The sequence below is a fragment of the Salmo trutta genome, chromosome 17 (assembly GCF_901001165.1).
Source record: "Salmo trutta chromosome 17, fSalTru1.1, whole genome shotgun sequence".
NCBI lineage: Eukaryota > Metazoa > Chordata > Actinopteri > Salmoniformes > Salmonidae > Salmo > Salmo trutta.
The window spans coordinates 15,511,254-16,087,969 of NC_042973.1; the positions used below are offsets into that span (position 1 = coordinate 15,511,254).

Genomic DNA, 576,716 nt, shown 5'->3' on the forward strand with positions numbered 1-576,716 from the left:
TTGGGACTACATTTCAACATAACCTATATTCAAGGAATGTTGGAATAATACAAGTTTTATATCATTGTGTCACGTCCTGACTATAGAGAGCCCTTGTTTCTCTATGGTGTAGTAGGTCAGGGCGTGACTAGGGGGTAGTCTAGTTTAATATTTCTATGTTGTGTTCTAGTTTATATTTTCTAGTTTGGTGTTTCGTATGATTCCCAATTACAGGCAGCTGGTAATCGTTGTCTCTAATTGGGGATCATATTTAAGTAGCTATTTTCCCCACCTGTGTTTGTGGGATATTGTTTTGTGTTTGTGCACCACCAAGTCACGTTTAGTTGTTCGTTTATTTGTTTTTGCTTGTAGTTTCACTTTGGAATAAAGATGTGGAACTCTACACACGCTGCGCATTGGTCCCGTTCTTACGACAATAACGTGGCCTCATTTCAACCCTTGACTAAATAAGAATTGAGGCAGAATTTGAAATGTGAATTTCCATCCAGACCAAACAATCTGCTTCACTGACATACGTGTTAAGCTATGTCCCAGTTGGTAAGCAGACAATAATTACGTTCTGGTTCATATGCACAGTGCAATACTCGACTCAATTTAACATTTTATAGTACAGCGACTTACAGTAATTAAAACTACATCTCTGGACTTTTCGTATTGATCTACCGTGGTAATCGAACCAATAATCCTGGCATTGCATGAGCCATGCTCTACCAACCGAGCCACACGAGAATCCAATCTTATTTTTCCGAATACAAAGAGCTATCCAACATCTGCCCTCAACTACACGCCCTACGGGGCAGAGGGACTCCAGCAGAAGCTGGTCTCTCCCACCTCCAACAACAAACCAGCCCAGGGATGAGCTAATGCTGCTATCTTCATGTCTGTGTGCTTGGCATTGGCTTTCCAATACTTAGTAGCATAATTACATGATAGGATAATGAGCGGTGAAATTATTCTGTCATCCTGGTTAATGTAGGATAAATTCTTCCACGATATACTGTACACGGACCATTATAGTGTGTTGGTATGAATCTGTTTACTAGTGTACGGTTTTACATTGCTTTTTGATCATGTTGTACATTTGTGAATTTCAGCTCAACGGCAATTCTATTTGTAGGTTGTTCAGTAGTCTGTACAACTTTTTGTGAATGAGCTTATTAGCTGAATAAGTAAGCTGTATGAAAATTACATTAAAATGATTTCGTTTTGGAGGGATCTCATAGCCGAACTTGTTTACAATTCTGAGAAATGTGAATTTTATATTTTGTCCATTTATGTAAACAAGGTAAAGTGGTTGTTTATGTTCCAGAAAGTGAAATCCATGCACGCTGTGGATCTCAGAATGACGGATGATGAGTGCTCATAAATCATGTTTGTCAGAATTTTTTTATCTAGTAATGAAGGTTTATGAGTATCTCATCTCCAATTTTGATGAAATGGTATTAGGCCTACAAAAAAAAGTGTTTCTAAAGGAACAGAAGCTTCGTAAATGGTAATCAAATCAAAAGACAGTCATTCAAATAAATGACTGTTGTGTATCACATGCATTTCATAATAAAAATCCATAGCCTATAATTAACCTTCAGATTCACATTTTTACCGTGATGAACTCTTTTGTCACCCGCCCCACCTATTTCCTGATTTAGCATTGGAGATATCCATTGTGTAACAGACGGAACAAGTGTCGCGCAGCATCCTTGAATGACACAGTTCAACATGGACCACTTCATTTACATCTAAATTTAAGTTAAACTCCAAACGGATAAAGATGGTAAAGTATCACTTAAATATTGATGAAACGACACAGGAAAAACATGCAAAGGATGAATATTAAACAGCATATATATAGGCTATAATCGTTTACTGTCTATGACATTTTTTGTAACCCGTATTCTCTCTAACAGGTCGCGTTTCTTATTTGAGGTCGCATTTTTTGCGCTTCTACAAATACATGCGTGAAATGAAATGTCAATGGCTCTAGCATCTATGAACCATATGTTCAACCCCAATCTCATTTTGGTTGAAGAGTGACTTTCACATCTACTCTTATGAGACACAATAGTCACTTATTAGACTGGACATGATTGATTTCACTGTTCTCCAATTCAAAAAATGTTAATACATTTTTGTTTAGATTCAACGAAAATGTACAAACTTAAATGCTGACGATGTGAAGAGAATTAGCCTAGATTTAAGTACCTAAAAAACGAAATAATGTCTTGAATAATGTTATTTCAAGGGACAAGTTTGAATTGGTCATCAGGATATAGTCTGCAAATAATATTTTCAGTTTGTAAATGTCTCAATTAAGTTGATCATTTAAACATTGCACTCAAGCTATTTGATTGGTTGTTATTTCTCTGTGTAAGAAGTGGTGGTTCAGTCAGTGATGAGAGGAATTATTGATCACTGTTATAACCAGTTAATTATTAACACTCAGCATACCACACACAATGGATCCACACACCTTCTCTCCTGTTAGATTAGATATTTGTTTAATCTGTGTTTTGTTATTTGGTATCACATTTTCCTTTAACCTATGCCATAAACAAACTATATGTTAATAACTCATGTGAACTCTTTCAGACATTTTTGGAAAGTTCTGGAGGCAATGATCATATTAAAGGGCATGCAGTTCTGTTTTGAGTAAGCAAGTGCTTGAGAACAATGCCAGATAGGCTCCATCTGTTGTGGTCCACAGACAGGTCTTTCTTATTTCCTCTGTGTGTCACAAGAAAAGTATCTCTAGCAAAGCATGCACCTCATTGGCCCATTTATGACTGCTACTGCATTTTCTATGGTAACCATTGCAGAGTGATACACGAGGTGAATAGGTGTGTGGTTGTAGTTACTTCCTGTTTCTCTTCATTGTATTATTCTTTTAACTCTTTATTCAGCAAAGATCTTTGCTCTTGAAGTAATGATTTTTGAGTGTGGGTTTTTCTAAACTTTTCAGAGAAGTAGCATTGATCATAAAAGTGCACTGTCTGTGACAATCTGACCTAATTGATTACTGTGCCATGACCTCTATCTCAGAACATCTTCCCTTACTGGCTCTTTGGTAGTTTCACTTGCATGTGACATTCGGTTTGGTTGCACCTAACATGTCAAATGTGCCTCAGAGAACACTATTCACACATCTAATGAAATATCTCTCTGTGTCTCAAAGAAAATAATAGCTTTCAGTTTTATCAGCTTTCTCTGATAGTAGCACATTCAGAAAGACTTGTACCTGTGTTTTCACTCTGGTGCTTGAGAGAGACTTTATATTGGTCAGAGCAAGTAATTTATTGAGCCTATAGTGTCCTTTAGTGGCAGTAATGACGCTAGGATCAGGAACCGCTAGTGATTTGACGTGTGCATTCCCTCATTCGAATGATGCCTCAGTGTTGGTGTGTGAAGAAAGAAATCCGTGTGGGGGTGGTTGCACTTGTTTTTGCTATTCTGCTAACTTCCTGCTTACAAACTGAGCCGCATTCTCACCTTGCTGTATCTGTGTCAGGGGGAGAGTGTGGATGTTCGTGCATTGAGGGCCAGGTTCCATGCCAAGGCTGACATGGCAAGTAGCCAAGATAGTACTTCTCCAAAATCTCCACTGCCAGGATTTGGTAGAGGAGGCCAGTTGTTGGCAGATGCCGGTGTTACAGCAAATGGAGGGGTCCGACATAAACTGATGCCTATGGTTCCCACACCACTACTTTCTGGATCAAGCTCCACACCCGACCTTCAGAGACTACCACCACGACCTGTAAGGGCTGAACTGGAGGGCATATCCACCATCCCCAAGCCTCATGGTGTCTTCCCCCGTCCTCCACCATCACACCGCCCCCATGGAGCCACCAAGGAGCTGCCCCGACCTCTAGCCCCACCCTCAGACACTGACAGGCTAGAGAAGGTGAGGGTCACAGGAGAGCGCCTGCAGAATATGATGCTAACGCACAAGGGAGTACCCACCGCCCCTTCCAAGCCAGCGCCACCCTCCCTACCCAGCCAGAGGAGTCTGACAGAGGTAACCCCCCTGAGAAGGACCCTGCCCTCTGAGGGCCCCAGACCCATAAAGCCCAGACGACCCCCCCACGTCAACCTGCAGGCCCATCAGAGAAACACCAGGGCACCACACCTTGCAGGGCACCCAGGGCACCCAGGGTTAAGGAAGACTGAAGGTAAGCAGCTTGGGCCTAGATCAGATCAAACTTAGTTTGGCTAACACCTACAGTGCCTTCAGAAAGTATTCACACCCCTTTACTTTTTACAGCCTGCTTTTTAAATTGATTGTGATCTACACGCAATACCCCATATTGTCAAAGTGGAATTTTGTTAGAAGAACATTTGAGATTATACTGAACAAAAATATATACGCAACATGTAAAGTGTTGGTCCCATGTTTCATAAGCTGAAATAAAAGATCCCAGAAATGTTCCATATGTACAAAAGGCTTATTTCTCTCAAATTTTGTGCACAAATGTGTTCACATCCCTGTTAGTGAGCATTTCTCCTTTGCCAAGATAATCCACCCACCTCACAGGTGTGGCATATCAAGAAGCTGATTAAACAACATGATCATTACAGTCTCACCAGGGTAAACCTGACTGCAGTTCAGCATTGTAACCAATTTCAGCGGGTAAATGCTCACCTTCGGTGACCACTGGCACGCTGGAGAAGTGTGCTCTTCACGGATGAATCCCGGTTTCAATTGTATGGCGTCTTGTGGGCGAGCAGTTTACAGAGGTTTCAACATTGTTAAAAAAATGGTGGCGGTGGGGTTATGGTATGGGCAGTAGCGTGCGCGGGTTGACTCATAACCCGCAGTCCCCACGGTTATATCCACGGGGCGGATGGGTTTAGGGGTCATTGAATATTGGCTGAAGGGTGGGTGGTGGGCTGGTTGAATAAAGAGAAACAATACCTTTAAAAAAAATCAACAAATATATAATTATTGTGCAAGTTATATAAGCTACATTGAGGTTTGTCGTTCATTATTTTAGGCTATAGGGTATTAGTGTATAACATTCTGACCACACCGGTTGCTTCGTGCCAACGAGCGACTGCATTGCCAGGCGCTAAAATCGAAGTTGATTCTATTTGTGGCACGGAATGCGCTAAAGTCCTGTCTCTCCAATCTCCTCATTGGCTTATAGAAGCATATACCCACGTGCAATCTCCTCATTGGTTATACCCACGTGGGTGATTGAAAAATGAACTGAGGTCAGTTATGGTAATATACCTTATTATGAAAGTTAGTTGCCAATCGCCTTATAAAATCCAAAGAAGAAAAAGCCTGGAAAGAGTAGAGATGACTAGAAACGATTCGGTTGACCGTTTTATGTGTGGATTAATTGTCGGAGTAGAGGACCTTGTGCATTTCAGGTAAAATAACAACTCAATGTGTATATCTCAGGACAAATTAGCTAGCAACTGTAAGCTAGCTAAAATGCCTTAAACTTTTAATTCTTTCGAGCTGTCCCCAAATTAATATAATTGGTTCAGAGTTTGTTTTGATATTTCAACCTGTGTGTCCTGATCTTTGGTGTGGGGGGACAAAATCAATTTGAGCACAATGGTGCACGCGTACGCAGGCACATGTCTGGTTTGGGCATGGTGTAAATCTAAGCTTTAGGGCTTAACGGTACACTCGCCAAATAGCCTACTCAGCCAATCGACAAATAATGGTTTTTGGGAACAGGCAGAAAAAGTTAACATCAACCAGGGAGGTAAAAAAAGGACATTGTCGAAGTTTAATGCAATAAGACAAAAGCTGCAAAAGGAGAGTTGAAAATAAAGAGTAGAGAGGGCCAGAGAAGTCATGTTTGGAAAATATGTTGTGAAGTGGTAAAAGAGGATGATAGCAGTGCCGGTGTTGTGCCGAAAATCTCCCCCCTGTCAGAATCCCCCCCCTATTTTCCTTAATTTTGTGGCTAGAGTTAAATACTTTCTGTGACACACATCAGAGTCAAATACTTTCTACAGAACAAACTTCAAGTCAGGATAGGCAACCAAAGTTAATAATTAATGTATGTGTGTTATATTAAACATAGAGGAGGGAGGAAAATGTTGGCAAGCAATAAACATTTCAGAACAACTATGGCTGAATTATTATCCTTACACTTTCAAAAATACTAGTCGAATAAGACATGAGAGAGATGACGAATTTTGGCAAAGAGATTTATTTATAGACGAATACAAAATTCAGTAGCGGATTTAGGTACGGGCGACATGGGCAGCCGACCAGGACAGCATCTTGCTGGGGGTGGCCCCGGGTGCCCCCGGGTGTGGGCGGGGGCGGGCACGGACGCTGAAGGGGGGTTCGCCCAGGGCGCCATACAAGTAGGAACCGCCACATACACTTGAAACAAATATCCAAACCGAACTGCAGACAAAAATGCTCTCTGCTACTAAGGTCAGTGAAATGTAGGCTAAACTGACAATGGAGTGAAGAGCAGAAATCTCAACTAGCAAGCAAGTCGCAGCAATGAAGAACGCAAAGGGGGGAGGAATTCTGTCAGGGAGGAGATTTTCGGCACAACACCTGTTATGTTATGTGTGATGATTGTGAGGCACTATACAAATTCGACAGTCACAAGACGAGACTTCAACATTTGTGGACTATTTAATAGGCCTATGGCATGTCAAGGGAACTGTAGCCTACTGTTTAGATTGGGTAAATGGAAACTGAAATCTGGACACTGACTGTAGGTCTATAACCTCTCACATAGCCTTAATAATAACTCCTGCATAATTAAGCATTTCTTGCAGTAAAACGATACACCAAAAGTAGACAAAATTTGGACTTGGGAACAGGAGTGGAGAAATATGATTTATTTATTTATGCATCTTGAGAGAATGCAATGCTCAATTAGATACCATCTGTAGAGGTGGTCTTCATCATAAAAGCTGATAGTATTTTAACCACATAAAATATGCATCGAAGATTAACTGAAATCTTATCAGATGGGTCGTTTTCACTTTTTTTCCACTTTTTTTCCCTTACAACCAGTCAAACTGATATCATTTAGACATTTTGCACAGGAAATCTTTCCCATTTTTTTGCTGTATTTTCTCCCCAGTCCCTAAACGTCTTTGCTCCGTGAAAGATGACTGAAAACTTTACCGATGACAACTATATTGAAGCATTCATTCTATTGATCTATGACATTATTCTGTTGAGCAAGGGTTTATTTAGTCTTCTAGGACGACATATCTTTCTTATTTAACTAGGCAAGCCAGTTAAGAACAAATTCTTATTTACAATGATGGCCTACCCCGGCCAAACCCTAACAACGCTGGGCCAATTGGGCGCCACCCTACGGTGGGGGGGCGGGCACATGGGTAGCTGGCAAGACTTCAAAAATACTTTCTAACAAGGATCAATAACTTACTTGACAGCTTGAAGAATTTTTAAAATAATAATGGGCAAACATTGTACAATCCAGGTGTGTAAAACTCCTAGAGACTTAGCCAGAAACACTCACAGCTGTAATCGCTGCCACAGGTGATTGTAACATGTATTGACTCAGGGGGTTGAATACTTATCTAATAAAGATACTGTATATTACTGTTTTATTTTCCATAAACATTTCCTTTAAATGTTAGAATTTTTCTTCCACTTTGACATTACATAGTATTCTGTGTGGATCGTTGACCAAAAAATTACAATTAAATCTATTTTAATCCCACTTTGTAACGCAACAAAATGTGGGAAAAAGTCAAGGGGTGTGAATACTTTCTGAACGCACTGTAACTCTCGAAGTCCTCCTGACCAGAGTCTGGTATGACTCCTTGATGTTGTTGGCACAATGTGTCGATAAGGAAAGGGGCTGTGTTGGGTTTCCTCTGTGTCTATCTCAATCAAACACCCACATGCACAGCCACACACACTTCAAACCCCCAGGGAAAAAAAACATATTTGAGAGAACCAATTAAAACCATTGCACAATTTCTGAGCAAATATTGCATTAGCAAACAGCCTCCTTTCCAGACCAATGTGGTCACAGCTCTCCCTGCGCTGTGAGTGACCTGGGTTGCGTCAGCCAGGCTAGGTGTAACTGCTATAGAGCTGTCGAATCACAGCGTTGTAACGCTTTCGTTTGGAGAAGTAGCGGAGTCAGGCGCAGGACACAGGGATAAGTGCAAACAAACGTGTTTACTCAAAAACCACAATCAAAAATTCTCCCACAGCAAAATAACAGGTTTGGGAGAAACACCTCCAACAACCACTAAACATGAACAATCACGGACAAGACAGAAAGGGAAGCAGAGGGTTAAATAAGGAACATAATCAGGGAATTGAAAACAGGTGTGTATAATTAAGACAAAACAAAACGAACAGGGAAACATAGATCGGTGGTGACTAGTAAGCCGGTGACGTCGACCACCGAACGCCGCCTGAACAAGGAGAGGGGCCGACTTCGGCGGAAGTCGTGACAAGCGTCTGCTCGTGTGGCCAGTGTCACAAAGCCACACCGTCCCAATCGCATTAGAACTAGAAAGTGTAGGCTATATATAAATAATGACACCCAAATTGAAAATCTTTAAACTAAATAATTAGGATTTCTATCAGCCTAATCGAGGAGTAATTACATCTCATATTCCACTGTTCGAACTTGTAAACAAGGCTGCATGGGATTTCTCTTAATGCGACTTCGTGCAGCTAATGGCAATTTCCTCTTTAGGTATAATCCCGGGAGCCGCTTGTGGATTTGACAGCTCTAATGCAGTTCCACCTCTGACACCGCCAAAACAACCATTATGTGGGTGTCGGCTAATCTAGGCCTTAATTTCCTTTGAAAAAGCCCCCCTTTCGTACAAGTGTAAAATGGAAAACTGACTGTTTTGAATACATTTATACAATGGGTGGGTTTAATCCTGGATGATGGTTGGTTAAAACCGCATTCCAGCCAGTGTCTATTCTATTTGAATACATGTATGGACTTACTGTAAGCACCATAATGACACAAGAAAGGTATCTGTTCACTTGCAACCTGTATAATATGCAATGTGCCTTATCTAGTTACCAGTTAAAACCTCAACACGTCTCTCTCTAAAAAGTATTTTGGAATGACCTACTGTATACATGCGGAACAGTATCTTCTGTAAGAAATGAATGATCAAAAGAAATTCTCAGACTGCTGCTGCTGGTGCAGAGCATTGCCCTTCAATATATATGTTAATATTGAATTAGTTGGTGAAGACCTACTGTAGACCTACAGTGCAGGTTGTTTCTTTTCCTCAGGTGGCAGCAGTAAGTCTCTTCCAGGAATAGTCAGTCTGTCTGGCCCCTCAAGACTCCCAACCAAGCCCAGCAGCCTACCACGGCAGTGTATCCCTGTGTAAGTGTGCTCACTTGAAATGTCAAGTGTTGAGTGTTAAATGTTGAGTGATAGTATGAACACAAATTGTGATTACTCTGTAGGCAACTGGATTTACAGGAACAAAAAAGCCACATTTTTCACGTAAGTATTTTTTCCCTCTGATTCCTGTTGTCTCGTTAGACATTCCGAGGATGACCAGGGGGAATATGATGACATAGGCCTAGGCCTAGATGTAAAACCCCTTCCCCCACCCCCAAACCCAAAACACCCAGGGAGCTGGGACAAAAGTGGTATGTCTGAAAATAAATACTATATTACCATGAACACATGCAAGAGATTCACTAGCTATTGTGAATTTAGGGCTGAATCATGATGACTCTTAAATCGTGAATGTATGATTTATGTGAAAGCTTGAATTATATACACATATAGTTTCTCAATCCATCATCCCATAATGTATGTATTTTACATGTTCATCACTTGTTCATGCATGTCATTAATTATATTTTCTGCTATTTCACCTACAGACTCCTGGAATGAAAATAGTTCTTCACAAATAGATAAGGTGAAAGAATTGGAAAACAGAATTCATGTTTACCATCAGTGACCATCAGTGCAGAACACTGCTTTTGAATTACTTCTGAAATACTGTTCTTGATACACATGCTTTTCATGACATCTATGTTCTTATTCCTGGCTGCAGGGGAGCGATGAAAGTGAGGTCTATGATATGATTGATAAGTAAGTATAGTATTGAAATACAACTTTGATCCCCTGCCTACATACAGTACGTGATATATTGGGTTTATGCTTGTCTTACAAGTAGACAACTCAATGTCTGGCATAGCATACTTTAAACAGCCAATATCACAAGGCTAATAATAAAAAAACTCTTGGATACTCACATATCTGTTAAAACATGTTTATATAAGCGTAATAGCTGTCCACTTCAAATAATCACTGACCCGTTAATGTCTCTGTCTTTTGCCATCTTAGAGGCAACCAAGAGGAGGTGAAAACCACAAGTTCTGATAAGAATAAACAGAAAGAGTTGAGGCGGCAGAAAGAGCAGGAGAGGAAAGAGCAAAAGGAAATACTGGAAAGGGAAAACAAATACAGAAAGAAATTCAAGGTGATATGCCACATTTCCATGCGCTAACAAATCCATAAATCCCCCCAAACAGTAATGTTTGTCATAACACACTTGCTACATTTGATACCAGTGTTTTGGATATGGTGCTGCAGCCTGGTCTCAGAGCATTTCTCATTATTCTGTATGTAAATCCAAGACACTCCATTTAGTATGATATGTTACGTTTCGTATGGTATGTATTTATATGTATTTATATATATGTTGCAAATTACAATTCATATTAAATTTGCAAAATGTACAATATATTACGAATTTGCAAAACATATGATATGTTACGAATTCTAGCTAGGTGGCAAACGTTAGCTAGCTGGCTAGGCTAGGGGTTAATTAAGGTGAAGGTTAGGGTTAAGTTTAGAAGTTAGGTTAAAGGGTTAAGGTTAGGGTTAGGGGAAGGGTTAGCTAAAAGGGTTAAGGTTAGTGTTAGGGTTAGCTAACATGCTAAGTAAATGCAAACCTAAAAAGTAGTAAGTAGTTAAAAAGTTAAGTTAAGCCTTAATTAGCCATCTGTCTTATGTAACCATACCAAACATAACATATCATACTAATTTAAGTGTCCCGGATTTACATTTACTATGTTACGTCTGAGACCAGGTTGGGAATTCTGGAACACACCTGTAATACATCTCTGTGAGCCTTTTACATATGGTGTTTTGCCAAATATAGAAATACTGTAATGTAATATCACATGCAGAACATAAATCTCATTCATCTCTGCAGTCTAAAAACACCACTTTACAACCTTCTGTGTTTATTTGTACCCTTCCACAGCTGGGGACTGGGGACATAGAGGTCATTCACATGGCCAGGGTTCGACATGACTGGCAGGGGGGCAAGCAGGATCTAACTGTTCGGCAGGGAGACAGCGTGGAGATCTTACGGGTTAAGAACAATCCTGGGGGCATGTGGCTAGCTCGCACACAGACTGGCACCTGTAAGTAAAACACTGTTAAGTTCTATAGAACTAAGGGACGGTTCTAAATTTAATGGGGTGAGGTGGCTGGTCCAAAATAGGGGGGGGGTTGTCAAATTATTTTTTTTGATTTGGGGAGGGTTGTGTGATTTTTTTAATGGGCACAGGGAACGGTAGTATATATTTTTGCTTGTTTACAATCCCATTTTGCAGGTTTTACTATACAAATACCTAGGTGTCTGGTTAGACTGTAAATTCTCCTTCCAGACTCACATTAAGAATCTCCAATCCAAAATTAAATCTAGAATTCCTATTCCTAGCTTCCTATTTCGCAACAAAGCATCCTTCACTCATGCTGCCAAACATACCCTCGTAAAACTGACTATCCTACCGATCCTTGACTTCGGCGATGTCATTTATAAAATAGCCTCCAACACTCTACTCAGCAAATTGGATGTAGTCTATCACAGTGCCATCCGTTTTGTCACCAAAGACCCATATACTACCTACCACTACGACCTGTATGCTCTCGTTGGCTGGCCCTCGCTACATATCCGTCGCCAAACCCTCTGGCTCCAGGTCATCTAAGTCTTTGCTAGGTAAAGCCCTGCCTTATCTCAACTCACTGGTCACCATAGCAACTCCCACCCGTAGCACGCGCTCCAGCAGGTATATTTCACTAGTCATCCCCAAAGCCAACACCTCTTTGGCCGCCTTTCCTTCCAGTTCTCTGCTGCCAATGACTGGAACAAATTGCAAAAGTCACTGAAGCTGGAGACATATCTCCCTCACTAACTTTAAGCATCAGCTGTCAGAGCAGCTTACCGATCACTGCACCTGTACACAGCCCACCTGTAAATAGCCCACCCAACTACCTCATCCCCATATTGTTATTTATTTGCTCTTTTGCACCCCAGTATCTCTACTTGCACATCATATAGCCACATTTCCTCATCTGCTTGCATGCACCTCCCTTATCAAGGTGTTTTGGTACTTCCCTTAAGCACTATGCTTTTCTGCGCCCCAAGTATACAGTCAACTCTATCTTGCCCATCTATACATAGTGACAATAGTGGTAGGTGGATAATTTGCCCAGATCTGTAATAGGTTAACTAGCAATCATACCACACATAAAATCATTCAAATCTGCACACATTTTCCATATAAATCCACAAGAACATAGAGGAATAGCTGATAGGAGACACGTAGCTCAAAAAGCTATCTTATTGATCTTGTTTAGACTACAAATTTAATTTACTGTATAACGGATTCCCTCTTCACGTTTCTCAAAATAGTGAAAACTAAAATAGTGATTCCTTTAATTCATATGAATCGCTTATTTTTAACAATAATTTTTCACTAACCGAATGATGTGCTTCGCCATTGTAGTAGTTGGGGGTTCGGTTAAATCACGGTTCATCAAATTATGGGAATAATCATTTGTGAATCACAAACAGTAAAAGGACACAATTCAGCTGTAGACTTCCTTTCGAACTGTGTCGCTGCAAAACTCATTTTGTAGATGCTTTAAGTTGATTTGAACGTTCAACTTTTATTTTATTATATATATACAGTTGAAGTCGGAAGTTTACCTACACTTAGGTTGGAGTCATTAAAACTCGTTTTTCAACCACTCCACAAATTTCTTGTTAACAAACTATAGTTTGGCAAGTCGGTTAGGACATCTACTTTGTGTATGACACAAGTAATTTTTCCAACAATTGTTTACAGACAGATTATTTTACTTATAATTCACTGTATCACAATTCCAGTGGGTCAGAAGTTACATACACTAAGTTGACTGTGCCTTTAAACAACTTGGAAAATTTCCAAACACCTGAAGGTATCACATTCATTTGTACAAACAATAGTACGCAAGTATAAACACCATGGGACCATGCAGCCGTCATACCGCTCAGGAAGGAGACACGTTCTGTCTCCTAGAGATGAACGTACTTTGTTGTGAAAGTGCAAATCAATCCCAGAACAACAGCAAAGGACCTTGTGAAGATGCTGGAGGAAACGGGTACAAAAGTATCTATATCCACAGTAAAACGAGTCCTATATCGACATAGCCTGAAAGGCAGCTCAGCAAGGAAGAAGCCACTGCTCCAAAACCGTCATAAAAAGCCAGACTGTGGTTTGCAATTGCACATGGGGACAAAGATTGTACTTTTTGGAGAAATGTCCTCTGGTGTGATGAAACAAAAATAGAACTGTTTGGCCATAATGACCATCATTATGTTCGGAGGAAAAAGGGGGAGGCTTGCAAGCCGAAGAACACCATCCCGACTGTGAAGCACGGGGGTGGCAGCATCGTGTTGTGGGGGTGCTTTGCTGCAGGAGGGATTGGTGCCCTTCACAAAATAGATGGCATCATGAGGAAGAAACATTATGTGGATACATTGAAGCAAAATCTCAAGACATCAGTCAGGAAGTTAAAGCTTGGTCGCAAATGGATCTTCCAAATGGACAATGACCCCAAGCATACTTCCAAAGTTGTGGCAAAATGGCTTAAGGACAACAAAATCAAGGTATTGGAGTGGCCATCACAAAGCCCTGACCTCAATCCCATTGAAAATTTGTGGACAGAACTGAAAAAGCGTGTGCGAGCAAGAAGGCCTACAAACCTGACTCAGTTACACCCGCCCTGTCAGGAGGAATGGGCCAAAATTCACCCAACTTATTGTGGGAAGCTTGTGGAAGGCTACCTGAAACATTTGACCCAAGTTAAACAATTTAAAGACAATGTTACCAAATACTAATTGGGTGTATGTTAACTTCTGACCCACTGGGAATGTGATGAAAGAAATAAAAGCTGAAATAAATAATCCTCTCTGCTATTATTCTGACATTTTACATTCTTAAAATAAAGTGGTGATCCTAACTGACCTAAGACAGGGAATTTTTACTCTGATTAAATGTCAGGAATTGTGAAAAACTGAGTTTAAATGTATTTGGCTAAGGTGTATGTAAACTTCCGACTTCAACTGTATATCTTTTGTTTTGCTGGCTCACCTCACTTGTTCGTTTTACAGTTAATGACATTTATATTGCATTGGGAACAATACAATTATCCTTCTAATAGCCTACAACACCGCAGTGCAAAGAATATTGCATTATAATTTTCAAGTTAGTACAATTCTCCTGAGTGGCGCAGCGGTATAAGGCACTGCATCTGAGTGTTAGAGGTGTCATTACAGACCCTGGTTGCGATTCCAGGCTGTTTCACAAGAGCGGTGATAAATTGGCCCAGCGTCGCCTGGGATTGGCTGGGGTAGGCCGTCATTGTAAATAAGAATTTGTTCTTAACTGACTTGCCTAGTTAAATAAAGACTAAATATATATATTTTTTAAATAATAAAAATAATTCTGTACAATTCTACTCCAGGCCGTAAACTGCAGTGAAAATGTAATTTCAATAATGGCGCAAAAGCCCTGTTATTTCAATGTTTCATTCCATTTGGATCAATTCTGGACAGTCTAATTGTATTTTTACTTCTGATACTGATGCGCTGTCTGTTGCGGGTCATCATTCTCCCAAGTCGTCCAAGTGGCCACATAGGCCTATGCTCCCAGCATGCCCAGTTATTCAGGAAAGCTAAACACACGTTCTGCCTCGGAGAGCTATTCCTCAACCTCTAGCTCTAACCTTCAATATAGCCAAAATATTTGTAATTTAACTTTTAAAATGTACCACCTTTTATGAGTGGCATGAACACAACTAATCACAATGTTTTCATCTGATTAGGCTACTTCAAGTCTCTTGTACTGTAGGCTGCCTGCGCATGTTCATCCCCTCCACTCTAATATCATTCCAGCATCCAAGCTGCGCCCCAGCCATTCGATGAATGGAAAGAGACATCTGTTACAAAACACCAAAAAGTTGATTGACATTCTGAGATTGTCAAGCCAAGCCTTCGATACTGATAAGGGAGGGATGAATTATCTGTTTGTTGATATTGACATACTCTTTGATTGTGGTGTTGAAGTGCAAACCATGATGAAGTGCTCGAAGTCGGTAATCGGTATGCAGTTATGTGTTGCTTATTGGTTGTGTGTGGTGCATTGGCACAGAAACCTAATTATAAATGGAGCATCAAAATGTTGAAAATGCGATTTCACCCTAGCTGATCATTGTCTGCAGCCAGCTCTCATCATAGTGTAATGAGACAGGCAGGGAGAGTGAGCTCGTCTGTGGTGGTCAGCGAACCCTCAACCTTCTGGCCCGCAGCCCTGCTTGGCATCAACTGTGCTACAAAACCATGCTGAAGTGGTCAAGTCAATATCCACATAAACACAGGGTTGCTACAGTTATTATTTGCGGTGGTAATCATTATTTTAGAGTTCATTTTATGAGGAGGGAGGGTGTGCATATTTGTTTACAGTAGAAGGGGAAAAAACATTTACATTGGGGAGGGATGGGATACATTTTTTTTATGACACCTGGAGTTGGACAAGCCCCACCCCCCACTCGAGTAAATTTTGATCTGTCCCTAAACAATTCCATATATGTTCCATATTTTATACTTGGTCCATATTTGCTGTGACAATGCTGAAAATCACACATTTCGTGTACCTGAAGCTACCAAAAACCAGTAATGAAGTGTTACTTTGCAGATGGCTACATCATTAACACATGTGTGGATGTGGACTATGAGGAAGTGAAACGTAAACTCAAACTGTCCAGAGCCCCTGACCCCTCACTGCCACCACCACCACCTCCACCTCCCGTCTCTTTTGAGGACAATGACATTTATTATGATGTTGACTCCTCAGATAACATGAACAGGTAGCTCTCGCAAGCACAAATACATCATGTTACTTTAACTCTGTCTGTAATTGAAACAGGGTAACCTGAATGCAAGTGATTGATATGATTGATATGTTTCTCTCTTACAGCAGCATGACTCAGGAGGAGGGTAAGTGGAGCTGTGAATTACCATTTTCCATTAAGTTGTTCATGTAGTATGCTTATGTTATACTCTCTCTCTCTCTCTCTCTCTCAAGATGACTACGATGATGTCCAAGGAATGAACAATGACTTCCCCCTTCCACCTCCTGAAATAAGGTATTCCTCATGTACAGTATCTTTGAAATATTATTATAATTTGTTTTACTTTTCCGATACACAGGAGAGTACGGTAAGTCAAATGCCTTCCTCTGTCTGGGGTTTTTCACAGTGTGGTGTTGCTTTAATAGCTTGCCAACTTTCCCTGTATGTTTACTTAAAATATTAAAATCAAAGCTTGTATACAGTTTAACTTGTCTGTTGCATAGAGCATGTATTGCACTGTATATAAATAAAGTAGTTGCTAATGGCTAACAATAAGAAAGCATAAATAAGAAAGTTGGCTACTAAAAGAGGACAAAAACTACTTTTGTGATCAGACAAAAAAGGACATGTTTGTCTTTATGTTCCAGTCTACATCCAAAAATGAGCAAGAAACTGGAGAAAGACGAACAAGAGTTCAGAAAAAAGTTTAAGGTAAATCTTAGTTTGCTCTTCTTGCATATCTGTTGAACTGTTAAAAATAGCTTTTACCGCAATTCATGTGCACACATTACTCTGAAAGCACAATCACTAGTCGCCTAATAATATGACATTACCAAGTCATATGAAAAAATAAACATAACTTTTATTTTGTTCTGTCAGTTTGAGGGACCGATTAAGGTGTTACACTGCATGATGGTTGACGCAAGCATCAAGAAGGCAGGAGGGAAGGATCTAGCTGTGGTTCAAGGAGAGATCCTGGAGATAATTCAACTCACCAGTGACAAGAAAGCCCTGTGTCGCAATGAGCAGGGGAAATGTATGTGAATACATCGCCCTCTTGTGAAAAGTTTCTGTAAAAGTCAGTTGTATATCTGATTAGGCTACAGCCTAATCAATTAGAGATTGCAGAAAATTCCCTGTTTTGATTACTTTTGTCAGCATGAGTGTCATTATTTTAATTGTTCATTCATTTTCTTTCTCTCACAGATGGATATGTGCCCAGGGGTGTTCTTCTTCAGGCGTAGGTTTCTTATATATTTATTCAACACAATTATTGGTAGAATATGGATTCAGAATAGCCATAGTCACTGTTAGTCAGTCACTGGTATCATCATTTGCTGCTGACAACTGTGTCATAATGTTTTGGTTAATATGGTTTTCAATATTCCTTTTCAGGGAAGGGGAGGATGTTTACGACGATGTTGATCATATTAACGGTAAGTTATTTTTCAATGAATTATGCTTACACAACATTTATATTTTGACTCTGAAGTGATATTATGAATCTTGCTTTGGGACACAACATCAGGAGTCACAGACCCCAGATGAGCTCATGTAATATATACTGAACAAAAATATAAATGCAACATGTAAAATGTTGGTCCCATGTTTCATGAGCTGAAATGAAAGATCCCAGAAATGTTCCATACGTACAAAAAGCTTATTTCTCTCCAATTTTGTGCACAAATTTGTTTACATCCCTGTTAGTGAGCCTTTCTACTTTGCCACAATAATGCATCCACATGACAGGTGTGGCATATCAAGAAGCTGACCAAACAGCATGATCATTACACAGGTGCACCTTGTGCTGGGGACAATAAAAGGTCACTCTAAAATGTGCAGTTGTGTCACACATCACAATGCCACAGATGTCTCAAGTTTTGAGGGATCGTGTATTTGGCATGCTGACTGCAGGAATATGCACCAGAGCTGTTGTCACAGAATTGAATGTTAATTTCTCTACCATAAGCCGCCTCCAACGTTGTTTTAGAGAATTTGGCAGTACGTACAACCGGCCTCACAACCGCAGACCACGTGTAACCACGCAAGCCCAGGACCTTCACATCCGGCTTCTTCACTTGCAGGATCATCTGAAATCAGCCACCCGGACAGCTGATGCCCTTATGATAAAAGATTGCAGTCAGAGTGCAGTATAACTGCAGCACACTGCAGTATAATTGTAGTTAGAGTGCAATATGACTGCAGTATGCAGGAAAATACTGCGTTCAAAATAACACTGTTTTTTTAACTGCAGTAATTTTGCAGTGTAACTGCAGTTACAGTGCAGTATAACTTCAGTTCAACTGCAATTCAGTTATTCTGCAGTTACTGCGTCCAAAATACCACAGTCGACTGCAGTTACTGCACCTTTACTGCAGTTTCAAAACTGTAATCTTTTTTGTAAGGGTGAAACTGAGGAGTAATTCTGTCTGTAATAACACCCTTTTGTGGGGAAACTCATTCTGATTGGCTGGACCTGGCTCCCAAGTGGGTGGGCCTATGCCATGGAAGCACCCCTGCTCAGTCATGTGAAATCCATAGATTATCGCCTAATGAATTTATTTCAATTGACTGATTTGCTTATATGAACTGTAACTCCGTAAAATCGTTGAAATTGTTTCATGTTGCGTTTATAGTTTTGTTTAGTATATATGCAAAGTAGTAAAAGTACAAGGAGTTAACCCCTTTCTTGACTCCTCTCTCCTCCTTACAGATATCTATGACAATGACAATGTCTATGATCACACAATCCACTGAAACCCTTTTCCTTTCCTGACCAACATGGATCACCAATACTGGACTGACAATTTAATGCTTGTCTTCCAGGGAGACACACACACACACACACACAAATGTCCTAAGAATTTAAACAATCATGGCATGATTGTTGTTTGCTCGAATTTGCTTGTAGAACTATTTAATACACTATGCTTTGTTCGTGGCTGGGCTTCTTGAGATGAGTTTGAATAATAAAAACTTTTTTGTCAATTGTATTTTGTGTATTATTAATATTTTATTAGTGTACTCAACAAAATTATCCTCCCAAGAATTAGAAGAAGGATTTAAAAAGATGATACATTTATTGACATTCCCATGGAATTTATTACCAAAAGCTACCCAATTTATTCAGTTTTTCCACAAAGGCATTGCATCTTTGAATATGTGATCTATTACTACTGCCTGAATATCGATAAATGTATCACTGAACACTTCCTGTTCAAAGTACAACACCATTTTTTCTGTGTCACAGATTGTAGAGGAAACCTGTTTTTGGTACTAGATCACACAATTTCGTATGGACCTTCATGCTGAAAAAGATGACATCTGTCACGTGCATTTACAGATCTTTGTTACTTTGACGCACGGTCATTGCTTCGACGTTGCAGTCAACACCGGCAGGATCAATTTGATTACCATTCGAGTGAACAGAGCTGTGTGCACCTGACTTGCAGACCGCTACTAGTGTGTTTACATAATGCAAAATTCCTTGTTGTCGCTTGTGAATGTGCTTGAGTCGTACAGAGGAAGAGATAAAGTGGTAAGTGTCGCACCAAAACATTTAATAAGAAATCAGATGTAGTATGAATACATACTACATTCAGTTATTTCATTTTAAATATGACAAATGTTGAGTCATTGCCCTATTTAAATGAAGACGCACACCAACACATTCTTTCTAATAGAATGGCCTTGTGTTATGTGGTATATTTGTGGGCAGATAAGGACACTGTGCTATGGGTCCCAGCTGGTTGGTGGGGTTCTGTCTGAGAAGCCAGGGCTGTCATCCGCACAGCTTGGAAAGAGCCTCCTACTGTTCTCTGCACAGCTAAGCCACTGTCGGACTGTACTTCGACTCTTCGATGACCTCTCCATGCTCACATATTCACAAAGCTATGGTCTTGGAGCCGGGGTGAGCAACGAGACTATAGCAGCGTTTCCCAAACTTGGTCTTCTGGACCCCTAGGGGTGCATGTTTTGGTTTTTGCCCTAGCACTACACAGCTGATTCAAATGATCAAAGCTCTATGATTAGTTGATTATTTGAATCAGCTGTGCAGTGCTAGGTCAAAAAACAAAATGTGCACCCCTTGGGGGACTGAGTTTGGGAAACCCTGGTCTATAGGATTGGACCTTTCTGTCATGAAATTATATATTTTCTTTACTTCTATGACCAGAAATGCCCTGTATGAAACGTTTCTGAAATGACATAGCCAGCCATCACCTGTGTCTCAAGACATGGCGATAGCCCCACTTCAATATCAAAACATGTCAGTGTCAACACACAATTTAAACTAATTAAAGCCAGATTCCTGTAGTGAGAGATTGAGGGCCAGAGACTTACAATAGAATTGACACTTTCTTTAGATTGACATGCATGTCCCTCTCTCCAGGAAGAAGATTCTGCACTGCGCTGGACGTCTGTGCTGAATAATGTGGCTGACCAATTGTATTACCCTTGTGAACATATAGCGTGGGCTGCCGATGCCAAGATCATCAGTGCTAAGTCTGACAAATGGTGGCTACTAAGCGGTATACTCTGGGGAGCATCTCTGCTTTTAGGCATTTTCAGGTAAGACTATTTCTCCGCTGATGGTTTCATACTACAAAACAAATCTGAGGCACTCATCAATCAGTGAAAGTTACAATGCTACTAGCCTATTTGGCATATGACCAAAGTACTAACAAAGTTGGTATTATCCTTGTTCCCAGGCTCAATTTCTACTGTAGAGAGAGGTTCAGTTTGGAGCTGGCTGGTGGACGAGATTACATTGGCATACTTACAGTACAGATTTTGGCATGGAGCTTTCCTTCGAATGTAGCCTATTGCTTTGGACAGGATTTGAAACACTCAGTGATAGTGGGGAGGCATGTAGAATGGCTATAAGCCAGTTTTACTCACCATACACACTTCCCATTCTAGGTCTATGAGGGTTGTCATGCTGCTGCGGAAGAAGTTAAGGAAGTCAACACGAGGCGACAGTAGGTGAGTCGGGTCAATACTGAATCAGTTTACTTGTGCTCTCTCAATGGCTGTGTGTGTGTGTCAATGACTGTGTTCCATTGCGTAAAATATATTGATGGAATCTTGGCGTTCCCAATGCATATTCATCACATCAATTGGGAGGACATTTCAGGTAAGGATACTAGATACGTGTGTCGCTAAACCAATGAGTGTATATAAATGTATCTTGGGTTTGATTTGTCTCTCTCCAGTGAGGGAACTGTTGCCAGCAGGTCTCAGCTTCGGAGGCAGGTGCAAGGGGAGGTCCTCAGTATTCTCAGCAGCATGGCAGATCTGAGTAATGCCATTCATTGGATGCCCCCTGGTTTCCTCTGGGCAGGACGCTTTCCCAATTGGCTAGTTGGACTTATGGGCACCATGTCATCCCTGATTGGCTTGATCCAGATGGGTGCCAGTCAAGCAGTCAATGCCTAGTCTTATTGCTTTGACAAATCTTTAAATCTTTTTTTTTTTTTTTTACTAACACATTTTGATAACCCAATCAGCATTATTGGACAATATCATTTGTTGAAAAATCTACTGAAAATTGGGGAACATTCAACATCAAACCCTGTTCTGGATGACATCATTGTGCCCAGTGTTGGTAATTAAGTGTTTCTCTTTTATTGACAAAGCTCCACAACCAGATGCAACAGTTGACTATTCTCTGTTTTTAAACTGCTACCAACTGTTCAGCGGTGTTGAACATAGCTCAGATGTGTTTTAAGTTGACTTGTTACTAGTAGGAATACAGTAAAACATGGGAAGCTCTGTCAGCCTGTGCTTGAGTTGAGTCATGTTCAGCCGGCCTACTGTTTCTCCTAGCTAGGCACTCCAATTATCTGTTATGATTCTCATAATTTCTCACATAAACCCATGGAATGTGAAGTGAAAAAATATAGACTATCTATTACAACATTTTAATTAAATAAATTAACCTATTACTCCACAGATCATTCAGGATGAATGAAGATTGTTTTTGTTAGATTTTTTTCATTTTTTCATTTTTTTCTCCAGAATTCTGAATGTTAGATATGAACAATATTGTTGTAACATTAATTGTTTGGCACCAATCAAATTTTTTGTAAAATATAATCATAACTTCAGAGTAGCAATTGCCCTTTCATTATGGTAATGTTCATAAAACCAATGTCAACACAACATTTGTGGCTATTTCAACCACAGAAACAGGCTCGACAATGAAAATATCAGCTGCTGTGAACAGTGATGAATTGTAATTTTTGTTCATAATTTTCCTAGAATAAAATAGTTAAATTACGTAATGTATTTCTGCTGGTTTTATTATATAAAAATCACACAGTGCATTCGGAAAGTATTCAGACCTCTTGACTTTTTCCACATTTTGTTATGTTACAGCCTTACTCTTACATTTATTACGTTGTCCCCCCCCTCCCAAATCTACACACGATACCCCATAATGACAAAGTAAATTTCTTTAAAAAAAACTGAAATTACATTTACGTAAGTATTCAGACCCTTTACTCAGTACTTTGTTGAAGTACCTTTGGCAGCGATTCCAGGCTTGAGTCTTCTTGGGTATGATGCTACAAGCTTGGTACACCTGTATTTGGGGAGTTTCTCCCATTCCTCTCTGCAGATCCTCAAGCTCTGTCAGGTTGGATGGGGAGCGTTGTTGCACAGCTATTTTCAGGTCTCTCTGGAGATGTTCGATTGGGTTCAAGTCCGGGCTCAGGCTGGGCCACTCAAGGACATTCAGAGACTTGTTCCGAAGCCACCCCCGCGTTGTCTTGGCTGTGTGCTTAGGGTTGTTATCCTGTTTGGAAGGTGAACCTTCGCCCCCAGTCTGAGGTCCTGAGCGCTCTGGAGCAGGTTTTCATCAAGGATCTCTCTGTACTTTGCTCTGTTCACCTTTCCCTTGATCCTCTGCCCACTGCCCTATCCCATCTGGACAAGAGAAATACCTATGTAAGAATGCTGTTTATTGACTATAGCTCAGCATTCAATACCATAGTACCCTCCAAGCTCATCATTAAGCTTAAGGCCCTGGGCCTGAAACCTGCCCTGTGCAACTGGGTCCTGGACTTCCTGAGGGGCCGCCCTCAGGTGGTGAAGGTAGGAAACATCACATCCACTCCGCTGATCCTCAACACTGGGGCCCTACAAGGGTGTGTGCTCAGCCCCCTCCTGTACTCCCTGTTCACCCATGACTGCGTAGCAAAGCACGCCTCCAACTCAATCATCAAGTTTGCAGACACAACAGTAATAGGTTTGATTACCAATGATGAGAGCCTACAAGGAGGAGGTGAGGGCTCTGGGAGTGTGGTGCCTGGAAAACAACCTCTCACTCAACTTTAACAAAACAAAGGAGATGATTGTGGACTTCAGGAAACAGCAGAGGTTGCACCCCCCATCTACATTGACGGACCGCAGTGGAGAAGGTGGAAAGCTTCAAGTTCCTTGGCGTACACATCACTGACAAACTGAAATGGACCACCCACCCATGCAGTGTGGTGAAGGCGCAACAGAGCCTCCTCAACCTCAGGAGGCTAAAGAAATGTGGCTTGTCAAATGTCACAGGAAGGCCAAAAAGTTCAAGGGCATCAACCACCCGAGCCACTGCCTGTTCACCCCACTATCATCCAGAAGGTGAGGTCAGTACAGGTGCATCAAAACTGGGACCGAGAGACTGAAAAACAGCTTCTCTCAAGGCCATCACTGTTAAACAGCCATCACTAGCACATTAGAGGAAGCTGCCTATAGGCATAGACTAGAAATCACTGGCCACTTAAAGGAATGGAACACTAGTCACTTTAATAATGTTTACATGTCTGGCATTACTCGTATACTGTTTTTCTATACTATTCTGCATCTTAGTCCGTTCCGCTCTGATATCGCTCGTCCATATGTATATAGTCTTAATTCATTCCTACTTAGATTCGTGTGTATATGTTGTGTAATTTGTTAGATATTACTGCACTGTCGGAGCTAGAAGCACAAGCATTTCGCTACACCCGCAATAACGTCTGCTAATCAAGCGCATGTGGCCTATAACATTTTATTTGAGAAACATCCCCACAGCATGATGCTGCCGCCACCACCATGCTTCACCGTAGGGATGGTGCCAGGTTTCCTCCAGATGTGACGCTTGGCATTCAGGCCAAAGAGGTCAATCTTGGTTTCATCAGACCAGAGAATCGTGTTTCTTATGGTCTGAGAAGCTTTAAGGTACCTTTTGGCAAACTCCAAGCGGGCAGTGGCTTCCATCTTGCCACTCTACCATAAAGGTCTGATTGGTGGAGTGCTGCAGAGATTTTTGTCCTTCTGGAAGGTTCTCCCATCTCCTCAGAGGAACTCTAGAGCTCTGTCAGTGACCATCGGGTTCTTGGTCACCTCCCTGACCAAGACCCTTCTCCCCCGATTTCTCAGTTTGGCCGGGTGGCCAGCTCTAGGAAGAGTCTTGGTGGTTCCAAACTTCTTCCACTTAAGAATGATGGAGGCCACTGTGTGCTAGGGGACCTTCAATGCTGCAGACATTCTTTGGTACTCTTCCCCAGATCTGTGTCTCAGAGCTCTACGGACAATTTCTTCGACCTCAAGGTGTGGTTTTTGCTCTGACATGCACTGTCAACTGTGTGACCTCATATAGACAGGTGTATGCCTTTCCAAATCATGTCCAATCAGTTGAATTTACCACAGGTGGACTCCAATCAAGTTGTAGAAACATCTCAAGGATAATCAGTGGAAACAAGATACACCGGAGCTCAATTTCGAGTCTCATAGCAAAGGGTCTGAATACTTATGTAATAAGTTATTGATGTTTATTATTTTGAATAACTTAGCAACATTTTCTAAAAGCCTGGTTATGCTTTGTCAATATGGTGTATTGTGTGTATAGATAATTTTTAAATGTTTATTCCATTTTAGAATAAGTAACGTAAGAAAATGTGGAAAAGTCAAGGGGTCTGAACTTTCCGAAGGCACTGTATGAAGTTAAGTTTGACAATAGATTGAGCATGACTTGAATCAGTCGTACGCATGCGCACTACATCAACATTGTTTATAGAAGCAGAGAGAAGACCACCGAAACAATTTATGTAACTCTGTAGCAGAGATGCATACAACAGCAGCATTTTATGTTTCATACACGAGACGAGCGTACTGCTAATTGACTCAGCACGGTGCTGTTACAATTGTAGCTATTACTACGAAGACACTGCTATATTGCCGACTTGTTTCGTTGCAAAAGAGTTCCCAGCCACGTCAACTTCATCCGTGGCAGTAAAGTTCATCCGATCTAGATTTTAACAGGGTGAGCATCTGGGTCATGTCAGTTAAGGTGGTACTGCCAATATCGCCCTAAATGTCCCTAACTTGTTCGCAAACCAGCAGGAAGATTAGTAAAGCTTATTTGCTGTAAATTAGCTGAAATTTAGCTGAGTAGCTAGCCATGCTTGCTAATGCGTTAGCTAAGCTAAACGAAGCTAGCTGGCTAACATTAGCAAATTAGCTCTGGTGGTCCAGCCAGGCTACAACAATGAACCACTGCATTTTCTCTAGCTAGCAGCAGTGCAGCATAATGAGATGTTTTCAGTGTCATTATTCGGAAGACTGGTGTCTTGTATTTGTAAGTGTTAAGTAGCTCACCATTATAATTACTTATGATGTTATCTATGATAATTGTTTTATATTGCTCACAGCTTTTTTGTTACATATGGAGAAAATGTTACAATGACGACAGTAGCTTAATACGAATACAAACATACCATATTGTCAGGCTAGTTACACAAAGGGGACTTGGTGTCACATGACCATAACATGTACTTTGAGCCTGAAGCAATAGCAGCACTGCTTTCTTGGACAGGCCAATGAAGACAGAAAAAGAGGGTACTTTCATTATCCCCTGCACAAGAAATGGGGGATGTGAAAAGCATTTGCAATTTTGATTACTGTAGGATAGTGTTAGACGATACACAATTTGATGGTGTAAATATAAATTATTATTCATTAAGTAATATATTTTAATGTATGTTTTAAAATGGTCTACTTCCACAGTGAAACGGTATAGTAGCCCCTTTAAATAGCTCAACCTTTGCTGAAACACCCCACAAGACATTGAAAGGTGCTTGTATGTGGAGTCTCTATCATGTCAACTTGTTGATGTGTTGCCAATGACCTGTGCTCCTATCCACAAAATGGAGGCCGATAATTGCCCTGCTGGAAACAAGGTGGAACAAACAGTTTCCTCACCTCAACAGGAGAACACTGCTTGTGGTGGACCTGCTGTAGGTGATCCAGACAGTCAAAGCCAGTCACCTAAAGCTGCCTCCAAGGCTTCCCACCCTGAATCAGAGGACCTGGACTCCTTTAACCTGATAGAGCCCCCTCCTCTGGACTGGAGGTCAGACGACTCTAGTGAAGCAGGGTCAGTGGAAGAGATGGATGACCCCAGCTTTCCTCCCTCCTTGGTCCCTGTGGACAGTCCAGAGGATGTACTAGGTGAGTCCCTATCTGCCGGGGATGGAGTAGGTGAGTCCCTACCTCTCTTGGACACCAGTGACACTGTAGCTTTTCCTGTGGTAGTTAGCCAGGAGGAGCTAATCAACCTTGCTCCTGAGGATAGAACCCCAACTGAACAGGTCCTGGATCCTTGCGAAAAGGAAAGAGTGGTGGAGGAAGAGAAGAAGGTTGAGGTCTGGAGACCAGGTGACGAAGACCACACTCGGATCCACCACCTGTTGAACCGACTCCAAGTCATCAGAGAAAGCCCTCTCCCCAGGGACTCAACCTCTGACCCTACACCATCAGCATTCTCTGAGTCCTCGGACTTTGACCCTCCATTCCCATCTCTGTTGACTGACGTCAGCCCTTTCCTACCAGAGCAGAACCTGAACCAGGCCTCGGGGCTGCTGTTCTCTGAGAGTCAACAGAGAGACCTATTAGGGCTGCTGGAGTGTACAGAGATAGGGGTTCCCCAGCCCAGTCCTTCTGATACCGAGGTTCCTCATTATGTGGTCCGGAGAGAGGAGATGGATGCAGTGGTGTCTGTCTCCTACAACCAGGAGGACGGGGAGAGGTTCTGGGACCACTTTGGGAACAGCGGGCGGCTGCGCCACAGAGATGACTCCGTGGACTCTATCCCCAAGGACGAGGTCCCAGAGCCTGTGTGGATGAAGTTAGGGGAGGAGGCTCCAGAGGAGGTCAACGATGCAGAGAACCGTGAGCGGGTAGGTTTGACATGCTGAAAGATGGTTATTAATGATTAATGGTGGTGTTATTATACTGAACAAAAATATAAACACAACATGCAACAATTTCAACGATTTTAAAATTCATTAGGCCCTAATCTATGGATTTCACATGACTAGGCAGAGGCACAGCCATGGGTGGGCCTGGGAGGGCATAGGCCCTCCCACTTGAAGAAGCCGAGGTCCTGGGCTGCCGTGGTTACACGTGTCTGCGGTTGTGAGGCCAGTTAGATGTACTGCCAAATTCTCTTAAGCAACGTTGGAGGCGGCTTATGGTAGATAAATTAACATTCAATTCTCTGGCAACAGCTCTGGTGGACATTCCTGCAGTCATCATGCCAATTGCATGCATCCTCAACTTGAGACATCTGTGATATTGTTCTGTGACACAACTGCACATTTCAGAGTGGCCTTTTATTGTCCCCAGTACAAGGTGCACCTGTGTAATGATCATGCTTTTTAATCAGTTTCTTGATATTCCACACCTGTCAGGTGGAGGGATTATCTTGACAAAGAAGAAATGCTCACTAACAGGTCATGAAAAACAAATTTGTGCAAAACATTTCAAAAATAGAATTTTTGTGTGTATGGAACATTTCTGTGATCTTATTTTTTTTGCTCATGAAACATGGGACCAACACTTCACATTTATTTTTGTATTTTTGTTCAGTAAAGTATCAGTTATTTTGCTGATGATTGATTGGTTCAAATGAGCCGTGTCTTTTACTTTGTTCAATTATCATTGACCTCTTCTCTTACAGGGCACAGAGGACCACCCAGCCTATAAAGATGGTAAGCTAAACATAGGCTATGTAAAACTTCTGTGCTTCTTTTATTGGAATCTCAATAATAATAGTAGTAATACATTTCTGATAAGTCACTTTGTTTTTGTGTCAGTGCCTGGCCCCTGTGACCCAGATGACCTCCTGGATGGGGTCATATTTGGGGCCAAGTACCTGGGCTCCACCCAGCTCAAGTCTGACAAGAACCCTTCCACCAACGCCCGAATGAAACAGGCCCAAGAGGCTGTGGACAGGATCAAAGTAAGTTTACTTTTGGCATTTTAGTCATTTAGCAGACGCTCTTATCCCGAGCAACTTACATTTAGTGCATTTTAAGGTAGCAAGGTAAGACAACCACATATCTCAGTCGATTGGGACCGTTGGGGTTTAGAGTGCGCTGCGGCAGAACCTTTTCCTTTTTTTTTTTTCCCCGCTGTGGGATGGTGCTACAGTCAGTCATAGATGCTTTATTGAGGAAAAGTTTTACTATCAACAAAGTCAGTGCTAGTAAGAAAAGACAAGCTCAAGTTCAATGGTAGGGTGTTTTCTTTCCTTCTACTTTTTGAAGAGGTAGGTTTTTAGACATGGTCGGAGGATTGGTAGGCACTGTGCTGTCCTGACATTAGGGGGAAGCTTGTTCCACCATTGGGGTGCCAGGATAGAGTACAGCTTTGACTGGGATAAGTGGGAACTGGGAGGGCCAAGAGGCCAGAGGTGCCAGAATGGGTCAGACAGACCATTCTGCTAAAAGTGTTGATCTGTCATCACAACATCTGCTCTTGTCTTTCTCCAGGCACCAGAGGGAGAGTCTCAGCCTATGACTGAGGTGGATCTCTTCATCTCCACTCAGCGCATCAAAGTCCTCAGCGCAGACACACAGGTTTGGTTTGACTGGATGACAAAGTAGTTAAGGTCATTCCTTGAATAGCAGTGTCTCTAATTTGAGTCGTACTCAGCCTGTACAGTTGAATAGTCAAGAGAATTTTGTGACAGTTTTTCAGCTTTCTCACTTCTGAATGGCTTGCTGGTCCTAGATATATAGCGGTTGCTGTTAAACTAGCCTGGCCGTCTTCGTTGTTAGACCCAGTGGGAATGGATCTATCATGGATTTTTTTCATTAGTGTTAAACTTACACCTAAAGGTTCAGCACCTGGTTTGACCGTGATCTTGCAGAGTTACTCCACCTCAAGAATTGCTTTTGGCAAAAGACTCGGCACATGCTGACTGTCTCTCGTTCAGGCAAATCAAATTTGTTTATATAGCCCTTCTTACATCAGCTGATATCTCAAAGTGTTGTACAGAAACCCAGCCTAAAACCCCAAATAGCAAGCAATGTAGGTGTAGAAGCACGGTGGCTAGGAAAAACTCCCTAGAAAGGCCAAAACCTAGGAAGAAACCTAGAGAGGAACCAGGCTATGAGGGGGGGGGGGCAGTCCTTTTCTGGCTGTGCTGGGTGGAGATTATAATCGAACATGGCCAAGCTGTTCAAATGTTCATAAATGACCAGCATGGTCAAATAATAATAATCACAGTAGTTGTCGAGGGTGCAAAAGGTCAGCACCTCAGGAGTAAATGTCAGTTGGCTTTTCATAGCCGATCATTGAGAGTATCTCTACCGCTCCTCCTGTCTCTAGAGAGTTGAAAACAGCAGGTCTGGAGCAGCAGCACGGCCAGGTGGACTGGGGACAGCAAGGAGTCATCATGCCAGGTAGTCCTGAGGCATGGTCCTAGGGCTCAGGTTCTCTGAGAAAGAATGACAGAGAGAGAGAATTAGAGAGAGCATACTTAAATTCACACAGGACACCGGATAAGACAGGAGAAATACACCAGATATAACAGACTGACCCTAGCCCCCCGACACACAAACTACTGCAGCATAGATACTGGAGGCTGAGACAGGAGGGGTCAGGAGACACTGTGGCCCCATCCGATGATACCCCCGGACAGGGCCAAACAGGCAGGATATAACCCCACCCACTTTGCCAAAGCATAGCCCCTACACCACTAGAGGGATATCTTCAACCACCAACTTACCATCCTGAGACAAGGCCGAATATAGCCCACAAAGATCTCCGCCACGGCACAACCCAAGGGGGGCGCCAACCCAGACAGGAAGACCACGTCAGTGACTCAACACACTCAAGTGATGCACCCCTCCTAGGGACGGTATGGAAGAGGACCAGTAAGCCAGTGACTCAGCCTCTGTAATAGGGTTAGAGGCAGAGAATCCCAGTGGACAGAGGGGAACCGGCCAGGCAGAGACAGCAAGGGTGGTTCGTTGCTCCAGTGCCTTTCCGTTCACCTTCACACTCCTCGGCCAGACTACACTCAATCATAGGAACTACTGAAGAGATGAGTCTTCAATAAAGACTTAAAGGTTGAGGCCTACATGGGTAGGCAGACCATTTCATAAAAATGGAGCTCTATAGGAGAAAGCCCTGCCTCCAGCTGTTTGCTTAGAAATTCTAGGGACAATTAGGAGGCCAGCGTCTTGTGACCGTAGCGTACGTGTAGGTATGTATGTACGACAGGACCAAATCGGAAAGATAGGTAGGAGCAAGCCCATGTAATGCTTTGTAGGTTAGCAGTAAAACCTTGAAATCAGCCCTTGCCTTAACAGGAAGCCAGTGTAGGGAGGCTAGCACTGGAGTAATATGATCACATTTTTTGGTTGTAGTCAGGATTCTAGCAGCTGTATTTAGCACAAACTGAAGTTTATTTAGTGCTTTATCCGGGTAGCTGGAAAGTAGAGCATTGCCGTAGTCTAACCTAGAAGTGACAAAAGCATGGATTCATTTTTCTGCATCATTTTTGGACAGAGAATTTCTGATTTTTGCAATGTTACGTAGATGGAAAAAAGCTGTCCTTGAAACAGTCTTGATATATTCGTCAAAAGAGAGATCAGGGTCCAGAGTAACGCCGAGGTCCTTCAGTTTTATTTGAGACGGCTGTACAACCATCAAGATTAATTGTCAGATTCAACAGAAGATCTCTTTGTTTCTTGGGACCTAGAACAAGCATCTCTGTTTTGTCCAAGTTTAAAAGTAGAAAGTTTGCAGCCATCCACTTCCTTATGTCTGAAACACAGGCTTCCAGCGAGGGCAATTTTGGGGCTTCAACATGTTTCATCGAAATGTACAGCTGTGTGTCATCCGCATAGCAGTGAAAGTTAGCATTATGTTTTTGAATGACATCCCCAAGAGGTAAAATATATAATGAAAACAATAGTGGTCCTAAAACGGAACCTTGAGGATCACCGAAATGTACAGTTGATTTGTCAGAGGACAAACCATCCACAGAGACAAACTGATATCTTTCCGACAGATAAGATCTAAACCAGGCCAGGACTTGTCCGTGTAGACCAATTTGGGTTTCCAATCTCTCCAAAAGAATGTGGTGATCGATGGTATCAAAAGCAGCACTAAGGTCTAGGAGCGCGAGGACAGATGCAGAGCTTCGGTCTGATGCCATTAAAATATAATTTACCACCTTCACAAGGTGCAGTCTCGGTGCTATGATGGAAGCATTTCATATACATTGTTTGTCTTCAGGAAGGCAGTGAGTTGCTGCGCAACAGCTTTTTCTAACATTTTTGAGAGGAATGGGAGATTCGATATAGGCCGATAGTTTTTTTTATATTTTCTGGGTCAAGGTTTGGCTTTTTCAAGAGAGGCTTTATTACTGCCACTTTTAGTGAGTTTGGTACACATCCGGTGGATAGAGAGACGTTTATTATGTTCAACATAGGAGGGCCAAGCACAGGAAGCAGCTCTTTTAGTAGTTTAGTTGGAATAGGGTCCAGTATGCAGCTTGAAGGTTTAGAGGCCTTGATTATTTTCATTTTGTCAAGAGATATAGTACTAAAACACTATAGTGTCTCCCTTGATCCTAGGTCCTGGCAGAGTTGTGCAGACTCAGGACAACAGAGCTTTTGAGGAATATGCAGATTTAAAGAGCAGTCTGTAATTAGCTTTCTAATGATCATGATCTTTTCCTCAAAGAAGTTCATTAATTTATTACTGTTGAACTGAAAGCCATCCTCTTTTGGGGAATGCTGCTTTTTAGTTAGCTCACATTTTGGATTGTTCTTATTTTCCTCAATTAAGTTGGAAAAATAGGATGATCAAGCAGCAGTGAGGGCTCTTCAATACTGCACGGTACTGTCTTTCCAAGCTAGTCGGAAGACTTCCAGTTTTGTTTGGCGCCATTTCCGTTCCAATTTTCTGGATGCTTGCTTCAGAGATTTTCTGTATACCAGGGAGCTAGTTTCTTATGACAAATATTTTTAGGGGTGCGACTGCATCTAGGGTATTGCGCAAGGTTAAATTGAGTTCCTCAGTTAGTTGGTTAACTGATTTTTGTCCTCTGACGTCCGTGGGTTGGCAGAGGGAGTCTGGAAGAGCATCAAGGAATCTTTGGGTTGTCTGAGAATTTATAGCACAACTTTTGATGATCCTTGGTTGGTGTCTGAGCAGATTATTTGTTGCGATTGCAAACGTAATAAAATGGTGGTCCGATAGTCCAGGATTATGAGGAAAAACATTAAGATCTTGCAAATGAGAAATTAGTGCGCTCAGGCTATCCGGCAGGCCCAAGTTAATTACTTTAAGGAGCAGTTCTCTCTCTGTGGGTCTAACACAGACGTTCTGGAAAATGGTTAAAAACCTGGAGAATAAACCCTCCTCACAGCTGCCCATGTCCCTTAATGTTGATGATGTGGTTGTTACTGACAAGGAGCACATGGCTGAGTTTTTTAAATCACCACTTAAGTCAGGATTCCTATTTGACTCAGCAATTCCTCCTTGCCCGTCCAACATTTCGTCATCTCCCACCCCTTCTAATGCGACTATCCCCGATGCTTCTCCCTCTTTTTCCCCTGCCCTGCTACAAAGTTTCTCCTTGCAGGCAGTCACTGAGTCTGAGATGCTAAAGGAGCTCCTTAAACTGGGTCAGAGGGTTTAGACCTTTCTTTTTTAAGGTTGCTGCCCCTATCTTCGCCAAGCCTATCTCTGACCTTTTTAACCTATCTCTTCTTTCTAGGGAGGTTCCCATTGCTTGGAAGGCAGCCACGGTTTGTCCTTTATTTAAAGGGGGAGATCAAGCTGATCCTAAATGTTATAGGCCTATTTCTATTTTGCCATGTTTATCAAAAGTGTTAGAAGAATTTGTCAATAATCAATTGACTGGCTTTCTTGATGTCTATAGTATTCTCTGGTATGCAATCTGGTTTCCGCTCAGGTTATGGATGTGTCACTGCAACCTTAAAAGTCCTCAATGATTTTTGCCCTTGATTCTAAGCAATGTTGTACTGCTATATGTATTGACTTGGCCAAAGCTTTTTATACGGTAGACCATTCCATTCTTGTGGGCCGGCTAAGGAGTATTGGTATTTGAGGGGTCTTTAGCCTGGTTTGCTAACTACCTCTCAAAAAGTGCAGTGTATAAAGTCCGAACATCTGTCTCAGCCACTGCCTGTCACCAAGGGTGTACCCCAAGGCTCGATCCTAGCCCCCACGCTCTTCTCAATTTACATCAACAACATAGCTCAGGCAGTAGGAAGCGCTCTCATCCATTTATATGCAGATGATAGTCTTATACTCAGCTGGCCCCTCTTTCTCTGCCCTTAACACCTCCAAAACTAAGGTCATGTGGTTTGGTAAGAAGAAGGCCTCTCTCCCCAGAGGTGTGATTACTACCTCTGAGGGTTTAGAGCTTGAGATAGTCATCTCATAAAAGTACTTGGGAGTATGGCCAGACAGTACACTGTCCTTCTCTCAGCACATATCAAAGCTGCAGGCTAAAGTTAAATCTAGACTTGGTTTCCTCTATCGTAATCGCTCCTCTTTCACCCCAGCTGCCAAACTAACCCTGAGTAAGATGACCATCCTACCCATGCTAGATTACGGAGACGTAATTTATAGATCGGCAGGTAAGGGTGCTCTCGAGCAGCTTGATGTTCTTCACCATTTGGCCATCAGATTTGTCACCAATGCTCCTTATAGGACACATCACTGCACTCTCTACTCCTCTGTAAACTGGTCATTTCTGTATACCCGTTGCAAGACCCACTGATTGATGCTTATTTCTAAAACCCTCTTAGGCCTCACTCCCTCCCTCCTCCCTATCTGAGATATCTACTGCAGCCCTCATCCTCCACATACAACACCCGTTCTGCCAGTCACGTTCTGTTAAAGGTCCCCAAAGCGCACACATCCCTGGGTTGCTCGTCTTTTCAGTTTGCTGCAGCTAGCGACTGGAACGAGCTGCAACAAACACTCAAACTGGACAGTTTTATCTCAATCTCTTCATTCAAAGACTCAATCATGGACACTCTTTCTGACAGTTGTGGCTCCTTTGCGTGATGTGTTGTTGTCTCTACCTTCTTGGCCTTTGTGCTATTGTCTGTGCCCAATAATGTTTGTACTATGTTTTGTGCTGCTACCATGCTATGTTGTTGTCTTAGGTCTCTCTTTATGTTGCGTTGTCTCTCTTGTCGTGATGTGTGTGTGTGTGTGTGTGTTGTCCTATATTTTAATTTAATACGTTTTTATTCCCAACCCCTTTCCCCGCAGGAGGCCTTTTGGCTTTTGATAGGCTGTCATTGTAAATAAGAATTTGTTCTTAACTGACTTGCCTAGTTAAATAAAGGTAAAAAAAAAAGACCAAATAAAGTGTTAGTAAACAGTTAAATGTTTCTATAGATTCATCCATCCTGTTTCTCCTATAGGAGGCCATGATGGACCACCCTCTCCAGATGATCTCCTACATCGCAGACATCGGCAGCATCGTGGTCCTGATGGCCCGTAGGAAGCCGGCCGTGGGCCGTAAAGGCCAGGAGGGGAACCCCACCGGGGCCAACTCCCCCGGGCCACAGAAAAAGTGCTGCATGATCTGCCATGTGTTTAACTCCGATGATGTGAGTCAGCCAAGTGGAAACCGTACAACATTATGTCCAATATGTTTTCTGTTTTTTTTTGTTGTTGAAAATAATTAGGTTGAACTGTTTTAAAAAAAAATATATATATATATTTTATTTATTATTTCCGGTGCCAGTCTTTTTCTACAGTACTTGAGCCAACTTGTCGTTGTCTTGCCTAAGCAACTAGGTAAACCAGCTTTGTTAAATAAAGAAAGGAACAGCCTGGCACACAGGTTCGTTTTCCATGCCAGGAGTCGATTAACAGGAGGAAACACTAATTAGCAGTTCATTACATTATTATACTTTATGGTTCGGTTTAATAATACGTTAGCCACAGCCTATTTTGGCTACTTGAAATGCTTGTGAGAAGGAACAGGTATGTAAAGGATTACCATACTGTTGGCTGCCAGTCTGGGACATGTCTGAACACGCCCACTGACTCACTGTCACTCTCCTGCATGTAGGCCCAGGTGATCGCTCAGGCGATTGGCCAGGCCTTCGGTGTGGCCTACCAGCAGTTCCTCCACGCCAACGGTATCAAGGCCAGCGAGCTAAAGCCCAGCGAATACAGTGACTACCTGGGAACACAGGAGCTCTACAACGGAGACCTGGTGCACTTCTCTGATTCAGATAACATCAGAGAGGTACAGTAACACTCAATTTCAGCACCTTGTTAGGACCAGCTGGGGTGTCCTTTTAAATGTTGGTCTACAAATGCGGTGTTCCTCCTACCCTGCAGGGATTCTCAACCCTCTCCTTGGGGACCACCAGACATTTCACATATTGGTTGTAGCCCTAAACTGGCACTCCTGATTCAATTAGTCAACTATCACCAAGCCCTTAACAAATCGAATCAGGTTTGCCAATTCAGGGCAACAACAAATGTGTGAAACATCTGGTGGTCCCCGATGAGAGCTTTGGAAAGTACTTGCCTAGATAACAATCTGTTGTAACATTTGGTTGTTCATGGAGATAATATTGTCCTTAAACCAAAAGCATTTGTGGTTTTACGCTATGCAACAACCACTTACTCTTTTGCTCAAGACACTAATGAAACCGATTCATACATTTCATGATTTTAGTGAAATGTACATCAATGTTGTTCAGTTAAGATAAAAACATTTTTAAACTGCGTTAGGTACTCCTTGAACTTGTCCACTGTTTTACATCTTGAAAGGTGTTTCCCTACTGAACACCACCCAGATGAAATTCCATCTTTCTCTTAAACCACCTCCCTGCTGTCTGTCCAGGTGTCCATCTCCAAGGCTCCCGGGGAGATAGTGGGGGTGGCGGTGGTGGAGTCAGGCTGGGGGTCCATCCTGCCCACGGTGGTGGTGGCCAACCTGCTCCACGGTGGCCCTGCAGAGCGCTGCGGGGCCCTCAGCATTGGAGACCGCATCATGTCCGTCAATAGCACCAGCCTAGTGGGCCTCCCCATAACCACCTGCCAGAGTATCATACGGGTAAGAGGGGGTTGTGTTGTGCCTCTGTGTTTCATTAGTTCCTGTGACTGTTGGCTGTCTCATGTAGTTCCTAGAATGCACACTAGATGGTACTGTATTGCTGAAGTCATACAGCAGGGTTCCCCAACTGGTGGCCCACGGGTTATTTTTATTTGGCCAATGTTGACTCCAATGCTTCTCACAGTTGTGTCAAGTTGGCTGGATGTCCTTTGGGTGGTTGACCATTCTTGATACACACGGCAAACTGTTGAGCTTGAAAAACCCAGCAGCGTTGCAGTTCTTGACACAAACCGATGCGCCTGGCACCTACTACCATGCCCCGTTCAAAGGCACTTAAATATTTTGTCTTGCCCATTCACCCTCTGAATGGCACACACACAACCCATGTCTCAATAGTCTCAAGACTTTAGATGTCCTTCTTTAGCCGGTCTCCTCCCCTTCATCTACACTGATTTGAAGTGGATTTAAACAGGTGACATCAATAAGGCATCAGCTTTCACCTGGATTCACCTTGTTAGTCTGCCATGGAAAGAGCAGGTGTTCCTAATGTTTTGTATACTCAGTGTATGATCGTATACAAATGTAATCAAGGTTTGAAATTACAGATTATATATTTTTGGGCTTCTGGTCAATTTGCAGTCTACAAGTTATTCATAATTATGTTCCAGCCCCTTGACCATCTGCTCTAGAAGATAATGTAGTTGATGATCCCTGTCATAGACTGATGCGGGTATCGAGTGGGAGATCAATTGGTGGAAATGTTTGCGTTCTAAAGTATAATTTCGGCATGAGGTTGGACTTGATGGTAGGATGTTGGATTTGTTCACCTAATGTTGTTGAATGTATTCTACGCACATGACACGTATGCACACACACAATACCCATTCTGTGAATGCCTTTCATCATGTACGGAGCACAGAATGCAATTAGATAGTGAATGGATACTTTAAGGTGACATAGAAATTTATGTTTGCAGGAATCTCTCCATTATTTGTATGATGTATTTTCCCCTTTTTTTGTTTTTTTTATAAAAGGATTTGAAAAACCAAGCCGAGGTGAAGCTCAGTATTGTCCACTGCCCTCCCGTCACCATGGCTATAATCAAGCGACCGGACCCAAAATTTCAGTTGGGCTTCAGTGTGGAGGACGGCATTGTAAGTGACAGTTACTTTGTATATCATTTTACTCTACATTTTTATTAAAATAAAAATGATGAATACATATTCAACTGCCAGACAGGATCTAACGTTCAGGTTATTCATGTTTTATTTATGTCAATATTTATTTGGCTCAGGCCCTGTCCGTCAGTAGTGAGTAGTATGCATTTGAAGTTATTTTTTGTTTCTCACTGCGAACATGGTCTTGAAAAAAGTTAATCTGAAATCAATGTGGTCTGAAACAGATTTTTCGATTGAATAGTACCTGTACGGCATCCATTTTCTGAAAGTCCATAGTAGTAAAGCAAAAAGGGTAAATTGCCCACTTTCATAGCCTCACTTCACAGCCTTCAATCACCTCAACTGTCTCGTGTATTTTTTCATTCTGTATCTTTCTCATACCCATGTTGCCTTGAGCAGATCTGCAGTCTGATGCGTGGAGGGATTGCGGAGAGAGGTGGCATCCGGGTTGGACACCGCATCATTGAAATCAACGGGCAGAGTGTGGTAGCCACTCCTCACGAGAAGATCATCCACATTTTGACTAACGCAGTCGGGGAGGTGAGAGGAATTCAACCCCAACTCAGAAGCACTAGATTTAACACGGACTTTCATTTCAAGAAGCCTACTTTCTCTTTGCTGACAGCATTACTCAGTTAGACAATGAATTGGTTAAAGAAATATTAGCTTTGTCATTCATAACTGCTCATCTTTCTGAACAGATTCACTTGAAGACAATGCCAGCCTCTACATATCGCCTTCTAACGGGACAAGATACGCCAGTATTTCTCTGAGATAACGGAGAAGAGAATGCTGCTGCGCTCTCAAGCAAACGAGCTATACGCAGGCCATTTTCCATCTATACACATGCTCACTTGCAGTCTCATTCGATTTTCTTTCTCCCCATATGCAATTGTACTGTATCAGCTGGCTACTGATACACATAAAGGGCTTCCCCACCTGTACAGAATGTTTGTATGTATGTTGGAATTACATGATGATGCAGCACATTTAGATTTTTTTTTTATAAAACTCAGTTTATATTTATGAGATGTTTTAAAGCAAATGATAACTAAGATTGGCAATAGGAAAAGTGAGGTTATTTTTCGACTATACTAAGTATCTTAACAGGAACAGCATGAGTGCAATTAATGTCTTCCACCACCGCTCTTTAGTTGCAGTTGTGCCTCCGTTGAACTTGAGTTAATGGAGAGAAACCTTACTTAAGGAAGATATCTCTCGTTGTTTCGTGCTTCCCGCCTCATTCTATTTTGGTATTTTATTAGGATCTCCATTAGCTGTTGCTGAAGCAGCAGCTACTCTTCCTGGGGTCCACAAAAAACCTGACATAATACCCAACATTAATGGACAAGAACAGCTCAAGGACAGAACTACATACATTTTTTAAAAGGCACACGTAGCCAACATATCAATGTATACACACAAACTATCTACATCAAATAGGGGAGAGGTGTTGCTTTATGTCTTTTGAAACCAGGTTTGCTGTTTATTTGAGCAATATGAGATGGAAGGATGTTCCATGCAATAAGGGCTCTATATAATACTGTACGTTTTCTTGAATTTATTCTGGATTTGGGGACTATGAGAAGACGTCTGGTGGGATAAGTGTGTGTGTCAGAGCTATGTGTAAGTTACTATGCAAACAATTTGGGATTTTTCAACACAATGTTTCTTATAAAAAGTGATGCAGTCAGTCTCTCCTCAACTCAAAGCCAAGGCATGCATAGTATTTATATCAGCCCTCTGATTACAATGAAGAGCAAAACGTGCCGCTCTGTTCTGGGCCAGCTGCAGCTTAACTAGGTCTTTCCTTGCCACACTGGACCACACTACTGGACAATCAAGATTAGACAAAACTAGAGCCTGCAAAACTTGTTTTTTGGAGTGTGGTGTCAAAAAAGCAGAGCGTCTGTATTTTACGCCTAGGCAATGTCATTGACCAACATGCACGTCAACCGGCTACTACATGACTTTTAAATTATTACACTGTATCTCTGAACGGTGTACTATTAAAATGCTGAAAGATGTATTTTGCATGCCATTCCCATTTCAGTGCCTGGAAGAATTCATAACGTTGAGTTCTGTATTTGCAGAAGATAACTTTTAGCTTTAGAAAGAGATATTTTTAATGACTGCAGTTTTGGATGTTTATTAAATTCGATCTATCCCTGGCAATTGCCATTGTTTTTATTGATTATGGACTGGGGATGTGTGACTAAACCATGTATTGTAGGCTGTTTTACTAATGGTATTGTGTGATATGTTTTGTCGTTGCTCTACCTCCACAGTTGTTTATATTTAATCCAAAATCTGACACAAACAAAGTGCAGACTAACCTGTGACATATCAACATCTTAGAATACTCATACCTGGGAGTATCAGTATGGTGGTGCATTCTCTTCAATGTATGGATCTTATTTTGTACAAGTTTCAGGCCTGACCCCACAGTGACAGAGCTGGACTGGACAGTAACGAGAGGCTGTCAATGCTGTCTTGCGCCCTGCATCATTCCTATGATAGGAATATGGCCTGGCCACATTGGTCATAACAGGTCAGTACCTGGCTCATAAACTCAGCAAAAAAAGAAACGTCCTCACTGTCAACTGCGTTTATTTTCAGCAAACTTAACATGTGTAGATATTTGTTTGAACATAAGATTCAACAACTGAAACAAACTGAACAAGTTGCACAGATATGTGACTAACAGAAATTGAAAAATGTGTCCATGAACAAAGGGGGGGTCAAAATCCAAAGTAACAGTCAGTATCTGGTGTGGCCACCAGTTGCATCAAGTACTGCAGTGCATCTCCTCATGGACTGCACCAGATTTGCCAGTTCTTGCTGTGAGGTGTTACCCCCCCCCCCTTCCACCAAGGCACCTGCAAGTTCCCGGACATTTCTGGGGGGAATGGCCCTCACCCTCCGATCCAACAGGTCCCAGAGGTGCTCAATGGGGTTGAGATCCGGGCTCTTCACTGGCCATGGCAGAACACTGACATTTCTGTCTTGCAGGAAATCACGTGCAGAACGAGCAGTATGGCTGGTGGCATTGTCATGCTGGAGGGTCATGCCAGGATGAGCCTGCAGGCAGGGTACCACATGTGGGAGGAGGATGTCTTCCCTGTAATGCACAGCATTGAGATTGCCTACAATGACAACAAGCTCAGTCCGATGATGCTGAAACACACCGCCCCAGACCATGACGGACCCTCCATTTCCAAATCGATCCCGCTCCAGAGTACAGGCATCGGTGTAACGCTCATTCCTTCGACGATAAACGCGAATCCGCACTTTTTGACAGTCCTGTCTGGTCCAGCGAGGCTGGGTTTGTGCCCATAGGCAACATTGTTGCCGGTGATGTCTGGTGAGGACCTGCCTTACAACAGGCCTACAAGCCCTCAGTCCAGCCTCTCTCAGCCTATTGCAGACAGTCTGAGCACTGATGGAGGGATTGTGCGTTCCTGTTGTAACTTGGGCAGTTGTTGTTTCCACCCTGTACCTGTCCCGCAGGTGTGATGTTCGGATGTACCGATCCTGTGCAGGTGTTATTACACGTGGTCTGCCACTGCGAGGACGATCCGCTGTCCGTCCTGTCTCCCTGTAACGCTGTCTTGGGCGTCTCATAGTACAGACATTGCAATTTATTGCCCTGGCCACATCTGCAGTCCTCATGCCTCCTTGCAGCATGCCTAAGGCACGTTCACACAGATGAGCAGGGACCCTGGGCATCTTTCTTTTGCTGTTTTTCAGAGTCAGTAGAAAGGCCTCTTTAGTGTCCTAATTTTCATAACTGTGACCTTAATTGCCTACCGTCTGTAAGCTGTTAGTGTCTTAACGACCGTTCCACAGGTGCATGTTCATTAATTGTTTATGGTTCATTGAACAAGCATGGGAAACAATGTTTAAACTTTTTACAATGAGGATCTGTGAAGTTATTTGGATTTTTATGAATTATCTTTGAGTTTATAAGGGCACACAATAGCAAAATGTTTCGAAATGTTGCGGAATGGTGAACTAAATATGTTGATGAATATTGAATCCATTTTTGAAATCAGGTATTGCAGTACCAACTATTTTTAGCGTACACAATTCCTGTTGAAGAATGTGTGCATGCAATATGTCATGCATAACTGTTTGTTTGATAGGAAGGTGTACAAGAAACAAAGTGTTGGGCTATTTGTTATATTGCCTTATTCTACACCTAAAATGACCTCTACTTTTTTCTGTTATTGAGTAGTAGTAGTAGTCGATCTTGTGTAACACTGCCTGTCATACTCCTGGCCGATCAGCTTCATTTGTGTGCCAAAATAGAGGTAGAATTGGCTATGTCATTAACCATCAAAGTTCCAGAATTGGGGGAAAATGGAAGCCATATTGGTCAGGGAGAAATCCAAACCAGTCTAATTGGAATGAATGGCAGTCATCATAATCCTGATTTTACTTTTGCAGGAAGATAAAAGTAAGGAATCTAATATCAGAAATTGTGTAATAGAATTATTGACAACATAAAATATTGTCTCATAATTATAAATACAATTTATAGAGGTTTTATACACACTTAGTGCATAAAACCCCAAAACAATTTTCAGACAATTGAGGAACAGATGTACTATCTCGATTTAAGAAAGCTAAATCAAGCTACTTTTTAATCTCTGACTGCTGGTGATCCTGCAAAATTTGGAAAACAGTAAATGCACTGAAGAGTACAAATTCCTCTTCCTGCTTAATCAAGTTAGGTCTGACTCTGTCAACATAACTGAGAAGAATGGGATAACTGATGCTTTTAATCATCATTTTATCTCGCCAGGCTTTTTATTGAGAGAAACTGGGGTTTAATTGACCTTGGTCAGTCAATTGACTGCTCTTCCCTCTTCCAGCCTCCAGCTGACTCAACGGTTAACCCGTTTCTGTGATGTGCTAGATGCCTTGCTTAAGATTTATGTAAAAAAATAAATAATAATAATCCATTGGGGCAGATATGATTGATCCATTTTTGCTGCAGCTCTGCCCCCCTGATTGCTGAATCATTAACCCATATTTTTAACCTGACGATTATATCTGCTACTATCCCCAAAGTTGGAAGGCGGCCCATGTACTCCCCCTTCACAAAGGTGGTGACCTAAATTATTATCACCCTATTTCTTCTTTCTTGCCTAGCTAAAATATTAGACTCCTTGATTCATTCTCAGCTAAGATATTTCTTATCTTTGAAATGTATTCTAAATGTATATCAGTTGGGTTTTAGACCAGGTCATAGCACTATCTCTGCTGTGTTCCTAGTTATAAATGATGTATGGATAAAAGGCAACATTTTTCTGCCCTCTTCATTTACCTGTCAAAGGCTTTCGATACTGTTGATCACTCACTGCTAATTCAGAGGCTTTTGACCTGTCAGATAGAACTCAATATCTACTGATGGTGTTAAATCAGGTTTCCTGGATATTAAGAAAGGTGTCCTGCAGAGGTTGATTCTGGGTCCTGTACTTTTTACTGTTTACATAAGTCTGTATTGTTAGTCTGTAAAAATTGTAACCTGCACTTGTATGACAATGACACTGTTGTGTATGCTTTTGCCCGCATGGTTAACCAGGCTCTATCTAAACTACAGTCTGCCTTCATTGTATTACAGAACAACTTTATTGACCTGAAATTAGCATTGAATGCAGGTAAAACTATGTATATGTTCTCTAGAGCGCATAACAATAACTTTATTTAAGCATATGTATGTTGGATTGTGTCCATATTCATCGTGTCCCTGCTTACAAATATCTGGATATATGAAAATGTGTCTTTTTAAAAGCATATTGATGAGTTCGTTAAGAAACTGAGAATAAAAATGGGCTTCTATAGGTCATGCCTCTCGATAAATAGTAGAAAGCAGATTATTCAGTCGACGTTCCTATCGTTCATCTATATGAACGCAGCTGCCTCTTCATTAAAGCAGTTAGATACAGTCTCATAGCGCGCTGCGCTTTATTACGGGCAACAATTTTAGTACTCCTCACTGCATTCTCTACCAGAAAGTTGGTTGACCCTCATTGATGTCACGTAGGTTGATACATTGCTATGTTTTCATTTATAAAGCCCTTTTACAAAAAGTTCCACTGTACCTAATATCTTTACTGAACTTTAGACATATGAGTTACCACACCCGGTCTCAGGGATGGTTAAGTCTGGGAATTCCTTTGGTCTCTACTGATTTAGGTAAATCAGCTTTTAGTTTTCTTGTTAAACAAATAAGGTGCAATCTTCAAAATGTTCTTAAATGTGAAGTTTTGGTGCCTCTAGGGTAATTCAGAAAGCTGACTGAGGACCTTATTACTGATGAATGTGTTTTTTTCTGCGTTTTGTATTTATATTGATGTGTATTTTCTGTAATTTATTTAATTCAGGCTGATCTGTAAAAGAGACCTTGGACTCAGTATTACTCCCTGATAAAATTAAGGTAAAAAATAATCTATATTGCCTCTAAAATATTTGTAAACCGTCTATACATGTTTTAGTTTTGAAATGTTGGGTTATATTGTTTTATTCTACACCTAAAAATGTATTCCCCTACCTTTTTCTGTTATTATTATGTAGTAGTTTTTAAAAATAATATATATATATATTTTTTTATAATGTAGAAAAGTCTGTATACATACAAGACGTACACAACTAGACAATGATCAAATATGCTAGGGGATACAACAAATTACAAATTATTGCTTTAACAGCTTTCTTATTAGATTATTGGTCTTAATGTACTGCTCGAATTCCTTATAGAAAACACAGAAGTGTTTTTTTATTAGTGAATTTACATTTATGAATATGAAAATTGTTTTTCTTTATCTTTATTATGGTTAAGGAAACCGAGCAGCACATTCTCCCATAAAAAACAAAAGTCTTCAAGAATATTAACAATTATAAAACTGTGAATATCTTTCCATAATTGTTTTACATGTAGACAATGCCAAAATAAATGCGAAACTGTTTCTGGATGTTCAACACAAAAAGCACAATCAATGTTAATGTATTTTTTGAGTTTCTTCAGGTAATGATTCGCAGGGTAATACTTATGGTTCATTCTGAAAGAGACCATTATTATGTAGTAGTAATCGACCTTGTGTAACACTGTACGTGTCATACTCCTGGCCAACCAGCTTCCTTTGTGTACCAAAATAGCGGTAGAATTGACGGTGTTGCAACCAATGAGACAGGAAACCGGTTTCTGTAACCCCTGTCATAATCCTCCTTTAGCCAATAAACATCCACCAGTGGGCGTGCAGTCTGTAGATTTCATCTCCAATTACAAACACATGAGATACACACACACACACACACAGTTTACGTCAATGCGGAACCGAAAATACTTATTTGGGACATTTACAGTGATAAATAGGAATATTGTCATTCATGCAAAAGGTGAGCCTATTACATTATTGTCCCGGGATGCCTCTCTTTCGGCTAAATTACCTAATTTAATCCTTAATACTGCGTAGGCTGCTTTATCCCAAACGCGTTAGCGTCACTTTGGGAGAAGAGCATGTACAATTGTTATATTCTGTCCATTTTTGTAGCTATGATAACGTGTATAACCAGTCATTTATTTTAATGTTACATAATTATTTGTCTGCTTTTATAGTTTGATTATATGAATTTTTGAACAGACATTTTTGCTGACTTGTTTGAATGAATAACACTGGTATATAGCCCTGTAAATGATTACATTTAATTTAGTTATAATTTGATTAATTAAGACCTTAATTTGAAGTGAATTCATTAGTAATGAACGTGTTAGCCTACATTTGAGTGATCGCTGTGTAGCATTGCCTGGTATGGCATGTTGTTGACATACGTTCTCAGGTGTGTACCCCAAATTGTGTGAAATGTTGAGAATACTTTCAAAATATGTGGTCATCCATTGTCAAACATTTAGTAATGTCTCTCTTATTCATTTTAGGGTGCGGTATTTAATTTGAGCCCAGGTCAGTTAATATTCTCTATGGGGGTAGACCAGGTTGGTTTAAGTAGGCCAATTTGTCTTCTGACCTCTAGTCAAATCAAATTTATTTATAAAGCCCTTTTTACATCAGCTGATATCTCAAAGTGCTGTACAGAAACCCTACCTAAAACCCCAAACAGCAAGCAATGCACGGTGGCTAGGAAAACTCCCCTAGAAAGGCCAGAACCTAGGAAGAAACCTAGAGAGGAACCAGGCTATGAGGGGTGGCCAGTCCTCTTCTGGCTGGGCTGGGTGGAGATTATAACAGAACATGGCCAAGATGTTCTAATGTTCATAGATGACCAGCAGGGTCAAATAATAATAATCATAGTGGTTGTCGAGGGTGCAACAGGTCAGCACCTCAGGAGTAAATGTCAGTTGGCTTTTCATAGCCGATCATTCAGAGTATCTCTACTGCTGTATCTCTACTAGTGTCATTCATCCAGGCCCCATCTGGGTTCTCAATTGAATTGTGTTTCATATAGTCAATTCCATGTCTGACATCAGCCTTACCATTTTGATCTGGTTGTTGTGGAGATGTTTAAAGAAAAGGAACTTATTGAGCATGTATTGTATTCATTTATTTGCACATTATGATAATGAGCATGTTATAAAGGTTTAATGCGGATAAAGTGCATCGTTGAACACAGATGAATGCACACATAACAGCTTGGCACTAGGGATAGGCCTATGAAAAATGAGTGAGGTGAATTTACAAGTGAAATCACACTTGTTTGCTGGTGAATTCATTTAGATGACACAATGCTGTTTATCAACAAATTATAAGACGTGGAAGCATTTGTTGAGCAAAAGTTAATTTAGAAATCTCAGAATCACGTAAACCAATTGGGATAATGAGGATTGCAGGATCAATTTAGGGGGAGTCCTGAGCAGATTAATGTTCTCTCCTTTGTGACGTAATAGCATAGTACCCTCATCTTCATGCTATTTCATTGCGTTTTTGTTAAATATTTATCCCGCACTAGATGACATTACTCAAAGTTTTCCAACTGAAGCTACACTGCATCTGTGAAGTACAGATGTTTGTTAAAGAGAATGTTTATTGTCTGGATTAAGCTGGCCTGTCGTGATCTATCAGTGTCTTCAGACTCCCTGTGAGGATGTGGGACTTACAGTGTGCTCCTGTCTGCACCTGAATTAGCCATGTACTCTGGCAATAAGGAATATGTTAAGATAACAAATATCCACATTTTTCTGCTAATTTTACATTTCCAAGTCGAGGTGCTCACACTGCTGTTGTTTAGTTCATTTTCTTTGGTCAGAAAATACTTTTTTAGTCAAGACACAGGTGTCCAACTGCTCTCCCTCATGTTTTGTTCCTATAGTGCTGCACTATGGCTTGGTAGCACCTTGCAGCACAACATGGGGATCGGGACTCAGCTCTTGCTCCTGCTCTGGAAGAACATCACTTACCGCAGGAGGAACAAGGTGGGAACTGAACTGGCACATGTTCAGTGGTGTAGCAGTAGTTGGCCCTACATCACATTAACAGATGAAATTAGGATATTAAGAGCCAACATGTCTCTATGTACCACCATTTATAAAGAGCCAGCATGTCTCAATGTACCACGTGTTATAAAGAGCAAACATGTATGTGTGTACCACTTGTTATGTAAAGCCAACATGTCTCTATGTACCACTTCTGATTCTAACGTTCCTATTGACCATGGCCCCTTTTTAATCATGAATGAAATTGATATCCATGATGTAACCTAACAAATGAATTCGGCCTTTTTGACCATTAAGCTACAGGTGCAATCTGTTGTCTTAAGACTCCTAACATAAGGCAGTGCTAGCTACTAGCCACTATTAGCCTAATGTGTGTGATGATGTAATCCCTCCCTCCCTCCAGGTCCAGTTGATTATCGAGCTGGTCTGGCCTCTGTTCCTCTTCCTCATCCTCATCTCAGTGCGTCACTCTCATCCTCCCTACAAACAGAGCCAATGTGAGTGCCCATCAGTCAGTCTACTCTTGTGTTGACAGTGTTGCTCTCGTGTCAACTGCCTACCAGCTCTGCTGTAACACACAGGTTAAGCTCTCCCTCCCTGCCTCAGAAATTTCCAGCCAACCACATAAGCTGATTAGCTAGGTGAGAGTAATTCTGGGTGCCGCCAGACTTTTTCCAGCCTGTTCTGCTCTTCATCGTCGTCTTGCTTATTTGTGGACTCTTGTCATGCAGTGGGTCAATTTCACAGATGTAACATTGTATGTATTTTAGCTCAATCTCAGTGTTTACATTTGTCCATAGTTCACATCATGACTGGTTGCCTCTCACATGAATCCTATCAGTCTCGAGACCCCAGCAAAAATGGCCTTTAAATGTATCTGACTATTTGACCTAGATAGTTTGTGTATGTATTGATATGTAGGCTGCGTATGCCTTTTTTTAAATTGTTTTTTAAAAATGTAGTTCTGTCTTTGAGCTGTTCTTGTCTATTATGTTTTGTGTGGACCCCAGGAAGAGTAGCTGCTGCTTTTGCAACAGCTAATGGGGATCCTAATAAAATAGCAAATAAATGTATCTGCATGTCCAGCCCTTATATTTAGCCTCACAATGAAGTGATTTACCCTTTTCTTTTCAGGACAACCAGGGCAACAAGTAGAACACAACACAATTTGACATAAACAGTTGCATTCATGAGCTTTATTGACAAATGTCAATAAGAATAAGGTTAGCCAAAGCAAAAACCTGATAAAAATGAATGTTTATGAATGCTGTAAGTACAGAAATTGTTTTCTCAGTGGAAAATGAAGATCCAACTAGTCAGTGACAACTGTGTGGTGTACGTGACAGCAGCTATGTGCGATTCTGATCGTCTGTAGTTCAAACACACAATGTTTAAACGGGGTTTGAAGGTGGGACTCATTGGATTAACAATGTTCTGACAGACATCTCAGAGACAAGGCCAATCTTACTGTGTTGAAAGGAGTGTGATTATTACACACATCAAAATCTATCACAGGAACTAGGCAACAGTTCAACAGTGTTTTGCATGTCTCAGGTCAATCCCACAGCTAACGTGTGTGTGCGTGTGTGTGTAATTCCAGGTCATTTCCCCAACAAGGCACTTCCCTCAGCAGGCACCCTGCCATGGGTTCAGGGAATCATCTGCAACATCAACAACCCCTGCTTCCACAACCCCACTCAGGGGGAGACCCCAGGGCGGGTGGGCAACTTTGACAACTCCATGTGGGTGTACTGCAGTGTATTTGTGTGTGGCCAAAGTACTTAATTGGTGGTTGTTGAACATCAGGGATTTGTTCTGTTCTGTTTCAATGTGTTCTGATAAAAGTGTTCTAAGCCAGATTATGTGATACAATTAAAGTATATGATTTAGGGCATGTGTTGGAATCAGAACATTTCAACATGTTTATTTTTTATTTAAACTGAATTGGAGTTGACTTCCAACCCTACTGCATGCCACTCAGTTGTTTGATATGAAGCTTTAATTGTATAACAACCAATCCATAAAACCGTTTTATCTCTCCATCTCACCCCAAGTGTTTTTTTTCTCCTGCAGACTCTCTCGACTGTTAGTGGACTCCCAGACAATCCTATCCTACAGTGGCAACCAGACAGCCTTCTCTGGCTTTCAGGACCTTCTAGATACTATACGGAGACTTGGAGAGAGGCCAGGCGCCTGGCCAAGTATGTGGCTGTCTTCAGACAGTGAATACGGATCAGAGCATTGCAGTCTGCAAATTCTCTTTGTGGATTGTCTCAAACAGGAGAAAACAATGAAGTGTCAAGTGTCTGTGCTGTTTTGTTGTCCTGTTATGTCCTGATTCATGTTTTTTGTTTGCGTTATAGATCTTCCTGTGGGAGAATACCTGCGAGCCAATCAGACCTTCTCCAACTTTCTTCTGACCAATGGCAGCCTGTCTCCCTCTGCCCTAGACCAGCTGTTCAGGGCTCGCCTGAACTTTCAGGTGGTAAGCACTGCAGTAAACCACACGTTGACTCCCAGTCAGGCTAAAAGTATCTCATGAGTTCAACCAAGGTAGTATGTGCACAGAAAAAAACCTAATTGAATCAGCGGTGAACATAAACCTGACTATATACACAGCTACTTACATTATATAGCAGACAGTCCAGAGCGACTTACAGTAGTGAGTGTATACAATTTCATAATGGTCCCTCGTGGAAATCAAACCTACAACCCTGAAGTTGCAAGCGCCATTCTCAACCAACTGAGCCACATGGGCCCACTCTTCTGTGTCTTTGGGTATCTTCTTGACCACATGTATCTCTCTGGACAAGAGGAATACCTACAGTATGTAAGAATGCTGTTCATTGACTATAGCACAGCCTTCAACACCATAGTACCCTCCAAGCTCATCATCAAGCTCGGCGACCTGGGTCTGAACCCCGCGCTGTGCGACTTGGTCCTGGACTTCCTGACGGGCCGCCCCCAGGTGGTAAAGGTAGGAAACAAAACCTCCACTTTGCTGATCCTCAACACAGGGGCCCCACAAGTGTGCATACTCAACCCCCTCCTGTACTCCCTGTTCACCCATGACTGCGTGGCCACACGCCTCCAACTCATCATAAAATTTGCAGACGACACAACCATAGTAGGCCTGATTACCAACAATGACGAGACAGCCTACAGGGAGGAGGTGAGGGCCCTGGTGGAATGGTGCCAGGAAAATAACCACTCTCTCAACATCAACAAAACGATGGAGCTGATCGTGGACTTCAGGAAACCGCAGAGGGAGCACGCCCCTATCCACATCGACGGGACCGCAGTGGAGAAGGTGGAAAGCTTCAAGTTCCTCGGGGTACACATCACTGACGATCTGAAATGGTCCACCCACACAGAGAGTGTGGTGAAGAAGGCGCAACAGCGCCTCTTCAACCTCAGGATACTGAAGAAATATGGCTTGGCCCCGAAGACCATCACAAACTTTTACATATGCACAATTGAGAGCATCCTGTCGGGCTGTATCACCGCCTGGTACGGCAACTGCACCGCCTGCAACCGCAGAGCTCTCCAGAGGGTGGTGTGGTCTGCCCAACGCATCACCAGGGGTACACTGCCTGCCCTCCAGGACACCTACAGCACCCGATGTCACAGGAAGGCCAAAAAGATCATCAAGGACATCAACCACCAGAGCCACTGCCTGTTCACCCCACTATCATCCAGAAGACGAGGTCAGTACAGGTGAATCAAAGCTGGGACCGAGAGACTGAAAAACAGCTTCTATCTCAAGGCCATCAGACTGTTAAATAGCCATCACTAGCCGGCTACCACCTGGTTACTCAACCTCCCACCTTAGAGGCTGCTACCCTATGTAGACATGGAATCACTGGCCACTTTAATAACGGAACACTAGTCACTTTAATAATGTTTACATATTTACTCATTTCATATGTATCAACTGTATTTTAGTCAATGCCTCTCCGACATTGCTCGTCCTAATATTCATATATTTTTTAATTCCATTATTTTTCTTTTAGATTTGTGTGTATTTTTGTGAACTGTTAGATATTATATTAGATATATATTACTGCACTCTTGGAGCTAGGAACACAGCATTTCGCTACACCCGCATTAACATCTGCTAAATATGTGTATGTGACCAATACAATTTGATTTGATTTGTAGGTGTCTCTGGCAGGCACTGGGGTGATGCTGAAGGACATTGTGTGCAATGGTACTGTGCTGAGCCAGTTCCTCACTGTAGATCAAGAGGATTCTATGGCGGAGCTGCAGAGCCAGCTCTGTGCCATCCCAGCCGACACCCTGCAGCAAGCAGAGCAGCTCTTCCTCTCCCAGCTGGACTTCAGCAAGTTCTTCACGGTCAGTTGAGGTCGCACACTCTCTGTCCGTGGCTGTTCATGTTGTTGTGAAAGGAAAAATATATTGCTGTTTTCCTATCGAAGTGCATGTAAATTAACTTGATGACAAAACTATTCAGACAATCTTGGAGGAAAATGTATTTTTCTATGCTATAACAATGGGTCACATAGTATGTCTGCTTGCTCTTTTATAGATAATTCTACCTGACAACAGGTGCTTATTATTGTCTTCCAAGAATCAAGTACTGTATGCATGAAGTTAATGAATCAACTGCTGTGTCATGTTCTTAGCCGTGAACAAGCTAAGAGCATCTGTCTATCATCCACCTTCCAAAAGACTTTAGTTACAGGGACTACATTAAAACGCTTACTAAATATGCACTCAATTCACAGTAGCAGTGGAAAATAATAGTCTGGCCTATATAATCCACTGAATTCTATAAGAAATGTGGAGTAAATTGCTTGTTCAGTTTGGCCATTTACTTTTGGATTAGATTATTATATGAGCGGACCCTCTGCAATTATGTGGCTTTAATTAGAAATGTTTAGGTGAGCTCAAAATTAATTTGTATTGGGGAATAAAACTGTTTGAAGGTTTTTACAAAGCTAATTTACTATAGCATTTGTGCTAATGTGGCATTATACTCTTAACACTAACATAGAATATCATTGCACAATAGAATCTCCAATCTTCAGAGTCTCTAGATGTGGATAACAGATCGAGCTAAATCCTAAGGTTAATCCTGGCTGTCCTTTCCTCCCTCAGAGAGACAGACTGAGGGCCAACGCCGGTGACCTCCGGGTCATCAGTCAAGCGGTCACCTCCGTGTCCAAGGAGTTGGCAGTACTCATGGATGACGTAAGAACACCATCTTCTATTCTTTCCTATATCTCTTAGGTAAATGAGAATGAGATATTTCTATAGTTAGCCGTTCAAGCTTGAATACCTGCCTTGATAGCTTTGTGACACTGCCTAAAACACATTCTCTCTCAGTAGTAGCAAAACAAGGCTTCACACCCGCCTGCAGGAAAATCCATTAATGTTGCATCTCCCCTCCTTCTTCTCTCTCCTTTCTTTTTCCTCTTTTCTCTCATACTCGCTCTTTTTTTCCCGCTAGCTGTCCTCTCTCGCTAGCTTTAGGGAGTTGAACTCGGAGCTGCGTCTGCTCTCGCCAGAGAACCGTTCAAGCCTGCCGCGGGAGAGCTTCAGGGCCTTCTCCAGGATTATGTGTGGCCACCCTGAGGTGGGCGGCGAGAGGATCCCTTCACTCAACTGGTACGAGGACAACGACATCAAGTCCTTCCTGGGCAAGAACGGCACCGAGGACAACGACATGGACAAGGACAACGTCACCAGTGAGAGAGAGATTTCAAAGTTCACTAGATATCTATAGGGTTTATGTGTGGTAGCATTAGCTAATACTAATGAAAGTCAAAACTAGCATAACTGTAGATCATCATGGATGAAAGGGGATTTAATAATTAGATTGACATGTGTTTTCTTCTTTTTGGATGGTGGATGAATTGATGTACGTTCAAAAGGTGTATTGTTTACAATAAGTGGTGAGCTGATGAGCCGACAACCTACCTAACATGGGTGTTGTGTTGGTTCTCCCAGCCCCGTACTGTAAAAGCTTGATCCAGAGCCTGGAGTCCAACCCACTGTCTCGCATTGTGTGGCGAGGGATCAAGCCCCTGTTCATTGGCAAACTGCTGTACACACCAGACACCCCTGCCGTACTCGACGTCATGAAAGAGGTACATCAAGCCTCTGTTGTCTTTTCACACTCATTCCATTCGCTCTGTATTTATTGGTGTTGTACAATTTTCTCTTTGCTCTATGTTTGTAACAATTTATTTTCATGAAATATTTTCTGTTTTCTTCTATGTTCCTCTGTCTTCATTCATAGGTGAACAAGACCTTCCAGGACCTGCAGATCCTACAGGAGCTGAATGGTGCCTGGATGGAGGTGGCACCTGGTATCAAGACCTACATGGAGAGTAGTGTGGAGATACAGCTGCTGCAGGTACTGCACACATTAAAAATGCCAACAAACCTGGAACCGTCTTGATTAAGAAAATGTCATCGTGAATTCTATGTGGCTGTAGCTATGACATCACAACCAAAGTGCATGGTCACTATTATTATTGTATGTTGTGTATATGAAGAGCCTACTGTATACATTGCTTAAGTGCCAAGTAGTCCATACCATAGGACCCAGCCAGCCAGAACTTCTAGAAATTAGAGCCTCTCTGGTGAGAGTGGTACTATTTCTAGTCTGGCCTTCGCCATTGAAATCCTCCTCATTTGGCAGTTTTGGCCAACCGTGTCACTTCCACTGTGTGACAGGATCTGCTGAGGCGGCCAGAGGTGGCCGTGTTGGTTAATTTGCAGCTGGAGAACACTTCCTGGACAGCCAAGCGCATTGCCCGCTTCCTGTCCACGCCCAATGAACCCAGGAAAGAAGGAGCGCCCCCTACCTGGCTGGACGTGTACTCCGACCTGAACAACACCATCACCACTCTGGCTCAAGTCACCCAGGTAGCTACCCCTCCTCCTACTCAACCATCTATGCTGCGTATTGTAGATCAGTGATCACCAACCCTGGTTCTGAAGAGCTTGTCAAGGCCATGATTAGTGTAACTTTTACTTAACCGTTAATTAGTCTAATTAGTTTAGTTGTTCTACCACTGAATTAGAAGTCCTCATTGGCATTGTGTCTGAGTTAGCTTCACTAGTCTACAGTTGTGGTTTCAGCCATTGTGTATGTACTTATTACAGCGTGTATAACTTCACCCATTCCCTCACATTGAGTTACATTATGTTTATCTTGTACATTGTTTTGTACTGTAATGTTACTCATGTCCTTGTTATCCTTCAGTGTTTCTCCCTGAACAAGCTGGAGGGTGCTGCCACAGAGGGACAGATGATTGACAGGGCCTTGGAGCTGTTGGAGGAGAGAGAGTTCTGGGCTGGCATAGTGTTCCTCCTTCCCAACACGTCCTTACCCGGTCTGCCCCCTCATGTCACCTACAAGATCCGCATGGACATCGACGATGTCGCACGCACCAACAAGATCAAGGACAGGTAAACTCACTCAGGGGAACGTTTGATATGAACAATGCTATTGGTTGTATTTTGGGTCATCAAATCAAACTAGATTTGTCACGTGCCGAATACTGTGAAATGCTTACTTACAAGCCCTTAACCAATAAGTGTTAAGTAAAAAATAAAAGTAAAAAATAATTAAAGAACAGCAGTAAAATAACAGTAGCGAGTCTATATACAGGGGCTACCGGTACAGAGTCAATGTGTGGGAGCACCGGTTAGTCAAGGTAATTATGGTAATATGTACATGTAGGTAGAGTTGAAGTGACTATGCATATATAATACACAGAGTTGCAGCAGTTTAAAAGAGGGGGGCAATGAAAATAGTCTGGGTAGCCATTTGATTAGCTGTTCAGGAGTCTTATGGACCTAGACTTGGCGCTTCTGTACCATTTGCTGTGCGGTAGCAGAGAGAACAGTCTATGACTAGGGTGGCTGGAGTCTTTGACAATTTGTAGGGCCTTCCTCTAACACCGCCTGGTATAGAGGTTCTTGATGGCAGGAAGCTTGGCCCCAGTGATGTACCGGGCGGTGATCCGTTCCTGGGTCTTCTCCATTCCCAGGTGCACCCCCAAAAAATGAGTGTGGGCCAGCTGAAGAACAGTTTTGACTGTTCTTCAGCAGCAACAACACCCCTCGAAGTTCAGCAGCAACAACACCCCTCGAAGTTCAGCAACAACAACACCCCTCGAAGTTCAGCAGCAACAACACCCCTCGAAGTTCCCCCTGTTCGTGCGTCTCCTGATACAACAGGTTCTTTTTTATTTGGAAATAGTGACATCGCTAGTCACTTTTCCCCAGAAGAACTGGCCATCCACCGTTATCACTTGGGACGCGACTTTGAAGTTCGGATCCTCCCACTGGGCGGTCCCGAACTGTCCCTTCGGGGCTCGGGGCAGGTGTGTCAGCAGGTCCCTCAAAATCGAGGAGGAGGAGCATGGGCTCCTCCGGTTGTTCACTAGGTGACGTTGGTTCCGGCGCCCCCACGGAATCTGACTCCGGGTCCGTAGACACAGGGTTGGCAACCGCTTGCGGTCCGTCGCCGGGTCGTACTCTTTCTTTTTTCCCAGCTCGTGCCTCCACAGTGCCGCAAATGGAGGACAATCTCCCCCACGAGGAGGGGTACCGGCAACTTGGGTATGGCACCCACCACCAACTGGCAGTTCCCTTGTGGTGTCACGATGGAGGCCTGCCCAGTTGAATGCCGCTTGGTGTCGCCGTGGACACAGGAGACAGACATCTCCTTACCACGGTCGGTCGGATGGTCCAGCAGTCGCGCTTGTACGAGCGTTGCCACACTCCCGGAATCCAACAGAACGTGGCTGTTATGACCGTTGACTTTCAACCGGACCATGGGTGCTGGCGGTTCTCTGTGGGCCCAACAGGAGGTGACGTAGTTTATTGCGTGGCCCGCTGATGGCATCGACTCCTCTCGAACCGGCAATTCCATGCGAGGTGTCCCCGGGCGCCACACTCAACACCTCCTTTAGTCTTCATCCACCTTGGGTCGTCGGCGAAGGGTCGACTCTCCAACCGGCTGTCTCTCCGCGGGTCTACAGTCCTTCAGCCTGGCTGACTGTCGGATTGGGGAGTACAGTGGTGGGGTCCCCTTCGAGGGTTCCCCGCCTCGGCCTGCATCCCCTTCAACAGGGCCTCAGTATTCTGGTGTGTCTCCACGGCTCCCAAGAGGTCCTCCAAGGTCTGGGGCGCTCGTAGGCTTGCCGCCCTTTTCAAGTCATAAGGTCGCACCCGAAAGAAGGAATCCATGACCACTTTGTCGATAACGGGGGGGTGGCTATGTCGGTTAGGAGTCATGCTCTGGTGATGTGCAGTAGGTCGCTCATCTGGGCTCGGGGGGGAAGCTTCGGTCATGAACCTCCAGTTATGAACCTCCAGTTGTGGACCAGTTGGGCCCGACGTGCCAGGCTGTACCCATAGCGGCTGAGTACCTCACTCTTGAAACAGTCATAGTTAGCCGCCTGTTCGGTGTTGAGGTCATAATACGCCTTTTGGGCATCTCCGGACAGCAACGGGGCCTTGGGCCATCCATCCCGGAGTGCTGTCTGTTCGAACGTGCAGAGGTAGGTCTCGACGTCATCATCCTCCGCTTGATTAAGAACTGATTAGTATGAGATTCGGTCTGTGTTTCTCCTCGCAGCTTCCTGACTTCCTCCAGCAGGCAGACACTCTGTAGACACTGTTCTTCCAGCGTTCGTTCCTGAATGTCCTGTTGTGCTTGTTGGGCCCGAACGAACTCATCCATGCTGATACTGTGTAAACGTCAACCCTGGTCTGACCACGTTGTCAGACTTGCCCGCATTCTCCACCACTTGTGGCAGACCAGGGGGTTTGATGAAGACGTTAACACAGATCGGACACAAGTGTGATACCTCAGTTTCAATGGTGTTTATTTAAAACAATAAAGAAAAAGGAACGAAAAGAAACCGGTCTTCTCCAGAAGACCTCTTCCAGGTTACAGCATTCTGCGCTCCGGAGAATTCTGTCTCCTCTGGGGTAGAACACCGAGCCCCTCGATTCTAGCAGACCGTGAGGACGTCTGTCCGGTTGCATCCTCTCACTATCTCCAACCCCCCCATGTGCTGCCCTCCTGGCAGCTTTAAGGGCCCCGTATGGCTGGTGAGCCTCACCAGCCCCAATTAGTCCTGGCCGGGGGACCCGTCAAGACCTGGCACGTCCAGCAAAGGGAGCCACTGCCGCGTGATGTAGACTCCGTCTGTCACCAGGCCTCGACGAGTCTCCACCTGGTGACTTGTCCGATGTACACCACAGATGATTTTAAAAGTTTTTACCCGAATTATAGCCCACTTCTTTTGAGCTGAGTTGCTGATACAAAGAATAAGGGCTGGTAACCCTGGCTAGCTCTGTTGCCCCCTGCCTAAAATAATTGTGGGTACATTATCCCCTGATAGACTTCCACTATTGCTTTAGATACAACCATGGTGCTGCTGCATTACAATACCAATATAATGTTCATGGGAATGTTTCCCCCCCAGGTTCTGGGACCCGGGCCCAGCAGCTGACCCCTTCAGTGACATGCGCTACATCTGGGGGGGCTTTGTGTATGTACAGGACCTGGTGGAGAGAGCTGTGGCCCGTGTGCTGAGCGGTGTGGAGCAGTCCACTGGCCTCTACATCCAGCAGATGCCTTACCCCTGCTACGTAGATGACGTGTGAGTAGAACTTTAAGTCACATTTGGGTAGGATCCCTGTCAAATTCAGTCAACTGAGATTTAAAAACCTCCTCAACCTCCTTATCAACTTTTTTCCCCACCCATCCTCCTCTCACTCTTAACTTTTTCTTTTTTTCATGCTCTATGAAACGTTTTCACATACTATCTATTACCCACCCATACTACCTCATACCTCTCTTCCCTCCTTACCTTCTATTTTCCTCTATCCCTCTTCCAGTTTTCTACGCGTGCTGAACCGCTCGCTGCCCCTGTTCATGACGCTGGCGTGGATCTACTCGGTGGCCATGATCATCAAGGGTGTGGTGTACGAGAAGGAGGCACGGCTCAAGGAGACCATGAGGATCATGGGGCTTGGTACAGGCCAGCTGTGGGTCAGCTGGTTCATCAGCAGCCTGGTGCCCTTCCTGGTCAGCGCCGGCCTCCTCATTGCTCTGCTCAAGGCATGTGGTCTAATATCAATCAATCAAATGTATTTATAAAACTCTTCTTACATCACACGATGTCACAAAGTGCTGTACAGAAACCCAGCCTGAAACCCCAAACGGCAAGCAATGCAGGTGTAGAAGCACTAGGCTAGGAAATACTCCCTAGAAAGGCCAGAACCTAGGAAGAAACCTAGAGGAATCAGGCTATGAGGGGTGGCCAGTCCTCTTCTGGATGTGCCGGGCGGAGATTATAACAAAACAAGATGTTCAAATGTTCATAGATGACCAGCAGGGTCAAATAATAATAATCACAGTGGTTGTTGAGGGTGAAACAGGTCAGCACCTCAGGAGTAAATGTCAGTTGGCTTTTCATAGCCGATCATTCAGAGTATCTCTACCGCTCCTGCTGTCTCTAGAGAGTTGAAAACAGCAGGTCTGAGACAGATAGCACGTCCGGTGAACAGGTCAGGGTTCCATAGCCGCAGGCAGAACAGTTGAAACTGGAGCAGCAGCACGGCCAGGTGGACTGGGGACAGCAAGGAGTCATCAGGCCAGGTAGTCCTGAGGCATGGTTCTAGGGCTCAGGTCCTCCGAGAGAGAGAAAGAAAGAAAGAGAGAGCATACTTGCATTCACATAGGACACTGCATAAGACAGGAGAAATACTCCAGATTGACTCCAGATAGGAACACTTACAGTTGATTTGTCAGAGGACAAACCATCCACAGAGGCAAACTGTCATCTTTCCGACAGATAAGATTTAAACCAGGCCAGAACTTGTCCGTGTAGACCAATTTGGGTTTCCAATCTCTCCAGAAGAATGTGGTGATCGATAGGATCAAAAGCAGCACTAAGGTCTAGGAGCACGAGGACAGATGCAGAGCCTCAGTCTGACGCCATTAAAAGGTAATTTGCCACCTTCACAAGTGCAGACTCAGTGCTATGATGGGGTCTAAAACCAGACTGAAGCGTTTCATATACATTGTTTGTTTTCAGGAAGGCAGTGAGTTGCTGCACAACAGCTTTTTCTAACATTTTTGAGAGGAATGCGAGATTCGATATAGGCCGATAGTCTTTTATATTTTCTGGGTCAAGGTTTGACTTTTTCAAGAGAGGCTTTATTACTGCCATTTCTAGTGAGTTCGGTACACATCCGGTGGATAGAGAGACGATTTATTATGTTCAACATAGGAGGGCCAAGCACAGGAAGCAGCTCTTTCAGTAGTTTAGTTGGAATAGGGTCCAGTATGCAGCTTGAAGGTTTAGAGGCCATGATTCAATGTGTCACGAGATATAGTATTAAAAAACTTGTGTGTCTCCCTTGATCCTAGGTCCTGGCAGAGTTGTGCAGACTCAGGACAACTAAGCTTTGCATGGAATACGCAGATTTTAAAGAGGAGTCTGTAATTTGCTTTCTAATGATCATGATCTTTTCGTCAAAGAAGTTCATGAATTTATCACTGCTGAAGTGAAAGCCATCCTCTCTTGGGGAATGCTGCTTTTTAGTTAGCTTTGCGACAGTATCATATTTTTGGGGGGGATTGCTTTTATTTTCCTCAATTAAGTTGGAAAAATAGGATGATCGAGCAGCAGTGAGGGCTCTTCGATACTGCACGGTACTGTCTTTCCAAGCTAGTCGGAAGATTTCCAATTTGGCGTAGTGCCGTTTCCGTTCCAATTTTCTGGAAGCTTGCTTCAGAGCTCGGGTATTTTCTGTTTACCAGGGAGCTAGTTTCTTATGATAAATGTTTTTTTGTTGTTAGGGGTGCGACTGCATCTAGGGTATTGCGCAAGGTTAAATTGAGTTCCTCAGTTAGGTGGTTAACTGATTGTTGCACTCTGACGTCCTTGTGTAGGCGGAGGGAGTCTGGAAGGGCATCTAAGAATCTTTGGGTTGTCCGAGAATTTATAGCACGGCTTTTGATGATCCTTGGTTGGGGTCTGAGCAGATTATTTGTTGCGATTGCAAACATAATAAAATGGTGGTCCGATAGTCCAGGATTATGAGGAAAAACATTAAGATCCACAACATTTATTCCACGGGACAAAACTAAGTCCAGAGTATGACTGTGGCAGTGAGTATGTCCGGAGACATGTTGGACAAACCCACTGAATCGATGATGGCTCCGAAAGCCTTTTGGAGTGGGTCTGTGGACTTTTCCATGTGAATATTAAAGTCACCAAAAATTTGAATATTATCTGCCATGACTACAAAGTCCGATAGGAATTCAGGGAACTCAGTGAGGAACGCTGTATATGGACCAGGAGGCCTGTAAACAGTAGCTATAAAAAGTGATTGAGTAGGCTGCATAGATTTCATGACTAGAAGCTCAAAAGACGAATACGTCAAGGGGTTTTTTGTAAATTGAAATTTGCTATCGTAAATGTTAGCAACACCTTTGCGGGATGCGCGGGAGATATGGTCACTAGTGTAACCAAGAGGTGAGGCCTCATTTAACACAGTAAATTCATCAGGCTTAAGGCATGTTTCAGTCAGGATCAAGATTATGATCAGTGATTAGTTCATTGACTATAACTGCCTTGGAAGTGAGGGATCTAACATTAAGTATCCCTATTTTGAGATGTGAGGTATCGCAATCTCTTTCAATAATGGCAGGAATGGAGGAGGTCTTTATTCCAGTGAGATTGCTAAGGTGAACACCGCCATGTTTAGTTTTGCCCAAACTAGGTCGAGGCACAGACACGGTCTCAATAGGGATAGCTGAGCTGACTGTGCTAGTGGCAGACTCCACTAAGCTGGCAGACTGGCTAACAGGGTGCAGGCCAGGCAGCAGGCTATCTCTTTGTGGAGCTAGAGGAGTTAGAGCCCTGTCTGTGTTCGAAGATAAGATGAGAGCACCCCTCCAGCTAGGATGGAGTCCCACACTCCTCAACAGGCCAGGCCAGGCTTGGTCCTGTTTGTGGGTGAGTCCCAGAAAGAGGGCCAATTATCTACACATTCTATATTTTGGGAGGGGCAGAAAACAGTTTTCAACCAGCGATAGCCTTGTGTTGATAATTTAGTCACTTGTTTATTTTGCCCGGGACCATGCACAGCTTGTTTTTTTTGCTTTAGATGCTATCAAGCCAATTATCCAGCCATTTTGTATCTGCAGTCTTTTGGCAGGACTGAAAAGTATTCACATCACAGTTATGCAGTTGTCCTAGAATAATGCCCTGGATTAATGACTGGGTTCATTACAGCACTCTGTATAGTTTTAAGGCATTGCATTAGGGACACACTAAGATATAGTACTAAAACAATGAAACATCACATCCCTGTCGTCTCACCCTCCTCATCTCTTCCTGTATTGTGTTCTCTTCCTCCAGTGGGGGGACATCCTGCCCTACAGCAACCCGGCTGTGGTGTTCTTCTTCCTGACGGCCTTCGCTACGGCCACCATCATGCAGTGTTTCCTCATCAGCACCTTCTTCTCCCGGGCCAACCTGGCAGCTGCCTGCGGAGGCCTCATCTACTTCGCCCTCTACCTGCCCTATGTGCTGTGTGTGGCCTGGAGAGACCACCTCACCACCACACACCGTGTCCTAGCAGTGAGTCATCATGTTACACATTCTCACCACCACACACCGTGTCCTAGCAGTGAGTCATCATGTTACACATTCTCACCACCACACACCGTGTCCTAGCAGTGAGTCATCATGTTACACATTCTCACCACCACACACCGTGTCCTAGCAGTGAGTCATCATGTTACACATTCTCACCACCACACACCGTGTCCTAGCAGTGAGTCATCATGTTACACATTCTCACCACCACACACCGTGTCCTAGCAGTGAGTCATCATGTTACACATTCTCACCACCACACACCGTGTCCTAGCAGTGAGTCATCATGTTACACATTCTCACCACCACACACCGTGTCCTAGCAGTGAGTCATCATGTTACACATTCTCACCGCCACACACCGTGTCCTAGCAGTGAGTCATCATGTTACACATTCTCACCACCACACACCGTGTCCTAGCAGTGAGTCATCCTGTTACACATTCTCACCACCACACACCGTGTCCTAGCAGTGAGTCATCATGTTACATATTCTCTTTGTTGTGTTTTGTTTAGGTTTGCATGAGCCGTTTTTTGTTTATAAGGAAGAATGATTATGGTACTGTATTAAACCCATTACTTGCTGCTGATATGTCGCTCTTTTGAATGAGGTTTGGAATCTCAATGGTATCACCTGTATAAATATTTTAAATGAACCCATCCAATCTGGTAGTACTACAGTATCCATTGAGATTCTCATCTCTCCCAACAGAGCCTGTTTTCTCCTGTGGCCTTTGGCTTTGGCTGTGAGTATTTCTCCCAGTACGAGGAACAAGGAGTGGGCATCCAGTGGTTCAACCTGCACTCCAGCCCCATGGAGGGAGACACCTACAATTTCACCACTTCCATAATCATGCTGCATATTGATGCATGTATCTACGCTCTGGCCACCTGGTACATTGAAGCTGTTTTCCCAGGTAAGGAAATAAAAAATGTTTCTAACTGCTCTATGGTTTCATGCCATTTTGTATAGACGTGCATATTAAAATACATATTATAATGAACATATAACTGCAATGCCAGTGCACCTTTGCAGATAGTAAAACTGCACTTATACTGGTATGACTAAACACACGTTGTTGGGATCTTTTGTCCAGGTGAATATGGGGTCCCCAGGCCATGGAACTTCGTGTTCAGTTTGAACTATTGGGGAGGAATTCCTCTAGAGGCCGGCATGCCCATCCCTCCGGCTCCCAGAGGACAGGGAGGAGGTAAGAAAAACACACACTACATATGATGTAAAAAAACGGACACCATTTTATGGTCCTGAGGTTCCCTCTCTGTACCTGTCTCAGATTGCATCGAAGCCGACCCCTCTCACCTCATACTTGGTGTGGCCATCCGCAACCTGGTAAAAATCTACAAGCAAGGTGCCAAGCTGGCAGTCAACCACCTCAATCTCAAGTTCTATGAAGGGCAGATCACCTCCTTCCTGGGGCACAACGGTGCTGGCAAAACAACCACCATGTAAGGGCTGTGCTTTAAGAACCATTGAATCAATATAGAATGTTTTAAAATGGAGTACAACAGCCAACACCACCATGTAAACCTACACCTACATTAGACACATAGAAATGAATGTGGTGCTTATGTACAGTAGGTGTTTTGTATTGCTTATAAATGTGGTACGTACTGGCGCGCTAATCGAGGGCCATTGTACTGCTTATGTATTGCTTATGAATGTTCTATGAACCTCTAATTTAGGGTTATCATGCTAAAATACACAGTTCATTTCCATTGACAGGTCTATCCTGACGGGTCTGTTTCCCCCCACGGCTGGGACTGTGTACATTAAGGGCATGGACATCCGCACTGACATGGACATCATCAGGAAGACCCTGGGAGTGTGTCCTCAGCACAATGTCCTTTTTGACATGTAAGCCCCTGCTGCAGGTGCCTAGTGGTTAGAGCGTTGGGTCAGTAACCGAAAGGTTTCTGGATCGAATCCCCGAGATGAAAAGGTAGAAATCTGTCGTTCTGCCCCTGAGCAAGGCAGTTAACCCACTGTTCCCCGGGCACCGAGGACGTGGATGTCGATTAAGACAGCCCCCCGAACTTCTCTGATTCAGAGGGGTTGGGTTAAATGTGGAAGACACATTTCAGTTGAAGGCATTCAGTTGTACAACTGACTAGTTATCCCCCTTTCCCTAATATTTCTACTCTATCTCTTGAATACATGTCATTAAGTAATTTATCCTATTTCATTATATTGTAGTGCATACCATGTTGACTCCATTTATCTGTGGTGCTTGTTTTCTATCTTCCGACATAAATGAATTCCTTGGTAATGTTAAAGCTGCAATATTTAACTTTTTGGACATGTTGAGTAATGTGAGTTATAGATCTGTCATTCTCATTGAAGAAAGTCTAAGAAGCAGTAGATCTGTTCTATGTGTGCTATTTCTATGCTTCCCGTTCTTAAGTTTCGTTTTTGCGTCTTTTGCTTTTAGTTTTGTACACCAGCTGAAAATACAATATTTTTGGTTATTGAAATATATTTCACAGCGGTTTACATGGTCCAGTGATTATTGTTTTGTCACATAAATTGAAATTAGGGCGGACTGTTCGAATTTTAGAAATCAGGAAATGACGGAGCAATTTCTGCATATTGCACCTTTATATAACTGATATAACAATGACAAAGATGAATAATCACTAGAGGGAATCAAGATAATGAAAGGCCCCATTCACTTAATCTCTTGCCCCTCAGGCTCCATCTTAAAACATTTACCCCCTGTACATGTAAAAGAGTTTGATGTTACTTAATCAGCTCTCTGACTAACCTTGTTATTCTTGTATAGTCTGACCGTAGAGGAGCATGTGTGGTTCTATGGTCGTCTGAAGGGCCTATCAGGCGATGAAGTGAGGAAGGAGTTGGACACTCTCCTGGAGGATGTGGGCCTGCTGCACAAACGCCACGAACAGACCAGGAACCTGTCTGGTATGGCTCCCTCCCTCTACTACTCAACATCCATTACATATATGGCCTTCAGCTGTATACTTTACAATATAATATATCCTTCAACCGCCACTACATATATAATACCATACTCTCTGTCTCTCTGTGTCTGTCTTTCTCGCTCGTCCCCTGTCTGCCTCTACTCTCAGGTGGTATGCAGAGGAAGCTGTCGGTGGCCATAGCATTTGTGGGGGGTTCGAAGGTGGTGGTCCTGGATGAGCCCACAGCTGGGGTGGACCCCTACTCCCGTCGAGGCATTTGGGACCTGCTGCTCAAGTACCGCAAAGGTTAGCCCTGAACTGTGTCAAGGGTTGCAACATTTTCCGTGAACTTTGCCAAAATTCCCAGGATTTCCAGAGATCCCTGGTCTAACTTGGTGGCGGAGTTTACCATTTCATGTCAATCCAGGTGAAATATAATTAAATTGAATACTATTTAATCTACTAGCTCTTTTCGCTCTCTCTTTCTCCTTTTCCTTCTCTCTCCATCAGATCGCACCATCATCCTCTCCACCCACTACATGGATGAGGCTGACCTTCTCGGAGACCGCATAGCCATCATCTCCCAGGGGAAGCTGTGCTGCTGCGGCTCCCCTCTCTTCCTCAAGGCCAAGCTGGGGACGGGCTACTACCTCACCGTCGTCAAGAAGGAGGGACTGGATACTCGAACCCCCAGTAGTGCCAGCGCTACCAAACTGCCCCCTGCCACAAAGGTGAGTGAGAGATTATATACCCCTGCAAATGAAATGTTCTCAGGAATACGTTGTGCTGAGCCCTTATTCACAAAGCGTCTCAGAATAGGATTTCTGATCTAGGAACAGGTCCCCCTGTCCTCATAATTAAGATCTAAAAGACCAAACTAATTCTACATCAGCACTCTAACGCTGAGACACTTTGTGAATATGGGCCCTGCAGACCATTTTACCAGTGCATCTTAATAGTCAAAAGTGTCTCTCCTTGTCTCATTTACTTCAGAGAGGAGATGAGGAGGTTATTGTAGACCATCGCAATAGGGCTATGTATACTGTGGGATGCTAAAGGTCATTATTTTTATCACTGAACTATGACCCATTTGCTGATTGGCTCTCCCTCTGTATTTCAGGACAGCGACTCCTCCATGAGTGATGACACAGGTCTGGGCAGTGATGTTAGCGGCTCAGGTAGTGTCTCCAACCCAAAGTCACTTAGTGACATCCTGCTAGCTGTGTGTTGACAGCTCGCCATTATTGCAGACACCTGAAAAAACAACCATTCGCTTGGCTGTTCTGTTCGTCTATAGCTAACCCAATGGCGAGCCTCTACCCCCCCTACAGACTGTTCTGAGGGGATCAGATAGGTCTACACAAGTATCTAGTGTGGGGTTAGGGCATGTTTCTGGACAGTGAAGTTTCAAACCTCTGATAGTTATTCTTTCTCCCTCCCGCTTCCTCCCCCCCGCAGACCTGGCTGCCCTGTTGACCCTGGCGCAGCGTCACATCCCCGGGGCGCAGCTGGTGGAGGACGTGGGGCGTGAGGCGGTCATCAACCTGCCCCAGAAGTCGGCAGAGGACAGCAGTCTGGCCATCTTCCTCACAGAGCTTGACAGGAGGCAGGCTGATCTGGGCATCACCAGCTACGGCCTGTCTGACACCACCCTGGAGGAGGTGAGGCAAAGGAGATACACATATACAGTGCATTCGGAAAGTATTCAGACCCCTTGACTTTTTCCACATTTTGTTACATTACAGCCTTACTCTAAAATGGATTAAATAGTTTTTTTCCTTATCAATCTACACACAATACCCCATAATGACAGAGCATAGAAAAAATAAAGAAAACTAATATCACATTTACATAAGTATTCAGACCCTTTACTCAGTACTTTGTTGAAGCACCTTTGGCAGTTATTACAGCCTTGAGTCTTCTTGGGTATGACGCTACAAGTTTGGCACACCTATATTTGGGGAGTTTCTCTCATTCTTCTCTGTAGATCCTCTCAAGCTCTGTCAGGTTGGATGGGGAACGTCGCTGCACTGCTATTTTCAGGTCTCTCCAGAGATGTTAGATCAGGTTCAAGTCCGGGCTCTGGCTGGGCCACTCAAGGACATTCAGCGACTTGTCCTGAAGCCTTTCCTGTGTTGTCTTGGCTGTGTGCTTAGGGTCCTTGTCCTGTTGGAAGGTGAACATTCGCCCCAGTCTGAGGTCCTGAGCGCTCTGGAACAGGTTTTCATCAAGGATTTCCCTGTACTTTCCCTCGATCCTGACTAGTCTCCCAGTCCCTGTCGCTGAAAAACATCACCACAGCATGATGCTGCCAACGCCATTCGTTCAAGCCAAAGAGTTCAATCTTGATTTCATCAGACCAGAGAATCTTGTTTCTCATGGTTTGAGAGTCCTTTAGGTGCCTTTTACTGAGGAGGGGCTTCCGTATGGTCATTCTACCATAAAGACCTGATTGGTGGCATACTGCAGAGATGGGAGAACCTTCCAGAAAGACAACCATCTCCACAGAGGAACTTTAGAGCTCTTGTCAGAGTGACCATCGTGTTCTTGGTCACCTCCCTGACCAAGGCCCTCCTCCCCCGTTTGCTCAAATTGGCTGGGCGGCCAGCTCTAGGAAGAGTCTTGGTGGTTCAAAACTTCTTCCATTTAAGAATGATGGAGGCCATTGTGTTCTTGGGGACCTTCAATGCGACAGACATTTATTGGTACCCTTCCCCAGATCTGTGCCTCGACACAATCCTGTCTTAGAGCTCTACGGACATTTCCTTCGACCTCATGGTTTGTTTTTGCTCTGACATGCACTGTCAACTGTGGGACCTTATATAGGCAGGTGTGTGGGCCTTTCCAAATCCAATCAATTGATTTTACTACAGGTGGACTCCAATCAAGTTGTAGAAACATCTCAAGGATGATTAATTGAAACAGGATGCACCTGAGCTCAATTTCGAGTCTCATAGTGAAGGGTCTATATACTTATGTAAATAAGGTATTTCTGTTTTTAATGTCATTATGGGCTATTTTGTGTAGAATGCTGGGGAAAAATATAATTTAATCAATTTTAGAATAACGCTGTAACGGAATTAAAAAGTCAATACTTTCCGAATGCACTGTATACACACACACAAATATACTCGCACACACACACACTACAAAGGCACAGCTTGGGTGGGGGGGGGGGGGGGGGGTGGACCGGAGCCCATGCTGGCCAAGAGGTCATAAGGTCAGCATGCTTGCTCGTAATGGGCTACTCTCTCTCTCACACACACACACAGGCATTAGCACACACATAACACACACACAGTCTCTCTCACACACATTTAGGGCTTAAAGAGGCTTTGCGTCAAAAGTTGCTCTAAGCACTATATTACGTAGACACTAGCGTGTAACAGGCCAAAGTTACATGAAGCTCGTCCTAAATATAGTCATGACTGCACTAAACTGACCTGTATTTACAAGCTGTCCATTGAACCTCTTGTGGACAGTTAAAACCCAGCTTTAACTAGATTAAGCAGGGTTTACCCGGAATAGTATATTTGCGGAGTTACTGTCACGGTAATGTGCTTAGGCTGCCAGCTTACCACGATTACCAGAAAAGATCCCATTTGATAAGTTAGTAGGTTGGCTCCAAGCAGATCCTTTCTCTCCCCAGAATTTAGCATTTTTGTGTTAGAGTTCTGAGTTCTCTATTAGTTATTAGAAACTGTGAGCCCTGAGTGATTGGCTGACAGCCATGGTGTATCAGACTGTATACCACGGGTATGACAAAACATTTATTTTTACTGCTCTAATTACATTGGTCACCAGTTTATAATAGCAATAAGGCACCTCTGGCTTTGTGGTATATGGCCAAAAAACATTGCGTCGTTCATAAGAACAGCCCTTAGCCGTAGTATACTGGCCATACACCACACTCCCTCGGGCCTTATTGCTTAATTGAAACATTACATTTATCTACTTGATTCCAACACACAAGGCAGAAGATGTAAAAAAAAGTAATCTGTTCCTGTAGATCTTTCTGAGAGTGGCTGAGGAGACAGGGGTGGACGTGGACCCAGAGGACAGCCCAGGACAAGCCGACACACCCCATGGGCAGGGTCAAGGACAGGGCTTGTCTGGAGAGCCATCTGAGGATCCAGGTAAACACAAGGGAAAGCATAATCACACACACACACACATAGAAACACGCCTAGAAACACAGTCTTCCTGTGTTGTTATTTAACATGGTCTGTCCTCCTTTCTGACTCTCTTTCTTTGCACTGCTGCCAGGAAGAAAACGGCTTCGCAAGCAAGGTACCTACAGTAGTGGGCCTTTAACTTCCTTTTTTCAGAAGCACAGCTCTCTACCCCTAACCCTAACCCTAACTGCAGCAGTTGGAATAAGAGTCGTTTGGCTCAATGAACAATGTGTTTCTTTCTCTCCACCATGCTTGGGCCTTTCCTGCACACAGAGCCCCAGGAGACAGACCTGCTGAGTGGGGATGGCCATGGCGGTGTCCCTCTGACCGGTTGGGGTTTGACGTGGCAGCAGCTGCGTGCGCTCTTCATCAAGAGGTGGCTGTATGCCCTCCGCAGTCGCAGGGGCTTCTTCGCTCAGGTGCAGACTCATAAACTTTATTCTCAATCAGTTGACCTTATCAAATAAAGGTCTGATATGAACTAAAATACAAGCATGTGATGCAATGAAGAGAGACCAATGACAGGCTATTGTGACACCATGTCCTTGTGTTTCAGATCGTGCTGCCTGCTGTGTTTGTGTTGATCGCTCTCCTTTTCAGCCTCATCGTCCCTCCGTTCGGAAAGTACCCCTCGCTCCAGCTACAGCCCTGGATGTACGGGGAACAGTACACCTTCTTCAGGTAAAGACCTACATCTATTGATTTCAAGTACAGATGTAGGATCTTAATATGAGCCAGTTTGCTACAGCAGGAAAATAATCCTGCAGCAACAGGAAATGTGAATTATGATGTGGATTATAATTAATGGACATTTTTGTAGGGGTTAATATATTTTTCGTAAGGGAAAATCAAGTCTGAAAATGACAAACTACAGAAGCCTTTTTAAACCTCAAATATACTACAAGTTTTAGTTCTCCTGCAACAGGGTGATCAAATTAAGATCCTACAGCTGTAGTCTTGAATGGCAATTATCAGATTAACATTCTAATAAATGTTTGGACTGGAGCTTCAAGGAGTCAGTTGTTCCCATGTTGCCAGATTCTGCTTTGTCTTCCTAATTTTCTTTGTTTGTATTGAACCTTATCTGTGTGGTGTCCTCTTTCCAGCAACGATGCCCCTGGGGATCCTGCCATTCAGAATCTGCTGGATGCCCTTCTGGACCGGCCTGGATTTGGAACCAAGTGCATGGAAAACAGCACGTAAGGCCTTCTCCTCGCTTCTCTCCTCTACTAAAGCAACACGTACTGTAGAACACAACACTGTGTTACCTGGCTAGTCCAGTTGCAACCACAAAGGAAAGCAGACACCAATGTGTTAACATTTTAAAGTGTAAACCACTATATCTTCATTATCGGCATTACCAACAATGTTTTTTCTGTTGTCTCAATGTATTCTCAGTTCGTTTGCGCGTAAAGGTGTGTTTTTATGAGAAAGAGGGTTCATTCTATTATGGACCTGTCATTCACCAGGTTCCCCACATGACTTGTGACTTAGTGCTATTGACTTTTCCCAAGGACACTTCTGGAGGGACAGTGCATATTAGCATGAACATAAGAGATTTAAGGTGGGCCTATGTTTCCTCGATTGGGTGTCGTGGTGTATTTTCACGCTAGGATGTGTCCCCTGCAGGGATCCTCAGTGTTTGCAGGAGGAGGAAGGCATGTTCATGAGGCCCCAGATTCTCTACTCCACCTGGCAGCTCTTCAACAGGGGCAACTGGACTGCAGACAAGCCATCTCCTGACTGTGAGTGCAGCTCTGAGGAGGTCCGCAGGATGCTACCAGACTGCCCCGAAGGAGCCGGAGGCATCCCCCCTCCACAGGTCAATACCTCATAATAAACACTTTTACTTTATTCTTCGCTATAGTTAAACATTGCATTATATATACTGTTACTTTGTTCTCAGTGGTTAAATATTGCATAAATAATGGTACTGTAACTAATCTCCTATGACAGACTTTCATTAAAATATGAGAATTTGTTCTCAATGACTTAGCTACCTGCCTAAATAAATATCCAATACCTAAATATCCACATACTGTTGTGTGTACTGGAACTTGTTTCTATGTTCCACAGGTCCAGAGATTGACAGGGGATATCCTGCAGAATATGACCGGCCGCAATATCTCGGACTACCTGGTCAAGACTTACCCTCAGATAATGAAGAAAAGGTATCTTACACCTCTCACTTGATTATTATCTTTGTTAGAAAGTATTACTGTGATTAAATCTGTTTTTCCACCTTACAAATTAATTTATTCTTACACTCTTACGGTTTCAGCCTAACTTCAGCCACTAAGAAGTGGATCAATGAATTCAGGTAAGTGGAGTGGGATACTTACTCACCATGTAAATCATAGACATCACTTGTCTACAGCCCCAGTCTCGGTTAACCCAGAACTAAAATCTTGCATAATTTAGTCAGATGCTGTCCAAGAGAGATTACTAATACATTACAGTCCATCTACTCTGAGGTAAACGTGATGTCTGTTTCTGTTATAGATATGGGGGCTTCTCTCTGGGGGGCAGAGGTACTCAGGCTGTCCCACAGGCCTACCAAATGGAGGACTCAGTCATGTCTATACGGTCACGTTACAAAGTGGCACAGGTAGGAGTTGAAATCTTTTACATCCTCAACGTCAGGTTTCCTCTTAGTTTCTTTGTTGTTTCTATTTAATGTCTGGTTCTCTCTTTCTCACAGAATAGCTCATTAAATCAGCTCCTCGGTCGCCTACCAGAGTTTCTGGGTGGACTGAATAGTCAGAACAATGTTAAGGTGAGAGGTCAAAGGATGAGTGTGTGTGAGCACCTGTGGGTGTGTGTATGCATGTGCATCTGTGTGTTTTGTTTCACTGTTACCTAAGCTCTACCTCACCCCTGCTAGGTGTGGTATAACAACAAGGGTTGGCACGCCATGGCATCGTTTGTCAATGTCATGAACAATGGCCTGCTCCGTGCCAGCCTGCCCCCAGGGCCAGAGCGAATGAAGTATGGCATAACCGCCTACAACCACCCTCTCAACCTCACCAAGGAACAGCTCACTGAAATTGCCATGTAAGCTCTCTCTCTCTTTCTCTCTAGTTTCCTATTCAATTCACACCAAGAAGTCCCATTGTTGATTAAGCCTAAGCTTAGTGTGTCGGAGCGAATCAAATCCCTCTTTTTGGAATTGCTTGTTGTAAGCACTGTTAGACAATAATTGTACTGTACGGAGCAGGTTGAGTACTGTTAGTATGAAAATGTGATAGGTAGGAAAACATGATACCACACTGGCCTTAAGTGACTAATCATTTCTGCTATCAAAATACAGAATAAATTGTGCTTACCATACTCATTACCTCTCTGTTTTCAGGATGACCACCTCAGTAGATGTTCTGGTGTCCATCTGTGTGATCTTCTCCATGTCCTTTGTGCCGGCCAGCTTTGTGCTGTTTCTCATCGAGGAGAGGGTCAGCAAAGCCAAGCACCTTCAGTTTGTCAGCGGAGTCCGGCCCATTCTCTACTGGCTGGCTAACTTCACCTGGGACATGGTCAGTCTCCCACCATCCTGATAGGCTTAACTGATACCCGTTTTGTTAGCACTAATATAAAAGGTACACTCCAGAGCCTTATTCACTAGTTACCTTGAGTTTTGGCTCAAATATCAACTTTATATCAAATCATATCAAATACAATTTTATTGGTTGTGTACACATTTTGCAGATGTTATCGCAGGTGTAGCGAAATGCTTGTGTTTCTAGCTCCAACAGTGCAGTAATACCTAACAATAGAAAACAACACATGCAAGATAAATAACTTATATTATTCATAACTGATGAAAAAGAGACACAAGGGGAATGAAAGTAGGCATGTATTGTCTACGTTTCAGAAGCCTGATAATGTTGAAAGTAAAATGTCTCCTTTCAATCCTTGTCTCTCTATCATTCAGTGGCATGTACTGTAACTCCAGGGCACAATTGTTTTTAAAGTTATCGATCTGGATTTCGCCTATCGGATAAGATTAAATGCATAGAAATAGAATGGCCGAATCATTGACTTGACTTGTTCTATTCATTATATTTCTATGCATTTAACCATATCCGATAGGTGAAATCCCTAATAGATAACTTTTGAAAAACTGGACCCAGGGGATAAGTCTCATCTCTATTGAATTGTACTTAACTGGCCTTTTACTTTCTCCCAGCTGAACTATACAGTCCCGGCCACTATGGTGGTCCTCATCTTCATTTGCTTCCAGCAACAGTCCTATGTGTCTGAAACAAACCTCCCTGCTCTGGTCCTGTTGCTCTTGCTTTATGGGTAAGGGCCATGGACACTGGTGGTTTTGTTATCATTGCACTCATTACTAATGATGTTGTATGTGCACTTCATTACATTCAGTAATAAACAATTATAAAAATGATGATTTATATTTTCAAACATCACTACGACAGTATGTTTGGTTGAGTGGTCATATCAATGTTTATTTTATTTCAATAGCTGAGGTCTCCTTTAAAGAATGTTACAGAGTTGTTCTTAGCAAAGTTCATGGTGCATTACGAAACAAATTCCTTCTTACTGATTAGAATTTCTCTATCTTCCATTTCAGCTGGTCTATCACTCCTCTCATGTATCCAGCCTCCTTCCTGTTCAGTGTCCCCAGCACTGCCTATGTTGTCCTCACCTCAATCAACCTCTTCATCGGCATCAACGGCAGCATAGCCACCTTTGTCTTGGAGCTGTTCGTAGATCAGGTGGGTCATGCACTTGACTATGATATTATATCAGGGCTACTGATTAGTCTCAGGGCTCTGCTGATATTTAGATTTGCAACCAACACTAGGTCAGCTGAGGCTGTCTGGTTACATGGTACAACAGTGTACTACTTTAAATGTTGTTTTTTTAACTTGCTTGTACCACTACAATTGCAAAATGTTTCCCAGTGTTACTGGAAGCAAACATGGCTGCAGATTAACAAATCAGATTTGAATGGTATTCAGACATGAACTCGTCTGTCTGCTTTTCAGCACTTGAACGATATCAACAAGATCCTAAAGAAAGTCTTCCTGATCTTCCCCCACTTCTGTCTGGGTCGAGGCCTCATCGATATGGCTAAAAACCAGGCTATGTCGGACGCTTTCCAGAGACTGGGTAAAATAATTAAAAAAAATATTTTGACCAACTTTTTATTTTGTTTAGTATTTTTTTCCCTGAGGGAGGGGTTGCAGGTACAAAATCAGCCCGCATTCTCCATTTCATCGTAAAATGTTTCCTTGGTGTTAAATAGTCTGTGAACAAACTTAAAATTGATAAATTGATGGTTCGGATTAAGGGATGCCAAGGTCATGTTTTTCCATGTTCTGTTCCAGTTACAGGGTTGTTCAGATTCAATTAGATCTGTGGACCATAGCCATTAAAAAAGTATCTCATAATATGAGCGTTCCAAAAGTTGTTTATATATTATAGAGATCAGTCCTTTCAGGATCATTTATTTATAAATCGCATCATTGGATGGTTCGGTAGTTGGGTTTTTCAAGGGACTCCATAGGCCATCATAGCTGGAAATACCATTTAAAGCTTGGTACGGATAGTCCTCCTACATCCTTCCCTTTTTCCAAGATTGTTTAACTTGCCATATACAGTGCCTTCGGAAAGTATTCAGACCCCTTGACTTTTTCCACATTTTGTTATGGTATCAATCAAATTCATCAGCTGATGTCACAAAGTGCTGTACAGAAACCCAGCCTAAAACCCCAAACAGCAAGCAATGCAGGTGTAGAAGCACGGTGGCTAGGAAAAACTCCCTAGAAAGGCCAGAACCTAGGAAGAAACCGAGAGAGGAACCAGGCTATGAGGGGTGGCCAGTCCTCTTCTGGCTGTGCCGGGTGGAGATTATAACAGAACATGGCCAAGATGTTCAAGTGTTCATAAATGACCAGTAGGGTCAAATAATAATAATCACAGTGGTTGTCGAGGGTGCAACAGGTCAGCACCTCAGGAGTAAATGTCAGTTGGCTTTTCATAGCCGATAATTCAGAGTATCTCTACCGCTGCTGCTATCTCTAGAGAGTTGAAAACAGCAGGTCTGGGACAGGTAGCACGTCCGGTGAACAGGTCAGGGTTCCATAGCCGCAGGCAGAACAGTTGAAACTGGAGCAGCAGCATGGCACATCCTTATTCTAAAATTGATAAAATAAAAAAATACCCCATAATGACAAAGCGAAAACAGCTTTTTAGAAATGTTTGCAAATTTATTAAAAATAAACAGATGCTTTATTTACATAAGTATTCAGACCCTTTGCTATGAGTCTCGAAATTAAGCTCAGGTGCATCCTTTTTCCATTGATCATCCTTGAGATGTTTCAACAACTTGATTGGCGTCCACCTGTGGTAAATTCAATTGATTGGACATGATTTGGAAAGGCACACACATGTCTATATAAGGTCCCATAGTTGACAGTACATGTCAGAGCAAAAACTAAGCCATGAGGTCGAAGGAATTGTCTGTAGAGCTCCGAGACAGCATTCTGTCGAGGCACAGATCTGGGGAAGTGTACCAAAAAATGTCTGCAGCATTGAATGTCCCCAAGAACACAGTGGCCTCCATCATTCTTAAATGGAAGAAGTTTTGAACCACCAAGACTCTTCATGGAGCTAGCCACCTGGCCAAACTGAGCAATCGGGGGAGAAGTGCCTTGGTCATGGAGGTGACCAAAAACCTGATGGTCACTCTGACAGAGCTCTAGAGTTCCTCTGTGGAGATGGTAGAACCTTCCAGAATGACAACCATCTCTGCAGCACTCCACCAATCAGGCCTTTTACTAAGGAGTGGCCAGACGGAAGCCACTCCTCAGTAAAAGGCACATGCACGCCCGCTTGGAGTTTGCCAAAAGGCACCTAAAGACTCGAGAAAGAAGATTCTCTGGTCTGATGAAACCAAGATTGAACTCTTTGGCCTGAATGCCAAGTGTCAAGTCTGGAGGAAACCTGGCACCATCATTACGGTGAAGCATGGTGGTGGAAGCATCATGCTGTGGGGATGTTTTTCAGCGACAGGGACTGGGAGACTAGTCAGGATCGAGGCAAAGATGAACAGAGCAAAGTACAGAGAAATCCTTGATGAAAACCTGCTCAGGACCTCAGACTGGGGCGAAGGTTTACCTTCCAACAGGACAATGACCCTAAGCACACAGCCAAGACAACTCAGGAGTGGCTTCAGGGACAAGTCTCTGAATGTCCTTGAGTGGCCCAGCCAGAGCCCGGACTTGAACCCGATCTAACATCTCTGGAGAGACCTGAAAATAGCTGTGCAGCAACGCTCCCCATCCAACCTGACAGAGCTTGAGGATCTGCAGAGAAGAATCGGAGAAACTCCCCCAAGTATAAAAACCTGTAGTAAAAACCTGTTTTTGCTTTGTCATTATGGGGTATTGTGTGTAGATTGATGAGAAAAAAAAAATATTTAATTAATTTTTAGAATAAGGCTGTAACCTAACAAAATGTGGAAAAAGTCAAGGGGTCTGAATACTTTCTGAAGGCACTATGAATTTTATCCAAATAGCCAGAAGGGAGGAGCCATGGGAAGCATTGAACAACAGAAATTCAGCCGTGGCAATATATTCATTTTGACGATAGAATTCTGCCGGTTAAAGCAACTGGGATATTATTCTATCTACTGAAGTTGAATTGAATTGAGCGTTCTATTAAAGTTTTTGGCAATGGTTTTATCTAAAGAAGGAAATGCATTACCAGTCAAAAGTTCGGACACAACTACCGTAAATTCCGGACTATAAGCCGCAACTTTTTTCCCACGCTTTGAACTCCGCGGCTTAAACAATGACGCGGCTAATATATGGATTTTTCCCCGCTTTCAATTTTTTTTTCTCCAAAAAAACATTCTGTGACGTGCTCAGTTTTTTGGCGGCATGAAGCTTTCATTAGACCAATGAAATTGCCGAACGGGTTAAGGTCAAATAACTTTTTTGTTTACTGTTTAGATTAAATCGAGCGCTCTCAAACTTCCCATCATTCTGATTATGGTAGTCATTTTGTCACCCTCATCATGGCAAAGACACGGAGAAATGCATATGATGCAGCTTTCAAGTTGAAGGCGATTGATCTGGCTGTTGGAAAAGGAAATAGAGCTGCTGCACGGGAGCTTGGTCTTAATGAGTCGATAAGACGTTGGAAACAGCAGCGTGAGGAATTGACTCAGTGCAAAAAGACAACTAAAGCTTACTGCTAATTTTTTATTTTTTGTTACAAGCCGTGTTTCGTTAAAGCCTATTTATTTTTGTTACAAGCCGTGTTTCATTAAAGCCTGTGTAAAGTTCATTTGTTTCAATGTATCGGTAGGCACCTGCGGCTTATAGACATGTGCGGCTTATTTATGTTCAAAATAATACTTTTTTTAAAATTCAGTGGGTGCGGCTTATATTCAGGTGCGCTTAATAGTCCGGAAATTACGGTACTCATTTAAGGGTTTTTCTATTTTTATTTATATATACTCCTAAATATTTTAAATGGCAAACAATTGGGATTTCATAATTAGAGATGGAGTCCTCCATCGGGGTCTTGAGATTCAGTAGGGCTGATTTAGTTAAATTCAGCTTTTTTCAAGTTATAAAATAATCTATGATCTTCAATGTGTTTGGGAGTGATTGAGATACATTGTCTAGATCAGTGGTTCCCAAACTTTGTATAGTCCTGTACCCCTTAAAACATTCAACCTCCAGCTGCGTACCCCCTCTAGCACCGGGGTCAGCGCACTCTCAAATGTTGTTTTTTGCCATCATTGTAAGCCTGCCACACACAGGTTGTTGGTCACAACCCGGCTCGTGGGAAGTGACAAAGAGCTCTTATAGGACCAGGGCACAAATAATAATAATAATAATCAATCATTTTGCTCTTTTATTTAACCATCTTACATATAAAACCTTATTTGTTCATCGAAAATTGTGAATAACTCCCCACAGGTTCATGAGAAGGGTGTGCTTGAAAGGATGCACATAACTCTGCAATGTTGGGTTGTATTGGAGAGAGTCTCAGTCTTAAATCATTCTCCACACAGTCTGTGCCTGTATTTAGTTGTCATGCTAGTGAGGGCCGAGAATCCACTCTCACATAGGTACGTGGTTGCAAAGGGCATCAGTGTCTTAACAGCCCAATTTGCCAAGCCAGGATACTCTGAGCGCAGCCCAATCCAGAAATCTGGCAGTGGCTTCTGATTAAATTACATTTTCACAGAACCGCTTGTTGCAATTTTGATGAGGCTCTCTTGTTCAGATATCGGTAAGTGAACTGGAGGCAGGGCATGAAAGGGATAACGAATCCAGTTGTTTGTCATCTGTTTTGGGAAAGTACCTGCGTAATCGCACACCCAACTCACTCAGGTGCTTCGCTATATCACATTTGATATTGTCCATAAGCTTGAGTTCATTTGCACACAAAAAAATCCTGCAATGATGGAAATACCTTTGTGTTGTCCTTGTTAATGCAGACAGAGAAAAGCTCCAACATCTTAATCATAGCCTCAATTTTGACCCGCACATTGAATATAGTTGCGGAGAGTCCCTGTAATCCTAGACTCAGGTGAGAAAAAACATCACCCAGATAGGCCAGTCATGTGAGAAACTAGTCATCATGCAAGCGGTCAGACAAGTGAAATGTATGGTCAGTAAAGAAAACTTTAAGCTCATCTCTCAATTCAAAAACACGAGTCAATACTTTGCCCCTTGATAACCAGCGTACTTCAGTATGTGTAAAAGCTTTACATGGTCGCTGCCCATATCATTGCATAGTGCAGAAAATACACGAGAGTTCAGGGGCCTTGCTTTAACAAAGTTAACCATTTTCACTATAGTGTCCAAAACATCTTTCAAGCTGTCAGGCATTCCCTTGGCAGCAAGAACCTCTCAGTGGATGCTGCAGTGTACCCAAGTGGTGTCGGGAGCAACTGCTTGCACGCACGTTACCACTCCACTATGTCTCCCTGTCATGGCTTTTGCGCCATCAGTACAGATACCAACGTGAGCAGCAGCTACGTTTGGCTACATACGGACCCTTAGTGGAATTCCTGCGAGAGAGTAACGGTTAATGTGATTGGATGTTAATTATTTGACTAGGCTATCTGAATTTGACTGTGTTATTTCGCTGAACACTAGATGGTTTAATTTTATTTTTAACAGTGAAACGAGGCTACTCGGGCAAGAAAAAAACCTCACCCAAATGTATAGCCCCGTTGGAAAATATAAATGGACTGTTTGAAAATGTGAAGGAAAAACAACGTTTAAAAAATGTAAATATGAAGAATAAAATAATTGTGAATCACATTTTTATTTGGCGTACCCCTGACGGCATTGCGTGTACCCCTGGGGGAATACCTGGTCCTGATATAGTAAAATATTTCCTGGCTGAGGGATTGGCATATGCAGTGCCTTCAGAAAGTATTCACACCCCTTGACTTTATACACATTTTGTTGTTACAGCCTGAATTTAAAATGGATTAAATTCAGATTTTGTGTCATTGGCTTACACACAATACTTCATAATATTAAAAAAATGTACAAGTTAATTAAAAAGGAAAAGCTGAAATGTCTTGAGTCAATAAGTATTCTACCCCTTTGTTATGGCAAGCCTAAATAAGTTCAGGAGTAAAAATGTGCTTAAAGTTTCAGATCTCACTCTGTTTGCAATAATAGTGTTTAACATGATGTTTTAATTACTACCTTATCTCTGTACCCCACACATTATCTGTAAGGTCCCTCAGGGCAGTGAATTTCAAAAACAGATTCAACCACAAAGACCAGGGAGGTTTTCCAATGCCTCGCAAAGGACACCAATTTTTTTATTTTATTTAACCAGGCAAGTCAGTTAAGAACAAATTCTTATTTACAATGACGGCCTACCAGGGAACAGTGGGTTAACTGCCTTGTTCAGAGGCAGAACAACATATTTTTACCTTGTCAGCTCGGGGATTCGATCCAGCAACCTTTCGGTTACTGGCCCAACACTCTAACCACCAGGCTACCTGCCGCCCCAAAATTGGTAGATGGGTAAACAAAAACAGACATTGAATATCCCTTTGAGCATGGTCAAGTTATTAATTACACTTTGGATGGTGTATCAATACACCCAGTCCCTAACTCAGTGTCACCCAGGTGTCATTCCTGACTCAGTTGAAGGAGAGGATGGAAACCTCTGACGGATTTTACCTTGAGACCAATGGTGACTTTAAAACCCCATAGAGTCGATTTTGCGGCCCCGCTGAAATCTAATTAGCATAATAATAATAAATCCCTATAAAAATATGTCAGTTTAAGCTAGAGAGATGGTTTTTTTGCATTGGATACATCTCAATCCACCGCATCCACTGATGTTGCACTTCCGTATCTGCAGTGAAAGGTGACAGGGCTTGAGCAGTGTTTGTCAGACCATGAGACATCCCGAAAATCGGTCTTCTCACAAAATCGCCTGTAGCGTCCGAACGGTTTGGCCTACAAACTACTATGACCCCTCTATGGAACGATGAAACTCTCACAAACTCGATGGTGTTCTCCATTTTGCTCTACAAGAAGCGTCTTGGGTCTCGTCTGAAGTCAGTATAGTCAGTCTGCCAACTTCTGTCTGTAGCGTCCGAACACTTTTGGCTATACACTAAAGCTGTCATCAAGGCAAAGGGTGGCTACCTTGAAGAATCTCAAATGTAAAATATATTTTGATTTGTTTAACACTTTTTTGGTTACTACATGATTCCATATGTGTTATTTCATAGTTTTGATGTCTTCACTATTATTCTACAATGTAGAAAATAGTAAAAAATAAAGAAAAACCCTGGTATGAGTAGGTACCTTTTGACAGGTACTGTATATGGAGATAGTTTAGTGCCAGAAATAAGGGGTTAAATACATGTAAAACTTCCTTTAGATATTTGGGGAGGAGTATCTATCATTCCTTGTAGTGAATCTGTAATTCAATGACTTTGTATGGGTTAATAGCAAATTGAAGGTCAAATTACAATTTTCATTAAAAAAATGTTTTATTGATCTTTTTTTAATACTTGAAGGGGTCTTAAAATTCTGAATCATATAGCTAAATGATCCTTGGTATGACCTTCTTAAAACAATTCCATATAGTGTAGTAAAATGTGTCTTTCTCTGTTGAGAGAAGATGAGTTCTTAATGATAATAATCATGTCTAAATTGTCAACATCAAATCAGTGTCAACGACATCATCTGGTTTGATGTGAATTCATTGTTTCCATGTGGGTACCTATGTCCACAGGCGCAAAGCAGACCCTGGACCCCCTGGAATGGGACTTTGTGGGGAAGAACTTGTTTGCCATGGCTGTGGAGGGTGTCGTGTTCTTTCTCTTCACAATACTGCTACAGTACAAGTTCTTTGTCAACTGCAGGTAGTTACTGTGACCTCTGCTGCTGGTATTTCAGTTGGTAAAATGTAATCTCATTCATAGATCCCTTTTCAAATACTGTGCTTGTCAAATGCATCTTTCCTAATTCTTTGCTCAAAATTATTACTGATCACAATGTGATTAGGTATATTGAGTGAGCAACTCCGACACAATGCAAAAGCACTTTAAGACCTAGTGAAAAAAGCGACATAAACACATTACTATAGTATTGCTATCATTATAGGTGAAATCTTTACAGTGAAACCCATGCCACCTCTTCTCCATAGTGTCAGATCAGTGAAATCATAAAAAGATTTGGGCTAAGTACTTCTCAGGTCTTCTTACTCATAAGTCTATTCTTCCAGGCCCTGCTCTGAGCCTGAGTTGCCCCCTCTTGGCCCGGAGGACGAGGACATCGCCAGGGAGAGAGAGAGAGTGAAGAGTGGGAAAGCCCAAGCCGATATACTCACCATGATGGACCTGAGTAAGGCAAGTAAAACAAACTTTGGACTTGTAGATGAAAAGGTTGGGTCATCTACTGTATTTTAGGTTTAAATGCATGGGATATAATCTCTAAGGGGTTAAAACGGATTACCCTGTGTTTATGCAGGTGTACAAAGCTGGCAAGAAGCCAGCAGTAGATCGTCTGTGTCTGGGTATTCCTCGTGGAGAGGTGAGAAATAGAGCTCTGTTTCTGTCAGCCACAAATCTACTGTTGACTCTATAGAGCACTTAGCGAGGTCATTGAGTAGCACACTATACATGTTTTAGATAGGTGTGACTGTGAGTGTTGCATTTTCTCTGCCTCTGCCTGTCAGTGCTTTGGGCTGCTGGGGGTAAATGGGGCTGGGAAGACCTCCACGTTTCGCATGCTGACTGGAGACACTGCGATCACCTATGGAGAAGCATTTCTCAGTCATCACAGGTAAGTAAGACCAGTTTGATTAAGCGGTCACCATTTACTCCGTAGATATACCAAACATGTTTGCGCTTTCCTTCCTGCTATTTTATGACGTTGTTGTGCTGTGAAATAATTTATCGTGGAAGAATTGAAATGACTTTCAATTACATAAGAGGGAGTGAAAGTGAGTCTAGAAATGCTGTTCTCACATTCATTGTATCTATAATGATAATATCTACCGCACTAACCCTACATTATACCTGTACTATGTGATATGTAGTGTGCTGACGGAGATGGAGCGGGTCCACCAGCTGATGGGCTACTGCCCCCAGTTTGATGCCATCTGCGACCTGCTGACTGGCAGGGAGCACCTGGAGTTCTACGCTAGGCTCCGAGGGGTGCCAGAGGAGTCTGTGGCCAAGGTACTTCACACACACGCGCACACACACACACACACACACACACACACACACACACACACGACCTAGCTACACACCAAGTGAATAGGGTAGCAGTTCACCATAGGATTTGTCTTAGAAAATGTCCTGACAAAAGTAACTTGTGTCCCTCTAAGGTGGCTCAATGGGGAGTGAAGAAGCTGGGGCTGACCCAGTACGCAGAGCGAGAGGCCGGAGGCTACAGCGGAGGCAACAAACGCAAACTCTCCACTGCTATCTCCCTGATCGGAGCTCCGCCTGTTATATTCCTGGTAGGTATGAGAGAAAGGAGTGAGTGGATTTCTAAAATAACAGGTGATGCTTTCCTTTCCTCATATCTCCTCTAACCTACAGTTACGTCTGCTCTCCTGTTGTTTATAGGATGAGCCCACCACTGGCATGGACCCCAAGGCCAAGAGATTCCTGTGGAACTGCATCCTGAGCGTCATCAAGGAGGGAAGGGCCGTTGTTCTCACCTCCCACAGGTAAGTGGTGCTATTCATGCCAACAGCGCACCCTCCTAGGCCTCAAACTTGGTCTATTTAATTGACGTCTTAACACTTGTATGGTATGAACATTGGCTAATAATGGGGTGTTTTGCTGTATGTGTGTGTGAGCAGTATGGAGGAATGCGAAGCTCTCTGCACACGAATGGCCATCATGGTGAACGGAAGGTTCCAGTGTCTGGGCTCCGTTCAGCACCTTAAGAACAGGTACAAGTTTACTGCTGATTTGACTAATGTCTTTATAAGGTATCTTAGTGTAACATACATGATCACTGTCAATGTATAGATATGATCACACTTCAAATTGGCCTAAACTCAGTGATACTGTCTTTTTATAGGCCTTCACTCGCCAACATCATTATGATACAGACCTAACCCGTTATACAATTCAACACACAATACAAATCTCCATACACATTTAACAGTATCTAAACCGGCACTCTTTTAAGACTTTCAAATCCCTCACCTCTCCCTATTTCCACTTTGTCATCTTTTCCACAGGTTCGGGGACGGCTACACAATCGTCCTGCGCCTGTCGGGGACCAAGCCTCCCGAGGATCCGTGCCCGGTGGACACCTACATTAAGGGCTCCTTCCCAGGCATCGAGCTAAAGGAGAGGCACCAGAACGTGCTGCAGTACCAGCTGCCCTCCCACTCCTGCTCCTTGGCGCGGGTCTTCGATGTGCTTTCCAACAACCACGAGGAGCTGGGCATCGCCGACTACTCAGTGTCACAGACCACCCTGGACCAGGTAGAGGTCATTCAGATGTCAGTCACGTGGGATGGTTAAAGGTTTAGACTGGGGGATTTCCTTCATAGAATCAGTAGCAAATACTCCAATGTGGGGAGAGAAGAAGTAGGTTATAAAATGTCAGATAACACTGAAGAGGCTAGCAGTTGTTTGCCAAAATAAGTGAAACACCGACATAAAGCATCTTAACAGCCCATTGGGCCACCACAAGCCGCCAGAACCGCTTCAATGCTCCTTGGCATAGATTCTACAAGTGTCTGGAACTCTATTGGAGGGATTCGACACCATCTTTCCACGAGAAATTACATAATTTAATGTTTTGTTGCTGTCTCAGGCACCACTCTAGAATCTCAAATCTGTTCAAATCTGGTGACTGAGACACACAACCTTTAAACCCCCTATGCTCCTATAAGATCCCTCTTTCAAAGTCACTGAGATTGCTTCTTCTAGCCATGGTCAGAGATGCTCATGTCTCCTCCCTAACAATGGGAGTCGTTGTCCCAAAGGCGGGATGGCAGGTGACAAACTTAGGTCCAAAATAAGCCCATAGAAACTTATTTTTGACAGATTTATGAGAGATTAAAACCTCTCACTTCCTCTCTGCCATGGTAGCCAAAATAATGGACAACTGGGCATTTTTATACGTGACCCTAAGCATGATGGGATGTTAATTGCTTAATTAACTCAGGAACCACACCTGTGTAGAAGCACCTGCCTTCAATGAACTTTGTATCCCTTATTTACTTAAGTGTTTCCTTTATTTTGGTAGGTACCTGTATAACACTTCAGAATTCATTTTCTACTTATTCAGTGAGGCATTTGAACAGGGCACTTCTTCCTCCCTCCAAGCACCGACTTCCATTTGCATCTCATCTTAAACCATGCCCGTGTTAACCCTTCGATGTATGTGCATTACCTCCTCTCCCCCACCCTGCAGGTGTTTGTCAACTTTGCCAAGGAGCAGAGCGATGACGACCTGCTGAGGGAAGTGACAGTCAACGGTGGGACACCAGCACCTCAACCCAGAAGAGCGGCCCAGCCCACCCAACCAGGGCAGACAGCCAAAGCAGCTCAAACAACCAAGCCTCCCCAGTCTGTCAAGTCCTCAGACTGCAGACCCAGAGAGACCAAGCCAAACGGGGTCACGGACAGTGGGATGGCGATGACAAGCAGGCTACAGGAGAAGCCCCAGTCGAGCAGGGGAGAGAGCAGGAGAGAGTTGAGTAGTCGGAGGTCAAGCAAGGAATCGTCCGCCAACGGATCCAAGGGCACAAGGGAGACTTCAGGCAATAAGGATCCAACCAGTCTGTTCCTAGTGGGTAGCAGCACACAAGACAGCAGTGTGTAAAGTTATTGGGGAACAGCCCCCTTAATGGACAGACCGGGAGCGCTGTGCCCTCTAGGAGAGGGGGGAAAGTACTACCGGATAGCTCCTATATTTTCTGGGTGTGGTGCCTTGTTCATTCTCCATCACAGCTATACTGTAGTGCTCCAATACATCCAAACTAATTATATTCACCTCCAATTATATACAGACACTTTCATGGGTCAGGTCTTTTGCTTATTATTTACTTTTTATTTGTCATTTCAATTTCCAAATGTTTTGAAAATTAATGATGGAATAGTGGTATTCCTCATGGGTCAATCATCGAGTCTTTCAATATCTTAGCATTTGCATTTTGCCTAAAGCACTTTAACTGAGAAATGCTGCACACAATGATTGTTACATTATCACTGAAGATGTTCAGGGCAACAAAATCATCAGTATCTTTTCACATTCGTCTCATGTTTTGCACAGAGAGAAAAATATATATTTTCTGATGTCCAGTCACGTTTATTATTTGATGCTAAAAACATGGTTTATTTGCACTGGCACAACATTGAGATGTACAGTTACCAGACTGCATACCAGACTCCAAACACTGCCTTCATTAGGTAAACTGTTGTTTTTATATCGTTTTTTTATCTGTTTTTAATTGGGCTCATGTTATACTGTATGGAACTTGAAAAAAATATATGTAGCTGTAAATCCAAAGCAGTTTACTACTGTGCTGTACTGCAGTCTGACGTATTGGAGAGATACAATAACTGATAGGCATGTGTAGAATATCTATACATACAACTGAATGTATGGTCTTATGATGTACTATATTATGCTTGAACATTCATACTTGATTGTGTGTATGATTATTTATGTGTACATACAACTAGATGTATTCAGAACATATAGTAATAAACCTTTAAATGGGGATACGTCGATCTTGGGTATTTATTTATTAACATGTACAATTTATCTATTGTTGATGGTGATTCATCCATGTTCAAAGGCTTCCTTTGGTCATACTAAGGATGACAGGCAGTTTGGTTTTATTGCAGAGGGAGGCAGGGTTCTGCATTCCATTCTCTGTTACTAGAGTGGTCTCTTTCTGCCCACCGATTGGCTTGACCTCTGGACATCAAATACATTAGTTAGCCATTAAAAGGGGCTTCATCTCAATCAATTGCCACAATAGAACAACAATGATCATGAATTATGACGGGTCTCTGTGCTCATTGTTGGGACGGCTAGTAGGCTAAGAGCGTTGGGCCAAGAACCAGAAAGGTGAAAAATCTGATGTGCCCTTGAGCAAGGCACTTAACCCTAATTGCTCCTGTAAGTCGCTCTGGATAAGTGTCTGCTAAATGACTAAAATGTAAAATTGTTAAAGGATAACCTTCCCATTGTAAGCACTATTGATGGCACAGTACTCTGAGCTATAGTCTCCCTGGTGCTGGAGCCTCTTCTCTCTCAGGTTTCGCAGCACACCAGCCAAGAGAAGATGATCAGGATCGGTCAGTCCCCATGTCTCATCCCTCTTTCTCTCTCTCCTTCCCACTCGCTCTGCAACTCTCTGAAGCAGGCCTTCTATACTGGACACAGATCTCAGGGAGGTGAACCTGGGCAGACCTCTGAATAGAGACAATATGAAGATTTAGATGTAACTGCTTCAATGGTGGATGTAATTGCTCATTCAGTATTTGATACACAATGGATTACTTTTTTATTTCCCTTAGATCATTTGTGGAATAAATTATAAGGTACATTTATAGTGTATTTTGACAAGGTTTGATGCTCTGTTTACCAATTAAATAATTGTGTAATACTTGAAAGGTGGTGAAAATGCAGCTGATCCTTACACATTGGGAGATAATGGTGCTGTCCATAAAAGTGCTGGTCTTCTGCAATAAGATCATGGGAAATCGTGCCTTATTCTCAAACGCTTTTGTCCCCTTGGAGGATTTGACCAAGGCATCTTGGTCTGATACGCATATCTGTGGCAGAGATGTGTGTGACACTGGCATTCCCAAGCACTCTGCATGTGCTAGTCGTGTTGTAGGGGATAGTTTACTTATGGGTGGTAGTAAAATAGGCTTCGCTAGATGGCTTGCTATAGCCCTGTCCAATTCTTGTCTAACGTGGGGTCTCCTTTCTTGGTCTCTCGGACGCTGCTCACCAGACTTTGATGTATTGAAGGTCCTTGTATCTGTGCTGGTCCCAGGTTCCTCTTCATCCAGCGAACCACTGCTTTCCTCTACAGGCTCTTTGGCTGAAGCCAAGTCAGGCCATAGATTGACACAGATTTTCACCACTCTATTGTCTAATCTCTCATACGTATTGGAGACAGGACTTCTGATGTTTGTGGTTACTTCACAAGCCTTAATTAACTTTAAGGCAGTCTTCCTGGGTAGTACACATTTCACTGCTCCCACAACCATTGGATCATCAAGGGTCAGGTGTTACCCGTTTATCACCTATTTCTGGTCTTGTTGCCCTTGGCTTGTTCCTCCGGCCCATTCCTATGTCTACTTGTCTACAATTTGGTCTTAAATAAAAGTTCACACTGTAAACATGATGCTCTAATATTATGTAAGCAAAAGCTGCTTTTCTAAAACATTTGATACTAGTGTTGGTATTCATCTACAAAGGAAAACACCAGGACATACCTGAGAAAGATATCCAAAAGATAAAAGTAGCCTTTTCCCAATTCTATCCCCAAACAAGGAACACCTAGAAAAAACAGTAGGCTACTGACTATGTCTAGCCGGATGGGACTGTCTGGGACTCTGGCTTGTAAATTGTCTCTCTTGCCTCTGGAAGGGCACAGTTAAACATTGCTGTTATGGAAACGTCTACAACCTGAACTTTACGAGACATGTTCAGATGTTATTGAAAATGAGCCTGCATGTATTTATGTAATAAAAAAGAAACGTTAAGGCGAGAAAAATAGTTATTTTGTAGCAAACGTCAAAACTTGGTTTGATGTGGACGATCAAGATTCTAATGACCTAGAGCTCGTGCCTCGTTTTCGGTTTTGGGGCGGGGATAAGCGTTCCTGTTGTCATACCTTCTCTGACAGCGCCGAGCTAGCAAGTGGCTAACTGAACGCCTACGCTAGTTCTGTGTGTATCGTAACTACTGTTTTTGTTCTCACCCCTCGTTTGTTGTTCTTTGCGTAAGATGGTTGTTTTGACAAATAATAATGAGGAACAGGATATTATGTGAGTGAAAAAGTCTAACTAAAGTGGGAACTTGAGAGCTTACGTTAGCTAGCAGCAATCGACAAGCACATTTTAGTAATTGTTTTCAAAACATTGAATATTTGATAGCTAACTTAGTCTGTATCGTAGATTTTGCCCGTTTAGATATCAGGCACATTTGTGTAACTGAATGCTATATTAATATGCTTAGGCTTAACGCTACACTATGGGTAGCTTATGTTAGCAAGCTAGGCTTGCCAGCTGGTGGTGGTACATATCGAAAATATGTGTGTGGGTTTGCCGGCTTCCGTTGATGAAGGTGAACTAAGTTTATCACAACTGGCTTGTGTAGATGTTACATTTACGCCATTTCAAGTGGCTGACCCTAGTTAGTAAGATGTAAAACTGGTTAGCAGGATTTATTTGTTGCTTGAGTCGTTTGTTACACCTCTGCTGCTCTCGTTCTACTCATGCAAAAAATATTTGTCGCCAATCGTTATATTCTCTGACGAGACCTCTTCTACACACACCTAGCTATAGCTGTTACTAATGTAACCAACAATGTACTTCATCAAGCAACCTCATTTGAATGAGCAATTTGTTGGTTTGTGCGCTTCTGTCAGTATGATGCAATGACTATGATAGGACGTTAATAACTACAACGTTGCCCTCTGGTCTAAAAGTGGTAACAGTGAAAATCGACCATTCAGAGCTCGAGAATCTTAATGGGGCGTGGCTTTGAAATCTCAACGCACTGACCCACTTTTTAAGGTGTGGTGTCATGTAACCTGCATCTAGCCTACTATTCTGTGGTCAGTATAGCGGTAGCGAGATTATTCTATTAGTAAGGCCATTCAATATTAGCTACTAGCCACACATGAACAAATACATATTTTGTGAAGAGGTCACCTTCCGAACACATAAGTCAACACACTAATTGAGACCTCATATTTCTTGCTCTCTATTTCTCCCAGCCTGATAGAGGAGCGCAAATGCACCTCTCTGCCCAACTCCCCAGCCAAACGTGTGTCTCCAACCAAGAAGAAACAGTTCTTCATCAACCAGGCCGTACGCAACTCTGACCTCACACCAAGAGCCAAAGGCAAAAAGAGCCAAAGGCGGCAGGAGAACAGTAAGTTCTCATGTCTGTCAGTGGGAATATTTCACTCTGCTGTAGATGGAAGACAGCACATATTCTTAATATCCACTAGCTTGATAGCAGCTGGTCTGAACGTGTTCAATAGTTATAGCCATTAGCCAAACAGTATTTTATCAACATGATTTAGCGATGCTGCCTATTCGTTTTTTATCTCCCCCCAAAAAAGGTCGCTACCTTGCCAATCTACTTGAAAAAGATGAGTGCTCCAAAGACGAGGCAGAGGTATGCAGTGACCCTGCCCTCCCTTCCATCTTTACTGAGGCCTGCACTAATGGCAACTACGTGGAGGTAGGATTCTACTGGTCCCAACTATCTTCAATCAGGCCTCGCTTGTTGCAAGTGAGACTCGCTGAACGTTTTACCACTACTACCCCTAACTAAATGTTTTCCCCTAAGCTGTAGTTCATTGTCCCCATGTCTGTCTCCCAGCAATGGAATGACTTCATGAATCGCTCTGGAGAGGAGCAGGAGAAGCTTCTGGCCCTTCTGGAAGAGGAGGCCAAGAGGAGCAACTCCAACAAGCTCCCCAAGGACCAAAGAGAGGGTGAGAGACCAGGATCAATGCCTGCCACACACCCAACATGCACTGCCCTATATACAAAGCTTGAAGCGTTATGCTGTTAAAAGTTAATTCCCAAGCGTATGTTTCGGTTGATGTGTTTTATCACTACAGGTCAGTGAACAACGATGTTTGCCAGGAAATAAAATGTGTAAATGATGAAAATGAGTGCATCATTGGTTTAAACATGCTCATTGTCAGGATTTGGGGATATTTGATATGAACTGATCACATTTTTCTACTCTGCCATGAATCCAGCCTTCACTGCTCAAGACTACTTCCAGAGGATTGATCGAAGGCTGCGTGCTACGCTGAAACGCAAACAAATTCCCATTGTAAGCATCAACATTCATCATTATGAGATTTTCAGAAATGCTTGTCAACCATATCATGGTTTAACCTAAAGTAAAGACACTGTTATCTGTGCTAGTGACACCTGTCCTCATCAATACTTAATTACACACTAACTTCTCTCTGTCTCATTGCCATTCTCCCCTCTGATTGGTTTAGGGGACACTTGAGGTACTTGAAGAGAACCTTCTCAGTTTCTTTGGTGCTCAGCCTCACTCTGTTTACACCACCAACCTTGGAAGCAGGTACTTTTTTCCCTCTGAAAATGTTCCCCAAACATAATTATCAGAAGTGTTCTTTAAACATTTGAGAAGCTCTTCTGGGCTAACATGTGGACTTGTATAGAAACCAATTATGAATTAATTGGATGTTACTGATTTTGTGTTCTGTTTATAAGCTTTGAGAGGCTACTGCTTCATGCCGTCTGCCAGTACATGGACCTTGTTTCAGCAAGTGAGTAGTAGAATGACCATGATATGTTTATTTTTTTAATACTTTTTTTCTCCCCAATTTCATGATATTCAATTGGTAGTTACAGTCTTGTCCCGTCGCTGCAACTTCCCAACGGACTCGGGAGAGGCGAAGGTCGAGACCCGTGTGTCCTCCGAAACACGTACCCTGTCAAGCCGCACTGCTTCTTGACACACTGCTCTCTTAACCCGGAAGCCATCTGCACCAATGTGTCGGCGGAAACACCGTACAGCTGGGGCCCAAAGTCAGCTTGCAGGCGCCCAAAGTCAGCTTGCAGGCGCCCAAAGTCAGCTTGCAGGCGCCCAAAGTCAGCTTGCAGGCGCCCAAAGTCAGCTTGCAGGCGCCCAAAGTCAGCTTGCAGGCGCCCAAAGTCAGCTTGCAGGCGCCCGGCCCGCCACAGGGAGTCGCTAGAGCGTGATGGGACAAGGAGATCCTGGCAGGCCAAACCCTCCCCTAACCCTGATGATGCTGGGCCAATTGTGCGCCGCCTCATGGTATTCCCGGTCACGGCTGGCTGCGACACAGCCTGGGGTCGAACCCGGTTTGTAGTGATGCCTCAAGCACTGCAATGCAGTGCCATAGACCGCTGTGCCACTCAGGAGGCCGCAATACAGTGAGGGGAAAAAAGTATTTGATCCCCTGCTGATTTTGTACGTTTGCCCACTGACAAAGAAATGATCAGTCTATAATTGTAATGGTAGGTTTATTTGAACAGTGAGAGACAGAATAACAACAACAAAAAATCCAGAAAAACGCATGTCAAAAATGTTATAAAATGATTTGCATTTTAATGAGGGAAATAAGTATTTGATCCCTCTGCAAAACATGACTTAGTACTTGGTGGCAAAACCCTTGTTGGCAATCAGAGGTCAGACGTTTCTTGTAGTTGGCCACCAGGTTTGCACACATCTCAGGAGGGATTTTGTCCCACTCCTCTTTGCAGATCTTCTCCAAGTCATTAAGGTTGAGGCTGACGTTTGGCAACTCGAACCTTCAGCTCCCTCCACAGATTTTCTATGGGATTAAGGTCTGGAGACTGGCTAGGTCACTCCAGGACCTTAATGTGCTTCTTCTTGAGCCACTCCTTTGTTGCCTTGGCCGTGTGTTTTGGGTCATTATCATGCTGGAATACCCATCTACGACCCATTTTCATTGCCCTGGCTGAGGGAAGGAGGTTCTCACCCAAGATTTGACGGTACATGGCCCCGTCCATCGTCCCTTTGATGCGGTGAAGTTGTCCTGTCCCCTTAGCAGAAAAACACCCCCAAAGCATAATGTTTCCACCTCCATGTTTGACGTTGGGGATGGTGTTCTTGGGGTCATAGGCAGCATTCCTCCTCCTCCAAACACGGCGAGTTGAGTTGATGCCAAAGAGCTCCATTTTGGTCTCATCTGACCACAACACTTTCACCCAGTTGTCCTCTGAATCATTCAGATGTTCATTGGCAAACTTCAGACGGGCATGTATATGTGCTTTCTTGAGCAGGGGGACCTTGCGGGCGCTGCAGGATTTCAGTCCTTCACGGCGTAGTGTGTTACCAATTGTTTTCTTGGTGACTATGGTCCCAGCTGCCTTGAGATCATTGACAAGATCCTCCTGTGTAGTTCTGGGCTGATTCCTCACTGTTCTCATGATCATTGTAACTCCACGAGGTGAGATCTTGCATGGAGCCCCAGGCCGAGGGAGATTGACAGTTCTTTTGTGTTTCTTCCATTTGCGAATAATCGCACCAACTGTTGTCACCTTCTCACCAAGCTGCTTGGTGATGGTCTTGTAGCCCATTCCAGCCTTGTGTAGGTCTACAATCTTGTCCATGATATCCTTGGAGAGCTCTTTGGTCTTGGCCATGGAGAGTTTGGAATCTGATTGATTGATTGCTTCTGTGGACAGGTGTCTTTTATACAGGTAACAAACTGAGATTATGAGCACTCCCTTTAAGAGTGTGCTCCTAATCTCAGCTCGTTACCTGTATAAAAGACACCTGGGAGCCAGAAATCTTTCTGATTGAGAGGGGGTCAAATACTTATTTCCCTCAATTAAATGCAAATCAATTTATAACGTTTTTGACATGCGTTTTTCTGGATTTTTTTGTTGTTATTCTGTCTCTCACTGTTCAAATAAACCTACCATTAAAATGATAGACTGATCATTTCTTTGTCAGTGGGCAAATGTACAAAATCAGCAGGGAATCAAATCCTTTTTTCCCCCACTGTATGTGATTTGTATAGTTATTTATGACTTTTAAAGTGACACTGGCACCTAACCTACGTTTGTGGAAAATAGCATATTTCTTCAATATTTTGAGTGCGGATATTTAAAAAAAGATGTACCTTTTACCACCAGAGGTTTGTTTCCATCAAACTGACTTGTTGTAGTTTAAAGGCTGTGTGTGTTGACGTAGTGCACATAAAAAAAAACTTTTGCACTAAAGTTCTCATGTACCGAATAAACAAACATAAGCTCAATTTCCATTGCATTTTCCATTCTATCGATGTTTTTTTACACACACTGTTGCGATAAATGGCAAACTTGCCCACTTTTGTTTTTTGCCCATGCTCTTTAGACAATAGTTCGCTGATATAATGGACATATTACGTTATATGATGAGATGGATAAGAGCAAGATCATTTTTATTTGTTAATTTGCAACTAAGCACCGATCATAATGTCACTAGCATACAAATAAAACCCCTCAATATTTATGGGAAAGAAGCAACAAGCTCATCATGTGCACTTTCACCACCTTGTGAAGTTAATTTCAATCTATTTCATCTGTAGCCTAATGTGCATGCTTTGTCAAGTTGTAGTTGGAAGACCACACAACATAGCATAGCGTGACTGCAAATTTACCTCGACATGGTGGTTATTCTATCAACAATTGCCCAAGAAATTGTTTCCACTGAAATTTGTAGCATAATTCATTTTACAGACACAAAAGATCCCACCATATTGAACAAACAAATTGTCGACATTTATGAAATTGTACCAACAGCTGTCGTAATTTTTTAAAATGTACTGTATGACTTTACTCGTATAAAAACTGTGGATGGAAATGTGGTTAGTAACATGAAAATAGAGCCCCACAGTGGAGGTGTCATAATACCCATAAAACCTTGTCCTAGAGAGATTTACACGGTTATCAAAACGTCACGCCAGGGTAAGCCTACACAGTACACAGCCCTTATTATAAGTGTTTCTAAAATTCCCTACAGGAAATATTAATGGTGTAAAAACAATTGGAACCATTTCCCTGTTTGACCTCTAGGTTTTATGGGTATTATGACTCATACTGTGGTACTCTATAATGAGGTATGTATTGAGAGACGTTTTATGTTGTCTTTGTGTTGCAGGCTCAGACTGTAACGGTGCTCGTCAGACTGATGTCATGAACAAACAGGAGGGCTTGTTCCAGCCTCCCAGCCCCATGCTCTCTGCCTACCTGGAGCACATGAGCTGAGAGACGGTCACACCGCTGGACAGATGGGCCTGGTTCCATTTCACTCCCTAGCCCCATAAGTGCAGACTTGAAAGGTACAGATAGGCATAAGTTAGTGTGTGTATATAGGAGTACTCAAATCCGATCCTGGAAGTCCAGAGTACTGCTGGTTTGATGTCACTGATTAGCCAGAGATTCCACTCAACTGGTGTCAAAAATCTGAATCCGTCCATGATTTGTTGGAATGAAAATCAGCAGTGTTGCTAATATGGATGTCCACATTTAAGTAAGTTGTGTTGACTACCTAGTCCACTCAAGTGCTTTGTGGATGTCATATTGCTCTTAACTATCCAATCCAATTTTCATCTATCTGTCAACTTAAAATTGATGGCCACCAGGGTAAGGGGGCAGAGATCAGAATAAAACTGGGCAAGAGAGGGAGTATGCAGTTCACCTACTGTATTTGTACTGATTATTTAATTAGCCACTTTGAATTGAAAAAAACCCCGCTTTAGTGGTTAGTGGACCAGGCTTAAAACCCTTGGACCTTTTCATGCAACTTGAGAGTGCAGAAATAGCGTGATCGGGAACTATTCTATAGCACAGAACTCATCACTATGATCATTTATCAATGTATACGGCTTTAGAGGTATATCTATGGTTTTTGTTACTTGTACTGGTAAAAAAAAAAAAAACTTGCAAACTCTCTTGGCACAATATTCACATTCTTGCAAAAATATAAGTCTATCCACAAAGATATCGGGCACTTTCCGATTTGACTTTGCATGATTGTGTTTTATTTGGGGGAGAAAACTTTTCAATTGTTTTGTCAAAGATGTACACCATTTGGCAGCTTTTTATACTTGCATGCATAGACCTTGTGTTCTACTGTACTGAATGAAGGTATATTGTTATTCTCCTATTCTTTACATTATTTAGCAAATTATGTAAGTTTACCATCTGACAATGAAACAGGTCAACTTCAAAAAAATGTATATACAGCTTCTTCATAGACTTTTTCAATAGCTATTTGGTTTGGAATGTTTAATCAAATGTACTGTACTGATAATGTGCAGTACTAATGAGTTAATATAACACAACCTTCTTACTGGAGGCTGCAGGCTCAGACTGCAACCTGCTCTGTGCTTTGCCTTTCAGGCACTCTTTTCTATCATAAACCACCCCTGGACTAGCACTTTTGCCTTACGAATGCATTCCTGGAACTTTCAATAAATTCCCTGCTTTTCCAGAAATCCTGGCTGAATGGATTCGGATTTCCTGCTTATTCCCTCCTGATTCTGGGAATCCTCCAACTGGGATTTTGGGAAAAACAGAGAATTTATTGAAAGTTCCAGGAATTTTGGCAACCCTATTTCTATGTATTTGTGTATGTATTTATACATTTATACTAATGACTTTTTGAAAGCATCCATCCAGGTTATTTAAAATATCCATAACATTATTTATACTATCAAAAATGGTATGAAGAAACTTGACCTGCCGGTGCATCTGTGTCGATAACCAAAGTTTGTTGTGCCCGTACATTTAGTTTCTCAGGCTTTCAACCACTCTCTATGAATGTGATTTCACAAGTAACGTATGCATACGAGAAGCTTAACTTCTTTTGAATATTACAACCAACAACCCTCTACTGTATGTAGTGGTGCAATTTTTTTGTCAACTTTGTTGCTTGTTTATTACTAGTAGTGCTGTAAATATTAAGCTCCAACATTAATTAATTGAACTCATGTTCAATGTGTGCCAACAACAGGATAGGAAAAGTTCTGTTTCTGCTTAGTATTCTCTTAACTTAAAGCTTTTTCCAGTGATATGAATGGATGTTTCCTTCAATGATTGTTTGATGCAAGAGTGTATATCTTAAGTAATGTCAGTACATAATTATATCAGTCAACAAATGATAATATAGTAGTTTAGTTTGTAAACGTTTCTCCTATTGTCTAGGTAGTTGGTTGTGTAATCCTTACTGAAAGTGCCGAAAACCATGTCTGAATAGACACATTTTAATAAATGTTAACTCAAGTGTTCAATGACTCTTAAATTACTTGATTATTTAATCATCGATTCAGACAGTATTTCATGAACATCTTAAAATGTATATCCCTTAATATATCCCTTAATTTTGCATTTGGAACGTTAAATGGACAAATGGTAGTCGCAATAATGGAGCAGTATGATGACGCAGTGTCACTCCCTGACAATTTTTACATTAATGTTACTGCTTGATGGACACTTAATATGTAATAAAAAAAAGTGATTGCACAGGATCTTTAAAGAATGTATTACATAACAGGATATGTGGAATGTAATTGGGCTTCAAATGTGAGGAAATGTCCACATAATATGCCACAAGAATGCAATACCTCTGACAAAACATTTCTCTGAGTTGGGTACCACAATGTGAAAGACTAAACTTTTTTTTACCAATTACAAACCTGAACTAAACTAAAACTTTGAGCAATTAGTCAATAGATCTTGGGTCAAAATAAAATGATCTGCTGCAACATCCAAACGTGAAAGTTGGCTTTTACAGTATATCTTTAAATTGTGTCAAGTTTATAAATAATGACAAAGAAAGCACAAACTCAGGGTGTATGTTTAACTAAATGTTCACTTAAACATAGTATGTTTTAGCCAGGAGCCTAGGTGCGCAGTCACACCTGTTACAGTTGGGCAATTACTTGCAGTAATTACTCCTGTTTTGAAGTGTGAAAATAAACATAATATTTTATGATGGTAATCATTGCAATAGCTAACTAAATTGTTTGCAAGATACAGTAGAGAGTATTCTATTTTGAGAGCCGGCATGATTCATGCATCTATCCACTAGATGGCAGCCTAATGTTAGTAATGCGTCAGTTAATGTGTTATAAGGAACTAGTAAACTACAATAAATGATTTGTGTTTTTTATTTATTAATGCAGCCAAATATGTAATAGGTAAAGTGTTGATACTGTTTAGAATGAAATTAGGCTTCAATTAGATTCTGTTTATTAATTGGTGTTTATAATAACATATAGCTGCATTGTTGCTGACCTTTGCTATGTGATTAAAATGCATAGGCTACCCCTTGATCCAAGTAACTGATGCAGAAACGCAAGGTTTCGGCTTATAACTGTTATGCATTAATGATGGTACTAATAATGATGAATTATGTCATAATAATTACATAATTTTATTTCCCAAGGAAATTCCACCATAACATTTATTACATGGGAATTTTGATGAGGGGAAAAAGCAAACGAGTTGGTGAAATTTATAAGCGATAATTAGGACGCGTGGTCTCATCATCTTCATTCAGTTTGCTTATTTTGTGTGCTATGAGCATACAGTAGTCAGTAGGGCAGAGTATGCAACTATATTCAGCCGCAGGCCAATTTTAGTCAGAGCTGATGGCCAAGGGCCAGAACATAATTATAATAATTTGAACATTGTGAATTGACCACAACTAAGCCCAGAAAGAAATTGTATTTGAAAATTGAGACACGATCACATCTCTTTTTTTATTCGTGGGAATACTTGGCAACACATTTCCTAAATTAAACATAACTTTTAGCTGAATTCCTGGTGATTTTAGTCTTTATATATATTACAACAAAAAATCTGCAAAACAAAATAAATTGCTTGTGGGGCCGGTTTTGGCCCATGGGCCGCCAGTTGCAGAGCCCAGCAGCAGAATATTCGCACCACCCACACCTGCTGTGGGGTGAAAAGGGATCACTCACTACCAAAGGGAACGTTGCCAAAAGCTCAAATGGGGTAGGTATAATGTCAAGGGACAATCTGCCAAGTTTCATACTTCGAGATGTGCTTAGGGAGAAAATAGTTTCCTCTTCCTCGAGGTATAGAACACACCCGTTTCAACATCTCATACATATTTCACCAACATGAAGCTTAGAAGCTATTATAATACAATGCCATTATTTTCCCCCACACTGACTGCACATATATTTACATTTGCCGACATTCCCTTTGTATGTATAGGTTTGCCCCCAATGATTCAGAGGTAATTTGCATCTGATTGCTGTTTGTCAACCAATGATTTGACTCTACGACCGTGAGCACGCCTTAAATTAGTCAAGATACAATGTAACCTGTGAATCAAGCCATACATTGAAATCGGATTAGATGTGTGCAACGGAATAGAAATACCACAATCAATTGATATCAGTTTACTACTATATATGAAAAATACAATCGTTAACCACCAGAACGCCTTAGATTCAGGAGGAAACCAGGAATATTTCTTCCGGTTCCCAAGAATGCAAAAATAAAACGGAAGCTGATTTGGTAAGTATTTTTTTTCTGTTATTGCGACTCGCACGCTCGGTCTGGAATTCATTTTACAAGCAGGAGTCTTATCCTGCCTAATGATGTTTTATATGGTCCTGGGATACGATATCATGTCTGATTCAACTTGATTAATCGGATACAGCCCAATGTGCACATGACCCTTTTGATATTTAAGAATATGTTTATTTATATATCACTTTTCATTACACATCGAATCTCAAAGTCGCTTTAAAAACAAAACAAGCAGAAAACAATATAACAAAACAAAAGTAGGAGGATCTGGCAGTTCTTGGTCGATGGTCTTCCACAGTTTTAGATGATGGGCAGTGCGGAAAGGTAGAATCTTGAGCGGATGGAGCTTTGATAGTACAGTACGCAGGGAGTTAGAGACATCTGACAGACAGGCCACGGAGCTCTTCATCCGGCACCTCGTTTTCGATGTTCACAGCTCCTCCTCTGTAGGTAGGCTGGATCGTCCACCTGGGTGATGCTTTGGCAGCTGTAAAAGCGCCAGTAAGAACACCACTCTCAGTAGTAGTCCTAAAAAGCCCACTACCAGGGGAGCCTCTGCAACGCCTCAACCGCATATGTGGCGATGTGCCAAGTAATGAAATGATCGTTTAGAATTTGGGTTGATTTTGCATTTGCAAATAGTAAAGTACATCACTCATTTAGTTTCTAATATATAAAAAGCTATTATATGTTGTATCGTAGCTTAGTGTGCTATGTTAGGCTACCTGTTGGTCACATTGGCTGTAGGAATTGGGAAGTCGCCAAAAGATTCTGGAAACGGTATTTACATTTCCTAAAGTCAAATTAAATAGAACTGTCAAGCGTTCAATTGACCTGCCTTTTGTGTTGATGTTGTCCACCACATTTAAGACAATGTAGCCTATTTGTTTAGTGAGTCATTTGAGTAGGCTACAGAGTAGCCACAACTCGACTGATAAATACATCATTTTAGTTGCTAATTTCTTGAAACGCATATGATGATCATTCAATATGTGGGCATATATTCGTTTCATGAAAGTTATAAACATAAAAAACGATATACCTATTATATTTATCAAGTGGATTACGTTAGATGGATTGCATAACTAATTGGGCCTTTTCAGCATAGCCTTTGAATTTACTTTTTGTAGATGTATAAAAGTTGCAAGGGGATAGGAGGAGCGTCACGTAAAAGGCTTTGCATGGTCAATTTGATATCTGCAGTTGCCATACAGCGTTTACTGCGATAGGGGCTCTGCAGAAGTCAGGGCATTTATACTTCTTGGGCTTTGCTGAGCAGAGGTGTTGTGTAGAAGTTTTCAAGAAAGGGAGTTTGTATTTGTACTGGACCTCCCGCCCCCACCTGTCGTCAACCAATCATGTCAATGCGGAGCTATATGGAGCCCATTTTACAACATTTGGGCGGCGCACGTCGAAGCGGTACGGAGCTGATTTGAATAACTGGTTATTAATATGTCTTAATTTCATATTAACCAGACAAATATCAATACAAAACAGGTTTTTCTCTCCCTATCATACCCAGCCTCCAAGGCAGTATCTCTACTTGAAATTTTTGGACAGCATGGCAAATTATTCTATATTTTAGTGCAATTTTATGACACATTTCATGCAACTCTACTTATTTTTCCATGGGGCAGAGAGAGAAAAAAACTTTTACAGCTTAATTCCTGCAATTCTACCCATTTTGCCATGTTAATGATATCTGCCTGGGGCCATAAGAGACTGGAGCCGGCCCTGATAGAACCATAGTGGATCACTTTGTACCTGTCCATATTGCAGTGGAGGCTCCTCAGAGGAACAAGGGCAGGTCCATCCTCCTCAGTGAATTTAATAAAAAATATATATTTTTAAACATTTAGAAAGTTCTCCTTTTTAGATAAAACTATACTAAATATAATCACATCACCAAATAATTGATTAAAACACTGTTTTGCAATGAAGGTCTACAGTAGCCTCAACCACACTCTGTAGGGTAGCACCATGGTGTAGCCGGAGGACAGCTAGCTTCCGTCCTCCTCTGGGTACATTGACTTCAGTCCAAAACCTAGGAGGCTCATGCCTTCCATAGACTTTCACAGTAATTATGACAACTTCCGGAGGAAGTTGCAGCATGAACTGACATGTTGTCCACCCAATCAAAGGATCAGAGAATTATCCTTTGTACTGGATGCATAAGCTACAGTTAGCTAGCACTGCAGTGCATAAAATGTGGTGAGTAGTTGACTCAAAGAGAGAGAAAGACAAGAGTTGAACAGTTTTGAACAAATTCATTTCTTCAAAAATGAAGGAGAAGCAATATAAACTGCTTACTGACTATACACTGTAAAGCTCCTGCATGATTGTAGTGGGTTTACTAACACGTTAGTTCTGTTGACTATGATGTTACTTTAGCTAATATAGTGACAACGATGTAGGCTGTGTGTAGGGGTTATGGTATTGTTCAGCTTGGAAAGGTTTTTTCGCCTGGTCACATTCAGATTCAGAGAATTTTAATGTGCTCAGAGAGGCAATTCATTTTGCAGCAGCTGATGTGTTGTGCATTGAAGTCCACAAACGAAGGGACAAGGTGAGAGGAGGAGAGCGCATAGAAGGAATACAACGTAGCTGCTATGAAAGTGAACTGTTTTTACGCCTGATTAGAGGTGTAAGTCATTCTGCCAATTCTGTTGAAAAACGTTTCTGTTGGACTAATGATCACACCCTTGATCAGCTAGATGCAGGCAAGAGTGTGCAAGGCTGTATTGAATGTGTCACTCTGTCCATGTGTCACTGTCACCTACATTTCTTCTCTCAACCTGTGTGCACCTATGTTGAAAATTGTATTTGTAGACTAGGTTGTAGAAACCTCATGATGGGAAAATTCTAGTATCATGTAGTAGCCTAAACCTATTTATGTTACGTTGAACTGGGTGAATAGAATATGAATGGGAGTCATTTATTATGCTGTAATAGAAATAAGTCCATGCTCATGAAAAAAACAAAATCGTTCTCCCTCATCTTAAACGGCACATTTTCCTTATTTGCCTACAATGAGGCCTTTTTAAGAAAATGGGGATTTGCTCAGTGATTGGACCTCTGTGGATTATAAACGTATGGTAGGTGATCAAGTTCAGGTCTTAAAACCCCAATGTCTTTGCATAATAAATGCAGTCTAATGAATAACATGCCTTGTTAAGGCAGAGTTTACGTTACTGCTGGCCACTGTTGTTGTATACAGGAAATGATGTTTGGAATGTGCTCAGAGTCCAAGCTGGGCTCACCAAGGGAGCGCTTTTGTAGTGTAACTGAAATTGTGAGTAGGAAACAAGCAGCTACTGATGGTTTTACATGTGCCATTTATTATAAACTCAGCAAAAAAATAAATGTCCTCACTGTCAACTACGTTTATTTTCAGCTGTCACGTTCGTTGGAATAGACGGACCAAGGCGCAGCGTGAGTAGCGTTCCACATCTTTTATTAGAAAGTGAAACTTATCAATATACAAAAACAATGAACAAAACGTGACGACAATGCAACTACACATAAACAAACAATACCCCATAACCCACAGGTGGAAAAAATGCTACTTAAGTATGATCCCCAATTAGAGACAACGATAACCAGCTGCCTCTAATTGGGAATCATACAAATCACCAACATAGAAAATAAAGCTAGAACCCTACATAGAAAATATAAACTAGAACAAACCCCTAGTCACGCCCTGACCGAATCTACCATAGAAAATAAAGTCTTTCTATGGTCAGGACGTGACAGTACCCCCCCCCCCCAAAGGTGTGGACTCCAACCGCGAAACCTGAAACAAAAAGGGAGGGTTAGGGGAGGTGTCAAGTGTCGGTGGCGGCTCTGGTGCAGGGCGAAGTACCCGCTCATCCACCAGCATCGGGGGTGGCTCTGGTGCGGGGCAAAGAACCCGCTCAGCTTTCGGATCCACCATCTTTGGTGGTGGCTCTGGTGCGGGCCGAAGAACCCGTTCATCCCGCGGATCCAGCCATGGACCCAGGCTGAACACTGTACCTGGACTGGAGCTCGGTGCAGAAGAAGACTCCTGCCATGGAGCGGGACTGGACGCCGTGTCTGGACTGGGCATCGGCGCAGAGGAGAGCTCCTGCCATGGAGCTGGACTGGACGCTGTGCCTGGACTGGGCACCAGCACAGGAGAAGGCTCCGGCCATGGAGCTGGAGGTTCCAGATCGTTGACCGTCTCAGGAGGCTCCGGACCGCTGGCCGTCTCTGGGGGCCCCGGACCGCTGGCCGTCTCTGGAGGTTCCGGACCGTGGGCCGTCGATGGAGGCTCTGGACCGTGGACCGTCTCAGGAGGTTCCAGATCGTTGACCGTCTCAGGAGGCTCCGGACCGTGGACCGTCGTTGGAGGCCCCGGACCGCGGGCCGTCTCTGGGGGCCCCGGACCGCTGGCCGTCTCTGGAGGTTCCGGACCGTGGGCCGTCGATGGAGGCTCTGGACCGTGGACCGTCTCAGGAGGTTCCGGACCGTGGACCGTCTCAGGAGGCTCCGGACCGTGGACCGTCGTTGGAGGCTCCGGACCGTGGACCGTCGTTGGAGGCTCTGGACCGTGGACCGTCGTTGGAGGTTCCGGGCTGTGAAACGTCGCCGGAAGCTCAGGACTGGGAACTGTCGCTGGAAGCTCTGGACTGGGTACTGTCGCCGGAAGGGACAGGGAACTGTCGCCGGAAGCTCTGGACTGGGAACTGTCGCCGGAAGCTCTGGACTGTGAAGGCGCATTGGAGGCCTGGTGCGTGGAGCCAGGACAGGTGCCACCAGACTGGTGACACGCACTTCAGGGCGAGTGCGGGGAGCAGGCACAGGACGTACCTGACTGATGTCAGATGTGCTCAATGGGATTGAGATCAGGGCTCTTCACTGGCCATGGCAGAACACTGACATTCCTGTCTTGCAGGAAATCACGCACAGAATGAGCAGTATGGCTGGTGGCATTGTCATGCTGGAGGGTCATGTCAGGATGAGCCTGCAGGAAGGGTACCACATGAGGGAGGAGGATGTCTTCCCTGTAACGCACAGCGTTGAGATTGCCTGCAATGACAACAAGCTCAGTCCGATGATACTGTGACACACCGCCCCAGACCATGACGGACCCTCCACCTCCAAATCGATCCCGCTCCAGAGTACAAGCCTCTGTACGGACATTGCAATTTATTGCCCTGGCCACATCTGCAGTCCTCATGCCTCCTTGCAGCATGCCTAAGGCACGTTCACGCAGATGAGCAGGGACCCTGGGCATCTTTCTTTGGACGTTTTTCAGAGTCCGTTGAAAGGCCTCCATTTTCATAACTGTGACCTTAATTGCCTACCGTCTGTAAGTCTTATCGACCGTTCCACAGGTGCATGTTCATTAATTGTTTATGGTTCATTGAACAAGCATGGGAAACAGTGTTTAAACCCTTTATAATGAGGATCTGTGAAGTTATTTGGATTTTTACCAATTATCTTTGAAAGACAGGGTCCTGGAAAAAGGGACATTTCTTTTTTTGCTGAGTTTATGATTTGAAAATAGTGTAGTTTAGAGATAATGGCGTTTTCTAGAAAGCCGAGGAGTCAGCTGATCTTTCCATTATGGAAAATATTCCTGGCTCCTCCCTTTATTTCTGCACATTGTGTCTTGAATGCTCAATATACAGTTGATGTCAGAAGTTTACATGCACCTTAGCCAAATACATTTAAACTCAGTATTTCACAATTGCTGACATGTAATCCTAGTAAAAATTCCCTGTCTTAGGTCAGTTAGGATCACCACTTTATTTTAAGAATGTGAAATGTCAGAATAATAGTAGAGAAAATGTATTTATTTCAGCTTGTATTTCACATTCCCAGTGGGTCAGAAGTTTACATACACTCAATTAGTATTTGGTAGCATTGCCTTTAAATTGTTTAGCTTGGGTCAAACATTTTGGGTAGCCTTCCACAAGCTTCCCACAATAAGTTGGGTGAAGCAAAGAGGCACTGAGTTTGAAGGTAAGCCTTGAAATACATCCACAGGTACACCTCCAATTGACTCAAATGATGTCAATTAGCCTATTAGAAGCTTCTAAAGCCATGACATAATTTTCTGGAATTTTCCAAGCTGTTTAAAGGCCCAGTCAACTTAGTGTATGTAAACTTCTGACCCACTGGAATTGTGATACAGTGAATTATAACTGAAATAATCTGTCTGTAAACAATTGTTGGAAAAATGACTTGTGTCATGCACAAAGTAGATGTCCTAACCGACTTGCCAAAACTATAGTTTGTTATTAACAAGAAATTTGTGGAGTGGTTGAAAAACTAGTTTTAATGACTCCAACCAAAGTGTATGTAATCTTCCGACTTCAACTGTAAATTTGGTGTTATAACAGAATTATTCAGTATTTCCACTTAACACATGACACAAATTCTGGAATTATATATATTATATATTTTTGCTGACAACATTCCCAGCATCAATCTGCAGACATTTTATGAAAAAGTATTAAAACAAGGGCAATTTGTAGAACAGCGAGAACGTCTTCATCCTTGTCATTACATTACAGTATCTTAAACCAGTTTAAACTGGCAACTAATCTATGGTTCATCCAATAGTTCTCTTCGACTGTCTCTTTCCAGGCACAGTGAAAGTACACTCAGCTAACAGCTTACTTGTTTATGAAAACACAGGCAAGATATGTGAAAAACCAGGGTCTTATGTTTGCTGTCGAAATGTTGTGTTTTTATAGACACGTAAATATCTCAATGTGGTTGAGTTTATATCAGTTGTAGCTATTGTGACAACTCTAGAAATGACATGCGTAAAAATATTGATACTGTCCAATCTCACATTTACATTTTAGTCATTTAGCAGACACTCTTATCCAGGGCAATTTACAGGAATTAGGGTTAAGTACCTTGCTCAAGGGCACATGGACAGATTTTCTTTTACCAAGTCGGCTTGGGGATTTGAATCCGCGACCTTTCGGTTACTGGCCCACTGCTCTTAAATGCTAGGCTATCTACCTATATCTCTACAGTGAAATTACCATTCTACTTGTGTGAAATAGGACAAATTATAAACACCCAACCAAAAATTATAATAATAACTAGATTAACTTTACAAGTGAAGCTGTGGGGCTTGCTAGAGCTCTTTAAAAGTATTTTTGTTGTAGTGGTAGAAGTTTAAAATATTTAACTTTGAAACTTTTTTGCTTTAAATATTGAAGTATCTAAGTAAAACGTTATAGTAGTGGTAATGTCTGCAGTAGTATTTCTGGTGACTGGTTATAGTTGAAAAAGAAGGTCGATCAAAAGTTAGGATCGCCTGAACATAAAGTTGGTTTGCTGTATCTAGCTTGAACGGTTCAAGAGTTACTGTTGGGGGGTTATTTTTTTGAAATGTATGCAAAATAACATAGTTATAGTTGATTTAAAAAAAATAAGAATTTCAAGTTAGGATAGCCTGAACATGTGAAAGTTGGTTTGGTGTCTGTAGCTTGGTCAGTAGTTGTGGTATTTAGTGATCAATAGTTGTGGTCAGTAGTTGTGTGGTTATGGTCATAAGTTGTTGTGGTCACTCGATGTAGTCAGAAGTTGTGTGGTTGTGGTCAGAAGTTGTGTGGTTTTGGTCATAAGTTGTTGTTGTGGCCACTCGATGTGGTCAGAAGTTGTGTGGTTGTGGTCAGAAGTTGTGTGGTTTTGGTCATAAGTTGTTGTTGTGGCCACTCGATGTGGTCAGAAGTTGTGTGGTCAGAAGTTGTGTGGTTGTGTTCACTCAATGTGGTCAGAAGTTCTGTGGTTGTGGTCAGATGTTGTGGTCAGTAGTTGTGTTGTGGTCAGTTGTTGTGTGGTTGTGGTCACTAGATGTGGTAAGCAGTTGTTTGGTTGTTGTCAGATGTTGTGTTGTCAGTAGTTGTGTTGTTGTGGTCACTATCTGGTCAGAGGTTGTGTGGTTGTGGTCAGCAGTTGAGTTGGTCAGTAGTCGTGTGGTCGAAAGTTATGTGGTTGTGGTTACTAGATGTGGTAAACAGCTGTGTGGTTGTGTACAGAAGCTTTTTGGTTGTGGTCAGAAGTTGTGTGGTTGTGGTCACTAGATGTGGTTGTGTTCAGAAGTTGTGTGGTTGTGGTCACTAGATGTGGTAAGCAGCTGTGTGGTTGTGTTCAGAAGTTGTGTGGTTGTGGTCAGCAGTTGTGTGGTTGTGGTCAGAAGTAGGGCTGTGGTGGTCACGAAATTTCGTCAGCCGGTGATTGTCAAGCAAATAACTGTCGGACTCACGGTAATTGACCGTTAATTAAGCATCTCCTGGCTTCCACACATAAATCCATGTCTAATAAATCCATGTAATATAGCCTACACCTTGACAATAAATCCATTATTTATTTTAGACTGGTCTAAAGAAGCATGATATGAAGAAAATGTAGTCTATTTCAGAAGAACAGAATAGCATACTCTGAGTTGTCCTGATGTGGCTATGCCAAATGGCTGTGGGATACACTAGTTCATTAAGCAAACAAGATTTGCTTATAATTCAGTGGCATTATTTTATATTATTTTATAGTATAAAGAATACAATTAAACAAAGCTATTTTGTGTTGAGCGATTAACAAAGAAATAGGTACTCGTATATGCTTAATTTCGAGTTCCTAATGTAAAATGCTGACCACAATGGGCGCCTCAGCGAGCGTCTGCGTGGCCAGGCGCTAAAATAGAAATATGTTCTATTTGTGACGCTCAACACTCTGCAAGTCCGGCCTCTCCCATCTCCTCGTTGGTCTTTAGGAGCATATACCCACATGGGTGATTGAAAGGTGAACTGACATCCACACTCCAGTCCTTTGTAGTAATGCACTGTAAAGTTGGTTGCCAACAGCCACATAAAGTCCAAAGAAGTAAAAAAGAAGCCTGAGGAAGGAGGAGAGATGACAAAATGGTAAACCGAATTCCTTTCTCATCTGTGGATTAATTCTCGGAGAAGAGGACCTTGTGCATTTCAAGTAAAATAACAACTCAATGTCTATATCCCAGCACAAATTAGCTAGCAACAGCAAGCTAGCTAGCTAAATTGCCATAATTGTTTAATGCTTTTCGACCTGTCTCCAAATTAATATAATTGGTTCAGAGTTTTTTTTATATTTCAACCTGCGTGTCCTAATCGTGTCTGGTTGTGGGGTACGAAATCAACATGTGCACGATGGCGCACGCAGGCGCACGCGTGTGTCCGGTTTAGTCGGCATGTAACTTTAGCTGTTCTACAAACGTTGGGCTATATGTTTCGATTTTTAATACATTGTAAGGCTGAATGATGAGACTCTAATGATGATTTGAAAAAAGTCGCTTGAAAGGCATGAGCTCTGCTTTGTTTTTTTGCATAGGCTGTACACACTTCAATAGTCTCTCATTCATATTTTGACAAGCACTTAATATGCCTTGAATTTCACGGCGGCATCCCCTTTGTGGCTGTAATGCACCCTAAAAAAATCTAGGCCTTTTGCGGCCCTGAGTGCTGCGCATTCCGAAGCGACTCTCACCCACATGGCTCTCTGTCACGTGATCGGGTCTTTCTCGCAGGCTACAAGTGAAGACAGACACATCGGGGATGCAACTACACGTGTCCTTATCCAATTTCGAGGTGCATATTGAAGATATTGGAAGAACTGTCCACATTTACTTTTCGTCAGCCAACAAGATGAGTAGGCCTAACGAACAGCAAAACCACTAGCCTATGTCAATCTACCATCCCCCATAGTACAAAAGTCGACCTATTCTGTGCTAGAAATAAATATTCCAAACATAGTCTGTGACAGTTGTGGGATGCGATAGATCCTAAGTGAATACAACCACTAGCATCAAATGTGGCTGACGCAACAAATCAGAACGTTTAGCTTAAAATGTTGATAAACTATTAGGCTATTTCTTCACATTATAAGTGCAGCAATGCGCACATGGTAGTAGGCTATAAGTGCAAATGTTCCATGCAATTATGCATGTAATGCTTTTATTATAAAGGTGCATTTTTATGGTGAAAATTATCTTCCCCAAACTTGAAAATCACACGCTGCTTATGTATGCCAGTTAGGCTCTACACCCCTTGTAAAGCGGATTAATGTGCTTAATTTTAACAAGTTATTTGGCCACTTTAGTTGTGATACAAACCTTATTAAAACATATAGGCATATGGGCAAGGCTACATGAGGTGTGCGATTATGATTAGAAAAAGTCGCAAAAAAAGGCATTGTTTCTTACACTGGACATAATTCACAAGTGATAATATATAATTCACAAGCACTTAAATAGTGAATGGAAGACGCTTTTCACTGTGGTTCATTTTCATACCAGCCAGGTAGGCTATACTCCAGTTGTAAATATAAGCAATGTGCTTAATATTAGGAAAGTTGAGAAATAAATATAGTAGGCCTAGCCTATAGAAGGCTGATGGGATCCTCGTCTTTTTGTCCGCGGCCATCACTCTGTTTTCTCCAGCAGTTGCATAGCCTATAGAAATGTTGCTCAACATGAGCTCATGGGCCCTCATGAAGTGTTTGATTAGATTTTCAAATACATTTGCATTGATGTCAGAGTGGTTAGACGGAGAATATAGTGCTGAGTACCAAGCACTTAGCAAGTTTGGTAGGCTACTAATCACCAGCAGCAGCATCAGAGCTTGGAGAAGCCTAATTAGCGTGACTAAACGGTCATGTGGAATTTTACTGCCTTCATGACTCGTGACCGCCGGTGTGGCTGTAATACGGTCACCGTAACAGACCTAGTCAGAAGTTGTGTGATTGTGGTCTGTAGTTGTGTGATTTAGTTGTTGTGTGGTTGTGGTCAGTAACTGTGGTCACTCTCTTCACCTTCGTCATTGTTATTTATTTGATTTATTTCACCTTTATTTAACCAGGTAGGCCAGTTGAGAACAAGTTCTCATTTACAACTGCAACCTGGCCAAGATAAAGCAAAGCAGTGCCACACAACACAGAGTTAGACATGGAATAAACAAACATACAGTCAGTAACACAATAGAGAAAAAAAGTATATATACAGTGTGTGCAAATGAGGTAAGATAAGGGAGGTAAGTCAATAAATAGGCCATAGTGGCTAAATAATTACAATTAAACACTGGAGTGATAGATGTGCAGAAGATGAATGTGCAGGTAGAGATACTGGGGTGCAAAGGAGCAAAAAAATAAATAACATTATGGGGATGAGGTAGTTGGATGGGCTATTTACAGATGGGCTAAGTACATGTGTGATCTCTGTGAGCTGCTCTGACAGCTGGAGCTTAAAGTTAGTGAAGGAGATATGGGTATCCAGCTTCAGTGATTTTTTACAATTCGTTCCAGTCATTGGCAGCAGAGAACTGGAAGGAATCATTTTTGCCCTCTGTGTCTGAGTATCCATAGCAACGGCTCCATTTAGGCTACCCAGTGATGATACAGAGACCAGTTAGTAGACGTCAGCTAGCAACTTTTTGTCACTCTAAACTCAAACAGCTGTAACTTTTTATTGGTTGAAGCTATTCCTAATCCGCTTTATCCAATCGGAGGGGTACAGCCCATTCTTCTCTTTACAGACAAGCAAACTGTTTTACAGGCGTTTTATTGAATCCGTATTGATGTTCTCGATGGTGGCGTGGTTTGGCAATCTTAATGTTTGCAACAAAATAGTTTGGACAAGGTGGTTAAGGTGGCCAGCAAGATCATTGGTGTGCAACAGGCACAGCACTCAGTGACATTCAGAACGCAGGTGGTGAGGAGAGCTAACAGTATCCTAGACTGTCCTGATCACCCCCTCCTTGACCATTTTGAGCTTCTCCCCTGAGGTCATCGTTTTAGACTTCCCAAACTCAATAGCAACAGATACAATAACTCTTATATCCCACAGACCATAAACTTTCTAAATCTGCACACGAAATGAAATGTCTATTTATTGCTGCACTTTTGCACAATGATTGCTCCTTTTTATCCATCTCTTTGTTTCATGTTATGTGTATATCAGTTGTATGGTGGTCACTGTTTTTAATGTTTTTTTGTTTTTTTTTAACCCTGACTGCAGAACAAATTTCCCAATTGGAACAGTAAAGATAACTTGAACTAGCCAGTTTAGTTATTTAGAGCACGGAGCATGATCCTGGAAAAGGAGGACGAAGCTAGTAAGCATTAGAAATGTTCTCTTTATCGTTCCAGGTCGTCCAGACCGGGAAAGTATTCTTAATCTTAACGCTAGCTTGTTTGGTCTGAAACAGATTGACAAATCATGGGAATTTGAAGAGCTATGAAAGACATTCATTCCAGCACTCAAGCATTGCTAGGCAACAGTAGCCTTGACAACACTGCTCTCTTTTGGCTCAAGCAAGTGTGAGGAAACATGCTAACATACAGTAAATTTGTGCTTTAATATGAACTCAATACTGCACTCTGACCCACAAAACTAACTTGCTAGATTCATGATAGTGTTGTTAGACAAAGCAAGGATAGTGAACTTCAAAATGTGATGTACACTACTGTTCAAAAGTTTGGGGTCACTTACACATTTCCTTGTTTTTGAAAGATTTTATTTTTTTTGTCCATTAAAATAACATCAAATTGATCAGAAATACAGTGTAGACATTGTTAATGTTGTAAATGACGATTGTAGCTGGAAACTGCAGATTTTCTATGGAATATCTACATAGGCGTACAGAGGCCCATTGTCAGCAACCATCACTCCTGTGCCGCGTTGTGTTAGCTAATCCAAGTTTATAATTTTAAAAGGCTAATTGATCATTAGAAAACCCTTTTTCAGGTATGTTAGCACAGCTGAAAACTGTTGTCCTGATTTAAGAAGCAATAAAATCGGCCTTCTTTAGACTAGTTGTGTATCTGGCGCATCAGCATTTGTGGGTTCGATTACAGGCTCATAATGGCCAGAAACAAAGAACTTTCTTCTGAAACTCGTCAGTCTATTCATGTTCTGAGAAATTAAGGCTATTCCATGTGAGAAATTGCCAAGAAACTGAAGATCTCATACAACTCTGTGTACTACTCCCTTCACAGAACAGCGCAAACTGGCTCTAACCAGAATAGAAAGAGTGGGAGGGCCCGGTGCACAACTGAGCAAGAGGACAAGTACATTAGAGTGTCTAGTGTGAGAAACAGATGCCTCACAAGTCCTCAACTGGCAGCTTCATTAAATAATACCCACAAACGTCAACAGTGACGAGGCTACTCCGGGGTTGCTGGCTTTTTAGGCAGAGTTGCAAAGAAAAAGCCATATCTCAGACTCGCCAATAAAAATAAAAGATTAAGATGGGCAAAAGAACACAGACACTGGACAGAGGAACTCTGCCTAGAAGGCCAGCATCCCAGAGTTGCCTCTTCATTGTTGATGTTGAGACTGGTGTCCGTGCTTCTGCATTGCTTGCTGTTTGGGGTTTTAGGCTGGGTTTCTGTTTAGCACTTTGTGACATCGGCTGATGTAAAAAGGGCTTTATAAATACATTTGATTGCTTGATTGATTTCTGGCCATTTTGAGCCTGTAATCGAACCCACAAATGCTCATGCTCCAGATACTCAACTAGTCTAAAGGCGGACAGTTTTATTGCTTCTTTAATCATGAAAACAGTTTTCAGCTGTGCTAACATAATTGCAAAAGGGTTTTCTAATGATCAATTAGCCTTTTAAAATGATAAACTTGGATTAGCTAACACAACGTGCCATTGAAACACAGAAGTGATGGTTGCTGATAATGGACCTCTGTACGCCTATGTAGATATTCCATAAAAAATCTGCCGTTTCAAGCTACAATAGTCATTTACAACATTAACAATGTCTACACTACACTGTATTTCTGATCATTTTGATGTTATTTTAATGGACAAAAAATGTGTTTTTCTTTCAAAAACAAGGAAATTTGTAAGTGACCCCAAACTTTTGAACGGTAGTGTAGTTTTATTGGAATTTGCAGCTGTTGTTGGTAAATAATTAATTTGCTAGCTTCTGACATGATTTACTGCAGCTAGAAAGAGAGTAGTTGATGGGTTACTAAAACAGCTCTATCTACAGATTGGTAGACACTACTCCTAATCTGTTTTTTCAGATTGACAAGCAGAGAAGTAGGGGAAGATTTCATACCTCAGAATGTTTATATCTGACTTGTTAGGTTAGTCGTCAAAATGGTGGGTGTTTGAAAAAAGTTGGGAGAAAATGTGGTAATGCAGTTACTTAAACAGCTGTACCGTAAGATCTGTAGTGAATGTTTTGGTTCAGCAAACAGATATGAATAGCAGAGAAGTAGAGGAAGATTTCATACCCTCTAACTTTTTGTCTAAGTTGTAGGGGTAGTGGTCAAAACGGCAGTTGTTTGCAAAAAAGAAAATGTTGATGCGGTTACTAAAACAGCTGTAACTTTTATCAGAATATTATTTTTGGTTCAAGTATTTTTGGTCTGAAATTCTCCATGTTATTCAGGACATCACAGGTATTATTATTCAACAAGACCGATGTCATCTCCTTCATGGTATTGTTCCTGTGGATATTCTCCAATCATCTCCATTTAAAATGATAGATTATCTTTCAGTAGCAGAAAGGAAATAAATGTGTAACAAAATGCTGGAAAAATAAACATGCACCCTCAAAAGATATGTGGTTAGGTCTATGTGGGGAACTTGCTGATGTGGAGAGAATTACATCAATCTTGCAACATAGACAGCAGAGGTATGAAGGTGTCTGGTCAGACTTCCTGACATATCGTACGGGTCTTATTCTGTCATTTATTTCTGTTATTTTTCTGTGGCTTTATCCAAATTGTATTCTTATTTAGACTCTTGAAATATTTTTTGTAAAAAACAGCAAGATATGTTGTGTATTTATGGTACATGTTCATTATGTGCTCATGAATAAACATTTATGAAAACAAATATATAAATATTTTTTGGTTCAAACGGCAGATTTGAGAAGTAGACGATAATGTAAACGCTCAAACTTTTTTCTAAGTTGTTGCAAAGTGGTCAAAGTAGCTGATTTGTGTCAAAAGTTGTATTATTGCATTTACAGAGAATATCAGTTGGAAGTGATGATGTCACAGTAGGGAGCTTTAGAATTTTGAGGAAATGCCATAACAAGCGGATGGAGGACAAAAAAAAACGAATAACGTAAAAAGTATAAAAGATATCAAAGGTTGTTTATAAGCAACTCGAGTGAGACCATTCCGCACATTATAATGTTTGAACGGCGTTTCTAGCTTAAACGGTGTAGGCCGAGTAGCGTGCTAAAGAAGAAGAAGAAGAAGTACCGTATGTCGAAGATTGAAGCTGGGGCTTTTCCTGTGCAAAAGTGTAATTGGTTTCTCATATCACAAAGGTTGACAGTCCTATCTAAATCCACTTAACTTTGCTGAATTACATCCCATGATATTTGCAAAACATTCATAGCAGACAAGTATTTTTTTAATTTAACTAGGCAAGTCAGTTAAGAACAAATTCTTATTTACAATGGCGGCCTACCAGGGAACAGTGGGTTAACTGCCTTGTTCACGGGCAGAACAACAGCTCGGGGGATTCGATCCAACAACCTTTCGGTTACTGGCCTAATGCTCTAACCACCCCGAAGTAACCAATTTGAATACGCCTGCTCAGAGTTATGTCAAGAGGTAACGTTAACCACAAGGCCAATGAAATAAGTATTTGTTTTAAAAGAAGATTCTGTCAAATACTCTAGGCTTGAACTGAGAGCGTTATTTGTAGTGATCATACTGTCATAATCTTGTTGCTCAGATTTGCTACTATAAACTTTTAAATGGACATGCGGGCTCCTGTTGTCTTCTATACGTTTAATATCGTATGTCATCTTCTATTACTATTGTGTGTGTCTGGTTCCCACCTGCCTGCCTCTAAACTTCACTCCTGTAGTTTCCTTAGACATTTTAATGGGGAAGTGTTGTGAGTTTCCTTGTTTTCAGCTGTTACTTTGCCAAAACCCACATTCCTAAGTGTCTTCCTGGCATGGAAGCATTTTCTTTTTCTCCTGCCCAAAAAATAAGAAAATCACTACATCACTCTTTTAGTCTGAGACATGGGGGAATCCTGGCCGGCTGATAGTGACATACTGTAGGTGGAATGGAGCCTTGGTCAGGATCTTACTGTGAGTTGTCACTAGTTACCACAGCCACAAAGTAAGAAACCCCGCCTATTATTACAATTCATCTTCTTAATCTGATTTTAAACCTAACCTTAACCACACTGCTAACCTTAAAGCTCATTTTTGTTTTTATGAGTTAGTACAATATAGCCAATTTTAACTGTGGCTGTGGTAACTAGTGGAAACCCTTGCTGTAGGAAGAGCCATGTCATTTGTCCACCAATGACATCAAATCAAGTTTATTTATATAGCCTTTCTTAGATCAGCTGATATCTCAAAGTGCTGTACAGAAACCCAGCCTAAAACCCCAAACAGCAAGCAATGCAGGTGTAGAAGCACGGTGGCTAGGAAAAACTCCCTAGAAAGGCCAAAACCTAGGAAGAAACCTAGAGAGGAACCAGGCTATGAGGGGTGGCCAGTCCTCTTCTGGCTGTGCTGGGTGGAGATTATAACAGAACATGGCCAAAATGTTCATAAATGACCAGCATGGTCAAATAATAATAATCACAGTAGTTGTCGAGGGTGCAACAGGTCAGCACCTCAGGAGTAAATGTCAGTTGGCTATTCATAGCCGATCATTGAGAGTATCTCTACCGCTCCTGCTGTCTCTAGAGAGTTGAAAACAGCAGGTCTGGGACAGGTAGCACGTCCGGTGAACAGATCAGGGTTCCATAGCCGCAGGCAGAACAGTTGAAACTGGAGCACCAGCACGGCCAGGTGGACTGGGGACCGCAAGGAGTCATCATGCCAGGTAGTCCTGAGGCATGGTCCTAGGGCTCAGGTCCTCCGAAAGAAAGAGAGAATTAGAGAGCATACTTAAATTCACACAGGACACCGGATAAGACAGGAGAAATACTCCAGATGTAACAGACTGACCCTAGCCCCTCGACACATAAACTACTTTCAGCATAAATACTGGAGGCTGAGACAGGAGGGGTCAGGAGACACTGTGGCCCCATCTGATGATAGCCCCGGACAGGGCCAAACAGGCAGGATATAACCCCACCCACTTTGCCAAAGCACAGCCCCCACACCACTAGAGGGATATCTTCAGCCACCAACTTACCATCCTGAGACAAGGCAGAGTATAGCCCACAAAGATCTCCGCCATGGCGGAGGCAGAGAATCCCAGTGGAGAGAGGGGAACCGGCCAGGCAGAGACAGCAAGGGCGGTTCGTTGCTCCAGTGCCTTTCCGTTCACCTTCACACTCCTGGGCCAGACTACAGTCAATCATAGGACCTACTGAAGAGATGAGTCTTCAATAAAGACTTAAAGGTTGAGACAGAGTCTGCGTCTCTCACATGGGTACTCAGACCATTCCATAAAAATGGAGCTCTATAGGAGAAAGCCCTGCCTCCAGCTGTTTGCTTAGAAATTCTAGGGACAATTAGGAGGCCTGCGTCTTGTGACCGTAGCGTACGTGTAGACCAAATCGGAAAGATGGGTAGGAGCAAGCCCATGTAATGCTTTGTAGGTTAGTAGTAAAACCTTGAAATCAGCCCTTGCCTTAACAGGAAGCCAGTGTAGGGAGGCTAGCACTGGAGTAATATGATACAAATTTGGGATTCTAGTCAGGATTCTAGTAGCCGTATTTAGCACTAACTGAAGTTTATTTAGTGCTTTATCCGGGTATCCGGAAAGTAGAGCATTGCAGTAGTCTAACCTAGAAGTAACAAAAGCATGGATTAATATTTCTGCATACTTTTTGGACAGAAAATTTCAGATTTTTGCAATGTTACGTAGATGGAAAAAAGCTGTCCTTGAAACAGTCCTGATATGTTTGTCAAAAGAGAGATCAGGGTCCAGAGTAACGCCGAGGTCCTTCAGAGTTTTATTTCAGACGACTATACAACCATCAAGATTAATTGTCAGATTCAACAGAAGATCTCTTTGTTTCTTGGGACCTAGAACAAGCATCTCTGTTTTGTCCAAGTTTAAAAGTAGAAAGTTTGCAGCCATCCACTTCCTTATATCTGTAACACAGGCTTACAGCGAGGGCAATTTTGGGGCTTCACCATGTTTCATTGAAATGTACAGCTGTGTGTCATCCGCATAGCAGTGAAAGTTAACATTATGTTTTCAAATGACATCCCCAAGAGGTAAAATATATAGTGAAAACAATAGTGGTCCTAAAATGGAACTTTGAGGTCCACCGAAATTTACAGTTGATTTGTCAGAGGACAAACCATCCACAGAGACAAACTGATATCTTTCCGACAGATAAGATCTAAACCAGGCTAGAACTTGTCCGTGTAGACCAATTTGGGTTTCCAATCTCTCCAAAAGAATGTGGTGATCGATGGTATCAAAAGCAGCACTAAGGTCTAGGAGCACGAGGACAGATGCAGAGACTCTGTCTGACGCCATTAAAATGTAATTTACCACCTTCACAAGTGCAGTCTCAGTGCTATGATGGGACCTAAAACCAGACTGAAGCATTTCGTATACATTGTTTGTCTTCAGGAAGGCAGTGAGTTGCTGCGCAACAGCTTTTTATAAAAATTTTGAGAACATTGACATGTATTTTGTGTGGACAACTGCCATTTCAGTTGAATTGCAAGTCAGAGTGCCAGTCATCCAGGGCTATCCTTGCATGTCTCTGCCTGGATAACAACACAGCTTCACATGTGTAGGTGTCCATCAAGGAGTTTATTTGCGCTTGTTATAGAGCCCCACAGTGGAGATGTCATAATACCCATAAAATTTAGTGGTCAATGCTAATTGATGTAGACATCATGCAAAACTCAAAACCGTGCCAGATATCTCTAGTTGCCACCATTGCTAACATGTATTGCATACATTTAAACTTGCACAAGACAGTTCACAGAATTGTCAATTTAAACAAATGTAGCAAATTTATTCATTACTACATTTATCTAACATTAGATAGTTAATCCAGAGATTCTTACTTTTGCCTCAATTCGGCAGTCTCGTCCAGATCATCATGTCATTTGTAGTTCTTTATGATAGCCACATTAGCACCTAATTTGCATTTCATTTTTGGGGGTGAATATATTTATAATAATCACCTTGTCCTAGAAAGATTTACATGGTTATCAGAACTTAACACCAGGGTAAGCCTCCACAAAACAGAGCCCTGTCATCACTTTCGCCGAAGTCGGTCCCTCTCCTTGTTCGTTCGGCGTCACCTGGTTTCAATTCCCCAACTACTTGTTCATTATTTAAACCTCTGTTCCCCCATGTTTGTTTGTGAGTAATTGTTTGTATGTAATACAGTCTGTTATTGTGGGCTTGCATTTTTGCGTTGTATTTGTTTGTATTTTGAGTAAATACATTTTTTTACTCATTTCTGCTCTCCTGCACCTGACTCCTCCACACCAGCTCACACAGACTTTATTACAAGCCCTTATTTTTTTAAATTTAAGTAGGCAAGTCAGTTAAGAACAAATTCTTATTTGCAATGACATCCTACCCCGGCCAAACGATGCTGGGCCAATTTTTTACAATGACGGCCTAGGAAGAGTGGGTTAACTGCCTTGGTTCAGGGCAGAACAGATTTTTACCTTGTCAGCTCGGGGACTCAATCTAGCAACCTTCTGGTTACTGGCCCAATGCTCTAACCACTAGGCTACCTGCCGCCCCTAAGTGTTTCTAAAATCCCCTATGGGGAAAATTAAATGTGGAGAATTTAATTTATTTGCCAAAGAAAACAAGTGAAAACAACAATACAGATAAAAACAAATACATTTTTTAAAAAACAGTGTTGTTGGAAGCCCAATATACAATACATAAATACAAAAGGTTTGTTAAAACAAATAATAAAACCTACTAATTATAAGTGTATTGATCAGTAATCACGATTTTGTTTAAATGTGTGTGTGCATGTGAGTGTGTACGAGTTAAGCTATTTGGAGGAAACAACACAATATATTTACAATATTTCTTACTAGTGAATACAGTAAAGTTAGATTTTTTTTTACATTTAAAGATCATTTGTTTATCTGGAACCATTCAGAAAATGTGGCCATGCCTGAGTTGGCTTCATTAATTAGGGAATCAAAATTCTTGTGTGATAAAATCAAATTGGTATCCTCAGCAAAGAGAATGGGAAGCATGGTAGAAGACACAGCAGCAAGGTCATTGAAATAGATTAGGAATAACAAAAGTCCAATTATCAAACCCTGTGGCACGCCGCAGGATATCTTGTCCCTGGTAGATGCACACTCGTTTGCATAAACAAATGGTTATCTATAATAAATTATATGTATAATCATGAAACGCGTAATAATGCAATTTAGAAAGTCATATTTCATGATCAACCGTTTCAAACGCTTTGGATACATGTAAAAAGATGCCAAGAGCGTATTCATTGTTAAGGGCTGTAAATATTTTATACAGAAGTTGCAAAAGAGCCATATCTGTGGAGTAGTTTTTACGAAAACCATATTGGTGCTCATATAGAATGCAGTGTTGATTTAAATGTTTCAACATTCTCTTATACATCAATTTTTCTAGGATTTTAGAAAAACACGGGAGTACAGATATTGGCCGATAATTTGTAAAAGATCTTGGATCCCCAGTTTTATAGATGGGGATAACTTTGGCAATTTTAAAATCTTTAGGAACAATACCATAGATTTGGTGAAGATATACATTAGAGGCTCAGTAATCAAGGAAGACATTGATTTCTCCAAAGAGGCACCACTCTCATCATGACCTGCTGCTGATATCTTTAAGTTACCAATTACCTCCATCACCTCCATTACATCAGGAGGGTCAAACTGAATATAATCCAAGGGACTTCCATGAGTATTTTATTTTTGTTTTTATTTTTGTATTTTTTTTCTCCCCAATTTGCGTGGTATCTAATTGGTAGTTACAGTCTTGTCTCATCACTGCAACTCCCGTACTGACTCGAGAGTGACGAAGGTCAAGAGCTGTGCGTCCTCCGAAACACAACCCAACCAAGCTGCACTGCTTCTTGACACAATGCCCACTTAACCCGGAAGCCAGCCGCAGCAATGTGTCGGAGGAAACACCGTACACCTGGCGACCGTGTCAGTGTGCACTGCGCCCGGCCCGCAACAGGAGTCGCTAATGCGCGATGGGACAAGGACATCCCTACCTGCCAAACCCTCCCCTAACCCGGACAACGCTGTGCCAATTGTGCGACAGAGCCTGGACTCTAACCCAGAATCTCTAGTGGCACAGCTAGCATTGCAATGCAGTGCCTTAGACCACTGCGCCACTCGGGAGGCCCCATTTCCATCAGTTTTGCTAATTTTCTTTGACAGAGATGAACTCACATTCACAAAAAAGTTATTAAATTCACATTAAATAACATCAGGATCACTATAGGTCTTATTTCCAAAAATAGAGATGGGATAGTAGTAGGTGCCTTTTGTCTTATTCAACTGTTGATTAAGGATTTTCCAACTACTTTATATTATTTAAGGTTTCTTGGAATTTGATAGTCAAATATATTTTTGGGGATATCCAAAGTAGGTGAGTAAATTTGTTCTTATACTTTGTTTTCAGATGTAAGTGTGAGGTCCTCTCTTACAAAGAATTGAAAACATTTATGAACAAAATGGACACTCATCCTCCCACTCCTGATGTTCTACACTGGTGAACAGCATTATAAGGAGACATGTCATAAAGCATGGTTGTCTCTTCAGTCAACCATGTTTCTGAAAGGGCAACAATGGAGATTTTTAGAAAGACTGCGAAAGTTCACATGAAAGGTAGGAAATAAGCATTTCTTGGAATCAGATAAACTGCTATAAAGGTTGTTAAATTTCTTAACATTATATTAATCACAAGTGATAGACTTATTTCTGGTCAATTTCAGGAAGTTTGAATCAATCATTATATCTATTGTTGGCTTCATTAATATCTAATGTGTTAAAGACCATGTTATCTGGGTTGATATCCTGCCCAACTAAGAGAGATACACAGTCGGAATCATCCAGAGAGTGAAACGGAAACATGTCCAATACAACCATACATTTGTGTTAGTTTTATCAATAGGGGTGCACTTCCTATGGAATGCACTTGACACAGTCCACATAACACCACTGAAGACTTCAGAGGGTTAGGACGTTTTGAGTAATGTGTGTTTTTGGTCATGTGGTTAGGTGAAACACATGAACAAATTATAGTAAATATACAGTGCATTCGGAAAGTATTCAGACTCTTGACTTTTTCAACATTTTGTTACGTTACAGCCTTATTCTAAAATGTATTGTTTTCCCCCCCCTCAATCTACACACAATACCCCATAATGACTAAGCAAATGTTTTTTTATATTTTTAATTTTAGCAAATGTATTAAATAAATAAATATCACATTTACATAAGTATTCCGACCCTTTACTCAGTACTTTGTTGAAGCAACTTTGGCAGCGATTACATCCTCGAGTCTTCTTGGGTAGGACGCTACAAGCTTGGCACACCTGTATTTGGGGAGTTTCTCTCATTCTTCTCTGCAGATCCTCTCAAGCTCTGTCAGGTTGGATGGGGAGCGTCACTGTACAGCTATTTTCAGGTCTCTCCAGAGATGTTCGATCGGATTCATGTCCTGGCTCTGGCTGGGCCACTCAAGGACATTCAGAGACTTGTCCCCAAGCCACCCCTGCGTTGTCTTGGCTGTGTGCTTAGGGTCATTGTCCTGTTGGAAGGTGAACCTTCGTCTGAGGTCATGAGCGCTCTGTAGCAGGTTTTCATCAAGGATCTCTCTGTACTTTGCTCCGTTCATCTTTCCCTCGATCTTGACTAATCTCCCAGTCCCTGCCGCTGAAAAACATCCCCACAGCATGATGCTGCCACCACCATGCTTCACTGTAGGGATGGTGCCAGGTTTCTTCCAGATGTGACGCTTGGCATTCAGGCCAAAGAGTTCAATCTTGGTTTCAGCAGATCAGAGAATCTGGTTTCTCATGGTCTGAGAGTCTTTAGGTGCATTTTGGCAAACTCCAAGAGGGCTGTCATGTGCCTTTTACTGAGGAGTGGCTTCTGTCTGGCCACTCTACCATAAAGGCCAGATTGGTGGAGTGCCGCAGAGATGGTTGTCCTTCTGGAAGGTTCTCCCATCTCCACAGAGGAACTCTTGAGCTCTGTCAGAGTGACCATCGGGTTCTTTGTCACCTCCCTGACCAAGGCCCTTCTCCCCCGATTGCTCAGTTTGGCCGGGCGGAAAACGCCCCAGATTCCTCTAAATTTATAGTAAGGAGATCATTGGATTACGATTTTTCTGAATTTTGACCAAAATAATTTATGGCTGCCTTTGCAGATCAGATTTAAGATTTGAGGTTGGTGGAAAGTACGTGTGGCACTTTCTGAAGGATTTTGTTGTTAGTGTAATGGGCTCAATAAAGGCAGTGTTATTCTCTCCAAGGCGACAGTTAGTCTAGCGGTTAAGAGTGTTGGGCCAGTAACCGAAAGGTTGCTGTTTCGTATCCCTGAGCTGACTAAGTGAAAATCTGTTGATGTGCTCTTGAGCAAGGCACTTAACCCTAATTGCTCCTGTAAGTCAACCTGGATAAGAGCATCTGCTCTGGATAAGAGCATCTGATTATTATTATTTGACCATGCTGGTCATTTATGAACATTTGAACATCTTGGTCACGTTCTGTTATAATCTCCACCCGGCACAGCCAGAAGAGGACTGGCCACCCCTCGTAGCCTGGTTCCTCTCTAGGTTTCTTCCTAGGCTTTGGCCTTTCTAGGGAGTTTTTCCTAGCCACTGCATTGCTTGCTGTTTGGGGTTTTAGGCTGGGTTTCTGTACAGCACTTTGTGATATCAGCTGTTGTAAGAAGGGCTATATAAATAAATGTGATTTTATTTGATCTGCTAAATTACTAAAATGTAAATGTAGGTAAGAAGTTGAGGAATGTGACAGAATACCATATAGTCAAGGCCAACGCCATTGACCAGCTTTCTATAAGAGGGCCATTACGGTGGTTATCTACACTGAACAAAAATATAAACGCAACATGTAAAGTGTTGGTCTCGTGTTTCATGAGCTGAAATAAAAAATCCCAGAAATGTTCCATATGCACAAAAAGCTTCTTTCTCTCAAATTTTGTGCACAAATTTGTTTACATCCTTGTTAGTGAGCATTTCTTATTTGCCACGCTAATCCATTCACCTGGAAGGTGTGGCATATCAAGAAGCTGATTAAACAGTATGATCATTACGCAGGTGCACCTTGTGCTGGGGACAATAAAAGGCCACTTTAAAAAATGCAGTTTTGTCACACAACACATTGCCACAGATGTCTCAAGTTTTGAGGGAGCGTGCAATTGGCATGCTGACTGCAGGAATGTCCACCAGACCTGTTGCCTGAGAATTTTATGTTAATTTCTCTACCATAAGCTGCCTTAAACGTTGTTTTAGAGAATTTGGTAGTATGTCTAACCGGCCTCACAACCGCAGACCACGTGTAACCACGCCAGCCCAGGATCTCCACATCAGGCTTCTTCACCTGCAGGGTGGTGCTGAGTATTTCTATCTGTAATAAAGCCCTTTTGTGGGGAAAACTCATTCTGATTGGCTGGGCCTGGCTCCCCAGTGGGTGGCTCCCCCACCCATGGCTGCACCCCTGCCCAGTCATATGAAATCCATAGATTAGGGCCTAATGAATTTATTTTAATTGACTGATTTCTTATATGAACTGTAACTCAGTAAAATCTTTGAAATTGTTATATATTGCGTTTATATTTTTGTTCAGTACAGTCTGAAAAAGGCCTCCCAAATGTCCAACTGTATTCTGAGCAAAAATGGAAATGATGTCAAGAAGTGGTCCATAGTCTCAGATATGTTGGAGAGATCCCTACACACTTCCGAACTCAACTAGCTCTTTTCTGTCCATTACCGGCATGCCGGTTAAATATACATTGCACATTTCAAACGTTACCAATGCACAATTTCAATGCTCTGTACTGGTCTTGTTTATTCTTTAGGAGACTACAGTTGAATATTGGAGCACCCCTTATGTGAGGTGGCAGAGACCCTTTATCACTTTGGAATTAGACCCTTAGCGCTTTCCTTATCTCTTTGTCCTGTTTGTTCAGACCTCGCAATCTTCCCCTCCCTCAGTCTCTGTGCCAGTCGGTAAGTAAAGGATTAACCCAATAACTCATCATTCGTCCCTTATCCTTCATTTAAACCGTCTGTCCACTAGATTGGCTTCGTGACAGCTCCCCCTTCATCCAGTTTCATCTAGCCTACACCAATAACCCTAAGGTCAGATCACTTATGGGTGTCCATTGCTTTGGTTTGAAGCCAAAAGACATTTGAGAGGAAAGTCATATGAAATGTAAACGGGTTGCAATGATAAAGTGGTTGACTTAAGGTTGTGGTTCACATTGTGTGTAGTGTAGTGAAGTTACTCAATTCTCCCTGGCCGTTCACCACCAGTGGGTTGTGTCTACCTGTGATGCAAAGTAGCTTGTTTGCTCTACAATGCTTACCACACTACACATCAGTATTGCATAACACAGAGAAAATATAATTCCTATGTGATCAGGCTTGTTTTTTCTGTCCATGGCTAGAAACCTATTTTTCAGCCCGTTAGTCTTGGCATTAGAAACTGAGTTAGTCACGACATCATCAGCAATTATACCATCACATGAATCATAGACATAAACAACATAGTCCCAAAGTTGTTGATATAATGGTGATTCATATGATGCAACGCTTCAATGTTCCCTATTAACATTCAGAATGATGAATGGATGACCAAACACATAGTCCTCATTCCTCGCTCTATCTTGCCATTTCTGTGGGAAATCACAGGTGTTGGACACCAAAAACGGCATTTGAAGCAGAGGAACCACAAACACCTCCCCCAACTAAATGTATTTTGTTCAGGAACAGGAAAGCAGTTTGCTGTTCTGCCATGGTCTGTCTGTCATGGAATATTTCCAAATATAGGGAAGCACATTTTGTGCACCATTGTTGAAAACAGCTGTCGTGAAGCTTAATCACTGGCTTATGAAATTTTATTGTGAAACATTGGGTGCAGCAAATTGGCATAAGATAAATAATTATGGTGCAATGCATCCGACTGTTGGATGATTCAACATGTCTGTTTAACTTGATATTATTTTAAATGTAATATCAACATAGCATTTTTGGTCCATAGCCTGTAATCTTACAGACCAGAATATGCTAACATGTAAATGTCTTGTTTTATGGTTGCAATGAACAGACAATAGTCTTGTTACCATAGTGCAGTAAAAGCTGATACAATATGATATGATGTCATATTGCTACTATTTTGGATCCAACAACTGGAGTGACATAGTTGCTCTCTGTGCCAGAAAATAATATTGAGTGAGTCGATATTGAATGACTCACCTCCACTAATAAAACTGCTCATCTTGTGGTTATTTCTTACACGTCTTCTGAAACACAAGCCCATGGAAGTGACACGTTTTGCCAGTGCCGTTTTTCTTTTGCCAGTGCCGTTTTTGCCAGTGAGTAAAGAAGCGTCATGAACACTATCATGGCTGGAGTCATAGGCCTAGGGTCAAAAGTAGTGCATTATAGTTATAGGCTAGCTAGGGTGTCATTTCAGAGGCAACCTAGTCTGTTCAACACCTGCTTGGAGAATGTGTCTTCATATCCCTGTCAGTGTGTGCTATCGATTCAAGAACACTGTGTTAAGCTTATCTTTTTTCTGACCTAGATGTGACCCAGGTCTTATTCAATCGAATTGTAGACCTTTCCCCTTATAGCATGTACTAGGTCTTTCTAGCTTACATTCATGCCAAGTTTGACATGCCTTCTTATGAATTGCTCTGGTGTGAGTCACTTGAGAATAGTACAAAAAGATCATGGTCATCCTAGAACATGCTCTGAGCAACATTTTCTACAAATTGCATAGTAGTCATGTTAACCAGGGCTGTTCAGTGATGAGTGCCCCTTATATTTGCATTTCTGACTGAAAAAAAAGATGTCTGACTTATGGGTCGTTCCACGAATACGGTGCATTTTACGTTCGTTAGACACAGGCGGCAGCGTAGCCTAGTGGTTAGAGCGTTGGACTAATAACCGAAAGGTTGCAAGATCGAATCCCCGAGCTGACAACGTACAAATCTGTAGTTCTGCCCCTGATCAAGGCAGTTAACCCACTGTTCCTAGGCCGTCATTGAAAATAAGAATTTGTTCTTAAGTCACTTGCCTAGTTAAAATAATTATGTTAAATAGTTCAAATACATCTATGCTCTAACTCAGTCATACTCATTTGGATCCGGGCCAAGACAGCCCCCCCCCCCAAAATTTTTTTTAGCAAAAACAGCAAACATTCAGTATTGGACAAACATAAGACGTGGAAAATTTGTAGAATTCAGGAAATGAGCTTAAAAACGTCAACATTTTCCCTTCGCTCAATGGCATAATGTATAGAATTGCAGGAAATAAGATTTGAGTAAACATTTTTTTTTAAAAGGTAAGGGGTCTGAATGCACTTGTATATATTTTTTTATGTGATTTAATGATTTATTCCCATTTGTCCCTCAGGTTTAAGGTCAACCCCGTAACATTTTAATATGGTAAAACTATTCCTTAAAAAATATATCTAAATCAGAACATCTAAATCAAATTGAACATCTAATTGTCAAATCATATTGTGAAAGCAGTTTGCTGGTTCTACTCTTTTTGGCTATTTTCTGGTGTTTTGTTGGGAAAACTGAGTGTGTTGAGCATAACACTTAGTGGGCACACAGTGTGTGTGTTGTGAAATCTGTACTGAATGTATTGTAATTTAAAAAAATTGTAGAACTGCCTTAATTTTACTGGACCCCAGGAAGAGTAGCTCATGCCTTGGCAGCAGCTAATGGGGATCCATAATAAATACAAATAACTCGTCAACCCTGTTACCCATAGATAGATTGGCTAGAAGTCTTTTAACAAGTAAAAAAGGGAAATATATAGAAAATAGTTTATCTATGTAACACACTTGTTACTATTTTTACTTTCTCTTTGAATACTTTTTTGAATTTGACACATCAACTGAAACCAGCATGTAGACTGTCTGCAACCAACCAACCATATTGGCTAACCAACATGAGAAACAATGTTGAAGCAGTGGCTAGAGCTTTTTCTCACGTTCGTCTCTTTCCCACAGGCCCTGGTAAAGCCATTACGGTGTGGTCCACATAGAGATCTTCAGCCGCTAGTGCCTAAGTACGGCGCTCACAGGGACTCTCCACTGGCCTTCCCTTCCCTGCACAGAGAAACAGTACTAGAGACTTCTGGCTCAGGAGCTGTAGACAGTGTCCAAGTGAATGTTTCATTGCTCTAAGAACCCCTCCCGCACTTCGAGGACCTAACTTACCTACCCGTCAAGAGAGTGCTCCTGCCGCTGAGTTAGCTGGTCAGGCATTTCATCCAGCCCCTCAGCATCAGGACTTAGCGAGGCGGCAGCCCCCACCAGCCCCTGTGACTGGAGCTATTCAGGGGGAGGAGGGGAAGGAGACCCCCGGCCGGTGCATCACTTTCCCTTGAGATGAAGCTTCAAGCCGTGATGGAGAACCTGCACAGGCAGCAGAGGGCCAAATTGCTGATGGAACTGGAGCAACAGCAGCTGCAGCAGGACGGCGCTCCGCAGGGTCACGGCCGGACCACCGCTGGCGTTGGGGACCAGCTGATGGGAAGCCCTGCCCCGGAGTCAGAGCACGCCCAGATGGCGGCCCTGGCAGCCATGAGGGCGGTGGCGGCCGGGCTGCAGAGGGCCTCAGACAGCCCCATGTCAGATCGCAGCAGCGGGGGAGAGGACGAGGAAGAAGAGGATGATGACGAGGAGGAGGAAGGGGAGCAGTACAAAGATATGATGGGCTCTGAGGAAGAGGAGATGATGTGAGTAGGACTGCCTCATGCGTATACATGCTTATACCGGGCCAGTATCCGATAGGTTGCTAGTTTGAATCCCCAAGCCTTAACCCTAATAAATCACTCTGGATAAGAGTGTCTGCTAAATGACTAGCCTTGAATGTCTGACTGGGTGCTTTGCTCTGGTCTAGGGTTTTGTTTGACCTTTGTAAGTTAATTAAAATGTTCCCAATTTTCACCATTTAGCCAAGCCTATATACTGTCACGCAACACCTTTTTAAAGTTTCAATAGTGTATTAGCTAGCTTTCCATCAAAATAATCATTGCCCTCGTAATTTCACAAGTTTTATATAAATGTTTTACCTTTTATTTATACAGGTAAGTCAATTAAGAACAAATTCCTATTTACAATGACGACCATGTCCAACACATCAATTAACAACAATTACACAACACATCTATATGCTCATCAATTACACAACACACATCTATATACTCATCAATTACACAACACACATCTATATACTCATCAATTACACAATACATATCTATATACTCATCAATTACACAACACACATCTATATACTCATCAATTACACAACACACATCTATATACTCATCAATTACACAACACACATCTATATACTCATCAATTACACAACACACATCTATATACTCATCAATTACACAACACACATCTATATACTCATCAATTACACAACACACATCTATATACTCATCAATTACACAACACACATCTATATACTCATCAATTACACAACACACATCTATATACTCATCAATTACACAACACACATCTATATACTCATCAATTACACAACACACATCTATATACTCATCAATTACACAACACACATCTATATACTCATCAATTACACAACACACATCTATATACTCATCAATTACACAACACACATCTATATACTCATCAATTACACAATACATGAAAGCAAACGCAAAACATGAAAAGCAAAACACGAAAATCAAAACACAATAATATGAAACAAACACATTCTTTAGTAAAAAGGCCCTCTAACATATGCCTGAATTGCCCTAGAGGCACCAAATCCAGCAGCTTTAAGGACTTTTGGAGATCATTCCAAGTCACCCAAACACCAGTATATTGGTATATACCAGTATGTGTACGGTGTTGTAACTTGGCTGGCATGGCTCTTTCTCTCGGCGGCAGAAAGCAGAAGTGGGATGAGGAGGACTTTGAGGGGGAGATGGAGGAGGACTATGAGGACGAGCTGGTGGACGAGGGGCTTCCCACGGGCCGGGAGGCGCTGGCCCTGCTGCTGCCCCACCGCCAGCTGCACGCCCATTCCCAGCTGCTGAATCAGGCCCGGCCCCGCACCGGGACCCACCCAGACCAGGAGCCCAGAGTGGCCATCCTCCCCCCACACGGATCCCACAGCCAGCTGGGCGGCCAGGACCACGGAGACTGGACTTACGAAGAGCAGTTTAGACAGGTAGGCCCCAGGGGGAGGGGGAGGGGGGGGGTTAGAGTTGGTAGGTACATGTAGGTAGGTATACTCAGTTGTATGGTGTCATCATACACAGCGGGGGTGACTTCCTGCTTCCAGACATCAACAGAAGACAATATTTGCCAAGTATGCCACTATTAGCTCTTCAGTTCGGCTCTCCAATTTGAAACCTCCCTCCCTTGAGGCATGCTCACATTGGAAAGGGTCTTAGGAAATGTGAATGCTGTTGATGTAAGCAGGAAGTCGCCTAGCTGTGTATGATGTCATATTGCTGAGTCTACCTTTAACCGTCCTTAGCAGGCTCATATTTACTGTAAACACTGCATTGGTTTTGATATAGTTTGGAGACCCTGTTGAAATTGTTGTATAGATACAGTGGGATTGTTTTTATGTGAAGGATTTCCGTTGTGAGAAGCTGTGGTCAAGCATAGCGATAGGGCTATGTTGAGGTGGACCAGAAAGAAGAGAACATAATACACTGAATACATGTATGTTTCCATTGTAGCTAATGCTAAAGGTTAGGTTAGCTAATGCTTAATGTTAGGTTAGCTAATGCTAAAGATTAGATTAGCTATTGATAAAGGGTAGAAGTGGAAAAAGTATAGGTTAAACATGTGAATTGCATTATTTAAACATAAATTATAATATCTCTTGTGTGAAAACAAAGTTCAACCAACCATAAAATATACCTAGCTGCTATATGCACATTTTACATAAGCCAGCCTCTGTAAAATGCTGCCTCAGGGCGTTTTTGAAAAATAGGGAAATGCAAGTTAAATGTTTGCTACACATATTGTCATTTTTACACAGACTTCGGAAGTTATGTAATAATGACAATATAATTTCGATACTTGCGTATTTGGTGAAATTATTTAATACATGGGTCTCTCTGTTAAGAGACCCAAGGCAAAATGTATGGAATTGGGCATGTTCTAGCATGTTCTACCACATGTTATCATGATATGTCAGCGTTGCCGTAACAATCTGAGTTATATCATGGTTACCCCAGAATCTATATTATATTGTTGACAGTTATATAATCAATAACTGGGCGGCAGGTAGCCTAGTGGTTAGAGCGTTGGACTAGTAACTGAAATGTTGCAAGATCAAATTCCTGAGCTGTCAAGGTAAAAATCTGTCATTCTGCCCCTGAACAAGGCAGTTAACCCACTGTTCCTAGGCTGTCATTGAAAATAATAATTTGTTCTTAACTGACTTGCCTAGTTAAATAAAGGTTAAAAAAAAGAGTTCCAGTACAGTACCTTGTCCATTCAGATAATGTTATGCAATCCAATGTTAATGACTCACTGCGGAATTCAGTTTATTTCTCTGCATAATTCCCACCTACACGGAACTCTGTAAGGAACATGAACTCAAACTTGATGTATTTTCCACCTTCATTTTTATGTTATACAAACACATGTTAAATGTGTTTTCTTGTTGATAGTAGCTGAGTAGAAGTGCTGTTAAGGTCTGGCATGTGCTTCTCCATGGGGAGGAAGGGGTTAAGACTGTACCATTTATTTTGGGCAGGTGGGTGGAGGCAGTTGGAATGTGCCTGAGGGAGAGTGCTAATCTGGCCATTCAGGACGCAGACCCTCTCAGAAATGTTGCATGTCTCTATCAGTCTGTCAGTTGGAACCATTCCAAACAGAAATGTTAGCCCTGCATTAAAAACTAGACATTCAGGTAAGTGCTAGATGACAGCCAGTGTATAACTGCTTTTAGCCAGACCTGGCCGTGCAGCCTAGGAGTGTATCATCTTGGCTGTGGAAAGGTCAGACTAAATTAGCCCACATGTGGTGGGGACGGAGTTCTGATTAAAAATGTGGTCATCAATTAATCAAAATTTTGAGGCGAGGCAGGTTGCCAGTAGCCTCTGATAGAAGATATCTGCCGGCGGCATAAGGAGGCAGCTGAATTACAAAAAGGATTCGTTGGGTGGATATCAAATTATACCAGCAGTGGATACTTTTTTGCCAACGAAACTGATTTGCCCCTGGTAGAGTGCCATTTGAGCTGTGTTATTTTAGTGACACCCATCCCTACCCCCTGGCGCCTGTACATACACCTGCCCCCTGATATTTTGTTATGGCAGCACTTCTTTTATTACTACCCGGACCTCTTTCCATTCACTGTTGTTTACTCCATCAAACACATGAGGGAGGATCTTTTTCTTTTTTCTCTCCCAACCTGTAGGCCTACATGTATCTGTTACAGTTCAACATCTGATAAGGCAGAGGTCATCATACCCGTTCGTTATCACAATAACATGACACGAGAATCTGGTGCTTTCTGGGCTAGCCTACTTCTACTGATCAGCACTGTTCAAAATGTCACCCTATTTCCTATTTGTGATGTTTTATTTGTGCTTACTGTGTGTGTGTGCGTGCGTGCGTGTGTGTGTGTGCGTGCGTGTGTGCGTGTGCGTGTGTGTGTGTGTGTGTACAGTGCATTTGGAAAGTAATTAGACCCCTTGACTTTTTCCACATTTTGTTACGTTAAAGCCTTATTCTAAAATTGATTAAATTGTTTTTTTTCCCTCAGTAATCTACACACAATAATAAACCCCATAATGACAAAGCAAAAACAGGTTTTATACCTTTTTGCAAATGTATGAAAAGGACATTCAGAGACTTGTACTGAAGCCACTTCTGCCTTGTCTTGTTGGAAGGTATATGTTCGCCCCAGTCTGAGGTCCTGAACGCTCTTCATCAAGGATCTCTCTGTACTTCGCTCCGTTCATCTTTCCCTCGATCCTGACTACTTATTGAGAGTCCTATATATGGGTATGTGTTTGGTTAAGTGTTTGTGGGAGATTGTTTCTTGTTTTGCATGTGTGAGCCTGACAAGACTGTTTTGTTGTTCGTGCATTCTTTGTTTGTTATTTTGGTGTTCTCTTGATTTAAAATAAATACAAGATGAGCATCCACATTCCTGCTGCGTTTTGGTCCTCCATTCCCGACGACAACCGTTACAGAATCTCCCACCAAATAAGGACCAAGCAGCGGAGGAAGGAGCAACGGAGGGACGATCGTGAGAAGTGGACGTGGGAAGAGATTATGGCCGGAGAAGGTCCATGGAGGAAGTGGAGCAAAGACAGGGAACGCTACAGGGGAACACGACTGGCGTTTAAGCCCGAGAGGCAGCCCCAATCATTTTTTGGGGGGGGGCACACGGGTAGGTTGGCTGGGCGAGGATTGAGCCCCAGGCCAAATCCCCGTACCTTTTCTGGGCAACCAGTGACTGGACAGGTCCCGTGCTTCGGGGTAATGGGTACTGTGGCGAGGCCAAGTATTTTTAGGCCGGTACGCGCAATACCAGCGCCCCGCATTTGCCAGGGCGAAGTGGGCATCCAGCCAGTAAGAGTGATGCCAGTTCTGCGCTCGAGACCGCCAGTACGCCTCTACGGTCCAGTGCGTCAGCCCAGTCCGACTCGTCCTGTTCCCGCTCCCCGCACTAGCCCTGAGGTGTGTGTTCCCAGGCTGATACCTCCAGTACCAGCACCACGCATCAGGCTTCCAGTGCGTCAGCCCAGTCCGACTCGTCCTGTTCCCGCTCCCCGCACTAGCCCTGAGGTGCGTGTTCCCAGGCTGATACCTCCAGTACCAGCACCACGCATCAGGCTTCCAGTGCGTCAACCCAGTCCGACTCGGCCTGTTCCCGCTCCCCGCACTAGCCCTGAGGTGCGTGTTCCCAGGCTGATACCTCCAGTACCAGCACCACGCATCAGGCTTCCAGTGCGTCAGCCCAGCCTCGAGAGTTCGGCAATAGTGTGCAGTCCAGAGTATCCGGCAACAGTGTGCAGTCCAGAGTATCCGGCAACAGTGTGCAGTCCAGAGTATCAGGCAACAGTGTGCAGTCCAGAGTATCCGGCAACAATGTGCAGTCCAGAGTATCCGGCACCAGTGTGCAGTCCAGAGTATCCGGCACCAGTGTGCAGTCCAGAGTATCCGGCACCAGTGTGCAGTCCAGAGTATCCGGCAACAGTGTCTAGTCCGGAACCGAGGGAGACTGCTTGTAATCCGGAACCGAGGGAGACTGCCTGTGATCCGGAACCGAGGGAGTCTGCCTGCGACCCGGAACCGAGGGAGTCTGCCTGCGACCCGGAACCGAGGGAGTCTGCCTGTGACCCGGAACCGAGGGAATCTGCCTGTGACCCGGAACCGAGGGAGTCTGCCTGCGACCCGGAACCGAGGGAGTCTGCCTGCGACCCGGAACCGAGGGAGTCTGCCTGCGACCCGGAACCGAGGGAGTCTGCCTGCGACCCGGAACCGAGGGAGTCTATCAGCAACCAGGAACTGAGTAAGTCTGTTGACGATCCGGAACTAAATATGAATAACTGTGTATCAAATGAGTCTGCCTACAGTGTGGAACGGAAGAGGTCTGCCTACGATCCGGAACGAGGGGAGTCTGCCTACGGCCCGAAACTGATCAAGTCTGTCTGCATTCTGGAGGACAGTAGGCCGGAGCCAGAAGCACCTCCTGTATAGGTGGGTTGGGGAGGGGGGGTGTAGCACAAGTGCCGTTGGTGACGGCAGCCACCCTCCCTTCCCTCCCTTTAGTTTAGGGGGATTTTTTTGTTGTTGTTGTTTTGAGGTTTTTTATTTATGAGGTGCATCCGGGGTCTGCACCTTTGGGGGGGGGGGGGGGTACTGTCACGTCCTGACCAGTATAAGGGTTATTTGTTATTGTTGTTTGGTCAGGACGTGGCAGAGGGTATTTTGTTTATGTGGTTCGGGGTGGTGTTTTATGTAGTAGGGTGTTTGATTTATTATTTCTGGGGTTTTGGGGTTATGTTCTAGGTTTGTATTTCTATGTGGTCTCTAGTCTTTTGTATTTCTTTGTCTAGTTTATTGAGAGTCCTATATATGGGTATGTGTTTGGTTAAGTGTTTGTGGGAGATTGTTTCTTGTTTTGCATGTGTGAGCCTGACAAGACTGTTTTGTTGTTTGTGTGTTCTTTGTTTGTTATTTTGGTGTTCTCTTGATTTAAAATAAATACAAGATGAGCATCCACATTCCTGCTGCGTTTTGGTCCTCCATTCCCGACGACAACTGTTACAGTAGGGATGGTGCCAGGTTTCCTCCAGACGTGACTCTTGGCATTCAGGCCAAAGAGTTCAATCTTGGTTTCATCAGACCAGAGAATCTTGTTTCTTATGGTCTGAGAGTCTTTAGGTGCCTTATGGCAAACTCCAAGCGGGCTGTCATGTGCCTTTTACTGAAGAGGGGCTTCCGTCTGGCCACTCTACTATTAAGGCCTGATTGGTGGAGTGTTGCAGAGATGGTTGTCCTTCTGGAAGGTTCTCCCATCTCCACAGAGGAAATCTGGAGGTCTGTCAGAGTGACCATTGGGTTCTTGCCTGCAACGTAACAAAATGTGGAAAAAGTCAAGGGGTCTGAATACTTTCTGAATGCACTGTGTGTGTATATATATATTTTGGGGGGGGGTGTTAGTTTAATGTGTATTTTATATTTTGTTATACACGGCGCATTTGGAAAAGAGACCTAGGTCTCAATATGTCTTCCCTGTCAAAATAAAGGTTAAATAAAAATATAGTGTACTACTTTTGGCCAGAAAGTAGTGCACTGTGTAGGGAATACGGTGCCATTTCAGAAGCAGCTTGGTGCTTTACCAGAGGGTAAACTCTATGTTTTACCTCCCATGTTTCATTTACAGTCTTGTTTGTTGTGTTCAGAACTGGCTTTACCCCCTGCAGCTCATTAACCCTGCATCTCATTAACCCTGCAGCTAGCGTGTAGACTTACATATTCACCTCTTGTATTTTGTTTTAACACCTTGAAACATGTACTAATTATTATCACAGCATGCCGTGCATTCAGACCTCTGTAACAAACATGTCCAACTCCAAAAATGTGAGAAAAGATATTGCAAGCTGTTTTTAAATACAGAGAAATACTCCAGTAAAAAAAATTGCATCTTTATTGACAATCCACCAGGCCCCTACTTTTATAGCACAATTCCAGATGAAACCTCCAATTTTGGGCCTTTTAGGATGACAATTACCATGTTCCTCTTTCCTGAAGTTGACTAACCACAACAGTAATTTTGTTGAAGGGGAATCTGTTGCTCATCCACAAACGAGGCAAAGAGTGTTGACCTCCCCACTGTCCATTGCCTACCCCTTCTCCTTTCATTACACATTCATCCTCCGGCTATAAAACTCTAAAAGCAGAAAAGACTTTGATGTACCCTGTCCTGTTTTTTAAATACAAACAGCAGGGCAGATGTAACACAGATGGACAGTAAAGAGAGTATCTGTTTAAAAATGTATCGCACTCATTATTATCAGGGAGTTGGCATTAAAGATTGATTTGCACGCACCAACACACGGAATGGGGGGGGGGGGGTGACCCCAGGAAATGAAGGATGAATTGGAGCCAATGCCACAAAGTGACACTAATTGGGATTGCTCGCCAGCGGGATTCTGCTGATACTACTCCTATATCGATGGCATTCCTTGATGTTCACTCCTGAAATTTGTAACCTATACAGTGGATTCTGTTTTCAGACCCCTTGACTTTTTCCACATTTGGTTACGTTACAGCCTAATTCTAAAATTGATTAAATAGTTTTTTCCCTCATCAAGGTCCTGTGTGGCTCAGTTGGTAGAGCATGGTGTTTGCAACGCCAGGGTTGTAGGTTTGATTCCCACGGGGGGCCAGTACGAAAAAAAAATGTATGCATTCACTACTGTAAGCGTCTGCTAAATGACTAAAATGTAAATGTAAATCAATCTACACATAATAACCCATAATGACAAAGCAAAAAGTTTTTTTTTAAATGTTTGCAATAAAAATAAAAAACAATCATGGCATACCCAAGAAGACTGTCAAAGGTTCTTCAACAAAGTCCTGAGTAAAAGTTCTGAATGCTTTTTTGTTTTTTGCAAATATGTCTAAACCTGTTTTTGCTTTGTCATTTTGGGGTGTGTAGATTGATGAGGGGGAAAAAAATATTTCATCAATTTAGAATAAGGCTGTGACGTAACAAAATGTGGAAAAAGTCAAGGGGTCTGAATACTTTCTGAATGCACTGTAAGTGGAACATCTTTGTATTACACAAAGTCTTGCTCAAAATGTGACTCAAGCCTTTTGCCATTGGTGTAACCACTGTAAAACAGTTTGTCTCTGAAACCATGTAGCCTAAAAGGATTCGCTCGTACAAATGAAGTCCATTGGCCTGATATATAGTGCCCTCCGTAATTATTGGGACAGTGAAGCATTTTTTTCTTATTTTGTCTCTCTACTCTAAAAGTTTGGATTTGAAATCTAAAAATTACTGAGGTTAAAGTGCAACTGCTTTAATTTTAGGGTATTTTCATCCATATCATGTTAACCGTTTAGAAATTACAGCACTTTTTGTACATATTCCATCCATTTTAGGGAAGCAAAAATATTGGGACAAATTCACTTGCATGCATTTGCTGTATAATTTGGTTGTTTCAGATAATTATGTGCCCAATAGAAATTTATGGTAAATAATGTATTGTGTCAATTTGGAGTCACTTTTATTGTAAATAACAATAGAATATGTTTCGAAATACTTCTACATTAATGTGGATGCTACCATGATTACAGATAATCCTGAATGAATCGTGAATAATGATGAGTGAGAAAGTTAGACGCACAAATATCATACTTCCAAGACATGCTAACCTCTCACCATTACAATAATAGGGGAGGTTCGAATTTTTGGGGGATATTTGTGCGTCTAAAAATGTTTAACTCCTTATTCACAATTCATTCAGGATTATCCATATTCACGGTAGCATCCACATTAATGTGGAAGTGTATTGAAACACATTCTGTTTGTATTTACAATAAAAGTGACTCCAAAATGACAGTTCATTATTTACCATTCATTTCTATTGGGCACAAAATAATCTGAAACAACCAAATTATACAGCAAATGTGTAGAGTCACAAGCTTGATGTAGTCATTGCGTGTTACGAATATGGGACCAAATACTTAACTTTTGACTACTTTAATACACATATAAGTGAATTTGTCAAAGCTTTTGCTCCCCTAATTTGGGGGGACTATATAGAAAAAGTGCTGTCCTTTAAAAACGGTTTACCCTCAAATTATAGCTGACAGTCTTCACTTTAACCTCATTGTTCGATTTAAAATCCCAACTTTTGAAGTATAGAGCCAAAATAATAAAAAATGCTTCACTGTCACAATAATTACGGAGGACACTGTAAATGAATAAAATCCAGACTTAAGTAAAGTCAGTGATGTATTGTATCCAGTTCTCACAGCATTTATTTGTGTGACCCAACCATTTGTGTGCAGTGCACGACAAACCATTGGAGGATATGCTGAAGGCCTGTTGAAAAATTCTGTCGTCAAACTATCTGCCATGAAGTGCCCTGGGGAACCTTTGGGTGTGTGACAGACTTTGTTTTAACAAAGAAAGAACAGGGTTAATGAAAATAGGAATCCCATAAAAACAACGGCTTAAACAAAACAAACAGTGGCATGGGAAGACCTATTAAAGTCTTCCTGTTGAGTCAAGGAGAAACAGAGGGATGTAACTAAAGGGTGTGGGAGGGAGCGAGGGAGAGAGCAGTTTGAACAGCAGCCAAGCAGTACAAGTGTAGTGAATACTGGCTTTTGGCTGTGAAGTGGAGTCTTTTAAAGTGTCCAGTATCTAGTTGCTGTGCAGCTGATGTCAGAACTCTGCAGCCAAGGGGATTCTGGAAATTGGCAGGCACTCAATATGGTGTTGAAGGGGGGTAGCTAGTAGCAGGAATGTAAACAATGATTGCAGAAAGGTCAGCATTTCTTTTTCTGTGTTCCCATTTCGGCATTTGGCCTTTTTTGTATAGTTTCAAGGCATCTACACAGTGTCTTTAGTTATCTGGGAAAACCTAGCTTTGTATTTATTCAGAAAGTGATTTGATTTAACCGTGACTTGTCAACTAATACATTGTCAGGGAGTGGATTGAGATTATACAACATGCATTTGCTTTATTGGCTAAAGCAACAAAAAAAAAACGAAATATGTTTGACATTGCTAGACTGAGTCCAACCTCGCAAACCATATCTTTCTTTGTGGATGACCTGCGTCGTTTGTCGTGTCTAATCTGTACATTTCTATACAAGGCTCAAGCTTCTTACGGTATGAAAGACTAGAATGTAACCTTGTGCCAAAATACATTTTACATTTTTACATTTTAGCAGACGCTCTTATCCAGAGCGACTTACAGTAGTGAATGCATACATTTCATACATTTTTTTTTTTTTTCTGTGCTGGCCGCCCGTGGGAATCGAACCCACAACCCTGGTGTTGCAAACACCATGCTCTACCAACTGAGCTACAGGGAAGGCTAAAATACTCTGGTACAAATGCGATTACTATTGAATGGTTACTATTGAAGTGTCAACAAACAAAGTTATGACGTCTATGAAAGAAGTAATCTATAGAAACATCCTTATCCTTACAAAGACCATGTTTGTGCTCTGTCGCCTTGAAATACCTTGAAACAGTTCTCCATCAGCCTTGGGCATTAAAGGTTGCATTCTTTAAGAAATCAATGGGAAATAGATCAGACACAGATATAATGTTTCACACTACCTGGTATTTCTGAATCCACCTTATTTGAAATAGATTGGGGAAAATGTCAGTTGAGGAAAATGTAAATGTGCAATTCAATAGCCATTATAAGCGTGACCGTCATACAAAGAATGATGTGTGAGATTAACCAGCCACACCTTGTTTTGATCCCATCCACTTCTGAAAGATGGTTAAGATTCAAGTCAAACAGTGGGCATTGTCATGACTCCCCCTGGGGTGTATTCATTATGCTGATTCTGTTGCAAAACATTTACTGCCATTTACTGCAAACTGAAAATGTTTTGCAATGAAAAAATATGTTTCTATTCGACAAATTCAGGTAGGTCCCACAACATGGCAGCTGACAAGGAGAGGACTATTTTAATTTAAAAAATTATATATTTAACCATTATTTAACTAGGCAAGTCAGTTAAGAACAAATTCTTATTTACAATGATGGCCTACACCGGCCAAACCCTTACGACGCTGGCTGGGCCAATTGTGTGCTGCCCTATGATCAAGAGTCAGCAGAGGTTAAATGTTTTACCCATCCAACCTATTGATCTGGATGGCCCGGCCAACACGACCAGGGCAGATGTCACTAGTTACCACAGCCACATAATTATGGCTAAGCCCCACCTATTTTGACAATTATCTTAATTAAAATCTGATGTTAAACTTAACCTTAACCACACTGCTAACCTTATGCCTAACCATAACATTAAATGAAGACCATTTCATGAATTTATACGATTTCGCCAATTTATACTTTGTGGCGGTGGTAACTAGTGACAACTGACCAGGACATCTACTTCCCTAAAGAGCCACATGGAAAGGGCTGCTGAGGGTGGCGTGACCTGGGCTGTCGTTATCCATCACCCTCATAGCCATGGTCATCAGTCATTCTGATTGACACTCTGCTAACAACCAGAGCCTTTCTCGCCAGTGTCGTGTCTTTGGCTATGCCGGATTAAGTGATATGACATGCTATCCTATAAAATTATTTCTCTGTAATTAATATCACCTGATTAGAAAGTCGGAACACCACGGAAGAGTGTTTATAGAGCCGTCATCTTCCGAATAAACTCTTAAAGACTTTAATATTTCACATCGATAGCCGTCAATATTAATCGTCATCTTATTTTCAGTCTCATAATGAAAGTTGTAAATTCTTGGTTATCTGCACGAACCCTGGCTAACAAGTTGAATCAGCAATACAAAATTGGGTTTAATTATTTATTTACCAAATACCTAAACTAATCACACAGAATTACATATACACAGAATACAAATTATGTCATACAGAAAACGGCCCTGGTGGATGGAGCCGACATGGCGGCTTGTTACACAAAGAAAGGGGGTTGGGCTTGAATGAAAGAGCGGGAAGACTGAGGAACAAAAGAAACAGCAGCTATCGTAAATACATTATCGTATGCATTCTAAATTACCGCCCATTTGGAAAATGCAATAAATATTTACTCTGAGCTGCGCTTCGGTAGGTTGGTCGTAGATGCTGGCCGGGTTGGCCAACAGAGATCTTCCTGTCCTCGGAAGAATGTCTCTGGTGGTAAATTGGATACGTTGTGGTATCTTCGTCGTGTGTTAGACTGGATCCGTCGTCCGTCCTTTCCCAGCCCACGTCTACAGCGGCCGCTGCTAACTCAACGGCTAGGAAGTATCACTTCTGTAGTGAATAAGTTCAAAGTTCATGCCATTCACAACCAAAGCTCACGCCGAGGTTGGCTTAGTTACTTGACATGTGTGTCCTTTTAACGCAGAGGCTGCAGACCTCACGTAGTGGAACCCTGGTTACATTGTGTCATTGTCTTATATAGTGGCGAGGGGAGAAGGGTGTGTTTCATCGTTTATAACCCCTGTCTCTTCACAGGGGCGGGCCACTGATTAAGCAGGGCACTTTCCTTATGAAAACCCAATTCTCTCATTTGGAAGCTAAAATTACATTTAATCTTTTAACAAACAGTTTCAATATCAAACATTTAACTTGCACAACAATTCCATGTGAATTTGATAACTAGAATATGTAGACTTTCCCAGGTACAGTTTATGTTGTCCTGTCATCAGTCATAATGTCTCAGATGACAACCGAACTGACATCCATACTCATTAAGTTCCAACGCATATTTCCAACTGGTTATATTACCGAAATATGGTCCCTTTTCCCCATTTGTTTGATGTTCCCAGACTATCTATATTTAACAAAGGCTATTCAACAGTCCTTCAGTAGGGTCAGAGAGAGAGAGGAAGGGAGAAAGGTATTTATGGGGTGGGGGTCATAAACTTTACCCACAGGCCAACGTCATGACAGTCCCCCCATGTTGGGTTCAATCTTGCGATTAACCTGCATGTTGCAAACCAACATAAAAATGAACGTGGGTTGTCCTGGTTGTGGATCATCGTTGTGGTCCCCATCTGGTGGTCGACCCGGGTAGGGTGTCTGCAAATGAAAAGGTCCGCTCCAAGGCTGGGCAGCAGATGTCCAGTTGGTGGTCGCTGTTGCAGTCCCCCCTCTGGTGGTCGACCCGGGTAGGGTCTCTGCAAATGAAGAAGTCCGTTCCATGGCTTGGCAGCGGATGTCCGGATTGGGATCGCCGTTCTGGACCCGTCGTCTGGTCGTCCAGACTGGAATATCTGGGCAGTAACTTAGGCAGATGTTAACAACGCACACACACTCATGAAATATATCATTACATTTCCCCCCAAATGAGCGGCGTTGTGGCACTAACTGATGGTTGAATGGGGGAGTTGTTTATGGCACTATCACTTTCTATGTGCCGAAGAAAATGAAACAAAATGAATGAAAGCATAAACAGAACAAAATATAGTTATGCCACCTTAATCATCTAATTGGACTGTATTCTGTCTACGTCCATGGTCTTGGCAAAATGACCCTATCATGGTATTGTCTAATGTCATATCTAGGGCTTTCCTAATTTGCGGGGTGGTGCTTAGGGTACTATCCTAAGTTGACAACTATATGATAAGTCTACAGCTGTAAGGCACTAGTTTTGGGCAGTCTACAGGGATGACCTATGGACTTCTGAGAAGAAAACTGGTGAGTGCTGTAGCTGTAGAGTTAAAGGCCTCAAAATAAATGTTCAACTTTACTAAGGCTGGTATTTTGCTCGGACCCTTAAGTAATCCTAGCATAAATCCTAATTGGATGTTCCGTTCTGCATGTGCGTTTATGCTTACACAAGCGCACATGTCAAGGGGAGAAAACCAAGTATCCTGGCCAATTACAACTTGTTCAGAATGAGTCTGACGTAGTCAGGTAATTTTCAGGTCAATGCCTGGAGGTCAGTCAGAATTGGTGTCAAGGGAGTCTGTAGTAGTTTTTCTACAAGTCACTGTGTCTTCCACTATTGTAGTGGCGATAGGTATGAAGTCTATTTCATAGCTATGTTATCCACGGAGGAGCTAACCTCACGACGGAAGTACTCTTTAAGTATTGGACCAGTCGTACGTGGTGTGATCATGGTTCATGACTTCTAATAATTTTCCTCCTGAATGGAGGGTCCTATTTATTAGTGACATGTGTGTTAACCATTGGAAGAGTGCACTGGAGATTCCCCTCCACGTGTTGCACTCTGAGTGACTCCTATGTCGCTGTTGTCAAGGGTAATTTGATTGGTTAGGTCTCTAACCTTCTTATTGATTGTAGCTTGACTGACTGTTGCTGGTGTTGGTACTGGTACTCAAGGGGACCAGTTATCCTACCGATTTATTCTGAAATATTATCTAACGGAACACATGATTGGAGCATTTTACTAGTTGTATTGTAGTTGAACCTACACATGGCAAGGAATGATTATTGTTGCCATTTGTTTTGGAGGTGGACAAGTCCACTGGACTTCCTTTACGACCAGTGTGGTACACCTCAGTACTATCTTAGGTGTGTTCTAAGATAGGCCCCTAGACGGGGATTGTCTGCTCCTCACTGTTCTCAAAGGGGAGTTTACAACTAGATTTGATTTATGCTTTGGCGGCCTCGTACAGTGTTGTCCGTAGTCTCGACCCCCCCACCGGCCTCTGAGGCTCATCATGGGTCTGGGCTACTATTCCTCCCCTTTGTGTCTCGGGACCCCCCCACCAGCGGGTGGTGTTGGTATCTGAGGCGCAAACGAAAAGTTCGGACCCTATGTACGAGTTGTCAGTGGCCGCCATATTATGAGAATGGCTGTAACCTTTCAACCAAATCTCCTGGTGTTTGTGCTTCAACACCCTCAGTGGCTGTTGAGATCTGTCAGTCACCACCGCGTCTGCGTGTGGCAACCTCTTCAGTACCTGCAAACTGAGATGAGGATATCGGTCTGTGATATCGCAAAGTGTTTCACCAGTGGGAGTCATCGGGTCAGTTGCTGGACTGACGCCATTAGTGTCATTGTAAGGGTTGACAGTCCCCCACAAAGCGGAAGGTGTATCATCGGAAGCAGAGTATACTCTGCGCATCCATGTTTTTCTTGCTGAGACGGCTGCAGTGCTTGCGGAAGTGTCCGAAGGGCAAGAGAAGTTCATCCCAACTACCGTATTGCACGACTGCAAGGAAGAGGGAAGTTGCTCATTCACAGAGACAGCTGGCTCGAAATCATGAAAAGAATGGTCAATCAGATTGGCTGATGGAATGTGTCGAGATATCGTAATATCTCCTTGGATCGGATTCTGCACCAAGAGGTTTCTAAACGTCTTTTTCCCAAGGGGTGCTTTCGACAGATGCCCCTCGTGAATGACTGCATTGCAGCTAGCGTTAGGGGAAGACAGTTTGGTCAGTGGAGAAGGCACTGTGGCCTGTGACCATACCTGGTTGGTTTTCCAATCCATCAATGGGAGTAACCGATCCATCAAGTCTGCTCCCAGTAGCAGGGGTACAGTTTCGAGGCTGGTAACATACACAGGGTGAACGAGCGAGACGTCCTGGAAGTGTAGTTTCAGCATGACTCTCAATGTGAGAGGCGAGGTAGTCTGAGTGACCCCTCGAAGTGTAGTGTCGCATCGTTCCACTTTTAACCAATGTTTAGTTGGCTTCAAAGTCCTTTTGAGATCATCGAACAATGTTTGAGAGATGAGTGATATTGTCGCACCCGAATCAATTAGCGCATGACAAGTTAAGTAGTCTTCCAGGACTGTTTCCAGGTATGGTCATTTCGATTCGTGTTTAGTGGACATATTCCCCACAAAGTGGAGTGGTCGTTCGCAACGACGTGATGCGTAATTTCTGTTCAAAGTGGAAGCAGATCGACTTTTCAGATTTTGAGTGGGCTTGGCTTTAACGAAGCGTTTGACCTTTTTCTTCGCAACCTTTGTATCAGAGTCTATAGACAAAGCCCGTGGGGCTTGTTTCTTGATCAAGAGGGCCCTGGATAGGGTCTTGAGTGAGAGCGGGTGAGATTTGAATTTTAACGTCCTTGCCATGGGGGTTAATTCCTGCGGACCTGGTGTCCGGTAATTCCCTGTCTAGTCCGTGTGACTTATCTTTTACCCTTTTCTCAAATGTTTCTCGCTTTAGTTCTTCACGTAGTGGAACTTCTGGAGAACATTGGTCTACATTTTGATGGTCTACATTGGTCTACATTTTGATGCTACATTTTGATGCTCTGACACTTTGTGTGGGTTGGGTGCAGGAACGTAGCGAACAGGTCGATTGTAGCGGTAGTCGTTTTGAAAGCGACGTACTTTACAGTTATTTCGACCGCGGCGGTTATTGGATTCGTGGTTTCGTGGTAGAAACCGTTGTTGTGCGCCATCTCTCAACGCTCCAATACCTGATAATGCACCCTCTAACTGGAGTGAGTGCTCCTGATCAAACTTCAAAACCGAGTGGTCAGGGCTCTTAGCGTTGCGAGCTTTTGATGTCTCAAAAGCTGTGCTTGCAAGCTCTCTGAGTTGTAAGATAGGCAAGCCAACGTGGGCGGCAGGGCCCGAGTAGGTAATGAAGGTGGGATACATGTTCGACAGAAACATTTGTTTGAATGGTAACAGCTCTTCCATTCCTGTTTCCGTGAGTAGGCCAAAGTAAGCTGAACGAAGCCTATGATAGAAAGCTTGTGGGTGTTCGTTCCGAGCTTGTTTGACCGTGTTAGCCAGTGAGCTATCGTGTTTGCGAGTCGCAGAACCACTGAATTCTAATTTCAAAGCTGTGGAAAGTTTAGCGTAGTCATTTAGCATGTGTTGCTGTTGTAGGCGAATGAACCTCGTCATGTGTCTATTCGACGTTCGCTTCAACAGGTAAACCCTGTCAGAACCCGTAGCATTCGGGTAGCCACCCAACGCGTCCTCTGTGTCAGCTAGGAACGTCTCAGTATCGTTTGGCTGACCTGGAACGGGGTCAAAGGTGGGGAAATTCTTGACGAGTTTCTCAAGGTATTCCGCATCAAGCGGGCGGAGAGGGTTGGCTTCATCCTGTGGGGAAATTGGGACCGAAAGGCCAAGAGGAGAAGACTGAGGGACACATGATGGAGGCAATGTCTGAAACTTATCGTCTTCACTCCTTTGAGTACCGGACTCCGGTTGCTTGGATGGATAGTCATGCTGTAGAGCGTGACCATTCTGGACTTCCTCCAGATGGTACCTAAGGGTGGTATTCTGCTGCATTTCAGAGTCCACTTGAGCACTTAGAGTACCATTTTTGGACACGCGAGTGTCACACCTGCTCCTTTCGGTCTCAAACTTATCCATCATGGTTTGCAGATAGAGGTCTTGAGTACGGACCGAGAGATTCAGTGATGAGATTTCCTCTGCTTGCTTAGAAATCAATATTTCCATCCTCATCACCTGAGTTCTCTCAACATTCATTTGGTCAGCAACTTCAATAAGTTCTGCTGATTTGTCATCCAACTTAGTCATTGTGTTCATCAACTGATCGTCTTTGGTCTGCAGAATTTGGAGTAGAACATTGTTACCTTGAGTAACGTTCAACAAAACTGCCTGCATGTTATCAAATTGCGCGCTCCTGTTTGTAGATAACTTGACAGATTTGTCTAGTTTGGAGTGGACTACATCGCATTTAGTTTTGCCTAAATCGAGTTGTTCCTGCAGATGACAATTTTATTGGAGAGTTTGTGCTCGTTCATCGTCATAAGTATTTGCAATTACTTTTAATTGTTCCAATTTGAAACGCAGTTCCTCGACTAGCAGAATGTTTTAATTTCCTGCTTTTGTCAATAGTTGCTCAGTTCTCTCCACCTGTGCGCTCATGTTAGCCATGTCTTGCACGTGCTTCAGCTGTGCACTGTGGTATTGGACCGATGCCAACCTTTGATGGCGATACATAAGTGCTAAAGTGGAGAGAACCGTCACAAAGCCTGTGTTTGATGGTTGATTTTGGAGAGCGTTCGCAATTTCGGCTGTTTTTTCGCTAATGGCATAATTAGGGTTGGTATCGCTGCTGAGGTCAGAGATCAATCCTTTTATGGGTGGAGGTTCACTAATTAGCGGAGGAGTGGTGACCTCCTCCTTTGATAGCTTGCACATTATTAGAAAAATTTAGAGGAAAAATGTTCCTATTTTTTTCAATGTTTGGGTTTGGAATTCATTGGAAGCTGCAAATACGAGTTTAATCTATTTATAGATGTTGACGAACCATCAGTACTGTACCAGTAATGTGGCAGTTGGACGTGAATGAATTTGCAAAAGCAAATTGAATTAATTATTCAATGCCAATGATTAATCCTACCTGGGTAGGCTATCTGGGTATTAAACTTGAATTAACCTGAGAGGTTGCTTCATCCAGGTTAATATGAGAAGTTTAATAGTGTCTCATTTGATTGGAAGAACATTAAGGTATGTTCAACAATTTAACTTATTAAATTGAATGAGACGATAATCCATGGGATTCCCGCTGGGGCGGGACTTCTGTCAGTACTGGATTACTGAATGGGTTTTGCAAAAACCAAATTTTACTGATTGATCAATTTTAATGATAAATCAAACCTGTATAGGCTATTTGGGATTTAAACTTTAATTAACCTGAGAGGTTTATTCATCTAGGTTAATGTGGAAAAAAGATTACAATGTCTCATTTAGAAAACTCATCAATTTGGATATTATTTAAAAGATCCACTTGAGAATGTAAATCTGGCAATTTCACTTATTAGTTCAATTGAATAAGACATCGATATTGTCTGGATATCATAAGTAACGACTTGAGTGTCACCTGACTAATTCTTCTTGAAGGAAAGTACTGGTGACTCTTCAGAGGTCCTTGATTTGCACACACTGAAATCAAACGGAAGTACCCAGGGCGGGACTTCCGTTCCGGAAGGCGGAGGAATTACAATGTGGCACAAGACAAAATGGCTGTTTTCCCTTTTGTTAGCTTAGCATCTCAAGCAAGCTAATCCTACATTTAGCATTTTTCAGGCAAAAACCTTTCCCCTTGGCAAGGGAAAGGTTTTACTCATAACGTATTATGTTCAAACCCTTTTCGCCGATATTTTACAATGTTTTAACTGGAACTTGCGGCAAACAATGAAATGCGCCGTGGTCTACTCGCGTGGAAACATGAGAGAGACAGAGAGATACTTATCGCTGGTCAAGCTAATCTCTACTAAATTTCAATCGGCTGGCTCTTTGTCCTCGCTCGAGAAATTAATAATGACCGAGCCTACACGCGTCTGAACCGCGTGAGGCAGAAATAGCCCAGCGTTTGGCCAAACGCTCTATTCCTCAGATAGCTTTATCAGCCCTCATACAGAAATGTATTCGCTTACGCTACCCACTGACTACGTCAGAGAACAACACGGAGGCGGGGAATCTCCAGCACACACCACCAACAATTCCTATCTACAATTCCCATAATGTATATAATAAACTTGGTATATTATGTCATCTGCTTTTCAATTTTATATAGGCTGAATCAAAATGAAAGCGTCATCCTATTTTAGATTCCTCGCACGGGGGCTCCAATATGTCGTGTCTTTGGCTATGCCGGATTAAGTGATATGACATGCTATCCTATAAAATTCTTTCTCTGTAATTAATATCACCAGATTAGCTAATCATGTAAATGTAATTAACTAGAAAGTCGGGACACCACGGAAGAGTGTTTGTAGAGCCGTCATCTTCCGAATAAACTCTTAAAGACTTTAATATTTCACGTCGATAGCCATCAATATTAATCGTCATCTTATTTTCAGTCTCATAATGAAAGTTGTAAATTCTTGGTTATCTGCATGAACCCTGGCTAACAAGTTGAATCAGCAATACAAAATTGGGTTTAATTATTTATTTACCAAATACCTAAACTAATCACACAGAATTACATATACACAGAATACAAATTATGTCATACAGAAAACGGCCCTGGTGGACGGAGCCGACATGGCGGCTTGTTACACAAAGAAAGGGGGTTGGGCTTGAATGAAAGAGCGGGAAGACTGAGGAACAAAAGAAACAGCAGCTATCGTAAATACATTATCGTATGCATTCTAAATTACCGCCCATTTGGAAAATGCAATAAATATTTACTCTGAGCTGCGCTTCGGTAGGTTGGTCGTAGATGCTGGCCGGGTTGGCCAACAGAGATCTTCCTGTCCTCGGAAGAATGTCTCTGGTGGTAAATTGGGTACATTGTGGTATCTTCGTCGTGTGTTAGACTGGATCCGTCGTCCGTCCTTTCCCAGCCCACGTCTACAGCGGCCGCTGCTAACTCAATGGCTAGGAAGTATCACTTCTGTAGTGAATAAGTTCAAAGTTCATACCATTCACAACCAAAGCTCACACCGAGGTTGGCTTAGTTCTGTACTTTCATGTGTGTCCTTTTAACGCAGAGGCTGCAGACCTTTGTTTGATGTTCCCAGACTCTCTTTATTTAACAAAGGCTATTCAACAGTCCTTCAGTAGGGTCAGAGAGAGAGGGGAAGGGAGAAAGGTATTTATGGGGGGGGGTCATAAACCTTACCCACAGGCCAACGTCATGACACCAGACATGTCTTCTGTTCCCTTCAGATTGTCTGCCGGTCCTGTTTGGTAACGCAGGCACTGGGACCAGTTTGTTTGGTTAGGTGATGTTGTCTTCTTAGAGCCTGTTCTTGTTCGTGCCAATCAAACATTTCCCCATCCACTCACATTGCTCACATGTGAAACTGCAGCTTGCTCAAAGTTCCACCCTACCTTCTTTGGCATTTATAAAGTTGATACTATTCATTAGACTGTGTAGTTAGGTTAGGCCCTTAATACATCGTCATACAGTTAGCAATCTAGACGCTCTCACAAGCTGCCAACTGTTCCACATTCTTATCAAAGTCTATACAGGCTGTATGTACCGTAAGAACAGCTGAGGTTAGTGGGAATGGGATACATGTGTCATTGAATAGTGTTCATTCTATTTCCATGTCATGTATCGTCAAGTGGTGTTCACTGTATTTTCACATCAACTGTAAATATATCCAATGAAAGACATGATTATTGCTTTGACGTTGGCCCTATACAGGATTCCTGCATTGACTCCATTAATTGACAGAATTCTAACATATTACACTTGCTATGCTACCCTTTGCATTGTGTATCACCATATTACTCTTAATCCAAGCAAAGCAGTTTGTTGTTATTTTTTTTATAATCCTCTCCAATCTCTCTTCAGTTCTTAGAAAATGCTGCAATACTCACTGGGAGGAACAGCTTTGTTTTTGTTTTTCTCTGAGTATTTGCTTGCGTCTAAATCCTTTGATCTGTCCCAACCCACTGTCCATTAGGTGAATCTTGGATTATGAAGTCAGGAATTCAGTCAGGATGTGTAACTTTGTGGGCGACCCAACCAAATTCACATAGAAATGTGAGTTATAGATCTGTCGTTCTGAAAGCAAGTCTATGAAGCTTCCCATACTTACATTTCGTTTTTGATTCTTTTACTTTCGGTTTTGTACACCAGCTGAAAGTACAATATTTTTGGTCGTTGAAAAGATATTTCACAGCGGTTTAGATGGTATAATGATTCTCTACACTATACTTGCTTTGCTTGTTTGTCACATAAACTAAAATTACGCTACATTTTTGAATTTTTGCAACCAGGAAATGAGGGAGCGATGTCTACATAGTTGTGCCATGTTCAGCAGTGGTTCTGTCTCTAAGTATAGTGCTCAGGTAGCCTAGTGGTTAAGCGCATTGGGCAAGTAACTGAAAGGTTGCTTGTTGAAATCCCTAAACCAACTAGGTGAAAAATCTGTCTGTGCCCTTGAGAAAGGCACTTAACTCTAGTTGCTCTGGATAAGTGTGTCTGCTAAAATGTAGAAAGGCTGAATTTGTTTTCAGGTTTGAAAACAAGACAAAATGTCTGTGAAGAGGTTTATGTATTTGTTTTCTCAGTTAAATGAGGCATGTTGTGGATTTAAGTGATTGGTGTGTAGAAACAGATAAATCTGAAATGAAAAATTCAGAACATTTTCTCCGTTATTTGAAATGTCGAATAGCTAACTGGTTGTGGTGTGAAGGTTGGTAATGTGTTACAACAGTATGATGTTTGGGGTGAAGAAAGAGGGTAGAGACAGACAGGGAAGACAAAAATATAACTTTTTTTGTCAGACTAGTTTCAGGCTCATTCAAATAGAGAGTGGAACTGCTCTTGCTATTCATTCATTGACGATCCACAGGTGTGAACCGTGTACTTTCTTACTGTGCTAATGTCTTCACACTACAAAAGGGAAACATCCATTTACAAAAAAAGTATAGGTTGGGGTTTATTTGATTTACATACTACATACTTTACACTTTACTTTTAAAAAAACGACAGTGTACTATGCTGGTTCCCTCTTCTTGAGCTTGTTCAGTGTATTATGTAGTCTTCAGTTCCTGTTCCTACAGCTTATTGAAAGTTTAACATGACTTGTACAAATGATTTTCCTCTTGAGTGGAAATCTTCTCAAGAAGGCAAGCAGTGAAATTGCTTGCTGCGATAAATCTAGCCAGTTCCGATAATGTGGACCTAATTAGCATTATGAGCCATTTTTTGTAATAAAGAAATGTAGGCTGTTGGTTGTGAAACATATATGGTAACCGCGTGGTATAACGCTCGACACAAATCATGTCTTATCTGTTTCTACACACCAATCACAAATGAAAAATTCTGAACAGTTGCTCCTTTAATTCAATATAAATTTAGTAAGCTAGCAAAGTCAGCCAGCATAGCAGGAGCTAGATACCTCTCCTCACTGCAATGCTTTGCCATTACTGTGGTTTCTTAGGTGGAGCTGTGGTTTTATATCTCTTTGAGTTGGAAATCAAAGTATGAGTGTGATAATGAGTCAAAGGGAGCAGTCTGCGCCACATTTTGTTGTTGAATTGTCCTTGTTCACTTGATAACCGTGTGAAAACGCAGCAAACTAGCATGGGAGAGACACAGCTAGGAACTATACACTATTTGAATAAGAGAGATCATGTGCCCAGGTTCACAATCCATATACAGCACCCCCTCACACCGGTGAAGTCAAGCTGCATGCTCGCTTCCTCCCATCCCCCTCCTGGCCTCTCCCTCCCCTCCCCCACTGCCCTCCTGTGTGTGTGTGTGTGTGTGTGTGTGTGTGTGTGTGTGTGTGTGTGTGTGTGTGTGTGTGTGTGTGTGTGTGTGTGTGTGTGTGTGTGTGTGTCAGTCAGCCCTGGCAGGTGTGAAAGGATGGGTGTGTTTCATAGGCAACAGCTCGTGTGACACACCAGCTCCATGCGGTCCCCTCTCAATGTCCATGTGGGGACAGGGCTCAATAGCTATGGCCAATTATGTGCTACGTGACACTTGTTGCGAGGTGCCTGGATGACTCGCATGGGACTCCGATAGCTGTTGTTTTTCGCAACCTCTGAGTAACCGTGACTACTTGTGCTGGAATTATTCATGATGTTTGACATGAAACAGGTTTTTGTGTGTGTTTCACCCAACAGGGAAACAACAAGCTTGACCTGCATAGTTAAAGCATTCAGAAATGAATACGTTGCTAATCTTGTATCAATGATCCACGAGACACGAACAAAGAAACAAGTCATAAACAGCAGCCTGAACAAAGCTTGCTCAAACGTTTTATGCAGCTCGCACAGGCAATGCATTGAAGTAGTGTCTTTGACTATCTGTTGGCCTTTTCACATTGTAACATTCTGGGTGGATCTAATGAAATCTGTGCTGGCAGGAAACCTGCTCACACTGAAACTCCCTGCTTCTTAAAGTTCACTCTAAAACGCCTGCCTGCTTTTTTATCACTCAGACACACGTAAAACTCCTCAGTAGTGGCATGTATGTAACGAGGTTTATGCTCACCACCAACGTTTTGCTCATTGACACAGCTTTTTGTGAGACAGTCGCACACAAGGAGACGGTCGACGCCCTATCAGTGTGTGTACTATAGATTTAAGTTGATGTGAAAACCTGTAGCCCCAAACCCCACCCAACCCAGATAAACAGATGTGTTCTGCCAGAGTGATGTCGGGGGGGTTAGAATGAGGGGGTTAGAGGGGTGTGTGGGGGGGGTTAGTGGGTGTGCAGGTAGGAGTTAGAATGAGGGGGTTAGAGGGGTGTGTGGGGGGGTTAGTGGGGTGTGTAGGTGGGAGTTAGAATAAGGGGGTTAGAGGGTGTGTGGGGGGGTTAGTGGGGTGTGCAGGTGGGAGTTAGAATGGGGGGGTTAGAGGGGTGTGTGAGGGGGTTAGTGGGGTGTGCAGGTAGGAGTTAGAATGGGGGGGTTAGAGGGGTGTGTGAGGGGGTTAGTGGGGTGTGCAGGTAGGAGTTAGAATGAGGGGGTTAGTGGGGTGTGTAGGTGGGAGTTAGAATGAGGGGGTTAGAGGGGTGTGTGGCGGGGGTCTCTAAGAGGTTCACACGAAAAGGATGCAGCTGTATCCAGTAATACAAGAGAGAAGGGGCCAACTAAAGGAACTGGTGGTTGATAGGAGAGCGAGGTGGGGAAGGGAACCTGATTGGTGGGTTCCTTTCCTACCTTGTGTCAGGAACGTCAACCATTTATAGCTCTCTGGCTTTGCCTAAGTAGATTGATACTGCTTGTCACGGAGGGTATCACTAATCTTGTTGACCCCTGGTTAAAGGTCTTCCTAAACTATACGTCGGATTCAGTATTTTACGATTATTACATGTCACACTGTGCAATGTTACCAAATTAAAATACTGATATTATTATTTTTAATTTTTTTTATTTCACCTTTTATTTAACCAGGTAGGCCAGTTGAGAACAAGTTCTCATTTACAACTGCGATCTGACCAAGATAAAGCAAAGCAGTGCGACACAAACAACAACACAGAGTTACACATGGAATAAACAAACGTACAATCAACATAATAGAAAAAAATCTATATACAGTGTGTGCAAATGAGGTAAGGTTAGGGAGGTAAGGCAATAAATAGGCCGTAGTGGCGAAGTAATTACAATTTAGCAATTATACACTGGAGTGATAGATGGGCAGAAGATAAATGTGCAAGTAGAGATACTGGGGTGCAAAGGAGCAAAAAAATAAATAACAATATGGGGATGAGGTAGTTGGATGGGCTATTTACAGATGGGCTATGTACAGGTGCAATGATCTGTGAGCTGCTCTGACAACTGATGCTTAAAGTTAGTGAGGGAGATATGAGTCTCCATTAACCTGAACAGATTGTACAATTTGCTTCAGTTCTGTGGTCATATTCTGCGATTGGCTTGAGAGGCTACGTCAGCTGACATCGTCAACCTCAGGGTGTATTTGATCTGAACATGTGCCAGCACCATCAGCGCAGCCTCCCTCTACGCTTATGTGCGAGTGAAATGAGTTCAGAAAAACTGAAAGTATGCAATCTTAGAAATACAAACTTTATATGTCCGAACTCAGAATAAAATAGGCTTCCCCAAAATAACATGGTCGCTGTGGTAGAATGTTTATTTTGATTGGGGATTTTGTGCATTTATCAAAATCCCATCAGGTAGCCTGATTTCACGTCATGTAGGGCCTAAACATGATTATTAGGAAAATGTGTTTTTCTTGTAAAGCATGTAAACACTTAAATCAAACTCTTATATTCGTTTGACTATTCATAATAATCGCATTATTGTGTGCATACTCAGTGCCGGCCATGTTCCTATGTGTCTGTTACCGGGATCGGCTCGTTACACCAGTCACACTACACGATAAACGCTCAACATTTGGAACTTAATCGGCAGACCTAGACCCTGTCACATTGAACAAGCCAAGATGTCCGACAATCGTTTACCACCTAAGAATTTGCCCATGACAAGGAGTTTATCTGTTCCCAGATATTGTAAGTGGAAAAGGAAGAGCATGATGGTTTCGCTGTGGAGGAGGAGTTGGAGGCAGGGGGGGAGAGAGAGAGAGACACACAAAATTAAGAAAAGCTTTTACTATGTACAGACTCTGTGAGTATAGCCTTGCTATTGAGAGAGGCCGCCGTTGGCAGACCTGGCTTTCGAGAAGATAGGCTATGTGCACACTGCTCACATAATGAGGTGGAAACTGAGCTGTGCTTACTAACTTGCCAAATGTATGACCATATTAGAGACACATATTTCCCTCAGATTACACAGACCCACAAAGAATTCCAAAACAAATCCAATTTTGATAAACTCCAATATTGGCCGGTGTAGGCCTTCATTGTAAATAAGAATTTGTTCTTAACTGACTTGCCTAGTTAAATAAAGGTTAAATAAAATATTTAAAAAATCTATTAGGTGAAATACCACAGTGTGCCATCACAGCAGTATGATGTTTTCCATTTTGTATTTTAACTATTTGCACATCGTTTCAACACTGTATATAGACATAATATGACATTTGAAATGTCTTTTATTCTTTTGGAACTTCTGTGAGAGAGAGTGAGGGAGAGAGAGCATTTTGAAGATTTATGGCTTGGCACTCCTCGAAATGCATGCATCCTGTAATTAAGACTGGCCTTGCCTCCAGCCCTACATTTATTACCGCCCCTCCCCCACCTAGTCATCCAGCCTCCCGTCCTTCTGATAATAAGATCTAACTGCAGCTTGGCATCACTAATGGGCGCTAGACGCCACAAAGAGAATGGCCTGTTTGTGATTACACAGCAAGAGCCTGCAAAAAGTACTCCCAAGTCCAGAACAAGACTAGAGTTTTGCATTGTGTGCTCTGGCCAAACTGTTGTATTGATGAAGCATCTTGTGCACTTAACAAAAATATAAACGCATAATGCAACAATTTCAAAGACTTTACTGAGTTACAGTTCATATAAGGAAATCAGTCCATTGAAATAAATTAATTATGCCCTAATCTATGGATTTCACATGACTGGGAATACAGATATGCATCTGTTGGTCACAGATACTGTACCTTACAAAAAGAAGTAGGGGCGTGGATCAGAAAACCAGTGAGTATCTGGGGTGACCACCATTTGCCTCATGCAGCGCAACACATCTCCTTTACATAGAGACATAGAGTTGATCAGGCGGTTGATTGTTGCCTGTGGAATGTTGTCCAACTCCTATTCAATGGCTGTGCAAAGTTGCTGGATATTGTCGGGAACTGGAACATGCTGTTGTACACGTTGATCCAGAGCATCCCAAACATGCTCAATGGGTGACATGTCTGATGAGTATGCAGGCCATGGAAAAGCTGGGACATTTTCCGCTTCCAGGAATTGTGTACAGATCCTTGCAATATGGGGCCATCTATTATCATGCTGAAACATGAGGTGATGAATGGCACGACAATGGGCCTCAGGATCTCGTCACGGTATCTCTGTGCATTCAAATTGCCATCGATAAAATGCAATTGCGTTTGTTGTCCGTAGCTTATGCCTGCCCATACCATAACCCCACTGCCACCATGGAGCACTCTGTTCACAATGTTGACATCAGCAAACCGCTCGGCCACACAATGCCATACACGCTACGCTGCCATCTGCCCGGGAAAGTTGAAACCGGGATTCATCCGTGAAGAGCACACTTCTCCATCATGCCAGTGGCCATCGAATGCTGAGCATTTTCCCACTGAAGTCTGTTATGACGCCGAACTGCAGTCAGGTCAAGACCCTGGAGAGGACGACGAGCATGCAGATGAGCTTCCCTGAGACGGTTTCTGACAGTTTGTGCAGAAATTCTTTTGTTACGCAAACCCACAGTTTCATCAGCTGTCCGGGTGCCTCGTCTCAGATGATCCCGCAGGTGAAGAAGCCGGATGTGGAGGTCCTGGGCTGGAGTAGGTTACACATGGTCTGTGGTTGTGAGGCCGGTTGGACGTACTGCCAAATTCTCTAAAACAGAGTTATGGTAGAGAAATTAACATTAAATTCTCTGGCAACAGCGCTGGTAGACATTCCTACAGTCAGCATGCCAATTGCACACTCCCTCAAAACTTGAGACATCTGTGGCATTGTGTTGTGTGACGACAACTGCACATTTTATAGTCCCCAGCACAAGGTGCACCTGTGTAATGATCATGCTGTTTAATCAGATAAAATATATATATATATATATATATATATATATAATTTAAGCTATATAGATATATATATTTATATATATATATATAATAATTTAAGCTTTTTTTATATATATATATATAATAATTTAAGAGCAAATTCTTATTTACAATGACAGCCTACCGGAACTCCCAATCACAGCCAGTTATGATACAGCCTGGATTTGAACCAGAGTGTCTGTAGTGATGCCTCTAGCACTGAGATGCAGTGCCTGAAACCACTGCGCCACTCAGGAGCCCACTCAGGAGCTTCTTGATATGCCACACCTGTCAGGTGGATGGATTATCTTGGCAAAGGAAAAATGCTCACTAACAGCGATGGAAACACATCTGTGCACAAAATTTGAGAGAATTAAAGCATTTTGTGTGTATTTCTGGGATCTTTTATTTCAGCTCATGAAACATGGGACCAACACTTTACATGTTGCATTTATATTTTAGTTCGGTATATGTCATTTCAGAGAGAATTAAAACCCAATGATGAAACAAAATGTATTCTCCCGCCTCAGCTATACATTATTGGTTTGATTTGTAAACTACACTTTTGTTTGACACGCTAGTCAGTCAGTGTGAATCAATCTTTGTTGTGAACAATCTTCATACCGCAATTTAAGTTACCACAATAGCCCACTGTATTTCCCTGAGCCATGTGCTTCACTTTTACTGTTAATTTTCACTGAACTTTCCGGAGCTCTCGGCCATAGCAGCTGGGCCACATCAGGTTTTCATCATACTAGACCTCCTCTCTCGACTTAATGGCATTCTAAAGCTGAGGCTCCATCCTCCATTTTGGGGCAATAATAGTTCTCAACCCCCCTTTGTAATCTACTCCCAGCTGTAACCTGTTTTCATCTCTCCCCCTCTTCTCCTCTCCTCTCCAGCTCTACGAACTAGATGGAGACCCAAAGAGAAAAGAGTTCCTGGATGACCTATTCAGCTTCATGCAAAAGAGAGGTGAGCGAGTATTGTAAAAGGAGTGGCGTATATGCAAGACAGTACTGTACCTTTCTGTCCCAGTATGTCATGCAGCAGAGCCGCATTAATACAAATGAAAGACATGACTCGATAGAGATTTCACTGTTTGCCTTGGTGGGTTAGTACTGAGAGGCCCTGTTGTGTTCTCTAGCCACCTGCCCCTGCCCCTCCCCCCTTCACTGACATAGGAAACACCACTCTCAGCTTTCACCTCTGTGGGTGGATCTTTATTCATTTGCAGATGATTGCTTTATGGTCTGCCAAGCCTTCACTGTTCCCAGCTCATCTAAAACTAAAGCCTACATGAGACTGCATGTGTCAACTTAGGAATGTATTTTGGTATATATTTAGGCGCCAGAGTTTTTAATGTAGCTCTGTTAAGTTATGGTGTTTGGTTTGGTTCAGCATTTGCATCTTTTATTAATGATCGTCACTTCGTCAGACTCTGTTTGTATTTAGTCTGGTTGCCCATTACTCTTCCTGGGGTCATGCAAAATGAAGGCAGATATATACAATTAAAAACATGACATTACATTTCACAACATATTTCACAACACGTTAAGTGTGTGCCCTCAGGCAAACAGCACAGCACATTGTATCATTTTGATTCACAAACTAGTTCTACTTTGGAAATATAAGACCAACATGTTTAAGGTAATAGCAATAAATATTATTATGTTAAGATAGTAAGTGTGGAAAATCCAGTATTGGATGTTTAGGGTATGTTTACACTATACACTGTGCCCTCAAACAAATGTATGGGCTGCTCTGCGTGCCTAGTTGCTCAAAGAATTGGACACTGCCCTCTAGGTACAATATAGGGAATTGAAAAGAGACTGAGAGGAGAACATTTTCCTGTTTTTTTCCCCCCATAGCTTTCTTTCAGAATTATTTTTAAAAAGTCATGTTTTTTTTAAGCACAATTAGACCCAATACCATAACAAGAACAAAACAGACATGGCATTGACAATTGATTATGTATTGAAGTATTGTGTGCTAAGAAAAGGTGTGATACTCTCCATAGGAAAACAATACCGTAGAACCAGGGTTGGGTAGGTTACTTTCTAAATGTAATCTGTTACAGTTACTACTTACCTGTCCAAAATTGTAATCAGTAATGTAACTTTTGGATTACGCAAACTCAGTAACATAATTTGATTACTTTCAGTTACTTTATGATTACTTTACCCTTACTTTATTATTACTCCCGAGTGGCGCAGCGCTCTAAGGCACTATATCTTAGTGCTAGAGGCGTCACTACAGACCCTGGTTTGATTCCAGGCTGTATCACAACCGGTCGTGATTGGGAGTCCCATAGGGCGGTGCACAATTGGACCTGCACCGTCCAGGTTAGGGTTTGGCCGGGGGTAGGCCTTCATTGTAAATAAGAATTCTTAACTGGCTTGCCTAGTTAAATAAAGGTTAAATAAAAAATGTATATAAATAAGAGGCATTGGAAGCAGACAAAAAGGATCCATCAAATGCCTTTGGTGTGTCATCATAGTGATCGCTCAGGTGTAACAAGCTTAAACTTGCGCCTTTTTGTCAGTGCTGAATTGAATGTCAATGAGAAAACAAGGTGTCATAATGTATTTTTTTTTAAATCAAACATCCTTTCTGAATTTAAAAGTAATCCAAGAAGTAAGCATCTAGTTTTTCAAAAGTATTTTTAATATGATTTTTTTTTTAATTGCTTGTAATGTAACTGATTACAGTTCATTTTTTGGTAATCCGATTACATGTAACTGATTACATTTAATCAGTTACTGTCCAACCCAGAATATAGAACATGACATTTCTGAATATGTTTTTGTACTCCTGAAGCATTAAAATGTTTCAGACCACTAGAAAGTTTTCTCAGTTCACAGTCAGTTCCATGACAACTTATCAAAAGGGAAACCTAGAAAAAGAGTATGGTGTTAGCGACAGGCAGTGAGTTGTCTTTTCCTCATCTTCAGGAACCCCTGTGAACAGGATCCCCATCATGGCCAAGCAGGTCCTAGACCTGTACATGCTGTACCAGCTGGTGACAGAGAAGGGAGGCCTGGTGGAGGTCATCAACAAGAAGCTGTGGAGAGAGATCACTAAAGGACTCAACCTGCCTACCTCAATTACCAGTGCAGCCTTTACTCTCAGGACACAGTGAGTACACACACACGCGTGAACACACACTTACACACACACACACACACACACACACACACACACACACACACACACACATGCGCGAGCACACACTTATGTACACACGCACACCGAACACACACACATTCCCCCATATCATTTGTAAACTTGTTTCAAGGTATACTTATCCATTGTAATACTGTGTTTTTCAAATAGTTTCATATTTCATAAAATTATCCCAATACCAACTGAAATGTATTTTTCACAGGTACATGAAGTACCTGTATCCATACGAATGTGACAAGAGGAGCCTCAGCAACCCCAACGAGCTCCAGGCAGCTATCGACTGTAACCGACGGGAGGGCCGCCGGCAGAGCTTCGGCAGCTCCCTCTTCACCTACTCCCCCAATGGGACCCCCACCATGCTGTCCTCCCCCAAGATGTCCATGCAGAACATGGGGATGAACGTGGCCACCAACGGAGGCCACTCTCTCACTCCCATCCAAAAAATCAAGAAAGGTACATAAAAGGAAGGGTTGGGGTTTTGAACTTTGTATGCACTCGTCTAGCCAACGATGAACATAGTGTTGATGGATAGAAAGGTGTTTTGTTATACTCAGATATCTTTAAAGGACAATTATTCTGCATTGAGATGAGGAAGTATATTTGTATTTTTTTATAAATAAAAAAAAGTGGGTTCATTCATATCACAGACATGAATAAAGCCAACGATTGAAGTGAACGTGAACACAACGAGGGTTGGGAGGGTTCATACTTATCACAGAACGGTTGAAGTGAACAGGTACCCATAACATCAGACAACAGATACTTCATTTGAAAAGCTACCACATCCTGGACCAAAACTACCCGCTCTAAACTTCTCCGTCTCCCCTCTCCCCTGTAGAAGAGGAGGGTGGCCAGCCTGTGTCCAGCTTGGGCTTCATGTCCAGGCACCCTCTGGTTGGTAATTCGGCGGCGGCGGTGCAGGCAGCAGCGGCCCAGTTAGCGGCTCTAGAGCAGCTGAGGGACAGACTGGAGGCAGGCGAGCCCCCGGAGAAGAAGATTGCCCTACCAGCTGAGAAGCACCAGCGGCTGCTGCAGAGAGCGCTGCAGCACAATCTGCTGGCCAGGACTACCCAGATGCCCATGAACATCCGCATCAACAACCAAGGTAGAGCCTGTTGCCATTTTTAAATGCACTTTAAATAATGTTAAATTTGATTTGAAAATACCAAGATTGGTCCACCATTGCTTCCCTTCAGTAAAATGATTTCTTAGTATAGTTAATAAATAAAAAGGTGTGATGGGTTCGCACTCAAAAAGATGTTGCATACAGCTTAATTCATTTTTCTATTTTATTTTATTATTTTCACTTCATCAGGGATTAGCATACACAGACGTTTCAGCTTTTCAGCCTTCTTCAGTGTGTAGGTACAAAGCTTTTTCATTCAAAACAGCATTTGTAGGGAACACAGGTGAGCAACTGATGAGCAAAAGGTGCTTCTAATCAGGTTTGCCACCAATGTTCCCTCTAAACTGCACGCATGCGCAGGTGCGCAGTAGCCCCGAGCGCAGAAGAAATATCAGCCCACTGAGAGAAGCACAAGATTGAACTTCACTCAACTTTCTAGAGTTTTCCGTTAGTTAACACTATCAACGTTTTCCTTTACTGTGGCAATTGTGATCGAATCAACGCAATATTAGCTACATTCAATGCAACATACCGAAAAACAAAACAAATTATGCAAGAGATTTTGTTGTAGGCACAAGGCATCAGAGTATGATTATTTTGCGCACTGACTCAGCCCATACTCTACACAGACCGGTGCATAACCAATCAGAGCTGCAGAAGGCCTATATGCAAATAGACCATTACCATATATGGATCTGTGTCATTTCATTTGAACTGGACTGTGTTTACAGCTGTGGTAGTGAGTAGATGCGTTTGTTTTGAGATCAAAGCAAGAGGTGCATGTAGCCACATGTGCACATTCTGTTCATAACCTTTGCTAGTTAGTGAGTTATTAGCCCAGTTATAGATCATTTGTAGTCTCCAATAGGGGTGGGATTGCTTACTACAAGAGCACAAAACATGTTCATTTCTAGACATTTTTGAAAGCAAGTCCAGTACAGAGCTTTTTTCTTGTCTTAAAGGGACAGTGTTGTATTTTGAGACAGGCTTGAATAAACTAAGTAGCCAATAGACAGAGGGTAGCATAATTTGTCTGACTCTCTGTAATAATGGTATGGGAATAATAATGCATTTTATTTTGTCAAGTGGTTTCTTGCATCAAACAACACAACATGTTCAGTCACGTCCTTGTCTGAAGGACAAGTGGATAAACAGGTTAATGTCAAGCCCTGCATGTTTTTTTCCCAAAAGTCTCATGGAATGTAGGCCTACATTGAACACCATACATTGGCTGCTACTGTAGGTTGAATGATAGAACAGCTATTTCCATGTTAAAATGTTATGGGATGCATTTTCTCTCATGGTAGGCCACTGGCAGGCCTACATTATGATCAAATAGCCACAGTAGCCTACTTGGCCCAAGTTAAAACTAACTTAAAGCGGTTACAGCCTCAGTGTTCACAGTAAACGCGTGCTGGAAGTTGCACAGAATTTTCACAACGTTTAAGTTAGAGGGAACATTGGTTGTCACTCACCTGCCAATCAGGGATGTGGCTTCTCTGGTCTACCTGTATACAAGTTACAGTCATATACAAATACAGAATGATAGGGTATGGGAGCGGGCACAAAGGGCAACTGAGGACATCAGGTGGGAACCATTCATGAATCAATTGCCTTAGGTGTCCACTCACTTGGATACTTTGGTAAACTATCTTGTGAATTGATATAAAGTATCCAAGTGAGCGGGGTGGGTTCCATTTGTTTGTTAGGTTGTTCCAGAAGTTAGTTAGTTTATTCAGATATTCCTTATTACAGGTTATTAGATTGTTCAATTAATTTATTTATACGTTTGTTTGTGCAGTTAGTTTAAGATCCTTTTATTCGTCAATTGTACACAAGGTCCGACCGAAACTCCTCTGAAAGACAAACATACATATACAGGTTGGAGAAGTTAGAGCAGGGGGCTGCCACACTGGTGCAGTTGTTGTGGGGGGAGTTAAGTGACTTGCTTAGACCCAGGATTTGAACTGGCAACCCTCCAGTTGCTGGCTCGCTTCTCGAAACTCTAGGCTACCTGCATATCTACACATTTTCCTGAGATGTTGATGCTTATATCTGCTATTAAACATCACCTATGAGTGTTGTGTACATTACATGCTGTGTGCCTTTTCTCAGATGGCCGACAGGACTCAGCTCTCAATCTCACAACTAATGGCATGAGCAGCATCAGTATGTCAGTGGAACTCAATGGAGTCATGTACACCGGTGAGTCACCAGTCACAGAATCAACAACACGGTCTTGTGTTACCATACAGTACCTGTGAAAGTTTGGACACACCTACTCATTCAAGGGTTTTTCTTTTTTACATTTTCTACATTGTAGAATAATAGTGAAGACATCACAACTATGAAATAACACATATGGAATCATGTAGTAACCATAAAAGTGTTAAACAAATGAAAATATATTTTATATTTGAGATTCTTCAGAGTAGCCACCCTTTGCCTTGATGACAGCTTTGCATACTCTTGGCATCATCTCATCCAGCTTCATGAGATAGTCACCTGGAATGCATTTCAATTAACAGATGTGCCTTGTTAAAAGTTATTTTGTGGAATTTCTTTCCTTCTTAATGCGTTTGAGCCAATCAGTTGTGTTGTGACAAGGTAGGGGTGGTATACAGAAGATATACTTATTTGGTAAAAGACCAAGTCCATATTATGGCTAGAACAGCTCAAATAAGCAAAGAGAATTGACAGTCCATCATTACTTTAAGACATGAAGGTCAGTCAATACGGAAAATTTCAAGAACTTTGAACGTTTCTTCAAATGCAGTCGCAAAAACCATCAAGCGCTATGATGAAACTGGCTCTCATGAGGACCACCACAGGAAAGGAAGACCCAGAGTTATCTCTGCAGCAGAGGATAAGTTCATTAGCGTTAACTGCACCTCAGATTGCAGCCCAAATAAATGCTTCACAGAGTTCAAGTAACAGACACATCTCAACATAAACTGTTCAGAGGAGACTGCGTGAATCAGGCCTTCATGGTCGAATTGCTGTAAAGAAACCACTTTTAAAGGACACCAATAAGAAGAAGAGACTTGCTTGGGCCAAGGAACACGAGCCATGGACATTAGACCGGTGGAAATCTGTCCTTTGGTCTGATGAGTCCAAATTAGAGATTTTTGGTTCCAACCACCGTGTCTTTGTGAGATGCAGAGTAGGTGAACGGATGATCTCTGCATGTGTGGTTCCCACTGTGAAGCATGAAGGAGGAGATGTGGGGGTGCTTTGCTGGTGACACTGTCTGTGATTTATTTAGAATTCAAGGCACACTTAACCAGCATGGCTACCAAAGCATTCTGCAAAGATACGCCGTCCCATCTGGTCTGCACTTAGTGGGACTATCATTTGTTTTTCAATAGGACAATGACCCAAAACACACCTCCAGGTTGTGAAAGGGTGACCTGGCCTCCACAATCACCCGACCTCAACCCAAATGAGATGGTTTGGGATTAGTTGGACCCCAGAGTGAAGGAAAACAGCCAACAAATACTCAGCATATGTGGGAACTCCTTGGTTTTGAGAATGCCAAGAGTGTGCAAAGCTGTCATCAAGGGTGGCTACTTTGAAGAATCTAAAATATAATATACACTGCTCAAAAAAATAAAGGGAACACTTAAACAACACAATGTAACTCCAAGTCAATCACACTTCTGTGAAATCAAACTGTCCACTTAGGAAGCAACACTGATTGACAATAAATTTCACATGCTGTTGTGCAAATGGAATAGACAACAGGTGGAAATTATAGGCAATTAGCAAGACACCCCCAATAAAGGAGTGGTTCTGCAGGTGGGGACCACAGACCACTTCTCAGTTCCTATGCTTCCTGGCTGATGTTTTGGTTACTTTTGAATGCTGGCGGTGCTTTCACTCTAGTGGTAGCATGAGACGGAGTCTACAACCCACACAAGTGGCTCAGGTAGTGCAGCTCATCCAGGATGGCACATCAATGCGAGCTGTGGCAAGAAGGTTTGCTGTGTCTGTCAGCGTAGTGTCCAGAGCATGGAGGTGCTACCAGGAGACAGGCCAGTACATCAGGAGACGTGGAGGAGGCCGTAGGAGGGCAACAACCCAGCAGCAGGACCGCTACCTCCGCCTTTGTGCAAGGAGGAGCAGGAGAAGCACTGCCAGAGCCCTGCAAAATGACCTCCAGCAGGCCACAAATGTGCATGTGTCTGCTCAAACGGTCAGAAACAGACTCCATGAGGGTGGTATGAGGGCCCGACGTCAACAGGTGGGGGTTGTGCTTACAGCCCAACACCGTGCAGGACGTTTGGCATTTGCCAGAGAACACCAAGATTGGCAAATTCGCCACTGGCGCCCTGTGCTCTTCACAGATGAAAGCAGGTTCACACTGAGCACATGTGACAGACGTGACAGAGTCTGGAGACGCCGTGGAGAACGTTCTGCTGCCTGCAACATCCTCCAGCATGACCGGTTTGACGGTGGGTCAGTCATGGTGTGGGGTGGCATTTCTTTGGGGGGCCGCACAACCCTCCATGTGCTCGCCAGAGGTAGCCTGACTGCCATTAGGTACCGAGATGAGATCCTCAGACCCCTTGTGAGACCATATGCTGGTGCTGTTGGCCCTGGGTTCCTCCTAATACAAGACAATGCTAGACCTCATGTGGCTGGAGTGTGTCAGCAGTTCCTGCAAGAGGAAGGCATTGATGCTATGGACTGGCCCGCCCGTTCCCCAGACCTGAATCCAATTGAGCACATCTGGGACATCATGTCTCGCACCATCCACCAACGCCACCTTGCACCACAGACTGTCCAGGAGTTGGCGGATGCTTTAGTCCAGGTCTGGGAGGAGATCCCTCAGGAGACCATCCGCCACCTCATCAGGAGCATGCCCAGGCATTGTAGGGAGGTCATACAGGCACGTGGAGGCCACACACACTACTGAGCCTCATTTTGACTTGTTTTAAGGACATTACATCAAAGTTGGATCAGCCTGTAGTGTGGTTTTCCACTTTAATTTTGAGTGTGACTCCAAATCCAGACCTCCATGGGTTGATAAATTGGATTTCCATTGATTATTTTTGTGTGATTTTGTTGTCAGCACATTTAACTATGTAAAGAAAAAAGTGTTTAATAAGATTATTTCATTCATTCAGATCTAGGATGTGTTATTTTAGTGTTCCCTTTATTTTTTTGAGCAGTGTATATTTTGATTTGTTTAACACTTTTTTGGTTACTGTCACGCCCTGACCAGGTGAACTCTTCTATTTTGGTCAGGGTGTGGCATTTCTATAGTTTATTTTCTATGTTTTTGGTATAGCCTTGCTTTGGGGCGTAATTCTATGTTGGGTTCTGTTGATTCCCAATCAGAGACAGCTGTCGCTAGTTGCCTCTGATTGGGGAATCATATTTAAGTTCCTTTTCCCCCCACGATGTTTGTGGGTTGTTGTCTCTTTGTTTTGAGCACGTAACGTATCGACAGTTTTCTTGATTTTGTGTACATGTTTAATTCCAGTGTGTTCAATAAACATGTGTTCGCTCCCAGCTGCGTTTTGGTCCGCTTCCTTGTCACCAGGCGACGATCGTTACAGAACAACCCACCAAACCAGGACCAAGCAGCGGGAGGAAAAGGAGCGCGAGAGATGGGCTCGCGAGGGGAAGGAGTTCTGGACCTGGGAGGAGATCATGTCGGGGAAAGGACCCTGGCGGACGGATTCCCAGGTCGAGGAGGAAAAGCCAGCCGGTAGACGGAGTCGCAGGCGGCGGTCGAGGAGGCCCGGAAAACAGCCCCAAGAAAACATTTTGATTGAGGACCTGCAGAGGGAAGATCTGGAGGAGGAGCCATGGTATGCGGAGTTGCGCGCTGTGTCGCCAGTGCGCCCGCACAGCCCGGTGCGTCTGGTGGACATGCCCAGCACATGCCGTGCTAGGATGGGCATCCAGCCAGGACGAGTGGCTAAACCGGCTCCACGCTTCAGGTCACCAGTGCGTGTTCCCAGTCCTGTCTGGCCCGTCCCTGCTCCCCGCACCAAGCCATGGGAAGCGGAGTTGCGCGCTGTGTCGCCAGTGCGCCCGCACAGCCCGGTGCGTCCGGTGGACATGCCCAGCACATGCCGTGCTAGGATGGGCATCCAGCCAGGACGAGTGGCTAAACCAGCTCCACGCTTCAGGTCACCAGTACGTGTTCACAGTCCTGTCTGGCCCGTCCCTGCTCCCCGCACCAGGTTAGTGGTGCGTGTCCCCAGTCCTGTCCGGCCCGTCCCTGCTCCCCGCACCAGGTTAGTGGTGCGTGTCCCCAGTCCTGTCCGGCCCGTCCCTGCTCCCCGCACCAGGTTAGTGGTGCGTGTCCCCAGTCCTGTCCGGCCCGTCCTTGCTCCCCGCACCAGGTTAGTGGTGCGTGTCCCCAGTCCGGCCCGGCCCGTCCCGGCTCCCCGCACCAGGTTAGTGGTGCGTGTCCCCAGTCCTGTCCGGCCCATTCCTGCTCCCCGCACCAAGCCAGTGGTGCGTGTCCCCAGTCCAGTCCGGCCCGTCCCTGCTCCCCGCACCAAGCCAGTGGTGCGTGTCCCCAGTCCAGTCCGGCCCGTCCCTGCTCCCCGCACCAGGTTAGTGGTGCGTGTCCCCAGTCCTGTCCGGCCCATTCCTGCTCCCCGCACCAGGTTAGTGGTGCGTGTCCCCAGTCCAGTCCGGCCCGTCCCTGCTCCCCGCACCAAGCCAGTGGTGCGTGTCCCCAGTCCAGTCCGGCCCGTCCCTGCTCCCCGCACCAGGTTGGTGGTGCGTGTCCCCGGTCCTGTCCGGCCCGTCCCTGTTCCCCACACCAGGCCCACGGCGCGTGTCCACAGTCCGGCACGGCCTGTGTCCGGTCCACCGGTGACCAGTCCTGTTCCGGTCGGCGGCTCCGCTCCGGAGCCTGAGCATGCCGCTCCACCGTGGTCCAGTCCGGGCCAGAGGGGTAGGGCTAGGGTGGAGGCAGGGGGAGAAACACTCCCGGGGCCAGAGCCTCCACCGAGGGTGAGGCGCCCACCCGGGTCCCCCCCCTAATAGACTTTAGGTTGGTGCGCCGGGAGTACGCACCGTTGGAGGGGGGGTACTGTCACGCCCTGACCAGGTGAACTCTTCTATTTTGGTCAGGGTGTGGCATTTCTATAGTTTATTTTCTATGTTTTTGGTATAGCCTTGCTTTGGGGCGTAATTCTATGTTGGGTTCTGTTGATTCCCAATCAGAGACAGCTGTCGCTAGTTGCCTCTGATTGGGGAATCATATTTAAGTTCCTTTTCCCCCCACGATGTTTGTGGGTTGTTGTCTCTTTGTTTTGAGCACGTAACGTATCGACAGTTTTCTTGATTTTGTGTACATGTTTAATTCCAGTGTGTTCAATAAACATGTGTTCGCTCCCAGCTGCGTTTTGGTCCGCTTCCTCGTCACCAGGCGACGATCGTTACAGTTACTACATGATTCCATATGAGTTATTTCATAGTTTTGAAGTCTTCACTATTATTCTACAATGTAGAAAATAGTAAAAATAACGAAAACCCCTTGAATGAGTAGGTGAGTCCAAACTTTTGACTGGTACTGTATGTGTTACTATAACTATCATTCCTGAATTCATAACATTGTTTGTCAACAGACCAACTTGCTATCTTTTATTTTTGCAATGACAGAAGTCTCACACTGGTGTTTCTGTTTTCTGTTCCCTTGCAGGTGTACTTTTTGCTCAGGCAGCAGGGTCAGCCTCCTCAGGCCCCTCTGGATCATCAAGTAACAACAAAGCCCCTGGTGGGCACAGTGGATCCTAATGGCTCCCCTACACACCTACCTCATCCACCTATCTTTGATGCTAACTAAAGCCAAAAATAAACCTCATTTTCTACTTAGCCTATGCCAAAAAAAACATATATATGGCAAGACAAACTGAAACTCAGACCACTTGAAGTACACTCTCAGGTCCTCTCATATATTCTTCCCTCTTTTGTTCTTTAGCCTAAATAAGTTTGAATAACTCAACAAGGAGCCAGTATATGATAGATATTTGCACAGCCTATGAATAATTTATTTCTACATAAATGTACAGATTATCTGAGAACAAAAGAAAAAGAATACATTGGAAGGGTAATGCACTGTTTAAACATTTAACACAGCTACTGACTGACAATGAAGCTTCTTCTCAAGAGGAAAAATAAGTTGTTTGTAACATTATCATTCTCCTCATTGTTATTATTATCATCATCATCACTAACAATATACTCATTGCAAAAAATATATATTTAGGATTCTATAAAGCATTTTACATTTCTTGTATTTTAAGTAGAAAAGCTTTAAAGTATGTTATTTCTTCAGGGTATAACAAATTATCATTGCGACCTCATGTTATAGAATTCCTCTTTTACATTTGCAGGATGCAGTCGGAAACAAATCAATCTTTGCTGAGATTTTCTATTAATTGCTCAGACACAGGTTTTGTCTTGCATTTTTTTTGTAGTAGAAGTCACAGGAATTCTTAATGCTCATTGGGCTTTAGAATATGTGCAGGTTTTTCTCAGGTGTCCGCCAGATTGCTGTGAAACAATAACATTGTATTTAACTGCTATATGTTTCTGTCATAGCCACACATTATACAAATGTATTTCCTGGTTTGAGTGTTTGTTTCTCTCATGACACATTTCAACCATATTTTTTTGATTTTCATGTAGAATTTAGTTTTCTATCAGGTTGTTTCATCAATTACCCAGGGTACTCTGTCATTTTATAAGAAGTGGGATCATCTTCACTCTACTTAAAGCTTTTAGTTTAATGGTTGATCACTCTGAGACAACACAGAGTAGGGATTGATATGTGCAAGAATTCTTAGCTCTGCCGTTGTGCGCCTTTAAAACTAAGGTTTGGGGCTGGAAGTGACTCTATTTAGAAGCTTGTCATCATAATGTCTCAAGAGTGCCTACACCTTGATATGTGAAATCTTCATAACGACAAAGCATTAATGAATTTAGCTACATGCTTGCATTATATAGTGCTGCTTATATCCAAGTGCTTCTTATATTCACAGCTATACCATTATCTTCAATCTGTTGAGGAGTCAGAGGAGGCCAGTTTAATGTCAACAGAAGATGTTACAAAGAATACTGTGGGATTGACAGATATCTGTTTCATCTGCTGGCATTTGCTTTACTTAATTTCAGTTATCAGAAGTACAGTTTTTTTGTATATAACACAGTTGCAGAGTAATCATGCTCCTGTAGCAACACAACAATGGTTGTTCTATTAAACAATTTTCACTGAAGCGTATGAAGGAGTCTGTCCTCGCCAGCTAGACCCTGGGGGGAAAAGCTCTCTCAGAGAATAATAAAAGTCATAGCCAATTATTATCCCAATAAATGGCTAACGATAACATAGAGCTGTGTTATGGTTTAAAGGATGGGTGGAAACACCCAATCAATTCCTGACTTTTGGGTCAGCACTGCTCTTCAATTTGATATTTTTACCACTTTGTCCCCAAGGCAAGCATCCCCATCCGAGCATCTTCTCATTTAAAAAAATATACATTTTGATCAGATATCCATTGATTTGCAGCTCTCAGAGATATTTGCATTTTAACTGCTAAGGTGTATTCATCTTAAGATAGCTAGGTGGGATAACCACATATCACAGTAAGTACATTTTTCCTAAATAAAGTAGCTATCAGCAAGTCAGAGCTAGCAAGGGGGGAAAAGGTCATGTGTTTCAGATGTTTGCAGAAGATGGGCAGGGACTCTGCTGTCCTAGCTTCAGGGAGAAACTTGTTCCACCATTGGGGTGCCAGGACAGAGAAGAGCTTGGACTGGGCTGAGCGGGAGCTGCCCTTCAAGAGGGCCAAGAGACCAAAGGTGGCAGAATGGCGTGCTCAGGTTGGGGTGTATGGTTTGAACGTAGCCTGAAGGTAGAGAGGGGTAGTTCCTGTTGCTGCTCTGTAGGCAAATACCATTATCTTGTAGTGAGCTGCGACTGGAACCCAATGGAGTGTGCTGAGGAGCAGAGTGACATGGGAGAACTTGCAACGGTTGAACACCAGGCAGGCTGCAGCGTTCTGAATAAGTTACAGGGGTTTGATGGCACAAGCAGGGAGCCCAGCCAACAGCGAGTTGCAGTATTCCAGATGGGAGATGACAAGTGCCTGGATTAAGACCTGCGCCGCTTCCTGTGTGAGGTAGGGTCATACTCTGTTGTAGAGCATGAACCTGCAGGAGCGAGTCACTGCTTTGATGTTTGCAGAGAACGACAGCATGTTGACCAGTGTCGTGCCAAGGTTCTTTGCACTCTGGGAGGGGGACACCATGGAGATGTCAACTGGGATGGACAGGTCTTGGAGCGGGCAGACCTTCACCGGGAGGAAGAGCAGCTCCATTTTGTTGAGCTTGAGGTGGTGGGCCGAAATCCAAGCTGAGATATCTGCCAAGCAGGCAGAGATATGTGTTGCCACCTAGGTGTCAGAAGGGGAGAAGGAAATAGTAGTTGAGTGTCATCTGCATCGCAGTGAGAGGAGAGACCATGTGAGGATATGACGGAGCTGAGTGAGAGAGAAGAGGAGAGGGCGTAGAACAGAGCCCTGGGTCATGCCAGTAGTGAGAGTACATGGTGCTGACACAGATCCTCTCCACGTCACCTGGTAGGAGCAGCCTGCCAGGTAGGAAGCAGTCCCAAGAGTTTGAGACGCGCAGCCCTGAGAGGGTGGAGAGGAGAATCTGACGGAAGGCTGTTTCTGTATCTTCAAGAAACCGCATCGATTCACACTCAGTACTTTTCAGAATCCTCAGGGAAGGTCGATTTTGACTTTATTGTAGTAACAATAAGGAGATGTTACACACATTGTATACCTCATGGTCTTTTTTCCTGCAGATCCATTTGACCTCAATGTAGGCCAGCTGTGACAGCCTGGGATCGAACCCGGGTCTCTAGTGACGCCTCAAACACGGCGATGCAGTGCCTTAGACCACTGCGCCACTCGGGAGGCCCCACAAATTGATTTTAACAAACAATTGGTCCCCCAAAAAATGCAGCCCTCCGTTGAATTTCAAAATCCCGATGTGGCCCTCGAGCCAAAAAGTTTGCCCACTCCTGGTCTAACGCCTTTAATAATTTATTTATCATAATTGATGACAATCCCTTTGGATTGTTTTGGCAACATGCAATGAGACCAGGGAAGCCTCTGTCAGCAATACTGACTTTATGCCTTGGTGATTCTGCCTCCTAGTGGATGTATTTGTTACAGCACACAATCAGATGCAGTTTGGGATGCATAGCTGTTTCTAGCTTCCGTGGTAGGCCTAATCTCTGCCTTTACTCTGTTTATATTTGATTGCAAGGCCCACAGTTTAGATTTCAACTTGATTTTGAGGAGAATTCTATAATTTCTTCATCTCAACAGAAGTTAGGAGACCTACTTATCATGGAAGAGGCTTGCTTATAGATTTCTATTCTATATCCTTTAGATTTTAGAGATTCTCATCAGAATCTTTCCATGAATGTTCAGCCTTAAGACATTATAAGACATACCACTTGCTTTAGCTATCTGTTTGGTAGATTGTACATGGCTGGGACAACCAAAACATATGTGAAGATGAAATAAAATACAATGTTATCGTGAATGAAAACATATAGTTCTATTTACAGGTTAATTCATAGAATTGTCACAGCATAAGAAATCTTGTAATTATAGCACTTCTGAAAAGTAATTATACACTTCTGAAAAGTAATTATACACTTCTGAAAATTCTTTGGATGGCTCTAGATTATATTACTTTGTTTTTACATTGACGTTTTCTTTAAAAAAAATATGATATAGCAACCTAGCACAGATATTACATTTACAGCTGATGACATTTATTATCATGATATTAATAACAATAGTTATTATATTAATGATAATAATATTGTGATTTGGGGAACCACTAGGTTGACACACTTGCCTTGATTTTGTTAACTATTTTGTTGTCATGTGCAGTACTTGGAAATGTAGAATATAAATGAGGCTTTTTTCTTCTACTTCTCAGGAATATACTTCTACCTCCAGTTTTTATGGATGTATCCCTGCTAGGGCTAAAGTTACAGGTTAGTGTGTGCACATGGTGTTGCGCTTTGTATTTCTCTCTTTCTCTTCATTGGTGTTACAGATTATTTTTCATGTAGCACTTTTGCATTTTGGTCGGTGTTACCCCTAGGCAACAAACTGCTATATTGAAACACTATTGCTGCAGCCTACAACTACTTCTTATAGGTACAGGCACAAAAGTATTTTTCAGTCCGTTTTGTGCATGTGTGATATTTTTTCTCATTATTTTCTATGATGAACCTTTTTTCCACTGAATGGGATGTTTCCCAAAATACAAGGAAACAAGTGAAGTTCAGGGGTGGCATTTTGTGCCTCTTCAGTGACCAGTTTTTAGCAAGGTGTAGTGCCCAAACAACAGATCAACAACACGCTTTTTAGAACGTGTGATCTCTTTTTAATGCTTTTTTCTGAGGGGTGAAGAACGATTCTTGCCTATTTAATCAATGTGTTTGTGTGAATACATTCATTTTGGATATAAATAAATATAACATTTTCTTAGAATGTCAGCTGAGGTTTTACACCACAATTGCATTGATAAATTCTTCAGCACAAAGAGACAATGAATGTTTCAGGGTTTCTTTAGAACAGATTACATTGAATGTTGGTATCAACTGAATGGCATGGTTAAACCTGGAAAGATTACATTCTATATCTTTAAACACATTTGTAAATTGTTATTCATCAGCCTTTACATTGGAAAAGTTTAAGACATGATTTATCTAATGTAGGCCTATCTGCCTGGATTTTAAATGGGGGAAAAAACATAAGTATATAATCTTAAATAAAATGGGTGTGTTTTATTGTATTTTGTATTGAACCTTGTCTTATTACTGATGTACATTATGTACATTGTTACTCCATTTTTACAAAACATTTTAGGTATACCAATGGTTCGCAAAAATACACCTCGAAAGTTTACACTTTGTCATACACCATCTATTCATCCACAAAACAATAAAACATCGGGAGTTAACTGTAAACAAAAAGCCATACAAATGGAACATGAATAGAATATGACTATTATTCCCCTATCTAGAAATGGTCTGCCACCACCAGGCTACCAGCTGCAACGTGACATGGGTATCACGTTGACTGTTTTTTTAAAGCACCGCCCCTTGATTACAGCTAGCTACAGCAGTAGACCTTCCCGGTAGATTTAAATGAACAGAAACTAAACAGCACGAAAACTAATGGAATAAAGGACGAAAAGCAACCACAAACAGGAACTGATCTGTCCTCGACTTTTTTAGTAGGTACAAGGATTATTGTCCGTGTACAACATTTCATTTTGTGAAGATGAGACTTCGGTCTCGAAGTATTGCTTACCCTTCATCAGCACCGTTTAACGGTCGGCGGTCCTCGAAGAGAGCGGCTCAGAGCGTAACTCCGGAAAAGGTAAATCGATGAGCTTGTTTTGACCAAATATCTTGGAATAAGCTGAATTTTGAATGCGTATTACGCATTATCGTTGGCTTAAACAAAATTGCTAGCCGAATTCACAATCGCTTGCTAACTAGCTAGCCGATTTGACAACCGTAAACAATGATGTAATAGTTAGCTAGAAAAATGCTCTTAGTCGCTAGGACACTATTTTCACGCTACTTCGATACAGCTACGACTGGAAGTGATTTTCATGGCAGGTTATGAGAACATTTTCGCTAGCCCTAACCTTTTTCCTAACCTAACACGTTAATTAGCATAACCTGAATATGTTAATTCTCAACCTGCTGCATAAATTCTCCTAACCTACTACGAACAAATTAATTCCGGTTGTAGATGTAACGAAGTGGCGTGAAAAGAGTTTATCATCACTCGCTGGCAAAATTGACTAACTACAACGGACAATGTTGCAATGGTTCTTGTTCACAGTTCAACTGACCAGTTGGCCACCCTGAATGTATTTGTCGTTCTTACCCAAAACTATATATGCAATATTTTATCTCATTTATAATAACTGAACATAACCTGTCCGTAATATAAAACGGTGACCCATGTTTTTTGTTTAACATCACACTGGTTTTATCATCAACTCATGTTGATACAGGCAGGTAGGCATGTCTTGCATTTCGCCTGAAATAGCTCCACGTCTGGCAGAGAGGATACAGATTACCCATCACAAGTAGGTCGAGGGGGAGGGACTTGAACTAGTATCTATGTCGCCATGCGCTCTGTTTTTACTATCACTGTAGCTAGATGTTGTTAAATGTCAGTATACACACTTGATTGAATTGAATCCTCCATAGGACAAAGACTCATAATAATAATGTGGTCATTAGTAGGTCAGTTGGTAGATTGTGGTGCTTGGAACTCCAGGATAGTCGGTTCGTTTCCCAGGACCGCCTGTACATTGTATGTATGCATGACTGTAAGTCGCTTTGGATAAAACCTTTTTTGATCAAGGTTTGGGTCAGCCAGTATGTGAGACAACTTGCAAGTTGTTATACTAGTGCCCAATACTTTACTGACATACAGTTGGTGGGGGTAATTCTGATCCTTTTTATGTGAGCTTTTAGCTACTTTTTCCAGACTGTCACAATGATATTTTCTGTGTGTAGGATGAAGATGTACAACAGCCAGATAACCAGTCACTCTACCCTGATGATGATATCCCCACAGCTACAAAGCGCCCTCTTGTACAAGGGCGTGGGAGGAAAAGGGTGGCAGCCCCTGCCTATGAAGACAGAGAAGGTACCCATTTATTTTGGTGAATGCAATTGCTCTATTGTTGTTTATTTCAAGATGGAATCTAAATACTGACAATCATTCTGTATTAATTTCTAGATCTGGGCTTCAAGACCCCCGTTAATGTGCACCATCACCGGGTGCTGTCCGAGCTAAACCCCTCCTCTCCCCTCAATTCCACTGTGCGAAATATCTACTCCCCCATGGTCCGGTTCCTCACACCTACCAAGGAAAGTAAGTACATCAAAGGTGGATTGGATGGGCTATGTTCGAAATTGTGTACTTGCACACTATTTAGTAAGCAATCCCGAGTGTGTGTGTGTTTGGCTTTTGTATGTATTTTACAAGTAGGGTAGCCTGCTTGGAAGGCCAGGGGCTAATTCATGGGTGTGCAGTGTTTGTGTTCAGATAGAACTGTATTGTGTAGAACCAAACAGACATTCTTCTGTCTTGGAGAATATGCCATCATGGTTTGGCACTTTCCTGAGTCCATTGGGTAGGCCTATTTGTTTATGTAGAAACTGTCACTTTCGGTTTCAAATAAACAAACTACTGTATAGGCTAGCAAGGACTTGCATGTGATTATTGAGGCTAGAGTAGATGAGGTCAGCACAGTAATGGCTCAATTGGTCCAGGGTGAATGAGTCTTATTCATTTGAATCAAGGCTGTTTTTTTTGTGTGTTTTTTTTTCCATCTATTCAGATGCGAGAACCCCCAGCAGTGGTGATGTGATGAGCCCAGAGCAGTGTGTGTTTGGCTATGGTTCCATCAGCCTTCTCGCTGGAGATGAGGACAATGATGACGTTTTCAGCCCGTGGGTTCTTCTGTTTTTTTGTTCTTGGTTCTGTGGAATACGATTATAAGGCTGCATGCCATAACATATTATGAAATACAATGTGTCTACTTGACGAATTAGATCACCTCAGGATCATCTTGGGGCTATGTCATAATGCAGGATCAAAGAGTTACCAGCAAACCATCCATTGGTGTAAAATAACTCTGATAAGATAATCAACAGCTGGGCATCTAAAGTAAGCTGGCCAGCCTGGCCAACATAATTGTTCCTGGTTTGTGATGCACTTCTGCTGAAATAATCCACTGCCCATACTTGCTTTCCTAATGTCTGTGGTTCTCAAGGACTCCCTTTTCCTGAAAGTAATGAATCCATTGCATTGTGGTATTTAGCTTTACCTTCATCAAGAACATTCCATCCAAATCCCAGCAATCCAAACCGTGCATACGAGACATCCCACCTAAGACGAGGAGTACGCCCCAAGCCACTCTAGTTTTAGATCTGGTGAGTGTTGGGTTTACCTTTGAGATTAGTGACTAATCAAAGCATTTACTTTTGTAATTCCCATGCAAAGTATAATATATATTTTTAGGCGGGTCTAGTTTACAGTCTGATATTTACTTAGTATATTAATGTATCAGTAGGTTGTATTTCCATGATGATTACCAAGTTATCTTATCATTCCATCAAAATTAAACACTATGGGGTACCAATTGCTTGGACATTTTTTGTGTTCTAGGATGAAACGCTCATGTACAGCTCTCTGAACCGGATTGAGGATGCAGAGTACACCTTTCGCACATGTTTCCAGGACAATCATTACAAAGTTAGTGAATCAATCTGTTAATTTCAGACTTACAAGGCCTCAGGAAGGCAGTGAAAAGGGCTTTTAATATTTGCTTGAATGACCAGTGTTTATTTTTTATTTATTTTTTAATAGGATGAATGTCTGTCTAATGACGGTAACATAAAATATTGTAATATTTAAATTTTCTTACCTCAATAGGTCTACATGATTCTACGACCACATGTGAAAGAATTTCTGGAAGCCATGACAAAACATTTTGAGGTATGTTTTCAAGTTGTTATGTGTGCAGTAGCCATTTGTTTTTATTTTAGCTACATGTTTAACTTTCCCCCATTTGTGTGTAATATGTTTATTGTTAAGAAGCCAGTTAATTGAATGACTCAAATGTGTTTTTCGCAGATGTTTGTTTATACATCTGCAAAGAAAGAATATGCAAAGAAAATACTGGACATCTTGGACCCGAAAAGAAGGCTGTTTCGGTATGAGAAGTACATTTTTTTTTTACTTTGGTTGCTGTCCTTTTGCCATGCTTGTTTTGCTGTATTGTTTTAGTGATATTGCAGCTGCAGAGTTCTGTGTACCAGAGACAGGCTGACAATCTCATCTACTTTGAATAATTTGCAGAATAGATTTCAGTTGATATAAGGTTGTACTTTAAATGTGTATAACTGATATCTCCTTTTGTAGACACTGTTTATATCATGTACATAACTGATATCTTCTTTTGTAGACACCGTTTGTATCAACAGGACTGTACCTGTGTTCTTGGGCACTATGTCAAGGATTTGGGCGTACTTAAGAGGGACCTTGCTAAAACGGTGGTTTTGGACAATGCTCCACACACATACCCCTACCATGTGTGTTTACTGTGATGTTGTTCACTTAATTATACGATGCATATTTTTTTTCTTTTTTTTTTTTTTCTTTGGAAGCAGAGTGGAGTTTTATTAAACTTCCTGCTTTATTTCTGCAGCTGATGAATATGCTTCCCATCAAGAGCTGGTCTGGGGATAAGGAGGACAAAGAACTTCAGAAGCTCATCCCGTATCTTGAGAGAGTGTCCGGAACAGTACGTTGACAGTGTTTTGGTATCCCACCTCCGGTGGCATACAAAGTATTATTTTCATTAAATTGTAGTGTTTCTTTTTTTGTTGTTGCAATTTCCATAATTCACGACCTAGTTAGGTGTCTTCTAGGGTTAAATCTCGTTTGACAAAACAAACATCCCACATGCAACAGAGATCTCATTTGGAAAGTGGGTATACCCCTGGGGTGTGGAAAAAGCTGAAAAACTAACCTTGAGTCAATCTCAAACACTTGGCTAGTATTCTACAAATACCACAAGTTAAAACCGTTATCTTATGTTTGGAAATGTTATCAGAAAGACTGGGCCACAACTTGTGTTCCACAACAAACAGCACCAGTGTTCTGCTAAATAAATAGTGGATGTTTTTACTAACTTGAAGGCACCATTTTTCTGTAGGATGATTGCCGGGAGGTACTGAAGAGGAGGACAGACCACTTTCACAGACTGCTCTCTGAGGATTGAGAAAAGGCTTCTGATCATCCTTCCATAAACGTTTTAATTGCAAACATGAACTAGATCTACTATTCTAGTCCTTCTGTATAATCCCTGAATGACCAATGGGTTTCTGATAGTGTGTCAATTTAAAATGCAGAGATTCTATATTGTTCGCAAACATTTCTCACTCAGCCCAGCAATAAATTGCTAATAGTTGAAAAATGAACTATTTGAATATAATGACGCAACTTAAAATATGTTCTTCATACATAATAATCCTAATATATTGACAGAAAATAGCTTTTTAGAAGCTGTTATGTAAATATTCTTTGACTATTTTAGTGACATGATTAGATTTTTCACCTCAACAAAAGCCAGAACAAGTTTATCTGTAAATAATAAAACAACTTAAACCATGCTGGTCTTTTTCAGAATCATTTGAGAAGTGTCCGATGAATTTAGTCTTATTTGTCTGGATGACTTCTTGCATTTTCGTGCATATCTCCCTTTACGCTTGTCAAACTAGATTCTGAGACTACTGCTTACATCTGCACTGGGGTCGGACAGGCTTCCTGTTTAGGTTAAGACACTACGGAGCTGGTGCAAGGTATGGCTCGGAAAACGACTCAATCCAGGGATGAGAAATGCGTTCTCTGAATTGTCCCATTATCCAAACTGTTACACTGAGAATCATTGAATGACTGCTAGTTTAAGTAAATTGCTATTTGTCCTCATTTTAGCTATTGGTACCCACCGCAGTCATTATGGAATGGCACGTAGCGTTGAACAATGGAGCTGATTAGCTGACACTGCCATTCCAAAATGGCTGCTTTAGCTTCTGCTACTTAGCATGAGGCTTGAAAGGGCCATTTTCTGGAAAAACTAGTGGTCATTCAATCTCGATCTAACAATTGGGATAATGGGACAATTCGGAGTACAACATATTTCTCATCTCTGGATTAAGGTATGTTTTTTTGAGCCATATCTCACTCCGGCTCCACGGTGTCTTAATCTAAATAGGAATCCTGTCCGACCCCAGTGCAGCTGTAAGCAAGCATAGGGTCAATCTATTCTGGCTACCTTTACAGTGCCTTTAGCACACTATAGAAATGTCATGTGTCCTATGACTTCCATGGTTAGCCTATTTGTTTTGTTTTTGTACATGGAATTTTGACAAGAATGAATATTCAGAAACTAAACTTGTCAAACTTGAACATACCCCTCCCATTAAACAGACCTTCCCACCAAAGCTATAGTGAAATCCTACTCTAATGCCAGTTTCCCCCACATGTGGCAGGAACACAAAGACTGCTATTGTCTGTGCCTATTCTCTTACCTTTCTAAAGTTTCAACATGCTTCACAAATCAGTCTTGGGTTGGCACCTGGTCACCTTTCAGTCGACACTAAGGTCTGAGTGGGTTCATTTCATACTGCTTTTGGAAACCCGTCTAGAGTTTGCAAATCTGAGTTGAAATAACTTTGCATGTGATTTGTTTTGAATTCTCTGTGTGTACCATAGCACTTTACAGGAGGCTGATTTATTTGATGATCAACTCCAGGTGACTTCCTGTTTAAGTTTTAAGTAATGTTTTATTTTCTAAATATCTGGACCCAACAGCAGAGCCCCAAACCCCCCCGTGTATCCGCTTTGGATTTATTTGCTCCATATGGTCTGTGTGACATGGTACCCAGAAAGTGTGTGGGCGGGGGCTAAAACGTAGTATTTTGTCCGTCTTGAAATTTGATTCAGAAGTTGAGACTGTATACCAGATTCTAGAAGACAAAAGTTGGGGGAAGGAAAAAAACCGAAGAAATTGAAACAACAGTAATTCTGCATCCCTAGAAAAAGTAAGTATATTAAGCATCTTTTAATCGAATAGAAGTGTGTAGGCTACTTTCTCTGTATGGATTTTGACTGTCTGTCCATATGACTACTATTTATAAACTAAGCTATTGAATAGTGGCTTCATCAGACCTAAATGATGAGGCTATCGTTTATATTGCTCCTCTTGTTATTATTAGTAATTTGATTTGGGAATATCAGATGTATGTACTATTTATGATCAATAGACTACCACTTCAACCATCAAGTATTCTATTCAAAGAAAAATGGTAATATCCTAATCAATGAATGCAACTGGCAACAATTAATCTGCAACAGAACAGCAAATGCACATTTTCTCTTCCGTTTGAGTCAATTGGTCATTTCAATTCGATGCCTCACTTTCCAAAATCTGAACAAAATGTTATGATAGTCTAGTAAATCCGTCTTTTGTTTGGAGAATGAACCCCAGTCGTGACGTGTTTGGTTTAGTTGCGTGTCAGTCCTAAAATCAGACGACTAGCCGCCCTTCACGATTGGCGCTGCCCCAAGGGCCGATTCCAAATTCAATCCCCAGATGTTCATAATACAGCCTGTCGCGAATGGGGTGGACCCTTCGAACCTCGCGTGCGGAGATGCAAACAATATCAATACGACCGATATTGTCATGTTATTGTAGGGTTCACATAGTAAATGTGAAATTGTCTATCTACAGTTAGTTCTGTAGGCTGTGCGACGATGTCGGGGCGTCAAGCCACCAACCCAGAAGATGGCAAAGAGATTGACAGTGTGAAGGAGTCCATCAGTGACATCATCAATCAACTGCAGGATATTGACCCAGCCAGGCTGTCATTCTCTCCATTCCTCGACCTGGACACTCAGATCTCTTTAGCACCAGTGTCTGACAGTCCTGAATCTTCAGTGGAGGAGCTCCACTCCTCTTCTCACTCAGTCATTGGCTCTCACCACTCCCTGGAAGCCCTGCCAGCCGATCAACTTGTCCGTAAGTGATAATAGAACAAACACATTTTTTATTTGAGTGCCACTAATTAAATGTGCAGATTGGGTGACATTCATTATTCACAACATTGAACATATGGTGGCAGAAATATGTTGATTATGCTTTGTTTTGTACAGAGCTTGATTCCTGCCACCAGCAACCCAGCGAGGGAATCAAAGCAGAGCGAAGACCGCAAGAGGGAGTTCAGGATGGAACTACTTCAAGTCCGATTGCTCCTGTGCACAATTTGGAAGACCCGGTGGAAAACTGCATCAGCACTCCAAATCCAGCCTCTCGCAGAGACATTCCCAATGGCACAGACACACAGAGATGGAGTCCAGAATCCAACAATCTGGAGTCCACCATTGATGAAGGCCAACCGTTGCTCGGCTTGCCACCGGAGAGCATAGAGTTGACTATGTGGAGTTCCCAAGATCAAGAGACTTGTGAGGCTGTCCCAGAGGTGGCAGACAAGAGACTGTGGTGCTGCTGCTGTAGATGTTGCCAAAGTGGCCGCGTTCCTGCTGTGTGCTCAGTCCTGGCCTCCCTTCTGTTTACTGCAGGGCTTCTCTATGCACTTTATTTCTATGTTCCCATAGATTCCCCAGACTGCCCTGACATGGTCAGCCGCCTCACTTTCACACTTTGCTGCTGTGCCGTAGCTGCAGTCCCCATCTTGTTGGGTATGTCTGAATAATTGTTTTCATATGCGACTCAAACAACACAACTGTCACACTGGGCACAGACATTAGTTCAACATCTAGTTTAGATTTAAATTTGGTTGTTGTCAACAAACATGAAATCAAAGAAAATGTCACGTCATTGGATTTAGGTAAAAAGTTGGGTGAAAAGATGTAATCCCCTTACGTTGATGACTTTTTGCAAATCCAATCATTTCCCCACATTGATTCAAAGTCATCACATTTTCTTTTTTGTTGTTGAAATGACATGGAAACAACATTGATTCAACCGGTTTTTGCTCAGTGGCACCCCACTTTTATACTGAGCTCTACAAACCTACTTATTTAGTTGGAGCAATCAATCTCCCAAAAAGCTCTTGAATGCAGTATTAAGTGATTTTAGGTTTTCTAGTAGTCCACGTCTCATAATTTGTCTAAGGCTTAGTCTTTGTCAACACATTCAACCTCAAGGCAATGCAAGTCTTACTGAAGCACTGGCAATTTCCTCCCCTTTCTTATAAATAGCTTAACATGGAAACTAGAATAGAAAAGATGAGGGTAACTAGTTCTCCAGTCTCCTGGGCAGTGTCCCAATAGTTTCTCATTACTTTCCTCATCTCCTTTTCTTTCTACTGAAAGGACTTGACTGTAGAAAGCAACATGGCTAAAAACAAATCCTTTCACATATTTGGTTTTCGAGTTTTATTAGTCGAATGTTATATGTTCAAGCAGGAAACATCGGTTTTCAAGTATTAGTAGTCATATGTTCAAGCAGAAAAGGAGAGTATTATCAAAGACTGGACTAAGCATCAGTTCAAAAGCAGTTTTTCTTCAAACTAGGATGCTGAAGACTCATAATGCCAGACAAAATCAAACAGACCATTAGGTGTTTTGTGTTGTGTTTCCAAATTTGAATACTAACATACCTATTACTCCCCCTCTAGCTATGCTGATTGGTGCTATGTGCCAGTTCTGCACTGGGTCTTTAAATCCAGCTGAGGCTCTCCACAGAAGACCGGCCTTTCAGCAGCTGTTTGTCTCTGCGTCGATGGAGCAGTTGTTTCTCTACGTTCTCAATCTGTTGGTTCTGGCTACATTCCTGCCTCAAAACCAGCTGCGGGTGGTGCCCATTTTGACTGGAGTTTTCATTGGTGGGAGGTGAGTGGTTTCAAAGTCATTGATTGCTCAGTGAGTGAAAAGAGTGACGTGTCACTATGCTCTAGAATGGACGGCAGGTAGCTTAGCGGTTAGGAGCATTGGGCTAGTAACTGAAAGGTTATTGGTTCAAATCCCGAGCCGACTAGGTGAAAAATCTGTCTGTGCCCTTTAGCAAGGCACATAACCCTTATTTCTCCAGGGTGCCCATGAATAATGGTTGATCCCTGGCTCTGACCCCATTCTCCAAGGGTGTCGGGGGATTGGGATATGCAAAAATCAAATATCCAATTCACACATGCACTTGTACATGTGTGAAATAGGACAAATGTAAGCACCTAATTATTAATTATTATAAAGCTGAACATGTTTTAAGTTTATCCTCATTTTATTCCTATAGGCTTATCTACTGGCTCTGCTTCCACATGTGTAGCCCCTGGAGAGGCTTTGGATCGGGGCTCACTGTTTTCCCACTCCTTGCCATGGTGGCTTTCAATCTGTACTGTCTGTACGACTTGAGCCTCAGACAGCTGCTCTTTGGGTCGGAGGACAGACTCTATTATCAGACCACCCCTTCATCCTGGCCTCTGGAGGTGTCACAGAGCTCCAGTGGCAAATCAGATAGTGTCATACCCACGGACATCTTGGAAACTCAGTAAGGAAGAGAGCACTGTCCCTTATAACTTAAAGAGAAAGCTTAGAACCCAGAAATAGCCCATTCCTGTGGTCTGAAGTTCAGCAGAGCTTCACAGAATGCCACTAACCTCTAAGTCTGTAAAGGCTTAAGTTGTATTTTGCTCCTCATATACAGGACCTTTTTATGTGGATTCATGCTTATTATCTGAAATGCAAGAGCCGTTCCTCCCTTTAGTTGTGGAGGAAGTCTTTGAACAATGTTCTACTTCTAAATGTGTGTCCTTTTAAGCTATTCCAGTGCCTATATTTAATGTTCTGTGAAGTATTTTGACTTAAAAGTTATAATTGCAAATGGATGGATATTCTACCAACTGATGTGTTCTTATAAAAACCACTGAATGCAACTTGGGTCCAAAATAGACATTTATTTTATCCATCTAAAAGTTTGTAAATGATACTGAAGTAACAATAAAAGCTATTTGGAAAATAATTTCTTCTGTTTCTGTTAGTCTACAGAATTTTATTATTGGCTACTTTAATGTTGACTGAAGCGTGTCAAATTCCTCTTGAAGTGAAGTATTGGGAATGTTGGTGAATGTAGATGCTCTCTCGCTGTTCTCTGCCTGGTCTTCTGTAATACGGAAGACCACCATCTCCACATCCCTGGCCTCCTCACTGCTGCTATGACTGGTGCTGCTGTCCACTTCGTTCCTGGCAGCGACAAGTGGTAGGAACGCCCTGCTCACCATCCATGTAATCGCCCACATGATGCACAAAATCACCAGCGGCCCTCCCATCAGGATACCAAGAACTGCTGCCGTCCGCTCCATGCCACTGGTCACTTTACCTCTGTGGTCCCAGGGGTAAACAGGGGGGCTACAGGTACCAAGACGAAAATCTAGGATGGAATACGGAGGGCAGTCCAGACAGTTTGTGTCCTGTTTCCCAAAACAAGTGTGGCAGCTGTGATGGCAGGGTAAGCACTTCCGATGGGAGCGGGTGCTGTTTCCATCTGACTCATAGTAGTGAGGTGGACAGGACATCAGGCAGATGCTCTCAAACACGTACAATGGGTAGACACACTCTAAAAAAGGAGGATCCTTACTTGGTTAGTAACATTTTCAAACTGTCTTATAGAATGTGACATTACAGTGTGCAACTGTTTCATTGTAAAATATACTGAACAAAAATATAAAAACACAACATGTAAAGTGTTGGTCCGATGTTTCATGAGCTGAAATAAAAGATTCCAGATATTCTCCATACGCGCAAAAAGTGTAGTTCAAATCAAATTGTATTTGTCACATGCGCCGAATACAAGAGGGGTAGACCTTAGTGAAATGCTTACTTACAAGCCCTTAACCGACAATGCAGTTAAGAACAATAAGTGTTAAGTAAAAAAAATGGATAAATAACAATTAAAGAGCAGCAGTAAAATAACAGTAGCGAGGCTATATACAGGGGTTACTGGTAAAGAGTCAATGTGCGGGGGCACAGGTTAGTTGAGGTAATATGTACATGTAGGCAGATTTAAAGTGACTATCCATAGATAACAGAGTTACAGCAGTGTAAAGGAGGGGGGGGGGGCAATGCAATAGTCTCGGTAGCCATTTGATTAGCTGTTCAGGAGTCTTATGGCTTGGGTGTAGAAGCTGTTAAGAAGCCTTTGGGACCTAGACTTGGCACTCCGGTACCGCTTGCCGTGCGGTAGCAGAGAACAGTCTATGACTAGGGTGGCTGGAGTCTTTGACAACTTTTAGGGCCTTCCTTTGACACCGCCTGGTATAGAGGTCCTGGAGGGCAGGAAGCTTGGCCCTAGTTATGTACTGGGCCGTACGCACTACCCTCTGTAGTGCCTTGCGGTCAGAGGCCGAGCAGTTGTCATACCAGGCGGTGATGCAACCCGTCAGGATGCTCTCAATGGTGCAGCTGTAGAACCTTTTGAGGACCCATGCCAAATCTTTTCAGTCTCCTGAGGGGGAATAGGCTTTGTCGTGCCCTCTTCACGACTGTCTTGGTGTGTTTTGACCATGATAGTTTGTTGGTGATGCGGACACCATGGAACTTGAAGCTCTCAACCTGCTCCACTACAGCCCAGTCGATGAGAATGGGGGTGTGCTTGGTCCTCCTTTTCCTGTAGTCCACAATCATCTCCTTTGTCTTGATCACATTGAGGGAGAGGTTGTTATCCTGCCACTACACAGGATAGGTTTCTGACCTCCTCCATATAGGCTGTCTCATCGTTGTCGGTGATCAGGCCTACCACTGTTGTGTCGTCTGCAAACTTAATGATAGTGTTGGAGTCGTGCCTGGCCATGCAGTCATGAGTGAACAGGGAGTACAGGAGGGGACTGAGCACTCACCCCTGAGGGGCCCCCGTGTTGAGGATCAGCATGGCAGATGTGTTGTTACCTACCCTTACAACTTGGGGGCGGCACGTCAGGAAGTCCAAGATCCAGTTGCAAAGGGAGGTGTTTAGTCCCAGAGTCCTTAGCTTAGTGATGAGCGTTGAGGGCACTATGGTGTTGAACACAGAGCTGTCGTCAATGAATAGCATTCTCACATAGTTGTTCCTTTTGTCCAGGTGGGAAAGGGCAGTGTGGAGTGCGATTGAGTCAAACTGGACTGGGTCTAGGGTTTCTGGGATAATGGTGTTAATGTGAGCTATGACCATCCTTTCAAAGCACCTCATGGCTACAGATGTGAGTGCTACGGGTCGGTAGTCATTTAGGCAGGTTACCATAGTGTTCTTAAGCACAGGGACTATGGTGGTCTGTTTGAAACATGTTGGTCTTACTGACTCAGTCAGAGACAGGTTGAAAATATCAGTGAAGACACTAGAGGTCGACCGATTAATCGGAATGGCCGATTAATTAGGGCCGACTTCAAGTTTTCATAACAACCGATTTTTTGACAATTTTTGATTTTTAAAAAAATTATACACCTTTATTTAACTCGGCAAGTCAGTTAAGAACACATTCTTATTTTCAATGACGGCCTAGGAACGGTGGGTTAACTGCCTTGTTCAGGGTCAAAATGACAGATTTTTACCTTGTCAGCTCGGGGATTCGTTTTTGCAACCTTCCGGTTACTAGTCCAACGCTCTAAACACCTGCCTTACATTGCACTCCACGAGGAGCCTGTGTGGCAGGCTGACTACCTGTTACGAGAGGGCAGCAAGAAGCCAAGGTAAGTTGCTAGCTAGCATTAAACTTATCTTATAAAAAACAATCAATCTTAACATAATCACTAGTTAACTACACATGGTTGATGATATTACTAGTTTATCTAGCGTGTCCTGCGTTGCATATAATCGATGCGGTGCCTGTTAATTTCTCATTGAATCACAGCCTACTTCGACAAACGGGTGATGATATAACAAGCGCAATTGCGAAAAAAGCACTGTCGTTGCACCAATGTACCTACCCATAAACATCAATGCCTTTCTTTAAAATCAATACACAAGTATATATTTTTAAACCTGCATATTTAGTTAATATTGCTTACTAACTTGAATTTCTTATAACTAGGGAAATTGTGTCACTTCTCTTGCATTCCGTGCAAGCAGTCAGGGTATATGCAGCAGTTTGGACCGCCTGGCTTATTGCGAACTGTGTGAAGTCCATTTATTTCTAACAAAGGCCGTAATTAATTATGACATAACATTGAAGGTTGTACAATGTAATAGCAATATTTAGACTTAGGGATGCCATCCGTTAGATGAAATACGGAACGGTTCCGTATTTCACTGAAAGAATAAACGTTTTGTTTTCGAAATTATAGTTTCCGGATTCGACCATTTTAATGACCAAAGGCTCGTATTTCTGTGTGTTATTATGTTATAATTAAGTCTATGATTTGATAGAGCAGTCTGACTGAGCGATGGTAGGCACCAGCAGGCTTGTAAGCATTCATTCAAACAGCAGCTCTTTGCAATGCTTCAAGCATTGTGCTGTTTATGACTTCAAGCCTATCAACTCCCGAGATTAGGCTGGTGTAACCGATGTGAAATGGCTAGCTAGTTAGCGGGGTGCGCGCTAATAGCGTTTCAAACGTCACTCGCTCTGAGACTTTGAGTAGTTGTTCCCCTTGCTCTGCATGGGTAACGCTGCTTCGAGGGTGGCTGTTGTCGATGTGTTCCTGGTTTGAGCCCAGGTAGGAGCGAGGAGAGGGACGGAAGCTATACTGTTACACTGGCAATACAACAGTGCCTATAAGAACATCCAATAGTCAAAGGTATATGAAATACAAATCGTATAGAGAGAAATAGTCCTATAATTCCTATAATAACTACAACCTAAAACTTCTTACCTGGGAATATTGAAGACTCATGTTAAAAGGAACCACCAGCTTTCATATGTTCTCATGTTCTGAGCAAGGAACTTAAATGTTAGCTTTTTACATGGCACATATTGCACTTTTACTTTCTTCTCCAACACTTTGTTTTTGCATTATTTAAACCAAATTGAACATGTTTCATTATTTATTTGAGGCTAAATTGATTTTATTGATGTATTATATTAAGTTAAAATAAGTGTTCATTCAGTATTGTTGTAATTGTCATTAATACAAATAAAAAAATTGGCCGATTAATTGGCATCGGCTTTTTTTGGTCCTCCAATTATCGGTATCGGCGTTGAAAAATCATAATCGGTCGACCTCTAGAAGACAGTTGCCAGTTGGTCAGCGCATGCTCGGAGTACACGTCCTGGTAATCCATCTGGCCCCGCGGCCTTGTGAATGTTGACCTGTTTAAAGCTCTTACTCGCATCAGCGACGGAGAGCTAGATCACGCTGATGCTCTCATGTATGCTTCAGTGTTGCTTGCCTCGAAGCGAGCATAGAAGTAATTTAGCTAGTCTGGTAGGCTCGTGTCACTGGGCAGCTTGCTGCTGTGCTTCCCTTTGTAGTCTAATAGTTTGCAAAACCTGCTAAATCTGATGAGCGTCGGAGCCGGTGTAGTAGGATTCAATCTTAGTGCTGAATTTACACTTTTGCCTGTTTGATGGTTCATCTGAGGGCATAGCGGGATTTCTTATAAGCGTCCGGGTTAGAGTCGCGCTCCTTGAAAGCGGCAGCTCTACCCTTTACCTCAGTGCAGATGTTGCCTGTAATCCATGGCTTCTGGTTGGGATATGTATGTACAGTCACTGTGGGGACGACGTCATCAATGCACTTATTGATGAAGCCAGTGACTGATATGGTGTACTCCTCAATGCCATCGGAAGAATCCCGGAACATATTCCAGTCTGTGCTAGCAAAACAGTCCTGTAGCTTAGCATCTGCGTCATCTGACCACTTCTTTATTGACCGAGTCACTGGTACTGCCTGCTTAAGTTTTGCTTGTAAGCAGGAATCAGGAGGATAGAATTATGGTCCAATTTTCCAAGTGGAGGGCGAGAGAGAGCTTTGCTATCCATCTCTGTGTGTGGAGTAAAGGTGGTCTAGAGTATTTTTTTTCATCTGGTTGCACATTTAACATGCTGGTAGAAATGAGGTAAAACGGATTTAAGTTTCCCTGCATTAAAGTCCCCGGCCACTAGGAGTGCCGCCTCTAGATGAGCATTTTCTTGTTTGCTTATGGCCGTATACAGCTCATTGAGCGCGGTCTTAGTGCCAGAATTGATTTGTGGTGGTAAAAGACAGCTACGAAAAATATAGATAAACCCTCTTGGTAAATCCAATCCAAGATGGCGTAGCAGTTCAGACGTCCATTACCCTCCTCTTGTCGTGTCCCGTGTATATATATATATTTACATATTTTTTTCTTCACTTATCTTTTTACATTTTTTATTCTAAAAACTCAACCTCAAAGCACTCTCCTGCAACCCGCCTCACCAATTTAAAAAAAAGAAAGTATTATTTACCTCATCTGAATTCCACAACAGAAGCTAGCCAGAGGTTAGCCATTTTCACTGGCTAACGTTGAAGTTCAGCTAGCCACGGTTAGCTGTCCTCAGCTATCCATTAGCTCGAAAAGCTATCGCCAGTTTTTGTACAGCGCGACTCAGACCAGAGCATACCGGACCTATTCTCTCTCCTTTCCCCAATTTCTAGCTCTGGACATTTACACCTGGATCTTGCAGCTAACTAGCTGCTACCTGAGTGACTATTGGCAACGTCGGTCCCGGAATTAACACACATTATTACGGAGCTAGCCAGCTAGCCAGCTGAAGAGTTCCGTCAGCCACTCCTGGGCTATTCCTGAGCTAGCCAGCTGAAGAGTTCCGTCAGCCACTCCTGGGCTATTCCTGAGCTAGCCAACTGAAGTGTCTCCTGGGCTACAACTCACCTATCCTGACCCGTTTTACTGCCGATGCGGAGCCCCATCGGGTCTTCACGACTGGACCACCGACGTTATCTGCCCGAGGGAGTTATCCCACTGGCCCCTCCGTCGCGACGTAACCTGATCGCCCATCTGCGGCCGGCTAATCGTTAGCTGTCTTTTCGGCTGCGATCTGAATAGGTCTATCGGACACTTTTCTTGGGCCACTATAACTAACTATTTTGCCAACTTGGATAGGGCCCCCTTCCACACGGAACCCCACTAACCCACAGACGGAAACGCACGAGGTGGCTAAAAACAGACCTCCCTCCTTCTTCCACCAGCTTGCTACCTATGGCCCGGCTAGCTGTCTGAATCTCACTGGACCCTTTGATCACTCGGCTAAGCATGCCTCTCCTTAATGTCAAAATGCATTGTCCATCGCTGTTCTGGTTAGTGTTTATTGGCTTGTTTCACTGTAGAGCCTCTAGCCCTGCTCATTATACCTTATCCAACCTCTCAGTTCATCCACCCACACATGCTATGACATCTTCTGGTTTCAATGATGTTTCTAGAGACAATATCTCTCTCATAATCACTAAATGCCTAGGTTTACCTCCTCTGTACTCATATCCCACCATACCTTTGTCTGTACATTATACCTTGAAGCTATTTTATCGCCCCCAGAAACCTGCTCCTTTTTCTCTCTATTCTGGACGTCACAGACGACCAATTCTTATAGCTTTTAGCCGTACCCTCATACTTATTCTTCTCTGCTCCTCTGGGGATGTAGAGGTGAATCCAGGCCCTGCAGTGCCTAGCTCCACTCCTACTCCCCAGGCGCTCTCTTTTGATGACTTCTGTAACCGTAATAACCTTGGTTTCATGCATGTTAACATTAGAAGCCTCCTCCCTAAGTTTGTTTTATTCACTGCTTTAGCACACTCTGCCAACCCGGATGTCCTAGCTGTGTCTGAATCTTGGCTTAGGAAGTCCACCAAAAACTCTGAAATCTTCATCCCTAACTACAACGTTTTCAGACAAGATAGAACGACCAAAGGGGGCGGTGTTGCAATCTACTGCAGAGATAGCCTGCAGAGTGCTGTCCTGCTATCCAGGTCTGTACCCAAACAATTTGAACTTCTTCTTTTAAAAATCCACCTCTCCAAAAACAAGTCTCTCACCGTTGCCGCCTGCTATAGACCCCCCTCGGCCCCTAGCTGTGCTCTGGACACCATATGTGAACTGATTGCCCCCCATCTATCTTCAGAGCTCGTGCTACTAGGTGACCTAAACTGGGACATGCTTAACACCCCAGCCATCCTACAATCCAAGCTTGATGCCCTCAATCTCACACAAATTATTAATGAACCCACCAGGTACAACCCCAAAGCCGCAAACACTGGCACCCTCATAGATATCATCCTAACCAACATGCTCTTTAAATACACCTCTGCTGTTTTCAACCAAGATCTCAGCGATCACTGCCTCATTGCCTGCACCCGTAATGGGTCAGCGGTCAAACGACCTCCACTCATCACTGTCAAACGCTCCCTGAAACATTTCAACGAGCAAGCCTTTCTAATCGACCTGGCCCTGGTATCCTGGAAGGATATTGACCTCATCCCGTCAGTAGAGGATGCCTGGTTATTTTTTTTAAATGCCTTCCTCTCCATCTTAAATAAGCATGCCCCTTTCAAGAAATTTAGAACCAGGAACAGATATAGCCCTTGGTTCTCCCCAGACCTGACTGCCCTTAACCAACACAAAAATATCCTGTGGCGTTCTGCATTAGCATCAAACTGCCCCCGCGATATGCAACTTTTTAGGGAAGTTAGAAACCAATACACACAGGCAGTTAGAAACGCCAAGGCTAGCTTTTTCAAACAGAAATTTGCTTCGTGCAACTCCAACTCTAAAAAGTTCTGGGACATTGTAAAGTCCATGGAGAATAAGAACACCTCCTCCCAACTGCCCACTGCACTGAGGATAGGAAACTCTGTCACTACCGATAAGCCCACTATAATTGAGAATTTCAATAAGCATTTTTCTACGGCTGGCCATGCTTTCCACCTAACTACCCCTACTGCATTCAACAGCTCTGCACCCCCCACAGCTACTCGCCCAAGCCTCCCCCATTTCTCCTTCTCCCAAATCCATTCAGCTGATGTTCTGAAAGAGCTGCAAAATCTGGACCCCTACAAATCAGCTGGGCTTGACAATCTGGACCCTTTCTTTCTAAAATTATCTGCCGAAATTATTGCAACCCCTATTACTAGCCTGTTCAACCTCTCTTTCGTGTCGTCTGAGATTCCCATAGATTGGAAAGCAGCTGCTGTCATCCCCCTCTTCAAAGGAGGTGACACTCTTGACCCAAATTGCTACAGACCTATATCCATCCTACCCTGCCTTTCTAAGGTCTTCGAAAGCCAAGTCAACAAACAGATTACCGACCATTTCGAATCCCACCGCACCCTCTCCGCTATGCAATCTGGTTTCAGAGCTGGTCATGGGTGCACCTCAGCCACGCTCAAGGTCCTAAACGACATCGTAACCGCCATCGATAAGAAACAATACTGTGCTGCCGTATTCATTGACCTGGCCAAAGCTTTTGACTCTGTTAATCACCACATCCTCATCGGCAGACTCAGTAGCCTTGGTTTCTCAAACGATTGCGTCGCCTGGTTCACCAACTACTTCTCTGACAGAGTTCAGTGTGTCAAATCGGAGGGCCTACTGTCTGGACCTCTGGCAGTCTCTATGGGGGTACCACAGGGTTCAATTCTTGGGCCAACTCTTTTCTCTGTATACATAAATGATGTCGCTCTTGCTGCTGGTGAATCTCTGATCCACCTCTACGCAGACGACACCATTCTGTATACTTCTGGCCCTTCTTTGGACACTGTGTTAACAACCCTCCAGACGAGCTTCAATGCCATTCAACTCTCCTTCCGTGGTCTCCAACTGCTCCTAAACACAAGTAAAACTAAATGCATGCTCTTCAACCGATCGCTGCCTGCACCTGCCCGCCTGTCCAGCATCACTTCTCTGGACGGTTCTAACTTAGAATTTGTGGACAACAACAAATACCTAGGTGTCTGGTTAGATTGTAAACTCTCCTTCCAGACTCACATCAATCATCTCCAATCCAAAGTAAAATCTAGAATTGGCTTCCTATTTCGCAACAAAGCATCCTTCACTCATGCTGCCAAACATACCCTCGTAAAACTGACCATCCTACCAATCCTCGACTTCGGCGATGTCATTTACAAAATAGCCTCCAATACCCTACTCAACAAGCTGGATGCAGTCTATCACAGTGCCATCCGTTTTGTCACCAAAGCCCCATATACTACCCACCACTGCGACCTGTACGCTCTCGTTGGCTGGCCTTCGCTTCATAATCGTCGCCAAACACATTGGCTCCAGGTCATCTACAAGACCCTGCTAGGTAAAGTACCCCCTTATCTCCGCTCACTGGTCACTATAGCAGCACCCACCTGTAGCACGCGCTCCAGCAGGTATATCTCTCTGGTCACCCCTAAAGCCAACTCCTCCTTTGGTCGTCTCTCCTTCCAGTTCTCTGCTGCCAATGACTGGAACGAACTACAAAAATCTCTGAAACTGGAAACACTTATCTCCCTCACTAGCTTTAAGCACCAGCTGTCAGAGCAGCTCACAGATCACTGCACCTGTACATAGCCCATCTATAATTTAGCCCAAACTACGACCTCTTCCCCTACTGTATTTATTTATTTTATTTATTTTGCTCCTTTGCACCATATTATTTATATTTTAACTTTGAACTTTCTTCAAACTACAAATCTACCATTCCAGTGTTTTTTCTTGCTATACTTTATTTACTTTGCCACCATGGCATTTTTGCCTTTACCTCCCTTATCTCACATCATTTGCTCACATTGTATATAGTCTTATTTTTTTTATTATAATTTTTTTTTTTCTACTGCATCATTGATTGTATGTTGTTTTACTCCATGTGTAACTCTGTGTTTTTGTATGTTGTCGAACTGCTTATCTTGGCCAGGTCGCAATTGTAAATGAGAACTTGTTCTCGACTTGCCTACCTGGTTAAATAAAGGTGAAATAAATAAATAAATAAATAAATAAATATTGTGGTCTACAGCTTATCATGAGATACTATACCTCAAGCGAGCAAAACTTTGAGACTTCCTTACTATTAGATTTCGTGCACCAGCTGTTGTTTACAAATATACAGACCGCCACCCCTTGTCTTACCGGAGGCGGCTATTCAATCTTGCCGATTCAGCGTAAACCCCGCCACCTGTATGTTATTCACGTCATCGTTCAGCCACGACTCAGTAAAACATAAGATATTACAGTTTTTAATGTCCCGTTGGTAGGATATTCGTGATCGTAGTTTGTCTATTTTGTTATCCAATGATTGTACATTGGCTAATAGGACTGATGGTAGAGGCAGATTACCCACTCACCGACGGATCCTTACAAGGCACCCCGACCTACATCCCCGATATCTCTGTCCCTTTCTCATGCGAATCACAGGGATTTGGGCCTTGTCGGGTGTCTGAAGTAAATCCTAAGCGTCTGACTCGTTAAAGAAAAAATCTTTGTCCAGTACGAGGTGAGTAATCGCTTTCCTGATGTCTAGAAGCTCTTTTCGGTCATAAGAGATGGTGGCAGAAACATTATGCACAAAATAAGTTTCAAATAAGGAGACTGTAAAACGGCAGCCATCTCCTCCAAATTTCTTGCACAAATTTGTTTACATCTCTGTTAGTGAGAATTTCTCCTTTGCCAAGATAATCCATCCACCTGACAGGTGTGGCATATCAAGAAGCTGATTAAACAGCATGATCATTACACAGGTGAACCTTTTGCTAGGAACAATAAAAGGCCACTTTAAAATGTGCAGTTTTGTCACACAACACAATACCACAGATGCCTCAAGTTTTGAAGGAGCGAGCAATTGGCATGCTGACTTCAGGAATGTCCACCAGAGCTGTTGCCAATAATTGCATGTTAATTTCTCTACCATAAGCCGCCTCAAGTCGTTTTAGAGACTTTGGCAGTACGTCCAACCGGCCTCACAACCGCAGACCACATGTAACCACGCCAGCCCAGGACCTCCACATCCGGCTTCTTCTCCTGCGGGATCGTTTGAGACGAGCCACCCGGACAGCTGATGGAACTGAGGAGTATTTCTGTCTGTAACAAAGCCCTTTTGTGGGGAAAAACTCTTTCTGATTGGCTGGGCCTGTCTCCCCAATGGGTGGGCCTATGTGTAACCGATGTGAAATGGCTAGTTAGTTAGCGGTGGTGCGCACTAATAGCGTTTCAATCGGTAACGTCACTCGCTCTGAGACCTGAAGTGGTTGTTCTCCTTGCGTTGCAAGGGCCGCGGCTTTTGTGGCGCGATATGTGCAAGGGTCCCTGGTTCGAGCCCAGGTGGGGGCGAAGAGAGGGACGGAACCTACACTGTTACATTGGTGCCGTAACCCGGATCATTGGTTGCTGCGGAAAAGGAGGAGGTCAAAAGGGGGGTGAGTGTAACCGATGTGAAATGGCTAGTTAGTTAGCGGTGGTGCGCGCTAATAGCGTTTCAATCAGTGATGTCACTCGCTCTGAGACTTGAAGTAGGGTTTCCCCTTGCATTGCAAAGGCCGTGGCTTTTGTGGCGCGATAGGTAACGATGCTTCGTGGGTGTCAGTTGTTGATGTGTGCAAGGGTCCCTGGTTCGTGCCCGGGTTGGGGCGAAGAGAGGGACGGAACCTACACTGTTACATTGATGCTGTTGACCCGGATCATTGGTTGCTGCGGAAAAGGAGGAGGTCAAAAGGGGGGTGAGTGTAACCGATGTGAAATGGCTAGTTAGTTAGCGGTGGTGCGCGCTAATAGCGTTTCAATCGGTGACGTCACTTGCTCCGAGACCAGAAGTGGTTGTTCCCCTTGCGTTGCAAGGGCCGCGGCTTTTGTGTAACGATGCTTCGTGGGTGTCAGTTGTTGATGTGTGCAAGGGTCCCTGGTTCGAGCCCAGGTGGGGGCGAAGAGAGGGACGGAACCTACACTGTTACATATGCCCACCCATGGCTGCGCCCCTGCCAGGTCAAGTTAAAATCCATAGATTAGGGCCTAATGAATTTATTTAAATTGACTGATTTCCTTAAATTAACTGTAACTCAGTAAAATCATTAATTGTCGCATGTTGAGTTTATATTTTTGTTCAGTATAAATTCAGGGTATGGTTGATGTTGCTGCCTACCTTCACAGCTGCCATTAGAGTTCCCCACTGCACACTGCTGTATCACTGCCCTCTCCATGCGACGGCCTGCCATGTATTCATCTGTCCCATGCAACTCCAGATGAAATTTCAACAGGACGCCTATGGACAAAGAAAAAAAATGAGTTTGTGCTTGAGTACATTGTAGAAAATGTCCATTGCACAATCTACAGCATACAAATCCTGTCCTAAATTGTAACTGTGTGAGAAATTATGGAACAAAAACAAATAATTTTCATGTCATGAGTACATTGAGTAGTATCTTTTGATGAGGTGTGCGCTTGAACGGGAAGGACTACAAAAGAAAGCGAGAGCCAAACAGTGCCAGCCTCCGTCACATCAGCTGCAGCACTGAGTGCATTTGATTTCTAATACTAGTTAAAGATGACAAATGTTCTGTTTCTAATTAATGTTGTGTACTATTTCTTTCTGTAACTAATTTAATTGAAATATTAGAGATGAGTTTTAAGACACTCGCTGTGTTATTGAAGTTGACACCTTAAATTGAAACATCTTTGTTTTTGTCAGTGTACCTCTGTTGGTTGAATCTCCGTTGTTTTCTATCCGTAGAACCCAATATCCGCAGGGATCCTCATCCCAGCAGTGTGTACTCATGAAGGCCCAGTCTGAGAAACCTGTAGACATTTTATCGTAAGGCCTGTGAAGCAACATTGAATTAGAATATTTTAGTACACTGAAGACAAGATAAGTCACACTTGGACCTCTTGTTGCATAATGAAACCCTGATACTTCACCATTATGCCATACATATATATATATGAACTCAGCAAAAAAATAAACGTCCTCTCACTGTCAAGTGCGTTTATTTTCAGCAAACTTAACATGTGTAAATATTTGTATGAACATAACAAGATTCAACAACTGAGACATACACTGAACAAGTTCCACAGACATGTGACTAACAGCAATTGAATAATGTGTCCCTGAACAAAGGGGGTGTCAAAATCAAAAGAAACAGTCAGAAACTGGTGTGGCCACCAGCTGCATTAAGTACTGCAGTGCATCTCCTCCTCATGGACTGCACCAGATTTGCCAGTTCTTGCTGTGAGATGTTACCCCACTCTTCCACCAAGGCACCTGCAAGTTCCTGGAAATTTCTGGGGGGAATGGCCCTAGCCCTCACCCTCTGATCCAACAGCTCCCAGACGTGCTCAATGGGATTGAGAACCGGGCTCTTCGCTGGCCATGGCAGAACACTGGCATTCCTGTCTTGCAGGAAATCACGCACAGAATGAGCAGTATGGCTGGTGGCATTGTCATGCTGGAGGCTCATGTCAGGATGAGCCTGCAGGAAGGGTACCACATGAGGGAGGAGGATGTCTTCCCTGTAACGCACAGTGTTGAGATTGCCTGCAATGACAAGAAGCTCAATCCGATGATGCTGTGACACACCGCCCCAGACCACGATGGACCCTCCACCTCCAAAATCGATCCCGCTCCAGAGTACAGGCCTCGGTGTAACGCTCATTCCTTAGACGATAAACGCAAATCCGACCATCACCTGGTGAGACAAAACCGCGACTCGTCAGTGAAGAGCATTTTGTGCCAGTCCTGTCTGGTCCAGCAAAGGTGGGTTTGTGCCCATAGGCGACGTTGTTGCCGGTGATGTCTGGTGAGGACCTGCCTTACAACAGGCCTACAAGCCCTCAGTCCAGCCTCTCTCAGCCTATTGCGGACAGTCAGCACTGATGGAGGGATTGTGCGTTCCTGGTGTAAATCGGGCAGTTGTTGTTGCCATCCTGTACCTGTCCCGCAGGTGTGATGTTCGGATGTACTGATCCTGTGCAGGTGTTGTTGTTACATCTGGTCTGCCACTGCGAGGATGATCAGCTGTCTGTCCTGTCTCCCTGTAGCGCTGTCTTAGGCTTCTCACAGTACGGACATTGCAATTTATTGCCCTAGCCACATCTGCAGTCCACATGCCTCCTTGCAGCATGCCTAAGGCACGTTCACGCAGATGAGCAGGGACCCTGGGCATCTTTCTTTTGGTGTTTTTCAGAGTCAGTAGAAAGGTCTCTTTTGTGTCCTAAGTTTTCCTAACTGTGACCTTAATTGTCTGTAAGCTGTTAGTGTCTTAACGACCGTTCCACAGGTGCATGTTCATTAATTGTTTATGGTTCATTGAACAAGCATAGGAAACAGTGTTTAAACCCTTTACAATGAAGATCTGTGAAGTTTTTTGGATTTTTATGAATTCTGTTTGAAAGACAGGGTCTTGAAAAAGGGACGTTTCTTTTTTGTTTCTGAGTTTATGATTTGTACATAGTCTAGTTTAGAGATAATGACTTTTGTAGAAAGCCGAGGAGTCAGCTGATCTTTCCATTGTGGAAAATGTTATTTCTGCACATTGTGTCTTGAATGCTCAATATACAGTTGAAGTCGGAAGTTTACATACACCTTAGCCAAATACATTTAAACTCAGTTTTTCACAATTCCTGACATTTAATCCTAGTAAAAATTCCCTGTCTTAGGTCAGTTAGGATCACCACTTTATTTTAAGAATGTGAAATGTCAGAATAATAGTAGAGAGAATGATTTATTTCAGCTTTTATTTCACATTCCCAGTGGGTCAGAAGTTTACATACACTCAATTAGTATTTGGTAGCATTGCCTTTAAATTGTTTAACTTGGGTCAAACGTTTCGGATAGCCTTCCACAAGCTTCCCACAATAAGTTATATATATATATATATATATACATACACATACACACACACACACACACACACACACACACACACACACACACACACACACACACACTACCAGTCAAAAGTTTAGACACACCTACTCATTCCAGGGTTTTTCTTTATTTTTCTATTTTCTACATTGTAGAATAATAGTGAAGACATCAAAACTATAAAATAGCACATATGGAATCATGTAATTACCAAAAAAGTGTTAAAACAAATACAAATATATTTCATATTTGAGATTCTTCTAAGTAGCCACCCTTTGCCTTGATAACAGCTTTGCACACTCTTGGCATTTTCTCAACCAGCTTCATGAGGTAGTCACCTGGAATGCATTTCAATTAACAGGTGTGCCTATTTAAAAGTTAAATAGTGGAATTGATATCCTTCTTAATGCGTTTGAGCCAATCAGTTGTGTTGTGACAAGGTAGGGTTGGTAGACAGAAGATAGCCCTATTTGGTAATGGACCAAGTCCATATTATGGCAAGAACAGCTCAAATAAGCAAAGAGAAACGACAGTCCATCATTACTTTAAGACATGAAGGTCAGTCAATGCGGAAAATTAAGAACTTTGAAAGTTTATTCAAGTGCAGTTGCAAAAACCATCAAGCGTTATGATGAAACTGGCTCTCATAAGGACCGCCACAGGAAAAGATAACCCCAGAGTTACCTCTGCTGCAGAGGATAAGTTCATTAGAGTTACCAGCCTCAAATTGCAGCCCAAATAAATGCTTCACAGAGTTCAAGTAACAGACATCTCAACATCAACTGTTCAGAGGAGACTGTGTGAATCAGTCCTTCATGGTCGAAATGCTGCAAAGAAACCACTAAAAAAGGACACCAATAAGAAGAAGACTTGCTTGGGCCAAGAAACACAAGCAATGGACATTAGACCGGTGGAAATCTGTCCTTTGGTCTGATGAGTCCAAATTAGAAATGTTTGATTCCAACCGCCCTGTCTGAGATGCAGAGTAGGTGAACGGATGATCTCCGCATGTGTGGTTCCCACCGTGAAGCATGGAGGAGGAGGTGTGATGTGTGGGGGTGCTTTGTTGGTGACACTGTCAGTGATTTATTTACAATTCAAGGCACACTTAACCCTACCATCCCTCCCCTAATTCGAGTAAAGTAGTAGACGAAAACACTTAAGCTGGAAGTAGAAGCCTATACATACTATATACATTTTACAGACACAGTATGGTTTACAATAGTTATCTTTTGTTTGTTTTTAGTCCCCTCCTTCAGCTCCACTAAACCCCTCCCATCTATCTCTGAACACCATCAAGTTCTATTTGCCATATATTTTTCCACTGTGCTGTGATGTTTCACAAAATTTCTGAACCTTTCTATTCTCATAGATTCTACATATTGTAAATTAAATACCTTTTTTTTTCTAAGAGTATAATAATATTATTAATCGATTGACTATGACTTTTTAAATCACTTCCATGTATTGCTTTCAATCTTTCTGTCCATTGACTTGGCTGTGCCTTACCTGGTTGTGAGTAAATTGGAGATGGTCTTCTTTGGACTAATGAGGGTGATGGAGAGATCTCCACGTCTGGTATAGCTCAGTGTAAGACGGGCCTGGATGTGCTCCAGAGACCGAATCCAGTTCCTGGTGCCATGACAAGCTGTCACATTCCACCTCAATGTCAGTTTCCTGCGGAGTTCACTATCAGACAGACATAGCATCAGGTATAACAAATCTAACTGGCCAAGTTGGCATTATGAATTAGTGGAATTACTTTATCGGTAGTGGCTGGTGGGAGGAGCTTATGGAATGGTATCACACACCACACAAATGGAAACCACATGTTTGACTCCGTTCCATGCATTGCATCCCAGCCATTACAATGAGCCCGTCCTATAGCTCCTCCCACCAGCCTCCACTTCTGTTTATGCTCAAGAAAATCTGAAGATCATGTTTATGTTTACTGTAAACAGCTATAGAACACACTAAGTGGCTGTTTTCCTACTAACTATCCATAAGTGAGATGAAAGGACAAGGATGTTTTCCTTACATGGCTCTGGTAATGAGCTCAACGGTGCATTTCCTTTTAGGTTTGACTGCTTTCCATTTACTGGCCAACTCCACCAGTCTCCCTGCATCCAGTAGCCCATATCCATAGTAATGGCTGACTACAATAAAGCAAATCAGGTGTATGATGCTATAGCTGTACATAGGCAGCCAAATTCTTATATTCTTTCCACTAACTGGTCTTTTGACCAATCTGATTGAAAAAAATATCAGAATTGGGCTGCCTGTCTAAAAGCAGCCCAGTTCATTCATTTCAACTCAATTTCTGGCCCTACAGTCTAGCAAATCACATCCCAGTTTCCTTAAATGGTCAACTATCTAACACTAGAAGGTAGTGCTTTATGTCTCACCAGGTCTTCCAACACCATTGGTCCGCCAATCATGCGTTCGAAGATCTACCGGTCTAGATGCTCGCACCACGAGGTGTTGCACATCACGCCAGTTGAGTGTCGGGCTGTGGGAGAAGTTGGGATATCATCTTCTTTCTCGATGACTCAAAGCCTCAAACTTACAACAAATAGGTTATTGAGTTACAGGTGCACAGAGACAAGGGAATGGTTACTTTGCCTCCAGAGCCAGTGCAATGATTCCAGCAGCCAGAGGGGCAGAGGCAGAGGTCCCAGTATGGTCTGAGGTGCAGGATTGATGCAGGTCGGTGGTGACCTGAAAGGGAAACAACATCCGGGTATTTTGTTGAGGCTTTGCTTACTGTTGCTGTAGGTGGTAAATGTGAGATAAATATTGACCTTTTTCAGAGTTCCACACATCTTCAGCAAACCTTTGCATTCATGTGACTTTGCAAACCTTTGCATTCATACTTTGTTAAGCACAATTAAACTAAAGCTAAACTAGTCAGATTTAACAGAATGCTTTGTCATTCTAAATGCATCTTTTTAAAGAAATATATGAATGTTAAAAACACTAGTGTGGGATGAGTTGGGGACAAAGAGACTTACAATACTGCGGTGATGAAAGCTGCCACCACTGTAGGTCGTTGTTAGAATGGCAGAGCAGGGTTCACTGTAGAAGGGCAGCGTTCCCCTCTCAGTGGTACTACCAACAGACAACGTGTAAATGCTGTTTGTGTAGCCATCGCAGTTGCAGTTGTCAAAGCTGGCGCCCCCATTGCCTGAAGCCCAAACGTAAATGGAACCCAAGCCACCTCGGCCCTGTAAGGTATTGAATATGTTTTTTAAGACTCATTGTATGATCTTACCGGTTTAGTTGCCATGCCGATTACATTGTTTTATCTTATCTAACAAAATGGACACTACTGATGAAACAGGTAATATAGTATAACCAGTACAAGTTGTATCATACATTAGTAATGCCTCTGATAAAGGCTTCTTGGGCCAATGTGTTTGGCCCCTCCAAATTTGTCCCCAAATCTTCAGGTCCCCAGCTGGAGCTGTAGATGTCAATGTGTTGCTGATTCAAATTTAAGGACATGGCTTCTATCAGGTCAGTCACTTGTCCATCCAACATCCGAACTCCTGGACAAAACAGAACAAGTAACAGGATGCAAATTAAAGCAGGATAATTGCAGTTCAGTTCTATATGCTATTAAAAGAGACCGAATGAGTGAATGTATGGGTAATACTTGCCTCCGATCTTGGCCTGATATGCCACTCCAACCCCACACACCCCATTATTTGCCACTGCTGCCACCACCCCAGCACACCGTGTTCCATGCCTATGGAACAGAAGACAAAAGGGGTTCATCCATACAGAATGTTCTCACATAGTGCACTTCATACATGATACATGATGTAATATCTTGCATTAAAATCTTAACATCACAGCAAATTACCTCTTCGGTCTGGTCAGAGAGTATTGAGTGTCTGGGTTGGGGTCATTATCGTTCATGTCATAGCTAGCCTGTGGATCCTACAGGTACAATACATTAGGTCTTTATAAGGATCATTTGCCACTTGTATTTAATTTTTTTAATAATATTTGTCTTTTTCCAAAAAAAATCCAGCACTGTATTGCTGGAACAAAATTCTAAATACATTTCATATTGATGTTCTAGTGACATTCGGGCAATTTAAAGTATTGATTGGGGACATTTTTGTGGAGGAATGCAACTTTTTCTGGGTGATTTGTGCTTCCCATTAATGTGTTTTTGTATTTTAATTTATATATGGTATAATCTGTATATTTATGTTGTATTATACAAGGCACATTTGTAAAAGAGACCTAGGTCTCAATGTGTTCCCTGTTAAAATAAAGATGAAATAAAAAAATGATAATAACAACCCACATAATTTTCAGCAATGTCTGGGTGGCTTGTCTCTAGGCCATCATCTAAGATGGACACCACCACCCCTTTTCCTGTGTAGCCTCGAGCCCATGCAGCCACCACATTCTGATCAAAGGCCTCACTCTGGAAAAGCAGTTTGAATAAATTATTTTTTTTGTTTTAAAACAAGGATAACCATTTGTTTTCACTCAAGGCAGAAAAAACTAAAACAGGCTGAATACAAATGTAAAGAGCTTCTATTATGGAAATATACTTCAAACAAAAATGGAAGCTTAATGTTGACATACCAGGTACCACTGCTGATTGAAAAATGGATCAGTTGGTACTGTGAAAGAGTGTCTTCTCTTTCTACTCCTACCAGATTGCTGTGCAAACCAAAGCACCTAAGAAACAGAAAGTACATCATCACACTCATTACAATAAGAGCAATGCTAGGACTGGTTATTCCAGTCAATTTAGGATAGTATTGACCTATTGGCTATTCACCTTAGGGTCCATTTTGAGTCGAAGATTATGCAAATGGTGTGCCTGCAATGATTGCTTTGCCAGCTGTCTTTGCTCCATATGGTAATAGTTGCCATCTGGAAATATCTACAAATATAATATGCCAGAAGAAATTAGCTAGTCATAATATGCCAAAAGATCAACACATAAAAATACAAATCATTATATGACATCAACAGTGAACTAACATAGTTTTACCTTTCCCATGTTATGGAAACCATGCTTCCTTGCAATCTTGTTGATTTGTTCAGGACTGCAATTCAAATGTAGAGCCCAAATGTTGGTGTAGATGACCTCGGCATACATTGTGCACACATACAACATACATAAAAAGCAACTGATATACCTCATTCTGTCTGTTGTTTGAACTGTTCAGCTGATACATTGTTAGTCATCGAGAAGCAACCCTTTCATTTCGCTAACTCTCATGTCTGCAAATTGATTTTAACTGATGTTGACAGTTTCATCACTAACGGTTGTAGCTTGACATTCGAATAGGCCTACTACACGAGCGTGAACAATAACTAATATTCCCGCCACAGATAATCAAGACTGGCGCGCAAATATATGTGCATTGTTTGGTAACTTTTGCGTTGTGTAACGGCATTGACAAGACTATGATTTGGGACCGAGGTAAAGACAGTTTCAGGTTGGATATTCGACTGATATTCGCCTGTAGTTTTCCTTACGTCCACCAACAGCAGTTAGGGACCATCAACATAGTGACAAATCAATTTTTTCAAATTTCAAACATCTTGGCCATGTTCTGTTATAATCTCCACCTGGCACAGCCAGAAGAGGACTGGCCACCCCTCATAGCCTTGTTCCTCTCTAGGTTTCTTCCTGGGTTTTGGCCTTTCTAGGGAGTTTTTCCTAGCCACCGTGCTTCTACACCTGCATTGCTTGCTGTTTGGGGTTTTAGGCTGGGTTTCTGTACAGCACTTTGATATTTCAGCTGATGTAAGAAGGGCTATATAAACAAATTTGATTTGATTTGATTTGAAATTTCAATAGATCTTTAACCATTACTCCTAACACTTTCAAAACTGGTTGAAGCTAACCCGATGGCATAGACACACATTGCACACCCTTTAGTTTGTCCATTTCTATCTCACATGGTTTAACATGAAGTTTTCAAAATGTAGAATTTCAATAGCTCCTTGGTCATGTGACCTGGTGACTTCAAACAAGGTTCAGAATGTCCACTCAGTGGGCCTACACATTGCACATCCTTTAGTTTGTCAATTTTTTTTTATCTCACATGGTTTTACATGCACTTTTCAAAATGTAAAATTTCAATAGCTTCTTGGTCATGTGACCTAATGTCAACTGACTACCCTTCTATATTGCACACTTTTGTTTGTGTACTGTAAAATCATGCGGTGTAACGTATGATGTAACGTATTTTTCATAGTTTCAAATTTGCAATAGCTCCTTGGTCATGTCAATTACACACCTAAGAAGCATGCAGTGGATATACATCCATATTGCATAACCTCTAGTTATGTATCTTCTATATTGTTGTACATTAATATTAGTTTGACAATTAGGGGGGTTCAGTCCAGTGTTGTGTTTACCCTTTTCTTTAATATTTATCTACAATAATTGGTAGTTTTAAGTACAAATTTTCCCTGTTTTTTATTTTTCCACAGTATTTAACAGCGGTACACAATAGGAGAGAGACAGATGATCTCTCCTTTCGTCGTTAATATCAACCATAAAGGGATTTTATTTAATTAAATATATATATTTTTTTGGATCTCTTTTAGTCCCCATTTGGACTAATCTTCCAAGAGTCCTTAAATATTAAAATACAATTTATAATACGAACACATTTTCACATATAACACACTATTACAAACATACATAATATACTAACATAATGACCCAATAAATACTCAATCTAAAAAATATTGATTCTTCATCTGCTATAGCCCCACAACATTTCTATGTATTATATTTAAATCGTTTTAAAATAATGTTTAAATTTATATATTGAAAGGTTTCTGGTTTGCTCAGTTAATTTATTCCATTTCTTTATTGCTCTAAATTGAAATGTTCTTTTGCCTATTACTCTTTTCTGTCTGGATAACGTATAGATGGTGGACAATCTATTCCTAGTATTTACGGAATGTCTGTCTCTTACCAACTGAATACCATTGTGAATAGAACTTGGCCATTTTAAATGATGTATATTATGAAATAAAATAAGCATGTTTTTTTCAATTATCTTGTCGATTGATGGCCAACCAAGAACATTGCGCATGACTGCAACAGAAGAACCATATCTCCACCTTAAAACAATCCTTGCTGCTTTGTTCTGTGCAATCTGCAACCTCCTAACTTCACTTGATGATGCATTTCCCCAGACCACAGAACAGTAGTTCACCTGACTCTCAATTAATGCTTGTGTTATTTGCTGAAGAATTTTTCCTGGTAAATATTTAGCTATCCTTCTGATTATGCATGCTGTTTTAATATTTTTTCTACATAGATTAGTTATTTGAGACGACCATGATAAGCAGTTGTCTAGCTGCACTCCCAATAGTTTGATTTCTGCCACTTCTTCAATTAGTACTCCTCCCATACTTAATTGTATCCCATGCTGATTTGGGCATTTCCTAGTGGAACAGATCAACATAACTTTGGTTTTCTTGGTGTTTAAAACAAGTTTGTTTTGGCAAACCCACTCCCTGATATTCTCAAAATCTCCTTGTAAAGCTTGCTGTACCTGTTGAACCGATTGTCTTGCTGCATAAATTGTAGTATCATCTGCAAATATAGTAGGTTGAGTTTCAGCTAAGGCATAGGGAAGGTCGTTGGTATATATTAAATAAAGAAGTGGCCCAAGGCAGCTGCCCTGCGGTATTCCACAGTTTAACACATGAGGGGAAGAAAATGAACCATTGATATAGGTGGACTGTTTCCTGTCAGTTAGATATGACTGTACCCAATTCAATGGTACCTCCTTAAAACCATAATGCATTAATTTTGTCAAATTTATTTCATGATCCACTAAATCAAATGCTGCACTGAAATCTAAAAATAGTACACCCACAAACTTGCCATTTTCCATAGCATTGATCCACTGGTCAGTCATGTCAACCAATGCAATGGTAGTGGAATGGTTTTTGCGATAAGCATGCTGATTGGCTGTAATCAGATCATTCTTTTCCATGTACTCCCATATTTGTCTACTCACAATACCCTCCAATATCTTACTGAGTGTGGGGAGTAGACTAATTGGTCGACTATTGGCAGGAGTAATGGGTTCTTTGCAGTCTTTCGGAATAGGACACAGTTTCGCATGCTTCCATACATTTGCAAACATCCCCTTTTCCAGTGACCAATTAAATATGTATCTCAGTGGAACTGCAATCTGGGGAGCAGAAGAGCGAAGCAAAAAATTGTCAAAAAGATCATAACCTGTAGATTTACCATCAGGTAATGACTTCAATAGGTTTAACACCTCCTCCACTGACACCGTTTGCAGACTAAAAGAGCAGACCTTGTTGCTCATAATATGATCATCAATCCATTGGACAATAGCTTGTTTGGAAGAATGTATGTTTACATTGTTGCTCAGTAAATTAATTTTCTTTGTAAAAAAATCTGCAAAATGATTGGCAATATCAACTGGTTTTGTTATTATTCTCCCGTCAACCTCCACACTAGATGGGCATGATGAAATAGATGTACCAAGTAAGCCCTTAACTGTGTTCCATACATTTTTAGAATCATTTTTACAATCAATAAAAACATTGTTGTAAAATAACTTTTTTTTCTTTCGATTCAATTTAACTGCATAATTACGTAATGTTCTATAATTCTGATCATCAATTTCTAATTTTGACTTAGCTGCTAAGACTTTTGCCATATTTCTTTGAGAAAAAGCCTCACCCAGTTCATCATCAATCCATGGAGATGGATGAGCACCAACTGTACTCTTTCTTACTGGGGCATGATGGTCCATTACCTCAGTGAGCAAATCAATAAAACATTCTGTAGCGTGATTTAAATCATCCTCTAGATAAATCAGCTCCCAGGGTACAGCAGCCAAATCATTTAGAAATAGCTCATGATTAAATGTTTTAAAATTCCTCTTGACCATTATCCTAGGGGGTTTCTTTGGAACCTTGGTGTTCATGGTTATGGTCACAATATTATGGTCTGTCCAGCCCACTGGCATGATTTGGCTTTTAAGCATTGCAATGGTATATTACAGAAAATCAGATCAATGCATGTGTCTGAACGATGACCCAACTTAATTGATGATCTAGTAGTATCATTAACCATTGGTTTCAAACCACAGTTCATGGCATATCTCATCAATTTTGCTTTCTGTGGCCTGGTCAAACCCAGTACATAAGTCATCCAGATAGGACACCTTAGAGCTAGGAGGTCTATACACACATCCTACCAATATGGCTGCCTGGTGAGGCAGATGTACCTGAGCCCATAGTGCCTCTACTTGACATACATTAAGGTCATCCTTTCTCTTAAAACCTTTTAGGGACAGGCGTTCCGCTAGCGGAACGCCTCACCAATATCCAATAGTAGAGCGTGGCGCGAAATACAAATACCTCAAAAATGCTATAACTTCAATTTCTCAAACATATGACTATTTTACACCATTTTAAAGACAAGACTCTCGTTAATCTAACCACATTGTCCGATTTCAAAAAGGCTTTACAGCGAAAGCAAAACATTAGATTATGTCAGGAGAGTACCCTGCCAAAAATAATCACACAGCCATTTTCAAAGCAAGCATATATGTCACAAAAACCAAAACCACAGCTAAATGCAGCACTAACCTTTGATGATCTTCATCAGATGACACTCCTAGGACATTATGTTATACAATACATGCATGTTTTGTTCAATCAAGTTCATATTTATATCAAAAACCAGCTTTTTACATTAGCATGTGATGTTCAGAACTAGCATACCCACCGCAAACTTCCGGTGAATTTACTAAATTACTCATGATAAACGTTCACAAAAAACATAACAATTATTTTATGAATTATAGATACAGAACTCCTTTATGCAATCGCGGTGTCAGATTTTAAAATAGCTTTTCGGCGAAAGCACATTTTGCAATATTCTGAGTAGATAGCTCGGCCATCACAGGCTAGCTAATTTGACACCCACCAAGTTTGGTGCTCACTAAACTCAGAATTACTATAAGAAAAATTGGATTACCTTTGCTGTTCTTCATCAGAATGCACTCCCAGGACTTCTACTTCAACAACAAATGTTGTTTTGGTTCCAAATAATCCATAGTTATATTCAAATAGCTCCGTTTTGTTTGTGCGTTCAGGTCACTATCCGAAGGGTGACGCGCGAGCACATTTCGTGACAAAAAAATGCTAAATATTCCATTACCGTACTTCGAAGCATGTCAAACGCTGTTTAAAATAAATTTTTATGCTATTTTTCTCGTAAAATAGCAATAATATTCCAACCAGGCGACGTTGTATTCATTCAAAGGCTGAAAGAAAAAAAAATGGAACGCGCCTCTCAGTCTCACTGTTCCCAGGCTGACCACTAACAAATTATCCTGCTGTTCTTTGCCCAGAGACAGCAGACACCCCATTACACTTTCTGGCGCCTTCTGAGAGCCAATGGAAGCCTTAGAAAATGTCACGTTATAGCACAGATGCTGTATTTTTGATATAGATGCTACAGAAGGACAACAAATTGTCAGACAAGGCACTTCCTGTATGGAATCTTCTCAGGTTTTGGCCTGCCATTTGAGTTCTGTTATACTCATAGACACCATTCAAACAGTTTTAGAAACTTTAGAGTGTTTTCTATCCAAATCTACTAATTATATGCATATTCTAGTTTCTGGGCAGGAGTAACCAAATTAAATTGGGTACGTTTTTTATCCGGCCGTGAAAATACTGCTGAAATCATAGGCATGAACTGAACATATGGCTGTCCCACACAACTACAGGTACATAAAAATAAAGAATTTACATTTACTTTGAATTAAATGTCATTACATACCAGACATTTTTAGTATATCCTCAGCCATTTCTTTTCGCAGTTGCTCCATGTGTTTTTGAAGGTTCCATTTGGGAGGGGATGTTGGGGAAGTTCTGTACAACTTCCTTGGCCATCTACACCAAAAAATAAAATAGTTTTTGACCTAATTGTCACATAACAGCTAACCATTCATTATTGAAAATATAACTATCAAACCTGCATTACAAAGACCCCACAGCTGAAGGTGTCCTGCTGCATGGTGTGAGTTATTTCCCCTCCTTTCCACTTTATGTCCACCCAGTTGTCTTTTCCATGGCAGGATCTTCTCATTTTGAAGTATTCTCTTTTTTATGTAAAAATAATGGAATTATGATTAGTTATAGGCAAATGAATACACAAGCCAAATGTGTATGCTGTTTTCCTTATCACTATAATCTAGTAGTAATTTATTAGTAGAGGTAATTTCCTTTATGCCCCATTCTACACACAGCCTAAATTATAGCCACTGAACCATTTACAGGACAATAATAAAAGTAGCATATAGGATCCAACCCTATCACAGAGTGAATAAATGTAGAGAATTTGTAGACTTTAAGAAAAAAATATTAAGGGACAGTTACATCAGTACGTGCTTAAAGAAAGTCATATCACAAAGATCACAGATGACAGTGCCCACCAAATCTATGACAATAGAGAATGAATTGTAAGCTCCAAAGTGTTTTTGTCAAAATAATATCTGAAAATGTCAGTTGTTCAACATAATACTTCTATTTGCAATAGCAATTTATGATATATCCAGTTGAGGAAAATTCCATGTACCAACACTACATGTAGGACGGGCTTTAAGACATTCCCACATACTGATTTAAAAAAATATATATTTCACCTTTATTCAACCAGGTAAGCCAGTTGAGAACAAGTTCTAATTTACAACTGCGACCTGGCCAAGATAAAGCAAAGCAGTGCGACACAAACAACAACACAGAGTTACACATGGAATAAACAAACGTACAGTCAATAACACAATACAAAAGTCTATATACAGTGTGTGCAAATGAAGTAAGATTAGGGAGGTATGGAAATAAATAGGCCGTAGTGGCGAAATAATTACAATTTCGCAAATAAACACTGGAGTAAGATGTGCAGAAGATGAATGTGCAAGTAGAGATACTGTGGTGCAAAGGAGAAAAACAAATCAAAAAGATAAATAAAATAACAATATGGGGATGAGGTAGTTGGATGGGCCATTTACAGATGGGCTACGTACAGGTGCAATGATCTGTAAGCTGCTCTGATACCTGGCGCTTAAAGATAGTGAGGGAGATATGAGTCTCCAGCTTCAGTCATTGGCAGCAGAGAACTGGAAGGAAAGGCGGCCAAAGGAGGAATTGGCTTTGGGGGTGACCAGTGAAATATACCTGCTGGAGCGCGTGCTACGGGTGGTTGCTGCTATGGTGGCCAGTGAGCTGAGATAAGGCAACGACTTATAGATGACCTGGAGCCAGTGGATTTAATGACGAATATGAAGGGAGGGCCAGCCAACGAGAGCATACAGGTCGTAGTGTTGGGTAGTATATGGGGCTTTGGTGACGAAACGGATGTGATAGACTGCATCCAATTTGCTGAGTAGAGTGTTGGAGGCTATTTTGTAAATGACATCGCCGAAGTCAAGGATCGGCAGGATAGTCAGTTTTACGAGGGTATGTTTGGCAGCATGAGTGAAGGATGCTTTGTTGCGAAATAGGAAGCCGATTCTAGATTTAATTTTGGATTGGAGATGCTTAATGTGAGTCTGGAAGGAGAGTTTACACTCTAACCAGACACCTAGGTATTTGTAGTTGTCCACATATTCTAAGTCAGAACCGTCCAGAGTAGTGATGCTAGGCAGGTGGGCAGATGCGGGCCGCGATCGGTTGAAGAGCATGCATTTAGTTTTACTTGCATTTAAGAGCAGTTGGAGGCCACGGAAGGAGAGTTGTATGGCATTAAGCTCGTCTGGAGGTTAGTTAACACAGTGTCCAAAGAAGGGCCAGAAGTATACAGAATGGTGTCGTCTGCGTAGAGATGGATCAGAGAATCACCAGCCGCAAGAGTGACATCATTGATGTATACAGAGAAAAGAGTCGGCCCGAGAATTGAACACTGTGGCACCCCCATAGAGACTGGCAGAGGTCCGGACAACAGGCCCTCCCATTTGACACACTGAACTCTATCTGAGAAGTAGTTGGTGAACCAGGCAAGGCAGTCATTTGAGAAACCAAGGCTGTTGAGTCTGCCGATAAGAATGCGGTGATTGACAGAGTTGAAAGCCTTGGCCAGGTCGATGGACATGGCTGCACAGTATTGTCTTTTGTCGATGGCGATTATGATATCGTTTAGGACCTTGAGCGTGGCTGAGGTGCACCCATGACCAGCTCGGAAACCAGATTGCATAGCGGAGAAGGTACGGTGGGATTCGAAATGGTCGGTGATCTGTTTGTTAACTTGGCTTTCGAAGACCTTAGAAAGACAGGGTAGGATAGATATAGGTCTGTAACAGTTTGGGTCTAGAGTGTCTCCCCCTTTGAAGAGGGGGATGACCACAGCAGCTTTCCAATCTTTGGGGATCTCAGACGATACGAAAGAGAGGTTGAACAGGCTAGTAATAGGGGTTGCAACAATTGCGGTGGATAATTTTAGAAAGAGAGGGTCCAGATTATCTAGCCCAGCTGATTTGTAGGGGCCCAGATTTTGCAGCTCTTTCAGAACATCATCTATCTGGATTTGGGTGAAGGAGAAATAGGGAGGCTTGGACAAGTTGCTGTGAGGGGTGCAGAGCTGTTGAGCGGGGTAGGGGTAGCCAGGTGGAAAGCAAGGCCAGCCGTAGAAAAATGCTTATTTAAATTCTCGATAATCGTAGATTTATCAGTGGTGACAGTGTTTCCTAGCCTCAGTGCAGTGGGCAGCTGGGAGGAGGTGCTCTTATTCTCCATGGACTTTACAGTGTCCCAGAACGTTTTGGAGTTTGTGCTACAGGATGCAAATTTCTGTTTGAAAAAGCTAGCCTTTGTTTTCCTAACTGCCTGTGTATATTGGTTCCTTACTTCCCTGAAAAGTTGCATATCGCGGGGGCTATTTGATGCTAATGCAGTACGCCACAGGATGTTTATGTGCTGGTCAAGGGCAGTCAGGTCTGGAGTGAACCAAGGGCTATATCTTTTCCTGGTTCTACCTTTTTTGAATGGGGCATGCTTATTTAAGATGGTGAAGAAAGCACTTTTAAAGAATAACCAGGCATCCTCTACTGACGGAATGAGGTCAATATCCTTCCAGGATACCCGGGCCAGGTTGATTAGAAAGGCCTGCTCGCTGAAGTGTTTTATGGAGCGTTTGACTGTGATGAGGGGTGGTCGTTTGACTGCGGACCCATTACGGACGGAGAATACATACAGGTCAAAGGTGCCAATTAAAAGTCAAGGGGTGTGTCTGTGCCTTTTGGATTACTCTCTCTTTACAGAGAACCCCTGTGGTTCAAGTCTGCTCTGCGCATGTCTGAAAGTGACAGAGCCAGCAGCCAAGAGTTTTTCACAGTATGTCATAAAAAATTATTACACTTATGAATGTATGTAAAATGCTAATATGTATTAGATCCAGTACAATGGAATAACTAAGACCTGAATTTGAATGCAGCGTGTTCCGATTCCTCCTTCTCTTTCTGTCCAGCAGGGTCAACCAAAAACACTTGGCCTGATGGTTCATGCAGATACTGAGGAAGCAATATAGAAATGTATTGATCCCTTAAATTATTTTACTATTAAATGACCCATATCACAACCCTCATACCTCTTCACAAAAATGTACCTAAATCAATTTTGGACAAAGGATTTTACTCACAAAAGACGTAGGAATTTATTTTCCCAGTTAGAAATAGTAGGCCATGCATCAAATAGCTATTTTCATCAGAAAAATGAACCATTAAATGCAATATTGCATTTTGTAAGTTGTCTGCAGCTGGCTTGTTGTGAATGCACTCAAATATCAAGTCATTATCAGGTTATGGAAACTGCATTCTAATACTCAACGTAGAAGGATTTCTCTTAATGTACAGTATATGAAAGTGATGCTATGAAAATGATTCTTTCACATTATCAAGCTCACTGTGACTGACAAATCACTGCCTATTACTGTGATTAAAAGGAGCATATGAAACATTGTTTTTCATGAGGCCTACCTGTGCGCCTTCCTTTAAGCACCTCTGTTTGAACACCTCTCCTGTCCTTGATCCATACCACATACAGCCATTTGCGGATGTTTTCAGTGTCCATGTGAAAGATAGTTATTGCGAGCATAGAACATTTGTTGACTTAAAAAAATGGTTTTTAACACCCATGTAAAATGAAGGCCTGCAAATCTTACAGATTTAAGTCTAAAAGCATGAGATGAAAGTAGACAAACATCAGAGTGTGCGATATGAAGGTATAGTCAGTGGACATTCTGAACCTTGTTTGAGGTCAGTAGGTCACATGACCAAGGAGCTATTGAAATTCTACATTTTGAAAAATTATTTTAAAATCTTGTGAGATGAAAATGGACAAACGAAAGGGTCTGCAATATAGAAGGGTAGTCAGTAGACATTCTGAACTTTGTTTGAAGTCAGTAGGTCACATGACCAAGGAGCTATTGACATTTGAATGTAAAAAAGGTTTGTACTTTGTTTATGCTCCCTAAATAATTAAACTTGGAAATCAAAATGCTGCTCACATTTGCACATATTTATTAGCTTTGGAAAGCCAATTAATGTCCAAATCGTGAAAATAAGACATGTGCAATGTTGTGAGCAATTTTTACAACATCATGACTTTTATTTGGAGTCTGTGGCTCAAGTGGTTTGAAAGCGCGAATATCCAATTTGAAACTCTTTTTACCTCGGTTGATTTGGGTTCGCTAAAAATGAGAAGACTTGATAGATACGTGATAGAACGGTCCGTCCTATCTGTGATCCTTGGGACGTCCCTACTTCTTTGAAGTTGACATTTAAAACGGTTAGGTTCAGGGTTGGGACGTCCCTACTTCTTTGAAGTTGACATTTAAAACGGTTAGGTTCAGGGTTGGGACGTCCCAAGGATTCATTCAATTAAATATAGCAGTTAATTATAGGGGCCTACCGGTATATTTTTTGTTGTTGACAGGGAGGGAAAAATGTCTAAAGTAAGAGTTAAACGTATTGATTGGTCTGAACTTAAATACCGAAGATGTGGGAAATAATTTCACATTTGCAAGTGGTTCCATGGGGTATGACGTAGCTCAGAGCAGATCCAGGATCACTTTGCGAAAGATGGCGGCGTTGGTTGGTTGGTGGGTGGGTGGGTGAGTGATGTTATGGCTAATATGCAACGATCCCAAGTTACTGCGACATATCATTCTGCTAAATATCCGACTTATTTATCCCACTAACGTTACAATATTTCCTATGCCAGCTGATTAATGTATTATCTCGGATTTGTTGTCATTTTATGCTTCCACCATCAGTTATAATGCTTCAATGCCATTCAACTCTCCTTCCGTGGTCTCCAACTGCTCCTAAACACATGTAAAACTAAAATGCATGCTCTTCAACCGATCGCTGCCTGCACCTGCCCGCCCATCCAGCATAACTTCTCTGGACGGTTCTAACTTAGAATTTGTGGACAACTACAAATACCTAGGTGTCTGGTTAGACTGTAAACTCTCCTTCCAGACTCACATCAATCATCTCCAATCCAAAGTGAAATCTAGAATTGGCTTCCTATTTCGCAACAAAGCATCCTTCACTCATGCTGCCAAACATACCCTCGTAAAACTGACCAATATCCTCCAATACCCTAATCAACAAGCTGGATGCAGTCTATCACAGTGCCATCCGTTTTGTCACCAAAGCCCCATATACAACCCACCACTGCGACCTGTATGCTCTCGTTGGCTGGCCTTCACTTCATAATCGTCGCCAAACACATTGGCTCCAGGTCATCTACAAGACCCTGCTAGGTAAAGTCCCCCCTTATCTCCGCTCACTGGTCACCATAGCAGCACCCACCTGTAGCACGCGCTCCAGCAGGTATATCTCTCTGGTCACCCCTAAAGCCAACTCCTCCTTTGGTCGTCTCTCCTTCCAGTTCTCAGCTGCCAATGACTGGAACGAACTACAAAAATCTCTAAAACTGGAAACACTTATCTCCCTCACTAGCTTTAAGCACCAGCTGTCAGAGCAGCTCACAGATCTCTGCACCTGTACATAGCCCATCTTTAATTTAGCCCAAACTACTACCTCTTCCCCTACTGTATTTATTTATTTTGCTCCTTTGCACCATATTATTTATATTTTAACTTTCTTCAAACTACAAATCTACCATTACAGTGTTTTTCTTGCCATACTTTATTTACTTTGCCACCATGGCATTTTTTGCCTTTACCTCCCTTATCTCACATCATTTGCGCACATTGTATATAGTCTTATTTTTTTCTACTGCATCATTGATTGTATGTTGTTTTACTCCATGTGTAACTCTGTGTTTTTGTATGTTGTCGAACTGCTTTGCTTTATCTTGGCCAGGTCGCAATTGTAAATGAGAACTTGTTCTCAACTTGCCTACCTGGTTAAATAAAGGTGAAATAAAAAATAAAATAAATAAATAAATAATCACTGACCTTGCTATCTAGCTATAACTAGCTAGTTGCTATATCTGGCATAAATCTGAACAGAAACGGCTCTGGCTAGGTTAACTAGCTAACGTTAGCTAGCTAGGGAATAAATGTTTGTTTGTAAATAGCTAACTAGCACGCGTGGAACGTTAAGTTCCTCAGTCAGACGTGCAGTGTGATCAACCTCTTCGCTAATGGTCATCTAATGGCAAATGCATGTTAATATTTATATAAGCACTGCCGTACAAGTCAGTTTGGCTAAGTTACAACTAGCCATATCACAAACGTCTGTTTGTTATGCCACTCAAGAAATGCGCATTGACTGCCAGTCAGTGGGTTTCCACTAGTTACTGCAGCCACAAATGTCAATATTGTCTCTCGTAATGATTCATTCAAACAAAAAAAAACGCTTTTTGGTCGTGATTTTGGGTTAGGCTGTGGTAACAAGTGACAACCTGTGCAGTAACGTTATCCCCCAAGTAAATTGTGTTAGCTAGAGAGTTTGGTGTGGCATAATGATTTAATTGCATTTGTTGAAATCTAGCTATGCTTTTTTTGTATTTTCTTAGCAGTCCCTCGCCTCGCCGCGTTTGGTAACTTTTCATCAAGGTAATGATGCTTTTTAAAGTTTAATCTGATATTATTTAGGAACGGTTATCTGCTGTCTCTGGCAGTCTGGTTTTAATTTATCACCTTATCAAGTGCGTAATTTGTCCAAGACAGGTCTGGCATTTACTATAGTTAGCAACATAAAGGTTCTTTCTGTTTTGGAATCACCAGTAGTCTATATTAAAATTGTTTGCCCCATTTGTTATAGTTTAGAGTATTGTGTTATTTCTGTGCAGTGCCCTTGTGCTTGTGTTGATGGCCAGTAAGTCAGTCAGTCAATCAACTTTATTTTATAAACCTCTTTTACATCAGCAGTTATCACAAAGTTGTCGGTGCCAATCCAATCTTGGTCTTTTTACCACACAGACCCATTTCAGTATTTGCGATACGACAGAGGTCGCTACACCACATTGCTAAAAGCGACAATGCTACAAGGTAATGGAAATCCAGTGAACATCTGAATTTGTCAAGAACTATAAAGAAGATTTGCTCGAGTACTTAATATTCCTTTTTCCTCCAGTGTGGTTCCAGTCAGAGAGAAAAGCACAGCGGTGGCTGCTGCCAAGCCCGCTGCAGTAGCAAGCAGCAAGGGAGAATATGTCATCACTAAACTGGATGATCTGGTGAACTGGGCACGCAGAGTAAGTCAGGGCTCAGATTCAATGCCACACAATATCTGTTTTGCAGTGGCATACGGTACATTTTGTATGTTTTGAGTGTCAATTTGGCTTTTTATAAAACTCCAAAAGAGCACTCCCCATCCTTTTTATTTTTGTAAATGTTTTATCCACAATTTCGTGGTATCCAATTGGTAGTTAGTCTTGTCTCATCGCTGCAACTCCCGTACGGACTCGGGAGAGGTGAAGGTCGAGAGCCGTGCATCCTCCGAAACCCAGCCATGACGCACTGCTTCTTGACACAATGCCCACTTATCCCGGAAGCCAGCCGCAGCAATGTGTCGGAGGAAACACCGTACACCTGGCGACCGTGTCACTGTGCCCGGCCCGCCACAAGAATCGCTAGTGCACGATGGGACAAGGACATCCCTGCTGGCCAAACCCTTCCCTAACCCGGACGACGTTGGGCCAATTGTGCACCGCCCCATGGGTCTCCTGGTTGCGGTCGGCTGCGACAGAGCCTGGACTCGAACCCAGAATATCTAGTGGCACAGCAATGTAGTGCCTTAGACCACTGTGCCACTCGTGAGCCCATCCTTCTTTACTTCTCTTTGTAATCTACTAAACAAACAGTATGTGGCCAGCTGACTGTCAGTCAAGGAACTGTCAAAATGATTAAACTAACGACAGAGGGAAGTGTAGTCTGGTCTCACTTTTTCCATATTGAGTCTCCTTTGCTGGGGGAAAATTAAAGTTGTCTGTGACTCCCGTAATTCCATTTTAATTTGAAGTAAAATTCCAGCCAATGCCTTCACAAATAATAAAACATTTTTTTTTGGAGGGGGGGGGGTGTCATTCCTCTAAACCAGGTATTCCCACACTGGGGCAATAAAAATAAAAAAAAAACAGTAATTCTTAACATTTTCAAACGGTACATTTTATATTTTCCAACGGGGCTATATTTGGGTGAGTTTTTTTCTTTTTTCTTGCCTGAGTAGATTTGTTTCACTGCCAAAAATAAAATTTAAACCATCTACTGTTCTGCGAAATAACAACACAATGTCAAATACAGGTAGCCTAGTCAAATAATGAACATCCAATCACATTAACCGTTACTCTCTTGCGGGAAACCTTCACTCGCGCTGACATTTATAAACCAAACATGACCATTTGAAAAATAAGCCGCGGGAGTTTTTTGAGCGAGAAGAATAAAGACGCACTCTGTATTTTCTACATTATGCAATGATATGGGCAGTGACCATGTAACGCTTTTACAACATACAGAAGTGTACTGGTTATCAGGGGGCTTGCATGATGATGAGTTTCTCACACGACTGGCCTATCTGGGTGATGTTTAGTCTCGCCTGAAAAATCTGAATCTAGGATTACAGGGACTCCGCAACTATATTCATTCTGCCGGACAAAATTGAGGCTATGATTAAGAAGTTGGAGCTCTTTTCTGTCTGCATTAACAAGGACAACACACAGGTCTTTCAAATCATTGTACGATTTTTTTTTTGTGTGTGTAAATAAATTCAAGCTTACGGACAATGTCAAACGTGATATAGTGAAGCACCTGACTGAGTGAGCTGGGTGCGCAATTACACAGGTGTTTTCCCGAAACGGACGACACAAACGACTGGATTCGTTATCCCTTTTATGCCCTGCCTCCAATCCACTTACTGATATCTGAAAAGGAGAGCCTCATTGAAATTGCAACATGCGATTCTGTGAAAATGTAATTTAATCAGAAGCCACTGCCAGATTTCTGGATTGGGCTGCGCTCAGTTTCTTGACTTGGAAAATCGAGCTAAGACACTGATGCCCTTTGCAACCACGTACCTATGTGAGAGTGGATTCTCGGCCCTCACTAGCATGACAACTAAATACAGGCACAGACTGTGGAGAATGATTTAAGACTGAGACTCTCTCCAATACAACCCAACATTGCAGAGTTATGTGCATCCTTTCAAGCACACCCTTCTTATTAACCTGTGGTGAGTTATTCCCCATTTTTGATGAACTAAAGGTTTTATAAGTAAGATAGCTAAATAAAGAGCAAAATTATTGATTTATTATTTGTTCCCTGATCCTATAAGAGCTCTTTGTCACTTCCCACGAGCCGGGTTGTGACGACAACTCGCACTCATTCTTATGTTTAAATGTATCATATTGTGTGTGTGTGTGTGTGGCAGGCTTACAATGATGGCAAAAAACAACATTTGAGTGTGCTGACCCTGATGCTAAAGATACTGCAGCTGGAGGTTGAATTTTTAAAGGGGTACGGGACTATAAAAAGTTTTGAGAACCATTGCTCTAAACATTATTCCTTGACCTTTTCACCTTTCTCAAGATGAGCTGAGGATTGTTAGGGAAAAACATTGACTGACTGAATGATCTTTGTTCAGTTTGTTTTGTAGACCAATCTAATCTGTTTTTGTGGATTTCTACATTAGAGCTCCCTGTGGCCCATGACCTTTGGCCTGGCATGCTGTGCGATTGAGATGATGCACATGGCGGCTCCTCGATACGACATGGACCGGTTCGGAGTGGTGTTCAGAGCCAGCCCCAGACAGGCCGACGTCATGATTGTGGCAGGCACCTTGACCAACAAGATGGCCCCCGCTCTGCGCAAGGTATGTGACTGAAGAACATGTTTCTTTGGAGAAAGGAGTTCTGCATTTGCTTGAAATCAGGTTAGTTTTTATTGACCATGAATTCAACATGCTTATTTTCCCATAGGTTTATGACCAGATGCCTGAGCCAAGATATGTAATTTCCATGGGCAGGTAAAGTTTTGTTCTAATATTAGATTCAAGCAGAAACATGTTAGTGGTTGTCTAGTTTGAAATGGATCACATGATGTCCTTGTAACGTTTTCATTTAAGAATGCCTGATTATTTTATTTAATTTTTTTTTTATGAAAGATTACTGCCAACCGATTGGGATTTAATTCCCCAAACTGTTTTAGCATTACACACAGTGCTTTTACAGTGTCGGTTGACATTTTTCATATTCAACAGTTAGTTTAGCCACAGTGTACCTTATTACTCTGTCCTTATTAAGCTGTGCCAATGGGGGTGGCTACTACCACTACTCTTACGCCGTGGTTCGAGGGTGTGACCGCATTGTACCAGTGGACATATACGTTCCAGGTATGTATCATTCTGTTATTTGTATTTTATTTTTTTACTCTTCTAAAACAAATAATTTGTTCTGGCCCTGATATACAGTGCCTTCAGAAAGTATTCACACCGCTTGACTTAATTCCACTTTTTGTTGTTACATCCTGAATTTAAAATGGATTTCATTTAGTCACTAATCTACACATAATACTCTAATGTCAGTGGAATTAGAAATGTTTACAAATTAATTAAAAATGAGAAGCTGAAATGTCTTAGGTCAGTAAGTATTCAACCGTTTTGTTATGGCAAGCCTAAATAATTGGAGTAAAAATGTGCTTAACAAGTCACATAGTAAGATGCATGGACTCACGTTGTGCAATAAGTGTTTAACAGGATTTTAAATTGGGTAGTCAATCTCTGTACCCCACACATACAATGATCTGTAAGGTCCCTCAGTCTAGCAGTGAATTTCAAACACAGATTCAACCACAAAGACCAGGGAGGTTTTCCAATGGTTTGGATAAAAGGGCCCCCAATTGGTAGATGGGTAAAAAAAAAGGGGGGGGGCAGACATAGAATATCTCTTTGATCATGGTGCAGTTATTAATTGCAATTTGGATGGTGTCGCTACAAAGATACTGGCGCCCTTCCTAACTCAGTTGCCGGAGAGGAAGGAAACCTCTCAGGGATTTCATCCTGAGGCCAATGGTGATTTTAAAACAGCTAGTTTAATGGCTGTGATGGGAGATAACTGAGGATGGATCAACATTGTAGTTACTCCACAATACTAACATAAATGGCAGGGTGGAAGGAAGCCTATACAAATATTCCAAAACATGTATTGTGTTTGCAATAAGGCACTAAAGTAATATTGCAAAATGTGACAAATAAATTAACTGTTTGTCCTGAATACAAAAGTGTTTTCGTTGGGCAAATCTAGCACAACACATCACTGAGTACCACTCTTCATATTTTCAAGCATGGTGGTGGCTGCATCATGTTATGGGTATGCTTGTCATCTGCAAGGACTAGGGAGTTTTAGGAGAAAAATGAACAGAATAGAGCTAAGCACAGGCAAAATCCTAAACTTGGTTCAGTCTGCTTTCCAACAGACACTGGGAGATAAATGCAGGCAAACCTAAATCTGTTTTACCTCATTTCTACCAGCATGTCACGTGCGACCAGAGGAAAAATGACTCTAGACCAACTTTACTCCACACAGACACATACAAAGCTCTCCCTCGCCCTCCATTTGGCAAATCTGACCATTATTCTATCCTCCTGATTCCTGCTTACAAGCAAAAACTAAAGCAGGAAGTACCAGCTAAAGGCTAGAGCCTCCTATTTCAAGGAACTGGACACTAATCCAGACGCTTATAAGAAATCCCGCTATGCCCTCATATCGAACCATCAAACAGGCAAAGCATCAATACAGGACTGAGATTGAATCCTACTACCCCGGCTCTGACGCTCGTCGGATGTGGCAGGGCTTGCACTACTATTATGGACTACAAAGGGAAGCACAGCCGCGAGCTGCCCAGTGACGCAAGCTTACCAGACGGGCTAAATGCCTCTTATGCTCGCTTCGAGGCAAGCAACACTGAAGCAGGCATGAGAGAACCAGCTGTTCCGGACGACTGTGATCATGCTGTTCGTAGCCAATGTGAGCAAGACCTTTTAAACAGGTCAACATTCACAAGGCCGCGGGGCCAGATGGATTACCAGGATGTGTACTCGGAGCATGAGCGGTCCAACTGGCAAGTGTCTTCACTAACATTTTCAACCTCTCCCTGACTGAGTCTAATACATAGGTTTCAAGCAGACCACCATAGTCCCTGTGCCCAAGGAAGCGAAGGTAACCTGCCTAAATGACTACTGCCCCGTAGCACTCACGTCGGTAGCCATGAAGTGCTTTGAAAGGCTGGTCATGGCTCCCATCAACACCGTTATCCCAGAAACCCTAGACCCACTTCAATTTGCATCCCGCATCAACAGATCCACCGATGATGTAATCGCACTCCACACTGCCCTTTCCCACCGGTACAAAAGGCACACCTATGTGAGAATGCTATTCATTGACTACAGCTCAGCGTTCAACACCATAGTGCCCACAAAGCTCATCACTAAGCTAAGGACCCTGGGACTAAACACCTCCCTCTGCAACTGGATCCAGGACTTCCTGACAGTCTGCCCCCAGGTGGTAAGGCTAGGCAATAACACATCTGCCACACTGATCCTCAACACCGGGACTCCTCAGGGGTGTGTGCTTAGTCCCATCCTGTACTCCCTGTTCACCCCTGACTGCTGTGTGACCAAGCATGACTCCAACACCACCATTTTTAAGTTTGCTGATGACACAACGGTGTAGGCCTAATCACCGACAATGATGAGGCGGCCTATAGGGAGGAGGTTCGATACCTGGCAGTTTGGTCCCAGGGCAACAACCTCTCCCTCAACGTGAGCAAGACAAAGGAGCTGATCGTGGACTACAGGAAAAGATGGTCCGAACACTCCCCAATTCACATCTATATGGCTGTAGTGGAGCCGGTCGAGAGTTTCATGTTCCTTGGTGTCCCCATCACCAACAAACTATCATGGTCCAAACACACCAAGACAGTCGTGAAGAGGGCATGACAAAGCCTATTCCCCCTCAGGAGACTGAAAAGATTTGGCTTGGGTCCCCAGATTCTCAAAGTTATACAGCTGCACCATTGGGAGCATCCTGACCGGTTGCTTCACCGCCTGGTATGGCAACTGCTCTACAGAAGGTAGTGCGTACGGCCCAGTACATAACTGGGGCTAAGCTTCTTGCCATCCTCTGACACTGCCCAGTATATAGGTCCTGGGAGGCCCAAAAAATTGTCAGACTCCAGTCACCCAAGTCATAGACGCACGGCAAGTGGTACCGGAGCGCCAAGTCGAGATCCAAAAGGCTTCTTAATAGCTTCTACCCCCCACTCCTGCTACTCGCTGTTTATTATCTATGCATAGGCACGTTACCCCTACCTACATGTACAAATGACCTCGACGAACCTGTACCCCCGCACATTGACTCGGTACTGGTACCACCTGTATATGGCCTTGTTATTTTTTTTATTTTTTTTTACTTTAGTTTGTTTAAACTTTCTTGAACTGCATTGTTGGTTAAGGGCTTGTAAGCATTTCATGGCATGGTAACCTGTTGTAAATAACATTTAATTTGATTTAAAATTCAACTTTCAGCAGGGTAATTACCTAAAACACATGGCCAAATATACACTGGAGTTTCTTACCAAGATGACATTGAATGTTCCTGAGTGGCCTAGTTACATTTTTTTTAACTTAAATCTGCTTGAAAATCTATGTCAGGACATGAAGATGGCTGTCTAGCAATGATCAGCAACCAGCTTGAAGAGTTTAAAAAAGAATAATGGGAAAATATTGTACAATCCAGGTGTGCAAAGTTCTTCGACTTACCCAGAAAGACTCAAAGCTGTAATTGCTGCCGCAAGTGATTCTAACATGTATTGACTCGGGGTTGAATACTTATCTAATCAAGATAGTGTTTTTTATTTTCCATTTAAAAAAAAAAAAAGTTTTTGAATTTTACTTCCACTTTGACATTGGTGTAGTTCGTTGACAAAATGTACAATTCAACCCATTTTAATCCAATTTCGTAACAACAAAATGTGGAAAAAGTCCAGGGGTGTGAATAGTTTCTGAAGGCACTGTATGATCAGCAATGTGGAAAAGTAACAAATCACAATAATAGCTCTGTGAAGATCATCTTATTTACCTTTTTTTATTATTTTTATAGAAAACATTTAACTCTAAGTGACTTACTTGTCCTCTCATAGGCTGCCCACCCACAGCAGAGGCCCTTCTCTACGGGACGCTACAGTTGCAAAAGAAAATAAAGAGAGAAGAAAATGAGGATTTGGTATCGCAAATGAAATTATGTACGTCTGGCAGGAATCATTCTGGGTTGAGCTCTGGCTCCTCTCTGTAGAAACAATAAAGGAATTTCTTGTCATTTGTATCACTGTTCCTGGCCTTGCACAGATTATGATACTGGCAGGGATTTAACTAAATTGATCAATAATCATTTTAACTGAGCATTTTAAACATTTATGGTCATTACTATGTAGATGGAAGTCACCTCAGGTTTCTTTAGTAGTCCATTCGTTTTTGTAATGTATGTTGGTGTACTTCTTTGTTTGAAGACTTTCTATGTGTGTATATTCTGAACCAGTAGATGGTGCACTTGGCACCCCAAAGGATTCTGAGTTTAGACATTTACTTCTATTAGCTCTGGGTCTACCAAAGAGAGAGTAGAGTCCCTTTTTGAAATACTCCTAAATGTTTCCTTTCTTCCTTGAAGTAATCACTGACCTGACATTGAATTGGTGTAAGAATGCTTTCCTTTTGCATTGCTTTGACCAATTATGTCAGATCAGTGTTTTACTTAGAGTAAATAAGGATGGATACAATTTACGAGTATTGTCTCAGGGCCAGTCTTTGGTTCTACTCACCAACACTCAATCCCAAATTGACCCCGGCCCTGTATGCACTTGTGTACATCTTAGACAATTGCCTACCAGGAAGCAGGGTGTAGCTGTTCATATTTTATAGGAAAGTTGATAGGTGTAAACCGTTTTAACATTTTATTTGCACAAAGACGCTCCCTTTGTGTGATTTGTCACTATAAATTACATACAATCTACATTTAAAATTATATATATAAATCACCCTCTAATTCTGCAAGAAATTTAGCATGTATCATGAATACAATTGATGTGTTTTCAGTAACTCATCTCACCAGGCTTAAGGATTTGTGACCCAATAGTAAATGTGTATAGATTGAGTTAAATTCTTGCGAGAGATCTGCTATGACGGTTGGCCAATATTCAAAGGTCCTACGGTTCTTAATTTTCTTTAAAAAAAAAAACTTCATAGTTTGAGGTTAGATATGACTAACACTTATCTACCAGCTGCAATGAGATCGGCAATGTGCCATGACAACTTATCAATTAATGATTAACGAGTTCTAACCAGATAGGGACTTTTTACATTCTTTTCTTTAAGCTCCCATGCAGTCTGTTTAAATCACTGTATGTATAATAAAATACTTTATTTAATTAAAATAAATGATTTTGCTGAGACTCCTTTTGCCATTGAAATGCTCAGTCCAATCGTGGGTGTACATGCACAGCCCTGATTGTCGGATAGGATCGTCTCAACTCTAGAGCCCTCAAACTTGACTCTGGACCTCGAAGTCAGTTCCACTGCATTTTTTTCATTGTTCACCTCTAATCAGAGACTGATTTAAACCTTGGACACCAGGTGGGTGCAATTAATTTAAGTAGGCAAGTCAGTTAAGAACAAATTCTTATTTACAATGACAGCCTAGGAAGAGTGGGTTAACTGCCTTGTTCAGGGGCAGAACGACAGATTTTTACCTTGTCAGTTCGGGGATTTGATCTAGCAACCTTTCAGTTACTGGCCCAACACTAACCACTAGGCTACCTGCCACCCCAATTAACAGGTAGAACAGAAAACCAGCAGGTTCCGGTCCTCGTAGGGTAAGGGTTGAATACCCCTGCTCTAGAGCCTACCCACTTACTTACCAAACTAGGAGGATACATATAAAAGATGACTGGTCATTGGTCAAAATCATCTGATCTCATTGTGATATGCTGTGGGCCAAAACTCCATCCCAGGTGAACAGGCTGAAATTCCAGGCATGTTTTTCAAAAGCTGACACTGAAAGGGCATTGGCATTTTCACAATTTGAGTGTTATTTCATGCTCCTAGTGTGGAAATATTGAAAACAGGAAAATCATGTTTTTTACTTATTCTGCAGCCCCTCAGGAAATAATTGTTCTCCTTTCAGAAGTTAAATATGTTAATGAAATTTTGATTCACATTTAGTCAAGTGGCCAATCAAAAGCGTTCCCACAGGCAGCCTGACTGTGATATGTTTCCCAATTATTGGCAAAAGATTGGTCTAAAGACCAATAATTAAATATAAGATCAGAATTGGGCTGCCTGTGTAAACACGGACTTAGTATTATGTAAAATATAGTGCCCATTAACATTGCAATGAAGTTCAAATGTAATGCATTCTGTAACAAATTGGAAGAGGTTCCATAGCAAGAGGTGCAAAATTGTTTGAGGTGATACCCAAACAAATTCATTTTCAGAGTGGACATGTTATTGCAATTGGTTTATTGTAAGATGGACATCGCTGAGTGCTTATGGGTTTTTGACAGTAAACCAATGTGGCTTTTAAAATGCAGGCACTTGAGAATTAAAGGAATAAAAACGGCGGCATCAAGCCACTTCACTCTTTCAGAATGGTAGGTGTAATTATCTTGCGGAAGGCATAGTATTTGCATTCGCTTGGGGGAACAATATCCATGGTTGTGGTGCTAATCTTCTCCCTCTTGAAGCCAGCCTCGAGCAGGTGAGGCATCTGGGTCTCCTGAAAAATCATCATAGGAGAAATTTACATTTTACAACCAAATCTCTATTTTTTATGTATATGGCATGTTATAGAAGGGTCCAGATACTTTGTTGTTGTTGCGATTTCACTTGTTTTTGAGAAATTTATCCCAACCAGCGAGTTACTTGATGCAGGTATTCAGATGAACTTGTGTACATCATGTGTACATGTACACATGAACTTGTGTCATTCCAAACTTTATCCACAACGCTATACTCCATTTTGTGCGACAAACGGTTTCCCCTATTCTGCTATTCTCTGTGTAGCCTGCAGCTAGAATGGACGTAGAGGTATTGCTCGAGTCGCAACAAAATGGAATGACACAATTTCATGTGTACAACATCTGAAGACCTGCATTATTATACTGAGAGCTTTTCGGTTTCTAAAAGGACGTTTTTGGAGCCTTTGTTAATGTTTTTGTCAGAGCCCCGTACTGCACAACGAGGATGAAAGTGTCTGGACCTGTCTATAACATCCCATTTACCTATCCTTGGGGGATTTGGTTGTAAATATTTGTGTATATATATATAAAGTTGAATTCTCAGATCTTGTAGTTCAGGTCAAATGTATTCTTACCTTTGTTTAGTCAAGAAAGGTAATTGAGGAACACATTAACAGTGCCACAACCAAGTGCAATAAAAATGGTAATAGTAAATGGCAGACGCCGGTGATAGATAAACTAAACCAATTACTGTTGTACTGCAGTGAGTAAACCAAATCCAATGTACTATAAAGAAACGGTGGAAGCAGGTAGCAGGCAAATTAGTTAGTACTGAAGCTACAGACAGACCAAATAAGCAAAATACAGACAAATAGTCACTGCACATGAATGAAACAAATGGGTTAATGATTTAATGAACATCAAACCAAACAAAATGCAGGGCCACACTTTAAATGACATCCTATACCACAGTAACGATTAGCGGTATAACATCACATATGCAATTACACTATACCAGACTTGTACTGTAAGTGCAGTACTATCTGAGACAAGGACAGAATACGTGCAAAGAAATGAAATGTGTCGTGCCCGAGAGGACACGTGTACACAAGCACTTCACAGAGAGATTAGGTGTTGTTGATCATTGATTGGCTGAGAGCCGGCTCACCTGGAACATGTTGTCGATGTTGTCATATTTGGACTTGAGAAGTTCACCCCAAGAGGTTAGGTTGCAGTAGGTGAGGACACCACCGGGCTTCAGCAGCCTATGGGCATGGCCCTATAGAGACACAATTCAAGAATTGTATTATAATGGAAACGTCATTGTGGCACGATAGGCAATGTTTGTAATGAGTGATAGGAATCAGATTCCATTAAGAAATATCTCATTCCATTTGGATTAATTTGTTTATTAATTCATTAATTTGGTGGGTGCTTATATTTGTCCTATTTCAGATGTACAAATGTGTATTAATACGTATGTGTGAATTGGAAAAGTGCTTTTTACATATCCCAACTCTCCCCGAGACACCCTCAAAAAGTGGGCAACGGCAACTCTGGAGCAATTAGGATTAAGTGCCTTGTTCAAGGGCACATCAACAGTTTATTTTCTCCTTGACAGCTCTTGGATTTCAACTAGCAACCTTTTGGTTGCTAGCCCAACACTAAACTATCTGCCACCCTAGACATCTGTCATATGTTTGTGTTGAATTCAGCTACGATATCATATGTAATACCAAACATTTGTGTGTTTTATACAGTCTTTAATACAGGAGAAATCCCCATGCCGCTGTTGGTTCTGGTGCTTTTGCTAATATATTTGTAATGTGCAGTCTTTGTCATAGAAGTGTTGTACTTACCTTGATGAAGTCAAACTGGTGAGTGTGCCATGTGTCTTCAGACAGAGGGTATGTGTCGTACAGAATGCCTTTGATAGAAGAGGCATTATTAGAATTACTTAGTTGTGTCTGAAGCAATTTACCCGCTTAAGAATACAAAGATCCAATGGATACGCCAATAGAATGCCTTTTGAGACGTACCATCAAAGTGGTTGTCAGGCAGGCCGCCCACTACCTGTTCCCACAGTCCTTTGAGGGGCACAATCTATGAGTGGAGAATCATTTAGATACATTTTATTCACATTAAATGAGGGAAAAGTCTAAATAGAACCTAATGTGAAGTTGAAGATGTCTCACTCTATGTGGCTGTGCCTTGGCCCACTCCTGCAATCTCCCGAACACTCCATCATTGCACTCAATGATCCAGTGCTCCTCAATGGGGAAGGACTCAACTTTAGTTGCGGCGATGGCCATGCCAAATCCAATCTCCAGAACCCGTCCACCTGTGGGGGAAAGCTCAAATCTAAATTGCTGTTTAAGTATCTACCTGTATCAAGACTTGGTTTCAAATACGTGTATTTGTTATTAAATATTTGTTCTTGGTATTTGAGTATTTTCAAATACATAGCCCAAAACAAGTACTTTTATTTGAGTATTTGAATGGTTATTTGTAAAAAAAAAAAATAGTCGACCAAATTTGTAATTTCAAATTCCTAGGTTAAATGCATAGCGCATGTAAAGAGGTCTGTGTGTAGCTTGTGTAGAGGAGTCAGGCGTAGGACAGCATATATGATTAAATAAATGTAATTTACTCAAAATAGGCAAATACAATAAAGCAAGCCCACATAACAGACCGTATAACATACAAACAATTGCACAAACAAACATGGGGGAACAGAGGGTTAAATAATAAACAAGTAATTGGGGGATTGATACCAGGTGTGTACGACAAAGACAAAACAAATGGAAAATGAAAAGAGGATCGGCGATGGCTGGAAGGCCGGTGACGTCGACCGCCGCCCGAACAAGGAGAGGGACTGACTTCGGCGGAAGTTGTGACAGTACCCCCCCCCCCCACCCCCGACGCGCGGCTTCAGCAGCGCGCCGACACCGACCTCCGGGACGACCCGGAGGACGAGGCACAGGGTAATCCGGGTGGAGACGGTGGAACTCCCGCAGCAACGAAGGGTCCAAAACGTCCTCCACCCAGCATCTTTCCTCCGGACCGTACCCCTCCCACTCCACGAGGTACTGAAGGCCCGACGCCTCGAGAGCCAGGTAGGTTTCGGGTCGAGAGCCAGACCCGGTCCCCCGGTGTTGCCTCACTGCGGTGGCGGTAGGCGCTCGCCTTCTGCCGCCTCATGGCCCGTTGCAGATGCACATGGGCGGCGTCCCAGGTCTCCTCCGAGTGCTTAAACCATTCGTCCACCGCAGGAGCTTCGATCTGGCTCTGATGCCAAGGTGCCAGAACTGGCTGATACCCCAATACACACTGGAAGGGAGAGAGGTTAGTGGAGGAGTGGCGGAGTGAGTTTTGGGCCATCTCTGCCCAGGGGATGAACGCCGCCCAATCCCCCGGCCAGTCCTGGCAATATGACCGCAGAAACCTACCCACATCCTGGTTTACTCTCTCCACCTGCCCGTTACTCTCGGGGTGAAAACCTGAGGTGAGGCTGACCGAGACACCCAGACGTTCCATGAACACTCTCCAGACCCTAGACATAAACTGGGGATCCCGATCAGAGACTATGTCCTCAGGCACCCCGTAGTGCCGGAAGAAGTGAGTGAACAGGGCCTCCGCAGTCTGTAGGGCTGTAGGGAGACAGGGCAAAGTGAGGAGACGGCAGGACTTAGAAAACCGATCCACAACGACCAGGATCGTGGTTTTGCCCTGTGAGGGAGGAAGATCCGTCAGGAAGTCCACCGACAGGTGCGACCACGGACGTTGTGGAATGGGTAGAGGTTGTAACTTCCCTCTGGGCAGGTGCCTGGGAGCCTTGCACTGGGCGCACACCGAGCAGGAGGAAACATAAACCTTCACGTCCTTGGCCAAGGTGGATCACCAGTACTTCCCACTAAGAGAATGCACTGTCCGACCGATGCCAGGATGACCAGAGGAGGGTGACGTGTGGGCCCAATAGATCAGACGGTCGCAGACAGCTGACGGAACGTACAGACGCCCAGCTGGACACTGAGGGGGAGTGGGCTCTGTGCGTAACGCCTGCTCAATGTTCGCGTCCAGCTCCCACACCACCGGTGCCACCAGGCAAGAGGCCGGAAGTATGGGAGTGCGATCGATGGACCGCTCCTCTGTGTCATACATCCGGGACAGCGCGTCTGCCTTAGCGTTCTGGGAATCTGGTCTGTAGGACAGAGTGAAAACAAAACGGGTAAAGAACATGGCCCACGTTGCCGGGCGAGGGTTCAGTCTCCTCGCCGCCCGGATGTACTCCAGATTGCGGTGGTCAGTCCAAATGAGGAATAGGTGTTTAGCCCCCTCAAGCCAATGTCTCCACACCTTCAGAGCCTTGACAACAGCCAACAGCTCCCGGTCCCCCACATCATAGTTTCACTCTATAGGGCTGAGCTTCTTCGAAAAGAAAGCACAGGGGAGGAGCTTTGGTGGCGTGCCCGAGTGCTGAGAGAGCACGGCTCCTATCCCAGCCACGGACGCGTCCACCTCCACTATGAACGCCAAAGAGGGATCTGGATGAGCCAGCATGGGAGCCGAGGTAAACAGAGCCTTCAGGTGACCAAAAGCCCTGTCCGCCTCAGCCGACCACTGCAGTCGCACCGGTCCCCCCTTTAGCAGTGAGGTAAGGGGAGCCGCTACCTGACCAAAACCCCGGATAAACCTCCGGTAGTAGTTGGCAAACCCTAGAAACTGCTGCACTTCCTTTACTGTGGTGGGAGTCGGCCAATTACGCACGGCGGAAATGCGGTCACTCTCCATCTCCACCCCTGAAGTGGAAATGCGGTACCCTAGGAAGGAGACGGACTGTTGGAAGAACAGACATTTCTCAGCCTTGACGTACAGGTCATGCTCCAACAGTCGACCAAGCACCCTGCGCACCAGGGACACATGCTCGGCGCGTGTAGCGGAGTATATCAGAATGTCGATATACACCACTACACCCTGCCCGTCCAGGTCCCGGAAAATCTCGTAAACAAAGGCCTGGAAGACTGATGGAGCATTCATCAACCCGTACGGCATGACGAGGTACTCATAGTGACCTGAGGTGGTACTAAATGCCGTCTTCCACTCGTCCCCCTCCCGGATACGCACCAGGTTGTAAGCGCTCCTGAGATCCAATTTTGTGACGAAGCGCGCCCCGTGCATTAACTCGATCGCACTGGCAATGAGAGGCAACGGGTAGCTGTACCTCATTGTGATCTGATTGATACCCCGATAGTCAATACACGGGCGCAGACGTCCATCCTTCTTCTTCACAAAAAAAGAAACTCGACGAGGCAGGTGAAGTGGAGGGCCGAATGTATCCCTGCCCCAGGGATTCGGAGACATATGTTTCCATAGCTGCCGTCTCCTCCTGTGACAGAGGATACATGTGACTCCTGGGAAGTGCTGCGTCTACAAGGAGATTTATCGAACAATCCGCCCGTCGATGGGGTGTAAAAACCTGTTTTTGCTTTGTCATGATGGGGTATTGTGTGTAGATTGATGAGAAGGAAAAAACCCAATTTTATCAATTTTAGGGCTGTAATGTATAAGGCTGTAATGTAAAAAATTGTGGAAAAAGTCAAGGGTTCTGAATACTTTCTAAAGGCACTGCGCATCCCCTCAGAATATGCCTTCTCAAATCGGCATATTCTGAGGGGATGCGCACGGTGGAGACCTGGTCTGGAATTTCCACCGTAGTCACACCGATGGAAACTCCCACACACCTCCCTGAGCAGTCTCGTGACCACCCCTTGAGAGCCCTCTGTTGCCACGAAATAGTGGGGTCATGACAGGCCAACCAGGGTAGGCCCAGCACCACGGGAAATGCAGGAGAATCAATAAGGAAGAGACTGATTCTCTCCTTGTGACCCTCGTGCGTAACCATGCTTAGTGGAGAGGTGGCCTCCCTAATCAGCCCTGACCCTAATGGTCGACTATCTAGGGCGTGCACAGGGAAGAGCATATCTACAGGAACGAGGGGGATCCCTAAACTAAGAGCAAATGAACGGTCAATAAAATTCCCAGCTGCGCCTGAATCTACGAGCGCCTTATGCTGGGAATGTGGGGAAAACTCAGGAAATGTAATAAACACATACATGTGAGCAACAGGGGGCTCTGGGTGAGCCTGGTGCCGACTCACCTGGGGTGACACGATAGTGCCCTGCCTGCTACCTCGACTCCCTGAGGAACCACCCCAGCACCGACCAGCAGTGTGCCCTCTGCGCTGCGGCCACAGATGGTGCAGGGAATGGCCCCTCCTCCGGTCGCCCTAAGCGCAGCAGCTCCCAGCTCCATGGGCGTCGGAGCGGAGGTGCTGGGGAATGGAACTGACGGGCCCCAATCCGGACGTCCGCGGGTGGCCAGCAGGTTGTCCAGCCGAATGGACAGGTCCACCAGCTGGTCCAATGTGAGGGTGGTGTCTCGGCAGGCCAACTCCCGACGGACGTCCTCGCGCAGACTGCACTGGTAGTGATTGATCAGGGCCCTGTCGTTCCATGCTGTGCTGGTGGCCAGGGTCCGGAAGTCCAAAGCGAAATCCTGCGCGCTCCTCGTCCCCTGCCTCAGGTGGAACAGACGTTCACCCACCGCTCGACCCTCAGGCAGGTGGTCGAACACTGCCCGAAAGCGGCGGGTGAACTCTGTGTAATGATCCAGTGCCGCGTCTCCCTCACTCCATACGGCGTTGGCCCACTCCAGGGCTTTGCCTGAGAGGCAGGAGACGAGGGCGGACGCGCTCTCACGTCCCGAAGGAGCCGGGTGGACGGTCGCCAGGTAGAGCTCCAGCTGGAGTAGGAACCCCTGGCATCCGGCAGCCGTCCCATCATACTCCCTCTGGAGTGCGAGCCGAATCCCGCTGGGACCGGGTTTAAGGAGAGGTGGACCGTGGAGCCTGCTGTAGTGGGGCTGGTGGAGGCGTTGGAAAACCTCCTTCTCTCTCCCATCTATCCATTGTCTGCAGCACGCGATCCATGGCAGTGCCCAAACGTTATAACAAGGTCGCGTGCTGCTGGACGCGCTCTTCGACCGAGAAAGGGGGGCCGTCTGCTCCTGCTGACTCCATTTCAGGTGAGTAATTCTGTAAAGAGGTCTGTGTGTAGCTTGTGTAGAGGAGTCAGGCGCAGGACAGCAAATAGGCAAATACAAATACAATAAAGCAAGCCCACATAACGGACCGTATAACATACAAACAATTACTCACAAACATACATGGGGGAACAGAGGGTTAAATAATGAACAAGTAATTGGGGGATTGAAACCTGGTGTGTAAGACAAAGACAAAACAAATAGAACATTTAAAGTGGATCGGCGATGGCTAGAAGGCCGGTGACTTCGACCGCCAAACGCCGCCTGAACAAGGAGAGGGACCGACTTCGGCGGAAGTCGTGACAGCGCATTTGATTCAGTGTATTTGAACATTTCCAAATACATTCCAATATTCAACTACTTACTTATTCCAAATAAAGATTATCTGAGTACTTGCTTTGAAATGTATTGAAAAGTAATTTTAATACGTGAAATGGTATTTGAACCCAGGTCTGACCTGTATTGAAGTATTTCCAATGCTGTGGTACCTTTCATGAAAAGCAAAACAAAAACAATGGACTGTTTTTGTTTATTTAAGAGACCTCTCTGAGAACCACAGTATAGAAATGTAAGAAATGTATGGGGGAAAGAAGGAGGTGGTGGCACGTGATAGAAAGGCCACTTCAAGGATTTCCACAGAATAGTCTTTCAGTGATGTGTAAAAATAGATTAGAGAAAAAGACGATTTAGTTTTGCATCGACCTATACTATTATCAGGCTTATACTCTGTTACTACTCTGTTGTCAACTTTCCACCAAATATGAGTATTTTCCAATATAAAGAAAGTATAATACCCTATTTAATAAACTCGACGGACTGCATTCCTACTACATGCAGCAACATGTGTGCTATGGCGACATGAGCGCGCAAACAACTCCAAAACACAACTTTTACGTGCAAAACGTTGAACTCTAAACATAAAAGTTCAAGTCTGTGCACGTATTGTGTACAATAAAATGTCAAATCAGTGATCAACAGTTGTAGTTATAAAACGTATTGAATGACATGTTGTCATAAATGATTGGCACTCCCAAGTCCTCACTTGGCACGATTCCATGGGTAGAGTAACACCTGCAGCAAGCACAAGCATTATGTCCAACATATGTCTAACTCCACCATGCTTTTAAACTCCACTAGCATGTGCATTGGGTGAAACAACTCAGAAGTAATATAAAAAGTCAATGCATTTGTTTCATAAACTTTTCCCAATAGACTAATTGCTGATTTATTGATAATCTGATTTGACTATATTGCAGCTCTGCATTAAGTGTAGGCCTAGACAATGATTACGCTATAGGCAAATAGGCTGTCCTTTACGGCTTATTTATATCACACATTTGTAAGAAAAAAATATTACAATAATGTAAAAGGTTATTATAGAACTATAAATGATCATAGAATACTGGAATGAATTACTATCTAGTGGTCCCAGTGCGTTCATAGGGACCACCAGCTTGCACATTGTGCGTTGTACCTTTTGAGGAGGCTACAGTTGCCAGCGAGTGCATGTAAGGAGTTTCCCAACGTTCCATTACAGGCTTGCCCAAAATCTCGAGATGAGTGTCGGTCTCATTGTAACCAGCACTAGCGTCGTGCCAACCAGCTTTGCAGTCTTCTCCCTTGGAAAATATGGGTTGTGCCGTGGACATTTTGGTGATTGTTTTTCTCTAATCGCTGGGGAATAGACGGTTGCTGTTTCCACGTCGTGCCAGAGGAAAGTGAGATTTTGCGACGGTGGGGATTTATATGGGTCAGATGTGCTGACTCTGCAAGACTTGTTTGCAATGTCAACGAGGCGTACTACTGCTGGTCAATAGGTGGCATTCCAAGGAGTGTCGGGGTCACTGACGTCCTTAGTGTGGAAAGCTGAGAGAGAAAAAAACATGATGTATTGTATTTTCGTAATCGTGGCATATTAGTCTGTTTTACAGCATTGCATTGCACCCTAGTTTAGTCTCAATTATTTGATCATCTTTATTATCCCACAGGGGGAAATTTATTTGGTAAAAGACAGCTACATAAAACATAAAATCACAGAATAATAAAAAATACAATTCATTTGAAAGTGTGATGGGCTACATATTTACAACTATAACTAATTCATTAACAACATTATACTGACCATAACTAATTTAGCCTTTTAGTGGAGCAGGCAGAGAGAGGTCTGCAATTATGAAATTGTATCTACCAGCAGTTTCCACAGCGATCCCCATTGCCATCAATTTTTTCTTTTAACTTTCACATACGTTTCAAGTTTTATTAGAATTATGTACAGGACACACATGGTATACGCCGTCCAACAAAATGCTTACTTGCAGGTTCCTTCTAGACAATGCAACAACAATAAGAAATAATATAAGAATACAAACTGTCAAATCAAATTTTATTGGTCACATACATATGGTTAGCAGATGTTATTGCAAGTGTAGCGAAATGGCTCAGTAGAATATAACATTTTAGCATAAGTATACTACAGGAAGGAACAATTTATTGTAGTCCAATATTTACACGTATTTTGGGGAAGAGAGGATCGGTGGCCATGTTTAAATTGTTCAGTATTTAGCTATTATAATAAGAGTGGTAGCAGCAGTTACGATGTGTGTGTGTGTATGGATGGATGTGTGTACTGAATGTCTGTGTGGATGTGTGCGTTAGTGAGTGCATGTGTGCTAAGGTGCGGAGAATCAGAGCAGGTGGTCAGTCCAGTTCATGTGTTCAGCAGTAGGGTTGCAAAGGGATGGAAACTTTACGGGAAATTTCAGGAAATTTTCCCATGGTAAATTAAGCCCGGGAATTTGGGGAATTTTGCTTAAATTCATCAAAAAAGTTAGCTTATAACAGTGAACCTTTTTTTGTGGGATACACAAGGCAATTCTAGGTCTTGTGGCATATTTTGGTTGAACTATCCCCAATTCAATGGAATTGCAACCCTCTGCATGTACAGTGCATTCTTCCATCACATGTACAGCTGATTCTCATGATCTTGCACACTAATGAGATGCTATTGAGCCCACACTACTACACTGTCTGAGCCAAGAACTACATGCTTTCTGTTAAGTTTTGATAACAATACTGGGTGGGATGAATATATTTTATATGACATACATGATTTTTTGTTAACTAGTAAATAGTAGCCTACAGCAAAGTGTGTTTAAATAATTTCTAACTTGTTAACAATTTCTGCTAGTTAGTTTTTCTACCATGTGGGATTTAGCTTGCTTGAGCCTGCTAACTGAGGGGTGTTAATTCACCGGTTTCCATACATTTCATTTTAAAACATTTATTTTACAAAGGAGTTGTTTAATCTAACTGCTTAACTATTTATCTGTATATGGAATTGTATTAGGGTTTTCCAAAAACAATTCTAATCTTTACAGGAAAATGCCACGGGCACTATCTGATGTATGGAGACATTTCACTGCAGCTAATGTAGAAGGAAAAGCTGTGTACATTTGCAAATACTGTGCCAAATCATATGTGAAGAATGCAACAAAGATGCAGAATCATCTGGCCAAGTGCATAAAGTTCCCTCAGCACTCACAACAAGCAACCTCTGACAAAAGTCCCGCTACTTCTATTCGAGATGAAAAGGATGAATCAGACACCTTATCGACAGCAACAGCTCATGGTCTTCCTGGAATCAGAAGTGTTTTTGACTCAATGGAGGAACGTAATCAGAGAAATGCTGATGAATGTCTTGCTCGAGCTGTGTATGCAACTGGTTCACCTCTGATGCTCACAGGCAATGTGTATTGGAAGAGATTTCTGAATGTTCTTCGCACAGCATACACCCCTCCAACCGGACATGCTTTATCTACTCATTTGCTGGATGCAGAGTTCAACAGAGTTCAAGTGAAGGTCAAGCAAATCATAGAGAAAGCAGACTGTATTGCAATCATCTCTGATGGGTGGTTGAATGTTCGTGGGCAAGGAATAATTAACTACATCATCTCCACCCCTCAACCAGTATTCTGCAAGAGCACAGACACAAGGGCCAACAGACACACCGGTCTCCACATTGCAGATGAGCTGAAAGCAGTCATCAATGACCTTGGACCACAGAAGGTATTTGCACTGGTGAGAGACAATGCTGCGAACATGAAGGCTTCTTGGTCTAAAGTGGAGGAGTCCTACCCTCACATCACACCCATTGGCTGTGCTTCTCATGCATTGAATCTGCTCCTCAAGGACATCATGCCACTGAAAAGAATGGATACACTCTACAAGAGAGCCAAGGAAATGGTTAGGTATGTGAAGGGTCATCAAGTTATAGCAGCAATCTACCTCACCAAGCAAAGTGAGAAGAATAAGAGCACCACATTGAAGCTGCCCAGCAACACCCATTGGGGTGGTGTTGTGATCATATTTGACAGTCTCCTGGAGGGGAAGGAGTCTCCAAGAAATGGCCATATCACAGTCTGCCGATATGGACAGCCCCATCAAGGGGATCCTCATGGATGATGTATTTTGGGAGAGAGTGGTAAGCAGCCTGAAACTCCTGAAACCTATAGCAGTAGCCATTGCACGGATTGAGGGAGACAATGTCATCCAGATGTAACAGAAGAAATCCATACTGCCCTGCCCACTTCACTGTTGCTCCAAGCAGAGGAAACTGCAGTTCTAAAATACATCAAAGAGGGTGAAGACTTCTGCCTGAAACCCATACACGCCACAGCGTACATGTTGGACCCCAAGTATGCTGGCAAGAGTTTCCTGTCTGGTGCAGAGATCAACAAGGCCTATGGTGTCATCACTACCGTGTCTCGCCACCTTGGCCTGGATGAGGGCAAGGGTCTTGGCAGTCTGGCGAAGTACACTTCCAAGCAAGGGCTTTGGGATGGAGATGCAATATGACAGTCGTGCCAACATATCTCTTCAGCCACCTGGTGGAAGGGACTTTGTGGATCTGAGGCTCTTTCCCCTGTTGCCTCCATCATCCTCCAAATCCCACCAACATCAGCCGCCTCAGAGCGCAACTGGTCCTTGTTTGGGAACACATACACCAAAGTACGCAATAGGCTGACCAATGCAAGGGTTGAAAAATTGGTGGCCATCCGGGAAAATTTGAGGCTTTTTGAGCCTGACAATGAGCCATTCCCCAACAATGTTGGAAAGTGACAGTGAAGATGAGGCATCAAGAGTCTGATGTTCAAGAGGTGGACATTGAGGAGGTCCAGGGAGAAGACATGGAAGCCTGAGAGGAAGACAACCAAGGTTTTAGTTTCTAGACTATCATTTTACAGATGTATGTTGAAAACGTTATTGGGAGATGTGATGGATCATTGGGGATCATTCAATATTCCCTTTCTTTTGTTGTTCAATGAAATCATCCCATGTGAAGAGTCAACTCATTTAATTACATTTCAATTTCTAACTAAATAGTTTTTTATTTCTATTGGAAGGATTTAATCATTTGCAAGTATGTCTACTTATGATAAGGTAAAAGGTTTATGTTTCTTCTCCATATGATATGGTAAATACAGTCGTATGAAAAAGTTTGGGCACCCCTCTGAGGCTGCATAATAATTTACTCTGTCGTCACAGAAAATGATCACAGTGGCATGCCATTCATTTTCTAATAAAAGCTGAGTACTGGGGTATTGTCCAGACAAAGATTTTTAGTGTAGCAATATTAAGTTGTATGAAATTAAATCAGATGTGAAAAATAGGCTATGCAAAAATTTGGGCACCCTTGTCATTCTGTTTATTTTAATACCTGTAACTACTTAGCACTGATTAATTGGAACACACAATTGGTTTGGTGAGCTCATTAAACCTTGAACTTCATAGACAAGTGCATCCAATCATGAGAAAAGGTATTTAAGGTGGCCAATTGTAAGTTGTTGTTCTCTTTGACTCTCCTCTGAAGAGTGGCAACATGGGGGCCTCAAAACAACTCTCCAATGACCTGAAAACAAAGATTGTTCAACATTATGGTTTAGAGGAAGGCTACAAAAAGCTATCGCAGAGATGTAAGCTGTCAGTGTCCACTGTGAGGAACATAGTGAGGAAATGGAAGACCACAGGCACAGTTCTTGTTAAGGCCAGAAGTGGCAGGCCAAGTAAAATATCGGAGAGGCAAAGGCGAAGGATGGTGAGAACGGTCAAAAACAGCCCACAGACCACCTCCAAAGACCTACAACATCATCTTGCTGCAGATGGTGTCACTGTGCATCGTTCAACAATTCAGCGCACTTTGCACAAGGAGAAGCTGTATGGGAGAGTGATGCGGAAGAAGCCTTTTCTGCACACGCGCCACAAACAGAGTCGCTTGAGGTATGCAAACGCACATTTGGACAAGCCAGCTTCGTTTTGGAATAAGGTGGTGTGGACTGATGAAACAAAGATTGAGTTATTTGGTCATAACAAGGGACGTTATGCATGGCGGCAAAAGAACACAGCGTTCCAAGAAAAACACTTGCTACCAACAGTAAAATTTGGTGAGGGTTCCATCATGCTATGGGGCTGTGTGGCCAGTGCCGGTACTGGGAATCTTGTTAAAGTTGAGGGTCGCATGGATTCCACTCAATATCAGCAGATTCTTGGGAATAATGTTGAAGAATCAGTCACAAAGTTGAAGTTACGCCGGGGCTGGATATTTCAACAAGACAACGACCCAAAACACTGCTCAAAATCTACCCGGGCATTTATGCAGAGGAACAAGTACCACGTTCTGGAATGGCCATCCCAGTCCCCAGACCTGAATATCATTGAGAATCTGTGGGATGATTTGAAGCGGGCTGTCCATGCTCGGCAACCATCAAACCTAACTGAACTGGAGATGTTTTGTAAGGAGGAATGGTCCAAAATACCTTCATCCAGAATCCACACACTCAGAGGCCATTGGAAGCGTCTAGAGGCTGTTATCTTAGCAAAAGGAGGCTCTACTAAATATTGATGTGATTTTTCTATTGGGGTGCCCAAATTTATGCACCTGTCTAATTTTGTTTTGATGCATATTGCACATTTTCTGTTAATCCAATAAACCTCATTTCACTACTGAAATATTACTGTGTCCATCAGTTATTTGATAGATCAAAATGAAATTGTTGATCCAAACATCCAATTATTTAGAAATGGAAATCATGAAAATTGTCAGGGGTGCCCAAACTTTTTCATACGACTGTATATCCAATGCAAAAAACATCTACATTTAAATGGTATTAATATTAATTTGCATATATTTCGTTAATTCCCACATATTCCTGTTAATTCCCACGGAAAGATTCCACCTCTGAATATTCCCTGCACATGTGCAACCCTATTCAGCAGTCTTATGGCTTCTAGATAGAAACTGTCTCTGAGCCTGTTGGTATCAGACCTCATGCTCCTATACCGTCTGCCCGACTGTAAGGGAGTAAACAAATCATAGGAAGTGAATAAATCATCGGTGGGAGTCTTTAGGCTGCCATTGACTGACACTGAGAAAAACGTATGGTTAACACCTAATCATAAACCAGTCTCCTGAAGTCCACACCAGAGATATATTCTATGTATTTTAAATACAGTAATTAGGCCTACATAGACTTGTAGGCAGGTGATTACAGTGAAGGTTTACATTATTATTATTATTGTTAGACTACCTAATCCTTAAAGGCCTGTTTGCGGTGTGTTTGAGTGTGTCAATTACTACTAAATGAATTCAAAACACTGATCACTGTCTGAAATGGAACACAAGTAATGTGAAAATCATTGAGTGGCGCAGCGGTCTAAGGCACTGCATCGCAGTGCTTGAGGCTTCACTACAGACCAGGGTTCGATCCCAGGCTGTATCACAGCCAGCCGTAGCCGGGAGACCCATGAGGTGGAACACAATTGGCCCAGCGTCGTCTGGGTTAGGGGAGGGTTTGGCCGTCCGGGATGTCCTTGTCCCATCGTGCTCTAGTGACTCCTTGTGCGGGGACATGCTTCCATTCAGGTCATCTACAAGACCCTGCTAGGTAAAGTCCCCCCTTATCTCAGCTCACTGGTCAACCATAGCAGCACGCGCTCCAGCAGGTATATCTCTCTGGTCACCCCCAAAGCCAATTCCTCCTTTGGCTGTCTCTCCTTCCAGTTCTCCGCTGCCAATGACTGGAACGAACTACAAAAATCTCTGAAACTGGAAACACTTATCTCCCTCACTAGCTTTAAGCACCAGGTGTCAGAGCAGCTCACAGATCACTGTACCTGTACATAGCCCATCTATAATCTAGCCCTAACAACTACCTCTTCCCCAACTGTATTTATTTAATTTGCTCCTTTGCACCCCATTATTTCTATTTCTACTTTGCTCTTTCTTCCACTACAAATCTACCATTCCAGTGTTTTACTTGCTATATTGTATTTACTTTGCCACCATGGCCTTTTTTTTGCCTTTTCCTCCCTTATCTCACCTCATTTGCTCACATTGTATATAGACTTATTTTTCTACTGTATTATTGACTGTATGTTTGTTTTACTCCATGTGTAACTCTGTGTTGTTGTATGTGTCAAACTGCTTTGCTTTATCTTGGCCAGGTCGCAGTTGTAAATGAGAACTTGTTCTCAACTTGCCTACCTGGTTAAATAAAGGTGAAATAAATAAAAATAAAATAAAAATTCAGCCACAAGAGCATTAGTAAGGTCAGGCACTGACGTTGTGCGATTAGGCCTGGCTCGCAGTCTGTGTCCCAATTCATCCCAAAGGTGTTCGATGGGGTTGAGATCAGGGCTCTGTGCAGGCCAGTCAATTTCTTCCACACCGATCTCAACAAACCATTTCTGTATGGACCTCATGCTGAAACAGGAAAGGGCGTTCCCCAAACTGTTGCCACATCGTTGGAAGCATAGAATTCTCTAGAATGTCATTGTATGCTTTACCGTTAAGATTTCCCTTCACTGGAACTAAGGAACCTAGACCGAACTATGAAAAACAGCCCAATACCATTATTCCTCCTCCACCAAACTTTACAGTTGGCACTATGCATTCGGGCAGGTAGCGTTCTTCTGGCATCCGCCAAACTCTGATTTGTCTGTCGGACTGCCGGATGGTGAAGCCTGATTCCTCACTCCAGAGAACATGTTTCCACTGCTCCAGAGTCTAATGACGGCAATTTTTATGCGCTACGCACTTCAGCACTCGGCGGTCACGTTCTGTGAGCTTGTGTGGCCTACCACTTCCGCGGCTGAGCCGTTGTTGCTCCTAGTTTTATTCTATTCTAGACATTTCCACTTCGCAATAACAGCAGGGCAGAAATTTGACGAACTAACTTGTTGGAAAGGTGGCATCGTATGACGGTGCCACGCTTAGTTTAATAATGGTTAAATAAAAATACAAAATAAAAATGACGATGCCATGCTTAAAGCCACTGTAGTATGGGCCATTCTACTGACAATGTTTGTCTATGGAGATTGCATGGCTGTGTGCTCGATTTTATACTAATTTGAGGTGTCGATATGTAACCGATGTGAAATGGCTAGATAGTTAGCGGTGGTGCGCGCTAATAGTGTTTCAATTGGTGACGTCACTCGCTCTGCCACCTTAAGTAGTTGTTCCTCCGCGGCTTTTGTGGCGCGATGGGTAACGATGCTTCGTGGGTGTCAGTTGTTGATGTGTGCAAGGGTCCCTGGTTCGAGCCCAGGTTGGGGCAAAGAGAGGGACGGAACCTACACTGTTACACATATACTTTTGACCATGTACTGTATCTGTGACCAACAAATATTTGTATTCCCAGTCATGTTAAATCCATAGATTAGGGCCTAATGAATTTTCCTTATATGAACTGTAACTCAGTCAAATCTTAGAAATTGTTGTATGTTGCATTTATATTTTTGTTCAATGTATATAATTATGTCAACCCTTCAGAGCCAAGTCACTGCATGGCCTCCACAGCTGTCCTCTCGTGTAAATCCATGAATGCGTGTCAAAGTGCAAGACCATGTTGACCACTGTAATAGGTCAGAGGTATAGTCAGTCACCTGTGTAGCAATGGTTGCAAGTGTTAGTGAACTCTTTGATGATAATGCTGTCATTGTCATTCAGATCAAAGAGCAATGAAAGGATACTGAGGGTGATACAAGATGGTCATCTTGGAGAGTCAAGACTTGATCAACTAAATCTGCACCCCTGATTGATGTAGATCTAGGCCTACTACACAATAATCTGCACTCATAGAAAACATAGGCTATAAACTATTGTTAAAGGGGTCCTTGTGAAAAATGTAGCTCTTGACCTACTGGAACAAAATAAACCAGGCTGCTTATTTTGTGTAGGCCAGTAGGCTTACAAAGTCACCCATCCTATCTCCTTGGTCCATGGTCAAGGGCATGCACTCAGTCTATGTGCCTGTGCGGGGCAGTGTTATTTTATTTTCTGATCTAATTTGTAAATGAAGAGACTACATCTTGAATATAAACTACATATCCCAGAACTGTTCGTTTCTTCTTTTTTTTTTTACCCCTTGTAGGTGGCCCCGTGGCAAACATGTCGTCATTGCGCAGATTCAGTTAGAAACAAAAGCAGAGTGACCTTCCTCTGGTATCAGTACAGTAGCTACAGTAGAGGGGCGGTAGTAGCTACTGAAGCAATACACCGAACCGGTGACAGCACACCAGTTCCCTGCACACTAGCCTAGAAATGAACAGCAACTTAGCCGGAGATGAAGTTGGGTAAGATGTGATCTCCATATAATTAATGACAATTAGTTAAATAGCTATATACATTTTAACTTTAATCAATTGTTACTGTGGTAGATTTCACCCGCATCACCACTTTTACTCAGCTAGCTACAGTAGTTAGCATTTTGTTAAGTATATGTACTGGTAGCGAGCGAGATAGTAAGCTAACGTTAGTTGACTTTAGCCTAGCTACTACTAGCTAATCATTTGGAAACGCATGACATTGGTTTAGATACCATTTAAACATTACTTTTCAATTTGTCATTGAATAATTCATTGAAAAACTAAACTATTTAACTAACAAGCCACCTAGCTAAATAGAAACTGAAACGAGTCAGCAGCTACAATGTTAGCGGCTAACTTGCAAGCTACTGTATTTAGCTAACGTTAGCTATTGTGTGGTAAAAATGTGGGCACCGCACCATCAGGGGTCGAAGCTTTGCTATCTTCATGTTTACGTTAGTTGTTGCCAATTTATTTTGAGTGTGATGGTAGAAGTTTGATTGAAGTTGACAGATTAACAGATTTCCCCCCAAAAAATATTAGAGCCAACTAGCTAACGTTAGCTAACTAACGTCTTCAATTGTAGCTGGTTGCTGGCGCGAGTTTTATTGCGCTGTTACTCACTTGATGAACTTGATAGAGGACTCTTTCAGGACATTTAGCGGGCATTGGATTGAGAGGATTTGGATAATGTTGGTTTGATCTATTTAAATTGTCCATACGAAATTATAGTTGAGGCTATGGTATCTTGCCTAGTTTTGAATGTCGGCATACAGCTGATAAGAGTATATTGTCAAATATATAGCTAACATTAGCTAGCCTAGATCGATGTGCAGTTAACGCTATTTTCAAGATCCAGCAGGGATCATGTATTTTAGGTAGCTAGCTAACGTCTCTCTTGCCTGGTTTATTTGAGGAGGAATAAAACAAAAAAGACCTTTAGTGTTGTCGGGGCTAAACAAGTAACCCTCTATATTCCAGCCTTTAAATAGAAAGTACCTAGGGTTCATAACTGTGAATAATGAGCCACGTTTAGGACTAACGTTGGGACGTTTTATGTTGATACGAATCATCAGCTACCTACAGAAACACCCGCTCAAATACAACTCAAGCTATTGTAAGGTTACATAAAAAGTATAGCTATGTGGCACAGTCACTTAACTAATAGTCACACATTAACGCCACAAAACCATTTGAGAATGGTTTATTGTGTCCAAGGAATGATGGACCATCTCAAGTGTCCTCAAAGGGCGGCTTTTTTCTTAATTTTATAGGAAACTGTTTGTGGGTGGCTTGGACTGGAGTACAACACAGGGTGAGTCAGCTGTCTACTTACCAACCTGTCAATATTAGGTGTATTGCAATGCAGGTAGTGTTGTGCTTGAACATGAAAGTGTCTGCATGGAAATGGTGTTCTGGAGTACCCAAAGGGTTGCATGTTATCATGTTATTGCAGTTAAACCACACATGCAGGCTTTTCTCATAATTGCTCAGACCTAGTAGCTTTACATGTGTTTGTCTTTAGCCACAGGCAGTCAGAGCCCTTCTCTGTATCATGCTTGATTAGACCGTGTGTGTCTTTGCACCACACTCTTCACTCTGACAGTGTTTTCTGAAGTTATGAGCAGTAGCCACAGTACTATGTATTTCTGTGTGTTCTTCCAAGGGATTGGATTACCTTGTGGTAATTTCAATGTCAATGATATGACTCTAATTTGTTGAAACCTCTATGCCCTGCCTCCAAAGATACATGTCTGTAATGTAAATGTATTATTCATGCTTTGCATCCAGTGAACTTTTAAACACATTACCCATAATGTCAGGACACTAGGCTATGTATATATCCCTAAAGGATTCTGTAACGGCATCTTCCGACTCATGTCAATGTCCTCTTTTCTATCAGAAACTTTGAGAAACTATTTCTCGCAGTATGGGGAAGTAGTTGATTGTGTCATCATGAAGGACAAAACCACAAATCAGTCGCGGGGCTTTGGTTTTGTCAAATTCAAAGACCCCAACTGTGTCCGGACTGTACTGGAGACCAAACCTCATAATCTCGATGGCAGAAATGTGAGTATGTGAAATACGTGTCTTTCCAATGATGCCTTTTGTAAAGTGTGAGATAAGGATTAAGCACTGCATGAGAATGGGGACTTTTTTCAGTAAAGTATTACACAGAGCTAATGAAGTAATAGTGAACCCATAGCGCACACTGGCATCTTCAGAAAACAAAAGGCTGGCTCTCTGAAGGACATCCCTGGACTGTTCTGATGAGCTATATGTAAAGCAGGCAGAATGTTGCTTGTTCAGATGCTTAACAACATGTAACAGATAATTAACTGCAGACAGTGCGTTTTATATGCAGCAATATGAACATGACCATTTTGCTATAATGAAGGTTATTTTCTTGCAATTAAATTGTGATTTATTGTAAAGTTAATTGCATTGCACATATTTAATTTATTCCATTTGTATGTGGCCTTATTGAGTAGGCTAATTCGCCTGATAAATTGGAGGGAACATTTGAAGGTGCTTTTTCATTGAAGGCTGAGATTTCATCCTTTGCCTTTAGATTGACCCCAAGCCATGTACTCCCAGAGGAATGCAACCTGAAAAAGTACGAACTAAGGACGGCTGGGTAAGGAGCGTATTTCATTTCGTGGAGGCTACGTACTGTATGTCCTCTACAGAAATAGGGCACCAAGCCTGGGTAGAATGGATTGAATTGTATCCTTTTTGTCCTTTGATAAGCTGGGTCCTATCTGCCTCTAGAAATCGCGTCTGTCACACTGAGGCTTATTGCTGTTAACATGACTTCTGCTAAGGAGCTTAAAATGTAATTATTTCCAAGTAATTGTTAGACTAAGTGATTCTGTAAAAACGAATTACGCTGCAATCCTGAAATAGCTTGTCTCAGTAACGCTGAAGCGAAGGCACTAGTGCACCCTGATCTGTGTGGACTACTGTTTGCATCGATGTGACATTTATACCCCAGGGCAAAAGGATTGAGAAGCTAATTTCTTCTCGACTGTCTAGCTAGATGATGGTGAATTGCCTCGTCTTCAGTGTGTTTCTCGATCTGGCTTTGAGACCCCATTCTTTGTTTCAGAAGGGCAGCAAAGCTGACAGCAATAAATCAAAGAAGATATTTGTCGGTGGAATCCCCCATAACTGTGGTGAACCAGAACTCCGGGAATATTTCAATAGATTTGGAGTGGTGAGTCCTGTTAAGATGGTGTATACTGTATTGTATAGCTTTATATATTTGTTTTATACCTAAAACAGTTACCAGGATCCAATACAGGAACTGCTTCTTGGAAGACCACAGGAAAAATATACTTTTCTGTTAAAATGCCATCAAGTTGAGGATATAGAACGTGTCAGTGTTTTAACCATAGAGATCCTATTAAATTAATATTCTAATTCCTAATTTTATGGTTCCAACTGAGAGATGCATGCTATGGCAATACTAGTGGTCTGAATCCTAATGCAGCCCATGTTCTCCTTTGTGTAATCCAAGGTCACAGAGGTGGTAATGATCTATGACGCGGAGAAACAGAGGCCCCGAGGTAAAAGCTGATCTCGTTTTTCTCTTCCATACCTCCCATCTCTAAATCTCATGACAAACTATTCTGACCCAAATAGGATAAGCACATTCATTTCCCCTCCCCCCCACCCTCAATTATAACTATACGTCTATATGTCTTGTGGTGGAACATCTTTTTCATCCTTAACCATTGAACTTTCCCCATGCAGACCTGTTTACATGGTGAGAAAGTTGAATGACGTTGGCATTCATTTAAGACATCTTCCCTTGACTTTGTGTGACAGAATCAGCTTCTGATGCGTATAGACTGCATTTACACAGGTAGCCTAATTCTGATCTTTTGCCCTATTATTGGCTAAAGAGCCCATCTGATTGGTCAAGAGACCACTTTGGTGGAAAGAATATCAGAATTGGGCTGCCTGTGTAGACGTAGCCCTTAGACGTTTTAGTTAAATTAGGAACATGTTAACATGCTATAGTAATACATGTAGTTTGAAATAAGCTTATTGAGATGAAGGTTATTGTTTTTTGTTGTTCAGGATGTGTGAAAAGATTTTGGGTCTCATTTCAAACATTCATATTCTTTGACAAACTAAACGAGGAATGTTAGCACTTAACTTAAATGTTTAAATAGCAGAGCTTCACCAGTGTATTGATAGGAAACAAGGACAATTATGCAGATGATTCTGCAAAACTACCTCTAACTTCCTTCATACCGGACACAGAGACATACAAATGGTATCCACAAGTTAATCTGACTCTGGGAAGTAGATAAAAGGGCGCATTGCCAAAATGCCAAAGTATCCCTTTAAGTCAGGGGTGTTCAACTCATTCCACAGTGGGCGAGTGTCTGCAGGTTTTTGGTTTTTCCTTTCAATTAAGACAGACAACCAGGTGAGGGGAGTTCTTTACTAATTAGTGACCTTGATTGATGAATTAAGTGTACGGGTGTTGCGAAAACCCACAGCCGCTCTGCCGTCTGTGGAATGAGTTTGACACGTGTTTTAAGTGGAAGTCCTTACTCAGTTCCATCTGTTTAAATTAGTTGACAGTTAGAATGACAAGACGAGCATGGGTTGATGTAGTTTAGGCTGGTCAGTTTTCTCAGAACAGTTGAAATATACATTAGTTTGGTCTGTTTGCTCAGAGCTGTTTCTTTTGCACTTGTCCTACATAGCAATGATGCAGTGGTCATGAATGACTTCCATAATTTATTCCCCCTCTTCTCCTTCAGTATCCATTGATCTCTTTGGGAAGACAAACAGAATAGTTTGTCATCTGAATTTACACGATGATACACAGCAATAACCTTAAGATAATCAAGGATAATATCCAGACTTTTCTTTTAATAAAGTACTTTTAAAGTCCGGCATTGAACTAAGTTTTCTTTTGTTTAATTTAGACATGTCTGATATATCTAAAAAATATATATATATATATTACGTGTTTTCCCAGTATGTAGAAAGTTAAGTATTTTTGTAAGTAAGCCCTTTCTATTTTTCTTTCTCTCTTCTCCTTCTTGTGAATGGTTTGAATGTGATTAATGGTGTCTCTTAAGATTTGTCTTTTCTCCTTTAGGTTATTGTGTACTGAGTGGTATCACAGAGGTACAGGCCAGATGTAAAATCCCCAAATGGAATGTGCAGGCTGTCAATTTGGGGTGTATACAAAGTTTAGATCCATCATGGTTATGAACTGAGTTCTGTTGCGCTGAGCAGGACCTAGGATGTTTTGACACTTGTATTATTTAAAAAATAAATATTTTCTAGGAATGTTTGCGGCTTTCAGTTTGCAGCAAATGTTCGACTTGAATGCTACCAATATGTCTCTAAATGCTTAAACTAAGTTTTGAATCTAGATTAAGGACAGGTCATCGATGGATGGTATTTTTAGTTGTACATCAGGTGGCTTGGGAATGCTTGACATGATATTAGAGGTTTCAAAATCTATTTTCTCTCAAAGGACATCGAATTGGAATCAGGTTAGGCCCCTCAGTGGAGATGTTCTCACAACCCAATTCTGCCACTGGTATACATTTATCATAATGAAACTGGTTCAGTGTTGTGTGCTTTTGCTACGGGAAACTCTGAAAAGTTTTTTTTTAGAGTCTTGGATGTGAAATCCCCATAGACCTTATCAGAACCAGGACATTTGCCAATGTTTGCCTTCTAAATGTACAGTTGAATCAAAGATGGTATGGCTATGCTAAATTACAGTGCTGTATATCCATAAGTTTAGCTAGAGCTCTTTTCATATCATGAAGAGACTGTAGTCATTGTGCTTAAAGGGTGTGAGAATAACCTAGAGTCTATGTTAGACTTTGTCTATTTCAATGAAAAGCTACCAGAGGATTCACCATCAAGCATTTGTTGATTTGCTACTTAATTTCACTTTTTGTTTTATATAGTAAGTGTTGAATCCTCACACAGTGGGGTTTTTCTCCTTGTTTTGAAGGGAACTTTGTTTATCCCCCATGTAAACTCTTGACAGCATCAATAATTGTTACTTACACATTCGGAAGACAAAATGGCCTATATCTTTGTGTTGCTGTTGTAAGTAATATTGTAATTTTCCATTTAGGCTTATCCTGGCTGACTCAAAACATAAAACCAAATTTGGGAAAGCTTGGAGAAATCTTTAGACATTGTACAGTTTCTGTTTCTCCATTTTTTTGTTATGCATTGACATTAGATGCTGCCAGTTTGTGCTGCACAGAAATATACCAAGGGGCAGATCAAGGTGGGGTTTGGATGAAACGGCATGAAGTCACATCAATAGCACGGGTCAAATTGGAATCCAATATAGAAATGAATGCTTTGAGACACTCAAATTTGTCTTGAAATCTATAGTTTTTATATTCCTCAGTAGTTCCACTGACTGCACTGCATGTAAATATATTACAATTGTATATAAATTACATTTTCAATCCCCTATATAATACATGAATGCAGTACAAGCAAATGTTACTTAAATTTACTTCGCTATTTTAGAAGTATTTTAAAATACTGAAACCCGAGAGTTAGCATGGTGAGGATTGGTGCAAAGTTTATTGGATGATAAAAGTGCCTGAGCCCCCAAACTTCAACTTGTGTATTGCTGCAAGTCAGCGACATCATCCAAGCCCCAGGAGCCTCCAGCTCAATCTTGATGGATCCCTGTCTTGCTGACCCCAATACTGTTCTTCATCTTGTGTTGTCACAACACCCTGCTACCTTGATTCACTCTTGGTCGTTGGCTAGGTTTTGGATTTATTACTTTCGAGGCCGAACAATCAGTGGACCAGGCTGTCAACATGCATTTTCACGACATCATGGGCAAAAAAGTGTGTAGTTGTAGTTTTATTTTACCCTCAAGATCAAACAGAGGCTTGGGCGACGGGAAGCATTGTTTGGCGCTGTTACCTTTGGAGTTACAGCTCTTATTTCCAGGGGCCACCAATGAGGTTGGTTCCTCTTTCATGAAGGCCTAAAGCTCCTGTAAACTTCATATGATAATGACACGGCTGAAGATTACTGAAATGTGGTACTCCAAATATTTTCCTAAAGATCAGGGCACAAATTTTTTTTTTTTCTTGGCTGCAACCTTTCAATGGCCTGGTTGGCCTTGTACTTGTTGCAAAAAAGACTTGGTCTCCCCTCTGAAATATTATGTACAACTCCTGTAGTCGCCCAAGGCTTTGTTTATTTTGACCTCTCCTTTAGGTTGTTAAAGGTATTCCATATCTTACTTCAAATACAATACTTACTCTGGCATTGGAGATTCAAGTTGCCAGTTTTGGAGCATATAATGGTAGATAAGCAGGGGTGAAAGATTTTATTTCTTCCCGGTACGTGATCTCATATGTTTGCACGCGATTACAAGGGCCTGATCATAGAATTATATATTGAATCCCTATTAATTTAATAGGATCTCTAATTTTACTAAATTAATATGTATTACCTTTTCATGTAGCATAAACACAACCAGTCATGATGTTTTCAATCTGATTGTCAAACATATGCTAGCTGTTCCTGTAGACTTCCAGTCATTGTGCTAATGCTAGTTAGTGTTGGCTCGCGAAACTACCTCTACCTTCATACTGGACGCAGATACAGTGGAGTCTGAAATTATTGACACCCTTGATAAAGATTAGCAAAAATGACAGTATAAAATAAATAATTAATACTGAGTTATTGTATACAAAAAAAATGGAAATTATATTATTTTATGCAAATTGTTGCTCAGAGAGATTTTGTTTAATCTTTTAAAACATTTTTTTTTAATGTAAGTGTAAAAATTGACACCCTTGTTTTCAATACCTTTCAATAATTCACCTTACGAGGATAATTTACTTCCACTGGTCCTGGGGCCCTTGTTAAGGTCAACGGCATCATGAACTTTACCCAGTCCCAGGACATTTTATCCAAAAACTTGGTTGCCTCTTCCAGGAGGCTGAAACTTGTCTGCAAGTGGATCTTCCGGCAAGACATTAACCCCAAGCCCACATAAAGAAATTGTTAATTGGCTCTGCTTTTATCCTCGCACGGTGAGGTATTGAAAAAAAGGGGTGTCAAATATTTTGACCGCTACCTTTTTGTGAGGAAAAAAAAGTATGACTTGTTCAACTAAATCTATTTCTCTGGGCAATTGTATTAGTATAAAAAAAATTTGGGGGTTGGATACAATATAGCTCAGTATTATAATTGCTAATCTGTATCAAGGGTGTCAATCATTTCGAACCCCACCGTACATAAAAAATTATATCCACAAGTTCATCAGACTCGGGAAGATGATGATAAAGGGCCACATTGCCAAAAGGAAGATGATGATGATGATAATAAAGGCCACATAGCCAAAAGGAAGAAGATGATGATGATGATGATCATAATAAAGTGACACATTGCCAAAAGGAAGATGATGATGATGATGATAATTAAGGGCCACATTGCCAAAAAAGAATGATGATGATGATAAAGGGCCACATTGCCAAACTATCTCTTTAAAACACCAAACATTTAATGACATTCGGCTGTCATTATGCCTACACTTGTAGGCTGAATTGATGTGTCTGCGCGTGTCCGTCTCAGCCAGTCATCTGCCTGTCAGTGTTCTCGTTGAACCACCACATTTGCATCGTAGGCCTGTATACCACCCATTTTCAAGTCCGTTCGCAAATTTTTCATCCAGCTGACATGCGGTCATGATAAATGTTGTAAAAGCCTACAGTTTTCTTGACATTTTGTTTTAATTATTGTGATAGGCTCATGTTTTACCGGTACGGTGTAAGTTCACTTTCTTTTGCCGGGAAGATGTACCGGCTTACTTTCACCCCTGGAGATAAGTGTGTATTTTACCACAAAGAAATCACCTAAAGGATTGGTCTTGTTCAGTTATTTTTTTTCTTATTTTGTTGGCAGGTCACTTACTTTTTGAGCTATTTGATATATTTCCTATTCAACTTGTTAAAAAGTGAAACAACCTCAATTAAGTGACCTCAGTTTAAGAATCTCCATACTGTGTCGATCAATTCTGACAACCAAAATGGGTGGGTCTTTTTCAAGGGCTAGTTGAAGCCCCTATTCATTCACTACTTTCTCCCAATGGAGATTTCTTAGCTAATTGGGTGCCTAAAGCCACAATTCTGTGATACCAGGAGTTTAAAAAAAAAATGATGCCCAATCATTCATAATTTACAGTTTTAACAAAACACTTTAGCTTAGCTACTTCTGAGACATCCTCTCTTATAGCAGTAATTATCTTGACAAAATACATTTTAAACATTTGGAAAAAAATACTCCGACCGACCCCCCCCCCCCCCCCCCCCCCAAACGAGGATACATAACGTCTTTTATTGAAAGAGAAAACGAAATGTCCACATTTTTTACTTATTTACAAATGTTTCATAGTTTAACCCTTTCTGGCCTCATTAAATGTACAAACTAAAGCCATGTCTGTTCATAATTGATGTATGAGACCCTACCTACATTCTGCTGTACTCATACCGACTCTCCTTGACTTTGTCCTGATTTCCAGCAGGAATTGGGGCTCGACTTGAGATATTTTTCTTGAGTTGACATTACCTTAGGCTGGGACTTAGGGGAATAAAAGTTACAAAATTAGAAAGTGGAGCACATCAAACTGTGGCACAAATCCCAGGTCTGCTGTTGGGGAGTGTACCGAAGTCGTGGTATCCATCACTCCAGCCACGATGCCCACGGGAGAGGACCCAGGTATCTGCGCTATAGGCGGGATGCCACTCATGGAAACGTGCCTGTAATTAGGTCGACAGAGAAGGAAGAGGGGAGCCAAAGAAAGTAGCACCACCTTAAAGCAGGGGAAGAATTGCGATTAGTTTTCCTCATGCAAGGTGACCTCAATAACTCAACCTCTATAGTGCCTAGTCTATTTCTATCTAGTCTCCCCCCAGATTTAAACGCATTTTTCGCTCTGGTAAACTGCTGGTATCTCTGTTGCTGGCTAGCTACAGCAAGTGACGCTACAATCTTTTTTTTTTAGGGCAGATAATGGCTGGTAGCCTCACAAGCCATCTGGCATGTTAAAAGAACAGGCTTTTCAACCTCATTGAACGTTAGACCAGTCCAATACCAGGTGCTTCTATTCTGTGTGAGATGACTAATACCCATCTGATTTGCTCAATTAAGCACCATTGCAATTTTCTCCATTATCTGACACGGTATGAAGATTCATTTCTATATTGACTTATGACTATCCATTTCTATTGTCTGCATGTTTTACCTCTTATTCTGATAGATATGATACACATTTCTTTCTACATCCATTTCCCTCTGAAATTCTACTCCAAGTTAAACATAATTGAGATTATTTAAGCGTTAGCCCAGGAAAGGTAAGTCTTGACCTTCCATTAGATGTTGTTATAAAAATTAAAGGGCATAAAAAAAACAGGAAATAGGAATTCTATGTTTCTCAGGTAGACCGGTTGTACTGTAGTTTCATGACGTTTTTAGCACCATTTTAAATCAATTGCTAAAAATTATGTATAAAAAAAAATTGGAATACCTTATTGTGACTGAAATACCTGAGAAACATATTGTTAAGCAACTTTTGATCTGTATTAGGCAGCAGTGTTGGCTCAGATAAGATGTAAAACTGAAACCCTCAAGCTGATATGTTAAAGATAAATATTAGTAATGAGTGAGTTTAGATAAGGAAGGGATTTTGGAGATAAATTACTGGTCTTGCAATGTGTGCCCTCCTTGTCCTTTGTCCAGGTGGAAGTGAAAAAGGCTGAACCTCGGGACAGCAACGCTCCTGGCCAGCTTGGACCTAACCAATGGGGACCCAGAGGCATCCTGAGTGCAGCCAATGGTTGGTCGGCACAGCCTGCCCAGGGCTGGCAGCAGAGTTATGGGCCTCCGGGTGAGTGGGAGACCAGCCAGGCACGGCTCCATCTCAGACCAGGAATATGACATTATTTTATAACTAGAAGAAAGATGGCATTGGAAACTGTTACAATGTCTGATGCCTTATGTTATAACATTAACATTGTATTTCTGGGTCAGCACTGAAATGTAATTTTGAGGAATAGTCAACTTACTGACAACAGTACCGTAGTTACCAATTACATATTGCAAGATTGGTTTTGTGCCAGCATAAATAAACTGTCAACAATTTTCTCTTTGAAGGAGTTTGGGTGTCTACAGGCCAGCCCTTGGGTATGTTTTGTCCTTGAATCACTTGAACGTTTCAGACATCTCACTAACTTGCTTTTTTAAATAGTAAATTGTCTTGTGACAGTTAACTTATCAAGAAAGTATTGTGACATAGACATTGCCTTGCACTTTGTATTTTCCATATTGACCAATTAGGTATTGTCCGTTAAGCACCAGTGTTATCACGGTGTCAGCTGTAATGGCTGAGGTCACTCTGCTCATTTCCCTCTCAAGACAGATAGTGGGCTTAATGATTCTTACCTCCCTTCACCCCCGCATGTCATGTATCATACAACCAACCCCCAAACAATCCCAGCGGTGTTCCTGTATCTTAGATCAAGCAAGTGCTATTGTAGCTTTAATGCTAGAGTTCTACAATGCACCACATTCATATACAAGTTGCATTTTTGTTATTTTTGACACGGTTCTCCCCATGTTGAAAATATTGTCTAGTATGCAGTGTCTACTGACAGTGGGTTTCATCTAGGCTACATCTGAGACTGAACATGTAGCAATAGACACCTGTCATCATGTGTGTATGTATATACGTAACTATACGTTGTGTTCTGTCTCAGGTGGGTACGGGCCCCCTTTATCTGCGGGTCGTGGAGCTCCCGCCCAGCCCCCCTCGCCATTCAACGCATTCCTCGTCACAGCGGCCCCTGCGGGGGGGTTTGGGGCACCTCAGGCCTACGCTCAACAGGGATACAGTACACCACCTCAGTTTGGTCAGTAGCTGCACTGTATTGTCATTTAAAAAAATGAATGAGGAAAAACAGAAAATGAAGGAGGAAAATCATTGTACTTTCACCGCCAGCTTTGTCTTGAAGAAATTGATAGCAGGTCTGCGGCACTAGCAGTGCTACAACACCAACAGTAACACACGTTTATGGTTCTGAAATATATTTGAATGTCGTCTTCACAAGAACGTTAATATAGTCTTCACAATATATTATTTTATATTGCCAATATATGATAATATCCTAATATTGCCCAACCCTACTGCCTAGGGTTGTAGCTCCTACTACAATAATCATGTTATGTTTCTTTTGATTATTATAACCTGTATGAGACATTTAACATTTGATCATTGATCGTTCAGAATGTCCAACATTATAATGATTCTTCCATCTGGCACTGGTTTAGGGTACAGTTTTGGCACGCCTCATGGTGACCAGTATGCACCACAAGGAGTGCCGCCCCCGCCCACGACTCCAGGAACGGGGCCGCTGGGGTTTGCTCCAGCCACCACACCTACTCAGGACATGAGCAAAGCACCCACGGGACAGCCAGACTTCCCTTACAGCCAGTATGGTAAGTAGAGCCTCCATGCAGTCCTCAGCCCCGCCCTCAACCCTAATGTTATTACGGCCTATACTGGATGGATCCATTATGTTGGTTGCTTTATTGGGTCAACAACCGCTCCCTTGCCAAAGCTCATTACTCCAACCCTCAAACAAGCAGGAGCTTGCCTTTTGGTACAATTTAGCTTTAATGGCATCACATGCATACACACGCTTGCATACATACCCTCCAGGCCATGGAGATGCCATAGAAGTCCCACCATACCCAGGACTCTTCAGTGCCACCTTTTTCAGCATTTTTCCAGGTGGCCTGTGGAATAATGGGGATGGGTAACCCATGGTAGGTTTGAATTAGATCATCCTGCCTCTCAATGTTTTTGAGAGGAGTTTGAATGCCCACCAAACTGCAGATAAACCAGGTAGATATTTTACTGGCAAATGTGACAGGCAGTTTGGCCAACTGTTCCCTTTTTGTCACCGACTTGGTTGGCTTTTCTCTCCTGGCATCAGCTCTATGGTGTCGATGGGTCCTGCATGTTATTTTTCTCTTGAGCGTAATTGGCCTGAAACCAATATTTTCCTACAAAAAGATTAGAGCTGTTATGAGAAGACTCAATGCAATACATCAGTATGAAATGTATCAGGATTTTTCCAATTACTCTCCAATTATACTTATTGTACCAATAAATCCAGCATTGTCATCAATTGCCGGGCTTTTGCACAAGGTCTCTCCCTCTTTAAACAAAATGCATTGGTAAACCCTTGCTGTTTGGAAGGTTAATTTATGTAGCCAAGTTAGTTCATTCTGTGTTGCCCCTCATTTCCTACTGGCATTTATCCTTCGTAAACAAAATACAGTGGGGAGACACAGACTTGGATATATTGCTTTGTTAATATCTCTTAGTGTATAGTTCTTCAAGACAGTATACACTCAGTGGCCAGTTTATTAGGTACATCCATCTAGTACCGGGTCTGTCCCCTCTTTGCCTCCAGAACAACCATATTCTTTGGGGCATGGATTCTACAAGGTGTGGCGTTCAAACGTTGCTCAATTGGTAACAAGGGACCTAACGTGTGTCAGGAAACATTCCCCACAACATTACACCACAACCGCCACCAGCCTGTACCCTTGACAGCAGGCAGGATGGGGCCATGGACTCATGCTGCTGACGCCAAATCCTGACTCTGCCATCAGCACGATGCAACAGGAACCGGGATTCGTCGGACCAGGCAATAATTTTCCACTCCTTAATTGTCCAGTGTTGGTGATTGTGTGCCGACTAGAGCCACTTTTCTTGTTTTTAGCTGATAGGGTCGGAACCTGGTGTGGCCGTCTGCTGCAATGGCCCATCTGTGACAAGGACCGCCGAGTTGTGGGTTCCGAGATGCCCTTCTGCACACCACTGTTGTACTGTTCCATTATTTGTCTGTTTGTGGCCCACCTGTTAGCTTGCACGATTCTTGCCATTCTCCTTCGACCTCTCTCATCAAGGAGCTGTTTTCGTCCACAGGACTGACGCTGACTGGATGTTTTCTTGTTTGTCACACTATTCTCGGTAAACCTTAGATACTGTGGTGTGTGAAAAGCCATAGGGTGCGGACGCTTCTGAGATACTGGCACCAATGATCATGCCACGCCCAAAGTCGCTTAGGTCACTCGTTTTGCTCATTCTAATGTTCAACCGAACAGTAACTGGAAGCCTGTCTGCCTGCTTTATATAGCAAGCCACTGCCACATGACTCACTGTCTGTAGGAGGGAACCATTTTCGTGAACGGGGTGGTGTACCTAATAAACTGGTCACTGTGTGTATATCTATATTCTACCATCATTTATATTTAACTATATAAATTGTATATTTCCCTGTAACTGTCAGGTGTGAGATTCCCATCTTGTTTGGTGTTTCATGCTTGTGCTTTGCATACCCATCCTGCTCTTAACCATTAGCGTCAGCCACCTGATTTTAGAATCATATAGTACAGTAACCATAGCCACAGACAGCAAAGGGCATTAGCAAGTAGCCCATCTACCCCATGTGTTTCTAATTCCAGATGTATGTGATTTAGCAGGATTCTCACAGCAGATAGAGAGAGTGTAAGGATGTGTGCACTGATTTAGCAGGAGTCTCACAGCAGTCAGAGAGAGTGTTAATTTAAGCCAAGCCCCAGGTCTAAGAAGGGGACCATTTTAAAGTAAAGTAGACTCTCTATCTGGGTTCAGTCAACCTAGTCTCCTCGTCTCCCTGATAGGCTTGGGTAACTACCCTCAGGAGCCCTCTTCCTACGGACCAACGCGTCCTTCTCACAGTAATGGTCAGGATGTGCAGGGAGAAAATAGTGCAGGTAGGTGTGAGCATCGTCTTTTCCAACCACCAAAAGTACAGTTCAGTACATAGACATATAACTGCAACTTTAATGTTCCCTTGCATACTTTTCCCCTGCATGTACTTTTGTATGTTTGTGCATACAAAGTACATAGTCCTAGACCAGTGGTAGTCACTTTTTCAGCGGGCACCCCATTTTTTTTCCACCAGAATTTCTGGGGACCCAATGTTTTCCCCAAGAATTTCTCACGAACCCACCCCAAATCTAATGACACAGCCTTAAAGTTGTTAACTTCAAAATTTTACATCAACAAATAATCTTACATTCATATCAAAATGAAAATAAACCAATAAATACATTTTCTAATTCCTTCTCAAAAACATTTGTATATTGTCCCATACAATAATCTCTACACATTACTTTTTGTTCCCCCACGACCCTGACTTCGAATACCACTGTTCTAGAGTATACTAAAATACAGCTACAGTATTCAATGACTTGAGGTTCAGTTCTTTTTGTCCATATCTCAAGGTATGAATATTCAATCTAACAGTGTTTTACATCTCATTTCCTATAGTAGCTGTAGTTTATTATACTAACACCTGCATCCTCACTTTGTCCACTCTCTCTCTGCATAGCTTTGCTGTTTAAAAAGGGGATGATCTAATTGGCAAAATGCGTTTGTGGTGTACTATGTTCAACATTGTTTATTTTTTTTCTCTTGCTCTCTGTTATTTTGCTCTGTTATTCAATGTGGTGGCAGTCAATTCACTTGTTGTTTTTCATATGCCATCTCCTTATGACAGCTAAAAGAATGATAATCTAAGGGACTTTTGTATGAAGAAAAAATAACTTCTGGCTGGTGAACGAATACCCAATTCTATATTTGATTTCTCTGGTCATATTAGCCCCTCTGCTATTAGCTCTTCTTTAATTCTTTCTTCCAGCCTTGTATTCTACCATTTCTATTGTTTCATTTCATTAATTTTTTCGTTACTCTGTACTGTCCGACCTGAGTTGGAACTGTTCAGACTTGACTTCACTGAATGTCTATGCAGTTCCCTGCTTCTCCGACTACAGTGGATTGCAGGGAGATGGTGCCATCCAGTGTCTGGGGGAAAAAACGTGTGCTTGTGACTGAAAACTGATGAAGTATTTGTTATACTGTTTTCCTTTTGTTTATGCCTTTCACAAGAGTTCAGATTACATCTTTGAATCCTCAATGATAAGTCAATTGATTTACACTGGATGCGCTCATTACTAATTGGCTAACCAAACTCTGAATGTAGGTTCATGGAGGCTCACAAAGGAAGGAATACAATATTTAACATGAACATTAGAATGCCCTGAAACTATGATCAATGTATTTATTATAGGTCAAATATGGGACTTTCACTTGGCACCATTTATGATCCTGAAAATGAACCTCTCTTCCCTGTTCTCCACCTACCCACCCTCACAGGTTATGGTCAGGACCTGAGTGGGTTTGGGCATACATTCGCTGACCCCAGCCAGCAGACTGCCTCTTACGGGGCACCAACAGCACAACCGGCAGTGGGACCCCAGGCTACCGCAGCCGTTTTTGCTCGAGTACAGAATCACAACGTAACGGGCTTCCATCCATACCGGCGCTGAGCGTCTCCAACCGCCACAGCGCTCAGTTCTAAAGTCAGGGAAATGTGTTCTGGTGATAAGCAGAACTGGATTTCTGGATTGATGTTTTTTGGAACACAAATACACACAATTTGAGAAAAAGTGAACTCATAAAACCAGGGATTCCAATTACTTCTGTTACAATGTCACTTGATGTAAAAGTTGATGTAAGACTTTTGCATAACCTGTTGAAATGAAAGAACCTTTTTCTCCCCCCATGTTTTATAGTAGGACTTAACTACTTTGCAATAGGTTTTGATTTTCTGGTCAAACAATAGCACAGAGAATGGAGAAATTATATATAAGGATATGTATATTTATGCCGGATACAGAAATGAAAACAGGGTCTCAAGTTTCCTCAGCTTTAAATTCTAGGGAAAATGTTTTTATTTTTCATTTGGTGGATTTTGTTTACTTTCTGAGCCTTTATTTTAAAGTTTGTTTAAAATGGAAAATATGAATATATATTATACACAATCTGTGCAATTTTTTAAGACAATTTTGTACTAAAAATGTACACTTTGCTTGTTTTTTATTTAAAGATGTAGACTTCCCTCAGGTGGCTGTTTGAGTGCATTTTGCACTTATGCAAAAAGAAAGGAAAACTTATTTCAAATAAAAGATATCCTGCCTCTTGTTGCTGTTCTGCATCTTGGCCATCAATGCTTCAACTTAAATGTCACTAAATATGTTTGAGTATAACTACTAGGTATTGGTTAGGACTACCGGATTCTTCCACCAACTCAGTGGCCTTGTGGTTAGTGTTGCCACCCTGACATTGGAAGTTTGCGAATTTGATCCCTGGTCAAGTCATACCGAAGACTGTAGAAATGGGACCTGATGTGTCTCTGCTTGGCACTTAGGCTCTTGCCCTATGAGCTGTTCCGGCTTGGACAAGCCAAAGCTCGTGCAAGGCTACTTACTCATGCACTATCGTACCTGTACTACACTAAAATGACAAACCATTTTTAAAAAATTAGATAAAGACCACTTAGTGTGGTGTTAAAGTTGTACAAATTACTTACTAGGCCAGATAATAGCCTCATTTTCCTAAAATCTGAGAATATGATGCATTTAAACTGCTGAGTCCTCTGTGGAAGTGAAGGATTTGGACGGACAATCATCAATAGATGGCGTACTAGTGCTAAAAATAATGATCTAGTATCACCATGTACTGTAAGTTTGGTATCGGGTTGGATTGAATACCATGTTACTTACACCTATTGAATGATTTTGTATTTACATGAATCATGAAGGGGTACGAGCTGTGTTTCTGGACAGGGCCACAGTCTGGCCAAAAAAACATCAATTTAAGGGTTAAATACAGTGGAATTATAATAATGGACCAGGTTTCACTTACTATATCAACTAAAACCTGAATGTTCTGTCACACCCAATCAGGTAGGCCCCCACTAGATTATCAAAAATATATATTTGCATACATATAAACACTGAACATGTCAATGGTTTTCTCTCCCAAGGTAATGCCAATAGGCTTTAACTCAGCGAGCTAACAATTCTGCGTTGTGCAGATGACACATTTTCAAACCCAGTTGGTCTCTCGTGCTTAGACTGTGGAATAGCCATCAAAGATGGTGGATAAATTAAGATGCGCACTCTTCAAGTTGTCAAAAGTCTGGGTGTTGTGATTCTGTATGGCCAGATAGTTCGTGACAATAGCATCCAATTGGCGAAAGATTTTCATGCGAATATTCAAAAATCTGCTGGTGGAATTTTCCCACCAGTGGTGTTCCAACAAACTGATTTGTTGCTGTTAGAAATCATTGCTTGATGACATGGTGTAACCAAAATGTACTTTTTCGTGTTCATGTACCGAATAAAAATCTAAAGTTAATTGTTTCCATCTGATTTTCACCTCTACGGATAGTTTTGCCACTAAAACGGTTGCGTTAAATAGCAAATGTGCCTACTCTGGTTTTACCTGCGCTCTAGCCAACAGCTCGCAGATACGGTGCGGGTAGGCTAGTTTACATGATGATATTATTATGGATAAGAGCGAGAATATTTTTCTTTGTCAAAAAGCAGTCAAGCATCCATCATCATGTCACCAGAATAAGAACCTCAATATTTATTGGAAATGAGCATGAAGCTCATCGTCGTGCACGTTCACCACCCCAATGTATTTAATCTGCAGCCTAATAAACGGCATGGTTTCAAGAGTCGCAGTGGGAGGCCACACGCAATACCATCACGTGACTCCAAGTTTACTTCAATAGGATGGTTATTATGTCAATATTTGCGCATAAAGGCAGATTTCTCATATAATTAATTACCGACACAAAAAGATCCCACCATGTCAAACGAACAAATGATGTGTCGGCATTTATAAAATGTTACCGAAACTTCCTATTTCCATCACAGCTGTCATGACATTATTATTTAACCTTTATTTAACTAGGCAAGTCAGTTAAGAACAAATTCTTATTTCCAATGACGGCCTACCCAGGCCAAACCCTTACGCTGGGCCAATTGTGTGCCACCCTATATGACCACCCTATTGAACGCCCAATCATGGCCGGTTGTGATACAGCCTGGAATCGAACCAGGGTCTGTAGTGACACCTCTAGCACTGAGATGCTAGAGGTGCTAGCTTCGCCACTCGGGAGCCCGGTATGACTGTTCTTGCATAAAAATTGAGTGGAAACATGTGTAACTGACAATTAACCTGTGTCTATGTCGTTGTTTTTTGTTTGAATTGTTTACGTGTTCGCTATGCGGGGGAAATGATAAGACAAGCGGAACTACGTGGCTAATAACTGTTGTAACGGGGATCATTATCGTAGCAACACACCTTTGGAGTGAGGGCAATCCCGCGCTGTGTTAGCTACATTTTCATGTCTTCGGGTGTAGTTCGTAAAGGTTGAAGTGTGTATGTTAGGATGGTAACGTTATAATAATTAAGGATGAAGCGTGAATTCATGCCAGGAATATTAAGTGTGAAGTTTTGATTTCCTCCCTTCTGTAATAAGTAGCCAGTGAGGTATTTTTCCTTTATTCATGTGTTTAATCTGATACTGTTATAGCTCCAGCTAAACTGTTTATGTATGTAAGCACTTCAGAGTTATACCAAGCTAATAAGTCACTCGTAAGACAAGAAGGTTGTAAGAGTGTGCTTAACTGTATTTTTCATTTACTTTCTAGTTCTCACGGAAGGTGATAATTCTGACTAAAACTACAGAATAAAGGCGCCTGTTAAAATCAAGGAACGTTTGTGCTCGTGGTTACTGGAGGGAGCTACACTTCTTGTCCCTAGAAGTGAAGACGGAGATAATAGTAACATAACATTCAGTGCGTTGAAATTTGAGTATAATGAAGTCTTGTGAGGTTTTGTGTTCTCAGATAAAGAGCTATGAAAGCCTGTCTACATATGAAGAGGTCCCAATGAAGCGCGGTGGTGCTCAGTGCTGGGGACTCAAAGGGGTGCACGTTTTTGCCTTAGCCCTGCACAGCTGATTCAAATGATCAACTCATCGTTCTTCAAGTGGTATTTATGTATTCATTTGTGATGCCATCCTTCATATGATCCTGTATTTGTCACATGCTACACGTGTGCCCATGCATCTATCAATACAATGTTATCATGATTTGTTATAAGGGATATACTTTAGTAATTCACAATGACCTGGTGATGTAAAAGTCTAATTACATTGTCTTCCATATTCCTACAGATACCTTGTAACTGAAGATTCCTTCAAAACGATTGCCTACAGTTAATGTGTAGGGCACTGCAAGGTTGGGTGACCAGGGCCACTAGGGACTGCCTCCTGGAGGAATTCAGGTGTGTGAAGGCTACCTGTGTCCTGCATAACTTCATGAGGATGGACACAAGGACCAGAGGAGAAGTCTGCTGCTCTGCAGGATGTTTCAAGGATGGGGTCCAACAATCGCAGCAAGAGAGGCAATCTGTGTGCCGGAGATCTTCACCTCCTACTTCTACTAAGAGGGTGCTGTTCCCTGACAACGCCATAGACTACACTATGCACAACCAAAGGCTCTTTTAAGAGCCATTCAGATTGCAATAAGAGTATTCTTCCATTTACTTAGCTATGTCAACTGCAGTTATTCAATTCCCAGTTTCTCTCCCTTTGATTTCTACTTCTCAGGTGAGGGTGCTTTTTAGGTAAGGGTGTGATGTCTGTACAAAAACAAAACAGGCTATTTTAAATCACCCATATTGAAAAAATGTAGAACAATTAGACACCCTATAACCTAAACACATGTATCAATCTGATTGATGAATTGTGTTGTGCAGTAAACAGGCTCAGGTGTATAACTGGCTCCTTCCACCGTCAAAAAATAGGCAAGGCCAACAATGGAGAATAGTAAGACACTTCATTATTTCTATAACTACGCTATATTGTTTGTCCTCGTGTGTCCGTTCATGTTTTTCAGCATAAAATACTGTGTAGCCACTTAGTATGAACACGAGGTGAGGCCACACGCACAAATTCCTGTTGAACACTTGTCTCTTTAACTACCTTATTTTCTCAATAAGTCTTTCTTCTTCACTTCATCCCTCTCTTCTTCCTAAATCCTCTAGGTTATATCAGCTGTGTAGGTGAACCCCTCCCGCATCAGACCTGGCTACGTAGAGGGCACAGCATGGTGAGAGGTCACTTGGTCAGGTCAACAGGAAGTATTATTAAAGAGATGCTTTACATTGAAATACAGATAGAGATGCAGTAGTCCCAGAGTTAATTATCCAAGATCAGTTTTGCATTTCACTTCCTGATGATTGATGACTAACAATGTTTGAATAAAAAAATAATAACAAGGTTTAAACATGCTATCGCTGTCTCTCGTCTGCAGATATATTTTGACATGAGAGGATGCAGACCGCCAGTTCCATCATCGCCACCTTACCCACTCTTTAGATAACCTTCGGGCCGACTACAAACACTATGTAATTTTGATGAACTGAGAGAATATTTGGGTAGCACTGATTCATTAATCATATGCTGCCTTCCCTGCTCTTACCTCTTTCCCTTTTACACCTCTCTTCCTCTGTTTTTATAATGCACAACAGAAGTGCATTAAAGTACAGATTGAACTTGTATTTATATTACAATTATAATATTTAATGCATGTATTTATAACATTTGGATAATGAACTTCTTTCAATAAAGCATTTCACATTCTCTACTATAGGTCGACTGATTATGATTTTTCAACGGCGATAGATTATTGGAAGACCAAAAAAAGCCGATGCCGATTTTATTTTTTAAAATTGTTAATTTATTTGTAATATTGACAATTGCAACAATACTGAATGAACACTTTTTTTAACTTAATATAATACATCAATAAAATCAATTTAGCCTCAAATAAATAATGAAACATGTTCAATTTGGTTTAAATAATGTGTTGGAGAAGAAAGTAAAAGTGCAATATGTGCCATGTAAAAAAGCTAACATTTAAGTTCCTTGCTCAGAACATGAGAACATATGAACGCTGGTGGTTCCTTTTAACATGAGTCTTCAATATTCCCAGGTAAGAAGTTTTAGGTTGTAGTTATTATAGAACTATTTCTCTCTATATGATTTGTATTTCATATACCTTTTGACTATTGGATGTTCTTATAGGCACTTTAGTATTGCCAGTGTAACAGTATAGCTTCCATCCCTCTCCTCGCTCCTACCTGGGCTCGAACCAGGAACACATCGACAACAGCCACCCTCGAAGCAGCGTTACCCATGCAGAGCAAGGGGAACAACTACTCCAAGTCTCAGAGCGAGTGACGTTTGAAACGCTATTAGCGCGCACCCGGCTAACTAGCTAGCCATTTCACATCGGTTACACCAGCCTAATCTCGGGAGTTGATAGGCTTGAAGTCATAAACAGCACAATGCTTGAAGCATTGCAAAGAGCTGCTGGCAAACGCTCAGTCAGACTGCTCTATCAAATCATAGACTTAATTATAACAACACAGAAAAACGAGCCTTTGGTCATTAAAATGGTCGAATCCGGAAACTATAATTTCGAAAACAAAACGTTTATTCTTTCAGTGAAATACGGAACCGTTCCGTATTTTATCTAACGGATGGCATCCCTAAGTCTAAATATTGCTGTTATATTGTACAACCTTCAATGTTATGTCATAAATAATTACGACATTTGTTAGGAATAAATGGACTTCACACAGTTCGCAATGAGCCAGGCGGCCAAAACTGCTGCATATACCCTGACTGCTTGCACGGAACGCAAGAGAAGTGACACAATTTCCCTAGTAATAAGAAATTCATGTTAGCAGGCAATATTAACTAAATATGCAGGTTTAAAATATATACTTGTGTATTGATTTTAAAGAAAGGCATTGATGTTTATGGTTAGGTACATTGGTGCAGCGACAGTGCTTTTTTCGCAAATGCGCTTGTTGAATCACCCGTTTGTCGAAGTAGGCTGTAATTCAATGAGAAATTAACAGGCACCACATCGATTATATGCAACGCAGGACACGCTAGATAAACTAGTAATATCATCAACCATGTGTAGTTAACTAGTGATTATGTTAAGATTGATTGTTTTTTATAAGATAAGCTTAATGCTAGCTAGCAACTTACCTTGGCTTAATGCTGCTCTCGCGTAACAGGTAGTCAGCCTGCCACGCAGGCTCCTCGTGGAGTGCAATGTAAGGCAGGTGGTTAGAGCGTTGGACTAGTAACCGGAAGGTTGCAAAAACGAATCCCCGAGCTGACAAGGTAAAAATCTGTTGTTCTGCCCCTGAACAAGGCAGTTAACCCACCGTTCCTAGGCCGTCATTGAAAATAAGAATGTGTTCTTAACTGACTTGCCTAGTTAAATAAAGGTGTAAAAAAAAAATCTGTGTCCAAAAATACCGATTACCGATTGTTATAAAAACTTGAAATCGGCCCTAATTAATCGGCCATTCCGATTAATCGGTCGACCTCTATTCTCTACTGGTTGAAATTAAGTCTCATTTGATTAAATACTATACCTATCAGTCTTATGGCTGGGGGTAGAAGCTGTTAAGAAGCCTTTTTGACCTAGACTTGGCACTCCGCTACCGCTTGCCATACAGTAGCGGAGAGAACAGTCTATGACTAGGGTGGCTGGAGTCTTTGGCAATTTTTAGGGCCTTCCTCTGATACCACCTGGTATCCTGGATGGCAGGAAGCTTGGCCCCAGTTATGTACTGGGCCATACGGAGTACCCTCTGTGGTACCTTGCGGTTGGAGGCCGAGCAGTTGTCTTACCATTCAGGATGCTCTCGATGGTGTAGCTGTATAACTTTTTGAGGATCTGAGGACCCATGCCAAATATTTTCATTTTCCTCAGGGGGTATAGGCATTGTCGTTCCCTCTTCACGACTGTCTTGGTGTGTTTGGACCATGATAGTTTATTGGTGATATGGACACCAAGGCACTTGAAGCTCTCAACCTGCTCCACTACAGCCCTGTTGATGAGAATGGGAGTGTGCTTGGTCCTCCTTTTCCTGTAGTCCACAATCATCTCCTTTGTCTTGTTCACGTTGAGGGAGAGGTTGTTGTCCTGGCACCACACTTCCAGTTCTCTGACCTCATCCCTATAGGCTGTATCATCGTTGTCGGTACTTCCTGCTTTAGTTTTTGCTTGTAAGCAGGAATCAGGAGGATAGAATTATGGTCAGATTTCCCAAATGGAGGGCAAGGGAGAGTTTTGTATGCGTCTCTGTGCTTCGAATAAAGGTGGTCTAGAGAGTTTTTTTCCCTCTTGTTACACTTGTAACATGCTGGTAGAAATTAGGTCAAACGGATTTAAGTTTCCCTGTATTAAGATCCCCGGTCACATGGAGTGCCGCCTGGCTTTATACAGCTTCTTGGGTGTGGTCTTAGTACCAGCATCGGTTTGTGGTGTTAAATACACAGCTTCGAAAACTCTCTTGGTAAATAGTGTGGTCTACAGCTTATCATGAGATACTATTCCTAAGATGAGCAAAACCTCGAGACCGTCACCCATTGTCTTACCGGAGGCAGCTGTTCTGTCTTGCCGATGCATGTAAAAAACAGCCAAATGTATATTATCCATGTTGTCGTTCAGCCACGACTCGGTGAAACATAAGATATTTCCATTTTTAATGTCCCGTTGGTAGGATAGTCTTGAACGGAACTCATCCAGTTTATTCTCCAATGATTGCACGTTGGCCAATAGGACAGATGGTAGAGGCGGGTTACCTATTCGCAAACTAATTCTCACAAGGCACCCGGAACTGTGTCCCCTGTGTCGGCGGATTCTCTTCATGTGAATAACGGAGATTTGGGCCTTGTCAGGTATCTGGAGTAAATCCTTTGTGTCCGACTCGTTAAAGAAAAATCTTTGTCCAGTTCGAGCTGAGTAATCGCTGTTCTGATATCCAGAAGCTCTTTTCGGTCATAAGAGCCAGTGGCAGAAACATTACGTACAAAATAAGTTACAAACAACGCGAGAAAACACACAAAATAGCACAATTGGTTAGGAGTCCGTAAAATGGCAGCCATCTCCACCGGCGCCATTCATCATTGAAGCATGGTAAGGTGTAAAGAAGTAGCTCATCCTAGGACGATGTGACCAATTTTCCTGATGGTGGCATGGTGGTCCCACAGCTTGAACCCTGGATACTCTGCTTGCAGCTGTAATTTTGATCTTGTTCTTGATAGCATATCTTGTTTTGAGGTGTTTTGAGTTATGTCACATCTATGCTAATATGGAAAAAAATTGTGCTAGCTAGCTAACCAACCAATAACTGTAACTATGTATTTGAGAGACAACAAGTGGTCATTGTGCAAATGTATTTGTTTTCAACAAACATTGGAGACAAAATATAGTTTATATGTTGTCAGCAATCCAAGCCAACCCTGTCTGTTTTGCCACATAACTGCGCAACTTTCTGCGCAACTTTCTTTCAAGTATTCGTTTCGGTATTTCACTTATGGGATATGCCCCCTGCATATTCTTCAGAAGCCTTTATTACACTTCGCCTGCCTTAATTGGCTGGACGTCGAGACATGTGCGTCGGGGAAGGGTGTCCCTCCTACCCTATAAAAGGTCCAATGCAGCGTCTCTGAGTCATTCAAACACCTCTTCTCGCTTTTCATCATAAATTTGCATATACTCCAGACTGTTATGAAGAGTGAAAGTCCCTCTTTGCCATGCAAATAAACTGAATCCCCAAAAAACATTTCCACTGCATTTCAGCCCTGCCACAAAAGGAACAGCTGACATCATGTCAGTGATTCTCTCGTTAACACAGGTGTGAGTGTTGACGAGGACAAGGCTGGAGATCACTCCGTCATGCTGATTGAGTTCGAATAACAGACTGGAAGCTTCAAAAGGAGGGTGGTGCTTGGAATCATTGTTCTTCCTCTGTCAACCATGGTTACCTGCAAGGAAACACATGCCATCATCATTGCTTTGCACAAAAAGGGCTTCACAGGCAAGGATATTGCTGCCAGTAAGATTGCACCTAAATCAACCATTTATCGGATCATCAAGAACTTCAAGGAGAGCAGTTCAATTGCTGTGAAGAAGGCTTCAGGGTGCCCAAGAAAGTCCAGCAAGCGCCAGGACTGTCTCCTAAAGTTGATTCAGCTGCGGGATCGGGGCACCACCAGTACAGAGCTTGCTCAGGAATGGCAGCAGGCAGGTGTGAGTGCATCTGCACGTACAGTGAGGCGAAGACTTTTGGAGGATGGCCTGGTGTCAAGAAGGGCAGCAAAGAAGCCACTTCTCTCCAGGAAAAACATCAGGGACAGACTGATATTCTGCAAAAGGTACAGGGATTGGACTGCTGAGGACTGGGGTAAAGTCATTTTCTCTGATGAATCCCCTTTACGATTGTTTGGGGCATCCGGAAAAAAGCTTGTCCGGAGAAGACAAGGTGAGCGCTACCATCAGTCCTGTGTCATGCCAACAGTAAAGCATCCTGAGACCATTCATGTGTGGGGTTGCTTCTCAGCCAAGGGAGTGGGCTCACTCACAATTTTGCCTAAGAACACAGCCATGAATAAAGAATGGTACCAACACATCCTCCGAGAGCAACTTCTCCCAACCATCCAGGAACAGTTTTGTGACGAAACAATGCCTTTTCCAGCATGATGGAGCACCTTGCCATAAGGCAAAAGTGATAACTAAGTGGCTAGGGGAACAAAACATCGATATTTTGGGGCCATGGCCAGGAAATTCCCCAGACCTTAATCCCATTAAGGAACTTGTGGTCAATCCTCAAGAGGCGGGTGAACAAACAAAAACCCACAAATTCTGACAAACTCCAAGCATTGATTATGCAAGAATGGGCTGCCATCAGTCAGGATGTGGCCCAGAAGTTAATTGACAGCATGCCAGGGCAGATTGCAGAGGTCTTGAAAAAGAAGGGTCAACACTGCAAATATTGACTCTTTGCATCAACTTCATGTAATTGTCAATAAAAGCCTTGTGAAGTAATTGTCAATAAAAGCCTTATGACACTTATGAAATGCTTGTAATTATTCTTCAGTATTCCATAGTAACATCTGACAAAACTATCTAAAGACACTGAAGCAGCTAACTTTGTGGAAATTAATATTTGTGTCATTCTCAAAACTTTTGGCCACGACTGTAAAGAGTTTGGAACCACTGCAATAGAGGAATGGCTACATTCTGCGATTTATTTAAGGGCATATCTATCCAAGATATTTGCCCAGCAGCGAGTTGGACTTCACCTCATACATTCGCGAAGTTTTATAGGCTGGATGTCACTGCACCGACCCTGGCGCATACTGTTTTACGTGTTGGATCTTCTGGTGGCAAAGCCCATTTGTGTGATATATCGCACAGGGCAGTCGGGCGTCAGGATAAGCTTGTCTGGCAATACAGGAGTAAGTATATCCCATAAGTGAAATACCGAAACAAATACTTGAAAAACAACTTTAGGTCACCCGACCACCCTCTTTGCATGTGCGAGGACTAGGTGTTGCTTATTTTACGGTCGTAACCTAAAGTTTTGTTGCCAAACAACCAACCCATCAACGCAACATCAGCTGAGTCTGGTCTACTTAGTCAATTTACTTTGACTGAAACAGAAGAAGAAAACACAGACTGTGGGGTGTCTCGCTTTCTCTTCCGTCTCTGATATTATCATTGGTTGACGCTGAAATACGTGATGATTTCCGGTTGAAGGGTCGCTTTCGTTAAGGCTTCCCAAATTAGTTTCCGTGATTGTTTTGTCTGATGAACTACAGGCCATGGACGCAGTTATAACTGGTTAACATTTAATCGCACCATTAAAGCAGAAGTTAGAAACGCGTGAGAGAAAATCTAGGGCTGAACCTGTAAGTACCAAACCTGATGTTGTTATTTCAGTAAACGGACAGTTCCAGATCCGTTTCTAACCGTTAGCTTGCTAGCCGCTGAGGCTAACTCGCTAGCCAGAACAGCCCCCTGCTGTCAATACAGCAGGGTAGCTAGTAAAGCTCCGACAATTGCTTAAATTTATCCTGAAATGAATTACTGAAAACGGGTCCTTGCTAAAACATTTTATTTGCGTTAAGTTTATAGTTTGTTGGATTGCTAATGGCGTGACATATAACGATAAAACGTACTAGTTCACGTTAGCTAGCTAGCCATAGAACCAACTAACGTTACTTAGCTCCATTCGCCATTGTCAGTAGCCGAGGATGAATCTATGTAACTTTTACTAGCTAGTTAATAAAATAGCTTTTCTTGGACCTGGACATATTACAATCCACACTTGGGCATGTTTAATGTAAGTGAATGTATGGGCTGTGTTGACACTGCCAATGCCACCAACCCCTAACATTAGGAGTTTTAAATAATAAAAAAAAAACAATGGAGCGTTGCTAGCTATGGACCCCCCGGCTTTACCGGCTTTATCAGAGTTGCAGCGGACAGTATTTTTCAGTGACAACACGTTTCTGGCGGCCTTCTTCCGTTAAACACCGGTGACCGGTACCCTCTGTGTATAGCCTCGCTATTGTTATTTTACTGCTGCTCTTTAATTTTTATTATTATTTTTCTTAATTGTTTTTCTTAACTGCATTGTTGGTTAAGGGGTTGTAAGTAAGCATTTCACTGTAAGGTCTACACCTGTTGTATTCGGCGCATGTGACAAATACATTTTGATTTGTTCAGAGCATGCTAATTAGCGCCTCTGTCTTCCGGGGAACGTCTGGAAGATGGCGGCGAGTGCAGACGAGATTCCAGCTTGCTCCGAGTAACCTTAACTTTTATCCCTCTCAAACTTACTTAAATGTAACGGAACTTGGCTTATAGTAAACACAATAGAGAACAACGCTTAGTTGACCGATAATTTGATTCAAAACTTTGAGAAATGGAAGGAAAAAATGTGCGAGAGAGCAAAGGGAGGAGAAGGAAGTTGCTAGCTGAGCACTCATACGTTGGAGAAAAACCGCCACCTGACTCCTCAGGAGAAGAAATGGAGGATTCTGGACATTCGGTTGATTCTGAAAATGCAGTCAATAGTCCTGCACCCAAAAAGACACAGAAATAATTGTCTTTTCGTGAACGTAATCGATGCTGTCTCTGCAAAGATAAACGAAAGAGCCGATGGTCTGGAGAAAATGATACGCCAAAACACATCAAAAATAGTTGACCTCTCAATCATGCATACAAGAGTATCGAAGAGCTTAAACTGCTTAAACACTGCTACGTCTGAGAAATGCACTGCTCAGGAGAAGACCATCGCAGACATGCAAGAGCGCTTATCGGAAGCAGAGCGATACCGGAGAAGGTGGGGGCTACGGCTTTACGGTGTCCCGGAGAACCAGGATGAGAATGTGAAGCGCTTAGTAAAAGACATATGTAACCGTGTGGCACCGGACTTCCCCGATGGATATATGGCTGTGGATGTTGCTCATCGTATTGGGAAGAAACAAGATGCCATCGTCAGCCGCTCGATCATCATCCAGTTTGCTTTTCGCACAGCGAGAGATGCAGTTTGGAAGAAAGCAAAGGAAAGCGCCTTTCTGAAAGAGAGAACTTAGATTCGGGGAGGACTTGACTGCAGCAAAGGCAAAATTGTGGCCTCTTGTACAACAGGCCCGAAATCAAGGAAAGGGTGGATACTACAGGGGAATCAGAGCCTTTTTCGCCAACGGTAAAGAAATACGACCGGGGTGATTTGTTCTGTCGGTAGGTTTACAAGGTAGTTCCTTCCTCACTGCAAACTGAACGTTCTACTTTTGAAACATGGTGTTACTGTTTTACAAGTTAAGACTTCTGTTAATACATATATGAAGCAACTGTTTATAGAGAGGGTAAAGTTGAGATTGCATAGGATTTTTCTTTCTATTCTATAGATATGGACTTGAAGTTTGTCAATCAATGCGAGGGGAATACGAAACCTGTTGAAGAGAAGCTTTTTTTTGTAAGGACTGCAACGCAGATCTAGTATTCGTTCAAGAAACACATTCATGCAAAGAGGACTATAATTATTGGAAAAATCTGTGGGGCAGTGACATTTCTTTGGCCCACGGGACTAATCATTCAGCTGGGGTTGCAATTTTAGCACACAATTTCAAATTTTGTTTACTCAAATGGACTCCAATGGACATTGGCTAGTAGTGGTCATCAACCACATGGACAGATTAGTTGTGTGATGTATATGGATACTGTTCTAGTCCTCCAAATAACTCTCTTCTAGAGGAAATTGAAGAAATTCTTAAAAGTCTTCTGAGAAAATATCCATCCAGTCAGATTATAGTTGGTGGAGATTTTAATATGGTTTATTCTAATGAGACTGTTAGATTGCCTCATAGGCCTAACATTGGTGTGAACAAGTGGGTGAATTTCTGCCAAAGCCTGGACTTAATTGACATATGGAGAGTAAAAAACCCTGGAGAGATACAATACACATGGAGTAATAGAGATCGTTCCTTACAATCAAGAATAGATTTGTGGGTGATAACCTCTAGTCTTGAGCCCAACACTGTAGAGGTAAAAATACTGCCTGCAGTCCTGACGGATCATAAAGTCATATGGTTGACTGTAAGAATGTGCAGTAATGATGGTAAGAAATACTCTGGTGGTTATTGGAAATTAAGTAACTCATTGTTATTGCATGATGATTTAAAAAATGTGATTAAGAATCTCATTTCTGTTTACTGGAGTTTAGCTACATCTAATGCATAATATGGGAAATATTGGGAACTGCTGAAATTTTAAATCCGCTCAGCCTGTATTACTTATGGAAAACGGCTTGCTTTAAGGAGATGTGAGGTAGCTGAACTCTCTAAAACAATTGCCGATATCACAGAGATTGAGCATCTTGATCTTAATGAGAAAGCTAAATTGAATGATTTACACAATCAACTAGATACATTGTATGAGGAAAAGGCTAGAGGAGCTTTCATAAGATCTAGAAAACAATGGCTTGAAAAAGGTGAAAAGAACAGTAGATACTTTTTTAATTTGGAGAAGAGGAGAGGGGAACTCGACACACTTCGGAAATGTAAGATTAATGGGGTTACCACTGAGGATAGAGTTATCAGACTTTACCACTAAGTTTTATGAGTATCTACTCCTTAGATAACAATTTGAGTGACTCTAAGGATCTCCTTGATTCTATAGAGACTGTTAATTCGGTTAGTGAAGAACTCAATCAGTTGTTGCCAAGATTTATCCATTATGGACATCCAGTACGGGGTTGCTCAGTTAAAAAATAACAAATCTCCAGGTTGTGATGTATTAACCTCTGAATTTTACAAAACCTTCTTTGAAGAAATAGCACCTTTTTTACTTGAAACCTTTAAGGAGGATATAAAGGGAGAACTACCTGCCTCTCTGAAGCAAGGGGTTATTACTCTTATACCTAAACCACACAAGGATCTCCTAAGTATTGATAATTGCCGTCCAATCACACTCCTAAATAACGACTACAAAATTATAGCCTTAATCTTTGCAAAAAGGTTAAAGTCTTGCTTAAATTATCTGATTGATGAATGTCAATCAGTTTTTATGAAAGGGCGCCATATATCAAATAATCTGAGGCTGGTGTTAGACTTGGTTGAGTATTGTGATCTATTAGATGACTTCCCTGTTATCCTATTTTTGGATTTTCAGAAAGCATTTGATACAGTAAGTCACAATTTTATCTTTGATTGTCTTAAGCATTTGAAATTTGGTCGTTTTTTTTGTTGATGCTATTAGAACTCTGTATAATGGTGGTAATAGCTGTATCAAACTCTGTCATGGAACATCCTCAAGGTTTTACATTTACAAGGAATAGGACAAGGTTGTCTAATTTCACCTTTTTTATTTTAGTTAGTATCTCAAATGTTATGCTCATTAGTTCATAAAAGTCAATTTGAAGGCATTACATTCCAGGCCAGAGAGATCAAGATATCCCAACTGGCGGATGACACCTCACTTTTTTTGAAAAATGTGTCTCAAGCTAGATTAGCATTGGATATTGTGAAGCAGTTCTCCAAAATCTCAGGTTTGGCATTAAATCTTTCCAAATGTGAGATGTTTGTTTTGAAAGGAGCTGTCAATCCAGCAGATTGTAACATCTCTGAAAAAGATACTGTAACAGACCTTGGTGTAAAGATCACCAAAAATCTTAAGGCTATGAACGATCTTAATTTGAACCCTGTAACTGAATCGGTCCAAAAAAAATAATATATCCTCATGGTTAGGGAGGGATTTAAGTCTTCAAGGAAGGGTGCTTTTATCCAAAGCTGAGGGGCTATCTCGTTCATCCTATCTTTTTTCATCTATTGATATTCCCAAATCCACTTGCTGTACCTTAGATAGGCTTTTGTACAACTTCATATGGAAAAACAAGCCACATAAGATAAAGAGATGTTATCACCAACAGGGTTTGTGATGGCGGTCTAAATGTCTTAGATTTCACTCTCTTCAATCAGATATCAAAGGTCAACTGGATTAAAAGATACATTAAAAAAATCCTCATATTTTCTTGAATATTATACCTGATTTTGTTTTTCAGAAGCTCGGAGGGCTTAATTTTTTACTACAATGTCCATATATTGTGGGTAAACTTCCTGTGAAACTGGCAGATTTTCACAAGCAAGCTTTAATGTGCTGGGCTTTGTTGTATAAACACAACTTTTCACCTCATAAATGTTTTATATGGAACAATGGGTCGATATATAGAAACAAGATGTTATTTAACCATAAATGGTTCTCGAAAAACATTGTCCTTGTCAGCCAATTAGTTAATATTAGTGGGAATCTATTTACACGGAGAGAATTTATGGAAAGATACAACTTTGAGGTTTCAAGCAAGGAATATGACACTGTTATTAAAGCTATACCTAGTGGGATAAAAACAACTTTACTTCAGAATAATGCATATTTTGGAATATCTCCGATTTGTAAGCGATATTCAGGTGAATGGCATTGGTCTACTAGATACAAAATTCAACAATCGTTTATTAAGGGATATTTTCTACAGGAAGTCCATTCCCTCTGCGATATTTTGTTGGGCTTCATCGTTTGATGTAAACTGGCGCCGTGCTTGGCTCACTCCACACAAATTTATGGTGACAATAAAGTAAAGGAGATCTCCTTTAAGATAATCCATAGATTCTATCTGTGTAATAGCTTGATTTCTAAATATATACTTGATGTTACCAGTGAATGCAGTTTTTGTGAACTAGAAACTGAATCTATTGAACACTTATTCTGTAATTGTTTATATAGTGAAGTGTTCTGGACTGATGTAAAAATACATCTTGGCCTGAAATTTCATACAACCATTGAAATTTCTAAGTTTGACATATTATTTTACTACACTGATTCCACAATTGAACGTGAGTATGTCATAAATCTCTTTATTTTATTAGGAAAATATTTCATACACAAATCAACATTTATGAAGAAAAAGCCCCTTTTCTTATTTTTTTTTATCTGATTTGGAAAACTATTTCTAGTCTTTATAATGTATACAAAACAAAATGTAAAAAAAATGTATTCGCTATATGTCTGTATTTGATATAATGTGGAATAGTTTTTCTTTTGAATCCCTCTGGCTGTTATGTTTATGTTTTGCATGTTACTGTTAAAAAAACTGTTTTGACCAGCTAAAAACTGTTTAGCGGGTCCTGGAGCAAGGTGTCGGTGTCCTCGACGTGGCTGGTTTTCCCTGTATAATCCGTGATTGTCTTAACTCCCTGCCACATGTCGTGTTTGAGCAGTTGAATTGCGACTCGACTTTGTCTCTGTACTGACGTTTTGCATGTTTGATTGCCTTACAGAGGGCATAGTTGGACTGTTTGTACTCGTCCATGTTCCCAGTCACCTTACTGTGGTTAAATGCGGCGGTTCATGCTTAGTTTTGTGCAAATGCTTCCATCTATCCATGGTGTTTGGTTTGGATAAGTTCTAATCGTCACAGTGGGTGGGGGCACAACTCATTGAACGAGTCAGTGTATACATCAATGTTATTCTGAGGTAACCCAGAAAATATTCCTGTCGTCATGATCAAAACAATCTTGAAGTATAGATTCTGATTGGTCAGACGAACGTTGAACAGTCCTTTCCACGGGTACTAACTGTTTAATTTCTGCCAATAGGATGGGGGAGAAGAATGATGAGTGAGTAGCGCAGGCGATGTGTTGATAAAAATTCAGTTGAAATGTATTTAAATTCTGGCTTCCCATGGACTGTTTTTGTGCAACGCTAGTGTAAATACATCCCCTTTGCTAAAAGCCCATAGTACCACCACAAACCCATCATTGTTTACTTACGGTCATTGAAGCTCTTCTGGGTTTTTGTGAGTTGGGGTTCTTCCTTCTGGCTGTTTCAGTCTCTCTATGGAGATATTCAAATTTACATGAGAATAGTTTAGTTCACGTCACGGTCACCTTTGAAAACACCACCATAAGGGGTTTAGGCAGAGCTGCATACTAAGCTGTTAACCCACTAACCTGTTACCTTTTCAGTGTTGTATATGCTTACATGTTCAGCTTTCAAAGGGGATTGTGTAGCTCATTGAGGATAAAAGCATACATATTCTTTCTTTTAGGGTTGCACATTTTGGGGAATATTCAGAGGTGGAAACTTTCCATGGGAATTAATGGGAATGTATGCAAATTAATATTAATACCGTTTAAAAAAAAAAATGTTGCATTGGATATATTTACCATATCATATGGAGACAGAAACATAAACCTTTTACCTTATCATAAGTAGACAATTGCAAATGATTAAATCCTTCCAATAGAAATAAAAAACGATTTAGTTAGAAATTGAAATGTAATTAAAGGAGTTGACTCTTCACATGGGATGATTTCATTGAACAACAAAAGAAAGGGAATATTGAATGATCCCCAATGATCCATCACACCTCCCAAAACGGTTTCAACATACCTCTCTAAAATGATAGTCTAGAAACTAAAGCTTTGCTTGTCTTCCTCTCAGGCTTCCATGTCTTCTCCCTGGACCTCCTCAATGTCCACCTCTTGAACATCAGACTCTTGATGCCTCATCTTCACTGTCACTTTCCAACCTTGTTGACGATGGCTCGTTGTCAGGCTCAAAAAACCTCGAATTTGCCCGGATGGCCACCAATTTTTCAACCCTTGTATTGGTCAGCCTGTTGCTTGCTTTGGTGTGTGTGTTCCCAAACAAGGACCAGTTGCGCTCTGAGGCGGCTGATGTTGGTGGGATTTGGAGGATGATGGAGGCAACAGGGTAAAGAGCCTCAGATCAACAAAGTCCCTTCCACTAGGTGGCTGATGAGATATGTTGGCACGTCTGCCATATTGCATCTCCATCCCAATGCCCTTGCTTGGAAGTGTACTTCGCCAGACTGCCAACAACCTTGCCCTCATCCAGGCCTAGGTGGCAAGACAAAGTAGTGATGGCACCATAGGCCTTGTTGATCTCTGCACCAGACAGGATGCTCTTGCCAGCATACTTGGGGTCCAACATGTACACTGCCGCGTGTATGGGCTTCAGGCAGAAGTCTTAACTCTTATTGATGTATTTCAGAACTGCAGTTTTCTCTGCAACAGTGAAGTGGGCAGGGCAGATTGTGATATGGCCATTTCTTGGAGAGACTCCTTCCCCTCCAGGAGACTGTCAAACATGATGACAACACCAGCCCAACGGGTGTTGTGGGCAGCTTCAATGTGGTGCTCTTATTCAAATCAAATTTTATTAGTCACATGCGCCGGTACAGAGTCAATGCGCGGGGGCACTGGCCAGCCAAGGTAGTATGTACATGTAGGTAGAGCCAATTGAAGTGACCATGCATAGATGACAACAGAGTGGCGGTGGGGCAGCCACCTGACTAGATGTCCAGGAGTCTTATGGCTTGGCGGTAGAAGCTGTCCTGACGCCTTCTGGACCCAGACTGGCTTGCCGTGCGGCAGCAGAGAGAACAGTCCACGACCAGGGTGGCCGGAGTCCTCGACAACCCCCTCTTCTCACTTTGCTTGGTGAGGTAGATTGTTGCTATAACTTGATGACCCTTCGCATACCTAACCATTTCCTTGGCTCTCTTGTAGAGTGTATCCATTGTTTTCAGTGCCATGATGTCCTTGAGGAGCAGATTCAATGCATGAGCAGCACAGCCAATGGGTGTGATGCGAGGGTAGGACTCCTCCACTTTAGACAAAGAAGCCTTCATGTTCGCAGCAATTTCTGTCACCAGTGCAAATACCTTCTGTGGGCCAAGGTTATTGATGACTGCCTTCAGCTCATTTGCAATGTAGAGACCGGTGTGTCTGTTGTCCCTTGTGTCTGTGCTCTTGTAGAATACTGGTTGAGGGGTGTAGATGATGTAGTTAATTATTCCTTGCCCACGAACATTCGACCACCCATCAGAGATGATTGCAATACAGTCTGCTTTCTCTATGATTTGCTTGACCTTCACTTGAACTCTGCATCCAGCAAATTAGTACCGGTAGATAAAGCATGTCTGGTTGGAGGGGTGTATGCTGGGCGAAGAACATTCAGAAATCTCTTCCAATACACATTGCCTGTGAGCATCAGAGGTGAACCAGTTGCATACACAGCTCGAGCAAGACATTCATCAGCATTTCTGACTACGTTCCTCCATTGAGTCAAAAAAACTTCTGATTCCAGGAGAACCTTGAGCTGTTGCTATTGATAAGGGGTCTGATTTATCATTTTCACCTCGAATAGAAGTAGGGGGATGTTTGTCAGAGGATTCTTGTTGTGAGTGCTGAGGGAACTTTATGCACTTGCCCTGCTGATTCTGCAGCTTTGTTGCATTCGTCACATATGATTTGGCACAGTATTTGCAAATGTACACAGCTTTTCCTTCTACATTAGCTGCAGTGAAATGTCTCCACACATCAGATAGTGCCCGTGGTACTTTTACTGTAAAGATTATGTAAAAAAAAAAATACTAATACAATTCCATGTACAGATAAATAGTTAAGCAGTTATATTAAACAACTAAGATAAATGTTTTAAAATTAACACTCAGTTAGCAGGCTCAAGCAAGCTAAAACCCACATGGTAGCGAAAACTAACTAGCAGAAATGGGTAACAAGTTCGAAATGATTTAAACACACTTTGCTGCTGGCTACTATTTACTAGTTAACAAAAAATCATGTATGTCATATAAAATATATTCACCCCACCCAGTATTGTAATCAAAACTTACCAGAAAGCATGTAGTCCTTGGCTCAGACAGTGTTGTAGTGTGGGCTCAATAGCATCTCATTAGTGTGCAAGATCTTGAGAATCAGCTGTACATTTGATGGAAGAATGCACTGTGCATGCAGGGTTGCAATTCCATTGAATTGGGGATAGTTCAACCAAAATATGCCACAAGACCTAGAATTGCCTTGTGTATCCCACAAAAAAAGGTTCACTGTTATAAGCTAACGTTTTTTGTTGTTGATGAATTTAAGCAAGATTCCCAGGCTTAACTTCCCATGGAAAATGTCTGGGAAAATTTCTGACACTTTGCAACCCTACTTCCTTTCAATATTAAGTGGATGGTTATGTTAATGTACTGTAGGCTATGTGAATGACCTCATTTAGGCCTAAACAATGAGGGCAGATCAACAAGCCTGACTAACCTCTGAATTGTAGAGTAATAGCCAAACATTCCTCACTCTGGTGATATATTCGTGTTGAGACATTAGAGGCATGTAGCATTGTCCTGAGTCACACATAGTTAGACCATCACAGGAGAAAGGTTTTTCCCAAGTGAGTCGCTGAGCTGTGCCTCAATGAAGCAGGTCAAAGAAAAATGGTGTGGAGATTTCTTCGGTATAGCAGTTTTTAGGGAATTTTTTTGTGAGGTCTTGTTCATCCGGGATGTTTATGGCAGATCCTGTGCTGTTTCTCTGGCTTGTCCTTGTACGATAATCCTCTTTCATGCAGGGAATTTTCAGTCTGGTGTCAGTCTCCTAAGTATTCTATTTTGTGCCTTTTTTTAATGTGTTTTTTTCTTCAATATGTCATGGTAGGGTTTTAGCTTTTGTTTCACACTGTAATGTGCCATAAGATGATGGGCATGTATTATAGTGACTGTATCCAAGAAATCCAATGTCTCTGTTTTAGGTTTCCAAATCTGGTTCAGGCTTGTTGGCCGGTTAATGCATAGAGTTAAGAGGGTGAAACTTGAAGACGAAACGGAAGGTAGTTGGAAAAGGTGCGTAACTAATCTTGCATTCTACAGTGCTCATTTGGTCAAATGTGGCTTAATGTGACATGTTTGACCTTTTTAACCTGTACAACTAGCTGGTCTGTCTGTTCTCATCGTTTACTTGTATTCAATACTCAGTTACATGTATGTACTTATATTCAGCTTTGTAACACGTTGTTGGTGACTTTTCTATTGTTATGGGTCAGTTATTCAGCTTTCAGAATGACCGCTGTAGATGAGCTCTCGGACAGCACGGAGGTAGTGGAGATGGAGGACGTGCCCTCCCAGTTCTTTGTGGAGAAGCACTCGTGGGACGGCCTGCGGAACATCATCCATAGTAGCCGCAAGTACACGGGCATGGTCATCAACAAGGCCCCGCATGACTTCCAGTTTGTCCAGAGGCAGGACGAGTCAGGCCCATACTCCCATCGACTCTACTACCTCGGTGAGGTCACACCCTCACTGGAAATCCCATTATGGATTTTGAAGAGTCGTCATAATTTCTGTCAACAAACAGCACCGCAATGGTGACAGTACGGTGTATCATAATTAACTAATGTGAATAGGGGTGGGAAATGGAGGAATCGCATGTATATTTGATCTCTTCACATGTGATTCCCTCTGCACCATTAATGTTAGAAGGTAGGCTATAGGGAACGTTACAATGGAAAGAAACTCTATAGGAACAACCCCAGAACAACCAATCTCAGTGACAATATCCTTGGGAACTTTGTGGTTACACAGATAAAAGATACAGACTTAGCGATGCAAATATATTCTTTAACTCAACCCGTTTCTTCCGCTTCATGTTCATTTAGGAATGCCCTATGGAAGTAGGGAAAACTCGTTACTTTACTCAGAGATTCCCAAGAAGATTCGGAAAGAGGCCCTTCTGGTGTTGTCGTGGAAACAGATGCTAGATCACTTTCAGGTAATGAACCCTCAGCCCCTTCTGCTGGACTCCCTTTTGCCACTTGTCGGATTTCTGGGAAATCTAAACATAAATGTTCTTCACCTCAACAAGTTCGTCACACATTCACAAGGCATTTCTGCATGCATGTCCTCGTCCACGCACTGATGTGTACTATGTAGAGGAGGACATACACGGGTCAGCTCAATTGGCACCTAATGCAATACTACTGTACTTCTGACATTTGGGAGTGCCAATGTTTGTCTATGCTCTGTAGATGACACAGCCATCAATACTATGCCCCCCAAAAAAACATATCATTAATTTCCCCTGTAAACACGAGTGGCAAAATGAAGGTACCACTATTGTTGCCCAGAAAACCGCACTTTGGCTAAAGCCAAAACACACTGGTGTTCATGCTAAGCTAACACTGCATCGCTGTCTCACTGTCTGCTTCGTGTCTTCCCTGACCGTCAGGCCACCCCTCATCATGGGGTGTACTCCCGGGAGGAGGAGCTGCTGAGGGAGAGAAAGCGCCTGGGGGTCTTTGGGATCACATCGTATGATTATCACGCCGAGAGCGGCCTTTTCCTGTTCCAGGCCAGCAACAGCCTGTTCTACTGCCGGGACGGAGGCCATAATGGCTTCATTGTGAGTATTATTTACAGGACACAGCTCATACCTTCCTGTTAAAGTTAGGATCATACTGTTGTTATTCCAATACAGTTATCTTGGCATCTTGGTTATTTAGGTGGTCATGAAAGCAAAGCCCTTCAAATATATGTACGGTAGTCGGAACTTGTACATTGTGAAAATGAAGAAGTGTACAAAGTGCTCTGTACAGTCATGGCTGAAAGTTTTGAGAATGACACAAATATTAATTTTCACAGTCTGCTGCCTTGCTAAAGTGAAGTATACGAAGTGCCTTATACACTTCTAAAATAAAGAAGTGTACCAAGTGGTCACCTACAAGTGTGTGTGATAGAAAAGGCTTTGACATGTAGGCACTCTGGTAACCAACCTGTCTGTTGCATGGTAACTTCTATGCCTGAAAGTCTGTGTGATGTTTAGCAGGCGTCCCCCATGAAGCCTGTAGAGATTAAGACCCAATGCTCAGGCACTCGAATGGACCCTAAGATCTCCCCAGGCGACCCCACCTTCATGGCCTTCATCAACGGCAACGACCTGTGGGTGGCCAGCATCGAGACTGGGGAGGAGAGGAGACTCACCTACTGCCATAAAGGTTGGCACAAATGATGTATAGCAGTGGTCACCAACCTTTACTGAATCAAGATCATTTTCTGAGTCAAAATTCAAGCCGAGATCTACCTCTCAGTTAAAAGAGAGAAAAAAAAAACATTTCTTAAGCTTTTGCAACATTAACCATATAAAAACAGTTCTGTAGCAATGAGGTTTGTGCAGTAGGCTATAGGCCCAATACAATATATTTCAACATTTTAGGTATATGATCACACGTAATGGATCATTTGTTGTATTACTTGTGAGGCACAGCTGAGTGAGCTGGACTGAAGGCCTGCATCTGATGGTCAGTGTGAGGGGAGGGAGGGTAGTGATGGGCATTCCGAGTCTTTTCGGTGAGCCGGCTCATTTGGCTCCCAAACTGCTCTTTGTTCAAAATGCTAAAAAAACTACCTAGAACCATGAACAAATGTACTATCTGCAATGTAAAGCCCAAAAGGTAGGAGACCATTATGTCAGATTGCGAAATGCGTGTTCAAGTACATTTTTACCTGGCCAAATCGTTAGATGGCCTGCCAAAAAATAGGTAGTTTTTTTTACGATAAAAAAAAAGGCTAATAATCACTGTTTGCAAAAAAAGACCGTTCAATGCATGGCTGAGCACGTATAGCGTCGAGTAGGCCTAGGCTATATCAGATAGCCTACCTACCTTTCTTTGCACAGAATGCCCTTTTTGGCTTTTTTTATAACACATTTCCTATAATTCTACTACACTTTTATATGACTAGAGGCACTGGCAGAATCTTTTTTACTACGACAAATTACCAATAGCCTACTTTACTGACAATGACATATCAATAAAAATGATGTCCATATAAATAGGCCTACAAGAAGGGGAGACACAAACCGAATATAACATCCATCTAAACTGGAGGAGGAAATTGTCCAAAAACAAACTTTGCACTGAGCCAACATTGATAAAGAGTGAATATGCGTAGTGCACACTCGCCGGGGATATGGCCGATACTCGCCGGGGATATGGCCGATACTCGCCGGGGATATGGCCGATACTCGCCGGGGATATGGCCGATACTCGCCGGGGATATGGCCGATACTCGCCGGGGATATGGCCGATACTCTCCGCTGGTGCCAATAAGATGGGCTATACTGTTCCCTCAATTAAGTTGAGAATTTGGATAACTAAAAGACAGATTTCGTCTTTTCATTGCCTTCTCATTACATCAATAACCATTTGCTTTCCAAACAATGTTTTGCCGTTATTGTATTTTTAAATATTGCGATATGCCTGGCTGGGCCTCTACTTTTCACTGACAGTCGCAACTCAACAATCATCTGTCCATATTGTGCGTGCTGCCTTTCATTCTGACTGTAGGCAATGCGACGTAAAACAATCCACAACTTATTTTTTTAACGAGGCTAATGATCCTCTATGGCCAAATCATGCTTTAGTAGCCTATTTTGAATGAATTTATTTCTGTATAGACAGGAGTAGGCTAATCATGAGCTATATCATTTTGGCAAATTAATTCAAGTTATTTAGAGAGCTTAGCTTCCCCTAGCCTGATGAACGTGCCGCTTATGCACGGGATTATATATGTGTGTGTCTTCTCAAAATAAACAAAATAAATTGGGCTTAGGCTACAATACAGCACATTAAAGCAGAACATTTTATACATTTGTGTTTCATAATTATCAGTTAAAATCGAAGAGCATCATTTTAAGTCCACAAAGCATATTATTACAGTTGCATAACCTAGGCTACACAGCATGGTCACAATATTGATTCAGGAGGACCATGGACAGATGCCATCCAGACAGCCTTCGCAAAGAAAAGAAGAGTGCTGCCTCCGCCATTTCAGCACTACCAGCTGCCTGGACAGCCTCTCCAGCGGACGAGCATTAGGCCTTATGCTGTTACAAAGAGTGTCATCATGGCTTATCTTAATGGTTTCGTTCCTCATTTTCCAAGCAGCGAAATCTGCAACTATGTCCTTGATTTCAAGTGCCCTGAGTAGATCATTCCCAAGAGCCATAAGATTAAAATGTTTGTCTTTTCCTGTCCCATCGTTGATATGTCTGTTTTTGACGAGCAAGCTTTGAAAAGCACCACTCGCCTGATGCATAGGTAACGGGTAAAGTCAAGAACATTCGCAAGGCAATGTCAACATTGTGAAAGACTGCTTGTAGATTGCTCTGTTACATGTGAAGCAATTTCCCCCCTACTTTTAATACATTCTTTTAAACTGGACAATTTCATCTGGAAAATCATGTTGCAAGTCAGATTGATATTTACTTTGAAGGTTGAGTGCAGATCAATGTAGGTCTTATGTGGAAAGTGAAGGTATATTGTTAAAAAAATCCAAAGCAGTTTAGCTCTTTGTATGACTCATACCTCCTATCCAACTCATCAATAAGTGTGTCAATCACAACGGTGAACACAGACAGCAAGTTTCTGCTAACCTGTCATTGATTAACGACAGTCAGGCTCTGCCTCTTACGACTCATCAGCATGTTTTTGTCATCTTCTGTCGTGTTAGGTTTGTAAAGCGTTAGAACGCTTGGTGACATGTCCTTTCCTTTTGCCTCAAAGCTATCAAACTTATCCCGTAGCACAGCCACAATCTCTAAAAGAGGCCACCAAACGAACACCCTTAGACAGGTCCAGTTGGACTACCTTAAGTGCAGTGCTTGTATTCTGAAAACGTTGGAGTATTGTTACAGAGAAAGCTATTTCAAATTTATCCATTTGGGTGTAGAGCGTTAGAGCCTTGTTAGATTTTCATCCTCAGATATTTCTAGAAGAGACTGACTAACATTGGCATAATTGAGGCATAATGCTTTTGTTGATTGTGCATGGGCAGGCCATCTCGTACCGGACAGAGATTTGAGGGTTTCAATTAGACTGTTTTCATTTGGTTCTAAACCTGATATCGCAGTCTGCCACGCCAAGTGGATTTGGAGCAAAAGTTAAATATTGACTGCACAGGGCCTCCCGAGTGGCGCAGCGGTCTAAGACACTGCATAGCAGTGCTTGAGGCGTCACTACAGGCCAACCAAATGCAGAGTACAGTTGAAGTCGGATGTATACATACACTTAGGTTGGAGTCATTAAAACTCGTTTTTCAACCACTCCACAAATGTATTGTTAACAAACTATAGTTTTAGCAAGTCGGTTAGGACATCTACTTTGTGCATGACACAAGTCATTTTTGCAACAATAGTTTACAGACAGATTATTTCACTTATATTCACTATCACAATTCCAGTGGGTCAGAAGTTTACATACACTGAGTTGACTGTGCCTTTACACAGCTTGGAAAATTCCAGAAAACGATGTCATGGCTTTAGAAGCTTCTGATAGGCTAATTGACATCATTTGAGTCAATTGGAGGTGTACCTGTGGATGTATTTCAAGGCCTACCTTCAAACTCAGTGCCTCTTTTCTTGACATCATGGGAAAATCAAAAGAAATCAGCCAAGACCTCAGGAAAAAAAAATTGTAGACCTGCACAAGTCTGGTTCATCCTTGGGAGCAATTTCCAAACGCCTGAAGGTACCACGTTCATCTGTACAAACAATAGTACGCAAAGATAAACACCATGGGACCACGCAGCCGTCATACCACTCAGGAAGGAGACGCGTTTTGTCTCCTCGAGATGAATGTACTTGGGTGCGAAAATTGCAAATCAATCCTAGAACAACAGCAAAGGACCTTGTGAAGATGCTGGAGGAAACGGGTACAAAAGTATGTATATCCACAGTAAAACGAGTCCTATATCGACATAACCTGAAAGGCCGCTCAGCAAGGAAGAAGCCACTGCTCCAAAACTGCCATAAAAAAGCCAGACTACGGTTTGCAACTGCACATGGGGACAAAGATTGTACTTTTTGGAGAAATGTCCTCTGGTCTGATGAAACAAAAATAGAACTGTAGCCATAATGACCATCGTTATGTTTGGAGGAAAAAGGGGGAAGCTTGCAAGCCGAAGAACACCATCCCAACCGTGAAGCATAGGGGTGGCAGCGTCATGTTGTGGGGGTGCTTTGCTTCAGGAGGCACTGGTGCACTTCACAAAATAGATGGCATCATGAGAAGGAAAATTATGTGGATATATTGAAGCAACATCTCAAGACATCAGTCAGGAGTTAAAGCTTGGTTGCAAATGGGCCTTCCAAATGGACAATGACCCCAAGCATACTTCCAAAGTTGTGGCAAAATGGCTTAAGGACAACAAAGTTGAGGTATTGGAGTGGCCATCACAAAGCCCTGACCTCAAGCCTATAGAAAATTTGTTGGCAGAACTGAAAAAGTGTGTGCGAGCAAGGAGGCCTACAAACCTGACTGTTACACAAGCTCTGTCAGGAGGAATGGACAAAATTCACCCAACTTATTGTGGGAAGCTTGTGGAAGGCTACCCAAAACGTTGACCAAAGTTAAACAATTTGAAGGCAATGCTACCAAATAATAATTGAGTGTATGTAAACTTCTGACCCACTGGAATGTGATGAAAGAAATAAAAGCTGAAATAAATCATTCTCTCTACTATTATTCTCACATTTCACATTCTTAAACTAAAGTGGTGATCCTAACTGACCTAAGACAGGGAATTTTTACTAGGATTAAATGTCAGGAATTGTGAAAAACGGCGTTTAAATGAATTTGGCTAAGTTGTATGTAAACTTCCGACTTCAACTGCATGTGCAGCACCGGTTGATCTCTCCTATGCTTGATTTCAGTCGTTTGGTTGTCCTTTGTGTTGTGCAGAAAAAGAACCAGTCAGTTTGGGTATTTTTTGGTTTAAGTTCTTGGTCCTGCCGCTTTCTTATCTGTAATTTTATTTTCTTGGCCCCACATAGGCCACTCACTTTTTCCCATAATTTTCAGTAGGCAGGCTAGCTAGCAAGATCTTTGTAACCGAGTACATGTCATGCCATATTTGGGAACAGCTTTCTGATTGGAATATGAAAGACACATGACTCACACAATTGACCAGTTGCATTTATTTATTTTGCAGTAGATGTTTTTTATGATTCAGTTACCCATTCAAAGCAGAGCCTCCCAGTTACCCACGTGGGCCCACTACCATCTCTCCTCTCCCATCTGATGAATAGCAGAGCGGCAGCAGGCATCAGCAGGCTTTCTAAACTCATTGAGAGCAGGCTGCTGAGTCCTCCTGTGGTTGGTTGATGCAGTAAAAAAAAATATATATACGTAATATTACATTTTTTTACTTATTTTGTTTTGCTTCCTCTTGGGCCCAGCGGCATTAGCCCCGGTAAGCCACTGCGTTAATTCGGCCCTGCTCACAGTATCAACTTTGCTTTACTTTGAGGTTTGTTTTTACAGTCTATGGCCAGTGTCCCTTCTAGACCATTTCAACTGGGGGGGCCAAGCTGGGGCCAGTTGTACTGTTAGAGGGACCAGTTACATTAGACGTTATTGTTGTCGTATATCGTTTTCTTCACTGCATTGCAGGCATTAGCAGGCAAAAGACCATGTTCATAATCATTAGTGTTCCGCGTTGCCACTGTCTAATAACGGATGTAAAAAAGAACAATAGCAAAAATGTTATGTAAAAATTATTTCATACTCCACATTTACATTTTACATTTACGTCATTTAGCAGACACTCTTATCCAGAGTGACTTACAGTAGTGAATGCATACATTTCATACAATTTCATACTTTTTTTTTTTTTTTTTTTTCTGTGCTGGCCCCCCGTGGGAATCGAACCCACAACCCTGGTGTTGCAAACACCATGCTCTACCAACTGAGCTACAGGGAAGGCTATTTAGGGGGGCCACAAGGGGGTCCAACATTGTTGTCACAGGGGCACTACCGCCCCTGTCTATGGCTCAAAGGAAACTGTGCAGACACGGTAATCCGAGCTATCTGATTGGCCAACAGTAGGCATATATACTGACAACAGTGCAAAACGAATAGGTTTTTACAGAAACTTTTGGTGATTGACTAGGGGCGCATTCGTAAATTCGCTCTGGCTATCTACTCCGATTTCAGAGCACTCTCGTCTTGAATGTGCCAGTGCGCAGAATAACAGATTAATTTACGAACGCTCAGCAACCGTTGAATATGACTGGTGGCGGTAAACGTTTGGCAAAAAAAACATATTTAAATTGTTGCCAGCAGCACAGTTAGTCACCAACGCTCTGGATAACATGAGAACAGCCTAACCAGCTGTGCTAGGGTGTGAAAAATGGTCAGAGTGAGGTGTTCTCTCATTTGTGTCTGGAAGTAGCAAGCCAACGTTAGCCCGTTAGCTTGGGTGCTTGACTGCCATTGTGTGGTCAGAACGTTCGCATCACCTCTACTCCTCGGCCAGAGCGTCCGATGTGCGCTCTGAACACTTCCAGAGCGAAGCGCTCTGAATTTACAATTTACGGACGCGCACTCTGGCTCTCCAGAGTAAATTTACGAGGAATTCCTTGGAGACAGTGGCGGTTCTAGACCATTTCAACTGGGGGGGCCAAGCTGGGGCCAGTTGTACTGTTAGAGGGGCCAGTTACATTAGACGTTATTGTTGTCATATCGTTTTCTTCACTGCATTGCAGGCATTAGTTATGTAAAAATTATTTCATACTCCACATTTAGGGGGGCCACAAGGGCGTCCAAAATTGTTGTCACAGGGGCACTGCCCCCCCCCCCCCCCAGAACCGCTAGTGCTTGGAGATCGACCAATATATCGCCATCAACTGTTTTATGACCACTGTATACCGGTTCGCTGTATTGGCACTCCCCAGAAGAAGCAGTCCTCCTTAGGAATTAATGGAATTGTACAGTATTTCAATTAACTGTTTCAAGAACAAAATTACATGTATTTTTGTTGTAGTGGGGACAGTAACATTAGAACTTTGAAAAATTAGGAGGAGAGACTTTCCTACAGCCATAAAGGTTGGCATGCTACTAAACAAGCAAACTATTTTGAGACTGATGCTGGTCAGCTTTCAGAGTTGTGATTTCTCAATTGAATAGATTTCCGTTGAATGCATGCTCTTCAATGTATCTGAAAGGGTGCTCTTTTGGGTTAATACCGAAGATACATACAGGCCTGCATTTCATTTGCATTACATTTTAATCATATGGGGCGGCAGGTAGCCTAGTGGTTAGAGCGTTGGACTAGTAACTGAAAGGTTGCAAGATCGAATCCCCGAACTGACAAGGTACAATTCTATCGTTCTGACCCTGAACAAGGCAGTTAACCCACTGTTCCTAGGCCGTCATTGAAAATAAGAATTTGTTCTTAACAGACTTGCTTAAGTTAAGTAAAGGTAAAAAAATGTTAATAAACACTGCTCAAAAAAATAAAGGGAACACTTAAACAACACAATGTAACTCGTCAATCACACTTCTGTGAAATCAAACTGTCCACTTAGGAAGCAACACTGATTGACAATAAATTTCACTTGCTGTTGTGCAAATGGAATAGTCAACAGGTGGAAATTATAGGCAATTAGCAAGACACCCCCAATAAAGGAGTGGTTCTGCAGGTGGGGACCACAGACCACTTCTCAGTTTCTATGCTTCCTGGCTGATGTTTTGGTCACTTTTGAATGCTGGCGGTGCTTTCCCTCTAGTGGTAGCATGAGACGGAGTCTACAACCCACACAAGTGGCTCAGGTAGTGCAGCTCATCCAGGATGGCACATCAATGCGAGCTGTGGCTAGAAGGTTTGCTGTGTCTGTCAGCGTAGTGTCCAGAGCATGGAGGCGCTACCAGGAGACAGGCCAGTACATCAGGAGACGTGGGGAAGGCTGTAGGAGGGCAACAACCCAGCAGCAGGACCGCTACCTCCGCCTTTGTGCAAGGAGGAGCAGGAGGAGCACTGCCAGAGCCCTGCAAAATGACCTCCAACAGGCTACAAATGTGCATGTGTTTGCTCAAACAGTCAGAAACAGACTCCATGAGGGTGGTATGAGGGCCCGATGTCCACAGGTGGGGGTTGTGCTTACAGCCCAACACCGTGCAGGACGTTTGGCATTTGCCAGAGAACACCAAGATTGGCAAATTCGCCACTCGCGCTCTGTGCTCTTCACAGATGAAAGCAGGTTCACACTGAGCACATGTGACAGACGTGACAGAGTCTGGAGACGCCGTGGAGAACGTTCTGCTGCCTGCAACATCCTCCAGCATGACCGGTTTGGCGGTGGGTCAGTCATGGTGTGGGGTGGCATTTCTTTGGGGGGCAGCACAGCCCTCCATGTGCTCGCCAGAGGTAGCCTGACTGCCATTAGGTACCGAGATGAGAACCTCAGACCCCTTGTGAGACCTTAAGCTGGTGCGGTTGGCCCTGGGTTCCTCCTAATGCAAGACAATGCTAGACCTCATGTGGCTGGAGTGTGTCAGCAGTTCCTGCAAGAGGAAGGCATTGATGCTATGGACTGGCTCGCCCGTTCCCCAGACCTGAATCCAATTGAGCACATCTGGGACATCATGTCTCGCTCCATCCACCAACGCCACGTTGCACCACAGACTGTCCAGGAGTTGGCGGATGCTTTAGTCCTGGTCTGGGAGGAGATCCCTCAGGAGACCATCCGCCACCTCATCAGGAGCATGCCCAGGTGTTGTAGGGAGGTCATACAGGCACGTGGAGGCCACACACACTACTGAGCCTCATTTTGACTTGTTTTAAGGACATTACATCAAAGTTGGATCAGCCTGTAGTGTGGTTTTCCACTTTAATTTTTAGTGTCTCCAAATCCAGACCTCCATGGGTTGATAAATTGGATTTCCATTGATTATTTTTGTGTGATTTTGTTGTCAGCACATTCAACTATGTAAAGAAAAAAGTATTTAATAAGATTATTTCATTCAGATCTAGGATGTGTTATTTTAGTGTTCCCTTTATTTTTTTGAGTAATGTAATATATTCTATCTATCGTGCGAATATACTAGCAAGAGTTTTCTTTAAAAAGTGTCCTGTAGTGTTGACCTATTTTAATCTTTTAATTTAAGTTTGTTCATGAAAGGGCATCATCTTTTAACGTAAAATGGAAAGCAGAGAGCCGTCTCCTGACAGTGCATCCTTCTCTACCTTTCTTAGGGTTGAATAACGTGAAGGAGGACCCCAAGTCTGCAGGCATTGCCACCTTTGTAATCCAGGAGGAGTTTGACCGCTTCACGGGCTACTGGTGGTCGCCAGCTGCTCCTGAAGGTTAGTCTTTTCTGGATGGTTTTTGTGATCCTTGTCCTTATGTTTCCTTTCCCTCTACCAGAGATGTAGCTTTTGACTGAACAGGGACTCCTGATTTCTCTTTATCTTATCAATAAAATGCATTTTGTTTTTCATTACTACTTTAAGTTTAATAATTTAACAAAGGTTAGTTAAATCTTACTGGATTGTTGAAGACAAATTCAACAAGGTTAGGCCACTCAGTCACAAAGCACATAGGGGTGGAAAAAGTACCCAATTGTCATACTTGGATAGAAGTAAAGATGCCTTAATGGAAAATGACTCAAGTAAAAGTTAGTCACCCAGTAAAATACTACTTGAGTAAAAGTCTAAAAGTTTTTGGTTTTAAATATAGTTAAGTAATTGTTAAAATATAGTTAAGTATCAAAAGTACAAAACATTTCAAATGTCTTATTAAGCAAATAGCTAGGGGCACATTAGCTAGGGGCACATTCCAAAACTCAGACATAATTTACAAACGAAGCATGTGTTTAGTAAGTGCCAGATCAGAAGCAGCTGTGATGACCAGGGATGTTCTCTTGATAAGTGTGTGAATTAGACCATTTTCCTGTTTTGCTAAGCATTCAAAATGTTACAAGTACTTTTGGGTGTCAGGGATAATGTATGGAGTAAAAAGTACATTATTTTCTTTAGGAATGTAGTGAAGTAAAAGTTGCAAAATATAAATAGTAAAGTACAGATACCCCAAAAACTACTTAAGTAGTACTTTAGGACATACTTGCTTTTGAATAAAATGGCCAACTCAATAAGTTTCTCTTTCAGACCCAGATGGGGGGAAGACCCTCCAGTTACTGTATGAGGAGGTGGATGAGTCAGAGGTGGAGTTAATTCACGTTCCCTCCCCAGCCCTGGAGGAGCGCAAGGCTGATGTTTACAGATACCCCCGCACAGGTCCGCTCTCACCCTCATCCCCACCCCAAATGGCCTTTTTTAAGTATTAGTAGTACTGATTCATAACTTTTTATTGAACTGTATTGGCTACTATCTATATTTTCCATGTGACTATTGTGGCTAGGCAGAGTTGGATTTTATACTTCAATATACAGTACTAGTCAAAAGTTTGCAGACACCTACTCATTCAAGGGTTTTTCTTGATTTGTATTATTTCCTACATTGTACAATAACAGTAAAGACATCAAAACTATGAAATAACATATGGAATCATGTATTAAGCTAAAAAGTGTTAAACAAACCAATATATTTTAGATTCTTCAAAGTAGCCACCCTTTGCCTTGATGACAGCCTTGCATTCTCTTAACCAGCTTCACCTGGATTGCTTTTCCAACAGTATTGAAGGAGTTCCCATATATGCTGAGCTAGGGCTGGGCGATATGGCCAAAATATTATATCATGGTATTTGATGGTATTTTTTTTGTTTTTGAAAAGTAAAAGTTCTACATGATCCTAGGGTGGCAGCACATAAATTCTAAGTGATTTCAACAAGTCTTTCTCCATTCTTATGGAGAATTCAACTTCAACCAAAACAAATTTCAGCACTTATCATTTCTGCATTTCCTGCACTCAGTGGTGGAAAGAGTACCCAATTGTCATACTTGAGTAAAAGTAAAGGTACCTTAATAGAAAATGACACAAGTAAAAGTGAGTCACCCAGTAAAATACTACTTGAGTAAAAATATTTGTTTTTAAATATACTTAAGTATCAAAAGTAAATGTAATTGATAAAATGTACTTAAGTATCAAATTCCTTATATTAAGCAAACCAGATGGTACCATTTTCTTGTTTTTTTTATATTTACAGATAGCCAGGGGTACACCAACACTCAGACATAATTTACAAACAAAGCATTTGTGTTTAGTGAGTCCTCCAGATCAGAGGCAGTAGATGAGCAGGGATGTTCTCTTGACAAGTGCGTGAATTGTACCATTTTCCTGACCTGCTAAGCATTCAAAATCAGAATTTCCACACGGCCACGTAGGGCTGCACGATATGGGCAAATAATCTAGGACTTATTTTTTTACCAATTGCGATTTGACTTGAGAAGTAGAGCAAAACCGTTGGAATCATGGAAATAGAATGTATATTCTAATTCTATAGTTAGAATATAATAGTGTGCACTTTGAATACAGTGTTTGAGATGACGACAAATTAAAATGCCGGGGAGGAGTTATTTTGACAGGGTAGGAACCAAAGTTCTAACTGCTAAGCTGCTGGCTAGCGGCTAGCTGGCTGCTAACTGCTAAGCTGCTGGCTAGTGGCTAGCTGGCTGCTAACTGCTAAGCTGCTGCTAACTGCTAAGCTGCTGCCAAGCTGCTGCCAAGCTGCTGCCAAGCTGCTGCTAAGCTGCTGCTAAGCTGCTGGCTGCTAAGCTGCTGCTGGCTGCTAAGCTGCTGGCTGCTAAGCTGCTGGCTGCTAAGCTGCTGCTGGCTGCTAAGCTGCTGCTGGCTGCTAAGCTGCTGGCTGCTAAGCTGCTGGCTGCTAAGCTGCTGCTGGCTGCTAAGCTGCTGGCTGCTAAGCTGCTGGCTGCTAAGCTGCTGGCTGCTAAGCTGCTGGCTGCTAAGCTGCTGGCTGCTAAGCTGCTGGCCTGCTGGCTGCTAGGTTGCTAAGCTGCTGCTAAGCTGCTGCTAAGCTGGCTGCTAAGCTGGCTGCTAACTGCTGCTAGCTGCTAACTGCTGCTAGCTGCTAGCTGCTGCTAGCTGCTGCTAGCTGCTGCTAGCTGCTAAGCTGCTGCTAAGCTGCTAGCTGCTAGCTGCTAAGCTGCTAGCTGCTAGCTGCTAAGCTGCTAGCTGCTAAGCTGCTGCTAAGCTGCTAAGCTGCTGCTAAACTGCTAAGCTGCTGTTAAACTGTTAAGCTGCTAGCTGCTAAGCTGCTGCTAGCTGCTAAGCTGCTAAACTGCTGCTAAGCTGCTAAACTGCTGCTAAGCTGCTGTTAAGCTGGCTGCTAACTGCTAAGCTGCTGCTAGCTGCTAACTGCTAACTGCTAAGCTGCTGCTAAGCTGCTAGCTGGCTAAGCTGGCTAAGCTGCTAAGCTGCTAGCTGGCTAAGCTGGCTGCTAAGCTGCTAAGCTAAGCTGCTGCTAAGCTAAGCTGCTGCTAAGCTAAGCTGCTGCTAAGCTAAGCTGCTGCTAAGCTAAGCTGCTGCTAGCAATTAGCGTCTCTCAAGATTCAGGGCAACTTGCTAAGTAAAGACAAACTAGCTGTTTGCTGATGTAATAAACACAAACTAATTGTGTCATTATAGAATGCTAGTGAATTTATATTAAGCTGCAAAGTGAAAACGGCATTGTTGTCATCATCAACATTGTTGTATGTGCTGCATTGACCATGCAGACTGAACGCAAGTGTGTCGTGGTTGAGGAACATCAAATGTGCTCCTTGAGTGACGGGGCGTGGCTAGTGGCACGGAGAGAAAGAGCAGAGAGAGATGACTCAAGTAGCTAAGTAAACTATACAAATTGATATTACACATGGCGTATCACATTTAACAAACCAATTCACTGCAGAATGCTGTGGTAGCCATGTTAGTTAAGTGTGCCTTGAATTCTAAATAAATCACAGACAGTGTCACCAGCAAAGTACCATCACACCACCTCCATGCTTCACAGTGGGAACCACACATGCAGAGATCATCTGTTCACCTACTCTGCGTCTCACAAAGACAAGGCGGTTGGAACCAAAACTCTCAAATTTGGACTCATCCAGCGCAAATGTTATTGGTGTCCTTTAGTAGTTGTTTCTTTGCAGCAATTCAACCATGAAGGCCTGATTCACGCTGTCTCCTCTGAACAGTTGATGTTGAGATGTGTCTGTTACTTGAACTCTGAAGCATTTATTTGGGCTGCAATTTCTGTGGCTCGTAACTATAATGAACTTATCCTCTGCAGCAGAAGTAACTCTGGGGTCTTCCATTCCTATGTCGGTCCTCATGAGAGCCAGTTTCATCATAGCGCTTGATGGTTTTTGCGACTGCACTTGAAGATACTTTCAACGTTATTAAAACGTTCAGTATTGACTGACCTTCATGTCTTAAAGTAATGATGGACTGTCACTTCTCTTTGCTTATTTGAGCTGTTCTTGCCGTAATATGAACTTGGTCTTTTACCAAATAGGGCTTTCTTCTGTATACCACCCCTACCTTGTCACCACACAACTGATTGGCTCAAATGCATTAAGAAGGAAAGAAATTCCACACATTAACTTTTAACTAGGCACATCTGTTAATTGAAATGCTGGTTGAGAGAATGCCAAGAGTGTGCAAAGCTGTCAAGGCAAAGGGTGGCTACTTTGTTTAATACTTTTTTTGGTTACTACATGATTCCATATGTGTTATTTCATAGTGTTGATGTCTTCACTATTATTCTACAATGTAGAAAAGAGTAAAAATAAAGAAAAACCCTTGAATGAGTAGGTGTGTCTGGTACTGTACATTTGAGTAACTTGAGCTATTAGACAGGAGTGCCAGACAAGACGTGATATGTAAGATGGTTAACTTGTATTGCCCTCCTCTCCATTTTTCTTTTCAGGGAGTAAGAATCCTCAAATTACTTTCAAACTGGTAGAAATCAGAACCGACCACCTTGGCAGAGTAAGAACTTCTTAAAATTCTCATGGTTTTGAACTGTATTGGTCTGTCTTTGTATTCTGCATGTCTACTTGAATGTTGCCTTCTGTTCCCTTTTTGTGGTCTTTTATGTGTTCCGTATGTCTCTATGTCCTTCAATGCCTATCTGCCTATTCTTATGAGTCCTTGTTATCATTAGATTGTAAGCACCCAGGACAAGGAGCTGGTCCTGCCTTTTACCACCCTGTTCCCTGGGGTCGAGTACATCGCCCGCGCCGGCTGGACAAAAGACGGCAAATAGTGAGTTCAAAAGACTGGAACAGACACAACTAAGCAAAGCTATCTATGCCGTGGAGCGGATTATATCTGTGTTGTAAAGGTGTAATTGTTCCTATCATTGAGTAAAGTCCTTGTAAATATGCAAACTGCACCAAGCCTTATGGTTTCATCTCAGATATTTTTTTATTTAGCCTTTATTTAACCAGGCGAGTCAGTTAAGAACAAATGTATATTTACAATGACAGCCCGATCGTGTTACGTAGGTCAACACCACCTAAAGTTCTATTCCATCCCACACTCACCAGCAATCTGGACTAGTCCTCACACCATTGTGCTACCGGCTGGGCTGAAATGGAAAGTTAGCCACTCCTGGTGGGCGACAGTTGTATTGAGGTCTCCGATAAGGCAAACGTCACCGCATCCAGAAACCAATAGCAAATCAATCTTAATGCGGGCTGGTTCTGTTGAACAGCACCCATCTCTTCTCTCCAGAGGGGTATATCACAGAGCATGTCCAAAAAGTTAGCCAGCTACAGTAACTTTGATTTGAAATTCGGATATACCGTAACAAATGATTTTCCATTTAATTAAAATAGTATATATACCCTTTCAATTTCAAGGCCGTCTTTCTCTACATCAACTAGGAAATATGGAATTCATGAGGCTATTTAGCAACGTTAGACCCTGACAACCCACTACTCCTCTGTGCAGTGCATGGGCGGTACTGCTGGACAGGAGTCAACAGAGGCTCCAGTTGGTCCTGCTGCCCCCGGCCCTGTTCATCCCTGTAACCCAGGACCAGGCCCAACGGGAGGAGAGTGTGGAGGCTGTGCCAGAGGGGGTCCACCCCTTCATCATCTACGAGGAGATCACCGACATCTGGATCAACGTGAGTTAAAATAACTCTGGCTTCGGCTCTAAGGCCTAGATTTTGACTTGAGATCTAAGCATGGAACTCAATATGTAATATAAATCATCCTTGCTGCTTGCAGTGCCCTGATTTGCACGAAATTGTAGTTGCATGCCTTTGTTTGATATGGCTGTTACTTGTACTGTAGTTTTTATTGGTTAATTTGTAGTTACATGAATGTTAAGTTAAAATTCTCTTCCAATTATACATTTTGAAATTAAAAGATTTAGTCTTAACCTTTGAAACCAGCAAATGCTCTTTCTTCTAGGGCTCATGTTATGTCAAGGCCTTTTCTTTGTTTCAGGTCCATGACATATTTTATCCTTTCATTCAAACAAACGATGATGAGATCACCTTCCTCTGGGTGAACGAGTCCAAAACTGGCTTCTGCCATTTGTACAAAGTCACCACGCTGTTACAACAGGGCTGCTACCAGTGGACCAGAGACTACATGCAGACAGAGGGTAGCAGAATACACTGTTTATACTCTGTTTGATTTATGGATTAATGGTAAAGATGTGAATAGAGGTGCACATTCCCAAATATATTTCTGATAATGTTTTGGGAGGTCAACTCCACAGGAGGCTGCTGAGGGGAGGACGGCTGATAATAATGTCTGGAATGGAATGGCTATCAAATGCATGGAAACCACGTGTTTGGTTTGTTTGATACCATTCCATTTATTCCGTTCCATTACTATGAGCATGTCCTCTGCAGTTAAGGTGCCTCCAGCCACCTGTGATCAATTCATTTAGTCTACTGGTTGTTCCTTTCAGAGGACTTTAAGTGCCCGATTAAGGAAGAGGTGACGTTAACCAGTGGGGAGTGGGAGGTGTTGGCCAGACATGGCTCCAAGGTAAGCCCTAGACACACACCTCTTATCTAAAATGAATGCCTAAAGGGTTTTAACATTTTAAGGTGGGGAGCATGGGAATCACCCCATTTTTTTTTTTGTGCCACAGCCCTCTGTCACCGCTCATCAGCTATCACAGTAGAAAGGTGATGTGCATAAGCAAAACATCCCAGTCATTAGAGTTGTTGTCTCCCCTCCCTCCCAACTCAGATCTGGGTGAACGAGGCTACCCAGCTGGTGTACTTCCAAGGTACGCGGGACACGCCCCTGGAGCATCACCTATACACTGTGAGCTACGACTCCCCGGGGGACATGGTCAGGCTGACCAAGCCAGGCTTCTCCCACAGCTGCTCCGTAAGCCAGGTAGGTACATTACCTTAGCGACAAGCTCTGGCATCTTCTTTTTCCCTTGAAATTAACCTTGGAGGTTTTGGCATTTTAGCTTTTTGAAGATTTAGTTGACCTCACCTGTTATGTTTCTGCTCTCTCTGTAGAATTTTGACATGTTTGTCAGCCATTACAGTAACGTCAGCACACCTCCCTGCGTCCACATCTACAAGCTGATGGGCCCAGAGAGTGACCCACTGCACAAAGAGCCTGAGTTCTGGGCTAGCATGATGGAGGCCACAGGTGAGTAAGAAAGGGGGGGTCAGTTAGGGCTGGGAATTGCCAGGGACCTCACAGTACGATATTATAACGATACTTGGGTGCCGATACGATATGTATTGCGGTTCGATGCGGCAATTTTATTGCGATTTTAGTGCTGCAAACATATTGCTCACTATATGTCTGCTGCAGAAAGACGATAGAGCATGAGAAAATTAGTTTGATCAGTTATGGAATTAAAAGTGCTGAAAACATGTTGGCTCACTATTTAAAAAGATGGAGAACAAGCTATATTATGAATAATACCAGAGTTTTGGTGTGTATACACACACACACACATACACATACATACATGCATACATACATGCATACATACATGCATACATACATAGTCTACCAGTCCAAAGTTTGGAGACACCTACTCATTCCATGCTTTTTCTTTATTTTTACTATTTTCTACATTGTAGAATAATAGTGAAGACATCAACTATGAAATAACACAACAAACAAACAAACAAATCTAAATATATTTTATATTTTGAGATTCTTCAAAGTAGCCAACCTTTGCCTTGATGACAGCTTTGCACACTCTTGGCTTTCTCTCAACCAGCTTCATGAGGTAGTCACCTGGAATGCATTTCAATTAACAGGTGTGGCCTTGTTAAGTTTATTTGTTTGAGTCAATCAGTTGTGTTGTGACAAGGTAGGGATGGTAAACAGAAGATAGCCCTATTTGGTAATAGACCAAGTCCATATTATGGCAAGAACAGCTCAAATAATCAAAGAGAAACGACAGTCCTTCATTACTTTAAGACGTGAAGGTCAGTCAATCTGGAAAATTTCAAGAACTTTGAAAGTTTCTTCAAGTGCAGTCACAAAAACCATCAAGCGCTATGTTGAAACTGGCTCTCATGAGGACTGACACAGGAAAGGAAGACCCAGAGTTACCTCTGCTGCAGAGGATAAGTTCAGTGGAGTTACCAGCCTCAGTAATTGCAGCCTAAATAAATGGTTTACAGAGTTCAAGTAGCAGACGCATCTGATTCATCAACTGTTCAGAGGAGACTGCGTGAATCAGGCCTTCATGGTTGAATTGCTGCAAAGAAACCACTACTAAAGGACACCAATAATAAGAAGTGACTTGCTTGGGCCAAGAAACACAATGAGTGGACATTAGGCTTGTGGAAATATTTCCTTTGGTCTGATTAGCCCAAATTTGACATTTTTGATTCCAACCGCTGTGTCTTTGTGAGACGCAGAGGAGGTGAATGGATGATCTCTGCATGTGTGGTTCCCACCGTGAAGCATGGAGGAGGTGGTGGTGGTGTGGGGGTGCTTTGCTGGTGACATTGTTGGTGATTTATTTAAAATTCAAAGCACACTTAACCAGCATGGCTACCATAGTAGTCTGCAGCAATACGCCATCCCATCTGGTTTGCGCTTAGTGGGACTATCATTTGTTTTTCAACATGATAATAACCCAACACACCTTCAGGCTGTGTAAGGGCTATTTGCCCAATAAGGAGAGCGATGGAGTGCTGCATCAGTAAACCTGGCATCCAGTCACCTGACCTGAACCCAATTGAGATGGTTTGGGAGGAGTTGGGCCCCACAGAGTGAAGGAAAAGCAGCCAACAAGTGCTCTGCATATGTGGGAACTCCTTCAAGACTATTGGAAAAGCATTCCAGGTGAAGCTAGTTGAGAGAATGCCAGGAGTGTGCAAAGTTGTTATCAAGGCAAAGTGTGGCTACTTTGAAGAATCTCAAATCTAGAATATATTTTCATTTGTTAACACTTTTTTGCTTACTACATTATTCCATATGTGTTATTTCATAGTTTTGATGTCCTCGCTATTATTCTAAAATAGTAAAAAGAAAAACCCTTGAATGAGTAGGTGTCCTAACACACCTCTCTATATAAGGTCCCACCTTTTATTTCAGAGTGAAAACCAAGCCATGAGGTCAAAGGAATTGACCGTATAGCTTCGAGACAGGATTGTGTCGAGGCACAGATCTGGTGAAGGGTACCAAAACATTTCTGCAGCATTGAAGGTCCCCAAGAACACAGTGTCCTCGATTCTTAAGTGGAAGAAGTTTGGAACCACCAAGACTCTTCCTAGTGCTAACGCCCCGCCCAAACTGAGCAATTGGGGGAGAAGAGTCTTGGTCAGGGAGGTGACCAAGAACCCGATGGTCATGCTGTCAGAGCTCCAGAGTTCCTCTGTGGAGATGGTTGTTCTTCTGGAAGATTATCCCATCTCTGCAGCACCCTACCAATCAGGCCTTTATGGTAGAGTGGCCAGACTGAAGCCAGTCCTCAGTAAAAGGCACATGACAGGCCGCTTGGAGTTTGCCAAAGGGACCTAAAGACTCTAAGACCATGAGAAACAAGATTCTCTGGTCTGATGAAATCAAGATTCACGTCTGGAGGAAACCTGGCACCATCCCTACGGTGAAGCATGGTGGTGGCTAGGTCTGTGACGGTCACAAAATTTAGTCAGCCGGTGATTGTCAAGCAAATAAGCATGGTGGTGGCAGCATCATGCTGTGGGGATGTTCGTCAGCAGCAGGGACTGGGATACTAGTCAAGATTGAGGGAAAGATGAGCGGAGCAAATACAGAGATCGTTGATGAAAACCTGCTCCACAGCGCTCAGGACCTCAGACTGGGGCGAAGGTTTACCTTCCAACAGGACAATGACCCTAAGCACACAGCCAAGACAACTCAGGAGTGGCTTCAGGCACAAGTCTCTGAATGTCCTTGAGTGGCCTAGCCAGAGCCTGGACTTGAACCTGATCTAACATCTCTGGAGAGACCTGAAAATAGCTGTGCAGCAATGCTCCCCATCCAACCTGACAGATGGAGAGGATCTGCAGAGAAGATTGGGAGAAACTCCCCAAATACAGGTGGGCCAAACTTGTAGCGTCATACCCAAGAAGACTCGATGCTGTAATCGCTGCCAAAGGTGCTTCAACAAAGCACTTTGTCTGAATTCTTATGTAAATGTGATATTTCTGTTTTTATTTTTTTTGGAATACATTTGCAAAAATGTCTATAAACCTGTTTTTGCTTTGCTTTGTCATTATGGGGTATTGTGTGTAGATTGATTGCGGGGGGGGAAAAAATTGAATCCATTTTAGAATAAGGTTAACCTTTTAGGGCTAGGCGTCCAGCTAGCAGGACAACTTCCAGTGAAACTGGAGGACTCGCAATTCAAATAAATAATCCTAAACATTTTGGATATTAAGCATTTAGGCACATATAAGTGTCATATCGGTTGAAAGCTTAAATTCTTGTTAATCTAACTGCACTGTCCGATTTACAGTAGCTATTACTGCGAAAACATGCCATGCGATTGAGGGCGGCGCCCCACATGAAAATATTTTCTCACCGGCGCAGGTTTCATAAATTCACAAATAGCGATTTAAATATTCACATACTTTTTGATAATCTTCATCTGATTTGTCAACCAAAGGGTCCCATCTATAATATGTAGTGTCGTTTTGTTAGATAAAATCCTTCTTTATATCCCAAAAAGTCAGTTTAGTGTGCGCCATCGATTTGAGTAGTCCACGTGTTCAACTTGCAGAGAAGGGAATTTGAAAATCTACCCCTAAACTTTGTTTTAACAAGTCAAAATACGTTTCTATTTACTCCTCAGATACCCTTAAATGTAATCAAACTTTAATATTTCTTACGGAAAGAAGTATGTTCAATAGGAAGAAAAGTTTAGCAGATGTGTAATGTCTTCATGGCGTGCGCAAACATGAATTTCCAAGACTATGTCCTACTAAAACTGATATTTCTTATTAGTTTTGGAAGTTACAAGCCTGAAACCTTGAACATAGACTGCTGACACCCTGTGGAAGCTAATTTTCAGTGTGACCTTATACTTGCCATTGTAAGAGGATGGTCTCTCTCAAAAAGATTCTGGTTGGTTTTTCTTTGGATTTTCTCCTACCATATCTATTGTTATATTCTCCTACATTATTTTAACATTTCTACAAACTTCAAAGTGTTTTCTTTCCAATGGTGCCAATTATATGCATATCCTGGCTTCAGGGCCTGAGCAACAGGCAGTTTACTTTGGGCATGTCATTCAGGCGGAAATTGAGAGAAAAGGGGCCAAGAAGACTCAATGCTGTAATCGCTGCCAAAGGTGCTTCAACAAAGTACTTAGTAAAGGGTCTGAATTCTTATGTAAATGTAGTATTTCTGTTTTGTTTTTTTATACATTTGCAAAAATGTCTAAACCTGTTTTTGCTTTGTTTTATCATTATGGAGTATTGTGTATAGATTTGGGGGGGGGGGGACTGTTTCATCCATTTTAGAATAATGCTAAGTTAACAATGTGGAAAAAGTCAAGGGGTCTGAATATTTTCTGTGTGTGTGTGAAAGTATAAATTTTAGAATATCGTCCAAAATAATATTGTAATATGTAAGTATCCCCCCCATCACTAGGGTCAATGCATTGAAATCTTCTGTTGGCTTTTCACCTCTGACTACAAAACATGAATGTATCGATGAACTGTGTTACCATAAGCACGCTGTCGCCATCACACTTAACTCACATGTTGAGACTACAGAATGGCCCTGCAAATTCAATGTTGCTTATTTATAGTTGAATGAGTCACTTTCCCAAGGGCAGTCACATCAATAGAATCTGCCCTTGCAATAATGACTCCCCCCAATGGAATGAACAGCTTTAGTATCTACAGTTGACCTCGATAGTGATATGCATTTGACTTCATATTGATATTGGTGTTAATGTTGTTTCTCAGGGCGCCCAGGAGATTACATCCCACCAGAGATCTTTACTTTCCCAGGGAATTCAGGGTTCCACCTCTACGGCATGTTGTACAAACCACACAACTTGGTACCTGGCAGGAAGCACCCTACAATCCTCTTTGTGTATGGAGGCCCCCAGGTTTGTTCAATAAAAATAGTTTTATTCTGTAATATAGTCTTGTTTGTGACAGTTTGAATTTCAAGGCTAGTTATATAAAAAAATATATATATATAATGTTAAAATGTTTTATCTCATATGTTTTTAATGTTGAGGGGGGGTTTGTGGGCTCCAGGTGCAGTTAGTAAATAACACGTACAAAGGAGTGAAGTACCTGAGGCTGAATACGCTAGCGTCATTAGGCTACGCCGTCGTGGTCATTGACGGGAGAGGCTCCTGTCAGAGAGGCCTCAAGTTCGAGGGGGCTCTGAAAAACAAAATGGTAAACAGTAACACAACTTCACGTCTCTACTAACCATACACCAGTGTTGTAGGTGTTAGTCTTTCATCTAAGATCTTTATGAGCAGCGTTTAATTTTTTTGCAGTGCGCCACTGCTAAATTAATATAGGGGAAACACTGAGATATTGAAAAAAAAAAAAGACTTGCATTGCCAGTTTGTGATCGATCAGTATTACCAGAGTTGTGTTCAGTAAGGCACAATGTAGCAAAAAGGGCATTCTTATTGGACCAGCCCAGATAGTACATCCCCATTTCAATATGTTTAAAAAAGTGTTCTCCTGTTTGCCTTCATGCCAGTCGTGACATTGCTTTCCCCATTTGTGGTTCTCAGGGACAGGTGGAGATCGAGGACCAGGTGGAGGGGCTGCAGTACGTGGCTGAAAAGTACACTTTTGTGGACCTGAGTCGCGTGGCCATCCACGGCTGGTCTTACGGCGGCTTCCTCTCCCTCATGGGCCTCGTCCACAGGCCCAACGTCTTCAAGGTGAGAGGAAAGTTCGAAGTCTCCGCTGAAGAACTTTAGGGGATTATTCTTTGGACTGTCACAACTTCACCTTACATGCATTCTGTGTAAGAAATGAATTGTGATGGCAGACTGTGTAGTTCTATGGCTTTGAACCATGAAGGGGTATTAATGTGGCCCAGCCCTGGTTTAAGTCAACGAGCTCAAAATATTGACTCTAAAACTTGGAGCGTTAAATTCATGTCTTGATTGGTTGTACTGTACATATGGTTACTGTTGTTGATTTGAGCTGTCCTTGTATGATCCAGGTGGCCATCGCGGGTGCCCCTGTGACGGTGTGGATGGCCTACGACACCGGTTACACGGAGCGCTACATGGACCTACCTGAGAACAACCAGCAGGGATACGAAGCCGGTTCTGTCGCCTTGCACGTAGACAAGCTGCCCAGCGAGTGAGTCATCACCATTCATTACCGTTTACTGTCAACCTCAGGGTGCTTCACAGGCAATACGTAAAGGCAGCAGTAAAGAGACTCCAAAGTGCAGCTGTCCTGCAATACTGTTCGTCACTTGTTTTTGATATGGTCCTGATGGGACAGACTTGCTTGATTAGCCTGATCCCAGATCTGTTTGTGCTGTATAGGCAACTCTTATGACAATGACCATAGGAGTTGGCTATACATAACGAACAGATCTGGGACCAGGATAAGTTCTGATGCGAGGGGAAATTAAAATGTGTTTTTTTACTTTTCTAGAGATAATCTTTTATATTTTGTTTTCCTACCCAGGCCTAACCGGTTACTTATATTACATGGATTCCTTGATGAGAATGTGCACTTTTTCCACACCAACTTCCTGGTGTCTCAACTGATCCGTGCGGGGAAGCCGTATCAGCTACAGGTAGGAGGGCAGTGGGTTTAGTTGTGTACATGTGCCCCATCTTACACAGACCTACAACGCAGTGTTCATTCAACTTCATTGTATAAAATGGCGAGCGATGATGAGAGAATTGAATATGTGCAGTGGAACATTTCCCCAGGCTTTAGCTGACATGTTGCTGAAAACAAACGCATTCGCTACAAAGAAAAGTGTGGGACTCATTTATTTTTCAAGGCCTCTTTTCAGAGCACATTAAAAGCAACATTTTATAAATGAGGAAGACGGGTGCTTCCTTTCCGGGGGCTTTCTCTTTCCTCCATCTGTTCCTTTGTCTCCATCTCTTCAGATCTACCCCAACGAGAGACACAGCATCCGCTGCCCAGAGTCTGGAGAGCACTATGAGATTATGCTGCTGCACTTCCTCCAGCAGTACCTCTGAGGGCTGCAGTTGAATGAACAGAGCCCCTGCCTCACTCCCCACTCTTTCTCCCCCCGTTGCCCAATGTCACCATGCACCTTCACATATACCACAGGAGGCTGGTGAGTGGAGGATTGGTCATAATAGCTGGAATGGAGTGAATGGAATGGTATCAAACATGTCTGATGTATTTGAAACCATTCCATTTATTCCGTTCCATCCATTACTATGAGCTGGTCCTCCCCAATTAAGGTGCCACCTGTGACAAACACTGTGTCCCATTATCTGCCATTTGCATCCGATCCCTCACCCTACTCTTAAAAACGGAGATTTTTTTATAATAGCCTGGAGAAGCCCTCCCATGCTACCAACCCCTTTCCACGCCGAGAGCAGAGTGTTGTCACCTGTCAGTTTTTAACTGGACAATGACTGCAAAGAAGGAGAGAAGTAGAAAATATAGAACAAACATTGAGCATTTTGAGAAAAAGAGCTCGTTAGCATCTTGGAGTGATTTTCTGTTTTTATTTGGGATTTTTGTGCCACACCCTGTTAGCAAGGGGGACCAGTATGAACATATATTGACTCAATACTGTTAGTCGCTCTGGATAAGAGTGTCTGCAAATGACTAAAATGTAAATGTTTTGTTTGTTCATACTTTGGACTGTGCTGTTGTAAGTCATGGTGGATTACAGTGTTGTGTGGTGAGCCAAATGGCGTGGCCGCTGAGGACGGAAACCACACACTACCTGCAACTGGTATTTTAAGTGTGTGTTGAAATAAAAAAAGTATTTTTAGGAATTCTTCTTTTTATAATGAGTGTCTAAATGTAGTAAGTCATTAAGACTACTATCTCCAATGCCATTTCACTCTAGTGATCAAGTCTTTGCTGAGCTTGTCGCCTCAGAAGGCGCAGGCTTCTTTAGCTTTTGAAAACTTTCACTGACTTTCATCTCAATCGCAATGTTAAATGTATCAATAGGGTCACGTACAGTGCATTCGGAAAGTATTCAGACCCCTTCACATTTTTAACGTTACTGCCTTATTCTAAAATTGATTATTTATTTTTTTCCCCCTCATCAGTCGACACACAATACCCCATAATGACAAATGGAAAATGTGGTTTTTAGACATTTTTTGCTAATTTATTCAAAATAAACAGCAGTTACCTTACTTACATTAGTATTCAGACCCTTTGCTATGAGACTTGAAATTGAGCTCAGATGCATCATGTTTCCATTGATCATCCTTGAGATGTTTCTACAACTTGATTGGAGTCCACTTGTGGTAAATTCAATTGATTGGACATGATTTGGAAAGTCACATACCTGTCTATACAAGGTCCCACAGTTGACAGTGCATGTCAGAGCAAAAACCAAGCCATGATGTTGAAAGAATTGTCCGTAGAGCTCCAAGACAGGATTGTGTCGAGGCACAGATCTGGGGAATGGTACAAAAACATTTCTGCAGCATTGAAAGTCCCCAAGAACACAGTGGCCTCCATTGATTTTAAATGGAAGTTTAGAACCACCAAGACTCTTCCTAGAGCTGGCCACCGTGAAGCGACGCTCCCCATTCAACCTGACAGAGCTTGAGAGGATCTGCAGAGAAGAATAGGAGAAACTGCCCAAATACAGGTGTGCCAAGCTTGTAGCGTCATACCCAAGAAGACTTGATGCTGTAATCGCTGCCAAAGTTACTTCAACAAAGTACTGAGTAAAGGGTCTGAATAGTTACAGTACCAGTCAAAAGTTTGGACACACCTAATCATTCAAGGGTTTTTCTTTATTTTTTACTATTTTCTGCATTGGAGAATATTAGTGAAGACATCAAAACTATGAAATAACACATGGAATCATGTAGTAACCTATAGTGTTAAACAAATCAAAATATATTTGGTATTCTTTAAAGGAGCCACCCTTTGCCTTAATGACAGCTTTGGTCACACTTGGTATTCTCTCAACCAGCTTTATGAGGCAGTCACCTGGAATACTTTTCCAACAGTCTTGAAGGGGTTCCCACATATGCTAAGCACTTGTTGGCTGCTTTTCCTTCACTCTGCAGTCCAACTCATCCCAAACCATCTCAATTGGATTGAGGTTGGGTGATTGTGGAGGCCAGCACTCCATCCCTCTCCTTCTTGGCCAAATAGCCCTTACACAGCCTGGAGGTGTGTTAGGTCAGTGTCCTGTTGAAAAACAAATGATTGTCCCACTAAGCGCAAACCAGATGGGATGGCGTATCGCTATGAATGCTGTGGTAGTCATGCTGGTTAAGTGTGCCTTGAATTCAAAATAAATCAGTGTCACCAGCAAAACACCATCGCACCTCGTCCTCCATGCTTCACGGTGGGAACCACACATGCAGAGATCATCCGTTCACCTACTCTGACACGGCAGTTGGAATCAAAAATCTCAAATTTGGACTCATCAGACCAAAGGACAGATTTCCACCGGTCTAATGTCCATTGCTCGTGTTTCTTGGCCCTATCAAGTTACTTCTTCTTATTGGTGTCCTTTAGTAGTGGTTTCTTTCCAGAAATTTGACAATGAAGGACTCATTAAAGCAGTCCCCTCTGAATAGTTGATGTTGAGATGTCTGTTACTTGAACTCTGTGAAGCATTTATTTGGGCTGCAATATCTGAGGCTGGAAACTCTAATGAACTTTTCCTCTGCAGCAGAGGTAACTCTGGGATCTTCCTTTCTAGTGGCGGTCCTCATAACATAGGCTTATGCGATTAGCATGAGGTTGTAAGTAACAAGAGAATTTCCCAGGACATAGACATATCTGATATGGGCAGAAAGCTTACATTCTTGTTAATCTAACTGCACTGTCCAATTTACAGTAGCTATTTCAGTGAAAGAATACCATGCTATTGTTTGAGGAGAGTGCACAGTTATGAACTTGAAAATGTGTCAATAAACCAGTTAGGCACATTTGGGCGGACTTGATACATAATTTTGAACAGAAATGCAATGGTTCATTGGATCACTCTAAAACTTTGCACATACACTGCTGCCATCTAGTGGCCAACATTTTGCCTAATCTGGACTAATGCATTGTGACCTTTTCTCTTGCATTTCAAAGATGACAGACGCATGTTCTTTTCATTGTATTATCTTTTACCAGATCTGTTATATTCTCTTACATTAATTTCACATTTCCACAAACTTCAGTGTTTCCTTTCAAATGGTATCAAGAATATGCATATCCTTGCTTCAGGTCCTGAGCTACAAGCAGTTAGATTTGGGTATGTTATTTTAGGCGAAAATTGAAAAAAAGGGTCCGATCCTTAAGAGCTTAATTGAAATGCATTCCAGCTGACTACCTCATGAAGCTGGTTGAGAGAATGCCAAGAGTGTGCAAAGCTGTCATCAAGGCAAAGGGTGGCTACTTTCAAGAATCTCAAATATAAAATATATTTTGTTTTTGTTTCTCACTTTTTTTGTGTGGCTAACATCCAGGTTAAGCAAGCGTGTGTTAAGAAGCGCAGCTTGGCAGTTTATGTTTTGGGGGACGCGTGACTCGACCTTCGCCTCTCCTGAGCCTGTTGAGGAGTTGCAGAGATGAGACAAGATGGCAATTGGATAGCATGAAAAAGGGGGTAATAAAAGAATAAGGCTGTATCGTAACAAAATGTGGAAAAAGTCAAGGGGTCTGAATACTTTCCGAATGCACTGTAACTCCGTTATCAGTCATATGGTACAAAAACAACCCCTGGAATTCTTATGCCTTTATTGTAAGGATGTCTGTAATTTATGTTCTATGCACTGTTCTGTTTCTATGGGGCGTTTGCCATTTATGCAAATGAGACATGATAACCCTTCATTTATAACTTGGGGAATACTAAGCGTGGTTGTGTCTAATTTTAAGTGAAGCGGTTGTATCGTCATTTATTTCACTAGGGGAGTGATATGTTTTATGATTCTTTGTGCCATCTTGAGTGTGCCATCTTCAGTACAACCTCCGAGTACAACTATGAACCTGCAGGATCCAGACAAAATAATTCATAATAGATTTAAGGACTCATTTCACCCAAACAATCAACCATTGCAAATATAACTGTCACTTTTACATTTCTTTAAGATATTTTGTTTGAAGTAGTTACATTCAAAACATTTTGAAAATGGATATTAATGTACAATATATTACTATGGAAGTATAGAAGTGACAATATGACGTTGAGTTTCTCACATTATTCCACAGACAAAGTATAACAACTAAAATAAACAGTTGGACCCTTCCAAAGGGTGTAAAGTGCTACAATGTATCAGGCGATGTGATTTGAACTAGTGTCCACTGAGACAGTGAAATATGACATTGATCCAAAGTGAATGGGATGTTCGTGCAAGATTGCTACACAAAAGCAGATGTTATGAACAACAAAATTCATGGTAGTTCTGCTAACATCTTGTTGACGGTGGGAAATTAAGTTCTTAAACTCACAGGCTCAATATTGTACACTTTTTGTATACTGTTTTTATACTGAAGGTCTAATAATAACCGTGATCCACCTGGTCCACTGGAGCTAGGGCAATCTTCAATACAGTGGTCCTCAGGGCATGGTTGGTCTTCAAAATATCAGTTCCTTCCTTTGCTGTCATCTTTGAAGTATGTTGAGTTTTCTAGGGTGCTTGCCATTCAGGTTGAATTGGCCGCAGTTGCTGAACCACCAGCCACCTATGAGGAAACAAGACACTTGTTAGAGAACATACTTTTAGATAAGTTCAGTGAGGTTAAAAAATATGCAATTTTTAGAGTAAAATGTTCAAGAAACACTAAAATACTTGAGTTGCTTGGCACAGTTGACGTCTGTGTTCAGATCGTTGTCTCTGTCAATAGTGGAGAAGGACAGACCTGAGGGCCCGGTGGTTAAGCCACTTTCCACTCTATCACATGAACTCGCGGGGAGGTAGAGGGTGTAGTTACTCTCTTCTCCATCCAATCGGAATGTATACTGCACAGACTGAGCCTCTCCCATCCAATCAGACAGCTCCACCAGCAGTGTGAGTTCTTCCTGTTTGGTCAGAGTGTGGATGTTGTCCAATCCCAGCCAAAACTCGCCTAAAAGAGAATTAGAATCTAGATTATTCACATGAACATGTGCATTATTTAAACATAAATATTGGCTGTATTGAAAGTGTTTCCATATACATTTGCTCTAATGAAATAACACCTTTTCAGGCTGCCAAAGCCTTTTTGATAGGCCTCCCATAATTGATTGAAATTTTGGAATCAATCTTGCCGTCTTTGGATGACCGTCCATCCACCTTCTGTAAAAGAAAAGACGGGAAGAGAAGGAATTAGCCAAGTAATGTTCCAATTGTTCCACAGCCGATGGGGTTTTCTCTGTGCAAAGCAACTTTTCTTGGAGAAGCCTGTATCCGCCAGGACAAATTCCAGCCAATGGCAATATAGAACTTTAGAACAACCAAGAACAAGGCGATTTAGTTTCCCTTTCACTCACCAGCAGTCATTTCACAGAAGACGTCAAAGGGCTGAGAGTTGCGAGGCTGGATGGCGTACACTCCATTATTTCTCTCCCCTTTCAGGAACAACTCATGGCAGTCGGTGGCCAACTCTGGAACAGCAAAAATGATACACGTTGATCAGTAACCATTCATTAAACTTATTTGGTTGCAACTTGTATAATGGTCTAGGGCAGTGGTTCCCAAACTTTTTATAGTCCCGTACCCCTCCAAACATTCAACCTCCAGCTCCACACCAAGGTCAGCGCACTCTGAAATGTTGTTTTTTACCATCATTGTAAGCCTGCCACACACACACTATACGATACATTTATTAAACATAAGAATGAGTGAGTTTTTGTCACAACACGGCTTGTGGGAAGTGACAAAGTTAGGACCAAGGCACAAATATTAATAATCAATAATGTTGCTCTTTATTTAACCATCTTACACATAAAACCTTATTTGTTCATCAAGAATTGTGAATAACTCACCACAGGTTAATGAGAAGGGTGTGCTTGAAAGGATGCACATAACTCTGCAATGTTGGGTTTTATTGGAGAGAGTCTGTCTTAAATCATTTTCCACACACAGTCTGTGCCTGTATTTAGTTTTCATGCTAGTGAGGGCCGAGAATCCACTCTCACATACACTACCGTTCAAAAGTTTGGGGTCACTTAGAAATGTCCTTGTTTTAGAAAAAAAAAACATTTTTTTTTGGTCCCTTAAAATACCATCAAATTGATCAGAAATACAGTGTAGACATTGTTAATGTTGTAAATGACTATTGTGGAAATGTATTTTTAATGGAATATCTACATAGGCGTACAGAACCTCACCCAAATGTATAGCCCGTTGGAAAATATAAATGGGCAGTTTGAAAATGTGAAGAAAAAAAAAGAAAAAAAATTATAAAAAAATAAATATATTTATATATATACTGCTCAAAAAAATAAAGGGAACACTTAAACAACACATCCTAGATCTGAATGAAAGAAATAATCTTATTAAATACTTTTTTCTTTACATAGTTGAATGTGCTGACAACAAAATCACACAAAAATAATCAATGGAAATCCAATTTATCAACCCATGGAGGTTTGGATTTGGAGTCACACTCAAAATTAAAGTGGAAAACCACACTACAGGCTGATCCAACTTTGATGTAATGTCCTTAAAACAAGTCAAAATGAGGCTCAGTAGTGTGTATGACCTCCCTACAACGCCTGGGCATGCTCCTGATGAGGTGGCGGATGGTCTCCTGAGGGATCTCCTCCCAGACCTGGACTAAAGCATCCGCCAACTCCTGGACAGTCTGTGGTGCAATGTGGCGTTGGTGGATGGAGCGAGACATGATGTCCCAGATGTGCTCAATTGGATTCAGGTCTGGGGAACGGGCGGGCCAGTCCATAGCATCAATGCCTTCCTCTTGCAGGAACTGCTGACACACTCCAGCCACATGAGGTCTAGCATTGTCTTGCATTAGGAGGAACCCAGGGCCAACCGCACCAGCATATGGTCTCACAAGGGGTCTGAGGATCTCATCTCGGTACCTAATGGCAGTCAGGCTACCTCTGGCGAGCACAGGGAGGGCTGTGCGGCCCCCCAAAGAAATGCCACCCCACACCATGACTGACCCACCGCCAAACCGGTCATGCTGGAGGATGTTGCAGGCAGCAGAACGTTCTCCACGGCGTCTCCAGACTCTGTTACGTCTGTCACGTGCTCAGTGTGAACCTGCTTTCATCTGTGAAGAGCACAGGGCGCCAGTGGCGAATTTGCCAATCTTGGTGTTCTCTGGAAAATGCCAAACGTCCTGTACGGTGTTGGGCTGTAAGCACAACCCCCACCTGTGGACGCCGGGCCCTCATACCACCCTCATGGAGTCTGTTTCTGACCGTTTGAGCAGACACATGCACATTTGTGGCCTGCTGGAGGTCATTTTGCAGGGCTCTGGCAGTGCTTCTCCTGCTCCTCCTTGCACAAAGGCGGAGGTAGCGGTCCTGCTGCTGGGTTGTTGCCCTCCTACGGCCTCCTCCACATCTCCTGATGTACTGGCCTGTCTCCTGGTAGCACCTCCATGCTCTGGACACTACGCTGACAGACACAGCAAACCTTCTTGCCACAGCTCGCATTGATGTGCCATCCTGGATGAGCTGCACTACCTGAGCCACTTGTGTGGGTTGTAGACTCCGTCTCATGCTACCACTAGAGTGAAAGCACCGCCAGCATTCAAAAGTGACCAAAACATCAGCCAGGAAGCATAGGAACTGAGAAGTGGTCTGTGGTCCCCACCTGCAGAACCACTCCTTTATTGGGGGTGTCTTGCTAATTGCCTATAATTTCCACCTGTTGTCTATTCCATTTGCACAACAGCATGTGCAATTTATTGTCAATCAGTGTTGCTTCCTAAGTGGACAGTTTGATTTCACAGAAGTGTGATTGACTTGGAGTTACATTGTGTTGTTTAAGTGTTCACTTTATTTTTTTGAGCAGTGTGTGTGTATATATATATATATATATATATATATATATATATATATATATATATATATATATATATATATATATATATATATATATATATATATATTTAGCTTACCCCAGACGGCATTGCACGTGCCCCACTTTGGGTATACCTGGTCTAGGGCAATGCACATGTGTATCAATGACTATATACAAAGGACTGAAAGATAAATGTCTACAGTCGTGGCCAAAAGTTTTGAGAATGACACACATATTAATTTTCACAAAGTTTGCTGCCTCAGTTTGTATGATGGCAATTTGCATGTACTCCAGAATGTTATGAGGAGTGATCAGATGAATTGCAATTAATTGCAAAGTCCCTCTTTGCCATGCAAATGAACTGAATCCCCGAAAAACATTTCCACTGCATTTCAGCCCTGCCACAAAAGGACCAGCTGACATCATGTCAGTGATTTTCTCGTTAACACCGGTGTGAGTGTTGACGAGGACAAGGCTGGAGATCACTCTGTCATGCTGATTGAATTCAAATAAAAGACTGGAAGCTTCAAAAGGAGGGTGGTGCTTGGAATCATTGTTCTTCCTCTGTCAACCATGGTTACCTGCAAGGAAACACGTGCCGTCATCATTGCTTTGCACAAAAAGGGCTTCACAGGCAAGGATAATGCTGCCAGTAAGATTGCACCTAAATCAACCATTTATTGGATCATCAAGAACTTCAAGGAGAGCGGTACATTTGTTGTGTAGAAGGCTTCAGGTCGCCCAAGAAAGTCCAGCAAGCGCCAGGACCGTCTCCTAAAGTTGATTCAGCTGCGGGATCGGAGCACCACCTGTACAGAGCTTGCTCAGGAATGGCAGCAGGCAGGTGTCAGTGCATCTGGACGCACAGTGAGGCAAAGACTTTTGGAGGATGGCCTGGTGTCAAGAAGGGCAGCAAAGAAGCCACTTCTCTCCAGGAAAAACTTCAGGGACAGACTGATATTCTGCAAAAGGTACAGGGATTGGACTGCTGAGGACTGGGGTAAAGTCATTTTCTCTGATGAATCCCCTTTCCGATTGTTTGGGGCATCCGGAAAAAATCTTGTCAGGAGAAGACAAGGTGAGCGCTAGCATCAGTCCTGTGTTATGCCAACAGTAAAGCATCCTGAGACCATTCATGTGTGGGGTTGTTTCTCAGCCAAGGGAGTGGGCTCACTCACAATTTTGCCTAAGAACACAGCCATGAATAAAGAATGGTACCAACACATCCTCCAAGAGCAACTTCTCCCAACCATCCAGGAACAGTTTGGTGACGAAACAATGCCTTTTCCAGCATGATGGAGCACCTTGCCATAAGGCAAAAGTGATAACTAAGTGGCTTGGGGAACAAAACATCGATATTTTGGGGCCATGGCCAGGAAAACTCCCCAGACCTTAATCCCATTGAGAACTTGTGGTCAATCCTCAAGAGGCGGGTGGACAAACAAAATGGGCTGAATGGGCTGCCATCAGTCAGGATGTGGCCCAGAAGTTAATTGACAGCATGCCAGGGCAGATTGCAGAGGTCTTGAAAAAGAAGGGTCAATACTGCAAATATTGACTCTTTTGAGTCAACTTCATGTAATTGTCAATAAAAGCCTTTGACACTTATGAAGTGCTTGTAATTATACTTCAGTATTCCATAGTAACATCTGACAAAAATATCTAAAGACACTGAAGCAGCAAACTTTGTGGATTATTAATATTTGTGTCATTCTCAAAACTTTTGGCCACGACTGTACATATTCGTTGTCAAACCCACTGGCTCCAGGTCATCTATATGTCTTTGCTAGGTAAAGCTCCGACTTATCTCAGCTCACTGGTCACCATAGCAACACCCACCCGTAGCACGCGCTCCAGCAGGTATATTTCACTGAAGCAGCAAACTTTGTGGAAATGTATTATTTGTGTCATTCTCAAAACCTTTGGCCACGACTATAGTGTTTTTAAGCTTTTGTAGCGTTCTCCTTCCTTTCAACAGCTGTAACAGTTCAGGATGGTGTAGAAGAACTCAGAGGGATATGGTCTGGCTTTTGACAAACTGGAGTAAAGGTTTTGTGTTGAAGGATAGGTATTGAATTGGAGTTTTGGAAATTCAATGAAATTGACTAGCGTTAATTCAAGTCCATATTCTATTAGGATGTATTAGGTTTACCAGTTAGAGAAGCGACTCCTTTAGTGTAATCCTTCATTGCTATTTTCTGATGTTTCCACCTGACAACGGACTTCTCTCCTCTGTTTAACCTGAGGGAAAAGACAAACATGTATCATCAGATATTGTACACACACCTACATGCAATAGGGGTTATTGTACAGTACATACCTCGCCCTGGAGTGCTTGTAGGTGCATGTTCTGTTTCTCCAGTTTGTCCTGCTGTTGCCTTATTCTGTCCTCCAGGTAATCTATCCGTTTATTCTGTGCCTCCAGTAACCGCTGAAGAAAGAAGTAACACAAATGAGATCTGTTTTTCGTTGTTCACAATCACTTCTTCCGACTATATTGATAATGTGGGACACGGATGTACTTTCCGTAATTGCAGTATATTGAAGCTTGACTTGTATAAGTTCACTGTCCATCACAAGATCAAACTGTCAATGTTAGTGAAACCTGGGTTCAAATACTATTTAGGGTATTTCAATGACTTCCAAAGACATTTGGAAGTATTTCAATCTTTAAAAAAACAACAACTAGGAATTAGAATGTAGTTGGAAATACACTTTGAAATTACTCAAATACACAGTATTTATAGAAATATAAAAATACTCTCATGCATGTGAACCAGGTCTGTTTGGTACTGTATTTGAATTACGTTTTTGAAAATACTTTCAAATAGTAGGCTATTTATAGGAAAGTATTTGAAATGACTTTAAAATACTTCCATAGAAGTAGTTGATTCGGGCCACCTTATTTGAAAATATTAAAATACACAAGTATTTAAATAACATGTATTGGAACCCTATGATGTGAGTCAGCAGCTAACTTTATATTCTGGATCTCTTATCGTTTTTGTTTTATTCCGTTTAGCATGTTATTAATCATATTTAATTAAGTAATGGAAGATTTAATATTTTAGGTATCACCCACAGTGCATTGTGAAAAAGTGGCAGATTGTTCTCTTACCTGGATAAAGTTGGCATCATCACTGCGGTTGTTACTGCTGTTGTTCAGCTTCAGCCCCCGTCCTTGCCGCATCCACCCGTTCTTCTAGCCTGTCCATCCTGGTGTGGATTCTCTGGCGCTCTGCCCTCAGCTCCTCAGCACTCGCATGCACCTCAACAGACATATTGACCACCATCTCCTGGGCTCTGGTCTTCAGTGCCTCTCCACCCTCCTGCAGGCTCTTGGTCTCCCTGCCCAAGTTGGCCACCGTGCCATTGAAGGCTTTCAGCTTGATGGAGATGTCTCTCATCTGGCTCTTGGTTTTCTCAACGTGTTCTTTGAGGCCCTGGCCCAGCTGGAGAAGCCGGTGGGCCACCACGTTCACATCATCCCAGGAGGCGTACTGAGCCCTGTCTCTCCCAAATGAGAAACTGGTCCCCATATGGACCAAGACGGCCGCTAATAGCAGTAGGAATGCCAGTGTTGGCTTCATCTTTGTTTTGACAAGTGTCTTTGGTCGAAGCAACAATGCTGATCTTGTTTCAGCTCAGCTGAAGAAGTCTTGTTCTTTCTTCTGTTACATCGCCACAGAGGTTTTATATATCCTGTTGGTCACATGCTGCTGATACTAGGCAGTTCTGATTGGATGCTCCTCGGGTAGTAGGGGTGTAGCAAGCAAAGTCTAACTCTCCATTGTCACTCTAGTCACATTCTTTTAGGGAACATGGACCTTGATGAGCAACTTTGATATATCAATCAGAAACTTTACCTCCTATTGAACAAAAAATATATATAATACACCCTCGTAGTACATTATTGACAGGACCAGTATGCATTATGTGAAGTTATAAAAAATAAAGTAAGTAGCTTTGGCTTGTGTGATCCAGAACGGCTCAAATGAGTTTCAGTAGCCTGAGGCAGCTTGATGTACAAGTACACCCTCTGGATAGGACGCTATTCTATCGCAGGACTTTACCCTCAATCTATCTCAATGCTGAGTGCCAAGCAGACACTCATCAGGTCCCATTTTCCCAACCTCCCAATCTCTGGGCCATATTCAACAAAAATGTTTTTCTGAAAGTATTTTGGGAAAGAAGCAAAGATGTGTTTGTTTTCACCTCCATAATTGTCTCATCTCTAAAGGAAGTTGCTGTTTAAACTAAATTATGTTTCACATTCATTATTGTTTGTTTAGCAGTGTTGAACAACAGGCTATATCTATCCTAATAGATCCTGTTATTCTGGTGCACTCAAGTGTCTAGCTAGCAGGACAGTCATGATCATCATGTGTTGTGGAAAGCTGATTCAAACAAAGGCAGTGTGTGAAGTAGGGGAAAGTTCAGGCTCAGAGAGTAGTGGTATTTTGGGGAATATCAATTTGACGAAACAAGTGGTGACAGCCTTTGACTTGCATTAGACACTCAAGTTTGTTTTGATAGAGCCATTACGCCAAACATTTGTGAGGATATTTATTTTATTTAATTAATACTCTTATGTTTTTCTGTTCCATCAATGGTACTTTTGACTAAGAATTTTACTTGAAATGGTTTTATACATACTGTGTATTTATGTAGTTGGCTAATTAAAATGAATACGATGCTTAAGTTCCATATGTCAGTGAATGGTAGCATTTTGACAGCATCTTCGGTTGTAGACAAGTTGCATAAGCTTTTTCTCAAGATAGGTTATTATGACATGTAGTCAAGGTTATATTGACTAGAAACCATTGTGTGGAACAAGAGACTGAAGAGAACATAGTGCTGTATTGAAACCAGAAGAGTTCCTGTGGGGAATAAAAAAGCACTTATGTTTATGCAACATAATAAGCATCCTAAGAGTGTTTCCAAAACTATCTGAGGGAAACTTTCAAGCAGGGGTCCCCTATTCCATTCAGCCAATTTTTTTCCCCTTGAATGGGTGGTCGGGGCCGGAACATAGTTTATAAATAATTTGTGCGCTGCAAATTCACCGAAAGGATTCTAAACAGATATACATATTTGAAAAAAACGGAGTAATTTCAAACCTTGATTGCATTGGGATATGATCACATATGCCTCTGTGGGGGAATACTTGGGAACAAATTTTCTTAATTAAAATCACTTTGAGCTCGTTTCCTGGTGATATTACAGTCATTTATGTCCAAGAACAATATATATATATATATATATTTAAAATGACCGTAGGCCGAAATTGGGGAATCCTGCTTTAATGACACATATCCTGGACTGCCATCCTGCACGTCACCTTGTACTGCTAGGATACTGTAGGTCAGGATACTGTGGTTGTTGACCTCTAGTCCACTAGTGTCCAGGAAGTGTTTTTTTTTTATGCACACCAGAACACAATGGTCAACTTTGTGATGCAACTTAGTTGTAATTAGATGAACCTATGCTTTTCCTGACCCAGTAAAAACAATTGCTTCCTACAAGTTTGAATAATTTATCATAGTAAAAAAAAAATCGCAAAAACTATTATGTAAATCTGAATATGTTTGCACATTGTATATTTTGCATATTAGTTTACAAAATGTTTTTAAGTCAATTTTTGTCCAGCTATACTGGACAAAAATATAAATGCACATGTAAAGTGTTGGTCTTATGTTTCATGAGCTGAATTAAAATATCCCAGAATTTTTTGTACTCACAAAAAGCAGATTTCTCTCAAATGTTGTTCACAAATGTGTTTAAATCCCTGTTAGTAAGCATTTCTCCTTTGCCAAGATAATCTATCCACCTGACAGATGTGGCATATCAAGAAGCTGATTAAACAGCACGATCATCACACAGGTGCACCTTGTGCTGGGGACAATAAAAGGCAACTCTAAAATGTCACAGATGTCTCAAGTTTTGAGGGAGTGTGCAATTGGCATGCCGACTGCAGTAATGTCCACCAGAGCTGTTGCCAGAGAACTTAATGTTAATTTTTCTACCTCCAACGTCGTTTTAGAGAATGCAGCAATACGGCCAACCTGCCTCACAACCGCAGACCACGTGTAACCATACCAGCTTAGGACCTCCACATCCAGGTTCTTCAGCTGCGGGATCGGATGAGTCCAGCCACCCTGACAGCTGATGAAACTGAGGAGTATTTCTGTCTGTAATAAACTCATTTTGTGGGGTAAAAATATTTCTGTTTGGGTGGGCCTGGTTCTCCAGTGGGTGGGTCTATGCCCACCCATGGCTGTGCTGTGCCCCTGACCTGTTATGTAAAATCCATAGATAAGGTTCTGAGTTTATTTCAACTGACTGATTTCCTAAATACGTATGAACTGTAACTTGTTGAAATTGTTGTATGTTAAGCAGTGCGGCTTGACGGGGTCGTGTTTCAGAGGACGCATGGCTCTCGACCTTCGCCTATTCTGAGTCTGTACAGGTGTTGCAGCGATGGGACAAGACTGTAACTACCAATTTGGATATCACAAAAATTGGGGGAGGAAAAAGGGGTAAAACATTTTTGGGGACATTTGTTGCATTTATATTTTTGTTCAGTATAGATAAAGGTACTTACAATGTACAGTGCAACATTGTTTCAAGGTCATTACATTGGTTATTCAAATCAAATTTGATTTGTCACAAGCTCTGAATACAACAAGTGTAGACCTTACTGTGAAATGCTTACTTACAAGCCCTTAACCAACAATGCAGTTCAAGAAATGGAGTTAAGAAAATATTTACTAAATAAACTAAAGTAAAATATAAATGTAAAAAAGTAACACAATAAAATAATGAGGCTATATACAGGGGGTACCGGTACTGAGCCACTGTCGTTACTCTGGTGTAAGGCCTATGTAGCTAATAATGATCAAATTCATTCATAAGCAGTGTAGGAAACCTTCACAAGACGCAAATGCTCCCAACCATAGATTTAAATGTCACAGCATTCTAAAGAATAAGTGGGTCATTCCACGAAATGAGTGCCTTTTAGATATTTTAAGTAGAAATTGTGCACCAATGTTCTTATATGAAGTGCCCTTTAATAGACCCAAAGAGTATTCCCCCAAAAACATTTGCTAAAGTGGCAAAATTAAGCATATTGACATGTCAACTGTGTTTCACTTGTAGGAATATTTTAACACACATAATGTCTCCAAGTTTCGCTGTCATTGTAAGGCCCTATTTAGTTGCTTTGACAAAGTCATTTCTGAATGTTATTATTTCATGTGATTAGTGATTTAATTTATGTCTGTGCCTCATTTTAAGGATAACACTTAAGTGAACTGAAGTCTCGTTTTAATATGGTGAAACTATTCCCTTTGAAATATTTTTTTCAATATGAGCTGGTTTTAGTCTTTTTGGCCATTTTCTGGTGTTTTGTGGTGGGAAATGGAGTGGGTCCAGCATAACACTACAACTCTGTTACACATAGATGTACCAGCTATATATATATATATATATATAAAAAAGAATTGTGTGTGTAAATCTTGCATTCCTGTTGTACACAACAAGTTTCCATTCCCCCTGTCACAAGGGGATTTATGGCTGGTTTAAGAAAAAAATTGTCAAATCTGGGCACACTTTTCATCCGGACGTGAAATACTGCCCCCTACCCAGATGAAATTAAGAAAAAATTGTCAAATCTGTCACTTTTCTAGTATTTTTTTGTTATTTTTATTTAACCTCTTGAGATAGGCAAACTTGTTTTTTGTGAAGTTGAACATGTGCTCTTTGTCAATGTTAAAATGAGTTGAAATCAAACGTCTCTTTTGACCAAGTTACACTTCTCAGAAGGCACCGAATTGGTGGAGCGACCCGAGTATTGTGCAAAGCCATATACATTTAAATACCATATAACCCTGGAATGGTGTGGGATTGTGAAGACTAGATTTCTACCACAGCAATAATAACTCTCATTGTTTTTCCTTTGCAGGTTGGTGTGTGAATGGTGAAGATGATATCATGTGCAAGGAGTCTTGTATCAGCTTCTTGAGGCTGAAAATAAACTCAGCAAAAACAGAAATGTCCTCTCACTGTCAACTGCGTTTATTTTCAGCAAACTTAACATGTGTAAATATTTGTATGAACATAAGATTCAACAACTGAGACATACACTGAGCAAGTTCTACAGACATGTGACTAACAGAAATGGAATAATGTGTCCCTGAACAAAGGGGGGGTCAAAATCAAAAGTAACAGTCAGTATCTGGTGTGCCCACCAGCTGCATTAAGTACTGCAGTGCATCTCCTCCTCATGGACTGCACCAGATTTGCCAGTTCTTGCTGTGAGATGTTACCCCACTCTTCCACCAAAGCACCTGCAAGTTCCTGGACATTTCTGGGGGGAATGGCCCTAGCCCTCACCCTCCGATCCAACAGCTCCCAGACGTGCTCAATGGGATTGAGAACCGGGCTTTTCGCTGGCCATGGCAGAACACTGGCATTCCTGTCTTGCAGGAAATCACGCACAGAATGAGCGGTATGGCTGGTGGCATTGTCATGCTGGAGGGTCATGTCAGGATGAGCCTGCAGGATGGGTACCACATGAGGGAGGAGGATGTCTTGCCTGTAACGCACAGTGTTGAGATTGCCTGCAATGACAACAAGCTCAGTCCAATGATGCTGTGACTCACCGCCCCAGACCATGGGGACCCTCCACCTCCAAATAGATCCCGCTCCAGAGTACAGGCCTCAGTGTAACGCTCATTCCTTTGACGATAAACGCGAATCCGACCATCACCCCTGGTGAGACAAAACCACGACTCGTCAGTGAAGAGCACATTTTGCCAGTCCTGTCTGGTCCAGCGACGGTGGGTTTGTGCCCACAGGCGACGTTATTGCCGGTGATGTCTGGTGAGGACCTGCCTTACAACAGGCCTACAAGCCCTCAGTCCAGCCTTTCTCAGCCTATTGCAGACAGTCTGAGGACTGATGGAGGGATTGTGCGTTCCTGGTGTAACTCGGGCAGTTGTTGTTGCCATCCTGTACCTGTCCCGCAGGTGTGATGTTTGGATGTACCGATCCTGTGCAGGTGTTGTTACACGTGGTCTGCCACTGTGAGGACGATCAGCTGTCCGTCCTGTCTCCCTGTAGTGCTGTGTTAGGCGTCTCACAGTACGGACATTGAAATGTATTGCCCTGGCCACATCTGCAGTCCTCATGCTTCCTTACAGGCTTCGAAGTGTAAATGTGTTAATCCTTGGCCGTAATGGCTGTAAGATTGATTATGATTTTTGATTAATGTACGCTCACATTGTTAGTTTTGATTTAAAGGGATCATTCAATATCTTAAAAACGTCAAGTTGCACAAATGGTTATTTAGCTAAAGAGTAGAGGACAGTAGATATACCATTACTATATACGCCATTCCATGAAACACATGGTTACACTTGTTTATTTCAGGGGGTGTGGTGGGGGATTTGGCATTTATGTTAACAACCACACAGCTGTTATTTTCAATGCAGGAACTGAAATTCCATTCACCTTCATGTTGACCCATCACCCAGATTCCAAATGTATAGTACCTGTGTTCTGCATGTTGTTTGTCTTTCTATAGGCCTTATATGAACTGTGTCCTAGATTATCTTCTCTATATCACTGTTAATTGACCTGTTGCCTCTTTACATTTAAAAATCTATTTTGTGATGTGACCAAATTCTATCAAGTTAGTGCTATCCAGGGACGTCCCTAACCTAAAGCCTAACCTTAACCACTACCCTTACCCACTACCCTTACCCCAACCTTAACCCTTACCCAACCTCAATCATTAAACCTTAACCCTTACCTAAGCCTTACCTTAACCGTTTTAAATTTCAACTTCAATGGGGGACGTCAGAGTTGGGACATCCCAAGGATTCCATTTAAACTTTTCCATGCCCTTAATGTCACAGAAATGTCATGAGATACATGGTCAATTGGCAACATACACCATACATGGACTTGTCCACAAATCAATGTACACCCCAAGTTAATTGTAGATGTGGTAAGAAATACCTCAATATGTGTCTACTGGATTCAACTGAAGTGTCATGAGTGGAATGCCTGCTGGAGCAAACATTGTGACCATTACTTAAACGTTGTTATACACACATGTTCAACCCTTGCTCAGCTAATCAAATAGATTTTCCAATGATTTTGCAACTGTGGGGTGACATGAAGATACTCTCCTCCTACATTCTGCCCAATTTCAGTCACTGTAACCTGGAAATGGATTCTGCCCAATTTCAGTCACTGTAACCTGGAAATGGATTCTGCCCAATTTCAGTCACTGTAACCTGGAAATTGATTCTGCCCAATTTCAGTCACTGTAACCTGGAAATGGATTCTGCCCAATTTCAGTCACTGTAACCTGGAAATGGATTCTGCCCAATTTCAGTCACTGTAACCTGGAAATGGATTCTGCCCAATTTCAGTCACTGTAACCTGGAAATGGATTCTGCCCAATTTCAGTCACTGTAACCTGGAAATGGATTCTGCCCAATTTCAGTCACTGTAACCTGGAAATGGATTCAACTCTTGGGATATCCCTTGTCATCCCTGTTGCATTCAACTTTAGTTCACTGCGCCTCAGTCCAGACATCTATTTGCTCAGGTAAAGTTCATTGGTTCATCGCTCTGCCTCACTCCTCATTGGTCTGATGAGCCAGGACTTGCGGTAAAACACTCATTTGATTTTTCATTCACCTTTTCCCCAATAGCAACTCAGAGATTTCCACAGGGTAAAATGTGTGAAATGGACTGGACAGAACTAATATTTTGACTTTCATCCTTTTTTAAAAATGTATTATTATTATTTTTTTTAAATATGCTGGTACCGGGCTACCTTCAGATGAGTCTTGTGAGGCTTGTGGGTGTCCTACAGCAAAACAAATTACATGTATTTTTTCGTGAAAGTCACTTTTCTATTGAGGGGTCACATTAGTTTTGTAGGACAAACCGTTCAGACGCTACAGACGTTTTCGTGAGAATACCGATTTTTGGGACGAATCATGGTCTGACAAACCCTGTTGTAGCTCGGCCACCTTCCACCGCAGATGCGGAAGGCCGCCATTGGTGGATGTGGTGGATTGAGACGCAGCCCATGCAAGATAACAGATATCTCTTAAACAGACATATTTTGATGGGGCTTTTTATTTTATGCTAATTGGATTTCAGAGGGGGCGTGGACATCGACTCTAGGGGTTTTTAACATGACTATGTTCAACTCATTCAGGTATTTAAAATAACTTTCTGTCTGTCAAATCCAATACTCTTTGAGTCCTTTTACCAGGACAACAAATATAACCTATGTTTTCCTCTCCATTTTGGACTTTAGCATGTCCTAATGACTGGTTTCTTATATTACAGTAGGTAGGAATACGACACAATTTCTCTTGCCAGTACACAACAGCCAAAGGATTTTATGACTTATTGATAGGACAAGGAGGGATGTACAAAGAGTGCTTTTTTTCTGACGTTAGGCTTCAACTTTTAGCAGATGAAATTATAACTAAGAACTTCCCTGAATTTATAGAGTAATATGCGTATATCCCTTGTCATCCCTTTGGCTAATTTACAGGCCATATGGAAAATATATTTTCCCGAAGAAGAAGTTTGGGCCATAGTTGTTGGTGGTAGTTTAGAGTCTGGAATCTTATGACAGAGCGAGCTTGGTTGCTGCCTATGGCAGGGGAGAGCGTGATAATCCAGTAATTGCTGAATTTGGTTTCCTTCCAAGCAGTTTCAGTATTACATAGCTGAGGATAGCGCACTCATGGAAAATCTGAGTCAGTTAGGAAACAACAATGCCAACTGTTCCCAATGGTCATCCTCTTACCGTTTTTTTCTGGCAAAATCAACTAGGTAATCATCATTTATGTGTATATATCGTCTGTAAATCACAATTAGGAGGAAATCGAAGTGTTATGTAAATGCATTAAAAAAAAGAAGCACATCACGCCTGCTATTTACATAGGCTTTACACTGCGGAAACAACTTTTTATTTTTATTTTGTTTAACCTTTATTTAACTAAGCAAGTCAGTTAATAACAAATTCTTATTTACAAAGACGGCCTACCCTGACCAAACCCTCCCCAACCCGAACAACGCTGGACCAATTGTGCATCACTCTATGGGACTCCCGATCACGGCCGGTTGTGATACAGCCCGGGATCAAACCAGGGTCTGTAGTGACGCCTCTAGCACTGAGATGCAGTGCCTTACACCACTGCACCACTTGGGAGCTAAGTCAACAACTGTTATAAGATGAGAGAAACAATATAACTTTGGATATATTCAATAACATACTGTGCCAACCTGCGGGGTTAGAGAGTGTGCGTCTGAGACAATGGCAAGCCCCCATACAACCTTCACCCACACTAAGCTTTATCTCCTTTAGATAGGCTATCTCTAATGTCCTATCTCAGTCTTCTGCAACTTGTATAGACAATAGGGGACTTACATAACAGAACACTGTTTCACATTCCATTCCTGAGGGTGCATATTTGTGTTCTAGTCCAGCACTAACACAACTGATTCAACTAAAGAAATGGGCTTGGTGAAACAAACATGCAACCTCCTACAGATGTTGGATCGTAATTTGAGCTAGTTTGCTACAGCATGACTAATCCTGCAGCAACAGGAAATGTGAATTACTATATGGATTTTAATTAATGGAAATATTTTGTTGGGGTTGATGCATTTTTTGTTATGGGTAAATCAAGTCTGACATTTTAAGTGTAAATTACAAACTTTAGAAGTCTTTTTAAACCTTGATTACACTAGAAGTTTGTATCGCAAATTCTCAGCAAGAAAAGAGTGATCAAATTTAGATCCTACATCTGTAAGGGTCTGCTTGCCCTGAGACATGGTAGACTCCTACAGCCATGTCTCAGAGCAAGGGGACCTGTCATGCCAAATAATGTCCCCGTTCAAATAGTGTCCCTCACTGCGTCAGAACTCATCAAATCCAATTGTGACGTAGAGGGGGACACTATTTGGCATGACAGGCCCCCAGGAATGGAAAAATAAATAGAGGTCAACTGATGACGTTATGACTAGTAATTGTTGTAATTTAGCCTCTCTGTGAACAGTAGAGTGGAAGCTAACTATGTTATCATGGCTCACTGAAAGGTAATCAGTCAGAGTGTGACCTCAGCTAAATGCCTAACAGTAACCCCAGGACTCTTCATCTCCTGGGAGTTCTCTATTCTGCTGTGGCCATCAACCGGGGGTCAGCTTATGACCTGGAGGAAAACCCTCAACACTCATCCTGGCCCCATTCTCTGGCATCCTCCACTCCACCACAGAGGTCGATGAACTAAGGATCTGGGAGAGAAATATTATGTTAGTATTTTTGCTCTCAAAACATTTCACTCTGAGCATAGATATAAGAATAAACAGACATGGACTTTTAATATCTATGGCTCAAAATGAAACCGTGAAGTGCAACTAATCTAAATGCTTGGCAGAATAACCCTGGAAATAAAAAAACATGGGAAACTAGTCAGTGGCCTTCATTGACACCTAGCCTACATGAATTGTATAACTCAACTGACACACAACTGTGATTAAACATGGAAGGGTCATTTTAAAATGAGATATGAGAAACTGTAGAAGTTGGTAGCTGTAGAAGTTGGTAGCTGAAGTGATTTATCACTTATGCCATTCTCTCATGGATCTTGAAGGTCTCTGCTAGTGTTTGTTGTTGTTACATTGTGTCAATGTCATGTTGTGCTCGTCAGTTTACCCCTGGACCCATACCAAGGGAGGGTCAACACTAACCTAGAATTAGAGCAATAAAAACAGTCTCCTCTTCCTCCTCAGGATGTTGACACAACAGGACATCCCAAGGGTATTTTTTAGTATGCTTTATTAATTATCTGAATATGAATCAGTGCTTGTTTTCTCCAGCCCCACTGCCTGTTCTTTTGTTGTACGACTAATGAACCATGCAGTTTTCCCATATGATGGATGTTGGGGAGGTGCTGGAGATTCTGAATATGAAGTTGAATAAGTGTCACTGGCTCGGTTTCTCTGGTAAATCACAGAGAAGGAGCGCTATCTGTGTGCTCACCCTTGTATCCCCTTTCCCACTTTTAGCCTTCTCTTTGCAATCTATTTCCACAGTAAAAACCCTGTTAGAAAATAGTGGCTATGTCAGAGATCGACTACACAGCAGTCGGTGACGGCAGACTGAATGATCTACAAATCACCTTTCATCCTAAATAACTACTCATTATTATTTGTAGATCCGTCAGTCTGCTCAATCATTGATCAGCAACTGCTCTCTATCACGGTCAATGTCTCTCTTGAAGACACATTCTGCTGATTCATCAAAGCAAAGATATTTTTAATGTTCATGACAGAGCAGGGAAGCCATTACAAAACTTTGGTCAGCTACGTGTGTGGTTAGTCAAGCACTGTTCCCTCTGTCACGTTCTTGTAAAATGGAACAATATTTTCTTCAGTGACCAGATTTATCTTAACCCTACCCTTAGAGGCTTTACTGGTCAGTAAGTAGTGCTTTGTACAATCTGAGAAATACAGTAACTGTAATGCAATAGTGCCCTCTACTGTTAGGCCATATGGTTGCAGCCAGGTCAATAGGGGAAATTGTGAGACGTGTTGACATGATGAGTGAAGGCATTGAAGATGACCCTCCCACTTTGCGAAGCATAGACTTGGTTAATTCTTACTCTGCAAAGCCTAGACTTGCTTAATTCTTCATAGATTGTAGTTCAGCTTACTTTTTTTAAACATATACTAGCAGACTGCAATTTTATTCCCAGTTACTGAGTTTTTGTAACTAGCACTGAACAATAAAATACTAACTGCTGTCTGGAAAACATAACATCTGTAGTAGCTGTTTCTGTTTGTAATTAAAAAACTGCTGGTCAGCAGAAAGGAACAGCTACAAGTACAAGAAGGATGCTCATAAAAAAATCTGTTTCTCATTTTACTGGCTTCCGCTATACATAAACACACGCATGCTCACACACACACACACACACACACACACACACACACACACACACACACACACACACACACTATGCTGACCAGGCATTGTAGGAATGGTAAATATTAAGGTGACTTTCCCCATTGAACATCTTTGCATTCTCAAGTGGGAAGTATTTCAATTGCTTTCATCCAAAACACTCCTGCCCTCCATGCGCTTTCTACACACACATGCATCACTTACCTCATTACATTACCTCACATTGGGGACATTCCTGTGAATGTATTGTGTAAATGGTGGTTTCTACAGTGTTATATTGTATATCTGTATTGATGTTGATGTCTGATGATGTTTTTGTTCTAAGCCAACACACCAAGATAAATTCCTAGTATTATTTGTTGCATGGCTGTAATGTTTACTGATTCTGATTCAATGTCCTATTACAGTCACCTCAACATGACTTGCAATAGAGCAGACATCCTATGAATGCTTTGAAGTTAACACAATTGAATCACATAGAATAAAAACATCATGCAAAAGTAATTCATAGCAACAAAACCTTACTGTTCAGTGTATTATTTTTGATTATGAAGGCATGATCGTTCTAAATAGATAATGCTATTGAGCAGAACATATTAAACGTCACTGACATCCTTTTCATGGCTAATCAAGGCAATATCCTTTCCTATTCAGGCTTTCCAATGTGCTCTGATTTACATTGGTATTTGACCAGATAACTGTATATTCTTGATAATTATTATATCACAAGCTAACTTAATTCCAAAACATTCCACTATGCACTAAATAGCTTGAAGGCAAACATGAACACATCTTTGTTCAAATAAATAAAGTAGATTTTACACTTCAGAGACTATATTTATGAATTAGAGTGGTAGTGAAACTTTCGCCATTTTTATAAAATGTAGAAAGAAGTTGGCAAAACAATAATAACTTATTTCTCATTACTTACTGACTTTATTGTCCCCATGGGGAAATGTTGTTGCAGTGTCATATACACGTTTAAAGTGTACATGACACTGCAACAAAATTTCCCCATTGAAATCTGGCACTAGTCTAGGCCAACTACAACATAACAAAAAATGTTTTGCTCAATTATGACTCAAGAACTTTGGCCACAAACTTATTTTTAGATATTGTGATAAATATGCAAAGTTGATTTTAATTTTAGAAACATATTAAAAAGTATTTATATTATGGCTATAACATCATAATACGTAGCATTGGTCACTTCCACTGAGGTATTAAGAACTTCCCACCGTTTCTGTCCCCTACTACTTCTAGTGGGCACACATCCCCTTGCACGGATTGGTTGATTCGCCTGTCTATCATTGACTCATAAACCTGTTGAAGAGTGGGAAAGCGCAAGGGGTGGCATGTTTTCCTTCCTTCCTAACTTTATTACCAAGAATGCTCGGAGAAATTATAGTGAAAGTTAAAAGAAAGCCTTAGGAAGTCTGAAAGGTAAGACAAACACATTTCAATGATACATTATTCCATGCACTACATATTCCTCGAACGATAGTCTATCAAAGGGACTCAACATTTGCGTAAAAGCAAAGGGTTCAGGTAAAGTTGCCGCTCTATCAACCGTATGGACCATGCCTTGATTGATTTCTATCTCTTTTCCTTTTTACGTAGGCCTACATAACATATTGTGTGCGCTTCTGTTTTGGTGCATTGAAAATAGTGCTCAGATAGTTGTGAATGTTACCGACCCGTACGAAGCCCATCATATCCCTTCGATACATGTTTTCTGTAACCAACTGTATTCTGAAAAATCTGTAGCGAACCATCTGCCATAGTTTAAAACATGAACTGTACGGTTATATTTGTGTTTAACCAATCAAGTAACGTTATATACGAATAATTGTTCATAACGTTGTGCATTTATTTAGCTCACTGTTCAGATACAGCACATGAAAAGCCACAATTAATACCCTATGTGTGCATAAAGACAGTATCGTCAGGTCCACAAAGAGCCCCATTTGAGCAAAACTGGGCTTGTCCAAGAACATCTGTTTGAATATAACTAAAATTAATTATACATTTTTATAGTGAATTTAGTCTTGAGAAGAGAGAGAAATTGACACACCCCATGCAAGATAACTGTTAAAGTAGTACTTCATAGATGTATAGGCTACTGAACGCATAGAATGGCGTTATAAAGGTGTTACATGAGGCTGGATGTCTGTTGATTAGTGACATTAGATTTAGACAAGTACATTTGAGATGTCCACCAAGGAAGTCAAAAAAACGTTTTTTTTACCCCAAGCAAAAATATTTCGAGTTGTAGCTAAACAAGGTCATCATCAAACAGTACATTACATACATTTACATTTTAGTCATTTCGCAGACGCTCTTATCCAGAGCGACTTACAGTAGTGAATGCATACATTTCATACATGGCCCCCCGTGGGAATCGAACCCACAACCCTGGCATTGCAAACACCATGCATTGCAAATACCATGCTCTACCAACTGAGCTACAGTAAGACATGACATGGTATGAAAATACTCCATTGTCAGTGAACTGCCCCCCCACCCCTGTGCACATCCCCCATTAGGGCAACAATCTGTGCTGCTGTCAATTGTATTCACTCTGTGGAGGACAAGAAAGTCGTGTCTTGCTTCATAATAACACACATAATCACATTGTGATATGGGGATTACTAAATTAATCACAGCTTCGTGGAATTGGCTTGTTGTGATCACAATTGATTCTCTTGTTGTGGGGCGAGTTGTGCCCCAGACATGGCTTGTCCAGACTGTAATTCATCCACTTGACTGCTAACCATCCCCATCTTGTCTGTCATGTGATTCTACGCTATAAACTGTCTTATTGCCAGCTCGGATTCATTGAATCATTGTTTTGTAACTTCCATATGCATTCATCTTGAATTCACATGTTGTGAACTATCGGGCTTTCTTTGAAATGTAGATGTTAATTGTAAGATGACAAAATGTTGTGCATCTACAAGAACATACTGGTTCATGATGTACATTCCTAAATCTGTTTGTTTGTATTTTAATGGAACATAAACCATGGATGCAGGCTAGATCATTTCTACAACAATATACAGATAAACATAATTAAACATTTCGTGTGGGATAGAAATGTGGGATAGAAATGATCTAAGCTAAGGTTGGATGTAAAACAGAATTAATCATATTTGAGCAGCAATATCTGTCCAAACAAGAGGCCTCTATTGTACATAGGATAATTGCATTGACTTGTTGTGTCCTTAGACAGTAGCCTCCAGAGTTAAAATATAAGTGGCTTTTTTTCTGTTATCTCTTAGAATATGCAAACAGTTTTATGTGAAGTTTTAGAGTGTAATTATTTATGTTTAAGCATGAATTCACTGCCTCCACATTTTTCCACCATCAATGCAATGCTTTTCAAGCTGTTATTGAAAGCAATATTTCCTCCTGAGATCTATTTAAACAACCCCAAAGTTTTAGTAGAACTTCATATTTAACCTTTGTTGTTGTTGTTGTAAGTATCCATATGAAACATCTTCATAACAATGTGAACATCCTCCTATCCAAGAAAATATGAATGGTAAAAAGTTGGCAGTTGGCACATTTCTATTCAGTCATTCAGTTAGATGTTTAACCAAAACGCAGTGTGGTTTAAAGGCTTTAATAAGAGATGAAATTGCCCTCCTCAGATTGACAGTAGCTAAAGCACTTGCTCATGCCTGTTGTCAACCCCTTCGAGGAGCAGTGACTGATGTCTTGTTCTGCTATTTATATCTTGAGATTCATTGTAGCAAATCACAACAATTACGCGTGTTGGACGGTAACGTGTTAAGCTTTCAACAACATTGATGAGCTCACAGGGGGGATATGGTCGGGTTCCTGCAACTGTACCCTTCAGTATGACTTACTTGTCTTCAAAAATAGAACCACCATAAATGTAGTGACGGGTGTTGTGGGGGAAGTGAAACTGTCTGATGCTGAGGACGTTCTCAGCGTCTAACAAAACATATATTATATTCTGTAATATATAGGTCTATATTCCAAAACCTTGATGCCATCATAGTAAATGTTTCGTTTTCTTCTCTGCCTGTTCCCTTTACCTTTCATTCACCTTGAATATCCAATCTGCAGAGAGTTTTGTTCATTGTTTGATTGAGTTAGACTATTGACTTATTCATTCAAGGCCACTTGAGGTTTGACCGTTCCCTGAACACTAGTTGTACAATCATCTCCTTTGATCAAGGCCTTCAGTGGATTTGATGTCTGCATCCCCATGGTTAAGTTGGCTCCATCTCCCATAGAGAGGTCTTTCTATTGCATCTCCATCAATCAATCAATCAATCAATCAATCAATCAATCAATCAATCAATCAAATGTATTTATAAAGCCCTTTTTACATCGGCCGATGTCACAAAGTGCTGCTGTACAGAAACCCAGCCTAAAACCCCAAACAGCAAGCAATGCAGGTGTAGAGGCACGGTAGCTAGGAAAAACTCCCTAGAATGGCAGAAACCTAGAGAGGAACCAGGCTCTGAGGGGTGTCCTCTTCTGGCTGTGCTGGGTGGAGATTATAACAGAACATGGCCAAGATGTTCAACAGTTCATAGATGACCTGCAGGGTCAGATAATAATAATCACAGTGGTTGTAGAGGGTGCAACAGGTCAGCACCTCAGGAGTAAATGTCAGTTGGATATCCATAGCCGATCATTCAGAGTTAGAGACAGCAAGTGTGGTAGAGAGAGGGTCCAAAACAGCAGGTGTGGGACAAGGTAGCGCGTCCAGTGACAGGTCAGGGTTCCATAGCCGCAGGCAGAATATTTGAAACTAAAGCATGACCAGGTGGACTGGGGACAGCAAGGAGTTATCAGGTCAGGTAGTCCTGAGGCATGGTCCTAGGGCTCAGGTTCTCTGAGAGAAGAGAGAGAAAGAGAGAGAGAGAGAAAAAGAGAGAATTAGAGGGAGCATACTTAAATTCACACAGGACACCGGATGAGACAGGAGAAATACTCCAGATATAACAGACACCCTAGCCCCCCGACACATAAACTATTGCAGCATAAATACTGGAGGCTGAGACAGGAGCGATTGGGAGACACTGTGGCCCTGTCCAACGATGCCCCCGGACAGGGCCAAACAGGCAGGATATATCCACACCCACCTAGCCAAAGCACAGCCTCCACACCACTAGAGTGATATCATTCACTACAGTGGCCATATTGTTTATTGTTGATAATGCAAATGGCTCAAATATTCCGCAAAGAAGGCGTCTACTTGGCTGTTTCTGACATTGGAGGAGTTATCATTAAAATAAAATAAAATAAAATGTTATTGGTCACATACACATACAGTTGAAGTTGGAAGTTTACATACACCTTAGCCAAATACATTTAAACTCAGTTTTTCACAATTCCTGACATTTAATCCTAGTAAAAATTGTCTTAGGTCAAGGTCAATTAGGATCACCACTTTATTTTAAGGATATGAAATGTCAGAATGTAAAGAGAATGATTTACGTAAACTTCTGACCCACTGGAATTGTGATGAAGTGAATTATAAGTGAAATAATCTGTCTGTAAACAATTGTTGGAAAAATGACTTGTCATGCACAAAGTAGATTTCCTAACCGACTTGCTAAAACTATAGTTTGTTAACAAGACATTTGTGGAGTGGTTGAAAAACGAGTTTTAATGACTCCAACCTAAGTGTATATAATCTTCCGACTTCAACTGTATTTAGCAGATGTTATTGCGGGTGTAGCGAAATGCTTCTTTTCCTAGCTCCAACAGTGTAGTAATATCTAACAATTCACCATAATACACACACATCTCAAAGGAAAATAATGGAATTAAGAAGGTGCAGGGTTGTGTAATCGATGGTAGCTGGCTAGTGATGGCTATTTAACAGTCTGGTGGCCTTGAGATAGAAGCTGTTTTTCAGTCTCTTGGTCCCAGCTTTGATGCACCTGTACTGACCTCGCCTTCTGGGTGATAGCGGGGTGAACAGGCAGTGGCTCGGTTGGTTGATGTCCTTGATTATCTTTTTTTTCTTCCTGTGACATCGGGTGCTGTAGGTGTCCTGGAGGGTAGGCAGTGTGCCCCCGGTGATGCATTGGGCAGACCGCACAACCCTCTGGAAAGCCCTGCGGTTGCGGGTGGTGTTGTTGTCTTCACCACACTGTTTGTGTGGGTGGACCATTTCAGATCGTCAGTGGGGTGTACGCCTTCTCCACTGCGGTCCCGTCAATGTGGATAGGGGCGTGCTCTCTCTGCTTTTTCCTGAAGTCCACGATCAGCTCCTTTGTTTTGTTGATGTTGAGGGAGAGGTTATTTTCCTGTGCCCTCACCTCCTTCCTGTGGGCTGTCTCGTCATTGTTAGTAATCAGGCCTACTATGGTTGTGTCGTCTGCAAACTTGATGATTGAGTTGGAGGTGTGTGTTGCCACGCAGTCATGGGTGAACAGGGAGTACAGGAGGGGGCTGAGCACACTTCCCTGTGGGGCGCCTGTGTTGAGGATCAGTGAAGTGGAGGTGTTGTTTCCTACCTTCACCACCTGGGGGCGGCCCATCAGGAAGTCCAGGACCCAGTTGCACAGGGCAGGGTTCAGATCCAGGGCCCCGATCTTGATGATGAGCTTGCAAGGTACTATGGTGTTGAAGGCTGAGCTATAGTTAATGAACAGCATTCTTACATAGGTATTCCTCTTGTCCAGATGGGATAGGGCAGTGTGCAGTGCAATGTCGATTGCACGGTCTGTGGATCTATTGGAGCGGTAAGCAAATTGAAGGGTGTCAGGTAAGGTAGAGGTGATATGATCCTTAACTAGCCTCTCAAAGCACTTCATGATGACAGAAGTGAGTGCTACGGGGCCGCGTCGATGGCACTGTGTTATCCTCAAAGCTGGTGAAGAAGGTGTTTAGCTTGTCCGGGAGCAAGACGTCGGTGTCCGCGACGTGGCTGGTTATTGTTTTCCGTGAATGTCTGTAGACCCTGCCACATACAGTTGACGTCGGAAGTTTACATACACCTTAGCCAAATACATTTAAACTCAGTTTTTCACAATTCCTGACATTTAATCCAAGTAAAAATTCCCTGTTTTAGGTCAGTTAGGATCACCACTTTATTTTAAGAATGTGAAATGTCAGAATAATAGTATAAATAATTATTTATTTCAGCTTTTATTTCTTTCATCACATTCCCAGTGAGTCAGAAGTTTACATACACTCAATTAGTATTTGGTAGCATTGCCTTTAAATTGTTTAACTTGGGTCAAACGTTTCAGGTAGCCTTCCACAAGCTTCCCATAATAAGTTCGGTGAATTTTGGCACATTCGTCCTGACTGTGCTGGTGTAACTGAGTCAGGTTTGTAGGCTTCTTTGCTCACACACACTTTTTCAGTTCTGCCCACACATTTTCTATAGGATTGAAGTCAGGGCTTTGTGATGGCCATTCCAATACCTTGTCTTTGTTGTCCTTAAGCCATTTTGCCACAACTTTGGAAGTGTGCTTGGGGTCATTGTCCATTTGGAAGACCCATTTGCAACCAAGCTTTAACTTCCTGACTGATGTCTTGAGATGTTGTTTCAATATATCCACATAATTAACCTAAGTGTATGTAAACCTCCGACAACTGTACATCTCGTGTCTGAGCCGTTGAATTGCAACTCTACTTTGTCTCTGTACTGACACTTTGCCTGTTTGATTGCCTTACAGAAGGAATAACTACACTGTTTGTATTCAACCATATTCCCAGTCACCTTGCCATTGTTAAATGCGGTGGTCAGTGCTTTCAGTTTAGCGCGAATGCTGCCATTTATCCACGGTTTCTGATTTAGGTATGTTTTAATAGTCACAGTGGGAACAACATCAACATCGCCTATACACTTCCTGATGAACTCAGTCACCGTGTCCGTGTATACATCAATGTTATTCTCCGAGGCTACCCGGAACATATCTCAGTCTGCGTGATCAAAACAATCTTGAAGGATGGATTACGATTGGTCAAACCAGCGTTGAATAGACCTTAGCATGGGTACTTCCTGTTTGAGTTTCTGCCTATAGGAAGGGAGGTGCAAAATGGAGTCGTGATCTGATTTGCCGAAGGGAGGGCATATCCCAGTCTGCCTTGTAGGCATCCCGGAAGAGAGAATAGCAGTGGTCGAGTGTTTTCCCAGCGCGAATACTACTGTCAATGTGTTGATAGAACTTTGGTAGCGTTTTCCTCAAATTTGCTTTGTCAAAATCACCAGCTACAATAAATGCGGCCTCATTTAGCCAACTTGGAGATTGACACACCATTCTAAAAAATGACTGGTTGTCCTAGAGAGAAGAATTTATTGATATGAGTAGGAACATACTGCTTAATGGGCTTTCATTGCACTGAAACACTATTAAATTGAATCTATCTTGGATATTAGATTGAGTCCCTACTACACGATATACAGTGTGTGAGAATAAATTTGCTAAAAATACCCATGTAAACTTTCTAACAAGGTCTGGGGGAGAGCGCCTATTTACTAATTGAATCTAGTGCCTTGAGATGCTGTTTATTCCCGCTTAAAGTGCAATCAGCTGCTTCTAACAATTTCCCCAAGGCCACTTTTGGAAACACTTAAAGGGATAAAGGGATAATTTTGGATTAAAGGGATAATTTGGGATTTTGGCAATGAGGCCATTTATCTACTTCCCCAGAGTCAGATGAACTCGTGGATACCATTTTTATGTCTCTGAGTGCAGTTTGACGTTGCTAACTAGCGCTAGCGCAAGATACCCATACTAGAAAAAACCCGTAGACTTCCAGTCATTGCACTAATGCTGGTTTGCATTGGATGGCGAAACTACCTTCATACTGGACACAGAGACATAAAAATAGTATTCACAAGTTCATCTGACTCTGGGGAAGTAGATAAATGGCCTCATTGCTAAAATGCCGAAGTATCACTTTAATGCATGTCATAACTCTATGGTTGTTCATGTTCAGTTGGTTGAAATAATTTACATTATTCACTGTGAAAGATCTGTTTGACACTGAGGAGTAAGCTATCGCTCGCTCAGTTCTCAGTGTTTATTTCATGGAATACACAGACTGTATTGCCCAGTAGTTAGTGTTCTGTTATATCTCATGAACACACAGACAGAGCTCCAATCACATTTACAAATGAGGTGAATTGGAGCTCTACTTGTATGAAACCTTGACCTTCACAATTTCATAGAGTGAAAATAGCCAATTGCACATTTGATATTAATTTCTTCTTCCAAAGCCAACTTTTAAGTGTATTATGTCATATTACATGTAATATGGGTTAACTTAATGATTTACCTTAAGGCCAAAGTTGAATTACTGTTTAACGGATGCCCTGCCTTACTTTTCTCCACACCCCGCAACAACAACTAACAAAAAAATCTGATGTGTTATTTTTTGGCCAATATATGCGGTGCTTTGTTTATAATGCTCTCCCTTGAGGTTTTCCCAAGTTGATGCGCAAGAGACCAAACAGCCTCAGATCACGCGCTCAGATCATGTTCGAGCCTCGGATTGGACAGTGAAACACACACACTTGCACCTGTAGGCGACGTGCAGATGTTTAATTTCTCTCTCATGCTGTCATGGCTGAGGACAGCGGAAATTCCTACTATTTATGTGTCCAGGTTAAACGTGCGACGTCCCTCATTATAAACAAATATTTGCAGATATTTGCTCTCTCAGCGCTCGGGCACGCCACCGAAGCTCCGCCCCTGTGCCTTCTTCTCGAGGAAGCTCAGCCCGGCGGAGCGAAACTATAATGTGGAGGACTGGGAGCGGTTGGCTGTGGTCAAGGCTTTGAAGGCGTGGAAACATTGGCTTGAGGGGGCTAAACACCCTTTTCTCATTTGGACTGACCACCGCAACCTGGAGTACATCCGGGCAGCGAGGAGACTGAATCCTCGTCAGGCAAGGTGGGCCATGTTTTTTACCCGTTTTGTTTTCAAAACGCCCAGTGTAAGGCTCCCTACAGACCAAGTTCCCAAAATGTGAAGGCAGACACACTGTCCCGGCTGTATGACACAGAGGAGCTGCCCATGGATCATACTCCCATACTCCTGGCCTCCTGCCTGGTAGCGCCGGTAGTGTGGGAGCTGGACGCGGACATTGAGTAGGCGTTACATGCAGAGCCCGCTCCCCTCCAGTGTCCCGCTGGGCGTCTGTACGTTCCATCTGCTGTCCGTGACCGGTTGATCTATTGGGCCCACACGTCACCCTCCTCTGGTCATCCTGGGATCGGTCGGACGGTGCGCTGTTTGAGTGGGAAGTACTGGTGGCCTACCTTGGCCAAGGACGTGAGGGTTTATGTCTCCTCCTGCTCGGTGTGCGCCCAGTATAAGGCTGCTAGGCACCTGCCCAGAGGGAAGCTACACCCCTTACCCGTTCCACAACGTCCGTGGTCGCACCTGTCGGTGGATTTTCTTTCTCACGATCTCCCCCCCTCACAGGGAAACACCACGATCCTGGTCGTTGTGGATCAGTTCTCTAAGTCCTGTTGTCTCCTCCCTCTGCCCGGTCTCCCTACGGCCCTACAGACTACGGAGGCCTTGTTTACGCACGTCTTCCGGCACTACGGAGTACCTGAGGATATAGTGTCTGATCGAGGTCCCCAGTTCACTTCGGGGGTCTGGAAGGCGTTCATGGAACGTCTGGGGGTCTCGATCAGCCTTACCTCGGGGTTTCATCCCGAGAGTAATGGGCAGGTGGAGAGAGTGAACCAGGATGTGGGCAGGTTTCTGCAGTCTTATTGCCAGGAGTGGCCGGGGGAGTGGGCAGCGTTCGTGCCCTGGGCCGAGGTGGCTCAGAACTCGCTCTGCCACTCCTCCACTAACCTCTCCCCCTTCCAGTGCGTACTGGGGTACCAGCCGGTTCTGGCGCCTTGGCATCAGAGTCAGACCGAGGCTCCTGCGGTAGACAACTAGTTCAGGCGCGCGGAGACATGGGACGCCGCCCATGTTCACCTCCAGCGGGCCGTGCTGCGCCGGAAAACCAGCGCAGACCATCACCGCAGTGAGGCCCCGGTGTTCGCACCGGGGGACCGGGTCTAGCTCTTGACCCGAAACCTGCCCCTCCACCTGCCCTGCCGGAAGCTGGGTCTGCGGTTTGTGGGGCCATTTAAAGTCCTGAGGAGAGTGAACGAGGTTAGTTACAGGTTACAGCTTCCCCCCGATTACCGTATTAACCCCTCGTTCCATATGTTTCTCCTCAGGCCGGTGGTGGCTGGCCCGCTCCAGGATTCTGAGGTGCGGGAGTTTCCTCCGCCCCCTCTGGACATCGAGGGGGCCCTGGCGTACTCCGTTCGCTCCATACTGGATTCAAGGCGTCGGGCGAGGGGCCTTCAGTACCTCGTGGAGTGGGAGGGGTACGGTCCGGAGGAGAGGTGCTGGGTTCCGGTGGAGGACGTGTTGGACTCTTCAATGCTGCGGGAGTTCCACCGTCTCCGGCCGGATCGCCCTGTGCCTCACCCTTCGGGGCGTCCCGAGGCAGGTGTCGGCGCGCTGCTGGAGCCACGCGTCAGGGAGGGGGTACTGTCACGACTCCCGCTGAAGTTGGCTCCTCTCCTTGTTCGGGCGGCGCTTGGCGGTCGACGTCACCGGTCTTCTAGCCATCGCCTCGCCACCTTTTATTTTCCATTTGTTTTGTCTTGTTTTTCCACACACCTGTTTAACATCCCCTCATCACTCTACGTGTATATTATCCTCTGTTCCCCCCATGTCTGTGTGTGTAATTGTTCATTACGTGTCATGTGTGACGCTTCATGCAGGTTTTTCCCGGGTCTTGTTTGGAACCCGTGGTATTGTATGCTGTACATTATTTGTGTGACGAGTGCGCTATTCGCTTTTGCCTTTGGCGGGAGTGTCGTTACGCAGTTGCGTCCGACTGTTTTCCTTCTGCCAAATAAAGTGTGCCTGTTCACTCATCTCTGCTCTCCTGCACCTGACTTGAGTTTACCAGTTGCGCACACTGTTGACAAGGCCTAGAACCTGCACAAGTGCCTAGGACAATGTGGTAAAGTACTGTTATTCCTTATCCACTTAATGTTTTTATTTGTACTTTTTTATTTTTTTTGCTCACTCGCCTCACTTTTCTGGGTGGAAAATCCGTTTAACAGTGAATAAATGTTGTCTGGCCTAAACGTATAATAATCTGTAGTATTAATTTAATCAACACATTGACGTTAAGTAAAAGTATTGTGCCTGTATTGTGAGTGGCGCAGGGGTCTAAGGCACTGCACCTCAGTTCTAGAGGTGTCACAACAGACCCTGGTTCGATCCCGGGCTGTATCACAACCTGTGATCGGGAGTCCCATAGGGTGATGCACAATTGGCCCAGCGTTGTCTGGGTTAGGGAGGGTTTGGCCGGGGTAGGCTGTCATTGTAAAATAAGAATTTGTTTTTAATCGACTTGCCTAGTTAAATATACAGTAAATATACAGTATGATTCTCAGCTTTACTTTGAGGTGAGCAGAGCTTACGCTTTGCTGTTTTTGTTAAGTCTTGGATCTGGAGAAGGTTTTCCCACAAATCAGCTGTCCCTATCCTCCTCTATAAACTTGAAGTAAAGATGTTGGTGAATAAGTGTAATTTGCACCAGTAAAGGAAATAACGGACTAATAAACAGGTTTTGGAGTGTGGTTTTGGACAACTGCGGCTAGCTGACATCTGGTCTTTTTACTGGAGGTATGAAAATAAAACATCTGGAGGCATCATTTGTTACTGTTGTGAAGAAGGCAAATGGTTCAGTCTCAAATGGTTCAGTCTCCATGCTGCATGCAGCTCCTAGGCTTGCCAAATGGGTCAATAAGATCATGTTTCCGGAGACCTAGACATTAGGCTATGTTTTTATTGCATCATTTATTGGACCATTCCAAGTCCAGTCAAGTCATTTTCTCAGTTTTCTTAGTTGACAATATAACAGTTTGAAAATAAACAATTTGAAAAAGTAAAGTAGTTAATTCAATCTCAGTACAGTAACTTGGTTTGAAGTTGAACAGTAAGATGCCGCAGAACCATGGCACTCCTTTTAATTTGATCCACTTTCTCCCCAGTGACATTACAGACAGTACATGTCAGAATGTCTTACCATTTCTGTTGTCCACTAAGGCCTATATGAGGACCCTTGCTGAGGAGCTAGACCTTCAGACCATTTTAGAAAGAACTTGGGCAGTACATTGAGACCATTGTAAAATTCTGCATGCAAATAGCTCCACTTTGAGTGTGGTCCTTGGAGCCAACATGGTGTCTGGGTGGGAAGACAAGGTCCTGTTAGACTGGGTTTTGTACTTGGCCTTCCAAACACCATTCAAAGCCACGGACTTCCCCAATGCCTGATTGAATTGACTTTGTGACATTTTGAACCCTTTGGGGAGAGAGAGGGAGAGTGAGGGGGAACGGGAATGGGAGATTGAACAAGGAACAAGGAGACCTCAGAAAACTGTTGCGAACAGCCTCACCACCGAAGTGGCATAATGCCTCATTGTGGGGCTTGAATGTGTGTGTGGGGGAGGGGGGGATGCATGTGATGTTTGATACCCAAGATGATAGTTAAAAGATAGGGTTTTAGTCTAGAAGCGTATTTAAGACTGTAAGGGCTAAACTTTGGACGGTAATGTGTTTGTGTATCTCGAAATCCCTCATTGACATCAACGCATGACTTACGAGACAGAGTTACGGATAAGGATGTGGCCCTAAATACCTGGGGAAACATCTGGTGGCAGGGGGTTATTTCTGTAAACTTCCCAGGCACTTCATGCTGTGTACACATTTGCATGTTGTCCAATTTCTGCATTATGTCGTGATGGGATGCTTGGACCCCGGGAAAAGACCAGGAGCTGTAGTGGATATGTGCTAATGTGTGTTTGCGCTCCTGTGTGCACTCCTGTGCGTTCTTGTTTCGCAGCAACTTAGGCTGCTTTTTGACAGTAACAGCAGTGTTACACTTGTGTACATCCCCTTTGTTTAGATTAGGGAAATTGTGTTTCCAAAGCTAGGGCTGACAGTGAGAACTTGTGAAGAGCAGAATCAACAACCTCTGCATAACCAAAATAGTTGCTTTGTGAGAAGGTGTTAAAGTTCACAGTTAGACATTGTTATAAAATTACAGCTGTAAAGTAACAGTAGCCAGGCTTTGGCCCAGTGAGACACGGGTACCGGCCCGTGTAGATGGAAACAGAAAAGTGAGCCTTTTGGGTAAAACACAGGGGTTAATCCTGTATGGCAATACGCCAGTAGTGTGTTTGTTCAGCTCCTTGTTTTTGCTTGTCTTCTCCCTGGATTTTTCTTCTGGTGTCGCAGGAAGCAGCTTTTTGGCCTTAGCGATGGGTTTCCTGTCAGGATTGGAGCGGCCCTGAGTTCCTACTGCGAGACAATAGGATGTTTCCCCTGTGGGCCGGGTGCTGTTCTCAGACCTGCTTCCCTTCAGGAAACTGCAGATTTATCCCAGCAGCTGAGCTGTACTGAGCTGAGCCACACTGACTCATACAAGGACGAGAGTGAGGCACTACCCTATGAGTGTGTGTCTCTTCTGAATGGGGCTTTTGTTATGTTAAGTAGTCTGATGGTAAAGATGAGCCTGTAGTTGTGGTGGGGTGGGCTGGAAGGATGAAGGAATAGCCTTGCCCAACAAGACCCGAATCTGGGTTAATAAGTGTGGGCTGATCTGTAGTGACTATCGTCTATCTGTAGAGCTAGAATCCTTGCTTTCTCTATTGTCAGCCGGGCTTGCTGTTGACCCTCTCCTTCATTTTGAGGGAAAAGGGAGGTGGTGGCCAGGATGAGGTCACTTTTCCAAAACATGGCTCCTGCCATGTAGCCAGCAGCCCTCGGCCAGAACACTTCCTGTTGAAAAGCAGCGCTGAAAAAGTATAATTCAGTGTTAGAATTATGGTGAATGCTGGGGAAACAGCCACCTCAGTGATGACGGTAATGGTAGAGAGTCGTTATGTTAAACAGGATACCAAATCTTTATAGAAACCCTCAACAGCTATTGGAAATATGTGCAATTGCTTAGTTTATAGTAGCTTGGCTTCAATTTGTAGAGTATTCCAGTGTGTCCGAATCCAATGACGGCTTTACAAAGTTAAACCCTTCTATTCGTTTTATATTGACTTACAGCCATAGGCATTTGATTTTGTCATTTATGGGATCATATGACATGATCTACAAGATTGCAACAACAACATAGAACATTGTCTAACAGACAGTTGTTGTTGCGCTTGCATGTGTCTGCGTGTGTGGTCACACCTGCGGGTGTATGTGTGTGTGACAAGGCTGTGGCTGTGGCTCACTGCTGGTGATGAAAGAAAGGGGGATACCTAGTCAGTTGTACAACTGAATGCCTTCAACTGAAATGTGTCTTCCACATTTAACCCAACCCCTTTGAATCAGAGAAGTTCGGGGGGCTGCATTAATCGACATCCGCGTCCTCGGTGCCCGGGGAACAGTGGGTTAACTGCCTTGCTCAGGGGCAGAACGACAGATTTCTACCTTTTCAGCTCGGGGATTCGATCCAGAAACCTTTCGGTTACTGGCCCAACGCTCTAACCACTAGGCAGAGGGATGTGGCTTCTCCCCCTGATTGTGTGTGTGTGTTGTAATTTGGTGCCTGTCATCAGGACCTGGAAAAACATCTTGAACTGGCCTGTTTGTGCTGAGTGGGAGCTGGCGACACTAAGTAAGGAGGAGTGAGGGAAGGAGTGGCTGGCATAGAGGCTCGGCTACATGTCTATTTTACACTCCTCTAATCTGAGGAGAGGGAGTGGGTGGGATGGAGGCTACGTGTCTATGTTACACTCCTCTAATCTGAGGAGAGGGAGTGGGTGGGATGGAGGCTACATGTCTATGTTACACTCTTCTGATCTGAGGAACAGGCATCTGGGGCAAATCTGAGACACTTGGAATTTGGCGGTTGCTAATACCTGACTAAGGGTTTCTTTGTGTTTATCTAAGTGTTGTCGATCCTGCCTCGTTACCCCTTGCTTTTTCACAAGGTTGGTTCTGAGTTTGTGGCTGTGTAGATGACCTAATCCTTCCAACATGAGGATATGTTCAACAGTGGCAATTGTTACTGAGTGGACTATCCTGGCTAAATAAAATAAATGAGTTGTTTGGAAGTTGAGATGATTTACAGATTGGTTAATCTGCGCAGCACCTTGACTAATTAGACTGGATGTTGGGAAGAAGGCCTTGGAGTTATTCCAGACTGGGAATTGAAATCCTGACCCTAGTAAAGTTATAGGCTATAACTAAGGCCCAGAGTTTTCCCTAGTCTGGAAAGTGTTTTTGCTAGATGGCCCTAGTACCCTGTGTTTGAGGGAGAGGGTTTTCCCTCTGGCTGGGAGAACGAAGCAGTGACAGCAGGCATGTCTGAAGCTAACCAGAGTCCCTCAGACCAACCTCCACTTGACGTCTCAGGCTAATGCCCAGTGTCAGTCGATGGCATTCTCTTGTGATAAGCTTAGCTTGGTGAGGTGAAGGGAAGGGGCTGTAGGGACTAGCCTCTGCAATCAGTTTTTGTGTTTTATTTTATTCCGACGCCTTGCTTTGTGGAATATTAATGTAGGCTACGCTGGGCTTTGCTGTCACAGTGTCAACATTTTGTGCATAGCTTCTCCTTGAATTACAACGAGAGATTACAGAAAATCCATGTATTTGGAGATGTTTTTTTATTTATCCTTCTATGTTATCACAACTACCATGTAGGTCTACATGTCCCAGCCTGGTCCATGCTAGCAAGTTGTGAGAGGGAAGTGTGGCGGAATGTGCCAGAGGCTATAGGGAAACAGAATCTGTGTGTTTGTGTATTAGGGTGCTCTGACCCTGTGTCGATCTCTCTTTCTTAGTCTAGTTGTCTAAGGAATTGTGCCCCACAACTCTGAACTGTTGGTGTGCATGTTAGCTTTTCTACGAGAGTTGTCATTCTGGGTCGGTGAGAGAAATAACATACTACTTTAGCTATGAAGGCTTTAAAAACCACACCCCAGACCAATGTAGGAAATTGCTTTTCAACAAGGGTTGAATTCAGAAATATTGCTAAATGGATTCTCTCTACTTTTAATTTGCCCAGCAGGCTGTCTTGTAAGCCATGTGAGAACTTATGTGACCGACTGGCTAAATTCGGTCTTCTGTAGCAACATTTTAAATTGTGTTTTTCACATTGGATAAAAGTAAAGACTCAGAGCAAGAAAGTGGGTATATCGTACAAAACAGCTGAGGAACAATGGGAAAGTAATTCTGCTTTGAAAGTTGATAAACTTGTAACCCCACTTTTGAGAAAATGTTCCTTGAATGTTTTGGTACACCTACTGGAAAGCGCTTCTTTGTCTACACTCATTCAGCATCGTTGACGGCAGCCACCCTCCCTTCCCTCCCTTTAGTTTAAGGGGGATTTTTCTGTTTGTTTTGGGGGTTTTCTGTGGTTTGTGTAGGTGCATCCGGGGTCTGCACCTTTGGGGGGGGAGGGGGGGTACTGTCACGTCCTGACCAGTATAGAGGATATTTTGTTATTGTAGTTTGGTCAGGACGTGGCAGAGGTTAGTTTATTTATGTTTACGGGGGTTTTTTGGTCACTGGTCTATGTTTGTATTTCTATGTGTATGTTCTAGGGTAGTTTTTCTATGTGTAGGTTGGGTGCTGGACTCTCAATTGGAGGCAGGTGTTTCTAGTTGCCTCTGATTGGGAGTCCTATAAATAGGTGTGTGTTTTGTTTGTCACTTGTGGGTAGTTGTTTAAGAGCACTGCTTTTGTTGAGCCTGCGTCTCTGTTCCTGTCGTTAGTTTGTTTATTGTTTTTCCGTGGTGTTCGCATTTTTTATAATAAATATGTTGAGCACGCAACCCGCTGCGCCTTGGTCCCATTCTCTCTTCCACGACAGCTGTGACAGAAACGAGTCACATATGAATTTCTTCAGGTCTCCTTACAGTAAGAGCTTCATAGGCAGTTTATAGCAAGGTTTCGTCTTGAATGAGAAGGAATTGCTGCAGTTAATTTCACCATCATTCGAAAAGCATCAATCTACAACGGCCTGAATAGTATAATTTTAAGCTTCATGCTCTCTTTACCTCTGGGAAACACATGAAAAATACATAGAGATGTTGGATCTTAATTTGATCACCCTGTTGCAGGAGTGTATTTGAGGTTTAAAAATGCTTCTGAAGTTTATAATTTCCACTTTGAAATTTCAGACTTGATATTCCCTTACCAAAAATGTATCAACCCCTACAAAAATGTCCATTACTTGTAATCCACATAATTTACATTTCCTGTTGCTTCAGGATTATTTTCCTGCTGTAGAAAACTGGCTCAAATTAAGATCCTACATATGTACAGTGCATTCAAAAAGTATTCAGACCCCTTGACTTTTTCCACATTTTGTTACGTTACAGCCTTATTCTTAAATTGATTAAATAAAACATTTTCATCATCAATCTACATACAAAACCCCATAATGACAAAGCAAAAACAGTTTTTTAGAAATGTTTGCAAATAATAAAATAAAAAAAACAGAAATACCTTATTTACATAAGTACTGAGACCCTTTGCTATGAGACTTGAAATTGAGCTCAGGTGCATCATTTTTCCATTGATCATCCTAAAGACTCTCAGACCATGAGAAACAAGATTCTCTGGTCTGATGAAATCAAGATTGAGCTCTTTGGCCTGAATGCCAAGCGTCATGTCTGGAGGAAACCTGGCACCATCCCTAAGGTGAAGCATGGTGGTGGCAGCGTCATGCTGTGGGGATGTTTTTCAGCGGCAGGGACTGGGAGACTAGTCAGGATGGAGGGAAAGATGAACGGCGCAAAGTACAGAGAGATCCTTGATGAAAACCTGTTCCGACCCTAAGCACACAGCCAAGACAACGCACAAGTGGCTTCGGGACAAGTCTCTCAATGTCCTTGAGTTGCCCAGCCAGAGCCTGGACTTGAACCCAATCGAACATCTCTGGAGAGACCTGAAAATAGCTGTGCAGCGATGCTCCCCATCCAACCTGTACAGAACTTGAGAGGATCTGCAGAGAAGAATGGGAGAAACTCCCCAAATACAGGTGTGCCAAACTGAATACTTATGTAAATGTGATATTTCCTTTTTAGAATAAGGCTGTAACATAACAAAATGTGTAAAAAGTCAAGGGGTCTGAATACTATCCTCAGAAACACACATACAGTACACAGGTATCTGAGTCTGTGTGTCCATTCTCTGCCCAGGTTGTGAGTAGATTCTCTGGGGGCTTCTGCTGAAAGGTGTCAGTCCATAACCATGACTCAGTCTGTGCAGGTCAACCCAAAGCTGCCTGGTAAGCACATTTCACCGCTATTCACTTCATTAGACGTTCAGTTCCAGCTGGTATTTACCAAGTCATTATGTGGTAACAAATTATGGATATAGTCTAATTGCTACCTGTTATTATAATGTTTTATTGCGGATTGCAGATCTGGGCGCACCGTTTCTATACTCCAGTCGGGAAGAGGCGGATCAACAGGGCTCTTATTCGGTCCAGACACCATATGGCTTCCAGCTGGACCTGGACTTCCTCAAGTATGTAGAGGAAATAGAAAGCGGCCACCACGTCCGACGGGCACCCGTCAACTCCCGCAGGTCATCCCGGGGGGTCAAAGTCTCCCAGCGGAGCCCGAGTGTGGGGGGACGCGCCAGCGGCTGGACCTCCACAGAGTCCCTCTCCTCGCCCGCCAGCGAAGATGGTCGAGTGCCCCCTCCCCCGCCCCCACGGAATCGCATTGGCTCTGCTCCCAGTGAGGGGCAACCCCTGTCCTCGCTATCTGTACTCAGCCCTCCTCTCTCTGCCTGCGTCAAAGTGCCACCACCACCTCCACTACGTAACCCCAGAGTAGAGAGGACCCTCCTGGAGACCAGCCTAAGACTGCAGCAGGAGCAGAGCCATCAGCACCAAAATGGTGCCCGTTTCCAGCTCTCAGACCCACCAAAGCAAAACCCCAGGACTGCCCCTACCCATGTCACCCCAGCTAGTGCAGCAGCCAGTGTGGATGGCCAGCCCTTGCACCTGTCCTCTGCCTCTCCCAGCCCCTCTCAGAGTAGCCTGCACAGACCCAGTCCCCACACCTCCGGTAAGAGCACCCCGGCCTCTAGCACTGGAATGGCTACTCTGCCCCCCAGCCAATTGCAGACGGTGAGAGAACAGATGGCCACTGCCCTGAAGCAACTGAAGGAGATGGAGGAGCGAGTAAAGGGTGTCCCAGTGCTGGAAAGAGAGGTGGCCAAGCTACGGGCTGAGAAAGACATGCTCCTACTGGCGCTACAGGAGAAGAAGACCTTGGTGGCCCAACAACAGGCTACAACAGTAGTCAGCAGTACTAATACCACCACGTTGGACGCAGGCACACGGAGTCAGGAACGCCCAATTTTATCCCCTAAGAGTCCCAGATGTCCAAAGAGTCCGAGTAAATTAGGGGACCTCAGAAAGCTGACAGAGAAGTTCGAAGGCAAGACAGAAAAAGATGGAGCACTTTCTGAGAAAGTTCCGGAAAAGGTTGTGGAGAAGAAGTCTGTGGCCATCGGGGACAACATGTTGCTGGATGCTGGGGTCTTCTACTACAGCCTGGGCACCAAGGACGCCTCAGAGGGCACGCCGCAGATGGACGTCTGCGAGAAAGGAGTGGCCACGGAGGCGCCGGCCATCCGCGAGGAGGGGGTGCAGGCTGTAGTGGAGACAGAGGAGGCCTCAGTTTGGGTGATGGAATCCCAGCTGGGGCTAAGCAGCGATGCCCAGAGGGAGATCGACACCCTACAGGACAATATCAAGTTCCAGCAGGACTCCATCTCGGTTCTGGAGGGGCGACTTGGCCAGGCTGACGAGGAGCTGGCGGTGCTCAAAGCCCAGGAGAATGAAAGGAAGTCCAAGGCAACGTCCGAGAAGGGGGTCCTTGCCAAACCAGACTCTGCCCATGCCCAAGTGGGGACTGAAGCCTCTACAATGTCCACACCAGCTTCACAGAATGTTGCCGTCTCCTGTTGTCCTGAGGTGGTTGACGCATGTGTAGGTGAGGATTTAAGAGCCGGATATTACGACCAGAGCACTCAGACTGACTCTGTGGAGAGCCCTGCAGAAGCGGAATCAACCCCAGTAGTACTGGTCAGCACTGGAAGTCAATGGGAGAATCTGTACAAGGAGGAGGACATAGAGCAGAAAGCTCCAGTCACTGCGCTGAAGAGGAGACAGACGACCATCGCGGAGTACAAGGTCAACGAAGGAAAGGGAGTGAAAGAGGAGGAAATGGTGCCCAGCACTCCAACAACTGCAACAACGGTTGGAAGTGAGTGCCAAGTGTATTTATTTAACTGTTATACAATAGTACTTCATATAGAAGAAAAATGATTCCCCCACACTAATAAAGCAGGTAGAAAAGTAATATAGAATTCAATGTACTAGCATACTGGTTGGGTCACTCACCACATCCATTGTGGCCACAGGTATGTTGAAATCAATCATGAAGAAGAAGGATGGGAGTAGTTCCAGTGAATCACGCAGCAGCGGCAAGAAAAGCTTGCAGTTTGTTGGCATTCTCAACGGGGGGTAAGTGGTGCTTTGCCATCAATGAATGTGTCAAAAAGCACATATTACCGTTACACTGACAATACACAGGCCATATTCGAAGGAAATTATGACCAATCTTAAAGATTAACTAGACATGTGCTTCTGTCCAGGTATGAGTCGACATCTAGTGAAGAGGAGGAGGATGATGATGAGGAAGAGGGGAGTTCCTCAGGTGGCAGTGAAGTAGGTGATTGCTCAGACGGTAGTGATGATGAAGATGCAGCGGCTGCTCTGGAGGAGACCTCCGATGAGGAGAGGAACATGAATATGGATGACACCGATAGTGATGATGTGGCCTTAGCAGCAGGGACTGGAGCCACTGAGGAGAGTCCAGATACAGTGAAAGAGAAGTATGCTTGATTATGGGTACAGCTCATAGAAGTCAGTGGTGGCAGATAGAGTGCCTTCAGAAAGTATTCACATCCCTTGATCCCTTGACAAAGTGGGATTCAAAGGGATTGCATTTTATTTATTTTTTATCAACGATCTACACTAAATACTCTGTCATGTCAAAGTGGAAGAAAAATTCTAACATTTGTAAAAACAAATCTAAATAAAACACTAATGTATCTTGATTAGATAAGGATTCAGCTCCCTGAGTCAATACAGTAGAATCACCTTTGGCAGCGATTACAGCTGTGAGTCTATCTGGGTAAATCTCTTAGAGCATTCCACCCCTGGATTGTGCAATATTTTCCCATTATTCTTTAACAAATTCTTAAAGCTCTGACAAATTGGTTGTTGGTCATTGCTAGACAACCATTTTCAGGTCTTGCCATAGATTGTCAAGCAGATTTAAGTCAAAACTGTAACTTGGCCACTCAGGAACATTCACTGTCTTCTTGGTAAGAAACTCTAGTGTAGTTTTGACCTTGTGTTTTAGATTATTGTCCTGCTGAAAGGTGAATTCATCTCCAGTGGCATGTATTCATGAATGCCAAGAGAAACCAGGCTACACCCAAAAATGAACCAAGAAAAAAGAAAAAAAATTGTCAAACATTTCCTTCAATTCGCAGAGGCTGAATGTATCTCACTTGAGAAAGCATCCGAGCGAACAAAACAGCGCCCCTCTGTCTCAGTATGTGTCGCGTATCTATCTGATGCTGTCTGGTCAGAAACAGTATGACATTGTTGCCACCTGTAGCATTGAATGCAAGGTAAGCCAGTGAGCATTTGGCCTCCCTTGATATAAAAATGAATAAATAAATAGCCAATCGGCATTGAGATAAAATGAGTGAGCTCAGCTGTGAATGGTCCTGGCATACCAAAAAAAGTGTCAAGGGAAGCCAGTTTAGATTTGGCTACAGACCAATCCCATCACAAGCCAAACGTCATTATTGACAGACAAAAACTTGAACTGTTGCGTCTCGTTGTGTTGTTGTCCTCCAGTGGCTAGCTAGCTATCTAAAATCATCCCTTTCCTAAATTAGCCATTGGTAGGGATTTGGACTTGTGGTTTTAATTAATTTTCCGTACTGGCCAATAACTATAACGATGATTATGATCCAACCATAAGTTCATACATTGTGCCCCTGGCCTGAGAAGATGGAAATTCTAGATGTAGTATGCTAATGTTAACTAGTTGGACTGGTTGCCCATGAAAGGAAGCTAGCGAGCAAGTATTTTAGCCAGGTAGCCTAGGACAACCAAAACTAAAAGAGGGTACTGTATGACAGAGTCATACACCATTTAGGCAACATGAAAGAGGAGGGTGGCATTGGCGTTTCTCTACAAGTAGGGTGATTCAACATGTTTTTTTCGCACACATCTGTACCATGGATATCCACGTCATATTTAGCTTATGTTGATTTGACAAAATCTTTTTGGTATATTTTAGTTGTCACTGTATTAGACTAAGCATAGGTGATTAGATGTTGTTGAAGTTGAAATGGTGCTGGAATAGTGGCGGCAGCACCTGTTTTCTTTGCAACTTGCAGTAAATCTCCATGGTTCTAAATGAATAGTACGAAATGTCGGAAACATTACCTTGCTTGGGTGGTTGAATTCATGTGTGGTTGAATTTATTCTGCCGCTGTGTCTTCTTATTGTCTCGGCCTTAGGCCTATATATCACGATGTCAAGGCATATGAACTAACAGGTTATAGAGCAAACAATGCAATTATCACAACACATAGGTTGTAATATGGCGTTTTTTGTTCTGGATTGGCTTCCCAGGTGATTTTACCCATGCACTGTTCATCTCCCGGTGTCTGATGGAAAGCAGACTGAACCAGGTTTTCCTCAACGATTACAAACATACCCATTTCATGATGCAGCTACCACTATGCTTAAAAATATGGAGATTGGTACTTAGTAATGTGTTGTATTGGATATAAACATCACACTTATTCAGGCCAAATTTTTGCAGTATTACTTTAGTGCCTTGTTGCAAACAGGATGCATGTTTTGGAATTATAACAACACAGGGCGAGACCCAGATGCAGACACACAAGGCAGATGGTTAGAGTCTCTGATATTTATTAAAATACAAGGGGCAGGCAGAAGTTCATTAACCAGGTCAGAGTCTGAATGGTACAGGGCGGCAAGCAGGCTCGAGGTCAGGGCAGGCTGAATGGTCAGGCAAGCGGGCTCAGTGTCAGGGCAGGCAGAATAGGTCGGAACTGGGAGGGCTAGAAAACGGACACTAGGAAAACAGGAGCACGGAAAAAACACGCTGGTAGGCTTGACGAGACAAGACGAACTGGCAACAGACAAACAGAGAACAGGTATAAATTCACTGGGGATAATGGGGAAGATGGGCGACACCTGGAGGGGGGTGGAGACAAGTACAAAGACAGGTGAAACAGATTAGGGTGTGACAGTACCCCCCCCCCCCCCCCGCCCCTAGGGGCGCCACCTGGTGTCCTACCTGGGCGCATACCTGGTTGACCGGGGAGCATGTGGTGACAGTCGGAGATGAGGGCCAGGTCCAGGATGTCCTTAGCGGGGACACAGCACCTCTCCTCCGGGCCATAACCCTCCCAGTCAACCAGGTATTGGAAAACCCTGCCCCGAGGTCGAACACTCAGTAGGCGTCTCGCCGTGTACGCCGGATGGCTGTCGATGAGACGGGGAGGAGGGGTGGGCTTGGAAACAGGAGACAAAGAGCTGTGAGACAAGTGCTTAATCCTGGACACATGAAAAGTGGGATGTATATGGAGGGTACGGGGCAACAGAAGATGAACAGCAGTGGGACTAAGGACTTTAGAGATGGGGAAAGGACCAATAAAACAGGGGGAAAGTTTACTGGACTCCACCCAAAGGGGCAGGTCCCGTGTAGACAGCCATACCCTCTGCCCGAGACGATAGCGGGGGAGCCGGAGTCCGGTGGTGGTCGTCTTGTCGACGATACCTGGAGGTGGTCTTGAGAAGAGCAGACCGAGCTCTCTTCTAGGTACACCGACAGCGGCGGACGAACATCTGGGCCGAGGGTATGTTGATCTCTTCTTCTTGCTCTGGGAAGAGCGGGGGCTGATACCCCTTGGACTCGACGAGCGAGAGCCCAGTGGCCGACCAGTGAAGAGTGTTCCGGGCGTACTCCACCCACACAATTTGCCTGCTCCAGGTGGTGGGGTTGGTCGAGACGAGGCACCTAAGTGTCGTCTCCAGGTCTTGATTGGCATGTTTCGACTGGCCGTTGGACTGGGGATGAAACCCGGAGGACAGGCTGGCCGACGACCCAATGAGGGTGCAAAGCGCCTTCCAGAATCGGGACGAGAAATGAGGACCACAATCAGACACAATGTCGACAGGGACTCCATGGATTCGGAAGACTTGCTGCACCATGAGCTGGGCCGTCTCCTTGGCTGAAGATAACTTGTGGAGAGGGATGAAATGGGTGGCTTTAGAACCTATCCACTACTGTCAGGATAGTGGTGTTGCCATCAGACGGAGGAAGCCCAGTGACAAAATCCAGGGATATATGGGACCAGAGGAACAGGGAGTGGCTGAAGGAGGCCAGCCGGAGCTTGCCGCAGAGTCTTATTCTGAGCACACACTGTGCATGCGGCGACGAAGGCTGAACCATAGTGGGCCACCAGAAGCGCTGTCGGAGGAAGGCCATGGTTTGACGGGAGCCGGGATGGCAGGTGAGCTTGGAGGAATGAGCCCATTCCAGGACCTGAAATTGGGCCAATTCAGGGACAAACATCCGGTTAGCCTGGCCCCCCTAGGGTCCCCTCGATACCCCAGACAACTGTAGCTGCAAGACATGAGGTAGGGAGGATGGTCTCAGAGTCAGAAGGTGTGGCAGCGGGACTATACAGGCGAGAGAGAGTGTCCGGCTTCACATTCTTGGACCCTGGGCAGTAGGAGATGGTGAAGTTGAACCTGGTGAATAGCAGAGCCCAACGGACCTGCCTAGAGTTAAGGCGCTTGGCGATGTGAAGATATTCTAAATTCTTATGGTCGGTCCACACCAAAAATGGATGTTCCGCCCATTCCAGCCAGTGCCTCCACTCCTCCAACGCCATTTTGATAGTCAGAAGTTCCCGATTTCCTACGTCGTAGTTTCTCTCAGCAGGGTTGAGACGATGGGACATGAAGGCACAGGGATACAGCTTTTGGTCCTGGGCAGACCGCTGGGACAGGACGGACCCCACTCCAACATCTCAACACCTGTTGAGGACAGACGTTCCGCTAGCGGAACCCCGTTCCGCATGCGGAACCCCTAGCCAACAGCCAATGGCATTGCACGGCGCGAAATACAAAACCAACTAAAATACCACAATTACATTTTCTCAAACAATAAACTATTTTACACCATTTTAAAGATAAGACTCTCGTTAATCTAACCATAATGTCCGATTTCAAAAAGGCTTTACAGCGAAAGCAAAACATTAGATTATGTTAGGAGAGTACATAGACACAAATAAGCACACAGCCATTTTCCAAGCAAGCATATATGTCATATAAACCCAAACCACAGCTAAATGCAGCACTAACCTTTGATCTTCATCAGATGACACTCCTAGGACATTATGTTATACAATACATGCATGTTTTGTTCAATCAAGTCCATATTTATATCAAAAACCAGCTTTTTACATTAGCATGTGATGTTCAGAACTAGCATACCCACCGAAAACCTCCGGTGAATTTACTAAATTACTCATGATAAACGTTCACAAAATACATAACAATTATTTTAAGAATTATAGATACAGAACTCCTTTATGCAATCGCGGTGTCAGATTTTAAAATAGCTTTTCAGCGAAAGCACATTTTGCAATATTCTGAGTACATAGCTCGGCCATCACAGGCTAGCTAATTTGACACCCACCAAGTTTGGGGCTCACTAAACTCAGAATTACTATTAGAAAAATTGGATTACCTTTGCTGTTCTTCGTCAGAATGCACTCCCAGGACTTCTACTTCAACAACAAATGTTGTTTTGGTTCCAAATAATCCATAGTTATATCCAAATACGGCCGTTTAGTTCGTGCGTTCAGGTCACTATCCGAAGGGTGACGCGCGAGCGCATTTCGTGACAAAATAATTTCAAAATATTCCATTACCGTACTTAGAAGCATGTCAAACGCTGTTTAAAATCAATTTTTATGTTATTTTTCTCGTAAAATAGCGATAATATTCCAACCGGGCAACGTTGTATTCATTCAAAGGCTGAAAGAAAAAAATTTAGAAGTCTCGTGCATGTGCATCTCCAGTCTCACTGTCCCCAGGCTGACCACTTACAAATTCTGCTGCTGTTCTTTGCCCAGAGACAGCAGACACCCCATTCCACTTTCTGGCGGCTTTAGAGAGCCAATGGAAGCCTTAGAAAATGTCACGTTACAGCACAGATGCTGTATTTTCGATAGAGATGCAACAGAAGGACAACAAATTGTCAGACAGGGCACTTCCTGTATGGAATCTTCTCAGGTTTTGGCCTGCCATATGAGTTCTGTTATACTCACAGACACCATTCAAACAGTTTTAGAAACTTTAGTGTTTTCTATCCAAATCTACTAATTATATGCATATTCTAGTTTCTGGGCAGGAGTAGTAACCAGGTTAAATCGGGTACGTTTTTTGTCCGGCCGTGAAAATACTGCCCCCTATCCCAAAGAAGTTAAGGTCCAAAAACGCCATGTCAACAGCTGGGTACCATGTGAGAAGTGAGTGCAGAGAGGGGAGCAGCCAGGGTGCTGTAGCCCCGAATGAAGCGGCAGTAGAAAACCCAAATCCACCAGCTCTCTCACCTTTTCATGATCCATCTGAACATTCCCTTCAGCGATGACGTATCCCAGAAAGGAGATAGTGGAGCGGTGAATTTGCACTTCTCTGCTTTCACGAACAACTGGTTCTCTAGGAGGCGCTGAAGGACTTGTCAGACATGGAGAACGTGTTCTTGAGCAGAACAAGAGAAAACAAGGATGTCGTCGAGGTAGACAAACACAAATCGATTCAACATGTCACGGAGCATATTGTTGACCAGGGCCTGGAACACTGCGGGAGCATCCAAACGGCATGACCAGGTACTCATAGTGTCCACTAGCTGTGTTGAAGGCTGTCTTCCACTGCATGGTTGCCCCCTGGAGAGGTTTGAAAGTCAAGGAGAGGAGTGGTGTCATTAAGGCCCCGGTAGTGGATATATGGATGCAGGGTCTTGTCCTTTTTTTTCCACGAAGAAGAACCCTGCGCTGGCAGAGAAGGCAGAAGGACGAATGCTCCCAGCAGCCAGAGTCCTCAGTGTACTCCTCCATGGCCTTGGTCTCAGGGCCAGACAGGGAATATTGTTATTCTGTACAGGCATCCTTATTTTCACGCTGTCAGTTAGGTTAGTATGTGGAGTAAGTACAATGTTGTTGATCTATCTTCAGTGTTCTCCTATCACAGCCATTAAACTCTAACTGTTTTATATTCATCATTGACCTCATGGTGAAAACTCTAAGCGGATTCCTTCCTCTCCGGCCACTGAGTCAGGAAGGACGCCTGTATCTTTGTAGTGACTGGGTGTATACACCATTCAAAGTGTAATTAATAACTTCACCATGCTCAAAGGGATATTCAATGTCTGCTTTTAATTTTTTTTTTTTTTTACACATCTACCAATAGGTGCCCTTCTTTGTGAGGCATTGGAAAACCTCCCTGGTCTATGAGGTTGAATCTGTTTGAAATTCATTGCTCTGCATTTCAGATAATTGTATGTGTGGTACAGAGATTCAAAAATCATGTTAAACACTATTATTGCACACAAAGTGAGTCCATGCAACTTATGTGACTTGTTAAGCACATTTTTACTGCTGAATGTATTTAGGCTTGCCATAACAAATACATATTGACTCAAGACATTTCAGCTTTTCACTTAGAATGAATTTGTTAACATTTTCAAAAACATAATTCCACTTTGACATTAATGGGGTATTGTGTGTAGGACAATGACAAAAAAAATCAGGCTGTACAACAACAAAATCTGAAAAAAGTCAAGGAGTGTGAATACTTCCTGAAGGCACTGTGAAAAATGTAAATGGATATTCAACATAATTTTAAAGGGATAATTAACAGAATTTTCATATTTTGTTGAAAGTTTGCTTTCCTCGAAAGAAGTCTGTTGGTAGTAAAACTTGAATCCTTTATTTTGGTTTGTAGCCTGTAGGTAGCCTGAATTTGCAAAAGTTAGCATAAATGCCAAAGAAGTAATGGGAGCAAATCAGTCCTGAATTAACATATGAAACCCTAATATTACTGCAGTCAAAGTTATTTTGCAACATTATCATCTGTGAAGCTATGCATGTGTATAATATTGACGAGGAATTATAGCCAAGATGTTTACAAAAATGAGTTGAATGCTTTATATAGGAGCATCATCCATTGGCTAACTGCACAAGTGTTAGATCCCCGTTTGTCACGACCCATAGATAACTTCCACATCTAATTGCAGTAATCCTTTGTCCTAGGTTTGAGCTCAGTGCAAAAATGCGTGAAGCTTGTCTCATTTTGAAGAACCATCTGAATGATGATGTCAAAACACTGAAGAGTAAAGAAGTGGTGGGTTTCAGCATGCCTCTAATTTCTCTGTTTGATAATATCCTGGAAATCTTAAATTTCCTTTACAATTTCCGGTTAGTTTTTTCCCAAAATGCCCATAATCTCTCAAGTGTTCCCTCTCAGTATTAAGAGTGATATTTTAAAGTTCAATGACTTGAAGTGTTTATAATCATGTTAGTATGATAACCTTTATGTAGTAGTATTCCATCCCACGTCCTCTCTTCTTCTCCCTTGTCTTGTCCTATAGATCTCCAGCACTCACACTGTGCAGCTGGAATGGTTCCGCATCTCCAGTGCCAAGCTGGCCCAGCCGCCCCGTGTCTCAGACTACCTGATGGCCTTCACAGAGGTCTCCTCTGCTTTGCTGGCCCACGTCGTCAACATGACCGATGGCAATGGTAACACGGCCTTGCACTACAGCGTCTCCCACTCCAACTTCACTGTGGTGGGGCTACTGCTGGACACAGGTTAGTTGGAGTGAGGAGTCTTTCACTTATCTTTGGGAAGTTGTGTTAGGGTCAAGGTTTATGACCTTAGTGAAGAGGGCCTATTATAATGAATCTTCAGAAGTTTGGTTATTTATGGTTTAATTACAGGCATAAAATCACATTAGTTATGCCATGCCCCGGGGTTTCAACAAGGTGTGTGTGTGCTCTGTGCAGGCATGTGTTGTGTAGATAAGCAGAACAAGGCAGGCTACACTGCGATCATGCTGGCGGCCCTCTCAGCTGTGAAAGAGGAGGACGACATGGTGGTGGTCAGGAAGCTCTTCAGTCAGGGCAACGTCAACGCCAAGGCCAGCCAGGCAAGTCCTACTCAATCACTTCACATCCAGTCTATCCCCTCTGTCAATACTGCTTATGTGTGTTTCGCTAACACTATGCTAACTGGGATAAGTTGTGGTTAGGCTGGCCAGACGGGGCTGATGCTAGCTGTTAGCCATGGACGGCAGGAGATGGTGCGGGCGTTGCTGGACTGCGGGGCTGATGTGAACGTGCAGGATGACGAGGGCTCCACGGCGCTCATGTGCGCCAGCGAGCACGGCCGCGCCGAGATTGTCTCGCTGCTCCTGGACCAGCCGGGCTGTGACATCTCCATTGTGGACAATGTGAGTTCCTTTGCTGTCTGTCTGTCTGTCTGTCTGTCTGTCTGTCTGTCTGTCTGTCTGTCTGTCTGTCTGTCTGTCTGTCTGTCTGTCTGTTTACCCTGTACACCTGTCTGTTAACCCTGTACACTCACAGAGTGTGTCTTGATACGCTTACCTGGCTTCCTCTTCCTGTCCACTTTCCTCATCCTCTACTTCTTTTCTGTTTCACGCTGAACTGAAAAAACTAAGCAGATCAAAGCAAGTGCTCTGATAGGCTTTAGCCATATTTCCCATCTTAACATCAGAGCTGCAGATGAAGGACAGGAGAGCAGGGGAGGAAACCACAATAGATTATTGAGATGCACCCAAGAAGTGAATACAAAAACACATACTCAGTTTATTTATTTTATAAATTCTTGTTTGTATGAACACTTTTATTTTCACAATAAGAGAGAATCATTTTATAGTCTATACACCAAGTGTTTTTCTACAGTATGACTTCACAATAAATTCTTCTCAGACTACTTTGAACCTCCAGTCCAGACTCATATCTGGGGAAAAATGTGTTAGCCGTGCAGCACGTGGATTGGGTTTCAGTAGGACACAGCTGGACTGAGAGGGGCTGGGAAAGTATTTGGGAACATGCTTTTTTTCTTCAACCCTTTGACAATTGGATACAGCTAATTGTTGAGGACTGGGAGACAGACAGAGATGTGGATTATCCCTTTGCTGGTGTGTAACCTAGAGCGGGGGTGGGCAACCTTAAGGGCCAGTGTGGGTGCAGGGTTTGGTTCCAGCCTGATTCCAGCTTCATTTAGTTGGTGTGTTGCTCAGCTACCTAGAAGAAAAGCCTGTACCCACACCGGCCCAGCAGTTTAAAACCTCTACAAGATCGGTGGGTCCCCCGCTGGACGGTTGAGCTAACATAGGTTAATGCGATTAGCATGAGGTTATATGTAACATTTTTTTTTACCAGGACATAGACATATCTGATATTGGCAGAAAGCTTAAATTCTTGTTAGTCTAACAGCACTGTCCAATTTACAGTAGCTATTACAGTGAAAGAATACCATACTATTGTTTGAGGAGAGTGCAGTTATGAACTTGAAAATTTATTAATAAACCAATTAGGCACATTTGGGCAGTCTTGATACAAAAGCTTGAACAGAAATGCAATGGTTCATTGGATCAGTCTAAATCTTTGCACACACACACACTGCTGCCATCTAGTGGCCAAAATCAAAATTCCGCCTGGGCTGGAATAATACATTGTGGCCTTTCTCTTGCATTTGAAAGATGTAAAAAAAAAACATGTGCTTTTTTCTTTGTATTATCTTTTACCAGATCTTGAAGTGTTATATTCTCCTACATTAATTTAACATTTCCACAAACTTCAACGCGTTTCCTTTCAAATGGTATCAATAATATGCATATCCTTGCTTCAGGTCCTGAGCTACTGGCAGTTAGATTTGGGTATGTCATTTTAGGCGAAAATTTAAAAAAAGGGGCAGCTCCTTAAGAGTGGCCACACCTCACATAGACAGCATACCAATGTTCCCCAACTGGCAGCCCATGGGCCGAATTTGGCCCACAGGGGATTTTATTTGGTGCCCCAAGTTTTCTGAGGACAAAAAATATATATATACTGTGCCTTCAGAAAGAATTCACACCCCTTGACCTTTTCACCAAAAAATGGTGTTACAGCCTGAATTTAGAACGGATTACATTGAGATTTTCTGTCATTGGCCTACAGACCCCATAATGTCAAAGTGGAATCATGTTTTTAGAAATGTTGACAAATTAATAAAAAATGAAAAGCAGAAGGCCTCCCGAGTGGCGCAGCGGTCTAAGGCACTGCATCGTAGTGCTTGAAGCATCACAACAGACCCAGGTTCGATCCCAATATGTGTCACAGTCAGCCGTGACCGGGAGACCCATGAGGTGGTGCACAATTGGCCCAGTGTCGTCCGGGTCCCATTGTGCTCTAGGGTCCCATTGTGCTCTAGTGACTCCTTGTGGTGGGCTAGGTGCCTGCAAGCTGACCCCCGGTTGCCTGCTGGACGGTATTTCCTCAGACACATTGGTGCGGATGGCTTCCATGTTAAACGAGCAGTGTGTTAAGAAGCAGTGCTGCTTGGCAGGGTCGTGTTTCGGAGGACGCGTGGCTCTCGAACTTTGCCTCTCCCAAGTCTGTAGTGGACTTGCAGTGATGGGACAAGACTGTAACTACCTATTGGGGAGAAAAGGGGGTAAAAGTACTAAAATGAAAAACAGAAATGTCTTGAGTCAATAAGTATTTAACCCCTTTGTAATGGTAAGCCTAAATAAGTTGCATAAGTTGCATGGACTCACTCTGTGTGCAATTAATAGTGTTTAACCAGATTTTTGAATGACTACCTCATCTCTGTACCCCACCCATACAATTATCTGTAAAAACCCTAATTTGAGCAGTGAATGTCAAACACAGATTCAACCCTTAAGACCAGGGAGGTTTTCCAATGCCTCGCAAAGAAGGGCACCTATTGGTAGATGGGTACAAAGAAATATCAGACTTTGAATATCCCTTTGAGCATGGTAAAGTTATTAATTACACTTTGGATGGTGTATCAATACACCCAGTCACTACAAAGATACAGGCATGAGGCAGAGTGGATGTGATAGGAGAAAACTGACGATGAACAACATTGTAGTTACTCCACAATACCAACTTAAATGACAGAGTGAAAAGAAGGAAGCCTGTACAGAATAAAAAATATTCCAAAACATGCGTCCTGTTTGCAATTAGGCATTAAAGTAAAACTGCCAAAAATGTGTCAAAGAAATTAACGTTATGTCCTGAATACAAAGTGTTATGTTTGGGCAAATCCAACACAGCACATCACTGAGCACTACTCTTCATATTTTCAAGTATGGTGGTGGCTGCATCATGTTATGAATATGCTTGTCATTGGCAAGGACTAGGAAGTTTTTAGGATAAAAATAAATGGAGTAGAGCTAAGCACAGGCAAAAACCTAGAGGAAAATCTGGTTCAGTCTGCTTTCCAACAGACACTGGGAGACAAATTCACCTTTCAGCAGGACAATAACCTAAAACACAAGACCAAATACACACTGGAGTTGCTTACCAAGTCAACACTGAATGTTTCTGAGTGGCCTAGTTACAGTTTTGATTTAAATCAGTTTGAAAATCTATGGCAAGACTTGAAAATGGCTGTCTAGCAATGATCAACAACCAAGTTGACAGAGCTTGAAAAATTCAAAATAGAATAATGTGCAAATATTGTACAATCTAGGTGTGCCAAGCTCTTAGAGAAGGACTCACCTCTGTAATCGCTGTCAAAGGTGATTCTAACATCTATTGACTCAGGGGGTTGAATCCTCTAATCAGAAAGTATTCATACCTCGACTTATTCCTCATTTTGTTGCGTTACAGCCTGAATTCAAAATGGATTACATTTTTAAAAATCTCACCCATCTACACACAAAACTTGGTATACCTTTCTTTTAAAAAAAAAATACAAATCAATCTTATAAATCCGACAGTCACATGACGGGTCTTTCCCTGTTTAAGAAGCCCAACGAAATAAAACAAACAAAAAGTGAAAACATATTTTTAGACATTTTGGGAAATGAAATACAGAAATGTCAAAGTATTCACACCCCTCAATACTTTGTCGAAGCATCTTTGGCAGCGATTACAGCTGTGAGTCTTTCTGGTTATGTCTCTGAGAGCTTTCCATGCCTGGATTGTGCAACATTTGCCCATTATTCGTTTCAAAATTCTTCAGGCTCTGTGAAATTGCTTGTTGATTATTGCTAGACAACCATTTTCAGGTCTTGCCATAGATTTTCAAGTCAATTTGCGTCTACAAATGATTTGTAATTACGTTCTGGCATATAGTTTATTAATCTTCCTAAACTGTGTGTTGTGGCTATGACTGGGCAGGAGTGCTATGTGTATCCCGCCTCAGAGGATTTATAGCTAAGCCTGCTCTCCCTTTCGTGTTCCTCCCTCTCTAGGACGGCAGTAATGCTCTGTCCATCGCCCTGGAGGCCTCTCACAATGACACAGCTGTGCTGCTTTACGCCCACATGAACTACGCCAAGGCCCAGACAGCTGTGAGTTCCCCAGACTCTGGTCTGGCGGCCGAGGGGCCTGCCTTTTTTTATATGACAAACAGCCAGTTAGGCCTTGAATCCAGTATAGGTCGCGCTCACAACATATCTGTGTCATGTGCAATGTTGCTACTATTTGAAGTGTGTAATTTTTGCGCTTCGGCTACACTCCAATGTTTAGTTTGGGTGTGGTATGTTGGCTGCTAGTTGAAAGATCCTGTCTTGACATGTGTAGCAGTAGTGACCCATAGAGCATATTCTATAAAGCACCATGTATTTTTTCCCTCCAGTTTATTACTGTTCATTGTGATTTTTGCCCTGTTTTATTACTATCAGGCTGAAAACATTGGTATATTTATTTCAGGGGACGACCAAGACTCGAAGCCCCACTAGTCCTCAAAAGACATGGCCTGCTGCGGAGTAATGGGCCACCAATATGGAAAAACAAACATAACTGGACTTGAGCATTGAAAATGCGCCACTGGAATACTGCCGCTGTCTACATAAATATATGTATTTATATAATGGCATATGTCATTCATTTATTTGTATTGTTAATATAATATTATTTTTTCAATAAATGCCTTAAACCATTATTATATAAGCCAATAATCTGCATTTGCAACATTTCTGACTAGGTCAAGGTCTGCAGCATATTTTTCTATGATACAGTAAAGCAGACCTCACATATATTTGCACTCATTGACTGTGTTTAGTTTTTAGTTCCCCTCCCCCTTTTAAAGGCGCACTGCAGCTATTTAAAAAAAGTGCAAGTGCAAACTTCATGGAGTAGGCCATTCGACGGGTTGGTCTGATGGTGCCCTCTGATGTCATCGGCTTCCCCCTTGCTTGTAGTAACAATAGAGAACACCTGGACCACCTATTTATATGTTCCTTTTGTAAAGTAAATCAGGTGATAAATTAACTGAAAATGAGACTGGAGTAGTAGTCTTCTCAATCTTCATGCCAAAATAGTTCCAAGTTTGCACTAACTGTCTATGCCTTGTATATTCATGTATCTATTGTCATGTAAAAAATAAACATATATTTACATAACATGTGACACTGTTCAATTTTTTACTAAGCAGATAAACCAGAAGGTTGCTGTTAATATTCATTATATAAGATGATGTAAGGCAGGTATTCCCAAACTGGGGTACGCGTAATGCCGTCCGGGGTACGCCAAATAAAAATGTGATTCACATTTTAAAAAAAAAAAAGAAATCGTATTTTTATTCACATTTTCTAACAGTCCATTTATATTTTCCAACGGGGCTATACATTTGGGTGAGTTTTTCTTCTCGCCTGAGTAGCCTCGTTTCACTGCCAAAAATAAAATTAAACAGGTACAGGTAGCCTAGTCAAATCATTAACATCCAATCACATTAACTGTTACTCTCTCGAGGGAAACTTTCACTCTTGCGCAGACATATACATGACAATTTAAAAAATAAGCCATGGGAGTTTTTGGAGCGAGAATAAAGACGACTTTCGAGTAGTAAGACGTATAAAAGCAACAGATACCATTAATAAAAAGGGGCTAGAAGCATCTTATATGGTGAGCTACTGAGTGGCTAGGACAGGAAAGCCCCATACTATTGTGGAGGACTTAATTCTTCCTGCTGCCACGGATATGGCTGGGACAATGCTGGGGGAAAAGGCCAAAAAAACTATGCGCTCCCTGCGCCACTTAGGTACACTGCAGCATCCACCAAGAGGCTTTTGCTGCCAAGGGAATGCCTGACAGCTTGAAAGACGTTTTGGACACTTCAGTGAAAAAGGTTAACTTTGTTAAAGCAAGGCCCTTGAACTCTCGTGTATTTTCTGCATTATGCAATGATATGGGCAGCGACCATGTAACGCTTTTACATCATACAGAAGTGCGCTGGTTATCAAGGGGCAAAGTATTGGCAGGTTTTTTTAAATTGAGAGACGAGCTTAAAGTTTTCTTTACTGACCATAATTTTCACTTGTCTGACCGCTTGAGTGATGACGAGTTTCTCACACGACTGGCCTATCTGCGTGATGTTTTTTCTCGCCTGAATAATCTGAATCTAAGATTACAGGGACTCTCCGCAACTATATTCAATGTGCGGGACAAAATTGAGGCTATGATTAAGAAGTTGGAGCTCTTTTCTGTCTGCATTAACAAGGACAACACACAGACAGGTCTTTCCATCGTTGTATGATTTTTTGTGTGCAAATTAACTCAAGCTTATAGACAATGTCAAATTGGGGAGGCAGGTAGCATAGTGGTTAGAGCATTGGACTAGTAACCGAAAGGTTGCAAGATTGAATCCCTGAGCCGACAAGGTAAAAATCTGTTTATCTGCCCCTGAACAAGGCAGTTTACCCACTCTTCCTAGGCTGTCATTGAAAATAAGAATTTGTTCATAACTGACTTGCCTCGTTAAATAAAGGTAAAAAAAAAGTGATATAGTGAAGCCCTGTGAGTGAGCTGCGTGTGCAATTACGCAGGTACTTTCCTGAAACGGACGACACAAACAACTGGATTTGTTATCCCTTTCATGCCCTGCCTCCAGTCCACTTACTGATATCTGAACAAGAGAGCCTCATCGAAATTGCAACAAGCGGTTCTGTGAAAACTGAATTTAATCAGAAGCCACTGTCAGATTTCTGGATAAGGCTGTGCTCAGAGGTTCTTGGCTTGGAAAAATCGCTCTGTTAAGACACTGATGCCCTTTGCAACCACTTACCTATGTGAGAGTGGATTCTTGGCCCTCACTAGCATGAAAAGTAAATACAGGCACAGACTGTGTGTGGAAAATGATTTAAGACTGAGACTCTCCAATACAACCCAAAATTTCAGTTATGTGCATCCTTTCAAGCACACCCTTCTGATTAACCTGTGGTGAGTTATTCACAATTTTTCATGAACAAATAAGGTTTTATATGTAAGATGGCAAAATAAAGAGCAAAATTACTCATTATATTATTATTATTTGTGCCCTGTGTCACACCCTGATCTGTTTTCCCTGTCTTTGTGCTTGTCTCCACCCCCCTCCAGGTGTCACCCATCTTCCCCATTATTCCCTGTGTATTTATACCTGTGTTTTCTGTCTGTCTGTGCCAGTTCAACCAAGTCAACCAGTGTTTTTCTCGTAGCTCCTGTTTTTTTTCTCATCCTCCTGGTTCTGACCTTTGCCTGTCCTGACTCTGAGCCCACCTGCCTGACCACTCTGCCTGCCCCTGACCTTGAGCCTGCCTGCCACCCTGTACCGTTTTGGACTCTGCCCTGACTATAAACACTTGCCCCTCCCCGACCTGCCTTTTGCCTACCCTTGGATTATAATAAATATCAGAATTCAAACCATCTGCCTCCTGTGTCTGCATCTGTTGTTATACCCTGGTCCCATAAGAGCTCTTTGTCACTTCCCACGAGCCTGGTTGTGAAAAAAACACACTCATTCTTATGTTTAATAAATGTATCGTATAGTTTGTGTGTGGCAGGCTTACAATGATGGCAAAAAACAACATTTGAGAGTGCGCTGACCCTCGGGCTAGAGGGAGTACGAGGCTGGAGGTTGAATGTTTGAAGGGGTACGGGACTATAAAACGTTTGGAAGCCACTGATGTAAGGTATTCTTCTGTCAAACATGATCAAGCCAAAGCTGAAATTTTGTTTAAATTGTATTTCAAGCAATAACCATCCTGTCAGACATCAAGCAATCTTTTAATGCAAATTCATGTAATAAGATGACATGACATATTCAATTGTTTATACAATTTATCACCTGACACAGAACCATGTCTCTAATCTGTGTCAGAGAATCTTGCCTCATAAAATAGGTCTGACTGTCTGTATAGTCTACGGGCCAGACCAGAGCCTTCTATTGCGATAAAGGGCTCTCATGGCCATAACTACATATGAGGACAACGATGTCCGGAGCTCATCATTTTTTTCTAATTTGAAAAACTAATGAATAATGTAAAATATATATTTTGTAAAGAAAATCAATTACATGTCAACATCTAAATATTTCTCCAAGCATTGATCAAAGCTCAGAACGCTTATATTGTTGATCTGACAGTTCTAATCACGCTTGCCTTCTTTGCGAACGAGTGGAATCATGAACAGTGGTTTGTTCGTTATGTTCGCCCGGATTTGCTTTTTTAGCAGCACATTCATGGATGCCAAGGTTTCCCCTAGAAATGTACCAAGAAAAAAAGGAACTATTTCGTCTCTGTGTTTTTATAATTTTACTTCAGTACCGCCTGGTACGGCAACTGCACCGCCTGCAACCGCAGGGCTCTCCAGAGGGTGGTGCGATCTTCCCAACACATCACGGGGGCAAATTACCTGCCCTCCAGGACACCTACAGCACCTGATGTCACAGGGAGGCCAAAAAGATCATCAAGGACAACAACCACCTGAGACACTACCTGTTCACCCCGCTATCATCCAGAAGGCGAGGTCAGTACAGGTACATCAAAGTTGGGACCGAGAGACTGAAAAACATCTATCTCAAGGCCATCAGACTGTTAAATAGATATTACTGGCACATTAGAGGATGCTGCCCTATATACATAGACTTGAAATCACTAGCCACTTTAATAATGGAACACTTGTCACTTTAATAATGTTTACATATTTTGCATTACTCATCTCATATGTATATACTGTATTCTATCCTATTCTACTTTATCTTAGTCTATGCCACTCTGACACTGCTTGCCCAAATAATTATATATTCTAAATTCCCTTCCTTTACTTTAGATTTGTGTGTATTGTTGTGAAATTGTTAGATATTACTTGTTAGATATTACTGCACTGTTGGAGCTAGAAACACAAGCATTTTTCTACACCCGCAATAACATCTGCTAGACATGCGTATGTGACAAATAAAAATTGTCTCACCAGAGAAAGCATCCAACCGAGTGAAACATCAGCCCTCTGTCTTTGTATGTGTACAATGATTTAGGAAAGTATTCAGACCCGTTGACATTTTCCACATTTTGCTACTGCAATTACAGCCTTGAGTCTTCTTGGGTATGAGACTACAAGCTTGGCACACCTGTATTTGGGTAGTTTCTCCCATTCTTCTCTGCAGATCCTCACAAGCTCTGTCAGGTTGGATGGGGAGCGTCGCTGCATAGCTATTTCAAATCAAATCAAAGTTTATTTGTCACGTGCGCCAAATACAACAGGTGTAGACCTTACAGTGAAATGCTTACTTACAGGCTCTAACCAATAGTGCAAAAAGGTATTAGGTGAACAATAGGTAGGTAAAGAAATAAAACAACAGTAAAAAGACAGGCTATATACAGTTGCGAGGCTATAAAAGTAGCGAAGCTACATACAGACACCGGTTAGTCAGGCTGATTGAGGTAGATGTACATGTAGATATGGTTAAAGTGACTATGCATATATGATGAACAGAGAGTAGCAGTAGCATAAAAGAGGGGGTTTGCGGGTGGTGGGTGGGAAACAATGCAGGTCTCTCCAGAGATGTTCGATCGGGTTCAAGTCTGGGCTCTAGCTCGGCCACTCAAGGACATTCAGAGACTTGTTCCGAAGCCACTCCTGCATTGTCTTGGCTGTGTGCTAAGGGTTGTTGTCCTGTTGGAAGGTGAACATTTGCCCCAGTCTGAGGTCCTGAGCGCTCTGGAGCAGGTTTTCATCAAGGATCTCCCTGTACTTTCCTCCAGATGTGACGCTTGGCATTCAAGGCAAAGAGTTCAATCTTGGTTTCATCAGACCAGAGAATCTTCATCAGATCAGTCACTGTCAGTCCTTTTTAGTTTTGAGTCAGTCTCTACCGGACAAAGTCATGTTAAGATACATCAGTTATCTTGTTAGAGCTTTTGTGTCGAATCCACTGCGCTGCTTCAGGTGGAACGTTTATGGTCATGTCGCAGCAGTGTGTCGGAGGGAGATTCCAAGATGTGGGACTTGTGCAGAAGGGCATGGGATAGAGGATTGTGTAGTTTCGGTGGATAAAGTTGTGTGTGTCAACTGTAGGGGTGCCCATGTTGCTGGGGATCGGAAGTGCTAGAGGCAGGTTGAAGTGGCCAGAGTCAGAGTATAGTGCAGAAGGTGTCATATGCTGGGTTAAGGGTGAGAGATCCTGAGAGGATCCCAGTGAGTAGTGGATTTAAGCCAGCAGAGGGATAGAACAACGAGTGATATATGCTTCATGATAAACTGGGTGATTCGAGCCCTGAAGGCTGATTGGCTTAAAGCCGTGCTATATCAGACAGTATACCATGGGTATGACAAAACATTTATTTGTATTCTTCTAATTACGTTGATAACCAGCTTATAATAGCAATAAGGAACCTCGGGGGTTTGTGGTATATCGCCAATATACCACGGCTAAGGACTATATACAGGCGCTCTGCGTTGCGTCGCGCATAAGAACGGCCCTTAGCCGTGGCATATTGGCCATATACCACACCCCCTCGGGCCTTATTGCTTAAGTATGGTTGGCTTCTTAGCATTCATAGCAATGGTTATCAACTGTACTGCAGAAATGGAACGTAAATCACAGAAAATGTATGTTGTGGTGGCAGCTGCAGAGAAGTATTTGGGTATATGAGATTTGACAGAAGAGTTACAGGGTGTTGTGGGGTGATGTCCCATCCTCCCAGGCCATTGGCATGGTGAAGGAGCAGATATGGTCAAAGTAGTGGAATGGGGTAGTGGGTTTTTAATGAGTGTAGATGGCAGCTGCAGAGAAGTACCTAGGTGTTCGAGATTTTACTGCAGATGAGTTCTAAGATGTTTTGAGATGTTTATTTTTTTAAATAGTGTTATATAGGTGTAGGGTTGGCTGGGTGTGCAATTTTTAAAAACAATTGTTCCCCTTTTTATATCACCAATGTAAGAGGATTGAACAAACACCACCACACAGTAAGTGGTGGCATGCACAAACAAACTGTGCGAACGCCATGATACCAAAGAAGAAGGCAGTAATGTTGAAGGGTTATGCCCTGTTTACATCGTGACGTATTTCATTACGTCGTACGTCTTCTTCATGCATTCTCATTCCACTACTGGACGGAGCGCATAAGATAGGGTTCACAACGCAGTACAAGGTGGAGGAGAGCCTAGTCTCTCATCAGAGATTGCAGTTATAAATGTCAGAATTCAACTTTTGTCCAAACCACAGCATAATCCTGCTGAGTTAGACAGCGGGCTACCATTAGACCACGCACTTCACGTGAGAATTCCTACCACAAAATCTACCACTGTTTACACAGCAGGAATATGGTGCGGTTTGTACAAAAGTTGGATTCTGACGTTTATTTTAAATGGTTTTTTTATTGAACCTTTATTTAACTAGGCAAGTCAGTTAAGAACAAATTATTTTTTACAATGATGGCCTACCGGGGAACAGTGCCAATGAACTGCCTTGTTCAGAACGACAGATTTTTACCTTGTCAGCTCAGGGATTCGATCCAGCAACCTTTCGGTTACATGCCGCCTCAATAAATTGATAGCGAGGGATACATTTCACTTTACGTCTGGTAAGTAGAGTTCCGAGGGATTATACATATGCTTTTGTTCACAGGAAGAAAAAAAATGTTGAAGCCAGCCGGTTATATTGTGGTATGGTTATTTTCAGTCGCAAACCACCACCACGCACAACTCAGGGAGTCAATACAACTCAGGGAGTCAACCAATACACAGACTCCTGATGTTGTGTCCCAAAGCTATCAAAATGCAAACAATACAGTTCTAAAAATGTCATGTTTTCATTCGTTGTTGATGCTACGTGTTAATGTGAATAATTTATCATATTTCCCCCTGTATAACATTACAATTGTACAGCTAATAGGCAGTGGTGTAGTGGTGCCTGGAGAAGTGGGTATACTCTAATTTTGCCCAAATATTTACAAACGGCTCGCCAGGTAAAAGAAAGGCCCCCTGTGTGAAAAATTCTATGAGAAACAGTGACACACTGAATGACCTAAAATTAGACATCCCATACTGGTCTTTCACAGTCAGGCCAAACCAAGCTGTACTGTGCAAGTAGTCTAATAGTAGGCCTACTACTGAAACAGATACATTTCAGAGTTTCAGAGTTTTCCAATTTTTCTCAGGTTTTTGCTCTCCAAGTCGGTTTTTTGATAGTAAAACAACAACATTGGATGTTGTAAGTCTATAACAATGCTTAAACATATCAGGAGACCACACAAAAAAAGTGAGTGTAGTTACCCTTTAATTAAAGTGTGCAGCCACTTAGCACTGTTGTATGGTTAGAGGTGCTTCTGTAGCACATGAAATGGAGTTAACAAAACAAATGGTCACTGGATTGATTGAAATAATCACGATATCATTCTGCCATTTAGCAGCGGTGTAAAGCATTTAGGTAAAAATACCTGAAAGTACTGCTTAAGTCGTTTTTTGTGGTATCTGTACTTTGCTATTTATATTTTTGCCAACTTTTACTTCACTACATTCCTAAAGAAAATTATGAACTTTTTACTCCATACATTGTCCCTGACACCTAAAACTACTCGTTACATTTTGAATGGTTAGCAGGACAGAAACATTTTCTAATTCACACACTTATCAAGAGAACATCTCTGGTCATGCCTACTGCCTCTGATCTGGCAGACTCACTAAACACATGCTTTGTTGGAGCATGCCCCTGGCTATCCGTAAATGTAAAAAACAAGAAAAAGGTCTGGTTTGTTTAATATAAGGAATTTGAATTTGAAAAGATGTATACATTTACTTTTGATACTTAAGTATATTTAAAACCAAATACTTTTAGACTTTTACTCAAGTAGTATTTTACTGGGTGACTTTCACTTTTACTTGAACTTGTGTCATTTTCTATTATGGTATCTTTACTTTTACTCATGTATGATAATTGGGTACTTTTTCCACCACTGCCATTTAGGCATATGCTAAGAGCCGGCTCTTGTAGGTGAAGGTTGGGAGCCGGCTCGCATATCAGAAGAGCCAAATCTATTTATAAAAATATTGAAATTAATAATCAAAAGATATAAATGAATAAAATTAACTATTTCAAAGAACGAAAAAAATATATATATATATAATATAGGCGTAAATGCTCAAGTGCACACACATTCATCCTGACTGTTTTCTCAGACTAACAGCCTCACCTGTTGTTCCTGTCAATCAGACATGCAGTGTCAACCAATGAACTAAAGATACATGTGGGAGGGCCAAGCCAACTCACTCACAGTCACACACTTAGCAGCCGAGGAGAGAGAGGAAGGACAGCTGTGAAAACAACAGCTGGAAAATGAGTCGGAAGCACAGTAGCATTTGGATGCATTTTAATAATGTAGACAATGTTAGAGCACAGTGTAGAATTTGCCAAAACAAAATCTCATATAATGCCGGTTCTACCCACAACCTACACCAGCATATGCGAACTGTGCACCCAACTGTGAAGCTAGCTGTAGCGGAGCTTCGAGAAACTAGCGGGCCTGCTAGTGATAGTGGTGGAGCCAGCACCTCCACACGTGGAAATGTATCCGCTCAGTCAAGTAGGCCTACTCCGTTACCCACAGCAACGCAGTCTTCTATGGACCAGTTTATACCAAAGTCTGTCTGTAGCAAAACAAGGCCAAATTGATATTGCATTGGCTAAAATCATTGACACCGATTTCCAGCCATTTTCTATTGTGGAGGACAGAGGTTTTAGAAATTATAGCAATAGTCTAAATCCAATGTACACAATTCCAAGCAGGAAAACCCTTTCAAAATCACTTATTCCACAACTATACGAGAGCACACACGCTTCAGTGCAGGAAAGAGTCGAAAAAGCTACTTCAGTTTGCATTACCACTGACTGCTGGACATCAAGGGTAACCATTCTTGTATGTCGGTTACATGTCACTTCATTGAAGATTTTTCGATGTCTAGCTGTCTTCTAGACTGCTTTGAGTTCAGCGACAGACACACCTCAGAGAACTTGGCAGAGGAACTGTTGAGAGTGGCCACAGAATGTCAAGTAGATGGAAAAGTGGTCCTTTGTGTTAGCGACAATGCAGCTAACATAACCAAAGCCATGAAAATGTTAAAATGGACCCATCATCCATGTCTTGCCCAATCAATCAACCTGATTGTAAGAGATGCTCTGAAGGTGATGAAGCCCACTATGGACAAAGTGAACGCAGCTGTGGAATATTTCCACAGGAGCACAGTAGGTTCTGAAAAACTAAAGACTACACAACGATGGGGATGCCTGAGCTGAGGCCTTAAGACTGCACTACAAGGTGGAATTCAACATTTTATATGTTGAGGCGGTTTCTTCGGTCAAAGGATGCCATCATCTCTACCCTGGCCATGGTCAATGCACCTGTTGATGCTCTGACCCAAGAGGAATGGGAGGTGGTGGAGGAGGTGGGCAGAGTCCTGGAACCCTTTGAGCAGGTCACTGTGGAGATCAGTGGAGAGAGGTACAGTAAGCAATTATTACTACATCATTATTTAATCCAGTATTATATATGTATATGAGCAGTAGATGAGAATGTAGTATCAGTAGACAAAACATAAACCTGAACTAATAAGTTACTGCTCTCTCTTTTCAGCTATGTGACCGCCTCAAAAATGATACTCCTGTGTAAGGGTCTGCAGCGAATCATAGCCAGCCGCCAGAGAGAAGCAAATGTAACCACATGACATGTGACAATTGATGGACACCCTATGTTCATCAATGGACAGAAAGTTCCACAGAATGGAATATAATCACATGCTATCAGAAACCGCTGCACTTGACCCCAGGTTTAAGAAGGTAGCCTTCAGTGATGCCAGAGCGATTGATGAGGCTCTTCAAAGAATAACCTCAGCAGCAGGGAGGGAGAGAGCCCCAGCAGTCAGCTGGCTCAGGCATCAGGGCAACAGGAAGAAGAGGGATCAGATGGAGCAGAAGCACCAGCAGAAGTGCCACAAACGTCTGCTGTTTGGATGCTGTTTGACGAGAGAGCAACTGGGGATGCAGCACGAAGGAATCCCTCAGCAGATGCCATAATGGAGGTCCGATCCTATTTGGAGGAGCCCCTCCTCCAAAGATCTGTAGATCCTCTGAGCTGGTGAAAGAACAAGGCCTCTGTCTACCCACGGCTTACTAAAGTCATGACAGGGAGACTCTGCATAGTGGCCACATCCGTTCCCTCTGAGAGGGTCTTCTCAAAAACAGGACAAATAATTACTGAGAGAAGAAACCGCATCAGCCCCTCGAAAGTGAGGCAGCTTGCATTTCTGAATGCAAATCTCTCATAAAAGCAAAATATGGTCAGCATTGCTGTGTGCTGCTGGTTATAACATGGCAATCAAGAAGAGAGAAAAGTGGGACCAGTTTAATATTTTAAGTGGGAGGCTGCAGTTTTGCACATTGTTATTTATTTTTCTTTGATATGGTGCAATATTCTATTATGCTGTTTAGATTGTATTCGTTTTGAATGGTTAGATTTATATGCACTTTGTTTATATACATTAAAAAGTTATACTTTAAATGCAAATGTTTAATATTTATCATAACAAACCAATGCATTTTTAAATACATTGTGGTTAAGGTAGAGTATGATTTCATTTAATAATTTCATTAGAATTGTTTTAACACCAATCATAGTCAAACTATCGCAAACTGTTTGACTTGAAAAAATACAAAACATATCTTTTAAAGAGCCAAAAGAGCCGGCTCTTTTTGGTGAGCTCACTGAAAATAGACGGAATGCCCATCACTAATTTGACATGTAACTACAGCTTGCATTGAATTGTGGGTCGTATCAGCCCCGCAAGTGACCATGTTGTTCACTTGCTCCCTCGAGCTAAATCTAGGGCCGAGGGGCAACGTTAGATCGCGTATGCGGTGCGGCAGGACGCCTAGTGGTTAGAGCGTTGGACTAGGAACCGGGAGGTTGCAAGATCGAATCCCCGAGCTGACAAGGTACAAATCTATCCCTCTGCCCCTGAACAAGGCAGTTAAACCCACTGTTCCCAGGCTGCCATTGAAAAGAACGCATTTGCCTAGTTAAATAAAGGTTAATAATAATACACCATGGCAGCACATTCTGATTTCACATTTCACCCCAGAACGGTAGGTGTCAGTAATGCCCATTGCCTGTCTTGAACAGGAAAATAAAGTATTCTGTCCTTGACGACGATGGCTACTGCTACAAAAATTATCCAGAGGCTCAGAAATCTTTTATCGGGGGTAAGCTATAGCTAGATCTCATCACGTTGTGTATTTAGTGCAAGTGTCATGAATGTAACGTAAGGCAACTTATCTCAAGTTGCCAACACATTTGAAGAGTTTGCAGCCTGTCTTACTGGCTAAGGACACAGCTAACGTTAGCTAACCAGATGGCTTGTTACTAGTTTGCTGACATTGTATGTTGGAAATGGAAGACTCTTTAAAAGCAAGTTATTACTCTTAATTCACCTTATCAAATTTCCACAGCATGATCTACAAGCAAAGCTACAGTTGCGTTACGGTGAGATTGCAAAGAGGTAAGTGGCAGCTCATTCATGTCTTTAATGTTTGATGATAGCTAAGAATCAATTTAGGCAGAACGTTTTCAGCAGGTTTTGCATGACACTCAAAGGGGAGGGGAGGAAATTATGGTGTTTGTACACTTTGTAAATGCCACAATCTTTGTTAAAATCTTTTGTGCAGGACCCTACCACCACCCAAACTTCCTGTTGGGCCCAGCCACAAGTTTGCCTTCAATTACTATAATGGCAGAGATGGGCGTAGAGAGTCTGCACCAGCAATGGTTGTGATGACGTGTCAAAAGGCCTTGACTGCTTGGTAAGTGGGGCATAATAAAGGCTATGACAGTGGAACAAGTGTTGGGATTCCTTCTCTGGCAAACTGGGTGGAAGTTGAGTGCATATGACTACTTTACTGTACATGTTTTCAAGCAGAGCCAAAGCAGTCCTGCTTAGATTAGACTGCATTAGTCTCTTGTGAAAAATCCCTCACTCACACAGACCACTCACTCACAGACAACTCAGACAGACAGACAACTCAGACAGACTACTCACTCACACACACACACACAGAGACAGAGACTACTCACTCACACAGACAGAGACTACTCACACAGACAGACAGACAGACAGACTACTCACTCACACACACAGACAGACTACTCACTCAGACAATTCACACTCACACAACTCACTCACAGACTACTCACTCTCACAAGTCACTCACACAGACTACTCTCTCACACACACAACTCATTCACGACTACTCACTCACACAATTCACACAGACTACTCACTCAGACTATTCACTCACTCACACACGCAGACTACTCACACACACACACGCAGACTACTCCCTTCATTGGCTCACACACACACACTCGCATACAATCATCATATACGCTGCTGCTACTCTTATCATATCCTGATGCGTAGTCATCTTACCCCTATACATATATAACCCTCCCCCTCCATTATCCCTTCACATTGCAAATGTGGTATTGGCACTGACCCTGTACATTTACATTTAGCAGACGCTCTTATCCAGTGCGACTTACAAATTGGTGCATTCACCTTATGATATCCAGTGGAACAACCACTTTACAATAGTACATCTATCTCTTTTTTTGGGGGGGGATAGAAGGATTACTTAATCCTATCCCAGGTATTCCTTAAAGAAGTGGGGTTTCAGGTGTCTCCGGAATATGTATATAGCTTACTTGTGTTCTTGTTCTATTTTACTTTATAGTACTACGGATATTACTGGATTGTTGTAAGAAAGTCCTTTCACTGTACTTGTGCACTTGACAATACAACTTAACTTGCCTATGCAGACACTTAAATCTGTAAATGGCCAATCAAGCAATATTTTTGGTTCATAGTAAATATTGGACAGTATTATACAATATCGGTGTGCATTTGATTTAGCTAGAGAATTCACTTCATACTGTATCTGAGTGATGTACCAACATTTACTTATGTTTTCATTCCCTTACAGCCAAGCTCTGGAGGTGCCAGCAAAGTGTCCAGTCACACCTGGAAATGTTCCCAGGGAGCTAACGCTGTCTGCAGACCAACCATACCTCTGAACATTGTTTTTTTCCTGACTTATTGTAGGTCTGACAGCAGAGCACAATGTTGCTATCACTATTGTAAAATATTAAATTATGTTTGAAATGTTTTGTAATGACCAATTGCTCATGTTACTAGCATATTTACTTTGAGTCACAGTTTTGGGTACCTGGTTAAAGGTAGACTCAGCGATATGGCGTAGATGCAGAAAGTAAACAGCATAGTGGGTCAACTTCCGCAACAACTAAGTCCGTTGAAGCGCGAGGATCAACTTCTCCGCTGTTTGGTGCCCTGGCTACCACACTGAACTGCGTTATGCACAGATGCTGTGTGAGAGAGTAGTGTTGCATCACGCTCATCTCTCTCCGGTGCTGCTTGTGGCAATGTTATTTCACTGAGTCTACCTTTAATATCCCCAAAGTAGCTCTTCATTATCAGGAGTCGACTCAACCATTCATGCATGTAGTCTGCTGCATATTCTTCACTCCAACCTATAGTACCAGCATGTTCTCATTGTGAAAGCATCATGTTTTTTTTCCCCCCACTGTACTGTTGCTGGATTTATTTACATGATCAAGTGTAGCAACTTCAAACCTCCAAACTTCTGCCCCGAATAGCCTTTTACTTTGCAATTTGGGTTCTGGCTTTGAAGTCAACATGGAAACATGATCTTAACTGTAACCATATTTTTCCTCAAAGCCAAGTTAGCTCCTGCAAGCATCTGGGTTCTCTTAAATTGTTCAGTGGAAGGTGCAGACTAGGTTCGTTAGGACCAAACTCTGCAATGTTACATGTGAAATGGACCTTTTGACGAAATTAATTGAGGATTGAATGAAGTGGCCACAAATAGATAATTGTTCTAACCTGACCCAGACGACATAGTCTGACATACTATAAAGGGGTAATCCACAGTTAAAACGATAAAGCGGTTTCCTTGCTGTTACGTACGCCTCTAGGAAGAGGGAACGCAACACCCTGCTACAACTCAACTCCCTGTGGAGTGAAAGAGGTATGGGATTGTAGGTGCGAGTAGGGATGACAAAGGCAGAGAATTTAACATTTACTGGGAATTTATTCCTACACACGGTAAATTTGGGAAAAAGGGACTGTACAGAACCAAAGCACGTAAATGTCAGCCCCCTCTCCTACCTTACCTGCCTACCCACTACTTACCTAACTTAGCACCACCTGATGCACTAACCAAAATACAGGGGGTAGTCCACCCAGGTCTTACCTAGTGTGTATAGACAGTAAATACTACGGGCTATGTATGCCCGCAGGCCTCTTGCCTAAGCACTCCCTAAGTCCCTTCCCCCCTGGGAACAAATGAAACAGAAGACAATGTCAAAAAAAAACTGCGTCGTTTTGACCAACACAGGACATACTAATAAGCTCTCAGCAACAACCAACATGGCACATACCAATCAGCTCTAGTCTCTCAGCAACAACCAACACAGGACATACTAATAATCTCTAACAAAGGAACACTGGCTTTTTCTAGCTGGAGAAGTAGGCTGTAATGGGATACAGCTGTATCCTCTGATGAGGGCGGGGTCAGCTCCAATTAGCAATGGGGCCGACCAATCAGCTGCTTGGGGGAATTTCAGGAATCCATCCTGAAACATACAAACAAAACCACAACATGCCCACCACAAAACATGCAAACATAGGTTTTGTTAATACAAACTGTAACGCATCCCCAGTTACTAAACCCGTGATAGACAGTCGGCAACCACATTTGCCAAACCCGTCACATACTTTATGTACATTGTATCCTTGTACAATCAGAGCCCACCGCATAAGGCGGCGGTTCTGATTGTACATTTGCTTCAAAAACACCAAAGCATTATGGTCCGTGAAGACCAGTATAGGCAAGGCACTGGAGCCCACATATACCTCAAACTGTAAGGCTAGCAATACAGCCAGCGTCTCTTGTTCAATAGTGGAGTACCTTGACTGACACGAGTTGAACTTACGGGAGAAGAAACTGACAGGCCAGTCCACTCCCTCTTCATCTTCCTGCAAGAGAACCGCACCCACCCCCACTATACTAGCATCTACCTCCAACTTAAAAGGTTTGTCAAAGTTGGGGGCGGCAAGCACTGGGGCACTACAAAGTAGCGCTTTAGCGGACTCAAAAGCATAGTTACAGTCCTGGGACCACTTAAATGGTACTTTCGGACTAAGCAGAGATGTAAGGGGAGCTACTACCGTTGAGAAATTCTTACAGAAAGTACGATAGTACCCTACCATCCCCAGGAAGCGGCGCAACTGGCGGCGAGTCGTGGGAGCAGGAAAAGCAACAATTTCTTCCACTTTGCCAGTTACTGGGCGCACTTGACCTCGTCCCACTTGTTTCCCTAAGTAAGTCACAGTAGCCTCCCCAAACACACTTGGCCAAATTGAGGGTTAAAGAAGCATTCTCCAACTGCTGAAACACACTTTAAGGTGGAGAGATGATCAGACCAAGTAGACGAATGAATCACCACATCGTCAAGGATAGCAGTACAATTTGGCACATCCGCAAACACAATGTTAACTAGACGCTGAAAAGTAGCAGGTGCATTACACATTCCAAAGGGCATCACAGTGTATTGTACGAAGTTATCAGGCGTAACGAAAGCCGAGATGTCCGAAGCTTGAGAGGTCAGAGGCAACTGCCAATAACCTTTTAGCAAATCTAACTTACTAACTTAAGCAGCAGAGACAATTCTATCAATGCAGTCATCTAAGCGAGGTAGTGGAAAAGAATCAGACTTTGCAACAGCATTTACTCGGCGATAGTCTGTACATAAGCGGGACGTCTGCCTTAGGAACAAGAATATGCGGAGAACTCCAAAAACTGTTACTGGGTTTTGCCATGTCATTCTGTAATAAATAAGCTACCTCACTTTTCATTACCTCCCTTTCTTTGCATTAACCCGGTACGGATGCTGACATATAGGAGCAGCATTCCCCACATCCATGTCATGCTCCAAGATGGACGTGCGACTTGGAACGTCCTGAAACACATTGAGAAAACTATTTATCAGTAGGATAAGATCATTAGTTTGATCGTTATCCAAATGTTCCATTTGAGAGGGTAACTTTTTCAGCATCTGAATTACATAAGCGTTTACACTGCTGTAACGTATGCCATAACTCCAACCCGTCCTCCTTATCCTCCTCTAGGTCCCAGCCAGGCTTCAGCACCACCACAGCCACACTGGAGACGGCGGGCTGGCCCGGCTTACCTGAGGAACTATTGGGAGAATCACGCACATAATGCTTTCAGCATGTTAACATGACACACAAGGGAAGATCTGGGGTCTTTATCACAATTGGTGTCACTGAGTTTCTTTTCCACAAGATATAGTCCAGAAAAACGTGCCGACAGAGATGAGCCAGGGATTGGCAACAAAACGAAAACTTGATCCCCTGGTGCAAAAGAACAGCCAACAGCCTTTTTGTCATAATGCAACTTTTGGGCTAACGCACATGTGGCGTGCAGTCTCTCCTGCATCTTACTGACATAATCCAACACATTTTTAGGGGCGCTACTAGGTGTAGGAGATAGGATATGCTCCTTCAAAACTTTTAGCGGACCCCGTGGGGTGTGTCCAAACACAAGGTCAGCAGGGCTGAACCCTAAGGGCTCTTGTATGGTTTCCCTAATAGGACAAAGGGTACCCCCTCATCCCAATTGGTACTGGTAGCCATGCAATACTTGCGTAGTATCGCCTTTAGCGTCTGATGCCAGCGTTCGAGTGCCCCTTGACTCTCCGAATGATACGGACTGGAGACCTGATGGGAAATACAATGTCTAACATTTGAGAACAGTTTTGACATAGAGTTTGTTCCCTGATCAGTTTGGATTACTTTAGGAAGTCCAAACAGAGAAGAACTTCACTAGTGCCTTCGCCACAGTCTTAGCCGTTATAGTACGGAGCGGAATAGCCTCTGGGTATCGAGTAGCACTGCACATTATTGTTAGTGGGAACTGGTTACCTGACCTGGTTTTCGGCAATGGACCTACACAATCAATTCCCCACAGGAATCGGGCAGAGCGGGGCTCGAGGAACTGTTTGATTCGCTTTCCCAGTGAGTTGACATAAGTGACATGTTTTACAAAATTGGACCACGTCAGACTTCAAACCTGGCCAGAAGAAAATGTCGAAGGACTCAGTTATAAGTCTTTGTGATCCCCAAATGTCCGGACCACGCCTGGTCATCGGCGAGTGACAACACTTGCTGTGGGAACGTTGTAGGAACAACCACTTGACACTTCACTCCAGTCATTAACGGTATCATGAGCTGCCCATTTACTCATCAAAACTCCTGCTTCCATAAAGTAAGCAGTCTCTCTAGTTTTAGCTTCCTCAATGGAAATTACCAAAGCAAAACACTAGAAGACTGCTGTCTCCCTTTTGACATTCAATCACCTTCTCGGGGGTGACAGACAAAAGAATGTCATGTAATTGGGGCGCGATTTTGCTTTCCCCCGGCTTAGTTTTTATCCCCGTAAAAACTGTCGGCTTTGCAGAAGGAATACCCGGTGCATTTCCTTCTACCTCAACATTCTCAAAAATGGAACTAGCCAAATCCAACACATCTCCTAGCTTGCGAGATTGTGCCCTCATTAACACACAAGCAGGAAAAACATGGGAAATGCTTGAACCAATTTATCATCTGTAGTTCTGATTTCTGGGTCGTCTACTACCTCTAACACAGGAGTGACGTTACCACCAGTGATATCATTCCCTAGTAGCAATGTGACTCCTTTTACTGGCAGTGTAGACAATACACCAACACGGAAACGTCCTGATACCAAGTCTGACACTAAGTGGACCCAGTGTAAGGGTACTGTTTTTGCCTCTCCCCTGTAATGACATGAGCCACAATACGTTTCAGGAGACCAGGGTAAAGCATCAGTAACGATTACTGACTGCGCCACGGTGTCTCGTAAGATTTTTATTGGCTTTTGATCCGCTTGTTCTCCAGTTAAGGAAACACAACCGGCAGAGATAAACAGAGCATGGACAGGATCCGGTTTCCCAAATGCTGAATCAATAACTTGGTCCAATGGACGAGCCAAAGACTTGACTAAACTCACACTTTTCATTTTTGGAGACGGTGACAGGGACTGTCGGTTTATTTTTCAAAACCGGGGAGTCCGCAATCACGTGACCCTTTTGGTGACAGTAAAAACATTCACGAATTTCATGAAGAGGCTTAGAGTTGTCAGAGGAAAAGCAACCTGAACGAGGCACTGATGACGTAATCGGTTAGCCTTCAAAACGAGGTGCACCAAAGACAGTCTTGTGTGTCAAAGCGTACTCATCTGCCAACACTGCTGCCTGGGCCAATGTCACCACTTTCTGTTCATTTAAATAAACTACAATTCTATCAGGGAGGTTGCTTTTAAAATCCTACAACAGCACCAACTCTCGAACATCTGCAAAGGTGTTAGCTTTGCTGGCTGAACACCATCGATTAAACAGAGACTTTGTCCCTTGCAAACTCTGAGGGTTTTTTGTGGTCCCTGAAGCGCTGCCTATAAGCTTCAGGCACCAACTCATAAGCCCACAACACGGTAGTTTTAACTGTATCATACTGTAAACTGTCTTCCAGGGAGAGAGCAGCTACTACTTCCTGGCCTTTCCCAGACAATTTACATTGCAACAGTCAGATCCTCACCTTATCTACTTCCCTCATTTCTAGATCAAACTGCATCTGTCTATCTTTGTGCTCCATTTCTAAACGGGCCAGCCTCACCTTTAGCCTTGCGGTCCCGTATGAACGGCCCGAAGCAGAAGATAAAGGGTCAAATCGGGGCAATGTAAAGGGGTATGAGCAACCCCTTCCTCCGCCCTGTCCTCTGACTTGACATCGGAAGGTATACCCGTCTCCTCTCCTGAAGCCTCCCTCTACTCAGTGAGAAAGATCATTTTCTCCCTAAACCCTCCCTGACTAGCACCAAAAGCTCAGCCTTTAGGGCTTTCTCAGGGACGAAGAGTCCATAACGGTCAGCTATAGCTAAAAGGTCTACTTTCCGCAACCCCACCAAACGATCAACAGGACGCTTCAAAAAAACTTGGAGATGGCTGAGGCAGCCATCTTGTACACTGCAGCCTGCTGAACACACACACACAAACTAAACAAGTCACCCAAACTCACAACCAACCATCACACCTCAATCACAGAGAGCTCAGAGCAGCAGGGTCCGGTGGGTTTAATGGAATCCCGGATGAGCCCCCATTATGTTACATACGCCTCTAGGAAGAGCGAACGCAACACCCTGCTACAACTCAACTCCCCGTGGAGTGAAAGAGGTATGGGGTTGTAGGTGCGAGTAAGAATGACAAAGGCAGAGAATTTACCATTTACTAGGAATTTATTCCTTCACACGGTACATTTGGGGAAAAGGGGCCGAACAGAACCAAAGCAAAGAAACTAAGTGTAAAAGCCCCCTCTCCTACCTTACCTGCCTACCCACTACTTACCTAACTTAGCACCACCTGGTGCGCTAACCAAAAGACAGGGGGTAGTCCACCCAGGTCTTACCTAGTGTGTAGATAGTAAATACTACAGGTTATGTATGCCCGCAGGCCTTTTGCCTAAGCACTCCCTAGGTGCCTTCCCCCCTGGGAACAAATGAAACAGAATAACACAAACAAAGTCAATAGTCAGTAGCAACTGCAGATTTACCCTTTTAATATCTGAAGTTACAATGTATGAGAAATCACAGTTTAGTAGAGTGTTGAGTCTCATTCTCTAGTAACTGGGAAAGATCTCAATTGCATACTCCTCTTACCCTCTCCTCAAATCCCATTGGAGGAGGGATCAGACCTCTGGCTTGGTGGGCGCTTGGACCCGTCTCAAGCCTTTGTTCATTGTCCGTCCCGGCACAGTTGATGTCATGGCACATGAATGCAATGTCTAAGCAGAGGAACGCGACTGTCACGTAGAGTAGGCCACGTAGGCCAGAAGGCTAATCTGAAAAACCTTAACCTGTCTGGGCTAGAGGGCAGTATTTTCACGGCCGGATGAAAAACGTACCCAATTTAAACAGGTTACTACTCTGGCCCAGAAACTAGAATATGCATATTATTAGTAGATTTGGATAGAAAACACTCTGAAGTTTCTAAAACTGTTTGAATGGTGTCTGTGAGTATAACAGAACTCATATGGCAGGCACAAACCTGAGAAAAATCCAAGCAGGAAGTGGCCTGTCTGACAATTTGTAGTTCTTCTTTCTAGTCCCTTTCGAAACTACAGTATCTCTGGGGTTACGTTGCACTTTCTAAGGCTTCCATTGGCTCTCTAAAGCCTTCAGAAAGCGGATTGAGGCGTCTCCTGTCTCTGGGCAGAGTATGGTAGCTCAGTTTGTCAGTGGTCTGCCTGGTGACAATGAGAGTGGATATGCGCGGTCCCGCGACCATGCTGTTTTTTCTTTTCCTCTTTGAATGAATACACTATTGTCTGGTTGGAATATTATCGCTATTTTACAAGAAAAATACCATAAAAATTGATTTTAAACAGCGTTTGACATGCTTCTAAGTACGGTAAAGGAACATTTAGAATTTTTTGGTTTCGAAATGCGCTTGCGCATTATCCTTTGGATAGTGACCTGAATGCACGAACAAAACTGAGGTATTTGGACATAACTATGGATTATTTGGAACAAAAGCAACATTTCTTGTGGAAGTAGCAGTCCTTGTGGAAGATCAGCAAAGGTAATAAAAAATTTCGAATAGTAATTCTGAGTTTAGTGAGCCCCGAAGTCGGCGGGTGTCAAAATAGCTAGCCGTGATGGCTGAGCTATGTACTCAGAATATTGCAAAATGTGCTTTCGCCGAAAACCTATTTTAAAATCTGACATTGCGATTGCATAAAGGAGTTCTGTATCTATAATTCTTAAAATAATTGTTATGTATTTTGTCAACGTTTATGGTGAGTAATTTAGTAAATTCACCGGAAGTTTTGGGTGGGAATGCATGTTTTGAACATCACATGCCAATGTAAAAAGCTGTTTTTGGATATAAATATGAACTTGATTGAACAAAACATGCATGTATTGTATAACATAATGTCCTAGGAGTGTCATCTGATGAAGATCATCAAAGGTTAGTGCTTCATTTAGCTCTGTTTTGGGTTTATGTGACATATATGCTTGCTTGGAAAATGGCTGTGTGATTATTTGTGGCTATGTACTCTTCTAACATAATCTAATGTTTTGCTTTCGCTGTAAAGACTTTTTGAAATCGGACAATGTGGTTAGATTAACGAGAGTCTTGTCTTTAAAATGGTGTAAAATAGTCGTATGTTTGAAAATTTTTAATTATAGCATTTTTGAGGTTTTGTATTTCGCGCCACGCTCTTCCACTGGCTGTTGAATAGAGTGGGACGGTGACGTGCCACCTAGCCCATAGAGGAAATGAAGCACTAACTTTTGACGATCTTAGGACTCCTAGGACATTATGTTACACAATACATGTATGTTTTGTTCGATAAAGTTCATATTTATATCTAAAAACAGCATTTTACATTGGCGCGTGATGTTCAGAAAATGTATTCCCACCAAAACGTTGGTGAATGTGCACATCAATTTACAAAAATACTCATCATAAACGTTGAGAAAATACATAACAATTATTTTAAGAATTATAGATAGACTACTCCTTTATGCAACCGCTGTGTCAGATTTTAAAATAGCTTTACGGAGAAAGTAAATTTTTCAATATTCTGAGTACATAGCTCAGCCATCACGGCGAGCTATTAAGACACCTGCCAACCTAAACTCAGAATTAGTATTAGCACCTCATAGGTCACCGGGCCCATCTTCCTCCCGATTAGGTACGGCCTATGCCACTGCGCGAGGAGCTTGCTGGTGGTAGACGAGGGAAGGAGGAGCAGGATTTCTGTCCTGGCTCAAACTCTATGTGGCGAGCGTGTTGGTCATAACCTCCCTTTTGGGCCTGCTGAAGGTTCACCCTGGCTTACTCTCTGTACCTCTCTAGCCTGTTACGCATCTGGATTACGTACTGGACAATCCCCTTTCCTGAGGTAGCTGCTTGTGGACCATTCCAGCACTTCTTCAGCAGATCCAGTGGTGCCTGCACCGGCCACCCATAGAGGAGTTTGAATGGCGAGAAACCTGTGGACACCTGAGGCACCTCCCTGTAAGCAAAAAGCAGAAAGGGTTACCACTTATACCAGTCTTTGCCAGTGTCAGCCACAAACTTCCTCAGCATGTTCTTGAGCGTTTGATTGAACCTCTCTTCGAGCCCATGTGTTTGGGGATGGTAGGGAGTGGTCCTCAAGCTTTTGTTGCTCAGCTGTTGGTGGAGCTGAACCATCAGTCGCAAGATTAAGTTTGTCCCTTGGTCGTCAGGACTTCATCTGGGATTCCTACACGAGAGAAGAGCTGAACAAGAGCACTGATTATTTTTGGAGTGGTTATGGAACGGAGTGGTAAGGATTCAGGGAACCGGGTGACATAGTCACAGATCACCAGTATATACTCGTAACCTGTGATACTCTACTCCAAGGGTCCAACAATGTCCATTGCAATTCTCTTGAATGGGGTACAGATCACTGGCAGTGAACAGAGAGGAGCCCGGTCAGACCTACGGACAGCACTGGATTTCTGGCATGTGGGGCATGTTTGCAGTATGTTTGCATATCAGTATAAATGGAGAGGGCCAAAAGGAACGGGAGCCTGAGGTAAGTCTTAAGTTGCCCTAGTGGTTCCCAAACTTTTTATAGTCCCGTATCCTTCAAACATTCAACCTCCAGCTGTGTACCCCCTCTAGAACCAGGGTCAGCGCATTCTCAAATGTTGTTTTTTGCCATCATTGTAAGCTTACCACACACTATACGATACATTTAACATAAGAATGAGTGTGAGTTTTTGTCTCTTCCCATGAGCAGGGTTGTGACAAAGAGCTCTTATGGGACCAGGGCACAAATAATAATAATGATCAATAATTTTGCTCTTTATTTAACCATCTTACTAAATAAAACCTTATTGGTTCATTGAAAATTGTGAATAACTCCCCACAGGTTAATGAGAAGGGTGTGCTTGAAAGGATGCACAAAACTCTGCAATGTTGGGTTGTATTGGAGAGACTCTCAGTCTTAAATCATTTTCCACACACAGTCTGTGCCTGTATTTAGTTTCCATGCTAGTGAGGGCTGAGAATCCACTCTCACATAGGTACGTGGTTGCAAAGGGCATCTGTAATGAGGTCTGTGTGTAGCTTGTGTAGAGGAGTCAGACGCAGGACAGCAGATATGAGTAAATAAACGTAATTTACTCAAAATAGGCAAATACAATACAATAAAGCAAGCCCACATAACAGACCTTGTTTGTATGTTTGTATGTAAAACATACAAACAATCACTCACTAAAAAACATGGGGGAACAGAGGGTTAAATAATGAACAAGTAATTGGGGAAGTGAAACCAGGTGTGTAAAACAAAGACAAAACAAATGGAAAATGAAAAGTGGATCGGCGATGGCTAGAAGTCCGGTGACGTCGACCGCCGCCCGAACAAGGAGAGGGACCGACTTCGGCGGAAGTCGTGACAGTACCCCCCCTTGACGCTTGGCTCCAGCAGCGCGCCGACACCAACCTCGGGGACGACCCGGAGGACGAGGCGCAGGGCGATCCCGGTGGAGACGGTGGAATTCCCGCAGCAATGAAGGGTCCAGGACGTCCTCCACCGGCACCCAGCATCTCTCCTCCGGACCGTACCCCTCCCACTCCACGAGGTACTGAAGGCCCCTCGCCCGACGCCTCGAGTCCAGGATGGCTCAAACAGCATATGCCGGGGCCCCCTCGATGTCCAGAGGGGGTGGAGGAACCTCCCGCACCTCAGACTCCTGGAGTGGACCAGCCACCACCGGCCTGAGGAGAGACACAAGGAACGAGGGATTAATACGGTAATCTGGGGGAAGTTGTAAAATGTAGCATACCTCGTTCAGTCTCCTCAGGACTTTGAATGGCCACACAAACCGCAGACCCAGCTTCCGCCAGGGCAGGCGGAGGGGCAGGTTTCGGGTCAAGAGCAAGTCCCGGTCCCCCGGTGCGAACACTGGGGCCTCACTGCGGTGGCGGTCGGCGCTCGCCTTCTGTTGCCTCATGGCCCATTGCAGATGCACATGAGCAGCGTCCCAGGTCTCCTCTGAGCGCTTAAACCATTCGTCCACCGCAGGAGCTTCAATCTGGCTCTGATGCCAAGGTGCCAGAACCGGCTGATACCCCAGTACGCACTGGACAGGGGAGAGGTTAGTGGAGGAGTGGCAGAGTTAGTTTTGGGCCATCTCTGCCCAGGGGATGAACGCCGCCCACTCCCACAGCCGGTCCTGGCAATATGACCACAGAAACCTACCCACATCCTGGTTTACTCTCTCCACCTGCCCGTTACTCTCGGGGTGAAAACCTGAGGTGAGGCTGACCGAGACCCCCAGACGTTCCATGAACGCCCTCCATACTCTGGATGTGAACTGGGGACCCCGATAAGAGACTATGTCCTCAGGCACCCCGTAGTGCCGGAAGACGTGAGTGAACAGGGCCTCCGCAGTCTGTAGGGCTGTAGGGAGACCGGGCAAAGGGTGGAGACGGCAGGACTTAGAAAACCGATCCACAATGACCAGGATTGTGGTGTTGCTTTGTGAGGGAGGAAGATCTGTCAGGAAGTCCACCGACAGGTGCGACCACAGCCGTTGTGGAACGGAGAGGGGTTGTAACTTCCCTCTGGGCAGGTGCCTGGGAGCCTTGCACTGGGCACACCGAGCAGGAGGAAACATAAACCCTCATGTCCTTGGCCAAGGTGGACCACCAGTACTTCCCACTAAGGCAACGCACCGTCCGACCGATGCCAGGATGACCAGAGGAGGGTGACGTGTGGGCCCAATAGATTATACGGTCGCGGACAGCAGATGGAACGTACAGACACCCAGCTGGACACTGGGGAGGAGAGGGCTCTGTGCGTAACACCCGCTCGATGTCCGCGTACAACTCCCACACCACCAGTGCCACCAGGCAAGAGGCCGGAAGTATGGGAGCATGATCCATGGACCGCTCCTCTGTGTCATGCCTTATCGTTCTGGGAACCTAGTCAGTAGGACAGAGTGAAAACAAAACGGGTAAAGAACATGGCCCACCTTGCCTGGCGAGGGTTCAGTCTCCTTGTCGCCCGGATGTACTCCAGATTGCGGTGGTCAGTCCAGATGAGAAAAGGGTGTTTAGCCCCCTCAAGCCAATGTCTCCACGCCTTCAGAGCCTTGACAACAGCCAACAGCTCCCGGTCCCCCACATCATAGTTTCGCTCCGCCGGGCTGAGCTTCTTCGAAAAGAAAGCGCAGGGGTGGAGCTTTGGTGGCGTGCCCGAGCGCTGAAAGAGCACGGCTCCGATCCTCGCCTCGGACGCGTCCACCTCCACTATGAACTTCAAAGAGGGATCCGGATGAGCCAGCACGGGAGCCGAGGTAAACAAAGCCTTCAGGTGACCAAAAGCCCTATCCCCCTCAGCCGACCACTGCAGTCGTATCGGTCCCCCCTTCAGCAGTGAGGTAATGGGAGCCACTACCTGACCAAAACCCCGGATAAACCTCCGGTAGTAGTTGGCAAACCTTAGAAACCGCTGCACTTTCTTTACCGTGGTGGGAGTCGGCCAATTACGCACGGCTAAAATGCGGTCACTCTCCATCTCCACCCCTGAAGTGGAAATGTGGTACCCTAGGAAGGAGACGGACTGTTGGAAGAACAGACATTTCTCAGCCTTGACGTACAGGTCATTCTCCAACAGTCTACCAAGCACCCTGCGCACCAGGGACACATGCTCGGTGCGTATAGCGGAGTATATCAGAATGTCGTCGATATACACCACTACACCCTGCCCGTGCTGGTCCCGGACAATCTCGTCAACAAAGGCCTGAAAGACTGATGGACCATTCATCAACCCGTATGGCATGACGAGGTACTCATAGTACCCTGAGGTGGTACTAAATGCCGTCTTCCACTCGTCTCCCTCCCGGATACGCACCAGGTTGTAAGCGCTCCTGAGATCCAATTTTGTGAAGAAGCGCACCCCGTGCATTGACTCGATCGCACTGGCTAAAAGAGGCAGCGGGTAGCTGTACCTCACAGTGGTCTGATTGATATCCCGATAGTCAATACACGGGCGCAGACCTCCATCCTTCTTCTTCCCAAAAAAGAAACCCAAGGAGGCAGGTGAAGTGGAGGGCCAAATGTATCCCTGCCCCAGGGATTCGGAGACATATGTTTCCATAGCCGCCGTCTCCTCCTGTGACAGAGAATACACATGACTCCTGGGAAGCGCTGCGTCTATCTATCGCACAATCCCCCCATCAATGGGGTGGTAATTGAGTCGCCTTCTTCTTACAGAAGGCGAGAGCCAAATCGGCATATTCTGAGGGGATGCGCACGGTGGAGACCTGGTCTGGACTTTCCACCATAGTCGCAACGATGGAAACCCCTACACACCTCCCTGAGCACTCTCGTGACCACCCCTTGAGAGCCCTCTGTTGCCACGAAATAGTGGGGTTGTGACAGGCCAACAAGGGTAGGCCCAGCACCACGGGAAATGCAGGAGAATCAATAAGGAAGAGACTGATTCTCTCCTTGTGACCCTCCTGGGTAACCATGTCTAGTGGATCAGTGGCCTCCCTAATCAGCCTTGACCCTAATGGTCAACTATCTAGGGCGTGCACAGGGAAGGGCATATCCACAGGAACCAGGGGAATCCTTAAACTATGGGCAAAAGAACGGTCAATAAAATTCCCAGCTGCGCCTGAATCTACGAGCGCCTTATGCTGGGCATGCAGGGAAAATGTAGGAAATGTAATAAACACATACATGTGAGCAACAGGGGGCTCTGGGTGAGCCTGGTGCCGACTCACCTGGGGTGACACGATAGTGACCTGCCTGCTGCCTCGACTCCCTGAGGAACCCCCCAGCACCAACCAGCAGTGTGCCCTCTACGGCCACAGATGGTGCAGGGAATGGCCCCTCCTCTGGTCGCCCTAAGTGCAGCACCTCCCAGCTTCATGGGCGTCGGAGCGGAGGTGCTGGGGGATGGAACTGACAGGCCCCGATCCGGACGTCCGCGGCCAGTCAGCAGGTTGTCCAGCTGGATGGACAGGTCCACCAGCTGGACCAACGTGAGGGTGGTGTCTCGGCAGGCCAACTCCCAATGGACGTCCTCGTGCAGACTGCACCGGTAGTGATTGATCAGGGCCCTGTCGTTCCATCCCACACTGGCGGCCAGGGTGCGGAAGTCCAATGCAAAATCCTGTGCGCTCCTCGTCCCCTGCCTCAGGTGGAACAGCCGCTCGAGCAGGTGGTCGAAAACTGCCCAAAAGCGGCAGGTGAACTCTACGTAATGGTCGCCGCGTCTCCCTCACTCCATACGGTGTTGGCCCACTCCAGGGCTTTGCCTGAGAGGCAGGAGACGAGGGCGGACACGCTCTCACGTCCCGAAGGAGCCGGGTGGAAGGTCCCCAGATAGAGCTCCAGCTGTAGTAGGAATCCTTGGCATCCAGCAGCCGTCCCATCATACTCCCTCGGGAGCGCAAACCTAATCCTGCTGGGACTGGGTGAAGGAGGGGTGGACAGTGGGGTCGACGGTAGTGGGGCTGGTGGAGGCGCTGGAAATCCTCCTCCTCTCTCCCAACAATCCATCGTCTGCAGCACGCAATCCATGGCGGTGCCCAGACGTTGCAACATGGTCGCGTGCTGCTGGACGCGCTCTTCTACCACCACAGGGAAGGCATCTGCTCCTGCTGACTCCATTCGTTCAGGTGAGTGATTGTGTAATGAGGTCTGTGTGTAGCTTGTGTAGAGGAGTCAGGCGCAGGACAGCAGATATGAGTAAATAAACGTAATTTACTCAAAATTGGCAAATAAAACAAGCCCACATAACGGACTGTAAAACATACAAACAATCACTCACAAAAAAACATGGGGGAACAGAGGGTTAAATAATGAACAAGTAATTGGGGAAGTGAAACCAGGTGTGTAAAACAACCGCCGCCCGAACAAGGAGAGGGACCGACTTAGGCGGAAGTCGTAACAGCATCAGTGTCTTAACAGCTCGATTTGCCAAGGCAGGATACTCTGAGCGCAGCCCAATCCAGAAATCTGGCAGTGGCTTCTGATTCAATTACATTTTCACAGAACCGCTTGTTCCAAATTCGCTTGTTCCCAGCTCTCTTGTTCAGATATCAGTAAGTGGACTGGAGGCAGGGCAAAAAGGAATAACAAATCCAGTCGTTTATGTCATCCGTTTCGGGAAAGTACCTGCGTAATTGCGCACCCGACTCACTCCGGTCCTTTGCTATATCACATTTGACATTGTCCGTAAGCTTGAGTTAATTTGCACATAAAAAAACATACAATGATGGAAAGACCTGTGTGTTGTCCTTGTTAATGCAGACAGAGAAGAGCTCCAACTTCTCAATTTTGCTCCACACATTGAATATAGTTGCGGAGAGTCCCTGTATTCCTAGATTCAGATCATTCAGGCGAGAAAAAACATAATCAGATAGGCCAGTCATGTGAGAAACTCGTCATCACTCAAGCGGTCAGACAAGTGAAAATTATGATCAGTAAAGAAGACTTTAAGCTCGTCTATCAATGAAAAAAACATGTAAATACTTTGCCCCTTGATAGCCAGCACACTTCTGTATGCTGTAAAAGCGTTACATGGTCGCTGCCCATATCATTGCATAGTGCAGAAAATATACGACAGTTCAGGGGCCTTTCTTTAACAAAGTGAACAATTTTCGCTATAGTGTCCAAAATGCCTTTCAAGGTGTCAGGTATTCCCTTGGCAGCAAGAGCCTCTCGGTGGATGCTGCAGTGTACCCAAATGGTGTCGGGAGCAACTGCTTGCACATGCGTTTCCACTCCACTATGTCACCCTGTCATAGCTTTTGCGCCATCAGTACAGATACCAACACATCTTGACCACCATAGTCCATTTGATGTCACAAAGCTGTCCAGTACTTTAAAAGTATCCTCTCATGTTGTCCTGGTTTCCAGTGGTTTGCAGAAGAGGATGTCTTCCTTAATTGACCCCCCATAAACGTAATGGACATATACCAGGAGCTGTGCCAGGCCCGCCACATCTGTTTTCTCATCCAGCTGTAACACATAGAATTCACTGGCAGTAATTGTTTCAAAACATTGCCTGCCATGTCACTGATGCATCGTGAAACAGTGTTCAATGATGAAGTCATTGTCTGTATAGTTTTTTTGGCCTTTTCCCCCAGCAGTGTCCCAGCCATATCCACGGCAGCAGGAAGAATTAAGTCCTCCACAATAGCATGGGGGTTGCCTGTCCTAGCCACTCGGTAGCTCACCATATAAGACGCTTCTAGCCCCTTCTTATTAATTGTATCTGTTGCTTTTATACGTCTTACTACTCGAAGGTCATCTTAATTCTCGCTCAAAAAACTCCTATGGCTTATTTTTTAAATTGGCATGTTTTGTTTCAAACAATCTGTGCAAGAGTGAAGGTTTCATAGAGTTGTGAGATAGTACTTTTGCACATATAACACACTGTGGCTGAGGAAAGGCATTACTCCCAATATAAGTGAACCCCAAATCAATGTAGTTCTCATGATATTTGCGCCTCTTCGATGGTCCAACGTTCATGTCTGTTGTTCGTTGCTTTCCTGGGTAAGGGGGCAGTAGCTCTTCGGCTGCATCAGATTCACAACTGTCAGTGTCCATGCTAGCTGGGCTAACAACAAATGTAGAATTACTGATGCTAGTTTTGGATGTGCTCGTGGAAGCAGAACAACTTGTGTCGTTGACAGGTGCAGATGTAGTACTGCTGGTAGTAGCAGTACCAGCAGTTGAGCTGGTATGTATCTCTCTATGGACGCGGGCCTTACTTTTTTTAACCATTAATCCATTTTCGAGCAAACTGAATGAGCAGCAGCTACGTTTGGCTACATACAGACCATTAGTGGAATTCCCACGAGAGAGTAATGGCTAATGTGATTGGATGTTAATTATTTGACAAGGCTAGATGGTATAATTTTATTTTTGGAAGTGAAAACTGCCTATTCAGCTGAGAAAATAACCTAATCCAAATGTATAGCCCCGTTGGAAAATATAAATGGACTGTTTGAAAATGTGAAGAAAAATGTGAATCACATTTTTATTTGGCGTACCCCCGACGGCATTGCGTCGTTTGGGAATACCTGCCCTAGATGGCCTGCCCATAGAATTGTATTTTCTACAACTAGGCAGCATCACTAACTTCCTGCTATCTGCTTCTGACCCAAGGTAGAGTATGTGGTTGTCTACTGTGTAAATCCCCCCACAAGAAGATTGACAAGGCCTTAGCTGGGGACAACCAAACAAAAGTTTCAAGGTTGGATCAGCGAAATTTTGGGGAACATCCCATTGTACCTCTAACCCAGACACATCAAATACAGGTACAGGGGTCCCCACATGCTTCTCAAGACACCACTTTCTGGGCCTTTTGGTTCCACCCTCGCACAGACTCACACAAGTCAGGCAGAGATTGTAAACCAGCTTTGGCCTGGGCTCGAGTGACAACTGAGCATGGCACATGAAAATCAGACTGGCAAACTGACTGCTCATATAGCTGACCCCCCCACATTTCCCAACGGATCAGCGAATAAAGGCACATCCCTCTCCAAATTCATCTCAAAAGGTAGCTTCTCCATTACCCCAACTTTAAGGAGGTACTTCTGACCTGAATCTCAACTGTGAGCTCAGCTGTGGGCTGCTGCGCCTGGTCACCGTGTACACACTGTGTCAGTGTCTGTGACTGTAATCATTGTAATTGCCAGGTACATGACCTTTTCTGATCAAAGCCAGGGTACTGCCGGTGTCAAGTATTGCAGTAAGACTTTTACCATTCACTTCTAAAGGGACCAAGACTGACTCATCCCCACTCTGCCTATCCTGAACACCAACCGCCTCTCTCTGGGCACACTACAGTAACCTAAGAGCTTGGATTTATGTAGTGGATCACAACTTGTAGACTTGTTTACGTGCTGCTGTGCGGTTTGTTGCTAACCTTACTTTGCGGTTTTTACTTTATATTTTATTTTTTCCCCTCACTCTACTTTTTTCATTCAACTTTTTCACCCTCCGGACGCTTTATCTGGACGTGGTTCATCAGGACCTCATTAACATTATGCCTTCTAATTGCGGTCACTGTACTCATAACATACAGGAGAACGATTACCTTATGGCGAGGATAGCTGTGCTGCAAGCCCAGCTTCAGACACAATTGTTAGCCAAGGGTAAATTAAGTGTAGGAAAGGATGAAACAGCGTCTGTGCCACCAATAAGTACAGATAGTAGTATAAATCCCCTCGCACAGTCCCGCAGCCGGACAATTTTCTCAGGGCTTCTGTAAGGAAATGCTGTAGGAATTCTCAACCAGTGTCGCTCATTCAGCCGACAGAAACTTTCAATTGGTTCTCCCCATTAAGCAACAGATCAGAGTCAGAGGCCGAGCCTTCTCTGGACTCTACTCCTCCCGTTACGGGGTCTGAGACGCCGAAGCCTCCCACCATTAGCTCTGACGAATTGAAAACCCTAGTCATTGGTGACTCCATTACCCGCAGTATTAGACTTAAAACAAATCATCCAGCGATCATACACTGTTTACCAGGGGGCAGGCTAACGATGTTAAGGCTAATCTGAAGATGGTGCTGGATAAAGCTAAAACTGGCAAGTGTAGAGAAAATAGGGATATTGTTATCCACGTCGGCACCAATGATGTTAGGATGAAACAGTCAAAGGTCACCAAGCGCAACATAGCTGCAGCGTGTAAATCAGCTAGAAAGATGTGTCGGCATCAAGTAATTGTCTCTGGTCCCCTCCCAGTTAGGGGGAGTGATGAGCTCTACAGCAGAGTCTCACAACTCAATCGCTGGTTGAAAACTGTTTTCTGCCCCTCCCAAAATATATAATTTGTCGATAATTGGCCCTCTTTCTGGGACTCACCCACAAACAGGACCAAGCCTGGCCTGCTGAGGAGTGACGGACACCATCCTAGCTGGAGGGGTGCTCTCATCTTATCTACTAACATAGACAGGGCTCTAACTCCCCTAGCTCCACAATGAGATAGGGTGCAGGCCAGGCTTGTTAGCCAGCCTGCCAGCTTAGTGGAGTCTGCCAGTAGCACAGTCAGTGTAGTCAGCTCAGCTATCCCCAATGAGACCATGTCTGTGCCTCGATCTAAGTTGGGCAAAACTAAACATGGCGGTGTTCGCTTTTGTCACGTCCTGACCAGTATAGGGGTCTATTTGTTATTGTAGCTTGGTCAGGACGTGGCAGAGGGTATTTATTTTCATGGGTTTGTGTATATGTTTAGATAAGAGGGATATTTTGTGTAGAGTGTTTTGGGGGATTATTTGTGTGTGTGTATTGTAGAGGGGTTATTTGATTTATGTGTTCCGGAGTTTAGGGTATGTTCTTGTGTTTTGTATTTCTAGGGGCTGTTCTAGTTTTTGTAATTCTTTGTTGGCCTGGTGTGGCTCTCAATCAGGAACAGCTGTACATCGTTGTTCCTGATTGAGAGTCATATTTAGGGAGCTTGTTTTCACCTGTCGTATTGTGGGTAGTTGTTTTTGCACTGCTTTTAGTTAGCCTGCAAAACTGTTCCTGTCGTTCTTTGTTGTCTTGTTTTTTTCCCGTGTTTTCATATAAATAAATTATGATGAGCACGCAACCCGCTGCGCCTTGGTCTTTACATTACGACACGTGACAGCTTTAGCAATCTCACTGGAATAAAGACCTCCTCTATTCCTGTCATTATTGAAAGAGATTGTCATATCTCACATCTCGAAATAGGGCTACTTAATGTTAGATCCCTCACTTCCAATCAGTTATAGTCACTGATCATAATCTTGATGTGATTGGCCTGACTGAAACATGGCTTAAGCCTGATGAATTTACTGTGTTAAATGAGGCCTCACCTCCTGGTTACACTAGTGACCATATCCCCTGCGCATCCCACAAAGCCGGAGGTGTTGCTACCATTTCCGATAGCAAATTTCAATTTGCTTCTAGTCATGAAATCTATGCAGCTTATTCAATCACTTTGTATAGCTACTGTTTACAGGCTCCTGGGCCATATACATGGAAAAGTCCACAGACCCACTCCAAAAGGCTTTCGGAGCCATAATCGACTCAGTGGGTTTCGTCCAACATGTCACCGGACCTACTCACTGCCACAGTCATACTCTGGACCTAGTTTTGTCCCGTGTAATAAATGTTGTGGATCTTAATGTTTTTCCTCATAATCCTGGACTATTGGACCACCATTTTATTACGTTTGCAATTGCAACAAATAATCTGCTCAGACCCCAACCAAGGATCATCAAAAGCCGTGCTATAAATTCTTGGACAACCCAAAGATTCCTAGATGCCTTTCCAGACTCCCTCCACCTACCCAAGGACGTCAGAGTACAAAAATCAGTTAACCACCTAACTGAGGAACTCAATTTAACCTTGCGCAATACCCTAGATGCATTCGCACCCCTAAAAACAAAACACATTTGTCATAAGAAACTAGCTCCCTGGTAAACAGAAAATACCCGAGCTCTGAAGCAAGCTTACAGAAAATTGGAATGGAAATGGCGCTACACCAAACTGGAAGTCTTCTGACCAGCTTGGAAAGACAGTACTAGAGGTTGACCGATTATGATATTTCAACGCCGATACCGATACCGATTATTGGGTGCCCAAAACAGCCGATACCGATTAATCGGCCGATTATTTTTTTGCATTTTTTTATAATGACAATTACAACAATACTGAAAGAACACTTATTTTAACTTAATATAATACATCAAAATCAATTTAGCCTCAAATAAATAATGAAACATGTTCAATTTGGTTTAAATAATGCAAAACAAAGTGTTGGAGAATAAAGTAAAAGTGCAATATATGCCATGTAAGAAAGCTAATGTTTAAGTGCCTTGCTCAGAACATGGGAACATATGAAAGCTAGTGGTTCCTTTTAACATGAGTCTTCAATATTCCCAGGTAAGAAGTTTTAGGTTGTAGTTATTATATTATTATAGGAATTATAGGACTATTTCTCTCTATACTATTTGTATTTCATATACCTTTGACTATTGGATGTTCTTATAGGCACTTTAGTATTGCCAGTGTAACAGTATAGCTTCCGTCCCTCTCCTCGCTCCTACCTGGGCTCAAACCAGGAACACATCGACAACAGCCACCCTCGACGCAGCGTTACCCATGCAGAGGAAGGGAAAAAACTACTCCAAGTCTCAGAGCGAGTGACGTTTGAAACGCTATTAGCGTGCACCCGGCTAACTAGCTAGCCATTTCACATCGGTTACACCAGCCTAATCTTGGGAGTTGATAGGATTGAAGGGGTGGGTATAATTTGTGGAACGTTCCAACAGGAATCTGTTCCAAAAAACGTAAAGTAAAAGGTTGCCAACCAACAACGCATACAAAGTAGCAACGCATACAAACCTAGCTAACTAGCTGCCGAATAGGCATCAACACACCATGTAGCTTATACTTAATGTTTGTCCATAGGCAAACAGACATGTGAGGAATTTTTTTTCGGAATAAACGTGATGAGTGAAAAACGCAATGAAATAGACCACTCCCTACCCCGGTATCTTATTCTGCCGCTATACAACTTTGTATGCGTTGTTTTTTGGAAACCTTGTTATTTACAAAGTTTTTGGAATAGATTCCTGTTGGAACGTTCCACAAATTATACCCACCCAGGTTGAAGTCATAAACAGCGCAATGCTTGAAGCACAGCGAAGGGCTGTTTGAATGAATGCTTACGAGCCTGCTGCTGCCTACCACCGCTCAGTCAGACTGCTCTATCAAATCATAGACTTAATTATAATATAATAAACACACAGAAATATGAGCCTTGGGTCATTAATATGGTAGAATCTGGAAACTATCATCTCGAAAAAAAGTTTTTTTCTTTCAGTGACATACGGAACCGTTCCGTATTTTATCTAACGGGTGACTAAGTCTAAATATTCCTGTTAGGCATTGATGTTTATGGTTAGGTACATTGTTGCAACGACAGTACTTGTTTCGCAAATGCGCTTGTTAAATCAACACCCGTTTGTCGAAGTTGGCTGTGATTCAATGAAAATTAACAGGCACCGCATCAATCATATGCAACGCAGGACACGTTAGATAAACTAGTAATATCATCAACCATGTATAGTTAACTAGTGATTATGTTAAGATTGATAGTTTTTTATAAGTCTAATGCTAGCTAGCAACTTACCTTTGCTTCTTGCTGCCCTCGCGTTACAGGTAGTCAGCCTGTTAATCCTTGTGGAGTGCAATGTAAGGCAGGTGGTTAGAGCGTTGGACTGGTAACCGAAGGTTGCAAAAACGAATCCCCCCTGAACAAGGCAGTTAACCCCCGTTTCTAGGCCGTCATTGTAAATAAGAATGTGTTCTTAATCTGACTTGCCTAGTTAAATAAAGGTGTAAAAAAAAACGGCAAATCGGTGGCCAAAAATACCGATTACCGATTGTTATGAAAAGTTGGAATCGGCCCTAATTAATCGGCCATTCCGATTAATCGGTCGACCTCTAGACAGTACCATGCAGTACTGTGCAGTACCCTCACTGCTGCTCGATCAACCTATTTTTCCTAACTTAATTGTGAAAAAAAAGACCAATCCAAAATGTCTTTTTGATACTGTCGCAAAGCTAACTAAAAAGCAGCATTCCCCAAGAGAGGATGGCTTTCACTTCAGCAGTGATAAATTCATGAACTTCTTTGACAAAAAGATCATGATCATTAGAAAGCAAATTACGGACTCCTCTTTAAATCTGCGTATTCCTCCAAAGCTCAGTTGTCCTGAGTCTGCACAACTCTGCCAGGACCTAGGATCAAGGAAGACACTCAAGTTTCTTAATACTATATCTCTTGACACATTGATGAAAATAATCATGGCCTCTAAACCTTCAAGATGCATACTGGGCCCTATTCCAACTAAACTACTGAAAGAGCTGCTTCCTGTGCTTGGCCCTCCTATGTTGAACATAATAAATGGCTCCAACGGACGTGTACCAAACTCACTAAAAGTGGCAGTAATAAAGCCTCTCTTGAAAAAGCCAAACCTTGACCCAGAAAATATAAAAAACTATCGGCCTATATCGAATCTCCCATTCATCATAAACATTTTTGAAAAAGCTGTTGCGCAGCAACTCACTACCTTCCTGAAGACAAACAATGTATACGAAATGCTTCAGTCTGGTTTTAGACCCCATCATAGAACTGAGACTGCACTTGTGAAGGTGGTAAATTACCTTTTAATGGCGTCAGACCGAGGCTCTGCATCTGTCCTCGTGCTCCTAGACCTTAGTGCTACTTTTGATACCATCGATCACCACATTCTTTTGGAGAGATTGGAAACCCAAATTGGTCTACACGGACAAGTTCTGGCCTGGTTTAGAGCTTATTTGTTGGAAAGATATCAGTTTGTCTCTGTAGATGGTTTGTCCTCTGACAAATCAACTGTACATTTCGGTGTTCCTCAAGGCTCCGTTTTAGGACCACTATTGTTTTCACTATATATTTTACCTCTTGGTGATGTCATTCAGAAACATAATGTTAACTTTCACTGCTATGCAGATGACACACAGCTGTACATTTCAATGAAACATGGTGAAGCCCCAAAATTGTCCTCCCTGGAAGCCTGTGTTTCAGACATAAGGAAGTGGATGGCGGCAAAAGTTATACTTTTAAACTCGGACAAAACAGAGATGCTAGTTCTAGGTCCCAAGAAACAAAGAGAACTTCTGTTGAATCTGACAATTAATCTTGATGGTTGTACAGTTGTCTCAAATAAAACTGTGAAGGACCTCGGCGTTACTCTGGACCCTGATCTCTCTTTTGACGAACATATCAAGACTGTTTCAAGGACAGCTTTTCTCCATCTACGTAACATTGCAAAAATCAGAAACTTTCTGTCCAAAAATTATGCAGAAAAATGTATCCATGATTTTGTCACTTCTAGGTTAGACTACTGCAATGCTTTACTTTCCGGCTACCTGGATAAAGCACTAATAAACTTCAGTTAGTGCTAAACACAGCTGCTAGAATCTTGACTAGAACCAAAAAAATTGATCATATTACTCCAGTGCTAGCCTCTACACTGGCTTCCTGTCAAGGCAAGGGCTGATTTCAAGGTTTTACTGTTAACCTACAAAGCATTACATGTGCTTGCTCCTACCTATCTGTCTGATTTGGTCCTGCTGTATATATCTACACGTACGCTACGGTCACAATATGCAGGCCTCCTTACTGTCCCTAGAATTTCTAAGCAAACAGCTGGAGGCAGGGCTTTCTCCTATAGAGCTCAATTTTTATGGAATGGTCTTCCTATCCATGTGAGAGAGACGCCTACTCGGTCTCGACCTTTAAGTCTTTATTGAAGACTCATCTCTTCAGTAGGTCCTATGATTGAGTGTAGTCTGGCCCCAGGAGTGTGAAGGTGAACGGAAAGGCACTGGAGCAATGAACCGCCCTTGCCTCCTCTCTCTCCACTGGTATTCTCTGCCTCAAACCCTATTACAGGGGCTGAGTCACTGGCTTACTGGTGCTCTTCCATGCTGTCCCTAGAATGGGTGTGTCACTTGAGTGGGTTGAGTCACTTACGTGATCTTCCTGTCCGGGTTGATGCCCCCCCTTGGGTTGTGCTGTGGGGGAGATCTTCGTGGGCTATACTCGGCCTTGTCTCAGGATGGTAAGTTGGTGGTTGAAGGTATCCCTCTAGTGGTGTGGGGGCTGTGCTTTGGCAACGTGGGTGGGGTTATATCCTGCCTGTTTGGCCCTGTCCAGGGGTATCATCGGACGGGGCCACAGTGTCTCCCGACCCATCCTGTCTCAGACTCCAGTATTTATACTGCAATAGTTTGTGTGTCGGGGGGCTAGGGTCAGTCTGTTATATCTGGAGTAGTTCTCCTGTCTTATCCGGTGTCCTGTGTAAATGTAAGTATGCTCTCTCTAATTCTCTCTCTTTTTCTCTCTTTCTTTCTCTCTCTCTCTCTTGGAGGACCTGAGCCCAAGGACCATGCCTCAAGACTACCTGGTCTGATGACTCCTTGCTGTCCCCAGTCCACTTGGTCGTGCTGCTGCTCCAGTTTCAACTGTTCTGCCTGCGGCTATGGAACCCTGACCTGTTCACCGGAAGTGCTTCTGATCCTTCTGAGCCTGTGTAGGGACCTGATTAAAATAGAAAAGCATACCAAAATTATACCAAAGAAGAAGAAGACGAAGCTTGGGTCCTTATTCCAGCATACCCGGAAGCTACAAAGACGGAGAGAGAGGAACAGAAACAAACAAACAAACAGAGCACTCGTCCAAAACATTGATAAGTACAATAAACATCTCTTTAAATTAAACATGAAATCTTGTCTGCGTATTCTTTATAACATAGCCAAACTGTTACAGAAGGTAGGTAAGAATAATGCTTGTAATGTATGAACTGAGATCGCTAGGTTAACCCACGTTGCTAACGTAGCTGCAAACGGAGCAGGGAGGGGGAGATGAGTAGGTGTGATAGCTTACCAAATGCTGCCCACGGCCAGTGACGGACTACTCCATCACAGCAACCTGAGATTGCACTGAACGAAAACATCAAATCACGTTTTATTTGTCACATGCACCCAATATAACAGGCAAGGGCGCAACTTTCCCTGGAGACAGTTTTATCATTGGAATGTGAAATGAGGCAACGGTGTGCTTTAGGACCAGGTGTGCGCCTCCGAACAGTCGGGTAGGCTGTTTGGAAACCAAAATTGCACCCCTGACAACAGGTGTAGGTAGACTTTACCTTGAAAGCTTGCTTATGAGCCCTTCCCAACCATGCAGGGCAAACAAATATATAACATTTAAAAATTAGTAACACGAGGAATAAAATAATGGAACTACTGTATATACAGGTAGTACCAGTACCATCACGGTTGACAACTCCCTTGTGTCCTCCTCCCAGAGTGCTAAGAACCTTGGCGTGACCCTGGACAACACCCTGTCGTTCTCCACTAACATCAAGGCGGTGACCCGATCCTGTAGGTTCATGCTCTACAACATTCGCAGAGTACGACCCTGCCTCACACAGGAAGCGGCGCAGGTCCTAGTCCAGGCACTTGTCATCTCCCGTCTGGATTACTGCAACTCGCTGTTTGCTGGGCTCCCTGCCTGTGCCACTAAACCCCTACAACTCATCCAGAACGCCGCAGCCCGTCTGGTGTTCAACCTTCCCAAGTTCTCTCACGTCACCCCGCTCCTCCGCTCTCTCCACTGGCTTCCAGTTGAAGCTCGCATCCGCTACAAGTCCATGGTGCTTGCCTACGGAGCTGTGAGGGGAACGGCACCTCCGTACCTTCAGGCTCTGATCAGGCCCTACACCCAAACAAGGGCACTGCGTTCATCCACCTCTGGCCTGCTCGCCTCCCTACCTCTGAGGAAGCACAGTTCCCGCTCAGCCCAGTCAAAACTGTTCGCTGCTCTGGCACCCCAATGGTGGAACAAGCTCCCTCACGACGCCAGGACAGCGGAGTCAATCACCACCTTCCGGAGACACCTGAAACCCCACCTCTTTAAGGAATACCTGGGATAGGATAAAGTAATCCTTCTAACCCCCCCCCTAAAAGATTTAGATGCACTATTGTAAAGTGGTTGTTCCACTGGATATCATAAGGTGAATGCACCAATTTGTAAGTCGCTCTGGATAAGAGCGTCTGCTAAATGACTTAAATGTAAAATGTAAATGTAAATGTACAGAGGTATGAGGTATTTGAGGAGATATGTACATGAAGGCAGGGTAAAGTGACTAGGCATCAGGATAGATAATAATGTGTATGTGTGTGTGTTTTGTGAGAGTGTCACTGTAGAGTGTGTAAATAGTGTATACACTGAGTGTACACAACATTACAAACACCTTCCTAATATTGAGTTGCAGCCTCCCTTTTTTTGCCCTCAGAACAGCCTCAATTCATCGGGGCATGGACTCTACAAGGTGTTGAAAGTGTTCTACAGAGATGCTGGCCCACAGTTGTGTCAAGTTGGCTGGATGTCCTTTGGGTGGTGGACCACCCTCCCCTTCATCTACACTGATTGAAGTGGATTTAACAATTGACATCAATAAGGGATCATAGCTTTCATCTGGATTCACATGGTCATTCTGTACACTCAGTATATATAGTCTTGTGAGTGTACATAGAGTTAGTGCAAGATATGGTCAGTGCAGATAGTCTGGCTAGCCATTTAATTAACTATTTAGCAGTCTTATGGCTTGGGTGGCTGGAGTCTTTGGCAATTTTTCGGGCCTTCCTCTGACACGGCCTGATATAGACGTCCTGGATGACAGGGAGCTCGGCCCCAGTGATGTACTGGGCTGTCCACACCACCCTCGATAACGCTTTGCGGTCGAGGGCAGTGCATTTGCCATACCAAGTAGAGATGCAGCTGTAGAACCTTTTGAAGATCCGAGGGACCATGCCAAATCATTTCAGCCTTCTGAGGAGGAAGAGGCGCTGTCGTGCCCCCTTCACAACTTTTTGCGGGTGAGTGTGGACCATGTGGTAAGACGTTAGTGATGTGGACGCCAAGAAACTTGAAGAGCTTGACCCACTCCACTACAGCCCCGTTGATGTGGATGGGGGCGTGCTCTCCTCTATTTCTACTGTAGTCCACGATCAGCTCCTTGATCTTACTGACGTTGAGGGAGAGGTTGTTGTCCTGTCACCACACTGCTAAGTCTCTGACCTCCTCCCTGTAGGCTGTCTCATCGCCGTTGGTGATCTGGCCTACCACTGTCATGTGGTCAGCAAACTAGATGGTGTTGGAGTTGTGTGTGGCCACACAGTCGTGTGTGAACAGGGAGTACATGAAGGGACTAAGCACACACTCCTGAGGGGCCACCGTGTTGATGGTCAGCGTGGTGGAGGTGTTGTTGCCTACCACCCTCACCACCAGGAGGCCGACCATTCAGGAAGTCCAGGATCCAGTTTTAGAGGGAGGTGTTCAATCCCAGGGTCCCCAGCTTGGTGATGAGCTTGGAGGGGACTATGGTGTTGAACGCTGAGCTGTAGTCTATGAACAGCATTCTCACATAGTTATTATAGTGGTGGGGAGATTCTTACAAACATTGTCTATGTTAAATTTATCATATTAACTTTTCAGATTGAATGACTTTTTACACATTTTCCAAGACCATGCACTACACAATTTCAATATCGTAACGCAGCGTTTCCCAAACTTGGTCCTGGGGAATGTGCACCCCTTGGGGTCCCCAGGACGGAGGTTGGGAAACGCTACCATAACACTTGCAAAGTTAGAAAAAAACATAGTAGCAAGGTGAACATTTAGCAAATTATTGCTTAAGGTACAAGATAGTTATTACAATATTTCATTAAAAAATGACATTTTGATTTTAAGTATATTTTCATTTTAATCACTTATCTCAATCTCATGTGGTATGTTCATAACATGGATTATTTTATTTTATTTCTGTTTTAAACCGTTATTAATTTAAAAAAGTACATGCATATAAAGAGCAAATTACACATTTTATGCACAGCTCAAATATTTTGAATTATTTAATATTACTCTAGGAATATTTTATCATTGACAATGCATTTTGTTAATGAGATTAATTTTACGGTAGATGAGAGACCGCATTACGGTAATGAGCAAATGGAAATTCATCAAGTGCCAAAAATAAAATTAACTATATTAACCATCTGAAGCCTTAAGAACAACAATTGAGTCATTAACTCCCCACCACTGCCCAGCTCCACCATATCCCACACCATCTCCCAGTAAATGCTTTTTTGTGTTCTTTAGGAGTGAAGTCTGCCACAGACTTAAAAAGTCCATTTGTCTTTCGTTTTTGGTACGTGTGAAAATATGTAAATTAATCAAATTTCATTATAGCCACTCTTTTTTATGAACAGTACCTCCCTATTCCACTTGTGTAATTACATAAACAGCTAAACTCCACTAGTATGCAATTACAATGCAATAACATGATTACAGTGTTACTAGTGTGGGCTAACTACAGTGTTACAACCAGTGCCTAAAATAATGCTATTCACTAATGCTAAATGCTAATTAGCTAGCTGGCTAGCTACAGTTCATGACATTTAGCTAAATGCACTAGATAGGGCAAAGCAAACGTTAGCTATAATATAGGTTGCTACCAGTGTTGGTGTAAATCAATATGTTGTTTGTGCAACGGCATTTTCTGAATCAGATAGCCTATTCTAAAATCTTTAAATTAAAACGGGATCAGGCTTCCCTGGGAAACACCGGCCAACACTTTGGTTCCTACCCTGACATAAATCCTATCTAGATTTTTCATTTGTTGTCATGCCAAACTACACCAATCATAGAATTAGAATAATCATTCTATTTCTATGAGTCCAACAGCTCACTCAAGTTTTTTGATCTACACAGGGTACAAAAAATTATGAACAACTGCTCTAACAAGACTGACCAGGTGAATCCAGCTGAAAGCTATGATCCTTTATTGATGCCACTTGTTAAATCCATTTCAATCAGTGTAGATGAAGGAGAGGAGACAGGTTAAAGAAGGAATTTTAAGCCTCTAGACTATTGAGACAATTGAGACATGGATTGTGCCATTCAGAGAGTGATTGGGCAAGACAAAATATTTAAGTGCCTTTGAATAGTAAGTGCCAGGCGCACCGGTTTGTGTCAAGAACTGCAATGCTGCTGGGTTTTTCACGATCAACAGTTTCCCATGTGTATCAAGAATGGTCCACCACCCAGAGGACATCCAGCCAACTTGACACCACTGTGGGAAGCATTGGAGTCAACATGGGCCGGCATCCCTGTGGAACGCTTTCGACACCTTGTAGATTCCATGCCCCAACGCAGAGCATGTGAGCAGAGTTGAGTCGTTGTAAATCCTTCTCATTGCTCATGGAGCCTGCGCTCCATGTCCTTTCCTACCTCTCCGCTAAAAAAATTGCCGCTCCATTCATTAAAATCACAATTTAACCAACACCCATCTATTTTTGTGACTACCTGGACCTACCAATTGGTTTTTCAGGATTGAAACCAAACCATATGGATTTGAATGAAAAGTATTTGAATAAACATGAAAAAGTTACATGTCAAATTAAACAGCATAAAAACACTAAATAGGTCAGGAGCCAGACACGGAGCCGAAAATGAATTATTTAGGCAATATTATTTCAATTATTTCAAGGCTATAGCCTACAAATAAATAAATTGTGAAGCATTTGCAAGTGCGACACAATAGGCTGGTAGGGACATAAAGCACTCAGCGTTTAAACAACATTTTGTTGTATTTGTCACAGTATCCACAGAAAATGGTGCCCCTCCTCGGCCGGGCGGCGCTCGGCGGTCGTCGTCGCCGGTCTACTAGCTGCCACCGATCTATGTTCTGTGTTCGTTGTGTTTTGTCTAAGTCCGCACCTGTTTCCTTTTCTGTAATTAGTAGGGGGGGTATTTAGTTTGTTCCTTTTGGTTTGTGTTTTGTGCGGGATTGTTTATTCGTCAGCGGGCAGGTCTGTGAATGTTCTGTGTTTTTTCACATTTTTCCCCAGCTGATTCTCGCTAGAGGAATGTTATATTTGCCGGGCTGCGCCCCGTGCGTATCTTTGTTTTCTCAGGGTTTACTGTGTTCCCGTGTGGTCTCTGGGCACACCCTATGCCCTTTTGTTACGCCAAGTGGTTTTTCGGTGCAATAAATATACCGTTCTACGGCACTACTGGACTACGTCTCCTGCGTTTGACTCTGCCTTTTCCTCCTGCCTTACGGAATCATGACAGTATTAAATCATTATTATCTATAAATTGCGCATATACAATGCATTCAGAAGGTATTCAGACCACTTCCCTTATCCACATTTTGTTATGTTACAGCCTTATTCTAAAATTGATTAAATAAGTTTTTCTCCATCAATTTACCAACAATACCACATAATGACAAAGTGAAAACTGGTTTTTAGACATTTTTGCAAATGTATTAAAAATAAAAAACAGCAAGTATTCAGAGACTCTTCTATGAGACTCGAAATTGAGCTCAGGTGCATCGTGTTTCCATTGATCATTCTTGAGATGTTTCTACAACTTGATTGGTGTCCACCTGTGGTAAATTCAATTGATTAGACATCATTTGGAAAGGCACACAGCTGTCTTTATAAGGTCCCACAGTTGACAATGCATGTCAGAGCAAACACCAAGCCATGAGGTCGAAGGAATTGTCCGTAGAGCTCCGAAACAGGATTGTGTCGAGGCACAGAACTGGGAAAGTGTACCAAAACATTTATGCAGCATTGAAAGTCCCCAAGAACACAGCGGCCTCCATCATTCTCAAATGGAAGAAGTTTGGAACCATCAAGACTTTTCCTAGAGCTGCCCCCCCCGGCCAAACTGAGCAATCGGGGGAGAAGGGCCTTGGTCAGGGAGGTGACCAAGAACCCAATGGTCACTGACAGAGCTCCAGAGTTCCTCTGTGGAGATGGGAGAACCTTCCAGAAGGACAACCATCTCTGCAGGACTCCACCAATGAGGCCTTTATGGTAGAGTGGCCAGACGGAAGCCAGTCCTCAGTAAAAGGCACATGCACGCCTGCTTGGAGTTTGCCAAAAGGCACCTAAAGGACTCTCAGACCATGAGAAACAAGATTATCTGGTCTGATGAAACCAATATTTAACTCTTTGGCCTGAATGCCAAGCGTCACGTCTGGAGGAAACCTGGCACCATCCCAACGGTGAAGCATGGTGGTGGCAGCATCATGCTGTGGGGATGTTTTTCAGCAACAGGGACTGGGAGACTTGTCGGGATCAAGGTAAAGATGAACGGAGCAAAGTACAGACAGATCCTTGATGAAAACCTGCTTCAGAGCGCTCAGGACCTCAGACTGGGGCGAATGTTCACCTTTCAACAGGACAACAACCTTAAGCACACTGCCAAGACAACACTGGAGTGGCTTTGGACAAGTCTCTGAAGGTCCTTGGTGGCCCAGCCAAAGCCTGGACTTGAACCTGATCGAACATCTCTGGAGAGACCTAAAAATAGCTGTGCAGTGACGGTCCCCATCCAACCTGACAGAGCTTGTGAGGATCTGCAGAGAAGAATGGGAGAAACTCCCTAAATACAAGTGTGCCAAGCTTGTAGCGGCATACACAAGAAGACTTAAGGCTGTAATTGCTGCCAAAGGTGCTTCAACTAAGTACTGTGTAAAGGGTCTGAATACTAATGTAAATGTGATTTTTCCATTTTTTTATTTGTAGTAAATGTGCTAAAATTTAAAACAACCTGTTTTTGCTTTGCCATTGTGGGGTATTGTGTGTAGATTGGTGAGGGGGAAAAACGATTTAATCAATTTTAGAACAAGGCTGTAACGTAACAAAATGTGGAAAAAGTCAAGGGGTCTGAATACTTTCTGAATGCACTGTAAGTAGGATTCACATACAGTTCCTTCAGAAAGTATTCAAACCCCTTGACATTTTCCACATTTTGTTGTGTTACAGCCTGAGATTTTTTTAATCACTGGCCTACACACAATACCCCATAATGTCAAAGTGGAATTATGTTTTTTGAAATGTTTACAAATGCATTACAAATGAAAAGCTGAAATGTCTTGAGTCAATAAGTATTTATTATGGCAAGCCTAAATAAGTTCAGGATTAAAAATATGCTTAACAAATCACATAAGTTGCATGGACTCATAGTGTTTCACATGATTTTTGAATGACTACCTCATCTCTGTACCCCACACATACAATTATTTGTAAGGTCCCTCAGTCGAGCATTGAATTTCAAATACAAATACAACCACAAAGACTAGAGAGGTTTTACAATGCCTCGCAAAGAAGGGCTCTTGTTGGTAGATGGGTTAAAAAAAACAGACATTGAATATCCCTTTGGGGATGGTGAAGTTATTAATCACATGTTGGATGGTGTACCAATACACCCAGTCACTACAAAGATACAGGCGTCTTTACTAACTCAGAAAGAAACCGCTCATGGATTTCCGTTACAGAGTTTAATGGTTGTGATAGGAGAAATCTGAGGATGGATCAACAAGATTGCAGTTACTCCACAATACTAACCTAATTGACAGAGTCAAAAGAAGAGACGTACCCAGAAAGACTCACAGCTGTAATCGCTGCCAAAGGTGCTTCTACAAAGTATTGACTCAGGGGTGTGAATACTTATGTACATTATATATTTCTGTATTTCCTTTTTAATACATTTGCAAACATTTCAAAAAACATGTTTTCAATTTGTCATTATGGGGCATTTTGTGTACAGTAGATGGGTGAGAAAGAATATATATTTAATACATTTGTAATATGTAATAAGTCAAAGGGGTATGAATACTTTCTGAAGGCACTGTATGCCCAATGTAGGCTATATCTCAATCAATTTGAAAATAGATTTTGTATGGTGCTTCTAAATTTAATGTGGTGCTCTTAACTTTTCTACCAATGAAAAACGGTCCTACCAATGATTTTTTGGTTACAACACAGGTATAAAAGCAATGTCATGTGCATTCTTACCAAACCAAAACCTCTCCATATACCTCTCTTTCCTGTCTTCTGTACTCCTCAAGCAGCTCTGGATTTCTGTACAGTTTCTCTCTATGCTTCTCCATCACAGCTTTTAAAGCTGCCCTTTTTCTTTCCTTTTCTGCCAATTTTAATAACAAGAAGTTTAGATTAGTCAGATTGTTCTGTTTATCAGACTACGGCATCATTACTAAATGGGCATTACACTCAAAAATGTTACGTTTGTCAGATGTAATCATACCTCAAAAGTAGTCATGGGGGTAGTTCACCCAAATTACAATGGTACATTGGTTTCCTTACCCTGTAAGTAGTTGAGGACAAGGTAAGACAGCAATCAATGCTTTGGTTTTGTTTAGCAGTTATAGCACAAAACCATTGTAAGTGGATATCCCCGATTTAACAATTTCCACGTTAGAGTATAGAGTCTATACAGTACTAGGCCAGTTGTAGCTTTTCTAGGTCCTTTTTTGCCGCACCTGACCATACAACTGGGCAATAGTCAAGATCCACCCAAAAAGAGTTTGCAGGACTTGGTGTGGTTGTATGTGATATTAAAAAAACAGAGCATCCCTTTATCATATACAAACCTCTCCCCATCTTTACAACAATATAATCAATATGCTTTGACCATGACAGTTTGCAATCTAATATAATAGAAGTTTAGTCTTTATTGTAAAAGATCTTGAAATTATTTTGTGCTCATCTTTTCCATAAATTTGGGATTGTTTGCATATAGCTGGATCTACGAAACAGATTGTCACGCCCTGATCTGTTTCACCTGTCCTTGTGCTTGTCTCCACCCCCTCCAGGTGTCGCTTATTATCCCTGGTGTATTTATCCCTGTGTTTCCTGTCTTTCTGTGCCAGTTTGTTTTGTTTGTCAAGTCAACCAGCGGTTTTGTGTCTCAGCTCCTGGTTTCCCCCAGTCTCTCTTTTCTCGCCCTCCTGGTTTTGACCCTTGCTTCTCCTGACTCTGAGCCCGTCTGCCTGACCACTCTGCCTGCCCCTGACCTCGAGCCTGCCTATCGTCTTGCATCGTTTGGACTCTGACCTGGTTACTGAACCCCTGCCTGCCCTGACCTCGAGCCTGCCTATTGTCTTGTACAGTTTGGACTCTGACCTGGTTACTGAACCCCTGCCCGTCCTGACCTCGAGCCTACCTATCGCCTGGTACTGTTTGGACTCTGACCTGGTTTATGAACTCTCGCCTGTACCCAACCTGCCTTTTGCCTACCCCTCTTGTTATAGTAAATATCGGAGCTCAACCATCTGCCTCCTGTGCCTGCATTTGGGTCTCGCCTTGTGCCCTTATACAGATAGTCTAGAATGGGGACATTTGTTGACAGAAGACCACTTTTGAGTTCTGAAAAACGTCAGACAAACTTTTGATTTCTAAGTATAATGTGCCTTTAAAAAGACTCTAAATTATAAATGTTAGCTAAGTGTTTCCCCTAGATTTTTTGCTGATGTCGCAGTGGAGGGACGCAAAAAGGTTGTGGAAGGGCGGAGGGGTGGTAGTTGTTCAGATCAAATCACATTTTATTTGTCACATGTACCGAATACAACAGGTCTAGACCTTACCCAACAATGCAGATAAGAAAAATAAGAGTTCACAAAAATATTTATTAAATAAACTAAAGTAAAAAATAAAAGCAACAATAAAATAACCAGGCTATACACATGGGGTACCTGTACAGAGTCAATGTGTGGGGGGTACAGGTTAATTGAGGTAATATGTACACTACCGTTCAAAAGTTTAGGGTCACTTAGAAACGCCCTTGTTTTTGAAAGAAAAGCAAAAAAAATTTGTCCATTAAAATAACGTCAAATTGATCAGAAATACAGTGTAGACATTGTTAATGTTGTAAATGACTATTGTAGCTGGAAAAATAATATATATATATATTTTTAAATGGAATATCTACGTAGGCATACAGAGCCCCATTAACAGCAACCATCACTCCTGTGTTCCAATGGCACGTTGTGTTAGCTAATCCAAGTTTATCATTTTAAAAGGCTAATTGATCATTAGAAAACCCTTTTGCAATTATGTTAGCACAGCTGAAAACGGTTGTGCTAATTAAAGAAGCAAAACTGGCCTTCTTTAGACTATTTGAGTATCTAGAGCATCAGCATTTGTGGGTTCAATTACAGGCTCAAAATGGACAGAAACAAATACATTACTTCTGAAACTCGTCGGTCTATTATTCTGAGAAATGAAGGCTATTCGATGCGAGAAATTGCCAAGAAACCCGAATATCTTGTACAACGCTGTGTACTACTCCCTTCACGGAACAGCGCAAACAGGGTGTGAAGAAGCAAAGTCATGATAATCTATTGTAAATGTAATCCATATAATAAATGATTAAATGTAACGGTTGTTCAGGAACCAGACAGAGAGATTCTTTGGACAATGCAGATGGTCAGACGTGTTGTGTCCCCACTCCCCAGGATTGCTCTTCATCTCCACTCAACAAGATCAAGCAAATGTTTAGACACAGACTCGATAAACCAGATAAGTCTACATTCCTAGATGATAAGACCTGTCCAGCATACACTGTCTGAAACTATTGAAGACTGTAATGCTGATCATCATAGAATCTCAGGGTAAGTATAAAACTAATTGAGACAAGACAACAATTGATAAAATATATTTGCTAAAATGATTCATCGCAGACAGAGTTATGTCAAGGACAGTTTCCTAAACTCTGTTATTTCCCCATCATTAACCACGGTATCAAGGCCGCCCACTTAGTCATGGATAACACTTATGCTACACCCATCGCTGTTGATCCACCCACTTATTTTGCTTCACCAGAGGAAAAGGCGAAGCGAGATGGATAGCTGAGCCCAAAATCTGTCTTCTCCAGCAGGTGGCGTTTTTCAGTCACCAAGTGAGGAGTTTTGTATGGAGGTCAATGCGAGTGTTGATGAGGGTTGTTGACGTCAACTTCCTGTATCAATGGAATATCCATAGCCATCTCGAGACAATTTCGATAGTGTTTTTTCTCAAAGTTGCCGGGATGTCCATGTCCTACTTATATCAGTACACTCCTAACAATATAAGCATTACGAAACGTATATTCTATCAAATAAACCTTAAGTAGCAAATAAGCCACACATATCTTCGTTGACTAAATTCGACTCTCATTGACCTCCATACAAAAACTCCTTGCTTGGGGGGCGAAACCATAACAAAAATACCACCTGCTGGAGGGAGACAGATTTTCCGCCGAATTGGGTCTCTCTTCCTCTCTGATACACTACATGACCAAAAGTATGCGCATGGTGATCTTAGGCTTATTTGCGGCAACTTGGCCATGGAAATCCATTTCATGAAGCTCCCGACGAACAGTTATTGTGCTGACGTTGCTTCCAGAGGCAGTTTTGAACTCGGTAGTGAGTGTTGCAACCGAGGACAGACGATTTTTACACGCTTCAGTGAATAACAGCACTTACAGCTGACCGGGGCAGCTCTAGCAGGGCAGACATTTGATTAACTGGCTTGTTGGAAAGGTGGCATCCCATGACGGTGCCACGTTGAATGTCACTGAGCTCTTCAGTAAGGCCATTCTGCTGCCAATGGAGATTGCATGGCTGTGTGTTAAATTGTATACACCTGTAAGCAACGGGTGAGGCTGAAATAGCAGAATCCACCAATTTAAAGGGTTTTCCACATACTTGTGTATATATAATGTATATTTGGATCATTTAGTGGCTACATCCACTTTCACACACGCCAAGTATGCTGTTACCCCATAGAGAATGATAGAGGCCTCTAGTGGCCAAAAGGTCGTTTTAGCATGGGCAGCGCCATTGAGGGCTTCCACCATTTTAAAGTAGTCAAACTAGTCACCTGGGTGGGATTTCCTATGAGTTGTAACCTCAATGGCGCTGTCACAGTCACTATAATGGCACAGATTTAATTTTACCTTTATTTTATTAGAGAGTCAAACTGAGATGGTCTAATTTACTGATGAGCCCTGAATTAAATTACATGACAGAAAATACACACAAATATGAATACAAAATGCAAGCTGAAAGAAAAATCCAGTCATAAAAAACACACATTCATCACACAAACACAAGGTCCTAAATCAACTTATTAATAAAGATGAGTCCTCATAATATCTCTATGAGTTACCCATACTTGCTACAGTGGCATGCTATTGACATTAATGCATGCGACTTAAGCCGCATTCCACACAACTGGGAACTCTGAAAAATATGAGGTCAAATCATGAAGTCAGTGATATTCAGCTCGGAATTGCGGATCTCTAGAAAGAGGCCCATGTTCCAGAGTTGGAATTCCGAGTTGGATGAACATTTAAATCGCTTTTCCAAGTTGGAGTTTCCAGTTGTTTTGATCACACTGAAGACAGAAGTCGGTGATTTCCGAGTTCCCAGTGGCTTTGAACGCGGCATCAGCACCAGGAAAGGGATTTACGTCTTGATCAGACGTGGGAGCTTCACAGACGTGATTAGTTTGAATTTCAGAACACATTGCAACACTTCCGTTTTGAACACAGCTCACCTTATTAAAGCAGCATTACGTCATTTCCATGCGCCTCTAACTGCAGACACAGTATGGGAAACCTTCGTAGAATACTTCTTACTCAGTTACTAACCTTCCATTATATTTGGGGTAAGATAAACTTGCCAGTTACATATTTGCACATGGGTTTTATTGGTATTTGTCATGTTGCATTGGTGGCGCGTGTAACGTTATTGCCATCGCCCGATTCGCAGCTGTTTTATTACGTGAGGACCACATTTATTACAGGTGCATTAGCTAGTTAGCAGATTAACGGGTTAGCGTCGATGTAAACTATTTTGGTTGCATTGAAGCTAGCCAATGTTATGCTCTATTAGGCACTGTTTTGCATAGCAGAGATTTTTCGACCAACCTCAACATGGTTTTACTATCTTCGTTCTCGATTCGGCCGAACATGCATATTCTAAAATGTGTCCAGCTGCAGGTGGTTCGTTTGAATTAAGAATTCCTTTTTCTACATGAAGTAATCCAACAACGGGTAACTACTACTTATTTGGTATCATAGCGTTCACACATTTTGTTTGTGCATGCTGCCACCTACTGTGCGGTAGTGTGGTCAGTTACGTTTTTGATAAACAAAATAGGGAGGGGAGGGAAACGTTGCACCACCAACTAAACCTACACACATATATACACACACACTGCTTTAATACAAATTAAAATCCACTGTACCGCAGACACACTTAACGCCACCAGAGTAATCACTCGTTTCAAGGGCGCCCTGCTCTAGTGAGCAAAGCAAGTTACAGGTCTTGTCCCTAGTCATGTGAAGTGCCCGCTCCCTCTGAATGACTTCGCGCTATCTTCACCGATTTTAACAGTACCTAACTTCTTTTCTACCCAGCCTGAAACTACATATGGATCGGATTTGGAGTTTTGCACCACACCTGCCACCACAGGTAATTCATCCTCACTCTCGTCAGATTGAATCCCTGAGACTGCAGAATATGGTTTGTACTTGGCACCGTTCTTCCTCAACACACTTATTCCCACTGCACTCGGCTGTTCGCATTCCTCGCTGTCCATGACCATGTCTATCCGTTCACCACACTTCACCCACTGTATTGCTTGCAGAACACACACTGATGGCATTTCTCCGAAACCCAACTTCTGTTCTTTAGGCCAATTTACAATTCAAGCCATCTCTGGCCTCCATGCTTCTTTTCCATCGTCACAGCTTTTCCCGCAACAGCTCTCTTCGAAATGTCAATACCCAACCATGTGTACGCTGCCATCTTGTCTATTTAAAATAATTTATCGTTGATTGGGCGGATTCGATTATGCTGAGCCGTCACGTCATTGGGTGAAAACAGGGAGGGATTAGCTCAATTTTCACAAATGGAACAGTAATCTGTGCCGCTCTGTCATTTTGTCCAGAAACATGCATCTCTTTCCCACAAAATAAATGTTTTGAATTTGATAACAATTTTTCTTTGGGAAGGCATATAAAGCGTTGTTCTCCCAAAGCAATCACTTTTGCATGGGAAATCGGAATCCTACTATACTGAACAAAAATATAAACGCAACAATTTCAAATATTTTACTGTGTTCATATAAGGAAATCAGTTAATTGAAATAAATTCATTAGGCTCTAATCTATGGATTTCATGTGATTTGGCAGGGGTGCAGCCATGGGTGGGCCTTGGAACAAAAATTGGAGAGCCAGGCACACCCAATCAGAAACAGTTTTTCCCCACAAAAGGGCATTATTACAGACAGAAATACTCCTCAGCACCCCCTAGACGATCCCGCAGGTTAAGAAGCTGGATGTGGAGGTCCTAGGCTGGTTTGGTTACTCATGGTCTGCAGTTGTGAGGTCAGTTGGACGTACTGCCAAATTCTCTAAAATGACGGAGGCAGCTTATGGTAGAGAAATTAATATTAAATTCTCTGGCAACAGCGCTACATTCCTGTAGTCAGCATGCCAGTTGCAAGCTCCCTCAACTTGAGACATCTGTGGTATTGTGTTGTGACAGAACTGCTTATTTTAAAGGGACCTTTTATTGTGCACCTGTGCAATGATCATGCTGATTAATCAGCTTCTTGGTATGCCACACCTGTCAGGTGACTGGATTACCTTGGCAAAGGAGAAATGATCACTAACTGATATGTGCACAACATTTGAGAGAAATTAGCTTTTTGTGCGTATGGGATGTTTTTTCTTCAGCTCATGAAACAGGACCAAGACTTTACATGTTGCGTTTTTAAATATTTTTGTTCAGTGTAATTACTACGCATGCTTAATTCAGTCGCTTTTGTTTTGAGCTGACTTCGTCATGGGCTTTGAACAAGGCAGCCCGGTTACAAATGCAATCAGCTTCGAGCCGGCATAAAACACGCCTACGTGGGCTCCGGGGCGAGATTAATCGAACCCCCTCATTGAGACAGGTGGGCACACCCCAAAGTGCTGCATGTCACGATGTCACTCACTGGTCTCGATCAATGAGAGAATATTTGAAATGGACAAGATGGAGGTGTACACATTGTTGTATTACTTTACGGAGCAAAAAAAGTATTTTAATAACAGAGCATTTTCTAAGTTCAAACGAACCACCTGCGACTGGACACAGACATTTTAGAAGATGCATGTTTGGCCGAATCGAGAACAAAGATGGTATCACCAAGTTAAGGTTGGAAGGAAGTTATTTGTGCTACGCCAAACTGTACTTATCCTATAACGGCTAATTGAGCGTCACATTAGCCGGTAAAATCTGCTAGTGATTTGATTTTTTTTAGGATCCCCATTAGCTGACGCCAATGACGACAGCTAGTCTTACTGGGGCCTGACATATAATGAACAAGACATTTGACAAAATACTTTTACAATTTACATACATTTAAAAACATTAACGTGTGTGTGTGTGTGTGTGTGCGTGTGTGTGTGTGTGTGTGTGTGTGTGTGTGTGTGTGCATCTATCAGTTACAAATACATGTCAGTACATACAGTGCATTCGGAAAGTATTCACACCCCTTCACGTTTTCCTCATTTTTGTTACATTACAGCCTTATTCTAAAATAGATTAAATTAACAAAGTACCAAGTAAAGTGTCTGAATACTGATGTAAATGTGATATTTCCATTTTTATATGCTACCGTTCAAAAGTTTGGGGTCACTTAGAAATGTCCTTGTTTTTGAAAGAAAAGCGTTTTTATTTGTCCATTAAAATAACATCAAATTGATCAGAAGTACAGTGTAGACATTGTTAATGTTGTAAATAATTTTTAATGGAATTTCTACATAGGCGTACAGAGGCCCATTATAGGCAACCATCACTCCTGTGTTCCAATGGCACGTTGTTAGCTAATCCATTCCAGGGGGCCTTCAGCCCATTCTTGGGCTACATTACCTATTTTGCCAATTGGCCTGGACCCTTTTACTGCTGACATGGAGCCCTGCCGATCCATCATGACTGGTCTACCGACATAACAGGCTATTCTGTTACGATGTCGCTGAAGAACCATCTACTAGCCCCGGCCCGCTAGCTTTTCTGAACGCAGTGTCCCCTGCTCGCCTAGCGTAGTAGTGACAACTGAACGGAACCCTGACTCACCTATTGCTGCTCTTTTGACCCTATGATCACTCGGCAACACAGCTGACGCCCCTGGACCGACACTCTACTCAGCAAATTGGATGTAGTCTACCACAGTGCCATCCGTTTTGTCACCAAAGCCCCAAATACTACAAACCACTGCGACCTGTATGCTCTCGTTGGCTGGCCCTCGCTTCATATTAGTCGCCAAACCCACTGGCTCCAGGTCATCTGTAAGTCGTTGCTAGGTAAAGCTCCGCCTTATCTCAGCTCACTTGTCACCATAGCAGCACCCACCCGTAGCACGTGCTCCAGCAGGTATATTTCACTGGTCACCCCCAAAGCCAATTCCTCCTTTTGCCGCCTTTCCTTTCCACCTCTGCTGCCAATGACTGGAACGAATGGCAAAAGTCACTGAAGCTTATCTCCCTCACTAACTTTAAGCATCAGCTGTCAGAGCAGCTTACAGATCATTGCACCTGTACACAGCCCATCTGTAAATAGCCCACCCAACTACCTCATCCCCATATTGTTATTTTTTGTTGTTGTTGCTCCTTTGCACCCCAGTATCTCTCCTTGCACATACATATTCTGCACATCTATCAGTCCAGTGTTTAATTGCTAAATTGTAATTATTTTGCCACTATGGCCTATTTATTGTTTTACCTCCCTAATCTTACAACATTTGCACACACTGTATATGGATTTTTCTATTGTGTTATTGACTGTACGTTTGTTTATCCCATGTGTAACTCTGTGTTTGTGTCGCACTGCTTTTGCTTTATCTTGGCCAGGTCACAGTTGTAAATGAGAACTTGTTCTCAACTGGCCTACCTGGTTAAATAAAGGTGAAATAAAAAAAAAAAACTGTCGGTCTCATGGTAATTGACCGTTAATTAACAGAGTCTAATAAATCCATGTAATATAGCCTATACCTTCACAATAAATCCATTATTTATTTTAGACAGGTTTAAAAGAGCATGATATGAAGAAAATGTAGCTTATTGTAACATTTAAAATGGCACCGAAGAGGATGGCTGCCGTTTCACATGCCCGTAATCAATTGTGCACATTTTTTTTTTTTGCGTTGGTTGTACAAAATAAGTAAAAAAAAAAATGATGTTGCTTCTACCGTCTCTTATGACCAAAAATAACTTCTGGACATCAGAACTGGGATTAATCACCACGGACTGGAAGAAGTTTTTTCCTTTAACGAGTCCGACGAGAAAGTTATACTGCTCTCCCGGGAACAGGCCCAGATTCACGTCATTTGCGTGAAGAAACGGCGGAGGAAAAGAGGACGCAAATCAGGCTGCCTTTTGAGAACCCATAGGCAAGCGAGTGAACTCCCATTGCCATCAATTCTACTTGCTAACATGCAGTCATTGGAAAATAAAATGGATGACCTACGATTATTCTACCAACGGGACATTAAGAACTGTAATATCCTATGTTTCACCGAGTCGTGGCTCAATGACGACATGGACAATATTGATCTGGAGGGATTTTCAATGCACCGGCAGAACAGAGAAGCTACGTCTGGTAAGGCGAGGGGTGGGGCTGTGTCTTTTTGTCAATAACGGCTGGTGCGCGATGTCATATTAAAGAAGCCTCAAGGTATTGCTCGGCTGAGGTAGAGTACCTCATGATAAGCTGTAGACCACACTATCGACCAAGAGTATTCTCATCTATATTATTCATAGCCGTCTATTTACCACCGCAGACCGATGCTGGCACTAAGAGCGCACTCAACCAACTATATAAGGCCCTGAGCAAACAAGAAAAGGCTCACCCAGAAGCGGTGCTCCTAGTGGCAGCATCATGCTATGGGGATGTTTTTCAGCTGCAGGAACTGGGAGACTAGTCAATCTCTGGAACGACTAACAGAGCAAAGTACAGAAAGATCCTTGATGAAATCCTCCTCCAGAGTAGGGTTGCAAAGGGTCGGAAACTTTCCGTTAAATTTCCGGAAAGCCTGGGAATTTGGGGAATTTTACTTAAATTCATTAAAAAAACGTTGGCTTATAACTGAATCTTTTTTTGTGGGATACACAAGGCAATTCTAGGTCTTGTGGCATATTTTGGTTGAACTATCCCCAATTCAATGGAATTGCAACCCTCTGCGTGCACAGTGCATTCTTCCATCACATGTACAGCTGATTCTCAAGATCCTGCACACTAATGAGATGCTATTGAGCCCACACTACTACACTGTCTGAGCCAAGGACTAAATGCTTTCTGGTAAGTTTTGATTGCAATACTGGGTGGGGTGAATATATTTTATATAACATAATTTTTTTTTGTTAACTAGTAAATAGTAGCCTACAGCAAAGTGTGTTTAAATCATTTCTAACTTATTAACAATTTCTGCTACCATGTGGGGTTTAGCTTGCTTGAGCCTGTTAACTGAGGGGTGTTAATTCACCAGTTTCCATACATGTTTCAATGAATCAGACACCTTATCGATAGCAACAGCTCATGGTCCTCCTGGAATCAGACGTTTTTTTTTCACTCAATGGAGGAACGTAGTCAGAGAAATGCTGATGAATGTCTTGCTTGAGCTGTGTATGCAACAGGTTCACCTCTAATGCTCACAGGCAATGTGTATTGGAAGATATTTCTGAATGTTCTTCGCTCACCATATGTCCCTCCAACCAGACATGCTTTATCTACTCATTTGCTGGATGCAGAGTTCAAGTGAAGGTCAAGCAAATCATAGAGAAAGAAGACTGTATTACTATCATCTCTGATGGGTGGTTGACTGTTCGTGGGCAAGGAATAATTAACTACATCATCTCTACCCCTCAACCAGTTTTCCACAAGGGCACAGACACACCGGTCTCTACATTGCAGATGAGCTGAAGGCAGTCATCAATGACCTTGGACCACAGAAGGTATTAGCACTGGTGACAGACAAAGCTGCAAACATGAAGGCTGCTTGGTCTAAAGTGGAGGAGACCTACCATCACATCACACCCATTGGCTGTGCTGCTCATGCATTGAATCTGCTCCTCAAGGACATCATGGCACTGAAAACAATGGATACACTCTACAAGAGAGCCAAGGAAATGGTTAGGTATGCGAAGGGTCATCAAGTTATAGCAGCAATCTACCTCACCAAGCAAAGTGAGAAGAATAAGAGCACCACATTGAAGCTGCCCAGCAACACCCGTTGGGGTGGTGTTGTCATCATGTTTGACAGTCTCCTGGAGGGGAAGGAGTCTCTCCAGAAATTGCCATATCACAGTCTGCCGATATGGACAGCCCCATCAAGAGGATCCTCCTGGATGATGTATTTTGGGAGAGAGTGGTAAGCAGCCTGAAACTCCTGAAACCTATAGCAGTAGCCTTTGAGCGAGACAATGCCATTCTGTCTGATGTTCAGACTCTGCTTGCAGATGTAGGAGAAGAATTGCGTACTGCTTGGCCCACTTCACTGTTGCTCCAAGCAGAGGAAACTGCAGTTCTGAAATGCATCAAAAAGCGTGAAGACTTTTGCCTGAAGCCCATACATGCCGCAGCATACATGTTGGACCCCAAGTATGCTGGCAAGAGCACCCTGTCTGGTGCAGAGATCAACAAGGCCTATGGCTTCATTACTACCGTGTCTGGCCACCTTGGCCTGGATGAGGGCAAGGTTCTTGGCAGTCTGGCGAAGTACACTTCCAAGCAAGGGCTTTGGGATGGAGATGCAATATGGCAGTTGTGCCAACATACCTCATCAGCCACCTGGTGGAAGGGACTTTGTGGATCTGAGGCTCTTTCCCATGTTGCCTCATCCTCCAAATCCCACCCACATCAGCTGCCTCAGAGCATAACTGGTCCTTGTTTGGGAACACACACCAAATCATTCAACAGGCTGACCAATACAAGGGTTGAAAAATTGGTGGCCTTCCAGGAAGATTTCAGGGTTTTTGAGCCTAAAAAAATGCATGCTGTAAAATGTTTGACATGCTACTGCACTGTAGGGACTACCCCTACAGTCAGTCATTCATTCAAAGTTTCTGTAGCCACTGTTTTTAATTTTCTGTAGAGTGAGTAGCCTCTAAGTATAATATTCAAAATGCATTTATCCATTTGTAGGCACTCTAGGTAACATCCTGCCGAACTGTGAACAGTCCCAGTTCAAGTGCAGGAATGGGAGATGTATCCTCGGTCTCTGGGTGTGTGACAGGGACGGCGATTGTGAGGATGGCAGTGATGAATTCCACAGCAGGGAGTGACAGTGGAGAGGGTTTTACCTTGTTAAAGACCAGTGGATCATAGGGGAGACTGAATGCCCCAGTACAGCATGTACCTGTACTAACTTGATAGCGTCCAGTAACAGATGTTTGAGATTGCTGATTTTAATAGTTGGCCATATTAGTTGTGGCATTTCTGCTGGAGCATACTGTACGTCTATACACCTGTGTCATCACTGTACGATCTGGATCGGGTTCACTAGACACCAAACAGACCAAAACGGGGAGAGACTACATGAACTTGTCAAATAAGAAATGCTCTTTTTTTGTTTTCCATTCCAAAACGTTTTGCTACCGTGCACCATGAATATGATCCAGATCGCTTGTATATAAAATGTATTGAGAGAAGGATATGACAATTTTGTAATTGTGTCAAAATATTCTTTGTTTTGGCTGTGTTTCAGGGGAGTGGACCTGCCCAGGGTTTCTGTGTACAGATGGAGGTTGCATTTCCCAGAGTGCTCTTTGTGACGGCACCGCGGACTGTCATGACGGCTCTGACGAGTTCGAGGACACCTGTGGTAAGAGCTAAGGGAAAGAGGATACCTCTGCCACCTGGGTTGGGCTCAAGTCACACATGCTCAACGTCAGTGTATGAACGAAGTGCACATTTCTTCATCCATCCAATTTTAAGAGCCTCTTTCATAATCTTAAACACTATGGGCCACATTCACTAAGCTGTTGCACAAATTAAACATTTGCTTAAATTCCACGGGGATTAAAGCATTACAGTAATCAGAAAAAGTTTACAAAAGGAAAAATGACCCCATCGGAAAGTCAGTCAGTTTAATGTGATCATTTATTTGTATTCCCCTCTGAAAATAATAGATGCAGACTTTGTAAAAATGTAGTAAGTCCCTTTTTTATTTAAAGTACATGACCACTAATTGCCCTCTGGGCTTTCATCTTTCCCAGGTTTGCTCCAATGTAAGAAGGATGAGTTTGCCTGTGGCAGTAGGCGATGTGTATCTCTCCTCTTCCGCTGTGATGGCACTGACGACTGTGGCGATGGCAGTGACGAGGCCTCCTGTCATAAGAACTGTACAGCCGAGTCCTTCCTCTGTGAGCGGACAGGGAGCTGCGTTGCCAGGGCCAAGCTGTGTGACGGCTGGCCCGACTGCCCCGTTGGGCAGGACGTGGGTGCCGACGCATGTCCCTCTGGCCAGACCCGGGCCCCTCACACTTGCTTCAGCTCTGAGTTCAGTTGTGGGGACGGCCAGTGTATGCCTCACTCCTGGAGGTGTGACCACTCGCCAGACTGTGCTGACGCGAGCGACGAGGACGACTGTGGTGAGAACTATTGACACTTTATTACATCTATATCATTAGGCAGAAAACGGAAGATTACAGATTGGAACAGGGACCCCCTGGACTTGTCTAATTTGAACACAACCATGCTCTGCTACCCTCATCCTTATAGACCAGCAGAGGGCAAAAGAACTTCACTCCTACTTGTTCCTTTTACAGACACAGTGGACCTATGATTAGTTCCTTTTAATTATGGTTTCAGTAATTAAATAAATAGTAAGAATTCAGTGTGTGTGTGTATATAGCACATGTGAACACATGCTATTTTAAAACACTGATCTCTTTAATGTTGCGATTAATAGTCTTTTGAGGTGGTTTGTTGCCCATAAAAATGTAATGCTTTTGATATTCTCTAACTAAGGGCTTGTGTCCCGGACACAGACTTAAGTCTAGCCCTTGACTAAAAGCACTTTAAATTCTCTATCGAGCAGATCTTTTTTAATCCGTGTGCTATGAACGTACAAGCAAGCTCTGTTTCACATCCTGTAATGCTTTCCCTGGTAGACAGTAGTCAGCTTTCTGTTTTGGATAGGTAATTTCCCTTATCACATCTTTAAATATGTGTGTGTCTAGCTGCTATAGCAAACTGTTGGTTGACTAATTTGAATGATGCAGGCACATTTCTAAAGTCATTACAATGGACAATAGTCAACCAACTTGTTTATCACTATGCTACACACTGATTGGTCCTGTATTCACTCTTCCCTGTCACTGACCCTGTATCTCTCCCTATGTAGATCAGAATGAGTGTCTGGTGAGCAACGGCGGCTGTTCTCACCTGTGTGTAGACCTGCCGATGGGCTTCCTCTGTGACTGTCCCGCTGGCATGAGGTTGGTGCACGACTCCCAATGTGAGGGTGAGTGGCATCTCCGAGAGTCATTGATAGGGCCCATAGTTTTTCCTGACCATGTGATGTGACCAAGTTAAATTCAGAGACCAACAGTTGGTCCCAGGTCATGCGTTTGTTGAAAAACTAATGGCCTAAGTCATTGGTCGCACCAGCGCACTACAATGAATCTGTGATAATTGGTTGATTTTAATGTCTCAAATTAAGCTTGTGATAGACTGCACTTCAAAGTATGTGACATAGATAGAACACAAATGCAAATACAATGATGCGTTTAGACAGGCAGCCCAATTCGGACTTTTTTTTCACTAATTGGTATTTGTACCAATCGGATCAGCTCTGAAAAATATCTGATGTGATTGGTCAAAAGATCTATTAGTGGAAAAAAATATCAGAACTGGGCTGCCTGTGCGAACGCAGGCATAGAGAGTGAAAAGTAATGTTTTCCAGTCAGACATATCCTATTAAAATGATTAAGAAATACCCACTCTTTTCTCAGAAATTGACACATGCCTCGACACTGACGTCTGCAATCAACTATGTGTACATGTCAACGGAACTTTCTCCTGCGACTGCCATGAGGGCTACCTGATGAGCCCAAAGACAGGGGAGTGCAAGGCTAAAGGTGAGGGCAAATGTTACTGGGGGAGTGAACCGCTAAATACTGCAAGTTACTGATCTTATGTTTGTACTTTCACACTGATATGAATGGCGTGAGTACTTTATGACCTGAGAGTGTTGACGAGGCAAATGGGTAAAGCAGATTTCATTTCTGACAAATGGCGCTTTTTTGTTGTTGTAAAACATCTTGTAAGAATAGGAAAAACCTTACCCAAAGAGTACCTTGTACATCCAGTTTCCTTTCAACCAACACCACCTCCACCCCACACACACAATGGCGCCGGAGGAGATGGCTGACGTTTTTACAGCCTCCTAACCAATTGTGTGTGTGTGTGTGTGTGTGTGTGTGTGTGTGTGTGTGTGTGTGTGTGTTTTGTTATTTGTAACTTATTTTGTACATAATGTTTCTGTCACTGTCTCTTATGACCGAAAAGAGCTTCTGGATATCAGGACCGCGATTTACTCACCTCGTACCGGACACATTTTTTTCTTTAACGAGTCGGATGTGAAGGATTTACTTCAGACACCTGACAATCCCCGTCATTCGCATGAAAAAGAGACGGAGATATCGGGGACGTAGGTCGGGGTGCCATGTAAGGATCCGACGGCGAGTGTGTAATTTGCCTCTACCATCAGTCCTGTTAACCAACATACAATCATTAAATAACAAAATAGACATGCTATGATCACCCTACCAACAGGACATTAAAAACTTTCATATCTTATGTTTCACTGAGTTGTGGCTTAACGATGACATGGATAACATACAGCTGGCAGGGTTTTACGCTGCATTTGCAAGATGGAACAGCTGCCTCCGGTAAGACAAGGGGTGGCGGTCTGTGTATATTTGTAAACAGCTGGTTGAGGTCTCAAGGTTTTGCTCGCCTGAGGTAGAGTATCTCATGATAAGCTGTAGACCACACTATTTACCAAGAGAGTTTTCATCTATATTTTTCGTGGCCGTCTATTTACTACCAGAAACCAATGCTGACACGAAGACCGCACTCAATGAGCTGTTTAAGGATATAAGCAACAGGAAAACGCTCAGACGGCGCTCCTAGTGGCCAGGGACTTTAATGCAGGGAAACTTACATCCGTTTTACCTAATTTCTACCAGCATGTAAATATGCAACCAGAGGGGGGGGGGGGAAACTCAACCACCTTTGCTCCACACACAGAGACTCGTACAAAGCTCGCCCTCCATTTGGCAAATCTGACCATAACTCTATCCTCCTGTTTACAAGCATAAACTAAAGCAGGAAGCACCAGTGACTCGGTCAATAAAGAAGTGATCAGATGACGCAGGTGCTAAGCTACAGGGCTGTTTTCCTAGCACAGACTGGAATATGTTCCGGGATTCTTCCGATGGCATTGAGGAGTACGCCACATCAGTCACTGGCTTCATCAATAAGTACATCGACGTCGTCCCCACAGTGACCGTACGTACATACCCATAAGCTTTCAAGGAGCGGGACTCTAACACGGACGCCTATAAGAAAACCCGCTACGCCCTCCGACGAACCATCAAACAGGCAAAGAGTCAATACAGGACTAAGATTGAATCGTACTACACCGGCTCTGATGCTCGTCGGATGTGGCAGGGCTGGCAAACTATAAGACTACCAAGTGAAGCACAGCCGCGAGCTGCCCAGTGACACGAGCCAAATGACTTCTATGCTCGCTTCGAGGCTAGCAACACTGAAGCATGCATGAGAGCGTCAGCTGTTCCCGAACCGTAGCACTCACGCCTGTAGCCACGAAGAGCTTTGAAAGGTTGGTCATGGCACACGTCAACACCATTATCCCAGAAACCCTAGACCCACTCTAATTTGCATACCGCCCCAACAGATCCACAGATGATGCAATCTCTATTCCACTCCACAATGCCCTTTACCACCTGGACAAAAGGAACACCTACGTGAGAATGCTATTCATTGACTACAGCTCAGTGGTCAATACCATAGTGCTCTCAAAGCTCCTCACTAAGCTAAGGACCCAGGGACTAAACACCTCCCTCTGCAACTGAATCCTGGACTTCCTGATGGGCCGCCCCCAGGTGGTAAGGTTAGGCAACAACACGTCTGCCACGCTGATCCTCAACACGGGGGCCCCTCAGGGATGCATGCTCAGTCCCCTCCTGTACTCCCTGTTCACTCACGACTGCATGGCCAGGCTCGACTCCAACACCAAGTTTGCTGATGACACAACAGTGGTAGGCCTGATCACTGACAACGATGAGACAGCCTATAGGGAAGAGGTCAGAGAACTGGCTGTGTGGTGCCAGGATAACAACCTCTCCCTCAACATGATCAAGACAAAAGGGATGATTGTGGACTACAGGAAGAGCACGAGCACGCCCCCATTCTCATCAACGGGTCTGTGGTGGAGCAGGCTGAGAGCTTCAAGTTCCTTGAGGTGTCCACATAACCAGCAAACTATCATGGTCCAAACACACCAAGACAGTTGTGAAGAGGGCACAACAAAGCCTATTCCCCCCCCCCCCCCCTCAGATCCTCAAAAGGTTCTACAGCTGCACCATCGAGAGCATCCTGACTGGTTGCATCACCGCCTGGTATGGCAACTGCTCGGCCTCTGACCGCAAGGCACTACAGAGGGTAGTGCATACGGCCCAGTACATGACCGGGGCCAAGCTTCCTGCAATCCAGGACCTCTATACCAGGCGGTGTCAGAGGAAGGCCCTAAAAATTGTCAGACTTCAGTCACCCAAGTCATAGACAGTTTTCTCTGCTACCACCTGGCAAGCGGTACCGGCGCGCCAAGTCTAGGTCCAAACAACTTCTTAACAGCTTCTACACCCAAGACATAAGACTCTTGAACAGCTAATCAAATGGCTACCCAGATTATTTGCATTGTCCCTATTTGCACTGCTGCTCTTTAATTATTTGTTTCTCTTTTTTTTATCTAACACTTATTTTTCTTACAAGCACTTAACTAACAATGCAGTTAAGTAAGCATTTCACTATAAGTTATTGTAAGTTGGAATTTCACCTGTTGTATTCGGTGCATGTGACAAATAACATTTGATTTTGATTCTTGTTTGCACCAGGACTTAATGTACAATAAGATCTTTGAATATTTTCCTTTTGGATCTGGTTTCTGTCAAATTGTAACCCAGCTCAAATATTTACCAACCCACCTGCCCAAGGTAGGGAATTTACACTGTTTTGTTTGACAGCTTCCTTTATCTAACAGGATTTTATTTGAATGTCAATGATTAACTGCAAGTAACTTTTTTTCTGCCCTTGTGAATGTGTGTGGAACAGAGGGCTTGAACAAGGGGTGTGTTGAGCGAAGCAGCAATTTTTTTTGTGATCAGGGTTATTAATGATTGAGTTGACTATTTCTCTAGTGAATAGGAAGTATAAGAAATCCAAATGTATTGTTCTCCAGCACCAGATCATGCAAGTTAGATCATTACCCTGGCAATGATTACCAGGCCTTTCATCTTTGAAGGGAGAATCAAGTATTTCCTTAAAGATACAATATGTAACTTTTTGTCCAACCCGCACAAAAAGTAATTTTTGAGAAATGTTATTTATGGATCTTTCATTCTCGTGGTATCTTTCATTCTCGTGGTAAGCAAGTCTGTGTGCTATTTCTATGCTTCCCGTTCCTAAGTTTCGTTTTTTCGTCTTTTTATATTCAATTTTGTACACCAGCTGAAAATAGTTTTGGTTATGGAAAAGATTTCAGTGGTTTAGATGGTACAAGGATTCTCTACACAATGAATGCTTGTTTTGTCACAAACTGAAATTAGGTGAACTATTAGAATTTTAGCAGCCAGGAAATGGCAGAGCAATTTCTGTGTAGTGCAACTTTTAAAAGAATAGAAAAACATGCACACTGCTCTTGCCAGTATCACAAGCTAATTAACAAAAGTAATATTGGCAAGAGCAGTGTACAAGTTTTTCTTTTGATGTACATATGTCTACCTTCATTGATACCCTTCTCTTCAATGTGCTTGTTGATGTAATTGTGTTATTCCTGTGTGAGTGGCTGGGACTGATTTTTGAGTGTACCTCCCAGGAGATGTGGCTCAGCTGGTGTTGAGCAGTTCTGAGGGGGTACGCTGGGTCAACACTGCAGGTATGGAGTACAGGGAGATAGCTGCTCACTTACTGGGACCAGGGCCTATGGCTGCCCTCACTGCAAACCGCACTCTCTACTGGGCAAGGCCTGGACAAGGATCTATCTACAGGTACACACCTCAGAGTTTAAAAACACTTTCTGAATCTGTCCCTTAATAATAGCATTAATGTTGACCACAGGTAATTTGCTCTGTGAAATAGGCCTAGATGTTAGTTTCCCTTTGATCTATCCTGTAGGATCTCCATGGATGGGAAGCCCCTGGATCCTGTTCTGCTGTTGAAAAGCCATGGTGCTGTCCTAGGTCTGGCTGTGGACTGGATCCATGAGCATCTCTACTGGACTAACGCTGGCACTCACTCCATCGACGTGGCCCGCCTGGACGGCTCTGTACAACGCCTCCTGATAGGAGGGCTGGCCATGCCCACTGGAGTGGCTGTGGAGCCCTTGTTGGGGTAGGCTGGATTGGAGGTTCTCAATATTGGTCTTGGAGACCTACTGTATATTCACCCAGGCTTTTATTTCAACTCATTGTGCTTTAAAAAAACAAAAAAAAGCCTCAACTGCATAATCATATTCTAAACGGTATTTGTAAGAAATATTTGAAAAAATTCTCAATTTCAATATGGACTTGTTTTTTTGAAGCCTAAAATATAAATTAGTAGGCCGATCTAATTTGTGCTTAGTCTCCAACTTGCACGGGATTTCACAGGGTTTAGATTAGAGGTCGGACGATTTTATGATTTTTCAACGCCGATACCGATTATGGATTATTGGAGGACCAAAAAAGCAGATACCGATTAATCGGGCGACTGTTCTATTTTTTTTGGTATTTTTATTTTTTTTAAAATATATTTTTTATTATATATAAATTTGTAATAATCACAATTACAACAATACTGAATGAACACTTTTTATTGTAACTTAATATAATACATATATTTTATTTAGTCTCAAATAAATAATTTGGTTTAAATAATGCAAAAACACAGTGTTGGAGAAGAAAGTAAAAGTGCAGTATGTGCCATGTAAAAAAGCTAACGTTTAGTTCCTTGCTCAGAACATGAACATATGAAAGCTGGTGGTTCAATATTCCCAGTTAATACGTTTTAGGTTGTAGTTTTTAAGGGAATTATGACGCGTCGACTATTTCTCTCTACACCATTGACTATTGGATGTTCTTACAGGCACTTTAGTATTGCCAGCCTAATCTCAGGAGTTGATAGGCTTGAAGTTATAAACAGCGCTGTGCATCAAGCATTGCGAAGAGCTGCTGGAAAACGCAATAAAGTGGTGTTTGAATGAATGCTTACGAGCCTGCTGCTGCCTACCACCGCTCAGACTGCTCTATCAAATCATAGACTTAATTATAATAAACACAGAAATACGTGCCTTTGGTCATTTAATATAGTCAAATACGGAAACAATCATTTCGAAAACAAAACATTTATTCTTTCAGTGAAATACAGAACCGTTACATATTTTATCTAACGGGTGGCATCCCTAAGTCTAAATATTGCTGTTACATTGCACAACCTTCAATGTTATGTCATAATTATGTAAAATTCTGGCAAATTAATTACGGTCTTTGATAGGAGAAATGGTCTTCTCACAGTTCACATCGAGCCAGGCGGCCCAAACTGTTGCATATACCCTGACTCTGCTTGCACTGAACGCAAGGGAAGTGACACAATTTCCCTAGTTAATATTGCCTGCTAACATTAATTTCTTAACTAAATATGCAGGTTTAAAAAATATATACTTCTGTGTATTGATTTTAAGAAAGTCATTGATGTTTATGGTTCGGTACATTTGTGCAACGATTGTCCTTTTTTTCGCGACTGTGCTTTTGTTAAATCATCACCCGTTTGGCGAAGTTGAAGTAGGCTGTGATTCGACGATAAATTAACAGGCACCACATTGATTATATGCAACGCAGGACAAGCTAGTTAACCTAGTAATATCATCAACCATGTGTAGTTAACTAGTGATTATGTGAAGATTGATTGATTGTTTTGTTTTATAAGATAAGTTTAATGCTAGCTAGCAACTTACCTTGGCTCCTTGCAGCCACAAGGTCCTTTTGACGCTGCACTCTTGTAACAGGCGGTCAACCTGCCACGCAGTTTTCTAGTAGATTGCAATGTAATCGGCGTCCAAAAAGGCAGATTACCGATTGTTATGAACTTGAAATCGGCCCTAATTAATTGGCCAACCTCTAATTTAGATATACTTTGAACAATCTGAGTGTCTATCTAGAATGCTCCCAGCAGAGATTTGGATGTCAATGCCAGATCCACTGTAGGCATGGAGAGCTTCTGTTTCCCTAGGCTCCTGTTCTGGGCAGAAGGTGGCAGCTCCCCCAGGATCGAGTGTGCTCTCCTGGATGGACAAGGCAGGCTGCCACTAATCACCTCAGCCATACGGAACCCAGTTGCCATCTCTCTGGGTACGTTTGGATCATCTTCTATGCATGTCTTATACAGATAAGTGTAAAGAACGTCACACTACATGCGAGTACCACTTCCTTCCTGATTCGGCTGGAACCCAGGACCTCTGCTTAGCTAGCACATGTGACCGCCCTCCCGAAGTGTCTTACCAGTCACGCAATGCGAAAAGCTAGCTATTGGCATTGAAATGGGGACACTTCAGGGTGAGGAGTAACTTTCACACATCTCCATGTGCTACGTAAGCACCACCAACTGGTTTTATATTTCTTGACGTGTAAGTGTTTGGCTTACTAGTTAGCAAAATGTAGTTTCATTTGGGATTTACAAAGACTGGTTTTGGTTATAAAAACAGTGATTTGATTGATAAGTACCACTAAAAAGTCGCAATTGTGCAGAGTTGAATAGTGTGTTTTTCTGACAGACATGCCTCGACGACTCCTGTACTGGGTTGACTCAGGGATGCGCACTATCTCGAGGGTAAGGTTCGACGGGCAGCATCGCAAAACTGTGGTGGAGTCCAATGGATACCTGGACAGGCCCTTTGGATTGGCCGTCTTTGAGGTATAGACATCCAAATAACTAAGGCCTTATTCCAATCTGGAGACTGACCCCTGTTCCCTTCCCTGTTCCCTTTCCTCTTTGAAGACTCATGATAACAGATCTGAGAAGACTGTTAAGTGGGATGAAGTAGTACAAATTACTTACTTGCCATTACTTTAATGTTGCTTACACCTCATCGAGGACAGACTGAAGTAGAGCATGTTTCTGGTTTGGAATTGAGCCCCGATTTTTATATATTTTTTAAATTAATTTATGTGTGTGTAGATAAAAAATAAATAAATAAATAAATAAAGATATATATATATATATAGCGGGAGGGAGGGAGGGGGGAGGAGAAGAGGGGAGGGTCTATGTTGTACACTGTGCTTTATGGTAAGTTCCAGATCGCTATCAATGTGTGAAAGACTGAGGGCAAAAGAGGAGACAGGGAGCGTGTGTTTCTGTGTGTGGCAGCAAACAACTATAAACAAGTAAGGGCAACAGCAGGCAGGTTCACACACTCATGATAAAGAACAGAACTTGGACCCCCCCACACACATATGTGATTCCTCCTTCTGTGTCTATCTTATGCACTGTACATACAATACTAAATCTACAGTAGGCTATAAAAAAAAACACTGCTCATTTTCCCCTGGCTAGAATCATGGGCAGCCATTTAGTGACCCATACAATTACCCACAAACAAATAATGTTTATAGAGTAGCACCCTGTATTATCTCCATATTCAACAGCGTTTAAGAAATGTTACCTTCAACAGTGTTATCTTGTGATCAATCCATCAATGTTTTGTGATTATTGGTGTCGTTAAAATGTTAGCTAACGGGTTAGCAATTGGCATGTTTGCCATTTCAGTGGAAATACTACTGTTTCATACACGCTGCTGCTCACGGCTCCCTTACTTCTCTCTGTGTTTACTAGAGTGAACAGCCCATCCACTTCGTCAGTATAGTACTGAGAAGCAAAATGGAAGACCCTTTTAGTCATCTTGCCCAATATCAATAACGAGTCACATAAGTTGCATGGACTCACTGTGTGCAGATATTGAATATCCCTTTAAGCATGGTGAAGTTATTCATTATGCTTTGGATGGTGTATCAATACACCCAGTCACTACAAAGAAACAGGCGTGCTTCCTAACTCCAACACCAGAGAGGAAGGCAACCGCTCAGGGATTTCACCATGAGGCCAAATGGTGGCTTTTAAAAGGTTAGAGTTTAATGGCTATGATAGAACACTGAAGATGGATCAACAACATTGTACTTACTCCACAATATTAACCTAACTGACAGTGTGAAAAGAAAGATGCCTGTACAGAATAAAAATATTCTGAAACATGCATCCTGTTTGCAACAAGGCACTAAAGTAATACTGCAAAAAAATTGGCAAAGCAATTAACACTTTGTATTCAGGACAAAAGGTTATGTTTCGGGGCAATTACAAAACATTACTGAATACCACTCGCCATATTTTCAAGCATATAGTGGTGGCTGCATCATATTGTGGGTATGCTTGTAATCGTTAAGGACTTGAGTTGTAGCTAAACACAGGCAAAATCCTAGAGGAAAACCTGGTTCAGTCTGCTTTCCACCAGACACTGACAGATTAATTCACCTTTCAGCAGGGCAATAACCTAAAACACAAGACCAAATATACACTAGAGTTGTTTACCAAGAAGACAGTGAATGTTCCTGAGTGGCTTAGTTACAGTTTTGGCTTAAATCTATGGCAAGAACTGAAAATGGTTGTCTAGCAATAATCAACAACCACAGAGGGAAAAATGACTTACTACGACTGGGGTTGTCTCCCCTAGCATTTTTAAGATGAATGCATTAATTGAGCGACTGCTAAATGACTGAAATGTAAAAGTTAATACACTCTGAAGTGTGGCATTCTGGATGTTGCCAAATGTTTGTTCACTGCTCTCACGTCTATCAGGGACATGTATACTGGAGTGAACAGGCCACCCACTCAATCTGTAGTGCTGACAAGCACAATGGCAGCCTCTTCAGAGTCATCCTGCCCAATATCGCTTTCCCTGGTGCCTTGGTTCTCATTCACCCAGTTCTTCAACCAAAAGGTTTGTCTTTCAGCCCATGGAGTGAACTGTGATAATGTTTCCAAGGCACAAACGTTTAGATTCAACCCCAGTTTGTCATGTCATTTGACTGATGGTATATCACTTATGTTTCCAGGCTCTGCTGTATGTGGAAATACCAGTAGAGTTTGTCCATATGAGTGTGTGCCAGACCTTTTCTCTGGAACAGGCTCTCCCAGCTTCACCTGCGTTTCTCCAACAGGTGGTGGTGAGTATGCGGAAGTGGAATGAAGGGTGGTTATTAGCTAAAGGTTCAGTGCAGCAGTTTTTATCCCAATCAAATCATTTCTGGGTAACAATTAAGTTCCTTACTGTGTTTTTTGTTTTTAATAAATGGTCAAAAAGAAACATGGCTTCTTAGCAAAGGGCAATTTCTCAATCAAGAATTTTGCTATGACTGTCTGGCAGTGGTCTGAGTCGGGTGGGGAAAACTGAAAATTGGTCAGGCTGTCATGGGAAGAGCAAGTGCTCCTAATGTTTTTTGCTTATGAAGCACTTTGAGATTTCTATTATATAATGCACTAATTTACTTTATTATTGTTATTATGTGTACAACATCTAGTATAACAATTGGCTCTTGTTCGCGAGGTTAGTAACAACGGCAAAAACATGAGCAGTACAAAACATTTTCCATTTAGTATATTTTATGCGATGTATTTCATTGCAGAATTGTTATTTTGCTTTTTTATATAGACGTTTCTCACCCACTTCCAGGCGCAGCGGTGTCTGATACAACCTATGCTGGAATCCTTTCACTTATAGGTGGGTTTTTAGCAATTAATCCAACATATTTAGATCTCTTATGGTGTATGTGTATATATCTCATCTGTTGAACTGTACAAAATATCATATCAATCAGATGAAGGAAAGATTCAAATTATATGTGATATAAATGTGTCGGTGCCTTATGGTTTATATAGACACAGCAACTGTTTATATGCAAAAACAACTGTAACCCTTTGTTTTAAGGTACACATATTGGCCACTAATTTGTACTTTATTAGTGTCTATATAAGTAGCTAATATGGCATTTTACAGTGCCTTTGGAAATTATTCAGACTCCTGACTTTTTCCACGTTACATTACAGCCTTATTCTATAATTGATTAAATAGTTTTTTCTTTTTTATAAATTTTTTTACAAATGTATTTCAAATAAACTGAAATATCACATTTACATAGGTATTCAGACCCTTTACTCAGTGCTTTGTTGGCACACCTGTATTTGGGGAGTTTCTCCCATTCTTCTCTGCAGATCCTCTCAAGCTTAGGGTCGTTCTTCTGTTGGAAGGTGAACCTTCGCCCCAGTCTGAGCACTCTGAAGCAGGTTTTAATCAAGGATCTCTCTACTTTGCACCGTTCATCTTTGCCTCAATCCTGACTAGTCTCTCAGTCCCTGCCGCTGAAAAACATCCCCACAGCATGATGCTGCCACCACCATGCTTCACCGTAGGGATGGTGCCAGGTTTCCTCCAGACGTCAAGCTTGGCATTCAGGCCAAATACTTCAATCTTGGTTTCATCAGACCAGAATCTTGTTTCTCATGGTCTTAGAGTCTTTAGGTTCCTTTTGGCAAACTCCAAGCGTCTGTCATGTGCCTTTTACTGAGGAGTGGCTTCTGTCTGGCCACTGTACTATAAAGGCCTGATTGGTGGAGTGCTGCTGAGATGTTTGTCCTTCTGGAAGTTTCTCCCATCTCTACAGAGGAGCTCTGTCAGTGACATATCGCTGCCAAAGGCCATAATTGCTGCCAAAGGTGCTTCAACAAAGTACTGAGTAGTGTCTGAAAACTGAAATATCACATTTATAAGTATTTTGTTCTAAATAAATTAGCAAACATTTCTGAACTTGTTTATGGGGTATTGGGGTCATTATGGGGTATTGTGTGTAGATTGAGGGGGGAGACTATTTAATACATTTTACAAAAAGGCTGTAATATAACAAAATGTGGAAAAAGTAAAGGTCTGAATTCTTTCCGACTGCACTGTACACATTTTTTTTATCTTAACTTTTTGAGAACCAAGATTACATTTTGGTTGTCAAAATGGTCCCGTGTGGCTCAGTTGGTAGAGCATGGTGTTTGCAACGCCAGGGTTGTGGGTTCGATTCCCACAGGGGACCGGTACGGGAAAAAAACAAATTATGGAATGTATGCATTCACTACTGTAAGTCGCTCTGGATAAGAGCGTCTGCTAAATGACAAAAAAAATAATAAAAAATAATTCTGAAGGCTACAGCATTGACCCGTTGAACCGAAACTTGGAAAGTGCCGTTAGTGACATGATACAGCGCACTGGCTGGCTCGTGTTTTGTGTGGCAATGCACTACCATTTTGAGTGCAGCACATTGGCAGTACTTGCTGTGACTTGTAGTGTAGTGCAGCGCATCGCGTGCCAAAAATGAATTTACAATACAAATCATTGCGTGGCCAGATAGAAATGTCACGGGCCGAATTCGGCCAATGGCCCTTGTTTGACACATGCCTTAGTTCCACATTAGTCTGTTTCTTGTAATAAAGAAATGTACACACCAAACAAAAATATAAATGCAACATGTAAAGTGTTGGTCACATGTTTCATAAGCTGAAATAAAATATCCCAGAAATGTTTCATATGCACGAAAAGCTTATTTCTCTCATTGTGTATACAAATGTATTTACATCCCTGTTAGTGAGAATTTCTCCTTTGCGAAGATAATCCATCCACCTGTCAGGTGTGGCGTATGAATAAGATGATTAAACAGCATGATCATTACACAGTACACCTTGTGCTGGGGGCAATAAAAGGCCACTCTAAAATGTGCAGTTGTCACACAATACCACAGATGTCTCAAATTGAGTGAGCATGGAATTGGCATGCTGACTGCAGAAATGTCCACCAGAGATGTTGCCAGAGAATTGAATGTTCATTTCTCTAGCATAAGCTGCCTCAAGTCATTTCAGAGAATTTGGAAGTACGCCCAACTGGCTTCACAACCGCAGACCGCGTGTATAGCGTCGTCTGGACGAGCGGTTTGCTGATGTCAACGTTGTGAGCAGAGTGCCCCATGGTGGGGTTATGGTATGGGCAGGCATCAGCTATGGACAACAATTGTATTTTATCAATGGCAATTTGAATGCACAGGGATACCGTGACCAGATCCTGAGGCCTATTGTTGTGCCATTCATCCGCCTTTATCACGTTTCAATATAATAATGCGCAGCCCCATGTCGCAAGGATCTGTACACAATTCCTGGAAGCGGAACATTTTCCAGTTCTTTTATGGCCTGCATACTCACCAGACATGTCACCCATTGAGCATATTTGGGATGCTCTGGATCGACATGTACGACAGCGTGTTCCAGTTCCTGCCAATATCCAGCAACTTCACACAGCCATTAAAGAGTGGGACAACATTCCACCGGCCACAACAGCCTGATCAACACTATGTGAAGGAGATGTGGCGCTGCATGAAATAAATGGTGGTCATACTGGATACTGACTGGTTTTCTGAGCCATGGCCCAATTTTCTTTTTTGGGGGGGGGGGGGTGGCGGCGGCGGCGGCTATCTGTGACCAACAGATACATATCTGTATTCTCCAGTCATGCGAAATCCATAGATTAGGGACTAATTTATTTCAATCAACTGATTTCCTTATGAACTAACTCGTTAAAATCTTTGAAATTCTTATGTTATATTTTTGTTCAGTATTAATGTCTATATTACGGATTGGCCAGTAACACATGATTTTGAATTTGAACACACTTAATTAAGGCCTAATATATTGATCGCTTGGGACTGACAGTTCTATCTGCATTTTGGTCAGAATTTCATTATTGACAGCCTTGTTCTATTTAATTTTCTCTACCAATATAGTACTCAAAATACCCCCGTTAATGTTCAAAAGAATACAAGATAAAAATCTGACACTATTCAAACCAATGAAGGTTTCTGAACTTTAAAGCCAATTTTCTCAATCATCTTTTTGCAGATAGAACCTTAAAATCCAAAGCTCTCGATGGCTAATAAGACATACGTATTAACTTATTTACATGCACATTTAAACTATAAATTAGTGGTAGTACTTTTATTTTATTTTTTATATAAAATCCTACCTCAACTAACTGCTCTATGTTCTGCCCAGTGGTCCTGAGTGTGCTGTTGGTGGGGGGGGCGTTGTGGTGGTGGAAGGATGTTTTCAAGCCCTCCAGGACACTTACCTTCCTAGATTTCTCCCTGAAAGAGTCCCAGGATCCACTCATACATGGCCCCTGAGACTTGTCCTGTCAAGGTAAGCCCTGCCAATGAACAGGATGAGTCAGTGGGCTTTTTCACGACAGTATGAAGGGGGGACAATTTCCTCAGTGAAGCATCTATGGGTAATTTTTACTTTTAATCGATGTAGCAATTGAAGGAATTTTTATACAATTTATTACTTGACATTATGAGCAATGTCTGTTTTTAATGAAATTCAATCAAGTTCAGTTTTAACTTCTATTTAAGGGATTCCTGTTAAAACCGATATAGATCTCAATGGGAATGAAGAATAAATGAAATAATTTGATAAAATTGGGTTTCCTTAAATGAATAAAGGATGAATTAAATGAATGTAATCTAATTGACTCCAAGGACCCTGGTGTCTCGTAACCGTGCCTCACCTGACAGACTGCCCTCTGTTAAATGGCTTAAGTGAAGAATGTGATCTATATGCTTAGTATACAGCCATCTCCTCCATCAGGACACCCTGCTAAAGCTGGACTTGGACTGCAACTGAGTGTCCCAAGTCACTTGCGTAAGAGACCGGTGTCCAGCAGTGCTCCCGCTTGACTGGCTCTCCACTTCAGTTTCAATGAAGGCTAGAAAATGACTTGTACAATTTACTTTTTTTCCAGTCATTGATTTTCCTGACTTGACTATAATTTAATTAGAATTGACCCTAGCCTTGGTGGTCCTCATGCATATCAGTTATTTAGCTACAGATGGACACCTCTGCCTATGTGGGGTACTGTATCCCTCATGCATACACTTTCATTGTGACATCTGTGTCCTTTTGCACTCAGTTGACTATGTCCAAAGTTTCGTAATTCATATTTGGACTAATATGTAGATACATTGTATGTATGTATGTATGTATCACTCCACATTTGATACAGTGTATGCAAAACAATGTACCAGCCTTACAACTGAACCAGCCATACACAGAGACATGGGTTGTACATTCTGCTCCTAGTTACATGCATCTCTGCTCTTATCTGGTGTTTGGGGATCAACTGAAGTTGAGGTGTGTTTTAATATAAAATGGCAACAAGGGAGTAGAATGTGGCTCTGATGTTGAAGTAGAGAATTCACTTAACACTGTAATTTAGTCTTTTTACTGGTCTGCATTGTTTAGATCAGTTGCTATGCCTTCATTGAAAAACAATTGTTTGCCTTTGTTTGATTATTGTAAATTATTTGTTGTCCTGTGTTTAATCTTAGAAAAAGAATGCCTTTCTTTGGATTCTTAACTACAGAGTGAGCTGTATTTATGTTTTGAAGTGAGGTTCTATTTATTTTTAGAAGGACTGCTGTTACTGAAGCATGACAATTTTTGTGGTTACTTTTGAATAGTCTTTCAGTTCATCTTTACTTGTTGACAGTTGAGTTTATTTAATTGAAATGGAATGAAATAAAATAGTTTTCTCCATATTCATGAGGTGATTTCATTAACTAATATGCTATCTTTCATGGTTGGCTATTAATATCATATCCTATCACCTTAATTGATAAAAGGCTTGATCCTGCTTTTGCAATAATGGCAATACATTTTGAATGTACAATTGCTTTGTACAGTGAGTAATGTGGTTGCCTTTAAACCAGGCATGACAATAATGAATTCCCTTACTTCCTTTTTTTTTAGTTCAGATCAAGGAAAATGAACAAGCTAATAAAGCAGTTTTGGATTACTATTGTGATAGATATCGTCGGAAACAAGATACAGAAGCATTGTAAAGCGATCACCTAGAGTAGTACTTTTATTATCACAGGGCAGTTAAACGTCAAACATTACCATAGTTAAGCCCACTCATGCATGGCTGTCTTTTAAATGTATAGCCTTAGGTGACTGTTGGACTTTTGACCTCAAGTCTTCTGAGGCGATAGGGCATCCAGGTTAAGTAGTTTTCTGATGATGTACAATCAGGTCCAGTAGAGTGGATTACGGTGGTGGGGATTACTGAATGATTGAATGAATGATTGACCTCATTGTTCTTAATTAATTTACCTGTATAAATAAAGGTGAAATAATAAACAAATAACAAATTGGCTCCAATGACTGCTATGCTATCTATGGCTGCATTCTGTCCCTCATCTTGCCACAAACTGAAACTGTCAACTACAATGTTCCCAGTTAGAATTAAATTAGAGCAGATTATTATACCATTTCCATTATTCAAATCTGAATAAAGAAAATTCATCGGCCATTGATTGAGGAAGATTGGTTAACTGGTTCAGGATGTGAAACTTCATCGGGTGAGAGAACAATTCAGTGAGTGTAAGAGAAATGACTTGTGGTCCCGTTCAGATACAACCCCTAGCCCCTACACTAGGCTCTGGGATCTGACTGGCCCTGTTCAGATGCAACTCCTAGTTCCTACACTAAGAACTTGTGTAGATCTGAAAGGAATGGATATGTTTCAGCAAGAAGGCACACGTTCCTCCTTAGCCTAATCAGAGAGCAAAGTGGATCTGGCATCTACCATGTTCTGTACAAGTGTATTTTATGACCTGTAATGAGTTTCAAATTACAATTTCTGTGGAAACAGACAAACTTACCTTCTCACTACCAAATTGCTTAAACCTATCCACTATTGGATTAACATGAAGTGTCTAGGAAGTAGAGACGACATGGGTTGGTTCTGGATGGAAACCACATTTCTTTAAAAAGAGCTGTTGACAAAGTGTTAGTGACAGCCTTCTGCAAGTGTTGAAGCCAGCGTCCTCTTCCAAGTTCAAAATCTCCAAATGAACGTGTGCACTAATCTCCCCTTGTCCCTCCTATTTATAACTGCTTTAAGAAAGAGGAAGGGCAGCAATGAGATTAGATCAGAGCCTCTTGGATCTTCTGCTCAAATGACTTTTACTCTTCTTCCCCACATAACGGTCCTCATCAGGGGAAGAAAAGGAGGCTTTGTTCTTCCCCTTGTTGCCCTTTGGACTTACAGGACCACAACTGAGAAGTACTGCACGAAGTAATGCCACTGAAGGGGATAACTGGGCCTAGATGATTTTTATAAGACGCTTCGGGTGGCTCGGCAAGGTGCACTGAGTCGATGGAGCTTTTTTTCCGGCAGTGTTTCCTCCCTTGTTCTTCTGTTAACGTCTGATGAAGACTGCACCCTGGTTGATACGACTCGCACTTCTGAGTGTTGAAACTGAGTAAATTCCCTTTGTGTTTTCAAAAATTATTGTGCGCTATTCTTACATTGTTAACCCATTTGGGACTGGTTGGTTTCTATGCACAATTAAAAGCCAGCACTCACAGAAAACCAACAAAAGTGTCTTGAAAGTGTATCATGGATGCCAATAGTGCTCAGCTAAAGACTAAGCTGAAAGAGCGACGCTCAACCATCAATGTGCTGGGAGCCAGTTTCTCACAGACCATTGAGGAAGAAAAGGCCTTCTATTTCTCCCAGGGCAGATCTGTTAAGCCATGGAACTCTATGGAACACCTGGACAGCCCTGCTCCTGAGGGCCAGATCCCAAGACACCAAAAAGAGACGTTGAGACCACAACAGAACATAAACATCAACGTAGGGGGAAAAGTCTTTCACATTCCCAAGAAGATGGCCGTCAGATTCCCTCGCACACGGATAGGCTCCTTGGCCCTGTGCACAGACCGCGTCAAACAGCTCACTCTGTGCGATGACTACTCGGTGCTCACCAACGAGTTCTTCTTTGATCGCGACCCAACTTTCTTTTACTACATCTTTCACTTCTACAGCAGCGGTGTTCTGTGGGTGATGCAGGAACTGTGCCCTATCAACTTCGAGGAGGAGATGCAGTACTGGGGCCTGAGCTGGAATGACACCCAGCGCTGTTGCCGTATCTTGTTTGAGGAGAAGGTGGATGAACTCCGGGACAATCTGAAGGTGGAAAATGAACTCTTAGCGGAGATCGAGGTAAAGCATGATGAGGAAGGCTACAAGACCATGTTCCTGGGTGGAATTCGCAAAGACCTCTGGGACCTGATGGAAAACCCTTACTCCTCGCTGTCAGCCAAATCCTTTGCAGTTTTCTCTAGCCTCCTGGTGCTCATCTCCATCGTGGCTATGACCCTCAACACTGTGAAGGAACTGAGGACCCACACCCTCTCTGGCAAGACCTACCTGGAATGGGTAGAGATTTTCTCCATTCTCTTCTTCACATTCGAGTACTTCATGCGCCTTGTTACCACTTGTGACATAAAGCACTTCGTCAAAAGCTCCCTGAACTTGGTGGACCTGGTGGCCGTCATGCCCTACTTTATCCAGCTGATATTTGAAGCGTTTGCCAACGTGGAGGACCTCAGTGCCCAGGAAGATCTCAAAACCCTGTCTCGTGTCAGCAAGGTCAGCAAAGTGCTCAAAGTTGTCAAGCTGATGCGCATCTTTCGCATCCTGAAGCTGGCCCGCCACTCCACCGGCATGAGGGCGTTTGGGTTCACCCTGCGCCAGTGCTACCAGCAGGTGTGTTGCCTTTTCCTCTTCATCGCCATGGGCATTTTCATGTTCTCTGCCCTCCTGCATTCGGTTGAACGTGATGTCGAAGGCTCTCCATTCAGGAGTATTCCTGATACCTGGTGGTGGGCGACGGTGAGTACCCAAACTTGTACCCAGACTTGAATGTAAATTATACTATGTATGTAGCTTTTGGTTGACTTACTTGACTTTGTCCTTGATGCTACATCTAGCCTTAAAATATGTTGTTTGAACAATACAACATAAATACAGTTTTTCATATTGTTGAGAAATAACCAACACTCCCTCTGTAGTTACATACTCAGCATAGGGGTGTTATTTCCTCCCCCAATTATCTTTTGACATATAAAACGACAAGGGGCATATTGGACACCAACAGGGTGTATTGCGTACGGATGTTATTTCCTCCCCTAATCGTCTCTTGCCCCTATATAAAACCCATGAGAACTAATTTCAAACCAGCATTTCTCTTGTGTGACAACAGAGAAGCATATCATGTTTGTGTGCGGCCCAATGTACTGTATATCAAGTTTAGATTCAGATTAAATACTTAAAGGATTAGTTCTCTCTGATGTAATCCTAGTACATGTGAAATACAAACTGAGTTGCAATTATACTGTTCTTGTCACGGCATTTTGGACTTGTGGGGAAAGTTGAAGGCCAGTATTTTGATGCAGATCCTCATGGATCATTTGATATGTATTACACAATTGCACAACTTCCCAATTTTTCCATTCACTTCCTTTTTTAGTCTCTATTGTATTGAAGCTGACATTGCATACCATTTCCGCCTCCCTATGCTAAGAGGAATTTTTCAGGGACAAGTTTAATTTTACCATTACCTCTAAGGGACAAAACAAAAGGTCAAAACAAGACATCACAAATAACACAACCAAGGTAAATGACAGTAATGTTAATACTTCAATCTTGAGACTTCCTTCCACGCTATCTTCACTACTGTTATAACCATAGTGTCATTATTAACATAAAACATGTTGACAATGACAGAAGAAGGCAAGCTCTGAGAGTGTATCCCTCTAACCCTGCATTACAGGTGAGCATCTCCCAAGTGGGTTATGGGGACGTGGTGCCCGTATCCCTTCCTGGCCGCGTGGTGGCATTCTCCTGCATCTTCTTCGGCATCATTCTCAATGGCATGCCCATCTCTCTCCTCTTCAACAAGTTCTCAGACTACTACGCCAAGCTCAAGTACCAGGAGTCCACCTCAACCAGTGCGAAACGCCGCTTGATGCTCAAGGCCCGTCTCCGTCGCAAACTGGACGTGTGCTTCAATCCCTCTATGGGCGACCTGGAGGAAGGCAGGAGCCACTGAGCTCTAGACAGGATGTACTTTTTTGACATTGCAGGGGGTATTTCACGACTTCTCTACCAAATCACCAGTGGGGAGGTGGGGTATGGTCTGGACTAATAGGAGTGAAATGGAGCTAACGATAAGGACGGGGGACACACAAAGCAGACTCATAGAGAGGATGTACAAGGGAGGATGTGGGTGTCACCTTATGTTAGGGACTGACACTGCGATCTTGAGCAATTTCCTGTTACTGTAGAGCAGTTCCTGTAAAAGTCAATGGTATTATGTGCATAGTGTGGTTAAGCGCGCAGACCAGAGGGTTGTAAGTTACAGTACATTGTAAATGCAGTATACCATGTTGCAATCTTTGCTCTATTTACTTGCACAAATATAAAGATGATTCTTGTCATAGTCTATCATGTCCATGACTCTTATCGTTGCTTATCATAAGCATGTGTAATCTTTATGAATGTATTGTAATGAACAGGCAGGGAGCAGGTCTCGAACCCTCGACCTTCAAGCCCGAAGTCCGGCGCGCTATCGACTGTGCCGCAAAAGCATGCTCATCCGGCAGAGTCGATTTCCGCGCTTATAAACCCAGGGTCGTTACACTACTCCCTCCTTTCAAAGAGCGCGTCCTCGCGCTAGCTTGCGACTCAACGCCTTACAGGAACGCGCTCACCGGCCAAGCACACGCACTGTCGTGGATGCAAGGTCCGATCACTTCCGACACCAATGTAATGAACAGGCAGGGAGCAGGTCTCGAACCCTCGACCTTCAAGCCCGAAAGTCCGGCGCGCTATCGACTGTGCCGCAAAAGCATGCTCAAGCGGCAGAGTCGATTTCCGCGCTTATAAACCAAGGGTCGTTACAGTATATACATATATATTTGTACTATTCTATTTAATCACTTCATTGAACACAGTCAAATCGCAAGAGTTAATTTAACTCATATGGTGTCAAATGTAACACTATATGGTCCCACCCACATTTTGTGTTAAAACTACTCTGGTCATGGTGTTGATATTTTTGGAGTTAAAACGACAATTGTGTAAATATCCAACTCTCAGAGTTGCTTAAATTTAACTCCAATGGCCATTTTACTCTTCAGTAGATTTTTTTTTTTAATCATCTCCCTTCCTTTTTTACACTTTTCTGTGTTTGGAATTAACAATCAACTATAGCAGAGTACATTTCTCTTTCAGTTTACTTCCTTTGAGTTATAAGGGTGTGAAGCCTTATTTGAATATTTCTTAGTGTCGCATTATATGCTGGTTTGTAATGTGATATCCAATCTCTGTTGGAAACCCACTTACAGGAAGATGTCCAGCACTTTTACATCACTCACAGCTTGCATTTAGAATGCCTGACGGAGTAGAGAAGAAAATGCAGTATATGAAGACTAGCGATGGGTTCTTTTGCGAACGAACTACTCTTTTTTTTTTTTTAACTGCTCTTTTTGTCCGAACTCAACGATTTGAACACCTGTAACTGCGATTTCCTGCAACCTAGAGCAAAAAAATTGGCATATGTGATAACAAATAGTTATTTTAAGAAGGTGGTGGTGGTGGTGGTGGTGGGGCTCAGATTTTTTTTTCATTTTTGAACACCTGGTCATTTATGGCTAGCTAAGTTATCAAGCTAGCTACGTTAGCTAAGCAGTTGTGTTGTCGAATATGATCATTATTGGCCTCATTCCACTTTTTAGTAGAACCATTCATGAGAAATTGTTCACCTATATTTGAACATCGTCTACAATTAGTGTCATCTTCAATTAAAATATTAACTTTCCCGGTAAATCTATAATGCCTTAGGCTCTTTTCCCTCAGGCTCTTTTCCCTCTGTCTCGACTGTAACCCCAGACCCATTCTCTATAACGTTAGCGGCGGGCTCATTCTCCGGTGGTGTTGACAAAGGTCCAACAGCAGAAGTGCTGGGCAAAATATCAGTGGCTGTGGATGCCACTGCAAAAACAGCTGAGTTACATCTGTGGGCATTAGCTAGCTAGCATGATCTAGCTAATGTGAGCTAGCTAACCAACATGCATTGTTTGTGGCATGCCACGATCCTGCTTACTTTATATCTGACATTCCGCTACTGTAGCTAGCTAGATAATAATAGTTAATGATAATTGTAGTTAGCTGCGTTTTACACTTAGCTAGCTAACCAACTAGGCAGTTACCAGACACTCACTCGATCAGAAAAGTATGGTAAGTTACAAACTAGACATTGCGTTAGCCAACATCGGCTGACTCCTTCTTGCCTACTCCTGTCTATAGGTCTTCTACTAGATTCAAAACAATATGGCTGTAGTCAGGTACTTAATTGTCAGAAGAAACCCAATCACACACTGCCATCTAGTGCAGTCAAAAAGTTTTCCATAAGCTCATCGTTCCAAAAGTATTCACCTGAATCTTCGTCAAGCATGGACAATGTTCTAGTTCATATTTTTATGGTGCACGTGCAGCCCAGAAGTATATAATCGATTTAATCTCCAATTCACAATGTCAGATTGAAAATATAAGTGACATAACAGATTCATACATATACATGCACTACTCATTGTTTTTTAGGGGGGGTTATAGTGAAACATGTCCTTTAAGTCTGTTCTCAGGTGGTGAGTCGGGTAGTCCTGGGGGGCGGGGGGCAGATGAAGGGTGAGGCTGTTGCAGCTATTGGTAGATGGCTTCACTTAGTTTTCTGGCCTCCTTTCAAAACAGTCACAGAGGTCGGTGTTGATTGTGAGAGAGGGTTTGTCCAGTGGGCGGAGAAGTTTGTTGATGGTTGAGAAGAGCAGTATTGGGTTTCTGATATAGAATTTTGTTATCAATGTTCATAAACTTCAATTAATCTACTCGGTCTGCAACCCAGAGTTTGTTAAGTTCTAGTTTAAATAAAACATAATTCCCAGCTTACAAGAGTCAAATCAATGTTTTATTCACGAGTGCGCTCTGAAGTCCACAATACAAAGACATCCATTTTATAGTTTACTCATTACTTACGCACATACATCCACACAAACATTAAGGAGAGTAATCTTCTCCAGAACTCTTACAACTGTATATCACTACCCTGCCGCCAGTTTTATTCGTCTGAGATTAGAGAAACCTTGCAGGGTACTTCCTTTCATATAAACTCTGAGTTCTAGCTAGGTCGGTTCAAACATAGTTTAATGGTTCTCTGTGTTTTCTTAAGCACACACACACACATTCCTCTCTTTCCCAGTCCAACCTAGTTAAACTTATGTTTAACATTTTAATTATTCATTATACATGCTACATAAACTATATCACTAATAGTTAGGTTTCAGGGTAGAATTATTTAGTCATTATCTTTAAACATATAAAGTATTTTATCAGCTTCCTTGTTCATTCCTTATGATGTTGGAGAAATAGGCAGATTTTATTGTGGCAAATGAGTCAATGTAAATGTGATTTTTGTTGTTGTAGGCCTCCTTATGGATGATGAGCCCTGTCTGTTTGTAGAGCTGTTCTTGTTGTCATCCTTTGGCTTTCATGGCAGGAGGGTACCCTGGTGTTGGGATGTTGGAGACCACCCTTATTTTAAGGGGGGCCAGAACATCCAGGTGGGAGGAGAGCTTGCTCACTGTTGTAATGAGCCACCAGGTCAATCATTGAGGATACATTAGGGTCAGTGGTGTCATGTGATTGCAGTATATCCATTAGGTCAGCAGTGTTAGTCCTTTTGATATTTCTGTAGGAAATTGTGCACTTGTTGGTAGGCTTGGGCATGGGGGCGGACACACTGAACAGTATGGCCTTGTGGTCAGAGATGGGTATGTCCAGACCTGAGATGTTGGAGGGAGCCGTGGCAGTTGTGCACACAAGGGGAAGTACATTGGTGGGGTAGTTGACATGCTGTGTGAAGTTGAAGCAATCCAACAGGGCCATAAAGTTTCTGGCAAAAGCACATCCATCAGAGTCCACATGAATGTTAAAGTCCCCTAGCAATCGTGTGGCAGGACACAAGGAGCAGACCGATGTTAGGCACTCGGCTAACTCAGAGAGGAAGACTAGAGGTTTTAGGTGGCCGGTAAATTAGTACTATAAACAGTGTTTGAGGGCCAGATATTGTACAGGCTATGCATTGAAAGGAGGTTACCTGCAATACAGGTGTGACTTTGATCTTCAAGTCAGACCAATGAAGGACAGCAAGCCCACCTACGACCCACAGCATGAGGTTTGTCAAGGTAAACAGCAAAATGTTGCTTGGTTAAGCAGGTAATAGCAATTGGGTGGTTGCATGGCTCTATTAGGCACAGAACATCAATACATTTGTCCACAATATCACTGATGACTAGGGCTTGGTTGTTCAGGGAACGAGTATTTAAAACAACAAAATTGCCAGGTGACTGGCGAATGAAGTGGGGACTGGCTAGTGGGCTTGGATGGCCCGGCATTTGGGCAAGGTTACTAAATTGCTGAGGTCAACACAACATTCAGCTGCGAGAGGGGAAGACGGAGACACAGTTCTGTGTGGACTCTTTTGGCTTATGAGTGGATTTAGTACCACCTTGCAGTCTTGTTGGATTTTTCCCCCGTAGGATTCCAAGTTGAGGACCCGTTTGGGTTCCTTACTAAGGATTTGTTTAATCCTCTTGAAACTACGATGGAATCCTGAGTAAAAGATGTGTGTCCCCCATTCCTGTACTTTATAGTCCTCCAGGAGATAATAGGTTAATCACTTCAATGCAGGTGTTCAAAGCAGGTATTCAATGCAGGAATTCAAAAGAAAACAATCAGCTGGCTCTAGACTTTGTTGATGGCAAAAAGTCAAATTTCTCATCCACTTTCAACGTTGAGGTTAAAAAATGACTAGATTAAAACGATCAGTAATTGATGAGCTACTCAAAAACAAAAGGTTATTTAAGAAAAATGCACCTTAAAAATCTCAACTATAAATTGCTAATACAATTATCTCGGTGTGCTTCATTCTATAGCTAGAAGACTCCTGATATCTCCAGGCAGTGGGAACCCTGGGGGCCTTCAGAGAAGGCCTAATGATTTATAAAACATTTATATACAGTACCAGTCAAGTTTGGACACACACTCATTCCAGGTTTTTTTTTATTTTAATTTTCTCTATTGTACAATAATAGTGAAGACTTAAACTATGAAATAACATATGGAATTATGTAGTAACCAAAAAAGTGTGAAACAAAATATTTTATATTTGAGATTCTTCAAAGTAGCCACCCTTTGCCAATAGTGTGCAAAGCTGTGAAAGGCATTCTCTCAACCAGCTTCATGAGCTAGTCACCTGGAATGCATTTCAATTAACAGGTGTCCCTTGTTAAAAGTTAATTTGTGGAATTTCTTTCCTTCTTAATGTGTTGGAGGATTGTGTTGCGACAAGGTAGGGTTGGTATACAGAATAGAAGTCCATATTATGGCAAGAACAGCTCAACTAAGCAAAGAGAAACAACAGTCCATTACTTTAAGACATGAAGGTCAGTCAATATGGAACATTTCAAGATCTTTTAAAGTTTCTTCAGTCACAGTGCAGTCACAAAAAACATCAAGCACTATGAAGAAACTGGCTCTCATGAGGGCCGCCACAGGAAAGGAAAACTGAGTTACCTGCTGCAGAGGTTAAGTTCATTAGAGTTACCAGCTTCAGAAATTGCCAAATAAATACTTCAGAGTTCAAGACACATCTCAACATCAACTGTTCAGAGGAGACTGCATGAATCAGGCCTTCATGGTTGAATTTCTGCAAAGAAACCCCTACTAAAGGACACCAATAAGAAGAAGAGACTTGCTTGGGCCAAGAAACACAAGCTTTGGACATTAGACCGGTGGAAATCTGTCCTTTGGTCTGATGAGTCCAAATTAAAGATTTTTGGTTCCAACGACCATGTGAGACGCAGAGTAGGTGAATGGATGATCTCTGGATGTGTGGTTCCCACTGTGAAGCATGGAAGAGGAGGTGTGATGGTTTGGGGGTGCTATGCTGGTGACGATGTCAGTAGAGGAAGAGCGGAGAGAGACTGCAATTCGATTGGAAGGGAATAAGCAAACAATCAAACGTTTAATCGGTGTGGCTGCGGTTCAGCACGGCTGTACTGTGACTGGGTCAGAGATGGTAGGAGATAGTGATGGAGAAGAAAGCGAAGCAAATCTGGAGCATAGCGGTACAAATAATGGGAGAATAGGAAAGAGAAAAAGAAAGCGGGAGAGGTCTATGGAGGCGGAGATGAAGAAGAAAAGGAAGTTTGAGGAGAGCAACAGTTTCCAACACCAGTGGCATTTCGGAGGTAGAGAGTTCTAAGGAGTAAGGGCAAGATCAGTGGCGGTTCTAGACCATTTCAACTGGGGGGGCCAAGCTGGGGCCAGTTGTACTGTTAGAGGGGCCAGTTACATTAGACGTTGTTGTCATATCGTTTTCTTCACTGCACTGCAGGCATTAGCAGGCAAAAGACCATGTTCATAATCATTCAACAATTTTTTTGCATTTTCTGTCTAATAACGGATGTAAAAAAAGCGATAGCAAAAATTAGTTATGTAAAAATTATTTCACACTCCACATTTAGGGGGGCCACAAGGGGGCCCAAAATTGTTGTCACAGGGGCACTGTACTCATGCAGATATTACACATACTCTGTAGTGTACTTGTGGGTTTATCCTCTCACTTGGATTGTGCTTCCAGAAGCTATACAATTAGGGTCAGGTTGTCAGGATGGCTAACATAATATATAAGTACTAGAGGTCGACCGATTAATCGGAATGGCCGATTTAATTAGGGCCGATTTCAAGTTTTCATAACAAGCAGTATTTTTGGACACGGATTTTTTATTTTTTATTTATTTATTTATTTATTTTATTTTGTATTATTCTTTTTATATATATATATTTTTTTATTCTTTTTTTTACTTTACACCTTTATTTAACTAGGCAAGTCAGTTAAGAACACATTCTTATTTTCAATGACGGCCTAGGAACGGTGGGTTAACTGCCTTGTTCAGGGGCAGAACGACAGATTTTTACCTTGTCAGCTCAGGGATTCAACCTTTCGGTTAACTAGTCCAACGCTCTAACCACCTGCTTTACATTGCACTCCATGAGGAGCCTGCCTGTCACGCGAATGCAGTAAGAAGCCAAGGTAAGTTGCTAGCTAGCATTAAACTTATCTTATAAAAAAAACAATCAATCATAATCACTAGTTAACTACACATGGTTGATGATATTACTAGTTTATCTAGCCTGTCCTGCGTTGCATATAATCAATGCGGTGCGCATTCGCGAAAAAGGATCGTCATTGCTCCAACGTGTACCTAACCATAAACATCAATGTCTTTCTTAAAATCAATACACAAGTATATACACTGCTCAAAAAAATAAAGGGAACACTTAAACAACACATCCTAGATCTGAATGAAAGAAATAATGTTATGAAATACTTTTTTCTTTACATAGTTGAATGTGCTGACAACAAAATCACACAAAAATAATCAATGGAAATCCAATTTATCAACCCATGGAGGTCTGGATTTGGAGTCACACTCAAAATGAAAGTGGAAAACCACACTACAGGCTGATCCAACTTTGATGTAATGTCCTTAAAACAAGTCAAAATGAGGCTCAGTAGTGTGTGTGGCCTCCACGTGCCTGTATGACCTCCCTACAACGCCTGGGCATGCTCCTGATGAGGTGGCGGCTGGTCTCCTGAGGGATCTCCTCCCAGACCTGGACTAAAGCATCCGCCAACTCCTGGACAGTCTGTGGTGCAACGTGGCGTTGGTGGATGGAGCGAGACATGATGTCCCAGATGTGCTCAATTGGATTCAGGTCTGGGGAACGGGCGGGCCAGTCCATAGCATCAATGCCTTCCTCTTGCAGGAACTGCTGACACACTCCAGCCACATGAGGTCTAGCATTGTCTTGCATTAGGAGGAACCCAGGGCCAACCGCACCAGCATATGGTCTCACAAGGGGTCTGAGGATCTCATCTCGGTACCTAATGGCAGTCAGGCTACCTCTGGCGAGCACATGGAGGGCTGTGCGGCCCCCCAAAGAAATGCCACCCCACACCATGACTGACCCACCACCAAACCGGTCATGCTGGAGGATGTTGCAGGCAGCAGAACGTTCTCCACGGCGTCTCCAGACTCTGTCACGTCTGTCACGTGCTCAGTGTGAACCTGCTTTCATTTGTGAAGAGCACAGGGCGCCAGTGGCGAATTTGCCAATCTTGGTGTTCTCTGGCAAATGCCAAACGTCCTGCACGGTGTTGGGCTGTAAGCACAACCCCCACCTGTGGACGTCGGGCCCTCATACCACCCTCATGGAGTCTGTTTCTGACCGTTTGAGCAGACACATGCACATTTATGGCCTGCTGGAGGTCATTTTGCAGGGCTCTGGCAGTCCTCCTCCTGCTCCTCCTTGCACAAAGGCGGAGGTAGCGGTCCTGCTGCTGGGTTGTTGCCCTCCTACGGCCTCCTCCACGTCTCCTGATGTACTGGCCTGTCTCCTGGTAGCGCCTCCATGCTCTGGACACTACGCTGACAGACACAGCAAACCTTCTTGCCACAGCTCGCATTGATGTGCCATCCTGGATGAGCTGCACTACCTGAGCCACTTGTGTGGGTTGTAGACTCCGTCTCATGCTACCACTAGAGTGAAAGCACCGCCAGCATTCAAAAGTGACCAAAACATCAGCCAGGAAGCATAGGAACTGAGAAGTGGTCTGTGGTCACCACCTGCTGAACCACACCTTTATTGGGGGTGTCTTGCTTATTGCCTATAATTTCCACCTGTTGTCTATTCCATTTGCACAACAGCATGTGAAATGTATTGTCAATCAGTGTTGCTTCCTAAGTGGACAGTTTGATTTCACAGAAGTGTGATTGACTTGGAGTTACATTGTGTTGTTTAAGTGTTCCCTTTATTTTTTTGAGCAGTATATTTTTAAACCTGCATATTTAGCTAAAAGAAATCCAGGTTAGCAGGCAATATTAACCAGGTGAAATTGTGTCACTTCTCTTGCGTTCATTGCACGCAGAGTCAGGGTATATGCAACAGTTTGGGCCGCCTGGCTCGTTGCGAACTAATTTGCCAGAATTTTACGTAATTATGACATAACATTGAAGGTTTTGCATTGAACATTGAAGGTTGTAACAGAAATATTTAGACATAGGGATGCCACCCGTTAGATAAAATAGGGAACGGTTCCGTATTTCACTGAAAGAAAAAACTTTTTCTTTGAGATGATAGTTTCCGGATTCGACCATATTAATGACCTAAGGCTCGTATTTGTGTGTCTAATATATTATAATTAAGTCTATGATTTGACAGAGCAGTCTGACTGAGCGGTGGTAGGCAGCAGCAGGCTCGTAAGCATTCATTCAAACAGCACTTTCGTGCGTTTTGCCAGCAGCTCTTCGCAATGCTTCAAGCATTGCGCTGTTTATGACTTCAAGCCTATCAACTCCCAAGATTAGGCTGGTGTAACCGATGTGAAATGGTTAGCGGGGTGCGCGCTAATCGCGTTTCAAACGTCACTCGCTCTGAGACTTGGAGTAGTTGTTCCCCTTGCTCTGCATGGGTAATGCTGCTTCGAGGGTGGCTGTTGTCAATGTGTTCCTGGTTCGAGCCCAGGTACGAGCGAGGAGAGGGACGGAAGCTATAATGTTACACTGGCAATACTAAAGTGCCTATAAGAACATGCAATAGTCAAAGGTATATGAAATACACATGGTATAGAGAGAAATAGTCCTATAATAACTACAACCTAAAACTTCTTACCTGGGAATATTGAAGACTCATGTTAAAAGGAACCACCAGCTTTCATATGTTCTCATGTTCTGAGCAAGGAACTTAAACGTTAGCATTCTTACATGACACATATTGCACTTTTACTTTCTTCTCCAACACGTTGTTTTTGCATTATTTAAACCAAATTGAACGTTTCATTATTTATTTGAGGCTAAATAGATTTTACTGATGTATTATATTAAGTTAAAATAAGTGTTCATTCAGTTTTGTTGTAATTGTCATTATTACAAATAAAAATAAAACAAATCGGCCGATCAATCGGTATCGTCTTTTTTTGGGTCGTCCAATAATCGGCATCGGCGGTAAACTCATAATCGGTCGACCTCTAATAAGTACACATATAAGTACACATGGGCTCCCAAGTGGCGCAGATGTGGTGTACTCCTCAATGCCATCGGAGGAATCCCGGAACATATTCCATTATGTGCAAGAAAAACAGTCCTGTAGCTTAGCATCTGCTTCATCTGACCACTTATTTATTGATCGAGTCACTGGTGCTTCCTGCTTTAATTTTGCTTGTAAGCAGGAATCAGGAGGATAGAATTATTGTCAGATTTGCCAAATGAAGGGTGAGGGAGAGCTTTGTACGTGTCTCTGTGTGTGGAGGAAAGGTGGTCCAGAGTTTTTTTCCCCTGGTTGCACATTTAACATTCTGATAGAAATTTGGTAAGACCGATTTACGTTTCCCTACATTAAAGTTCCCGGCCACTAGGAGTGCCGCCTCTGGGTGAGCGGTTTCCTGTTTCCATGCCGTCCATGGGAGGGGTGCGTCACTTGAGTAGGTTGAGCCACTGACGTGGTCTTCCTGTCTGGGTTGGCGCCCCCCCTTGGGTTGTGCCGTGGCGGACATCTTTGTGGGCTATACTCGGCCTTGTCTTCGGACGATAAGTTGGTGGTTGTAGATATCCCTCTAGTGGTGTGGGGGCTGTGCTTTGGCAAAGTGGGTGGGGTTATATCCTGCCTGTTTGGCCCTGTCCGGGGGTATCATCGGATGGGGCCACAGTGTCTTCTGATCCCTCCTGTCTCAGCCTCCAGTATTTATGCTGCAGTAGTTTATGTGTCGGGGGGCTAGGGTCAGTCTGTTACATCTGGAGTATTCTCTTGTCTTATCCGGTGTCCTGTGTGAATGTAAATATGCTCTCTCTAATTCTCTCTTTCTTTCTTTCTTTCTTTCTTTCTCTCGGAGGACCTGAGCCCTAGGACTACCTGGCATGATGACTCCTTGCTGTCCCCAGTCCACCTGGCCATGCTGCTGCTCCAGTTTCAACTGTTCTGCCTGCGGCTACGGAACCCTGACCTGTTCACCGGACGTGCTTGTTGCACCCTCGACAATTACTATGATTATTATTATTTGACCATGCTGGTCATTTACGAACATTTTAACATCTTGACCATGTTCTGTTATAATATCCACCCGGCACAGCCAGAAGAGGACTGGCCACCCCTCATAGCCTGGTTCCTCTCTAGGTTTCTTCCTAGGTTTTTGGCCTTTCTCAGGAGTTTTTCCTAGGGAGTTTTTCCCAGCCACCGTGCTTCTTTCACATGCATTGCTTGCTGTTTGGGGTTTTAGGCTGGGTTTCTGTACAGCACTTTGAGATTTCAGCTGATGTACGAAGGGCTATATAAATAAATTTGATTTGATTTGATTTGATATGGCGGAATAAAGCTCATTGATTGCGGTCTTACCACAGACACCACAGACTGATGCTGGCACTATGTAAACGGCTATGAAAAATACAGATAAACGCTCTAGGTAGATAGTGTGGTCTATAGCTTATCATGAGATGCAAAACCTCAAGACTTCCTTAGATCTTGTGCACCAGCTGTTATTTACACAAATACATAGTCTGCAGCCCCTTGTCTTACCAGACACCGCTGTTCTATCCTGCCGATACAGCGTATAACCAGCCAGCTGTATGTTGATAATGTCATCGTTCAGCCACGACTCCGTGAAGCATAAGATATTGCAGTTTTGAATGTCCCATTGGTAGTTTAATCTTCCACGTAGGTCATCGATTTTATTTTCCAAAGATTGCACGTTTGCAAGCAGAATGGAAAGCAGTGGGGGTTTATTCGATTGCCTACGAATTCTCAGAAGGCAGCCCGCCCTCCGGACCCTTTTTCTCCGCCTTCTCTTCACGCAAATGACGGGGATCTGGGCCTGTTCCCGGGAAAGCAGTGGTGACCAGTGAGCTGAGATAAGGCGGGGCTTTACCTAGCAGAGACTTGTAGATGACCTGTAGCCAGTGGGTTTGGCGATGAGTATGAAGCGAGGGCCAACCAACGAGAGCGTACAGGTCGCAATGGTGGGTAGTGTATGGGGCTTTGGTGACAAAACGGATAGAGTGTTGGAGGCTATTTTATAGATGACATCACCGAAGTCGACGATCGGTAGGATGGTCAGTTTTACAAGGGTATGTTTGGCAGCATGAGTGAAGGATGCTTTGTTGCGATATAGGAAGCCGATTCTAGATTTAATTTTGGATTGGAGATGCTTAATGTGAGTCTCGAAGGAGAGTTTACAGTCTAACCAGACACCCAGGTATTTGTAGTTGTCCACGTACTCTAAGTCAGAGCCGTTCAGAGTAGTGATGCTAGACGGGCGAGCAGGTGCGGGCAGTGATCGATTGAATAGCATGCATTTAGTTTTACTTGTGTTTAAGAGCTTTTGGAGGCCACGGAAGGAGAGTTGTATGGCATTGAAGCTCGTCTGGAGGTTAGTTAACACAGTGTCCAAAGAGGGGCCAGAAGTATACAGAATGGTGTCGTCTGCGTAGAGGTGGATCAGGGAATCACCAGCAGCAAGAGCAACATCGTTGATGTATACAGAGAAAAGAGTCGGCCCGAGAATTGAACCCTGTGGCACACCCATAGAGACTGCCAGAGGTCCGGACAACAGGCCCTCCGATTTGACACACTGAACTCTATCAGAGAAGTAGTTGGTAAACCAGGCGAGGCAATCATTTGAGAAACAAACTGTCGAGTCTGCCAATAAGAATGTGGTGATTGACAGAGTCGAAAGCCTTGGCCAGGTCGATGAATACGGCTGCACATTAATGTCTCTTATCGATGGCGGTTTTGATGACGTTTAGGACCTTGAGCGTGGCTGAGGTGCACCCATGACCAGCTCTGAAACCAGATTGCATAGCGGAGAAGGTACGGTGGGATTCGAAATGGTCGGTAATCTGTTTGTTAACTTGGCTTTCGAAGACCTGAGAAAGACAGGGTAGGATAGATATAGGTCTGTTGCAGTTTGGGTCTAGAGTGTCACCACTTTTGAAGAGGGGGATGACCGCGGCAGCTTTCCAATCTTTGGGAATCTCAGATGATACGAAAGAGAGGTTGAACAGGCTAGTAATAGGGGTTGCAACAATTTCGGCAGACAACTTTAGAAAGAGAGGGTCCAGATTGTCTAGCCCGGCTGATTTGTATGGGTCCAGATTTTGCAGCTCTTTCAGAACATCAGCTATCTGGATTTGGGTGAAGGAGAAATGGGGGGGGCATTGACAGGTTGCTGTGGAGGATGCCGGACAGTTGACCGGGGTAGGGGTAGCCAGGTGGAAAGCATGGCCAGCCGTAGAGAAATGCTTATTGAAATTCTCAATTATAGTGGATTTATCAGTGGTAAGTGTTTCCAAGCCTCAGAGCAGTGGGCAGCTGGGAAATGCTCTTATTCTCCATGGACTTTAGTGTCCCAGACCTTTTTTGAGTTAGTACTACAGGATGCAAATTTCTGTTTGAAAAAGCTAGCCTTATCTTTTCTAACTGCCTGCGTATATTTGTTCCTAACTTCCCTGAAAAGTTGCATGTGACGGGGGCTATTCGATGCTAATGCAGAACGCCACAGGATGTTTTTGTGCTGGTCCAGGGCAGACAGGTCTGGAGTGAACCAAGAACTATATCTATTCCTAGTTCTACATTTTTTGAGTGGGCATGCTTATTTAAGATGGTGAGGTTGGCACTTTTAAAGAATAGCCAGGCATCATCTACTGACGGGATGAGGTCAATGTCATTCCAGGATACCCCGGCCAGGTCGATTAGAAAGGCCTGCTCGCAGAAGTGTTTTAGGGAGCGTTTGACAGTGATGAGGGGTGGTCGTTTGGTCGCAGACCCATTACGGATGCAGGCAATGAGGCAGTGATCGCTGAGATCTTGATTGAAAACAGCAGAGGTGTATTTGGAGGGCGAGTTAGTTAGGATGATATCTATGAGGGTGCCTGTGTTTACGGATTTGGGGTTGTACCTGGTAGGTTCATTGATCATTTGTGTGACATTGAGGGCATCAAGCTTAGATTGTAGGATGGCCGGGGTGTTAAGCATGTCCCAGTTTAGGTCACCTAGTAGCACGAGCTCAGAAGATAGATGGTGGGCAATCAATTCACATATGGTATGGAGGGCACAGCTGGGGGCAGAGGGAGGTCTATAGCAAGCGGCAACAGTGAGAGACTTGTTTCTGGAAAGGTGAATTTTTAGAAGTAGAAGCTCGAATTGTTTGGGTACAGACTTGGATAGTAATACAGAATTCTGCAGGCTATCTTTGCAGTAGATTGCAACACTGCCCCCTTTGGCAGTTCTATCTTGGCGGAAAATGTTATAGTTAGCGATGGAGATTTCAGGGTTTTGGTGGTTTTCCTAAGCCAGGATTCAGACACGGCTAAGACATCCGGGTTGCCAGAGTGTGCTAAAGCAGTGAGTAAAACAAACTTAGGGAGTAGGCTTCTAATGTTAACATGCATGAAACCCCCCACCCTTGCTGTCTCTGCCTGGCCGGTTTCCCCTCTTTCCACTGGGATTCTCTGCCTCTACCCCTATTACAGGGGCTGAGTCACTGGCTTACTGGTGTTCTTCCATGCCGTCCCTGTGAGGGGTGCGTCACTTGAGTGGGTTGAGTCACTGACGTGGTCTTCCTGTCTGGGTTGGCGCCCCCCCTTGGGCTGTGCCGTGGCGGAGATCTTTGTGGGCTATACTCGGCCTTGTCCCGGGATGGTATGTTGGTGGTTGGAGATATCCCTCCAGTGGTGTGGAGGCTGTGCTTTGGCAAAGTGGGTGGGGTTATATCCTACCTGTTTGGCCCTGTCCGGGGGTTTCATCGGATGGGGCCACAGTGTCTCCTGACCCCTCCTGTCTCAGCCTCCAGTATTTATGCTGCAGTAGTTTGTGTCGGGGGGCTAGGGTCAGTCTGTCACATCTGGAGTATTTCTCTTGTCTTTTCCGGTGTCCTGTGTGAATTTAAATATGCTCTCTCTAATTCTCTCTTTCTCTTTCTTTCTCTCTCTCGGAGGACCTGAGCCCTAGGACCATGCCTCAGGACTACCTGGCTTGATGACTCCTTGCTGTCCCCAGTTCACCTGGCCGTGCTGCTGCTCCAGTTCCAACTGTTCTGCCTGCAGCTATGGAACCCTGACCTGTTCACCAGACGTGCTACCTGTCCCAGACCTGTTGTCCCAGACCTGCTGGAACCCTGACCTATTCACCGGACGTGCTACCTGTCCCAGACAGCAGGAGCGGTAGAGATACTCTCAAAGATCGGCTATGAAAAAGCCAACTGACACTTACTCTTGTGTTACTGACTTGTAGCACCCTCGACAACTACTACTATTATTATTATATGACAATGCAGGTCATTTATGAACATTTGAACACCTAGGCCATGTGCTGTTATAATCTCCACCCGGTACAGCCAGAAGAGGACTGGCCACCCCTCATAGCCTGGTTCCTCTCTAGGTTTCTTCCTAGGTTTTGTCCTTTCTAGGGAGTTTTTCCTAGCCACCGTGCTTCTACACCTGCATTGCTCGCTGTGTGGGGTTTCAGGCTGGGTTTCTGTACAGCACTTTGTGATATCAGCTGATGTAAGAAGGGCTATATAAATAAATTTGATTTGATTTGATGAAACCAAGGCTTTTACAGTTACAGAATTCAACAAATGAGAGCACCTGGGGAGTGGGAGCGGAGCTAGGCACTGCAGGACCTGGATTAACCTCCACATCACCAGAGGAACAGAGGAGAAGTAGGATAAGGGTACGGCTAAAGGCTATATGAACTGGCCATCTAGCACGTTCAGAACAGAGAGTAAAAGGAGCAGGTTTCTGGGCACGACAGCATAGATTCAAGGCATAGTGTACAGACAAAGGTAAGGTAGGATGTGAGTACATTGGAGGTAAACCTAGGCATTGAGTAATGATGAGAGAGATATAGTCTCTAGAGACGTTTAAACCAGATGATGTCATCGCATATGTAGGAGGTGGAAAAACATGGTTGGTTAAGGCATATTGAGCAAGGCTAGAGGCTCTACAGTGAAATAAGACAGTAATCACTAACCAGGACAGTAATGGACGAGGCATATTGATATTAGAGAGAGGCATGCGTAGCCAAATTAACATATGGGTCCAGTGAGTGGTTGGGCTGACTGGGGACACGACGATTCAGACAGTTAGCAGGCCGATGCTAACAAGCTAACAGTTAGTAGGCCGGGGCTAAACAAGCTAGCAGTTAGCAGACCGGGGCTGGCAAGCTAGCAGTTAGCAGACCGGGTTAGCAAGCAAGCAGTTGGCAGACCGGGGCAGGCAAGCTAGCAGTTAACAGACCGGGGCTAGCAAGTTAGCCTTTGGGGGACGTCGCGATGGGGGTAAGTCTGTTTTTACCTCTTCGTGAGGTGACGTCGATAGACCAGTCGTGGAATTAGTAGGGTTCCAAGTAGCTCTAGGTAGCTAGTAGGCCACGATTAGCAGAATGGGCCTTCAGCGGATGTCGTGCCTGAGGGGCCTGTTGGAATCCTCGGGCAGATTATGTCGGTATTCCAGTCGTAGAGGATCGGCGGGGTTTCGTGCCCCGTACTGGCAGTAGAAGGGGTCCGGATATTGTAGCCCAGGAGTGGGCTTCGGTGGTAGCACTGGAGCCCTGGCCGGGCTACCTTCAGGCTAATTGGTGCTTGCTCCGGGATGGAAACGCTAGCCAGGAGTAGTCACCCGGGATTGCGGTTAGCTAGTTGCGAAGATCCAGATGAAAATGTTGAGAATTTGCGGTAGGAATCTGGGGATATGGGGGGGGGGGGGGGGGGGAAATAGGTCCGTTTTGCTCTGGTTTGAGTCACGTTGTTCGAACTGGCGAGAGCTTTCCGAGCTAAAGGTTAGCTGATGACCGCTAGCAATGGTTTGCTGACTGATAGCTGGTAGGTAGTTAGCTGGCTAGCTTCAGTTGAGGGATTCCAGATCCGAAGTAAATAGATATACTTTAGAAAAAAACAGATCCACCCCACATTGGGTGAGGCGGGTTGCAGGAGAGAATTTAGAAGTTGAGGTTTACGAAAATATTTGTAAAAGATATGCAAAGAAAAAGATGTAAAAAGATATATACAAGGGACACGACAGGACAAAGACAAAAACGTCTGACTGCTACGCCATCTTGGATTACAATTAATGTGTACGTTACCTATTAGCTAAAATGGGGAGAAGTCTGTCCATAAAAAACGCTGCTCTGCCTTCTTAACAACACTATCAACAAGACAGGTCCTACAGGCCCTTGTTTTGTTTGCACCTAGACTAGTGGACATGGCTAAACACGTATTACATTCAATAAATTAATATGCATTCTCATAAACTCTAAATCATTGACAGTTTAACAAACAATTGAGTAAAACAAGCATATATTTTGTGTTCTGATGGGGTACAACAGTTAAACTAAGCTCATGGAGTATTTTATAAATTATATAATTCAAAATAATGGGTACACAGTATATCATTAATTGATATATATCATTATTCAGTTTATCACAAATTGATGTAGCAATCGCAGATTGCCACCTTTAATTAATACACGACATTTCTCATAGTCGAGGGTTGGGACTTTGGTTGACGAAGGCGCTCAACGCAGCAACATAAAATCTAACTGGCAGATAGAGGCCAATGCTCAGGAGCAAGTGCACTTATAACACCTAGCGCTCACGAGCAAGTGTATTTTTAAACTGATTTCCTGAGCCAAGGCAACACATGTTCGAGCCGTTCTGTCAATAGGACGCAGGCAGAAAAGGTAATGGACAACTACTAATGTTCACTGGAGATATGGTTTTCTATGACTATGAATGGGTTTTATACTGTAAGTTTATCATACTACAAATACAGATTCCACATTTGTTAGCTTAATATTTTATATTAATCTAATAGCCTAATAATCTCGAAAAAGTCATTATTAGAATAAAGTCGTGCAGATCCGTAGGCTACCCAGAGAGAACTTGTGGTTGTTATAAGAAAGTCTTAACCTATAAATTCACTGTCTGCAAAAATGTATTATAATAGCGAATTACCACAGTCTCTGTTGGTCTTAAAACGGGCGTATTATCAGATTGTGCATGATTCGACTGGGACACTCAGGAACTCTGACCCACTCAAATTGGTCAGTAGCTTATTGTGTATTTTTAATAACTGTAGTTCTACAAGTATTTGAACAGTGGGTGTGAGGACCTATTTTGTCTGTCAACATCTGTCAACAGCACTAAGTAAGCATTTATGCGGCACTGTGTTTGTCGGAACATTACCATTAACAAAGAAAAAATACTTTTATACGTATTATCCAGACGTTGACATCAAGTGTATCTCAGGTGCTGAATGAACGATTAGAATACATATTTTCTGGAAGTCGTAAATATGACTTATATGGACATAAAAATGACGTATTATCCGGACATTGAAATTATTTATTTTCCGGACGTTGAAAATACGTATTTTTCAGACATTGATTGTATGGCCAAATTTCAACTGGTATACATTTTCAATGAAGTAAGCATTATATCACAATAATACTTTTTCACGCCTCTTAATAGGAAAGAATAGCCAACTGAAGATTGCAACAACATATTTGTTATTTCTCCTGTCTATCACATTCACTTATGCTCGATTTTTCTAAAGCTTTGAAACTAGCAGCAATGATGTTCCAAATACTTTAACGTACAGAATAAACCAACAGACTACTTCAACTACAATAACTGTCACAGATAATATTTTTTTGTATTGCTATGACTGCGATATGTTGTGGTTTATCTACCTAAGTTGAATGCGTTGACTTTAAGTCACGCTGGATAAAAGCGTCTGCTGATGTAAATGTAAAAACAAACACTCGCAAAGCATACAATATTATTCTAATGAGCTCGGCCCCAAAACAAGTACAAATTTGGTCGGTGAAGACCATATTCAAATCTGTACGAATCATAGAAGTCTAGGCTATGTTTCACAAGTTTGAACATCACGTCACAGTTTAGTACAGTAGAGCACAGTATAACACAAGAGTACAGTACAGTATGGTACAGTACAGTTTAATTCATTAGAGTACAGTAAAGTACAGTACAGTAGAGTACAGAATAGTTTCATTTAGTAGAGTATAGTGCAGTACTGTACTGTACAGTAGAGTTTAATTCAGTAGAGTAGAATACAGTACAGTAGAGGAGTATAGTTTAATTCAGTAAAGTAGAGTACATTAGATTAAGTAGGGTACAATACAGTACACTATACTTTACTGTACTCTAGTGTGCGCTACTGTATTGTACTGTACTTTTCTTTACTGTAATGTACTCTGATGTACTGTACTGTACTGTACATCAGACCTAGATGTCAATGATTGGTTCAGATTTGGTTCGGTCCAGACCAATGTTCGGTCAACATTTGTTTATCACTGAGCAAATTTCAGGTCGGAGGAGTGCAAACTTGAAAGTTGTGAAAATTCAATGCAACTTCTGGGGTGCGTTTACTGTGAACACTGAGGATGTACCCACTTTAAGTTAGTTTTAACAGTGGTCAAGTAGGCTATTTGATCATAATGTAGGCCTACCAGAGTGGCCTACCAACAAAAGCAATGGAGAAAATGCATCCCATAACATTTTAACATTGAAATAGCTGTTCTATTGTTCAGCCTACATTAGCAGCCAATGTGTGGTGTTCAATGTAGGCCATTCCATAAGACTTCTGAAGAAAAGCATGCAGGGCTTGACATTAACCTGTTTATCCACTTGTCCTTCAGACAAGGACGTAGCTGAAAATTTTGTTTTGTTTGATGCAAGAAACCACTTTACAAAATAAAATGCCTTATTATTTCCATACCATTATCACAGAGAATCAGAAAAATGATGCTACCCTCTGCCCATTGGCTACTTAACTTATTCACTCCTGTCTCAATATACAACACTTCCTCTTTAAGAAAAAAAAATGTCTTTACCAAAGATGTCTAGAAATGACACGTTTTGTGCTCTTGTAAGAAGCAATCACTCCCCCATTGCTGACTACAAATGATCTATAACTGGGCTAATAACTCACTAACTAGCAAAGGTTATGAGAAAATGTACAAATGTGCACACGTCGCTACATGTAGCTCTCACTTTGATCTCAAAACAAGCGCATCTACTCGCAACCACTCATACTGTAAAAACAGTCCAGTTCAAAGTGAATGGCACAGATCCATACAGTGCATTCCGAAAGTATTCAGACCCCTTCCCTTTTTCCACATTTTGTTACATTACAGCCTTATTCTAAAATGGATAACATAATTTTTTCCCCTCATCAATCTACAAACAATACCCCATAATGACAAAGCAAAAACTGTTTTTTAGAAATGTTTTGTTAATTTATAAAAATAAAATAAAAACATTTAAATACCTTATTTACATAAGTATTCAGACCCTTTGCTATGAGACTCAAAATTGAGCTCCGGTGCATCCTGTTTCCATTGATCATCCTTGAGCTGTTTCTACAACTTGGATTCCACCTGTGGTAAATTCAATTGATTGGACATGATTTGGAAAGGCACACACCTGTCTATATAAGGTCCCATGGTGAACAGTGCATGTCAGAGCAAAAACCAAGCCATGAGGTCGAAGGAATTGTCCATAGAACCCAAATGTATGCCGGACCGGATGTCTCAGAACGGCTATGATTGGTTCAAATCATTTGTCTTTGGGTTATTAATGCAAGAGGCAACCTGTCTGCAGTGGTGAAAAAAGTACTCAATTGTCATACTTGAGCAAAGTAAATGCTATACATCAAATTCATTATATTAAGCAAACCAGATGGCACAATTTCCATGTTCCAACACAACGTGCCATTGGAACACAGGAGTGATGGTTGCTGATAATGGGCCTCTGTACGCCTATGTAGATATTGCATTAAAAATCAGCTGTTTCCAGCTACAATAGTCATTTACAACATTAACAATGTCTAGTTTAGCTGTCAGTTTAGATGGCGCGCTTCAGTCAAAAATCCACCGGTTTCCCTCCTTCAAAATGCATACAAAATGAATCCCAAACGTTACCAATAAACTAATCCAAACAAGTCAAACAATGTTTATAATCAAACCTCAGGTACCCTAATATGTAAATAAATGATCAAATTTAATACGGAGAATCGTTATTGTCTTTACCGGAGATAAACAAGAAAGAACGCACTCTCATCCATGCGCATGAAAACACTACAGACAAAATGGGAGTAATTTAGAAAAACTACAAATTCTAGCTCTTTTCCAAAAACAAGCCTGAAACTTTCTTTTTTTTAATGATTTGTCCTCGGGGTTTTGCCTGCCATATCAGTTCTGTTTTACTCATATACATTATTTTAACAGTTTTAGAAACTTTAGAGTGTTTTCTATCCAAATCTAACAATTATATGGATATCCTAGCTTTTGGGCCTGAGTAACAGGCAGTTTACTTTGGGCACGCTTTTCATCCAGACGTCAAAATACTGCCCCCTACCCAAGACAGGTTAAATGTCACCTGTGCCAACACAGCTGAAACCTCCTTCCGACTAACGAGATGGACTACCCAGCACAGGTGAAATACATACTGACTAACGAGGTAACACCAGTCGGTGCCCCCTACTTCTCACGCGCTATGTGCTAAAGTCCAACCTCAAAACATATATAGACAAACCAATCCTGTAAAACTTATTTACAATAAATGTGACTCAAATTACACAATACATTATTTACCATTAATATATTTTTGGCACAAAAAATTCTGAAACACAACCAAAACAAAAAGAAAATGCATCCAACAAGTTTGTGGAATCACAAGCTTGATGTAATCGTTGCGTGCTAGGAATATGGGACCAAATACTAAACTTTTGACTACTTTAACACACATAAGTGACCTTGTCTCAATACTTTTGGTCCCCCTAAAATGGGGGGGAATATGTACAAAAATTGCTGTAATTTCTAAACAGTTCACCCGATTTTTATTTTATTTAACTTCTATGGGCTAGGTGGGACGTTTGCGTCCCACCCTAGTCAACAGCCAGTGGAATTGCGTGGCGTGAAATACAAATACCTCAAAAATGCTAGAACTTCAATTTCTCAAACATGACTATTTTACACCATTTTAAAGACAAGACTCTCGTTAATCTAACCACGTTGTCCGATTTCAAAAAGGTTTTACAGCGAAAGCAAAACATTATATTATTTCAGGAGAGTACCCTGCCAAAAATAATCACACAGCCATTTTCAAAGCAAGCATATATGTCACAAAAACCAAAACCACAGCTAAATGCAGCACTAACCTTTTGATGATCTTCATCAGATGACACTCCTAGGATATTATGTTATACAATACATGCATGTTTTGTTCAATCAAGTTCATATTTATATCAAAAAACTGCTTTTTACATTAGCATGTGATGTTCAGAACTAACATACCCACTGAAAACTTCCGGTGAATTTACTAAATTACTCATGATAAACGTTGACAAAATACATAACAATTATTTTAAGAATTATAGATACAGAACTCCTTTATGCAAACGCTATGTCAGATTTTAAAATAGCTTTTCGGTGAAAGCACGTTTTGCAATATTCTGAGTACATAGCTCGGACATCACAGGCTAGCTAATTTGACACCCACGAAGTTTGGGGCTCGCTAAACTCAGAATTACTATTAGAAAAATTGGATTACCTTTGCTGTTCTTCGTCAGAATGCACTCCCAGGACTTCTACTTCAACAACAAATGTTGTTTTGGTTCCAAATAATCCATAGTTATATCCAAATACCTCCGTTTTGTTCGTGCGTTCAGGTCTCTATCCGAAGGGTAACGCGCGAGCGCATTTCGTGACAAAAAATGTCAAAATATTCCATTACCGTACTTAGAAGCATGTCAAACGATGTTTAAAATCAATTTTTATGCTATTTTTCCCGTAAAATAGCGATAATATTCCAACCAGGCAACGTTGTATTCATTCAAAGGCTGAAAGAAAAAAAATTGAGAAGTCTCGTGAACGCGCATCTCAGTCTCACTGTCCCCAGGCTGACCACTTACAAACAGAGCTGCTGTAATTTGCCCAGAGACAGCAGACACCCCATTCCACTTTCTGGCGGCTTTAGAGAGCCAATGGAAGCCTTAGAAAGTGTCACGTTACAGCACAGATGCTGTATTTTCGATAGAGATGCAACAGAAGGACAACAAATTGTCAGGCCGGGCACTTCCTGTATGTAATCTTCTCAGGTTTTGGCCTGCCATATGAGTTCTGTTATACTCACAGACACCATTCAAACAGTTTTAGAAACTTTTGTGTTTTCTATCCAAATTTACTAATTATATGCATATTCTAGGTTCTGGGCAGGAGTAATAACCAGATTAAATCGGGTACGTTTTTTATCCGGCCGTGAAAATACTGCCCCCTATCCCTAACAGGTTATCTGCACGAACCTAGTCTTCACTAAGTCATCCATACATCAATTGTCTTAAAATAATTTATTTACTAAACTAAGTAATTCACAGAAAGCATACAAAATAGTAGGTGTCGTTACAAAGCAATGGTAGAGGAATGTGCCCTAGTGGGCTAAACCGGCATGGCGGCTTGTTAAACAAAGGGTGATAAAGGGCAGCTGAGGAGGCACAACAGAGTTGGTAAATATTAACAATTGATATGCTAATCCTTTGCACATGAACGCTCACTCATTCGGAAACAATTGCAATCAATATATATATTTACTCTGTGTGTCGTCGTGATCTTTGTTGGAGAGTTTTGTCCTCTCTATCTCTCTCTCTTGGTTAGAATGGATCTTTCAAAGCGACATTCATTAATGTCGTTATAGAATGGATGTTTTGTCGGTCTTCGCGTTCAATGACACCGAATTTCTAGCTGCAGACTAGTAATTAATATCAAAGACTTGTTATTATTCTGTCGGTATCGATAGTCTAAAAGTTTAATCATGTGGTATGGTTAAAGTTCAGTAGAGGGATGCAGGGTCAAACCTATTGGCCAACTCGTAATGGAGTGGAGGCCTGGTCTAAGACAGAAATTCTGGGTGGGGGTTTATATACTGAACGTAGAAAAGGCTGTCACATGACGCCTTGTCCTGTCTGTGTCCCTGGGGGCGTGCCGATGACTTAGTTAAGCTTTGAACAGAAATACAATTCTCTCACATTAACATCAGTACATAGCATCTCAACATATTCCAAATAGCTTTATCCTTATTAATACATTTTATACAACCATTTAGATGTAAGTCCCATAGCTGAGGCTATTATATAAACATTATTATGGTAATATGGCAATATTGTCTCTCATGGGTGTCATAAAATTGTACCAAGCGGACCAGTTCGTAGCTGGATTCTTCACCAATCTTTTATACCTTCTCCAGAACATAAATGTCGTTCGGTTCCCCCGTCCGGTGGGGTGGAAGAATTCCTTTGTCTCTCTATGAAACCATTCTGTCTCAAAACTGTGGCCTGTGAGGCAGAACATTCCCTTTGGAATTTACGACTGCCTTCTGACCTAAGCAGCCTGGGTAGGGGGAGGTAGGTAGAGGGATGGTGCATAGAAAAGGCCTGGTGCAGAGGGAGGGGGGTTTAACTGTGCTCGCTGTACCCACAGAGGGCAACGTCAGGACACCTCATAGTCAGAGTGCTGGAGTACTGAGCCAAAACAACAACAAAATGTGTTACTGTCCCAGTAATTACAGAGGGCACTTAATCTCTGGCCCATTTTGTACCTTTCATGCCTTGTTTTTTTGTACCTTTAATGCCTTGTTTCTTCTCATTACAGAGCAACAAAAATGAGAAGGTCGTCTCGTTTGCTTGAATTTACAGCTTTACTTGTGATCAGCATTCTGTGCTTGGTCATCATTTTTATTAAAGAGGACATTCGTCCTAAAAAACCCTCAAACCATTTCCAGATAAACAGGAGGGAATCAACCTATCAAAACAGACCTCAGAAACCAACCAGTGAGAGCGCAGGTGTTTCTACCTGGGTTCATTGTGAACGGAATGAGTCTGCAGCCAATGTGTCAGGGTTTTCCTCTCTGCCAGTTCACATCCAAGACTTCCTCTTCTATCGTCACTGCCGCCACTTCCCAATGCTGCTGGATGTACCTGATAAATGTAGAGGCCCTCACAAGTCTGCTGACGTCTTCCTTCTGCTGGTCATAAAAAGCTCACCTGCGAATTATGACCGCCGTGAGGTACTACGGAAAACATGGGCCAAGGAGAGACTGCAGAATGGAGTCTGGATCCACAGGATTTTTCTCTCGGGAACAACAGGCACAGGCTTTGAGAAGCGCAAGCTAAACAAGCTTCTACAACTGGAGAACCGTGAGCATAATGACATCTTGCAGTGGGACTTCAACGACTCCTTCTTCAACCTCACCCTGAAGCAGATTTTGTTCTTAGAATGGATGGACAAGAACTGCCGCCAGGCCCGATTTCTTCTCAACGGTGACGATGATATCTTCGCCAACACAGATAACATGGTGGACTACCTTCAGAGTCTAAAAGACAATGATGGTGACAAGCACCTTTTTGCAGGTCATCTAATCCGCTATGTAGGACCCATTAGAGAGTCAGGGAGCAAATACTATGTCCCAGTCCAGGTTCAAGAGTCAGACTCATATCCCCCTTACTGTGGGGGAGGGGGCTTCCTGCTCTCTGGAAACACAGCTATGGTCATTTACAAAATGACCCATACCATTCCCATTTTGCCAATTGATGATGTTTACATGGGAATGTGTCTGGAGAAGGCTGGTCTTGGGCCAGAGTCCCATTTTGGAGTCAGGACTGCTGGACTTGATGTCCCCTCCCAAAACGTGGACACTTACGATCCTTGTTATTACAGGGAAATCATTTTAGTACACAGATTTCTGCCACATCAGATATATATTATGTGGCACGGAATACATGAACCTAACTTGAAATGTAGTAATTCGCAAGGTTCTCTTTAGCCATCTGTCCTGTTGAAATCAGTTGCCTGCTGAGGTTTGTTTTTCTAGTCTTTTTTTTCAAATGTGTGATGTCTGAAAGTTGTTTTTGTTGTTGTAAATACAGACTAATTTTAAGATGTAAGTTATGGGATTGATTGCTTCTTCTGTGTATGTACATAGAAATGGTCAAAGTTTATATAATGTATTGTTTTAAGTCAGTATCACTTCTTTCTATTTAATAAATGAAAACATACATATTAAAAAGAAAATATGATATTGATTCTATATCAAACGCTAATAAAATAAAATGCATATTTGATTTTTGCCATGTGTATTGCTTTAGCTCATTCTGGCGATTGTTAAGTAATTGATGAGATAAATATTATTGAGCATATGTTTATAAAGTATATGTTTTTATTGTTCATAAACCCACCGGACCACAAAAATTTGCCATATTTCACAATCATTTCCACTGCAGATCACCATAAACAATGGATTTCATGAATTCATCTTTTATGTAACCAGACAAGTCAGTTAAGAACAAATTCTTATTTACAATGACAGTCTACCCCAGCCAAACCCGGATGACGCTGGGCAAATTATGCGCTGCCCTATGGGACTCCCAATCAAGGCTGGATGTGATACCGCTGCGCCACTCGGGAGCCTACTCAGAACCTGTCATCCTTTTCTCTTCCGTACTTCAACTATAGCCACACATTTTAACATTTATAGTATGAAAGTAATACTATTATTACATAAACCAAGTAGAGACATGGGGCGGCAGGTAACCTAGTGGTTAGAGCATTGGGCAAGTAAACGAAAGGTTGCTGGATTGAATCTCTGAGCTGACAAGGTAAGAATCTGTTATTCAGAACAAGGCAGTTAACCCACTGTTCCCCGGTTATGCCGTCATTGTAAATAAGAATCTGTTCTTAACTGACTTGCCTAGTTAAATAAAAAATAACTTTTAGAAGCATACAAACATTCTAAGTGTAGAATAAGTGTAGAAAGAGAACAGACGTACAGTAGGCGGTATCTTTTCAACAGACACAAGTTTTGTATTTCTGTGGATGTTTGGACAATGATGGATCTATTGACATATGCCAGTTTACTGTGAATTTTGACAGCTGGCATTATTAAAGTAAACGATTCACAACACATTCTTGATTAATCATTTTCTTAACATTTTTCACTTGTGTAACTACAATGCCTCAGAAATCCCCCACCACCCACTAAGCTCAGAACAAGCCTACCCAACTAGCACAGTGGATCTCGGCCGATTCCGGCTGAGAGTCAGACTCGGAGTCTGGGTCGCCTTCGGCAGTATTACTTATGGCTAGGATGCGGGGATTGAGCTCGGGCCGATTCCAGTGCGAGTTATCTGGCCAAATGTATTACTTGGGACTATTTGACCCTGATTGGTGCTCATTTGGCAAAGTTAGAGTCGATCAAGCGAAGACCAGCCGCGTCATTGGCGTGCCATGAAGGCATCGCTCTGTGACCAAATTTGGTGTCCTATAGGATATACTACACCCCTAATGATATAGTGAAGTCTAGTTACCTTCTAGGATCTCTGAAGAATACATACAAACGTGATTTGACTGGTTGAAACAACACTTATGGTTAGATTTTCACAGATTCCATTCTTTGCAAATTGAACAAATGGAAATACAAAATCGATCGTGCATGCTATATGGACCTTTTTAGGATGTGAAAAAGGATTTTATCTAACAAAATGACACTTCATGTTATCTCTGGGATCCTTTGGATGGTAAATCAGAGCAAGATTTCATATTGTAAGTACGCATTTCACCTTCAGAGGTGAATTTATCAAACCTACTGTGGTGAAAAAATGTGTTTTGATGTTGATGTTGATGTTTGATGTCAAACAATAGCATGGCATTTGTTCACAGTAATAGCTACTGTAAATTGGACAGTGCAGTTATATTAACAAGAATTTAAGCTTTCAGCTGATATAAGACACTTATATGTACAGACATTTGTTGTTTCTCTAGAATCTGCGATCTTGACACAAGGCGCTGCATGATTTACAACTGTACCGTTGACGGAACACCTATCCCTTAGAAGTTTTAAGAGTGTGCAAAGCTGTCATCAAGGTGGCTATTTGAAGAATCTCAAATATATTTTGATTTGTTTTAACTTTTTTGGTTGCTACATGATTCCAATGTGTGTTATTTCATAGTTTGATATCTTCACTATTATTCTACAATGTAGAAAATAGTTTAAAAAAATAAATACCCTTGAATGAGTGTATGTAAACTTCTGACCCACTGTAATTGTGATGCGGTGATGTAACGATCGTCCAAAGGATTAGACCAAGGTGCAGCGTGGTGAGTGTTCATCTTTATTTTCAACCGGAACACTTAAACAAAATAATAAACAAATACAAATGACCGTCACGTCTTGCAGGCTAAATACAAGCAGTACAAAATCAAGATTCCACAAACACAGGTGGAAAAAGGCTGCCTAAGTATGGCTTCCAATCAGAGACAACAATAGACACCTGCCTCTGATTGGAAACCATACCTGGCCAAAGCATAGAAAATAACACATAGAATGCCCCCCCCCCCCCCCCCCACACACACACACACACACACACACACCCGGACCTAACCACATAGAGATACAAACCCTCTCTCTCAGGTCAGGGCGTGACAGGTGAATCATAAGTGAAATCATCTTTAAACAATTGTTGGAAAAATTACTTGTGTCATGCACAAAGTAGATGTCCTAACCGACTTGCCAAAATTATAGTTTGTTAACAAGAAATTTGCGGAGTGGTTGAAAAATTAGTTTTAATGACTCCAACCTAAGTGTATGTAAACTTCCGACTTCAACTGTATATAATATATATATATATATATATATATATATATATATAAATATATATATATATATATATATATATATACACTGCTCAAAAAAATAAAGTGAACACACAAAACAACACAATATAACTCCAAGTCAATCACACTTCTGTGAAATCAAACTGTCCACTTAGGAAGCAACACTGATTGACAATACATTTCACATGCTGTTGTGCAAATGGAATAGACAACAGGTGGAAATTATAGGCAATTAGCAAGACACCCCCAATAAAGGAGTGGTTCAGCAGGTGGTAACCACAGACCACTTCTCAGTTCCTATGCTTCCTGGCTGATGTTTTGGTCACTTTTGAATGCTGGCGGTGCTTTCACTCTAGTGGTAGCATGAGACGGAGTCTACAACCCACACAAGTGGCTCAGGTAGTGCAGCTCATCCAGGATGGCACATCAATGCGAGCTGTGGCAAGAAGGTTTGCTGTGTCTGTCAGCGTAGTGTCCAGAGCATGGAGGCGCTACCAGGAGACAGGCCAGTACATCAGGAGACGTGGAGGAGGCCGTAGGAGGGCAACAACCCAGCAGCAGGACCGCTACCTCCGCCTTTGTGCAAGGAGGAGCAGGAGGAGCACTGCCAGAGCCCTGCAAAATTACCTCCAGCAGGCCACAAATGTGCATGTGTCTGCTCAAACGGTCAGAAACAGACTCCATGAGGGTGGTATGAGGGCCCGACGTCCACAGGTGGGGGTTGTGCTTACAGCCCAACACCGTGCAGGACGTTTGGCATTTGCCAGAGAACAACAAGATTGGCAAATTCGCCACTGGCGCCCTGTGCGCTTCACAGATGAAAGCAGGTTCACACTGAGCACATGTGACAGACGTGACAGAGTCTGGAGACGCCGTGGAGAACGTTCTGCTGCCTGCAACATCCTCCAGCATGACCGGTTTGGCGGTGGGTCAGTCATGGTGTGGGGTGGCATTTCTTTGGGGGGCCGCACAGCCCTCCATGTGCTCGCCAGAGGTAGCCTGACTGCCATTAGGTACCGAGATGAGATCCTCAGACCCCTTGTGAGACCATATGCTGGTGCGGTTGGCCCTAGGTTCCTCCTAATGCAAGACAATGCTAGACCTCATGTGGCTGGAGTGTGTCAGCAGTTCCTGCAAGAGGAAGGCATTGATGCTATGGACTGGCCCGCCCGTTCCCCAGACCTGAATCCAATTGAGCACATCTGGGACATCATGTCTCGCTCCATCCACCAACGCCACGTTGCACCACAGACTGTCCAGGAGTTGGCGGATGCTTTAGTCCAGGTCTGGGAGGAGATCCCTCAGGAGACCAGCCGCCACCTCATCAGGAGCATGCCCATGCATTGTAGGGAGGTCATACAGGCACGTGGAGGCCACACACACTACTGAGCCTCATTTTGACTTGTTTTAAGGACATTAAATCAAAGTTGGATCAGCCTATAGTGTGGTTTTCCACTTTAACTTTGAGTGTGACTCCAAATCCAGACCTCCATGGGTTGATAAATTGGATTTCCATGGATTATTTTTGTGTGATTTTGTTGTCAGCACATTCAACTACGTAAAGAAAAAAGTATTTCATAAGATTATTTCATTCATTCAGATCTAGGATGTGTTATTTTAGTGTTCCCTTTATTTTTTTGAGCAGTGTATATCATTTACAAGTCAAAAAATGGATGTAGCAGATTGTCCCTTTAAGTCTATCAAAAGTGTACGAGTTTGAGCATGTGTCCATTTTAGGGCAACTCTCTGTCTCTCCTTCTCGCGTTTCCGAATCATTATTAAACCTATTGAAAAATTATCCAACCCAAATTTAGAATGACAGTCCCTAGTACTTCACGTGGGGTCTATCACTTCAATTTAAGACCCTCAATTTAGCACACACTGATACTTGCAGAATGTATATTTACATTGACATACAGTATATTCATCTTATATTTCTAGTATTAACATTCTTCCTCACAGCCCCCATTTTTCTACCAGTACACCAGTAGCAAGAGAGAAGTTTGGACGGGATTTCTCTCCATGCTCACTCCACATGGACTCATGTCGGACTCCTGAGAGAAAAGGCATTTGAGAAAAGGCAGTTGATGGCCTTGATGTATGATCTTAATTTGAGAATTTTCCTGCGCCACAGGAAATTCAGATGAGCGTCGTGATTTACTTAAATTCACTGAAAACCTGCACTTACAAGGTTGTATTAGCAATATTGCACTTTTCACGTAGCCTACTTTTGTCCAGCTAATTTATTTTATTTATTTTTATCTCACCTTTATTTAACCAGGTAGGCCATAGGCTAACCACCGATCAAGCAACATTATGGACTAAACGTTCAAAACCTGTTGCTACAGGATTATTTTGCTACAACAATACTGGTCAAATGAATATCCCATATCGGTACCTATCTCACATCTGATCACATGTTCCACTCTACAGAACTAGGGAAAACCACATTTGGATTCTGTGCACCTCAGACATTGAATGAATTCCAGGGTGGACTGAAGTTGGAAAATAGGCTACCTATTCTGTATTTTCTGTATATTGTGTATTTTATTTATGTATTTTTTATGTAGGGCTTTTGTGTCTGGGGATTTTGTATGCAGGGCTCAATTGGAATAGAGACCTGGGTCTCAATGTTGACTTCCCTGTTAAAATAATGGTTCAATTAAAAAAGTTTAAAAGTAAACCTGAAGATGACAAGCTCTTATAAGAGTATTGTTTATTTGTGTGCTTAGACACTCTAAAGATTACATCATGATTTATTATCAAAAGGTTTCTTTCCAGTTGTTGTTAGGTTGTGAACAAACAGAGTAAAACTCACACGGATGATTAGAAAAAGCTCAAAACAAATGTATTCAACCCACTGGATGCTTCAGCTGTAAACAAAACATACAAGTCACTCAAACATGCATTCTGACTAGGCTGAGTCACCTCCTTGTATGTCTAAAATTAACAATCTGTCTATGTTGCTAGGCAAGAATTAAGTCTATTCCTCTTACTGGTATTGTCATGGCCCTACCAAAGTTCCATATCTCGTCAACTGTTAACTGTAACTCGAGTTGAGTGCCACATGCCTCTTGGTACTACAGGAACTGAGACTAAACTGTTGCTCTTTTCCTCATTCCGTAGGAACTTAATATTCAGCAATAACATGTTTGCCCCTTCTCTCAATCAGCAACTTTCCATACACAACGTTCCTATTCACCTTTCATTAACTCCTAACATATACAGTTGAAGTCGGGAAGTTTACATACACTTAGGTTGGAGTCATTAAAACTAGCTTTTCAACCACTCCACAAATGTATTGTTAACAAACTATAGTTTTGGCAAGTCGGTTAGGACATCTACTTTGTGCATGACACAAGTAATTTTTCCAACAAGTTTTTACTGACAGATTATTTCACTTATAATTCACTGTATCACAATTCCAGTGGGTCAGATGTTTACATACACTAAGTTGACTGTGCCTTGAAACAGCTTGGAAAATTCCAGAAAATTATGTCATGGCTTTAGAAGCTTCTGATAGGCTAATTGACATCATTTGAGTCAATTGGAGGTGTACCTGGGGATGTATTTCAAGGCCTACCTTCAAACTCAGTGCCTCTTTACTTGACATCATGGGAAAATTAAAAGAAATCAGCAAAGACCTCAGGAAAATAAATGGTAGACCTCCACAAGTCTGGTTCATCCTTGGGAGCAATTTCCAAACGCCTGAAGGTACCATGTTCATCTGTACAAACAATAGTATAAGTATAAAGTATAAACACCATGGGACCATGCAGCCATCACACCGCTCAGGAAGGAGACGTATTCTGTCTCCTAGAGATGAACGTCATTTGGTGTGAAAAGTGCTAATCAATCCCAGAACAACAGCAAAGGACCTTGTGAAGATGCTGGAGGAAACAGGTATAAAAGTGTCTATATCCACAGTAAAACAAGTCCTATATCGACATAACCTGAAAGACAGCTCAGCAAGGAAGAAGCCACTGCTCCAAAACCGCCATAAAAAAGCCAGACTACGGTTTACAACTGCACATGGGGACAAAGATCGTACTTATTGGAGAAATGTCCTCTGGTCTGATGAAACAAAAATAGAACTGTTTGGCCATAATGATCATTGTTATGTTTGGAGGAAAAAGGGTGAGGCTTGCAAGCTGAAGAACACAATCCCAACCGTGAAGCACAGGGGTGGCAGCATCATGTTGTGGGGGTGCTTTGTTGCAGGAGGGACTGGTGCACTTCACAAAATAGATGGCATCATGAGGAAGGACAATTATGTGGATATATTGAAGCAACATCTCAAGACATCAGTCAGGAAGTTAAAGCTTGGTCGCAAATGGATCTTCCAAATGGACAATGACCCCAAGCATACTTCCAAAGTTGTGGCAAAATGGCTTAAGGACAACGAAGTCAAGGTATTGGAGGGGCCATCAAAAAGCCCTGACCTCAATCCTGTAGAAAATTTGTGGGCAGAACTGAAAAAGCGTGTGCGAGCATGGAGGCCGACAAACCTGACTCAGTTACATCAGCTCTGTCAGGAGGAATGGGCCAAAATTCACCCAACTTATTGAGGGAAGCTTATGGAAGGCTACCCGAAACGTTTGACCCAAGTTAAACAATTTAAAGGCAATGCTACCAAATACTAATTGAGTGATGAAGTGGTGATCCTAACTGACCTAAGACAAGGAATTTTTATTAGGAGTAAATGTCAGGAATTGTGAAAAACTGAGTTTAAATGTATTTGGCTAAGGTGTATTTAAACTTCCGACTTCAACTGTACATTTATTATACATGTAATGTAATCAATAAGTTCTAATATGGTAACAGGAATAAGTATATTTCAAGTTAGAATCCAACATTCTCTAATAGGGTTGGCTTCAGCTATATTCATCCTTTTGAACCTTCCCTCTCATCTTGGATGCTGGTCTCAATCTGATCTCCCAGAGTGGAGAAAGTTGGCCGTTCCTCAGCGCTGTATCCCCAGCACGTTGTCATCATACTATAAATCTGTTAAATAAAACAATGGAAGGTTACAAAAACAGGCAAAATAATAACTTTCATACCTGAGACATCCCTATGTCTAGTGTCTATGCCTGTAAAAACTCAGGATAGGACCAGTATTAATTTATTTTTCTGAAAGTATGACTTTGTGCACTCCTCAACACGCATTTAAAAGCATTGTGTTGTTGTAAGTATGGACTAGCTAAAGCAGCGTTTCCCAAACTCGGTCCTCGGGGCCCCAAAGGCTACACATTTTGTTTTTTGGCAAATTAGGGTTAAGTGCCTTGTTCAAGGGCACATTGATGGATTTTTCACCTTGTCGGCTTAGGTATTTGAACCAGTGATCTTTCAGTTACTGGCCCAACAATCTAACTGCTAGGCTACCTGCCGCCCTAAGTGTGGCATACGGCTTTGGAAGGTGTCTCTTACTCTGGGAGGGCAGAGTGGTGGGGCAGGCAACCTCCAGTTGTCCTTCAGGATATCAACCAGATGCATTGAAATGGAGAGACCCTGCATGTCATTGCCAATCTCCTGCATGTATAGCTATTAATGTGCAGTGGATGGGAGAGAAAATATGTCAGAATCAAATTAGGCATTTATGAGCAGGTAATGTACAATCATAACAAAAAAATGAAAATATTTTTTATGAGCTTAAAGTAAAGTAATGTCAGTGTTGGTAGATTTGAGATAGCTCAAGCTGAAACACACATATTTAATGAGACCAGTAGAACAAGTTATTAAGGCTTGGTTTAGCCACTTACCCTCTTTGGGTTGCAGTTGTGCTCACAATAGGAGAAGAGCTCATGAAGGACGACTCCAAAACTCCAGACATCTGACTTGTGGGAGAATTTGGACTCTGTGATGGACTCTGGGGCATACCTGGGTATGAACAGAAGCCTTATTAGAAGACAACTTGCCTTAGAGCTAATTTCCATAGAAAATGATGATGCTCTCAGCAACACTTCAAGTCTATTGACCTGGATTCATTGGAGAATCAGGTGAGTTAGTGCATGAACAGAAATGTGCACACACTAATATCCGTTCCACACTATCGGGCTAACCCTAACAGTACTGTACTTTTACTTTGTGCCAGCAACATTGATGGATGTTCATCCAGCCTAGCACAGGACAGCTCAGTTTGGATCAGTAGTGTGAAAAGGTAACAAGTGTCTCCAGGAAGAACACTGAAGTAGATCATGTCATTTCCACACATGAGTGGAAAGTAAATTCCAAATGCAATGGCAATTACCAGAAAATTGGGCTTTCTCCAGGATGTGTCACACGGTAGTACTCCTTGTCAAAGGGAATGATCTTTGTCAGGCCAAAATCAGCTATTTTGACCAGTGTGTCACTTGCTACCAGAATGTTCCTAGCAGCCAGATCCCGGTGCACGTAACGCATGCTCTGCAAGTACTCCAATCCCTAAGTGTGCAAAACAACACAATTAAGGTTTTCCCCTTTACAATGTAGAGATAAACAGTCTTGTATGGAATAGTCAGAATTTCTGCTATTTGAATTGGGCTCATACTTTACAGATTTGAGAGGCAAAAAGCAACATCCGCCTGTTGTTGACGTGCTGCCGGTTCTTCTCCAGGTATCCAATCAGACTGCCATGGGGCAAATATTCCATCACCAAGCTCATACTGAGGCGACCTACCCAAAATGTGGATAAACATTCAGAGAGTTAACGCAAACATTGCTGCCTTGAAACAGCTATTATTTACATATAGGCTGAAGGTTCTAACTTCTAATACACTACCTAATCTTTTACATGTTTTTCCAAGAATAGGAAGAGAAAGAAGTTCCCTCTGGGGAAAAACAAATATTTATATTTTATTCAGTGTGTTGAGTATAAATAACAAAGAAGGCACATTTAAGAAGCTAATAAAGATATGGAGGTTGACAAAGACAGTTTTTAGATGGTCTAAAGTTATCAAGTAATGGCATTTCTGGCATTTCAGCTATGATTATGAAAATCACAAAGATTTCAGCCCATTTTATGTTCCATTGACTGTTGCATGGTCTATTGACATTGACGGAAAGGATACCAAAAGCCCCAACAAACTTCAAATATGAGTTTGTCTAGCGAAACTTGATAGAACGGGTACATTTCCCATGCTATCAACTGTGGTGCAGCTGCAGATAACCTTTATTTCATAGGTGGCATTATAGCCTACAAAAAGTGTTATTGGGGTCTTGGTGTATGAATTTATTTGTATGTTCTTACCCATGCTGTAGCAGACGCCCCTGTATTTGACAATGTAGTCACAATGCAGGGAGCGAATGGTGTTGATTTCCTTTTGAAAGTCTTCCAAGTTTGACTGCTTGTTGGGCTGTAGCTTCTTCACAGCAATCAGCTCGCCTGTGTTGTCCCCCAGAGGATCATATCGGCACAGCTCAACACTGCCAAAGTTCCCCTAAATACAATGAGGACAGAACGCTGTATATTAAAACGTACTGTAATATACAGTATAACAGGGAGAGGGTGTTTGTATTTTAACCTGGTCAATTCTAGGATTGAGTTCTAAATTAGATTGATTCATTAAATTGATGTATTTAAAACTGTCATAATTGAAAGTAATGGTCACCTCTCCAATTCCTGAATTAACGTTACTGTACTGTATGTTGAAATAGATTTGACCCTTGCTACAAGATGCCTAAAATGTTTTTTTTCCTAATAGTGTGGATTGCAGAAGGATAGGAGAACACTGTCCTCTTGTGGAACATGATAAAAAGGGAAGTGACCATTTCTAGGACTTAGTTTTTGTCTCATTATTTTATTTTGTTCACCAAATAACATCTGAAAACAGTCAGTCGACTCAACGTAGAATCAACGTAAAGGCACAATGTATAATTTCAACTGCCTGACCCTGCCACATTGTTTGGTGAGCCAGGGGATAGGGCTGGGGAAATGCAACTACTCTCAATGTCTACTGTATAGATGCAAGGACTGACAGTAGCCTATAAGAAATTAATAATCGTAGCTTTTTAAAGCTATACAATGTTTGTTTACAAAGACTCAATTAACAACAAAAGGAGATGAGGAGTGGAAGCACAGCATGTGGGAATGCAACTCATGCAGGTGACAAGTTACCTTCCCCAGAGGGGAGATGTAGCGCAGGTGTCTCTCCTCATACACCGATTGGTCCTGCTGGTGGGAGGGGTCTAATGCTCTGTCCCTGTCAGGGAGAGGCTCCGCAGCGTGGAGTATCACGTAATCTATGGCACAGGAAGAAAGGCGCTCAGAGGCTATGTCACTACTGATGCCTTTCATTAATCTGCCTTTCACATAGGGACAGATTTGAAAGTGTTTGCCTCAGAGCAAAGATATCCTACAAATTAAAGTAATAAAAGGTTATCAATAAGTAGAGGTCCGCTTAAGGTAACTGTCCAGTGTTTCCAGATTTCTATGAAATATGACCTATAATTACTTACAAAATGAGTGAAATAGTACCCCTTCCAAAAAATGCTAATTAAGTACGTTAAAAGCAGATTTTCTGTGTTGGAATGGGTTCTTCGGGCTATACACATAGGATAACCCTTTTTGGTTACAGATAGAACCCTTTTGGGTTCTATGTAAAATCCTTTCCACGGAGGGTTCTACATGGAACCCAATAAGGTTCTACCTGACACCAAAAAGGGTCCTACCTGGTAAGACTGCCCCCGACAAAAATGTTTTGGGGTCAACTGAGAGTCTTTTAAAATGTGTATTTTTGCATATATAGACACACCCTATGTTTGAATAAAATCAACTATATGTAGGCTACTGAGCTTGTCTGATGCTTTAAGCACTGCGATTAAAAATGAAAACACACAAATTACTAAAGAGGGAGCCAGAGATCAATATAGCTTAACCAGAAGAAATAAACCTCTTCCCGACCTTCTGCCCGCTGCTGCTGGCCTTTGCAGATTCTGCCTTTAAGCTCCTGAAGTTGCCGGTAATAGGCTGCAACAGCGAATGGCAACCTTTTCTATTTGCAGTGCCAAGTTATCGTACCATTTCTACTGAGTTGTGTGCCAGTTATGATTTCATATGCACATTTTTGTGGAACAGTTTCAATTAATTTATAATAAAGTCTTTATATCTGAAAAGCAATGTCGTGGTAATCAAAATGTAATCTGAATGAAAATGATACAAATCTAGAAGTAACTTGTCACGGTTGTCGTCTGGAATGGAGGACCAAAACGCAGCAGGAATGTGGATGCTCATCTTGATATTTATTTGAACCAAGAAAACACCAAAATAACAAACGAAGAACGAACGATCAACGAAACAGTCTTGTAAGGCTTGCACACGCAAAACAAGAAACAAACACTAAACCAAACAATTACCCATATATAGGACTCTCAATCAGAGGCAACGAGAAACACCTGCCTCCAATTGAGAGTCCAGCACCCAAACCTAAACATAGAAAACCTAAACTAGACAACATGCAGAAATACAACCTAGAACAACTAACCTAGAACATACACCCAAAACCCAAGAACACATAAATCAAACACCCCTCTCTAACACACACAAAAACCACCACCATACAAAACAAACATCCCTCTGCCACATCCTGACCAAAATACTAAACAACTACTCCCTCTGCTGGTCAGGACGTGACATAATTTCTATTGCCATTGCTACGTTGAGGAATTATTGTCAGTCTCAATGGATGTATAAACAGACTTCCTTTACTTGCTGTTTTGAGGCAAAGAAAAAATTACTTAGAGAAGGACCACAGTGATGGTGAGATAAGACAATCAGAAAAAGTATCAGATCCCCAAATGGGCCATTTATAGGCCTACATTTGCACGCAGGCCAGGTAGCCTAGGCCTACTTCTATGAGTAATCAGATATGTTTCCTTACTCAAGATTGACAAGAGCACAACAAACAAAAGACAATTAATAAATTGACATCTCGTAAATGGAATGAAATAAACCAAAACTTTGTTCTCAAAAGTGTAGCCTAGGTTGTGCGCTCTGCAAACAACTTGTCCACTTCTACAATGACAATGATAAGACTGGTGTAATAATAATATATTGAATGCATTAACAGAAATTACCCTAACCAAACAAACATTGTAGATTTGAAACCTTGGGAATTAACGGTAGGCTAAATGTAGCCTACGACTGGTGATACTGGTGTGCCATCCCCGTGGCCTCCGCAATGGATTAGTCCACTTAGACAGACGTAAATCAGACAGATGTCAGATGTCTTTTCTAACATACTTAAAAAATATATATATCGACAAAAAATAATCTTGGTCGACCAACAGCCTATTGACCAAACAATCAATCAGTCGACTAAATAGGGTCAGCCCTACTACCTGAAACCAAAAAGGGTTCTCTTATGTGGACAGCTGAAGAACCCGTTTGGAACCCTTTTTTCTAAGAGTGTAGAACAAACAGGTCAATAAAAGACAAAGCCCCTAAACTAAAGGACAGTTTGGGTTTAGCTGTGTTTTATTAAACAAATTCCCACCTGAAAATAGCAGGTAGAAACTATAATTCTGGACCACACCAGGTGTTTTAAGTAACATGGTTTGGGTTCATTAGCGAGAAGTACCTGACGTTATCAGACTGTTCAGTTGGCGAATGATGCTTCGACAGGAGGGCCTGAATGCAGGCTGGTAGTTCATACACTGGCTGATAAGATCCGCCAGCTCTGTCCACTCTGAGGAGGGTAACTGCTTGTAGGTCTCGTAAAACTGCAGCTTCTGCTTGAAAGAAGCAGAGGTTAATTCAACAGAGTGGGTTTCTACAAAAAACTTCAACGCCGTGGTGAATTTGAGTGGAATTTGACCACATATTTTCTGAAAACCGCTTAAAAAGTAATCAACATTGGATTAATGGAAGTGTAATACTCTGGATGTAGACAAAGACTAATCCAAGGAGAATTAATAGTTGGTAATTTCATGTGGGTTTACAGAGAAAATAAACTGCACCTGATTTTCCTGAAACTCTAATTGTATGTTTCATGAATAAATTACTTTGGCCCTCCATAGGGTAAGTCAATATCAGATACTGTACATTGTTGTGTTAGTGGTAGTAAAAGGTAGGATTTTACCCTCTCGAGGTCCAGGCCCTGTAGTGGTGCCTGTCCTCCATTGAATAGCTCCCACAGTGTGGCACCGAAGCTCCACTTATCACACTCCAGCTCTAGCCTCTCTGGAGCCTCCAGCACCTCCGGAGCTACCCATGGAATCCTGTCAAGCACCACTGTACACACACACACACACACACACAGCCCATACAGCCCATACAGCCCATACAGCCCATACAGCCCATACAGTATATACAGAACACAAACAGTTAAAAGCATGAGGTTCTTAAATAAAACATCACTTTTTCGAAGCCATTCCCAGTGTGCAAGTATAGTCTCTGCATTACATTATGATAACTGTTTACCATCTCTGCCCAACATTGCCACGTTGATGCCTGGGTCACTCAGCTTGATGAAAGGAGAACTTCCTTGGGATGCGTCCCCCTCTCTGGCCAAGAGCAGATTTTTGGCACAAATATTCCCATGAGTAATGTTCTTCTCTTCCTATTTGATGAAGGAAGAGACAGATTGTAACAGTTTATTTGAATAGTTCTTAACGAACGTGTATGCTCAAACAATGAGCAAGCAGTAGCAGTTTAACTTGTGTATACACTAGTACTGACAATGAAGGAATGTCTAAGGATAGTTAATCAATCTAATGATCTAATGATAATCTATTTGAACAAAAGTGCTTCCACAGAAAACATACAAAATACTTCCGCAGAAGTGAAGTACTATCAACTGAAGAGAAAGAGAAATCAGGCCAAAGATCAGGTTCATCTCACCAGGAAATTGAGCGCACTAGCCAGCTGTTTGGCTACGTCAAGTTTCCAGCTGACCGACACTGACCCTTCCCTCTTCAGGAACAGGTCAAGGGCCCCACACTTGACAAACTCCTGCACCATGACGTCTGCAAGGTTAAGAGATGACCAGCGTAGCATGATTAGATGTGTTACGATAGCAGCAGATCCTTGAGAGAGAGTTGAGTCAGAACTGCTCAAAGCCCCCACAGAAAATGAAGTGGAACTGCGTTAGCAGACTCTGTAGCACTTTAGATTACAGTGCCCTTAATACCGTGTCACTACTCATATAATTACAATGTAACAAGTACATCTGTGAGAAGAAATCTGTGAGAAGTGGGATGTTAGGTTGAGAGGTTGATGCTTACTCACTCTTGGATCTGTGAACACTTATCCCATAGACAAGGAGAAGGTGCTTGTGGGAAATCTGGCTCATCAAGCTGGCAGCTTCAAAGAACGACTAGAAATGACAAGCGAACGAACACTTACAATGGGTGACCACTGTAGCTACTCTCCTTCTATTTGTACAGGGTTTTCTTCAGTAAGGTGTAACAAGGGGTTGATACAGGCTTTGGTATCCCATCTTAGCTACTGTTTCATGTGGCAAAAAGCTACGGCCACCTGCTCTAAAACATCCCGTAGGATTCAAGAGACAATGAAACACATCCGATAATACGTTTTTAGAATATTCCAAAAAAAGCTGATATAACATGACACAAGTTAACAAAACCCCTCCATAAAGTTTTCTAATAGGGTCTGTGTCTTTAGATGTAAGTTTGCATACCTGCTTAGTTTGTTATACCGTAGACCACCCCTTCCCAAATGGAAAAAACCTCCAACTGAAACTGGCTACTTGATTAATTAAATATATATATATATATATATATATATATATATATATATATATATATATATATCCAGGATGGGACAATCCCACCTCAAGCACTGAGATGCAGTGCCTTAGACCACTGCACCACTAAATCATTTTTTTTCTTTGACGTTGTAATTGTTGTTAAAGAGTAATTATATTGTGCCGAGTGTATTGCTCTTATGGTTGATCGGATCATTTGACTCAATGCATGTCATGTATTGTTAAAGTAAAGTAGGATATTAGAATGGTGTTTGCAACGCCAGCATGGTGTGTGCAACGCCAGGGTTGTGGGTTCGATTCCCACGGGGGGCCAGTACAAAAAAAAATAAAAAAATGTATGCAATGTATGCATTCACTACTGTAAGTCGCTCTGGATAGGAGCGTCTGCTAAATGACTAAAATGTAAATGTAAAATGTAGAATGGTCCTCTTATTATTGATTAATAACTGAAAGGACTCATAACATTCAGAAAAAAACTCAGCACCTGGGTTTAAACAAGAACACCTTCTGGTAGATATGGACTAATGCCATGAATGGGGAAATTACAGTTCTGATCCATTCTGATGCAGCCACAGTACTTCTGAAATGCACATGATCTGTTTTGCGTACCTCCCAGCAGTTTTTGTGGTTTGCATCCAGCTCCTTAAGCAGAACATCTGTCACATGTCTCTCCCCATCGCGGATGTCTATCTTGCTGCCTTTAAAGATTCGCGTGAAGGATCCCTGTCCCAAGCTTTCACACTGACAGAAATTATACACACAGTAAAGTGAGTAAGCCATTCATTCACTCAAACTGTGATTCATGGCCTTGCCTGTCTTCACTTATACAAGATTTGTCATACGACGGAATTCATTTAAACTTGAATTGCATTAAACCCACATGACAGAGAACTGATAGGATGTTTGAGTAAAGTTCCAGGCCTCTGCTGAACTCACCCATCGCAGATCCTCGTACTTGATCATGTGGAACTGGATGTGACTGGGTTTGGTCCTTTGCAGCGTCGGAGACCCCTGTGTCTCTACTGAGCTGCTACCGCGCATGATGACCATGTTTGACAGTTCTACAGCAAGAAAGGTGTAGTTTTTGTGATGAATGATGTAGCATTACAATAACTATGCAGATGTATCATTGCTAATTGTTATGATTGAGATATGTATAATCAAATAAATATTATGTCTTCTGATTTCAATATGAAATATATTTTAGTCTCATTTGATTGTGAAGTAACCAATGGTCAATGATCAGTTGTGCATGGTACGAATCCTATGATTTAGCTTTAAGTTTGAGCAATATAAATATTAAAACAGGCTTGTTGTCCTGTACCTTTCGGTCGAGGTGGACAACATCTTTCCAGCTTGACAGGAACCTCAGCCAGGAGCAGCTTGCTTTGTTGGAAGAAGTCAGTGAGTTCCCTCAAGCTGAGGAAGGACTTGTGGACCCCCAAAAGACTGAATTGTTCATTCTTCATAATTAGACAGTCTTTGTAATCCAGCCCAAGAGGAGTCTAAGAGAATATCAAAAAGTAAACCCCGTAACACTTTATTTGGGGCGGCAGGTAGCCTAGTGGTTAGAGCGTTGGACTAGTAACCGAAAGGTTGCAAGATCGAATACCCGAGCTGACGTTCTGCCCCTGAACAAGGCAGTTAACCCACTGTTCCTAGGCTGTCATTGAAAATAAGAATTTGTTCTTAACTGACTTGCCTAGTTAAATAAAGGTAAAATATTCAGAAAATGCTGCCATTGTCAATCTGCCGCCATAGGCAGCCTCCTAATCCTGCCTAATGAGCGGGCCTACTGTGTGTGAGACACACCCAGAATGTTACTGTTAGCTAGCTAGCTAGCTACTTGTGTCAACACAAGCACTATTATGGATAACTGAACAACTAGCTAGGTAGCTAGCAAAGACTAGCTAGCTATATGCCTAAACTACAGAAATCATGATGATGGTAATGTAGAGTGTCTATGCCAAATTGTCATACATTCTTCTTCCCTACCACAGATTCTCACAAGGTCTCAGACTCCAGGATGGGAAAATGCTTACAAGAAAGAAGTCAGAGTCAGAGTTGTCGATTTCCATTGTTACTTGTAATGTTAAAAAGGAAAGATAAAGACAATCCCATTTTTCTAAATTAGATAGCTATCTAGGCTACTCACCATACTATAGGCTACAGATCTGAATCATCACTAGAATAGTTATTTATCTGTTATTGAGTAGGCCTGTATCTTTGTTTAATCTAATAATTAATCTAACAATACAAATCCTTATTGTTTTGTAAGATATGTAAGGTCTTTTATATGTTGCAATAAAGTTGACTAAAGTAGTAGCATTTTTTTTAAACATATTTTCACTTGGTATTGAGTAATAAGTAATTATACAGAAATTGCTTATAGGTAACTATAAAGTTACACTTCACTTTAAATAGCGAAATCCTGTGTAACAACTAGCAAAAACCTTGTACTTATGCCGATATGTACTCTGTGTATCACTGTGTTTATTTTCTCACTTGGATGCCTCTTTCAGAAGCTGACGATTAGATTGTCAGAATGGTTAATGTATTTTGTAGGTACACTTCAAGTAAGCACTTAATTTTAACTAGCTAAATCCTGTGTAACACCTATTAATTACATTGTACTCATGCAGATATTACACATACTCTGTAGTGTACTTTTGGGTTTATCCTCTCACTTGGATTGTGCTTCCAGAAGCTATACAATTAGGGTCAGGTTGTCAGGATGGCTAACGTACTATATAAGTACACATATATAAGTACACATGCGCTCCCGAGTGGCGCAGTGCAAGAGGCGTCATTACAGTCCCTGGTTTGAATCCAGGCTGTATCACATCGTGATTGGGAGTGTCATAGGGTGGCGCACAATTGGCCCAGCGTCGTCCAGGTTTGGTCGGGGTAGGCCGTCATTGTAATTAAGAATTTGTTCGTAAATGACTTGCCTAGTTAAACAAAGGTAAAATAACAAGCTGGACGTAATGACGTCACAACTTTAAACAAAAAACATAGAATGTCGAAATAAAATTAAGTGGTTGAAGTGTTTATATTACCCATTTAGTTAAAATAAAATAAAATTAGTCGTGGGGACTACGTCATCGATGCACTTATTGATGAAGCCAATGACTGAGGTGGTGTACTCCTCAATGCCATTGGAGGAATCCCGGAACATATTCCATTCTGTGCTAGAAAAACAGTCCTGTAGCTTAGCATCTGCTTCATCTGACCACTTTTTTATTGATCGAGTCACTGGTGCTTCCTGCTTTAATTTAGCTTGTAAGCAGGAATCAGGAGGATAGAATTATTGTCAGATTTGCCAAATGGAGGGTGAAGGAGAGCTTTGTACGTGTCTCTGTGTGTGGAGTAAAGGTGGTCCAGAGTTTTTTTCCCTGGTTGCACATTTAACATTCTGATAGAAATTTGGTAAGACCAATTTAAGTTTCCCTACATTAAAGTTCCCGGCCACTAGGAGTGCCGTCTCTGGGTGAGCGTTTTCCTGTTTGCTTATGGCGGAATACAGCTCATTGATTGCGGTCTTAGTGCCAGCATCAGTCTGTGGTGGTATGTAAACAGCTACGAAAAATACAGATAAAAAGTCTTTAGGTAGATAGTGTTGTCTACAGCTTATCATGAGATACTCTACCTCAGGCGAGCAAAACCTCAAGACTTCCTTAGATATCGTGCACCAGCTGTTATTTACACAAATACATAGTCCGCAGCCCCTTGCCTTACCAGACACTGCTGTTCTATCCAGCCGATACAGCGTATAACCAGCCAGCTGTATGTTGATAATGTCATCGTTCAGCCACGACTTCGTGAAGCATAAGATATTACAGTTTTGAATGTCCCGTTGGTAGTTTAATCTTCCACGTAGGTCATCAATTTTATTTTCCAAAGATTGCACGTTTGCAAGCAGAATGGAAAGCAGTGGGGGTTTATTCGATTGCCTACGAATTCTCAGAAGGCAGCCCGCCCTCCGGACCCTTTTTCTCCGCCTTCTCTTCACGCAAATGACGGGGATCTGGGCCTGTTCCCGGGAAAGCAGTATATCATTCACGTCGGGCTCGTCGGACTAGTTAAAGGAAAAAAAGGATTCTGCCAGTTTCTGGTGAGTAATCGCAGTTCTGATGTCCAGAAGTTATTTTTGGTCATAAGAGACGGTAGCAGCAACATTATGTACAAAATAAGTAAAAAAATAAGTTACAAACAACGCAAAGAAACAAACAAAAAAACACAATTGGATAGGAACACGTAAAACGTCAGCCTTCTTCTCCGGTGCCATCTGTATTCACAAATTGCGCATGAATAAATTGACGACAGCCTGTATGCCATGCCCACCTATCTGTTTCATGTCTCAGATAGCCCGCAAAAGCCAGTGGATAGAATGCAAGAATTGAATAATATTTGTCATAATCCTAATTCTCATGTGCCTAAGCCTACTTATCGCCAGAGTCTGTGCCATGGTGAAACTTGAACTCGTACTAAATCTGAAACAATATGATGGTGACATTTAAAATTGCTGATATTCTTGAAAGTCAAGACAATCCTTGTCCTGCAAAGAAACATACTTTTTTTATAGTTGAATAAATTGATTTTGCAAGCAGTAGGCATTTTCGGGATGCCATCACTTGCCCCGCATCTTCTAAATTATAAATGTTTTGAAAAACACTCTTTCCATCATCAATTTTCACAATAAAGGAAGTTCGACAAAAGAAAATCCATCCCTGTGGAACGGATAAAATATTAGTTGATCTTTAGAAAATGTATCTTACATCTGCCATTTTCATTATGTCGCAATGATTTTTTTTGCCACATTGCTTAAGTCGAATAAACCTGGGTCAATGGAATCCTGCCTGCTGTTTTTGCTAGCACTTGCCCCCCAAAAGTGTACCATCTGTGTTAACTTGGTTGAGTTTACAGATATACTGTAGGTCAACCTCACTGACTGGGGTCTGCCAATAAAGGTGGTATCCCAGATTATAATTAATGTGTACGTTACCTATTATGACAACTTGAACCTCCTTGCCATTTAAGTGAGAGGATAAACCCACAAGTACACTACAGAGTACATGTAATATCTGCATGAGTACAATGTAATTAATAGGTGTTACACAGAATTTAGCTAGTTAAAATGAAGATTATCTTGAGGGACACACTTGTAATTTACATAAAAATATTTTAACCTTTATTTAACTAGGCAAGTCAGTTAAGAACAAATTCTTACTTACAATGGCGACCTCCCGGGGAACAGTGGGTTAACTGCTTTGTTCATGGGCAGAATGACAGATTTTTACTTTGTCAGCCTGGGGATTCAATCCAGCCACCTTTCGGTTACTGGCCCAACGCTCTAACCACTAGGCTACATGCCGCCAGCTGTTTTAATCGGAACAAGATAGTTCAATGGAAATGCTCTGTGGCAGGCAATTGTCGCATCTACTTTCTATGCAAACTTTGTAAATGTCGCCAAAAAGGTAAGGTAATGGAAACATAGCGACTGAGTGGAGATTTTGAAGAGTGCACATTCACGGGTAGGTAATTAGTGCCTATTGAGCCTCCAACCATTGTAATCTCGGACAGCCAGAGCATCTGTCCACAAGAGATCACAACCCTGTGACAGTTATTACTGAATCATATGCAGCTGAGAAGAAACTAAACACTAAATGGTGAATTTAGTGGAAACGTTCCCATTTGTAAGAGGGGTGCGTCACTTGAGTAGGTTGAGCCACTGACGTGGTCTTCCTGTCTGGGTTGGCGCCCCCCCCTTGGGTTGTGCCGTGGCGGAGATCTTTGTGGGCTATACTCGGCCTTGTCTTCGGACGGTAAGTTGGTGGTTGTAGATATCCCTCTAGTGGTGTGGGGGCTGTGCTTTGGCAAAGTGGGTGGGGTTATATCCTGCCTGTTTGGCCCTGTCCGGGGGTATCATCGGATGGGGCCACAGTGTCTTCTGATCCCTCCTGTCTCAGCCTCCAGTATTTATGCTGCAGTAGTTTATGTGTTGGGGGGCTAGGGTCAGTCTGTTACATCTGGAGTATTCTCTTGTCTTATCCGGTGTCCTGTGTGAATGTAAATATGCTCTCTCTAATTCTCTCTTCTCTCTTTCTTTCTTTCTCTCGGAGGACCTGAGCCCTAGGACCATGCCTCAGGACTACCTGGCATGATGACTCCTTGCTGTCCCCAGTCCACCTGGCCATGCTGCTGCTCCAGTTTCAACTGTTCTGCCTGCGGCTACGGAACCCTGACCTGTTTCACCGGACGTGCTTGTTGCACCCTCGACAATTACTATGATTATTATTATTTGACCATGCTGGTCATTTACGAACATTTTAACATCTTGACCATGTTCTGTTATAATATCCACCCGGCACAGCCAGAAGAGGACTGGCCACCCCTCATAGCCTGGTTCCTCTCTAGGTTTCTTCCTAGGTTTTTGGCCTTTCTCAGGAGTTTTTCCTAGGGAGTTTTTCCCAGCCACCGTGCTTCTTTCACATGCATTGCTTGCTGTTTGGGGTTTTAGGCTGGGTTTCTGTACAGCACTTTGAGATTTCAGCTGATGTACGAAGGGCTATATAAATAAATTTGATTTGATTTGATTTAACAAGCATTTGTTGTTACACCTTTGTAATTACAGACTGCAATTACCACCAGTTACATGGTGTTATTATAGTGTAACAGAGTTATTACAATTAACTACAAAACGTGTTACAGTGTAATTACACATGTAATTATATAGTACTAAGGACCCCTTAAAATGAAGTGTTACCAGAAAAAGTTTTAAACTGTAACCAGGGTATTTACAAACAGCACAGGAATAAAATCATCCACATGTCTTGATCTCATCTTTACTAATGCTGCAGAAATCTGCTCTAAAGCAGTATCCACATCCATTGGATGTAGTGATCATAATATAGTAGCCATATCTAGGAAAACCAAAGTTCCCAAGGCTGGGCCTAATATAGTGTATAAGAGACCATACAAAAGGTTTTGTAGTGATTCCTATATTGAAGAGAATATTTGCTGATCTGTGGTGTGTAATGATGAGCAACCAGATGCTGCACTTGACGCATTTATGAAATGTGTTATTCCAGTTACTAATAAGCATGCACCCATTAAGAAAATGACTGCAAAAACTGTTAAATCCCCATGGAATGACAAGGAATTTAAAAAAATGGTATGGTTGAGAGGGACGAAGCAAAAGGAATGTCAAATAAATCTGTCTACACAGCTGGTACTGTAAATTGAGAAATCATGTGACTAAACTAAACAAAAAAGAAGAAGAAACTGTGAAACTATGAAACAAAGATAAATGATATAGAGAATGATAGTAAAAAAGCTTTGGAGAGCCTTAAACCCCCCTAAGGTTGATGTCCACACCTCCGAGGAAATCAAATAAGCGTAATAAAGCAATCCCCATCAAAACCCGTCTGTTTAAGCTAGATATATGTTTTTTTTTTGCATTGGATGCGTCTCAATCCACTATATCTGCCTATGTCACACTTCTGAATCTGCGCTGAAAGGTGACAGAGCTAGAGCAGTGTTTGTCAGACCATGAGACATCCCGTAAATCGGTCTTCTCTCAACATTGTCTGTAGTGTTCGAACAGGATGGTGTTCTCAATATTGCTCTATGACCTCCACAAGTGTCAGAAGACTCGTCTGAAGTCGGTACAGACCCTTTGCTATGAGACTCGAAATTCAGCTCAGGTGCATCCTGTTTCCATTAATCATTCTTGAGATGTTTCTACAACTTGATTGGAGTCCACCTGGGGTAAATTCAATTGATTGGAAATGATTTGGAAAGGCACAGTGCATGTCAGAGCAAAAACCAAGCCATGAGGTTGAAGGAATTGTCTGTAGAGCTCTGAGACAGGATTGTATTGAGGCACAGATCTGGGGAAGTGTACCAAAAAAATTCTGCAGCATTGAAGGTCCCCAAGAACACAGTGGCCTCCATCATTCTTAAATGGAATAAGTTTGGAACCACCAAGACTCTTCCTAGAGCTGGCCGCCCGGCCAAACTGAGAAATCGGGGGAGAAGGGCCTTGGTCAGGGAGATGACCAAGAACCTGATGGTCACTCTGACAGAGCTCCAGAGTTCCTCTGTGGAGATGGGAGAACCTTCCAGAAGGACAACCATCTCTGCAGCACTCCACTAATCAGACCTTTATGGTAGAATGACCAGATGGAAGCCAATCCTCAGTAAAAGGCACATAACAGCCCGCTTGGAGTTTGACAAAAGGCACCTAAAGGACTCTCAGACAATGAGAAACAAGATCTCTGGTCTGATAAAACCAAGATTGAACTCTTTGGCCAATATGCCAAGCGTTACGTCAGGAGGAAACCTGACACCATCCCTACAGTGAAGCATGGTGGTGGCAGCATCATGCTGTGGGGAAGTTTTTTAGCAGCAAGGACCGCGAGACTAGTCAGGATCGAGGGAAAGAGGAACGCAGCAAAGTACAGAGAGATCCTTGATGAAAATCTGCTCAAGAACACTCAGGACCTCAGACTGGGGCGAAGGTTCACCTTCCAACAGGACAACAACCCTAAGCACACAGACAAGACAACAAAAGAATGGCTTCGGGACAAGGCTCTGAATGGAGAGACCTGGAGAGACCTGAAAATAGCTGTGTAGCGACGCTCCCCATCCAACCTGACAGAGCTTTAAAGGATCTGCAGAGAAGAATTAGAGAAACTCCCCAAATACAGGTGTGCCAAACGTGTAGCTGCCAAAGGTCTTCAACAAAGTACTGAGTAAAGGGTCTGAATACTTATGTAAATGTAATATCTGTTTTTTATTTGTAATAAATGTGCAAAAATGTCTAAAAACCTGTTTTTGATTTGTCATTAATGGGGATTGTGTGTAGATTGATGAAAAAACAATTTAATCCATTTTAGAATAAGCCTGTAATGTAACAAAATGTGGAAAAAGTAAAGGGGTCTGAATACTTTCCGAATGCACTGTATGGAGACTGTTTACTGCCAAAATTATAATTTAAATACATGTAAAGGAAAATAAAAATATTTATAATGAAATGTTTCCTGATCTTCCATTTTATATATTTTGTGTGACTATCTGTTGCTCCATGTAGAGAATGTGTTATTCAAAGCATTTGTATGGGCTAATAGCAGTAATGCCCAAAATAATTTATCAAATAATTTTGTTCTATTTTTATTGGATAGTTCAAGGGGTCATAAAATTATAAATCAAATAGCTAAATGACCCTAGATTTGAGCTTTATTATGATGATAGTATTTCCATAAATTAAATTGTATAATGAAGCATGTGTGTAGCTGTATGAAGTGAAGGTCTTAAGTTAAACCATTCTTCTGCAATGGTTTTACAAGTGTATGGGCTATGAAATAAGGATCAGTTACTAGTCGGATTGTACAACACAGAATGAAGGGTTTGAAAGTGTGTGGTTTTATGTGTTGATTTCGCTTACTTTTTATATACAGTACCAGTCAAAAGTTTCACACATCTACTCATTCAAGAGTTTTTCTTAATTTGACCATTTTGTAGAATAATAGCAAAGACATCAAAACTATGAAATAACACATATGGAATAATGTTGTAACTAAAAAACTGTTAAACAAATATAAAATATATTTCATATTTGAGATTCTTCAAAGTAGCCAGCCTTTCCCTTGATGACAGCTTTGCACACTCTTGGCATTCTCTCAACCAGCTTCATGAGGTAGTCACCAGGAATGCATTTCAATTAACAGGTGTGCCTTGTTAAAAGTTTATTTGTGTAATTTCTTTCCTTCTTAATGCGTTTTAGCCAATAAGTTGTGTTGTGACAAGGTATGGGTGGTATACAGAAGATAGCCCTATTTGGTAAAAGACCAAGTCCATATTATGGCAAGAACAGCTCAAATAAGCAAAGAGAAACGACAGTCCATCATTATTTTAAGGTCAGTAAAAACAGAAAATGTCAAGAACTTTGAAAGTTTCTTCAAGTGCAGTCGCAAAAACCTTCAAGCAACCTTCTGCTGCAGAGGATAAGTTCATTAGAGTTACCAGCACCTCAGATTGCAGCCCACATAAATGCTTCACAGAGTTCAAGTAACAGACACATCTCAACATCAACTGTTCAGAGGAGACCTTCATGGTTGAATTTCTGCAAAGAAACCACTATTAAAGGACACCAATAAGAAGAAGAGTCTTGCTTGAGCCAGGAAACACAAGCAATGCACATTAGACCGTTGGAAATCTGACTTTGGTCTGATGAGTCCAAATGTGAGATATTTGGTTCCAACCGCCGTGTCTTTGTGAGACGCAGAGTAAGTGAACAGATGATGTCCTCGTGTGTGGTTCCCACTGTGAAGCATGGAGGAGGAGGTGTGATGGTGCTTTGCTGGTGACACTGTCAGTGATTTATTTAGAATTCAAGGCACACTTAAGCAGCACGGCTACCACAGCATTCTGCAGTGATACACCATCCCATCTGGTTTGTGCTTAGTGGGACTATCATTTGTTTTTCAACAGGACAATGACCCAACATACCTCCAGGCTGTGTAAGGGCTATTTGACCAAGAAGGAGAGTGATGGAGTGCTGCATCAGATAACCTGGCCTCCACCTATTGAGATGGTTTGGGATGAGTTGGACCGCAGAGTGAAGGAAAAGAAGCCAACAAGTGCTCAGCATATGTGGGACCTCCTTCAAGATTGTTGGAAAAGCATTCCAGGTGAAGCTGGTTGAGAGAATACCAAGAGTGTGTAAAGCTGTCATCAAGGCAAAGGGTGGCTACTTTGAAGAATCTCAAATATAACATATTCTTTGATTTATTTAACACTTTTTTGGTTACTACATGATTCCATGTGTGTTATTTTGTAGTTTTGATGTCTTTACTATTATTATACAATGTAGAAAATAGGAAAAATAAAGAAGGAACCCTTGAATGAGTAGGTGTGTGCAAACTTTGACTGGTACTGTACGTATTTTGATAGAACCTCCTTTGATAGTTCAAGCCATAATCTAATGATTAACTTAATATTATCAGAAGTGATAAAAGGAGGGAGTGTAATTGTACAAAGTATGCATCTACTCTCACTCTTTCTTGGTTCATGCAGGTGACTGTGATCTCCTCAGACCAATTGGCAAAACACCCAGAATATGTTCTGGAAGTTAGGATAGGAGAAATTGCTCAGTGTCTTGGGAAAATGAGCCCGCGCTATAACAGCCAGTCAGTCACCTGCAGGAACCAACCCTATGAACCCATTGTAGCTTTTTTGTTAGCAGTATATAAGAGGACAGAAGGGACCGCCCTGGCGGAGCTTATGGCAGACTTGTACTTTGTATGTGTGTTGCTTGTAACCTCTCCAATTAACTGATAATAAAGAATGATTCATTTAATATTGACTTCAGGTGTTTCCTTGGTATTGAATTTCCACCACAAACTGATAAGACGTTTGTGGGAGCTGTTTTGATAGACTTCCGTGCAGCTTTTGACATTATCGATAATAATCTGCTGATGGAAAAACTATTGTGTTATGGCTTTATATCCGCTGCTATATCGTGGATCGAGAGTTACCTGTCTAACAGAACACAGAGGGTAACTCAACCTTGTACATGTCATCTACCACAGCAAGTGAAATCACTGCAACACTTAACAAAGAGCTGCAGTAAGTTTTAGAATGGGTGGCAAGTAATAAGGCAGTACTAAATATTTCAAAAACGAAAAGGATTATATTTGGGTCAAATCATTAACTACTTACTACCTTATTACTAAACCTAACTAAATCTTGTAATGGATAATGTGGAAATTGAGCAAGTTGAGAAGACTAAACTGCTTGGAGTAACCCTGGATTGTAAACTGTCATGGTAAAAACATATTGATGCAACGGTAGCTAAGATGGGGAGAGGTCGGTACTTAATAAAGCGTTACTCTGCTTTCTTGACAAAATAAGTCCTACAGGCCCTAGTTTTGTCACATCTGGACTACTGCCAAGTCATATGGTCAAGTGCCACAAGAGGGACATATGCAAATTACATTTGGCCCAAAACAGAGCAGCACGGCTGGCCCTTAAATGTATATGGAGAGTAAACATCAATGACATGCATGTCAATCTATACTGTCTCAAAGTAGAGGAGAGATTGAATGCATCACTACTTGTCTTTGTGAGAGCTATTGACATGTTGAAAGCACCGAGCTGTCTGTTCAAATGACTAGCATACAGCTCAGACACCCATGTATACCCCACAAGACATGGTACCAGAGGTCTCTTCACAGTCCCCAAGTCCAGAACAAGCTCTGGGAAACGCACAGTACTACATAGAGCCATTACTACATGGAACTCTATTCCACATCTAGTAACTGATGCAAGCAGTAAAATCAGATTTATAAAACTAAACCTTATGGAACAACGCTAACTGTGAAGAGACACACACACACACAGGCACACACACACGCATCGTGCACACAGACGCTGGCACACACACTCTACACACAGGTACATGGTAATATTGTTGTATGGTGGTATTATACATTTTCTATTGTAGATATGCAGTGGTGTAATAATGTTATAAGATGTACAGTTATTTATTATTATTTTTGATTGTAAGGGGGATTCCTAATAAATACAATACAATACATGTGGACCATCCGCACTATCTAAATAAAGTGTGACCAAAAGTAAATCCAGATTAAAGCAATTTGAGGATTGATTATGTTTCATAATTGTCAACTTTTTACCTGAACGCAGACAGTGAGAAAGAACTTGTCATAGTCTTTGGGGCTGCGTCTTAGCAGAAACCTGCCATCTTTGGCGCCTACTTTTTTCAGCTTGTGCACTGCAAACTCAGACCTGAGAAAACAACATATAAAGGCACACAGATGTTTACATCTAATGTATCTCTATGGGTTTGATATAAGTCTGAAAGGACCTACGTGATTGGCCCATGGCAGTGGCTTTCAATGTCTTCAAGCAGGCTGGGAGGGGCAACGTCTTGACAGAAATAGTGACTGGAGTCTGTAGTCAGCCTGAAGTAGCCATCCACAAGTGAAACAAATGAAAGAGCCTCAGTCACTGTTTGAAACTCGGCCTCCTGTGGAGAAAAATGGTGACATGCACACTTTTTCATTAGCCATACACCCCCCGAAATGGATGCTGCTCAGGTGCAATGAGTCAGCATCAATTGTTGTTGATTAAGCATTAATTAAGGATGTATTGAGCATTGATTCAGTGTTATCAACCAACCAGGCATCTGTCGTCCTGCCGGGTGATCGTGACCACCCTGCTGTCCTGGGGAACCTGCTCGTGGCACGCCCTCTTGATGTTGATGTCGATGATCTCTGGGAAGTCACAGAATGTCTGCCACTCCTGTGAAAGAATGTACAGTTATGAAAATACTACTGTTCCCTTTCAGTCGGTCACTTGATATAACATACTATGGGGACATACAATCAAGCACCAAGCCGGCTCAGAGGGTACCAAACTAGGAGGCCCACGGCAGCCCAAGCACACACAGGTTTCTCCGGCTCAAAAAAGGCTACAGAAGCCACTTTTTTCCCTCAGACTTACCTGAGAAGCCTGAACTGTCAGAGAGAAGCCTGAACTGTAGTCCAAGTTCCTATACCCCACAATTCCAATACCAATATTTACCTTGAGAGCCTGAACTGTCAGAACTCGTACAAGGAACTGCAAGTCCAAAACAACAAAACACCTGTCGTAACTTGGTAAAGTGCACAGGGGCGCTGCATAAACATCGTCCAGAGACGATGAACCCCGGCAGACAAAGGCTCAAACCCACAGGGAACAGTGGTAACCTGGACAAAATCCTGCATAACTTCGACCACGGCAGCCCAAGTCCTTAAACCCCATCGATTCCAAAAAGGCTCACACAAGACCTGAGTCTGGAATGCCAAAACTCACAAAAGGAACCATAAGTCCAAAACAACAGGGAACCTGCTGTGACTTGATAATGCGCTTTTGCGCTCTGCCTCATCAAAGACACAAGGTAGCCCAAGGCTTAATCCCACAGGGGAACTGTTTCAGACTGTTTCAGACACCTCTGGAGACACTAGCCACTTCCATGGCAATCGGAAGAGCTTAGGTGTTTTACCTCTGAACACTCAAATGCTGGTTTTTCAACCGACTGTTGGATAAGGGGAACCATGGGGTGTTAACAACACTCGGTGGAGAATACAGATCCTGACTGCCAATGTGTCCAGCCTGAGACATTAAGTTATCCTGATTCTCAAACCTTACCATTGTTACGAATGCTGAGTCGCATTCAGAAGATTGTGGCCTTCGGATATAGAGTATTGCAGACTCGAAGTACTGTTATAAATAGCCAGGACGAAAAAAAATCACGATTTCACTAATATCATCAAAATCAATAAATCATAGCACGTTTTTGGGCTCATTCAGTAGTTTTAACCTGATAAAATAGAATCCTGTTGAAAAATTATTTTAAAAGTAACATTTATATTCCTTAACCATACATTGAAAATTATACTGTTGCTGCTTCCTGTTGTCATGGGTTTTCGATTTATGGCTGAGTGTCAAAACACCGGTTTTAGATGTCCAAATACATAATCAATATGCTGAAATAAATTGTGATATTTTGAAGACCAATACATAAAAGTTGCTCCCTACACACACACACACACACACACACACACACGTGTCACACTTATGTTCAGATTACTTGTATTTTGCTAAATTACAGGTTAAACTGCACACACACCAATATCTTTCAAGAAGCCAGTCAAGACTGGAATTGATTAGATTGTTCCATTGTAATCAATATCGAGTGCCAATGAATCACTAAAATTGATATTGGATTGAAATCAGTGGTAGAGGGACAATAACCGCTGCGACATGTACCGTTTGCGCTCTTCTAACAGAAAAAAAGCTATGAACTTGGGGATAATATATGTGTCTGTCGATAGATGACAACCTGTCGTAGCCATTTATCAACTTATATCTCTGTGAGAAAATGATTTCGGTAGATGGCCAATACGGAAGGATAGCTTAACCATCAATCCATGAATTCATGTGAGGCCAGAGACGTTTATGGAAGGGGTGCCTAACTGGTGCATATGACAAAAACACTTGTTCTAAACCAAAGATATTGATCTGTTTTAAATAATCGATTTTGTTAGATCTTGATGATTATAAAGTTTAATACTAACATAACCAATCTGAGGTTACAAGGATGTGTATTGCCTGTAATTCTTGCGTTTTTTGTTGTTGCTATTTTTTCATTTGTTTTGTTATGTGGCTAATTCCTTAAGAGGATGCTCCTTTTGTGGTCATGCGATAGGTAGTGGTGGAAAAAGTACCCAATACTTGAGTAAAAGTAAAGATACCTTAATAGAAAATGGCTCAAGTAATAGTAAAAGTCACCCAGTAAAATTCTACTTGAGTAAAAGTCTAAAAGTATTTGGTTTAAAATGTACTTATGTATCAAAAGTAAATGTAATTACTAAAATATACTTAAGTATCAAAAGTAAAAGTAAAAGTATAAATCATTTCAAATGTATTATCTTAAGCAAACCAGACAGCACCATTTTCTTGTTTTTTTAAATGTATTTACTGATAGCCAGAGGCACACTCCAACATTCAGACATAACTTACATATGAAGCATGTGTGTTTAGTGAGTCCGCCAGATCAGAGGCAGTAGGAATGACCAGGGATGTTCTGTTGATAAGTGCGTGAATTGGACAATTTTCCTGTCCTGCTAAGCATAAAAAATGTAATGAGTACTTTTGGGTGTCAAGGAAAATGTAAAAAGTAAAAAGTTTAATATTTTCTTTCGGGATGTAGTGAAGTAAAAGTAAAAGTAGTCAAAAATATAAATAGTAAAGTAAACTATAGATACCTAAACAAACTACTTAAGTAGTACTTTAAAGTATTTTTACTTAAGTACTTTACACCACTGGCCATAGGCTTATTGAAGGTGTGTTTTAGGACACTAAAGGCCCGTTATGATAGTATCAGGGACAACATCCTCTTCTGGGATGGGGGGAGGTTTTTGCAAGAAGAATATTGGAAGACAATTGGAGGTTTAGTTGCAGTTGCAGTATGTTTAGCAGTGCATATATTATGGTACAGCTACATGGATAGATGTCAGACATTGATTCTGGGTCTAGCAGCTTGATCATCATAGTACTTTTTGGTAGTAAGTTTACAGGCATATCATTTATTTAACTAGGCAAGTCAGTTAAGAACAAATTCTTATTTTAAATGACAGCCTAGGAACAGTGGGTTAACTGCCTTGTTCAGGGGCAGAACGACAGATTTTTACCTTGTCAGCTCAGGGATTTGATCTTGCAACCTTTCGGGTTGCTAGTCCAACGCTCTAACCACTAGGCTACCCTGCCACCCTTACCATGTTATGTATAATTTAAATTGTATCTCATTATTGTGATGAAATAAGTATAGCTAGTTATAATTGTAATGTCTTAGCAGATTATAAGAAAAGACAAGTTTTTACCTGGCTAAAAGAGAAGGAATATAATATCTATTCTTTACAGGAAACCCACTCTACAATTACAGATGATGTTGTAAGGAAAAAGGAATGGGAGGGAGAAATATATTTCTGTCATGGGCAAAGAAACTCAAAAGGGGTGATGATGTTAATTAATAACAATTTCGATCCGAATGTGCAAACTGTCCAAACAGATTAGAAAGTAAGGTGGATCATTTTAAATATTCTATTGGACGATAAACAGATTTGGCCAATTAATCTATATACTATATACTGATCATGGTGGAGGCTTAATCAAGCTAGTCATCTTGATTACTTTCTTGTATCCTTCACGCTGGCACCAAAAGTAAAAAAAGTTTTGATAGGGGGCAGAATGCAGTTGGACCATCAAATAATTGGCATCCACATAACTCTTACAGAATTCCCATGTGGGCGAGAATATTAGAAATGTAATCAAAGCCTATTGGATGACAACCTGTTTTTAACCAAGACAAAGAATTGTACAGCTTTTTCCTGCATAACATAGGTACAGCAGATTCCCATATTGTATGGGACACTTTTAAATGTGCCATTAGAGGTCATGCAATTCAATACTCATCTTTAAAACAAAAAAATCTGTTCAAAATAGTTAATATTATATTCAAAGGAAATAGTATAAGTAACAGTACAGATGGATAGCAATAAAAACGGTACCATAGAGGCACAGAATAAGTTATGGAGGAACTTATTTGGGAACGATCAAGTATAATGTATTACAAAAGTAAAGCGAATTGGATGGAAAGTCTTCAACATAGAAATGCTACCAATGGGGCCTCCTGAGTGGCGCAGCGGTATAAGCCACTGCATTGCAGTGCTAGAGTCGTCACTACAGACCCAGGTTTGATTCCGGGCTGTGTCACAGCCGGCCACGACCGGCGCACAATTGGCCTAGTGCGTTTGGGTTAGGGAGGGTTTGGTCGGTCGGGATGTCCCTGTCCTATTGCGCTCTAGCGACTCCTTGTGGTGGGTCAGGCGCATGCACACTGACTTCAGTCGCCAGCTGTACGGTGTTTCCTCCGACACATTGGTGCAGCTGGTTTCCGGGTTAAGCAAGCAGTGTGTCAAGAAGCAGTGCGGCTTGGCAGGGTTGTGTTTCGGCTCTCGACCTTCGCCTCTCCCGAGTTCGTACAGGAGTTGCAGTGATGGGACAAGACTGTAACTACCAATTGGATATCACGAAATTGGGGAGAAAAAAGGGGACTGTCCAAGCTCATGTTCTATAATAGTTATGACTGAAAACATATAATGTATAAGTACTCTTTCTAGATGTAATGTATATCAAAATATAATATCAAATTACTTTATTCTTGCTATGTAAGTCATGTAAAAACTAAAAAAGTGCCATGTATGTAAAATGTGTGTAGATTGTACATGTAACAAAAATCCCCCGAAGAGGGGAGGTGGTGAATAGTAATGATTGTGTGGTGAAAATGTTAGTCTGTGTAATGTAGTAACATGTTCTGTCCACCATAGGGAAATTAGTGTAATAAATAACATAATTTCATATGTCAAAGTAACTGGATAAAAAAGCAATGGCTTTTTTCTGGCCACTCTTCAGTAAAGCCCAGCTCTGTGGAGTGTATGGCTTAAAGTGGTCCTATGGACAGATAATCCAACCTCCGTTGAGGAGCTTTGCAGCTCCTTCAGGGTTATCTTTGGTCTCTTTGTTGCCTCTCTGATTAATTTCTTCCTTGCCTGGTCCGTGAGTTTTGGTGGGCGGCCCTCTCTTGGCAGGTTTGTTGTGGTGCCATATTCTTTCCATTTTTTAATAATGGATTTAATGGTGCTCTGTGGGATGTTCAAAGTTTTCGAACATTTTTTATAACCCAACCCTGATCTGTTCTTCTCCACAACTTTGTCCCTGACCTGTTTGGAGAGCTCCTTGGTCTTCATGGTGCCACTTGCTTGGTGGTGCCCCTTGCTTAGTGGTGTTGCAGACTCTGGGGCCTTTCAGAACGGGTGTATATATACTAAGATCATGTGACAGATCATGGGACACTTAGATTGCACACGGGTGGACTATATTTAATTAATTATGTGACTTCTGAAGGTAATTGGTTGCACCAGATCATATTTAGGGGCTTCATAGCAAAGGGGTCGAATATATATGCACGCACCACTTTTCCGTTTGGAATTTTTGGGAATTTTTTGAAACAAGTTATTTTTTTCATTTCACTTCACCAATTTGGACTATTTTGTGTATGGCCATAACATGAAATCCCAATAAAAATCCATTTAAATTACAGGTTGTAATGCAACAAAATAGGAAAAACGCCAAGGGGGATGAATACTTTTGCAAGCCACTGTAGCAAACTTACACATTTTTACAACAATTACATCTATTTCTTCCTGCTTTAATCATGGAGAGAGTTTAAAAAGTGCTCATAAGAACAACTGAAACAGGCACTCTAGACTAGAGCGTCCATAGGGTCTGTGCAGCAGGCTGAACGTTTGACGTCCCAATTATAAACAATATCTGCAACCATTTCCATGGCTTGGTGCGACGAGGCGCTACAGGAATATATATTTTTAAATGTCCACCAGTAGAAAACACCCCCCCAATAAAAAAATTGTATAAATAAAATCCTAAATAAATCAAATAAACACCCCCCCAATGAATTACTGTGCCTTAAAGTAGTATGGCAGAGTTTTCAAATCACGTTCATTTGATTGGTCATTTTCAACTGTCACACTCTCACTTCTGGCTTTTTTTAAATCACCATGCATTTCATTTGCTGATGAGTTTGTGCCTGTGTTTCATGAAACTACACTTCTTGTCCCATCAAAACAGTAACTCTGGGAGGCAAGTATATTGTCGCTCCAGCAGAGACGGAAGAGGAAGCGTGACATCTCACTGGTAAATTTTTTCTGGTTCATAGACAAGTAGACCAGACGCAGCTGCTATCGCATTGGCGTCTCTGGGTGAGCCACACCCCTTAAGTAGACCAGAACTGTGAATATTTTTTCAATGGTAAACGGCCTGAGTAAGACATCTTTATTTAACCTTGGCTCTAGGTGCACAGACTTCGCTCAAAGCTAGTGTACATTGATAATATATCATAATTTATAAAGTTGGCTATTAGAAACTTTTATTAGAAACGTTTTTTTGTTTGTGTGATGTTTTTAACTTTCATGTGGCCTACTTGGGATTTCACCACCATCTTTTTATCTGTTCAACAACACAGATTCAGGTCAAACTCACACAGGTTGCAACAAAGGCCTGCAGAAATGTCCATATTTCATGCCCATAGACATGGCTGTAGTGGACCCTATGCATAATCTTTTAATGGGGACAGCAAAACATGTTTTTACAATCTGGAAGAATATTTGTGTGCTGGATGTGTTCAGAGTGATGATTGTATGAATATAACTTTATAGTCTATCATTCTTATTAAGACGTTTTAGAATGTATGAACTAGGTTATAGGCATACTTAATACATGTTTGGAGTAGATTGCCTGCTGAGCTGAACTGGGGCGTGATATGAGTACAATAGTCAAGGTGTTAGGGGGGGAAAAAATGTACTTTAGTTTATTTATTCAATATTTTCTTAACTCTTATTTTTCTTAAAATGGCATTGTTGGCCTTGAGTGGCGCAGTGGTCTAAGGCACTGCATCGCAGTGCTAGCTGTGCCACTAGAGATCCTGGTTTGAGTCCAGGCTTTGTCGCACCCGGGAGCGACCGGGAGACCCATAGGGCGGCGCACAATTGGCCCAGCGTCGTCCGGGTTAGGGGAGGGTTTGGCCGGCAGGGATGTTCTTGCCCCATCGCGCTCTAGCGACTCCTGTGGCGGGCCGGGCATATGCACGCTGACATGGTGTACGGTGTACGGTGTTTCCTCCAACACATTGGTGTGGCTGGCTTCCGGGTTAAGCAGGCATTGTCTGTCAAGAAGCAGTGCGGCTTGGTTGGGTCGTGTTTCGGAGGACGCATGGTTCTCGACCTTCACCTCTCCCGAGTCCGTACGGAAGTTGCAGCGATGAGACAAGACTGTAACTACCAGAAAAAGAAAAAGCGGTAAAGGATTTTTTTTAAAAACATTGTCGGTTAAGGGCTTGTAAATAAGCATTTCATGGTAAGGTCTACACATGTTGTATTCAACGCAGGTGACAAATAAAAATATATTTTATTTAGCATGTGTAAAGATCCATGACCTTCCAGAGCCGACTAAACAAGACTGGTCAAGCTCTGTTTTTATTCTGACTTCTCAATACTGAGCTTCTACTTCTTATCATTAAAGACATTCTGACTTACATGTACACACTCGGAACAGGCCATTTTACGGTGTTGCCCCCATTGACCGAGCCACTTGGGAGCACTGTTGCCACAGTAAATTATTGGGGAGGAGGGCCCCGAGCCAAACAACTTTGTTAGCGAAACTGGCTCATCAAAATACATCAGCCTGTCCCTCTCAGGAATCCAGAGACCTGGCTCTGTTTATTCGGAAGCACTGTGCTAGGATTACCCCTCCTGTTAGCCTCTTGAGCGAAGTAACGCGCCACTCATCGGCAAAATCTTTAAACAAGGGTTAGCAACGCTTCACAGCTGCAGGGACCAGGAAGTAAATACCTTCCCTCAAACCTGGAGGAACCCCTATCAACTCTGACCACCGATCTTTCTCACAAAGTCAGCCCGACTCCCAGTGGAAGTTGAACCCAGCTGGAGACAATGGTCTTGCAACGTGGTCTGAGCCAAGGCCTCCTGAGCGTGTTTCCACCCCAGGCTAAAGGACAGCACTCGTGAGTATCTTACATTTTTCATTGTGAAACCACATGCCCTAGGGCACGGTCAGAGGTTCAAACTCAGCTGGTTAGCCTTTTCAAACTTACTCTTACCACTCAAGTAAGGAAGCACTGGCTACACAAGCAGAGCAGAAAGTAGTGGGTTTTTAGCCAACCCAAATCCTTCCCAAGCAAGGAATCATTAGCTACACAAGCAGAGCAGAAAGTAGTTAGCTTTCACCAAACACAAAAACCCATACCAAGACCCAAAAATTTAAACATCAAGGGGGACGAGTACTTTTTCCTCACTAACAGACACCTAAATTGGATCTGAATCTCCTAGCCATCATGTGCTTGAACTGAAGAGCGAAGAATTGAGGAAATGGAGCGAGCCCGGTATTATAGCCAAGAAGGCGAGGCTTCCAAGGGCGGGCTCGGCATCTATTGGCAGGTTGGGCGTGATTTTAGTTTGCTTCAGGTGAATAGGATTGGTTATTGACTCCTGTGATAGAAAAATTACATATTTACCTGATTTGTTTGATATTTAGCAATTATTTACTTAACAAACAGTGAGATATTTCTGTCCTGCTAATACTGAGTTTGACTGTCCACTCTAGCTTCCTGCAGCTAGGCTGGGTGTCGTGGACATGGGTTTTACTAAAGATAGCTTGAAGCTGACAATTGATTGATGTCTCGGTGATAAAAAACCAAACAGCCAAATTTCATTCTATCATTAGTTGGGCATGTGAGACATATGTCTCTGGTCTAACTGGGCCTACATTCTATCGAGGAGATTGTGGTTGTAACTGGGATAGAGAGGAGTAGAACAAAGGTCTCAATGGTTCTTAGACATCCTGGCATCTGGGAAATTAGGCCAGGGTCGGGGGTTTAGATAACGCCAGGTGCAGATAAAGACAGAATGAGACCAAAGTGGCTCATGGTGCCCCGCAATCTATATGGGAAGGGTGGAGCCAGCCATGGATGAATCATTTTTAGGTTTGGTATATAAAGACATGGTATTCTCTGTATGATTCAAGCCCTCGGACCGACAGTCAAGACTGCTGGGCTGACGGCTTCATTACTGCAATAATTAATAGATATTAAATAAAGATGATTGTTTGAAGAAATGACCAAGGCTCTCTCAGTACTGTATTTCCACGACACTCCCCATAGCATGTTATATCAAATGACCAACTGAAAGGGAACATTATTTATGTTTTGTTAGTCAGTCAATGTAGATACAGCATGATAATCATGATCATGACCCACAGTAGGGACTTTGCACTTTCTCTCACCAGGACATCAGCAGGGCAGTGACTTCCACTGAATTGTATGCCGCTCTCCCCGGCGACCCGCATAAGGTTGAATGTTGGTTCCTTCTGCTGCAGCTGGGTGCCGGGGTGGTTCACATGAAAGGTCTCAGTGCCGTGGGAAGGCTCCACCCCTGCCAGCTCCATCAGGTACTTCAGCTTTAGACTGCGTTCCCCCACCGAGCAGCGGCCAAGCTTCTTCAGGAACCGTTTCAGAGTGTTGCGGATTCTGTAGCGCGCAAGCCGGCTCAGTTGCTGGATTTCCTGCCGATGCGTCTCGGGAAGGCATGACTTGTAACTGAAAAAAATGGTAATTGATCTATTGTGCACAGCCAAATAAGAAACCAAGAGACCCATTGGCATAAAAAAAGGTACTCATTTTCACACCCTCTTTTCAGTATTCATACCTGACATTCTTGCACACCTCCCTTACGCTCTGGTTGTGTTCCTTAGCCAGTCGCCAAAGGTCGAGCACTGCCAGGCCAAGACACTCCTCCTGGACGCTCAAGGGAGGTGAGACCCCCGCCTGGCCAGCCACAAAGTCACTACGGGACTAAAGGGTCACAAAAAATTAAGACTATGCACAGAATGCAGGAAGTAGTAGAACACTTACAGTGCCTTCAGAAAGTATTCAGACCCCTTGACTTTTTCCACATTTTATTAGGTTACAGCCTTATTGTAAAATTGATTAAATTGTTAGCTTTTTTCATCAATCAACACACAATGCCCTATAATGACAAAGGAAAAACAGGTTTTTGAATTTTTTGCTAATTTATAAAAAATAAAAAACTGAAATATCACATAAGTATTCAGACCCTTTACTCAGTACTTTGTTGAAGCACCTTTGGCAGCGATTACAGCCTCAAGTATTCTTGGGTATGACACTACAAGCTTGGCACACATGTATTCAGGGAGTTTCTCTCATTCTTCTCTGCAGATCCTCTCAAGCTCTGTCAGGTTGGATGGGGAGCGTTGCTGCACAGCTATTTCCAAGTCTCTCCAGATTTGTTAGATCGGGCTGAAGTCTGGGCTCTGGCTGGGCCACTCAAGGACATTCAGAGACTTGTCCCGAAGCAACTCCTGCATTGTCTTGTCTGTGTGCTTAGGGTTGTTGTCCTGTTGTAAGGTGAACCTTTGCCCCAGGCTGAGGTCCTGACTGATCTTGAGTAGGTTTTCATTAAGGATCTCTCTGTACTTTGCTCTGTTCATCTTTGCTTCGATCCTGACTAGTCTCCCAGTCCCTGCCACTGTTAAACATCCCCACAGCATGATGCTGCCAACACAACAATTCACGGTAGGGATGGTGCCAGGTTTCCTCCAGACGTGACGCTAAGCATTCAGGACAAAGAGTTTGTGATTGGTGGAGTGCTGCAGAGATGGTTGTCCTTCTGGTTCTTGGTCACCTCCCTGACCAAGTCCCTTCTGCCCCGATTGCTCAGTTTGGCTGGGCGGCCAGCTTAAGGAAGAGTCTTGGTGGTTCCAAACTTTGTCCATTTAAGAATGATGGAGGCCATTGTGTTCTTGGGGACCTTCAATGGTGCAGAATTTTTTTGGTACCCTTCCCCAGATCTGTGCCTCGACACAATCCTGTCTCGGAGCTCTACGGACTATTCCTTCGACCTCATGGCTTGGTTTTTGCTCAAGCATGCACTGTCAACTGTGGGACCTTATATAGACAGGTGTGTTCCTTTCCAAATCATGTCCAATCAATTGAATTTACCACAGGTGGACTCCAATCAAGTTGTAGAAACATCTCAAGGATGATCAATGGACACAAGATGCACCTGAGCTCAATTTTGAGTCTCATAGCAAAGGGTCTGAATACTTATGCAAATAAGCTATTTCTGTTTTTGTGTATTTATACATTTGCAAAAAAGTCTAAAAACCTGTTTTCACTTTGTCATTATGGGGTATTGTGTGTAGATTATATTTTTATAGAATTCATTTTAGAATAAGGCTGTAACATAAAAAATGTGGAAAATACAAAATGTCTGAATACTTTCCGAAGGCACTGTACATATACATGCATGTGTTCTGCCCTTGTGGGCATTCTAAAGATAATCATTCACAACAAATGGCCTTATGTAGTGTTGGAAAATCACAATTGTGCGATAATGTAATTTCACATTATTTATTGCCATATGAAAATAGTCTATATTTAAATGTGAGTTTTGGCTTACTGCAAAGGTTGGAAGTGTTTTCTATGTACCTGGGCAAAGAGATAATCAATGACACAGTAGTCGAGCACTGCACTGATTCTGCCTCTTCTCAGACAGTAGCGGTATGATGTTTTTGACCCCTCTCCAAACCAGTTGGCAAAGAAAAACCTTTGTAACAACGGAGGAAATAAAAAAGTACCATTTAATACATACATGAGTCATCCAGTTCACATTCACAGCTAATAAAATCCCTTTGTATGAGAAAACAGAATGGTGGTGCTATGCTGGTGCAGTACACATGACTAAGCCCAAATAAAGTGCAACATAATAGTTAATATTGGGCATTAAATGTATTTCTAGTAAAATGTTTATTTTTTTACACAAAAATCCATAAAGTTTTTTCTCACCTGACTCTGTAGTGAATGCTAATACTTTCATCAGTGCTGAAAACATGTGTTGGGGGGTAAAAGTTGGACAGATCATCAAACGCCAAAGCAAATAGGCTGTGGTACACTGGTAGGATTCCTAAGGAGAGAGAAAAGTTATTGTAAGAAACTTTTTTTTGCAGGTTTGAACATCTATGCTAATACGCGACTGCATTCTCAAGAAATAGAAAGTTTAGAGACAGCAAGGTCCTGAAGGAAGATACACAAGGCTCCAATAAATATTTGGTAATTCCACAACAAATGGGTATGCACACTCAAAAGGTGGCGTAGTCAAGGAAATTTCCAAAATTCCTCCCTTAAAGGGGCAATCTGGGATTTAAACAACAACAAAGCGATCAACTCGCCACTTTTTTGGTAAACAGCTGAATGACGTTTATTTCACACCATATTACAATTATTCCTCAGAGTGTTACAATATATGCTCTTCAACAGGGTGAAATAAAAAAATGACAACCATACTCACATCAAAACACATATCTTACCACATTTTTTTGCTGCCAGGACACAGACCCTTTCAGCAGAGATTTGTCCAGAGGATATATTGAACGTTGTTCCCGCCTTTGTGGCAGGGAGGAAGTAGAGATGGACTTGTAAACCAGAGCTAGAACCAGACCTTTGGCTGCCCCCCCTCTCCCTGTCCATTAGAGGTGCGGTCTCCTCCTCAGTGAGATCCATTGGTAGAACCACTCCTGAAACACAAATTACCTGAGAAACTGCAAGTAAATTGAGGGAAGAGGAAGGATAGTGACGTGCTAGATTTTACAAGAAGAGGATGACGTCAACAAGCTCGCTACTGAAGCCACAAGGGAAAATGAAATGTTATTAAAAGCTAGGGGTTTCCAAAACAGAGGAACTAAACCATGGGAATCTACACAAGACATTTTGTTAAATCTATTTCAACAAGACCAGGTTAAGGCTTTTTGGAACAGAAAACTGAAAATATATGTTGAAAAATATATACAATAGTGAAAAACACACCATATGGAGAGCAACACTCTCATTTGAACAAACCTAACATTCCAACACAGTTGTGAGTCTTAACATCCAAAGATTAACATTTGAACTGGACTCAAGCACTTAATCACATAACCTCAATTACTTAATCAATGTTGTCTTGACACTACCTAGTGTCAGCTTGACAAAAATAAGCAGTAAAAGACATCAACTGAAGTTCAGTCTTCACCACTACATCACACAGTAGCCTATGTACGTACTCCATTACCTCAAAATATGATGGACAGCAAGGTGTCTTCTTTCTGATCAGGCATCCATGTCTTCGATGTCTCTTGTTGATGAGGCTTTTGCTTCTATGTTTCATGGTGGTGGGAGGAGGAAAGTAATACAGTTTCCTGTTTGAGACAGAGCAACATATTTCCTGACCAAAAAATGTATCTTGATTAGTATCTTCAACCTGTTTTAACCTCACCCTGTTCTAGTTTTCAGAAGAGACTTTACCATAAATTACATCTGTCAATACCATTTCCTCTGTGGTGAAAGGGAATTTAAGACGTGAAAGTGTGACAATAATTGTGTGTACATTTTCTTGCAATATTATATGAGAAATTATTTTTGCCTTTTTCACATGTAGCAGATATAGACAGAAAATGTGTAAACAGACTTGAACATGAGTTGGAATGTTATTCAACTGACTTGTTTAAGACAAAAAGAAAGCGCTTTGAAGCTGTACTGTGGTTTCCTCTTTCACTGACAAGCAGTGGGTTCTTGTAGTTTCCTGTCGCGAACCAAACAAAAAAAGATACCCAAGTTATATGAAAGTGAAAACCCTGTGTTGTTCAATGGGCACACTTAGTTTCCCATTAGGCATTGCCTGTATTTGCCATACGAGGTTACGTTTCTCTTAATGTAATTTAGATTTCACCATAGCCTCTCAAACCTCTCTATCGGAATATGATATTATTCAATATTGTGTTGATGCTGTGCTAAAGTTGGTCATCTTCCATTGATTAGACTATAGGGCCATACCATTATGAGTCTTCTGTTAAGAGTTCATATCATATTTTCTGAGTGTACCATAAACTGCAAAGGCAGTCTAACTTGAAGATGTTCATCCGAATGTTGTGAGTAGAGTGCGGGTTTGCTATTACTCTTTATGGAGTGCAGGAGCACTTCAAGACTTCTGGTCTGCCATGTTCCAGAGACCTTGTTACTTCCAACTGTTTACAGAGTTTGAAGCACATGAGCTAGTTGACATGAATGGCCCATGGGGTGGAAAAGTGAGAGGTTCTAGGTCTGAGATTGAGCAGGCAGCAGGGAGCAAAGGCAGAACACAAAACACAGTTTAACATTTATTTTCTTAAGGCATGATTTTCAGTTTCAGCATACAGCTTCCAGCACATTCTCAATACAGTTCAATTCCTGTGTTTCCAAATTCTGTTCCATAAATATCACTTCTTACTTTTACTATAAAACCATGCTACTTAAAATCAGACACATACAAACCAAACTAAAAGGGGTCACAGGAAGCAACACAGCTCAGCAGCCAGCTGTCCATCTTCATTTCTTAGTCAATTACAGCACAAACTAATTTGCCACGTGCTCTTCTTTGGTATATTGGCATTCGCACAATTTAGTGTGCATGCTGCCACCTACTGTGCAGAATGGAAACAGGATTCCATACAAACTAGCAAAATAAATAAACTACGCTAAATCAAACTACTTTTCTGTTCAAAATAAAAACAGATCTTATCCCTACACAGGCTCAAGGAGAGCCTATGAGGGTGGGCCGTCATCTGGCGCCAGTACCCCTTGCAAGTCTTCTGTTATAAACTCCTGAAGTCCCAATGAACTTTTCTGCCGAGGCCACAATAATGTCCAGTTTCTTTGACACTTGAGCCATCCAGTTTATAACTGTGGCAATGAGCGCCACAGAATCTAACTTTTTAACACACAGGGTCTATTTTGACTGGCAGCAAACATTTACAACTGGCTGTGGTACATCCAATACCATATCTTCACTAGTCACTTTTTTCTCAATGCTTTTAAAATCATCGCCGCATAGGAAATTCGATTGACCACTAACTTTAGACACCTTGTTCGCCTTCACCCTTACAGTGCACTCCAGGACCTCGGGATCATGATCTCCACCACATTTTCAACATTGTCATCCTTCACACTTTTCTTCAGTATACTCTGTCCATCTGCACACGCTTTCAAATCTAATTTTATTGGTCACATGCACATGGTTAGCAGATGTTAATGTGAGTGTAGTGAAATGCTTGTGCTTCTAGTTCCGACAGTGCAGTAATATCTAACAAGTAATCGAATAATTCCCCAACAACGACCTAATACACACACATCTAAAGGGGTGAATGAGAGTATGTACATATAAGTATATGGATGAGCGATGGCCGAGCGGCATAGGCAAGGTGCAGTAGATGGTATAAAATACAGTATATACATGTGATATGAGTAATGTAAGATATGTAAACATTATTAAAGTGGCATTATTTAAAGTGACTAGTGATCCATTTATTAAAGTGTCCAGTGGTTAGGTTTCAATGTAGGCAGCAGCCTCTGAGTTAGTGATTGCTGTTTAGCAGTCTGATGGCTTTGTAAGTCGCTCTGGATAAGAGCGTCTGCTAAATGACTTAAATTTAAATGTAAATGAGATTGAAAAAACTTTTCTATCTCTCGGTCCCAGCTTTAATGCACCTGTACAGACATCACCTTCTGGAGGAAAGTGTTGGTTCTGTGTTTTAAAAAAAAAAATTATAAAGAAAAGTGCTACCCCTTTTTCATGGTATCCAATTGGTAGTTAGTCTTTTCTCATCACTGCAATTCCCGTACAGACTCAGGAGGGGCGAAGGTCGAGAGCCGTGCGTCCTCCGAAACACAACTGCTTCTTGACACAATGCCCACTCAACCTGGAAGCTAGCCGCACCAATATGTCAGAGGAAACACTGTACACCTGGCAACCGGGTCAGCATGCACTGCGCCCGGCCCTCCACAGGACTCACTAGTGTGCGATGGGGCAAGGACATCCCTGCCGGCCAAACCCTTCCCTAACCCAGATGACGCTGGGCCAATTGTGCACCGCCCCATGGGTCTCCTGGTCACGGCCTGCTGAGACAGAGCCTGGACTCAAACCCAGAATCTCTAGTGGCACAGCTAGCACTGCGATGCAGTGCCTTAGACCACTGCGCCACTCGGGAGACCGGTTCTGTGTTTTAATAGAGATTTATTTACACAGGTGAAGCTTGGTTACTTAAGATTTGCTATAAGAGCTTTCGTTCCCCAACCATTGCAGTGTAAAAAAATGTACAGATTTGGGCATGTTTCAAGAGCAATGCCTGTTCACACCGCTATCCTCCATTCACCTAGTGGGTAAGGTGTTGGGCACCAACTACCCCTAAAATTCTCTTCAGGTATTTAATGTTAACAGCTGTTGTCACCCCTGAAATGACTCCTTTAACAGGCACTCTGCTCCAAAGTTCAAAGCACAATACTTCTGTTGTATGGATTGTTTTGAGGCCCACTGCAATATTTCTCTAGTCTTCCTAAACACAATTAATCAGTATAAGACCACCTCGATATCACCAATCCACCATGCCTCTGGACTGCATCACCTCCTGTGGGCAGCCACCAAGAAACACAAAAACAGGGGGTTTAAATACATTCAGCACAAATCACATGACCAGTCAATTATCCAGTCAATTATCCAATAGAAATAATTGTTTCTGATTACATGCAAATGAGCCACACCTGTGACACACATGTACGATATTGTTAAGTAATCACCAGAGTTGTGGACTCAAGTCACAAATTTGATGACTTGAGACTCGACTTTATAGAAAATAAAATAACTTGAGACTTGACATGGAGCCTCAGGACTTGACTTTGACTGATGACTTGAACTTATCTGGACAGGTTTTGTAATGTTTTGTCAGTTATTTTGTGGCACGGAGTCTATGTGGATTACTCTACACACACAGCCAGAGACAGTAAGTAGCATCGCTCTTGCAAAAAAACCTGCAACAGATTGGCTAGTGAAACACATACACAGCACTCTGATTGGACCAGCAAACTGTCAATCAACACAGATCGGGTGAGCTAGCAAACGTCATATTGCTGGAAGAGAGGATCACCATAAAAATATGTAGCTCAAATTTTTGGGTGATTTAAGAATATTAACTGTTTACTTTGCAAGCTCACCAGCAATGGGGCAATAATTACTAGCTTAGGCCTACTGGTCTTTTGGTATGTAACAAATGCTTGAAAATGATGATTTACTTATGAAGTTTGCATTTGGAATGTTTTGTTTAAAATAAATTACTGTGGCGAAGACGCACCATAGGCACAGATCTTCACTTGCGCTCACCAAACTCCTGCCAGAGGAGAGGGCTTTTTTTCTCTTGTTGAAATGTTTGTTTTCGCACATTTAAATGCATAGACCCTATGTGGTAAATCTATATTCCACCTAATACTACAATAATTGCTAGCGTTTCATCATTCCATCCCTGTACCGTTTATTGCAACACCTAGACATTTCTGTTTCATGTTTGATAGGCCTACGATACATTTTAATTTAGCCAACCATTTCAAATAATTGGAATTCACCACTTCTGAGGATCACTTAGAAGGTCACACAGACACTTTTCAGAATGAGGTCCTTCCAATAAGGTTTCACCAGGTACCGTGCTTCACACAGAACACACAGTCACCCTGGCCCCTCACCCCTACAGACCGCACCAATCCCCACTGTGATCAATTCAGTGTCAGGATGGCTCTAGGTCGCCCAACAACCGACCAGTGGCAGAGTATCTTTGAGTTCACAAACTCTCAGATTACTCTCCTCTGACTCGGCCCTGCTTATGCCTCCAAGGTGCCCCCCTCACACAGGAATACACAATCAGAGCCCACGTAATAGAGGCTTTTCTTAAAAACTCTACTTTGTGTGTTTCGCTCAACTCTTTATTTTTTTTAAACTAAGTTCGAGATGTGGTATCCACTCGACTCGCTGCCTCTCAGATCTTAGGTTGGTCCATCTGCTCTGTTCCCGAAGTGTGGTCTCCCTGAGATCCCAAGTTTGAGGGATCCCTCGTGCACGATTTACCCAGGTCGTCAGGAGCGGTCATCAAGTGAAGATTCACATCCCATCCCCCTCGCCAAAAGTGGTGGTTAATTACTTTGCTATCAAATGAGAAGAGACAAACTTATCACACAAGAAAGAGTTATACTTAAACAAAATCCTTAATCACTTATTAATAAGGGAGCAGGTCAATACAATGCACACATATAAAGTGAATCGATTGAGTGCTCTACGATAATGAAGGCTGGTTATGGCTGGTCGACGATTCATGCTCAGATGATTCGTTGAGAGCCCAGAGACAAAATACAAAGGTCTTTTATAGCCAAGATTCACCCCTTTCAACCTACATGACAAACAACAGATATATAGAATGGGTCATAAGGTTAAGATCTGTATGAAAGATACCGATAATACATAGCAGACAGAATCTGCTGTGTCAACAGTTCTCATTGTATAGAGACCAGTGTCTGGCCCCTTATAGAACAGAAACATTAACTCATTGCTCTGGAATGCTCTTTAGGTTTTATCACCCAAAAGACATCGTAAATCTCCTGTCAGTGTTATCTCCCAGAGGCCCATCCTCAGTAGAACACACACAGAATAGTTAACAGAATACTCTATTCTGTTGCATAAAACAACCATTTGATGCAATAAAAGTATTATAACATAATCTTGCAATTTTCCACCATAGTGGGAGTAATGTTTATTGTGCACCTGGACAAGACTCAAGGTAGAAGTTCTGTTTATGTAGTTCAATGTATCGTTTCCAGGGTTATGTCGGAGTTCCGCGTGTCTTTGTCCTATGTCTCTATCTTTCTGGTTGTTGGTAATAGGCGTGCGCGTGCCTCAGTGTGTATAGAAATAGGCTACATGGCCGAGCGCCACGCTTTGGAGTAAGAACGTTGAATAAGATTAAATGAGTGTTCCATGTATGCATGGTGTCGAAATATCATTTAAGTCTGATTAAGACAATTGTAACGATGGATGTGGAAATCGCCTTTTACCTTGTAGAACCAGTTTATTGGTTGTAATTGCCAATTGGGTAAGTATATGGTCCTGAGGGCTTATGTAGATCTACCTGTTTGAGCTCCTGTTAGACAGATTCTATTTTTGGTTTCTCAAGGGGAGGCTGTACAGTCTTGCCCTCTATCTGCATCTGTTCAGATAGGACAGGTTAAGCCTGATACAGAGGCTATTTCCTTTGGGCTATTGCCTGTGTATATTTGGTAAATCTACTTGTATTTTATTTTTTTATTCTCTCCCCAATTTCGTGGTATCCAATTGGTAGTAGTTACAGTCTTGTCTCATCGCTGCAACTCCCTTACGGACTCGGGAGAGGCGACGGTCGAGAGCCATGCGTCCTCCGAAAAACAACCCAACCAAGCCGCACTGCTTCTTGACACAATGTCCATCCAACCCGGAAGCCAGCCGCACCAATGTTGGAGGAAACACCATATACCTGGCGACCGTGTCAGCGTGCACAGCGCCCGGCCCGCCACAGAAGTCGCTAGTGCGCGACGAGACAAGGATATCCCTGCCGACCAAACCCTCCCTAACCCGGACAACGCTGGGCCAATTGTGCGCCAACCCATGGGCCTTCCGGTCGCGGCCGGCTGCGACAGAGCCTGGACTCGAACCCAAAATCTCTAGTGGCACAGCTAGCACTGCGATGCAGTGCCTTAGACCACTGCACCACTCGGGAGGCCCCTACTTGTATATTTTGTATGATATGGTGCTTTTGTATTTATTAGGGATCCCCATTTGCAGCAGCTACTCTTCCTGGGGTCCAGCAACATTAAGGCAGTTATATACAATTAAAAATATTACATGACATTACATTTCATAACACTTTTCACAAAGTAGTGTGTGTACCCACTACTCTATTACCACATTTACAATACAAAATCCATGTGTATGTAGTTTGTATGCGTGTGTCTGTGCCTGTGTGTCTGCTTGAATCAGTTACCTGATATGAAATAGAGTTCCATGTAGCACTGTGCGCCTCCCATAGTCTACTCTAGACTTTGGGATTGTGAAGAGACCTCTGATGGCATGTCTTGTGGGGTATGCATGGGTGTCCGAGTGTGTGCTAGTAGTTTAAAACAGACAGCTCGGTGCATTCAGCATGTGTCACATCCTGACCAGTATAAGGGGTTATTTGTTATTGTAGTTTGGCCAGGGCGTGGCAGGGGTGTGTTTGTTTTGTGTTGTTGGGGTTTTTGGGTATTGTTCTATGTTTTGTATTTCTAAGTTCTTTCTATGTTGTGTATTTCTTTGTGTTGGCCTGGTATGGCTCTCAATCAGGGACAGCTGTACTTCGTTGTTGCTGATTGGGAACCATACTTAGGTAGCCCTTTTTCCACCTGTCTTTTGTGGGAAGTTGATTTTGCATTGCTGTGTGTAGCCTGCAAAACTGTCAAGCTGTTGTTTGGTTTCTTGTTTTTGTTTAGTGTTCAATAAAAGTTAAAGATGAGCACTCAACCCACTGCGCCTTGGTCCATTCACTACGACGGCCGTTACAGCATGTCAATTCTTCTTACAAAAACAAGTGATGAAGTCAATCTCTCCTCTACTTTGAGCCATGAGAGTTTGAGATGCATATTTATTAATATTAGCTCTCCGTGTACATTTAAGGGCCAGCCGTGCTGCCCTGTTCAGAGCCAATTGTCATTTTCCTAAGTCCCTCTTTGTGGCACCTGACCACACGACTGGTGTGACAAAACTAGGGCCTGTAGGACCTGCCTTGTTGATTGTGTTGTTAAGAAGGCAGAGCAGGTCTCCCGAGTGGTGCAACAGTCTAAGGCACTGCATTGCAGTGCTTGAGGCGTCACTACAGACCCGGGTTCGATCCCAGGCTGTGTTGCAGCCGGACGCGACCAGGAGACCCATGAGGCGGTACACAATAGCCTAGCAACGTCCGGGTAAGGGGAGGGTTTTGGTGGCCAGGATGTTCTTGTCCTGCTCTAGCGACTCCTTGTGGCGGGCCAGGCGCATGTGCGCTGACTTCAGTCGCCAGTTGTATGGTGTTTCCTCCGACACATCGGTGTGGCTGGCCTCCGGGTTAAGCGAGCAGTGTATCAAGAAGCAATGCGGCTTGGCAGGGTCGTGTTTTGGAGGACGCATGACTCTCGACTCTCCCGAGTCCGTAAGGTAGTTGCAATGATGGGACAAGACTGTAACTACCAATTGGATTTCACATCACGAAAAGGGGTAAAAAATAAATCTTAGCTCAACATGTTTTGACCATGACAGTTTACAATCCAGGGTTATTCTAGGCAGTTTAGTCACCTAAACTTGCTCAATTTCCACATTATTCATTACAAGATATAGTTGAGCTTTAGTGAATGATTTGTCCCAAATACAATGCTTGTATTTTTTTTAATATTTAGGACTAACTTATTTCTTGTCACCCATTCTGAGACTGACTGCAGCTCTTTGTTAAGTGTTTACTCAAAGCCAGTGGAATGTCATTAGTATGCCATGTCATGGCCTCAATAAATAGACAAATATTTGTAGTTGAACAAGTCACTGCATGTATAGATTCCATTTTTTTACTTGACTTGTGACTCGACTTGACATGCTCTTAGAATGCAACTTCGACTTGACTCAAGTCTTGACCCGTTCTACTTGAGACTCAAACCTTGTGACTTGAATAATAGTGACTTAGTCCCATCTTTGGTAATCATAATTCATGCTGATAACACTGTCCTTTCTCATTGGCTGTGGTTTGCATTCTGTTGTGGAATTATTCTGTAATGAGCAATATCGTTGTTGTCCTTCAGTGCATTCCTAAGTGTCAGGAACAGTCAAAATCATGTTTTTTTCATTTCTTTCATCAAATTTGATGAAATCAGATCAAAGTATGAAACATTTCTGTGGCTTCTACATTGATAGATTTATCAAAGTTAGTGGTCCCCCTCCCCCGTGTCAAATACTTGGATTCAGGAGGTGGTATTATTAAGGGGATAGGGTGACATCACCCTAACTCTCATTTTAATACACCAATGGTAAGATGATATATATATATATATATATATATATACTCTTACCTAATTTAAACAAGTACCGCCTTGTAACCAACACAGGAGAAGGTGTGTTTGCAGAGGGGTGTGGTTTATATAAACTCTGCAAAAAAAGAAACGTCCTCTCACTGTCAACTGCGCTTATTTTCAGCAAACTTAACATGTGTAAATATTTGTATGAACATAAAAAGACTGAACAACTGAGACATAAATTGAACAAGTTCCACAGACATGTGACTAACAGAAATGGAATAACGTGTCCATGAACAAAGGGTGTGTCAAAATCAAAAGTAACAGTCAGTATCTGGTGTGGCCACCAGCTGCATTAAGTACTGCAGTGCATCTCCTCCTCATGGACTGCACCAGATTTGCCAATTTTTGCTGTGAGAAGTTACCTCACTCGCCCACCAAGGCACCTGCAAGTTCCCGGACATTGCTGGGGGGAATGGCCCTAGCCCTCACCCTCTGCTCCAACAGGTCCCAGACGTGCTCAATGGAATTGAGATCCGGGCTCTTCGCTGGCCATGGTAGAACACTGACATTCCTGTCTTGCAGGAAATCATGCTCAGAACGAGCAGTATGGCTGGTGGCATTGTCATGCTCGAGGGTCATGTCAGGATGAGCCTGCAGGAAGGGTACCACATGAGGGAGGAGGATGTCTTCCCTGTAACGCACAGCGTTGAGATTGCCTGCAATGACAACAAGCTCAGTCCGATGATGCTGTGACACACCGCCCCAGACCATGACGGACCCTCCACCTCAAAATCGATCCCGCTCCAGAGTGCAAGCCTCGGTGTAACATTCATTCCTTCGACGATAAACACGGATCCGACCATCACCTCTGGTGAGACAAAACCGCGACTCGTCAGTGAAGAGCACTTTTTGCCAGTCCTGTCTGGTCCAGTGATGGTGGGTTTGCACCCATAGGTGACGTTGTTGCCGGTGAGGACCTGCCTTACAACAGACCTACAAGCTCTCAGTCCAGCCTCTCTCAGCCTATTGCGGACAGTCTGAGCACTGACGTAGGGATTGTGTGTTCCTAGTGTAACCCGGGCAGTTGTGGTTGCCATCCTGTACCTGTCCCGTAGGTGTGCTGTTCGGATGTACCGATCCTGTGCAGGTGTTGTTACACGTGGTCTGCCACTGCGAGGACGATCAGCTGTCCGTCCTGTCTCCGTCCTGTCTCCCTGTAGCTCTGTCTTAGGCGTCTCACAGTACTGACATTGCATTTTATTGCCCTGGACACATCTGCAATCCTCATGCCTCCTTGCAGCATGCCTAAGGCACGTTCACGCAGATGTGCAGGGACCCTGGGCATCATTCTTTTGGTGTTTTTCAGAGTCAGTAGAAAGGCCTCTTTAGTGTCCTAAGTTTTCATAACTGTGACCTTAATTGCCTAACGTCTGTAAACTGTTAGTGTCTTAATGACCGTTCCCCAGGTGCATGTTCATTAATTGTTTATGGTTCATTGAACAAGCGTGGGAAACAGTGTTTAAACCCTTCACAATGAAGATATGTAACGTTATTTGGATTTTTATGAATTATCTTTGAAAGACAGGGTCTTGAAAAGGGACGTTTGTTTTTTGCTGAGTTTAGCTAGACAGATCATCTACTGGTGCCAAAATTTGACTGTAGGGTATCAGGTAATTTCAGTATTTTTGCCATAGATGAATAGTGTGAATTTATGTTTCTCCTTTCATCTGTCTAGTGTTAGTTAGTTAGTTACTGGCTACAGTAGCTAGGTCTTCAGCCAGCATGAAACAAAAGGGGGGGACAAGGGTTGTTCAAAACTCTGACGCAGTTGTCATGTCAGGGCACACACTTAATGTATTGTGAAATCTGTTTTAAAATGCATTTTAATGTTTTAAAATTGTATTATTTGTTTTGGCAGCAGCTAATGGGGATCCACAATAAATACAAATGTCAACACATTCCTCAGTGCTGCCGTGAACCACATCACAAGAGACATGCCAAATGAGAGATGTCTAGAAAAGAAAGTGCATCATTGATGCAATTTCAATGTTGCTTTGTGTATCACCAAATGTGCAACCTCTCTAGGACATATGGGACGGTAGCGTCCCACCTCGCCAACAGCCAGTGAAATAGCAGGGCGCCAAATTCAAAACAACAAAAATCTCATAATTCAAATTTCTCACACATACAAGTATTATACACCATTTTAAAGATAATCTTCTCGTTAATCCAACCACATTGTCCGATTTCAAAAAGGCTTTACGGTGAAAGCATAGCATTAGATTATGTTAGGACAGCACCTAGACAAGAAAAACCACACAGCCATTTTCCAACAAAAACCAGAAATACAGCTAAAATTAATTACTAACCTTTGATGATCTTCATCAGATGGCACTCATAGCACTTCATGTTACACAATTCATGTATGTTTTGCTCGATAAAATTCATATTTATATCCAAAAAACCCATTTTACATTGGCCTGTAATGTTCAGAAATGTTTTGCCTCCAAAACATCCGGTGAATGAGCACATCAATTTACAGAAATACTCATCATAAACGTTGATAAAAGATACAAGTGTTATCCAGAATTATAGAAACTTCTCCTTAATGCAACCGCTGTGTCAGATTTCAAAAAAGCTTCACGGCGAAAGCAAACTTTGCAATAATCTGAGTACAGCGCTCAGATATCAAAACAAGCCACACAGATACCCGCCATTTTGGCGTCAACAGAAATCACAAATAACATTATAAATATTCACTTACCTTTGATGATCTTCATCAGAATGCACTCCCAGGAATCCCAGTTCCACTATAAATGTTCGATAAAGTTCATATTTATGTCCAAATACCTCCATTTTGTTTGCGCGTTTAGTCCAGCACTCCAAATTCACTAAGCGTGTGAGTTTAGTCCAGACCAACGAAAAGTCAAAAAAAGTTCCATTACAGTTCGTAGAAACATGTCAAACGGTGTATAGAATCAATCTTTAGGATGTTTTTATCATAAATCTGCAATAATATTCCAACCAGACAATAGCCCTTATGTCTATTGTCTTTAGAATTGAAAGGAAAGGCAGCTCGCTCTCACGGCCGTTTGAGCTCATGCCAATTTTCCAGACACATGACTGAATCAGCTCTTATTCTCTTCCCATTCACAGTAGAAGCCTGAAACAATGTTCTAAAGACTGTTGCCATCTAGTGGAAGCCTTAGGAAGTGCAAAATTACACCACAGACACTGTATTAGATAGGCAATCACTTAAAAAACTACAAACCTCAGATTTCCCACTTCCTGGTTGGATTTTCCTCAGGGTTTTGCCTGCCATATGAGTTCTGTTATACTCACAGACATCATTCAAACAGTTTTAGAAACATCAGAGTGTTTTCTATCCAAATACACAAATTATATGCATATTCTAGCTTTTGTGCCTGAATAGCAGGCATTTTACTTTGGGCATGTTTTTCATCCAAGCTACTCAATACTGCCCCCCTTTCCTCAAAGTTATTTAGATGATTTTACTGCAACAGTTCTCATTGCGTCCAAGTCTTTTGATTTAGCTGTTTCAAAGAACTGTCAGTCAAGGCGAGCTCATGGATATAAGCTTCCCGCCCATTCAGCCTGTCTTTTCAAACTTCCTTTGTCCCACATTATAGAGCATTTCTGTCCCAAAAAAGTATTATAGGTGATATTTTAGTCACTCAAAAGGCTATTTTACATGGGAATCAGAATCATTTCGGGACCTTTTAAGGGCTTACAAATGTCTTAGGAGTACACTTTTTTTGTACACATTGTCGATACAACTCTGCAACCAGCTGTTTTCTCCAATATTGGATGACGTACCAGATAATTGGCAGCTGGTGAAGGGACCAATTGTGTAGGCTTGTAGGGAAGACGCAAACGAGTCAGTTAGGTATGTGTACGTTGTTGGAGCCTTGACGGTAGCTGTTAGTCAGCCAGAGCTAGTGAAGTGATTCTATATCAGGAGTCATACAATTCTCATTTGTCAAGTGCAGCTGTATTAAGTTGGATAGTCTTCAAAGTGGCATTGCGGCAACTAGTATTGTGACAAAAGCTCAGTCGTGGTGTGTTTGTATGAGTTTTCCAAGACATTTACAGAGCCGGATCTCCTGTACTTTTGGTGTTCAGACCCTTTCTGGCTAAACTAATATCGTGAAATGCATTCAATGGGAACTCAAGACTCCCATGTAAAGGTGATTTGTAGCATGAAACAGAATGAACCTGTACTATTTGTAAAATAGGGTAACTTAAAGCTAAAGAGGGGATTCACAAATACCACAACCTCTCTTTGTGAAATGTATTTGTAAAGCAAGTTTGTGTTGAATATTCTCCATTGTGTTTAGTCCTTTAAAAGGTACAGTCTGCAGATGCTCCATCCATTTTTGGACTTATGAAATCATAAGTGTTATCATGGATGGTCAGTCCTTGCTTCACATAGCTCTGTCTATGAATTTGAAAGTCTTTTTTTGTCAAGCTCCATCCCTCCCTCAGCTTTTTACAGAGACTGGGCAGGGAAGATGCTTTATCTTTTTAACTGCTGATTGTTGCTTTAAAGATGTATCCGCATACACAAGGACATGTCATTAAATGTTTTACCTGTTGATCTATTTATGGACGTCAATTAGTATATTATGCCCATGGATTTCAGCTTGTGTTGACTCATATGGGCATCAATAAAACTGAACTTGAATGTTTTTATAAAATCCTGAAATGTTAGCACATTTTAAATGTAGGTGAAAGTGAACTGCATATGCTCAATTAAACATAATCAAGATCAAAACCAATGTTAAATCTGATGCATTTACAGTGTTTTTAACACAACATACGATTGCCCATCCCTTTCCCATTAGTTAATTTCAGCAGCATGACAATAAGGAACAATTCAACTTATTAAAATCCCTCTTATTCTAATCCTCCTGACCTGTTTTACTCTTGCTCCTCCCCCAATACCTTGTTCAACACACGAAGTATGAAGTTCCACTCACTGTAACAGACCAAGTTTGCAGAGCCACTTTTAAGGAAAGGTGCTGCTATTCTTCGTCCTCACTTGGCATTCTACAAATGTCCTAGTGTCTTAGGCTATTGCCAATTGAAACTCTGCAGAAGAAGGTTAGAAGGTAAATGGTTTTCAGAGACTGGGGATTTGAGTTTTAGAGAGGACACAGGTAAGGTTATTTGAACTTTTTTCACATTTGTCAAATTGTTTTGTGGTTTTAATCTGATCATGGATACAGGTTATAATGGAATGAGTTTCCCTCTTAACCTGTATAATGGTCTCAACCAAATGTTGGGTTATTGAGACAATATTTATAAACCCACTAAAAGTGCCAGTGTGCACAACTATGGTTTTAGAGGTAGGGGAGACAGAAAGTGGCGGGGTCCTCCTCCAGACATTTTTTTTGCCACCTAAAGCCCATTTCCTGCATTTCTAGACAATTTGACATGATCCATGGCACTTCTATCCAGTTATTTTTAGAACATCAAAAATAAACAAAAGGGCCACTGTCATCAAGCTAGCTAAGAGATCATTATTAAACATGTTAAGGGATTTATAAAAGACCAAACTAGAGCAAAGGTAATTCAAGAATCAATATTGTATTGCACCTTGAACCAAATAGCCTAACAAATGGAACTTAAAAACGCAAAATACAATGACTTTTGATGGTCTTTAGGAAGACTTCCTCTATATCAAACATATTTAGTCTGACAATTGTTAAAGTTTTCATGAATATATATAGTTAGTCTTCACTTTTTCAGACTCTGTTTTGTCATTTAGCCAGAAAGTAATCCATGGGGCCAAGAGAAACAGTCATCTATGGTTCAAATTTGTTTCAAAAGCCACGGCCAACTTAAGCTAACTTTAGGCAACAATAACCAAGAAACTATGGGAGTGATAGGGACAAGCTCACCGTGTAAAAGTAACTTTGAACCAAGTTTTTGAGTTGATTTGGTCATGCTTAAGTTGATTTGGTGAGGTTGCCCCTATCTGTTTTCTTTATTGGTTAAGTTAGCAGTGGCTTTTGAAACAAAATAAAACTGTGGATGACAGTCTCTCCTGGCCCCATTTGACTTCTTTCATGGCACATGGACAAATTGAAGTAAAAAAAATTAAAGATCCTTTAACATTTTATTTGGTCCCTTCAAAATTGAAACACTTTAGCCCCGGAACATTTAGTTTAATACCCTCAGCATATAATCAAATGATGTGCCAGAATATGAGCTACACAGACCTTTATCTGAAGGAGTACTTCACTGATTCACGTTATTTAGGCTGTATTTTGTGATGACATTGGCCTACTTTTGACTACTTTGATACACAAACTGTAAGTGAATGTCACAATAGTTTTGGTCCCCTAATGTCACGTCCTGACCATAGAAAGATGTTATTTTCTATTGTAGAGTAGGTCAGGGCGTGACAGGGTTTTTTCTCTCTGTGTTTTCTATTTCTATGTTTAGGTTCTAGTTTTGTATTTCTATGTTGGGGTTTTGTTTGGGATGATCTCCAATTAGAGGCAGCTTGTCCTCGTTGTCTCTAATTGGAGATCATACATAAGTAGGGGTTTTCCACCTGGGTTTTGTGGGTGATTAGTTTTGAGTAGTCTGTTTCACCTCTGTGTCACAGTTAGTTATGTTGTCATTCAAGTTTATTTATGTATTGCATAGTTTCACAGTATAAATAAAATGTGTAATGACACACACGCTGCACTTTGGTCCGTTCATTCCTACAACAACCGTGACAGCTAAAATGGGTGGACTACGTACAAAAAGTGCTGTAATTTCGAAACGGTTCACACAAGATGGATGACAATACCTTCAAATTAAATCTGACAATCTGCACTTAACCTCAGTCATTGTATCATTTCAAATCAAAAGTGTTGGAGTACAGAGCCACAACAACAACAACAAATTCACTGTCACAATACTTTTGGAGCTCTGTAAGTTCCTGGGAGTCTTAGCTTTCAGGAATGGGGTCATAATAGGTAATAACCCAAACTGCCAAATTCACACACTGTCACGCTGGCTATAGAAGCCGCTGGTTGCGGTGTCAAACTTGCCTGGCTACCCATCCATATCGCTCCGGCAAAACACCACGCCCACTAACATTTCTTCTCTATGATGAGTATGGATTTGCTTCCCCCCGACGACTTCTCGAATCGGAACACATTCAAACCGTTCTGATTGGTCCAAGAAACCGAATCCTGAACCATATAATTTTGACTTAAGCACAAACGACTTCTAGGATAGCAGGTTCACACTGATGTATGGAGCGATCGATAGAGCATCGAAATTCAATTCCGGATGAGTCGCCAGGCAAGTATTAAGGGTCCTAAAGCACTGCTGCAGCACTTTTTGTATAACATTTCAATTATTATAATTGTTGGGGGGAGGGGGTTGTCGGGGAAGTTGTGCCCCTGTTTACTAAACAGTATAACGTTTTGTCCTGCAGTGGCTTCAGAAAGTATTCATACCCCTTGACTTATTCCACATTTTGTTGTTACAGCCTGAATTTTTTTATATTAAATATTATTTTCTCATCCATCTACATACAATACCCCATAATGACAAAGTTAAACCATGTTTTTAGACATTTTTGCAAATCATTGAAAAGGAAATGCAGAAATATCTAATTTGCACAAGTATTCACACCCCTGAGTCAATGCATGTTAGAATCGCCTTTGGCAGCGATTTATAGCTGTGTCGATTACACCATTCAAAGTATAATTAATAACTTCACCATGCTCAAAGGGATATTTGTCATTTTTACCCATCAACCAATAGGTGCCCTTCTTTGTGACACATTGGAAAACCTCCCTGGTCTTTGAGTTGATTCTGTGTTAAATTCACTACTCGGCTAAGGGACCTTACAATTATCTATATGTGTGGGGTATGTTAAACATTATTATTGCACACAGAGTTAGTCCATGCAACTTATTATGTGAATTGTTTGCAAATGTTTACTCCGTAACTTATTTAGGCTTGCCATAACAAAGGGGTTGAATACTTATTGACTCAAGACATTTCAGCTTTTCTGTTTTAATTAATTTGTGAACATTTCTAAAAACAATATGGGGTATTACAGTTTAAGTCGGAAGTTTACAGTTTAGTTAAGGTTGGAGTCATTAACTCATTTTTCAACCACTCCACAAATTTCTTGTAAACAAACTACAGTTTTGGCAAGTCGGTTAGGACATTTACTTTGTGCATGACACAAGTAATTTTTCCAACAATTGTTTACCAACAGATTATTTCACTTATAATTCACTGTATCACTCTGCCTTCAAACAGCTTGGAAAATTCCTGAAAAAGATGTCATGGCTTTAGAAGCTTCTGATAGGCTAATTGACATCATAATTTGAGTCAATTGGAGGTGTACCTGTGGATGTATTTCAAGGCCTACCTTCAAACTCAGTGCCTCTTTACTTGACATCATGGGAAAATCAAAAGAAATCAGCCAAGATCTCAGAAAAAAAATTGTAGACCTCCACAAGTCTTGTTCATCCTTGGGAGTAATTTCCAAATGCCTGAAGGTACCACGTTCATCTGAACAAACAATAGTACGTAAGTATAAACACCATTGGACCACGCCGCCGTCATAACGCTCAGGAAGGAGGAGCATTCTGTCTCCTAGATATGAATGTACTTTGGTGCAAAAGTGCAAATAAATCCCAGAACAACAGCAAAGGACCTTGTGAAGATGCTGGAGGAAACGGGTACAAAAGTATCTATATCCACAGTAAAATGAGTCCTATATCAACATAACCTGAAAGGCCGCTCATCAAGGAAGAAGCCACTGCTCTAAAACCGCCATAAAAAAGCCAGACTACGGTTTACAACTGCACATGGGGACAAAGTTGTACTTTTTGGAGAAATGCCCTCTGGTCTGATGAAACAAAAACAGAACTGTTTGGCCATAATGACCATTGTTCTGTTTGGAGGAAAAAGGGGGAGGCTTGCAAGCCGAAGAACATCGTCCCAACCGTGAAGCACGGGGGTGGCAGCATCATGTTGTGGGGGTGCTTTGGAGGGACTGGTGCACTTCACAAAATAGATGGCATCATGAGGAAGAAAATGATGTGGATACATTGAAGCAACATCTCAAGACATCAGTCAGGAAGTTAAAGCTTGGTCGCAAATGGGTCTTCCAAATGGACAATGACCCCAAGCATACTTCCAAAGTTGTGGCAAAATGGCTTAAGGACAACAAAGTCAAGGTATTGGAGTGGCCATCACAAAGCCCTGACCTCAATCCTATAGAAAATGTGTGGGCAAGCATGGAGGCCTACAAACCTAACTCAGTTATACCAGCTCTGTTAGGAGGAATGGGCCAAAATTCACCCAACTTATTGTGGGAAGCTTGTGGAAGGCTACCCAAAACATTTGACCCAAGTTAAACAATTTTAAAGGCAATGCTACCAAATACTAATTGAGTGTATGTAAACTTCTGACCCACTGGGAATGTGATGAAAGAAATAAAAGCTGAAATAAATCATCCTCTCTACTATTATTCTGACATTTCACATTGTTAATATAAAGTGGTGGTCATAACTGATCTAAGACAGGGAATTTTTACTAGGATTAAATGTCAGGAATTGTGAAAACTGAGTTTAAATATATTTGGCTATGTGAACTTCCGTCTTCAACTGTATGTGTATCCATTTTTAAAAAAGGAACTGTATGTGTATCCATTTAAAAAAAAGGAACTGTATGTGTATCCATTTAAAAAAAGGAACTGTATGTGTATCCATTTAAAAAAAAGGAACTGTATGTGTATCCAATTAAAAAAAAGGAACTGTATGTGTATCCATTTAAAAAAAAGGAACTGTATGTGTATCCATTTAAAAAAAAGGAACTGTATGTGTATCCATTTTTAAAAAAGGAACTGTATGTGTATCCATTTAAAAAAAAGGAACTGTATGTGTATCCATTTAAAAAAAGGAACTGTATGTGTATCCATTTTAAAAAAAGGAACTGTATGTGTATCCCATTTAAAAAAAGGAACTGTATGTGTATCCATTTTAAAAAAAGGAACTGTATGTGTATCCATTTTAAAAAAAGGAACTGTATGTGTATCCATTTTAAAAAAAGGAACTGTATGTGTATCCATTTTAAAAAAAGGAACTGTATGTGTATCCATTTTAAAAAAAGGAACTGTATGTGTATCCATTTAAAAAAAAGGGAAAGGGTTGTGAGTACTTTCTGAAGACACTATATATGACTGGGACTCATTTTATCTGTAAATTTAAAGTTTCTTTCAATACATTTTTCCTAGCAACCTTTTATCAGATGCACCAATTGTAGTTGAAAGGTCAAAAGGTGCCATATCATATCCTCTACACTGTAATTTATACTCATTATGCATACATCCTATTCAGTCCCAAGAAACACCTGGAGCATCTGATTCTACCATCCAACACGACAAGGAGGACAAAGCAATGGATGGAGAACATATCACTGAACGACCCCGACCAGGCTTTGTCCTGGCAGACTACGTCGTCTTTGCTGCCATGCTGCTCGTTTCCATGGGAATAGGGCTGTTCCAGGCCCTGAAGAAGAAACCGGGTGACGCTAAGGTGGATGACTTCTTCACCGGTGGCCGTAGTATGCCAGCCGTACCCGTGGGAATGTCACTCTGTGCCAGCTTCATGTCAGCTGTCCAGGTCCTGGGAGTGCCAGCCGAAGCCTCCCTCTATGGTTTTAAGTTCCTCTACATGTGCCTCGGGCAAACCATCAACTCCTGTCTGACTGCATACCTGTTCCTGCCAGTGTTCTACCGCCTTGGTATCACCAGCACCAATGAGGTTTTGTTACCCTTTACATTGACAGTATCCATAGAGATGCCATGCACATACAATACATAGCTACTAGATCTATGCAAGTAAGAAATGGGGTTATGGCCTAGCAACTGTTGAACTTTAAATGTTTGTGTGTATGGGGAAGGTAGGGGGAGGGATAGGAAGAACAGTATGTGTGGAAGGATGCTGTTTTGTTACAATTACTCTTTGCTTTGCTGTCACAGTACCTCAAGATGAGATTTGGCAGAGAGATGCAGCTGCTTGGAAGTGTCCAGTTTATAGTCTCAACAGTAAGTAAGGCAAACTGATAGAGCATGTCCAAAGTCATCCTCATATGACTTATGTATAATGTTGAGGACAGAATGTGTGTACATACATACATACATACATACATACATACATACATACATACATACATACATACATACATACATACATACATAACCGATGTGAAATGGCTAGTTAGTTAGCGGTGGTACGCGCTAATAGCATTTCAATCAGTGACGTCACTCGCTCTGAGACTTGAAGTAGGGTTTCCCCTTGTGTTGCAAGGCTTTTGTGGCGCGATGGGTAACGGTGCTTCGTGGGTGTCAGTTGTTGATGTGTGCAAGGGTCCCTGGTTCGAGCCCAGGTTGGGGTGAAGAGAGGGACGGAACCTACACTGTTACACATACATACATACATACATATTAGGTGTGTGTGTATAACATATAGCGTCAATTGCCCATTGATTTAAACTTTATCATTTTTTCCAGCTGCTCTACACAGGAATTGTGATCTATGCTCCAGCCTTAATCCTGAGCCAAGGTATGACCTCTGGAGAAGCACAATAATGTGTACGCAACCTCCTGTATGTAATTCATTATAAATGCATGTATGACTATAGAGACCATGAGCTGTTGTGAAGGCTTCGTAAGCGTTATAATGCTCTATACCACCTGTGTGTGATACATTATCAATGTGTTACGTATAATTGTTATTAATATGTTTTAATTATTGTATTCCAGCCACTGGGCTCAATATGTGGGCATCCCTCTTCTCAACTGGGTTCATTTGTACTCTTTACACCACATTGGTAAGACGCCTTCTATGAAGTATGGAGAATGCCTTCTCCATACTTCATAGCAAATGGACTGTATTAGCACAGGGTGCTACTCTGAATCTATCTTGTCTGCCTGTCCTCCGCACCACAGGGGGGCATGAAAGCAGTCATCTGGACAGACGTGTTCCAGATCCTGGTCATGCTCTCTGGCTTCATCGCCATCTTCATCCAGGGCACTGTTTTGGTTGGTGGGCCAGCAATGGTTTTGGAGATTGCCAACAATGGATCACGAATTAACTTTAATGAGTAAAAAACTGCCTTTTATTCAACTAACAATATGCCTTTCAGCTATCCATTGCACAATCGCCCCCAAAAAATCACACTTGCCATGACTACACCATCAATACCTTCTCTTTTGATCAGTTTTGACTTCGACCCAAGGAGGCGATACACATTCTGGAGCTTTACTGTTGGCGGTACGCTGTTGTGGCTGTCCATGTATGGTGTGAACCAGGCACAGGTGCAACGCTACATCTCCTGCAGAACAGAGCGACAGGCCCAGTGGTGAGTGCAGACGTCCGCTTTCAGCAAAGCCTATGCTGGATCACAGTTTCTTATTTTCACATAAGATAAACCAAGATGATGTAAGATCAAGATCATATGCAAATTCACATTTTGTGAAATATATTAATGTATTTTTAATGCTGCCAATGAATAAAAGCAGATTTTAGATTCTTTAGACCTTCCTATATAAAAAAGGGAGGAATATAACTGTAACCAACTGGACTAGTAGTTACAGGAAATAAAATAAACTGGTAATACGCAACCCCTTGGTTTGAAATCCAAGATGTAGCAGTCAGACGTCTATGTCCTGTCGTGTCCCTTGTATATATATTTTTATATATTTTTATATAAGAAGAGTTCTAGCTTGACCACCCAGTAGAGCGGAGACTGTTTAATGTATTTAGGATGGATTTGATTCTGACAATCTTGGTCTTGCTGCTGCTCCAGTTTCAACTGCTCTGCCTACGGCTATGGAACCCTAACCAGTTCACCGGATGTGCTACCTTGTCCCGGACCTGCTGTTTTTGACTCTCTTTCTCTCTATCGTAGCTGCTGTCTGTAACTCTGAATGCTCGGCTATGAAAAGCCAACTGGGTTTTAGGCTGGCTTTCTGTACAGCACTTTGTGACATTGGCTGATGTAAAAAGGGCTTTATAAATACATTTGATTGATTGATTATATCTTTTAAAAATATTTTCCTAAACCTCAACTTCTAAATACTCTCCTGCAACCTGCCTCACCCAATGTGGTGTGGATCTGTTTTTTTTCTAAAGTATTTCAAATTACTTTGGATCTGGAATCCCTCAACTGAAGCTAGATGGCTAACTACCTACCAGCTATCAGTCAGCAAACCACTGCTAGCAGTCATCAGCTAACCTTTAGCTCGGAAAGCTCTCGCCAGTTCGAACAACGTGACTCAAACCAGAGCATAACGGACCTATTTTTTTTTTCTCTCCATATTCCCGGATTCCTACCGCAAACTCTGAACATTTTCATCTGGATCGTCGCAACTAGCTAACCGCAATCCCGGGTGACTAATCCTGGCTAGCGTTTCCATCCCGGAGCAAGTACCAATTAGCCTGAAGCTAGCCTGGCTAGGGCTCCTGGGCTACCACTGAAGCCCACTCCTGGGTTACAATATCAAACCCCTTCTACTGCCGGTACGGGGCATGGAACCTTGCCGATCCTCTACGACTGGAATACCAACATAATCTGCCTGAGGATTCCAACAGGCCCCTCATGCACAACGTCCGCTGAAGGCCCATTCTGCTAACTGCGGCCTGCTAGCTAACTAGAGCTACTTGAAACCCTACTAATCCACGACTGGTCTATCGATGTCACCTCACGAAGAGGCAAAAACAGACTTACCTCCATCGCGACGTCCCCCAAAAGCCCTTCTGCTAGCTTACTAGCCCCGCTCTGCTAACTGCTAGCTTGCTTGCCCCGGTCTGCTAACTGCTAGCTTGCTTGCCCCGGTCTGCTAACTGCTAGCTTTCTTGCCCCGGTCTGCTAACTGCTAGCTTGTTGGAACCGGTCTGCTAACTGCTAGCTTGTTAGCACCGGCCTGCTAACTGTCTGAATCGCTGTGTCCCTAGCCAGCCCAACCACTCACTGGACCTATATGTTCACTTGGCTACACATGCCTCTCTCTAATATCAATATGCCTCATCCATTACTGTCCTGGTTAGTGATTACTGTCTTATTTCACTGTAGAGCCTCTAGCCCTGCTCAGTATGCCTTAACCAACCATGTTGTTCCACATCCTACATATGCGATGACATCACCTTGTTTAAACGTCTCTAGAGACTATATCTCTCTCATCATTACTCAATGCTTAGGTTTAACTCCAATACTCACTTCCTACCTTACCTTTGTCTGTACACTATGCCTTGAATCTTTGCTATCGTGCCGAGAAACCTGCTCCTTTTACTCTCTGTTCTGAACGTGCTAGACGGCCAGTTCGTATAGCCTTTTGCCGTACCCTTATCCTACTTCTCCTCTGTTCCTCTGGCGATGTAGAGGTTAATCCAGGTCCTGCAGTGCCTAGCTGCACTCCCACTCCCCAGGTGCTCTCATTTGTTGACTTCTGTAACCGTAAAAGCTTAGGTTTCATGCATATTAACATTAGAAGCCTACTCCCTAAGTTTGTTTTACTCACTGCTTTAGCACACTCTGCCAACCTGGATGTCTTAGCCGTGTCTGAATTCTGGCTTAGGAAAACCACCAAAAACCCTGAAATCTCCATCCCTAACTATAACGTTTCCGCCAAGATAGAACTGCCAAAGGGGGCGGTGTTGCAATCTACTGCAAAGAGCCTGCAGAGTTCTGTATTACTATCCAAGTCTGTACCCAAACAATTCGAGCTTCAACTTCTAAAAATGCACCTTTCCAGAAACAAGTCTCTCACTGTTGCCGCTTGCTATAGACCACCCTCTGCCCCCAGCTGTGCCCTCGACACCACATGTGAATTGATTGCCCCCCATCTATCTTCTGAGCTCGTGCTACTAGGTGACCTAAAGTGGGACATGCTTAACACCCCGGCCATCCTACAATCTGAGCTTGATGCCCTCAATCTCACATAAATGATCAATGAACCTACCAGGTACAACCCTAAATCCGTAAACACAGGCACCCTCATAGATATCATCCTAACTAACTCGCAATCCAAATACACCTCTGCTGTTTTCAATCAAGATCTCAGCGATCACTGCCAGATTGCCTGCATCCGTCATGGGTCTGCGACCAAACGACCACCCCTCATCACTGTCAAACGCTCCCTAAAACACTTCTGCGAGCAGGCCTTCCTAATCGGCCTGGCCGGGGTATCCTGGAATGACATTGACCTCATCCCGTCATTTGAGGATGCCTGGTTATTCTTTAAAAGTGCCTTCCTCACCATCTTAAATAAGCATGCCCCATTCAAAAAATGTAGAACTAGGAATAGATATAGTCCTTGGTTCCCTCCTGACCTGTCTACCCTTGACCAGCACAAGAACATCCTGTGGCATTCTGCATTAGCATCGAATAGCCCCCGTGATATGCAACTTTTCAGGGAAGTTAAGAACAAATATACACAGGCAGTTAGGAAAGCTAAAGCTAGCTTTTTCAAACAGAAATTTGCATCCTGTAGTACAAACTCGAAAAAGTTCTGGGACACTGTAAAGTCCATGGAGAATAAGAGCACCTCCTCCCAGCTGCCCACTGCTCTGAGGCTAGGAAACACTGTTACCACCGATAAATACACTATAATTGAGAATTTCAACAAGCATTTCTCTACGGCTGGCCATGCTTTTCACCTGGCTATCCCTACCCGGTCAACCGCCTGGCACCCTCCACAGCAACCCGCCAAAGCCCCCACCATTTCTCCTTCACCCAAATCCAGATAGCTGATGTTTTGAAAGAGCTGCAAAATCTGGATCCCTATACATCAGCCGGGCTAGACGATCTTGACCCTCTCTTTCTAAAATTATCTGCCGAAATTGTTGCAACCCCGATTACTAGCCTGTTCAACCTCTTTCATATCGTCTGAGATTCCCAAAGATTGGAAAGCTCCCGCGGTCATCCCCCTCTTCAAAGGGAGTGACACTCTAGACCTAAACTGCTACAGAACTATATCTATCCTACCCTGCCTTTCTAAGGTCTTCAAAAGCCAAGTTAACAAACAGATTACCGACCATTTTCGAATCCCACCGTACCTTCTCCGCTATGCAATCTGGATTCAGAGCTGGTCATGGGTGCACCTCAGCCACGCTCAAGGTCCTAAACGACGACATAACCGCCATCGATAAGAGACATTACTGTGCAGCCGTATTCATCGACCTGGCCAAGGCTTTCGACTCTGTCAATCACCACATTCTTATTGGCAATCTCGACAGCCTTGGTTTCTCAAATGATTGCCTCGCCTGGTTTACCAACTACTTCTCTGATAGAGTTCAGTGTGTCAAATCGGCGGGCCTGTTGTACAGACCTCTGGCAGTCTCTATGGGGGTGCCACAGGGTTCAATTCTTGGGCCGACTCTCTTCTCTGTATACATCAATGATGTCACTCTCGCTGCTGGTGATTCTCTGATACACCTCTATGCAGACGACACCATTCTGTATACTTCTGGCCCCTCTTTGGACACTGTTAACAAACCTCCAGACGAGCTTCAATGCCATACAACTCTCCTTCCGTGGCCTCCAACTTCTCTTAAATGCATGTTATTCAATCGATCACTGCCCGCACCTGCCCGCCCGTCCAGCATCACTACTCTGGACGGCTCTGACTTAGAATACGTGGACAACTACAATTACCTAGGTGTCTGGTTAGACTGTAAACTCTCCTTCCAGACTCACATTATGCATCTCCAATCCAAAATTAAATCTAGAATCGGCTTCCTATATCGCAACAAAGCATCCTTCACTCATGCTGCCAAACATACCCTCGTAAAACTGACCATCCTACTGATCCTCGACTTCGGCGATGTCATCTATAAAATAGCCTCCAACACTCTACTCAGCAAATTGGATACAGTCTATCACAGTGCCATCCGTTTTGTCACCAAAGCCCCATACACTACCCACCACTGCGACCTGTACGCTCTCGTTGGTTGGCCCTCGCTTCATACTCGTCGCCTGTCTACAGGTTATCTACAAGTCTCTGCTAGGTAAAGCCCCGCCTTATCTCAGCTCACTGGTCACCATAGCAGCACCCTCTCGTAGCACGCGCTCCAGCAGGTATATCTCACTGGTCACCCCCAAAGCCAATTCCTACTTTGTTCGCCTTTCCTTCTAGTTCTCTGCTGCCAATGACTGGAACGAACTGCAAAAATCACTGCAACTGGAGACTCCTATCTCCCTCACTAGCTTTAAGCACCAGCTGTCAGAGCAGCTCACAGATCACTGCACCTGTACATAGCCCATCTGTAAACAGCCCATCCAACTACCTCATCCCCATACTGTATTTATTTTATTTATCTTGCTCCTTTGCACCCCAGTATCTCTACTTGCACATTCATCTTCTGCACATCTACCATTCCAGTATTTAATTGCTATATTGTAATTACTTCGCCACCATGGCCTATTTATTGCCTTATCTCCCTTATCTTACCTCATTTGCACTCACTGTATATAGACCTATTGTTTTCTTTTTTTCCTTACTGTATTATTGACTGTATGTTTTGTTTATTCCATGTGTAACTCTGTGTTGTTTGTGTCAAATTGCTATGCTTTATCTTGGCCAGGTCGCAGTTGCAAATGAGAACTTGTTCTCAACTGGCCTACCTGGTTAAATAAAGATCAAATAAAAATGATACAGAAGCAAAGGGGAGTTCTGAAATACTAAGGAACCCTGACGCATACAGGCTATCAAATTAATTTGAAGAGAAGCACAGTGCAAGTTCAATAGTTTGTTATACAGTAAGTCAAATGAGCAATGGTGTTTTTATTATTTCCAAATAAGAGCCACAATTCACAATCACTTCACACATGAAAGGCTGATTACTGATAGTAATGTTCAGAGAAAATTATAACCAGAAGGATGTAATGATTCCCAAATCACTCCAGAATGACTCACTTTACTCTATAGGACGCACAGCACTTCTGTAAGAAAAATGTTCAGTATATGTTTAGACAAGGGCTCTCCAACCCTATTCCTGGAGAGCTATTCTCCTGTAGGTTTTCAATCCAACCCCAGTTGTAACTAACCTGATTCAACCATCTGATTGTTAAAATCAGGTGCGCTAGATTAGGGTTGGAGTGAAAAACGTACAGGACAGTAGCTCTCCAGGAACAGGGATGGAGAGGCCTGGTTTAGACCATCACTCAAATGATGGCAGTCCAGCACAGTCCCTGTCCCAGATTAGTTGGACTAGAGGGGTGTCCATGTCTTACCCACAAGACCAAGGTCCTTATTCATAAAGTGCGATCCTCAGATAACGAGTGCTGATCTAGGATCAGTTTTGCCTTTTATTATATAATGAATAAGATCAGCACTCCTACTCTGAAACTGTACGAATATGGGCCCTGGAAATGATCTGTTTGGCAACAAGGTGGAACAGGACGCCTACTGATAAAACACTGTCTATTGACCGATAATATAGAACAAGGATGTTTGCTGAAAAATAATGTCCCACAAGGCTGTACTGGACTAAACGTAGATGTTTGCTGGTCCTTCTCTGCAGGGCGTTGTTTGTCAACCAAGTGGGCTTGTGTCTCATTGTGGGCAGTGCAGCCACCTGCGGCATTGTCATGTTTGCCTTGTACTCCCACTGTGACCCTTTGAAGTCTGGAAAGATTGCTGCTCCAGACCAGGTAATGGCATAACTACTACAATCTACACCAGTGGTTCCCAACTTTTGTTGTAGCCTCAGACAAACACACCTGATTCAACTCATTGAGGGCCTGATGATTAGTTGACAAGTTGAATCAGGTGTGCTTGACAAGGACTAAAATACAGATGTGTACTGTTGGGGGTATTCGGGGACCGGAGTGGTCCTAAAGAGGTGGTCCTAAAGTGAAATCTACATCCACTAAAGTAAATGCACCCAATGAACTTTCACAGAATTGTAAACATTTGATTTTCTCCCTTTTTATGAAATGATTGCGCTTGTGTTAATATTTGGGCTCTAATACATTTCCCCTCTTCTCTCTTCCAAAGTATATGCCATACTTAGTGCTGGACATCTTTCAAGACCACCCAGGCTTTCCCGGTCTTTTTCTGGCTTGTGCATACAGTGGCACCCTGAGGTATCCAATCCCTATCTGTACTATGCATCAAGTCATAAATCAGCATATGACTGACACCACTGATGACATCAATGCTGGTAATTCACTGCTTTATAGTACTGCCTCCACCAGCATCAATGCCATGGCAGCTGTTACCATGGATGATCTACTGAAACCACATCTAGCCAACATGTCACAGAAGAGGTTGATTTTAATTTCCAGAGGGTTGTGTAAGTGCAATTTTAAAGTTGTACTTTTGTATTAGGACAGAAACTCTTTCTCTAAAGTGAAAAACACCTTAAATAGTTTGATTATTTAATAATGTGGTACAAAACAATGTGGTACAAAACAATGTGACCTTATCAAGCTGGCGTTGTAGCATCTAATGTGTCGCTGTGTTTTAGCTTTCATGTATGGGGCTGGATGTATCACGGTGGCTGCTCTCTCAACCTTCTTGGACTGGGGAGTTCTTCAAGTAGGTTCCTCCCTGCACCATATTACATTCCTCCTCATGTTTAAAGTCTCTGTAGGCCACGGACTCAGATCAGGTACACAAGGCTTTCTTATGGACACCAATACAAGTATACCAAAATGCTGTCCTGACATACAGCCATAAGCCTTGGGACTGAGAATAATGAAGGATTTGTCCAGTGTCACATTGTCCCTATTCTTCTCCTCCTCAGGGGTCCTTCACAGTCATGGGAGTGGTCAGTGGCCCACTTCTTGGGGCTTTCATCCTGGGGATGTTTGTTCCCGCTAGTAACAGGCCGGTGAGTTGGACAAGATGCTGTTTGCACAATGGGAACTTTTGGGAAGAGAGAAGAGTCGCTGCTCATGTAATAAGAGTTACAGGGGTGTCCGTTCTATTTTGATGCTTAGGAGGGTGCCATGATTTGTTATGGGGGTATTGCCCAGTACCCTTATTCACCTTTGTAATTTTAACCCTCCATAGGAAGATTATTGGTACAGCTAATTCCACAGTTTTGTTTTAGCTCATTCCAGAGAATTCCATAATGACTGATTGCCTTCAGAGATTATATTACAAGTCTTTTTACTTTTGTCTTCAGGGCGTGTTTAGTGGCGTGGCGGTGGGCTTCTCCATCTCCTTGTGGCTGGTCATTGGATCAACCCTCCATCCTCCCAGTCTGCAGACCATGGGAGTCCTGCCCACCTATACAGATCAGTGTCCATCAAGTAACAGCACAGTCAACAGCAGCCTGGGCATGGACACACCCTCCGCCTCCATGCCGCTTCCCCAATATCAACATGGGTGAGGAAGACATACTAACAAACTGAGAGTAGTACCACCAGTAGAAGTAGCAAAAGTGTGTTATTATTATCATCAATCAATCATATATCTCATTAAAGTGTTCATAACTCAATAACTTGTCTCTTATCTTGAATGTTGGATAGTATATGGCCCAGATGTTCCTGGTCCAGTCACATGGTTAGGAAAGGCTCTTATGAGATACGCTGACCAAGGAAACATTTCTCCACAGACTGACGAGTCTGCAGAACTTTTATTCCATGTCCTACCTCTACTTTGGTGCTGTGGGGACAATTTCAGTGGTGCTGGTTGGGGTAGCTGTGAGCTATGCAACAGGTAATAAAAGTATGATTTCTTTATCGTTTCCTGAATGTTTTTATTGTTTAATACCATGTCTTGACCATTCAGCTCAGACAGACATACAGTGCATTCGGAAAGTATTCAGACCCCTTGACTTTTTTCACATTTTGTTACATTACAGCCTTATTCTAAAATGTATTCAATTTTTTATTTTTTTTTGCCTCAATTAATAAATAATATCCCATAATGGCAAAGCAAAAACAGTTTTTTTTTATGTTTGCATAGTTACATAAGTATTCAGACCCTTTACTCAGTACTTTGTTGAAGGACCTTAGGCAGTGATTACAGCCTTGATTCTTCTTGGGTATGATGCTACAAGCTTAGCACACCTGTATTTGGGGAGTTTCTCCTATTCTGCTCTGCATATCCTCTGTCAGGTTGGCTGGAGAGCGTCGCTGTACAGCTATTTTCAGGTTTCTCTAGAGATGTTAGATTGGGTTCAAGTCCGTGCTCTGGCTGGGCCACTCAATGACATTCAGAGACTTGTCCCGAAGCCTCTCTTGCTTTCTTGGCTGTGTGCTTAGGGTCGATGTCCTGTTGGAAGGTGAACCTTCACCCCAGTCTGAGGTCCTGAGTGCTCTAGAGCAGGTTTTCATCAAGGATCTCTCTGTACTTTGCTCCGTTCATCTTTCCCTCGATCCTGACTAGCCTCCCAGTCCCTGCCGCTGAAAAACATCCCCACAGCATGATGCTGTCACCACGCTTCACCATAGGGATGGTGCCTGGTATCCTCCAGACGTGACGCTTGGCATTCAAGCCAAAGAGTAAAATCTTAATTTCATCAGACCAGAGAATCATGTTGGTGGAGTGCTGCAGATATGGTTGTCCTTCTAGAAGGTTCTCCCATCTCCACAAAGGAACTCTGGAGCTCTGTCAGAGTGACCGTCGGGTTCTTGGTCACCACCCTGACCAAGGCCCTTCTGCCCCGATTGCTCAGTTTGGCCAGAGCGCCAGCTCTAGGAAGAGTCTTGGTGGTTCAAAACTTCCTCCATTTAAGAATGATGGAGGCCACTGTGTTCTTGGGGACCTTCCTTGCTGCAGACATTTTTTCTTACCCTTCCCCAGATCTGTGCCTCGACACAATCTTGTCTTGGAGCTTTTCGGACAATTCCTTCGACCTCATGGCTTAGTTTTTGCATGCACTGTCAACTATCGGACCTTATATAGACAGGAGTGTGCCTTTCAAAATCATGTCCAATCAATTGAATTAACCACATGTGGACTCCAATCAAGTTGTAGGAACATCAAAGATGATCAATGGAAACAGGATGCACCTGAGCTCAATTTCGAGTTTCACAGCAAAGGGTCTGAATACTTATGTAAATAAGGTATTTCTGTTTTGTTTTTTTTATAAATTAGCAAAATATTCTACAAAACTGTTTTCACTTTGTCGTTGTAGGGTATTGTGTGTAGATTGAAGAAAACATTTAATTTAATCCGGAATAAGTGTGTGTGTGTGTGTGTGTGTGTAATTATATTTTCTGTTTAAACAGGACCTACCAAGAGAAATACCATTGACCCTGGCTTGCTCTGGTGGGACTTACAACAGAAAACCCTGGACAGTCAGATGGACAATCCACAGATAGTGCCTCTACACCACTTGCACAATGAAGATGTTGGTGAAAAAGAGGCCCTGAGCGCTACGCGGAAAACTACCTTAACTCAATGTTCCCCAATAAAGTATAGAGAGCTTTGAGAGAAGAGAGGTGGACACACACACACAGTACCAGTCAAAAGTTTGGACACCTACTCATTCAAGGGTTTTTCTTTATTTTACTATTTTCTACATAGTATAATAATAGTGAAGACATCAAAACTATGAAATAACACACATGGAATCATGTAGTAACCAAAAAAGTGTTGAACAAATCTAAATATATTTTTATATTCTTCAAAGTTGCCTCCCTTTGCCTTGATGACAGCTTTGCACACTAAGCATTCTCTCAACCAGCTTCACCTGGAATGCTTTTCCAACAATCTTGAAGGAGTTCTCACAAATGCTGAGCACTTGTTGGCTGCTTTTCTTCACTCTACGGTCCAACTCATCCCAAACAATCTCAATTAGGTTGAGGTCGGGTGATTGTGGAGGCCAGGTCACCTGAAGCAGCACTCCATCACTCTCCTTCTTGGTCAAATAGCCCTTACACAGCCTCGAGGTTTGTTGGGTTATTGTCGTGTTGAAAAACAAATGATAGTCCCACTAAGCACAAACCAGATGGGATGGCTTATCGCTGCAGAATGCAGTGGTAGTCATGCTGGTTAAGTGTGCCTAGAATTCTAAATAATTCAGACAGTGTCACCAGCAAAGCACCGTCACACCTCCATGCTTCACAGTGGGAACTACACATGCGGAGATCATCCGTTCACCCACTCTGCGTCTCACAAATACACGGTCGTTGGAACCAAAAATCTCAAATTTGGACTCATCAGACCAAAGGAAAGATTTCCACTGGTGTAATGTCTATTGTTTGTGTATCTTGGCCCAAGCAAGTCTCTTCCTCTTATTGGTGTCCTTTAGTAGTGGTTTCTTTGCAGCAATTCAACGTGAAGGCCTGATTCACACAGTCTCCTCTGAACAGTTGATGTTGAGATGTGTCTATTACTTGAACTCTGTGAAGCATTTATTTGTGCTGCAATCTCTGAGGCTGGTAACTCTAATGAACTTATCCTCTGCAGCAGAGAACTCTGGGTCTTCCTTTCCTGTGGCGGTCCTCATGAGAGCCAGTTTCATCATAGCGCTTGATGGTTTTTGCCTCAGCACTTGAAGAAACTTTCAAAGTTCTTGACATTTTCCGGATTGCCTGACCTTCATGTCTTAAAGTAACGATGGACTGTCATTTCTCTTTGCTTATTTGAGCTGTTCTTGCCATAATATGGACTTGGTATTTTACCAAATAGGGCAATCTTCTGCATACCATCCCTACCTTGTCACAACACAACTGATTGGCTCAAACTCATTAAGAAGGAAAGAAATTCCACAAATGAACTTCTAACAAGGCACTACCTCATGAAGCCACCCTTTACCTCATGAAGCTGATTGAGATAAGGCCAAGAGTGTGCAAAACTGTCATCAAGGCAAAGGGTGGCTACTTTGAAGAATCTCAAATATAAAATCTATTTTGGTTTTTTAACACTTTTTTGGATACATTATTCCATATGTGTTATTTCATAGTTTTGAAGTCTTCACTCTTATTCTACAATGTAGAAAATAGTAAAAATAAAGAAAAACCCTTGAATGAGTAGGTGTGTCAACTTTTGACTGGTACTGTACATCTCTATATCGAAAGGGACAGAAATTGTCATCCTCAAGCACAGCAGTTGAATTGAGGTTCTTCAGCAACATGTACATCATGTAAAATGATCTGAGGTAGCCAGTATATGTTCATATCATGGGTTTTGAATATAATATTTTGGGTGGGACACATGGTCTTTCATTTTAAAAGGAGATTTCATTGTGGTAATATAAGGGGATATAGCAGACCTAGATCAATGCTGATTTAGCTTGGAGTATGCACTTTTGGGACATAGTACCGGAAAACTAAATCAAGCGCAGCTCAACTATTTGAAAGCATTTTGACCTTGGTCTGTAATGTATTATACTATGTTACATAGTTGTAAGCAATATAACAAAGTCTGACTAAACACTACGGTTTTACAGTAGCTGCCTATGTAACTACCATGCAAATACACAGTTATAGCAACACTTAAGTAGAATGGAAAGGTTTTCATTTAATTTTAGTCAGTTGGCAAGACATGTTGAATGGAATCAATCAATAGAATCAAATAAAGCCACAGATGTTTTTTGTAATTGATCAAAGGACCTTTCACAAAGGAGTCCATTATGGTTCTGTCCACATGCCTTATCAGCTACACACACACCTGCAATTCCAACAGTGGCGATGATAAACATGAAACCCAATGAGAGCATCCCGAAACCAAAGTGTTGACGCATCATATCGCCTTGTCTCCTTTCCTCCTGATATAAGCTAAAAAAAAATCTGATATGAAAGAACTGGACAGATGAATGGACATTCCCAGCAGTTATTTATTATGCCTTCACTTTTCTTCAGTGCAGATGAATGAAAGGAGGCAAGTATAGGAATCTACTTTAGACTATTGAGATGTAGCTTTATGCTCAGGGACATTCTTTGAAATCCAGGAATATAGACTGGATGATTGTTCAGCAACAAAACCGACGAGTGCGCAACTACTGTATGGGGCAAAACAGACAGGATGGGCTTAGATTGTTCACAACATGTAAACTATATTTGAAAACATAGATGTGCACAATGAGCACTTGTCTCTCAAATAAATCGGTACAGTTGTTGGTTAGCTAGCTAGCAAATGTTTTGCCATATTAGCATAGATATGAAATCAGTCAAAACACCTCAAAACAAGAACAAAAAAACTAGCTGAAACGAGCCCCCGACAAAAAAATGTAGTTGCTACCCAAGCCGGCTGGTCGTTCGTTCTATCGGTTCAGTTGCCAGAGACGCGACCCTGTCGCTAAGTCTTTTTGTTCTGTATCTATGGACACGACCCAGTTGTTTGTTCAAACTGTTTTATTGTCATACTGGCTGGCAATGTTTTTATCCCTTGCTTGCTAGCTAGCCAACTACGGCTAACTTACAGTCACGTCAAACAGTGCAGCCAGAATAACAGCAAAGTAGCTGCATTTGCATTTGTTTAAGCTGTTTTCTAGTGACATTTGGATACATCCATAACAATGAGCTAATGAGGCGCGATTTCACCTGACATAGACAATGTGCTCCCTCATCACTGTTGTTCAGAGGAGCTAGCCAACAACACAGCTAACAAAATCACTTCAAACTGAAGCTGGAAAGACTGCAAACTAGATGCATTTTTTTTTAAATGTCTTTGTATATATCCATAAAAATGTGCTGATTCTAGCTGGAAATATACTTGCTATACTAGAAGTTAATGATTACATTGGGGCAGCAGGTAGCCTAGTGGTTAGCGCGTTGGACTAGTAACTGAAAGGTTGCAAGATCGAATCCCTGAGCTGACAAGGTAAAAATCTGTCTTCTGAACAAGGCACTGTTCCTAGGCCATCATTGAAAATAAGATTTTGTACTTAACTGACTTGCCAAGTTAAATAAAGGTAAAATAAAGTATAAGAAATGTATATGTTGGGGTCAATGGAGGGTGGATAAGAACTTTGTATTTCTTAGAGATCCCCAACGCAGTACCTACTCTTCCTGGGGTCCAAACACATTAAAACACTTACATTACATATAGAACAGTACATCATAACATTATTACACCACTACATATTTACAATACAAAATGTATAATACCACCATACAACAATATTACAATGTATGCGTGTGTCTGTACCTTTTGTGTGTGTCTATTCACAGTCCCCGCTGTTCCATAAGTGTATTTTTACCTGCTTTTTAAAATCTGATTTCACTGCTTGCATCAGTTACCTGATGTGGAAAAGAGTTCCATGTAGCCATGGCTCTATGTAGTACTGTGTGCCTCCCATAGTCTGTTCTGGACATGGGGATTGTGAAGAGACCTCTGGTCGCATGTCTTGTGGGGTATGTATGGGTGTCCAAGCTGTGTGCTAGTAGTTTAAAGAGACTGCTCCGTACATTCAGCTTGTCAACACTTCTTACAAAAACAAGTGGTGATGACGTCAATCTCTCTTCCACTTTGAGCCATGAGAGATTGACATGCATATCATTAATGCTAGCTCTCAGTGTACTTTTAAGGGCCAGCCGTGCTGCCTGTTCTGAGCCAACTGCAATTTTCCTAAGTCCCTCTTTGTGGCACCTGACCACATTACATAAGTCTAGGTGCAACAAAACTAGGGCCTGTAGGACCTGCCTTGTTGATAGGGTTGTTAAGAAGGCAGAGAAGCTCTTTTTTATGGACAGACTTCTCCTCATCTTAGCTACTTTTGTATCAATATGTTTTGACCATGACAGTTTACAATCCAGGGTTACTACAAGCAGTTTAGTCACATAACTTGCTCAATGTCCACATTATTCATTATGAGATTTAGTTGAGTTTTAGGGTTTAGTGAATGATTCCTCCCAAATACAATGCTTTTAGTTTTGGAAATATTTAGGACTAACTTATTCCTAGCCTCCCATTCTGAAACTAACTGCAGCTCTTTAAGTGTTGCGGTCATTTCAGTTGCTGTAGTAGCTGATGTGTACTATGTAGTGTTGAGTCATCTGCATACATAGACACACTGGCTTTACTCAAAGCTAGTAGTATGTCATTAGTGAAGATAGAAAAAAGTAAGGGGTCTAAACAGCTACCGTGGGGATTTCCTGATTCTACCTGGATTATGTTGGGGAGGCTTCCATTAAAGAACACCTTCTCTGTTCTGTTAGACAAGTAACTCTTCATCCACAATATAGCAGGGGGTATACAGCCAAGTCTGTTGTAAAATAGCATTGTATCTGGTAAAACACTGTTTTCCAGAAGTTTACTAAGGGTTGGCTTAGTAAAGGGTTGGCTATTTGAGTCAGTAAAGGGGGCTTTACTATTCTTGGGTAGCAGAATGACTTTTGCTTTCTTCCGGGCCTGAGGGAACACACTTCTAGTAGGCTGAAATTGAAGATATGGCAAATAGGAGTGGCAAAATCGTTCGCTACTATCCTCAGTCATTTTACATCCAGACCCCGGTGGCTTGTTATTGTTGATAGACAACAATAATTATTTCACCTCTTCCACACACTCTACGGAATTCAAAAGTACAACGCTTATCTTTCATAATTTGGTCAGATATACTTGGATATGTAGTATCAGCGTTTGTTGCTGGCATGTCATTCCTAAGTTTGATTGTCTTGCCAATGAAAAAGTCATTAAAGTAGTTGGTGTAATGAACACGGGGGGAGACAGAGCTGGTTTCAAGCGCAGGGCGCAGCAGGTGTTTATTGTAAAGGACCACAGGAGGAGGCAGGTAGCTGGGTCCAGGGGCAGGCAGAAGGTCATACACAGGGGGTCCGAAAGGACAACAGTACAGGCTGGGAAAAGGCTAGTAACGCAGTCCGGGAGATCATGCAAAAACTATCATACACAGGAGGAGTAAATCACAGGGAAAACAGAGCTCTGAAAGACGTGTGTCACAAAACAAACAATACCTTACAGTGATGGGGTGCAAAGAACTGAACTAAATAGTGTGTGGTAATGACATACAGGTGTGAGAACAGGTGATTAGAATTCAGGTGATTGGGATCTGGAGAGTGAGCTGCGTTCGGGGATCTAGGTGTTTTGAGAGAGTGAGTTGGAAGCAGACGTTACAGTTGGCAATATCAGTGGGTTTTGTGATGAATGACCCATCTGATTCAATGAATGATGGAGCCAAGTTACCTTTTTCCCAAAATTTCATTTAAGATGCTCCAAAGCTTTTACCTATCATTCATTTTAGTTTCATAGTATAGTTTATTTTTATTTAGTTCAGTCACATGATTTCTTAATTCGTAATACGTTTGCCAATCGATTGGGCTGCCAGACTTATTTGCCATACCTTTTGACTCATTCCTCTCAACCATACAATTGTTCAATTCCTCATCAATCCAAGGGGATTTTTAACAGTTTTTACAGTCATTCTCTTAATGGGTGCATGCTTGTTAGCAACTAGCAACTTCATAAATGTGTCAATTGTAGCGTCTGGTTGCTCCTCATTACACACCACAGACCAGCAAATATTCTTTACATCATCAACATAAGAATCACTAGAAAACTTATTGTATGACCTTTTATACACTATATTAAGCCCAGGCTTTGGCACTTTGGTTTTCCTAGATATGGCTACTATATTGTGATCACTACATCCTATGGATTTGGATACTGTCCCAACAGTGACCGTACGTATATACCCCAACCAGAAGCCATGGATTATAGACAACATCCGCACTGAGCTAAAGGTTAGAGCTGCTGCATTCAAGGAGCGGGACTCTAACCCGGAAGCTTATAATAAATCCTGCTATGCCCTCCGACGAACCATCAAACAGGCAAAGCATCAATACAGGACTAAGGTCGAATCGTACTACACCGGCTTGTCGGATGTGGCTGGGCTTGCAAACCATTACAGGCTACAAAGGGAAACACAGCCAAGAGCTGCCCAGTGACACGAGCCTACCAGACGAGCTAAACTACTTTTATGCTCGCTTCGAGGGCAAATAACACTGAAACATGCATGAGAGCACCAGCTGTTCCGGAAGACTGTGATCACTCTCTCCATAGCCAATGTGAGTAAGACCTTTAAACAGGTCAACATTCACAAGGTCACAGGGCCAGACGGATTACCACGACATGTACTGCGAGCATGCGCTGATCAACTGGCAAGTGTTGTCACTGACATTTTCAAACTCTCCCTGTCCGATTCTATAATACCAACATGTTTTAAGCAGACCACCATAGTGCCTGTGCCCAAGAACATTAACATTAACATTAGTAACCTGCTTAAATGACTACCGACCCGTAGCACTCACGTATGTAGCCATGAAGTGCTTTGAAAGGCTGGTCATGGCTCACATCAACACAATCATCCCAGAAATCCTAGACCCACTCCAATTTGCATACCGCCCCAACAGATCCACAGATGATGCAATCTCTATATTGCACTCCACACTGCCCTTTCCCACCTGGACAAAAGGAACACCTATGTGAGAATGCTATTCATTGACTACAGCTCAGTGTTCAATACCATTGTGCCCTCAAAGCTCATCAATAAGCTAAGGACCCTGGGACTAAACACCTCCCTCTGCAACTGGATCCTGGACTTCCTGACGGGCTGCCCCCAGGTGGTAAGGGTAGGTAACAACACATCCACCACCCTGATCCTCAACACAGGGGCCCTTCAGGGGTGTGTGCTCAGTCCCCTCCTGTACTCCCTGTTCACTCATGACTGCATGGCCAGGCACGACTCCAACGCCATCAATAAGTTTGCCGATGACACAACAGTGGTAGGCCTGATCACAGACAACAACGAGACAACCTATAGGGAAGAGGTCAGAGACCTGGCCATGTGGTGCCAGGACAACAACCTCTCCCTCAACGTGATCAAGACAAAGGAGATGATTGTGGACTACAGGAAAAAGAGAGCCGAGCACACCCCCATTCTCATCGACGTGGCTGCAGTGGAGCAGGTTGAGAGCTTCAAGTTCTTTGGTGTCCACATCACCAGCAAACTAACATGGTCCAAGCACACCAATACAGTCGTGAAGAGGGCACAACAAAATCTATTCACCTTCAGGAGACTATAAAGATTGGTCATGGGTCCTCAGATCCTCAAAAGATTCTACAGCTGCACCATCGAGAACATAATGACTGGTTGCATCACTGCCAGTACAAAAAAATGCATGAAATGTATGCATTCACTACTGTAAGTCGCTCTGTATAAGAGCGTCTGCTAAATGACTAAAATGTAAATGTAAAAAATGGTATGGCAACTGCTCGGCCTTTGACCGCAAGGCACCACAGAGCGTAGTGCGAACGGCCCAGTACATCACTGGGACCAAGCTTCCTGCCATCCATGACCTCTATACCAGGCGGTGTCAGAGGAAGGCCCTAAAAATTGCCAAAGACTCCAGCCACCCTAGTCATAGACTGTTCTCTCTGCTACCGCACGGCAAGTGGTACCAGAGTGCCAAGTCTAGGTCCAAGAGGCTTCTAAACAGCTTCTACCCCCAAGCCATAAGACTCCTGAACATCTAATCAAATGGCTACCCAGACTATTTGCATCTACCTACATGTACATATTACCTCAACTAAACGGTGCCCCCCCCCATATATAGTCTCGCTATTGTTATTTTACTGCTGCTCTTAAATTACTTGTCACTTTTATTTCTTATACTTATCTGTATTTTTTTAAACTGCATTGTTGGTTAGGGGCTCGTAAGTGACGATTTCACTGTAAGGTCTACACCTGTGTATACGGCACATGAGACTAATACAATGTGATGATTTCATTCCTGTTCTATTTGTAACTTCCCTGGTAGGTTGACTGATAACCTGAACCAGGTTTCAGGCACTGGTTACAGTTTTACGTTTTTTTCTTGAGTGGGCAGCTTGATGAAAGCCAGTCAATATTTAAATCACCCAGAAAGTATACTTCTCTGCTGATATCCCATACATTATCAAGAATTTCACACATATCCAGACACTGACTGTTAGCACTCGGTGGTCTATAGCAGCTTCCCATAAGAATGGGCTTTAGGTGAGGCAGATGAACCTGTAGCCATATTATAATGTTTTTATTTAACATTTATTTAACTAGTCAAGTCAGTTAAGAACAAATTCTTATTTACAAATGACGGCCTACCAAAAGGCAAAAGGCCTCCTGTGAGGACTGGAGCTGGGATTAAAAATAAATATTGGACAAAACACACATCACGACAAGACAGACAACACAACACTACATAAAGAGAGACCTAAGACAACAACATAGCATGGCAGCAACACAACATGGCAGCAGCACAACATGGTAGCAATACAAAACATGGTACAAACATTATTTGGCACAGACAACAGCACAAAGGGCAAAAACAATAAATCATGCAAAGCAGACAAAACTGTCAGTATGACTGTCCATGATTGAGTCTTTGAATGAAGAGATTGAGATAAAACTGTCCAGTTTGAGTGTTTGTTGCAGCTTGTTCCAGTCACTAGCTGCAGCGAACTGAAAAGACGAGCGACCCAGGGATGTGTGTGCTTTGGGGACCTTTAACATAATGTGACTGGCAGAGTGGGTGTTGTATGTAGAGGATGAGGGCTGCAGTCGATATCTCAGATAGGGAGGAGTGAGGCCTACGAGGGTTTTATAAATAAGCATCAACCAGTGAGTGGGTCTTGCGACAGGCATACAGAGATGACCAGTTTACAGAAGAGTATTACTTCAACAGTATTTAACATGAGATCCTCGAACCTTTACAGGAATGTGATTCTGAATATAGACCGCAACACCGCCCCCATTGGCATTTCTGTCTTTACATGTTAGCAATGTATTGCTACCGCTGTATCATCAAAGGTATTATCTAAGTGAGTTTCAGAGATAGTCAGAATATGAATGTCATCTGTTACAAGAAAATTATTGACTTCATGAACCTTGTTTCTTAGGCTACATATGTTAATATGGGCTATTTTTAGCACTTTTCTGGGTTGCTTGATTGTTTTTAATACTTTACTGGAAAGCTTATCAGAAGTAGACTTGCTCATGTTATTTATATTTGAGCTGATAGTGCAGGGTGAGTTGAACACAGTGTACTTCCTACTAGGGCACACCGCCTCAGTGCTAACAGTGTAACTCTGGTTCATAGGCACATGATTACTGCATAAAACAGCTATGTTCAAAAGAGGTATTCAGGGCAGTTAGGGGGACATAAATTAAGTTACTTACATTGTGTCTGCCAACGTCCCTGGGATAATGTATATTTGATGCAGCATTATAACAACTCATTGTCACAATGGTTGGGATTAATTGTGCTGGTCTTGGGTCATTGAGAAGTGATTGGTGAGAGTGAGATGGGAGGCATGGGAGGGGAGAGATGACATCACTAAATAGGGGTCTCTGCAGGGCAGCTCTGGCCAGTCAGTCAGAGAGTGGTAACATGGTGGCGAGGCAGTGGCACGATGACCAGGCTGAGAAGTGGAAAAGGAAAAGGTCTTAGAGTGAGCCCTATCCAGGATACGCTGCAATGTCTCAATTTGCTTACTCTGGCTGTTCAGCTCAGACATATTTTCCTCAGTAAGCTGACAGTTTCTACATTTGAAATTTGTCCAAAAAATATTATCCCTGAACTTAAGTTCCTGCCTAGCAACAGAGATGTATTGGCTGTTTAGATGTGCAAGGAGCTGCCTCCGCCTAGTAGGAGGGTATAAGTGCTGGTGGAAACATGTCTTTGTCTCTGTGTCTGTTTGACCCAGTGGGTGAATAAACTTGGTTTGATCTTTTACTAGTTGTCCGTGAGTTTTCACTCTGTTTGTTCAGAACTTAACAGTTGGCGTTATCAGCAGGATTCACCACGATGTATAGGTTTAGGGTAGGTTCATTTAGGATAGGTCCGAAGTGGGGATATTCCCCTGCGAGATCCGTAAGTGGGACGAAAGTCTCAGCCGCGGTGGCTGTGAGGCCGTAGATTGTGTGTATGGATAAATTATCGTGCTTGTCCATGTAGAAGGACAAAGGAAAGAAGTGCATACGGTGGAGAATAGGAGATATCTGAGAATATCTGTTCTTAAAGATGAAACATTGTCAGTGAGTGGGAATGTGGATAGTGATAAAATGTTGCCTACAAGTTATGGAGGAGAGCGTCATCCATGGTTAGAAAAGCAAAAAGATATTTGAACGTTGTTTGAACATGATTCGAGTATATTAGCAGTAGCAATAAGGAGAGAGGTTGGTTTATGCGCTATTGGGGTGGGGAACCGTGACAGATTATGTGGAAATAGGAAGACAACTGTGAATCATTTTAGCAATGTGTGTTGTCAACAACAATGATATTTGAAGCATGACATTGGTATAAGACATTAGGTCTCCTGTATTCTCCAGTAGTGAACTGGCAGATGCTTTATTATTGGTTCTAATACAAGGTATCCGGTGCAATAACCAATTTTATAGGCACAAATACCATAACTGCTCTACAGGGAAGTGGGTATCACTACCTTGGAAAATGTTAGAGGGTGTGTATTAGAGCTGTGAGTGAGGAAATCTAAACACCCTAGACATAACCAACATTGAAATGACATCCATGGTTTCACACACTCGTAAAAGGGGGAATAGAAGAGGAAAACTATAGCAAAGCCATTGATGCGCTAAAAGAAACGCACAAGCATTCTACCAATTCGGCTAGAATATGGGAAAAATTTAGCAAAAACAATTGTCAGCATTTCCCTGCTGATGAAAAATTCCAATCTAATAAAGAATTCATAGATGCTATTGTGTTGGCACAATGACATAAAAATCAAAAGCTCAATACACCGTTTTGACAGCGTTTTGATGTCAGCGTTCTATCAACAGAAAGCAAAACCGATGGAACCAAAATTTGTAGATGTACTTAGCATCAAATGGAATGGGTATGTGAGTACGTCTCACACAGCTTTCTAATAGATACCGGCGTTCAGATATCACTGATTCCTTACGATGAGAAATTGGCTAAAATTGAGACAGGAACAACTATTACATTTAGCGGAGTAACAGGGGAAGATTTAAAAGTGATACAACTAATACCCATGTCTCTGACCATAGGACCAATAACAATACCCAGATCATTTTACATGGCGACGGGTGTGGAACCAATTTTGGGGTTGGATAGTCTATGTGAAATGACAGGGGAATGGATTCTAAAAGGTAACAAAGTAAAATTGACATGGCCAAACACTCCTTGCAAGCTCAGAAAGGATGGATTAAAAGACAAATGATTAATGAGTGGAGAGAGGACAGTGGACTCCCGGTGAACAGAAGTTATGATGTTTTGTCTGTAATTAAAACTTTTGTGTTGCTGATTTAAGATTTAGCATAGTGACTACTAACGGAATGTACATTTTCACTTCCAGGAGAGGAAGGAGGTGTCCCTACCTCTCTCTTTGAAATGTTTCCAGAGGCTGTTGTCTTGGGAGAGCAGTTAGTGGAATTCTGCCGTTGTATAAAGGTACCCAGTACACTGAGCTTCCAATTAAGTAAGGCCTGGCCATTTGTTTATTTTTGCCCTACGTTTTACCACACACACCAGCCCATGCACACACAGCCCACCGGTTCTGAGTATTTGTTGGTGGTGTTAATACCGTGTCTGATTTAATTGTGTGGCGTCTTTTAATTTGTTTTTTGTAGGTTCTTCACGGGTTAGAAAGGATGCACCTTAAAGAGCACACAAATTACATTTTCAGAAGTATTTAATGTCCGAATTTTGGGTTACACACATGTAAGTTCTCCGGATATGAAATGTACAGAGAAACCCTGGAGTTTATTTGTTAGACTTCAGTGAAGCTTTTGACATTATCCACCATAATCTGCTGCTGGAAAAACTCATGTGTTATGGCTTTACATCCCCTGCAGGGCCGGATTAAGAAATCATAGGCCCCGAGGCTTTGGTTGTTTTATAACCTCCCCCCCATAACGTTTGCCATAATAACGTTTGCCATGTGGCATAAACTACAGTTTATGCCACACAGAGGTGTTTTAGGATTTCCACACATGAGGAACATTTTTTAGCCGGGTCCGGAAAACATAAGTCTGAAAAATGCAGTTTCATGCAATTCAATGTCATTTACATAACAGAAGAAATTAGCTGAATCTTTTTTAATACCACACAAATGACTGAAATGAGTGGCTACTCTGACTGACAAACTGAGAACAATCTGGTCTTGAATTCAAACAAACAATTACATTTTTTTTATTTAGCTAGGCAAGTCAGTTAAGAACAAATTCTTATTTACAATGATGGCCTACACCGGCCAAACCCGGATGACACTGGGCCAATTGTGCGCCACCCTATGGCACTCCCAATCACAGCCGGTTGTGATACAGCCTGGATTCAAACCAGGGTGTCTGTAGTGACGCCTCTAGCACTGAGATGCAGTGCCTTAGACCGCTGCGCCACTCGGTATACCCCAGGCCAATGAAGCAACACACAAATTGTACAGTATTAGGAGGAAATATATAGTTGGACCGTAGAGTGAAGGAAAAGCAGCCAACAAGTGCTCAGCATATGTGGGAACTCCTTCAAGACTGTTGGAAAAGCATTCCAGGTAAAGCTGTTTGAGAGAATGCCAAGAGTGTGCAAAGCTGTCATCAAGGCAAAGGTGGCTACTTTGAAGAATGTCAAATATAAAATATATTTTGATTTGTTTAACACTTTTTTGGATACTGCATGATTCCATATGTGTTATTTCATATTGTTGATGTCTTCCCTATTATTCTACAATGTAGAAAATAGTAAAATAAAGAAAAACCCTTGAATGAGTAGGTGTGTCCAAACTTTTGACTGGTACTTATATGGGTCAAAGACAAGACGTGTAAATTTGGTGTCCGAAGGCCATTCATTTAACATAAAAAGATAAATGTATAAATATAATATTAAATTCACTCAACTCTTACCCTTCTTTTGACCCAGAAATATTTGTGTTGCAAACTGTTAAATTAAGGGAGTTATTGAGCTTTAAAGTGTCAAAATGTCCTTCAGTGTAACTGTCCGGGTTAAAATTCTAATGACAAAAGTGTTTTTAAAATATAGAAATTCATCCTAAAAATATAAATGAACACCTATGGCATAATTGTGTTAGTGTTTGCAACAACATATGGAATAATGAGCGACATACTGTATCTAAAAAATATTTAAAAACTTGAATATCTTTTGTCAAGACTTTTGGCCTTCATCAATTTCATTCAGTATAACAAAGGTAAGACCCATTGAAGACCCTCTATCAATGTGATGAGGTGACTAAATCTCTCTGAAATATTTTATGATTTCACCTTTTCACCCTCTAGTAACCTTTGTACCTTTGTAACCTTTGTTTTTCTGGGTAGTTATGTTTCTGCCATTCTAAGCATGGATATATAACATTGTGATTATTTTTAAACACTTAGTTATACTGAATTACATTTTACTAGGGTACATTCATATGAATCACAATAAAAATGAATTATTAGCTTTATTCTTGAATATAACTAAGACAAGGCCATTGGTGACACTCCAATGAACATTAAAAAAAAGCCTTTAAGGGAATTGTAACTGCTGTTTTATTTTTTTGCTACTTTGAAAACTGCAACTTCTCACCTGCCTTGAGAGGGGGGACTAAGACTTCAAGCAGGAGTTCTAAGGCCTACGCCAATCTATCCTCACAGCTGCTCACCAGCTTCTCATCAGCTCCTCACCAAGCAGAACTTGTCAGTTAGAGCCCAAGATTGGGTCTGCCAACACCAGGACGACGAAGGCTCGACGCAGCAGGGACTTCAACTCCAGAGCAGGATCCTCAAGCAGTGATGAGGCCAGCCCCAGCACCAGGAGACCAGTCCAGCAGTGCTGACTTCCACCCTCCAACATTCCTGAGTAAGGAGCCGAAGATGCCTTCCTACCAGAAGAGGGAGGACATTGAAAACTACCTGCTGAGGTTTGAGCGAATGGCCAAGATGTGGCGGTGGCCGGAGGTAGAGTGGGCCTACAGGCTTGTCCCATTGCTCACGGGCAAGGCCTTAGAGGCGTACACAGCAATGGATGAGGCGTTGTCCAACGTCTACAAGGACTTGAAGGAAGCGCTGCTAGTGGAGTTCAACATCTCCTTGGAGACCTACCGTCAACGCTTCAGAGCTGCATCGACGTCATCGGGTGAGTCAATGTGTCCCTTACGTAAATCCAAGCTCTCAGGTTACTGTTATGTGCCCAGAGAGGGGGATGGTGTTCAGCATAGGCAGAGTGGGGAAGGGTCAGTCTTGGTACCTGTAAAAGTGAATAGTAAAAGTCTTACTGCAATGATTGACACCGGCAGTTCCCTGTCGTTGATCAGAAAATGTAATGTACCTGTTAATGGCATTGATTACGGTCACCAGACACTGATCCAATGTGTCCACGGTGACCAGTCGCAGCAGCCCACAGCTGAGCTCACAGTTGAGATTCAGGATCAGAAATACCTCCTCAAAGTTGGGGTAATGTAGACGTTACCTTTTGAGATGATTTTGGGGAGGAATGTACCTATACTCCCTGATCTGTTGGGAAGTGTAGGAGGTCAGCTATTTGAGCAGTCAGTTTGCCAGTCTGATGTTCCTGTGCCATGCTCAGTTGTCATTCGTGCCCAGGCCAAAGCTGGTTTACAACCTCTGCCTGACTTGTGTGATAGTCTGTGCGAGGGGGGGAACCAAAGGGCCCAGAAAGTCACGACGCCAGAGGTGTCTTGAGAAGTATGTGGGGGTACCTGTTGCTGATTTGTCTGGGTTCGAGGTGCAATGGAATGTTCCACAAAATGTTGCTACACTTCAGAAGTCTGATGCAACCTTGAAACTTTTGTTTGGCTGTTCCCTGCCTTGTCAATCTTCATGTGTGGGGATTTACACAGTAGACAACCACATACTCTACCTTGAGTCAGAAGCAGATAACAGGAAGTTAGGGGTGCTGTTTAGTTGTAGACCACTTGTTCTCAACCTTGCACATACAGTTCCATGGGCAGGCCATCTAAGGCAACTTAAGACTTACCTCAGGCTCCCGTTTCTTTTGGCCCTCCATGTATACTGATGTGCAAACATACTGCAAAACATGCCCCACATGCCAGAAAACCAGTGCTGTCTGTAGGTCTGACCGGGCTCCTCTGTTCACTGCCAGTGATCTCTACCCCATTCAAGAGAATGGCAATGGACATTGTTGGACCCTTGGAGAAGAGTAGAGCAGGTTACGAGTACATACTGGTGATCTGTGACTATGCCACCCGGTTCCCGGAAGCCTTCCCACTCTGTTCCATAACCACTCCAAAAATAATCAGTGCTCTTGTTCAGCTCTTCTCTCGTGTAGGAATCCCAGATGAAATCCTGATGGATCAAGGGACAAACTTCACCTCACGACTGATGGTTCAACTCATTAAAGGCTTGAGGACCACTCCCTACCATCCCCAAACAGTTGGGCTCGTAGAGATGTTCAATCAAATGCTCAAGAACATGCTGAGGAAGTTTGTGGCCGACACTGGTAAAGACTGGGATAACTGGTTACCCTTTCTGCTTTTTGCTTACAGGGAGGTGCCACAGGTGGCGACAGGTTTCTCACCATTCCAACTCCTTATGGTTGGCCAGTGCAGGGACCACTGGACCTGCTGAAGAAGTGCTGGGAGGGTCCCCCAGTAGGTACCTCGTGAACGCGCATCTCAGTCTCACTGTCCCCAGGCTGACCACTCACAAACTCTGCTGCTGTTCTTTGCCCAGAGACAGCAGACACCCCATTCCACTTTCTGGCGGCTTTAGAGAGCCAATGGGAGCCTTAGAAAGTGTCACGTTACAGCACAGATGCTGTATTTTTGATAGAGATGCAACAGAAGGACAACAAATTGTCAGACAGGGCACTTCCTGTATGGAATCTTCTCAGGTTTTGGCCTGCCATATGAGTTATGTTATACTCACAGACACCATTCAAACAGTTTAAGAAACTGTAGAGTGTTTTCTATCCAAATCTACGTCCTCCAGATTCAAGACAGGCTGTAGCGGTACAAAGAGGAAGCAAACCTTCAGCAGGCCCAGAAGAGAGGGTATGACCAGCATGATCGCCACAGAGTTGGAGCCAGGACAGAAAGTCCTGCTCCTCCTTCCCTCGTCTACCAGCAAGCTCCTGGCGCAGTGGCAAGGGCCATACCTAATTAGGAGGAAGATGGGCCCGGTGTCCTACGAGGTGCTGGACCTGGACAAGGGTAAGGAGCAGCCATTCTCAGATGACTTACTCGAGAGAATAGGTAGAGCTCATTACATCACCACATTGAATCTCCGCAAAGGGTACTGGCAGGTGCCCCTGGATGAACAGTCCAAGGCCTACACTGCCTTCCGGACACCGATGGCCCTGTTCCAGTTCAAGGTTATGCCGTTTGGCCATAATGGTGCCCCTGTGACTTGCCAGAGACTGATGGACAAGGTCCTCCAGGACTGTGACGATTGCTGTGCTGCCTACTTGGACGACGTGGTGATCTACAGCCAGTCCTGGGAGGAGCACATACAGCGTCTTAGCAGAGTCCTGGGGAAGATCCTTGATGCGGGCCTCCGCTTAACTTCTATGGGCAAGCGTTCCACCCTAGTCAACAGCCAGTGGAATCGCGTGGCGCGAAATACAAATACCTCAAAAATGCTAGAACTTCAATTTCTCAAACATATGACTATTTTACACCATTTTAAAGACAGGAGAGTACCCTGCCAAAAATAATCACACAGCCATTTTCAAAGCAAGCATATATGTCACAAAAAACAAAACCACAGTTAAATGCAGCACTAACCTTTGATGATCTTCATCAGATGACACTCCTAGGACATTATGTTATACAATACATGCATGTTTTGTTCAATCAAGTTCATATTTATATCAAAAACCAGGTTTTTACATTAGCATGTGATGTTCAGAACTAGCATACCCACCGAACACTTCCGGTGAATTTACTAAATTACTCATGATAAACGTTCACAAATTACATAACAATTCTTTTAAGAATTATCGATACAGAACTCCTTTATGCAATCGCGGTGTCAGCTTTTAAAATAGCTTTTCGGCGAAAGCACATTTTGCAATATTCTGAGTACATAGCTCGGACATCGCGGCTAGCTATTTTGACACCCACCAAGTTTGGGACTCACTAAACTCAGAATTACTATTAGAAAAATTGGATTACCTTTGCTATTCTTCGTCAGAATGCACTCCCGGGACTTCTACTTCAACAACAAATGTTGTTTTGGTTCCAAATAATCCATAGTTATATTCAAATAGCTCCGTTTTGTTCGTGCGTTCAGGTCACTATCCGAAGGGTGACGCGCGAGCGCATTTCGTGACAAAAAAATTCAAAATATTCCATTACCGTACTTAGAAGCATGTCAAACGCTGTCTAAAATCAATTTTTATGCTATTTTTCTCATGAAATAGCAATAATATTCCAACCGGGCAACGTTGTATTCATTCAAAGGCTAAAATATATCTTTTTTTAATTCTCGTGAACGCGCATCTCAGTCTCAATGTCCCCAGGCTGACCACTCACAAACTCTGCTGCTGTTCTTTGCCCAGAGACCGCAGACACCCCATTCCACTTTCTGACGGCTTTAGAGAGCCAATGGGAGCCTTAGAAAGTGTCACATTACAGCACAGATGCTGTATTTTTGATAGAGATGCAACAGAAGGACAACAAATTGTCAGACAGGGCACTTCCTGTATGGAATCTTCTCAGGTTTTGGCCTGCCATATGAGTTATGTTATACTCACAGACACCATTCAAACAGTTTAAGAAACTTTAGAGTGTTTTCTATCCAAATCTACTAATTATATGCATATTCTCATTTCTGGGCAAGAGTAGTAACCAGTTTAAATCGGGTACATTTTTTATCCTTATGTGAAGGCTTGAAGTTCCTGGGTGACTGGTAGTCAACCTAGTACAAGTGAGGTGTAGCCGGAAGGACGTGAGGGTTTTTATCTAATCATTAAGTTGGAGAACTATTTTGTAGTGAGTGACACCCTGGGGGTGTCAAAAGGGGGACTCTTAAAATTTCCCTGAAATTTCTTATTGGAGTATGTTCACACCCCAAGGGGTGTGAAAAGGGGGATTGTTAGGGTTTAACCAACTATTTGTTAGCATAACCTATATAAAATAACAGAGAAGCTATGCCACATTATTAAGTATATAAACTATAGATAATTGAATACTGCTATATGTTAGAGTAAGTGGCTCATGTGATGGTGGGTCATGTGGACAGAATGCTGATGCTTTAAAACAGGGTTTTGCAAGAGCTTTTTGCTGAACAACAGCAATAACAAGATAATGGTTGCAATGTAGGGGCTTTAGAGAACTGTGCATTGTGTAACAAGGTGTAGGCAGCTGACTTAGTGATAGGAGGTTGTGAAACACATCACAAGGGGAGCATGTGAGGAACAGGTAGAGTGGAGAAACAACAGTATAAGTAAATCACTGGAAATTGGGTGGTTGCTGACTCTTGAGTATACACTAAGAAGATAAGATCCAACGCCAGGCAACATGTGATGCGTCAAGAGGTTGGGACCAACCTGCACGCCAACGATAGGCTGGAGTAAGTCTAAACCACACCCAGTCTCTACTCTGACAGGCCCAGCAAGGAGTGGGAACTACGTCTGTCAAGAAGTATTTAAAGAAGAACTTGTGATGACATTTCAGTTCTCTGTCTGCCCTGCGTGGTGTTTCAGTGAGCCCGTATATACGAACCACATATATTTACCATACACGTGTTTGCATTAATTAAAGTACAAACAAATCAGAAGTTACTATGTGCTGACTATTTTGTTCTGATACCAGAATCGAATTGACGCAACTTTAACACTTGGGAGCAATTTCCAAATGCTTGATGGTACCACGTTCATCTGTACAAACAATAGTACGCAAAGATAAACACCATGGGACCACGCAGCCATCATATTGCTCAGGAAGGAGACTCGTTCTGTCTCCTAGAGATGGACGTACTTTGGTGCGAAAAGTGCAAATCAATCCCAGAACAACGGCAAAGGACCTTGTGAAGATGCTGGAGGAAACAGGTACAGTATCTATAAGTATCTATATCCACAGTAAAACAAGTCCTATATCAACATAGCCTGAAAGGCCGCTCAGCAAGGAAGAAGGCACTGCTCCAAAACTGCCATAAAAAAGCCAGATTACGGTTTGCAACTGCACATGGGGACAAAGATCATGCTTTTTGGAGAAATGTCCTCTAGTCTGATGAAACAAAAATAGAACTGTTTGGCCATAATGACCATTGTTATGTTTGGAGGAAAAAGGGGGATCCAAAGAACACCATCCCGACCGTGGAGCACGGGGGTGGCAGCATCATGATGTGGGGGTGCTTTGCTGCAGGAGGGACTGGTGCACTTCACAAAATATATGGCATCATGAGGAAGGGAAACTATATAGATATATTGAAGCAACATCTCAAGACATCAGTCAGAAAGTTAAAGCTTGGTCGCAAATGGGTCTTCCAAATGGACAAGCATACTTCCAAAGTTGTGGCAAAATGGCTTAAGGACAACAAAGTCAAAGTATTGGAGTGGCCATCACAAAGCCCTGACCTAAATCCCATAGAAATTTTGTGGGAAGAACTGAAAAAGCATGGGCGAGCAAGGAGGCCTACAAACCTGACTGTTACACCAGCTCTGTCAGGAGGAATGGGCCAAAATTCACCCGACTTATTGTGGGAAGCTTATGGAAGGCTACCCAAAACGTTTGACCCAAGTTAAACAATTTAAAGGCAATGCTACCAAATACTAATTGAGTGTATGTAAACTTCTGACCCACTGGGAATGTGATAAAAGAAATAAAAGCTGAAATAAATCATTCTCTCTACTATTATTGACATTTCACGTTCTTAAAATAAAGTGGTGATCCTAACTGACCTAAGACAGGGATTTTTTACTAGGACTAAATGTCAGGAATTGTGAAAAACTGAGTTTAAATGTATTTGGCATATAAGGTGTATGTAAACTTCTGACTTCAACTGTATGTATGTACGTACGTACGCACGCACGCACGCACACACACACACACACACACACACACACACACAATCTTAATCCATTCCTTACTTAGATTTACGTGTATTTTGGGTATATGTTGTGAAACTTAGATATTACTTGTTAGATATTACTGCACTGTCGGAGATAGAAGCACAAGCATTTCGCTACACCCGCAATAACATCTGCTAAACACGTACGTGACCAATACATTTGATTTGTATATATTTAATTTATTATATATTTTTTGTAAAACAGCTATCTTCTAAATGTATTTATTTTTTACTTCCTCTTGGGCCACCACAGGCCTGGGCCAAGGGCTTCAGCACCAGTAAGACCCTGCATTAATCCAGACCTGATTCCCTGTTATCCTTTGCCTTTTTTTCTACAACAACCGAGAAACGCAGGGCAAGATCAACTAAGAAATGATTGTGTAATGTTGTGTAATGTGAGCACCCACATCCTGGGGTTGAGGATGGACAGAATAAAAGATTTGGGACAAAGAAGTATGGAAATGTGAGCACATCCAAGTTGCTAAGATTTTAGAAGTTGTATAGTGTGTGCCCAGCAAAAAGGCCTTTGCAGACTGCACGTCACAGATTGTCTTTTACGATTATCACGTCACACTGTGTGATGTTACCAAATTAAAATCTTGATGTCAACCTGAACGAATTGTACGGTTTGCTTAAATTCTTTCGTCACATTCTGCGATTTGCTTGAGAGGCTATGTCAGCCGACATAGGCTATGTCAACTGCAGCGGAAATAGTTTTTCTTGCACAGCATGTAAATGTTTAAATCAAACTAATTTGCCAATGTCCCTCTTTGTGGCACTTGACCATATTATGGTCAAGTTACACAAGCTGGCCCTTAAATGTACACAGAGAGCTAACATCAATGACATGCATGTCAATCTCTCCTGGCTCAACATAGAAGAGAGATTGACTGCATCACTACTTGTCTGTGAGAGGTATTGACATGTTGAAAGCACCTAGCTGTCTGTTCAAACAACTAGCATACAGCTGACACCCAAGCTTACTCCACAAGGCATGCCACCAGGGGTTTCTTCACAGTCCCCAAGTACAGAACTGACTTGGAAAATGCACAGTACTACACAGAGCCATGACTACATGGAACTCTATTCAACATCAAGTAACTCATACAAGCAGTAAAATCAGATTTAGAAAACATAAGTACACCTTATGAAACAATGCAGACTGAAGAGACACACACACAGGCACACAAACGCAAGCACACACACTACACACGTGTATGTATGGTGGTATTATAAATGTTGTATTGTAGATATGTAATGGTGTAATATGTACTGTTATTTGATTTTTTACTTAATTTGTTTGGACCCCAGGAAGAGTTGCTGCTGCCTTGGCATCAGCTAATGGGAATACTTAATAAATACAATACAAATTTAAGAGAAACTTATTTCTGACAAGATGCTCTTCTCAAGTGACAATTTCCACAACTTCTAATAGAATAAGCCATTGACAAAGAACGCTTTCAAAATATTTTAGTTAATGGAATTGATGTAATGAATACTATGTGCAACCATTTGTAATATATACCAGCCTTGGACAGTGAAGTCAAAATTTGAATTTTTGCTCTATTCCAGCAATTTAGATTTCAGATCAATTATCCTAATGGGCTAATTGAGGCAAACTTACAACACCTACTTTTTTGCCAATGGTTACACAATTTTACTAATTGAAATACATAAGAGGTAGGTCACTTTTATAGCTTGATAAATCTACCTGAACGTGCTACCTATGCAATAGATCAGATGTATCAATATCAACCATTTGCATTAAAGGTAGGTCATTTTTATAGGATGAGTGGGCTACTGATGAAATGTTGCAACACCTATCTCAAAATGATGTAATTTATTTACCAGGTTGTGTATCTAATAGCTGTGTAATGTTGCTATGGGCTATGTATTGATGGGGAAAAACACATGCATGCTTAAATTCTGGACAGAATGTGCAGTTTATTTCAATCACCGAAATCAAAACATGGCCTAGCAAATATAATGCTGACGAATGTTGTTGAGGATCCAACATAGGTTACACGTCTTTGTTTTCTTGCAGTCACCGTCTTTGGCCCGCTTTTCGCTAAATTGACGACAAATACATTTGGGAAAAACAGCGACCAAGACGCTCAATCTTAAACGACACGAGGCTTGTATTATGAATGAAATAAAACCTAAGTTGTTGTGAAATTAATGTTGCTGCCTGTCCACATTGATAGCATCAGCTACTGGAGGTCCGTGTTCCTTTCTCGTGCCAGATATCTCCCAACTCCATCACCATTCTTCCGCGGCCCGGTTAGTATCCTCGTCTGCGACAGCGCAGTCCAGGCGTTGAATACCGGGAAGAGCCAAGTCTCTTTGATTCAATTTATCAAGAAATGATGAGAGGAGGCGTTTATTTAAGTGGTCTGTAAGGGTCCTTTCTTCTTCAACATTTGTATCGGATTCTTCTACTGCCTCAGGCCTTGGGGTTTGTGGTGGTAAGGCCCCCGACTCGTTGGACGACAAGCCGTTCGAATATTCCTCCTCCCCGGACTCTTGGCCTCGCTTACTCCCGGTATCTGTGGCTGATTCCGACTCCATTCGTAGAGAATTCAAGCTCGTTTGCAACGCAGTATTTTCCAGCTCTTTTAATCTTTTGCTGTGTGTAGTGCCTGCGTTGGAGCATGCATGACTAGCTTCATTTTCAGACAACTCAACTTCGTTGTCGAGAGCTTCTTCAGCTGGCTCCATAATGCTTCATGTGACGTCATTAAAATAGATTCGTCTGCTCCTCCAATTTTTACTGTTTAAATTTTATATTTCTCTGTGTAGTGAGAAGGCTTGTTTGTGTTGAAAATAAATAGGGTTTATTTTTTAGATTCATTCTAATAATATCAACAAGCTGGTAGGAAACTGGTGGAAAAAGCAAGTCCTTTTACTTTTGCTTGGAAACCATAACAATACTATATATAAAACTAGAATTTATTAGAACACAAAGTGTGTAAATCCAATAAACAAGTCAATCAAACAGATTGGGTTAGTTTGGGACGTCACTTAAACGAGCCATTTTTTTATTAACAAATATCAACAAAAAAAGAGGATTAGTCACATGCAAACAAGCATACATAAACTATTTACATTGCCAGGAATCCTAAACAAACAAATCATATTTATTAATAATACAAGTTTTAATTGCCTTTTTGTTTTTCATTTTAGTTAAAGTGGTGCCATATTGTTTACACTCATTTATAAAGTGAAAAAAGTTAGGTTTTGAATAAGACCATTTGCATTTGTGAATATGAAATGTACCTAGTATTATTAGCAGTTGAATTAAATATACATCTGTATCTATGTCATAATTTCGGAAATAAATCATTACATCAACACCATTAAATAGTACAACCGGTCCTATTCTTTTGTAACACAATTCTGTATGTCAATCCAAAACATTCTACTATAAATACAGGCAAAAAAACAAATGCAAAATGGTCTCCTCCATTCCACAGAAATCACATTTTATAGTCAATATTCAGCTTGAATCTTTCTAAAACATGTTTCAAAGGATAAATTCTATGTAACATTTTAAATGAAACTATCTTTACCTTGTTACTGATACAATATTTGTTAGCAATTTTCCATGCTTTCCCCCATTGTATATTACCATAGATATTTGACCAAAATAATATTGCTGAGGGAATTGTAGTATCACAAACAATATTCCTAATCTGTTTATTACTACATTTATCTCTTAAACAAGCAATTTCGTTCAGCACGTCATCACGGTGCGTCGCCACGAAAGGGTTATTTCGTAGCTCAATGGTCTGACACTCAGATGCCTCTTTCGAAACGACATCTGTCTCTCAGGTACAGCCCTTCTCCTTTCACACTTGTATTTATTTTTACATTGGTTAAGAGATTCAATTGGCACGGAGACACTGAAGTCTTGGCTAGCTAATTTGCTCATAACAGGCTGGTTAGCTAGCTAGCAGTAACTTGCTAATTTATACAGCCATCGTTATGGAAGCTGGAAACTAGCTAGGTTGCAAGACATTTTATGTGTGGTTAGTGGTAATATGTTGGGTAAATACATAACTCATATGACTAAAGTATCTTGCTAGGTAGTTAACGTTTGTCGAATGTTTTGTATGCTTGCTACTAACGTTATCTTGCAGGTTGATAGAGTTAAGCTACATGGTTGAAATGTATAACTTCTAATGTAATGTTACTTGTATCACCGGGCTGGACAATAGAACGAGTAAAAATTCACCCAAGGCATAAGAACGTTGGCTAAACTGGAACACTAGCGCGAGCCCATAGCAAATGAATGGAATCGAACGTTCGCAGAGCCTGTTTTGACTGGGGTGATGTTTAGAATTCAATTTCGCCCAAATGGCACAAAATGTATCCCTTTTTATTATACCACTACAATCTTTTCGTCGGACGAAACTGGAAAAAAACTACGTGTAGAAAGTAAACATTCGTGCCTCGATGGTGTCGACTGTTGCTTATGTCTGCGTAATGAGATAGTAAGGAACAAATAAACTTTTTTTTTCTGGTCTAGCAATCGATGACAAACGAGCTCGCTGCCCAGACTAACATAATTACAAAGAGGAGATTCTCCCGATTTAAAATGGTGCCCGACATGAAAAAAATCTAAATATACACTGAGATATTTGGCGAAATAGACCGGTATGCCTCTCCATAGGAAAACAATGGGGGGAGCTCAGCTTTCCATGGCAAAAGGTATTTTGAGGGCTAGCATTTGATGACAACCGAGCTTGCTTCCCAGGTTTACGTAATTAGAAAGAGGAGATTCACATGATTAAAATGGCGTCCAACTTGAAAAAAATCAAAATACACACATTGCGAGATATTTGGCGAAATGGACAGACATGACTATATTTCCCCCTTAGGAAACGATGGGAAGACCGCAGAGTTCCAATATCATTTTTGTTTACATTTTAACTATAAACAACGTGAGCAGGTATCATTGCCAACAATAGCGAAGGTTGCATTGTGACGTAGAACAATAAGCTGGGAATAGAACGTTCGGAAGGCGAGTTGGTGCCACAGTGCCCAATAGAACTAATAGGAGCTGGCAGGGTGAACAATGCACTAAAATAAGGCCTGTTTTTTCGCGATCACTTCAAAACACCGAGGTAAAGACAGTTTCAAGTTGGATATTCGCGCTTTCAAACCTCAATAGCTTTCAAACCACTTGACCCACAGACTCCAAATAAGTGTCATGATGTTGGAAAAATTGCGCACAACATTGCACAGGTCATATTTTTACGATGTGGACATTAATTTGCTTTCCAAAGCTAATACACATGTGGAAATGTGAGCAGCCTTTTGTATTCCTATTTAAATTAGTTAGGGAGCGTAAATAAAGTACAAACTTTTTTTTACATTCGAACTTCAATAGCTCCTTGGTCATGTGACCTACTTGACTCAAACAAGGTTCAGAATGTCCACTGACTACCCTTCTATATTGCACACTCTTGTTTGTGTACTGTAAAATCATGCGGTGCAACGTACATTTTTCATCATTTCAAATTGCAATAGCCCCTTGGTCATGTCCATTACACACCTAAGAAGCGTGCAGTGGATATACACCCATATTGCATAACCTCTAGTCATGCATTGTTAACACTCGTAAGCCTAAGTTCCATTGCTATCGGGAAACCTGGCCCTTGTCAGATTGCTAGCTATCTGAATGGGCTGGCATCCTCAGTTGCGCAGTGCCCGGTTTCCCAAAAGCATCTATAGGGATTTACAGACAGTACGTTTTTGGCTGTTTTATGCCACGATTTTGCCATCGCAGGCAACATTTCCAAGAAGGTGGTCAAATTCTTAGGTCGGACATCTTGGCTCGTTCAGTGTGACAGGGTCTAGGTCTGCCATTTTATTTTTTTATAGTACCGCAACCTGCAGTCATAATCTCCGACAAAGGTCTAGCAGTGTACGATTTTTTTGTTGTTGTTGCCTTTATTGTGTAGTCTGGCTGGTGTTATGAGCCGATCCTAGTGACTGACCAATAGGAACACGACTGGCACCAAGATTTAAATGTTTAGTCTACATGCTGTGCAAGAAGAACAATTTCCATCATAATGACACATCTGAAATCAGGCTACCTGATGGGGATTTTGCGCATTTATCAAAATCCCAATCAAAATAAACGTTCTACCACTGCGACCATGTTATTTCAGGGAAGCCTAATTGATTCTGAGTTCAGACATATGAAGTTTGTATGTGAGAACTATTTCTAAGATACATAATTTGTTTTTCCGAACTCACTTTTTAATTTTAATTGTCACACGCTTCATAAACAACAGATGTACACTAACAGTGAAATGTGTACTTACAGGCCCTTCCCAACAATGCAGTGTAACACAAGGAATAAATACACAATGATCAATGATAGCTTGGCTATATACATGGGGTACCAGTGCCGAGTCGATGTGCAGGGGAACAAGGAAATTGAGGCAGATATGTACATATAGGTAGGGATAAAGTGACTAGGCAACAGGATAGATAAGACAGTAGCAGCACTGTGTGGCGATTGTGTGTATGTGTTTGGGTAGCGTCCAGTGTGTGTGCATAGTTAAATCGAGTTGGTGCAAAAAGGGCCGATGCCGATAACCCAATAGCTACTCGGACTAACTATTTAGCAGTCTTATAGCTTGGGTGTAGAACCTGTTCAGGAGCCTTTTGGTCCCAGACTTAGCGTGGTATAAAGGTCCTGGGTGGCAGGGAGTTCAACCCCAGTGATGTACTGGGCCGTAGGCACTACCCTCTGTATCGCCTTAGTCGGATGCCGAGCAGTTGCCAAACCAAGCGGTGACGAAGCCAGTCAAGATGCTCTCAATGGTGCAGCTGTATAATTTTTTGGATCTAAGGGACCATGGCAAATCTTTTCAGCCTACTGAGGGGGAAGAAGCATTGTCATGACCTCTTCACGACTGTGTTGGTGTGTTTGGACCATGATAAGTCCTTAGCGATGTGGACACTGAGGAACTTGAAGCTCTCGACCCGCTCCATTACAGCCCCGTCGATGTGAATGAGGGCATATTCGTCTCTCCGTTTCTTGTAGTCCACGATAAGCTCCTTTGTCGACCCTTACTACCCGGCCCATCAGGAAGTCCAGGATCCAGTTGAGGGAGATGTTCATTCATTCCCAGGGAGCTTAGATTGGAGGGCATTATGGTGTTGAACGTTGAGATGTAGTCTATGAACAGCATTCTCACCTAGGTGTTCCTTTTGTCCAGGTGGGAAAGGGCAGTGTGGAGTGCAATAGAGATTGTCATCTGTGGATCTGTTAGGGTGGTATGGAATTGGACTGAGTCCAGGGTTTCTGGGATGATGGTGTTGATGTGAGCCATGACCAGTCTTTAAAGCATTTCATGGCTACAGATGGGAGTGCTACAGTGTGGTAGTTGTTTAGACAAGTTACCTTGGCGTTCTTGGGCACAGGGACAATGGTGGTCTGCTTGAAACATGTAGGTATTACAGACTGTGTCAGGGAGAGGTTGAAAATGTCAGTGAGACACTGAGTACTCGGCCTGGTAATCTGTCTGGTCCTGCGGCCTTGTGAATGTGAACCTGTTTAAAGGTTTTACTCACATCGGCTACGGCGAGCGTGATCACAGTCGTCCGGAACGGCTGGTGCTCTCACGAATGGTTTTGTGTTGCATGCCTCAACGCGAGCATAGAAGGCATTTAGCTTGTGTCCACTGGGAAGCTCTCGGCTGGGTTTCCCTTTGTAATATGTGATAGTTTACAAGCCCTGCCACATCCGACGAGCATCCTGTATTGTCGCTTTGCCTGTTTAATGGTTTGTCTGAGGCCGTAGCCGGATTTCTTTATAAGCGTCTGGATTAGTGTCCTGCTCCATGAAAGTGGAAGCTCTAGCCTTTAGCTCAGTGCGGATGTTGCCTGTAATCCATGGCTTCTGGTTGGGATTTGTACCTACTGTCACTGCGGGGATGAGTTTGTCAATGCTCTTATTAATGAAGCCGGTGACTGATGTGTCCCGTGTGGCTCAGTTGGTAGAGTATGGTGTTTGCAACGCCAGGGTTGTGGGTTCGATTCCCACGGGGGACCAGTACAGAAAAGAAAAAAAAAAAAGAAATGTATGCACTCGCTACTGTAAGTTGCTCTGGATAAGAGCGTCTGCTAAATGACTAAAATGTAAATGATGTGGTAAACTCCTCAATGCCATCGGATGAATCCCGGAACATATTCCAGTCTGTGCTAGCAAAACAGTCCTGTAGTTTAGCATTCGCTTCATCGGACCACTTCCGTATTGAGTGCGTCACAGATACTTCCTGTTTTTGTTTGTTAGAAAGAATCAGGAAGCTAGATTAATGTAAGATCTGCCAAATGGAGGGTGAGGGAGAGCTTTCTATGAATCTCTGTGGCGTAAAGGTGATCTAGAGTTTATTTTACTCTAGTTGCACAGGTGATATGCTGGTAGAAATTAGGCATTTTTTTCCCCCTTGCATTAAAATCACCGGCTGCTAGGGGCACCACCTGGATGAGCATTTTCTTGTTGGCTTATGGCCCCATACAGCTTGTTGAGTGCGGTCTAAGTGCCAACATCAGTTTGAGGCGGTAAATAGACAGCTACGAAAATATAGATGAAAACTCTTGGTAAATAGTAGGGTCTACAGTTTATCATGAGGTATTCTAACTCAGGCAAGCAGAACCTTGAGACTTCCTTAATATTTGGGATCGCATACCAGTCTTTGTTGACAAAGAGTCACACCCCATGAGCAGAGTGAGGCTTGCGCTGCTGTCACATGCGCAGATCAAATACACTGCTGCAATTGACGTAGCCTACATCGACTTAAGTAGCATCGCAAGTAGTACTGACTCAGATCTTTTTAAAACTTGTTCAGTCAAAATAACTGATTTTTCTACTAATTTTGTGCATTTAAGTAATACCCAGAACACG

The 576,716-nt window shown here is 42.4% G+C and overlaps 21 protein-coding genes, 1 long non-coding RNA gene and 1 pseudogene across 37 annotated transcripts in view; 19 read left to right on the top strand and 4 right to left on the bottom strand.

Annotated features, from left to right (window-relative positions):
• Window positions 1-1,647: 1,647 nt before the first annotated feature.
• Window positions 1,648-19,141, top strand: si:ch73-40i7.2 (FYN-binding protein 1). The gene is made up of 16 exons (XM_029695841.1): window positions 1,648-1,771; window positions 3,503-4,163; window positions 9,230-9,326; window positions 9,489-9,598; window positions 9,836-9,873; window positions 10,012-10,049; window positions 10,305-10,440; window positions 11,230-11,392; window positions 15,992-16,163; window positions 16,274-16,293; window positions 16,382-16,442; window positions 16,796-16,859; window positions 17,028-17,184; window positions 17,355-17,388; window positions 17,544-17,584; window positions 18,862-19,141. Exons 1-16 carry the CDS (start codon window positions 1,769-1,771, stop codon window positions 18,903-18,905), a joined length of 1,839 nt encoding a protein of 612 aa, XP_029551701.1. The 5' UTR covers window positions 1,648-1,768; the 3' UTR covers window positions 18,906-19,141.
• Window positions 19,142-19,344: 203 nt separating this feature from the next.
• On the top strand, window positions 19,345-22,432 carry pex11g (peroxisomal biogenesis factor 11 gamma). Its single transcript, XM_029695842.1, has 5 exons — window positions 19,345-19,686; window positions 19,867-20,058; window positions 20,539-20,717; window positions 21,069-21,131; window positions 21,362-22,432. The coding sequence occupies exons 1-5, from the start codon at window positions 19,624-19,626 to the stop codon at window positions 21,582-21,584; spliced, it is 720 nt and encodes a 239-aa protein (XP_029551702.1). The 5' UTR covers window positions 19,345-19,623; the 3' UTR covers window positions 21,585-22,432.
• A 2,710-nt stretch (window positions 22,433-25,142) lies between these two features.
• Window positions 25,143-38,667, top strand: si:ch73-40i7.5 (amyloid-beta A4 precursor protein-binding family A member 3). The gene is made up of 11 exons (XM_029695843.1): window positions 25,143-25,440; window positions 26,184-27,355; window positions 28,138-28,168; window positions 28,274-28,419; window positions 28,952-29,038; window positions 34,886-35,074; window positions 35,542-35,721; window positions 36,328-36,540; window positions 37,575-37,694; window positions 38,118-38,258; window positions 38,420-38,667. The coding sequence occupies exons 2-11, from the start codon at window positions 26,300-26,302 to the stop codon at window positions 38,489-38,491; spliced, it is 2,235 nt and encodes a 744-aa protein (XP_029551703.1). The 5' UTR covers window positions 25,143-25,440; window positions 26,184-26,299; the 3' UTR covers window positions 38,492-38,667.
• A 6,339-nt stretch (window positions 38,668-45,006) lies between these two features.
• abca7 (ATP-binding cassette, sub-family A (ABC1), member 7) lies at window positions 45,007-86,190 on the top strand. Of its 2 annotated transcripts, XM_029695844.1 has the most exons (50): window positions 45,007-45,122; window positions 47,049-47,151; window positions 47,576-47,669; window positions 48,773-48,914; window positions 49,246-49,373; window positions 49,536-49,657; window positions 51,334-51,528; window positions 52,294-52,386; window positions 52,646-52,883; window positions 53,146-53,285; window positions 53,438-53,554; window positions 53,878-54,069; window positions 54,410-54,615; window positions 57,651-57,827; window positions 58,066-58,288; window positions 61,602-61,823; window positions 62,554-62,758; window positions 62,939-63,052; window positions 63,137-63,308; window positions 63,586-63,717; window positions 64,643-64,782; window positions 64,950-65,087; window positions 65,292-65,512; window positions 65,902-65,959; window positions 66,240-66,442; window positions 68,791-68,917; window positions 69,048-69,071; window positions 69,230-69,375; window positions 69,513-69,637; window positions 70,063-70,155; window positions 70,586-70,778; window positions 71,033-71,127; window positions 71,238-71,276; window positions 71,459-71,564; window positions 71,658-71,732; window positions 71,841-72,010; window positions 72,309-72,486; window positions 73,140-73,255; window positions 73,545-73,689; window positions 73,963-74,086; window positions 81,218-81,347; window positions 81,710-81,833; window positions 81,955-82,017; window positions 82,163-82,269; window positions 82,526-82,667; window positions 82,820-82,954; window positions 83,064-83,167; window positions 83,303-83,395; window positions 83,690-83,939; window positions 84,877-86,190. In XM_029695844.1, the coding sequence occupies exons 2-50, from the start codon at window positions 47,086-47,088 to the stop codon at window positions 85,285-85,287; spliced, it is 7,053 nt and encodes a 2,350-aa protein (XP_029551704.1). In that variant the 5' UTR covers window positions 45,007-45,122; window positions 47,049-47,085; the 3' UTR covers window positions 85,288-86,190. The 2 variants fall into 2 exon arrangements, with proteins under 2 accessions (XP_029551704.1, XP_029551705.1); XM_029695845.1 differs by lacking the exon at window positions 69,048-69,071.
• Window positions 86,191-88,309: 2,119 nt separating this feature from the next.
• r3hdm4 (R3H domain containing 4) lies at window positions 88,310-96,481 on the top strand. Its single transcript, XM_029695847.1, has 8 exons — window positions 88,310-88,478; window positions 89,432-89,589; window positions 89,783-89,904; window positions 90,046-90,160; window positions 90,434-90,510; window positions 90,686-90,771; window positions 90,924-90,979; window positions 94,348-96,481. The coding sequence occupies exons 1-8, from the start codon at window positions 88,438-88,440 to the stop codon at window positions 94,452-94,454; spliced, it is 762 nt and encodes a 253-aa protein (XP_029551707.1). The 5' UTR covers window positions 88,310-88,437; the 3' UTR covers window positions 94,455-96,481.
• Window positions 96,482-98,482: 2,001 nt separating this feature from the next.
• Window positions 98,483-169,813, top strand: arid3a (AT-rich interactive domain 3A). 4 transcript variants are annotated; one of them, XM_029695850.1, is made up of 11 exons: window positions 98,483-98,741; window positions 102,151-102,188; window positions 120,349-120,554; window positions 126,944-127,674; window positions 128,858-129,140; window positions 157,061-157,133; window positions 159,113-159,296; window positions 159,547-159,797; window positions 160,183-160,449; window positions 162,586-162,675; window positions 168,143-169,813. In XM_029695850.1, exons 4-11 carry the CDS (start codon window positions 127,325-127,327, stop codon window positions 168,235-168,237), a joined length of 1,593 nt encoding a protein of 530 aa, XP_029551710.1. In that variant the 5' UTR covers window positions 98,483-98,741; window positions 102,151-102,188; window positions 120,349-120,554; window positions 126,944-127,324; the 3' UTR covers window positions 168,238-169,813. The 4 variants fall into 4 exon arrangements, with proteins under 4 accessions (XP_029551710.1, XP_029551711.1, XP_029551709.1 ...); XM_029695851.1 differs by lacking the exon at window positions 120,349-120,554; XM_029695849.1 differs by lacking the exon at window positions 102,151-102,188.
• A 3,793-nt stretch (window positions 169,814-173,606) lies between these two features.
• On the top strand, window positions 173,607-178,746 carry ctdspl3 (CTD (carboxy-terminal domain, RNA polymerase II, polypeptide A) small phosphatase like 3). The gene is made up of 11 exons (XM_029695857.1): window positions 173,607-173,918; window positions 175,079-175,211; window positions 175,305-175,439; window positions 175,909-176,020; window positions 176,392-176,503; window positions 176,739-176,825; window positions 177,006-177,068; window positions 177,207-177,286; window positions 177,538-177,664; window positions 177,781-177,876; window positions 178,291-178,746. The coding sequence occupies exons 1-11, from the start codon at window positions 173,820-173,822 to the stop codon at window positions 178,354-178,356; spliced, it is 1,110 nt and encodes a 369-aa protein (XP_029551717.1). The 5' UTR covers window positions 173,607-173,819; the 3' UTR covers window positions 178,357-178,746.
• A 293-nt stretch (window positions 178,747-179,039) lies between these two features.
• LOC115151699 (transmembrane protein 79) lies at window positions 179,040-184,113 on the top strand. Its single transcript, XM_029695855.1, has 5 exons — window positions 179,040-180,178; window positions 180,868-181,155; window positions 181,290-181,835; window positions 182,777-182,990; window positions 183,388-184,113. Exons 2-5 carry the CDS (start codon window positions 180,891-180,893, stop codon window positions 183,644-183,646), a joined length of 1,284 nt encoding a protein of 427 aa, XP_029551715.1. The 5' UTR covers window positions 179,040-180,178; window positions 180,868-180,890; the 3' UTR covers window positions 183,647-184,113.
• Window positions 184,035-204,336, bottom strand: LOC115151698 (proprotein convertase subtilisin/kexin type 4-like). Of its 3 annotated transcripts, none has more exons than XM_029695853.1 (15): window positions 204,034-204,336; window positions 203,670-203,774; window positions 203,471-203,566; window positions 203,184-203,306; window positions 202,731-202,807; window positions 202,525-202,613; window positions 202,241-202,413; window positions 201,877-202,089; window positions 201,483-201,583; window positions 201,271-201,374; window positions 200,904-201,021; window positions 200,375-200,554; window positions 196,699-196,823; window positions 196,148-196,267; window positions 184,035-184,707 (listed from the first exon to the last, which is right to left on the bottom strand). In XM_029695853.1, exons 1-15 carry the CDS (start codon window positions 204,070-204,072, stop codon window positions 184,154-184,156), a joined length of 2,217 nt encoding a protein of 738 aa, XP_029551713.1. In that variant the 5' UTR covers window positions 204,073-204,336; the 3' UTR covers window positions 184,035-184,153. The 3 variants fall into 3 exon arrangements, with proteins under 3 accessions (XP_029551713.1, XP_029551712.1, XP_029551714.1); XM_029695852.1 differs by having other exon boundaries at window positions 203,886-204,336; XM_029695854.1 differs by lacking the exon at window positions 203,184-203,306 and having other exon boundaries at window positions 203,886-204,336.
• Window positions 204,337-214,995: 10,659 nt separating this feature from the next.
• LOC115151265 (NADH-quinone oxidoreductase subunit B) lies at window positions 214,996-224,701 on the top strand. Its single transcript, XM_075074237.1, is given in 9 exon segments — window positions 214,996-215,007; window positions 216,883-216,947; window positions 217,314-217,382; window positions 217,468-217,588; window positions 220,021-220,200; window positions 220,307-220,353; window positions 220,631-220,719; window positions 224,526-224,583; window positions 224,585-224,701. Coding segments are annotated over 9 exon segments (678 nt in total). The 3' UTR covers window positions 224,622-224,701.
• Window positions 224,702-226,879: 2,178 nt separating this feature from the next.
• On the bottom strand, window positions 226,880-236,037 carry gamt (guanidinoacetate N-methyltransferase). Its single transcript, XM_029695858.1, has 6 exons — window positions 235,690-236,037; window positions 229,310-229,455; window positions 229,154-229,217; window positions 228,974-229,041; window positions 228,283-228,393; window positions 226,880-227,152 (listed from the first exon to the last, which is right to left on the bottom strand). The coding sequence occupies exons 1-6, from the start codon at window positions 235,862-235,864 to the stop codon at window positions 227,012-227,014; spliced, it is 705 nt and encodes a 234-aa protein (XP_029551718.1). The 5' UTR covers window positions 235,865-236,037; the 3' UTR covers window positions 226,880-227,011.
• Window positions 236,038-244,686: 8,649 nt separating this feature from the next.
• On the top strand, window positions 244,687-261,994 carry dazap1 (DAZ associated protein 1). 3 transcript variants are annotated; one of them, XM_029695860.1, is made up of 13 exons: window positions 244,687-244,844; window positions 246,131-246,171; window positions 246,760-246,926; window positions 247,429-247,494; window positions 247,969-248,073; window positions 248,377-248,425; window positions 251,643-251,725; window positions 255,633-255,780; window positions 256,047-256,076; window positions 256,649-256,801; window positions 257,220-257,387; window positions 259,626-259,718; window positions 261,163-261,994. In XM_029695860.1, exons 1-13 carry the CDS (start codon window positions 244,813-244,815, stop codon window positions 261,333-261,335), a joined length of 1,308 nt encoding a protein of 435 aa, XP_029551720.1. In that variant the 5' UTR covers window positions 244,687-244,812; the 3' UTR covers window positions 261,336-261,994. The 3 variants fall into 3 exon arrangements, with proteins under 3 accessions (XP_029551720.1, XP_029551719.1, XP_029551721.1); XM_029695859.1 differs by having other exon boundaries at window positions 244,689-244,844; window positions 247,966-248,073; XM_029695861.1 differs by lacking the exon at window positions 259,626-259,718 and having other exon boundaries at window positions 244,694-244,844; window positions 247,966-248,073.
• Window positions 261,995-263,996: 2,002 nt separating this feature from the next.
• Window positions 263,997-264,576, top strand: LOC115151296 (uncharacterized). Its single transcript, XR_003867259.1, has 2 exons — window positions 263,997-264,354; window positions 264,516-264,576. It is a non-coding gene; the product is annotated as an uncharacterized LOC115151296 (long non-coding RNA).
• A 7,915-nt stretch (window positions 264,577-272,491) lies between these two features.
• On the top strand, window positions 272,492-309,270 carry LOC115151703 (dipeptidyl peptidase 9). 5 transcript variants are annotated; one of them, XM_029695864.1, is made up of 21 exons: window positions 272,492-272,656; window positions 282,876-282,966; window positions 283,167-283,405; window positions 283,779-283,891; window positions 284,348-284,521; window positions 284,942-285,113; window positions 294,151-294,261; window positions 295,063-295,191; window positions 298,781-298,842; window positions 299,018-299,118; window positions 299,809-299,986; window positions 300,312-300,471; window positions 300,784-300,863; window positions 301,071-301,223; window positions 301,355-301,490; window positions 306,248-306,393; window positions 306,548-306,694; window positions 307,045-307,197; window positions 307,485-307,627; window positions 307,964-308,075; window positions 308,401-309,270. In XM_029695864.1, the coding sequence occupies exons 2-21, from the start codon at window positions 282,911-282,913 to the stop codon at window positions 308,491-308,493; spliced, it is 2,658 nt and encodes an 885-aa protein (XP_029551724.1). In that variant the 5' UTR covers window positions 272,492-272,656; window positions 282,876-282,910; the 3' UTR covers window positions 308,494-309,270. The 5 variants fall into 5 exon arrangements, with proteins under 5 accessions (XP_029551724.1, XP_029551725.1, XP_029551723.1 ...); XM_029695865.1 differs by lacking the exon at window positions 272,492-272,656 and adding an exon at window positions 273,438-274,496; XM_029695863.1 differs by lacking the exon at window positions 272,492-272,656 and adding an exon at window positions 282,411-282,581 and having other exon boundaries at window positions 284,945-285,113.
• A 3,721-nt stretch (window positions 309,271-312,991) lies between these two features.
• Window positions 312,992-320,119, bottom strand: LOC115151705 (angiopoietin-related protein 4-like; annotated as a pseudogene).
• Window positions 320,120-332,734: 12,615 nt separating this feature from the next.
• LOC115151706 (KN motif and ankyrin repeat domain-containing protein 3) lies at window positions 332,735-367,255 on the top strand. Of its 2 annotated transcripts, none has more exons than XM_029695867.1 (11): window positions 332,735-332,893; window positions 350,640-350,728; window positions 350,865-352,724; window positions 352,882-352,984; window positions 353,116-353,355; window positions 360,904-360,994; window positions 361,242-361,461; window positions 361,657-361,799; window positions 361,902-362,102; window positions 366,102-366,200; window positions 366,562-367,255. In XM_029695867.1, the coding sequence occupies exons 2-11, from the start codon at window positions 350,692-350,694 to the stop codon at window positions 366,619-366,621; spliced, it is 3,054 nt and encodes a 1,017-aa protein (XP_029551727.1). In that variant the 5' UTR covers window positions 332,735-332,893; window positions 350,640-350,691; the 3' UTR covers window positions 366,622-367,255. The 2 variants fall into 2 exon arrangements, with proteins under 2 accessions (XP_029551727.1, XP_029551729.1); XM_029695869.1 differs by lacking the exon at window positions 332,735-332,893 and adding an exon at window positions 350,446-350,479.
• An 11,023-nt stretch (window positions 367,256-378,278) lies between these two features.
• Window positions 378,279-381,126, top strand: LOC115151707 (NADH dehydrogenase [ubiquinone] 1 alpha subcomplex subunit 7). The gene is made up of 4 exons (XM_029695870.1): window positions 378,279-378,358; window positions 378,605-378,654; window positions 378,821-378,955; window positions 380,135-381,126. The coding sequence occupies exons 1-4, from the start codon at window positions 378,308-378,310 to the stop codon at window positions 380,223-380,225; spliced, it is 327 nt and encodes a 108-aa protein (XP_029551730.1). The 5' UTR covers window positions 378,279-378,307; the 3' UTR covers window positions 380,226-381,126.
• A 13,815-nt stretch (window positions 381,127-394,941) lies between these two features.
• On the top strand, window positions 394,942-444,416 carry LOC115151266 (very low-density lipoprotein receptor). Its single transcript, XM_029695217.1, has 16 exons — window positions 394,942-395,017; window positions 418,835-418,848; window positions 419,215-419,269; window positions 426,546-426,662; window positions 427,057-427,431; window positions 428,187-428,306; window positions 428,797-428,922; window positions 432,966-433,137; window positions 433,265-433,480; window positions 435,356-435,474; window positions 435,897-436,036; window positions 437,972-438,113; window positions 438,229-438,339; window positions 438,825-438,893; window positions 442,253-442,399; window positions 442,847-444,416. Exons 1-15 carry the CDS (start codon window positions 394,942-394,944, stop codon window positions 442,381-442,383), a joined length of 1,983 nt encoding a protein of 660 aa, XP_029551077.1. The 3' UTR covers window positions 442,384-442,399; window positions 442,847-444,416.
• A 739-nt stretch (window positions 444,417-445,155) lies between these two features.
• LOC115151708 (potassium voltage-gated channel subfamily V member 2-like) lies at window positions 445,156-448,551 on the top strand. Its single transcript, XM_029695871.1, has 2 exons — window positions 445,156-446,939; window positions 447,880-448,551. Exons 1-2 carry the CDS (start codon window positions 445,662-445,664, stop codon window positions 448,156-448,158), a joined length of 1,557 nt encoding a protein of 518 aa, XP_029551731.1. The 5' UTR covers window positions 445,156-445,661; the 3' UTR covers window positions 448,159-448,551.
• Window positions 448,552-465,813: 17,262 nt separating this feature from the next.
• LOC115151709 (N-acetyllactosaminide beta-1,3-N-acetylglucosaminyltransferase 3) lies at window positions 465,814-474,539 on the top strand. The gene is made up of 2 exons (XM_029695872.1): window positions 465,814-465,956; window positions 472,944-474,539. The coding sequence occupies exon 2, from the start codon at window positions 472,954-472,956 to the stop codon at window positions 474,112-474,114; it is 1,161 nt and encodes a 386-aa protein (XP_029551732.1). The 5' UTR covers window positions 465,814-465,956; window positions 472,944-472,953; the 3' UTR covers window positions 474,115-474,539.
• Window positions 474,540-481,693: 7,154 nt separating this feature from the next.
• On the bottom strand, window positions 481,694-516,123 carry jak3 (Janus kinase 3 (a protein tyrosine kinase, leukocyte)). Of its 3 annotated transcripts, none has more exons than XM_029695874.1 (24): window positions 516,004-516,123; window positions 515,264-515,470; window positions 514,743-514,860; window positions 514,386-514,503; window positions 512,584-512,729; window positions 512,162-512,474; window positions 502,868-502,990; window positions 502,558-502,715; window positions 502,363-502,474; window positions 490,986-491,166; window positions 490,598-490,722; window positions 490,271-490,402; window positions 489,163-489,250; window positions 488,776-488,900; window positions 488,356-488,494; window positions 488,015-488,166; window positions 487,514-487,664; window positions 485,053-485,177; window positions 484,186-484,375; window positions 483,487-483,611; window positions 483,208-483,380; window positions 482,720-482,837; window positions 482,388-482,501; window positions 481,694-481,964 (listed from the first exon to the last, which is right to left on the bottom strand). In XM_029695874.1, exons 2-24 carry the CDS (start codon window positions 515,454-515,456, stop codon window positions 481,845-481,847), a joined length of 3,339 nt encoding a protein of 1,112 aa, XP_029551734.1. In that variant the 5' UTR covers window positions 515,457-515,470; window positions 516,004-516,123; the 3' UTR covers window positions 481,694-481,844. The 3 variants fall into 3 exon arrangements, with proteins under 3 accessions (XP_029551734.1, XP_029551733.1, XP_029551735.1); XM_029695873.1 differs by having other exon boundaries at window positions 515,264-515,486; XM_029695875.1 differs by having other exon boundaries at window positions 515,996-516,123.
• An 18,971-nt stretch (window positions 516,124-535,094) lies between these two features.
• slc5a5 (solute carrier family 5 member 5) lies at window positions 535,095-547,310 on the top strand. The gene is made up of 14 exons (XM_029695238.1): window positions 535,095-535,639; window positions 535,858-535,923; window positions 536,389-536,440; window positions 536,641-536,708; window positions 536,827-536,981; window positions 537,099-537,239; window positions 543,401-543,530; window positions 543,877-543,965; window positions 544,062-544,174; window positions 544,349-544,419; window positions 544,628-544,714; window positions 545,012-545,214; window positions 545,444-545,547; window positions 547,065-547,310. The coding sequence occupies exons 1-14, from the start codon at window positions 535,274-535,276 to the stop codon at window positions 547,265-547,267; spliced, it is 1,848 nt and encodes a 615-aa protein (XP_029551098.1). The 5' UTR covers window positions 535,095-535,273; the 3' UTR covers window positions 547,268-547,310.
• Window positions 547,311-571,519: 24,209 nt separating this feature from the next.
• Window positions 571,520-576,716, top strand: part of ccdc124 (coiled-coil domain containing 124) — an 8,684-nt gene continuing 3,487 nt past the window's right edge. Inside the window, exon 1 of the mRNA XM_029695877.1 lies at window positions 571,520-571,624. The gene's annotated coding sequence lies outside the window, so the exon portion shown is untranslated. The remainder of the gene's footprint in view (window positions 571,625-576,716) is intronic.

Bases quoted from the DNA above. Each gene is read 5' to 3' on its own strand.
- LOC115151708 (XM_029695871.1), top strand. From the start codon at position 445,662: ATGGATGCCAATAGTGCTCAGCTAAAGACTAAGCTGAAAGAGCGACGC. The intron at 446,940-447,879 runs GTGAGTACCCAA...CCTGCATTACAG, and splicing joins ATACCTGGTGGTGGGCGACG to GTGAGCATCTCCCAAGTGGG.
- LOC115151707 (XM_029695870.1), top strand. From the start codon at position 378,308: ATGGCTACTGCTACAAAAATTATCCAGAGGCTCAGAAATCTTTTATCG. The intron at 378,359-378,604 runs GTAAGCTATAGC...AAATTTCCACAG, and splicing joins TCAGAAATCTTTTATCGGGG to CATGATCTACAAGCAAAGCT. The intron at 378,655-378,820 runs GTAAGTGGCAGC...TCTTTTGTGCAG, and splicing joins TACGGTGAGATTGCAAAGAG to GACCCTACCACCACCCAAAC.
- LOC115151698 (XM_029695852.1), bottom strand. From the start codon at position 204,038: ATGAGGTATATCAGTTGCTTTTTATGTATGTTGTATGTGTGCACAATG. The intron at 201,584-201,876 runs GTAAGTCTCTTT...TTTCCCTTTCAG, and splicing joins GCTTTCATCACCGCAGTATT to GTCACCACCGACCTGCATCA. The intron at 200,555-200,903 runs GTAAGGAAAACA...TCTGTCTGATAG, and splicing joins GAGCTCATTACCAGAGCCAT to TGAACTCCGCAGGAAACTGA.
- pex11g (XM_029695842.1), top strand. From the start codon at position 19,624: ATGCAAAATTCCTTGTTGTCGCTTGTGAATGTGCTTGAGTCGTACAGA. The intron at 20,718-21,068 runs GTAAGACTATTT...TTCCCATTCTAG, and splicing joins CTGCTTTTAGGCATTTTCAG to GTCTATGAGGGTTGTCATGC. The intron at 21,132-21,361 runs GTGAGTCGGGTC...GTCTCTCTCCAG, and splicing joins TCAACACGAGGCGACAGTAG to TGAGGGAACTGTTGCCAGCA.
- gamt (XM_029695858.1), bottom strand. From the start codon at position 235,864: ATGTCCACGGCACAACCCATATTTTCCAAGGGAGAAGACTGCAAAGCT. The intron at 229,456-235,689 runs GTACAACGCACA...TTTCCCCCACAG, and splicing joins AACTGTAGCCTCCTCAAAAG to GTGGACGGGTTCTGGAGATT. The intron at 229,042-229,153 runs GTACGTCTCAAA...CTTCTATCAAAG, and splicing joins GCCTGACAACCACTTTGATG to GCATTCTGTACGACACATAC.
- si:ch73-40i7.2 (XM_029695841.1), top strand. The intron at 9,599-9,835 runs GTATGTCTGAAA...TTTCACCTACAG, and splicing joins AGGGAGCTGGGACAAAAGTG to ACTCCTGGAATGAAAATAGT. The intron at 10,050-10,304 runs GTAAGTATAGTA...TTGCCATCTTAG, and splicing joins GTCTATGATATGATTGATAA to AGGCAACCAAGAGGAGGTGA.
- dazap1 (XM_029695859.1), top strand. From the start codon at position 244,813: ATGAACAGCAACTTAGCCGGAGATGAAGTTGG. The intron at 247,495-247,965 runs GTAAGGAGCGTA...TCTTTGTTTCAG, and splicing joins TACGAACTAAGGACGGCTGG to AAGGGCAGCAAAGCTGACAG. The intron at 256,802-257,219 runs GTCAGTAGCTGC...GCACTGGTTTAG, and splicing joins CAGTACACCACCTCAGTTTG to GGTACAGTTTTGGCACGCCT.
- abca7 (XM_029695844.1), top strand. From the start codon at position 47,086: ATGGGGATCGGGACTCAGCTCTTGCTCCTGCTCTGGAAGAACATCACT. The intron at 48,915-49,245 runs GTGGGTGTACTG...TTTCTCCTGCAG, and splicing joins GGCAACTTTGACAACTCCAT to ACTCTCTCGACTGTTAGTGG. The intron at 70,156-70,585 runs GTAAGGCCTTCT...TGTCCCCTGCAG, and splicing joins AAGTGCATGGAAAACAGCAC to GGATCCTCAGTGTTTGCAGG.
- r3hdm4 (XM_029695847.1), top strand. From the start codon at position 88,438: ATGGTTGTTTTGACAAATAATAATGAGGAACAGGATATTAT. The intron at 88,479-89,431 runs GTGAGTGAAAAA...TATTTCTCCCAG, and splicing joins AATGAGGAACAGGATATTAT to CCTGATAGAGGAGCGCAAAT. The intron at 90,161-90,433 runs GTGAGAGACCAG...CCATGAATCCAG, and splicing joins CCCCAAGGACCAAAGAGAGG to CCTTCACTGCTCAAGACTAC.
- LOC115151703 (XM_029695862.1), top strand. From the start codon at position 282,542: ATGAAGCAGGTCAAAGAAAAATGGTGTGGAGATTTCTTCG. The intron at 283,406-283,778 runs GTGAGGTCACAC...ATGTTCATTTAG, and splicing joins CCATCGACTCTACTACCTCG to GAATGCCCTATGGAAGTAGG. The intron at 300,472-300,783 runs GTAGCAGAATAC...TGTTCCTTTCAG, and splicing joins AGACTACATGCAGACAGAGG to AGGACTTTAAGTGCCCGATT.
- ctdspl3 (XM_029695857.1), top strand. From the start codon at position 173,820: ATGAGACTTCGGTCTCGAAGTATTGCTTACCCTTCATCAGCACCGTTT. The intron at 175,212-175,304 runs GTACCCATTTAT...ATTAATTTCTAG, and splicing joins TGCCTATGAAGACAGAGAAG to ATCTGGGCTTCAAGACCCCC. The intron at 175,440-175,908 runs GTAAGTACATCA...CCATCTATTCAG, and splicing joins CCTCACACCTACCAAGGAAA to ATGCGAGAACCCCCAGCAGT.
- LOC115151699 (XM_029695855.1), top strand. From the start codon at position 180,891: ATGTCGGGGCGTCAAGCCACCAACCCAGAAGATGGCAAAGAGATTGAC. The intron at 181,156-181,289 runs GTAAGTGATAAT...TGTTTTGTACAG, and splicing joins GCCAGCCGATCAACTTGTCC to AGCTTGATTCCTGCCACCAG. The intron at 182,991-183,387 runs GTGAGTGGTTTC...TTATTCCTATAG, and splicing joins GGAGTTTTCATTGGTGGGAG to GCTTATCTACTGGCTCTGCT.
- arid3a (XM_029695850.1), top strand. From the start codon at position 127,325: ATGAAGCTTCAAGCCGTGATGGAGAACCTGCACAGGCAGCAGAGGGCC. The intron at 127,675-128,857 runs GTGAGTAGGACT...TCTCGGCGGCAG, and splicing joins TCTGAGGAAGAGGAGATGAT to AAAGCAGAAGTGGGATGAGG. The intron at 160,450-162,585 runs GTAGAGCCTGTT...GCCTTTTCTCAG, and splicing joins CATCCGCATCAACAACCAAG to ATGGCCGACAGGACTCAGCT.
- si:ch73-40i7.5 (XM_029695843.1), top strand. From the start codon at position 26,300: ATGACCTGTGCTCCTATCCACAAAATGGAGGCCGATAATTGCCCTGCT. The intron at 35,722-36,327 runs GTACAGTAACAC...CTGTCTGTCCAG, and splicing joins ATTCAGATAACATCAGAGAG to GTGTCCATCTCCAAGGCTCC. The intron at 38,259-38,419 runs GTGAGAGGAATT...CTTTCTGAACAG, and splicing joins TGACTAACGCAGTCGGGGAG to ATTCACTTGAAGACAATGCC.
- jak3 (XM_029695873.1), bottom strand. From the start codon at position 516,099: ATGAAACATAGAAGCAAAAGCCTCATCAACAAGAGACATCGAAGACAT. The intron at 502,475-502,557 runs GTAGGTCCTTTC...TTGTTTTCTCAG, and splicing joins CACTGCCATGGGCCAATCAC to GTCTGAGTTTGCAGTGCACA. The intron at 482,502-482,719 runs GTAAGTGGCTAA...GCACATTAATAG, and splicing joins ACAACTGCAACCCAAAGAGG to CTATACATGCAGGAGATTGG.
- LOC115151266 (XM_029695217.1), top strand. From the start codon at position 394,942: ATGGTCGCGTGCTGCTGGACGCGCTCTTCTACCACCACAGGGAAGGCA. The intron at 428,923-432,965 runs GTGAGGGCAAAT...TGTACCTCCCAG, and splicing joins AGGGGAGTGCAAGGCTAAAG to GAGATGTGGCTCAGCTGGTG. The intron at 433,481-435,355 runs GTAGGCTGGATT...CTGTTTCCCTAG, and splicing joins GCTGTGGAGCCCTTGTTGGG to GCTCCTGTTCTGGGCAGAAG.
- slc5a5 (XM_029695238.1), top strand. From the start codon at position 535,274: ATGGATGGAGAACATATCACTGAACGACCCCGACCAGGCTTTGTCCTG. The intron at 544,175-544,348 runs GTAAGTGCAATT...GCTGTGTTTTAG, and splicing joins TTTAATTTCCAGAGGGTTGT to CTTTCATGTATGGGGCTGGA. The intron at 545,215-545,443 runs GTGAGGAAGACA...ATTTCTCCACAG, and splicing joins CTTCCCCAATATCAACATGG to ACTGACGAGTCTGCAGAACT.
- LOC115151706 (XM_029695867.1), top strand. From the start codon at position 350,692: ATGACTCAGTCTGTGCAGGTCAACCCAAAGCTGCCTG. The intron at 353,356-360,903 runs GTATGCTTGATT...CCTTTGTCCTAG, and splicing joins CCAGATACAGTGAAAGAGAA to GTTTGAGCTCAGTGCAAAAA. The intron at 361,462-361,656 runs GTTAGTTGGAGT...TGCTCTGTGCAG, and splicing joins GGGGCTACTGCTGGACACAG to GCATGTGTTGTGTAGATAAG.
- LOC115151709 (XM_029695872.1), top strand. From the start codon at position 472,954: ATGAGAAGGTCGTCTCGTTTGCTTGAATTTACAGCTTTACTTGTGATC.